Genomic DNA, 576716 nt, shown 5'->3' on the forward strand with positions numbered 1-576716 from the left:
TGTGTCTCTAACTAGAATGTTTTGTTGTTATAATTGCTAGTCATAGTCTTGCTTGACATAATATTCCCTTGTTCCCCAACATTGTCTCTCTTGCTCGTGGATAACTTTCAAAGCACATTTTTCTAAAGAGGATTCAAGTGTGGAGACTAGGAAAACTAGCAAGCTTGGGTAGTGACCGAAGTTCCAGCCAAACCACAGAGCATCCAAATCCCATAGAGAAATGCCTTTAAGAGATTTGTTTTTTAGAAGCGTCCATCTATTGCATTAGAGGAGCTAAGGAGGGATTCTTGGAAAATGGAGGGAGTCATTTATTCTTATCATTCCACTGGTTAATATTTGTTTACATTGCGAGGGTTCCATGATAATTTGGCCTTGATGATGGGAAGAGTTGCTTGTAATGCTTTCCATATTTGTGATCCCACTTTCTTTTGTTTGGGCGAGTCAAGACATTTTTTTTCGAGGTCCTATAAAATACTTCCCAAGATTTTTTTTTTTTTCCACCATCCTGATTTCTTAGTGCTTAATCTCCATAAAAACTTTGCCCCCATTGCTAGGTTGACTAAGCATGAGTGATTGATTCCGAGGCCACTAGAGGAATAGGGAGCCTTTACTATAGTCCATTTTACATGATGGATTTTTAAGGGAAGATTTGCCCTCGTCCTAAAGGAATTTTCAAAGTTCCTTTGTAATATAGAGTTAGACACTAGTGAGTGACAAAACAGAGGAAAATTGAAAGATGGGGATAGTTGATAATACAACTTTCAAAAGGATTAATCTACCAATCACTTTTTTTAACTGGAACAAGAATTTCTAGGAAATAGGTAACTTCCAAACATCCTCTGCCACTATTACACTAGGTACAATTATTTCATAAATGTCAGAAACGGACGAGTTACAACATGTCTCCGAAGACTTGAACCCCACACATTTCAGGAAACAAATTGTTCACCAAATCACTCCAGCTAAAATCCTTTGACAATCTATCAATCATATTTAACCATTCAAACTCCCATGAATTAATTTTATTCTTAATTTTGAAAACAACCTTCTACTACTGTAAAAAGAAAAGGAAGCAAAATACTTTTAATTTGAAAAAAAAAAAATATTATTAAAGAACCAAAAAAATAATTTATCTACTAAGATTTTTTTTTTTCAAATTAAAGCACTTTGTATTATCTATGTTATCAAAATACATAGTTGTTACATCTTGTCCATTGTGGAGTTACTATTATTTCCATATAATTTAGAAAAAAACACCAACTATGATTCTCTAAGGCCTCTAGGGTATTCCAAAAATAAACACTTTGTGTAGTCATGACAAGATTAAACATAAAGCCATAAATACTAGTAGCCATTAAGAGTCAAAAGAAGAAATGGGAGTCGGTCCCTTAACACTTTTAACCAAGCGGTGAAACATTATCAGATTCACATAATAAATGCCCTTCTACATGAGCCAACCTTGCATTGAGTCTATCTATAATGAATCATTGATTTCTCAACATCCTTTCTTTTAATGTCCTCCTATAAAATTAACACGTTAGATCTTTCAACAATTTCTACCAATTTTTTAACTACAAAATCAAACATAAATTATTAAATATCTAACAAACTTTTAAGATCAAAATTAAACATTATTTTTTAAATATCTACCAAAGCATTAACCCCAACAAAAAAATTAAAAAAAATCAAACATAATTTTAAAATTTTACTTATTATTTACTAAACTTTTCACAACAATATCCAACATAATTTTCCTTTACAATATTGAATTGATAATAAAAACTTTTAACCACACAATTATAGGGAAAGTTTTTTAAATTAAGGTTATCCTTTTATTATTTATGATTATTATGTTACCATTTTATTATATAAAAATAAAATATAATCATTATTATTAATACATAAGGTTTAATGCTTAAGTTACCTAATAAAATATAATCATTATTATTAATACTTGAGGTTTAATGCTTAAGTTTAATTTAAAGGTATTTACTATAGTAAATTATAATTAATTATAATTATTATGGTAAATTTCAATTATATAATTATTATATTAAATTTCAATTATATTTTATTATATAGAAGACCACATTATTATAGAATTATTTTTAATAATAGTTAATGTTTAGTGTAACTTAAATATTTAAATATTTATTTGTTGTAGAATATTTGATTATTCTTATTTGAAATTTAGTTGGAATTACAAATTTGAGTTGCTAAGTTTATATAATTTGAGTGTTACAAGGGTTTTTCATGGTGTTGAATCCATTTATATATTTGAAAACGCCATTTAAGCCACGATATCCATGGATTTTGGCAAAAAATACTATAATGTAGAATGTTTAGACTCCAACCTTAAAATTATGATGTGTTGTAAGATTCTTATTTATTTATTATTACAAAAAGATGTATTTTTACATTATAAAGACATTGTAGGAAAACTAAATAACAAATGTTTACAAATAATCCTTTGTGAAGTCAAAATAGAGTTCTGAAAATACCTATCTACTCTTCAGTGACAAAATGGAATTCCAATCCCTAGGGCGCAAAAATTTCTGATGTACTACAAAAATGCATCCTTACATAGAGCCCATGTATTAATTGTACTTAAAAAAACCTTAGAATATGATGAAAATACAAATTCAAATCTAAGTTTACCAAAATCGATGTACTTTCATTATGGACCTAGTTTTGTCGAGGTTGTAGGAGTAAATCTTCTCCAACTATCACATTAGAGTCTAATGATTTCGATTTTTGAGTTGTAGTGATCAAAACAACAATATTGTGCTTTAACCTCTAATTTTCTTGCCTTAATTAGGTTATCTTAGCCTAATTTCTCGATCTTTAGCTTCAATTTAAGTAGCCTATTTGTTTATTTATGGAGTAATATCTTTCACTTGCCATATATTTTATTTTCCAAAGAAAGAAGATTGTGATATTTAGTGATGGAACCATTGCAAGAGCCCCTACACTACATGGTGATGGAGCTGGGGTGAAGCACTACAAAAGATGTATCGTAAAATTCAGAGAAACTGAAGGATCACATCCCCACAACACAAGGCATGACACAAGGTCAAGATTCGAAAGGAAATTCAACTTTTGGACCAAGGGAGAGCAAAAAAAACTAGATGATACAGATAAAGGTGCCCCAGGGGGTCCCTTGAAGTCTAGGCCACAATAAGAATGGATCAAATAATAATCAAAAGAAGGGGGAGGTCATAGATCTCAAACCATATGCCACCCAAATTAGGTTTTGAAATAAGAAGGGAGGGCCAATGGTTAGACCAAAAGGAAAGGAGCAAAGAAGGATGAACAAGAATTGAATTTTGTGAGTTACGTTGGGGAATTAATAGAGAATCAGAGACCTTGGATAAGACCCATAGAAGCTTATCACAAGCTAGATGCTAAGGATTTTCCCGCGAGACCAATAAAATAAACATATCTAGTCCATAAGTGGAGCAATAGAGGGTGACACACCAAAGACTAGGAGAAGTATACTCCTCACAAATAATTGAGACATCCCACATTTAGAAATCAATGTGATGATGGGTTGGCGAAATGAAACCTTGTATGAGATTTAAACCAAATATAACCCACAAGTTGAGAGGAAGGTGGAATGACGTTTGATTTTACAAATGGCACACTGTTTGCTCCATAAGTATCAAGAGGCATAATTAAAACATTGATTGGGTTTGGGATTAATAGAACCCATTTTTTTATAGTTAAAAAGGATAATAATCACGGAGGTAGGGTTATGGAAAATGAACTTCCTTTTCTCCAAAGCTCAAGCGAGGAATTCCTTGCTTCAGTGAAGACACCTCCTTAACAAGACCATGAGCTCGATGATTATGCCCTCTAAGAATATGAAAGAAGATTACTTCTTCAAGTTTTTTAGTCTCTTGTTGGAGTCTTAGGATTTCTCGATCCATATTCATATACCCTTTTTCTTTGTGATATTTTATTACCTTGATTACGATTTCCGAATCTCCTAAAACCACTCATTTTTACCCTTTCCAATGCATGGTAATTATAATCCCACAAGTAAAGCCATAAATTCTGCTATATTATTGGAAGCATATCCTAGACCCCACGAGAAGGAAATTTTCTCTATTCCATCAAGATTAATAAAGATCACTATCAGCCTTGTGTTATGAGACCATTATTAATAATATTTAAAATTATGAATATTTTAAAAATAAAGTCAAGTTTATTTATTAAAGATATTATATTTGATCAAGAATTAATAAAAGTGGGTATTAATTAATAATTTATGTAGAATACATCAAATCATTAAAATTTAGATTATTCAGTAGTGATTGCTTAGAATCTCGTAATGAAAGCATGAAGTTTAGAAATGACCAAAGTAAATAGTTTGTTTAAATTTTATTGTGAATATCTAAAAAGTAGATGAGATAAATGAGTTTACAACTCCACAAAACTAAATAAAAATAACTATCCCTAATCTAAGCACGATCATGGTAGAAAAAGGTCAACATAAAACTTGAAAACAACATGAGATGGGAGATGGTGGAATCAAAGGCTAATCCTTGTCCTTTGTTAGGAAGATGAGGTGTTTTGGGTTGTTTTTACTTCCATATTAGAGCTTAGAGTCCTCCTTAAAGGTTGTTCACTCACTTGGGACATGCTCTCTCTTGATGTTGTCCCTACCAATTTTTAAGCCTTGGATAACATTGAGAAGAGCGTCATACTTGTTATTTAGTTGTGGTAGCTTGTACAAGATGGTTTATAGGATAGGTTTGTCTCATTCTGAATCTCTATTTGTGCCACAAGGTATCACTTCCCTAGTGTGTCAATATAGATCCATCGTGAACAAATGACAAGTGATTAGGATTTGGGAGATGCCAATGTTTGGCACAATCTTATTTAATTTAGTTGCAAGTGGCTTTGCACCTTGCATGGACCTTTCCTTCCATCTTGTCTAAAATTTAAAAGGTGGCCACTTTGTGCTTGGTTGCAAAACCATCATCAGTTCATAAAGCTTTATAATTTTGTCCTCTAGAGTTAGAATGATTAGTAGCATTGTCCTTTGAACCCTAGGCTTTGGTGGTTTTCCTTTGTCATGGGCTTTAGGAGTGATTACCTTAGCAACCACACAGTCATGCGTGAGGCCTTTTGCCTTGAAAACTAGCATTGAAGCATAATAATCCATGCTTGCAAGCTTTGAACTAGGGATCCTTGTAACACCCTCCTCCCACATCTACCTAAGTAATCTACCAACCGGGGAAAAAATGTGACGAGAGGCTACTGTGATTGGATTCAACATCCTATGTGACCTTAAGGAAATGGAATCGACAGAAACACAACATACAAAACTTCCACATCAGCTACAGGACCCCTGAGAACCATGCCAACACTTCAGGCATCTTACCTTGGGTCCCACTGAAGTTTTTGATCACTTGACCTTTGGACGCTCTCATGCTATGGGCATGCCAACGTCGAGGGACCTCTACACGCTCTCACGTGCCTGCAAGTGAGTGTCCAAGGACCAATTTGTCTAGTTCTGTGCCAGCATCCTTGGGATTTGAGCCACTTTTTCAGGCCCAAAGCCCAGGTCACTGCCTAGAATGGAATGACATCTTCAAAGCAGTAAAATAACAAGGAAACAATGATGCAAAAGCAATTAGTTGAACAAGCCCTTAACTAGACCCCTACTAGCCATGATAGGCATTTCGTCAAACATATCACAAACATGTAATCTACAGGTGTAAACAATAGATTTAAGCATAGGGATCTTGTACTTATCTAAGAATCGCTAAGAACCATTGTTCCCTCATGTCATTTTCTGCATTATCATCTATTAGGTCATAGATACATTGTCCATTCATTTACAAGTAAAAACATGATGAGATCCATACATAGTTGTTTTCATAAAACATATACATAACGAGCATAGTAACAACATAAATACATCATCCATATAATCCACATATAAATTAGTACATTTACACATGAAAACCAAAGGATGAATTTCTCATTAATGAATGTAGAAACCAACTGGGAATGGGACTACCACGTTCCACCCGCCCATAGATTGGCTAACCCAAATCTCTCTTCAGCCAATCACCCCCATGCCATATTCCAAGCATGAATGTGGGACTCATAACCAATCGAAAAGAACCAAACAAGCATGGATGCTACCAGAGTTCTCCACCTACACTGTAAGGAATTTGAGTGCCTCCTAGTCTCTTAGGCTTTACCGTAATCCATAGTCTGATCCAGGGATCACTAGGCCCTACAATGAGACCCACTCTCCAGGCTTTACCTAACATCCCATCCTGGGACTACTAGGCTCAACAGAGAGCAATCCACCTCTTGGCTTTATCGTATATCCCACCATTCACTGACAAGGATTCCTAGGCCTACCGAGGCACACAATCATGGCTTTAACGCAACCCACAGTCTAGCTCAGGGGTTACTATGCCAGTGGATTTACCATGATCTATTGTCCGGTTCAGGGACCACTAGGCCATGTGTTTGTCATTTCGAAGATCCACCCCACTCAGCTTCGAATCCATCCGACAATCCAGCTCAACCAAAGTATGAGAACCCATCTCATCAAGGCTATCAGGAAATGGCAAGGCTATGTTGAAAAAGCATTGTCACACCTAGCAAAACCCATGCCATGACATCAAAAGAACCACATATAATACCATGCATGCCAAATCTAGTAAGGAAATCACACATGCAAATCAATACCTGCAAAGAATCCTGTTATAGCTGCTTGATCTTGCTTTTCCTTGCTTGATCTTCGCTTCCTCTTGCCTTCTTTGCCTTTCTTGATCCAATGCTCAAGTGCTCCAAGAAAACTCTAAGTGTCTAAGATTGAGAGAGAGAGAGAGAGAGAGAGAGAGAGAGAGAGAGAGAGAGAGAGAGAATAATGAGAGAGCTCCAAAACTGAACTGACAAAAGGTTACTTACTGATCCTCAAAAGCCTTTTTATTAACGAGGCCTCTATTTTTTTCATTTTCCATTATTTTCCTTCAATTTCTTCCTCACATGCAACCTGTGACCTTTCACCTCCCTTTTCTCCTAATTTCCATTATTTTCATAAATAAATGTGCCAAAATGCCATTTTGCCTTTCCAAAACCTTAGCCATTGCATTTGCCAATTTCCTTGGCCATAATAAACCAAATGAACACCCCCCACGATGTCTTGCCCAACATTTAGCTTGGAATAACTGTCCCATCAACCGTGGTTATTATTTTTAACTTTTATTACATGGAATTTTCACCGGGGCTGTTACAATCCTCTTGGCTGCTCTAATGGATGCCTATCCTACCACTTTTCTTGTCACAAAATGTTAGCATAAGGTGTTTCGAATATGGAACCCCAAAACCATCTGGTAGCAACAAAGTTCTTTGCATCCATTGTGCAAATAAGTAAAACAATGTTTCATAGGTAGTCGATAAAATCTATTAATTTACATGATATTACCTAAAACTTCTATTATACTAATACTAATAGCATCATTTTATCAGACTTTGGTACTTAAAATTTTATATAATTATTTCAATATATATATATATATATATAGTATTTATTAATGGTCCAACACATTTAAAATGAACTCAATGTCTTTTAGAGGACATGGGCTTACAAAAGAGAGTAATCATCAGTGGGAAAGAATTTCAGAGGATAAGGGTTGCAATCTCTTTGGTGAACAATTGTTTACTCTATGTGGGGCCTTTGATTGTGTCATTTGTAATGGCTTGACTAGATGGGCAAAGTCCGGTAATTTCACTTACAATACTTATAATGGAGCAAGTGTAGTAGATTATGTAATTTACTTGCATAGTTTGTGTGAGAAAATGTGGGAAATTTTGATTGGAGATCAACTTTGAGACTTAAAATTAGATCACAAGCCAATTTATTTAAGTTTCTCTTGGACTTGAAAGAAGCTATTAGAGTAAAAAATCTAGCATGTCCAACAAAATCTCCCAAAGGGCAGAATACTTTTGACTCCATAAAATTGTAATACCTTCAAAATGACGCTAGAGAGGCTCTTCAAGAAGGAGGAAATCACAATTCACAGCCTTCATAGTCATGAATTAACACATTTAATTCAATGTGCACTTGTAGAGTGCAAAAGAGTAAAAATTAAGAAGTCTGAAACAAATTGCTTTCCAATTAATGCTTGGCTTGACGAGGAATGCAAAAAGGCAAGGAGAATGTGGAAAGAGTCAAACAAGGATAACATAAAGCTCAAAGCTTACAAGTAGTTATTAAGCAAGAAAAAGGTTGATTTCATGGTTTCAAGGAGGGAAGAACTAATCTTCCTTAGGAAAAATAATCCCAAATTATATTGGAAGGAGCTCCAACCGAGAAAGATACAAACTAGAAATAGTATTACAACTTCTAAATGGTTTGACTATTCAAGACAACTCTATGATCAGGATCCTAAGGTTGACCCTCCCCCCTTGGTCAACACTGATATTGGACTCTTCACGGTGCAAGAGGTAGAGATGGGTATCAAGAAGTTGGGTTTTGGAAAAAAAAAAGACTTAGCTGAACTCCAAGCAGAATATCTAAAGTGGGGCTCAAAGATTCTTGTACCTCACATTACAAAAATTTTCAACAACATCATACAATAGGGGCTCCCCACAGATTGAACAACTAGTTTGGCAATACCTCTTTTCAAGAGCGGTGACGTCAATAATCCCTCCAATTATTGGACCATCATGATAAACCCTTTGTTTGCAAAGCTATTTGGAAGCATGTTAGAAAATAAAATTAGCAAGTGGGTAGAAGAAAGAGATAATCGTGCTAAAGGGCAAGCAGGTTTTAGACCTAAACATTCCATAATTGATCATTGTATAACTTTAAGGCACATCATTGAAAAACTTTGGGAGAAAAAGGAAGAAGTCTTTTGTTGCTTTGTTGATTTCAGAAAAGCGTTTGACACGGTTCCTAGGGATAAGCTTTGGCACGAAATGGAGGAACTCGGGGTTCCTAAACATTTGACAACAGCTATGCATAGGCTGTATGAAGAGGTGAAAGTCAAAATTAGAACTTCAACAGGCATTTCTGGAAGTTTTAGAAGCGATATCGGCGTCAAGTAAGGTTGCCCACTATCTCCTACCCTTTTTGGTTGATATATCGACAAGCTTGAGGAGTGGTTAAATTCGCAAGGGGGTCATGGTATCTATTTGGGCAAGTTTGTTATAAGGCTTCTTTTGTGCGCAGATGACCTTGTTCTGATTGCTAAATCGGCTCTTGGTTTGCAAGAGCACTTACTATCCCTTGAGAATTTTTGTAGAAGTGTGGGGATCCAAGTCAATATCAACAAAACAAAAGTAGTGGTTTTCTCTAAAAAAACAAAACATAACGATCATAAGTTCTACTTTGAAGACAACATTCTGGAAGAAGTTGCGGATTACAAATTACCTCAGTATTGACTTCAACAAAAATCTAAGCTAGGATGGTTGTAGAAAGAAAAGAACTTTGGGGGGTTGGAAATCATTTTATGGTTTTCAAAATAGGTGTAGAGAGGCAGAGTTATGGGACTGGAAAACCACTGAAACTCTCTTTGGGCTTCTAGTGATTCTCTATGGTTGTGAACTATGGGCCAACAATACATCTGACATGCAGTGGAAACAAATTGAGAAAATTCAGAAGCGTTTGATTACAAACAAATTCAAGATTAAAAGTGCAGTTCCTTATGCTATCTTGTTAAGTGAAACAGGGGTTGCTCCTATTGAAGCAATTGCTATGGTGCGAGTCATAAGGTATTTAAAAAAAATGAGCAAATGGAAGAGGGTAGATGGCCTAAGGTTGTCTTTAATGACATATTGTGCAACAAAAAAAAGACTTGGATGCAACAAAATAACAAATGGTTTAGTAAATGGGGTATTTGCTTGAACACATGTCCCATAAACAACAAAGAGATAAAAGCTTTTGTTATGGATAAGTTCCACAAGCGTACTTGGGATAAGGAGCTAGGAAGAAAGAAAAAATACTATATTGAAGTGTTTAATCCCACTCATAGTCATCAACCAAAAGCATACATAGAGGCCAATATCTCTTGGAGAGCCAAAATTCTTATTGCTCAGTTAAGAACTAATTCTCATAAACTTTGTTGTGAAACAGGGCGCTGGAAAAGGCCAAAAGAAATATGGGAGGAAAGAGTATGCATTTTTTGTTCTTCCAGAAAAGTGGAAACATAAAAGCATTTCATTTTAGAATGTGAGGCCTTCAAAGACAACAGGGAAAGTTATGCAGATATGCTGGTAGCTAGCTCTTGGGATAATCTATTTAACAAGGGGTTTGTCGAGAAGCTCGAAGCATTTATTGTGAGGCTTCACAGAAAAAAGACTGAATACATCAAGCAAATGAAGAAACAATCTCTCCCATTGACTATCTTTAGCTTCATAAACGTTAAAATAATTTTCCTTTTTTCTTTCTTTCATTCCCTCTTATATAAATACATTAATATACACCTCACACTAATGTATTGTATAAGTTAAAATATACTCTTAAATCTAAGAATATATACCTCACTTATAAAACAGTTATTGCAAAATATTTTTTCCATAAAATCCATCCATACCATTGGCTTATATATACCTCACTTATAAAACATTTATTGCAAAATGCAAATTGTTTTTTCCATAAAATCCATCCATCCAATGGTTAATGTATCGCCACATTAATTATGATATACTGGTTGACCAATACTAAACGTAGTCCAAACCCAAATTTCTATGAATTAGACATCATGGATTATAAAATAGCGGTTTGACATTTTGCATGAAAAAACAAAATCCAGATGTTTTTTTGTTATTAAAATCTTCACTACGGCAAACGTTCTAACCGGACTTTGAAACTCCAATTCAAAAGGTATTTGTTCTTTTGTGCCTCTCCACTTTCACAGAGAGTTGCTCTTTTTGGAATTTACACTTAAATTACATAGCTTCGGCATAAACAAAGGCGAGGAAGTTCATATTCCGTGTACAAACCGGGAATATCCCACTGTAGGTGTTTGCAACATTCCTTAAACGGCTGTACGCTTGCAGTCTGTTTGTCTTGAGATGCGATCGGTTTCTGAATGTGAATAACTGAGCGAGTCGGGAATATGGATGAAGGAGATGATAGGCAATCTTGGACTGAGGAGGCGGTGCAAATGATCAAGAGTTTCAGCACCGAAATCACCCTTAGGCTCTCCAATTTTCTCGTCTTCCTCTACCATCACAAGGTATTTTTGCCGTCTTTTCATAAATCTTATTACATCCCATCGAAAATCAGAATGTTTTGTTAGCCTAGGGCTCAAATTCCCGGCATAGCGCGAGAATTGAACTTGTGATTGGCTCATTGATTTCATATGTAGTTTTATGAATTGTTTTTTGACCCACTCCGCAGTTCTTCAATATAATCCCCAAAATTCAATCTTTACACTTGAATTCCACATTAGGTGTAGCTGTAAATGTTGGAGACAGTGGCCTGGAAGCCTTCAAATTTAAGTGGGTTCTTAAAGATACAGAAGCATTTTCAGTTAAAGTGAAGATATTTTTTATTTATAGCATAGACACCACTATATGGGTTTTCAGTAGTAGGCACAAAATTTCTACGGTAGCTTAGCCTAGCCTCAATAACACTACTGGCCACCGAGCACAAGATCCCATTAACAACTGGGATGGCTACTGGAAAAGTATCGCTATTGGTAGCAATGTTGCAACTTGGAGCTGCATTCAGTCAATTCCCTGCTCAGTTGTCAGACCCCTAGCTCACGTGTGCCCAAATTTTCACTTGTGATGGTCAGATTTGTTGTGCTTGAAGGTTCACATTATTTTTTATTTGAAGCAGGTATAATTACTTTGAGATCTTATTTTATTTATTTATTATGAAATGCTAGTTTTTGTGTTACTTCACAAATTTTCATATTACGCAACAGGAGCCCAAACTAACTGGTTTCAACTTTTTAGCCAGAAGGCCAAATTCAATTTAGATCCGACTATTTAGTTCCTATATCCATACAAAGTTTCCCATTGAAAATGGCCATGTTGCCTTGTTACAGACTTCATAGTTCATTTGCTTTACAGCGTAATTTGTGGGCTACTATGAAACTTGTACTCCCACTTAGGGCCCACTGACATGCTATCAAAGTTGCAGTCATCTTGTTCCACGCAAAATGTATAGTGGAGTCCCTCGATCCTCTGTTGATCCTACATATCAGCAGCAAGGCCCACAGGCTTGCTGCAATGCATGCAACCAAGTTGCAAAACCTACAAGTCCCTTGCTGTGGGCCAACCATTAGGTCCACTGACCCAGAACAAGCAATGGCTGGTTCACTCTTGAGCTTCCCATCCCTTTGGAGAGCTGGCAAATTGCAGATATTCGATATTTTGCTTGAAGTTTGGAAGTTCTTATTGTGGTCCGAAAACTTACTAGGGACTCTCCAATCCATTTTGAGACAACCCTTTCCACAAAGCCCTTTTCTACATCCTTTTTTAAATTTAACTTTGGTTGCATCGAAGAGCGTTCTCATCCATTTGTAATTTCCATGGACGTATAAGAAATCTGATCTCCTGTTCTCCATTCTTGTTTCCTTCTATTAGTGAGTTTCATCCTTTTAGTACCTCACTCCACGACTATCTTCCACCCTAAGTCACCAGACACGGGGACACGAAAGACATGCAAATTTGAGTGTCCGACACTAGGCATGTTATATATGTATATATATATATAATACTAAATAGATATTTCAATGATTTTGTATCACACAAATTCTCATGATGATACAAATTCAGACATACATCTAGATTCTACATTGTAAATTTGTAACATTATGCATACAAATACAATCGTGACAAATTCATCAATGATCCAATACAAGAAGACAAGAAACTGCAATTTTCTCATTAAGTCATCAAAATCAAAATGTGTTACATAGGTACCGAGTCTTGAGGACTCCTGACTAGCAATGCCAATGGAAAATAGAAATAGCAAATACAAAACAACTACAAGGTAGTAGGTAGCTCATCAATCATCATCATCAAAATCAACATCACTGTCATGGTCACCACTGCTCTCCTCTGCATCCTCCTCCTTTGTATCCAATGTAATCTCTGCATCTGTTGGTGTGGAGGATGACCCCTCAAGAGTATCACCATCATCAAAAGTGACAGGCTCTAGCACTGATTCATTAAGATCCAAGTTGGCCAATGCCAACTCAACACTGTTGTCCAAACCCATATCATTAGGAAACACATCCCACATATTTGTCTTTCCCTTCAACCACTCCTCCCTCTACCTGTAAATAAGACGAAGGTTGGTGTGCACATACACCATTGTCTCTGCCCTGGACTGCTCAAGCCTGCTCTTCTTCAAACTATACAAATTCCCATATGTGCTCTAATTCCTCTCACAACAAGAGGATGAAGTAACTTGAGAGAGGAGCCCATTGCCCCATGAGTTGCCCACCAAGAATAGTGCTTCTTAGCCCCCTTGTCTCTAATCACATCATAGCCTGCAAATTCTCCAGTGCTAGTGGAAAACTTTGCAAAGGCATCCTCCACCTCATTAGGGGATGCTCTATCTTGAAATATCTATCTCAATGCATCCTTCCTCTCCTGTGAAATTTCCCCATCCATGTGAGGAGGGAATTTGCGGGAATGTCCACCATTCAACCACTCATGGCTATAGTATTTTGGATTCAATGAGTGAGCCAAACAATGCAAATGTATGCAATTCCTGTCCCACTTGTTGACAAGAATATGCTATATGGTGGTGAAGAAGACCTCTGATGATGTGTCATACTCAGGGCACTCACTCTGTAAAATAATAGTCCTCACAGACTCAATCCTGGAATCCCATCGCTCATAAACCTCTCCTAGGATGGGTTGGTCTGTATTCGCAAATTGTAGCAAAGCAATGATAGGGTCCATGATTTTAGTATTGAGATCTATCCTCTCCCACCAAGCATCATCTAACACTGTGTCCTTGACTCTTTTTGAGGCTACTTGATCCGTCTTTCTCCAAAAAGACCAAAACTCAAAAATAAGCATGGCCCCAAGAGCAGTCTTGACCTCCCTCAACCTCTTCAGCATGATGAATGCAGAGGCAAACCGTGTATCTGCAATCTTCAACAATGATAGATGTGTGTATTGTTTGTAGATTGTGAGGGCATTGGTATGATTTTGTACAAAGTTATGGATATGCCGTGCATTCTCAATAACACTTCCAATCTAAGGCACATCAAAAGCAATAGTTTAAAGTGCTAAATTCATGGAATGGACAATGCAAGGTGTCCAAAATACTTGTGGATATTTAGCTTCTACAATCATGCCAACAACCTTGCAGGTGCATTGTCTGTAATGATTTGCACACAAGAACCAATACCTACATCTTCAATACTGTTGATGAGCAACTCACCCATATATTGTGCATCCTTGTATTTTCCAGTGTTCCACGGGGACACGTCCCCCAGGGTCGGGTGCGCACACCCCTCGCACCCCACGCACCCGGGACGGGGAGTCTCTTGGGGGTGCGTTTCCCCACGCACCCTTTTTGGGGAGTCTTGGGGAGACGCAAGGGGGTGCGTTTCCCCAATGTGGGAGTCTAGACTCCCCAAGACTCCCCAAAAAGGGTGCTTCTGGGCGTCCCCCTTCAGCATGGGAGTCTAGACTCCCCAAAAAGGGTGCGCCTGGGCGTCCCCCTTTAAATTTGTCTAATAAGACTTAAAAATTCAAAATTCAAAACTCAAAACCATTAAATTTTATTTTTTTAAAACTAAATAACTAAAACTTAAAAGCCTAAACCTTAAAGTTAAAAGCTCATTTCATTTCAACCCAAAGTCATTTCCATTTCACTCTTAACTATTTTTGAGTTTGAACTTTGAAACTTTGAGTTATATAGATTGAGTGTTCAAACTTTGAAAATATACTAGTATGTTTTGCTTTCAATTTAGATTCTAGAATGATGGATGATGAATTTAGTTTTTAAATCAATGTAGATTGTAGAATGATGAACCATTGAATGATGAATGATATCGATCAATGTATTTGAATATTTTATTATTGATTTTTATTTTTGTTTTTCGAATCTCATGGTATGTATGAATAATAATTAATTCAATAATGAGACTTGTCACTTGAGTATGTCATATGAATGATGTATGTATCAAAATGAATGATGAGGATGGATCAATGATTCAAATTTCAATTGTCTATTTAATATTTTTATGCTTTCATTATTGAACAGTGAACAATGAATATGAACTTGAATTATATATATATATATATATATATATATATATATATATATATACATACACCTCGACGACTCCCCGCACCCCCGAAATTTCCCTAAAATTTGAGGGTACTCCTACACGTCCCCCCTATGCGTCTCCCCGCACCCACGTCTCCCCGCATCGGAGTCTTGGTGGAACATTGGTATTTTCCAAGTGCATCTATTGATTTCAAGAAAATGGTCCATTCAAGGAAGACACCATGAAGTTGATGAGTGGGTGGCTTGCTGAATTTGTCCATCTATTAGAAGCAATACTAACCCCAGATGTTGGCCATGTTGATTTAATAGGCTCAAGCATTTTATCCACCTCTTTCTTTGCCTTAGTCAACAATGTGGTTCTAAGCCTCTCTGACCCAGGAGGCACATACCTCGATGGAGCCCCTTGAGTTAGAGCTCAGCACATCTCAATAAATAAAGGTGATCGTGCAACATTAAATGATATGAAGTTCAGATAGAAAAAGAAGGCAATGGTGATATCAAGCTCTTCTCGTCTCTCTTGCTGAAATATCTTGTCCATTGGACCAAGTGCCACTGCCTTTCTTTTTGCTGCTTGACCTACACCCCCACCAAAACTCTCAAATGGAAATTTGCTGCTGCTTTTCCTCAAGAATGGAAGGGGATCCTCATTCTTGTTTTTTTAGATGATGCAGCCACCCTTGCCACACCAACATTGGCCTCTTTTTCCATTTCTTTCCTCTTAGCTACAAACACATTTGCACATGCTCCAATTCCACAACTTGGTAAGCCCAACAAATGTGCTTTCACACGGAAATAAGTGCTCTTGAATTGACTGTTGCAATAGTTGCATGTCCAAAGAACATTGCCTCCTCCCTTTAACTTGCTGCCTGGCCCTTGATCTCTTGTGACATACTTCCACAAGGGATATTTACTTTCTTGAGCCTGCTGTCTTTCTAAATTTATTTTTCCCTCAACATTTGAAGCTGTTGTTGCAGCCCCACTTCCAACAGAGGGAGTATTGACAAACCTTGATGAAATTGGAATAGGGGGCAGTACCAATGGGGAAATTCTTCCCCTTCTTTTGCCCCTTCCTTGCTGCCCTTGATTGAGCCATGAAAGCTGTAAAAAATAAAGAAAAAATGCACTAGCATGTAAAAAAATTAGACAGGCAAATTGCTGTAGCAAAACTGGAAAAAAAAATGGAAGCAAAATGCACTTATCGGTTGCTTGAATCACCTCCAAAATGCTCCTAAACCCTTTGCTACTTGCTCCCACACACCCACAACAAGAGAGACACATAACAATGAAGAGAAAGCGGCCCAAATCGGGCTTTTAACGAGCCGTGACACGCTTTTCTAGAGGGACACGTGTCCCAAAATCATGACACGTTGCCAGGCGAATCCTATTCGTGGACCCAGTGAATCCCACGTGTTCAGACACACTCGACCCACGAATTAGACACGTGTCCCTCGAGAAACGTGTCCAACATGTGGGATTGGGGACATGTGGGGTGGGGAGGATGAATTTGATTACTTAGTAGTTCCACCTTATAATTCCTTTGCTTGAATGTTGGTGCCATGAAACCCACATAGTCTTGATTGTCATCTATACAAGTTTTCGATTCCTAGGGTTGAATCTTTACTTGCTCAATAATATCATGGAATTCCATCAAGCTGCATTGATCTTTTTTGTAGTGTACTTTATTTCCCTTCCGCCAAATGTTCGATTGAATGACGAAGTCCAACAAAACTTGGTCATAAATATGTAGACAATGGTATAATGTTTTCTTTTATAGCTTAGATCATCGGTTTTAAAGTTTTTACTATTTTACGTATATGATTTTAAAAAGTTTTCTTTTCAATATTTTTTTTGTACTTTTTATATATATTGCATATGCATATATACTGTTGGATTTTAAGCACAAGCACAAGATTTAGTGTAAAAATACTACACTAGCAATTGCATAACAAAAAAGAAGAGTGAATGAAATTGCACTGAAAAACACTAAGTAGCCCAAGAGACCAATTCGAATTACTCATAAACTCTTGTTAGTATTATTGGTTAACATGAATACACTTAGATAACCCTCTTTGAGAGGGAACATATGTGCACTAGGTTGGAGTTTCAACACATTAGAAAATAGAAAAACACTTTCCTTGATTAGATAGTTGCCTAGAATTAGAGTAGGAGACCTTAAAATAGAGTGAAGAGTTAAAAATAGGGTTGAATTAATGTAAGTGGAGTAAAAAATAAGTTAGAAATAAAGTGTAGACTCCCTCATTCAAATTCCTAACTCAAAAATAGCAAGAAAACTCATAAAATGAGACTTACTAAAATAGAAAAATGCTAAAGATAGAAGATGATGTCAAACGGTAGGGAATCTCTAGTAGTGAAAGAAAAGTAGTCATATACACCCCCAATAATGTATGGAAGAGGGTCAAATGGTGTCTTAAGTGAGGTCCTAATGAGCTTCTGAGTGTGCAATGTGCATGTACCTCAACACCCCCCCGAGCACAATCGATGAGTGTGCATAGTGAATGAGTCCTGACAATTTTCAGTCATGTTAGGTACTCATGTACAAGCAAACAATAAATGAGTCCCATCAATTTGCATCCATGTTAGGTACTCATAAAACAACTTATGCAGGACAAAATATGACAAAAGTAAGGTAAAGAGGGAAAGTCTAGTGGGTAGAACCCCCTCCTCAAAATATGCATACTATGTTATGTTGTAGGAAACGACCCCTAAGGTGGCGTACTTATACGTGAAACGCCGCCGAAACGTGAATGAAATGTGGCTAGAATGCCTTGATGGCGTTTCTTGATTTGGAAATGCCATCGAAATGCCGCCAAAATGTTTCGGGGGCATTTCGGCGCAAATCTGCTTCATTCCTGTGAATTTTTTTGCTTCTGCGGGCTCAATCAAGCACCCAAGAGAGTTGTGGGGGCATTCTATGTACAAAATAGATTTAATATAACACTAAGTTTTATTTCTAATCAATTCACGCTCTAGTTCTGCTAAAAAAACAACTTTTTCTATTTTTGTTAATGAAGATGAGTATTAGGATTATAAGATATGTAATTGTATTTGTCCTTAGCTCATGTTATAGTTCATTTCCAACATATATAGCCATGTATAAATGTTGATTTTGGATGTAAAGGCTCGCGTATAAAGGTTGATTTTCGAATCTTGGATGTACAACCTCATTTATAAAGGATAATTATGGATTTTGAATTATGTAATCATCTATGCGAGTTAACATAGACTGGGTTTTCCTTCTAAAATGTCATTTATGTGTCTCATTTTTTTTAGCAAGATGCGTTATTAACTTATATATATATATATATATATATATATATATATATATATATATATATGACGTTTTGCCTGACATTTCCATTTTTTTGGGGGTTGCGTTTCCAACTGTACATGTTTTGGAAACTTCTAGATGTTTTGGTGTTTTGTGCAACTTAGATACTATGTAGCTGCTCTGAAGAAGGATTGTGCTACTAATCGACCCCATTATTTATCTATCCTCGAGTTTGTCCTATACCATCATGTGAGACGCCTTTTACTACTAGTTGAACATTGTACTTGCTTATAATAGCAGTGAGAGCTTGTGGAGTACCAAAAAACTAGTTCTTTGTGTCTTGGCAGTATCACTGACTAGCTCAGTGCCCCGGGGGCAACTCAATTGGCAATCACTGTGTTATGAAGTGTTACGTGAACTATGATATTCAATGTACAAATCCCCTCGATTAATCGTTGTCTGTGGAATGGGCATATGTAGGCACCTAAAGGTTATCGTGGTAGCGGTCAAAATTGATCTTGTGTCATGGGAGTACGAAATTGGCTCAGTTTCAAATTCCTCTAGTTACAAAAAAAAAAGGAAAAAGAAAAAAGGAAAAAAGAAGTAATAATGACTATGTCATTAGCTGCTTGTAAAGTATGATGTGCCCTTCATAGCTTGTGATCTAGATTTGTAATAGGCTGTTGATCGATTTCTAAATTAGATCCTAAAAGCAGATGAGAAATCTGATCTAGAGAGTATTCAAAATCATCTCGAACATCTTCCTCAAAATGAGGTGGTGGAGAAGCTATCGTAGTAGGACTAGTGCAAGGTACCAAATAAAAAAAATAATGCTTTGGTGCAAGTTGCAACCATATGATTAAAGGAACGTAAGTCTAAAATCCATTCCTCAGATGATGAAGCATTAGCAGTTAAAACATGGCCCATACCTTGATCCTTTGGTGGCTTGTCTTCATTCTTCTTCTTGACACTATCTAGTATGAAATCATCTGGATTACGCTGTTGAAGTACTTTGACCATGAGATCAATTGTCTTCAACATACAAGAATTCTCCAGATGAAATCCTCTATTACAGTTGTTGCACTTTGTTCTCTCTTTCATAAATCTTCCTTGGGGTTCAAAAATGCAATGCTTTCTCCATCTATATGATCAATATCTCTTGTGTTTTGCTTATTCTTCTTTCTATCATCCTTCACTGTAAGTGCATGGGCATCTGGAGACTTAAGTCCCCCCATGTGAATGAGCTTTGTTTTTGTTTTTTTTTTCACATCTTTTTGTACTAGAGGAATCAACAATTGGGCCGAGCTCGTGCTCGCATGACACAGGGTAGATTCTGATTGCTACCACTATAAACCCTAGGTGTAACCCCCCCTCCCAAGATGACAACACGGGCTTGGTAGTGCGAAGAATTTAACATGGAACCTTCATCACTCATATAACTTTACATATCATGTGCTTGTCATGTGAGCTACCCTTTGCGGGTGTGTGAATGAGCTTAGTTTGCTTATATATCAAGGAGTGAATAAAATTATCCATATATGGCATCTTCCAGTTTTTACCCATGGAGAGTCTAGTGGTATGGAATGAATAGACAAAGATAGAATATTCAGGACTTAGTTTAGAAAAGTACTGAGAGGATAAGTGGCTTCTCTTTCCTATCTATATCACAAGCTTTTACCCGAGTCATCAAAGTCTTGAACTTAGAGAAGAAGTCATGTAGGGTCTCGAAATGGTTGGGATCTAGAGTGATCAACTCATTCTCCAAATATTGTCCTCTCACCTCATCCTATTTGCCAAACGATCCCTCCAATTTTGTCCATACATCATGAGGAGTTGCACATGCTTCTATATGAAATAATAAATCAAGGGAGATAGACAAACATAATATCCCATAGACTTCATCCATTCTATTGAAGTAATTTGATTTCTCAATAGCTGAATTGGGTTGTACTCAAGTCTCCATAGTGATCCTCTGGAGTCCCTTATTGCACAATAGTAGTAGGACCTTTGGTTTCCACTCAAAGTAATTAAATGGAGTTAGAACCACACTGATTGTTGGCTGATCCATTATCTTTGGGCTGTTCTAAGTTGTCAAATATGCAATAATATGCTAGTATTTATCACGACACTCTAATGCTCTCATGCCATGTTGGATTTTAAGCACAAGCACAAGATCTATTGTGCAAAGATACTACAGTAGCAATTACATAACAAGAAAGAAGAGATAATCAAATTGCACTGAAAAAGACTAAGTGGCTAAGAAACCAATTTATTCATGAACTCTTGTATGTATTATTCCCTGACATGGATACACTAAACCTCTTTGAGAGGGAACCAATGCGCACCAGCCTCGATCCATCTTAACTGCGTATTTATCAAGTGCAGAGAGGGGTCAAATCTCTCAAGGTTCAGATCTCTTTTTTGAGTGCAAAAGAGATTTGATCCCTCAACACTTAATAGATTTGGAGTTAAGATGGTTCTAGGTTGGTTTAATTTTTATAAATAAAGAGTCTTTCCCCCGTTAAATAAGATATATTCCACATGAATACCATTGGTCTCCATAAACCTAGAGCTCAAAAACCGTCGGTAACTTGACCAAGTCAAGTTTATCTTAATTACCCAATAAAAAATAGTAAAAATAATAATAAGTAGAATTTTTTTTTTCTATTATTTTAGTTTGAAGTTATTTTTAACGTAGAGTTATTATTATTATTATTCTTGTTTACATAATATAACATAACATAACATTACAATGTCTCTTCCATACGGGGCTAGAGAGTGCCTCTCAACATAATAATAATCTCATATATATTAATATGTTTATTTAAATATAATACTTTGATCCCTCTTAGCTCTTGGTAGATCCAGAGTTAAGATGGATCTAGGCTAGTTTAATTATTAATTATAATTATAAGTATCAATTTTATGTTACTTTATTTTATTTTATTTTTAGTTTAATGTAATTTGACCGAGTCAAAATGTTTTATTGATAATTATAATTATTAATTATTAATTATTTTATTTTATTAATGTAATTTGACCAAGTCAAAATGTTAAACAGGACATTACAACGTCTCTACCATATTGGGCTGGAGAGCTCCTCTTGGCGCAACTAGGTTGGGGTTCCATAGTGCATGCACATTAGAAAATAGTTTTTATTTTTATTTTTAAACACTTTCTCGATTATTTAGTAGCTTGAAATTAGAGTAGGAGACCCTAAAACAAAGTGAGTCTAAAATGGGGTTGACTAAATATAAGTGGAGCAAAAATAAGTTAGAATTGAAGTGTGGATTCCCTCATTCAATTCCTAATTCTGAAATAGCAGGAAATGTTCAAAATAAGACTTACTAAAAATAGAGAATTGCTAAAAATAGAAGATGATCCCAAATGGTAAGGATTGTTAGTAGCGAAATAAAAGTGGTCATATGTGCCCCTAATATTATATGGAAGAGGGTCAAATGATGTCCTAAGTGAGGTCCTAGTGAGGTCTTGAGTGTGCATGTACCCAACATATACATGCACTTCCCCTGTACCTTGAAGCACCTCAATTTCATAGATGTTATCCTTGCCCCCACACCACTAATGGTTATCCTTATACTCACAGGCTCAAACCTGGAAACATTCTCTATCTTGATGTAGGAAGGATTATTGATTTTTTGTAGCATTAGGAGGTATTCCCGAATGGCTAAAGAGGTCTCCAAGTCGGCCTCCGAAAACTAAAATAAAAAAAATTACTTTTGGAGCATCAGGTCGACACATGAAAGTCAAGTTGGCCTGCTCAGTGAAGGGACGTGTCCCTTGGGGTGTCACACCCATTTCGAAAAGTATAAATAGAAGTTATGGTGTCTCATTTTCTCAACCAACAAAAGAAGCAAGTTTGATCTGATTTTTTTGAGGTTCATCTCTCTCTTGACCGCACGTGTGGAAAAACAACTGACCAAGTTTCTATGTTTGTTTGACTGAATTGAATGGGCATTGACTGAGTTTTTTGACCTCTAATTTGAGTGCATAATTGTACAACGTTGACTGCAGGATCGCAAGGCCATAGTTGACCGAGATTTTGACCATAGAGTTTGACTAATTTGATTGCAAACTTTAGAAGTGATTTTTGATAGAATTAACCAGGGTTGACTAGTAGAAGTTTGAACAGGTTTTGCTTGGAAATTGACTTGGATTATTGGCATATATTTCTAGACAAAATTGGTGATTTGTAAACCTTGCCAAAGAATAATTTCTCCTAAAGAAAAGTTGTTGGGTTTTTTCCCAGGCTGGGTTTCCTAGGGTAAAATTTGTTGTCTCTATTGTGCATGGCTGTGTTTTTGTGATATTTATTGTTTCCGTTGCATTTATTGTTGATGTTTTATTTTTTACTGAATTGTAATTGCTTAATGATATCAGTGGCATAATATACTGTGTGAAAATGATTAGGAAGTAATTATCTGGCAGAAAATTGTATTCTATTGTGCATCTCCCAAGAAAATTCAACATGGTTATCAAAGTTTTGTTGAAAGAGCAACCATTGAGGTCAGCGTAAGAGACAAGTGTTCAATAGCTTGGTTTTGAGATCAATTGTCAAAATGGCACTAGGTCTCAGAGTTGAAGACATGTTAGATGGTGCCATCAACTTTAGATCTTGGAAAAACAGGATACTCCTTATCTCGGAAGAGAATGAACTTCAAGATCACGTGGAGAAACTCATTCTAGAGCCAGAGGGAGCTGAGAAGAAAACCAAGTATAAGAAGAATGAAGCCAAGGTGAAGAGAATCTTGGACCACTTGATTCCTCATGTTGTTGCATTGAAGATTACCAAGGAAGTATATGATGCTCTAGTAGGATTGTATGAGAGTAGCAACACTAGTAGGAAGTTAACCTTGAGAAATCGTCTCCGTAATGTCATGATGACTAGATCAGATTTTGTTGTCTCATATCTTATGAGAGTCTCCCAGATTAGAGATGAGCTTGTAGCCATTGGAGATACCATTGATGATACAAAGCTTGTTACAGTGACTCTCAATGGATTCCCTTCCTCATGGGAGCCATTTATTCAAGGAATTTGTGCACGAGAAAAATTGCCCAAGTTTGATAAACTATGGATTGATTGTGTCCAAGAGGAGGCCAGATTATTGTCCAGGAATAGCTTGCAGAATCCATAGGATGAAGAAACTCAAGCCCTTGTAGCTCATACAAGGAAAGGAAAAGGAAGAAGGAACTTTGGAAAGTTTGATAAGAAGAATACAAGTAGAAGACCCACTCCTATTTAAGATCAGAAGAAGGATATGTCAAAGATCAATTGCTTCATTTGTCATAATTTTAGACATTATGCCTCCCAGTGTCTGTTAATTTTTATACTGCTCTTTGCTGTTTCAATTGCTTTAACCCATTTCAATTCTTCAATTAGCAATCTTTCAATGGTAATTAATACATTTCATCATTCAATAGTAACTAAAGATATAACAATAATGCAATGACAATAGGAGACAATCAACAATCAACAAGAGACACCAGATTTGGTCAATTACCAGGGAAAAATCCACTATAGGGAAAACCTTTTGTAATTATTCTTCTATTAGATTGTCATAAAATGTTCAACAAAGAGTACAATGAGCCAAGACAAAATCATCCAACAAAATTAACCCAACAACATTTAGAAATATGTTCCCAACATCAATACTGATCAAGAGTCAACTTGTCCTACCTGTGGTCAACTGTTGTCAAATGTCAAAGCCCAACTGCATGGAGGGAGAGTTATGCCTACGGTTGAAAGCTTCCAACCACACAGATGAGCCTGCGCGCTTGCGGTTCTAGCTGAAAATTGCTTGTGTCAACCCTGTTGTTGGAAACCAAAACCCTAAACACACGTGTGACCTTCAGACCCTATAGTCTCGGACTTGTACGAACCAATCTTCGCGACCCAGCCTTAGACTTGTGTGAACCAATCAATGAATAAGATAAGAAGAAGATGCGTGGTGATATCCAAATGAGCTTGAGGTCAGTTGAATTTATAGGCTTCCAAGGGTGCCCATTTTCCTATTAGGGCCGATCTGTCCTTTTGTGCACGTGGGCTTTTCTTCAAAAATACACTTTCCCTTGTCCAAATTGAGCACTTCAATAGCTAAAATTGGTCCTCTCAAAAAGATGAATCTAGTCCCATGATTGGAATTTGTCACTGAGCTGCCAAAAATTAACACTCCCTCCCAGCTAGGCAGAAATTCCAATTGCATGATGTAATCATTGCAAGAACCCTGTCATCATATCATATCTCATCTCTGCTCGACTCTATCTACTGAAACATTCTTGAATCTAAAGAAGAAGAATCATAGGAGAGCTTCAGCTACCACCCTCTGTCCATCAGGGAGTCACTTCTACCACCTAGAATCACTGCTAGCAGGAAGCTAATGTTGCTACCCGAGAAACCTCTGCTAGCTGGGAGCCAATGATACGACCTAGGAAATCCCTGTTAGTGGGGAGCCAATGCTACAACCCAGGAAACCTCTGCCGGTGGGGAGCCAATGTTACGACCTGGGAAACCTCTACTAGCGGGGAGCCAATGCTATGACCTGGGAAACCTCTGCTAGCGGGGAGCCAATGCTACGATCCGGGAAACCTCTGCTAGTGGGGAGCCAATGCTATGACCTAGGAAATATTTGCCAGCAGAGAGCCAATGCTACGACTCGGGAAACCACAGACAATAGGAGGGATGCCACTTACCTTAATAGGTAAGGAGCATGCCTATCCCACTGCTTGACGATAATGGTAGGGATACCACTTACCATAAATGGCAAGGATTGCGCCTATGCTATTTTTTTTTGATCTGCCCAACTTGACCCTCAAGTGTCAGTGGTGGAACACCTGCAACTCTAGCTTGAGCGGGATGCCACTTACCATAAATAGTAAGGGTCGCACCTAACTCAAGCAGCCAACACCCTTTGGTCAAATGGGTGGGAAAGATAGATGCCACTTAGGGTATACTTTGCAAAGACCAAGATAGGGGAGCTACTTCTTCCACCCTATGGGTAACAGATAGAGGTGATACCCTATTGTCTAGAGATACCTCAACCCTAGGAGCCCTCCATCTCAATTCCTAACCCTGGGAGCTCAGATAAAGGGGGAAGAGCTAGCTAAATGTCCTTGATTAGCTCAGACCCTTAATCGGAAGGGTCACATCAATCCATGCTGCAATCTGCTTATCAATCAAAGTATGACGAAGTCTTTTAAAACAATCATCTTCAGTGTATCCATATAGACTCATATCTCTGGAAGTATATCTCAGACCACGATCCTTCTTATGCTTGATCATCGGAGGTCCACTACCTGTCAGGAATAGATCGTCAGTATATAAAATCAAAATCAAAGTTATACCTTGGACCAGTTTGAAGTGGAGGTTCAGATCAACACTGCTTCTTGTGATATCAAACTTCACGAAGCAACTGTCAATGCGGGCATAGGCTCGGGAAGCTTGCTTCAAACGACATGGTGCTTTCTTCAATCTGCTAAAGAGAGTCTTCTTGTCCTGTACATCAAATCCATGAGATTGCTTGACACCTACTTTTTCCTTGAACCTTTCAAAGATTTCATTTGCTTCATACGTCATCTTGTATAGCCATCTTGAAGTTGCATCTTGAATTCTTGGAACAATATCCCAAACATCTTTCTTCATAATCGATTCTTTGACCATAGCATCCTTCCAAACTTGTTCTCTCATTGCTACTTTATCCTATTTGGAATTATCATCGATCTTGATCTTGTTAGAGGGGAATCGTTCCCTAGACTTCCTTTTATTTCAGTGCCATATCTCACTTTGATGATTGATGTCGTGGATCTTTGCTAGAAGAGGTCTTCTAGTGACTCTATATAGTCCTCCCACTCTAGATCCCAAATTAAAGGCATCTTTCATTCGGGATAGAGGACCTTTCCATTAATGAAGGCTATTCTCATTCCTTTATCTTCCAAGGCAAAAATAGATATCAGGTTCTTCTTTAATTCTGGAACATACATTACTTCATGAAGGATAATAAATTTTCGAAAGTCCAAATCAAATTTGAAAATACCAAATCCCATCACTGAATATGTAGAGTTGTCCCTAAGAATAATCTTCAAACTTGTCTCCCTCTCAACCAGATTTGAGAGAACTTCTTTATATGCAGTGAGGTGTCTAGAAGCCCCACTATCAACTAGCCAGCTATTGTACGAATCCGAATGAGAAGAACTAGAGAGGGATGAAATAAGAATGTATTCAGATTAGCTAGTAGCTACATTACTTTCATACTTGGAGTTTCTTGAATTCTTTTGAGGACAAGGACTTTCTTCACGATCATCTGGAGTATCTCTTCTTCTTCGATCATCTCTCTCTCTTCTATCATCTCGCCTTCTTTTATCATCACTTCTTCGATCATTGCTTCTTCTTCTATCATCGTACTTGTTGTTGTTGTAGCTTCGATCGGATCTTGGAGAATCTCTCTTTTTCGGATAGTCTCGAGCATAGTGACCACGCTTGTGACAATTGTAACATTCAACATCCCTTGATCTTCTATAAGAGTCCCTTGAATCGAGAGAGGACCTATTCGAACCAGATGTTCTTCCTTTTCCCCTTTTCTTCTTATCTTGAGTAACAAATGCAACGGGTTCTTCTTCTCCATGCTTATGAATTCTCCCTCTTGAAATCATCCTAGATTCTTCTTGAGTGAGATTTCCAACAAGTTCATCAAATGATGAAAAAATGTTGTTATTGCTTATGGCGGTAATGAAGGTTTCCCAAATAGGAGGGAGACCTCTAAGAGTTACAATTACCAATTCCTTGTCAGGTACAATTTCTCCAACTCTCTGCAATTGATCTTTAAGATGAGAGATCCTCATGATATAGGATTGCACAGTCTCTCCTTTATTCATCTTCATGTCTTTCAGTTGATCTTTCAAGGTGATGATTTCATTCAAATTGTTGACTTCATACATGCCGACCAACTTATCATACATATCCTTAGACTTATTCAAATTCCCAACATAAGCAAGTAAATGATCTTGTAAACCATCAACTATAATTTGTTTTGCTTTTAACTCACCTTTCTTGTGCTTGTTCTTGGCAGCAACAGAAGCATTCTTCGGAGGCTCAGGTACTTTTCCTTGAATGAATTCCAAAACATCATTGTTATCAGCTATGATCTCCAACCTGATCTTCCAAGCGACAAAGTTAGATGAGTCACCCAACTTCTCATGTTCCTTGAAGAAAGAGGAAGACATCTTGACTTGATTAGATAGGCTCCTTCAACTTTCCAAAGATGATTGCTTCAATTCTTGTCTCCTTTTGGGCTTGTCCTTCACCTTAGCTTTGATACCATGTTAATTTTTATACCACTCTATGCTGCTTCAATTACTTTAGCCCAATTCAATTCTTCAATTAGCAGTGTTTTAGTAACAATTGATACATTTCATCATTAAATAGTAACCGAAGGTATAACAATAATGCAATGACAATAGGAGACAATCAACACATCAATAAGAGACACCAGATTTGGTCAGTGACCAGGGAAAAACCCACTACGGGGAAAACCCTTTGTAATTCTTCTTTTATTAGATTGTCATAAAATGTTCAACAAAGAGTACAATGAGCCAATACAAAATCATACAACAAAATTAACCCAACAAGATTCAGAAATATGTTCCCAACATCAATACTGATCAGAGTCAACTTGTCCTACCCGCGGTTAACTGCGGTCAACTGTTAAATTACAACCCTAGAGCCAAATCACATGGAGGGAGGGTTATGCATGGGGTTGAAAGCTTCCAACCGCACGGATGAGCCTATGTGCTTGTTGTTATAGCCAAAAATTGGCAGTGTCAAGCCTGTGGTTGGAAACCAAAACCCTAGACACACGTGCGAACTTCAGACCCTGTAGTCTTGGACCTGTACAAACCAATCTGAGGCTAGGGCGACCTAGCCTCAAACCTGTGCGAACCAATCGATGAATAAGAGAAGAAGAAGATGATTAGTGATATCCAAATGAGCTTGAGGTCACTTGAATTTATAGGCTTCCAAGGGTGTCCATTTTCCTATTAGGGTTGACCTGTCCTTTTGTGCACATGTGGGCATTTCTTCAAAAATACATTTTCCCTTGTCCAAATTGAGTGCTTCAATAGTCAAAATTGGTCCTCTCGAGAAGAGGAATCTAGTCCCATGATTGGAATTTATCTCTAAGCTGCCAAAAATTAACAGTGTCTTGAGAAGAAAAGGAAGGAAAAGCAACATGCATCAACAACCAATGTTGATGATGAGCATCCACCTCAAAAGAAGTCAAAGGAATTTTTCCTTTAGAAACTATTACCAATAGTAGTGATGTTTGGTTTGTGGACAAGGCATATGACAAGTTTCCGAGACTCTCTTACAGATTTGTCAGAGAGGAAGTTGACAATTCCCTACAATCCTCAGATCAAGAGATAAGTACTTTAATTTTTTCTCCCTTGATTATTATTATTACTTTTATTTTTTAGTCAACCTCTTGTCCTTGTATTTTGCTTGGTTATGTTTTTTTCCTTTCTTTTCCATGGCCTCTTGAATGGAAAAGGAAGAACAAGTCCATTGTGGAGGCTACCAAGGCGACGATTCACGTATCAAATGGCAACATACAAGCGGGTTTTGTGGCAAGAGGGTTCTCCTAGAAAGAGGGAGTGGACTATGAGGAGATTTTTGCTCCAGTCGCTAGATGGTCAAGTTCTTGTATGGCATAAGGGCTTGAGCATAGACTCAGTAGGAAGTGATTGATGTTCGAGAGGGATAATTGTACAAATTGTTAGGACATCCAAGATTATGCCAAAAGATTGAAAGAGCTTCTAGTTCTGAGGGAGCACACAGTCAGGCAGAGTGGAAGAAACAACCTTCCAAGAGGATGTCATGGGTTGAGATTGTTAGACAAGATGCTCAGAGACAAGAGGTCTCTAGGAGCTGTATGCTTGCTATGAGGGGACCACGTTAGACAACAAATATGCTTTTGTGACAGAAGAAGCAATAGTGGCCAAAGGACTTGCTTATGTGACAAAGGGAGTAGCTTGGATTACGACAGGAGGATCTACTTCAGTGTCAGAGGGGGCACTTAGTCACGGTAACCATAAAGCAACTGTGGTGATGGATCCAGTGAAGGAAGTTGGTCAGTTTATGGTTGAGCCGAGGCATGCGACAAAACATGTGTTGAGGTACCAATGTGATATAGTTGGATATGGTTTGAGATATGTCTCAGGTGGTGAAGTGAGGCTGTAGGGATATACAAATTCAGATTGAGCAGGGCGTGCAGAGGACAGAAGAGCATCTCGGGGTGCTGCTTCAGCTTGGGATCAACTATGATATATTGGTTTAGCAGGAAGCAAATTTTTGTCGCACTCAGTACAACAGAGGATATCGTAGCCAGTGTCGCAAGTCGTGAAGCAGTGTGGCTTCGAAACTTCTTGCATGACTATTTGATCTTGTCACTTCATTCGAGACAGGGTGCAGAAGGGCGCAGTGAAGCTCCAGTACATATCCTCAGACGAGCATATTGTAGACATTCTCACCAAGCCTCTGTCTAGAGTGAAATTTATATACTTTAGAGACAAGCTTGGAATGATGCAAAATGTCTCCCTTGTTGAGAGGGAGTGTTGATGTCTTTGCAAGACCGTGCAAACCATCTCTTGAGAAGCCATGAAGGACTTTGGTTGGGTCATGCTGATTTGACTAGAGGAGATGGATACATTTACTTGAGAAGCCATAAAGGAGCTTGGATGGGTCATGCTGATTTGATTATGGGTGAATAGCCTAGGGAAATTGTCGGATTGGATAGATTTTCTCTTGAGAAGCCATGAAGGACTTTGATTGGGTCACGCTGATTTGACTAGAGGATATTGATGTAATTCATTTGAGAAGCCATGAAGGACTTTGGCTAGGCCATGCTCATTTGGCTAGGGGTGCTCATTTGGCTATGAATAGTCTAGGGGTAAATCCTCTCTTCAGAATCCATGAAGGACTTTGGCTGGGTCATGCTGATTTGACCAGAGGAGATTGATACATTAAAGTGAGGAGCCATGCTGATTTGGCACAGGGTAAATGGCTAAAGATACTCATTGTCTACTCTAGGATGGAGTGATGTATAGATGTGCATGTGAGGAGTCACATTGCCTACTCTAGGATGGAGTGATGTATAGATGTGCATGTGAGGAGTCACATTGCCTACTCTAGGATGGAGTGATCTATATACGTGCATGTGAAAAGACACTACATCAACATAGCAAGCTCATGAACTTTTCTTATGGAGGAGAAATTTCAGCTAAGGAGAAATTTGTTTACAGCGAAGGAGAAATTTGTTCACTAAGAGGGAGTGTTGATTTTTTGTAGCATCGAGAGGTATTATCGAATGGCTAAAGAGGTCTCCAAGTCGGCCTATGAAAATTAAAATATTTTATTTTTTATTTTTGGAGCATCAAGTCGGCATGCCCAGTGAAGGGACGTGTTCCTTGGGGTGTCACCCATTTTGACAAGTATAAATAGAAGATATGATGTCTCATTGTCTAAACCAACAAAAGGAGCAAGTCTGATATGATTCTTTTGAGGTTCATCTCTCTCTTAATTTCACATGTGGAGAAAAAACTAACTGAGTTGAATGAGCATTGACCGAGTTGTTTGACCTCTAATTTGACCACAAAACTGTACAATGTTGACCGCAAGACTGCAAGGCCGCAATCGACTGAGATTTTGACTGTAGTATGACCAATTTGACCATAGAGTTCAAAAGTGATTTTTGACAGAGTTGACTAGTAGAAGTTTAACCAGGTTTGATTGGAAATTGACTTGGATTATTGGCACAAATTTCTAGACAAAATTGGTGATTTGTAAACCTTGCTGAAGAATAATTTCTCCTAAAGAAAAGTTGCCGAGTTTTTTCCGAAGGTTGGGTTTCCCAAGGTAAAATTTGTTGTCTCTATTGTGCATGGCTGTCTTTCTATGACCTTCATTGTTTCCGCTACATTTACTGTTAATATTTTTCTGAAGTGTAATTGCTCAATGATATCAGTGGCATAGAATATTATGTGAAAATCATTAGGAAGTAATTATCTGGTAGAAAATTGTATTCTACTGTGCATCTCCAAGAAAATTCAACAAGGATTTGACGAATTCCTATAGTAAAGGTTTGATGAATTCCTAAGCCTTCGTGAATCATCATTCTCATGGAAACAAATTATTCATTAATCTTAACGAGATCAGGGGTAAGAAGAAGTGTTTGAAAATTCAAAATTTTCCACCCTTTCTTCCCTTAAGGTGCACTGAAACATATAAAATTTCGCAAAAGAAACTTTTGAGCTTCATCCCCTTCCAAAGAGTAAGTAGTCCATTTGTCACATAACCATGAGCTTTAAGAGTACAATAGATACTCCAATCTACTTTATGGAAGTTACTTTTCCTTTCTTAGTTGTTGCAAAGAAAGGCATGCAAGAGCTTCTCAATATTTGCACACAGAGTTTTTAAGGGGGGGTGAGAAAGACAAATAATGAGCATGGGTGGTGTCCAGGACCCTAATGCAAAATCGATAATGGGATGTTAACAATAATGGCCTTGTGAACCATTTAGCCACCTTCTTTTCATTACTATTGACAACGAACTACCATAAATCTTTATAGAAGGCCTAAGAGGCAATCAAAATCTTTGAAAATTTGCCTAGGTTAAATCTATGCCCACCTAGAGTTAATGAGCTAGTTTGAGAGGGGCTTGATGCTTTGAGGATAGCACATGGTCTTTTTCCCTTGGATATTAGAACCGAATGCTCTTTTGATTGAGTTTTCATAGATGAAAAACTTAGTTGAGCCTTAATTAAAACAATTGTGAAACCTTTTGGTTGGTTGTTGGGTGGAACCAAGGGGGAGGGTAGTTGTATGAGACATAATGCTGATGTATATGTTGAAATTGATCTCACACAAGTTTTTCACTCTAAGATTTGTCTCCAATTTCTAGGTCAAGTAAATGTTCAAAAGGTGATTAATCTCAATCTTTATGATTTCCCACGTTTCTCTCCTCATCTCATTATATATTGCCCCTTGAAGAAGGCTAGAACCATTGCTAAGTTGGAGGAGTCATTGATGACAAGGTTGGTGCAATTCAACTAGTAAGTTTCGACTCCAATGTTGAGAAAACTGTGATGATGGTTGAACCATGGTAGACAAAAGAAGGTCAAGTATGGCCATTTATACCCTCGTTTTGACCCTGAAATGTGTTAGATTAGTTATGTATAAATTGCAAATGCATGGTCATAATGATGGGAGTGAAGCCATTCAAGCTTAAATAATTAAACCCTTTGTAAATGATATAATTATGCTAGTATCAATTCTTAGTGCAAAGATTAATACCAAGGCTCGACTAGTGATTTGCTAGGCAAGTAGACTGTGTAAATATACATGTATGGACTATGTGGTAGGCTTGTCTTGGTGATCTAAATCTATGTAAATATTAATGTTGGAACATCATATATAATGGTCCAAGATGGTTGTAGAGGGCATCAGAGGGGTTATGATCCCACCATAGGGGAAGAAGAAATGGGCCTATGGGAGATGAGTCTTCTATTGCCAAATGTCAATCTTTGAACTCATCTCTTTTCCATCATGTTCCTTAAATGAAGCCACCTACCTCCATTGACTTATAAAGCTGATCATTGAATGCATGTAAGAGGTTGATAGGGAAGTCTCTCACTGGGTTATTGAAGCGCGTGTTGAATACAATCATGATGGGAAGGTGTAAGAGTACTTCATTTCTCTTGTCAAAAGTAAAGTGAATTGTAATATTATCAAGTCTCTTATTACCATCCGCTTGTTCTAACATTCCCAAAGTTATGGAGAAGACCTCTCATGCTATGTTCTCCTTACAAACAATCAACCAATCTGAAATTAACAAAATGTTGAAATAGTAGTTAGAGAAGGTCTTCTTGACTCGTGCCTTAGTCAAGAAATACCACGATTAGTCCTTCCTTTAGCATGCACAAGTTCGTGGTGACAGGACGAGTTCATGGAGCAATTTAATTCATGCACATAGTTGGAGGCTCAGTTATGTGGTTCTCCAAGTGCGAGCTCTAATTTAGAATGGGACAAGTTGGAGAGCTCTAGTGTTGATTGAAGCAAGGACGTGTTACACTAAAAACTAACTTAGTTAACAAGTCAAACTTCATTTGTGTTCTAAATTCACACTTGCTAGATATAGCATGATCGAATTGCTTAAAAGGAGGACGAAGGCACATCATTGTATCATTATTGTTTGCACGAGTTTGTGTGAGGAGAGCTTCTTGCTAGGAGAGCATATCAAGGAGGAGCCTGTACGCAGATTTGTTGAGAGAATTTCCTTGCAGGTTTGCGCTAGGATTTAGGAGTAAATTCCTAAAGAATAGGAGCCTATTCTGCGCTAGGAAATAAGAAATTTCCAGCGCTAGGAAATAGGGAGAAACTGCACAAGGAAAGAGGAGCTGGTTCAGGGTTTCTTGCAGGGAGTTTCAAGCTTAGTGTAAGTAGTGAGAACAATGAGTTTTCTATTGAAACAGATTGCCTTGTAAAGAGATCTATTTGCTCAATTTTTGTTAATAAAATTCTACAACAAGGAGAGAGTTTTCCCAGTTGGGTTCCCTAGAAAAAATTATTGTGTTATTGTGTGACTGTGTTTCTTTATCTCTGTTTCTATTCCACTACTTATTTAGAGTAGAGAAATTCTGTGTCTTGGTGAATCGAAGTTAGTTTCAAATTGTTCATTCAAGCAGTTGCAAAATTTCAAGGAAAATCTACATGGTATTAGAGCTAAGAACAATGTAAATACCAGCACCAAGAAGTTCAGATTTGTGAAGAACAGTTCTTTGGACAAGGAGGATGGCGTACCAAGGACTGAGAGCAAATCATTGTTTAGACAGAGCATCGAACTTCTCCTCATGGAAGGAAAGGATCACAATAGTGTTGGAGGATAATGGGGTAGGAGAGTTTATCAAGAATCAAATACCGCCACCTCAAGATCCCCAACAGTTGGCCCAACATACTAAGAATGATATCAAGGCAAAGAGGATTATTCTAGAGGGGGTCAAAGATCATATTATTCCTCATCTCTATGAGAAGAAGACAACGTATGAGACGTTCAAAGCCATATTGGATCTGTTTTAGGGTACCAATGATGCCAGGAAGTTAGCTCTTAAGGAGAAGCTAAGGAGCATCAGGATGAGCAAAGGAGAGCCCATCGTTTCATATCTTTTGAAGTTCACTCAGGTTTGAGATGAGCTAGATGGTGTGGGTGTCACTGTACTAGAGAGTGATCTCGTGAGCTTTGCTCTACTAGGACTTCATAAGTATTGGTATGGTTTCCACGATGCTATCAGTGGCTGAGAGAATTTTCCGAATGGGAAAGATTATTGACTAACTGTGTTCAGGAAGATATCCGGAGAGGAGCCAAAGATGGTATGTCAGCAAAGACAGAGGACGAGGAAATTTTTGCTCGTGCAGGCTATTGTCCCCCAAATTGTACACCCAATGCAACAACGCTCAGGGTAGGGGTTGTCACTCTGATCCCTACCCACTCCATTTAAGCTGTCTCCTAAATGCAGGATAAGGGGGGTAGTCCCTACAAATGGAATGATGAGAAACCCGTTGGAAACCAACAAGTTCAGGAGATACAATTGAATGTCCTAGCAACTTGAATTAAAATTATGTGACAAGTAAGATTATTAAGCACAACCAAATTAGATTCTTAAGATATAAATGATAGACCAGTGCCTTAAGATTAATTACTTGCACAACAAAGATCAATATGTCAAGTTACCGGATGAACAATTGCTGCAAGATGCAAAATCTTTCCTAGATGAAATGTAGGGTCTAATCTAATGTGAGATGCAAGATCTTGGTAATTTTTATTAAATGCATAGTCTAGGTGAATCCTTTCTCTCAATTATTTTGGAGCTAGTCACAAACATAAGTTGTAGAGAGGTCCACGGGAAGGAGTCTAAGGCCTCATTAACGATACCTCCCTTGGAGTTCTAATGACCCAGATGTCTCCATTCCTACGAGGGATTGCCCATAAGAGAACTGCAAAGTTGCCCGTGTTAACTCTGAATGAGAGTCTATACTTCTCAAATTGGGTGAAGAAGGTGGTCCTATCTTTCTTACAACCAAGCTTATGCTTGGAGGTAAATTTTTAATGTGCACTTCTAACTAAGAATGAAGATGCAATGATGTAAGATTGCTTCAATAAGATTACAAATATGTAAAATGCTCCAATATGACAATGTCAAACCACTTGAAATCAAAATGTTCAAAATATTTCAAGATTGCAAAGATGCCAATAGCAACTTATGAAGCACTTTAGAGAACGCTTAGAGATTATCCCAATGAAACAAGATTAGCGACATGAATTATTGAATGATCCAAGGTGCTTATGAGAGATCATCAATGTGTTAATTAGAGTTCTTATTATATTTATGTTATGAGACAATTAGAAGCAATAGAGACTTGCAATGTTTCTTTAAGCACAATAGCAACAAGCACCATAAGAGTAATGAGATTGCTAACAGTGATATGCAATGTAAGAAAGGACTAACAAATGCATTTGACTAATGCAATCACTTGACCAATGCTTTTATAATTTAACGATCATTAAGAAGATGCACCAAACTTCAATGAATGCTTATGCCAACCAAATAAGCCCACTGTCACTATGAAACCAGTCCCAAAAATTCACTTGTAGGTAAGCTAGATTAAGACCTTAGATAATGCATAATATTCCTTTATGTTCTTAGGCTTATGTTAATTAGTTTTAAGGCTTCTTTAAGGTGATTATGAGATGATTATGCCATTACTATATTAATTTTCATATTTGGAACATTTATGACAGTCAAGAAAGAGAAATGATAGGGGAAGAGCAAACCCTCTAGGCCTTATGGCCTTGCTTCAATGCCAAGTGAGAGATTTTGAGGTACCAAAGAGGAATGACTTGGCAATGCTTAGGCCTCAAACACCTGCAAACACAAATGATTAGCCCTAGAACCAATTTCAATGTTGGATAAAACCCTCAAATGCTAGTGATTGGGGTTTAAAGGCCCTTTAGGGCTTGCGGCTAGGGCTAAAATCCCTTAAAACCCTTGCGGCTAGGGTGGAAAAGGCCTCCTAGGCCTGCGACTAGGTCTAAAGGATAGATTGAACCCACAAAATTCCTTCAAACTAAAGGGTAGCACTGCAAAACCAATAATTAGCCAAGTAACTCTAACCCTTACGGATCAATGACAAATATTCAATGAGAAACCACTTCAAACCCTTGCAACATTTGTGATTAAGCCTGCAAACAAGGTTAGATTCAAAATAGATGAAATGAAACAAGTAAAAACCACCTACCCCTGCGGCTAGGGCCAATGGGGCTACTTAGGGTTGCGGCTAGGCCTCAAAAGCCTCCAAACCCTTGCGGTTGCTCTTGATTAAGCAAATAAATGAGTTTATGAGCCACAAAAATTGATCCTAGCCACCAAAGATCACTCGCCAAACCTTCAAATCAAATATAATTGTGAAAACCCCAGTTTATGTAGCAAATAAGTCCTCCTAGGGCTAGCGGCTCCCTCAAGAGGTAAGGCATTGAGAAAGTGAGAGTTGGGTCTTGTAGATCAGGGCAAGCCTAGATCTACCCTTAGAAAGTGAACGCTCTCCCTCAAATGGCTGGATGACTCCTTCAAAACTGAATATGTGCGCAAACCCTAACTGTCTAGGCTCGGTGAGGGCTTGAACCTTCAAACTTCAAACTTGCTTTTGAGTCTTTGAGTCTCTGGCAATTGCAAGTTATATAAATAGAGCCATCCATAAGATCTAAAAGAAATTTGAAAATGAAAACCCCAAATAATGATTTACAAAATGAAAAATGAAATAAAAGAGTTAGGAAACTTATTTACAAATTATTCACAATATTGAAATTCAAGCTCTAATTAGCAAATAAATATTTTATAGCCCAAGTAGAATTTTGAAATTAAGTGATAGAATTAATTTTATTTTAATATGTTGGCCAAACTCCCTGCAAAACAAATTGTTAGATCAAGCCAAGAAGCCAAACAGGATGAAGGTCTCCTCAAAGTCTATGTACTTAGGGGTTGCCCAAGGGCCGAATCACCTGAAGATCTCTACACACTCAAAAGATAGATTATTAGATCATATGGGTTTGATTCACACAAGAAACCCAAAGATCTAGAGATACCTGCTAGATCTACTAGATTTAGAGTGTTTACTCTAGCCCAATACCTGATGCATGATACATGTGCAAGAAGATAATCCAATCACTGGCAATGAAATAACAATCTTCAGTAATAAACTATTAGAGCATTAAAATCGTTCAACACATACCATAAATTATTGAGAGAGAGACACCTTGAATTGAAACCCCAAAGACTTATGCTTTATTATCAAAAGAAATCCAGCAAAGCTTAGCTCAGTACATCATCGGTTGAAGTTAAAATGAGGAGCTAGAAAGCTTCCTTATATAGAAAATGAGAGGGATAAACCCCTCCAAGTGGAAAATAACGACTAGTAGCTTGATCCATGGCTTGATCCTTGTCCAAAAATTTCGAACCCTTGATAAGCTGGCACAAATCTCCAAAAGAATTTGATTTTCCTTGTTTACTACGTTGGAGGGATCAAACTTTGACTTCTGGACCATTAGAGGATCTTAAAAAACATAATTATCGTTACTTGTGCAAAATAATCACTTGCTTGGTCCAAAAAATTCAATTTGCTGGGAAAATAGTCTTCTTGGGTCCATGAATTTTTTGAATGGGCCATCCTGCCTTGGAAGTGAGCCTTTTAACTAGACTTGAATTTTTCTTTTGAAAAATAGTCTCAATAATTTTTTGATGATTTTCGACTTGAAGAGTAATTAATTTTTCCCCTCATTATATTTTTTTGACAATTTCTAGCTAGTTTTATTTTTATTGTTGCCAGAAAATTAAATAATAGACTCAAGAGGGGATTACAAATATTTTTCCAACCTTTAAATGTGTCTAAAAATATTTTGGTAATGGTGTTCTAATTTTTTTTTCCGAAGAAAAAGCGAACTTCTTATTGAAGTGATAAAAAGTTACATTGCATATGCTTAAGCATTTCTTTTGCTGTTATAAAACAGCTGCTGCAATAAAAAACTGTCCTTCCTGAAAGAAGGACCATCTGTCCATGAGAAAAAGCTGCTGAAAACAGTTGTAGCCTAATGCATAAAGCTGTCCAGCCATAACCCATAAGATCCCTTCCAAAAAAGGGGCAGTTAGCCAGTCGAAAAAACGGGTCTCCTCAGGAGAGGAAAACAACCCTTACATAAAGGATATTTAAACTCAAAATTTGACAGTTTTGCGGTTTTCACTTTCAAAGTTTCAAAAATAAGTGTCTAGGATGAAAGAAATAGAAACAGAGATGAAAGGAAAAAGCTGAGACTGCAACCATGTAACTAGGAATGAGGTGGCTGATCCAACATAAGGATCTGTCCATGATTTTCTTCTATAATTTTCCAGCTGCCCAGATTCTGCTGCAAACCTTCCTTAGAAAGTTTGTCGGCTGAATCGTTACGATCCTTGTAAATATGACACAAAGAGAAACTGTTAAAGGAGATTTTTAGTACCTGAATTTCTTCCAGTAGAGGTTTCAGAATATGATTTTTGCAAGTGCTTTGCCCATCAACCCAGTTGATAACATTAAGAGAATCTCCGAAGATCTGAATTGTGAAGATGTTTCTTTGGATGAGCCAACAGAGGAGGAGTTTTAAAGCTGACATCTTTGCATAGTTATTTGATCCTGTCCCTAGTCCAATTGAAGCTTTGAATGACTGATTTGAATTTACATGAATGATTATTCCTGCTCCTGCCCTATTGTTCTGCGAGGCTCCATCAAAATATGCCCAGGGAATGCCTTCTTTTATTTGTTCGGCTTTATTTTGTCTAGGGGTTTTGTTCTCCTCTTGTTCTGGAATATTTGAGTAGATAGAGACGCTTTGAATTGCTGTAGCTGTAACCTGAGGTTCCTTATCCTGAAAAATACTCCGATTTCTGACAATCCATACCCCCCAAGAGATGATAAGAGGTAAGTTTCGCATATTTCCTTCAAGATATTGCTGCCACCATTTTGCCCAGACCTCAGGCAGGTTTTCACCTTCCCATTCTACCTTTTTGTTCATCAAATTTCCTACCTCCCCCCATACCTTTTTGGTTTCTGAGCAAGTTAAGAACAGATGATTGATGGTTTCAGTTGTAGATTTGCATAAAGTACATCTCCCTGGTCCATGCATATATCTAGATTGAAGGATGTCCCATGTTGGGATTTTCCTTTTTAAGATGCACCAAAAGAAAAGTCTAGCTTTTGCCAGACATTTGAGTTTCCATAAATTCTTTGACCACCATTCCGGATCTCCCCATCCTTTCCTTGACATGATGAATTTATATCCATTTTTTGGGGAATACTCTCCAGTGTCTGCATGGGCCCAGACCAGCTGATCTTGTCTATCTTTCAACCTGACATTTGATCTGGAAAGCTCTTGGATATAAACATTCCATTCATTCCACCATGTACGCTCTAGGTCTAAGTCTTCTCCATTTCTCCGAACTTGTCCCCATATTGTTGAGTGTCCAACTTTTTCCACCTGATATAAGAAGAGGATGCCTTTGGTTTCTAAGTGGTTGATTAACCCAGGGGATAGTGCATAATTTTCATTACAGCCAACCCAGGGATCCTTCCCTATCTTCATATTCCTTCCATTCCCAATCTTCCATGCCAATCCTTGTTCGATCACTTTGAATGACTCCACAGTTGTTTTCCATACCACCGAAACATTCTTCTTGTTCTTGATTGGGTTTCTGATCCAGTCTTCTAAAGGAACCGGGTCTATATATTTCCTCTTAACTACTCTTGACCATGAGTTTTCCATCTTGATAATTCTCCAGCCTGATTTGGCTGCTAAAGAGAGACTGAAGTCAGGAAGGTTTTTTATTCCCCATCCTCCCCATTCTTTTGGCCTTGCCACTTTCTCCCAGGCAACCCATGGAAGAACAGAATCCTCCTTTGAGCTAGCCCAAAGAAATCTGCTACATATTCTCCTTATTTTCTCCAGTATTCCTTTAGGAACCCATGTTAATGCTGCCCAGTAAATCGGCATGGCCAGTAGCACAGATTTGATTAAAGTCAGTCTCCCAGCTCTGGACAGCCATTTGTAGCTCCAATGTGTAATTCTGGCTTCAATTTTGGCGATCAACCAGTTCCAATCTTCTTTCTTATAGGCATTGGGTTTCAGCTAGAATCCTAAGTACTTGAAGGGAGATTCCATGTTGCTCATATCATAAGGAAAGATTGAAAGGATCTGTGCTTTTTCTTGTCTATTTAATCCTTCCACAATTACCTGAGATTTTCTAGCGTTTATTTGCATTCTAGTTGCTTTCAAGAAAAGGTCAAGTATGTTTTTTAATTCCTTTATTTCATTTGAATCTCCATTTGAAAAACCAATATATCATCAACAAAAAGAAGATGAGATATGAACATGTTGACTGCTACTTCTAGACCTCTTACCTTGCCTTCCCTTTTGGCCTTTTGAATCAGCTGGCTTAAACCTTCTGCAACTAAAAGAAAAAGCAAAGGTGACAAGGGGCAGCCTTGCCTCAATCCCCTCTGTCCTTTGAAGAAGGAGGTGGTTGCACCGTTGATGAGAACTGCATAGTTGACATTTGTGATACACCCCATAATCCAACTAATGAAATCCGTTTTGAAGCCTAAGTGAGTTAGAAGCATTCGGAGATATATCCAGTTTATTCTGTCATAGGCTTTTGATAAGTCGATCTTTATTACTGCTCCCTTCTTATTCTTTTGCTTTACACTGTGTAGTGACTCCTGCACCACACCAATAGCTTCATGAATCCGTCGGCCATTCAAGAACCCAAATTGCTCATTGGATATGTATTTTGACAAGATTGGCTTTATTCTGATCGCAATCACTTTTGCAATAATCTTGTATATACTATTGCACAGCGAAATAGGTCTGAAGTATTCAAAAGTTTCAGGTACTTCCTTCTTAGGGATGAGGGCTATAAAAGTTGCGTTGAACGGACTGTAAACCTCTCCTTTCCTTCTGGATTCTTCTACCACTTCAGTTATTTCTGCTCCTATCAGGTCGAAAAAGTGGTGGAAGGGTTCTATGGTCCACCCATCCGGCCCTGGGCTTTTTTCTCTTGCCATAGAGTTGATGACACTTTCTACTTCCTCCTTTGTAACTGCACTCATCAAATCCTCCTCTTCTTCCTCCTCCACATACCGGGGGAAGCATTGCGCAATCTTGATAACTTCTGCGATAGTGATCTTACCTTGGTCTGCAAATAAGTTCTGAAAGTGGCTTTGCCTGAGCGCTGATAGAGATTCAAAAGTCTCTGCCTCCCTGCCTTCCTCATTCTTTAGGTTCCAAATTGTATTTGCAATTTTCCTCCCTTTTCCATAGTTGTGGAAAAATCTCGTATTTTCATCGCCTGCTTTGAGCCAAAGGCCCAAATCGCTCTGCTCTTTAGCCTCCATTCCTCCTCTTTTGCCAGAAGTATTTGATTTTTGAGTTTTTCAAGGGAGAGGATCTTCTCTTTTGATTCCTGGGACGCATATCCATCCTCCTCTATACTTTGCAGCCTCTGTAATTCCTCACTAATCTGATTTATTTCCTCATTTTGTTTTGTCTTTCTGTCCTTTGCCCATTCTATGGTAGCTTTTTTTAATCTTTTTAGGTTTTCCATAAACAGGAACCCTTTATCCTTTGTGGAACTTCTGACAGGATGTCTCCATGTTTCTTTAAACAGTTTATTGAAGGAGTCTTCTTGCAGCCATGATGCATTGAACTTGAAGGGTGCTACCGGCTTAGGGGGAGGCTTAGAGAGTTCTAAAAAGATTGGAAAGTGATCTGAGGGTCCCCCCTCTTCAACCCATTGCCTAAACATGGGGATCTTGGAAGATAACTCTTCATTTATGAGGAAGCGGTCCAATCTTTTTGCCACTCTTGCTTCTCCTACTCTTCTATTCCTCCAAGTCGGCTTTAGCTTAATCAGATTAACATCTATCAGATTGTTGGAGATTAAAAGATTTTGGAAAAGTCTGAAAGCGAATCCTCCCTAGCCGAGGGTCCCCAGGTCTCCGCACTTCCAATTGAGAAATTTAAGTCTCCGCCCAGCACCATGTTTTTGCATTTCACTGTCGAATTGGACATAAGATCGTTCCAGAAAGGCACCCTCCCCTGACATGGCTCATAAATGTTTAGAATTGTTAAAGGGAAGTCAAATTTAGGGGACTGAAGTTCAATGCCCATCGCCTGTTTCATGCCCCATTGGTTCCTTATCTTGATTTTCCCCTCCCTATAACCTACAGCCAGTCCTCCAGAATGTCCTACAGAGTCCATAGCCGTAAAATGCCAGCCCGGGAGGAGGGCATTTAGCGCCGATTCTACTTCTGCACTTTTCCCCAAAGTCTCCTGGAGTAGCAGGATATCCGTTTTTGAATTCATGATCATCTCTCGGAGTGCCAGTTTTTTGGGTTTACTGGCTAAACCCCTACAGTTCCAGGATGTGACAATCATTTTGAAACATTTTCGAGGCCCTGCACTGCTCTAAGTGCCCCAGGGATTGACAATTGTTTACCATCCGCGACATCATGCTTTGCTTTAACCTGAGCCTTGGAAAGATTTGATTTTCTTCCCCTATTTTTCCTTTTCAGGCTGAGAGGAGAGAACAGACCTATGCCACCCACGGTTTCTAAGGGCTCAGGTCTATTATCCAGAGATCTGAGATTATAGTGGCATATGGGAGGAGCGGGCTTGAGGTTAGGTTCCTCACTAGGAGCATCTTCACAATTCAGATCTAGGGAGGGGATGGCGGCCGAGATGTTTTCAATACAGATTTCCACATTGTTTCCATCATTCAATGCCTTAGAATCATTGTTATCAGGAATGAATTTTTTGGAAAGAATTTCAGGAGCCAAGCAAACCTTTTTTTTTTTTCTCTGAATTAGGAAAAGGGGTATTATTTGGGTCTAAACACATACCCTTTGAGTCCTCGCTATTAATGGGATTTTAGGTTGCTGTCGCTTCCTCGATGGGCTCCATGAATGCTGCTTCAGTCTCGGGCTCGAAACCAGCTTCTTCCCTTATAATCAGGTTATCTTGATTAGCTACATACGGTGGCTTCCCCTCCTGCGGGATTTCCATCTCCATATCCCCTTCTGTCTGATAAACTGAAGTCTCTTTCCTCTGGAAAGTCTGATATGCTGTCTTCTCCAACTGTGCTGACGTCTTCTGAAATCTTCTCCGACGCCTTCCCAAAGGGCAGTCCTTAGCCAAATGTCCATAGACGTGACATCTATGGCATCTAAAGGGCAAATGTTCGTAGTCCAGGATCTGTTCAAAAACATATTCTTTGTACTGGAGATTAATTTTCTTTGCTAGACCTCCACGAGGGTTTAGACTGACTAGGATCCGCGCCATAGCTTTGTTCTGGGTTTGCAAAAAGGACATATCTGCTTCCAGGAAGGTGCCCAACCTATTCCCTATTGCCTTGAACATCGATTCAACCCAGAGGAAAGAAGGCAATCCTGGAGCCCTTACCCATACCGGGAAGACATCCGTTTTCTCATGCATTGCATCAAACAGAGGACTCCATTTTTTTAGGAGAACAGGGATGTTCCCGAAGGCCCAATTCCTTTCTACAACCCATTCTGCCGCTTCCTTGTGCTCAAAACGCACCATAAACCAGCCTTTTGCTAGAGTCGATACCTTAAATCCTCTGATAAGATCTGACTGCCAATTTTGTTCTCCCCAAGATTTAATGAAGTTGGATGTGTATTTTTTCCCTCTCGCCCTGCCAACCAGAGTGCAATCAGCCACCTCCAACACCTCTTCTATCTGCACATCCATTCCCAAAACCAGATTCCTTTCTAACTCCTGCGAATTTATCGGCCTTTGCTTTTTTCTTTTCTCCCCTTTTTTCCTTATCCCGATGCCCTCCTCCCATATTATCTCGCTTGCCTTGTTCCTTACTTGCTGTTCCGGTTCAAAACTCAAAGGGGAATTCCTTGGCTCATATGAGGCTGGGAGTGATTTACTAATTATGGAATTAAATGGCTTTGCTAGATGTTGATTAGTTACCTGATTCTCCAATTCTGGTCCTGATGGGTTCTTTCGTAGATCTGGAAATCCGCCAGTACCAACTTCCTTCCGTCCTTCTATCCTGTTGGGGCTGCCCAGGCCTTTGGCAATGGATGCCCTGGTGACTGCCGATACCATTCCAGAACCCCCTTCAAGAATTTGCCCTAATGTCGATCCAAAATTTACGATGTCCTCAAGACCTCTTGAAAGAACTGGACCGATAGAGAGGGACTTACCTTTGTTGCCTTGGGTGGGTTGAAGAAGGCCTGCATGCAGCTCATTTTCCGCCGACCTTCTTGTCTGCTGCAAGCCCTTGGTGCCTTGATGGAATGAGACGTTCCCCTCCAACTTTCTTGACGACTGGAGATTGAAATGATTATTCCTTAGCCCTTCCGGTGAGAGGGGGTCGATGCCATAACTTTCTGTCACTCCAAAATACCGTTCAAGGTTCTGGGCAGTTGGGTCCTTCCCCCAAACCGATAAGATATCCTCCATAGCTGGGTCTAGGTCAACGAGTTCGCTTGGGTTAACCATGGTTACTGAGAAGGGTCACAGAAAAGCTCTCAGTTCGGTATCTTCTGCTGGTTCGATGATGGGTCGCTGCCAGCACATTAACCCTGTCTCCTAGGTCTTACATAGAGAAACCCTTGTTACTATGCCTCTACCGGTTTACCCCTAGCTGTCAACCTCAATTTTTTTTTTACCGGCACCTGCTCCTCTAACCAATGGTGTTCTAATTATGAGGAACCATTCACCAAAAATATTCCTAGACAACACTTCTACATCAAGATATTACAATAATCAAGCTATCAACCATTAGAGGGGGAATTTTACACATAAACACAACCTCTTTAGACAACCAAATTCTGCGACACAAGACACATGATCTAGTTTGATAAAAATACATTGACTTGATAACACTAGGACTCACCTAAGACCTTATTAATGAGTTCCACCCTAGCTTTGGGGTATGTTTGGGAGAAAAACTTTGCCAATTATTCGTGTTTACAAACACAAATAATTTGTGGAGGTTAAAAAGCTCCCTAGAGTGAAACCCTTTGAGAAGAATCGTAGGCTTACCTAGGTGTTATATGGCTTCATAGTCATACTAGGACCATTTTTACAATAAATTTGCAGAATTTGGGATTACAATGATGACATTGATTCAAATTTTTTTATCCATTGCTTTGCACTCTGCTTGATGGAGTGGTTGACAAGTATGTGGTCAACACTGGCAAAGCCAAGGGAAAGAAAGGCAAAGAGAAGGCTAAGGCCAGTGAGAAGGGCGAGAAGAAGGATCCGAGTAAGATCAACTTCAAGTGCTTCAATTGCCATGATTTTGGGCACTATGCTCCTAAGTGTCTTAATCGGAAGAAGAGATCCAACAAGGATCATGTGGCTGCATCAGCTGAGGTAGATGGGTTTGCTTCTCAGTTCGAGAAAGATTTCTCATTGATAGCTTGCATGGCAAGCTCAGTAGGGAGCAACACGTGATATATTGATTCTGGAGGTTCCTTCCACATGACCAGGAACATTGAATATTTTAGCTAGCTGAAGGAGAAAGACATGCAATTTTAGATCGAGCTAGGAGATGATGGCAAGTACGTATATATGGGAGTTAGTTTTGTCAACTATTGAAATTTGGTAGCTCAGGAAGAAATTCCCTACTTGGGGAAGCCCTTCTCACCCTAAGGAGACCCTACTAGCCCTTGGAAGAATTTAATTTGCTATTATCTTTAATATGGAACCATGACAACACAAAAAGTACAAGTCAACCTGGAAGAGGAAATTCGTCCACCTGGACCTCATATAAATACACCTTATGTGACATCACTTTGAGGCATCACATCACTCATTCATCTCTTCTTCATTGGTTCGATTTGGTCTAAAATTGCAGGGTCTGAGTTCACTCATTCATCTTTTCTTCATTGGTTCGATTTGGTCTAAAATTGCAGGGTCTGAGTTCACACATGCGAAGGAGAAAGGGTAATTCTGTTGACCAACGTTGATTTCTGTTTTGGCACTGTTTGATCAATGTTGACTTGGGGAAGTTTTGACTTCGGTTGACTTAGATTTGGATCCATTTTGGAGGGCCAAGTTGACTAGTGCTTTGACTGAAATTTATTGGGCATCTTGACCAATGTTGATTGTTGGATGGTGTTGTCATTGATGTTAACCCATGGATTTGACTGGGTTTGACTTTGACCAGAAACACTAGTGATTGATGTTAAATGAATAATGAACGCTTCCTAGTAATTGTCAGATTACATCAAGATGGCAGCTATACTGTTGGATGGTTGAAAACCCAAGTCCTAGGGTTTGGATTCCTTGGACTGAGGATGTACCCTGACTTTGTCGAGGGTTTTTGGTAGGTCAAATCATTGAGTTTGGGTTGAAGATCTATGTCATTAGATTCTCCTCAAAAAGATGTTTCTGTTGATATGTGGTACACCCTGAGAGGCCTCTTGGTTTGAGAGATATTCACAATTGAAGTTGGTGACCCCAGTTTCTGGGCTAAAACCCCAAGGGGTAGTGACATGACACCTCCTCCTATGGTTGTCAATATATGACATTGTTTATCACCGTAATCTCACCACGTATAAGTTACATAACTTCAAGAACCAAAGACAATAAATCAATCATTGACTTCATGCACCCATGTGTCACCTACAAAACACACCAAGAAAGGATTAGTGTACAAAATCCTTAGTATTTAAACAAACAAATAAATAATGATTACTAAATTAAATTTATTAATAATAAAAAGTGTTTAAAATATCCTAAAAAGCCTACCTAATGTAGCCCCTAATTGGCCTTCCAAAACTCTATAAAAAGAGACCTTAAAGCCTCTCAAAACACATCAATTTATCAAGATCTTTCTCTGCAATTTTCGACCTACTTGGACTGTGAAGGAGCTGGGGCTAGTGAAAATTCTGTGGCTAATCGAAGTTTGTTTTCTTGAGGCCTCTAAGGCAACGAAGTCCTCCAAATCTTCTCTCTTGCTATTTGCTCCAAGGTAAGTTCTTTTTCTTGTGTTGTGGGTGTGTTCTTTGTTGAAATGGTTGGTCAAAATTCCTTCAGAACAAATCCTTCTATGCAGATAGGGACTTCGACATCCATACTATGTCTAGGGCATCATTTGATTGACTTTTAAAGGACAACGTGTGCTTGACCTTATGATTGGTGAAGATTTCTACACCTTTCGACTAAGGCAACCACAAGCCTGTTTGGCATTCACCCTTTATGTAGAACTATGCGACATTCACTTGTGACCTGTGGTGAGAAATCTTGAAGCAACATTATCTAGTCTTTTCAAGTAGCATGTCTATTGCAGACCTGAGGCGGTAGTGACCTAACACAGTCACAACATTTGGTTAAGAAATTCACAAGGAGGTTTGTTAATAAGTGCTTGTTCTAAAGGCATAAGTTTGGCAGAGAACAGAGATTAGATTTCATTATCTAATTCTTTCAGTGAGGGTTGCAGCAGTATGGGTCTAGTTTGTATGATGATTTTTTGTCTTGACTTGAACTTAGTAAGAGTAGGTCCAATAGACATAACACACATGTTGACATGTTGACTTTGACTAGACTTGATACTCTACATGCAATGTAATGTTTGATTGATACGTTGACCTTGACTTAACACTTACATGGTCTATTGACTTGAAACAGAGACTGCACACTTAGTCAACAAGTGTTTTTACCTTAACAAATGACTTTGCATCTTAGTTGACATAGTGAGAATGATAAGATACTTTACTATTGACTTGGTAGTTTGAACAAGTAATAGTTGTGACAAAATGTCTTAATGTTGTGACTTTGAAAGACAATGATAAACTTGATTGGTAACATGACTTATGTTAGACATTGACAACTAGAATATTGAATGCAACAGTAACATGACAAATACTACCACAAGATGCTTGACTTAGACGACCTTGACACTGATATGACTATAATACATTGACTATCTTAGAATTTTCCTTTTGATGACAATAATGAGATTTCTTATATACAAGAAGGTAAGTGACATATTGACATTAATATAATACCTTGACCATGAATTGACACTATTACATGACCTTGATAGTTGCTTGACACCTTAACATGACAATACCTTGAGTGAGAATTCTATGATTCTTTGACTTTGACTTTATTGTGACATCATAATAATATCCAGACATGACATTTGAGTTGACACCTAATCATTGGTATGACAATGTTGCATTAACATTTGAGTTGACACCTTCCACTTTGACCAATTGACTTGACTTATGGACTTATGACAATATTGACCTAGGGTCGGTCTTGAAATAATAACCTAGGGTTTCTCTTGTATGACCTAGGGATTTGTGCACAAGTGACATAATTGTAATCTTGCAGGGCAACAAGTGTTGAAGGCAATCACATCCAGTTGCACAACATATTGAAGAAGAATGGATAACGGGGCTTGACCAATCAAACAACGTGTTTACATATATGCTGGTAACTCTCCTAGGGCAGAGTTTGAGAACATTGACTGTAGGTCATCAAGATGATCGAGGCACCTTGGTTTGTGCCATCATTTGATAGTAGTGCTAGATGGTTGCAACATCATGTGCAACTTGATATAGTGTGGTAGTGGTGTATGAGCATTGATGCCTATTCATTGATGAGCAACTCAGTACAGTGACAAGCAGAGGTAGCCAACAAATGTGCAGTTGAACAATGACATTGATATGTAGTGAGTTGATGTGCAACTTTGTGCAGTTATCAGGTTGAACAAAATTGTACAGTTGTTAGTGGCTACCAGGGTTGGTCAGACATACAACATCTTCTTTACAACTTTCCTACATTGATTTAGAGTACAGGGGGATCCACTCTGAAAATTGTGGAACGTGGTTCGCCGACTTTTCAAAGTGGCAGGGTGGTGCAAGGAATGTGATTGGAGTCACCTTAAGGTTGTGGCCTAAGAACACTTTAGGGCGATAGGGTGGTGCTAGGGCAAGTTATGGCTTGACAGGGCGTTGTGGTGTCCATTCAGTTGTGGATGATAAACTAACAAGGCAGTGAAGCATCCTTTCCGTCAACAATTGGTAAATAGAGTGTTGGGGCACTCATCAGGTTGTGGCCTGATTTACACGATGTTGGGGCATCCTTCTAGTTGCAACAAGATATTAGGGTTTAGTAGCGTCCTACAGGTTGTGGCCTGTGAATTAGGGGGTTGACGCATCCCTCAGTTGTAGTTGAAATCTTGATGTAATTAATATTTCTTTTAAAGAGAGAAGAAGACAATTACTAGAGAAGCGTTCGGTGGTTTTTGACCCGAAGGGGGTTTTCCACCTAAAAATCTCTGTGTCTATTGTTTTATCTTCCTGCATTGTTTTATGGTGTTGTCTATTTCTGATTATTGTTTATAATTGTTGAAGAAGAACATTAATAATAACTGAAGAATAACTAATGCTTTGAAAAGGATTAAAAAGTGCTTATTGCTAAGAAAAACTGATTCACCCCCTTCTCAGTGTTTCCAACATTGACTGCGATTTCTGAGCTAGGGTTTTCATAGGTCAAACTTTAAATTTGACTAGATGTTGTGGGCAGGCTTTTGGGACTATTTTGATCAATTTTGACCAAGCATGGAAGGTCACATTCTTTGACAGGTTGATCGAACTTTTTGGAGTAGATTTGACCTTTGACTTGGGATTGGTTATCGCTACATTGATTGTTGTTGACTTTGATAGGAAATTGTAGATTTGACTTTTATGCTCATATTGGATTGGATATTGGTTGGCTAATTTGGTTGGTCAAGGCTTTGACCTTTGACTAAGTTGTTGATGTACTTGGACTATGTATCTCTCTGTTTAATATTTGATGACAATCTAATAGAAGAAGAATTTGGAAAGGGTTTTCCCCCTTATGGGGTTTTTTCCTTGGTCTTTGACCAAATCTCCGCGTCTCTATTTTTCTTGGCTGTCTTCTATTGTGCATATGGTTTTATGTTATATCTACATTTGCTTACTGTTATTGGGTGATTCAAAATATACTGGATAATTGATTGGTATTGGAAGAAGAATTGTTATAAGTGATTGTTACAACATAGAACATTGAAAAAATTAACATCAAATTTAAGAGAGAGTTCGAGATCCCTCTCCATCTCAATGATGTCCTCTATGTTCTAGGGTTGAAGAAGAACCTTGTTTCAGTAGCTACGCTTGAGGATAAGGGATATGATGTCATCTTTAGCAGAGGTAAGGCGTACCTCAAGCACTTAGCTTCTGGAGTAGTGAAGCAGATAGGTGTGAGGGTGAAGAACCTTTACAGGTTGCAAGTTGAGACTTGCGCAACCTTGAGCAGCAAGGTAGGTGGTGAGCTTAGTACAGATGTTGGAGAACTTTGGCATAGGTGCGTGAGACACTTGCATCATGGGGCGTTGAAGATTCTTCAATAGATAGCCATAGGATTACCAACATGCAACTTTGATGAGCATAATGTGTGCAAGGGGTGCACACTTGGCTAGTATGCCAAGACTTCTTTTTAGGGCCGAGATAGCAGAACCAAGGGTATTTTGGAGCTGGTGCATTCAGATGTATGCGGGCCCTTCTCTTCTCCATCTCTTATGAGACACAGGTATTATGTCATCTTCATAGATGATTATTCACGTAAAAATTGGATATTCTTTATGAAGAAGAAGGATGAGGTCTTCTCCAAGTTCTTGTGGGCAGAAGTACACAACACTACAATATTTATGCAAAACAGGAGTCCACACAGGGTTCTTGGATGAGTTACACCAAAGGAGGCTTTCACAGGCAAAACGTTTGCTGAAATGTGTTCAAAGATAGCAGGAAGAAGCTGGAGCCCAAAACAGAAAATGGTATTTTCGTGGGATACATTGACAAAACGCAGGCATACAGGGACTCGAGAAGACAGTGCTCAGGAGGGATGGAGTTTTGAGGAGTCTAGAGCTTTGAGGGAGTCCTTAGAGCGAGAGCAGGTTGCAGTACCTTAGATGGAGGAGCTACTTGCTCCCAAGGAGGAGCCTCAGCCAGGATCACAAATTGAATCGTAGCTTGGTGGCAAGAAGGTTGCACAACAGGATCCACAAGATGCAGAGCAGGATGATGAGGAGAAGAGACCAGGAACAAAGCAGACAACTACTCAGTTAGAGACTCCTAGCATAGGGATGAAGAAAGCCAAGTGGGTTGAGAAGTTGATTTAGGAGGCCCAGTAGCAGGTTGAAGCTCTTAGCACCATGTTTAGGCAGAGAAAGTAGCCACAAAGGTACACGTAACACAAGATATATGGCACTGATGACAATGGTGGTGGACATTGAGCCTTCTAGTTATAAGGAGGCAACTTCTCAACAGGTTTGACAGGATGCCATGGTGGAGGAATATTCCTCCATCATGAAGAACGATGTCTGGGAGATTGTGCCACGCCTCGAGGGCAAATCAATGGTAGTATCATGCTGGGTGTACAAGGTTAAGTATGAATAAGATGGGACAATGGAGAAGTACAAGGCTAGGTTTGTGGCCAAGGGATTCTTATACATTGAGGGCATAGACTATGATGAGACCTTTGCCCCAGTAGCACGGTATTCATCCACCATGACTATTTTGGCGCTTTCAACATAGATAGGTTGGAAGATCCACCAGATGGACATGAAGACAACATTCCTTAATGGAGTGGTCAAGGAAGAGATTTATATGGAGCAACTAAAGGGGTTTGAGTAGTTCAACAGAGACACAAATGTGTGCAGGCTGAAGAGAGATCTTTATGGGCTGAAGCATGCTCCGAGAGCATGGTACACTCGTATTGACAACTACCTTTGAGGATTAGGCTTCACCAAGAGTGAGGCGCGTTGACCACACTTTGTCAACAGTCCAAGAAGCAAAGTACAAAACAACATATCAAAAATTTTGAAATCAATGTCGTCATTCATCTTCCAGTTATATTATTATAAACATAATTTCTGTAATGTTTATTGTAAGTGATTCTAGTATGGCCATTGAGTCATGTAATTTCACCTCTGTAAGCCTATGATTTTTGTCAAAGGATTTCATCCTAGGAAGTTTTTTAACCTCCCCGAATTATGTGTTTGTAAACATGGATAATCGATAGAGTTTTTCTTCCAATTGTAACCCCAAAGCTAGGGTGGAATTCTTTGGCAATGTCTTAGGCGAGTCCAAGTGTTTATCGAGTCCATGTAAAAGTGTGTTTAGGAATAATTTTAGTGCATGGTCCTCATTAGATGATGATGATCTTTGTATGATTTAATTTTGTAATGCATGTGCCGAGCCTTGCTATGCTAGAATTATTTTTCGCATAATGGAAAGACTTTGGGGTTTTAGTTCATGGTGTTCTTTTGTCTGTTGATCTATGGTATGTGCTAGTATTTTATTCTTTCATGCTATCTATTGTGCTAAAAGTTATAATTGTTATTTCAGTTGCTGACGATAAGAACATTCTATTGGTACGATTATCTTTACCTTAGGTGATCTGATTCATCCCATGTTCTAACAATTATTTTCAAGATTAAATAGAGATCTACAGGTACACTAGCCTTGGACTCCAAGTTCACACATCGCGGGGAAGGATCGACCTTGTTTGAGCTCCGGGCTTTCATTTTGACGAATGGTTTTGCAAGAGGGTTTTTGCCAGTGATTTTTTCGAAATTATTCATCCATATTATCCACTCCAAAATCTAAAAATTTTATTTATTTTGTGCTATAAATATTTAATCGGCTAATAAGAGCAAATATTTAAATTTGTAAATTTTGTGAATATTTGTAAATAAATCTAACCCTTGTTTAATTTTTGTAGCATTTGGGGTCTGGGGCTATATATTGATTTTTGTATATATTGAGGTTTTGGGAAATTTTCTCTCCATTTGTACAAGTGAATTCTCAAGTGCTTGAAGGAAATTCGAATTTGGTTGGAGGAGCTAGCCCTAAGGCTAGGATTTAAGGGTTTCTCACCTCGAAGAGGGGCTGCCTAGCGCATTTGTCCAAATCGCTCAATTGAGAAGGGTTGCTCCAAGCCCTAGATCTAGCCTCCTAAGGCCCTAGAAGCTCAACGCATAACCAAGAAAAAAAAGCCACAGACCCTACAAGGTAATTTTTGAGGTTTTTGTGGCAAATTTATATTTTTTCCTAACTCATGTTTTTTGCAGGGGTTCGAAATATTTTTTAGGCCTCCAAGGCTTACCTTAGGGCTATTTTTCTCTTGTGGCAACCCTTTTCTCCTCCATTTTTGTGAGTCGCAACCTTGTTTACCCTTGTCTCTTGGTGTCGCAGGCCTAAAGGCCTCTTCTCCCCTTTTGGCAGCCCTAGTTGGGTCTCTCTCTCCCTTGCCGCAGGCCATTAGGCCTTGATCCCTTGAGTTGTGAGCCCTAATTGGGTTTCCCTCCCTTCTGATAGCCTCTAGGAGGCTTCTCTTTGGGTGCCACAGGACTTATTAGGCCTCGATCCCTAGGCCAAGCCCTCATTCAACCCTCTTACCCTCATCGCTGCTCCTCTTCTAGCCCAAATCTATCCCTCCTTGTCTCATTTTAATCATAGGCATTGGTTTTTGGACTAACATTTTGTTTTGCAGGTGTTTCGAGTGGTTTTGGAGCTAACATTTGTGGTTGCAATTGAATAAAACTCATTAGAAGAGTCCTAACAGTCAAGTTGGTCACCTACAAAGGCCATAAGGCCTAGTGGTTTGCTTCCTCAACCTTTCCCTTCTCATCACTGTTTCATTACTGTTGTGATCATTGGTCTCTAGACTTCTTTAATGCCTCATCTCACTCTTGCATTCATAAGTAGTCCATTGTTAGTAACCTCATCTAATTAACAAGATATATGTGCACTCATTAATGCTCTAAAGGATAATTGGTATAGTTGGACTGAATTTGTTACATAAGATAAGCTTGTTGCTCTCATAAGTTTGCTCTTGCTATTTTAATGTCACTAGCATCTATTGAAGAGTAATATTTTTGAGTAGTTCTAATTGCAATTAGTGAATGTTATGCTCTCTTCCTTTCATTGATATTGAAAAGCATTAGTACATTGTGTTGTTTAAAGGATTGCTAGCATTTTGTGACATTGGTTCTAAAGGAATACTTTTGCTTGTCATTGTTAGTTTCTGTAGCATCGGATGTGTTCTATTCACGAAATTCGGTGGAGAGGCTAGAATACATGAGATCTCCAAAACCTAGAAATCGTTTCTAGAAATTCCACCTAGAGATGACTTAATTAGATTATTAACTAATTTTTTAATGTTTCCCAAGTCTAAACTTCGGAAAACTGGTTAATTAATCAGTATTAATTAATCATTTAGAAACTCACGCGGATCGATTCCAAGAGGATCCTAGCCATCAATTAAGTTTTAATCTTGGTCGTTGGTGCTCCAACAATGGATTATAAGAGGAAGTCGATGGGCACTTGGAGAAAACACTTGAGTAGTTCGATTTCCTGAGCAGCAGCAGTCAGTTGCTAGAGAGAGCCAGAGATCGAAGCAGTGAGTGAGGGGCAGGGACAGTGATCGAGAGGAAGTTTTTCTAGATTTGGAGAGGTAACAACAACAAGAGGGTTGAGTTTTCCCAACGAGGCAGCGCAGTTGCTTCAGAGAGGTCAGTTCGATTTGCTTTTCGGAAGTGTAGTATAGGCTGGGCATCATGTGGAGTGGGAGTGGAATACTGTGCCATCATGCTAGGTCCTCTAGGTACATTATCAGGAATTCTTAATGCCAAGCAAAGTGAGCTCAATGTCCTGGCATTTGCGGGCGCTTTGGGTTGTCAATCAACTACTAAGATCATCAAAGTGCGCAACGCTCTACAGTAGAAGGGCAATGCTGCATCTGCAAGGTCATCATGCTCTTCGAAAGTGTAGTACAGGTTGGGCATCATGTGGAGTAGGAGTGGAATAGTTTTCCCTCAAGGCCTAAACTGCTTTGTGCAAGACCAGTTGCAAAACCATCTTAAACTCAAGCGAATACAACCATTCGTTAGATACAATAACCATAGATGCATCAAAGTGGATCATACTTAACTATTAAGGGCATAGTAATACTTCAAACTGGGATCATCCTCAAATATCTAACTAAAACCAAGTGCTACGAAAGTGTTCCCTACCTTTTTAGAGGTGGTTAGGTAATCAACCCTACTAGGTGCTTCCAGTCCTTAAGGGAAGATGACATTTCCAAGGTTAACCCTTCGATTCATTGGGGTTAGTGACAATAGGTGGCAACAAAGGGGAATGACTTCATGGCTAAGTGGCATGGCTAGGGGACCAACTGATGGAGGTCCACATCCTGAGTATACAAATGTAATGGAGGGAGCAATCATGGAGGCATGAGTTATCCCTTTCCTCAGCTTGCTTTTTCCACCCCTCTAGTGCACCTTTTACTTCTTTTTGATAATGCTTTTATATGGTGCATAGCTCAAGGATCCAAACTTTCTTTTTTATGGTAAGAGAAATCACCTAGTCTAGCTGCCCCTAGTTTTTTCAACATGGTATTAGAGCTAAGGTGACAAGACAAGGAAAGACAGTGACAATGTTACTTGGGAGCGGGAGCGAAAACGGGAGCGGGAGCGACATTTTCAGAAGCTCCCAATTTGGGAGCGAATCCCGGAGCGATTTTTAAAAAATATATATATTTTTTATATTTTTTAATTTTTGATACATATATGTCAACAAAAACATGTATAATGATGAATTAGATATAAAGAACATAAAAAAACATAAATTGATCATTGAACCATATCACATCAATCATCTAGAAGTTATAATCTTCATTAACCATGTCCACAAGTTAGTAAAATACATATTACAACTGCAACATGTTGAGTCTCGTGAATCATGTTTCATCAAACTCAATCTTAAAGTTTCAACTTCAAGCTTTCAAAATTGAAAATTCAATATATAACATTTACCATCATTGATCACCAAAGTTGTACTTGTAAGCTAAGTTTAACCATTACAATAAATAATATCTTAGATATTTCTAAGTCCTAATTTCTAACTGTTAACATGAAATGAAATGGTATAAAATGAAACATGAATAATGAAATGAAATGAAACAACTTTAGTCTTTCACGAAGCATCATATTCATAATTCATAATCATTACCAATGAGTTATAATTGCCAACTTCAAACTTCAAATTTTCATTGTCACAGTCATATATTGTTAACAAAAAATATCATTATGATATGAAAGAGTCAAGAGTCAAGAGTCAAGGACTCAAGACTCAACAGTTATGAAAACTAAGAGAAACTAGAAAAGACAAGTAAACTGTAAATCTACATGTGGCCCTTGCCACGAGAGTCTCCAGGAGTATAAGCAGGTCGTGGTGGTCTTCTAGGAGTCTCCCGCACAGACCGATAACCAGAACTAGAAGGCACATGCCCTCCACGTGAGGGTGTAGATGGAGGTGGCGACAGCAAAGGAACAAGACTCAGACCTCGAGCACTGCTACTGGATGGTGGAGGTGGAGGTGGCATGGCTGCTGCAGTTGCAGTTGCTTCATCTTCATCCCTTATAAGTTCCTCTTCCAGTTCTTCAAGATGCACTATACCATCCTCCAAATTGTCATCCTTTGGGTGATTGTCCCAAATTTTATATGTGGGATCCTCATAAGCCCGATCACAGTAATGACTCAACAACCTCAAGTTGTAGTGCACATAAACCAAGCTTTCTACTCGGTTTTCATTGAGTCTGTTTCTTTTCACATTGTGTATGAAGCTGTAGGTGCTCCAACACCTCTCTGCAGAAGAAGTATTCAAAACCTGTGATAGAACTTTTTTTGCCAATTTTGGCAAAAGTCCATGGCCGCCATATGTTTCCCACCATGTGAGAGCATTAAATCTATCTCTGTCTTCCATTGCATGGAAGGTACCAAACGAACCAGTGCCACTGAAGTATTTGCCTATTTCAAGGCGCACAGCTGCACATTCCTCCCTGTCAGGTATCAACTTTTCTAATGCTTGCAAATATCCACCAGTTACCTCTGCATCTAAATGGGGTTTGGTCCTAATCCCACCCCCTGGTGCAGGTTGGCCCAACCAAGATGTAGAGAAGTATTTTGGCGTAAGGATATACGCCAAGCAATGTAGTGGAAGATTAAGTCTATTCCATCGTTCACACACACAATCATGAATCAGTTTGTACAAGTCAGGATCTTTGTTATGAACAATATCTTTTATTTGCCCCAACATGGTATCCATCTGCTCATACACCTCGCCGATCACTGGTTTGTCTGTATCTGCAAACCGAATCATGTGATAAATGGGCTTGGTGAAATCCAATACTTGCCTCACACTTGTCCAAAACTGACCATCAAGAGCGGCCTCCTCCACCAGTTCAAAACCTCGCCTGTCAGCTGCATTTGTAGCCCTTTCCTTTAATACCTGCCAATGTGGGCTTGATACCATGCTAGCCAATGACTCTCTTACCTTCAAAAGGCGCCTGAAGGTGAGGTAATAACTACCAAATATGGTCTTCGCAATCTTCAACAACTCCAATCTCGAGTGACTACGGAAAAGGCCATGGGTATTGCTATGATTTGTAATAAATTTTATCATTTGTTTGCCTTTCTTGTACAAATCACCAATCCATTTGTATTGTGCATTTTTGTTCTTGACAACATCATGCATCAGAAGGTTCAATGTGTGAAATAAACATCCAGACCAAAATATGTTGGGGTATTTATCCTCAATAATTGCTCCCGCCACCTTACAATTAGGAGCATTATCAGTGATGACTTGGATGACATTATATGGCCCAATACGGTCAATTGTTTCAAGTAATGCTTCTGCAATGTTGATGGCGGTCCTAAACTTGTCTGAGTAATCATGTGCAGTTAGAAAGATGGCACCACTAACAGACACAGCAAGAACACTTATCAGTGGCTTGCCTTTTACATTTGTCCATCCATCAGATACAATGGACACCCCATGGTCAGTCCAAGAACTTGTCATTCTATTCAAAGAATGTGATATTTTTGCTTTTTCATGATCAAGTCCAATGGTTCTTGCCTTGTCATGCCCAGGGCTCTTGTATCCTTTAGGGGCATCATTTATGGCAGAAACCATTTCGTGCCAATAAGGTGAGCGAAGAACATTGAATGGTATCCCACATGCATAGAGAAACCTGTAAACCTTTGAATCCACATCATTCCTACACCCCTCATCAAGGAAATCTGATATGGTTCTACGCCTTAAAGCTGATGACCCTGTGCCTCCATATCCACTGCCTTGGGAGGATGCTGAAGGAGTTCTTTGTGCTTGTGATTGTGAGCTTGGTTCAAAGAAACCCCTTGATTTTTTTGATTTGTATTGGGCTTCCTCCTCTTCCCTTATGTATTTGGCTCTATCCGCTGCTGACACCGCTGGACAAGTTTTGATTCCTATTTATTTGTCTCCATCCCATGGCCTTTTCCCGCAGAGGTGTTTTCTGGCACGGGTGTATGAACCTGTGTAATCATTGTTGCAATGGGGGCAATGAAATTTAGTGGTTCCACCCCCTCTCCCTGCTTCAGGCTTGTTAACATATTTCCACAATGGGGTTTGGTCTTGTTTAGTTTTTTGAGAGTCATGTTCACCCTCCTCCAGCGCCTCCTCACCGGGGTTTTCATCAAATCCACTTTCTCCAGCTTCTTCATCTGCCTATTCATTTTGGCCCTTTTGTTTCCTACTCTCCAGCACCATAATAACCATAAAAGGGACCAAGAAGAGGAAAATGCCAAGAAATATAGCCAGGTCCATGATGTTTGATATTTGTAGGCTTTTGAATCTGCAAATTAATTTAATTTAGATTTATAATTTTTATACTAAATATAGTTAATAAACTAAATAAACTAAATTAAACTAACTAAACTAACTAAATTACTAAGTTACTTACCTCTTTTCATGCTTGCTCCTCGCTGCTTTGCTCTTGCTCTCATTCAAGTGATAATGAAATATTTTTGGCACCATTGTGTTTTTAAAACATTTATATATATATTTTATTATTTATTTTTTTTAAATTTGATTTTTTTTTGGCGTCCGCAATTTTTTTTTTGTTTGTCTCCGCCGGATCGCTCCTGTCGTCGGCCGAATCGCTCCCGGAGCGAAAATTTAAAGTTCGAGAGCGATCGCTCCCGAGCTGTAATTTTCGCTCCGGGAGCGACGCTCCCGATATCGCTTTCAATTTTGGCAGGGAGCGGAAATTTTTTTATCGGGAGCGCGCTCTCGAAATCGCTCCCGATCCACTCCCGCCTGGAGCGCGGATTGGGAGCAGGAGCGAGGGGGGGGGAGCGCTCGCCGGCAACTTGGGCAGTGAAAAGGACACTCAAAGGCCAAAGCACTAGAAGGACTATCAAAATGAGAATATAGAAAGATCAAAACATTGACATTGTACCATCAAGAAGACATTCACAAGGATCGGGTACAAGCACAGAAGACCTCAAAACCCTAGCTTATCAAAAGAAGGGTTTTCCACTTGAAGCATTGTTGGGAAGCTCGCACATCATCATCAAAGAACATCTCAAGGACCCTACTTAGAAGGACTACAATTTGAAGGATCTTGAAGTCTTTACATTCAAGGGAAGCGAGAAGAGGCGTTGTCATCATCATCAAGGAATCAAGGTGATCTCCCTCTCTTTGAAGGATCACTTCTGAAGGAAGACATCTTCTATTATCAACATCATCATCAAAAATCAAGAAGGCATCAAGTTGAAGATATTGTCATCAAGGAGCATTTTCACTTGACAAGTGTTGACACTTAATCATAGGGATTGGGTGAACAACTGTAATTAGTGTAAATACATAATAAAAGAAATGAAGAGTCATCAGGAGATGAACTGAACAGTCACTCCCTATTGTGTATAATAATGAACAACCTGAATGAATAATACGATTACATTTGAGGAGTTACCTCCTGGTCTGACATGGTATCAGAGCCAGCGCTATTTTTGGCTTCCCTCACTGCTTTGTAACTCCCTTTTGCCTATGTTCTGTTTATTTTGCAGAACTGACCACAGGTGTGCCTCTTTCAAGAATTTGATAACCATTCTACAGGTTTTCCCCTCGCTCGCAACTGCTGCAGATGTTCAGCTGGTTATTGGGTATTTTTTCTCTGTTAATACATTTTATTTATAAATCACAGTCAATTAGTGTTAAGCGCTAAATACTGAGTTTAAGTGCTAAACCTTTCCTTAAGCACGCCTTTATTATAAATATGAATTAAGCACGTGGGTGGTATTGATAAGTGTAAGCGGTATCTCGCGCACCCTAAAGGCTATAAGCGAAATTCCAAAATTTCGCGTGATTAACCTTAGCGGGCGACACGTAGCACAAGAAAACCACTTTTCTCATGTGCTCTCGACGTGTTATGGATCGTGCAAAATTTCACACAAGATTACGTGATAGCCGTTGGATCAAGCGGGATTGATCAACGGTGGAGATTGGCCAAGCTAGTTGGCGAGCGAGTGACGCGATAGCCGTTTGATTAGACGGGTCAGATCTGACGGTGATCGCGTCGGAAGATGCATGTGAGTTAATTTAAATTTCGGACACGATAAGGTTTTATACAATGGGATTAAAACCTCGTTGAGTTCCAGCCATCAAGACCGTTCATTGGTTGATTGATCGGACGCATATCACTTCTGAAAGTGTGCGCAGGTTAATGTTAAAAATGGACGCGATAAGGTTATGAACTGGAGTTTTAATTCCTTTTGGTTCTGTTGGATGCGATATCCGTTGGATCTAGAGAAGTGAGATCAACGACGCGGATTGAAGCGCTTGATAAAAGGAGAAGTCAACGAGGGACCGACAGTGATTGGTCAGATAAGCGGGACCCTCAAGGGGAAAATCCATGTACAGAACCGGATTTAAGCGCAACTGATTGGTTACAAAGTTAACCAACAGTCGAATTACACAGTACACATTTTTGAAATGCATTCATTGATATCTATTGTGGGAGTGGTTCTCACTGGGAAGGAGAACTATCCTAAATGGTCGCGGAAAGTCAAACACACTCTCATTTATAATGAGTTGTGGAAAGGAGTGTGTGTTGGAGACGAAGACAAAGAGCCAGAACAACCTACCTCAGACAAGGAATTAGCCATTTGGGAAAATAAGAACAGCAAGGCTTATGCATTGATTGCAGCATCAGTAAATGAAGAGGTGAGTAGCCACATTTCACCATTTTCAAATGCTTTCGAAACCTTACAAAAACTAAAGGAACCCTATGATTCACACTCTGCACTTGAAGTTGTTCAACACATGATTAAATTGTTCACCCTTGAATTACAAAATGATGATCCTCTTGCTTTTGCATCAGAAGTAAAATCTGTTATACATGATATCAAAGTCACTAATGTTGAATTGGACATTCCTCTAATATTCTCAAGGCACTTTATCCCACTTACTCAAATTACCTTCAGTCATTGCAAGCAAATGGAAACCTCAAAGATATTACCTTTGACTCCCTTGTGAAAAAAATTGCTGAAAGAGAGAAAGCTTTTGGGAAGAAGACAACTCCTCAGTCTTCTGAAGAGGCTGTGTGCCTTGCACATAGAGAGAAGAATCTTGCTCAAGATTCTTCAAGAGGAAGAGGTGGTCGAAGAGGAAGAGGAAGATATTTCAGAGGCAGGGGGACAGACACTCTCAAGTAGAAAAGTTAGATTTGCACTGCATACGCTGCAAAAGAGATGGATCACATGATGCATCCACATGCAAGTTGCCTTGGGACAGATTGAGCATGAAAGAAACCAACCCAAAGGTAAAACTAATGATAAAGAGAAAGGTAAAGCACCTGAATCCGCTCACTATGTTGTGGCACACTGTAATATTGGAGTAAATGAAGACTTATTTAATGCTTCACTTGCTTCTTGGAAAAATGATTGGTTGCTTGATTCAGGAGCAACTTGCCACATGACTTTTAGAAGAGATTTTTTTGAAGAATTTACTAACAATGTTGATGGAGCAGTATACTTTGCAGACAAAGCAAAACTCAAGCCATCAGGGCTTGGTACAATCAGGCTTAAATTGCCTGGTCACCCAGATTTTCTTCTGCATCATGTTTTATATCTCCCACAACTGAGGAGAAACTTGTTGTCCTTGGTCCACATCCGCTAGCAAGGACACTCCATTCATATGTTTGATGGCAAGCTTGAGGTGAGAAAAGCATCAGATCACTCACTTGTCATGACACGAATAGAAGAAGAAAGACTTCTCAAGCTGTAGGGTACCTCTGCTTGTGCACAAAATTTCTCATACAATTCTCATTATGAAGAAGGTACATTTCCATCAAGTTTATTATGGCATGCTAGATTTGGACACTTGAACTGTGATAGTCTCCGCTTGTTGAAGAAAAATGGTGTTACTGGGTTGCCTACAATTCCTAGGAAACTTAAGCAATGTGATGCTTGCGTTCTAGGAAAGCATAGCAAACAATCTTTTCATGATTCACATTCCAGAGCACATAGAAAACTTGAACTCATTCATTCAGACTTATGTGGTCCAATACCTGTTCCTTCTGCAAATGGAAATAAATATATGATGACATTTATTGATGACTACACCAGAATGTGTTGGGTTTATTTATTGAAGAACAAATCTGATGCTTTTCAAACATTTAAGAACTTTCATACATGGATTGAAAATGATGCACAATCTCATATTGACTCTATTCGCACTGATAATGGAAAAGAATACACTTCAAATGAATTTTAAAACTATCTTTGCCAACATGGGATCAAACATCAAACAAATGTGCCTTATAATCCCTAACAGAACGGAGTAGCTGAAAGAATGAATAGGACAATCTTAAATATGGTGCGCTCCATGATGTTTTTCAAAAAGTAAAAATGATGTTTTGGGCTGATGCAGTTCTATGTGCTATATATGTAAAGAATAGATGTCCATCTAATGCTATTAGAAACAAGACTACTTATGAAATGTGGTATGGGCACATTCCTTGGGTAAAACATCTCAGGGTCTTTGGTTCCACATGTTATGCCTTGATACCAAAGGTACATAGAAACAAACTTGGTGCAAGAAGTCATAAGTGTATCTTCCTGGGGTATTCAAACACCTCCAAAGCATACCATCTCTATGATGAAGTCAATAAAAAGCTTGTTGTATTTAAAGATGTAATCTTTCTTGAATCATCCAAAACTGACAATGTTGTTGAGCGGCAACTTGATCGTTTGGATAGATTCACAAATACAAAATCATTTCAAGAATTTGATAATCAGATTCCACATCTTGAAGGGGGATTCCTATACTAGATCAACTTGTGGAATCTTCTTCTGAAGCACTCTCTCCCCCGCATGAAACTCCAACAACGGATGATACTTTGAGTGCTGTGATTGACAAAATTGGGAGATTCAATCTTGATTCAGTCCCAACTCAATCAACGGAGCAGCCTGGACCCTTTCAGAAAGGTCCCCCAAAGTGGCTGACAAAGACACTTGAAAGTGTTCATCCTGATGAGGTTGGAAAGACAGGAACTAGAAATTCAACCCGCCAAAATGGAGGTGATGTAGATGACTCTGATTCACTTGTTGATATAGATGTTTCTAATGATTGTGAATTGAATTTGTCTATAGATTTTGAACTAACTTCCTTCAAAGAAGTTGCTTCTCGCGATGAATGGAAAGAAGCAATGCAAAAGGAGTATGATGCCTTGATAAAGAATGGCACTTGGAAGCTGCTTGATCCTCCATTGGGAACCAAATCAATTGGCTGCAAGTGGGTCTACAAGAACAAGTATAAAGCTGATGGCTCACTTGACAAGCACAAAGCCAGGCTTGTGGCAAAAGGTTTTGCACAGAAAGAAGGGGTCGATTATGAGGAGACTTTTGCCCCCACAGCAAAATGGGCTACTATCTGGACACTCTTTGCCCTAGCAGTTCAGAACGGTTGGAAAGTCCATCAAATGGATGTAAAAACTGCTTTCTTAAGTGGAGATCTAAAAGAGAATGTTTTTATATCCCAACCTAAAGGATTTTACTGTAAAAGGACATGAACATAAAGTATGCAAACTTGTGAAATCCTTGGCAACTAGGGCCAAAACTCCATGTGGGTCGGCTTATTTATGGCAGCTAATATTTTTATTGGATCCCTCTCGTCGAGAGGTGTAGGATTGATCCAAAGATCATCTGATTCTGATAAGTATTTATGGAGATATGAATTTATTTTGTTTATGTAATTATTATCAAGCCGACCAGCTCTTATGTAGGCTCTAGAAGCCCAACCGACGTGTCTATTCATCATCCTCATTTTAGTATAAATATAAGAGGATTTGATGTCATTTAGACACACTCTTTAGGTGATCTCCTCTCCACGTCTGGGTTTTTGGAGAAGGAGAAAACGCTAAGAGTATTTGCTATGATGCCCTAAGATGATCCAACGTAGTAATGGAAGATACCTAGCCGCGGTAACATGAAGCTTAATATGCTGGTCATTGAAACAACATACACAGCAATATATGCACAGGTCAGGAAGATATGTATACACAGCACGTTGTAACATAGATGGTGGCCGCAGCAATAAAAGGCCGCAGTCAAGCTGCAGCCCGCAGGCATAGAGTGTAATCGCAGTCAACATATGGAGCTGCAGTCACGAAGGCCGCAGTCCTAAGGTGCAACTGCAGTCAACACACGGAACTGTTGTATCAAAAGAAAAACACGCAGTAATATATAATAAGCTCTCTGAAATCCATGTACAGGTATACGCTAAATACGCTGGGCAGTCATGGTGATATACCACGCAGGTCTTATCATATATGAGACACAGTCAATGTGTGTATGTGATACGCTGTTATACGTTCACCTCGGAAGTAGGTAAGGATGAAACACATTCATTGGAACGCATACATATCATATACTTATATAAATGCTAGACGCTGGGCAATAAATTAATCACTGGGCAGTCTTATATATACGCTGCATCATGGTCTTATATATACGCTGGGCTGACATACGTTGGTTAGCAAGACAAGGGTGCCACTATCATCAAGCCACCGTCATAAAAGGGTTCATCTCAGCTTAAGGTAATGTGAACCATTCGCTGATATTATACACAGTCATACATGTCCTAAATTATATATCTCTGCAAGTATAGGCTTAATACGTTGCCTTAATATGCTATATAATAAAGCTCTAAAAGGAGCCTTAACTGCTGTCAAGAGGATCACATCTATCCACAGTTATACGCTGGTCATATACGCTGATCATGGAGACAGTTATGTGCTAATCATGGAGACATATATATACAGGTCATGAAGACTGTTATACGCTATTCATGGTGAGTCGGTGACTAAGTGCTGCCATAGAAGAACTTTAGATAGCATGGATTTAACAGTGGTCAATCTATGCAAGTGGCAAGAGGGTTGCACTAACAATGCTGGAACCTCCCTTGGATCAATGAGAACCGCTCAGTGATACTTTGGTACAGCACTGGAATAATGGGCATGTTAATAAAGGGCAGCATAATAATGTAATGGACAGCATGTTCAGTAAGACTACATGATGATATAAAGGGCAACATGATAAGTAATAAGAACAACATGATGGGCAGCATAATGGGCAGCATTATGAACAGCATGATGGGCAGCATAATGGGCAGCATTATGATCAGCATGATGGGTAGCATAAGTGCATGATGACATGGAGCATGGACAGCATCATGATGAATTCATGGGCAGCATGATCAATGAGATCATGGACATGAAGGGCAACATGATTAGAGCAGCATCGTGCAATATGCAGTGGTGCAACTAGAGGACCAGATGCAGCACGATGATAGGTATCAGTTGAAGCAGAGTGTCTTCAACTGATCTCATCGTTATAGGAGATGATCTATGCTTAGATCTAGACAAGTCAAAGTGTTGACTTCTGTTGTAATTGTACTATCTCTCTCTCTGCTGAACTATTGAAGGATAAAAGAAGATTTGATCAAAGGGTTTCCCCACACATTGTGGGGTTTGTCCCTGGCTCGCGCCACATCTTGTGTCCTCTTGTCTTGGCTTGTCTTCTGCATTTTATATTTATGTTCTATCTGCAGTTTATCGTAATGCTGATGTGATTGCTAACTGTGAAAATTTAAATAAATTGCTCTAGCATAGAACATACCTAAAATTAACATGGTATCGGAGCTGAGGTGAAGACAATGCCCAAGCAAGAGTGAAAGAGCAATCACCGAAGACAGTTGGGATAAGACAGAAGGATCAATGGGTTCCTCATAATTCACCTAAGGGAGAAGTCGAAGCAGAGAATGTTATCAGAATGGCGCAGCGGAAGTTTTTGATGGCCCATCTAAAGATCACTTCGTTGGGAAGTTCGGATCTAAGGGTGGAAGGAAAGGCGGATGCCTTGTTGAAATAAGTTCGGCCGTTATGCGAAGGAGTGTCCGAATGGCAGAGACACATCTCTTGTTGAAGATAAAAACCATTCCTTGGACATCTTCAATGATCAAAGGAATGGCTGGTAATGCAGGTCATCAAGGAAATGATCAATTCTTCCATGAAAGCAAGGAACCCCAAAATCTCTTTTATGTACCTGATTGAACCTGATGTCTATCTCGGAAATGGAAGTCAAAGGTTACAAGGTGGCACTTATCGATGGAAAGGTACGTGTTTGAAAATAGATCTTTTAAAGATGTTTTTAAGTTCAGGGTTGTATCAAGTTGCAGGAAGTCCACTGGGGACCATGTCCATTGACTCCGCACCGGAGGTCTGTGAGTCAGATGGTGACTAGGATGCTTGAATTCAAAAAGAAGCATGAAGGTGCATGTCTGAAATGTACCGAAGGAAAATATTATAAGGGGACCATTCCCCTCATGCAGCAGGTTCACAGGTTTGGAACAACCCGAGGAGTTTGAGAATCATGATCAAGGAATCTCATGTATACTGGTGGAAGAAAGCCCTCTATGGCTTGAAGAAAAAACACCTCGGGCATAGTATGAGAGGATTGATAGTTGTCTAATGCAACTGAGATTCACTAGGAGTGAAACCGATCCAAACCATTACTCGAAGGTTGTGGACCTCTCGTACCAGCACCTATGTCTGACAGGTGCAGACCCTCTCATTTATAGGAGACAGAGGGAGTTGGATTCTGAATGTGGGAAGTTAAGTTGCAAGCTTGTGACTGCCTCCAGGATCTTAACTTTCAGAAGTTATATGGTAATGATGTCGGACCAGATTTGAGAAATGCCTCTGAGTTTCATAAACTCAATCGCGTTGATGTTCTTGGAGAACCTCTGTCTGGACATATGTGTTGCAGTTAGCATGGTGAGCTCATATTTGGTTGAGCCTCACTGGATTGGTGCCAAGAATCTTCTGAGATATCTTCAGGGCACACTCTGTCATGGATTGAGATACACTACCGGAAATATGAAACCACATGATTATGATGAGTGGGCAGGCAGTGTGGAGGATCACTAGAGCACTTCTCAGTGCTGTTTCTCTTTGGAATCTGCCTCGATATCCTGGATGCGCAGGAAGTAGAAGTTGGTGACTCTGAGCACCACCAAGGCAGAATACATTGCTGATAGTATGGGCTTCTGTGAGGCAGTCTGGTTGCTGAAGCTCTTTAGTGAGTTGTTTGTACACATGATGAATACCACTGTGATTCTCTGTGACAACCAGAGATGGGATTCGATTATTGAGGAATCCCGTATTTTGACAGTTGCTCCGGCAGATAGACATCAAATACTGCCTTATCTGGGATATGGTAAGTCGATGATCAAGGAGGCTTCATCACTCTGAGATGATGTACAGGACAGAGCCCTGAGGAAAGATCAAATTTGTGATTTTCCCGAACGACTTGGAGTCGTCGAGAGACCTTCGTAAAAGGGTCCTGCATGCTACATACATTGAGCTCTAGGAGTTTTGAGGGGCTTGCAGTTCTATTGGAGCAACATACGACCACAAGGTGACTCACCCTCCCCTGGTGGTGCGCTCTGAAACAAGATGATTCGCTCTCTTGTGGGACAAGATGATTCGCTCTCTTGTGTAGCAGGATGATTAGTTCTCCTGTGAGGCCTGGATTGATGTGTTCTCCATGGCGATTGTAGCAGGATTGGTGTGTTCTCCTGTGAGGCCTGGATTGATGTGTTCTCCATGGCGATTGTAGCAGGATTGATGTGTTCTCCTGTGAGGCCTGGATTGATGTGTTCTCCATGGCAGCCTGGATTGATGTGTTCTCCATGGCGATTGTAGCAGGATTGATGTGTTCTCCTGTGAGGACAGGATTGATTAAGTTCTCCTGTCGAGGCATTCTACCCATGCAGTCTGGGACTCATGGGAAGTACCTCTCATCTGATCAATGAGCAGGGAAATGAAGTTAGGGACCATAGTAGTACCGATGGACGCATCGTTGTATCTACCGTACTCCCTACGCTAGGATGTCCTCCATTGATCTGGGATCAATGATACTGGTCTGGGACCAGTGGTAGGAGTTGTACATGCTATGACGCTGACTTTGGGTCGGCTGAGACTGGTCTGGGACCAATGGTACATACTCAGAGACTGACTTCATGTCAGTGCAGGACTGGTCTGGGACTAGTGAGAGTCGTACATACTATGACGCTAACTTCGGGTCGGTTGAGACTGGTCTGGGACCAGTAGTACACACTCTGAGTCTGACTTCGGGTCAGTGGAGAATGGTATGAGACATTCTCGATCAATTCTTCTTCTTCATAGTTCAGCAGAGCAGAGCTAGCAGAGCCAACAAATCTGAGCAGAGCATAGCTACCAGAGCCAGCAGAGCAGAGCTACCAGAGCCAGCAGAGTAGAGCAGAGCCAACAGAGCTGAGCAGAGTTGGGCAGAACAATGCAGGGCACTGATGGCAGAGATAGTACAGTCGGACTTATGGATCAATGAATGGAGTTCTCCCTAGTTGAGAGGGAGTGTTAAATTGGCAACTAGGGCCAAAACTCCATGTGGGTCGGCTTATTTATGGCAGCTAATATTTTTATTGGATCCCTCTCGTCGAGAGGTGTAGGATTGATCCAAAGATCATCTGATTCTGATAAGTATTTATGGAGATATGAATTTATTTTGTTTATGTAATTATTATCAAGCCGACCAGCTCTTATGTAGGCTCTAGAAGCCCAACCGACGTGTCTATTCATCATCCTCATTTTAGTATAAATATAAGAGGATTTGATGTCATTTAGACACACTCTTTAGGTGATCTCCTCTCCACGTCTGGGTTTTTGGAGAAGGAGAAAACGCTAAGAGTATTTGCTATGATGCCCTAAGATGATCCAACGTAGTAATGGAAGATACTTAGCCGCGGTAACATGAAGCTTAATATGCTGGTCATTGAAACAACATACACAACAATATATGCACAGGTCAGGAAGATATGTATACACAGCACGTTGTAACATAGATGGTGGCCGCAGCAATAAAAGGCCGCAGTCAAGCTGCAGCCCGCAGGCATAGAGTGTAATCGCAGTCAACATATGGAGCTGCAGTCACGAAGGCCGCAGTCCTAAGGTGCAACTGCAGTCAACACACGGAACTGTTGTATCAAAAGAAAAACACGCAGTCATATATAATAAGCTCTCTGAAATCCATGTACAGGTATACGCTAAATACGCTGGGCAGTCGTGGTGATATACCACGCAGGTCTTATCATATATGAGACACAGTCAATGTGTGTATGTGATACGCTGTTATACGTTCACCTCGAAAGTAGGTAAGGATGAAACACTTCATTGTAACGCATACATATCATATACTTATATAAATGCTAGACGCTGGGCAATAAATTAATCACTGGACAGTCTTATATATACGCTGCATCATGGTCTTATATATACGCTGGGCTGACATACGTTGGTTAGCAAGACAAGGGTGCCACTATCATCAAGCCACCGTCATAAAAGGGTTCATCTCAGCTTAAGGTAATGTGAACCATTCGCTGATATTATACACAGTCATACATGTCCTAAATTATATATCTCTGCAAGTATAGGCTTAATACGTTGCCTTAATATGCTATATAATAAAGCTCTAAAAGGAGCCTTAACTGCTGTCAAGAGGATCACATCTATCCACAGTTATACGCTGCTCATATACGCTGATCATGGAGACAGTTATGTGCTAATCATGGAGACATATATATACAGGTCATGAAGACTGTTATACGCTATTCATGGTGAGTCGGTGACTAAGTGCTGTCATAGAAGAACTTTAGATAGCATGGATTTAACAGTGGTCAATCTATGCAAGTGGCAAGAGGGTTGCACTAACAATGCTGGAACCTCCCTTGGATCAATGAGAACCGCTCAGTGATACTTTGGTACAGCACTGGAATAATGGGCATGTTAATAAAGGGCAGCATAATAATGTAATGGACAGCATGTTCAGTAAGACTACATGATGATATAAAGGGCAACATGATAAGTAATAAGAACAATGTGATGGGCAGCATAATGGGCAGCATTATGAACAGCATGATGGGCAGCATAATGGGCAGCATTATGATCAGCATGATGGGTAGCATAAGTGCATGATGACATGGAGCATGGACAGCATCATGATGAATTCATGGGCAGCATGATCAATGAGATCATGGACATGAAGGGCAACATGATTAGAGCAGCATCGTGCAATATGCAGTGGTGCAACTAGAGGACCAGATGCAGCACGATGATAGGTATCAGTTGAAGCAGAGTGTCTTCAACTGATCTCATCGTTATAGGAGATGATCTATGCTTAGATCTAGACAAGTCAAAGTGTTGACTTCTGTTGTAATTGTACTATCTCTCTCTTTGCTGAACTATTGAAGGATAAAAGAAGATTTGATCAAAGGGCCCACACATTGTGGGGTTTGTCCCTGGCTCGCGCCACATCTTGTGTCCTCTTGTCTTGGCTTGTCTTCTGCATTTTATATTTATGTTCTATCTGCAGTTTATCGTAATGCTGATGTGATTGCTAACTGTGAAAATTTAAATAAATTGCTCTAGCATAGAACATACCTAAAATTAACAGTTATGCTAAGAGTCTTGGATCAGCAACTGTCTCCTGGAGATCACGCAAACAATCAGTTCCAACGGATTCCACAACAGAGGCAGAATATGTGGCAGCAGCTGAGGCAACAAAAGAAATTGTGTGGCTCAGGAAAATTCTGGAAGATTTGCAGGTAAAACAAGTACAATCGACTCCACTCATGGTTGACAACACCTCGGCAATAAAGTTGGCCAAGAACCCAAAGTTCCATGATCGAACGAAGCACATCAATACAAAATATCATCTGATTCGACATCATGTTGAGGCCAAAACAATCCATCTTTGCCATTGCTCCGTTTATGAGCAAATTGCAGACATCTTCACCAAAGCATTTGGAAGAGAAAAGCTTGAAAAATTCAGAACGATGCTTGGACTCACCAACATCCCTTCAGATTAAGGGGGGGAATGTTGACACCTAATCATAGGGATTGGGTGAACAACTGTAATTAGTGTAAATACATAATAAAGGAAATGAAGAGTCATCGGGAGATGAACTGAACAATCACTCTCTATTTTATATAATAATGAACAACCTGAATGAATAATACGATTACATTTGAGGAGCTACCTCCTGGTTTGACAACAAGTAAGTACCTTTATATTTATGACTGAATTTGTTATCAAAATGACTTCATTTTGCAAGGAAAGCAACAAATTGGTTGGGTCATCAAATTTTCTTGCATGGAAGAAGAGGACAAATTTGATCCTCATAGAAAATGAAGTCGTTGAACATGTTAAGGGATCAATTACTAAGCCTCTAAAGGAAGAAGCTCAAGCTCTAGAAAAGTATATGAAAAGGGAAGTAAGGGCTCAAAGGATTCTCATTGAATCCATCAAGGATCCCCTCATACCTTATGTATCAAAGTTAGAGACATCAAAAGAAATATATGACAAGTTAATAGAATTGTTCTCTATAAGTACTGCAGGAGAAGTGATATCTTTGAGGAACAAGCTGTACAAAATGAAGATCTCAAAGGAAGATGGAATAGCCCCATATTTTATGAAGGTATCATAAATAAGAGACCAACTACAAGAGTTGGGAGAAATAATGTCCGATAAAGAAATGACCACCATAGTGCTCAATGCACTTCTAGAGGAATGGGGCAACTTCACATCCAACATCTTTGGAAAGAAGGAAGCCACCCCATTCAGTGAACTTTGGCCATTGTGTAAAAATGAAGAAACCAGGTTGAAAGCAAAGAGCGATGTGGGACCAGGTGAACAAGTTCAAACATTTGTTGCCATGGCTAAAAGAAAAGGAAAGTTTGGGAAATTTGGTTCTCATAAAAAGAAGAAGAATATGTCAAAAGTCCAATGCTATGGCTATCAGGAATATGGGCACTACAAGAAAGATTGTTTGAAGTTCAAGAAGGACAACAAGAGGAAAGAAAGAAATGAAGCTCATATCACCGAAGAAGTGGAAGAACCTGATGAGAAGAAATCCAAAGGGATAGATCTTCACTGTTAGGGTTTCTCCAATGCATAGCAAGGAGTAGGAGGTGAAAATATTTCCATCATGGCAATCAAGATGAGAAGTATTATGACGAGATCATCTTAGTAGAAGATGGCATCATACTAGAAGCACACTATTAAAGCAAGAGCTCATGACATCAGTAGAGAAGGCTGAAAGAATCGTTGAAGTAGAAGTCGATAGAGATGTAGCAGTTATCATTAAAAGGAAGTAGGTCTTGGCAACCTCATTGAAATCATTTATAGTACATATAGTTGAAATAAAGTCATCTAGCATGATAGAAGGTGTTCATCATACATCATCATCATGAGAAAGGAGCTAGATCCTCTTCATTCCAAGGTTCACCTCTCTTGAAGGAAGCAAGTGTCTCACTGAGAATTCCACCTTGTATGGGATTCAATGTTTAGAAGGATGATGGTATGGTGACAAAGGAATGCCGTGTGTCGAGATGGTTGAAGTAATCTCAATCAAGAAAAGGAAGCTGCTGAAGGAATCCTAGATGACCAAAAGAAGGAAATAGGTATGTATGCATGTATTTAATTGAGTCATGTGGTTATATGGTTGCATGGGTAAATGCTCTATCTCATGAGCATGGTCGAAGAAAAGGGATCTCTTCCTTTTAAAAGATGCATGAAAGCATGGTTCACATATTGACTAGATGAAATCAACATAATATGTCCTCTTATGGAATATGAGGTGGTTGACAAAGATGAAGGAACTATGATGGAAGTTCTTGGGGAGCAATATGTGAAGAAGGAAAGATAAGATCGTGAAAAATGCAACTATGGCCACATAGAAAAGGAAATCAACATTTGATAACTAGGGGAATTGGCCATGACATCTCCATGGAAGGCATGAAGACCCTGATAAGGTTTGAAAAGGAGACCCTTGACATTGAAAGTCTTGGAGATGTGCTTATGGATGTGCAAGATGTTGATGTTGCAAGCAATATGTCATGATGAAAGGCCATCATAAAAGGTAACTTTGATTTGATGTTCATTCTTGATTTTTGAACAACATCCGGATGGGTTGATACAGGGCTACCAGAAGAGAGTTGTAGATGTCACCTACAACTAAGCACTCATGTGGTTGGATAAAAGATCCTAAAGGAAACATGACTTGGAAGAGGTACTTGTATTAAAAAAAGCTAGATGTGAATTAAAAGATCACTTTCTGATGAAGAGAAGTATGACATGACTGATATGGTTCGTAAAGGAAAGTGATGGATGGCTGATGCCCTACGAAGAAGTCCCAAAGGATGCATGTTCAATAATGTTAAAGATGAACTTCATGACATCAAAAGAAGGAGCCCCACAAGCAGCTGATAGTCGCATGATCTCCACCTAGAGTAGAAAGCTATTGGAAGCAAGTCCTCGGTTAAGAGGGAGCTTGGACAAGTCCCTGGATAAGAGGGAGCTTGGATACATTTCTTTTATAGGAATGGGTATATCCTCCCTAGTTGATAGGGAGAGATAGACGCATCATTCTTGTCTTCACTTTCGAAAAAAGAATGGAGGATTGGGTAAGCATCTGGCATCTAATACTCTTTGAGGATGAGGTAGGGCATCCAAGATAAGAGTAGTCATAGAGGACTGATATTATTTGAGGATTGGGAATCCAAGACAAGAATAGTCTTGGGAGGACATACCCTGTGAACACTCGGGTGGGGTATGTGCCTTTAGAGACAATGATGATGGTGTCTATAAGTCATTGGTCTCGCCAACATTATGCTCTGATCTTGTGGAGAGATAAAGCTGTTAGTCGAGGCCTTTCTATGTGACAATGTTGGATGATATGATGCTAAACAGACAGGTTACCAATTCGACTCTTCTTATGAGAATTCTTCACATTAAGAATGTCCAAGTACCTTGTATGGATTATGAATACCTCCCTAGTTAAGAGGCAGTGTTGGAAAATGTAACGAGGTTCGGTCTTCATAATGACATATATATTCACGATTTTATGTATTAATGAAAAGAGAAAATAAATTTATTGTTATTCTTGAGGCATGGGTTTCATGCTCAGGGGAGACTTATTTTTAGGTCAAGCATCCATTGAGTGCTTCTAGGGCTTGACATTGAGTCTACAAGTCAATTGAGTCATTGTCATGTATGAAAGACCCTTTTGGGCATGTTACATATTGTAAAGAAAATTTATTTGAGTCAAAAGAAAGACAAGACCCTCCAAGACTTCATCATGGTGCAAAAATGAAGTTGGCCTACATGAAGGGACAAGTCAGCTTAAAGATAGCAATTTGTACCCCTCAAAAGTCTATAGATAAGAAGGAACTCGACCTCATTTGGAAACACTCTCAAGCAAGTTCGATCTCCTAAGGTAGAAGCTGGAAAAGGGATGAAAAAGAAGAAGAACAAGATCAAAGTTTTGGGCCTCTCTCTTCTCTCTTGTGTTAGGGTTTCTACAATTTTTGGGCAAGACAAAATTCTGAAGCTGCTAGGTTGAAATTCTGGAGCTGCAAGGTCGAAGCTGTGAAGCTGCTTCTAGGTCGAAGCTGTGACTCTGAAAGGTCGAAGCTGTGAAGCTGCTTCTAAGTCGAAGCTATGAAGTTGTAAGGTCGAACTGTGAAGCTGCTTCTAGGTTGAAGCTGTGAAGCTGCTTCTAGGTTGAAGCTGTGAAGTTGCAAGGTTGAAGCTGTGCAAGTTCCATCAAGGTCGAAGCTGTGAATTTACTAGGTTGAAGTTGTAGAAAGTGTTGCTGGGGGTCGAAGTTGCTGGAAGGTCGATGACTATTGCTGGAAGCTGTGCAAATCAAGAAGGAAGGATGACTTGGTCTTGGAGGAGTCTTGGTCAAGTGGCATAGGTCTTGGAATTCGTCAATTGAAGTTCTATAAGAAGAGGAGTTCTTGCGGGTTTTCCTTTGAAATAGAGGGGTTTTAGCTCTAGCTGATAACCTATATCTCGTGTCCTCTTGTTTCATTGTTCTTTATTGTTTGGTAGTTGTTTGATGATAAGAAAACAATAATAATCAAGTTGAAGAATAAGCTAATCAAGATAAGTAAAAAGATATCACAAACAATTATCAAAGTAAGAGAAATCACCTAGTCTAGCTACCCCTAGATTTCTCAATAGCTTCTGCACTGCCCCTGCGCAACCTTATTGAGGAAATAATGTGGCCTTCTTGCTGCTGACTCTGCGACACTGAAACTCCACCGGAAATCACTGTCGTTGCTCCCTCAATCACTTTGCTTTGACTCGATCTCTTCTTCCTGCTGAATCACTGCGCTACATAGCTCGATCTGCCAAGGAACTCACTGTCCCTGTGTCGCAATCCCATTGACGTTCTCTTATAATCTCTCGTTGGATCACCAACGACCATGATTAAGTCGTTATCAATGGCTAAGATCATCTCAAACTCGATCCGTGTGAGTTTCTAGAGCTTTCTCGACTTTCCTTAATTAATTCCTATTAATTAACCAATTTTCCTAAGTTAAACTTAGGAAAAATTTAAATGATGGTTAATTAATTTAATTAAGGTGTTTCACAAACTTATCTCGCGAAACCTTTTCTAGGTTTTGAAAATCTCGTGTTCCTTAGTCTCTTAGACACAAATCGAGACTAGAACACTTGTCTGATGCTACAAAAATTAACACTCCCTCTTAGCGAGGAAGGTGTTCTTTCCCATAACATCTTCCTTCACGTTGTTGATGTCTGACATCTATAACAACCTATCACTGTCCATCAAGCTACTGCGCATACTCTGATTCATCTGCTAACCTTGTAGCTGAACCATCCTGTATCTGCGCTACTGCTAACACTGCACTATGCCTCCATGCAATGTTGCCAACACTGCCTGCGCTGCATTTGATCTCATGCTGCTGTTGCAACGACTGCACCTGAGAACTAATCCTTCACGGATCTCCCTCTGAAATTGGGAAATCTCGTTTTCTTCCAATAAAGCCTCTCTTCTGCAACTCACACTCCTGTCTGCATGTCGAACTAGACTGCGTAGTTTTGTTGCAGGAAAATCAATCTTGTCTTCGGAAACTCTTTCTGGTAATAACTTTGTCTCCTGCTGCTCATTGACACTACTTGCCTTCCTTCGGATCACCTCTCGGCATTGGTGCACAATCTGTAGCCTCTGCAACGCGGAGTGGATGACTATTTCTGGTTGGAATTGTGCCTTGCTCTCAGCAACTGACCAATTTGCACTGCCTCTCTCGACTTCATCTGCTGGAACTAACTCAACCTCCTTTCCTTCTCGAAAAAATGAGAAACCTCTGGCTGGAACTGCACCTGCACATTGGAACTGGGCAATTCACACTGCCTGTGTCACTGCAACTAGCTCTGCAACTGTCTCACGTGCACTGACTTCAACTAGCTCTACAACTATCATTTGATTGCATCCTGCTGACACTGAACCTGCTACTATGATACTATGGGCCCCCTGTAGCAAAGGTGATGGTCCTGCTGCGAGAACTGGAGCCAATCTGACTGATCTCCTTGCTGCATCTGCATCAAACCCTACCCCTCCTGATATGCAGGAGAATCAAACTCCACCTCCTCTTGGATCTAGTGTCCCACTATCTCCTTTCGAGCCTTGTCCTTGGCTGGGACCCTTCTTCGCTTTGCAACTCGCATTAGACACGTCACACTTCATCCAACACCTGTCTTCGACAACTAGAAGTCGATTTGCTGTCCAAATCTGCATTTTGGCTAACTCGCATAGATTGCTCCAACAATCTCGTATGTGCATCTCTAGAAAGACGCAAAATTTGTGAAACTCAAATAAACATGAGACTAGATTTGGAAATCTCCTTCTCTTTCCTGCTCGGCCTTCCTTCTTCTACTCGCACTACCTTTTGGAATGCGTAGATCTGCTCCTATTTGCCTTCGAAAGGCCTTTTCTGGTTTTCACACTGCCTGCAACACCTTAAATGGGCAACTCACAACCTTCTAGAAGTCCTTCTCCAGAATCTAGCACTCTATCTGTTTCTCCTGAAACTCGCACTCGCTGATTAGCAAAATTGCTACAACCTTCTGTAACTGGAAATCTCGGATTTCCTCCTAGGGACTGGAATTGGAAACTCTCTGAGAAAATTGGAAGTCCCCTCCTCTGTGTGCTTTTCTCTTCTACCGAGTGCTGATCTGATGCTCCAAGAACTTGCTACAAACCAACTGCACCCAAATTTGCTCAATGAAATGATTGATTTGCTCACCAGAACCCTCTCTCTAGCAAAACCACAACCTGCAAATCTATGCTTCTGAGGCTGATCGATTTTTCCTCCTGCCTGAAATTGGAAATCGAACCCTTTGCCTCTGCAATTCTCACTTCCTGGTGGCCTTTGCAGATTTTGAAAAATTCTAGTTAGAACTCCCTTTGAAATTGCAAAATTTTCTCCCTTTGCTATTGAGTCTTTGATTTAATCAAAATCGCTCTAATACCATGTGAAAATTCCTTGAACTGCAACTACTGGAATTTATTCTCCTAACTAATTAGCAGTTTATTAATTTTCTGATTAATATCGAATAAATCACATTGCAATTCTTCACAACAAAATAAATACGCTACAGAAAAATTAAACTGGAACTGAGAAATTCATGCACACAATTAACACAGTTATTTTGGACTAATGTCCTCGAAAAATCCCTAAAGGGAAAACCAATGCAACAAATGTGGGCTTATTTTATTATTATGCAACAATAAAATCTGAGTACAATAATCTGAATGCCTGACTGGCAATTTTCTAGCAAAATAATTTGGCCAAATAATTTGTGAGACAATTTGTCTCACTCCACAATTGATCCCTCTCCAAATCTGGCTCAAACTAGGCCACTCGAATTGCCTTTGCGTCAGCATCTGCACAGTGCTTGCATAGGCCCTACTCGCATTGCTTGTGGAACTTCCTAGAATCTGTCGTTCTTCCTGACTCTGCGTCTGGAAATGACTCGCTTGGCCTCTTCGAAATTTACCCAGCCACTAGCAATTGAATCGACCTCCTCTTCAGCTGAATCAAACTGCCCTCTGAAAGTTCTACGTTGCCCCTGTGCAACCTCACTAAGGAAATAATGTGGCCCTCTTGCTACTAACTCTAACACTGGAACTCCATTGGAAATCATTGCTGCTGCTCTCTCAATCATTGTTGCTCTGGCTTGAGCTCTTCTGCTGAATCACTGCACTGGATAGCTCGATTTGCCAAGGAACTCGCTCTCCCTGTGTCTCACACTCTGTCATCTCCAATCCCATCGATCTTCTCTTATAATCTCTTGTTAGATCACCAACGACCATGATTTAGTCATTATCAACGACTAAGATCATCTCAAACTCGATCTGTGTGAGTTTCTAGAGCTTTCTCGACTTTCCTTAATTAGTTCCTTTTAATTAACCAGGTTTCCTAAGTTAAAGTTAGGAAAATTTAAATGTTGATTAATTAATTTAATTAAGGCGTTTCACAGGCTTATTTCACAAAGCCTTTTTTGGGTTTTGAAGATCTCGTGTTCCTTAGTCTCTTAGACACAAATCGAGACTAGAACACTTGTCCGATGCTACAAAACTAACAGGGATAAATGACCTAGGGTTTGTGATGTCAGTCCTAAAAATGAAAATTTACTGTGGAAAAGGGTGGATTTTGGTGCAATGAAACTTAAACCACGTGTATAACCTCACCACTAGCCAACTCACTTCTAGTTGAATTCAACCCTATGCCTTAGCCCAACGGCTTGCCCCGAAGGGCTGAAAATGTGAGGGAGAGAGAGAAAAGGGTTTTAAAAGATGATTTTCAATGATTTGTGATCACCTATGTAGATGCCAGTGTTGGATCCTTGAGTGATGGAGTCAAGGGAAACCTACTAATGGAAATATCAAACCCTAGTATGGAGTAAGGGCAAGAAAAACCCTAGTTTTCAAAATCCTCCTACCACTTTATGAGGAGATAAAGTCATGAAAAGAGCTTCACATCAAGATCATTCAAGGGATGAGATACATTCTTAGTTAAAACATGGAATACTTTGCCAAGATTCCATAGAAAAATATTCAATTAAACTAACACATAGAAACCATAATAACAACCATTCCATGCAATAACCATTCAAAAGATAATCAACAATAAAATTACTTACAAGAAATGCATGAACAAGTCCTTTATTATCCCAAAGTGATGTCTCCACAACAAGAGATAGTCTCCAATAGCAAAACTATCCACAATAGATCACATCTCCACAAGAATGCAAGTCACATCAGCTAGGCCGAAATCCTCTAAGGAGACCAAGAGACTCCACAAGTGATGAGATACAAAAATGATGTGTCCTCTATTTATATGAGGCCTCTCTCAATTAATTTTAGCTAATGAAGTCCCTAAAACAAGTTTGACATCAAATAAACCTTAGTTTACAAGCCCACCCACTATTTCAATGCTAAAACTTGTCATAAATTCCCACACGTGTGAGCCGTAGCCTCATAAATGTTTGCGTCATGCCCTTTTTAGGCTCTGAATACCATGTCATGGTGTGATGAAGGTTAAAAATATGTCTGTGTGCCAGGATCATCTAACATTTGAGGAGTGTTCCTCAAATCCACCTCAAATCATCCTCTGGTGTCCCAAATCCAGCTGGGGTGTCACCATGTCATCTCCATGGGCCTTTGATGGTCAAAATAGGATTTCCTCTCTCTAGCGTTAGGGCTCCATCATGTGCAACTAGCCCTCCCTAGTCTCTCAGGGAAAAGCATCCTCATCTGTGCTCTGAATCATAGTCTGCCCATCAGGTAGTGTCAAAACCAACCTCGAGGCATGCTGGGTCCAGTTTTGCAATCATCAAGAATGCTCCGTGTTGGTTTAGTGAAAATTAGGGTCCTGGGTTCTGAGGGTGGTCTGTGACATGTATCATTTGCTCAAGTCATCAGGAGGCCCAATGCTCTCAACATTGCATTTGCTAAGACATCTATCTCTCTGAAAGGCCTGGGTACTTGTGGAGTGGGTGCCCTCAAGGCCTAGGTTGCTATTGACCACCTAGCAAGACCAACATGAACTCAAGTGAAAGCAACCATCCATTATAGACTAAGATCGTATGAGCATATAGGTGGGCTAAACTTGAATGTTAAGGGTATATTAATACTTAAAACTTGGATCACCTTCCGATATCTAACTGACCAAGTCCCGTAAAGGTGTTTCCTACCTTGATATAGGTGGTTAATGGTCAACCCTATTAAGAGTTTCCAACACTCGAGGGGAAGTGGCATTTCCAAGGTCAAACCCCTCAATCAATAAGTGTTAGTGTAAATGCATGGCAATGGAGGGGAAAGGGTTTCATGGCCAAGTGCTATGGTCAAGGAGATCGACTGATGGGGTTGTCCACATCCTGAGTGTATAAATGTAAAGAGGGAGCAATTGTGGAGGCATGAGTTACCTTGCTCGACCTGCTTTTTCCACCCCTCTAGTGTGCCTTTTACTTTTTCTTGATAATGCTTTGTATTACGGTGCATAGCTCAAGGGTTAGAGCTTGCTCTTTATGATGTAGCATTTAATATTACCCCTTAAGATGAGACAATTCATTACTCATCAGGGTTGGGACATGCAAGGGTTCCTTTTGATGTAAAGGAGCATCATGTGCTCAGGAATCAGGTGATGGCTAATGAGGAGGGTAGAGCTCATGCTAGGCTTTTTCCCATGTGCTAACTTATGTCCTGACCATCTTTTGCATTTTGATTTTCTTCTTTTTCTTTTGTTGTGGCCATGATATGCTTTTCCATTCTTTTAGCGGCATTAACCTCTAGGGCAATGGCTAATGAGGAGGGTAGAGCTCATGCTAGGCTTTTTCCCATGTGCTCACTTATGTCCTGACAATCTTTTGCATTTTGATTTTCTTCTTTTTCTTTTGTTGTAGGCATGATATGCTTTTCCATTCTTTTAGCGGCATTAACCTTCTGGGCAATGTCTTTTGGCCCTTCTCAAGGAGTGTGGACATGAGGGTGCCAAATCCCAATGAACCAATGACAAGTTAGACCCTGTCGACCACTAGAGTGGCACCTGAAGATTTTTTGAAGACTTTGCGGCCAAGGATGTATCAGAGGCTTCATGTACCATCAGAGTTCACTATGTCATTAAAGTTTTAAAACTCTACTTCTTCTTCTCATATTTTTCTGTTGTACTTAGATTCCACAAGCCCTGGGGGGGCGATGTAAAAGTGTTGCTAGTATGATGAGTTAAGTCCTGTAACAGGCCTAGGTAACTTGGGACCTTGTCATCAAGTGAGTTTACTCTGGGAGGTTTTTTTCACTTGGTTAATTATCATATCCTTATGAAGATTTAATAAATAATTGATTTTTTCTGCCAAACATAACCCCAAAGCCGGAGTGCGGCTTGATGGTGAGGCCTCGGGTGAGTCCTAGTGTCTAGGGTCATTTTATATTACCATACTAGATCACACAATTTTTTTTGTGGAATTTGATTATGTTTAGGGGGTAGTTTTTTAATTTTTTAAATTTCTCGCAGGGTGGAAATTTGAATATTTTTTGTATACGAAATGTAATAAGTGATGTCTAGAGAAGTTGTATGGGGTATGTCTGATCAAAATTACACCTCTCATCCTCAAATTTATACTATGACACACTTTGAGGGGTTAAAAATGTGTTTTAGACCCTCAAAACCCACTTTTTTTAAGTTTAGTGGGAAATTTGATAATAAATTAAACAAGAAATAAATTAAATGGAGAAAAATAAATAGTTCCATGTGACAAAATGACATGGAAATGACTTGGAAATTATTTCAAGTCAAAGGACAAGTGGAGGATGATTTGGCATCTTGCATGATAAATACATAGTCCACTTAAGGGAATTGAATTTTTGGCAATAAATGAGAAAGCACTTACTTGGCAAATTCGAATTTGTGGAGTTAATGCACATTTGAGAGGATTTGGGAGGATATTTGACAGAGTTTATCTATGGGAAATTGTCCCCACATGGGTCCCTACCCTTCTACACTTCTCATTTCATCATGGAATTCTATTTTGCTTGAGGGATTCTTGATGCCACTTGGGAAATTCGAATTTGCATGAAACAACATTGGGATTGTCACGCATTTGCTTTGGGATTATCACCATTTGCCTTGGGATTGGATCTCAAACTTCGCCATGGGCTCTCACTATGGATCCATTGAAAGCGAGCTATTGTGCTTGGGAAAGCTCTGCTCTTATGTACACTCATGTTCTATTGCAATAAAAAACTTTGGGGTTCACATAACAGGTGTTGTTCTTCCTGAGCATGATAATATCTTGATTATTGTGTTTCATTTTCTACTTATACTATTGTGTTCATTAGTTTCCATTATGCTTTTAGAGATTTTTTAATGTGTATCTATCTCACATTGGCATTAGGTTTTGAGAGTTTGCTCTAGATAGAAAGTTTTAGTTGATTTTCCATTAAATATCTAAGATCTCTTTATCATTGTATTTTTTTTAATCCATGTGGATTTAATGTGTATTTGAAGTTGTGTAGGGACATATTTTGGACCAAGCCTCAAGCGTGAGGGGAAATTCTTGGAGGAATCATCCCACTTTTGAGCAAGTTCATTGAAGAATCCACATTTGTCATCTCCCAAGGTTTCATATTACGATTTGTGTTGCAGGGATCCTTGGCCTTTAACTTATGTTTCAAAATCCAATTTCATTTAAAATCATGTCTCAAATTTCCTGTGCTAATATTGATTTTATTTTGCTATTGAAGAGCATGTTGAAAATTAGGCAAGAATTGGAGTTTTGCTCCAATGCTTTAGTCTAAATTTTGTAGAATATTTGTAGATTATATTTGCTAACATTTCTTTCCTTTCCACTAAGTTTGAGTGTTGGTTTTGCAAAGAAAATTCAGATTTATTTATGGACTATGCTCACCCTTTGTGTTGACAGGATTGAGGAAGCTAAAGCTTGAAACACTAACTATTTGTTGTAGGACCCCAAGAGCACTTGAGCATCAACTTTAGGGAGGCCGTGGACAATCTTGGACAACAACAAATTAGCTTGGCCGTGGGCCTTTGGGCACTTGAAATTTTCAGATTTCAAGAGTTGTTCATTGGCCATTGTGGTTGCCACTTCTTGGAAGGAGATCTTGGCTCCTATAGACTCTTATTTTGTAATTTTCCCTTCCATCTTTTGGGCAACCCATTAAGGGGCCTTCTACTCATTGTAAAAAAAGTAATAAAAGATCTATTTTTTTTGTGGGAGCTTGGGTTTTACCCATGGCATCCCTTCTCTCCATTTAGGAAGAGAAACATGTGGGTGGATTAACTTTTGCATTCTCTTGTTTCCATTTTAATTGCATGCTTAAAATTTACACAACCTCACTCATCACATTTTTATTTTGTTTAGATAAGTTTGCTACAATTCAATTTAAGGCTTTGCATTCTCTATTTTATATATTGCTTTGAGCTACAAACACTTTATTTTGAGCAATCTACTCTTCAACATGCAAGCATTTCAATCTCTAGCAAACTTTAATTTTTTTTACTAATTCATTTCCATTTAGTGTAACAAATTGTTTCATGTATACTTGAGTTCATTTTTAAATGCTACATTGTTATCTTGAGTATTGGAGCATTCTATTGTCTACTTGAAACAACTTTGTTTCTCAAGCAAATTGATTGCATCATTCTAATTGACTTACAAGCTAATCTCCATTTGAAATTTATATTTGCAATATATTGTTGAGCACCATTTCCTTACTTTGAAGCATTGCAAATTTAATATTTCTTTGGGAAAACTTTCTTGCATTTCATTTAAGAAATTTAAGTTAACTTGCATTTTTAATTTACCTCCAAGCATAAACTTGGTTGATAGACATTATAGGGAAAATATTTTCTTGGAAAATTCTTTTAATTGGTACGAAGTAAGGTAAAGAGTGTGTGACCCTGCAGTTATGGAGGTGGTTTGTCCCCTTGTAGGAATGAAGGCACATGCTAGCTCGTAAGACTAAGGGGAAGAATATCGTTAACAACATTGCAGTGTCCTCAGCCCCTCTTTCTTACAGTCATCCCAAATTTTACCCTTTGGCAAGAGTTCAAAAGAAAAATCTCTCACTTAGATTAGGCATCTAGCTTAAAATTAACTAAAATAATTTCATCTAACCTTAGTTAAGTGCATTTCATATTAACACACTTTACTTTTCAAGCTATTATACTTGCAAATTATTTATATACTTGTCATGATTAAAATGTTTTGAATTGATTATCTCACTTGGACAAGTACCATATTGTTCATTTTGCAAAGTGAATTTTTAGCTTGTTTCATGTTGCGAGTTATTTTATTTTCCTCCTTACATGCTAGAGCATTGTGAATGATTATATTTTGAAAGCATTTCTTTGGAAGCAATTTTAAATCTTGCTAACATCTTCTTGATTGACAGGGTTACTTGTGTTTCACTTTGGAGCATTTCATTTTAGAGCAAGTTTTGTTTATTTTAAAGCAATATTGAAGGCATTGGTCTTATATGCTTGTTACCCACTGTTTTGTGGGTGATATCCCTAGGAGAAATTTTTTTCCCAAGATGGTCCTCAATCGACAGCCAACAACACCTTGCAGCCACCAACTAGCTCGTTGTGCCATTTCTCCGCCACCTGAGCCAGCCATGTGGTCCCTCACCCATCTGTTATGATTGTATGTTTGAAGGTGGGCCTCCCGAACCTAAAGGTATGCCTTGTCATTTGGTAATTGAGTATTGTAGTTTGCTTATCATGGATACTTCTGGGCATGGATTAATGGGGGGATTCGGCGGAAAGAGTGGGCTAGGTCTGTGCTCTTGTTCCCTAGACCTCTTTTGGATGTTAACCTTAGACCCTAGTCCCGTGGGATCTCTTTTACCGACCTTTGGGCTTTAGGGATGGTACTACATGAGAAACCCTAATTTTGGTTGCATGGTCCAGCTACCTCATCCACATACATCACTCCCGTTCCACTCATTATAACCCTATTCATCATTTCTCCCATTTGGGTCCACATTCTTCCATTGGGTCCACATAGGGTTAGCCTTCACCTTCCCCTTGCCCACACCTTGGGTCAGGCCTGAAACGATGTTGCGGAGGTTGATGTAGCTGAAAAGAAAAGTAAAAGCATAATTGGCCACACTCAATAGGAAGATGTACCACAAAAAGCAAAATACGGTTCAGACAAACACATTTAGCACGTGGAAAAAAACCAATACATGAGCTCTATGCTATCGTCATGGTCATCACCCTGGTTCCTACTAGCTTTAGATGAGCTTCCTTTATCATTCAGGAACCCATGATTGTTTCAACCCCTGGTAGGCAATGAACCGCCCTACCTTAAGGGGGGCATCCACTACTATATCTTACACATCATGCTCTTATCCCTTGAGCCCCGAGGCTTCAATTAAAGAAAAATCATAAAAGACAAAAGACATATAAAGAATGGTGGAAAAATCAAAGCCGGGGCACCTCATGCACCATGATTGCTCCCTCCTATACATTATGTACCCGAGTGTGAGATTCCTTGTTATTAGCTACCCTTGTACCCCAGCATGTGGCCTTCATTCCCTACTCCATTCATCTCTTTATCACATGCCACCACCCTTTAAAGGATGTACCTTGGACATACTATCCCTTTTAGATTTAGAAACCATCTAATAGGATACATGGTTAACCCCATTTGGAGCTTGAAGACATTAGCACATGCCAAAGCCCACTATGGAAGGACGTGCCATTATAAAGTGCCCACCTGTTGTCCATTGTTTGTAAGCTCGTTTACTTGATTTCCTTTGATGACTTGTTGTACTGGAAGGCTAGGAGACACATTGGATTTTATGCAGGATTGCAGATGGTCTCCATTTTGGGTTTGGTCTCCCTATACGGGGTCTTAACCCTCTAGAGGGCTACATTGACACATGTAGGGTGTGTGTTGAGAGCCATGGGCCTCCACAGCAGTAGACAACACTCCATGGATCCCTAGAGATGTTCAGAGATTGCTTGAGATTCACCTATTGGACGAGGAAGATGCACTTGGTTCACCATGCCCAACCGACCCCACTGTTGTACCATGCACTTGGCAAATGAGTATGTTGATGTGGCATCACTTAGAGCTCGTACAGATAGTCTACAAGCATGTTCGACCTACTTGGAGACCCATGAGGTCACTTGTGTGCCCTCACACCCATTGGGAGCACCACAAGTTTACTATTTGGAGGACAAGTGGCCGACCCCTTGTCCACTTTTGGAGTCTTATTCATCATTGTGGCACTTATGGACTTTATTAGGCTTCTTAGAAGGCCCAACGACATGTATTATTGATCATTCGACCTTTTGAGAGGCTTATTATTTTGTTTATGAGCTAGTTTGGTGGGCTTGTCAGCAAAAGTTAGTTATTTTGCATATTATTTTATTTTAGGGGCTAATGTAGGCCCAAGTTGCTAAATCGAACTCATTAGAAGTGTATAAATAGAAGTGATGAGGATTCTTTTTAGCATCATCACTTCGATTTGGAATTAGTATCTCTTTAGATATTTTCGCTATCTTTCTTGGAGGACAAATTTTTGGAGCATGGAATGAATTTTGATGTTTGGATAATTTTCATATGTCTTGGAGCTTCTTGATGGCAAGTTTTTGAATGGTTGGATATATTCTTATACATGTAAGTACATTTTAATGCTATTCTTTCTCTCTAATTTTGTCACATTCATTGTTGCTGAGATTTCGCTATACTAAGGCTTATTCGCTGCATCTCTTATGCAAAGTTGTGGAAAGTTTGTTTTTGGATAGTGAATGCTTCATGTGTGGGCCATGTATAATGAATGAATGTTCCTAGGGATGTTTCATTATTGAAATTCATCTTGACAAGCCATTTATCTTGCAAAACGAAGTATAAAGTTTTTGAAGTTGCTTTTGCTGCTACCCTAGTGCCAAACGAAGTTGTCTGAGGCCTCCTTGACCTAGAAAATTCAAAGGTCCATAGTCATAATTCTACCTGAATCCAATCTCCCCAAAGGATTAGGCACTGGTCCACCCAAAGTTGATCACCTTAAACCTATTTTCCTTCTCCCCGTTCCTCTTCTCTAGGTCTAATCCTCTAGGTCATCTAGGGAATCAATTATCTCACGATGTAGCCATCCAAATACTTAGATTTTCGGTCCACAACTGCGTTGGTGTGTCCTCAAGAAGCCCTCCAAATTTCATGTGATTCCGACATTGGGATCTTGAGATATCGCAAGCCCTAGCTCGAAGACCAATTCTTGCCCTTGGTTCCCCTTAGGCGAGAAACCTCACTGGGATCTTTGCATTTCCTTTCATTGAAACTTTATTCCTTCATCCCTTCCCCTTCCTAATTCCTTCCCCCTCCCTAAGTAGGTGAAGCATATCATTGGTTGTTAAATCCTATTCCCTTGACCGAACCTCAGGTCCTTTGATCCCATGTGGTCCCATGCACTGTCAAGGTTAATTCTTCAAAGATCACTTGGAACCTATGTTTCCACAAGAATTCCAGGACTTAGGGATCTCCTTTATAAGACACATACTCAAAACCTAACCCAAGAAATTTTCCCCAAGCCCTTCCTAGGGAGCCTTCCATCTTGTCTTCAAAGACATGCAAGCCACATATTTTAGACTCTCTTGTGAATAGGCTTCCAAGATCACCCCTCGCCCTATTATTGGTCCATTCATTTGTTGATCCTTATTATAATAGGTCTCCTCCCATCGATGAAAGTTCGTAAAGAGTAGGGAGCCTTAGCCGAGGTGACAGTGGACTATCACTCCATTGTTGCCCTTAGCCTAGTAGTAACCCTTCAAGGATCCCCTTTGAGGACCCCGCTAGTTTGAGTGGTAACAATGCTCATCTTTCATTTGTGTGTTGATGGTTATTGAAGTATATTTCATTTCATATTGCTCATCATATTTGCTCATAGTCTTAAAAGTAATCTAATTCACTTTAACATATCTTAGAAACCTCACATCCTTTTTAAATGAGCTTTTGATTTAGGGACCAACCCCCTTAGCTTACTTAGGAGAGAGCTTAAACGGAGAGAATTGGGAATAGGTGACAACCCCATCTCTTAGTTTTGCCACCACCCACACCTTGTGGGGTTAAGGGCTTTTCTCACTAACTTATGTGTGTGCGACATGCGACAACTACAAACCTGAAGAATGGAGGTGGTATAAGATTGTTTGTAATGTAACATGGAAAATGTCAAGTATGGTGTAGGGGATAATGAACACACTATTTCAATTTGGGATTTACAAGTAGTGCCCCTCCTATAACCCTAAGTCCTTAAGGGAGGTCCCATTGGACTAGGGCTAAAGATTAACCCCCATGTTAAGGTGAGAGAGCAGATTTACAGTAAAGATCGGTCAACCTTCTAGATCAACCCTTTATCCATACTAAATGCCCAAAGCAAACAAGTATAAGCACTCGATTGCAAAATGATCAAAGTACTTATTAAATAGCAACCCCCCCTTCATTCAAGTGGAAGTGTCGGATAGTGAGAGATATATGGCTGATGTATATGGTGGAGGCACATGACATATCATCATTGAATAGTGAGTATTAGGGGCTGTTGGCTGGTTGGCTATCCAACTGGTTGTCAAATGTAGAAGAAAAGTTTTCTCCTCATGAGTTACCCATTTTGGTGGGCAATAGGTACAAAATGCCAATTATTAAAATACCAAGATAATATAAAGTCGGCGTATGCCCACTAGACTAAGTCTCACTTCAAGAACGACATGTTCAATGTCACGTCCCCATTTTTATTTTCCTCTATAGTACAACCAGGGTGGATTTCCAGGGCACGGGATGGCCTGGTCAGGGGAGCAAGATTATGTTATCAGGGGTCTCGAAGGAGTTTTGAGGGATTTTTATGGGATCCGATGACATTTGCTTGGCATATACCATCATGCACACAATTTGCCTTTTGTTTCATTGCATTTCGACAACTTTCATAAAATAGGGTTATTATTGGGCATAATTTAATTAATTACAATCAAGGTGGCATTTCGAGAGGAATATTTGACGAAATACCTTAGTGTAATAGCTTGTTGGAACCGAAACGAGAAGATCTACAGGATGAAATGCTGAGAAGTGATTTCCAATGGCTGGAGAGAGTATGGTGGGCAATTTAACATTTTCCCAGATTAAAATAATTAATTGGAGGAAAAAAGCCAAAAGTGACTTAAGTGAAATAAAATAAAATTAAAAGGTCACTTAAGATAAAGTCAATAGAGGAGCTTCTAGAATAATAATAAAATAATAAAATAAGATGCTTCTAGAGGCTTGGAGATCTATCCATCAGATCTATAAAAGAGAAAGAATAGAACATTTGGAGACATCTTGGAGTTGAGTTTTCTTTCTTGTGGAGAGGTTTGGAGAACCAAGAGTTCCCAACTTCAGTAGTATCCCTAGGACGTAAACCCTTGGGTGATTCAATGAGAGTGGGCGAGCAACCAACTCTTCCCTTGGTGAATTCATCCAAGATTCACAGGTTGTGCTTAATAGTTCAATGATTTTGGTGGCCCGATTTAGTGTTGTAGCAGATATCTTTTGAGGTTATTACCTCAACCATTTCCAGTTTTTGTACCAGCATTTTCTATATTAATAAAATAAGTTTGAGTTCTAATGCATGTGCATTTTGTCAATTTTCAATTGTTGTTCATATTTTTATCTTTGTGGATTAATGTTATGGTTTCAATTTGTGAAATGTGTTTGTGAAATTAATGACATAAATTTTGAAGCAAATTTTTTGCAAAAAAAATATTTGGGATATTACATTCAAGATATCCTTTTTCATGCAATTTGTCATGTGTTTATACCAATGTTGCATGACTTGTACTCGTATAAGACTCGTCACGACATTGACTCGTCGACTCATATAAGACTCGGGAACAACCCTTATAAGACTCGTCAAAATACAAAAAAAAAAAAAACTTAAAACATGGTAAATTTTAAGCACAAAAAAGAAACTAATGACAATTCCAATCCTTATAAGTTATAAAAACCACAATATATGCAATAAAAATACAACATAACATATTCGATATTTGTAAGCAAAACATTTAGATACTGAATAAGTAAAGGACTCGTGATTCCATAATTAAAATAAAAAATGTCAGCAAGTTCAAAATTCAAATACATATGTCATAAATGATAAATGATTGTGTCATAACAATCTTGAGTCTCATCAATCATGAACGACCATGCCTAAAATAAGCCCTCATGGAGCTAGTGGTAACATCGGAAGGCTGAAGCAACTGTGAGGCAGGTGTATTTGCAGTTTCCATTTGAGATGGCAAACTAGAGAGATCCTCAGTCTCTTCATCAAGCCAACTCAAATTAGGGACCTCCTCCTCCACAACCCAATCAGACTCTAAATCAATAGTATCCAATAAAATTGGATTTGTATCCTTTGGTTGCACTTGTTTTATGAGCATTCGAAGGTTGTAGTAGATGAAAACCAACTTCTCCAACTTCTCATGCTCCAACCTGTTTCTCTTTTTGCTGTGGATGTGCTCAAACACTGACTAATTGTGCTCACAAGAAGAAGCACTGCAGGGTTGGCTCGAAACTCTGATGGCGAATTCTTGTAATTGTGGTGCCACAATGTATCCACCAATGAGCTGTAAAAAAATAACAACAAAGTTTATCAGTTTGCAATTCCAAACATATAAAAGAGAACTAGCAAAATTACAAGCTAAGTTCTAACAATTTGCACTTACAAGGCATTTTCTTGTCCCTTTGACGTTGGCTTGTGCCGAATCCAAACATGCCAAATGCTTCTGTGTACTTATCTCGTTGTATGTTGATTTTGTCCTGAATATCTTGATCTGGGAATATCTTCTCAATGCATATTATGACACTTCTCATCACCTCAAGATCTCTTTGAATGCTAGACCCTTTGTTATAGAATAAGCTCAGATTGAGATATGCTCTTGCTGCATGCAATGGTGAATGTAGTTGCCTGTCCCACTTGGAATCAATAATTTTCCATATAGGGAGATATTTAGGTTCATTTCCCTTATAGAAAGTCTCGATGGCCTCTTTAGCCCTGTCTATGCCCTCATAAATATATCCCATTGTAGGTTCCCTCCATCCATCAATCTCAAGACTTTCACAAGGGGCTCAGTGAAGCTGACAATCTCAGTCACTTTGTCCCACAAACTATCAACAAAGACAGATGTTTTCACAAACATTGCTTCTGGTTTTGTGCTATCTTTCCAGAATACCCATTGTTGGCTACAAAACATTCTTCTCAAAGCTTGGTACTCATACAAAAGGCTTTGGAGGGAAAGAAAGTTTGTAGCAAACCATGTGACAGCTGGGCAACTAAGCTCACCCTGTGTGAATTCCCTCATAAGGTTCAACACCCAAGCATGATTATAAATATACTTGGTAATATGCTTGCATTCTTGCACAACATCTTGCACCCACTCCAACTTCCCAATGTCCTCTAGCATCAAGTCTATGCAATGGGTAGAGCATGGAGTCCAAAAAATGGTGGGATATTTGGCACAAAGCAACCTTCCCGCTGCCACATAATTTGCTGCATTGTCCATAGTTACTTGGACAACATTTGTTTTGATTTGGGGTAGCATCGGATGTGCTCTAGCCATGAAAATTGGTGGAGAGGCTAAAGCACATGAGATCTTCAAGACCCAGAAATGGTTTGGACAGATTGTACCCGGTTTGGGAGATATTAAAATAATTAATATTTTAAATGGAGTTCCTAAGTCTAAACTTATGAAAAATAAAATATTAATGGGTATTAATATAAAACTAGGTTAGAAGGTTCCAAAAGTCATGGATCAAGCCAAATCTAATCTTAGCCATTGATTAGAGATGTAATCTCGGCTGTTGAAGGACCAATAGGAAAAGTATAAGAGGAGGCTTGAGGGTAAGTTGGAGAATACACCAGAGTGATCAGTCATTCAATTTTCTAGAGCAAGGTTGCTAAGCAAAGTCGAATTAGTGATCAGCAGTGAGGGGCAGTGAGTACTGGGCAGAGAGGCAAAGACAGTGCCAAGATACCAGCGTAGAAGCAAAGAGCGAGATGCGGCAGCCAGTTCACGCCACGCAGAGCCTAGAAGAGACAGTGCAAAGGCGAGAGAGACTGCGTCATCCACGCAGAGGCTGTAGGAGTGATGCAGAGGGTCCCAGAGGCTGCACAATGCCTCAGAGGGCTGACGCAGGGCAGCAGGGGGCTGACTCAGAGGCCAGAAGGGTCAGCGCAGAGCTTCAGAGACACTAGAGAGGGTTTCGTGGGACAGGGTTTCTGAATCCCTCTTTCCGAATAGAGGCATTGCTGCCGTGTATTTTTTCTTTGTCGGGTGAGCCGGTTAGGTACCTAGTTGTACTCAAGGAAATACTGCATAATAATAAACCCTCATAATAGTTGCACTGGTTTTCCCGCATTGGGTTTTTCTGGGGACATTTGTCCAAAAATAACGGTGTCACTTGTGTGATTGTTTTCTTTCCGCTAATGATCTATAGATGTTGTGATTGTATTGTGTTTATTTCGGTATTTAAATGTTTTAAATAACTTGTTCAGAATTTACAAGTAGAAGAAATAAACCAGCAGAGTATAGATTAATTTTCTAACGGATAGACCTAGAAAATTCAACAATTTGCAACCCCAACTTCCTCCACCACATCAGCCAACAATGAAAAAATCAAATGTGCATCTTTTACATTTGCAGATGCATCAATGGATTTTAGGAACATGGTTTCTTTAGGGAAAGCTACAACAAAATTTACTATTGTTTTACCCCTCTAATCTGTCCACCCATCAGACATAAGTGTACAACCTGTAAATTTCCATGAGCTTTTAATGCTCTCCAATTGTTCCTTGACACACTCAAGCTCCTCATCAAGCTCTTTCCCCCTAACTGCATTATAAGATGGGGCTTTGTATCCAGGGCTAACACATGCAATGGCATCCACCATGGGCTGATAAAAATAAGACTTTGCAAAGTTGAATGAAAGACTGTTATGGTACCAAAAACTCCTCACTGCCATATCTGCCTCCTTCCTCTTCTTTTCGTTGATACTATCTGTTATGAAACCAGCTAAAGAAAAGATAGAAAAGATAGATCAACGCCTTAGAATTCAGCCTCTTCGAGGGGGCAACCTCCTTTACATTACATAAATGAACAATTATTCGATGGTTCAAATGACAAAACCTCCTTTCTATATATAGGAGTCTAAGGAGTCATAATATAATCAAGCCGACCTAACAATAATAATATAAAGCCACAAAAATAACAATAGAGGGATTCTATGGGGCACAAAAATAACAATATGGGGGTAATAGGGGCACAACAATATAAATAAGGGGTATAACTACAATAGTAATGGGGTAATCACTAGTATTATAGGGACCCAACATGCCCCTCTCCTTCAAAAAAGTGTCGTCTTCAACGCTTAAGTAGTTCTGGATACTTCTGCATAAAATTCTCATCCTCCCATGTGGAATCTTCAGCGGATAAGTTCTTCCACTTGATAAGATACTCTTAAATTGATTGATTTCGTAGCTGTCGAGTTCTTGTTTCTGTGACTGCTTCCGGTTCCAATATAATTTTTCCTTTCTCGTCAAGTTCTGGCAATATTGTTTGAATTGGGAGCTTGTCGCCTATAACCTTCTTTAAACATGAAACATGGAAAACTGGGTGCAATCGAGAAGCTGCAGGAAGTTCCAATTTGTATGCCATAGTACCAATCTTTTGCAACACCTTGTACGGACCATAATACTTTGGTGATAATTTATTATCCTTCTTAGATTGCTTTAGGGACATTTGCTTATATGGTTGTAGCCGTAGGAATACCCAATCACCTACATCAAAACTTCTTTCACTGCGATGTTGATCTGCCTGTTGTTTCATTCTATTTTGTGCCAACACGAGGTTATCCTTTAAGAGTTGGAGGACTTGTTGTTGATGTTCGATGTGATGTTCCACTGCTTGAACCTTAGAATTTTCTCTTAAATATGATGTGATGGATGGTGGTTGATACCCATAAAGTGCCATAAATGGGGTCATTTTTGTTGCTGTATGGAAGGAAGTGTTATACCACCATTCAGCCAGACGCAACCATTTGACCCATTGTGTCTGTTTATCAGATAGAAAGCAACGAAGATATCCTTCCAAACATTTGTTTACTATCTCAGTTTGCCCATCAGATTGAGGATGATAAGATAAGCTATGAGCTAACTGCGTACCAAGACAAGAAAATAATTCTGTCCAAAAATTTCCAGTGAAAATGGGATCTCTGTCACTTACAATAATCTTTGGGTTTCCATGTAGCTTTTGAACTGTTTCCATAAATGCAGTAGAAACTGTACTGGCTTTAAATGGATGTGATAATGCACAAAAGTGTGCATACTTGGTAAGTCTGTCAACTACCACCATGATGACACTCTTTCCCTCGGACTTGGGTAAACCTGTGATAAAATCCATTGAAACCTCCTCCCAACGTTGGCTTGGAATGGATAAAGGTTGTAATAGACCCGGTGTCTTAATTGTTTCAACTTTATTTTGTTGGCAAACCAAACATTCCGCCATAAACTTTTGAATATATGATTTAAGGCCATCCCAAAAAAATTCCTTCTTAACCCTGTGGTAAGTTTTTAAAAATCCTGAGTGCCCTCCTAAGGGAGAAGTGTGCAATTCCGTAAGAATATTTTGTTTTAGCTGGGAATTCTTACAGAGGTATAAGCGATCTTTGTACCATAACGAATCATTTTGCCAGCTAAATGTATTGGAAGTACTGGAATCTTGTTGTAGCTTTCGAATAAGTGCCCACACTTCTTCGTCATTCTTCCATTCCTCCCTTGCTTCGTTTATCCAATCTAGTTGGATAATAGAAATGGCACACAACAACGCTTCCACATCCTCATCCTTTCTTGAGAGTGCACCTGCCACCACATTTTGCTTCCCTTTTTTGTAGATGATTTCAAAGTCATAACCCAACATTTTTGTGACCCACTTTTGTTGCTCTTCAGAGGATAATCTTTGTTCTAAAAAGTATTTAAGGCTACCATGATCCTTTTTTACCTTGAAGTGTCTTCCCATTAGGTAGGGTCGCCATTTCTTAAGTGCATGGAGTATTGCCAACATTTCCTTCTCATAAATAGCTTTTCTTAAAAACTTTCCCTTGATTGGACGAATTTCAAAAGCAATGGGTCTTTCATCTTGCATTAGAACAACACCAATTCCATTTCCTGAAGCATCACATTCCACAATAAAGGTTTTTGTGAAGTCCGGTGTAGCTAAGACCGGTGCTTGGCACATTGCCTCTTTAAGATGTTCAAAGGCCTTTGTTGCTTCCGGAGTCCATGAAAATGAATCTTTCTTCAATAATGTTGTTAGAGGTGCTGCTATTCTCCCATAATTCTTAACAAACTTGCGATAATACCCTGTCAACCCAAGAAATCCTCGCAGATGCTTTATGGATGTGGGGATTTTCCATTCCTTAATGGCTTTAATTTTGCTAGGGTCTACCTTATCTCCTTCATGAGATACAATATGACCCAAATATTCCACCCCCTGGACTCCAAAGAAACATTTGGATCTTTTTGCATATAATTGTTTCTCCTCCAATAGTTGTAGCACCCTATCAACATGTTCAACATGATCCTTCCAAGACTTGCTGTAGATTAGTATATCATCAAAAAATACTAACACAAATTTTCTAAGGAATGGTTTGAAAATTGAATTCATCAAACCTTGAAATGTTGAAGGTGCATTGGTAAGGCCAAAAGGCATGACCAAAAATTCATAATGACCCTCATGAGTTCTAAATGCCGTTTTCGGAATGTCTTCAATCTTCATTTTGATTTGATGATATCCCGAACGAAGATCCAACTTGGTAAAGTAAATTGATCCATGCAATTCATCCAGTAATTCATCAATGACAGGAATGGGGAACTTATATTTAATAGTGAGCTTGTTGAGCTCCCTATAATCCGGACACATGCGCCATGATCCATCCTTGTGCACCAATACTACTGGAGCTGAGAAAGAACTTTGACTCAGTTGAATTATACCAGCCTCTAGCATTTCTGCAACCATACGTTCAATTTCACTTTTTTGGACATAGGGATATCTGTACGGCCTGATGTTTGGAGGAACACTTCCTGGAATCAGATGAATAGCATGATCATGATCACGCATAGGTGGGAGACCTTTGGGAGCTAAGTTGCAGGAAACGTGGCCCTAGGGGGCGTTTCTCCAGGGGAAACGAAACGAAACGCGTTTCCCCGTACCGTACGGCCTGGAAACGCGTTTCCGGCCGTACGGCCACGTTTCCCGAAACGGAAACGTGGCCGTACAGCCGAAAACGCGTTTCCAGGCCGTACGGGCCACGTTTCCCCCAAAAAAACATTTCTTTTTTAATTTTTTTTTTCTAATGTAGATCTCTTACATTTGTTTACCCTAGTGTTGATATGCAGTTCATGGTAATGTTAAATTCTTAAAGTAAAAGTGATATTCTCCTTTATTTTTCATTTTCATCCTTTTACTTAAATTTTTAACATTACCATGAAATGACTCAGGATGTTTGAGAGTGGTTTCGCCGTCATTGGATTTCATATGGAGAAAGTAGAATTTTAGATCTTACTCAAAATCCAGCAGACTTATCTGTTTTTCAGGATTTCAGGATTGGGGGGATTTCAATGTTTCCATTGGATTTTATCATGTACTAGGTATGGAACTTGTATTTAATCGAGAGAACAAAGCCCTCTATGCAGGGGAGACTCCAAATAATCAAGAGAATGTAGGGTACTAGGGTATGAAACTTGTATTTAATCAAGAGCACTAAGGTCACTCGACTATGTAGGAGGAGACTCCCAATCAACCACGAGACAAAAAATTAGAAATTTCTCGTGGCTGATTTTGGATATTTCTATTTTCATTATGTGATTATTCATGAGTAAATGTGATGTAAATTTAGATACTTATAGTCTATGCATTGACAATTGACAATTTTATCATAATGTAATAAATTAGAATGTATCATATATGCTTTATGATTGCACATATTTCTTAAATTCCTAATATATATATATATATATATATATATATTCGCGTTTCCCCGTTTCCAAAATTTGGGGAGGTCGCGTTTCGTTTCGCTTCCCGTTTCGGAAACTCGTTTCCGTTTCCCCGTTTCGTGCAACTTAGTTTGGGAGTCTCAAATACCTTTGGAATGATTGTCTAGGACTTTTTGGAGATCTAGAGAAATAGATGATTCCAATGTGGAAATATCTAGCGAACATAATTGTGCAATTATACCTCTTTGCTCCTTTTTTAGAAGCTTTGTCATGCCATTAGAGTTGATTATCTTTCATGGTTTCCCGGCAATACCCCTTAATTCAACTTCCTTTCCTTCCGTAGAAAATTTGATGAAAAGTTCTTGAAAATTAAAAGCTGTTGTACCCAAGGATTGTAGCCATTAGACTCCTAGTACAACATCAGCACCTCCCATTGGAATGGAAAGCATTGGGCTAGTCAATACATATTCTCCCATGGATAGCTTGATATTATGGCACTTTCCAGAGCAATTTATTGTTCCTCCATTTGCAATCATCACTTGACATTCTGGTGCTAGATATAGGAAGCAATTCAATTCTTTTGCTACCCTACAATGAACAAAATTGTGGGTGCTTCCTGAATCAATCAACACTATTACCTTTTTCTTCTTGATTTGTCCTTCTATCTTGATGGTTTGAGGAGTGATAATTCCCACCAATGCATTACAAGATATGGTCGGATTTATTTGTTCTTCATCTAGGCTTTGTTCCTATAGTATATCCTCTTCTTTTGACCTTTCTTGCTCCTTTTCTTCTTCCTCTTCACAATCTATGTAGAATAATTTCTTCTCAGCACACTTATGACCTTTTGTGTATTTGCTATCACAACTGTAACAAAGCCCTTTCGCTCTTTTTTCTTCCAATTGTTGTGGTGTCAACCTTGTAGGTTGTGGAAGACTAGGGGCAACAACACTTCCGTCTTTATAGTTGTGAGTGGTATGCTTCCTAGTTGCCAAAATTTTGCTTTCCATTTTTCTTGCTATCCTGAATGCCTTCTCTAATGAATCAGGTTCCCAAAGGCGAACATCATGTTGGATATTATCTTTTAAAGACCCCATGAACACATCAATCCTATGCTCCTCTGGAATATCTTTTACCCTTATGTTCAATTTTTGGAACTCTTCAATGTGCTCCATTATTGAACCCTTTTGTTTGAGACTTATCAATTGGCTAAAAAAAGTGTTGCTTTTTGTATCCTCATAATGTGCTATCAATTCTTCCGTAAAAATTGCCCAAGTGATAAATTGTTTACGAGAACAAAGCCATTGATACCATACAAACTGATTTGGTTCCAAATATACAGTTGCCATATGTACCTTTTGTGCGTTTTGCACATTATTGAGATCGAAGAATTGCTCCATCTGTAATATCCATGTGGCGGGATCCTTGTCATCAAACTTCCTCATATCAATTTTTGGAATATGGTGATTCTTCGATCCAACATTAGCGTCTATGGAATCATGATTAACATTTCTTTTGTTCTCATCATGAGTTTCCTTTACTACCTTTTCACCATTAGTAAGTATTTCTTGTAGAAAATTTGTCAAATCTGTCTTCAAATCTGCCATGCCTGTCTTCAAATTTGTGTTCAAATCTATCTTCAAATTATCCATCTTAGCTTCCATGCCATTCATCTTAGCTTCCACGCCATTTATCTTAGCTTCTGTTAACTTTTGTGAGCGTGACATTTGTTGCACTTGTTCTTGTAATTTTGATATATCATGTAGCATTTCTTCCTCTTCTTCATGAGTCATGCTAGAGCTTTCAGGTTCCTTACTAGGCGTTTGCATTTTCTTTCCTCGGGGCATCAATTACTGATAATAATGCTCTACTATGCCCTTTGAATTCCTTCAAAAAAAATTTTCAAACCAAGCTTAAGCAAAAATTTAAAAAAATCTACACACCTTTTTTCACTTTGTAGGAGCTCGATATTGCCTCTGATGTATCTCTGTACTTTCCAATCATCTAGTTCTGAATTTGTGACCTGTAGTAGCTCTCTGTGTCCTCTTTCCAAGTTTCCAATGCCACCAGTCTGATCCAAATTGGATTCTCCAAGAAAGAGTTATGCACAATCTCCCAAGATGACCTGATTATAGACCTTTCCAGAAGAGCGAACTTGTATGAAGTGCCACGTGTACAATTTTTGATATTTGGTTCTGAAAAAGATATACAAGAAACTACAGTCCGTCCTCTTTCTGTACCTTCTTACGAAATTTCAATCTGATTCCCAAAGAGAAAGTTATGACGATTTTCCCCAGGTCACCTGTTTTGAATGTAATTCAGGAGTCTACAAAAAGACCAACTTCCTCAGATCATATCTCTGCAAATATCGCGCGAAAAGCTCTGAAATTCGGACCTAAGGTTCAGCGCGATTTCTTCTCAAATGGGTTTTTTTTGTGACTTCTGAAACGCGACAGAAAAAAAGTTATAGCGAAAATTCCACGATGACCTGTTTGGAGCAGCGAAACCCTAGAATTCAAAGCTCTGATACCAAATGTTATGAAACCAGCTCAAGAAAAGATAGAAAAGATAGATCAACGCCTTAGAATTCAGCCTCTTCGAGGGGGCAACCTCCTTTACATTACATAAATGAACAATTATTCGATGATTCAAATGACAAAACCTCCTTTCTATATATAGGAGTCTAAGGAGTCACAATATAATCCAATCGACCTAACAATAATAATATAAAGTCACAAAAATAACAATAGAGGGATTCTATGGGGCACAAAAATAACAATATGGGGGTAATAGGGGCACAACAATATAAATAAGGGGTATAACTACAATAGTAATGGGGTAATCACTAGTATTTTAGGGACCCAACACTATCCAAGGTTGGTTGAGATCCTGGAGTTGTACGAAAACTGAAGAAAGAAGAGGTTATACTCTTGTTTGCCACAACACTTGAAGAGGAGTTACCAATTCGTGGACTTTGAAACTCTGTTTCACTCTGAGATGAAGATATACCTATCCCAACAATCTCATCCTTCCTTCTTGCCCTCATAGAACTTGCTTCTTTAATGGATTCCAAAGCAGCTACCATTTCAGTAGTGACTTCATTAGGGCAACTTTGACAACATCCCACACCATTCTCAGGAATTTTGGCTAGATGGTATTTCAGCCTGTTTATACCTGCATGGATTGTAGCAGTGCAATAATTGCACTTGATATTGTGGTCATTACCGGGAATGATTCGTTGACCATATGTCCATGCCGGATAACAAGACTTCCTGAAACCCTTGGGTGGCATGGTGACAAAATCTGGAAGAAAAAAAAAATATTATTTTTTTATTTAATTTGTGAAGTTTTTTAGTTGTGTGGCTGAGAAACTTAGCCACAGGCAGCCCCAAACATAAAAAAAAACAAAAATGAATACATGGAAAACATTTTAACTAGGTTCATGAAGGCTACCTGAAGCTTAGTCTGATCTGATGAAGCCTCCTTTAGCTTCCTTCAACAGCTCCTTCATGCTCCTTTAGCTTCACTCTCAAATTTCAACACTCACACAAATTAGCCAAACGCTCAAATGACAAGTGAATGAGAAATGGAAGGGAGAGAGGTGCTTGTAAAGCATTTTTTCCCTCCAATTTCTGTTTTCCTCCCCCTCATTCCAAAAAAGAAAAAAAAAATATCGAAATTTTGGACAGTTTGTGGGTTTTCATGCCTGAAGGGTCTTATACGGGTCCGATGGGGGTTTCATAGGCTACCCATGGGTTTGATGCGGGTAGCCGTGTCTTATGAAAAACCTGCCCAGTCCGGGTCTAGACCGTGGATTCTATGCGGGTGACCCGGCCCAGGCATAGACCCGCCCTTAGCCGCGGGTTTCAAACGGGTGGTGCTTCACTGATTTATACATTGAGTTGTCAGTCAATTGTTATCACTGGATAACCACCTAATGGTGACCATGCATCAATAACCTAACTGAATTCTGTCGGCTGTCGATCAACGGTCAACCCCTTCCATGTCAATGTCTTCAACACAAGTTGATTCAACCCTTGATGTTGGCATTGCCCATTTAAATTGATATTAGTCTTGCCATCACATGAACTTGGGTTTTGCCACTGTTGCAGGCCTTCAACTTTACCCATTTGTTTATGTTGTTTGGTTTTCCATTATTCTGGACAGATTGAGCTTATTGATGGCTTGACTTTTAGGCAGAATGAATTCAAATGATCTAGTAAATATCAAGTTACTGGTACTATTGAAAGACATGCTTCATCGTGGTTGAGGGGTGCTAAACTGCAGGTGGAGGCCCAGTGCCTTTTTGAATAATAATTTTGAAATATACTGATAAATGCAATTTGCATAATACACTAATGATCAAAATACATATAAATTAACTCTCTGTGGTGCAGGCAACATTTTTCTCTATGATTATTAGGTTTGACATGCTAACTCATGGGTAAGCGGCTGTAAATGACAAGCTGAAGTTTGGAAAGTCTACCAAGTAATATTACTGTCAAGTTTTATATGTAGAATTCTATGATCATAAAATTATGCTATTTTCTTCCCTTTCTAATCTTAATAATTGATTACCAAAGCTGATTTCACTGCAATATTAATCGTACTCTCTAGTCCTGTTAACCTATTTCCTGGTCATTTGTTCGACATTGATAAAATTATTTCATCTTACCTTATCCAACAAATTACATGAGCTCTGCGTTGCATTCATTTAAGTTTGGAGTATCCTTTAGATTTCTCTGCTGCTCCATATCTGTTTTATGATGTAATTATTGCTTATCATTTACCCATTATTTCTATGGTGTAAAATTATTTTCTATTTGAGTTAGACAAAATAGTTTAGTTCTGCACACCTGTTTGTCATGTACATGCACAATAGAAGCAGTTTTTATCATCAAGGAATTTTGGTGGGAGCAAACTCCATTGGAGAATGCATTAGCATGTTCATTGCGGGTGCCATGGTGTTATGAACATGAATATGGAATAATATAAATAATAAATAATAAATAATTTAAATAATAATAATTAAAATTATGAAAGGGCATGTTTCAAAATACGTGGCTTATTACAAGAAGGCACTGTTGCCTTATATTTATATGGGGTCCATCATTGTATTCGATTATATCACTTACACATTCAAACATTTATATTTAAATATTATTTATCCTATGAAGGATATTCTCATATTCAAAATGTTCTGAATATCTGTGCGATAACGAACTTTTGTTCGTATAATTTGGTATCAAAGCTGAGTTTTCTGATCCCTTCCTGTGGCCATGCTCTTATCAGAGTTTTCTTATCAGATTCTGGCCCTTGGCCACAACTACAGCATTCCAATAGTTTTGTTTGAGATGGGTCATTGGCCATCAACTGGCTTTTGGCCATGTTTAACTTCAGAATTTCTGTTGAAGTTTAAAAAAACAAAAAAATAAGGAAAAAGAGAGCAGATATATTATTAAAATAAATGAAAAAAATGGATATATATATATATATATATATATATCAAGGTTGGAAATATCGCATGGATTGGGGTAGGGAAGTAGCTGAATATATATATATATATATATATATCAAGGTTGGAAACAGCGTATGGATTGGGGTAGGGAAGTAATTGAATAGATGAGTTTGTGGGAGAAATCTCATTTAGGTTAAATTAGAGATGTGAAAGTGGGATATAAGTGGATTAGTAGCTGTAGTTGACAATTCTGTAAAATAATGCTCAATTTGAGGTTGCTATGCTTTTCGAGTGTTTTAACTTTCCCTCAAAATGTGGTATGTTTTTGATTTTCTTTTGAATTAAGTGTATTAAACGATGATACCCAATTTAATTTTTGGATTGAGTGGATTTAGGACAGTGTTTTTCCTCAGTGTGGGAATTAATTAATTAATGTGGCAACGTGAATGCTCTTTTCTTCTGGATTTTACTTAAAGCTTTATACTTCATGAGTAATATGGCATGTTGTATTGAGAGATATTTCTCTTAATGATATATGTTTTGATACATCCAAACCTGTTTTTATTATTAGTTCCTTAATGTGCATGGTACATGGCAGTTATGAACTTATGGATCTCTGAAAGTTTTTTTGTGATTTGCTTCTGCAACATTGACCTAAGGATTAAGTGATTTTGGCAATATTGTGTGTGCATTATCTAATATCTGCTATGGACATTGTTCTGTAACCTGCAGAATGCTAGTTTGATTGGAGCCATTGCAGGGTCTGCTCTTGCTATTGCTGTTGCATGGACATATCTGAAGCCCCCTAATGAGCACCACAGAAGATCACGAAAAAGGAGAGGTTCTTCAAGCACAAGTAATGATTCTCAAGCAATTGGAGAAACAACTTCCTCTTCTTCTGTTTGTCATCCGAGTTCAAGTCAATATGGAGTAGCAACCCAGGGATGGACAGCTCCGATGAAGGTCTGGCTTGGCTTCATTTGTACATGAATGCTTTAACCTTGTCATCCCTTCACTTAGTTTTAAATGATTTGATATTTGCAGATAACCTTGGCACAACTCATTAGACGACAACTGAATGGCGGCAGGAAGGTATGGATCTTATTTTATCCTCATTCTTAGACATGTTATGGAAAATATAATTGAGAAGGTTGGGATGTTGAGAATTCAATAGGGCAATGAATATGTTAATTCTCTTAACTTGATAACAGTTTGTGTTATCTTTTACTTATTAGCTTTGTTCATTATTATTCCAATGTGCGATACATCAAACAGCTACCAAAACAGTAAGAATAGTGACACGGTATATAGGCTGCACGCTAGGGCCAAAACCCCTTCTCTTGAGGGGAAAACCTATAAATCTCTTCTTTGCTTAGATCTTTCAATTGACAAATACCATGACCTAGAGACTCAGACAAACACCTTCCAAGATCAAGTCTACCACGGCCTCCTGTTGTAATATCTTCGACCTCCCGTAGATCCGAAATTTTGCTCCCTAGCAACTGCTGCTGCTTCTCTAGGAGACTTCGATCTACCTCTAATAGCCTTCCTCTTGACTTCACTTGCCTTGTCTTGAGTCTTAGGGCTACTAAGATGCCCCAAGAGACCTTCGCTTGCCTTCCCTTCTCTTCTACTTCCAAAATCGAACAACAGGAGATCCCAACGTAGAAACCCTAACTTTGATCTTAAAGAGAGATAGATAAGGCCCAAAAACGCTTTGACTTCTTTGAATTCCTCTTCTTCACACTTCCTTCTTTGACTTCTTCTTCTTCTACTTCTTTGCATAAGAGATGAGTGAGTGAGTGATCCAAGTGGAGGACGACTTCCTTTATATATAGGCTTCTTCAAGGGTGGACGTGACTCTTCATGTAGGCCGACTTGACAACTCATTAGGCCGACTTGATCTTGAAGGTATTTTGACACTTAAAAGACAAAATAATTTTTTCTTTACAATTTACAATGTGCCCATAGGGTCTTCAATATATGACAATGACTCTTATTATTTATACCTAGGACAAACCCTAGAAGCACTCAATGGGTGCTTGACCTATAAAATAAAAGAACTTGAGCATGAAACCCATGCTCCAATAATAATAATAACTTCTTTTCATTTTATATTTACAGGAATACATTTCACACTTATGAAGACCGAACCTAGTTACACATTTTTCAACATGGGATTCCCCCCCATCTAGTCGTAATGATAGCTTCATTTGACATTGGTAAATGAAAAATGTAGGAATTAGACCAGCAAGGGTGCCGATGTTATTTATTCCACCTTTCCAATATTTAATCCAGCGCAAGATATTTCCTTTCTGTTGGAATTTCTAAGTTTAATCGTTAGAAATTCTTCCTGTACTATTTGATTTATTTCTTCCTACTTGTTCAATTACTTAACAAGTTATTTACCATGTAAATACTAAGAATAAATACAAGTACAGTATCAACACATACAGATCATCAACTGAAAGTAAACTAGCACACAAGTGACATTGTTGCTTTTGGACTAATGTCCTCGGAAGAACCCAATGCGGGAAAACCAGTGTAGCTATTCAGAGGGAGGGTTTTATTATTATGCAGTTTTAGAATACAACTTGGGTGCCAGAAATGGCTCACCCAATAGAGAATGCCCTTTGCAGTAGTACCTCTCAGTCGGAGACAGATATTCCGGCTAAATCACAGGATGAACGATCCCACAGCAACAATGCAACTTCTGCTGCTCTTCGTCACTCTGATAGGGACTGCGTCACCCTATCCAGCTCTCCAGCTCTTAGTGTGTCCCACGAATTGCTCCCAGCGTTTCCTCTTTGGCCCAGTGTTAGCCTCTCTAGGCTCAGCTTCAGCTTTTGGAGCCTCTGTGTCAGCCCTTGGACCCTCTGCGTCTCACACATTGGCCCTCTCTCGCTCTGCGCAGCTCCTGGTTGCCCCTGCGTGGCCTATAGCTAGCTTTGTGTCCCTCTCCCGGCTCCGTGCTGATCCTCCTGGTACTAACTCTACCTCTCTGCTATGTATTCACTGCCCCTCAGCTGCAACTCAGATCACTCACTCAATTTCCTTAGCGAACCCTGCCCCAGAAAATCGAGTTCTTGATCTCTCTTGGTGTGTTCTCCAACTGACCCTCAAGCCTCCTCTTATACTTTTCTCGTTGGTCCATCAACGATTGAGATTAAATCCCTAATCAACGACTAAGATTAGATTTGGCTTGATCCATAACTTTTCGACCATTCTAACCCAATTTTATATTATTCATATTAATATTTTATTTTTCCTAAGTTTAGACATAGGAGCTACATTAAAAATATTAATTATTTTAATATCTCCCAAATTGGTTAGATTCTGCCCAAACCATTTCTGTGTCTTAGAGATCTCATGTGCTTTAGCCTCTCAACCAATTTTCGTGGCTAGAGCACATCTGATGCTACCCCAAATCAACACTCCCTCTTAGTGAGGACTGTGCTCTAGTAATACTCCTCACTGAGTATCACCCTGATCATCCAGCATCGGTCCCTGTGCTGATGCTAGGCCTCCCCGCCCAACATCCTCTGCACTGCTGCATCTTGTACTACTGCCCATGGCCCTGCCATTGCCACTGCTGCATCTGTACGACAACTCCCTCTGCATCTGTGCTGCTGCCCATGGCCCTGCCACTGCCACTGCTGCATCTGCACTGCATCCCATCTCATCATGCTGCCCATAGCATTGCCACTGCTAACTGCTGCACTGCAACTCAGTTACTGAGAAGTAAGTAACCGATTCTCCCAACTTTGACATCTCTATCAAGCTAGAAACACTCCCGATGCTGAAGCTCCCTCTGTCGCTGACAAGTGCTCCCTCTATAGACCTCTGAGCTGCTGCAACAATTCCATGTATCTCGCACTGCTGCCTCACGCTGTCCCGGGATTCCTGCACTATAGCACTTTCTGTTGCTCCATCCGCATCCGTCTCTACCGAGATCCGCTAGTCCTGCCACTCCTATTCGGGGCTCCCATAGCCAGGTATAATCCAAGAGGTTGGGTACCTCGAGGATCCTGCCCCTCACTGTCTGTAGTTCGTCTGACTACAGCTCGATATCTCCCCACTTCCTCTCAAGTGGTGAATGAGCACTCATGGCATAGTCGTCATTTGTCTCCACTTCTTTCTTCGCCCTTGCTGGGATTGCCTTGGTCTCAGAAGCCTCTCCCTTGCTCTTCTTCCTTGGACACTGGTTCGCATAGTGACCCAGTTCCCCACAGTGGAAGCACTTGACCTAGGAGAGGTCCTTCTTCTTTTGTTTCTCTTGCTTTCCTACAGATGCTAGAGTAGCATTCTCCTCTTCCTCTTTCTTGATTCTGACCCCCTTACCGCTACTCCCTGCCTTGGTTAGTCGTCTGATCTCTTCTTGACGAAGAGCCACCCACAGTTCCTCCCAATCTGGAAGGTTCGACCTGCCCAGTAAGCTCTGGACAAATACCTCCCAGTCCTCTGAGATTGCGTTCAGTGCGGTCCTCACCAACATCTCCTCATCCGGCGTGGCCCCTATGGAAGTCAGCTGGTCCCGGATCTCTGTCAATCGCCTGAGGAAGATATCTATCTGCTCTCCCCTCTGCATCTGGTATGACTGCAGCTGATTTTCTAGAAGCATCTTCCTCTGCACGGAAGTATGCTGATACAAATTTTTCAGGGCATCCCACATCTCATTTGCCGTACCCTTCTCGGCAATATGTGGTACACATGATCCTTGAAGGATGATGCACTTAGCCCTGGCCATTGCCTCTTCGTACTTCTCATTTTTAGCCGGGTTAGCTGGGATCGCTATTGTTTTCAAGGTGAAGTGCTTGATGTGATGCCTATCTAGAATGGACAAGATCCCGGCCTTCCAGACTACGAAGTTGGAAGCTCCGTCTAGTCTATCTTGATCTCTCAACCCATTCACTGCCATTTCGCTGCTCCTCTTTTGACTCTTTCGAGTCTCTCTACTTCCCTCCTGGAAGTCCTCTGATCGACTCTTGTTGAGTCTCTCAACTTCCCGTCTGGAAGTTCTCGGTTTGACTCCCTCTGAGCCTCGATTTCCCTTCTGGAAACCCCTCTGCCAATGTCGAGATGCCCCACTCCGATCGTTTATGCAACTGCACCACTGATCCGGATTTCTTGGCTAGAAATCCTCGGCAGCAACTGCCTCCACCTTGGTCTTGCCCTGTTAGGTACTGTTCTGACCACAACGCCCCACCAACTTCGCTTTGCAACTCACCCACAGCCTCCTATGCCTCAACAATATGAAGGTCTGAGCCTCTAGGCTCTGCGCAATCCCGGCACCAGCAAAATATGCACCTTCTGGCCACAACGTCGATCCTTCCTAACTGAGAAAGATGACCAGGCACTGCGTAGGTTAGGTTTGCTCCTCTCTGCCTCAGTGTTGATCCTCCTCTTGGCTCGAATGATGATGCAGGCTCTCTGCATCACCCCTTCCTTACTGCTTTCTGCTAGGAACAACTTCTGTCACTCGGGACAACTATTTCTACTGCTGCTGCTCTGCTCGACTGATGCCTTCAGTGATCTTGTGATCTGCAACCATGCTCTGATACCATGTTTAATTTCTAAGTTTAACCCGTTGGAAATTCTTCCTATACTATCTGATTTATTTCCAGTGTTCCACGGGGACGCGTCCCCCAGGGTTGGGTGCGCGCACCCCTCGCATCCCACGCATCCGGGACGGGGAGTCTCTTGGGGGTGCGTTTCCCCACGCACCCTTTTTGGGGAGTCTTGGGGAGACGCAAGGGGGTGCGTTTCCCCAGTGTGGGAGTCTCGACTCCCCACGACTCCCCAAAAAGGGTGCTTCTGGGCGTCCCCCTTTAGTGTGGGAGTCTAGACTCCCCAAAAAGGGTGCTTCTGGGCGTCCCCCTTCAGTGTGGGAGTCTAGACTCCCCAAAAAGGGTGCCCCTGGGCGTCCCCCTTTAAATTTGTCTAATAAGACTTAAAAATAAAAAAATTCAAAATTCAAAATTCAAAAATCAAAACCATTAATTTTTTTTTAACTAAAATTAAAACTAAATAACTAAAACTTAAAAGTCTAAAAAAAAAATTAAAATTAAAACTAAATAACTAAAACTTAAAAGCCTAAACCTAAAAGACATGAAAGGCAAAACTTAAAGTTAAAAGCTCACTTCATTTCAACCCAAAGTCATTTCCATTTCCATGCAATGCTGATTTGAATGAGTTATCGATCAATGTATTTGAATATTTTATTATTGATTTTTATTTTTGTTTTTCGAATCTCATGGTATGTATGAATAATAATTAATTCAATAATGAGACTTGTCACTTGAGTATGTCATATGAATGATGTATGTATTAAAATGAATGATGAGGATGGATCAATGACTCAAATTTCAATTGTCTATTTAATATTTTTATGCTTTCATTATTGAACAATGAACAATGAATATCAACTTGAATTTTATATATATATATATATATATATATATATATATATATATATACCTCGACGACTCCCCGCACCCCCGAAATTTCCCTAAAATTTGAGGGTACTCCCACACGTCCCCCCTGTGCGTCTCCCCGCACCCGCGTCTCCCCGCACCGGAGTCTTGGTGGAACATTGTTTATTTCTTCCTAGTTGTTCAATTACTTAACAAGTTATTTACCATGTAAACACTGAAAATAAATACAAGTACAGTATCAACACATACAGATCATGAATTGAAAGTAAACAAGCACACAAGTGACGCCGTTGTTTTTGGACTAATGTCCCCGGAAAACCTAATGCAAGAAAACCGGTGCAACGATTCAGAGGGTTTTATTATTATGCAGTTTCAGAATACAACTTGGGTGCCAAAAATGGCTCACCCAACAGCTAAGTCACAAGACACGTCCTCCAAGGTCCCGTGTCCCGTATTTTACGTGCCGGACACGAAAACGGCCCTAAAACGTGTCGAAAACGTTTTTCATCGTGTCCTGTAAAATGTAAAACGTATTCGCCAGTTTTCGTCGTGTCCTGCATCTGGAAAACGCGTATTCCGTTGATAGAAAACGTTGCCTGCATAAGCTGCAATTTTTTTGAAAGAAACAAATAATTTTTGAGTGGGGCAGCTTAATGATCAAGTCTAGGCCCTAGTATTGATATGCTATTCATGGTAATGTTAAATTCTTAAAGTAAAAGTGACATTCTCCTTAATCTTCATTTTCATCCTTTTACTTAAATTTTTAACATTACCATGAAATGACTCAAGATGTTTGAGAGTGGTTCCGACCTCATTGGATTTCATATGGAAAAAGTAGAATTTTAGATTTCATTCAAAATGCAGCAGACTTATCAGTTTTTCAGGATTTCAGGATTGGGAGATTGTAATGTTTTCAGGTGAAACCACATGCCCGGGCTACCCCTGCCACCAGTAGAGGACGTGGTCTACCTCCTATAGCTCCTACTTCTAGTTCTTCAGCTTCTAGAGCATAGCAAACTCCACTGCCAACTCCACCAGCACCAGCGTCTACATCTAGAGGGAAAGGGAAAGCTGTGGCATTTTCTCGCAAGAGGGGCAGAGGAAATCAATAGAATTAGACTTTAGTTATTTTCTTATGTTCTTGTAAGTTGTACATGAACAATGAACATTGAATATTCAAGAATCAAGACCAAGCATATCACATTTTAATTTCTAAATAGTAAATTTTGATTCTATTTTTTTTTTAAAGTGAACTATGAACTTTGAGAAGTAATTATATTTTAATTTGATTAGATAAGCTGCAACCGGCAATTTAATATGGATAAAAAACTATATTTCAGTATATATATATATATATATATATATATATTAAAAATATATAAAACGTGTCCCCCGTGTCCTGTTTCCAGGTCGCTGCGTTTCGTATTGAATACTTGTATTTAGGTGTCCTCCGTGTCTCGTGTCCTCGTGTCATGTGACTTAGCCCAACAGAGAACGCCCTCGGCAGTAGTACCTCTCAGTCGGAGACAAATATTCCAGCTAAATCACTGGATGAACGATCCCACAGCAACAATGTAGCTTTTGCTGCTCTTCATCACTCTGGTAGGGACTGCGTCACCCTATCCGGCTCTCCAGATCTTAGTCTGTCAAACGAAATGCTCCCAGGACTGCCTCTAGGCCCTGCGTCAGCCTCTCTGGCCCAGCGTTAGCCTCTCTGGGCTCTGCGTTAGCTTCTGGAGCCTCTGCGTCAGCCCCTGGACCCTCTGCGTCTCACACGCTGGCCCTCTGTGGCTCTACGTAGCTCCTGGGACCTGGCTGCCTTTGCGTGGCCTCTAGCTGGCTCTATGTCCCTCCCTTGGCTCTGCGCTGATTCTCCTGGTAGTAACTCTGCCTCTCTGCTATGTATTCATTGCCCCTCAGCCGCATCTCAGATCACTCACTCAATTTCCTCAGCAAACCCTGCCCCAGAAAATCGAGTTCTTGATCTTTCTTGGTGTGTTCTCCAACTGATCCTCAATCCTCCTCTTATAATTTTCTCATTGGTCCATCAACGACCGAGATTAAATCTCTAATCAACGGCTAAGATTAGATTTGGCTTGATCCATGACTTTTGGACCATTCTAACCCAGTTTTATATTAATTCATATTAATATTTTATTTTTCCTAAGTTTAGACTTGGGAGCTCCATTAAAAATATTAATTCTTTTAATATCTCTCAAACTGGTTAGATTCAGCCCAAACCATTTCAGGCTCTTGGAGATCTCATGTGCTTTAGCCTTTCCACCAATTTTAGTGGTTAGAGCACATTCGATGCTACTGTAGGAATTTACAGGGTAACTTCCTCAGACAGAACACCAAAGGACACCGCTCACAAACAAATCACAGATAAATACACCAGTATTGTTGACGTGGTTAAAACCCTCAAAGAGGGAAACAGTGCACGCCCTGACCTAACGCGACCACTTCAGACAATTTATTAATAAAAGAATGAAAATTTACATAAGCTTCTCTCATGAACGGTTACCCTACAAATGACCCTCCATGCTCTTTAAATAGAGATCATGGACCAATTGGGCGTTAAGCCACAGATCAAGTGTCGGTAATACCGAGGAGAGAATGAACCGTCGGATCACTACATATAGTGACCGTTAGATTGTAAGTTACAAAAGTACATAGTAAAGAAACACACTTTACCTAACTCTACAGTAGACCAAGTTATACTTAACTATTTCCTATGTGTCTGGATATCCTAACATACCCCCTTAAGAACAACTTGGGATAGGATTAAAGGATGTACAAATATGACACAATAGGAGAAATAAGGAGGCATTAGAGCCTATCCCCCCTTAGGGACAACTTCCTGAACTCCAACCATAAATCGAAGTTTAGTAAACTTCGCTTCTGTGAGAGCCTTTGTAAAGATGTTTGCAACTTGATCATCTGTTGAACAATATTGCACTTCAAGAACATGGTCATGAATGAGCCTTCTGATGAAGTGCATGTGCAGTTCAATGTGTTTGCTGCGCTGATGTTGCACTGGATCTTTGTATAGTTGAATGGCACTTTGATTATCACACCAAAGTGTAGTCAGATGCTGTTGCTGAAAGCCAAACTCTGATAGGATCTGATGAAGCCACATGGCTTCCTTACTAGCTTCTACGGCACCGCAATACTTTGCTTCTGCTGAAGAAAGAGAAATGGCACTTTGTTTCTTGCAAGCCCATGTAATAGGTCCTGAACCAAGAGTGAACACATAACCTGCAGTGGACTTCCGATCATCAGGGTCACCAGCCCAATCGGAATCAGTGAAACCAACCAATAGAGGAGACGCTTCGACACTATAATGAATCCCAAACTGAACTGTACCTCGAACATAACGAAGTATTCTTTTAGCTGCTTTCCAATGACTTTCATGTAGGTTTTGCATAAACTGAGCAATAAGGCCAAAATCAAAGGAAAGGTCAGGACGAGTATGGGTTAGATACAAAAGTTTTCCTACAAGTTGACAGTATAAGGTAACATCATGTTATGCTCTTAACCTGCAAAGCAATACCCAAGCGAAGAAAAGATACCGAGAACACAGAATATGCGAAGAAAATATACCTAGAACACAGAATAGCAATGATTTTATTATTCGGAGAGAAATGTTCACAGGCCTCTTCGAGGGGGAAACCTCCAATAGAGCAGAGCTCGATTACAAAATAAGACACGATGCCCTTCCTGCATTAAGACCGCTCCAATACCTGTTCCCGAAGCATCAGATTCAATGACAAATGATTTGGTGAAGTCCGGTAGTGCTAAGACAGGAGTGGAACACATGGCGGTTTTGAGAGCTGTAAATGCCTGTTGTGCTTCTTCATTCCAGAAGAAGGAATTTTTCTTTAGGAGTTGCGTTAGGGGCTTCGCTATGCGGCCATAGTTGCGGACAAATTTACGATAATAGCCTGTGAGACCCAAAAATCCTCTCAAGCTTTTCAAGGTCTTAGGTTGAGGCCATTCTTGCATTGCCTGGATCTTTTTTGGGTCCACCTTGACACCTTCACGCCCCACAATGTGGCCCAAATACTCAACTTCTTCCATGCCAAACAAACACTTAGACATCTTGACAAATAATTTATGCGTGCGGAGCAGTTGCAAGAGTAGATCTACATGCTGAAGATGTGCCGCCCAAGTGCCACTATAGATGAGGATGTCATCAAAGAAGACAAGGACAAATTTTATGAGATATGGTTTGAGGAGATGATTCATAAGGCTCTGAAAAGTAAAGGGGGCATTACAGAGATCAAATGGCATGACCAGGAACTCATACTGGCCTTCATGAGTTCTGAAAGCTGTCTTGGGAATGTCGACTTCCTTCATGCGAATTTGGTGGTAGCCTGAGCGAAGATCCAACTTAGTGAAGAATTGAGCCCCATTGAGTTCGTCCAGCAAATCGTCAACCACTGGGATGGGAAATTTATCTTTGACTGTTAACTTATTGAGGGCCCTGAAGTCTGGACACATCCGCCACTCCCCATCTTTCTTGAGGACCATGACCACTGGAGATGAATAAGGACTAATGCTGGGACGAATGACACCTGCTTCCAACAATTCCTTGATGATTTTTTCTATTTCATTCTTTTGGGTGAACGGATATCTGTATGGCCGCACATTTGGGGGTTGGGCCCCTGGAACCAATGTGATGCTATGATCATGTTCCCCTCGCGAGGGTGGAAGCTCATGAGGCTTGTCAAAGACCGTCCGATGTTTATTTAAAATCTGTTGCATCTCAGGATGAATTGGCTGAGACATGGTGTCTACTACCTGGATGGCATTAAATTGAGCTACCACTCCATGATGGCCCTTTTTTAACAATTTTTCCATCCTATGCGAGCTGATGATAGAGGGGGCTCCCGCCTGTAGTCCACGGAGGGTATGTGTGGAGTTGTTCTGATTAAAACTCATATATAACTCCTGGAAATCCATTGTGATTGGCCCAAGAGTGCGGAGCCATTCCGCGCCGAGGACAATGTCGCAACCCCCCATGTGTATTGCAAACATGTGGGTTTTCAATTGATAATCCCCCATTTGAATTTTGACATTTTCACAGCGACCTTCACATTTCATTGTGCCCCCATCTGCAATTTGGACTTGGAAGTTAGAAACTGCCCGGACGAAACAATGTGCTGCTTCAGCGATCTTTTGGTGGATGAATTATGGGTACTTCCACTATCAATCAGGACTACTACTGGGCGATGTTTAAGAAAACCTCTGATTTTGAGAGTTTGAGGGGAAGAAATTCCTGCCAATGCATTTAGCGAAATAATTGGTTCATCAGATACAATCTCCTGTTGGTTATCTTCTTCGATCGCCTCCGGTTCCTCAAGTGGTGGATCTTCCTCGGTGGAGCTGTAGTCAGTGGCATCTATTTGAAAAAACTTGTGCTCTTTGCACTTATGACCTGGGGAATATTTTTCATCACAGTAGTAACATAGTCCTTGCTTCCTTCTTTCGGCCATTTCCGCAGGTGACACCTTTTGAATCTTAAGTGTCTGAGTCATATTGGGAGCCTGTGAGGGACGACCTTTAGCGGGGAAGTTGGGGCGGCTGGATTGGGCTGTTAATGCACGTTCCACCTTACGGGCTACCTGGCAAGCCTCTGTCCATGTGGGAGGGTGGTGGAGTAGAACCTGAGCTTTGATGGCTTCTTTAAGACCGCTGATAAAGCATTCCATGTAGAACTCATCTGTGAGACCCTTAGTGCGGAAGGCTAAGGCTTCAAAAGCAGTAATATATTCCTCCACTGTACCCGTCTGTCGGAGCTTAGTGAGACGCCCCAAAAAAGAGTCTTCCTGTTCAAAGCGACTGCGAAGAGTTTTGGCAAATTGGGCCCAATTCTGAAAATGTCCATTGCAACGCTGATGCCATTCCTTCCATTGCCATCGTTCATTGTCCAAGTACATGGTGCCCACCATAAGCTTAGTCCCCTCATCTGTGATATGATTCAATTGGAAATACTGCTCCATTTGTGCTAGCCATGCGGACGTGTGAGAACCGTCAAATTTCTGCATATCCAACTTGGGAGGTCGCTGACTGGGTGGTGGATGGGAGTGCCAAACGTGAGGAGAGTGGCTAGACTCACCCTCATGGTATTCATGGCCATTATACACCTCCTCGTGGGCTGGCTTCTTGCCCTTTGGGAATGCCTCCTGTAACTGATTACTTATTCCTTTAAGCTCAAGTTCTATGTGGTTACTCATTCCTTGAAGCTCAAGTTCGATCTTGTTCACCGCAGTTTGGAGGGAGTGCACATGGTTTTCAATTTTGTCGATCCTTTCATTGGCCATCGCTTGAGCGCGAGTTTCTACCATACACCAACCGGATGAAAAATTGGGACCGCCTAAAAATTTTTACTAAGAAATTGAATGGTACCACCTTGCTCAGCTCATCGTCCTGATACTGATGGGCTAGGTCACCAATAAGCGCCCCGGAAGATCTCAGACTTTTTTTTTTTTTGGAAAACTCCGTTACAGTTGCCAAATCCTCAAAATGTCAATGCCGCCAAAAGTCCTGCGAAAATTATATCCAGGTACAGGAACCCTTCACAACTACTCCGATTTGGTGGATCTGAGAGATCTGAATGGTGGAACAACTGCTGCTGCTGATCTGGAATAGATGATGTGTGATCCCCCGATAGAAAGGGAACTATGGTCTTGGGGAGTGTCAGGTGCTACAGATCGCAATATACATAAGGGTCTGACAGTAGTACTCGGCCCAATGTTTCAGGGCTCTAACTAAGGAGGATCGACCGTACCCTTAGCCGTACAACCCGACTACCCTATCGTACGGGCGAGTAATCTCTCCGAGTGCTGTTCTCGGTGTACTGTAGCCACAAGACGGCCGAAGGTTTATCTATGGCGAGGTTTCAAGGGAGCTAGGGGGCTTCCTATATACCCAGAGGGTACGTGGAAGACAGTCCGTGCGCGGTTCTGTCTAATGCGCTACTACTCGAAGGGGTACCCACAGGGGTTACAAGGGAGTCCAACAGACGTGACCACCTCTTGTATTTCCTGCGTGCATGCCTCCCCAAATCCGCAGGTTTATGCGCTTAACGACAGATCCCGTGGTTTAAAGACGCCGGAACACGTCTCTAGCCAAATTTTTTTTTTGCTAAAATTTGGAGATCCCACCGAGCCCTGTAAAGTGCTCTGATACCACTTGTTATGCTCTTAACCTGCAAAGCAATACCCAAGCGAAGAAAAGGTACCGAGAACACAGAATATGCGAAGAAAATATACCCAGAACACAGAATAGCAATGATTTTATTATTCAGAGAGAAATGTTCACAGGCCTCTTCGAGGGGGCAACCTCCAATAGAGCAGAGCTCGATTACAAAACAAGACACGATGCTCCTCGCAGGGAGTCTCTATCCTTTATATATGACTCATACATGCAATACCACGGGCCAATATCGTGGGTTTTATTAATACCATCTATCTAATACTACCGCCCATTTGCAACTAACTGTGGTCCCGTCATTAATTGCGAGTTAACCACTTACAAATATTAATATGGGTTTTATTGACTCTTGACTATGACGTGATCCCATGACATAAATAAGGGGGTTAGGGTGGGACCCTAACACATCAACTTCAGGTGAAGTACAAGTGACTGAAAGTTTGGCTCCAGACTGAAAGGGAGAAGGGGCTGATTTATAGTCTTCCATGTGAAAATGGTGTAGAAGATCACAGGCATACTTGGACAAGGAAAGGGAAATACCTTCCTTGGATTGCAAGACTTGAAGACCAAGAAAATAACGCAAGTGTGCTAAGTCTGTCATTTCAAACTTCTTTTTAACGCTGGACTTCACATGGTTTATAAGGTTGGGGTCACTACCAGTAAGGATAAGATCATCAACATAAAGAACAAGAATGATAAGGGACTTGCCCACTTTCTTGGTGTAGACAATATTGTCAGAATGACACCTAGAAAAGCCAATTTCTAAAATAAAGCTATCCATTTTGGCATACCAAGCTCGAGGGGCTTGCTTGAGACCATAAAGGGATTTCTTAAGCCGATATACAAGGCTGGAGTCTGTTTGTATAAAGCCAGTAGGTTGTTCCATATAGATTTTTTCATGCAAGTCCCCATGCAAGAAGGCAGATTTAACATCCATCTGATGGACTTCCCATTTGAAGGAGGTAGCAAGGGAAAGAACAAGGCGGATAGAGTTCATTTTGGCAACAGGGGAGAAGGTTTTGAGTATAGTCAATGCCTTCTACTTGTGAAAAACCCTTAGCAACAAGATGAACTTTATGTTTATCAACTTTTCCATCTGGTCCATACTTGGTTCTGTAAACCCATTTGCATCTAACAAGTTTTCGTCCCTTTGGTAGAGGAACGAGATCCCATGTATCATTTGCCAATAATGAACGATATTCTTCATTCATAGCTGCGTCCCAATCTGGATGGCTTGAAGCTTCTGCAAAGGTGTCAGGATCATAATTCCCTGAAGCTTGAGCCAATAAAGAAGAGGCTCTATCGAACTGAGAACATGTACATTGCTGATTTGTAGGATCACCGGCAAGAGCGCCTGCTGCATCCCGAGTAGCACGGACCCATTTTGGAAGCTGAGGAGCTGAAGGAGGATCCTGAGAAGGTGGGGGAGGATTGTCATCCTCGCTTTCATCATCTGAAGAAGAAATATTTTCAAAAGTAGAAGAGATAGAGAGAGGTGGCACATCCGCCGAACTAGGCTCGTAGGCCGATATATTTTCAGCAAAATTTACATCTCTTCTAATGATAACATTTTTGGACTTAAGTGGAATAAGTTTATAGCCTTTGACATCTTCAGAATATTCAACAAAAATACATTTTTCACTCTTAGGTTCTAAAGCTTTATGTTTCTCATCTGGAATATGGGCCCATGCTTCACTTCCAAAAACACGAAAGTGACTTACATCTGGTTTAATTGAGCTCCATGCTTCTTCTGGAGTGATATTCTTTAAAACCTTAGTAGGAGTGCGATTTATTATGTAATTTGCATAGTTAATTGCTTCTGCCTAAAAATTAAGACTAAGTCCTTTAGATTGAAGCATACAATTAGCCATTTCCTTTAAGGTGCGATTCTTCATTTTAGCTACACCATTTTGTTGTGGAGTATATGGAACAATATGTTGCATTTGAATTCCATTCTCATTGCAAAAGTTGATGAATTTGTTGTTAACATATTCTCCGCCATTATCAGATCTTAGCTTAAGAATTTGATGTCCAGATTGTTTTTCAACAAAGGCCTTAAAGGCCATGAACATGTTAAATACTTCACTCTTGAGTTTTAAGAAGTATACCCAAGTGCGTCTGGAGAAATCATCAATGAGAGTTAAGAAATACTTGTAGCCAGAGAATGAAACAACTGGAAGTGGACCACATAAATCACTATGCACAAGTTGTAAAGGGGATGAGGCATGCCAAGAGGCACGTTTTTCAAAACTATCCCGATAATGTTTTCCAAGTACACATCCGGAACAAACACCACCTCTGCAAGATACCATTGGAAGACCTGTCACCATATTTTCTTTACATAGATTCTGAAGTGAGCGATAGTTTAAGTGACCAAATCGCTCATGCTAAAGTTTGCTCACTTCATCATTATGAGCAACAAGTACCGAGGGAAGATTTGATGCCCCAAAGTTGTTAAACTTATACAATCTTGTAGAATCATCAGCAATGCCAATAGCTAAAATTTGTCTAGGATCTCTTAGGTCCTTAATTACAACATCGTGAGGTGAAAATTCAACGATTTTACCTTCACTTGAATGAGTTATTTGATATGCAAATAGAAGGTTGCAGGATAAGGTTGGAACACATAATACATCATTAAATTGACCATTGTCTATATGAACAGTTCCAGTCCCTATAACACTAAGAGATTTATCATCACCAACATATATATTTTTGGTGTTACAATCATTTAAAAAAGAAAACATGGCTTTGTTTTTGGCCATGTGATAAGAAGCTCCAGAATCAATGAGCCACTCATGAGAATTAGAAGAAGAAGATACATTTAGTGCATATCCAGACCGAGATGTTTGACAACCACATGCAGAAAGTGCTATTCCTGAATATGAAGTTGAAGTTGAAGAGTGCTCTAAATGGATGTATGCTTCTTCATTGCTGCTTCCAAGGCTTCCATCTTCTTAAAGCATTTGGATTCTAAGTGGCCATCTCGATTACAAAAGTGGCAATGTCTATCAATCTTCTTCCCTTTGTTTCTATTTGCCTTATCATTTTGTTGAAATGATTTTTCATTTTGAGGCTGAAATTGCTTAGGACCCTTGTTTGATTTAGGACCATTCTTTTTAGGATACGACTTCTTAGGATTCTTTGAATTTGGTTGCTGCTGGGCGGCTAAGGATTTCTTAGAAGAGTTTCCAAGATTAAGAAGACCAAGGTGTAAGATTTTTTCTTGTTCTCTTATTAAAGAATCACAAAAGGATTCAAAGCAAGGGGACTTGTAGTCTTGTCCTTGAGAAATGAAGGCTTCTTTTGTAGAATGTAAGGTAGAAACAAACACAGAGTAGGCTGGTCCCAATTTGGTAAGAATGGAATAGATAAAGTTACCATCTTCTTTCTTAACCTTAACACCTTCCAAGAGAAGTCTAAGGGTTTTGAACTTGGACAAAAAATCTTCAATCGAAGAAAAATTATTGGGGTCCAATGTAAGCAACTCATTTTCGAGTTGATGGGCTCTAAGTTCATTTTTAATTCCAAAAACTTTAGTGATCTGTTTCATTGCTTCATTAGGAGTATCAGTTCTGCGATATGGAATTTAAGGTTTGGAGAAATAGACATTCCTATCAACCCATGTGCTTGATTTTGCCTATTTTCCCATTTGGCTGCCTTATCTTCATCTTTCGGTTTGGTTTCTTGGCTTGAGGCTATTCTGTAAAGATCTTTACTTCTAAGTAAATCCACAATATAGGACCACCATTGGAAGTAGTTGGTGATGTCAAGAATAACTTGGCATGGACTTTCCATTTTAACAGAAACTGAAGCTATAGATGTTGAAACTCAGTGTTCCAATGGAAAGATTTCGAAAAATTACGCTGATTAAAAAAAAACGGCTCTGAAAACGACTTCCGGATGAAAAAGTTATGGCTTTTTGAAGAAAAATTGTTGAAGATGCCAATGAAGTGCGGGAATGTGCGGAAATGAATGATAATGTTATATTTAAAAAAAAATCCGCCCCCTTTTCAAACTTAATCTAATTAGCTCAACAAAGAGAAAGACTTGAACTCAAGACCTCTACTCTCATAAAGTAACATTGGACCAAGTGAGCTAGTTTAAAAGGTTAGTAATTTTTGGAAAAGAGGAAGGGGGGGTGTTTTTTTTTTTTGGTCACCGAAGCTTTGGGGTGCGTGCTTACTTGAGAAAGCTCTTTTTTGCCTGCAAAACAAAAACCACAAAACCCAAAACAAACATACAAAAAAAAACAAACCTTATGGTTTGAAGTTAGCTTTACCCAGAAACTAACAATTTTCCTCAATGTTTCTGATTTTCCGAGATCACACTAAGGTGCGGCGGAAAAGAGCATATGCATGAGAAAAAAAACTTCCTTTCTGTTTCTGATTTGCCCAAATCGCACAGAGTCGCGGGGCAAAGAGCATACGCAGAAATGAAAGGTGTAGATCCGGTAATAAAAAACAAAGAGATAAATAAACCGAAATAAACAGAGAGAAAATAACTAGAAACTGCAAATAAACACTGTATACCTCCAAATCTTAAAATTGACGTAGCTAGGGCTACCGGAAACCTTTTCACGTGAAACGAAAGAGGTTCCTTACTGGAACATATGCTCCTAACACAATAGAGTAGTCCTATCGGCTCGAAAGCAGTCAGAAACAATAGATCTAGGAAACAACAGTCTGATGCAATTCTACCGGCTTTAGATTTGGATCACCAACGGATGCGGCCCTCAAATAGTTCTGATACCATGTAGGAATTTACAAGTTAACTTCCTCAGACAAAACACCAAAGGACACCGCTCACAAACAAATCACAGATCAATACACGAGTATTGTTGACGTGGTTAAAACCCTCAAAGAGGGAAACAGTCCACGACCTGAGCCGAAGGGGCCACTTCAGGGAATTTATTAATAAAAGAATGAAAATTTACATAAGCTTCTCTCATGAACGGTTACCCTACAAATGACCCTCCATGCTTTTTAAATAGAGATCAAGGACCAATTGGGTGTTAAGCCACGGATCAAGTGTCGGTAATACTGAGGAGAGAATGAACCGTCGGATCATTACATATCGTGACCGTTGGATTGTAAGTTACAAAAGTACATAGTAAAGAAACACACTTTTCCTAACTCTACACTAGACCAAGTTATACTTAACTATTTCCTATGTGTCGGAATATCCTAACAGCTACCCCAAATCAACACTTTCCAATATTCAATTCAGCGCAAGGTTTATAACTTTGGAGTACAAATAAAATGATTGTCTATTGAACCTGTGCCTTTTCTAAAATATAGATATTAGAAACTAATTTTAAAATCCAGTTGTTGTGTCAATTTAAAATATGAATTTAGGAGAGGCAAACTCCAGTTACCACTGATAGTTCCATTACTGGGAAAATTAAAGAAATCCTAATACGTTCAAATGCTTAGTTACTCTAAATAAAAAATGATTATGGAACATGACAAGTGAAATCAAAATATGAGTACAAGGTGTTTGTTTTTTGAATTATAATTTTTATTTTTTTTCCTGAATTTAGGCACTTTGCATTACATCAAATGAGGATTACATAGACCAAAAATTTTCTGCTACTGGTCTGCTCGAAGGGAAACTAGACCAGTAACATAAGTTTTGGGTCTTGAGGTTGCTAAGACGTTGTCTAACTAGAGCATCTTGTAAATAGAAACTTATAAAAACAGGCTGGTTGTGCCAGACCTTGATATACATCGACATGAGAAGACAAAAAAGACTACTAATGCTGCAAGCAAAAAACCAATGAGTCATAACAACTATTGGACAGAATATCCAGGCATTTGTGCTAGCTGGTCACTACCCTCATCTAAGGAGAAGATGGTTGAATTTCTGGCTAGAATAGTCAACATGCAGTCTATACTGTCAAATTTTCCTCTAGATCTTCCAATCTGATAGAATTCTCTTGCTGAGTCCTCTTGTACCTCTCTATGCCACCTGCAATATTCAAATGATGTTTAACCTTGTGCTGACTTTGTGCCATGATCGATGAAGTGACAGGAGTGCATGCAATGCACCAAATATAGTGGGAGTTGCAACCCCCTTTCGTGTGAGCTGGCATCATATCAAGGTGGGGGGGAAATGCCCACACCTGGGCACCCTTGTGGGATAAGGTCCTTCATAGCCAGATTTTGGAATGTCCTCACTCTAATCCAAGTCAAGGGGATGAGATGTTATGCTGAGACCAAAATTAGCTAGCTTGTCAGCGACTTTGTTGCATTCTCTGCAGAAATGAGAGATGAGGGGAGCTGGGATTTTTGCCAGGAGTCTTGTAGTTTTACTTAATTAAGCTTCCAACCTCTAACTCTTATAGACTTTGGAAGGATCTGATCCACATTAGATTTTGCAGAAGATATTGATAATGGTCTTGGAATCTCCTTCAATAATGAGCTTGTGAAATTGTTTGCTGATAACAATTGAGAGACCCTGCTCTAGTGCCGAAATTTTAGCAACGTTATTAGTGTTGAGGCCTATGGCACCTATCATGTAGAATTTTACCATTAGCATTGCGAACGACTCCACCATCTTGGATTTCCTTTCGAGGTCTCGTTGAAGTTAAGTTTCATGAAGTCCTTTGGAGGGAGGGAACAAAAGGAAGGGTTGAAATGGAAGAAATTGGGGATAGGAGTCTACCATAAGGAATGGGGGTAGAGACCCATTTTGGTTAGAATGGCCCAATCTGTGGAGGACCAAGGGAGAGAAGAAATTGTTTCCCTTATTTTTTTAAGATAGCTTGCCAAATAAAGTTTGTGGAGGCCCTAATATTCTTAAATGTTCGTTTGTTACTCTCTTTCCAAATCTCCCATAGGTTGAATCCTGGGATGAGTTGCTATGCTCAATTGACATTGGGATTAGTAAAAGGGGAGTCACGCTAGAATTGTAGAGTGGAGAGGACATTATTTTGTATGCTATCGGTCTGTCGAAAGAGCATAGTAAGGTGTGCGAAAATTTCAACTCTAATTGCAACAACTGGAAATTTATTCTGTAAATTTAATTATGCAGTTTATTTGCTACGACAAATATCGAATAAATCACACTGCAATTTTTGCAGCATAAAATTACCACGGAAAATAAAAATATTAGAAATTGAGAAATATGTTAGCACACACACATAAAAATGACACAAGTATTTTTGGACAATTGTCCCTAGAAAAGCCCAATGTGGGAAGACTAGTGCAACAACTGTGGGTTTTATTATTATGCAGCAGTGAGAAATTCTGAGTACAACTGGATGCCAAAATACTAGCAATGCTCTACAAGATAAACTGACCACAAAATTAGTGAGACAAATTTTGTCTCACCCGACACTGATCTAGCTCCACAACTGGCACAAACAGGCCACACGAAAAGCCCCTGTGTTAGCCTCTGTGTCACCCCTGCGTAGGCCTTCAAATGCTCTGCTTAGAAGTTGCAACTGATCAAGCCGTCTGCCCAACTTAGCCTCTGAGAATGACTCACTAGTCCCTCCGGAAATTCTTTGGGCCTACAGAAAACTCAACCCTCCTGTAGTTGACTCTCTGGAATTGGAAGACTTCCTCCAAACTCACTCACTCTGCCCCACACTATCTCCGCGTCCCCTCTCTGGCTTGAATTCTTCTGGCTTAATGCTTCTCTCAGGGAAATCGAATTGCTAAGGAAACTCGCTCTTTCTGTGTATCTTCTCCATCTACACACCGACCTCTTCTTATAATCTCCAGTTGAGACTTGAGCGACCACAATTAAAACTTAATTGATGGTTGAGATCATCTCCAAGTCGATACATGTGAGTTTTTAGAGAATTCTCACCTTTCTCAATTAATTACTATTAATTAATCGATTTCCCTAAGTTAGACTTAGGCATTTTTTAAATTATCGATCAATTAATTTAATTGAGCTATCTATAGATGGACTTTCCAGAAACGATTTTTGTGTTTTGGAGAACTCATGTGTTTTAGCCTCTCTACAAAGTTTGAGACTAGAACACCATCCGATGCTACAAAAGTAACACTCCCTCTTAGCAAGGAAGGTGTTCTCTAGTGCTGCATTGCTACAACACCTTGTATCTGCATCATCGTTCATACATGTTGCTGCTGATGTCTGACAACTGTAGCTGCCTGCCACTGTCCATCAACCACTGCGCTAACTCTGATTCATTTGCCACTGACTGTAGCTGAACCATGTTGCATCTGTGTTGCTACTGACACTACACTGTACAACCTATAACACTGCCAACTTTGCATCTGCACTGCAACCGAACTAACATCCTCTCACTGTTGCTACTGCTGTTGTAACTACTGCAACTGAGAAGCATCCAAAATACTGAACCAACTGTGACCACATGTTACAACTGTCTCGTGAGTCTCTAACTGCTACTAGCCTTTGCACTGTCCACTAGGAAATCTGCACTACTGCTGACTTTGCACTATGCCTCCACTGCTATCAACACTGCTCTACGCTCCTCAGCATCTGACTGCAACTAGTATGCAACTGTCACTCTAAAACTAACTGCATCATCTGACATTGATCCTCCTGCTATTGAATATTGTGGGCCCCTGTAGCAAGGGTTATGATCCATGTGAGGAGTAAACTACAACTGCTGCTCTTCTATGGACCTTGCCCAGCTTTGCACAACTCTGGAGTATAGAACGTGATGTCTCCCCACCTCCCGCCTGGAGGTATAGCTGCATACAAAGCGAATTTTTCCTCCAATTTGGAGGGCAATTGATCTATCTCTGCGGATGCTGCCGCCTGATCCTAATTCTCCTTGTTGTCCTTCTTCCTCTGAGGACACTGGGTACTGTAGTGGCCAAACTCGCCACACCTGAAGCACTTGATCTTAGATAGATCCTTCTTCTTCTTCTTCTCTCCCTGCGAGCCTTGTCCTTGATTGGGACCTTTTGCTTTCCCTTTCGATGTAAGGGCCACATTTTCTTTCTCCTTCACACCCTTTGACCCCTTGCTGCTACTGCCGTTGATGGAGCTCTTTACTAGAGTTTGCCTCATCTCCTCTTGTGTGAGATTTGCCCACATCTGGTCCCAACCATGTAGCTGATCTCGTCCCAAAATACCCGGGATGAAGTTCTCCCATTCCTCGGTGACACTGTTCAGGTCCAAACACACAAGTTCTGTAGATGGAGGCGAGTCTCCTACGACTGCAAGCTCATCCCGGTATCCTGAATTCTGGTGAGAAAGGGGCTGATGTCTTCACCCTTCTGCATACGAACATTCCTCAGCTTTTCCTTCAGGAAGATCTTCCTCTGCTCCGAAGGATTCTGATATAGTGAAGCAATAGCATCCCACATTTCTTGGGCCGTATTCTTGGCCACAACATGTGAGACTATATGATCTCGAATTCCATCGAGAATCAACTACGTTGCCCTGGCCATCTATTGTAATTCACTAGTTGATATGGATCTGTAGGTACGACAACAACTCGTTCTGCGTACATTTTCAAACCATTTTCATCTAGCAAGAATGCCATCCTATCCTTCCAGATACAATAGTTTGATGCACCCTCTAATCTGTCCTGATCTCAGAGTCTTGCCAAAGCCATCACTGCAAAAACTCGACCTGGGACGAAAATTTCCCTCTTCCACCTGCTTGACTACTAGCACTGCTACTCGAACTCCTTGGAGTGAGAAAATATGCCTATTGCTACTACTTGCTGCAACCGGAAATTTTAGATTTCTGAGACTAGAAACCCTCTGAGAGAAACTCCTTGTGTGTGTGCAATTTCTCTTCCACTTGACATTGATTTTGCTACTGTAAACTATTGCATAACCCTACTGCGCCCAAACAAGAAATTTGCTCTATGAAAATACTGTGCTGCTCACCTTTGCATGCTGGAATCACTTTCTCGTACAAATCAAACTTGCCTACCACCTGCAACTAGAAAATCGAACCCTGTCCAGCAATTCGCACTGCTTGTCTAGGCACTGCGCAACCCCTCAGAAATTCGTGCTGCTGCTCCCTCTAAGCCACCAAATTCTTCCTTTTCATCTTTGAGCTCCCTGTTTGTCAAATTTGCTCTAATACCATGTGGAAATTTCAATTCTAATTGCAACAACTGGAAATTTATTCTTCTAATTGTAAATTTAATTATGTAGTTTATTTGCTACGACAAATATCGAATAAATCACACTGCAATTTTTCACCATAAAATTACTGCGAAAAATAAAAATGCTGGAAACTGAGAGATATGCTAGCACACATAAAACTGATAGTTATTTTTGGACAATTGTCGTCGGAAAAACCCAATGTGGGAAAACCGGTGCAACAACTGAGGGTTTTATTATTATGCAACAGTGAGAAATTTTGAGTACAATTGGATGCTGAAATATTTTCAATCTTGTACAAGATAAATTGGCCACAAAATTAGTGAGACAAGTTTTGTCTTACTTGACATTGATCCAACTCCACAACTGGCAGAAACAAGCCACACAAAATCCACTGCATCAGCCTCTGCGTCACCCCTGCGCATGCCCTCGAAGGCTCTCCCTGGAATCTGCAACTGATCAAGCCGTGTGCCCAACTCAGCCTCTAAGAATGCCTCACTGGTCCCTTCGGAAATTCTCTCAACCTCCAACAACTGAATCGACCCTCTGACTAGCCAAATCAAACAATGCTTTTGAAGCTTTTGTGTAGGCCCTGTAGAACCCCATTGAGAAAACTCAGCGCTCCTGTAGCTGTCTCTTTGGAACTGGAAGACTTCCTCTGGACTTACTGACTCTGCCCCTCACTATTTGTGCATCCCCTTTTTGGCTCGAATTCTTTTGGCTGAATGCTACTCTCTAGAAAATCAAACGGCTAAGGAAACTTGCTCTTCCTATGTATCTTCTCTATCTACCCATCGATCTCTTCTTATAATTTCCAGTTGAGACTTCAACGACCATGATTAAAACTTACTCAATGGTTGAGATCATCTCCAAGTCAATGCTTGTGAGTTTCTAGAGAATTATCACCTTTCTCAATTAATTACTATTAATTAATCGATTTCCCTACATTAGACTAGGACATTTTTTTAAATATCGATCAATTAATTTAATTGAGGTATCTCTAGGTGGAATTTCTAGAAACAATTTTTGGGTTTTGGAGAACCCATGTGTTTTAGCCTCTCTAAAAAGTTTGAGACTAGAACACAATCCGATTCTACAAACACTAACAAGGTGGTCCCAGATAGAAGCAAAGAAGATGCAACTGCTGAGGAGATGATTGACATTTTTTGAATTGGATAAATAGAGAAGACAAATTGAGGGGCCCTAAAAACCACGACTTTGAAGCTTCTCCCATATCAAAGTTTTGTTCCATAATAGAAGCCATAGAAAAAAAGTGATTTTGGGCCTGTTGCTGCAAATCTAGCAATTCTTGGAGAGGGCTACCCTACAAGGCTATTACTAGACCAAGAGACAACAATGGGGTAATGGCCCACTGTCCCCACAACCAAAACCCCCTGCTCCTTATGGAATTTCACTGATGGGAGGAGTCCTGGTGCTGGTATATGGTCACCTGGTAGGTATTCTAGGTTTGAGGTATGAGGTGAGCTAATGTCTTCCAAGGAGAAGACACAACTTAAGCAGAAGGTTCCAATGGGAATAGGTAGTTCGCTTTCCTTAGAGAAGCCAATTTCAGGCACACAAGACCTAGGGTTTGATTAATGGGTTGAGAGTTGGGATGGCCTAAGGGCAAGGTGAGGAGAAAGGGTTTTCAATAATGATTTTTGACAAAACATAGGCACATGAAACTCTCAAATAAGCCCCTGAGTTGAAGCAACACCAAACTAAGGTTTACATAGGGCAAACAACTAGGGCAAATAAATTTATGGATGAAATTGAATTGAATGCTTACTTAAAGAGGTGATTTTTTGGCAACCACTATCATCTTGGCATTTCTCTCTAACATTAAAAATTCCTCTCCCCTAGAAATTCGCACCAAGCCCTTGCTTGGACGCTTGGCCTTAAAGGAGCTGAATTACATCAAGAGAAAGAAGGGAAAGGTTTATGGATGAAAAGTGGATTTGATCACCAAGAAGATAAGCGAGTGCCTTGTTCCTTGGGAGTATGGAGTCTATGAGTTGATTGTATAGCTAAAATTGACTAAGGAGGAAGGATAAGTGATGGCTTAGCATCAACAACCCTAGCAATTACCTATGCAATGAATCAAGGAGTTATATTTGAGAGCTAATCAAAGTTCACCACTAGGATTATAATTCACATGTTATTTATGAGTAATGTATGCAATAATGATATCTAGATTCCATCAAATAATTTTTCAACAATTTAGGGCACAATAGAAAACCCTAGATTCAAAACATTCCATACATTAGACATAAATAAACAATTTATTCAATAAAATGCTCACTTAGAAGGTAACATGCATGAAAAATCCATCCATTGATACAAGTCAATAGTTCCAAAGACAAGCGAATAAGCTCCAAATGTCAAAATGCATTCATAGATCCAAATCCTCCGCAAGAATAGAAGGTCGAAGTTCTCTAATATGAAGAAATACTCAAGTGCAAGTGATGATCATTTACAAATTATACTCTCCTCTTCTTTATATGAGGAGGACTAATGTTTATTTTAGCCTAGAGGGCCCTAAATTAATAAAATATGTCACAATGATGAACTATTTCACAAGCTGACGTACTAGCTTAGGCAAAATCATAAAATCTTTCCCCACACGTGTGAGTTGTAGGGAAGCAAGTGCTGACTTCATCCATGCGTGAGGCTCTCTAGAGCTTGCGTTGAGGGCTTAGGGTGCCAAGAGTGGTGTAGAAGCCCTCTAAAATCCTCCTTTGAGGACCGACCCTCAAATCTTTGTCAATCTCCCTCTGTGGACCCCAAAATTCATCTTGGGGAAACAAAGGTGGTCTCATGGGTCTCCAAATGGCCATAGTGCTTGTCTCTGCTTCCAGGTGGAGGAGGTCTGTGTCTAGGTTGAATAGTCTCAAGGAAAACTATTGAAGGAAGAGATTTTGACTAGGTTTACTTCTAGATAGGGGTTTTGCCCCGACAGAGTGCCTACATCTTGTGTCTTGTGTTTTTGTGATCTTCATACACACATAATTTGGTAATTGCTTGATGAAAGATAATACAATTAATAAGTAAAAGAAGCCAACATAATTCACAAGTAATTATCAAGAAAGAGAAATCTAACCCTAATTCTTCTAGCATTGATTTCTGAACAAGGTATCAGAGATAAGGTCAAAGGATATTGAAGATCACTTCGTTGGCTTGAAGGAAATAATTACTCCCTCTATGATCAGAATAGGATTCAATACTACAGGAAGATGGATCAAGAAGATTGTCTACTAATTCAACAAAGTCAAAAGTCAAGGGTTGTTAGCTACACTTACAGGTTCACTTAATCATGATAATGCATGGATCATTGACAGTGGAGCATCTGTTGGAAATACTGAGAGGGGGGTGAATCAATATTTCTTTTCAATTGTTACTTTTACCAGTTAGATCACTTATATTTGGAACACAAAATGAATAATAAGAATAAATGCTTTTATTAATATAATCTTTACAATGAATCAAGTACAATGTATATAGGGCTCCAACCCTAGATGAAGACACCGATCTTCAATCTTCTAGGCTTCAACCTATTGCCAAGCACCAACTTGGACTTTCCAAGGCACCGACCTTGTAATTCTGAGGCACCGACCCCAAGGACTCCAATCCTATATCTGCTTCAGGCACCGACCTGGTTTCTTGAGGACTCCGATCCTTTAGAGCTCCAACCCTATTCTCCAAGGCACCGACCTTGTTGTTCGAGGCTCCAACCTCCAGACACCAACCCTCTGGGCTCCAACCCACTCTCGTACTTTGTCTAGATGTGTTTGCTAGTATCTCACAGCTCCCAAAATCTTCTTCACTGAACCCTGCCAATCTTTAGCTTCACTGTAGTCTTCACGTCACATCATCAATGACTACCTTGTTCTTCACAAGAAGGTGTCACCACTGCTCTTCATGTCACCCAAACAAAATTCTCCAAGGTTATTCCATGAGGTCTTCAATCATGCATCAAGGTCTTCACTAATGCCTCCAAGTCAGCTTCTAGATATCTTCACAAGGTCTTCAATATGTTTCCCCAAGAACTGAAGCCTTCTCCACGGTGTGCTCCAAATCTTCAAGAATGCTAAACAAAAGTCCAAGAGATAGACTCCAAGGATGTCTTTCACAAAGCTTCAACAATGATGGCTTCAGATTAAGGAAAGTCCCACAAATTTCTTCAAGGCATCTTTCAAGATGTTATGTTAATGTTGCTTTAACAAGACTTCTTAAAGATACTTCAAAGTGTCACAAAGGATGCTCAATAAATTGTCCAATAATTTCCAAATACAATGATGAACAAGTTATGTCACAACCTTGCAGCTTGCCGATCTTCAATGAACTTCCCCAACACAGAAATTCAGCCCAAACAGTATCCACAATAGGTCCTTTATAGTCTGCTCCAACAAGAGATCAAAAATGTCTTCAACAGTGGTTCACAACTTCAAAGGTGGTCTTCAAGGAGGTGATAACAGATCCCTGTCTTGCTTGCTGTTCTTTGGGCTAATAACCAGCCCCAACACCACCTAAACACAGCTCTGTTTTAGGACAGAGTAAGGCCTGCGGCCTACTTTCCTTCTCTACCTGGACTGCGGCTAATATGCAGGAGATAACCCTCTCCTAAACCACACAAAAATCTTCCTTCTTTCTACTCAGAACTGTGGCTGCTTTCCTTGCTCAGAAATCAGATTACAGGAGGAGGAAAACATCCTTAAGACAGTGGCTGTCCACCTGTACTAATGGGGCCTTCTTACAGATGTAAACTTGCCCTTAAAAATAGACCCAATCACCTTCATCCTTCTTCTTATGAGCTCAGTTGTCTTTCTGAGTTTATCTATTCTCTCTGAAATCCTGTGATTGTTTTCACCGAAAATTCTGTGCTAGAATGATGAATTCTGCTTATATTTATACTGATTTGCGTTTGAAATGAAGGGACACGTCTTTTTGGAGGGAGGCTGACATGAGTGACAGTGTAGGTCGGCTAGCCTGCAAATATATATATATATTTTACCTTAAAAATTCAATATCTCATCAACCGCTGGGAGTTTCGGGGCAAGTAAGGGCTCATTGGAAAGAGGAAAAAATCCTCTTTAAGATGGTCTAGGTCCCATTGAGAAAAGATGCCTCTAAGTTGGCAAAAATTATTTTTCTTTGTGACTGCCCTTAAATTTTATGCATAAAAAGTTTAGGACAACATGAGTAATGTTTGAGACAACGGGTTCTTCATTGTTTTCACTGTATGAGTGTGTCATCATGTAGGAGAGCTGCATTTATGTCATCATGAGTGTATCATCTCGTGTCATCATATAATGGTGCAGTGATATGTTGTAGGTAGTATCATTAGGAAAGTCTTTTTCAATCATCAATCACGTCATCACTTAGTCTTCCAACCCTCATCAAGTACCATCATTAAGTGTGGACATGTAAGAGTATAACATCATCAGACGTATGCCTTCATTAAGTGTAGTTCTTCGTATCAAGGGTTTGTACTTAGGGACTAGATCACCAGTCAGACACTTGGAAACTTCTTAGGGCAAGACATCATCATCTGAAACCAGGCTTCTCAAGAGTATTGACACCTCAATCAATGCCATATTGACATCAATGACAACCTAGATTAACAACATCAAGGCATATGATAGGGGAAAGTAAACAACTTCAAACTCTATCAAAGGAACCATCTTCTCATGCAGTGGAATTTGGAGACAACAAAAGCTATGCTGTTAGAGCCCTGGGATCAACATCTTTAAAGCTGGAGAATGGAGCAAAACTACATCTCAACAACATATTATATGTTCCAGGTTTGAAAAAGAATTTGCTTTCAATTTTTCTCTTAGAAGATAAAGGAGATAGAGTTGCTTTTGTTGATGGAAAGGTTTCGATTTGGGGAAAAGATTAAAGTATTGATAAAGCTAAGGTCATTGGAGTTCGTGAAGGAAGCTTATATAGAGTCATTACACCACCTCTTCAAGCCCTAGTTCATATGGAAATCAATCCCATTGAACTATGGCATAGAAGATATGGTCAGCTTCACTACAAGGTCATTCCCACTCTTAAACAACTAATTCATGGCATCCCCGATATCGAAGAAGATCGTGAAGGACTTTGCAAGGGATGCTCTTTGGGAAAACATACAAGAAAACCATTTTCAAATAGTGAAGCAAGGTCGAAAGAAATATTAGATCTCATACATTCTGATGTGTGTGGGCCCATGTCTAACAAATCACTTGGAGGTCATCTTTACTATGTAACATTTATTGATGATCACTCTAGAAAGACACCTTCTCAAGAAAAAGGATGAAATATATGAGAAATTCAAGGAGTTTAGATGTGAAGTGGAAACCCTAACCGAAAAAAAATAAAGACTTTGGGATCCGACAATGGTGGGGAATACACTTCTATAGAATTGATTGTATATTGTAAAGAAGAAGGAATTAAGAGAGAGCTTATTGTTCCCTACTATCCCGAACAAAATGGAGTGGCCGAAAGAAAGAATAGGATAATTGAAGAAGGTATACGAATAATGCTCCTTTATTAAGACTTACCAAAATTTCTATGGGGAGAAGCAACAATGACAACCATATATATTCAAAATAGAAGTCATAGAATTCTTGAAAATATGACACCTAAGGAAGCATTCATAGGGAAGAATCCAAGTGTGGACCATCTCCGAAATTTTGGGAGTCCTGCCTATATCCACATTCCAAAAGACAAATGAAAGAAGTTAGATTCTACAAGCATCAAAGGGATCTTCGTTGGCTATAGACTCTCCTCAAAGGTATATAGAATCTACATCAAGGAAGGGAGACACATTGAAGGAAGCAGGGACGTTGTATTTGATGAAAATCAAGCCTACAAAAGATCCAAGGACATTCCTATTGATTCCGATGACGAAGATCTACCTATATTTGAAGCAGAAGTTCAACTCGACAATTCATCTACAATTCAAGAAGAAGAAGAAGGACCAAGTGAGCCTATTCAACCCATGATCATACCAAACACAAGGAAGAGGCCAAATTGGTTAAAAGCTATTCTTGAAGATGCTGAAGGACATGGAGTTGCGAAGGCAACCTTTAGAGAAAGCAAAAGGCCGAAGAGATATTTTGGATATGCTGCATATACGACAAAATTAATTGAAGCTGAACCATCTACATTTGAAGAAGTTGCTCATCAAGAAGTATGGAAGAAAGTTGTGTAGGAAGAATGTCAATCCATTGTGAAGAATGGGGTTTGGAAAATCATAACTAGACCTAGTGACAAATCGGTCGTCACCTAAAAATGGATCTACGAGATCAAACACGCTATTGATGGAAGTATAGACAAATACAAAGCCAGATTTGTTGCAAGGGGTTTCTTTCAAAAGGAAGGCATAGATTACGAAGAAACCTTTGCACCCACTGCAAGGTATACTACCATTAGATCTTTGGTTTCTTTGGCTCCTACAATGGGATGGAATATCCATCAAATGGACGTGAAGACAACTTTTCTGAATGGGGCCATTGATGAGGAAGTATAGATTGAGCAACCCGAATGCTTTGAAGTAAATGGCTAAGATACTCATGTCTGTAGACTCAAGAAGGCCCTATATGTTTTGAAGCAAGCTCCTAGGGCTTGGTATGCAAGAATGGATGCATACCTTCTAAGAATTGGGTTTGTGAAGAGTTCCGCTAATCCTAATTTCTACATCAAGGGTGTGAATAATGCGCCAGTCATTATTCTATTATATGTGGATGATCTATTCATTATAGCTGTGGAGATAAGAATACAAGAATGCAAGAAGATGCTTGCAATCGAATTTGAGATGAAGGATCTAGGACTGATGCACTATTACCTAGGTCTAGAAGTATGGAAAAATCCCGGGGAGATATATTTGGGGCAAGGAAAGTATATCATCAAGTTGTTGCAGAAATTTGGGATGATGGATTCCAAGCCCATGACTACTCCTATGATCACCAATCTCAAGAAGTTGAGGAGCTCTAACTCAAGTCTCATGGATCCTACCTCCTATCGTTAGTTGGTAGGTTCTCTGATGTATCTGGTAAATACTAGGCTGGATATATGCTTTGCTGTGAACATTCTTAGTCAGTTCAGTTGGAGGCTCGTCATGATCATTAGATCGCTGCCAAGAATATATTGATATATCTTCGTGGGGATATATTGGGGTGGCAGTGACACTGATGGAAGAAGCACTACAAGTGGATGCTTTAGTTTGGGATCTGCCATGATCTCATGGATGAGTAGAAAGCAAGACCCCACTTCTTTGAGTAGCGTTGAAGCAGAGTACATGGCTGCATGCAAAGTAGGAAAGGAGGCTGTATGGTTGAGGAAGCTTCCGACAGATTTGTTCGAGAAGCCTCTAGATCCTACTATGATAAACTGTGATAATCAAAGTTGCATCAAGATGTCTGGAGATCCCGTGTTTCATGCTAAGACGAAGCATATCAACAATAAGCTCCACTACATTAGGAACTTGGTGCAGGATGGGATTGTTAAGTTATAGTATGTCCCAACAGACGATCATGTAGCTGATATACTTACAAAGTCTCTTCCTAATAAGAAGTTTGAATATCTTAGAAGCATGCTTGGTATAGTTGATATTGCTGATCTTGTTGATGATGATAAAAGTTTGGAAGAGATTTGTTGAGGCTTTGTGTGTGAAACACATTGCCTAGAGGACATTTGGCCGACATTATGTGCTGATGTCTAGTTCCCGAAGTAGGGATGGTGGCGTTGGTCATGGAGCTCTGACCTTGGATACGCACCTAGATGCCTGGGTTGATTGTTAGCAAGTAAGCCTGATGGTACCTAGAGAGGTTGAAAGCTTTAGTCCATCTTAGTCCCACTCAGATAGATTTCCCTAGTCAGAAATCTAGTCCGCGGCATTGCGGTGCTTAAACTGTTGAGAGACCTTGGATAGATTGCCCTGGTCAGGAATCTAGTCCATGGCATTGTGGTGACTAAATTATTCAAAGTTCACATAGTTTGAGATCTTCCTTGTACTTGTTATGAATACCTCCCTAGTTAAGAGGGAGTGTTGAAGAATGTAACTAGGTTCGGTCTTCATAAATGTATTTATCAAAAGAATGAAAAATAAATTTTTATTATTGTTACAATGACTTATTAAAACATGGGTTTCATGCTTGGGTCATCATTTTATTAGTCAAAGTCCCCATTGTGGACTCCTAGGATTAATATTGAGTCATTAGAGTCATTGTATATTTTATGACACCCTTCTTGGGCTTTTGAACGATGTAAAAAAAATTATTTGAGTCAAAGATGAATTATGCCACCTCCACACCAAGTCGGCCTCAACTGGGCAATTCGACCTCACGAGAAGTCTATATATTGGAGCAGATCAAATTCATTTGGACACACTCTCTCTCACAAGTTCGGTATACAAGAAAGAGTTGGGAAAAATTGCGAAGTTGAAGGAGGCTAAAAGGAGTGCAAAGTTGGTCAAGAAGGAAGGGAAGGACAAAATTGAAGTTTTGGGATGTCTATCTCTCTCTCATGTGGGCTACTTTATGAGATCGAAGTCTCTTTGTCAAAGTCAAAGTTGTTGATGCTGCCAGTTGCTACCTGTTACTGCCAAGTCGAAGTTGCTAGGGTTGAAGTGCTGCTTCTCTAGGTCAAAGGTTTGGATCGAAGAAGGAAGGGCTGACTTGGTGTGGAGGAGGTCTGTGTCTAGGTTGAACAGTGCCAAGATAAACTATTGAAGGAAGAGATTTTGACTAGGTTTTCCCCTAGATATGGGTTTTGCCCTGGCAGAGTGCCTACATCTTGTGTCTTGTTTTTTTGTGATCTTCATACACACATAATTTGGTAATTGCTCGATGAAAGATAATACAATTGATAAGTAAAAGAAGCCAACATAATTCACACTTAATTATCAAGAAAGAGAAATCGAACCCTAATCCTACTAGAATTGATTTCTCAATAGATCTATCCCTTCGGATTTCTTCAATTTCTTCCACTTCTTTGGTGATATGAGTTTCATTTCTTTCTTTCCTCTTGTTGTCCTTCTTGAACTTCGAACAATCTTTCTTGTAGTGCCCATACTCCTGATAGCCATAACATTGAACTTTTGAGATATTCTCTTCTTTTTATGAGAACCAGATTTCCCAAACTTTCCTTTTCTTTTAGCCATGGCAGCAAATGCTTGAACTTGTTCACCTGATCCCACATCGCTCTTTGCTTTCAACCTGGTTTCTTCAATTTTACACAATGGCCAAAGTTCACTGAATGGGGTGGCTTCCTTCTTTCCAAAGATGCTGGATGTGAAATTTCCCCATTCCTCTGGAAGTGCATTGAGCACTATGGTGGTCATTTCTTTATCATACATTATTTCTCTCAACTCTTGTAGTTGGTCTCTTATTTCTGATACCTTCATAAAATATGGGGTATTCCATCTTCCTTTGAGATCTTCATTTTGTACAACTCCTTCCTCAAAGATATCACTTCTCTTGCAGTACTTACGGAGAACAATTCTATTAACTTGTCATAAATTTCTTTTGATGTCTCCAACTTTGATACATATGGTATGAGGGGATCCTTGATGGATTCAATGAGAATCCTTTGAGCCCTTACTTCCCCTTTCATATACTTTGCTAGAGCTTGAGCTTCTTCCTTTAGAGGCTTAGTAATTGATCTCTTAACATGTTCAACGAATTCATTTTCTATGAGGATCAAATCTATCCTATTCTTCCATGAAAGAAAGTTTGATGACCCAACCAATTAGTTGCTTTCCTTGCAAAATGAAGTCATTTTGATAGCAGATTCAATCATAAATATAAAGGTACTTGTCAAGTGAAGATGCTCCTTGATGACAATATCTTCAACTTGATGCCTTCTTGATTTTTGATGATGATGTTGATAATAGAAGATGTCTTCCTTCAGAAGTGTTTCTTGAAAGAGAGGGAGATCACCTTGATTCCTTGATGATGATGATCACGCCTCTTCTTGCTTCCCTTGAATGTAGAGATCTCAAGATCCTTCAAAGTGTAGTCTCTCTAGCTACGGTCGTTGAGATCTTCTTTGATGATGATGTGCGAGCTTCCCAACAATGCTTCAAGTAAAAAACCCTTCTTTTGATAAGCTATGGTTTTGAAGTCTTCTCTGCTTGTACTCGGTCCTTGTGAATGTTTTCTTGAGGGTATGATGTCAATGTTTTGATCTTTCTTGATTCTCCTTTTGATAGTCCTTCTAGTGCTTCGGCCTTTGAGTGTCCTTTTAGTTGCCTTTCATTGTATTGTCACCTTAGCACTGATACCATGTTCAGAAATCTAGGGGCAATTAGACTAGGTGATTTCTCTTACTTTGATAACTGCTTGTGATATCTTTTTACTTATTTTGATTAGCTTCTCTTCAACTTGATTTTTATTGTGTTCTTATCATCAAATAACTGCCAAACAATAAAGAACAATGAAACAAGAGGACACAAGATATAGGATAACAGCCAGGGCCAAAACCTTTCCTTTTGAGAGGAAAAACCACAAGAGTTCTTGTCTTCTTATATAACGTCAATTGACGAATTCCAAGACCTATGACCTTTGACCAAGACTCCTCCAAGACCAAGTCATCCTTCTTTCTTGATTTGCACAACTTCCAGCAACAAGCATCAACCTTCCAACAATTGCTTCAACAACTTTGATGCCCAACAACACTTTTTGCAACTTTGACCTAGTAGATTCACATCTTCGACCTTGATGCAGCGTCACAACTTCGAATTTGCAGCTTCACTGCTTCGACCTAGAAGCAACTTCACAACTTCGACCTTGCAACTTCACTGCTTTGACCTAGAAGCAACTTGTTTCACAACTTCGACCTTGCAACTTCACTGCTTCGACCTAGAAGCAACTTGCTTCACAACTTCGACCTTGAAGCAAATTCACAGCTTCGACCTTGAAGCTTCATAGCTTCGATCTAGGAGCAGCATCACAGCTTCGACCTTGCAGCTTCAGAATTTCGTCTTGCCCAGAAACTGTAGAAACCCTAACACAAGAGAGAAAGAGAGAGGCCCAAAACTTCGATCTTGTTCTTCTTCTTTTTCATCCCTTTTCCAGCTTCTATCTTAGGAAATCAAACTTGCTTGAGAGTGTGTCCAGCTAAGGTTGAGTTCCTTTTTATTTATAAGCTTTTGAGGGCTACGAATTGCTATGTTTAGGCCGACTTGTCCCTTCATGTAGGCCGACTTGATCTTTGCACCATGATGAGGTCTTGGAGGGTCTTTTGACTCAAATAAATTTTCTTTACAATATGTAACATGCCCAAAAGGGTCTTTCATACATGACAATGACTCAATTGACTTGTAGACTCAATGACAAGCCCTAGAAGCACTCAATGGATGCTTGACCTAAAAGTAAATCTCCCTTGAGCATAAAACCCATGCCTCAAGAATAACAATAAAATTCATTTTTCTCTTTTCATTAAATACATAAAATCATGATTACATGTCTTTATGAAGACCGAACCTAGTTACGTTTTTCAACACAAGGATCTATACTATTGAAGGAAGCTCCATCTCTACCAGGTTCATTTGTAGTTTATCTTTATTTTATTAGAAAGTAGCAGTTAGAGTAGCATGCATCATTGCATTCTCTAGAAGAGTCTTTATTTTTTGTGAAGTATGACATCATAAAAGAAAAGATTTGGAATCTACATGATCAATTTGCTTTGGAAGAAATCATCTAGCTAGCAAGAATGAGAAGATTGGGATCATCTTACACATCATAGTTTATCCAAGCATCTTCTAGCATAATATTAGAGGTAGTCATTTTGCAAGTAGAGTCATCGGGATCCTCCAATAAGAACCATCATCTAAGGAAGGTTCTTTTAGAAGAAGCATTATGACTAGTATACTCCACCTAGTGTGGAAAGAATGGTCTTGAAGGATGAAGGGATGCAGATGGTCAAGTTGTAGTATGAAAGGCATAATTGAAGTCTTTCTCCTCTTAAAGAAGGAAGCTTATCTTCGATAAGGATAGAAGCAAGCTCATTCAAAGGAAGGACAACTAGATGGTTATATGGAAGAAAAGGTATGCATGTTGTTAGTAACTCTTCTCTAGAAGGTAGAATTCATGTCTATAGGAATCTTGCAGAAAGAGTTGGTCATAAACACAAGCATGAGAAGTCTTCCATGTGGTTACTCGATGCTTAAGAAGTTGGTATGTTTTGGAATGAGACCAAGACTCTTTCACAAGATAGTATGACTTAGGAATGATGATATTGATCAACATAAAATATGGTCTCTTGATGAAAGAAAGAAAGTTGGTAATGATAACTCCAAGGAAGCGAGTATTGTAGCTTGCTCCATGGACACTTTTGATCAAAAGCATGGAGAAGGATTCTTGTTCAATATGAAGATAGACCATTTGGAAAGATGTTGATCTCAAAGGAAACTAGAAATCATAACTTGATATTATGACAAGAGGCCATCATGTTGAGGTATATAAAATATTGATGTTTTGGTATTGGTTATTTGGTTGGTATGTGGTTTTGCTACCTAGAAGGATATCGTAGAAATGCATAATGACATTCGAGGCAAGTTTATCTTCAACTATTTTTTCCTAACTCAATTCATGGATTGAGTGGATGGATTTGGGAATCCTTGGAAGATTATGTGGTCAAAAAGTCTACATCATCTTGGGATTGAAAGGTAGTAGTACAAAGATATAACCTGATGTTTCGATGACAATGAAGATCACTTTAATGATTATAGAAAGCTATGACTTGCTCTACTTTTATTGGCTCAATATAATGCCTTTGTTGATGATAACGAAAGGAAATTAATATGAAATATTGATGGCCTGAGCCCTGTCACTGTTTGAAGAAAGTTTGGCTTCATGACAAAAGACTCTGTTACCCACCAGTTTGTGGGTGATATGCATAGGAGATTTTTTTTCTCCTAGATGGTCTTTCGTCGGTAGCCAATAGCCCCTTGCAGCCACCAGCTAGCTTGATGTGCCATTTTCTCTGCCACCTGAGCCAACCATGTGGTCCCTCACCCATTTGTTATGATTGCATGTTTGAAGGTGGGCCTTCCAACCCCGAAAGTATGGTTTTTCATTATGTAGTTGGGTGTTTTTGTTTACTTATCATGGACACTTTTGGGCATGGATTAGTGGGGGGATTCAACAGAAAGAGTGGACTAGGTCTGCACTCTTGTCTCGTCTGCCCAATTTGATGGTTAGCCTTGTACCCTAGTCCCGTGGGATCTCCTTTATTGACTATCAAACTTTAGGGATGACACTACATGGGAAACCCTGATTTTAGTTGCATGGTCCCGCTTCCTAATACCATATACATCACTCCCCTTCTGCTCATTACAACCCCATTCATCATTTTTCCCATCTGGGTCCACGTTTGTCCACTAGGTCCACAAGGAGTTAGCATCCCCCTCCCCATGTCCGCACCTTGGGTCGGGCTAGTACGATGCCCCAAAGGTTGATGCAACTAAAAGGAAAATAAAAAGAATAATTTGGCCACTCTCAACAAGAAATGTACCATAAAATGCAAAAGATGGCTGGGACATACAAATTTAGCGCGTGTGAAAAAGCCAAACATGAGCTCTACCCCCTACCAATGGCCATCACCCTGGTTCTTATGGGCCCTAGATGAGCCCCCTTCCACATTAAGGAACCCATGATTGTCCCAACCCCTTGTGGGCAATGAACTGCCCCACCTTAAAGGGGGTGTCTACTGCTATATCTTACACATCATGCTCTCATCCTTTGAGCCCTGAGCAATTATGGAGAAAAATCAATAAAAGGCAAAAGGCATATGAAGAAAGGTGGAAAAACAAAGGTCGAGGTAACTCATGTACCACAATTTCTCCCTCCTACATTCGTATACCCAAGTGTGGGCTTCCCCTATTGTAGTTACCCTTGTACCATGGCATGTGGCTTGGAGCTTTCCCCTGGTCCTCACGCCATTCCATCATTGTATCACGTGCCACCTACCACTTGATGGATGTATCATGGACATGTCACCCCCTTTAAAGCCTGAAACCACCTAATAGGGTCCTTGGTTAACCCCCTTATTGAGCTTGGAGACACCTATACATGCTAAAGCCCACTATGGACGGGCATGCCACCATGAAGTGTCCATTTGATTCCATGATTTGTAAACTCTTTTTCTTGATTATTCTAATGACTTGTTGTATTGGAGGGCAAGGAGACGCATTGGATCTTATGCAGGATTGCAGGTGGGTCTTCATTTGGGGTTTGGTCTCCCTATACGGGGTCCAAGCCCTCTAGAGGGTCACATTGGCACTTGTAGGGTGAGTGTTGAGAGCCATGAGCCTCCACCATAGCAGAGAGTACTTCATGGATTCCCAACACCAGTCACTTATTGCTCGTGTTTGATCTTTTTGGACGAGGATGATGCACATATATCACCATGCCCAACCGACTTCACACTTGTACCATACACTTGGCAGATGTTCCAGGGCCCAAAGGATAACGTGTCTCACCATGGGAGACAAGGGGAGGGCTTATATCTTCATTCTAGCCCTTATAGATGGTTTACTGGCATTATCGATCCGCTCGGCAACCCATGAGGCTGTCATTGTGCCCCCACACCCACTTGGGGACACCACATGTGACCTGCTTGGATATCAAGGGGCCAACCCCTTGATCACTGTATTTGGAGCCTATTCTCTCAACTTGGCACACTCTGGACTCCACTAGGCCTTCTCAATGGCCCATCGACTCATCATGTTTACTATTTTGCCCTCTTGAGAGACTTTATCTTTGTATTATTGAGCTATCTTGGTGGGCTTGTTACCAAGTCATGTCATTATTGTATATTATTTTATTATTTGGGGAATTAATAGGCCAGCTAGTCTATTCTTATGGATTGTATAAATAGATGAGAGGCTCATTCATTCCTCTTATCATCACTTTTTCGGATTAGTAGTTCTTTGGAGAATTTCACATTCTCTTTTGGAGGACGAGTTTGGTTTCATGGATGAATTTTGATGATTGGATAGTATTCTCTTGATCTTGGTGTGTCAAATTTGTTTGGAGTTGATGATTGAATATACTCATTGTACATGTAAGTGCTCTTTTTCATGTCTATTCTTTACATTTATCTTGTCACATGAATAATGTATGGGATTTTCACTCTCTAGATCTGAAATTTGCCCTAATTTATGCTAAATTGTGGAAGTTTTGGACTTTTGAAGTGTTGCATATATTACATGTGCCATGTATGATGAATGAATGTTCCTAGAGGTTTAATTTCATTGAATACACCTTGATAAGTCTTCATTTCTTGCACATTGAAGTATAAAATCCTTTGGTAGTTGCTCTCATGCCCAAATTTCCCATGGGAAGTTGCCTAAAGGTCTCCTTGATCGGGTTAAGTCTCTTCAAATCACAAAATCACCTTGATTCCATCTCTCCCAAAGCCAAGGCACTGGTCTAACCATTGTTGGTCACATAAATAATATCTTTCTCGCCTTTCTTTTTTCCTTCTAGGCCTAACATGAGTAGGTCATTTGGGGCATCAAGCAAATTTCTTTGTAGCCATCCAAAGTCCTTGATTTTTAGTCCACCACTGTGCTGGGGTCTTCTCTAGATGTCCTCCAAGTTTGAGGCAAATCCGATGGTAGTATCTCGAGATAGAGCAAGCCCTAGCCATAAGACCAGTTCTTTCCCTAGGTTGGTTTGGGTTAGTTTCCTCATTTGGATCATTGCATTCAAATATCAAAAGAAAAATTAGTCTTTTGATCCTATTCTCTTCCCTAATTAGGTCAAGCCCCTCTTTGATTGATCAACTCCATACCCTTGACCTAGTTTGGGTCCACTTGGGTTCTTTGGGTCCCACAACTTTATAACTCACACTCCACGAGGGTCACATAGAAGCCATTTCTCCTTTAGGGTTCTTAGGTCTAGGATACCTCTTGTCCAAGGATATCCTACAACCCGAGGTCCAAGTATCCTCATAGCCCTTATTAGAGAGCCAATCACATTGCTTTCAAAGCAAGCAAGTCAATTATTTGAAATTCTCTTTGAATAGGCTTTAGGAATCACGCCATATCTTATCATTGATCCATCTATTCTTGCGATTCCTCTCATACCAGGACTCCTCCCATTGGTGAAAGTTTGTAAATGGCAGGGAGCCTTAGCTGAGGTGATAGTGGACTATTGCTCCATTTTTCCCCTTGACCTAGTGGTTGCCCTATAGGATCCCCTCCTAGTTTGAGTAGTAACAAGCTCAATATGATGAAATGCAAAGAGGAGGAGGAGCCATGCAACTACTTGAAGATTTCCATGAAGAACTAGTAGCTGAAGTATTGATGAAGACACGCTAAAGAACTTGACTTCCCAAATGAAAGGAAGTAAGGAATCTCCTCTATGCTTAAGAGGGAGTAAGAAGTCTCCTTAAATGTTGAAAAAGGAGCAAAGATCTATTCCCTAATCAAGAGGGAATGATGATCTCCCCTATGGATGAGAGGGAGTGATGTTAGACATCATATTCTCCACGAGTCATGCACTAGACCAAGACTAATAGTCGTAAGTCTAGTGAAGCCACTAGGTAGGAGAATGGAATATTGGATAAGCATTTGAGATTGCTATTCCTTGAGGAGAGAAAATCCAAGATAGGAAGTTGACCGACACTCTGAGGATTGGACAATTATCCATGACAAGAGTGGTCGAAGAGGACTAATATTCTTTGAGGATGGGTATTCCAAGGTAAGAACTGTCCTTAAAGTACATACCTAATGAAGATTCGGATGGGGTATGTGCCTTAGAGGTAGTGTGGTATCTCAGTTAAAGCCTCCCAGCATTATGCTCTAAAATAAGAAGAGCTTGTCAGTTAAAGGCCTTACTATGTTGATAGTGCTGGTTATGATGGTGATGCTTAAATATGGCTTATTAATCCGACTCTTCTTATGAGAACTCTTCAGTTTGCGAATATCCTTGTACCTTGTCTACAATCATGAATACCTCCCTAGTTAAGAGGGAATGTTGGAAAATGTAACTAGTTCAGTCTTCATAATTGTCATTATACTCATGTCATTATGCATATCTTATGTAACAAGCAAAAGAAGAAAGAAAAATATTATTTCTCTAGCATGGGTTTCATGCTCCATTTGAATGGTCAACTAAGTCAAGCATGCATTTCATGCTCCTAGGGTTTGTCTAGTTAAGAGAATATTTGTCATGAGTCAAAAGAGTGATTATCATTTGTATAAGACCCATTTGGGCATGTTGTAACATGTAAACGATATTATTTTTATGTCTAGAAAGTCAAATTTAACCTCCAAGACCAAGTCGGCCCAGCTTGGTGTAATTCGACCTCCACAGATGGGTATATATAAGAGCAGTTCGACTTCATTTGAGACACACTTTTGTAGTTCAATCTGAAGCAAGGAAGAAGAAGAAAAAGAGAGCGAAGGTCTACGAAAACGAAGCATCTCAAGAAGAAACCGAAAATTTGCATTTTGTGATCATTTTCTCTTGCACGTGCGAATATTATAGGGTTTCTGCAGTTGTTGCAGGGCTGAAAGTTGTAGGTCGAAGTTGGAAACCTGAATTGAGGGCCGAAACTTTGATTGAAGCAAACTTTAAGGAAGTTGATCTTCGTTGACTTTGGTTGACCTTATCTTGCCTTGAAGGAGATCTTTTGGAGGGCTGACTTGGTGCTTGGAGGAGGTTTTGGTCTTGAAGTTTAGGTCTTGGTTTTCTCATTTGATCTGATTCTATAAGAGGAGAAGAAATTCTTTTTGGGTTTTTCCCTAGCTTGGAGCCTACTTCTTGTCTATTCTCTTTATTGTTTATTCTCTTGATAATTGTTTGATGAAAGAATCTAATAAAGAGTGATAAGAAGTTAACTAAAGTTCACAAACAATTATTAAGGATAAGGAGAATTGTTTAAATCACTGCTACACTAAATTCTTGGTGGAGCTCTTGGCTTTGGTCTTTGGGTATTGGATTTCTCATTTGATCTGATTCTATAAGAATCCCATTGAATCAATGTGTAGGGTATGTTCACCGTCTAAGGAACCCAAACCCTAAAGCTAGGGTTTCATCTAGTGGCTAGGGTTTTATCATCCATCTGCAACATCAATGATTATCATGGCCTCAACACATCATTACATTGAGCAACACATCAACATCTGCAACATGGGATCCAAACCCTAGGATTATGGTTTCAACCAAGCAATTAGGGTTTCTGCTACAACTAGGGTTTCATGGTCAAACTCCATTATCCTATGAGCCCATCACATCAATGACCTCCAAATTTTGACATCAATGATGATATCTGCATTCTGCACCAGTTTGTACCTGCTGCATCTGCTCCTGCTTTGACATCAACGACAACATACTCAACAGGCTTGAACACTGTCACACATTGAAGAGAGAATTCAACTCCATAACATTTTGAAAGGTATAAGATCATTATGATGAGATGCAAAGAAAAGGAGGAGCCATGCAACTACTTGAAGATCTCCATGAAAGAACTAGTAGTTGATGCATTGATAAAGTTTGAGACAAGCTAAAAAGCTTGTGGTTATGTCTTCCTAGTTAAAAGGAAGTGAGGAATCTCCTCTATGCTTAAGAGGGAGTAAGTAATCTCCTTAATATTTGAGGAGTAAGGATCTATTCCCTGATCAAGAGGGAATGAGGATCTCCTCTCTAGTTGAGAGGGAGTGATGATGGACATTTTATTCTCTTCTTCATGTGTCATGCACTAGGCTAGGACTAACAACCATACGTCTAGTGAAGGCCATGGAGGGAGAATGGAAAATGGAGGATTGGATAAGCATCTAGGATTGGTACTCCTTGAGGATTGGGAAATCCAAGAAAGGAAGTAATCTTGTGGATCGACACTCTTTGAGAATTGAACAACGTATCGAAGACAAGAGTGGTCGAAGAGGACCGATATTTGAGGATTAGGAATCCAAGATAAGAATAGCCCTATAAGGACATACTCGGTGAACAACCGGATGGGGTATGTGCCTTGAGAGGTAGTGTGGTGTCTCACACAAAGCCCCCCCAACATTGTGCTTTGATCTAGTGGAGAGATAGAGCTTGTTAGTCCAGGCCTTGCTTTGTTGCCAATGCTGGTTATGATGATGGTGCTGAAAGATGGCTTATCAATCTGACTCTTCTTATCAGAATATTTCAGTTTGAGAGAATCCTTGTACTGGTTATGTAATTATGAATAACTCCCTAGTTAAGAGGGAGTGTTGGAAAATGTAACTAGTTTCGGTCTTCATAAAGACTTTTGTATTTATGACATTATATATTTTTGTAAAATGAAGAAAAAGAATTATTATTTTCTAGCATGGGTTTCATGCTCAAGTTGATTTGTCTCTAGGTTAAGCATGTTCGTCATGTTTCTAGGGTTTGTCAAGTCAAGAAAGTCTTTGTCATATGTCTAAGACCCATTTGGCCAATTTGTAAACAAGAAAGAAAAGCTATTTTGAGTCTATAAAGTCGAAATGTCTCCCAAGACCAAGTTGACCCTACTAGTGAGAAGTCAACCTAGGAGAGGCCTATTCGACCTCTTGAGTAGGGTATATAAAGGAAGAGAATTCGACTCATTTGGACACACTTCAAGTTCGATTTGAAACAAGAAAAAGGAAGCCAGAAGATCGAAGGACAAGAGAAAGTCAAAGGAAAAAAGGAAAATCTAACTTTTATGCTTGGATTCTCTCACATGTGCAAGATTAGGGTTTCTGTAGCCAACCAAAACTTGCAGGTCCGAACTGCAAATCTGAAATACATGGCCGAAACTCTGATTTGACTAGAAATTTTGAAGTTTGACTTTCGTTGACCTTGTTGACTTGAGCTTGTTTGAAGAAGGAATTGTTGAAGGGCTGACTTGGTGCTTGGAGGAGGTCTTGGCTTTGGTATTTGGGTCTTGGATTTCTCATTTGATCTAATTCTATAAGAAGAGAAGAGATTCTTTCTGGGTTTTCCCCTTTGGAGGGGTTTTGCCTTGGCTTGGAGCCTATATTTTGTGTCCATTGTATTTTATGATCTTCATGGTTTATGATCTTGATAATTGTTTGATGAAAAGAATCTAATAAAGAATAAGAAGAAGCTAACATAAATTCACAAACAATTATTAAGGATAGGAGAATTGTTTAAATCGCTGCCATACTAGATTTTCCAACAACTAGGAGGGATCCCTTTGATGGGAATGCCTTTAACCACAAGATCGACTATGGCATGAAATATAATTAAAACCCTTACTAAGGAACTTTATAGTATGGCATAGAAAGGGGGATTAAAACTTGCCCCAAACCAACAAAAGAGAACGTGTGAGAAGAGCCTCTAGATGTCCTCCTTCCAAGTGACAAAGTTGTTAGAAAATCGGAAAGGAAAAAAGGTTTTCTTGTTCTTGATAATTACTTGTGATGTTTCTTATTATTACGATTCTTTATATTTTCTTTCTTTAGTTCATCAAGCAATTGCCAAAAGCAACAACACATAAAACAATAGACACCAGATGTAGGCACATGCCAGGGCAAAATCTCAGTCAAGATAATTCTTCCTTTCAATAGTATTCTTTGAGACTCTTCACCCTAGACCAAGACCAGACCTTCCCTCCACACCAAGTCAGCTTCCCAGAATTTCGACCTCTTTCCAGCAACTTCGACTAGGAAGCAACTTATGGCAACTGGCAACTTCTGGCAATAGTGAAACTTGGAAGACTTCGATCTCCCAATCCAGAAAACGAAATAGAGAAAGATAGACACCGAAATTTTGATTTTCCTTCTCTCCTTAGACTTCCCCAAACTTGCATTCACTTCAACTCTCTGACAGCAGACTTCGCACCTTTTCCTAGCTACAAAACAACTTCGCACTTCTTCCAGCTACAAGAGATTTTCGCACTTCTTCCTAGCTACAAGAGAATTCGAACTTATGTGTGAGAATGATGTTCCAAATGAATTCGATGAACTTGCTTTTCTAGGCTTCTTGTGGGGTTGAACATGTTCCTTAGGCCGACATGGTGTGGAGGTTACATAATTCATATTTGACTTAGTACTTAACTTTTTTACATGATTCAAAAGCCCAAGAAGAGTCTCTTTAAATGTATAATGACTCTATAGACTCACCCTAGAAGTCCTCAATGGGGACTTTGACCTAAAACATGGTGACCCAAGCATGAAACCCATGCTTTAATAAGTCACAATAATAATAAAAAAAATTCTTTTCTTTATTCTTTTGACAAGTACATTACATGATGACTCAAGTACATTAATGAAGACTGAACATAGTTACATTTTCCAACACTCCCTCTTAACTAGGGAGGTATTCATAATGTACAAATACAATGGAAGATCTCAAACTATATGAACCATGAAGAACTTTAGGCACCGTAATGCCATGGACTAGATTCTTGACTAGGGCAATCTATCCAAATAGTCACTCAACAGTTTAGGCACCACAATGCCATGGACTAGATTCCTGACCAAGGCAATCTATCCAGGTGGGACTAAGATGGACTCAAGCTTTCAACCCCTTTAGGTACCCTCAGGCTTACTTGCTAACCATCAACCCAAAAATCCAGGTGTGTATCCAAAACAGAGCTCAATAACCAACACCATCTTTCCAACTTCGGGACTCAGACATCAACACAAAGTGTCAACCAAATTTCTTCCTAGGCAATGTTTCAGTCACAAAGCCTCAATACCCCTTTGATCTAGCAGATCAAGAATGACCAATCTCTCCCAACCAACCTAATTGGTTACAAACATGCTATCAAAACCTTCGAGACATTTACCTGTACAAACACAACCCCAATCAATAATATACTTTCACATGTACATAATCAGACACAAACCTCCAGGGTCTTTCAAACAACTTGATGTTGCTTCTCAACTTTCCATAGTAGGATTATCAACCGAATCTTTGACAAAAGATTCCTCAATCATATGTTTTCCTTTCTACTTCCCATGCAGCGACATATCCTCTGATATTCGTTCTTCATTTAACATCAAGCTATGCCATCCCTCTCAACCAAAAACCATCTCTTTATTTGGACTTGTTAAAATTGGCAACTAGGGCAAAACTTCATGTGGGTCATCTTATTCATGGCTGATAATATTTTTATTAGTTTCTGCTTGTCGAGAGGTGTAGGATTGATATAAAGATCATCCGATTCTGATAAGTATTTATGGAGATATGAATTTATTTTGATTATGGAATTATTATCAAGCCGACCTACAACTCATGTAGGCTCAGAAGCCCAACAATCGCATCTATTCAGACATCATCAGTTGTGTATAAATATAAGAGGACTTTTCTCATTTTCACTCACTCAACTCATCACATCTCTCTCTCTCTCTCTCTATTGCACAGAAAAGAGTCTCTTCTCTACTGCGCAGAAAAAGGTCTCTCCCTCACACATTGAAGCCAAAAGCTGCTGAAACTGACGTTGCAACTGCAGAAGTAAAGTTTGACTTGCGTGGACTAGAAGATCTCCTCATCTGAACTGCGTTGTAGGTTCATCTGAACCTCCTCTGAAACCCGCAACTTTTGGTGGTGGAATCAAGTCAATCCGACAGACGGTTTGCAAGATATCGACTGCCCTAGTTTGAAAGAAGCTGTTGAAACTGAAGCTGCAACTGCAGAGGTAAAGTTTGACCTGCGTGGACTAGAAGATATCCTCATCTGAACTGCACTGTAGTTTCATTTGAACCTCCTCTGAAAGCCGCAACTTTTGGTGGTGGAATCAAGTCAATTCGACGGACGGTTTGCAAGATATCGACTGCCCTAGTTTGAAAGAAGCCGCTGAAACTGAAGCTGCAACTGTAAAAGTGAAGTTTGACCTGTGTGGACTAGAAGATCTCTTCATCTGAACTGCGCTGTAGGTTCATCTGAACCTCCTCTGGAAGTCGCAACTTTTGATGGTGGAATCAAGCCGATCCGACGGTCGGTTTGTGAGATATCGTCTACCCTAGTTTGATGATGAAGCGGCTAATGCTGATGCTGCTGATCTAGGTTTTGTTACTGCTGATATAAATCACATTTATTGTACTATTTCTCTCTGCTAAATTATTGAAGATAAAAGAAGATTTGATCAAAGGGTTTCCCCACACATTGTGGGGTTTGTCCCTGGCTAGCCGCCACATCTTGTCTCTCTTGTCTTGGCTTGTTTTCTGTCAATCGTTTAATGTTCTATCTGCACTTTATTTTATGTACATGTGATTACTAATCTGTGGAATATAATAAAGAAAGGAAGTAAATTGTTATAAGCATAGAACATGCCATAACTTAAAATGGTATCAGAGTTGAGGTGAAGACAAAGCCTGAGCAAGAGCAATCACCAAAGTGAAGATTGGCAAGGCTATCCTAAAAGAACTATGGGGTCCTCAACACTCTTTCCAGCCGAGGACAAGCTCTGTGAGAAAGCTGACTATCACAAATGGAAGATATCTATCGATCTAACCCTAGAAGATCAAGGAGTGTTGGACCATGTAAGAGGCAATATTGTTGAGCCTCCATCAAATTCATCCACTGCTGCCTGGAACAAATGGAAAAATGGAGAAGTCAAAACAAAGAAGATCATTTGGGACTCTATCGACAAACACTTGGTGGCCTTCATCTCTGAACTGGACACCTCCAAGGAAATCTACGATAGACTGGTGAGTTTATTTAAAGTTAATGATGCAAATCAAGTTTTGTTTCTTAGAAATAAGCTAAGGGAAATCAAGAAGGGTAAAGATGAGAGTATGCAAACATACTTCTTAAGAATCACCGAGATCAAGAACGATCTCCTATCTATTGGGGAGGCTATTACTGATAGGGAAATGGCACTCACGACTCTTGGAGGATTACCATCCGAATGGTACGTGTTTAGGACTACTCTTTCGAACAATAATGTAATTCCTGGTTTCGAGGAATTAATGGCTAGATGCATTCTAGAAGAAACAAGGATAGAAGAGCTAGAAATGCCCATGTCTAAAGGTCCTCCTACTGCCCTTTCTTCTCATGCTAAGAAAAGAAATAATTCTGGGTCTAAATCAAAAGGAAAGGCTGGACCTAAGGGTGGAAGAAAAGGACGATGTTACATCTGCGATAAAGCAGGTCACTATGCAAGGGAGTGCCCTGATAGAAAGGACTCTCACTGTGACGATGATTAAAATCCCTCTCATGGTAATCGAAGGGATGGAAAATTCAATAGCAAAGGTAAAAGGAATGCTGGAAATCAAGGAAGAGGACAACCATTCAAGAAGGCTAGAACTCCAGGATGTATTAAATGCACCTGACCTTCGAAAGAACCTAGTGTCCATTTCGGCAATGGAAGACAAAGGCTACAAGGTAACCTTCAGCAATGGCAAGGTACGTATATGGAAAAATAATGTTAAAGATGCTTTCACTCTTGGGTTTCGAGTTGATTCTTTTTATCAGGTCGGTGGAAGTCCGCTAGGTGTCATGTCTTGTGACACAACTCTTCAGTCCGAACTTTGGCATCGGAGGTTTTCCCACCTTCATTACAAAGATCTACCCGATGTAAGACATATGGTAACAGGGATGCCCGAATTTCGAGTAGAAAAAGAAGGTGTATGTTCGGGATGTGCCGAAGGAAAGCTCAAAAGGGGACCATTCCCCTCAAGCCTAAGCAAGACCTCCGATATATTACAGTTGGTTCACTCAGGCATACCTGAGGTTGGCATTAAGAGGGAGACTACTACACCACATACTCCAGAGCAGAATGGTGTGGCACCATACGATTGTGGAAGCTATCTCTATGATGATGTAACAATGCCTGATGTGGAAGAACCGATGGATCCTATTTATCCACCTGAGCCTTCCTCTTCCAGGAAGAGGCCTTCATGGCTTAGGGGGATACTTGATGATGCTGAAAGACATGCTGCACCCCGAGGAACCTTTCGTGAAAGTAAGAAACCCAATAGGTATCAGGGATACTTGACCAGTATGAGCACAATCATACAAAATGAGCCTTCATCATTCTCAGATGCCGTCAAGCATCAAGTATGGAAGGATGCTATGACCATTATGGAGAATGATGTCTGGGAAGTAGTTCCCAGACCCCAGGACAAGACAATTGTTACTTCAAAATGGCTTTACAAGATAAAGCTGCAGCAGATGGAAGTACGGAATAGTATAAGGCTTGTTTTGTTGCTCGTGGTTTCTCCCAGAAGGAAGGTATAGACTATGATGTGATATTTTCACTTGTTGCCAGATATATGACCATCCGCTTGATCATAGCCCTTGTGGTTTCACAAGGATGGAACTTACATCAGATGGATGTCAAGACCGTGTTCTTGCATGGTTCGATCAAAGAAGAGGTCTATGTGGAGCAACCCAAAGGATTTGAGATTTAGGATTGAAAATCTCATGTATGTAGGTTGAAGAAGGCTCTCTATGGGCTGAAGCAAGCACCCCGAGCATGGTATGAGAGGATCGATAGCTACTTGATGAAGCTGGGATTCACTAGGAGTGAAGCCGATCCTAACCTTTACCTTAAGGTTGAAGATGACAAGCCTCTCATATTGGTGTTGTATGTGGATGACCTCTTTCTAACAGGTGCAGACCCTCTCATTCACAAATGTAAGAGGGAGTTGGCTTCTGAATTTGAAATGAAGGACCTAGGACCGATGCACTATTTCCTAGGACTTGAAGTGTGGCAGAAGCCAAGGGAAATTTTCCTATCTCAAGGAAAATATGTGGTGAAGATTCTGAAAATATTTGGTATGATGGACTGCAAGCCTGTGACTACCTCAAGGATCTTAACTTTCAGAAGTTATATGGTAGTGATGTTGGACCAGATTTGGGAAATGCCTATGAGTTTCAAAAACTCATTCGCGTTGATGTTCTTGGTGAACCTTTGTCCAAACATATGTTTTGCAGTTAGCATTGTGAGCTCATATTTGGTTGAGCCTCACTAGATTGGTGCCAAGAATCTTCTGAGATGTCATCAAGACATAATCTCTCATGGATTGAGATACATTGCCGGAAATATGCAACTGCATGATTATTCGAATGTTGATTAGGCAGGTAGTGTGGAGGATCACTGGAGCACTTTTTAGTGCTGTTTCTCTTTGGATTCTGCTTCGATATAATGGATGAGCAGGAAGCAGAAGTCGATTGCCATAAGCACCGCCGAGACCAGATACATATCTACGAGTATGATCTCGTATGAAGCTGCCTAGTTGGGGAAGCTCTTCAGTGAGCTGTTTGAACACATACCACTGTGATTCTCTGTAACAACCAAAGGTGGGATTCGATTATTGAGGAATCCCGTATTCGTCGATTGCTCCAACAGATAGACATCATCTGGGATATGGTAAGTCAATGAGCAAGGAGGCTCCATCGCATTAAGATGATGTACAGGTCGATACACCTTGTCAAAGCCCCGAGGAAAGATCTAATCTGTGATTTTGCCAAACGACTTGGAGTCGTCAAGAAACGCTTGTACAAGGGTTCTGCATGTTGCATACATTGAGCTCTGGGAGCTCTGAGGGCTTGTGGTTCTTACTGGAGCAACATACGACCACAAGGTGACTCACCCTCCCCTAGTGGTGCACACTGGAACAAGATGATTCGCTCTCTTGTGGGACAAGATGATTCGCTCTCTTGTGGAACAGGATGATTTGCTCTCCTGTGTAGCAGGATGATTAGTTCTCTTGTGAGGCCTGGATTGATGTGTTCTCCATGGCGATTGTAGCAGGATTGATGTGTTCTCCTGTGAGGACAGGATTGATTAGTTCTCTTGTCGAGGCATCCTACCCATGCAATCTGGGACTCATGGGAAGTACCTCTCATCTGATCAATGAGTAGGGAAATGAAGTTAGGGACCATAGTAGTACCGATGGATGCATCGTTGTATATATCGTACTCCTTACGCTAGGATGACCTCCATTGATCTGGGATCAATGATATTGGTCTGGGACCAGTGGTAGGAGTTGTACCATACTATGACACTGACTTTGGGTCGGTTGAGACTGGTCTGGGACCAGTGGTACATACTCTGAGACTGACTTCGTGTCAGTGCAGTACTGGTCTGGGACCAGTGAGAGTGGTACATACTATGATGCTGACTTCGGGTCGGTTGAGACTGGTCTGGGACCAGTGGTACACTCTTTGAGACTGCGATACTGGTCTGGGACCAGTGGTAGGAGTGGTACTTACTATGACACTGACTTCGGGTCGGTTGAGACTGATCTGGGACGTATATACTTTGAGACTGACTTCGTGTCAGTGCAGTACTAGTTTGGGACCAGTGAGAGTGGTACATACTATGATGCTGACTTCGGGTCAGTTGAGACTGGTCTGGGACCAGTGGTACACTCTGAAACTGCGATACTGGTCTGAGACCAGTGGTAGGAGTCGTACTTACTATGAAGCTGACTTCGGGTCGGTTGAGACTGGTCTGGGACCAGTGGTACGCACTCTGAGACTGACTTTGAGTCAGTGGAGGATGATACTGGTTTGGGACCAGTGGAGTTGTACTCACTATGACGTTGACTTCGGGTTAGTTGAGACTGGTTTGCGACCAGTGGTACATACTCTGAGACTGACTTTGAGTTAGTATGATACATCCTTGATCATTTCTTCTTCTTCATAATTCGAACAAAAGCAGAGCAGAACAGGACAAAGCAGAACAGGCAGAATAGAGTAGAGCAGGGCAAGGATCAGGTTGTATAGGGCAGTGCATTTGATGGATGAATAGTAACGATCGATAGACAGATTGCAGATGAAGTTCTCCCCAGTTGAGAGGGAGTGTTAAAATTGGCAACTAGGGCAAAACTTCGACTAAGGTTCATCTCCAAAACCCTAGAATTCCATTTTCATAAATTCAAGAATCATTAAATACATAGATCTCAGATTGTTACATTCCACACTAGACAATGTTATTGCTAGGATTTAAATGCAAAACCCTAGATTTTCATTTTAACAATCATTTAATAGATTTCAAATTGTTATATCACACATTCTAGACAATTTAACTTCACTAGGGTTTAGCTACAACACCCTAGATTTCCAAATATCATCATCCTAGAATTTTAGACAAGGATATCCATTGAATCCTAAGACTTATGACCATCAATAACTTGGTCAACACATATATCTCAGAATTCATAATCATTCATAAGCATATCATGTGTCCAACAATATTATACCAAGCTAGATTTTCGACCAAAATGACATATCTATACATGCCTAGATTTCATCATCATGCAAATATATTTCATATCATGTGTTAGTCAAACCCAACTTCACAATGATCAATAAGAGTTAGACACACAACCATTTTGATTACACTAGAGTTTGATCAGACAAATACACATATACCATGGAAATCATTTCTAAGACAATATAAGGGTCTTGCTCACAGATTCTACCAAACCCTAATGCGTTAAGGTTTCAATGTAGAAACATAACAAACCCAACATAACCAAAACTTCAAAAGTTCGGGACTTTTAGACCTTATCATTTAACCCTAACAAGTTAGGATTTTCGGATAATACCAAAATCCTAAACATGACATCATCAATAAAAACTTCAAACATCATTTCACAATATCCCTAATCAGCTTAGGGTTTCAGACATTCACATAAGCATACTCTTTGGTTAGGGTTTTCCAAAACCTGACTAGGGTTATGCACAATCAGTTAAGAATATGAGTGGGGTGGGTAGATTTATCAAGTGATGAATCACCCAAAGCAAGAATCACTAAGATTCAATACAACTAGTCATAACAAAGTTAGTAATAGATTATCAAATGAATAATCCTTTCAATCAATGTATTTAAAGCATACTTTTGTTTCTTGACTAACCTTGTCTTGAGAGATCCTCCTTCTTGCAGATGTTTTCCCTAATCAAGACAATTGAAGGAGAAAGGTGATTAGTATTTAATATTATCAAAACTAAATGAATACATGAACCTACAACTTAAAAGACATGAAATACTTATCTTTGGGAGTTGTTGGGGGCTCCCTCCAATGCTTGAGGGATACCTACAAACTTATAAAAACAATACAAAAAATGTCTTTTCCAAAATATGTTAAAAACCTATAAATTCTAAAACATATAAAACAGGGTATATAAAGCTACAAGCAAAGGACTTAGTAGTATAAGTCCGTAATGTTGGGTTCTTCGGGCTTGAATTTCTTTGAGTCTTCTTCTTCAACAAAGTTGGCTTGATCCCGTCCTCTCTTCTTATTCTTTGGATGCTTGGGACAATCACTCTTGTAGTGAACCTTCTTATGACATTGATAACACTCTATCTTAGACATGTCAACTTTCTTCCTTGGTCCCTTTGATCTCTTTCCTTTATGATGAGCAACGTAAGCATTTGATACTCCTTCAAGATTGGTAACCATTGAGATCCTTAGTTCTTCTTGACTGCAGGTGGTCCATAATTCTTCAAAGGTGGGAGCTACCTTCCAACTGTTGAGACCTGCAGCAAATGCACCCCAAGAGGGTGGCAATCCTAATAGAGCAGTGATCACAAGTTCTTTTTCCGGAACAATCTCATCGATGGCCAAGAGATCATCCCTGAGTCTAGCTATCTTCACAAAGAAGGTTGCCACAATATCTTCTTTAGTCATCTTCATAGTTCTTAGCTCATTCTTCAAACTTGCTACTTGTCCAATGTTCTTAATAGTAAATAGCTTCGACAAGGCTTCATACATTTCCTGAGCATGATCGATGTTAGCTATGAATGGGACAAGATTGTCCTTTATCCCTTCTACCATCAGAGTCATGGCCACCAATTCTAATTCCCTGTATTTCACTTTGTCGGCATCACTAGATTCCTCTAAAGGCTTCTTTACATTTCCTCTTACCAAGTCCAATACCTTATTCTTTTCAAGGATTAGGTCAATCCTCTTCTTCCAGGACTTGAAGTTAGAGGCTCCTTCAAGTTTGTTCTCTCCCTTGATTGAGTTAGACATCTTTCTTGAATATCATTCCCTTAGATAGTCCTTTTGAATGGTTCCTTGATCAAGTGCTTGAGACTGCCTTTTACTTCCTTCTTCACCAAAGCTCTGATACCATGTTAGAAAATCAGAAAGGCAAAAATATTTTCTTGTTCTTGATAATTACTTGTGATGTTTCTTATTATTATGATTCTTTTATATTTTCTTTCCTTAGTTCATCAAGCAATTACCAGAAGCAGCAGTACATAAAACAATAGACACCAGATGTAGGCACATGCCAGGGAAAAACCCCCCTCGAAGGGTAAACCTAGTCAAGATAATTCTTCCTTTCAATAGTATTCTTTGAGACTCTTCACCCTAAACCAAGACCAAACCTTCCCTCCACACCAAGTCAACCTCTCAGAATTTCGACGTCTTTCCAGCAACTTCATCTAGGAAGCAACTTATGGCAACTGGCAGCTTCCGGGAGCAGTGAAACTTGGAAGACTTCGATCTCCCAATCCAGAACACGAAATAGAGAAAGAGAGACACCAAAATTTCGACGGCTCTTCGGCAACAGACATCACACCTTTTCCAAGCTACAAAACAACTTCGCACTTCTTCTCAGCTGCAAGAGATTTTCGCACTTATTCCCAGCTACAAGAGAATTTAAACTTGTGTGTGTGAGAATGATGCTCCAAATGAATTCGATGAGCTTGCTTTTATAGGCTTCTTGGGGGGTCGAATAGGTTCCTTAGGCCGACATGGTGTGGCGGTTACATATTTCATATTTGACTCAATACTTAATGATTTTACATGATTCAAAAGCCCAAGAAGGGTCTCTTTAAATGTACAATGACTCTATAGACTTGGAATAAATCCTAGAAGTCCTCAATGGGGACTTTGACCTAAAACATGGTGACCCAAGCATGAAACCCATGCTTTAATAAGTCACAATAATAATAATAAAAATTCTTTTCTTTATTCTTTTGACAAGTACATTACATGATGACCGAACATAGTTACATTTTCCAACAAAAGTTCCCCTTTGAATGGATCGATCTTCGTGGTCTTGTGGTAGTCTTGAGAAATAACAATAATTCCTTTAATGATGTAGTAGAAATCACCAAAAAAGAATATCTTCTAAGTCAAAAAATTCACCTCGTAGAGAAGCACTTAAAACCATAAATGCTCTAGTAAAGATATTTGGATTAAGCTCCAATGAGAGGAGTACTCTCACAATCCAACCATGAGTACTATCGAACTTCTCTAGGATAGTGAGGCATAGGGATAGTTGGGTTAGAGTATCTTCTCTAGAGCCCAGGATATGCAGTAGAGAGGTAGAGAGACACCAGAAGGAGGCAGCGCAGGACACCAAAGGGGTTGACGCTGAGCCAGAAGGGCTCACGCAGAAGCGACGCAGATCTCCAAGCAGAAGTCCAAATTTGCTGAGGGAGCTGACATTTCTAAGACGGGAGGGCTGGAAATTGCTCCGGGAGGGCTGAAAACGACTGCATAATAATAAAAACCCTTAGATCTGCTGCACCGATTTTCTCGCATTGGGTTTTTCTGGGGACACTTGTCCAAAAATAACTGTCACTTGTGTGTATCTTTCTCTATTGTTCTGTTCCTGTTTTGGGCATATTATTTAATTGGTGTAGGCTGCAATGTATTAGCTTCAATATTTGCTGTAGGAAGCAGTAAATAATTTGTTTCAGTGATTAACAAATAGGAGAAGTTTAATCAGTTTTTGCAGTAGGGATTCCAGTTCATGGAATTTTCACATGGTATCAGAGGGAGGTTGGTGAAGCGAGAAGAACAGTGCCAGAGAACCCAATGCTGAGCAGGAAAGGAGGTTGAAAAAGCTGCAGGAGGCAGCAGTTCGAAACCCCCAGAGGGTTTGCGCAGTCCTAGTTGGAGGGTTGAATTTCTAGGCAGTCTCTCTCTGAGTGAGTCGACAGAGAGAAGGGCTTCTAGATCGAAATCTTGCAGTGGTAGAGGGAGCAGCGCTGAAGCTTTAGCATGAGGAGGAGCTGGTGGGATGCAGTTTTTTTGCACGCTGTTTTGCTGGGCAGAAAGACGTCATAAGATAAGAGAAGCACAATGAGGAAACTTTTCCTCAGTAGACTTCCCGTCGAGAAGTCCGTTCTCTTATTGGTTGAGTAGCAACGGTAAGAGCAGAGATGAGAAGTTCGACAAATTTTCGTGGCAGAAATGGCAACCAGTGGCTTGAGAGATCAGGACAGGTTGGATGGGGCATCCAACTATGTCATCTGGAAGGCGAGAATGTCATTCCTTCTAGATGAGCATGCTCTCAAGACATATGTCGACAGCGTGGTGGCTGTGTCTGTAGATCAAGATCCGCTAAATAAGTACAAGACAAAAATGGCGGAGGCAAACAAAATGATCCTCGACGGAGTGAAGGATCATGTAGTCTGTCACATCGCTAGCAGAGGGACTGCTAAGGAGATGTGGGATGCATTGTCTACGTTGTATCAGGGATCTTCCGAGCAGTGGAAGATGTACTTAGAGAAGAAACTGAGATCTACACAGATGCAGAAGGGGTAGCGTGTGGATTTGTTCCTCATGAAGCTTCAGGAGACCTGAGATGAGTTATCAGCTATGAGGTCTACACCTCAAGATTTAGAGTTGGTTAGACTGGCCCTCAATTCTATCTCAGATGAGTGGCAAGTCTTTGTCCAGAGTATCCTGGGCAGGGCGACTTTGCCGAATTGGGATGAGATGTGGGCAACTCTTAAGCAAGAGGAGTTGAGGAGAGATCTAGTCAAGTGTAAGCTTGATGGAAGCAACAATAGTGGGTCGAAGCCCAAGGAGGAGGAGGATAATGCAGCCCTTGCATTGAAGGGGAAACAGGAGCAACGAAGACGTAAGAAGGACGTCTCGAAGATAAAGTGCTTCAGGTGTGGTGAGATGGGTCACTACACAACACAATGTCCTCTCAGGAAGAAGGACAAAGATGAGAAGCACGATTTGAAGGCTGCACCCGCGAAGATCGAGGAGGAGGAGTTCGCCATGACAACTGAGACACCTCCAGGAGGGAGGTGAGCTGATTTGGAGCTGTAGTTCAAAGGAGCTATAGATGGGTAGGATCCTTGAGGAGACCACCTCTTGGATCATTACTGTGAAGATTTCTGAATCTAACAAGTCAGAAATCCTACTGTAGTAAACTGATCTGCATTAGCTACTTGTGTTCTTCATTTTAACAAGTTATTTTCAGAAATATTGAGAAAATATTAAAAATGCAAATAGACTGCAGCTTACACCAACATACAGATCAAGTACTGAAAAATAAACGAGACAATCACATAAAGGACACACTTATTTTTGGACTAAATGTCCCCGAAAAAACCCAATGCGAGAAAACCGGTGCAACACTCTAAGGGTTTTCTATTATTAAGCAGTAGTTCTGAATACAAATGCTAGTTGCCCTCCTGACAAACCAGTGATAGAGAAATATAATGGTAGAAAACCTGAGTGAGTTTCACCTCACTTCACCTGACAGATTCCGGCAGCAACACTGGCTAGCCCCGGCTACAATTGTGCTGCCCCTTCGCAGTAACTGCGTGGGCCTGCGTGAAGCTCTCTGAGGCTCTGCGTCAGCTCTTCTGTCCACTGGGACAACTTTCCCAGTTGTTCCAACAGTTCTCGACAGTTCCGGCTCTTTGCATGGAAGGCAACTTTCTCCCTCTGCGTTGGCCCTTCTGGCTTTGTGTCAAGGTTGCATAGGCCTAGATTGGCCCAACGTCAGTTCTCCTGGCTACTGCGTTGCCTCCACAAGCTTCTCTCGCCTCCTGTTAGTATTCCCGAACTATCCCTGCCCCTCAGTTGCAAGATCTCCCCAATCGATTTTCCTCCTAAGAACTTCTCACCTCAGAACATCAATTTCCTCAATCTCTCTGTGTGTCTTCTCCAACTGACCCCAAGCCTCCATTTATACTTTTCCTGTTGAGAAATCAACGACCGAGATTAAGTCTCTAATCAACGACTAAGATTAAATTAGAATTGATCATTGTCTCTCAGAAGCTTCTCACCCATATTTTCTTTAATAACCATTAAAATTTTAATTTTCCTAAGTTTAGACTTAGGAACCCCATAAAAATATTAATTATTTTAATAAAATACAATCTGGGTGGAATTTCACCAAACGATTTCTGGGTCTTGGAGATCTCAGGGGTTCTAGCCCCTCCACAAAATTTCAGAGCTAGAGCACATCCAATGCTACCCAAAAATCAGCACTCCCTCTTAGCGAGGAATGTGCTCTAGCAATACTTTCCATCAGAAGTATCACACTGATCAACGACATGTTCCACTGCGCTGCTGATGCTCAGCCTGCAGCGCCTCATCCACTGCGCTGCTGATGCTCAGCCTGCAGCCCCTCATCCATTGCGCTGCTGATGCTCAGCCTGTAACCCCTCATCCACTGCGCTGCTGCAATCTGTACTGTTGCCCATGACACTGTCAGTGTCACTGCTGCATCTGTATTGCAACTCCCTGTCAATATGCTACATTATGCTGCCCATAGCATTGCCACTGCTAACTGTTGCATTGCAACTGAGTTGCTGAGAAGTAAGCAACTGAAAAGCCACCCAAAAGTTGACATGCTGGTTAGTCGGGATGTCCCTAGATGCTGAAGCTACCTCTGCTGCTAATCTGTGGTGACCCTCTAATGCTATTGCGTTGCTGTTGTATTTGCTCTATGCCTCCCGCATCGCTGCAACACTCTATTGTGCTGCTTCAGACTTTGGCACTCTCGCTCTGCCAATGTTGCTCCATCATCCCTCGCACCAACTGACTCCTGCCATTCTGCTACTGTCAATTAAGGGCTCCCATAGCCATATGCGATCCAAGAGTTTGGGCACCTCAAGTATCCTGCGCCACATGTAGTCCTCCCGACTACAACTCAATATCGCCCCACCTCTTCTCTAGAGGTGCATGAGCACTCATGGCGCAATCATCATCGTCCTCTTTGTCAGCTTGTGCTAGAGCAACCTTTGAGTCAAACTTCTCTTCTTTGCCCTTCTTTTGAGGGAACTATGTGGCGAAATGACCCATTTATCCACATCTGAAGCATTTGACTTTGGATATATCCTTTTTCTTTCACTTCTGTTGCCCTTGCTATCCTGCTGATGCGAGAGCTGCATCGTCCTCTTCTTCTTGACTCTGATCCCTTTACTGCTGCTTCCCGCCTTGGTCAATCGTGTGATCTCTTCTAGTCGAAGAGCTGCTCACATCTCGTCCCAGCTGGGAAGAGAAGCCTTGCCCAAGGTGCTTTGGGCAAAGGTTTCCCAGTGTTCAATGACTGCATTCAGGGCAGTCTTGACCATGAATTTAGGATCTGGTGTAGCCCCTACGAAGGTTAGCTGGTCACGAATTGTTTGCAACCTGAGAAAGAAGGGATCAATTTCTTCTCCCTTCTGCATTTGAAACTATCTCAGCTGACTTTCAAGCAACATCTTTCGCTGAACGAAAGTTCCCTTCTACAATGTGGTCAAGCCGTCCCACATTTCCCTTGTTGTGTCCTTCTCAGCAATATGTGGGACCACATGATCTTTGACCACGTCCAAGATCATGCACTTTGCTTTTGCTTGAGCCTCCTTGTACTTCTTGGGAGGATTGACATCAACTAGAACAACAACCGTCTTCAAGGCATAATCCTTGATACGATTTTATCCAAAACTGCCAGGATTCTGGCCTTCCAGATGACGAAGTTGGATGCTCCATCCAAGCTGTCCTGATCCCTCAGCCCATTAACTACCATCTCTGCTTAAGTGAATGTTGAACTGGTTCTCTTCTCCCTCTTTCGCTGCTGCCCCAACAAAACTCGGATCTGGATTTCTTTGGCGCTAGAAATCCTCTAAGGAACAAGCTCCCTCTAAATTTCGATTTCCTTCACAGAAATCTTTCTGCCAACCACTGTCGAACCACCCCTCTGATCTCTCTTTGCTACTGCTCAACACTAGATCTAGATTTCTTGGCAAGAAATCTTTTGAGGAACTGATTCCCTCTACTTTGCTTCTACCCCACTAGGTACTGTTCTGCTCCAACATAATCAACACCCCACCAGCAACTCTAGATGAAGTATGTGCTGCACCTTTGCAGCAATAACGTCAGCCAATCAGGCTGACACAGGCTCCGCGTGAGCCTCCCTTGGTGACTGCGTCACCCCTCCTCTGCTCTCTCGGCCAGAAACTGCACTGTCTCTCGGGACAACTGTCTTCAACACATATTTTCCTCTGTCCTTTTGTTGATGGCTTTAGTCCTCCTTGATCTGCAATTACTTTGATACCATGTGAAAATTTCTGAATCTAACAAGTCGTAAATCCTACTGTAGTAAACTGATTTGCATTACCTACTTGTGTTCTTCATTTTAACAAGTTACTTTTAGAAATTTTTAGAAAATATTAAATGCGAATACACTTCAGCTTACACCAATATACAGATCAAGTACTGAAAAATAAATGAGACAATCACACAAAGGACACACTTATTTTTGGACTAAACGTCCCCGGAAAAACCCAATGTGGGAAAACCGGTGCAACAACTCTGAGGGTTTTCTATTATTAAGCAGTAGTTTTTAATACAAATGTTGGTTGCCCTCCCGACAAACTAGTGACAGAGAAATATAATGGTGGAAACCTGAGTGAGTTTTACCTCACTTCAACTAGCAGATTCCCGCTGATCCGGCAGCAACAATGGCTAGCCCCGCCTACAACTGCACTCCCCCTTCGCAGTAACCCCGTGGGCATGCGTGGAGCTCTCTGAGACTCCGTGTTAGCTCTTTTGCCCATTGCATCAGCTTTCCCGGCTGTTCTGGCAATTCCCGACAGTTCTGGCTCTCTGCATGGAAGGCAACTTTCTCCCTCTGCGCTGGCTCTTCTGGCTCTGTGTCAAGGCTGCGTGGGCCCAGACTGGCCGAACGCCAGCTCTCCTGACTACTGAGCTGCCTCCACAAGCGTCTCTCTGCCTCTCTGTGAGTATTCCCGAACTATCCTTACCTCTTAGTCGCAAGATCTCCCCAATCAATTTTTCTTCTGAGAACTTCTCACCTCAAAAAATCAATTTCCTCAATCTCTCTGTGTGTCTTCTCCAACTGATCCCAAGCCTCCATTTATACTTTTCCTGTTGAGAAATCAACAACCGAGATTAAGTCTCTAATCAACGACTAAGATTAAATTAGACTTGATCCTCGTCTCTTAGAAGCTTCTCACCCATATTTTCATTAATACCCATTAATATTTTAATTTTCTTAAGTTTAGACTTAGAAACTCCATTAAAAATATTAATTATTTTAATAAAATAGAATTTGGGTGGAATTTCACCAAACGATTTCCGGGTTTTGGAGATCTCACGCGTTCGAGTCCCTCCACAAAATTTCGGAGCTAGAGCACATCCGATGCTACCCAAAAATCAACAATTACCTTTTTATGGGAGCCTAGTTTTGTGTCAGATGGTGCTGAGGAGTGTCTGAGAAACAGTTGCAGTGGCTAGAAGCGCCAAAGATTGAGCAGCACAGAGGAGAGTTAGCAATGCAAATGGCGCGCAAAGCAGAGGTTAGCAGCAGCGCAGAAGATTTAGAGGGTCAGCGCAGAGACTAGCAATAGTCATGCTCCAGCATTCACATGGTATCATACTGAACACAATGAGTTCAGTAATTTGGGATGTTTTCCCGTTGCTGATGCAGTAGCAACAACAATTTGCAGTGTTAGGGCAGTTGGCAGTGGCAGTGCCAGCAATAGCATGGATGCAAGATTTTAGAGGGAGTTGCAGTACGGATGCAGTGTTGACAGTGGCAGGGTCAACAACAATACAGATGCAATGTTTGCGCAGTGGTTGGTGGACAACATGTTAGACATCATCAACGCAGAGGGAGATGTTACAAAACAAAGTGGTGCTTTAGCAAGTTGCATTGCTAGGGCATATTCCTCGCAAAGAGGGAGTGTTGATTTTTGGTAGCATCGGATGTGCTCTAAGTCTCAAATTTTGTAGGGAGGCTTAGGCACATGTATTCCAAAGAACCCAGAAAGCGTTTTGGGAAATTCCACATGAGACAATTTTATTAAAATATTCAATTATTTTTAATGGGACCCTAAGTCTAAACTTAGGAAAATAAAATAATTAAAGGGTATTAATAGAAACTGTGGGTGTAACTTCAAGAAGATGAGGATCAAGCATAAATGATCTTAGCCATTGATTAGCTTCTAATATGGGCCATTGAATGTCAATGAGGAGATTATTTAAGGAGGCTTGAGGGTCACTTGGAAAGATGCACAGAGTGAGTTTAGAAGTTCAATTTTTTGAAGCAAAGCAGCTTCCTGGAGAATATCGATAGTGAGCTTGTGCAGTGAGGGGCAGGGATAGTTGGGTTGGAGTATCTTCTCCAGAGCCCAGGATACACAACAGAGAGGCAGAGAGACACCAGAAGGAGGCAGCGCAGGACCCAAGAGGGGTTGACATTGAGCCATAAGGGCTCACGCAGAAGCAGCGCAGATCACCAAGTAGAAGTCTGAATTTACTGAGGGAGTTGACATTTCTGAGTCGGGAGGGCTAGAAACTGCTCCAGGAGGCAAATCGATCCCCAGTTGAGCAGATGCAGAGCCTTAGACGCTAACGCAGGGCCCACGCAGAGGCAGCGCAGAAATAGCTGGGGACACATTGGTTTAGCTGCCAGATCAGCCAGACTTGCTGGGTAGAGTGATGTAATCTCACAAATTTCTTTTGCCAGTTTATTTCTTTGTAACTGGATTGCCGGGAGGGCATCCAGAGTTGTATTTAGAAAACTACTGCATAATAATAAAAACCCTCAAATCTGCTGCACTGGTTTTCTCGCATTGGGTTTTTTCGGGGACATTTGTCCAAAAATAACTGTCACTTGTGTGTATCTTTCTCTATTGTTTTGTTCTTGTTTTGGGCATATTATTTAATTGGTGTAGGCTACAGTGTATTAGCTTCGATATTTGTTGTAGGAAGCAGTAAATAATTTGTTTCAGTAATTAACAAATAGGAGAAGTTTAATCAGTAGTTGCAGTAGGGATTCCGGTTCATGGAATTTTCATATCAATACCCTTTGCTCATTACAAGCCCTATTAACATATTCCCCACCTAGGTCCACACTTGTCTATTGGGTCCACAAGGAGTTAGCATCCCCTTCCCCTTGTCGACACTTTGGGTTTGGCCTGGAAATGATGCCTTGGGAGGTTGATGCAAGAAAAAAGGATTAAAAGCAAAAATGGTCACAAGCAAGAACCAAAAAGAACAGAAAATTATAAAATGCAAAAGATGGCCGGGACACACAAAAACCACATGGGCAAAAACCAAGCATGAGCTCTACCCCTTCATCTATGGCCATCACTCGATTCCTAGCGCCAACTGTCCCCTACGTCATTATGGAAAGGAATCCTTGTATGTCCCAAATCCTGGTGGGCAATGAACTGCCCCACCTTGAGGGGATGATAAATGCTGCCACATCATACAAAGCATGCTCTTATCTTGAGAGCTTTGAGTAGTAATACAAAAGAAAAATCAGTAAAATGCAAAAGGCATAAGAGGGGTGGAAAAACCGAGGCCAGGGTAACTCATGCATCCACGTATGCTCTCTTCTCACATTTTTACACCTATGGTGTGGGATTCCCTCATCATAACTACCCTTGTACCATGGCATGTGGCTTGGAGCCTTCCCTTTTCCCCCACTCCGTTCCATCACTATTTCACATGACACCTACCATTTGAAGGATGTACCTTGGACGTGTCATTCCCTTAGGGGTTGAAACCACCTAATAGGGTCCTTCATTAGCCACTCCTACCTAGGGAGGTAACACTGTTACATGACCAAATCCCTGAACTTGGAAGAGAAACCCCATTTGAAGTATTAATTTTCCCATGAATAACAAGTTTGTTTCACTTAGATGCATAATGTTTAACTTACCTAATGGGTGAAAGGTGCAGCACTGGACATTATGTGGGATTGTAGGTGGGTTTTCATCTTGGACTTGGCCTCCCTATACGGGATCCAAGCCCTCCAAAGGATCATGATGGCATTTGTACGATGAGCGTTAAGAGCCATGGGCCTCCATTCATGCAGAGCATTGATTGCCACACCATGGGCTTCTTCAACACCACTATTAGCTTATTCGTTGCCACAGTTATTCAAGTTGATGATGCACTTGGACTAGAATGCCTTGATTGGCTACACATTGCACCCGATACTTGACAACTGATCTAAGGCTTAGAGGAGGTTGTGTCATTTCTAGAGACACATGGGAAGGCATGTATTATCCCTTGAGCCCTCTTTGATGGAGCATGGGCATGAGTTTGAGCCACATGGAGACCCATGAGACCCATTTTGGAGCCCCAAGCCCAAAATAGGGGCCCCGGAGATGTTTTGCAGCATAATAAGGAGATGATCCTCTTGATCATGATTTTAGAGGCCCTCTACCAAAGATCCAACAAAAGAGGCCTCAACACTAGCCTTGGAAAGCATTTCGCATGGATGATGTCATCCCTATGTGGGCTAGAGAGAGAAAAAATAATGATTAATTGTTAAGCTATCTTGGTTGGCTTGTAACCAAGGGTCTTTCTATCATTTTGTTGTGTTTTAGGGGCTTGTTCATTAGGAGTTCGAATTGATAGCCCTTTTGTAAATAGATGAGACCTACTCTCATCTCGAACCTTCACTCTTTGGATTTTCGAACGACGACTCGGGTTGGGGGCTGTGACTCTGATCCCTGACCTCTCCGTTCTAGCTGTCTCCCAACAACACATTATGGGGGGTAGTCCCTATGGAAATGTGAAGATGAAAGACAAGTTGGCAACCAACAAGTCCAGGAGACATGATTGAGTGGCCTAGCTACTTGGTTAAATTTAGCAAGGTTAAAAGATTAGATTAGATTGAGTTGTGAGACTAGTGCCTTATGGGGTCAACTTCTTGCTTATTATTAATTAAATGCCAAGTAACTGGATATACAATGGCTGTTTAAGTGCTTCACTAACCTAAATGAAATGCAAATCCTAACAACTAGGTGAAAATGCAAAATCTTCGTTAATTTTAAGTCAGATGCCTATTCTAGGTGTAACCTTCCTCTTTAACTATTTTGGAACTAGTCTCTAGAGTAGGTTGTGGGATGGAAGCCAACGAGAAGCAAACAAAGACTTGATTAATGATACCTCTGCCTGTGTTCCAACCACTCGATGCCTCCGATGCTGCAGAGACTATGGCTTTGACGACTGCAAGGTCACCATGTTAACCACTAAAGAGGGTCTAAGTTCCTCAAGTTAAATTGAGAAAGGGTGGCTCTAAATGTCTATCAACCAAACTTATGATTGGAGGTAAATTATTAATGCAACTAGACTTAGAATGCAATGCAAGATGGATTGAGTGGTTCTTGGATTAAGATTGCTTAAGGTTTTAAGTACTTTAGTTATGATTAGCTTTTATGATAGAGTACTTAACAATAGATGGAAAGACAATCTTAACAACAAGAATGTGTCAAATTATCAAGTGCCAACACTCAACAATAGATCAATTCAACTTAAGACAAAATTATCTTCCACAAGATGCTTAACCAATGTCAATGATAGCAATATAGAGCACTTATCCACTTCAATGATTCAATATGGAATGCCAATGACAATTACTTGGGACAATTTGAAATCTTCCAAGATATTTCAACAAAGTAAATGCCAATGATGATTCCACAACAAGATTATTAATGGTCTTATGCCAATACTACTTACTGCCAATCAAGAAAGATAACTTGCTCAAGATGCCCAAAGAAGCTTGAATTATTCAATGCAATGAGATTTGAAATTAGAGTGCTTTAGTGAGTGTTGTTATTAGATGTGAACTTTTGAAACTTCAATCAACTCACAACAACAAATGTGTTAGTGCACTTTGAAACAATTAGAAACCAACTTGCTATAAAACCATGAAACGAGAACAATTATAATCAAGGAAATTTCTTAAGTTACTTATGTCCTGTCTCAATCACATTCAAATGAGCAATTATTAGGCCTTTAGGACAGAAGTAAGATTATGTATGACAACAATAGATAACTTATGAAAACAGTGAGCTACTAGTATGTCAAAATATGCCAAAATGCTTCTAGATGCCAAACCAAACTTGCCAATATGAAATTATGAGTTAACAAGCCTTCTTATGATGTAGTTTTCAGTATGATATCAGATCTGATCACACTTATTATGCAGAGATATCAGTCATGAAAACTTGAAGATTTATGCCAAACAATTAATGCCCAAGTTGCTTAGATGATGTGACAATGTGCTAGATATCTTACCAATCAATTTTATGCCTCTTAAATGTGTTTATCAGTGATATATCAGATTTGATTACTCTTATTACAGTCAGCAATAAACCATGAAACAAGCCTAATGATGAATGCCCAACTTAAGCAATTAACTCCCTAGTATGTTAGACAATTTATGAACTTGTTTTAAGCCAATTTAAATGATATTTTTCCACTGTTATGAAGTAATTATGACTGCTGTAATAAAACAGAGATGAGAGGATAAGGGTTAGAGGTCAAACCAAAGGCCTTAGGCCTAGAAAGAGCTTGCCAAACTTGCTCAAAATTTTCCAAGAGCTGGAACACCTGCAAACATCAAAATTCGAGCCAATTTCTCCTGCAAAACCCACCAATATTCAGTCCAAAAATCAAATGACCAACCAAAAGATGAATGAGGGCAAATTAGGGCCAAGGAAATGGCTAGGAAGAGGGATGAGCAAGCCTCTTAGAGGCTGCGGCTAAGGCCTAGGGGCCAAGAGGAGGACATAGGGGCAGAAAAAACAAGTGAAGGGAGGTCGAGGCAAGGAGAAGGCCTGCGGCCAGGCCTTAGAGGTCTAGATGGGCCCACGACAAGCATTAAAGGCTGCCGTTTAGGTGCAAGAGGGAAGGCCGAAGCCTTAGAGGCTTACGATCGGGCCTACAAATGCCTTCAAAGCCCACGACTAAGGGAAAAGGGAAGGCTGAGGCCTTTAGGGGCCTATGGCTAGCCTTAGAAGGCTGAAAAGGGCTGACGCAGGGGGCTAAGGAGGTTGGGCGGCTAGGAAAATGGAGGACGCTGGGCCTAGGAGCCCTGAAAAGCTTGAAACCCTTGGCCAAAAAAAATATTTTGCTTCAGATTTTCAATTTATGCAAAATTATTCAATTGCTGGCCCTGCGAAAATATGTAGAGGCTAGATCTTACCCTCAAGGGCCTAGATCTAGCTCTAATCTAGCAATTTTCCTTTGATCTCACCTACACAAATAAATTTACAATAGCCCAAAACCCCAATATATACAAAAATTCAAAATCCCAAAACCCCAGAAAACCCCAGCTGCAAAACAAGGGTTAGAAAATAAAATAATTTACAAATTAATTATACAAAATATATTTACAAAATATACAAGTGTACAATGCTTAGAAGAATTTTTGAGAATAAAATTTTTGTAAATTTTGACAATGGCTAGATGTATTTCGAAAAATAAATGCCAAACCACAACCTTAGCGAAGTTAGAAAATCATATAAAATATTCAGAATCCAAACATGGTTAGCCTGTGCCCACAGTTTGTGAACTTGGAGCCCAAGGGTTGGGGAACCTACAAACACTATATATTTTCTCAAGAATAAACCGTTAAAACATACAATTGGATCACCTAAGATAAGCCCAAAACTTAACAATAGAATGTTCCTATCCATCTACATTGAAATAACAATTCAATTAAATTTTGAAGCACAATATAGGAATTCTTGTACCCAACACATACCACAAATTAGTGAGAAAGACACCTGGAACTGCACCCCTATGTCTTTTATTATGATAATCAAAACATTCCCAGCGTGACAGTAGTTTCACATTAGCTTTTACAAAGTTACATTAGCCAAAGATCCCTTTTTTTGAGACACAAGTGACCTCTAATTTATAGATAAATCCTCCAAGTGGAAAATAACGACTAGTTGGCTTGATCCCCATCAAAATAATCTCGACCGTCGATAGATACTTGATCAACTTTTAATCTCTGCCATCGAAAATACATATTTTTGAGGAATTTTCAAATTTCTCATTAAACTCATTTTTTATTAGCTCAAAAATAAATATTTTGCTCCAATTTCGTAAAAAAATTGACTTTGACTCAACCACCAAAGCCCAAGGGTCCAAATTTTCTTGAAATTTCCAATATTCCCTTGGTGAGGGATCTCCAAAAATTAATTTCTTTAAGACCTATGAATTTTTCCACTTGGAGAATTTAATTTCTCTAACATTTTAATTTTTTGACTCTAATTAATTAAGCTTTTGGCTTAGGATTAATTTTATTTTGCCAGAAAAATGAATTAATTGACACTTGAGGGGATTAATTATTTTTCCACCTTCAAGTACTTTAGCCATTGTCTAAATATGAGGGACTATACACTAAAATATTTTTTACATAAGATTTTACAAAATTCAACCCTCAAAGGGGGAATATCCGTTTGTTATAGACCTTCAAAATACACACCCAATTCTGTGGCACAATACACTTTAGTAGACCAAGTGACTTGTAATAAAATAATTTAGCCAATTAGCTTAAATTATTCCCAAATCACTTTTACAAAAGACTCAACTAAAACACTAGGACTCATCTAAGACTTTGACGATAAATTCCACACTAGCTTTGGGGTGAGGCTGGAGGAAAAACTCTTCCGATCATTTGTATTTAGAAACACAGTTAAATCAGTGAGACGAAAAACCTCCTAGGATAAAATTTGTCGCCAAAATCGTAGGCTTACCTAGGTTGTTACTTAATAAAACTACCGTACTCGCATCATTTATATTACAATTTTGTAGAATGGGCTTAGAATGACATGAAAAACTGTTGGTTGATGATTTTGAACTTTGAAAAAATTCCTTCGAGCTCCTGGATCTTGCTTCCTTCAAATGTTGAAAAAATGGGTGCAACACGACCTATTGCTAAATTTAGACCTGCCATTTGTGAAGGATTTTTGGTGATTATGGATGCATTTTGATGCGTGGATAATTCTTGTCTCATTTTTGGAGCTTCTAAATGGCATTGTTATGGATAGATATATGCTTTTTCATGGTCAATTTATGATTTTGTTAATGTCTAATGCATGGAATAATGTCTCATGGTTAAATTTCGTGCCCTAATTCTGGAAATATTTTTCTAAAGTGTAACTATGGGGAATTTTTGCATTTTATCCTTGAAACTCCATTAACAAGTGTCTAAGAAGTATAAATATCTAAAGGGGGTCGCTCTAAGAAGTATAAATATCTAAAGGGGGTAGCTAGTGCTAATTCCTTTAGGTCTCCTTGAACAGTGAGTTGCCCATATCAAGATCTTTCATGACTCCAAACTTCCCAAGGGTCTAAGGCACTGGTCAATCTCCTTGGTGGTCACAAAACATAACTATTTTACTTCTCTTTTTTGCCCTCTTAAGGGTAAAGAGGCCCTAACTAGGGCTTGCGACAAATTTTAAGGGAGGCACTCTTTGGATAATCTAGGAGCCTAAACATCAAGTTGAGGTGTAGGACTACCTCCTCACAAAATTTGGTGGCATCCACATGGATTTCATCCATAAACTCGAAGGCTCTAGTTTTCACACCAGTAGCAACCCTAGTAGGCTAATCCTTCAACTTGGGGACTTTTTGAGGCAAAATTTTGGTACCTGGTGAAGTAAATCTATCGTTGCCTCTCCTTTCACCTACCTTGACTTTGGATGCACCTATATCTCGTGTTAAGCATTGATCCTAGGTTTTGTGTAGCCATTTTATCAAGGGTTTTTCGTGGAAAGTCTTATTAGCCTCTCCCTAGGCTCACACTTTTGTTGAACCTTTCCATTGAATGAGCTGCCTTACATCACTTTGAACCTATCACAAAGACAATACCACAAGTGAGTATTACTGGGACTCCTATCGGTGAAAAGCCAAGGAGAGTAGGGGACTTACGCTGTGGTGACAGTGGGCCTCTATCCTAGGTGTTGTTGTGCCCTCTAGCCTTGACCTCACAAGGCACCCCTTTCACAAGGCCTGATAGTTTGTGCAGCAACAAGTATAAATGAGGAACCTCTCATCTATGTATAGAGTGAGATTTAACATCTTTATAGTAAGATTTCATTATCTTATTTAATTCCGTAGATCTAGCCTAAGAAAACTAAATCTAACTAACTCTTAAATACATGTAATCTAACACATCATTAAAATAAAGTGGTCCAGCCACATGTACAATTAGAAGATAAGTAAAAGCCCCATAGGAGGGGTCTATCCATCCAAGAAGAGGAGAGATGGTTGATGGTGCTACGTCAAGCCTCCAAATGATCCCAAAATGGTGCAAATGGTCAATGTCCTCCATGGAAGATGGCTCAAAGAATGGTCCAATGCTTCAAGATACAGTAGAGTGGCCTCCCAAGTCAACCAACCTTCAATGCTCACCTTCTTTTTGTGCAACAACCACATGCAAAGAATGGACACTTAACCTTAGAGAGGGGGCATCATGAAAACATCTCCAAAAATCATTTGATACAATGGACAATACATCCAAACAGTGGCTTTGGGTCAAGGCACTCCATGAAGCTTGAGAGATGCTCCTATAATTCAAAGTTTGGGTCATTAAATCCCCATCCAACCAAATGAGGTCAAAATATAATGAGATTGATCCTCATTTCCAGCCCATCATTCTCCTAGATACGTCATCCAAGCCATGTCCATATCATCCAAGGCATACCAATAATGTGACACATCAGCCAGATCACCCTTCCAAGTCACCAAAGTACCTCAACAGCTGCGAGAAGTGCTGTAGGTGCAAATTGTTCCTCAGATAATGTGAAATTGAAAATCAGCTTCAAAATGACCAACAAGGAGAGCGCTCAATGATCCTCCACGTGGCATGCCAAAAGATGTCAACAAGTGCCCAAATAGCCCCAACAATGCTTTGGAGGTGTGACCAATGCCTCAGAATATGTGAAGTGCCTTGAACATTGTGAAATGCCTTGGGAAATGTGAAAGTACCCAAAAATTGGAATGCAACCAGACCATGAAGAGGGATATGCCATGCCACCAAACTGCTCTGTTCCACCAAAATTTTACTAGGGCACCCATGCTAAAAGTAGGGGTAACATACCCCATACGGATACTGTGGATTTGTCAAGATTTATAGTCATACCTGTAGCTTTACTAAATAACCTCAAATTTGTTTTGAACTTCTCAATTATCCTTTTAGTACTTTCATAGAAAATCAAAATATCATCCACAAACAAGTGATGTGTGATATTACAAGCTGGACCAATGCTTATTGCTTTGGAACTAGTGTGCAGGGTACAAAACCTTTGCTAATTAGTTTTGTGTTATTGTTCCTATTGCTACCTGTATTTCATCAAAGTAAGCTACACTGGAATAGCTTATAAAGTTTTGTTTAAGCTTACATTCTTTCATGTTTGTTTTTGCAATATGGTTCTTTCAGATCACATGCCAATTGCTGGGAGTGGTACTTGAGGAGCTAACCCCAGAAGAGTTGCAGGTGGAATGATACTTTGACACTCCATGTAGTTGGTTTAGGCTGCTGCACTGGTCTGAAATTGATAGAAATCAACTGTTGTAACAGGAGCATGCTGTTGTAAGGCCTTCTGTTGTGGAGATGCTCATGGAGATTGCCAAAGCTTGTGATCTTTATTTAATTGCAAGAGTTCTTGATGACAAAAGTGAGGTATAATAATAATAATAATAATAATACTCTCATACTTATTTGTTTTTCTATCTATAAATTGTTCTGATCTATTAACACTAGCATTTATTGACATATATCTTTGAATATTATAGATCAATCTCGGGTGAAATGGTTGCACAAGAATAACAAAATTCTCATGTTTTTGTAGAAAAATATATTTGGTTCTTGCACCTTGTCTATATCAATATATATAGGGGAGAGAATATTATTAAAAATCCATGGGGCCAATTGGTCCTTGGGACAAAAATATTGCATCTCACCATACCATTCCTGCATATAAATAAGAAAAATGGAACGTGACAAGAAAGAGAAGTGGAAGATAGATGATATACCCTATGCGGGTATCAGTGGAGGTGTTGTGCTACTTATTTGAGCATTGCCCCCTGGAGAGGGTCACTTGTTTCAGTTGGGTTGACTTACAACAACCTGTGCCTGAGGTGCATCATCCCTGCTTCCCTTTTCACTGTGTCCTCTACCGGTGAATCCAAAAACACTTTATCCCAAATGCTCTCTTCTAATGCTGATCACTTTCTAATGTGGCCGTATGCCTCACGGTGAAGTAGGAAGTGTTGCTCTGTCTCCACCTGTTCTTTTCACACTTGGCATGTTCTGCATTTCCGTTCCTCCTTTGGTTCCTTCCTTACTGTGCTGCGTTTTAATTTGTGTGAGTTTGTTCTTCATTAAACTAATTTTTTTTTTCTTCACAAAATGTTTATTTTAGATATTCTTGCAATTTGATTTCGCTTGTTGGGTTGAAGATTCCCAATGTAGTAGTGTTTTTTTCTTCATGTTTCCTTTCAATTTGCCATGTCTGTAACAAGCTTGCAGGGGGATTTCATTACTTATTTATGTAGCTCGCAACTCTTTCTATTGCAGTTAAGTGTTTTTTTTCTTTCTCTTGAAGACCTCTTTCCTGATTTTTCTGTTACCCTTATGGTGTCAATGTCTGTCAAACTTGGCCCATATAAAATCAAGTTTCCGATTGCTTCCACCTGTTTCTGCTAGAGGAATTTCATAAGTAGTTACAGTGTAAGAAAGGTTAGTACAATGTGTTTTTACACTCTCTATTTGGATCCATCTATTGTTTGATTTGCTTGGCACACATATTACATCCATACATCACTGTTGTCTGAAAAGGTACGCTCATCAATCCCCAATCCCATGCCTCTGCTGTCCTGCATCTAATTTGGAGTAATATTATAATAAGGTTGCCTTCCAATCACCTTGTAGTTGCTTCCTTGTGCATGTTTCTCAACTTAGCTCTTTGTTAAACACCAAGTTTAGGCATTGATATTTTGGGTGATCTCCAAAGGCTTCTTTTTGAAGTTGATATGAGCTTGATATGGCTTCTTTTTCAATGAAAATAGCACTAAATTGGTCTTGCCTATGTTGGTTTCCATAACTAGTTCCATGTAAAAAGTTAGTGTTGACAGATGCTCCTGTAGGCTGTTTAGTGTCCTTGCCATTAGGTGACTTCCTCTGCATATAGCAAAGAAATTTTATTATAAGGCCTCCTGTATTTACTTCTCCCCCTTTCTCATTGACCTAGTCTTCTGGTTTATCTATATTAGGCCAAACAATGTGGGAGAGAGGGGCAACTTCGTTTCCCTCCTACATCATTGCTGAAGCTCCTTGACAGTTGTTCCTCAGTTTTGATTTTGTTGCTAGCCCATTTGTAGTTTGTCTACTATTGGTATGCACTCGTCCAAAACACTTTTTTCCATGAGCCATCCCTTTAGTTTCTCTCATTGCACTGTGTCAAAGGGTTTACGAGGTCCACAAAATATCACCACAATTTCTCATATTTTGTGTCCCTTGTCTTTTCTATGATGTGCCCTAAAGTAAGGAAATGATCAATGTTGCAAGTGCTTTGCTTTGAAACCTATTTGTTACTTAGCTCTTTCCTTTGTCTTGTCTTATCACTCTCTGATTTTTCTTCCCATCATCTGCCAGTCAGCATGCAAATATTGCAATGATCATTATAGTTCTATAATTCCCTTGGTCACACTTTTCTCCTCCTTTGATGATGGGTTGCCATCATTAGTAGTTCCTGCTGTCTAGTTTTTGCAACTTTACATTTTTGGATCTTTACTGCTTGATTGTAGACTCTGAGATTCTTGCTGGTTGGGATTTTTCTTATAGGTCTTTTTTGACTTCTTTGCAATCACTGAACCAGGGGTTTACTATTAACTGTTGGAGACTCTCCTTTGCTTTTAGAATATGTTTATGTTCATGACTTGCTAGATTGGATAGATTTCAAATTCACAAGTCCTTCACACCTTTCATTGATATTTATTTCTTCTCTGAAAAGTCCTGGTCCTTCTATTCTTTTCCTAAATATTTCTTCATTCTATCTGTGGATATATACTGCATTCTGTGATATCAATGATTTACTTTGTTGCCTGCCCTTTGAGATCCCTCTTCGCCATTTGAGTTCCATGATTAAAGGGTCATACTTCAAGTTCATTTCTTTGTGACACTTAAGAGAGAGAGAGAGAGAGAGAGAGAGAGAGAGAGAGAGAGAGAGAGAGAGAGAGAGAGAGAGAGAGAGAGAGAGAGAGAGACTTAAGAGAGAGAGAGAGAGAGAGTTGGTTGTTCACTGAAATGTCTCCTAGTTATTACCGATGCAATTGTTCGTCAATATCTACTGATGTGCAACAAACGAAAAATATTATAGATAACATAAACATCTATTGAGACCACAATCGATAGTGAAGTTACAATTGGAAAGAGGACATTGTTATTCATGAAAAATTTGGGTTGTGTGTGTACTATATACAATATCAAACATGTCATTGTTGGAGAACTTGATATCTGACTTTACTTGGACTTGTGAAACCTTGTGTCTTGTTGATATTTCTAGGGCACAAGCTAGAACAATTTTCTTCAACATGATAACTACTTTTAATGATTTAATTTGCATTAATTCCACATAACATCATCAGTTAGTTATACAGAAGAAAATTTCAACCATTAAACATGAAAGAGCAATAGAAATCACTGTTACCGCTCAATTTAACATGGGTCCCAGGAGGGATTCCAAAAGGACTACAACTAAACCAAGTGGCAACAATGGGACAAGGACACACTGTCACCTAAGTCGATGCCCTGTGCTCTTTACGGACTTTCATCGATGGGAGGAGTCCAACTATGGTGGAAATCACTAGAATGATGAGGTCAGTAACAATGTACAATGTGCTTTCAAAAGCCCATTCACAGGAGAGGCTTAGATAATAGGTTGCTTGTCCTAGAAGCAAAAGAAGGGCTCTCCAAGAAAGGCTTGAGGGAAGGAGGCCTAGACCTAGGAATTAGAAATATCTCTAGACCCAAGATTCCTAAAGAAAAGAGGTTTCTAAGCGGCCTTGTGAAATAAGAAATGGTAGAGATGTGGGACCACAAAGAAGCCCAATGGGACCCAAACAAGACCTAGGGTTTCAGGTGAATCTTCAAACAAAAAGCCTAGGTCAAACAAAGGGGAAGAAGGGATCAAAAATAGATGAACTTGTTAGTTTATGTTGCATCAGATGTGTTCTAGCCTTGCAATTTTGTGGAGAGACTAGAATACATGATATCTCCAAAACCCATAAATCATTTATGGAAATTCTGCCTACAAATGACTTAATTAGATTATTAACCATTTTTAAAATATTTCCTAAGTCTAAACTTAGGGAATATGGTTAATTAATCAGTATTACTTAAGTCAAGGCGAGAATCATCTAGAAACTCACATGGATCGATCCAGAGATGATGCTAGCTATTGTTTAAGTTTTAATCTTGGTCGAGGGTGCTCCAACATAGGATTATAAAAGGAGATCAATGTGGTGATGGAGAACACACTTGAGCAGTTCGATTTCTGAGCAAATCGATTTCCAGAGTAGCAGTAGTCAATTATCGAAAGAGAGCTAGAGATCGAAGCAGTGAGAGAGGGGCAGAGACAGTGAAGTCAAAGGGAGGATTCCAGATCTGGTGAGTGCATTTGAAGAGAGGTAGAAGAGCCAGAGAGAGGTTGACGCTGGGGCAATGCAGTAGCCTATAGAGGCAGTTTTGATTATGCTGGGGAAAGCCGAGTTTTAGTGCTAGAAGCTGGACAAAGGTTCTGGAGGCCAGGAGAGACATTTTCCCAGACTAGATGACTTGAGGAAAGGTTGTTCCAGATAGAGTGCAAAAGGAACCGCACTTGGGCGACGCAGTAGCTGTGTAGAGGCAGTTTGGACGACTCCCTTGGAGTTGAGGTCAGAGCCTGGATTTTCTTGTGGGGTGAGGAAATTTCCTCGCTAGATTTTTGCCAGTGTTTTCTCTGCAGGATTTCCAGTATTCGACATCCAGATTGTACTAAGATTATTCCACTGCTGCTTAATAATAAAATCCTCATCTCCTGCACCGGTTTTCCCAAGTTGGGTTTTTCCGTGATTTTTGTCCAAAACTAACTATGTTATTTTTTATGTGTGTGTGCTAGCATTTCTTCCAACGTTTATTATTCCACAGTTTTATTTGTGTAGATTGCAGTGTGATTTATTTAGTATTTGCTGTAGCAAACAATGAATAAATTGTTAAATTAAATTAATAATTAGGAGAATAATTTCCAGTTGCTCCAAAAAGATTCTGGTTTGGAATTTTCACATGGTATTAGAATGCAATTGATCAGTCAGAGAGCTCAGAGGCGAAGAGAGAAGGAATTTTGTTGCTCATTGTGGGTAGTAGGCCGAAATTCCCAAGGGCAGCACAGTCATTCTGCCAGGAGGCCGAGTTGCTTGAGGAGGTTCGATTTTTCTAAGTGAGGGGTAGAAAAATTCGATCTTTCTAGATTGAGTGATTCCAGAGGCAGAGGGAGCAACTCAGATTTTTCGTTGGGCATATCTCTAGCTAGACGCAGTGGTTTTTGTAGCAGTTCACTAGAGCAGAGCCAACGTTGGTGGAAGGAAGAAGAGCACACACAGAGGGGAAATTTTCGCTAGGGAACTTCTAGTCTCAAGAAGTTCAATTTTTCCTTGCAGATCAACAATCGTTGTGTGTAGATCTTCTCACTCCAGAAGGGAGTGTGAATAGCAAAGCAACAAATGAGTAGAAGGAAAGAGGAGGTTTTTGACATTTTGTTGAGATGGCCATTGCTGGGCTTAGTTGAGACTTCCTACAAGTTGTCTATACTTTGTTGCATCCTCAAATTCTTTTCCTTCAGTGGATGTGAGCTTTAAGTTTTGTTCCATTGGAGTAGTCAAAGGATTGCACTCAGCCATGCCAAACATGTTCAACAGATCTCCAATGTACTTCTTTTGAGAGAGGAATATAAACTTCGGATGTTGAGTTACTTCAATACCAAGATAGTAGTGAACATACCCCAAGTCTGTCATTTCAAAACCTTTCCTCAATTCCTTCTTTATGGATGCAATATAGCTCTCATTGTTCCCTGTCATCAAAAGATCATCTACATACACCACAAGATATACAATTGTTTTGCCAACTTTCTTGACAAACAAAGTTGCATCATCAAGATCATAATGTTTGAAGTTGAGTTTCAGAAGATGCTTCGTTAACTTCTCATACTAGGCTCATGGTGCTTGCTTGAGGCCATACAAGGATTTTACAAGCTTGCATACTTTATGTTCTTGACCCTTCACAACAAATCCTTCTGGCTGGGACATAAAAACATTCTCTTTCATATCTCCATTCAAGAAAGCAATTTTTACATCCATTTGATGGACTTCTCAACCGTTCTGAGCTGCCACGGCAAAGAGTGTCTAGATGGTAGCCCAGTTTTCTTGGGGGAAAAAGTCTTCTCATAGTCAACCCCTTCCTTCTGTGCAAAAACTTTTGCCACAAGCTTGGTTTTGTGCTTGTCAAGTGAGCCATCAACTTTATACTTGTTAATGTAGACCCACTTGTAGCCTATTGGTTTGGTTCCCAATGGAGGATCAACCAGCTTCCAAGTGTCATTCTTTATCAAGGCATCATACTCTTTTTGCATCGCTTCTTTCCATTCATCATGAGAAGCGACTTCTTTGAAGGAAGTTGGTTCAAAATCTGAAGACAGATTTAGTTCACAATCATAAGAAACATCCATATCAATAGGTGAATCAGAATCGTCTACATCACCTCCATTTTGTCTGGTTGAATTGTTGAAGGAAATGTAACTAGGTTCGGTCTTCATAAATGTACTTTTGATATTTGTACTTATTCAAGAAAAGAAATATTATTTTTATAATATATGTCAATGAGTTTCTTGCTCATTGAAGTAGGTCTAGCACATGTCAAAGTGCTATAGGTGAGTCAAAGAGTCAAAAGAATTATGTTGAAGACCTTAAGGGCATGTTACCCGATGTATAAATATATATTAAAGTCAAATGGGAAAACCTCCAAGCAAAGTCAAGTCTATTGTATGCATTGGCACCATCAAGAAGTTCCTTCAAGCATGCTACACCACCATGGAAACTATTCGAAGTCTACTCAACAAATCAGCCTCCTAACAATCCTCAAGTTAGCCTACAAACAGTTGACAAGTTGGCCTAAATGGAGGGACAAACCTCTATATATGGAGGCTGTCCACTCCTCTATAACGCATTCAAGGATCTCTGAAATAAGCGAAGACAAGAAGCCGAGAGAAGGAAGGGAAGGGAAGTCTAAAGGGTCTCCAAAGGTACAACGAAGTAAGAAGGAAGGACAACGAAGGTGAAGGATTGTTTCTAGGGCTAGAAACAGTCACACGTGTGAGGAAGAGGAGGAGAAATTTGTGGGTATGATAGTAGGAACACGCAGTCCATTATTTGTGTGTTTGGGCTTGACACTAGGCTCACAAGGTCTCCCAAGACAAGCGAAAGGCCCTCTCACCCTAGCGAAGGAAGAAGGAAGAAATACCGAGCCTTAGAAGTCTATTCTAGGGCTTATTACAGTCACACATGCGAGTGAAGGAGGGCTGACTGCGGTCATCACAACAACACTATCACAACCACATATATCTCATTGTTTAGGGTTCAAACTAGGCCTACAAGGCCTCTCTCTCAAGCGTGGAAGAAGGGTATGCAAGCGAAGAAAGGAAGACAAGTCTAACATAGTTTTGTGAGGAGAATCACTCACACGTGCGAAGAATTAGGGCTGCATTGCTGCTGCCCTAAGTCTGCAACAGTTGCCAAAAGAAGTGCCGAAGGGAGGAAGACAAAGTGCTGCAAGAGGAAGTGATCTTGAAAGGACTTGACTTGTGCTTGGAGGATCTTCTAGTCAAGGGTCTAGGGTTTGGCATTGATCAATAGAAGCTTCAATAAGAGAAATTCACTAAAGGGTTTTCCTCTCAAGAGAAGAGAGGTTTTGGCCCTGACAGAGAGCCAACATCTTGTGTTCTTGTTTTTATGTTTTGGTAGTAGTTTGATGAAGTACACACATATGCACTAATAAGAATAAGAAGAAGAATAAGCTAATAAGGAAAAGTAAAAATACTCCACAAATTGTTATCAAAGTAACGAAGAATCACACTACACTACTTTGCCCTAGATTCTTCAACATGGTATTAGAGCTAAGGTGACACATCAAGGAAAGGGCAACTCAAGAACACTCATTAAGGAGAAGCATCTACAAAGTTGAAGCATCAAGCCTAGAAGTCTCAATCACTTCAAGAACAAGAAGGGTCTACAATCCATCATTCATCAAGGAGGTCTACAAAGCTAGAAGAAGAGCCTTACATAAAGGCACCTACAAAGAAGAGCAGATTGAAGCAGGACCTACATCAAGCTACAAGTCATCAAGCAAATCTCATCATCAAGCAAGTCCACTTGAAGAAGGCAACTTGAAGAACATCAAGATCCTAGGAAGGCAAGCCATCAAGTCTTCAAGGAGGAAGCAAATCCATTACATCTCAAAATCTATCAAGTAAGTACATGTCCCCTTTTGAATATACATCAATGTCTTTTTGCAAGGAAATCAAGGAAAGCAATAAATTGGTAGGTACAAATAACTTTCTTGCATGCAAGAAGAGGACTGATTTACTTCTCAAGGAGAATGAACTCCTAGAACATGTTAAAGGGAATATCACTATCCCTGCTAAGGAACAAACTCAAGCTTTAGCCAAGTACAATAAGGATGAGACAAGAGCTCAAAGGATTTTGATAGAATCAATCAAAGACTCTCTCATTCCCTATATCTTCACGTTTGAGACATCGAAAGAAATTTATAATAAGCTAGTAGAGCTATTCTCAGTCTCAACCATCGGAGAAGTAATATCTCTAAGGAATGAATTATATAAGATGAAGATAACAAAGGAAGGAATAGCTCCCTACTTCATGAAAATCTCTGAAATGAGAGATCAACTTCAAGAGCTTGGGGAAGTCATGTCTGACAGAGAGATGACAACTGTAGTACTCAATACTCTACCTGAGGAATGTGGAAACTTCACATCAAGCATATATGCCAAGAAGGAAGCAATCACTCTCAGTGAAATGTGGTCTCTATGCAGAACAAAGGAAACCAGACTTAAGGCAAAGGAAGATGAGGGATCAAAGGAGCAAGCATTTGCTACCATGGCCAAGAGAAAGGGTAAATTTGGCAAGTTTGGTCCACGAAGAACAAACAACAAAGACATGTCCAAAATCCAATGTTTTGGATGCCAAGAATATGGACACTACAAAAGGAATTGTCTTAAGCTTAATAAGGACAACAACAACAAAATAAAGAGGGAAGAAGCTCACATAACTCAAGAAGTGAAAAAAGAAGGAAAGAAGCAAAAGAAGGAAGATCCTCCGGATCTCTACTATGACTAGGTCAAACTCTTTACTTCTAGACTTCTTTCAAAGTTTTGAGTAGTATAGGAGCATGTAGGAATAGAATAAAATTGCATGGCTAGAAACATCCTCTAGAATCTAGAAGCATGATGTACATAGAGTTCTAGATACTCATGAAGATGTAGCATTTATGATAAGAACAAAAATGCATGAGTAGAAATATCTTCTAGAATATAGGAGCATGGTAGATATAGCTCAAGATATTCACGTAGAAGAAGCATACCTAGTATAGGACCTCATCCACGATGAAAGGAAAAATTGATCATGATTAAGAATCTTAGAAGACCTCCATCATCAAAAGAAAAGAAACATTTGCAAAGCAAGGATCTTTAAGATCCTATGATGGAATCTTCAAAAGAAGGTTCATGGACCAAAGCAAATGTCTCATTGGGAATCCCATTCATGGGATTCAAGAAAAGGGAGATATGCAGGCAAGCTAAGATGAAGCAAGAAGGGCCACACCAAAGGATGATCAAAGGAGAATCAAGATGAGGTATGTATGCATCAAAGATTAAGTCATGTTATCATTTGTATATTGTTGAGCCATGGGTATAGTTCTATAACATGATCATGTATGAAAGAATCTCTTTCACCAAGAACATGTTCAAAGGCATGTACTACGATGCAATAAAGGTCAACAAAAGAATATGCTCACATAAGGAGTATAAGATTGCTAACTATGAAGCAAGAAGAAATGTTGACTAGACCAGGAAGCAAGCAATGAAGAAATGCTCTCACAAGAAGCATAAGATGGTTGACCTATCTATCTAAGAAGGAGCAAATGAAGAAAGAGATCAAGCATGTGAAGAACACCATGATCATCGAGAATCACTATCTGACAAGATACTTTGAAGATATCTCCCGAAAGAAGGCAGGACAACTCTGACAAAGGAAGGAAGGACCCTTGACACCTATGAAGGCCTTGGAGATATAAAAGATGCAGATAACTGATTCTACTCTACAAAGATGTCGTGATGAAGAAGCCATCCAACAAAAGAAAAAGCAATGTTGAAGCAATATCAGGATGAAGTCATAATGGGCTACTAGGTCAAAGCATGTAAACAAGCAAGTACAATGAAGCATCCATGAGAAGAATATTCCGAAGCATGGACAAGATGACAAAGGAGTAGCCAAGATGACAAGAAAACCACTTTCCACGAAGGAAGCAAGACATGACAACCCAGGAAGCAAAGTGATCGATGGATGGTGCCCTACCTAGAAGAAGTTCGAACAAAGACTTCATGACATCAATGAAAGGAAGGAGATCAAGCAGCTAAAGGACCCCCGACGAAGAAGTTGCTGATGAATGAAAGAGTCCCTAATTAAGAGGGAACTCTAACAGGTCCCTGATCAAGAGGGAGTTTTGGATCACCCCTGATTACAAAGGAGTGACATTTGTGTTTTTCCATCTCATGGGTCATGCACTAGACTAGGACTAACAGCCGTAAGTCTAGATGAAGGCCATGAATGGAAATGTAGACACAAGATAGACACAACATTCTTGTCTTCACTTGGGAAGAAAGAATGGGAGGATTGGGTAATCATCTGACATCCGATACTCTTTGAGGATGTGTAGGGCATCCAAGACAAGAGTAGGCAAGAGGACCGATATTCTTTGAGGGCTGGGAACCCAAGATAAGAATAGTCCTAGAAGGTCATACTCAAAGAACACCCGGGTGGGTATGTACCTTGAGAGACAATGATGAAGGTGTCTATAAATCATTGGTCTTGCCAGCATTGTAGCTCATGGTCTCATAGAGAGATGGAGCTGTTAGTCAAGGCCTTGCACTATGACAATGTTGATGGATATGATGCTATAACAGATGGATTGCAAATCCGGTTTCTCTTATGTGAATTCTTCAAGATTGATAATAGCCAAACACCTTGCAATGTTGTATGAATACCTCCTTAGTTAAGAGGGAGTGTTGAAGGAAATGTAACTAGGTTCAGTCTTCATAAATGTACTTTTGATATTTGTACTTATTCAAGAAAATAATATTATTTTTATAATATATGTCAATGAGTTTCTTGTTCATTGAAGCAGGTCTAACACATGTCAAAGTGCTATAGGTGAGTCAAAGAGTCAAAAGAATTATGTTGAAGAACTTAAGGGCATGTTACACCATGTATAAATATATATTGAAGTCAAAGGGAAAACCTCCAAGCAAAGTCAAGTCTACTCCTATGCAATGGCACCATCAAGAAGCTCCTTCAAACATGCTACACCACCATGGAAATTATCTGAAGTCTGCTCAACAAATCAGCCTCCTAGCAGTCCTCAAGTTAGCCTACAAACAGCTGACAATTCGGCTTGCAAACAATTGACAAGTCGGCCTAAATGGAGGGACATACCTCTATATATAGAGGGTGTCCACTCCTCTATAACGCATTCAAGGATCTTTGAAATAAGTGAAGACAAGAAGTTGAGAGAAGGAAGGGAGGGGAATTCTAAAAGGTCTCCAAAGGTACAACGAAGTAAGAAGGAAGGACAACGAAGGTGAAGGATTGTTTCTAGGGCTAGAAACAGTCACACGTGCGAGGAAGAGGAGGAGAAATCTGCGGGTATGATAGCAGGAACAAGCAGTCCATTATTTTATGTTGTTTGGGCTTGACACTAGGCTCACAAGGTTTCCCAAGACAAGTGAAAGGTGTTAGAAAATTATATATTTCAGAGCAATGGAATACATAAAATATTGTAGAAATATAAACACAGAAAACGCATAAAACAAGAGAGACACAGATATACGTGGTTCACCCAGTTTGGGCTACGTCCACGGAGAAACATCTAGTCCTTCTTTTTATATTATCCAGCAAACTGAAGAGATACAACTTACAACAGATCCGCTGTAATTCCCTCTTCACTCTCAATCTCCTCTCTCTTCCTCACTCAGAATATAGATATACATAGACGCAATACAATTCCCTCATATATAGCGAGGGGGTTGCCTTCTAGGGCAAAAAGCCCTAAATTAAACATAACTTCTACCGTCAGATCTCTGCCTAATGAACGACCTAGATTGACTACGAAATTACAACATTTTACAAGGCAATTTTACATCTATTCTTAGCTTCGGGGGCGCTGCCCCCAATCCCCCTGCCAGGGGGGGCTCCCAAAGGTCGCAGCTGCCCCCCTTGGACCCCCCCCTACAACGAATATTTTACGGGCGGCAACGAACTGGGGTCCAATGCAGCGATACCTTTGAATACAAAAGATAATCAGGCTCCACACCCAAAAATTCTAAAGGGTCTCCAAAGGTACAATGAAGTAAGAAGGAAGGACAACGAAGGTGGAACACTGTTTCTAGGGCTAGAAACAGTCACACGTGCGAGGAAGAGGAGGAGAAATCTGCAAGTATGATAGCAAGAACAAGCAGTCCATTATTTTATGTTGTTTGGGCTTGACACTAGGTTCACAAGGTCTCCCAAGATAAGTGAAAGGCCCTCTCACCCTAGTGAAGGAAGAAGGAAGAAAACCGAGCCTTAGAAGTCTGCTCTAGGGCTTATTATTTGGGAGAGGTGGTATATGGGGGAGGGAGTATTTAGGGGCCGGTGTATATGGGGGAGGGGTCAACAATTGACCGGGAGTCGACGACGTAGTTGTAGTAATATGGAACAACATAGGAGGGAGCGGAGTTGTAGTAATATGGAACAACATATATGTAATATGGGCAACGTCGATATGTATTATAATGTTAATTATGCAGGACAACGTTATATAATGGGAGTGGTATATATATATGAAACTGTTGCGTGGGATATGAGAAACTAGGAGTCACGTTATAACAAAGCGGTATTGGAGATGGCGGTTCAGGCCTGCAATACGTATGATTGTGGGAGGTATTACAAAAGGTGGTATGGAGCGTTTAGCATATCACAATCATATTAAAAAACACACTGTGGAGTATTGCGGATAGCATGTAATGGACAACGACCAATGTCGGGCGGTAATAGAGGCGGTAGTATTAAATAGCCATGGAACACTAGGTCAATTTTATATAGCCATGTGGCCATTCAAATGTGGACTTTCGTTCCCATTTGCCTTTGCCTTCGGGAAGCTTCCTACAGAGCTCTCCAACACAAAAAATGCCCATACTAGAACATCGGTGCCTCAAGTTGTCAACGGGATATATATATAAAAGATTTGACAAGTTGCAGTCCAAATACTATTTATAAAAGATTTGACAACTCACAATCCGATGACTCTGCGGATACAAACAAATAGCGATAGTGCACTGGGTATTAAAAAACCGGAAGCAGAGGTGTAATATATGCAGAAAACGGGAGATGTGGAGTCGAATGGTTTCGACGCAGGAGGAGGTATTAAACTTTGACGCAAAGTGCGTGACCAAATTTAACAAATGATGACAAAGATCACACCAGATTTAAAAAATCAATGCACACATGAATCACACCTTTAATCAAACTTCAATGTACTCAATGCATTCTCCAAAGATTAATACAATGCACGGTCGTTCGGTCAAACACAGAGTGTACTTCGTCGACGCTCATCGCACCAGTGTACATTAATCCTTCACAACTTTCAATCCTTCCTCTGTTCCACGTAGAGATTGGAGCAATGGCAGAGGTGTCAGTTCTGCAAAATATGAAAAACATAGGCAGGAGGGAGTTACAAGGGTAGAGAGGGAAGCCAAAAATGGAGTTGGCTGTGATACCATGTCAGGCCAAGAGGTAACTCCTCAAACTGAATTGTGTTTTAGCATTAAGGCTGATCATAGATATATACATGGAGGGAGAGAGTCTTGGGCTTCATCTCCCAGTGTCTCTTCATATTCCAACTTTCCTTATTTTCTATTTTCATTATTTTACACATTTACCGAATCCCAAGGATTATTTGTCAACAATAACCAAGACACAAGTCTATGTCCAAATGAGGAGAAGTGATCTCCTATTTATAGCCTTTCATGGGGGGTCGAATGGGTGCCTCCAAGGGGCCCAATCGACTTATAATAATAGGAGGCCGACTTGATCAATTTTAGGAGGCAAAATAAAAATTCAAATTTTCCAATTTCTTCATGATGAAAATATTGACCATGACCACCATATTTCAAACACTCCCTCTTAGCCAGGGAGGTACTTTTCATTCTCTCTGTCAAGATCAATCTCCCCAACCAAACCATAGGCCTCACAACTACAACTTGAGGGAGAGATCAAAAGTACAAGTCTCTCTCTCTGTCAAGATCAATCTCCCCAACCAATCCATAAGTCTCTTGACCCACAACCTAAGGGAGAGATCATTAGTATCATCATAAGGAAAGATACATAACATCCAACGCATCCCAAAAGCCACAACCCTATGGCATCCAGGTCAGTGCCCTACTGACTAGTGGGATCAATCAATGAGGCCAAACCAATCATATGCACAAGGTACATCTTCATGACCACAAACAAGGTCTGTCGGTCCACGACCTAAGGGATGAATCCCTATCTCATCCCTGGCTATATAGTCTCTCGGTCCATGACCTAAGGTAGAGAACTTATCCTTCCTGACCAAACTATAGGTCTCTTGGCCACAACCTAAGGAAGGGAACTCAAGATCAATCTCCTAAGGATGGAAAGTGTTAAGTATAGAATCTAGATTACCATGGACACACAACATCTACCAATGCCTCCCATGTGTGTTCCTCCCAGACAATGGAAAGAAAGGCCTCAAGGAAGGTCACACTAGACTAGGGGCAAGGGATAAACACCAACGTGAAGCATGGGAACAAGAATACAACCAAACGCAGTCTATCATCCAATTCAACCTTTGATTCATGCTAGAATGTCCTTAAACATTGAATGAAGGAACTTGATTGTGAAAATGGTTAATGTACCTTGCAATGGATGACCCATCTTCATCTGATGAGTAGGATGTTCCCACCATTTTGTGGGTGATATCCCTAGATTTTTTTTGTTTTGAAGACGGTCCTTAGCCAGCAAGCCAACAACGCCTTGTAGCGACCAACTAGCTCGTTGTGCCACTTCTTTGCCACCTAAGCCAACCATGTGGTCCCTCACCCATCTATCCTGATTATACGTTTGAAGGTGGGCCTCTTAAGCCTAAAGGTATGCCATATAATTTGGTAATTGAGTATTGTAGTTTACCTATCATGGAAACTTTTGGGCATGGATTAATGGGGGGATTCGACAGAAAGAGTGGGCTAAGTCCGTGCTCTTGTCCTAGACCTCTTTTGGATGTTAACCTTGGACCTTAGTCCTGTGGGATCTCTTTTATTGACCTTTGGGATTTAGGGATGGTACTTCAAAGTTCATGGGGAACACTAATTTTGGTTGCGTGGTCCCACTCCCTCACCCACATATATCACTCCCCTTCTGCTCATTATAACCCCATTCATCATTTCTCCCACTGGGTCCACATTCCTCCATTGGGTCCACATAGGGTCAGAGCCCCCCTCCCCTTGCTCCACACCTTGGGTTGGGCTTGGAGTGATGCTTGGAGGTTGATGCAGCTAAAAGAAAAAGAAAAAAAGCATAATTGGCCACATTCAATAGGAAATTGTACCACAAAATGCAAAAGATGGCCGGGACAAAAACATTTAGCACGTGGGAAAAATCCATGACATGATTCTACCCCATTCCATGGCCATCACTGTGGTTCCTATATGGCCCTTGATGAGCCTCTTTTATCATTCTGGAACCCATGATTGTCCCACCCTTGGGTGGGCGATGAATGCCCCACCTTAAAAGGGGGCATTTACTGCTATACTTCGCATATCATGCTCTCATTACCTAGAGCCTTGAGTAGTTAACCAAAGAAAATCATAAAAAGGAAAAAGGCATATGAAGAAGGGTGAAAAATCAAGGCCGGGGTAACTCATGCACCACGATTTCTCCTTACTACACATTATTTACCCAAGTGTGGGCTTCCCTTTTATTAGCTACCCTTGTACCAATGCATGTGATCTAGGTTGCTCCCTTTCATTCCCTACTCCATTCCATCATTATGCCACATGCCACCACCATTTGAAGGATGTACCATGGACATACCACCCCCTTTAGAAGTAGAAACCACCTAATAGGATGCTTCGTTAACCCTATTTGGAGCTTGGAGACATTAGCACATACCAAAGCCCACTATGGAAGGGCATGCCATTGTGAAGTGCCCACTTGTTGTCCATGGTTTATAAACTCTTTTACTTGATTTCTTTAATGACTTGGTATGCTGTAAGGCACAAGGATGCATTGGATCTTATGTAGGATTGCAGATGGTTTCCGTTTGGGTTTGGTTTCCCTATACAGGGTCCTGACCCCTAGAGGGCTACATTGGCACATGTAGGGTGCGTGTAGAGAGCCATGGGCCTCCACAACAACAAACAACACTCCATGGATCCCCACAACCATTCAGAGATTGCTCATGGTTCACTTATTGGACGAGGAAGATGCATCTGATCCATCATGATTCATGCCCAATCGGCCCCACTGTGTCATCATACACTTGGCAGATGATCCAGGGCTTGCACGATGATGTGGCAACACCTACACCATCATCCTAGCCCTTGCAGGTGATCTATAGGCATCTTCAATTTTTTTGGAGACCCATGAGGACACTTGTGTGCCCCCACATACCATTTGGAGCACCACAGGTTATTACAAGGGGCCAACCCCTTGTCCATTGATTTTAGAAGTCCAACTCCACATTATGGCACATATGGACTTCATTAGGCCTCCTCCAAGGCCCAACGACATGCATTATTGATTATTCGACCTCTTGAGAGGCTTATTCTTTTGTTTATGAGCTAGTTTGGTGGGCTTGTGACCAAAAGTTAGTTATTTTGCACATAGGGGCTAATGTAGGCCTAATTAGCTAAATCAAACTCATTAGAAGTGTATAAATAGAAGTGATGTGAATTCATTTTAGCATCATCACTTGGTTGGACTTGTATCTCTTGTGAGAACTTCGCTATCCTTCTTGGAGGATGAAATTTTGGAGCATGGAATGAATTTTGATGTTTGGATCATTTTCTCTTGTCTTGGAGCTTCTTGATTGGAAAATTTTTGATAGTTAGATATACTCTAATACATGTAAGTGGAATTTTAATGCTATTCTTTTTCTATTTTTGTCACATACGTTGTTGCTGGGATTTTTCTATACTAGGGCTAATTTGCTGCATCCATTATTGCGAAGTTGTGGGAATTTTGTTTCTAGATAGTGATGCTTCATGTATGGGCCATGTATGATGAGTGAATGTTCCTAGGGATGTTTCATTGTTGAAATTGATCTTGATAAGTCATCTATTTTGCAAAACGAAGTATAAAGTCTTTGAGGCTACTCTACTTTGCCCTAGTGCTAAGTGAAGCTGCCCTTAAGGCCTCCTCGACTAAGAAAATTCAATCCGAATTCATAATCATCCTTGAATCCAATCTCCCCAAAGGATTAGGCATTGGCCTACCATAGGTGATCACCCTAAACCTATTTTTCTTCACCTTCCCCTCTTTTTTCTAGGTCTAGCTCCATAGGTCACCTAGGGCATCAAATATCTCACAATCTAGCCATCCAAATACTTCAATTTTTGGTCCACAATTGCACTGGTGTGTCCTCAAGAAGCCCTCCAAATTTCATGAGATTCCGACGGTAGGACCTTCATATATCGCAAGCCCTAGCTTGAAGACTAATTCTTGCTCTTGGTTTCCCGGCTAGAAACCTCATTGGGATCTTTGCATTGCCTTTCAATGAAAATTCATTCCTTGATCCCTTTTCCCTCCCTAATTAGGTCAAGTATATCATTGGTTGTTAAATTCTATCCTCTTGACCTAACCTGGGTCCACTTGGTCTCATGTGGTCCCATATCTTATCAAAGTCAACTCTTCAAAAATCACTTGGGAATCCAAGTTCCACAAGGATTTTAGGGATTAGGAAGTTCCTTTCCAAGTTGCATTCCCTAAGCCAATCCCTTAAATCCCTATTCCCCTATCCTAGAGAACCTTACACCTTGCTTAAGAAGCAAGCAAGTCCCACTCTTGAGTCTCTCCTAGGAAAGGGTCATCGATGTCACTTCACATCCATCTTAGTGGATCTATCCTTCATAAGTGATTCTCTATATATCGGGTCTCCTCCCATCGGTGAAAGCCCGTAAAGAGTAGGAAGCTTTAACTGTGGTGATAGTGGCTTTAGCTTCATTGTTGCTTTTGACCTAGCAAGTGTCCCTCTAGGATCCTTGCTAGTTTGAGCGGTAACATAGGCCAGATGTCATAAAGCATTGAACAGAGCATGGATGGAGGGCTTTTGAGGCTAGCTATCTAGAGATCAACATAGGGCTGTTGGTCCGGGAAGCTGATCAGAAGTGTTTACCCACTTGGGTTGGTAGCAACCCCAAACTGGTTACACTGGACTAAGAGGAAATGGTGACCACTAGGGTGAAATAGGGCAGCATGTATAGCATCCAAGCATCATGATCCATTATCTGATTTCAATCCACGATCCTTACTTGGATGCCTAAAGCATTAAATGTAAGCACTTCATATGAAACAGTGGCCAATGTACCTCATGGTTGCTGACCTCCCTTCATCAAAACTTAAAAGAGTGTGGTGATCAAGTTGATGAGCTGACCAAATAGTGGGTGAGAGGCATTTGAGAAGCTGCTATCTGAGGATGACATGAGGCTGCTGGCTAGAAATCTGCATCTTAGGAGAAAATTTTTCTCCTAGGGTTACTCATGTATGTGGTGGGGTAACACTCTCCATTGCGGTTAGGCTATGCCTTAGGAGTGGCAGAAAATTGAGAAGAGGAAGTAGGATTCTTTTGGTTTGTAGGCTTAACCTTAAACAAGTTGGAATGGACATTTCAATTAAGGAATAAACAAGAGTTCTAGCTCTTATCTATTATGAGGAAGCAAACTGGAAATAAACTTTATGCAAAGAGTGCCTTGAGAATCCCTTACCACAAGCTTGATACAGAGTTTGTTGAAGACTTCAATGATATGTTGAACGGTCTATCCAGTGATCTGTCTGAGTTGCAACCATTGAGTCAACATGGCATTTTTATACCAGAGGGGGAAAAACTGCTTCTGGACAGCAACCAGAAAGTCATCCCAGATGCTGATTGGAGGTTGGTTTGTGGATACCAGAGTTTGTCTGTGTGTCTGCCAGCTTTTGCATGTGTAACTCTACATGAATAACCATGCAATGCAGATACAATGGACACACAACAAGGATGCAAGGACTAGAAGGAAGATTGCCAAATTGTACATGTATATTCTATACTGTATTGGATATATGTAGGAGCACAAAATTGGTGGAGAGTGATCATCTTTTGATCCAGCCTCCTAGATGTACAAAATAAAATACAAAAGTTAGCTAGTGATCATGCTTGACCAAGTCACCCATAAAAGACGAAATATAGAGAATAAAGGACAAATATAATATGTATGTGGTTAAGTCCTCTAGACTGTCTCATTATGAACCTGACAGTTGGAATTTTTTTCCTGTAACCAAGTTCTTTTGGTAGTCTCTTTTGATAAAGTATAATTAAAAATTTCAAGTGCTCTGTACCATTGAAATAGAATGATCCGTATTTCTTCTTGGGAACTTTATGTAAACTATGACTTGGTCTCATAAATAATGCGAAGTGATTTAGTTGAAACAATAATGAGAATCTGAAAATTTATGCCAATAAAAAAATGATATGGTAATTTTTTTGGTAAGCTGTCTATAGTATATTCATTGATTGGATATCTATTTGTTAAAATATTTCTGATGTTTACAGGAAAGGGTTCTCGCAGCGCTGGATGAAGCTGGTGTTTTTAAAATTGGTGGCTTTAACAGGAATAAGGTACAGAAGGAAGAGTTTACCTCAAATGCATTTAGCTGAATGACAAACCTTCATGTGTTTTTATTCTTGTAGTTGACAAAATCATTTTCCTTTATGATGCATAATGTGGATAGGCATAGGTTCCATATGTATTGTATTGCTATGACTGAGTCAGATTATGGGAGTTTCAGTTTTATTTGTTTTTTCTACACCCATTCTTTTATTGTCGAATCGATAGTTAAGTATAGATGAGCAAGAAGGCCATGAAAAGGATGCCTTGTTTTGTTTTTTGACTCCTTTTATAGGAGTTTCTTTTATGCATCTGGAAAAAAAATAGTTTCGCCCATCTGGCGTTATAAAAGAAGATTGTCATTCATGTATGCCTTGTATACATATTTGTGTATTATGAGTGAAGAAAGAGGAGGTTTCACTCCTTCCCACCCCAAATATTTTATCAGATTACAGTGATCATTTGGGCTGCATGTAGGTTAATTAATTCGTTATTAATTTGATTTGCATTCTTTGACTAGGTTATAATAGTTTCCTCTTTCCACTTATCTGTTGCAAGCAGTGTTACAAAACTTGCTGGGATTGATTGAGACTTGCAGGTCAAACCTACCTCAGCTCAAAAATGGGTCTAGTTATCCAGCTGTGAGTCAAACTAGTGGTTTACGAGTCTGACACCGGTCTAAGAAGAGTTCAATGAAGAGAAGTATGTTTCTATATGAGATGCATTATCCAGCATCACATTTGACACCCTGCACAACCAAGTCAACGACCGTCCAGTGTGGCAACTCAGCTGCTGATCCTAATTTGTTGGTATCAAATTAAATTTACTTAGAATTTGATTGAAGAATTAAAAACAATGCCATACTAAGTTAATAACATATTCTGAAGTCACCCATTGAGTTATTAACATATTTTGGAGCTAGCCATGACAAAAACTGTTTAGTTTTGTTAAGATGAAGAGTTTGGTGGCAAGATACTAAGATGAGAGGAGTACCATATGAAACAAACTTAAGATAAATTATGTTGCATATATATTAAATATAACAGTGTGAAAGGGAGATACAAAGAATCTAATACCTATATTGGGGAGTGATACTAAAACTGTAGGAATTCTGCAGAAAAGCGGTTGAGATTCTCCAATAATGATTGGAAATTAAATTGATTCAGAGACATTTATAGGAAGCAAAATAATAACCTAAAGGGGCTTTTCTCAAAAAAGTTTCAAGTAAATCTATTGTGTATAACAATGTTTTACTTTGTAAGGTAAATGTTTTGTATTGCCTTCAGAACTGAGAATACATGCTATATCAGAGAAGTCTGGAGTGGTCGGTCACTTGGAAAACCCTACCAAATCCAGAAATTCCGTCTTTTCAAAGAGGCAGAGGATAAAAGATGGCCAAGTAAGGCCAGTTCCAAAATAAATAAACAGTAGACCAGGCCTTCAAGGCCTTGAGAAGACTGAAAACAAAACGGAAACAGAGAAGCAGTAACCATAACATAAGCAGACCAGCTAAGAGGAGTTGTCTGCATTGGTGGCTTCTATAGGACTAGGTTCTTTGTTGCTGCCCGGAGAGCAGCCAGAGTCTAGAGGAATACCTATGTGCTTCTCAATACGCCCCAGCCGACAATCCAGTGCTGTTAGTTGACTTTGCATATGATCCAAGGAGAGGAGAATATTCTCTCGGCTTTCATGTCTCTCTAGAAGAAACTTGCCAAGTAAAAACTTCATGTGCTGGTAGATGTCCACCATGTACATATATTGTTTATATCAACCATGAGTGTGCTTGGTGTCAGGAACCCAATCCGTAACATTTTTAAGAACCATATGTTGAAATTGGGGCAGCTATGGGACAAATTTCCCCATAGAAACCCTAAGATCCCAAAGGAATCCCAACTGCCCCAAAGAGAATTCAAAGAAATATTATTATTTTATATGGCACAAAAATTACTTGGGCAAGCGATCTACAAATCATGTCAAAATATATTAAAATGATAATTAAATTTGAGTTTTCCCTCCAATGCTAAAGTCGACCTCACAAGAAAAGGCCCCCACTGATTTGTATATATAAAAGAGCTCTATGGCTCATTTGGTTCATCACATTGAGAGAGATGACTTCTGTGATTCATATATATTATGGGATCGCTACATTTTGTGGCTCGTATTTTATATGTGTGGTTCGTATATATACTCTCAGTGATTCGTTCTTGTGGTTTGCTTTCTACAATTGTTCACATCTTCCCTATATTCTACAGTGGGGCTCGCATATCAAAGGCACTACACTATGACTCACATACAATGGTTAGCATTTATTTGTGGCTTGCATACACCATGACTCGCACTACAATGATTAAATTGTGACTTGCGTACACTATGACTCGCATAAGTTCTTTGTATATGCTCTGTGGCTCGCATCGATCTCTATGGCTCGTTATTAATTTTCTATGCCTTATCTCTATTCTCCGAGGCTTGCGTGATTTGCTGTGGATCACATATGTATTCTCGTGTCTTGTATTCATATCTGTGACTCGCTCGCTCTTCTATTTACAGAGACTCGCATTCTTACATAGAGTGCCTCACATTGTCTCTATGAGGCTCGCATTCTTACACAGTGTGACTCACATTACATTTCTTTGAGGTTCGATACATACAATGACTCACATTGACACTTCTTTGAGGATCGTATTATCACATCTATGATTTGCTCCATTCACATTGGCAAGCATTTGATATTCTATGGCTCACAATATTTTTGTACCTTGCACTATACTCATTGACCTTGTACTTCGTGGCACATACCATACTCTGTGACATTATAATTTGTGGCTTGCATTGGCTTGCTTCGTTGGCATCTGTATATTGACATTTGATGTATGAACAATGATCTTTATAACAATAACCTATGATACATGACTATGAGTAAATAATTTACTAGACAGTGAGACTGTGATCTTCACTCATGATTGTGATCTATATGTAAATATATTAGTTACCGGGATGCTTATGATTTTGGCTATAACCCTATGAAAATGAGACTTGACAGTGATGACATTACCTTGATGACATTCCCTTGATAACAACAGTGATGACATTCTCTTGATAACATTAGTGATGACATTCCCTTGATGACAACGACTTTGATGACAATAGTGACCTATGTGATCTTGAGGGATAGTGATATAGCAATGACATTTGATATGGCATGACAATGACCTAGTATGACAATTATGATAGTACCTATATTGTTGATTTGGGGTATCATCGGATGTGCTCTAGCCACGAAAATTGGTGGAGAGGCTAAAGCACATGAGATCTCCAATACCCAGAAATGGTTTGGACAGATTCTAAATTGTTTGGGAGATATTAAAATAATTAATATTTTTAATGGAGTCCCTAAGTCTAAACGTAGGGAAAATAAAATAGTAATTTGAATTAATATAAAACTATGTTAGAAGGGTCCAAAAGTCATGGATCAAGCTAGAGTTAATCTTAGCCGTTGACTAGGGACTTGATCTCGACTGTTGAATTGTTAACGAGAAAAATATAAGAGAAGGCTTGAGGGTCACTTGGAGAATACACCGAGTTGATCAAGAATTCAATTTTCTGGGGCAAGGCTTGCTGAGGAAATCGAAGGAGTGATCAGAGTTGCAGCTGAGAGGCAGTGAATACAGAAGCAGAGAGGCAGAGAGGGTATCGGGAGCATCAGCGCAGAAGATGGGAGAGAGGGACGTAGAGCCAGCTAGAGGCCACGCAGAGCCAGTCAGGGCCCACGCAAAGGTAGCCAGGAGCTGTGCAGTGCTAGAGAGAGCCAGCGTGGGGGACATAGAGGCTCTAGAGGCTGATGCAATGCCTCTAGAGGCTGACACAGGGTGAGTTGGGGTGACGCTGGACCAGAGAGGCTGACGCAGGGTGAGTTGGGGTGACGCTGGGCCAGAGAGGCTGACGCAGTCCCTAGAGGCGCAGACACTAGAGATTTCGTGGGGCAGATTAGGAGTTGAGAGCTATGGGATTGTTCATCCGGGGTTTTAGCCGGAATATCTGTCTTCGACTGAGAGGTACTACTACTGAGATCATTCTCTGTTGGGTGAGCCGGTTTGGCACCCATATTGTATTTTGAAACTGCTTAATAATAAAACCCTCAGATAGCTGCACCGGTTTTCCCACATTGGGTTTTTCCGGGGACATTGGTCCGAAAACAACGGTGTCATTTGTATGCTTGGTTTTTCCTTCAATTGATGATCTGTAATGTGTTGGAACTTGTATTTATTTTCAGTATTTACATGGTAAACAACTTGTTAATTAAACAAAACAAGTAGGCAGAAATAAATCAGAAAGTACATGAAGGGTTTCTAACAGTTAGACTTAGAATTTCCAACATGGTATTAGAGCATGGTTGGAGATCACAAGAGAACTGAGGGCATCAGCCAAGGAGAGCAGTAACAACAGAAATAGTTGTCCCGAGTGACAGAAGCTGTTCCGAGCAGAAAAGCAGCAAGGAAGGGGTGATGCAATGCCTGCGTCATCAAGATTGCGCCGGGACGAGGATTAGTGCAGTGGCAGAAGGGAGCAAACTGTTATTTGGGGTGGCATCGGATGTGCTCTAGCCACGAAATTAGGTGGAGAGTTTGGGGCACATGAGATCTCCAATACCCAGAAAGGGTTTGGGCAGATTCTAAATAGATAAGGAGATATTAAAATAAATAATATTTTTAATGGAGTCCCTAAGTCTAAATTTAGGGAAAATAAAATATTAATGTGTATTAATATGAATCTGTGTTAGAGTGGTCCAAAAGACATGGATCAAGCTAGATCTAATCTTAGTCGTTGATTAGGGACTTAATCTCGGCCTTTGAGATGTCAATAGGAAAAGTATAAGATGAGGCTTGAGGGTCACTTGGAGAACACACTAGAGTGATCAGTCATTCTATTCTCTAGAGTGGGGTTTGCTAAGAGAGATAGAATTAGTGATCGGGAGAGTAGTTCAGGGGCATTGAGTACAAAGAGACAGAGAGATAGAGATAGTGGCAGGATAGCAATAGAGCAGCCAGAGAGAGAGACGCAAGAGTAGCTAGTGCTCACGCAGGGCCACGCAGAGGCAGCTAAGTGCTGCGCAAAGCACCAAAAGGGCTAGCATCGCTGACATAGAGGCTCAGAGAGTTGACGCAGGGCCTCTTGGGGCTGACGCAGGCCAAGATAGGCTGATGCAGGGCTAGTGCTGGGCTAGGAGAGGATGATGCAGTCCAAATTGGGCAGATGCTAGTGTTTTTGGGTCAGATTGGTGCTGAGTAGCTGTAGGAAGTATTATCCGGGGCTTCAGCGAGTAGATTTGTCAGAAACGGAGAGGTATTACTGCTAAGGAAATTCTCTGTTGGGTAGGTCAGTTTCGGCACCCATATTGTACTCTAATATTACTTAATAAGAAAACTCTCAGATCGCTGCACCAGTTTTCCCGCATTGGGTTTTTCCGGGGACATTAGTCCAAAAATAATGGTGTCATATGGTGTGTTTGTTCTTGTTTCTTTTAGTTGCTGATCTGTGATATGTTGAGCATGCACTAGTGTTTATTTTCAGTATTTACATTGTAACTAACTTGTTAAGGAAAAATAACAAGTAGGTAGGAATAAATAAGATAAAGTGTATGGATGGTTTCTAACTGAGTAAACTTAGAAACTTCAACATGGTATCAGAGCGTGATTGCAGATCACAGGAGGACTAAAAGACATCAGCCGAGCGGAGCAATAACAGCAGAAAACAACTGCCCCGAGGTGACAAAAGTTGTTTCTAGCAACACAGAAGCTAAGGAGTGTGACGCAGAGCCAGCCAAGGCTATGCAGAGGAAGCCGGGAGCTGCGCAGAGCCCTAGAAAGGCCAGCGTTGCTGACGCAGAGGGTTAGAGGGATGATGCAGGGCATCCCATGGCCGACGCAGACCATTTGGGGTGACGTAGAGCCAGCAATCAATCTTATTTATTCATACCTACTTGTTATTTTTACTTAACAAGTTATATACAAAGTAAATATTGAAAATAAACACCAATGCATGCTCAACATATTACAGATCAAAAACTAAAAGAAACAAGAATAAACACACCACATGACACCATTATTTTTGGACCAATGTCCTTGGAAAAACCCATTGCGGGAAAGCTGGTGGAACTATCTGAGGGTTTTCTTATTAAGCAATATCAGAGTACAATCTGGGTGCCGAAACTGGCCTACCTAACAGACAATTTCCTTAGCAGCTATACCTCATGGTTTGAGAGAAATCTCCTGGCTGAAACCCCGGAAAATCCTTCCGGCAGCTCCTCAACACAAAACTGCTCTGCAAGCCTAGCGTCTGCCCAATCTGGACTACGTCAGCCCCTCTCTGTCTCATGCTAAGTCACCAGGTTCGAGTTCGAGTTTGAGTTCGAGGACCATGAAATTCGAATAAAGTTCGGCAACTCAAATTTTGTCGATAAAATTCGACATCAAATTCGACATATAGAAATTCGAAAAAAAAATGTATATTAAAGATAGATATATCAATCAAGGCATGAAAAACAAGCCAAACCATCTTCCTATTATTTAGATATACTATTAAGCTACCTAATTGTTCTTGCATAAAAATAGTGATCCAATCCCTCTCACCTCCATCAAATCCTCCATCAAATTATTAATCATCTCCATCCTAAAAATACTAAAATATTTTTAAATATATTTCTTACAAAATAATATACTTAATTTCTCCAAATTTTTTAAAATTATAATTTTATTATTTTTTTTCACATTAATATTAAAATTTAAAATCTAACTGTAAACCCATTAAAAAGGTGAATTCATAGCCATTAAATTTATTATTATATGACCTTTTCTTTTTATACGTGATATCTATATAGAACATATATTACAATCTTTTCGATTCTAAGAATGCAATATATAAATTACATATGCAATCTTTTCGATAATACACTTCATTCGATCTTAGATTCTGGAATACGGTTTATTATTTTTATTTCTATTACATTATATATTTTGGTGAAATGTTTATAATTATATATTTTTAACAAGTTTATAAAACGAAAACATTAAAACGCTAATATCCTTTGCTGCAAAGCGCGGGGAATATCCGTGGAAAAAGTGCTCGCTGCAAAGCGCGGGGACCATCCGTGGAAAAAGTGCTCTAACAATTTTATTTAAGTAACCTTAATAAGATTAGGGCAATGAAAAGATTGGATTTGATCGTGAAATTTAGATAAAATAATTGACATATTAAATATGTTTTATTTGAAAAATGGATATACGTTGCTGCAGAACGTGGCGGGCAAGTGGAAACACGACTGATACTTTGAACCAATAAACAAATAGGTTCGCCATTTGATTCACGCTACGCAACAACAAAAGCCCACGGTTTATGGAGTTGAATGTGGGCGAACATATGCAGGAACGCATCAAATACTATACACTCTCGCGGGCGTTCTGCCAGACGTACTCGCAGATTTAAGTAACACTCATATGTCCTACTGCAAATTGTATCCATAATATCATTGCCCTCGGTTTTTGCGAACACATGGAGAAGGCCCACTGGTTTTGGGTTCTTTAGTTACACCTCACGCCTATTTCTATCGTGAAACAATGAAACCCGAGTCAATGAAACAGTCAATGAAACCTAAAACTAAAACCCGCGGGCGAAAAAAAAACGAATTTAATCATCAGCAGTCGAATTTCAACGTATTCAAAAGAATTTAAATACGATTTTATTCGTCTCAAATTCGAATTCGACATGAAATTCGAGTTCGCCGAATTTAATGGCGAACTCGAACGAATATGTTCGTTTGGCCTTCAAATTCGCCGAATTTCGAATTTTATGGATAAAAAACTGCGAATCCGGTGACTAAGGTCTCATGTTGGCCCTGTGTCAGCCTTTCTTGGCCTATGTCAGCCCCAAGAGGCCCTGCATCAGCTTCCTGGGCCTCTGCATCAGACACGCTAGCCTCTCCAGTGCTCTACACAGCACTTGGCTGCCTCTGCGTGGCCCTGCGTGAGCCCTTGCTGGCTCTGCGTCACTCTCCTTGGCTGCTGTGCTGCTCTCCCGGCACAATCTCTGCCTTCTCTATTTCTCTGTACTCAATGCCCCTCAGCTGCTCTCCCGATCACTGATTCTATCTCTCTTAGCAAACCCTGCTCTAGAGAATAGAATGACTGATCACTCTGGTGTATTCTCCAAGTGACCCTCAAGCCTCCTCTTATATTTTTCCTGTTGACATATCAATGGCTGAGATTAAGTCCCTAATCAACAGCTAAGATTAGATCTGGCTTGATCCATGTCTTTTGGACCATTCTAACACAGTTTCATATTAATACACATTAATATTTTATTTTCCCTAAGTTTAGACTTAGTGACTCCATTAAAAATATTAATTATTTTAATATCTCCTGATCTGTTTAGAATCTGCCCAAACCCTTTCTGGGTATTGGAGATCTCATGTGCCACAACCTCTCCACCAAATTTCGTGGCTAGAGCACATCCGATGCTACCCAAAATCAACACTCCCTCTTAGTGAGGACTGTGCTCTAGCAATACTCCTCACTGAGTATTACTCTGATCATCCGACATCGGTTTCTGTGCTGATGCTAGGCCTTCCTGCCCAACATCCTTTGCATTGCTGCCTCTTGTACTGCTGCCCATGGTTCTGCCACTACCACTGCTGCATCTGTATGGCAGCTCCCTTTGCATCCATGTTGTTGCTGGTACTTTCTCTTAGCACTGCATCCACACTGCACCTCCTTTGCATTGCTGCCTCTTGTATTGCTGCCCACTGCTGCACTGCAACTCAGTTACTGAGGAGTAAGTAACTGATCTCCCAACTGACTTCCCTGTTGGGCTAGAGACACCCACTGATGCTAAAGCTCCCTCTGCCGCTGACAAGTGCTCCCTCTCTGACCTCTGCGTTGCTACAACAACTCCCTGCATCTCGCACTGTTGCACACCTCTCTGTGTCTTTGTGCACTGGTGCAACACTCTTATGCCTCTCGCACCGCTGCAGCCTGCTACCTCTGTGCTTTCTCGGGACTCCTGCACTGTAGCTCTCTCTGTCGCTCCATCCGCATCCATCTCTACCCACTCAGCCAGTCCTGCTACTCCTTGACGGGGCTCCCGTAGCAAGGTCTAATCCAAGAGGCTGGTTACCTCAAGGATCCTGCCCCTCATCGCCTATAGTCCTCCTGACTACACCTCGATATCTCCCCAGTTTTGCTCAAGAGGTGTGTGTGCATTCATGGCACAGTCATTGTCTGTCAACACTTCCTTCTCTGCCCTTGCTGGCGTTGCCTTAGTCTCGAAAGACTCTCCCTTACTCTTCTTCCTTGGACACTGGGTCGCATAATGACCCAACTCCCCACAGTGGAAGCACTTGATCTTGGAGAGATCCTTCTTCTTCCACTTTTCCTGCTTTCCCTCAGATGCTAGGGCCACATCTTCCTCCTCCTGCTTGACTTTGATCCCCTTACTGCTGCTACCTGTCTTTGACTGTCGTCTGATCTCTTCCTGGCGAAGAGTTGCCCACATCTCGTCCCAAGGTGGAAGTGTCCCTCTGCCCAGTATACTCTGGACAAATACTTCCCAGTCTTCTGAGACAACATTCAGGGCTGTCCTCACCATCAGCTCCTGATCCGATGTCGCTCCTATAGCAGTCAATTGGTCTCGGATCTCATTCAGTCCTCCGAGGAAGGTGTCAATCGATTGTTCCTTCTTCATCTGATACGACCTCATCTGATTCTCGAGCAACATTCTTCTCTACATAGAAGTATGCAGACACAGCTTCTTGAGAGCCTCCCACATCTCAATTGCTGTTTCCTTCATGGCTATATGTGTACCACATGATCCTTGACCCCGTCAAAGATAATGCACTTGGCCCTTGCAATCGCCTCCTCATACCTGTGATTAGCACTGGGGTCGACTAGGATAGCTATTACCTTCAAGGTGAAGTTCTTGACACGACTCCTGTCAAGCACTAATAAGATTCTGGCCTTCTAGACTGCGAAGTTCGATGATCCGTCCAGTCTATCCTAGTCTCTTACCTCGTGTAGTGCCATGATGCTCCTCTACTTCCCTCTTGGAAGTTCTTTGTTCAACTCCTCTGAGTCTCTACTTCCCGTCTAGAAGTTCTCTTCCGGACTCCGTCTGAGTCCTGATTTCCCTCTTAGAAATCCTTCTACCGCTTGTCGAGGTGCCCCCTACTCTGATTTTCTTGTGTAACTGCACTGTTTATTAAGGTTCCTTGGCTAGAAACTCTCAGTAACAACTCCTTTGGCCTTGCTCTGTCAGGTACTGTTTTGACTACAGTACTTCACCAACGCCACTCTGCAATATTTCTGCAGCCTTGTAGACTCCAGCAATTGTCTCTCTATGAATTGCGTCAGCACCTCTCTGCCTCACGCTGGCTCTGTGTCACCCTAGATGGGTCTGTGTTAGCCATAGGATGTCCTGCGTCAGCCCTCTGGTCCTCTGCGTCAGCAACACTGGCCTCTCCGAGGCTCTCCGCAACTCCTGAATTCTTCTACGTGGCTCTAGCTGGCTCTGCGTCACACTTCTTGGCTTTTGCGCTGCTAGAAACAACTTCTGTCACCTCGGGACAACTGTTTTCTGCTGCTATTGCTCCGGTCGGCTGATGTCTTTTAGTCCTCCTGCGATCTGCAACCTCCCTTTGATACCATGTTGAAGTTTCTAATTTTACTTAGTTTAGAAACCCTTCATGCACTTTATCTGATTTATTCCTACCTACTTGTTAATTTTCCTTAACAAGTTATATACAAAGTAAATACTGAAAATAAACACCAATGCATGCTGAACATATTACCGATTAGCAACTAAAAGAAACAAGAACAAACACACCACATGACACCATTATTTTTGGACCAATGTCCCCAGAATAACCCAATGCGGGAAAATCGGTGCAGCTATCTGAGGGTTTTCTTATTAAGCGTTATCAGAGTACAATCTGGGTGTCGAAACTGGCCTACCCAACAGAGAATTTCCTTAGCAACTATACCTCACAGTTTGAGAGAAATCTCCTGGCTGAAACCTCGGAAAATCCTTCCGGCAGCTCCTCAGCACAAAACTGCTCTGCAACCCCAGCGTCCACCCAATCTGGATTGTGTCAGCCTCTCTTTGTCTCACGCTGGCCTTGCGTCAGCTCCAGGAGGCCCTGCGTCAGCTTCCTGGGCCTCTGCATCAAACACGCTGGCCTCTCTAGTGCTCTGCGCAACACTTGGTTGCCTCTGCGTGGCCCTGCGTGAGCCCTTGCTGGCTCTGCGTCACTCTTCTTGGCTGCTGCGCTGCTCTCCCGACAAAATCTCTTCCTTCTCTGTTTCTTTGTACTCAATGCCCCTCAGCTGCTCTCCCGATCACTGATTCTATCTCTCTTAGCAAACCCTGCTCTGGAGAATAGAATGACTGATCACTCTGGTGTATTCTCCAAGTGACCCTCAAGCCTCTGCTTATACTTTTCGTGTTGACATATAAACGGCCGAGATTAAGTCCCTAATCAACGGCTAAGATTAGATCTGGCTTGATCCATGTCTTTTGGACCATTCTAACACAGATTCATATTAATACACATTAATATTTTATTTTCCATTAAAAATATTAATTATTTTAATATCTCCTGATCTGTTTAGAATTTGCCCAAACACTTTTTGGGTATTGGAGATCCCATCTGCCCCAACCTCTCCACCAAATTTCGCGGCTAGAGCACATCTGATGCTACCCCAAATCAACATAGGTATTACTGCTAAGGAAATTCTTTGTTGGGTAGGTCAGTTTCGACACCCAGATTGTACTCTGATATTGCTTAATAAGAAAACCCTCAGATCGTTGCACCGGTTTTCCCGCATTGGGTTTTTCAGGGGACATTAGTCCAAAAATAATGGTGTCATATGGTGTGTTTGTTCTTATTTCTTTTAGTTGCTGATTTGTAATATGTTGAGCATGCACTAGTGTTTATTTTCAGTATTTGCATTGTAACTAACTTGTTATGGAAAAATAACAAGTAGGTAGGAATAAATCAGATAATGTGCATGGAGGGTTTCTAACTGAGTAAACTTAGAAACTTCAACATGGTATCAGAGCGTGATTGCAGATCACAGGAGGACTAAAAAACATTATATGAGCGGAGCAATAATAGCAGAAAACAGTTGTCCCGAGGTGACAGAAGCTGTTTCTAGCAACGAAGAAGCCAATGAGTGTGATGCACAGCCAGCCAAGGCCATGCAGAGGAAGCCGGGAGCTGCACAGAGCCCCAGAAAGGCTAGCGTTGCTGATGCAGAGGGCCAGAGGGTTGACGCAGGGCATCCCAGGGTTGACGCAGACCCATCTGGGGTGACGTAGAGTCAGCATGAGGCAGAGAGGAGCTGACGCAGTTCACAGAGAGGTAGTTGCTGGGGTCTAGAAGGCTGCAGGAATATTGCAGAGTGGAGCTGGTGAGGTACTGTAGTCAGAACAATACTTGACAGAGCAGGGCCAGAGGAGTTGTTACCAAGTGTTTCTAGCCGAGGAACCTGGATCAGAAGTGCAGCTGCACAAGTCGATCAGAGTAGGGGGCATCTTGACAAGCGATAGAAAGATTTCCAGGAGAGAAATCGGGACTCAGAGGGAATCCAGAAGAGAACTTCTAGACGGGAAGTAGAGACTCAGAGGAGTTGAACAGAGAACTTCCAGATGGGAAGTAGAGGAGCATCATGGCACTACATGGGGTAAGAGACCAGGATAGACTGGACGGAGCATCGAACTTTGTAGTCTGGAAGGCCAGAATCTTATCAATGCTTGACAGGAATCGTGTCAAGATCTTCGCCTTGAAGGTAATAGCTGTCCCAGTCGACCCCAATGATAATGACAGGTACGAATAGGCAATGGCGAGGGCCAAGTGTATTATCCTTGACGGGGTCAAGGATCATGTGGTACCACATATAGCCTAGAAGGAAATGACATTTGAGATGTCGGAGGCTCTCAAGAAGCTGTACTAGGATACTTCTGTGCAGAGAAGAATGCTGCTCGAGAACCAGATGAGGTCGTATCAGATGAAGAAGGGTTGATTGATTGACACCTTCCTCGGAGGACTTAATGAGATTCCAGACCAGTTGACTGCTATAGGAGCGACACATGATCAGGAGCTTATGGTGAGGACAACCTTGAATGCTGTCTTAGAAGATTGAGAATTATTTGTCTAAAGTATTCTGGGCAGAGGGACTCTCCCACCTTAGGACGAGATGTGGGTAGCTCTTCACCAGGAAGGGATCAGACGACAATCGAAGACGGGTAGCAGTAGCATAGGGATCACGGTCAAGCAGGAGGAGGATGTGGCTCTAGCATCTTGAGGGAAAGCAGGAAAAGTGGAAAAAGAAAGATCTCTCCAAGATCAAGTGCTTCCACTGTGGGGAGCTGGGTCATTATGCGACCCAGTGTCCAAGGAAGAAGAGTAAGGGAGAGTCTTCCGAGAGTAAGGCAGTGCCAGCACGGGCAGAGAAGGAAGTTTTGACAGACGATGACTGTGCCATGAGTGCACACACGCCACTTGAGCGGAAGTGGGGAGACATCGAGCTGTAGTCATGAGGACTATATACGATGAGGGGCAGGATCCTTGAGGTACCCAGCCTCTTGGATCAGACCTTACTATGGGAGCCTCGACGAGGAGTAGCAGGACTGGCTGAGTGGGTAGAGACGGATGCAGATGGAGCGACAGAGAGAGCTACAGTGTAGGAGTCCCGAGACAACGCAAAGCTAGCAGGCTGCAACAGTGCGAGAGGCACATGAGTGTTGCACCAGTGCAGGAAGGCACAGAGAGGTGTGCAACGGTGCAAGATGCAGGGATTTGTTGCAGCAGCGCAGAGGTCAGAGAGTGAGTACTTGTCAGCATCTGTGGGTGTCTCTAGCCCAACAGGGAGGTCAGTTGGGAGATTAGTTACTTACTTCTCAGTAACTAAGTTGCAGTGCAGCAGTGGGCAGCACGATGCAACATAATGAGAGGAGGTGCAATGCAGATGCAGTGCTGCGAGGAAGGACCAACAGTAGCACGGATGCAGAGGGAGTTGTAGTACAGATGCGGCAGTGGCAGTGGTAGAACCACGGGCAACAGTGCAGGATGCAGCAGTGCAGAGGATGATGGGCAGAAAGGTCTAGCTTCAACACAGGTACCGATGCCGGATGATCAAAGTAATACTCAGTGAGGAGTATTGCTAGAGCACAATCCTCGCTAAGAGGGAGTGTTGATTTGGGGTAGCATCGAATGTGCTGTAGCCACGAAATTTGGTGGAGAGGTTGGGGCACATGAGATCTCCAATACCCAGAAAGGGTTTGGGCAGATTCTAAACAGATAAGGAGATATTAAAATAATTAATATTTTTAATGGAGTCCCTAAGTCTAAACTTAGGGAAAATAAAATATTAATGTGTATTAATATGAATCTGTGTTAGAGTGGTCCAAAAGACATGGATCAAGCCAAATCTAATCTTAGTCGTTGATTAGAGACTTAATTTCGGCCGTTGAGATGTCAACAAGAAAAGTATAAGAGGAGGCTTGAGGGTCACTTGGAGAACACACCAGAGTGATCAATCATTCTATTCTCTAGAGCGGGGTTTGCTAAGAGAGATAAAATTAGTGATCGGGAGATGCAGCTGAGGGGCATTGAGTATAGGGAGACAGAGAGGCAAAGATAGTGCCGGGATAGTAGTAGTAGAGTAGCCAGAGAGAGAGACGCAAGAGTAGCCAGTGCTCACGCAGGGCCACGCAGAGGCAACTAAGTGTTGCGCAGAGCACCAGAGGGGCCAATGTAGCTAATGCAGAGGCTCAGAGAGTTGATGCAGGGCCTCCTGGGGCTGACGCAGTGCCAGCGCTGGGCTAGGAGAGGCTGACGCAGTCCAGATTGGGTAGACGCTGGGGTTTTTGGGGCTGATTGGTGCTGAGTAGCTGCCAAAAGGATTATCCAGGGTTTCAACCAGTAGATTTGTTAGAAGCAGAGAAGTATTACTGCTAAGGAAATTCTCTGTTGGGTAGGCCAGTTTCGGCACCCAGATTGTACTCTGATATTGCTTAATAAGAAAACCCTCAGATAACTGCACTGGTTTTCCGCATTGGGTTTTTCCGGGGACATTAGTCCAAAAATAATGGTGTCATATGGTGTGTTTGTTCTTGTTTCTTTTTGTTGCTCTGAGCATGCACTATTGTTTATTTTCAGTATTTACATTGAAAATAACTTGTTAAGGAAAAATAACAAGTAGGTAGGAATAAATCATATAAAGTGCATGGAGGGTTTCTAACTGAGTAAACTTAAAAACTTCAACACAGACCTGACCTACGCAGTGCTCGGTCATCTTTCTCAGTCAAGAAGGATTGACGCCCATGGTTAGGAGGTGCAGATTTTGCTGGTGTCGGGATTGCGCAGAGCCTGGAAGCTCTAACCTTTAGTTTGCTGAGGCATAGGAGGCTGTGGGTAAGTTGTAGAGTGACACTGGTGGGATACTGTGGTCAGGACAATACCTAAAAGGGAAAGACCAAGGAGGAGGGAGTTGCTGCCGAGGATTTCTGGCCAAGAAATCCAGATCAGTGGTGCAACTGCACTAATGATCGGAGTGGGGGCATCTTGACATTGGCAGAGGGGTTTCCAGGAGGGAATTCGAGGCTCAGAGAGAGTCACACCAAGAACTTCTAGAAGGGAAGTAGAGGAGCAGCGAAATGGCAGTGAACGGGGTAAGAGACTAGGACAGACTGGACGAAGCCTCAAACTTCGTAGTCTGGAAGGCCAGAATCTTGTCCATTCTAGACAGGAATTGTCTTAAGCACTCCGATTTGAAGACGATAGTGATCCCAGATGACCCGGTTGAGAATGAAAAGTACGAGGAGGCAATGGCGAGGGCCAAGAGCATCATCCTTGACGTGGTCAAGGACCATGTAGTACCACATATTGCTGATAAGGAAACAACAAATGCGATGTGGGTGGCCCTAACGAAATTGTATCAGCATACTTCCGTGCAAAGGAAGATGCTACTAGAAAATCAGTTGCGGTCATACCAGATGCAGAAGGGAGAACAAATCGATACCTTCCTTGGTCGATTGAAGGAGATCCGGGATTCACTGATTTTCATAAGGGCCATGCTGGATCAAGAATTGATGGTGAGGACAACCCTGTACGCAGTCTCAGAAGACTGGGAGGTGTTTTTCCAGAGCATACTGTGTAGGTGGACCCTTCCAGATTGGGAGGAACTGTGGGCGGCTCTTTGCCAAGAAGAGATTAGAAGGCTGACCAAGGTGGGAAGCAGCGACCAGGGGGTCAGAATCAAGGAGGAAGAGGAGGATGCTACTCTAGCATCTGAGGAAAAGCAGGAGAAACGGAAGAAGGACCTCTCCAAGGTCAAATGCTTCCACTGTGGGGAACTGGGTCACTATGCGAGCCAATGTCCGAGGAAGAAGAGCAAGGGAGAGGCTTCTGAGACCAAGGCTGTGCTAGCAAGGGTGGAGAAGGAAGTGGAGACAGATGATGACTGTGCCATGAGTGTTCATACACCACTTGAGAGGAAGTGGGGAGACATCGAGCTTTAGTTAGATGGACTACAGGCGATGAGGGGCAGGATCCTCGAGGTACCCAACCTCTTGGATTAGACCTTGCTATAGGAGCCTCGAAGAGTAGCAGTATTGGCGGATGTCAGTAGAGACGGATGTGGATGGAACGACAGAGGGAGCTACAGTGCAGGATTCCCAGGATAGCGTGAGGCAACAGTGCGAGATGCATGGAGTTGTTGCAGCAGTGCAGAGATCAGAGAAGGGGCACTTGTCAGCGACAAAGGGAGTTTCAGCATCGAGGGTGTCTATAGCCTGACAGAGATGTCAGAGTTGGGAGATCAGTTACTTACTTCTCAGTAACTGAGTTGCAGTGCAACAATCAACAGTGGCAGTGCTATGGGCATCACGATGCAGCATGATGAGAGGGGCTGCAGTATGGATGCAGCAGTGGTAGTGGCAGGGCCATGGGTAACACTACATGATGCAGTAGTGATGTTGGGCAGCAGGCCTAGCATTAGCACCAGGACCGATGCCAGATGATCAGGGTGATGCTCAGTGAGGAGTATTACTAGAGCACAGTCCTTGCGAAGAGGGAGTGTTGATTTGGGGTAGCGTCGGATGTGAGCTAGCCACGAATATTGGAGAGGCTAAAGCACATGAGATATCTAATACCCAGAAATGGTTTGGGCAGATTCTAAACATTTTGGGAGATATTAAAATAATTAATATTTTTAATGGAGTCCCTAAGTCTAAACTTACGGAAAATAAAATATTAATGTGAATTAATATAAAACTGTGTTAGAAGGGTCCAAAAGTCATGGATCCAGCCATAGTTAATCATAGCCGTTGATTAGGGACTTAATCTCGGCCGTTGAATTGGCAACGAGAAAAGTATAAGAGGAGGCTTGAGGGTCACTTGGAGAATACATCGAGTTGATTAAGAATTCGATTTTCTGAGGCAGGGCTTGCTGAGGAAATCGAAGGAGTGATCAGAATTGCAGCTGAGGGGCAATGAATACAGAAGCAGAGAGGCAGAGAGGGTACCGGGAGCATCAACGTAGAAGCTGAGAAAGAGGGACGCAGAGCCAGCTAGAGGCCACGCAGAGCCAGTCAGGGCCCACGTAGAGGCAGCCAGGAGCTGCGTAGTGCCAGAGAGAGCCAGCATGTGTGACGGAGAGGCTCTAGAGACTGACGCAGGGCGAGTTGGGGTGACGCTAGGCCAGAGAGGCTGACGCAGTCCCTAGAGGCAGATGCTGGAGATTTCGTGGGGCAGATTAGGAGCTGAGAGCTGTGGGATTGTTCATCCAGGGTTTAAGCAAGAATATCGACTGAGAGGTACTACTGCCGAGATCATTCTTTGTTGGGTGAGCCGGTTTGGCACCCAGATTGTATTCTGAAACTGCTTAATAATAAAACCCTCAGATAGTTGCATCGGTTTTCCCGCATTGGGTTTTTTCGGGGACATTTGTCCAAAAACAACAATGTCACTTGTGTGCTTGTTTTTTTCTTCAGTTGATGATCTGTAATGTGTTGGGCATGTACTTGTATTTATTTTCAGTATTTACATGGTAAATAACTTGTTAATTAAGCATAACAAGTAGGCATAAATAAATCATAAAGTACATGAAGGGTTTCTAACATTTAGACTTAGAAATTCCAACATATATGACAATGTTGTGAGGCAGTACCTTGATGATATGACAATAACCCTTTATGTATGGCCGTGACCCTGACATGGCAGTTATCTGTGGTAAATGGCAGAGACACTTTGATCTATTGTTTGATGATATGACAAGGATGGTAGAAGCCCTATGACATTGACAATGATGTCTACTATGGTCATGACAGTTGACTTAGTCTATCGCTGGATTGGCCCTTGGTGGCCTAATGTGATTGATTGTGATGTCTCATGATATTTGTACTTTGTATCTTAGCTAAATATTTGATGAATATCTAATAGAAGAAGAATTTGGTTGTGATTTCCCCCTTGTGGGGTTTTGGCGTAGTCTCTGACCTAAATCCTGGTGTCTCTTTTGTGCATGCTTTTCTTCTACCGTTCTTTATTGTTCCATTGCATTTTTGATGTTATTGTTCTCTCTACATAATTGCTAATGATGAAATGATGTTATGGGGTGAATGTTATATGGAAATGTTGAAAAAAAATGAAAATGCAATTATCTATAACAAAGAACAATCTAGGCCTAAAATTAACACCTTAGTGTCCAAGACAATGTTGCACGAAGCGGGAGCGAAGCGGAAGCGGAAGCGGGAGCGCGGAAGCGTCATTTTCCAAAAATCTAGGAAGCGAAGCGTCCGCGGAAGCGTCTGCTATATATATATATATTTTTTGCATTTATACTCAAAACAAACATCCCAAATACCAAATTAATTGTAGAAGACATGAAAACATGCATATTTTTGCATAAATCAAGATAGATATGGCATCCATGATTCCATTGTAGTTACTAGTATGTACAACAATCATCTATATTCTAGCTATTACAAACATACATCAAATTTTTAAGCATATTATAAAACATAAAACATTTAAGCATATTATAAAACATAAACCATAGAGCATATTATGATTTATCTAGCAAGTGAGCAACTGTCAACATTTGTCATGTCCAAAATTCAAATAATAATGTTTACAAAATATGTCACTTGGTCACCGCCAAGCCAAAAAGGTTCAAAATTCAAATTCACAAGTCTACAAGTCTAATGAGTAATCTATGACAAAAAGTAGTAGATTGTGAATATATCTACTAATCTCTCCTCCTTCCACCACGAATAGAACGTGATGGCGGGCCTCCACGTGGTGGCAATGAAGAAGATGGTCCCTGTGTAAGTCGTGGCACTGAAACTGATGAAGAAGAACCCCCTGCTGTTGGTGTTGAACCATGGAACCTAGGAACCAAGGGACCAGATGGGGGTGGGGGTGGTGGCATATCAACACGGTCATCATCATCCTAGAATCGCTCAAAAAATTCATGCAAAAAAAAAAAACACTAGTTAACAAAAAAATTAAAAACATGAATTAGAGAAATGCTTTATAAGGGAAAATTGGAAAATTCATACCACAATGGACATACCTGGATAAGAGCATCCTCTAATTGCTCTAGTCGCAACACTCCATCCTCCAAATTGGGCTCCTCTGGATTCTTGTCCCAAATCAACAAGTCTTTATTAGACTTTGCATCTTCACAGTAATGGGACAACAATCGCAAGTTGTAATGAACATAAACCAAGCTCTCTGCCCGGTCTAAATTCAACCTGTTCCTTTTAACATTGTGGATGAAAGAATAAGAGCTCCAACACCTCTCTGCAGAAGAAGTGTTTACCACCTGTGATAGCACCCGCAATGCCAAACTCTGTAGAAGTGGAGTACCCCCTCCATGCATGTTCCACCACTCAAGAGCAGAAAAAGTCTCTCGATCTTGAATTGCATGCATGCTCCCAAATGGACCAGTGTTGAGCGTATAGTTGCTCACCTGTCTCCGTACCAATGCAGCCTCCTCCTCATCAGGGATTAATTTACTCAATGCAGCCATATATTTTTCGTGAACCTCTCTATCTTGGTGTGGTTTTTTCCTGCTTCCCCCCCCAGGTGCTGGTGTTGAAAGCCATGATGGATGATAGTATTTAGGTGTCAAAACATATGCTAATGCATGCAATGGAATATTTAGCATTTCCCATCGGTTTTGCACCTCTACACGAATATAATTGTACAAGGTGGTATCTCTAGGCTCAACAATGTCTTTAATCTGCCCCAACATGCTATCCATTTGCTCATACACCTCCCCAATTACTGGTCGATCTGAATCTGCAAACTTGATCATGTAATAAATTGGTTTGGTGAATTGCAAAACATATTTAACCTGTGACCAAAAGTAACTGTCAAGAACAGTGTCCTTGACTGCATTAGCACCATCTGAGTCAATGTTAATTTCATCCCATGTTTCAGCACACACCAGATTAGTTAAAGCTTGTCTCACCCTCACTAGCCGCCTAAAGGTGAGGTAATAACTAGCAAATCTTGTCTTTGCAATTTTAAGCAATTGCAACTTGGAGTAAGTGCCATAGAAGTAGTTTACCCTTGTATGCCCTGTGATGAATTTAATGAGCTGCTTCCCTTTCCTTTAAACCTCAGCAATCCACCCACAATCTTTGTGTTTCACAATATCATGCATCAAAAGGTTCAATGTGTGAACCAGGCACCCAGACCAAAAGATGTGTGGATGAGTACGCTCAATAATTTTTCCTGCTGCCTTACAATTTGCTGCATTATCTGTGATCACTTGAACCACATTATTCAGACCAACATCTTTGATTGATTTCAATAGGAGATCTGCAATGTTTTGTGCAGTTGCACTGATGGAGGAGGAGTCATGACATGCAATAAATACTGCACCACTAGAAGAAACACCAAGAACATTTATCAAATGTTGGTTTCTAATATTTGTCCACCCATCTGATACAATGGATACCCCAGAATCCACCCACTCATGTGTAAAACGTGTCAAAGCTCTTTGAACCTTAGCTTTTTCTCTTTCTAATAACACTGTTCTAGCTTTCTCATAGTTGGGGGCCTTGTATCCTTTTGGGGCTTCATTGATGGCCTTTACCATGTCATGCCAATAGGGAGAGCGAAGCACATTGAATGGTACACCGCAAGCACAAAGAAAACGGACTATCTTTCTATCCACATCATCCCTCCCAGCAACATTAAGGAAATCCCCTATTGTTCTTCTACCTCCAGAGGTTGCAGAAGTACCATGAGGAGATGGGCAACTACCAAATTTAGAGGTTGCACTTGATTCAGAACGAGTTTTTTGTTTCTTGTTTTTTTGTTGTGCAGCCATCTCTATTTGGATGTATTTTCTTCTTTCTTCAGTTGAAATGTTTGGGCAAATTTGTACCCCCACAGAACCCTTTTTTTCATCACTGTCCAGCACCCCACAAAGATGCCTCCTTAGACAGGTATATGAACCCGTATATGGTTTTCCTCCATGACAACCATGAGGGCACACAAATTTGTAAGATCCACCACCCTTTCCCCCATCAAGTTTGGTCACATAGTTCCACAAGGGTGTTGATGTACCTTTCCCATCTTGTGCTTCAGTGTCCCCTTCAAGTTCATCCCCTTCCTCTTCAAACCCTTCCTCCTCATCATACATTGGGTCACTACTATTAGGACCAAGTTCATCCCCTTCCTCTTCCCCTCTATTCCTCACCCTTGCCATCATTAAAACCAAGAGTGGAATGATACATAGAAGCCAAAAGAACACCATCTTGGAATATGGATATAGGTGGTGGACAACCTGTAAATAAAGGAGCAAGTAGAAACAATGGGAAAGAGTAGGAGAGGGAGGAGAAAAATACAATTTTTTTTTCAAAAAAACAAGGGAGTTTGGGGTTTGAACTTACCTCTTTAGCTCTTGTAGATGAAGTCCTCCAAGCTCTTGCTCCAAGCTCCTCCTCCTTCTCCTAGCTCCTCCTTCTTCACTCCTCCAAGCTCTCCTCTCTTCTCCTCTCCTTTCCTCTCTTCTCTTCTCCTCTCCTCTCTTCTCTTCTCCAACTCTCATAAACTCAAAGTGAGAAAATGAGGAATGAATGGGAGCTTTATGCTTTTCATTCCTCACCCTAAACTCACCCTAACCCACCCCCTCATGCTAAGTTAAGTTAACTTTTAAAAGAAATTAAAAAAAATTTAAGTTTCATTGGCTGCCCGCGCGGAAATTTCCGGAAGCGCTCCGAAGCGCTCGGGAAGCGTGCGCTTCCGGGCCCGAAGCGTGGCGCTTCCGGATGCCCGAAGCGCCCTCCGAAGCGCGGATCCGGGGCAACGCAACCCAATTTCCAGGAATCGTTTTAAAAATTAGGAATCGCGCTTCGCCTGGAGGTTCCGGAACGCTTCCGTACGGGACGCGATTCCGGCTTAGGATCCGGGGGGGGGGCGATTCCTGCAACTATGGTCCAAGAGAATGTCTCTGATTGGAAATCTCTTGTTTAGCCTAAGAAATATTTGCTTGGATTGGTGGGGAAGTAAGCTCCTGAAACCATACTATTGAACTCTTTGCCTAGACTTGGGCCTGAGTATGTCGATGTTCCCCACATTTTTTATTATAGGAAGCCCCACAACAAACACAAGTGCACTTACAGGGCATGCCTTTAGCTTGATGATGGAACCTTTTCGATTATAATGAAGGAACCCATGAGGATAGGGAAGCGTTGAGAAGAGGAGAGCAGAAAGCAAACTGTGATGGCTTTGTGAGGGGTACTCCTTAGAATGACGAGCTTGAAGAAGTGAACATAACTACACAACCCCTCTGACACCAGGAGGGGGTGAGAGGGAGGACCACTTCAAGATACAAGATGCCCTGAGTAGCCAATAGACACAAGATACACGACGAATCAAATTGAAATTAAGGGTGGAGACCATGGAGTCAAACCTATACTTATAGTAGCTGGACTAATGAAAATCGAGAGAGGTAGCTTTGTGAACTAGAGGCAACGAACCAAAGAACTCGCTTGGTAGATTTTCTCCAAGACTTGCCTCAAGTTCTGAAATAGAGCCCCTCCAGAAGCTAGGAAGGGAGAAGGCTAGGATGACTGTGAAAAATGCTCCATCTAGTTGGATTTTCCAGTCGAGAAACCAAAACCTTGTTCTTGAGCATACAGAGACCAGGAATAGAAAGACGTTTTTAGACATCCGAATAAACGACTGAGTAATCTGGAGGGAGCTTAATATAGATTCTATGCAACAACCAATGTGCCATAGATATTGCTCCATTCCTCGAGTCTATATAATTGCCCTGTACTTAACGCCACTAGACCAAAGATAATGTAAAGAACAAATTTTGTTTGCGCGCGTCAAATAGTCCAAGATATTTGGAATACAATAAAAGAATCCATTTTAGGAATAAATAATATATTGTATAAATGTATGAATGAAGAATATATTGTTGGTTACAAATGAGGGCCCTGCTTATATACTAGGCAAGGTGCCCCTTCACGAATAGTCATGTCCTTTGGGACATGTCTCTTCAATAACTAATTATTATTTAATTAATCATTATTATGATTATTATTATTTATATTATTTTTATATATTATATTCATAACATTGTCATCTTCAAACAAGCTTTGTTCTCAAATTTTATCATTGAAAAGCATGTCATTTGTCTTTTTTGTCTTGTAATCATAGTTTTTAAAACTCGACTAGCTAACCGGTTACCGGTCTAACCGGCCAGTCAGCAGGGCCACCGGTTGGAACCGACTGGAAAACCCGGTTAAGGAGGCACCGTGGTGAGAATTTGGCCCTAACCGGTCCTAACCGACCGGTTTAGGATGGAACCTGCCGGTTTGTAGCAAACTGGTTCGTTTCGTCCTAAACCGGCCGGTTACCCATGCCCATCGAGGACCCACGGTTCGGCTTTTCCAAGGTAGTTTAGGGGTTTTAGAGGGAAATTAAGGAGTCAAACTTGCAGTGCTTCAGGTTGTGAGCACAATTGGTCTGTTTTTGAGCGCATACACATGAAGAAGAGAAATCGTTTGGAACAAAAACGGTTAAATGATCTTGTTTTCGTGCAATACAACCTTCGACTGAGGAGGAACCAAATGATGAACAAAGCACCTGTTCTAGATCCTATGTTGCAGGAAACTTAGGTCAAGGGGGCGTTTCCGTATGGAAACGGGTATGAAATGCTGAAACGCGTATGGTACGGCCCTGAAACGCGTTTCAGGCCGTACTGCCACATTTCACAAAACTGAAACGTGGCCAGTACGGCCTGAAACGCGTTTCAGGGCCGTACGACTCACGGGTTAGCTTTTTACTTGTGCTTTTTTAATTTGTTTTCTAATTTATTTTTAGGTTATCCTAGTGACTTCTAGCTGCTTCTAGATGCCTGTCTAAAGTTATAAAAGTGAACTTTTGCCCTAGTGTTGATATGCAGTTCATGGTAATGTTAAATTCTTAAAGTAAAAGTGATATTCTCCTTTATTTTTCATTTTCATCCTTTTAATTAATTTTTAACATTACCATGAAATGACTCAGGATGTTTGAGAGTGGTTTCACCCTCATTGGATTTCATATGGAGAAAGTAGAATTTTAGATCTCACTCAAAATCCAGCAGACTTGTCTGTTTTTTAGGATTTCAGGATTGGGGGGATTGCAATTTTTCCATTGGGTTTTATCATGTACTAGGGTATGGAACTTGTATTTAATCAAGAGGACCAAGCCCTCTATGCAGGGGATATTCCCAATAATGAAGAGCATGTAGGATACTAGGGTATGAAACTTGTATTTAATCAAGAGCACTAAGGTCGTTCGACTATGTAGGAGGAGACTCCCAATCAAGCACGAGCAAGAAATTAGAAATTTCTCGTGGCTGATTTTGGATATTTCTATTTTCATTATGTGATCATTCATGAGTAAATGTGATGTAAATTTAGAGACTTATAGTTTATGCATTGACAATTGACAATTTTATCATAATGTAATAAATTAGAATGTATCATATATGCTTTATGATTGCACATATTTCTTAAATGTCCTTATATATATATATATATTCGCGTTTCCCCGTTTCCAAAATTTGGGGAGGTCGCGTTTCGTATCGCTTTTTGTTTCAGAAACTCGTACCCGTTTCCCCGTTTCGTGCAACCTAGTCTAGATCCCATTGTGTTGGACGATATTGATCCAACATCAGAATGGGTGGAGGAGACTGAAGATCCTGTGTTTGAGGCTGATTTTGATATCGATATGGCTTTAGCGGGGGATGAAGCAGATTTTGTGGCGGCATCAGAACCAGGATCAGTAGCGGCATCAATGAAAGGCACTAGTCGTGCAGGTTGACAAACTTGTGCTTCCGTTAGGTCCACTTCTATTGTTATTGGTGGTATTGCTACTGAGGTTGCAGATCAGGATGAGGCATCCTTAGACTCTGAACCAGATGATGTCTATGTAGTTCCTAATGATGATCCTGTGGCTAGTAGTGGTGATGAACTTGATGATTGATCATGTGTACACTGTAGACTTGTAGTAGGCCAATGGCCTCATAGCTTGCAACATTGTTTTTGGACATTATAGGCCATTTAGAGCCTCACTGCTTATGTATTTTGCTATTTTGTCGATGATATGTATTGCACTCGGTGCCATTTTGATATATTCACCTTTACATGGTATATAAATGAGAAAACTTTGCATATTTTGTCTCTATTGGCTTGGAATCATGGTTTTAAATCTTAAAAATAGTTTTGTTTCATTAAAAATTAATTATTTAATATATTTTTCTAAAACCGGTTCGTTTAGACCAAACCAGTCCCGGTTAGACCGGTTTTGGTCGGTAAACCAGTTCATTAGGTGGACCGGTCCGATCACTGGTTTCGGTTTTAAAAACATTGCTTGTAATCTATTCACATCTTTCAAAATTCTTCGAGTTCTCATCTTTGATGATACAAGATGATAGGATCCTCTGAGCGAAACAAAATTGTCGAATTGAGAAGGGATTTGACCATCCTAAATCAATCTTCTGTGGAATCTTGTGGTTAATGGATACTTCAGATGAATTCTTTGTTGGAAATACTGAGAGGGGTGAATCAATATTTCCACAATTAGCAACTTGTTAATCTTTTAAAAGCATTAATCTTCAACAAATCAAAGCATAAACAAACAATAGAGAGTAGACACCAACATTTTTAGGTGGAAACCCCTCTAGGACAAAAAAAGTTGAACACTTTTCTAATAACTTTGTGAGTACATCAAATGCTTCAACTCCAACTGAAAAGGGAAATCCCAACTCCCTTGAACTCTAGAAAAGCGTTCAATTTTCCAACTCCAATTGGAAGGACACTCCAACGCCCTGGTTTTATCAGTAGCTGCTGAAAGGATGCTCTAACACCCTAGCAAGCTCCAAATAACCCTAGCAACACCCTACCACCTCAAAGTATTTTCAGGCTCCAACCTGAAGATGACTTCAACCACCTCCTAGCACTACCCAACCACCTTGGAATAATAATGAATTTGACACACTACTGTGGGCTCCCGTACCAGGGATAATGACCCACATACAATGAATGTATTTCTGCAAATTATTGTGGCCTTCCGTACCTGGGACATTGACCCACTAACAATAAATAATGGTATCCCAAAAATGAAACACTTACAGTGAACTTTCATAAACCCTTACTCTAGAAACCTTACTGAAATCGTGACAAAACCCTCACTACAAGATATGAACCAGGTGAGACCATTGTAACATAATGTACCTTTATCTGAGGATGATCTGAAGCTGTACATTTGATGCAAAGAATGATGAAGCTACATGTGAAATGAAGCCCACACTTGTTGTAGGATGAGAAACCTTTATCACAAACCTCTTTAGTGCAATGTTCTTGCTGAAATGAATGCCACTATACCTCTTTATTTAATCAAAATCTCGACACATTGATTGTACTGCACTGAAACCCTTGTTGAAAGCTGTCAAGAACCCTTACTGACAATCTCCCTGCGAATTGCATGACCAACTTAACAACTCAGATTATGTCATTGGGCATTATTGTTCAATGTCATCAATGTGTTAGATTATTCTTCCATACTTGTCTGCATGCTCAAATCGAATACTGCCTTAAATCTACAATGTTTTAATCAATATTCTACAACTAGGCACTACTTGCTAGTTTTTGTAGCATTGGATGGTGTTCTAGTCTCGAACTTATGGGAGAGGCTAAAACACAGGAGAATTCCAAAACCCAGAGATCATTTTTGGAAATTCCACCTAAAAATAGCTCAATTAAATTAATTGACCATCATTTAAATTTTTCCCAAGTCTAACTTAAGAAAATTGGTTAATTAATAAGAATTAATTGAGAAAGGTGAGCATTCTCTAGAAAACTCACATGGATCGATTTAGAGATGATCTTAGCCATCGATTAAGATTTAATCTTGGTCGTTGAAGTCTCAACAGGAGATTATAAGAGGAGGTCGATGGGGTTGGAGAAGAACACACTTGGAGAGCGAATTCCTTGGCAGAGGTCAAGTTTCCCTGCTGCAGTTATTCAACAAATATAAGTTTGAGCCAGAGAGGGGACACAGAGATAGTGAGGGGCAGAGACAGTGAGTTCGGAGGAGGATTTTCAGTTCTGGAGAGGCAACAAGAAGAGCCAAAGTATTCCACGCTGAGGATGCGCAGGCCTTGCACAAAAGCTTCAACAGAGCAGTTGATTTAGCTGGAGAGGAAATCGATTCAGCGTCCAGAGGTCGAAAAAGTCTTCCAGAGGTCTAGAGTCACTTCCAACAGTAGAGACATGCGGGATGACTTGATCAAAGGTAGAACAAAGCCTCACGTGTGAGGGTCTACACAGTATTGGTGCAGGAGGGCCTACGCAGGGGTTGGACGACCAGTTTTCTGAGGGAGCCAAGTGCCAGGATTGCTTGTGGGGAGAGAGAAAATTTCTCTCTAATAATTTTTGTTAGATATTTGTTGATTGGATTGCCAATTTGGGAATTCAAAGATTGTAGTCAGATTATCTCATTGCTGCATAATAATTAAACCCTCAACTGCTACATCGGTTTTCCCACATTGGGTTTTTCTGGGGACAATTGTTCAAAAATAACTGTCATTTTTATTGTGTGTGTGCTAGCATATTTCTCAGTCCCAATATTTTATTTTCCACAGTTTTATTTATGAAAAAATTGCAGTGATTAATTCGTTATTTTGCCACAACAAAATAAACTACTTAATTTTTAATTAGTTAGAAGAATTATTCCCATTTGCTACATTTCAAGCAAATTTTTACATTGTATGAGAGCTCAGTTGATGGACAGGAAGCTTAGAGATGATGCAGGGAGAATTTCGTGGCTCAGAGGGAGATACAACACAAATTTCCTAAGGGTTGCGTAGTGCCTAGCTAGGTAGTGTGAAATTACTGGACAAGGGGTCAAATTTCTAGTTGCATAGTGTGGGAAGGGTCGATTTTCTGGGAAAGTGATTCCTTCAGGCAGAAGGTAAGCCACTGGTATTTTTCATAGAGCAAATTTCTTGTTTGGGCATAGTTGGGTTTTGCAGCAATATGCAATAGCAGAATTAACGCCAGGTGGAATAGAAATTGCACACAATGAGAGAGTTTCTCTTAGAGGGTTTTTAGTTTCAAAAATCCAAAATTTCTAGTTGCAGCAAGCCGTAGCAATAGGTAGATTTTCTTGCTCCAAGGAGTGGGAGTAGCAGTGCAAGCAGCCAAGTAGGTGAAAGAGGGAGATTTCTATCCCAGTTCGAGTTTTTGCAGTGATGGCTTCAGCAAGACTCCGAGATCAGGACATATTAGAGTGTGCATCGAACTATTGTATCTTGGAGACCACTGTTTGGTATGAAGAAGTTATTATTCTTAGATCTATCAATGTGTTTCAGTGTTGTTGCAGAGGTCACATTTTGGTGACATTACTTTGACATGTTTCGGTGTCGTAACGAGTATATCAACAGTTCGTTGAAGAGATGATCTCAGTATGAAGAAGGTCGAAAAGGAAGAGGAGTCGAGAAGAAGAACAAAAAACTAGTGTCTTAGTCTTGGAGTGGCTAATAGGTCAGGGCTCTTGGTCTTGGTATTTGTCAATTGGAGTCTCTATAAGAAGAATTTGTGTGGGTTTTCCTCTCAAATAGTGAGAGGTTTTGTCCCTGGCTCATAGCCTACATGCTGTGTCTCTTGTCTATTTATGTTCATTCATTAGTTATTTTTTGATGAAAAAGAACACTAATAATCTAATAAGAAGAAGATCCTAATCTAAAGAAGCAAAAAACATTCACAAGCAGTAATTAATAGAAGAGAAAGCACCTAATGCTATTGCCCTAGATTTCTCAACATGGGATGTGGTTCCTAGACCTAAGGATAAGTCTATGGTCACTTTGAAATGGCTCTACAAGATCAAACATGGAGGTGATGGGAGTGTTGAGAAATTCAAGGCCAGATTTGTCGCTCGAGGTTTCTCTCAAAAGGAAGGAGTAGACTATGATGAGATATTTGCACCAGTTTCCCGATATACCACCATCCGTTTGATCATAGCCCTTGCAGCCTCGCAAGGATGGAACCTTTATCAGATGGATGTCAAAATTGCCTTCTTGGAACAAACCGAGGGTTCGAGGTTCAAAATTGTGAGACACATGTATGCAGGTTGAAGAAAGTCCTCTATGGGTTGAAGCAAGACCCTAGGGCTTGGTATGAGAGGATCAATAGCTATCTTAGGAAGCTGGGATTTACGAGAAGTGATGCTGACCTGAACCTTTACTTCAAGGTTGAAAAGGATAGACCTCTCATTCTAGTCCTTTATGTGGATGATCTCTTTCTGTCAGGTGATGACCCTCTCATTCATCAATGCAAGAGGGATTTGGCTTCCGAGTTCAAGATGAAGGACCTAGGACTGTTGGAATTTCTAAGTCTGACACATTAGAAGCCCTTCATGCACTTTATTGATTTATTCCTACCTACTTTTTTTGTTTATTTACAAGTTATTTACCATGTAAATACTGGAAATAAATACAAATGCATGCTCAACACATTACAGATCATCAACTGAAGGAAATAGAAACAAGCACACAAGTGACACCGTTGTTTTTGGACTAATGTCCCCGGAAAAACCCAATGCGGGAAAACCGGTGCAACTATCTGAGGGTTTGATTTATTAAGCAGTTTCAGAATACAATCTGGGTGCCAAATTCGGCTCACCCAACAAAGAGAAATCTTGGCAGTAGTACTTCTCTACTCGAAAGCAGATATTCTGGCTAAAACCCTGAATAAACACTCCGGCAGCTCCACAACTCCAATCTGCCCCACGAAACCCCAGCGTCAGCCTCTAGGGATTGCGTCAGCCTCTCTCTGGCCCAACGTTAACCCAAAGTCACTTCGGCTTGGCTTGCGTCAGCCTCTGGAGGCACTGTGTCAGCCCTCTGGCCCTCTGCGTCACCCACGCTGGCCCTCTGAGGCACTGTGCAGCTCCTGGCTGCTTTTGCGTGATCCCTGGTTGGCTCTGCATGAACCCTTGGCTGCTTCTGCGTCCCTCTCTTCGACTACTACACTGATCCTCCTGGTGCTATCTCTGCCCCTCTGCTTCTGTATTCACTACCCCTCAGCTGCAACTCTGATCACTCTCTCAACTTTCTCAGCAAACCCAACCCCAGAAAGTCGAAATCTTGATCTCTTGGTGTGTTCTCCAAGTGATCCTTAAGCCTCCTTTTATACTTTTTTCGTTGATAAATCAATGGTCTAGATTAGGTCCCTAATCAACGACTAAGATTAGATCTAGCTTGATCCACGACTTTTGGACCATTCTAACACAGTTTTATATTAATTCACATTAATATTTTAATTTCCCTAAGTTTAGACTTAGGGACTACATTAAAAATATTAATTATTTTAATATCTCCCAAACTGTTTAGAATCTGCCCAAACCCTTTCTGGGTATTGGAGATCTCATGTGCCTTAGCCTCTCCACCAATTTTCGTGGCTAGAGCACATTCGATGCTACCCCAAATCAACACTCCCTCTTAGCGAGGACTGTGCTCTAGTAATACTCCTCATTGAGCATCACTTTGATCATCTGGCATCGGTCCCTATGCTGATGCTAGGCTTGCTGCCCAACATCCTTTGCACTGCTGCATCCTGTACTGCTGCCCATGGCTCTGCGATTTGCTACTGCTGCATCCGTACTGCAACTCCCTTTGCATCCGTGTTGCTGCCCATGGCCCTGCCACTGCCACTGCTGCATCTGCACTGCAACCCCTCTCATCATGCTGCATCATGCTACCCATAGCACTACCACTGCTAACTGCTGCACTGCAACTCAGTTATTGAGAAGTAAGTAACTGATCTCCCAACTCTGACATCTCCGCCAGACTTGAAACACTCTTGATGCTGAAGCTCCCTTTGTCACTGACAAGTGCTCCCTCTCTGACCTCTACACTGCTGCAACAACTTTGTGCATCTCGCACCGTTGCACACCTCTCTGTGCCATCCTACACTGGTGCAACACTCCTGTGCCTCTCACACTGTTGCAGCCTGCTAGCCTCACGCTGTCCTGGGAATCCTGCACTGTAGTTCCCTCTGTCGCTCCATTCGCATCCGTCTCTACTGACATTGCCAGTACTGCTACTCCTCTTTGGGGCTCCCGTAGCAAGGTCTAAACCAAGAGGCTGGGTACCTCGAGGATGCTGCCCCTCATTATTTGTAGTCTGCCTGAATACAACTCGATGTCTCCCCACTTCTTCTGAAGTGGCACATGAGCACTCATGGCACAATCATTGTCTGTCTCCACTTCCTTCTCTGCCCTTGCTGGCGCTGCTTTAGTCTCGGAGGCCTCTCCCTTACTCTTCTTCCTTGGACACTAGGTCGCATAATGACCCAACTCCCCACAGTGGAAGCATTTGACCTTGGAGAGGTCCTTTTTCCGTTTTTCCTGCTTTCCCTTAGATGCTAGGGCAACATCTTCCTCCTCCTTGATTCTGATCACCTTGCCGCTACTTCTCGCCTTGCTCAGCCTTCTGATCTCTTCTTGGCGAAGAGCAACTCACATTTCCTCCCAATCTGGAAGGGTCGCCCTGCCTAGTATGCTTTGGAAAAACACCTCCCAGTCTTCCGAGACTATGTTTAGGGCTGTTCTTACCATCAATTCTAGATCTGGCATTGCCCCTATGGAAGTCAGCTGATCCCAGATCTCCTTCAATCAACCGAGGAATGGGTCGATCTGTTCTCCCTTCTTCATCTGGTATGATCGCAACTGATTTTCTAGTAGCATCTTCCTCTGCACGGAAGTATGCTGATACAACTTGGTCAGGGCCTCCCACATCTCTTGTGCCGTGTTCTTCTCGGCAATATGTGGTACTATATGATCCTTGACCTTGTCAAGGATGATATTCTTGGCCCTCGCCATTGCATCCTCTTACTTGTTGTTATCAGCCGGGTTAACTGGGATAGCTATCGTCCTCAAGGCGATTTGCTTGACACGATTCCTGTCTAGTATGAATAAGATTTTGGCCTTCCAGACTACGAAGTTTGAGGCTTCGTCTAGTCTGTCCTGGTCTCTTACTCCGTGTAGTGCCATTTCGCTGCTCCTCTACTTCCCTCCTAGAAGTTCTTGGTATGACTCCTCTGAGCCTCGATTTCCCTCTTGGAAACCCTTCTGCCAATGTTGAGATGCCCCTCTCCAATCGTCTGTGCAACTGCAACACTGATCTGGATTCCTTGGCTAGAAATCCACCTCGGCAGCAACTCCCTCTACCTTGGTCTTGCCCTATTTGGTACTGTTCGGACTACAGGCCCCACTAGCTCCACTCTGCAATTTACCCACAGCCTCCTAAACCCCAGCAAACTGAAGGTTAGAGCTCCTAGGCTCTACGCAATCCTGACACCGGCAAATCAACCTCCTCAGCCAACTGTGTCAGCCCTCCTGGCCTCTTCGTGTCTTTGCGTGAGCCTGCCTTTGCCTCCCTTAGCCTTTGCGTTGCCTCTTCTTGGCTCTATCTTGATGACGCAAGCACTGTGTCACCCCTTCCTTGCTGCTACTTTGCTATGAACAACTTCTGTCACTCGGGACAACTGTTTTTTGCTGCTGCTGGTCTGTTCGGTTGATGTTCTCAGTTCTCCTATGATCTGCAACCACTCTCTGATATCATGTTGGAATTTCTAAGTCCGACACATTAGAAACCCTTCATGCACTTTACTGATTTATTCCTACCTACTTGTTTTGTTAATTTACAAGTTATTTACCATGTAAATACTGGAAATAAATACAAATGCATGCTCAACACATTACAGTTCATCAACTGAAGGAAATAGAAACAAGCACATAAGTGACACCGTTGTTTTTGGACTAATGTCCCCAGAAGAACCCAATGCGGGAAAACTGGTGCAACTATTTGAGGGTTTGATTTATTAAGTAGTTTCAGAATACAATCTGGGTTCTAAATCTGTCTCACCCAACAGAGAGAAATCTCGGCAGTAGTACCTCTCTACTCAGAAGCAAATATTTCGGCTGAAACCCCGGATAAACACTCTGGTAGCCCCACAGCTCCAATGTGCCCCACGAAACCCCAATGTCAGCCTCTAAGGACTGCGTCAACCTCTCTCTGGCCCAGCATTAGCCCATCGTCACTCCGACTTGGCCTGCGTCAGCCTCTGGAGGCACTGCGTCAGCCCTCTGGCCCTTTGCGTCACCCACGCTGGCCCTTTGAGGCACTGCACAGCTCCTGGCTGCCTCTGCGTGAGCCCTAGCTGGCTCTGCGTGAGCCCTAGCTGGCTCTGCGTGAACCCTTGGCTGCTTCTGCGTCCCTCTCTCCGACTACTGCGCTGATCTTCCTGGTGCTATCTCTGCCTCTCTGCTTCTATATTCATTGCCCCTTCGCTGCAACTTTGATCACTCTCTCAACTTTCTCCCCAAACTCAACCCCAAAAAGTCGAACTCTTGATCACTTGGTGTGTTCTCCAAGTGACCCTCAAGCCCCCTCTTATACTTTTCTCGTTGACAAATCAACGACTGAGATTAAGTCCCTAATCAACGGCTAAGATTAGATCTGGCTTGATCCATGACTTTTGGACCATTCTAACACAGTTTTATATTAATTCACATTAATATTTTAATTTCCCTAAGTGTAGACTCACGGACTCCATTAAAAGTATTAATTATTTTAATATCTCCCAAACTGTTTAGAATCTGCCCAAACCCTTTCTGGGTATTGGAGATCTCATGTGCCTTAGCCTCTCCACCAATTTTTGTGGCTAGAGCACATCCGATGCTACCCCAAATCGACAAAATTCAAGGCCAGATTTGTCGCTCAAGGTTTCTCTCAAAAGGAAGGAGTAGACTATGATGAGATATTTGCACTAGTTTCCTGATATACCACCATCCATTTGATCATAGCCCTTGCAGCCTCGCAAGGATGGAACCTTCATACGCCATTATGGTTGACATGTGTGTAGGGTGAGTGGTTCACCTTCCCCTACCCGGACACATGTATGTAGGGTGAGTGGTTCACCTTCCCCTACGATTGACATATGCATAGGATGAATGGTTCACCTTCTCCTATGGCATATGAGCAGGATGAGTGGTTCACCTTCTCCTGCTGATGCTCGACACACATCCTACCCATAGAGTCTGGGACTCATGGGAAGTACCTCTTATCTGACCAATGAGTTGCGAAAAGCTGGTTAGGGAGCATAACACTACCAATGGATGCATCATGTACTACCGTACTCCCTATGACTAGGATGCATGGTGTTCAACAACTTGATCTGGGATCAAGGACTGACTTTCGTCAGTGAAGAGTGGCATGATGCACTCTCGATCACTTCTTCTTCATTATTTCTTCATGGTTCAACAGAGTAGAGCAGAGCAATGATGGCATGATGGCTCAGGATGACAGGTTGGCATGATGATGGATTGGCAGAGGGAATTTTCCCTAGTTGAGAGGGAGTGTTAAAATTGGCAACTAGGCCCAACGTCCACCGTAGGACAACTCACATGATGAAGATGATTATTGCATTGGATTCTTCTTTCGAAGAGGTACAATTTTGATATAAAGATCATCTCATTCTGACAAGCAAAAATGGAATTATGAATTTATTTCTCTTATGGACAAATTGTCAAGGTCGGCCACAGTCAAATGTAGGCTCATGAAGCCCAATAGATGGGTCTCCTCACCCTCAACGAATTGTATAAATAGAGGTGACCTTTTCCTCATTTGGACATCATCTCATCACATCATCTTCTCTCTCTTGATTGGTTCATACAACTTGGAGGTCTCTCTCTCTTCTTCGCACATGTGGCAAACAACTCTCCCTCTCTTCTTCGCACGTGTGGCAAGCAACTCTCTCTCTCTCTTCTTCGCACATGTGGCAGGCAACTCTCTCTCTCTTCTTCGCATGTGTGGCAGGCATCTCTCCCTCTCTTCTATGCACGTGTGGCAGACAACTCTCTCTCTTCTTCGCATGTGTGGTAGGAGGTTGAGATTTCTGGGTAAAACTGGTCGAAGTTTTTAGGGCATTGACTAGCATTGACCTCGATTTTTGGGCCAGAAGTTTGATTTATCTAGGCCACATTTATTGGCACAGAAATCGAGAAGTTTGGGACAGGTTGACCAGCATTGACTTAAGGTTGACTTCAGATTTGATTGTTGAAAATTACAACAGTGTTTCTCTCTCCTTTGACTGGGTTTGACCGATTTGTTTTGGGCTAATTTTGACTCTCCTGGAAGGTTGAATTGGACTGCTATTGACTGAGTTGATTAGAAGACATTTTGGGCCACTTTGACCACTATTGAGTTTCTGGTTAGGGCTGATTTGACTACTGATTTGACCGATCTGTTTTAGGCTTGTATTTATGATATTTGTACTCTCTCTCTCTTTGCTGAACTATTGAAGAATAATAAGAAGATTTGATCAAAGGGTTTCCCCACATTGGGGTTTGTCCCCGACATCCTCCACATCTTGTGTCCTCTTGTCTTGGCTTGTTTTTGTTGAAGAAAGTGTAACTAGGTTCGGTCTTCATAAATGTACTTTTGATATTTGTATTTATTCAAAAAAATAAATATTAGTTTTGTTATATTTATCAATGAGTTTCTTGCTCATTGAATTAGGTCAAGCACATATTTAAGTGCTTCTAGGAAGTTAAAGAGTCAATGTATTTATTGAAGACATTTAAGGGCATGTTACACTATGTATAAACTTGTATAAGAGTCAAAGAAAATATCTCCAAGCAAAGTCAAGTCCTCTCCATGTAATGACATCCTCCTAGGAGCAAAAATGATGAAGAAACACCAATTCGGCCTACAGTCAACAAGTCGGCCTCAAGTCACCCTAAAGGAGGGACAATCCTCTATATATAGAGGCTGTCCACTCCCTCATAACGACCATCACTCACCTCTGAAATCAGCGAGCAAGAGAAGTCAAGGAAAAATGAAGAAGAATGAAGTTTAAGGGGTCTCCAAGTGTAGCGAAGAAAAAAGGAAGAGAAGCGAAGTTTTGGGACTGTTTCTAGGGTAATGTACGGTCACACGTGCGAGGAAAAGGAGGGCAGTCTGTGGGTATATCAATAGCAAGATCACAGTCACACATTCATCTTTGTTTGGGCTAGAAACTCAGGCCTACAAGGCCTCCTACTCAAGCGAAGAAGACTCTCTCTCAAGCGAAGGTGAAAGGACCCTAATTCACAAGGATACCTACCACACGTGCAAGAATCTAGGGCTATTGTATAGTCACATCAGTCTACATATACATCTCAAGAAGAATCTCGTTTGATCAAGAGAAAGGTGTCTCCACAAGTAAAGGACATCACTAAGTATAGAAGAGAAGCATCTCATCTAGAGCTCACATAAGCAAGGTCTATCTCCAGTCAAAGAATGAAGGAGGACGAGGTGCCGGGGAGCAAAGTGCTGCAAGAAGGAGGACTAAGTACCGGGGAACAAAGTGCAGAAAGGAGGAAGGACTTGACTTGTGCTTGGAGAACATTCTAGTCAAGGGTCTAGGGTTTGGCATTGATCAATAAGAAGCTTAACAAACGAGTAAGCTTGAAATCAACTTACTAAAAGGAGATGCTTGCCATCATACATGCTTTAACTAAATGGCGACAATACCTGTTCGAAAGTAAGTTTTCAATCTGAACTGATCACAATAGTCTTCAATTCCTACTTCAACAAAAAACATTGTCAAAAGAACAACAAAAGTGGATGGAGAAACTCTCAGTATTCGACCTAGGAATACTGCACAAAAAGGGAAAGGAGAATATCATTGCTAATGCACTCTCACGTAAGGATGATGACAACACAACATGTGCCGCCTTGGTAGTTGTTCCTGATTGGTTAGACGAAATACGAGCTGAGTATGCCAAAGATTTGGACTGTGGCTCTATGATTGAAAATATCAGTCAATATGCCAATTTTGAATGGAAAAACGACATATTATGGTACAAGGGTAGAATTTACCTAATCCCATCATCCAAATTTAGAATGAAAATTCTAAAGGAATCTCACAGTTCTCTTGCCGTTGGGCATGTTGGATTCTTCAAAACTTACTACAACATTCGACAATCATTCTATTGGAAGGGTATGAGTAAGGAAATCCAAAAATATGTCGCGGAATGTGATGTTTGTCAGAGAAATAAGAGTGAAAATATCCCAACCCCTGGTTTACTACACCCATTACATATTCCAAATTAAAAATGGGAGGAAATCTCGATGGATTTCATTGAAGGACTACCTATGTTTGATGGTAAGGACAAGATATTTGTCGTAGTCGACAGACTCACCAAATATGCCCACTTCATGGCAATCAAAAAAACTGACACAACTAAGCAAATTGCGGATGTGTTTTGTAAAAACATTTACAAACTACATGGTTTTCCCAAGGTTATTGTCAGTGATAGAGACGCAAAATTTAAAATTTTTTTGGAAGGACTTCTACCACCAAGAAGGGATATCTCTCAACATGAGTTCAACTTATCACTCCCAGACAGATGGTCAAACTGAAGTTGTAAATAAATGTTTGGAAACATATCTCCATTGTTTCGTCATCGAAAAACAAAACAAATGGTCTCAGTGGCTACACCTGGCAGAATGGTGGTACAATACCACCTATCATACTTCAACTAAAATGACTCCTTTCCAAGCCCTATATGGCTATGAACCACCCAGGTGGAAGGATTTTGTGCTACTCGATTCTAAAGTACAAGTAGTAAAGGACCACTTAGAAGAAAACTAAAGAATTATTAACTTGTTAAAAGAAAATCTAACAGTGGCACGTAATAGAATGAAGCAACAAGCCGACCAACACTGCACCAAAAGAGAGTTTGAAGAAGGAGATTGGGTCTTTGTTAGACTTCAACTCTATAAGCAATTATCATTAAAATAAGGAAAAAATAAGTTATCTCCTAAATATTATGGACCATACCAAATAATAAAAAAAATAAGTAACGTGGCTTATGGACTGAAGCTACTAGACAATTGTCGAATCCACAACACATTCCATGTATCAAGTCTCAAAAAGTACTGGGGCAAAATCAAACAGCTCAAATAGAGATACCCGAGACTGATGAAGAAGGAAGAATCATCTTAGAACTTGAAGGCATACTCGCTACCAGAGAGAAGGTACTACGATCCAAGACTATTAAGGAGTACCTTATCAAATGGAAAAAACTACCAGAGGAAGACTCATCATGGGAGACAGAACATTTTCTTCAGCAACACCCAACATTGCCTATGCTTTGAGGACAAAGCATTTTTAAGGGAGAGGCAATGTTATGAATTAAATATTCATAACTATATATATATATATATATATAATGATTAAATATTAAAATAATAATAAATAAATATTAATTAATAAATTAGTAAATAAATTAAAATTAAGCTAAGTTACTCAATTAGTTTTGAAGAGGCATTAGTTCAAAATGATGTGTCTTTTTAGGCTCGTGGCCAGTCAACTCCTATAAAGGAGAACCGCCCTAGCCTTGTAAAATCATCATTGAATATTAATACAAAATATAAATAATGATGCACATCAATGTGTTTAAGATTGCTGAACTCCAGTGAACAAGGTTTTTGTGTTACATTTGTATAGAGATTCAATTCAAAATACCAAACATCTTTTCTTTCTATTCCACTATTTTGGCAACCCAACTGTGGAGTTTGCACTTCAGGTCATCTACATCTAGCTTAGATGGAATTAGAACCTTGATGATCGGGGTGAAGGAAAATCTCTGAAACGTAGAATGTTGACTAATCGTGTAACTTAAGCAGTAGTGCAACCAGTGTTTTCAAAGATGGCTGGCTCGGAATCGACTCGGCCGAGTTGGTCCGAGCCAGACCCTCCAGTTGTGACCCGGCCTAGGAAACGGTTCGGCCGGCCGGGTTAATATCGAGCCGGTCGGGTTGTCTAACAACATGGCCGACTCGGTCGAGTCCGTATTAACTCAGTCGGGTTGTGTATAGCGGCCCAATAACCCATAAAACCATCGATTTTTTTTAAATGTTTCTTTTGGGGGACTCCAAACCAATTTATTTTTTGTTTATTTTGTCTTTGGGGTCCATTCCCCTCTCCTAAACCCTATTTAACTCACCCAACCCCTCTCATTTCCTCACAGCCATCTCATGCATTTGAGTGAGAATTTCAGTGAGTTTGGGAGGAGTTGTTGAGTTTGTATTTGGAGCAGCAGTAAGGAGTCTTGGGCAAGCATTGTAGCTGGTGTGAGGAGCTTCTTGGGCAGCCATTTGGAGCAAAATTGAGGAGTTGGTTTCTTGGAGCAAGCTTGAGGAGGCAGTTTGTGCCTGGAGGTATTTTTTTTTCACTTGTAAAAATGTGTTTTTGCTTATCAAATTTTATGTGCAAATCTGGAAATCCTAAAGAGGGTTTTTTGTGAAAGAAATGAACATTGAATCAATGTTTTTTTGTTTTGTTTTCATTTTCAGATTTTTTACTTTCATTTTCAAGTCAAAAAATGGCACCTAGAGTGAAAAATGCTGCTTGGGCATATGTTGAAATGGTTGATAGTCAAATGCATTGCAAATTTTGCCATAGGAAAATTAAGGAAGGTCCTGGGTGCATTAATAGGCTGAAACAACACTTGGCGGGCATTATAGGCCAAATTACTCCATGTACCTCACCAGAAATTGGACAGATTAGGAAGGATTTGTTGGCCAACTTTGAGAAGTTTAAAGAAGATAAGGCTAGGCAAAAAGAGTTAGAGGCTGAAATTGGGAGGAAGAGGAATATACAAAAAATGCTGGCTACCAACCCCCATTTTGATTTTGAGGGTTCTTCCACTATCCCTTGTACTGATGCACCCAACCCCTTCCGATATGTTCCTCCCTATTTTGAGTCTATTCAAGAAAAGGGAAAGGGTAAAATGAAAAAGGGTGATATGAATATCAAAAGTTATTTCACTCCCTCCTCTCCATCAGATGCACATGGTCCTCAAGCTAGTAAAAGTCATATGCAACCCACTTTAGATGACCATTGGAAGAAAGAATTGAGGGAGACTGCTTGTGATTACATAGCTAGATGGTGGTACCCCTTCAATGCTTCTCGTTCACCATATTATGAGCCTATGTTTGATGCCATACATGCTGCTGGAAAAGGCTTCAAAGGCCCTATTTTGCATGAGCTAATGGGGTATCGTTTGCAGAAAGAAATTTTCTCCATTAATGTGTATTTGAAATATTTCAAGGACTCATGGGCAAGAACAAGATGTACCATCATGTCAGATGGATGGACTGATCAAAGAAACCATACCATCATAAACTTTGCTATCTTCTGCCCACAGGGAACCATGTTTCTAAAATCAGTTGATGCATCTGAAAAGGTAAAAGATGGCCAATTGTTGTTTCAGCTATTGGATGAGGTTGTTGAGGAGGTGGGGGTGGCTAATGTTGTTCAAGTCATCACAGATAATGCCTCTAACTATGTTCTTGTTGGTAAACTATTAGAGGAAAAACACAGGACCATCTTTTGGACCCCATGTGCTGCATATTGCATAGACCTCATGCTTGAGAATATTGGCAAATTAGATTGGGTCAAAAACACTGTCAATCATGCCAAAAGCATAACAAAATTTATCTACAATCATTCATGGATTTTGAGCCTGATGAGGAAACACACAGTGGGTAGGGATATTATTAGGCCCGCCATCACTAGATTTGCTACTCATTTTTTGACATTGCAATCTATGCTTTCACAACATAGAAACTTGCAAAAGATTTTTTTTCCAGTGAAGAATGGAGTCAAAGCTAGCGGTCTCACAAACTGGAAGGCAAAGAATTGAAAAAGAAAGTTAATGAAGAAATGTTTTGGAGAAAGGCAGCAGAGGTTGTGAAGCTTGCTGAGCCACCGGTTAAGGTGTTGCGGTTGGTGGACGGGGAAAGATTGGCTATGGGCTTCATTTATGAAGCTATGGATCAAGCAAAGGAGCAAATAAAGAGGGCATACAAAGATAAAGTGGCTAAGTATGGGCACATTTGGGCAATCATTGATGAAAGATGGAACAATCAACTCCATCACCCTATACATGCAGCTGGGTATTTTTTGAACCCAAGGTATCATTATAACGCTAAGGTGATAGGAGCTTTGAGGGAGGAGGTTAGAGATGGATTGATTGACTACATTGTTCGCATGATCCCATTGGAGTGTGATCAGCTGGAGATACACCGACAGGTCACAACCTTCAGCACTGCCTCAGGTACCTTTGGGAAGAACCTAGCAAAGATTGCAAGGGAAGTAGATGAGCCAGGTAAACAAAAATTTCAATTTTCAAATTCTTAATACTTATTTTGTTAAATCGTTTATACTTTGAAATTTGGTTATAATTTGTAATTTTGTTGAGCTAACTCATAATTCATTACTCCTATGTTTTTTGCAGCACAATGGTGGGAGGCTTTTGGTAGCCATTGTCCTGAATTGCAGAAGTTTGCAATTCGTATTTTGAGTCAAACTTGCAGTGCTACTGGTTGTGAGTGCAATTTGTCTTTGAGAGGATTCACACATAGAAGAGAAACCGTTTGGATCGAAAACAATTAAATGATCTAGTATATGTCCAATACAACCCCCGGCTTAGGCGCAACCAATTGCTGAACAAAAGACCTGATTCAGATCCCATTGTGTTGGAAGACTTTGATCCAACATCAGATTGGGTAGTGGAGAGTCATCCAGCAGAGTTTGTTTCTGATGAGGATATGGATTATGAATTGCAGACCATAACATCACTCGAACATAATGTTCAGTTGAATGCAGATCCTGATCCACTTGTACCAACCTCAGCCTTAGAGATAGCAAGTTCTCCAGTTGCAGGCGCTTCCTTTGCTCAGCCACGATAGAAGCGCATATCTCGTCTATCTCAGCTTGCAGCGGCTACACAGCCTGCTAGTGCTACCACTTCTACAGTTGCAGTTGGAGATGATGACGAGGAGGAGCCATGGGGCCCCCTGTCTGACTTTGATGATGATCCAGAGATTGATCCACATGATCTCGGCTCCTTTGGCAGTAGTCAGTAGTACTGGTCACAATTTACTTTTGTTGTAGAGGCCATTTCTATCCTCCTTGTTTATGTGTTTTTGTTTTGATCTCTATATCATGATCATGTATGTATTGGTCCTTGGACAGTGCACTGGGTGCCATTTTGATATAATTGATATATTCATGAGCCTACTTTGATCATATGTTGTCTTCTATCTATATTCTAATGCTGTCAAACATGAATGAAAATCTTTAATTTTATGTTTTTTTATAAAAAAAATTAATATTTAATGTATTTTTTACAACGACCGAGTCACTGAAATCGAGTCGACCGAGTCAGAGTCGGAGTCGACCCTCGGCCGAGTCGGAGTTTTAAAACATTGAGTGCAACACGTACAATGAATACTAGATGGTGTCGCAACATGTAAAACAAATAGTGCAATGCATAACCTTACCCAATCAGATAGCACATTCCTATGCCTTATTAAACAAAACAGAACACTAATATTTCCGTCTATAGCAATGACAGGTATGCGGGAGGAGGGACTTTATCTTCACACCAAGAAAAGCATTGACTTTCGCTTGATAATTAACATGCAAAACTGATAGGGATTCGTGAAGGTTTCCAAATCAAAGTCTGAGAAATGAGGAGCACCCAAGAATGCCACAAAACTAGTTGCTCATGCTATTCAATAGGGTAGACAAACCATTGCTCTGATACCATTGTTGGAATGAATTCAAATTTCATTAAGAATGATGTACATATAGCACAATGGTGGGAGGCTTTTGGTAGCCATTGTCCTGAATTGCAAAAGTTTGCAATTCGTATATTGAGTCAAACTTGCAGTGCTACTGGGTGTGAGCGCAATTGGTTTGTCTTTGAGAGGATTCACACATAGAAGAGAAACCGTTTGGATCGAAAACAGTTAAATGATCTAGTATATGTCCAATACAACCTCCGGCTTAGGCGCAACCAATTGCTGAACAAAAGACTTGATTAAGATCCCATTGTGTTGGAAGACTTTGATCCAACATTAGATTGGGTAGTGGAGAGTCATCCAACAGAGTTTGTTTCTGATGAGGATATGGATTATGAATTACAGACAATAGCATCACTCGAACATAATGTTCAGTTGAATGCAGATCCTGATCCACTTGTACCAACCTCAGCCTCAGAGACAGCAAGTTCTCCAGTTGCAGGCGCTTCCTTTGCTCAGCCACGATAGAAGCGCATATCTCGTCTATCTCAGCTTGTAGTGGCTACACAACCTGCTAGTGCTACCACTTCTACAGCTGCAGTTGGAGATGATGATGATGAGGAGCCATGGGGCCCCCTGTCTGACTCTGATGATGATCCAAAGATTAATCCACATGATCTCGGCTCCTCTGGCAGTAGCCAGTAGCAATGTTGCACGAAGCGGAAGCAAAGCGGAAGCGTTTTTTGGAAGCGGGGACGCCGAAGCGTCATTTTCCAAAAATCTAGGAAGCGAAGCGTCCGCGGAAGCGTCTGCTATATATATATATATTTTTATATTTTTTTGCATTTATACTCAAAACAAACATCCCAAATACCAAATTAATTGTAGAAGACATGAAAACATGCATATTTTTGCATAAATCAAGATAGATATAACATCCATTGTACATTAATTATCTAGAATCTAGATTCTTCTCCTCTTGTCTAGCCTTTGCCTCTACCTTGATTGTCTAGGGATATTAGTCAACATTGCCCAATTTTGATCAAACTACCTAATTCAAGACTTAAAATATGGTAGAAAAAGCTTAACATGTTTGATCGATGATTTTGACTTGATTGAAAGGTAATTTTTTGCTAAGGGCGTGCCGCGTGACAAAGGAGTTCAACAATTAACACCACTAACACTAGGGTACATATAGGGCTTGGTGCTCTTGATTAAATGCTAATCACATACCTTCATACTTGATATAATCTAATGAAATGCCACAATCCCATTGATCCTGAATTCCTGAAAACTGTTAAGTCTGCTGAATTTTGAATAGGATATGAAATTCTATTTTCTCCATATGAAGTCCAATGAGGCTGGAACCACTCTCAAACATCCTGGTAATGTTAAAAATTTAAGTAAAAGGATGAAAATGAAAAATAAAGGAGAATGTCACTTTTACTTTAAGAATTTAACATTACCACGAGGGAGCATCTGCTATATTTATATTTTTTTTTGCCTTCATTCGTCACCCTAACCCAAGGTAGACCCACCCCCAACAAGCAAACTCACCTAAAATTAAAAAAAAAATTGAAAAAAAATGATTTTCTAAACGCTTTTCCGGAAGCTTTTCTGGAAGCGTACGGAAGCGTACGCTTCCTCCTCTGAAGCTCCATGCTTCCTCCTCCGAAGCGCCACGCTTCCGACGCCCGAAGCGCCGTACGAAGCGCGCTTCGGAAGCGGCGCTTCCGTAAAACGCTTCCAAATTTCCAGGAAGCGGCTAAAAAAGCCGAAGCGCCGCTTCCGAATTTGGAAGCGCCGCTTCCGGCCAAGCTTCCTAGGCGCTTCCGTACGGGACGCGCTTCGGGGCTTGGAACCGTGGGGGGGGGGCGCTTCGTGCAACACTGGCCAGTAGTACTGGTCACAATTTACTTTTGTTGTAGAGGCCATTTCTAGCCTCCTTGTTTATGTGTTTTTGTTTTGATCTCTATATCATGATCATGTATGTATTGGTCCTTGGACAGTGCACTGGGTGCAATTTTGATATAATGTATATATTCATGAGCCTACTTTGATCATATGTTGTCTTCTATCTATATTCTAATGCTGTGAAACATGAATGAAAATCTTTAAAATTATGTTTTTTTATAAAAAAAATTAATATTTAATGTATTTTTTACAACGACCGAATCACTGAAATTGAGTCGACCGAGTTAGAGTCGGAGTTGACCCTCGGCCGAGTCAGAGTTTTAAAACATTGAGTGCAACACGTACAATGAATACTAGATGGTGTTGCAACATGCAAAACAAATAGTGCAATGCATAACCTTACTCAATTAGATAACACATTCCTATGCCTTATTAAACAAAACAGAACACTAATATTTCCGTCTATAGCAATGACAGGTATGCGGGAGGAGGGACTTTATCTTCACACCAAGAAAAGCATTGACTTTTGCTTGATAATTAACATGCAAAACTGATAGGGATTCGTGAAGGTTGCCAAATCAAAGTCTGAGAAATGAGGAGCACCCAAGAATGCCACAAAACTAGTTGCTCAAGCTATTCAATAGGGCAGATAAACCATTGCTCTGATACCATTGTTGGAATGAATTCAAATTTCATTAAGAATGATGTACATATAAATACAATATTCAAACCGTTGGATTCAACTTCTAAGGTTTCTTGGATTTCTAGTAATTGTTCACCATAACCCTTATGGATTAGGTGTCCAACAGTAAATAGATGCCAATCAGATTTGCTTAATCTTGGAGTTTGGGGAGTTGTTGCCATGAATCTTCCCAAAACATTGTTGTTTGTCTGCGTATAATTTCCCAAAAGTAGCATGGTTGGATGAAATGCATCCCTTTTTTAGCTAGAGTCCAAATGGAGGATCCATCTTGAGTGAAGGTTGTTTTGATGAGTTGTTGAGAAGGGATATGCTTAGCTTATTTCCTAAGCCAAAGGTGTTTCCATAGGTCTAGATCTCCTTCAAGCCATCGCCACCAAATCTCAACCCCTAAGAACTTTGGCAAGAGTTGATGGATCCCTTATACCAACCCCCCCTTCAATTTGGGAAGGCAAATCTTGTCCCATGCAACCAAGGACTGTTTTTTCTCCAAATTAGCTCCCCCCACATATAAAGGAACGTTGAATATGTAGGATGTTGTTGAGAATGGAAATTAGCGCCATGAGGGTAGAGCAAAGGTAAATAGGGAGAGCTCGAAGGACTGACTTGAGGAGAATAAGGTACCCCCTAGGTTAAGAGAGTGGAAGTTCCAATTGGTGAGCTTGTTGCTGAATTTGTTGATGAGATATTTCCATAGGCTGTGTTTGAGTGAGCTATTAGCTAATGGAGCTCCCAAATGCTTTGAGGGCAATTTGTTGATTTGGAAACAAAGAATTCTTGCAACATGGCTTTGCACTGTGAGAGGATTGTTAAAGAAAAATACTTGAAATTTTGCTATGTTTATTGTGTGCTTGAAGCTAGAGAAAAGGTCTTCAGAATTGCGAGAAGCATTTTGCCTCTTGAATTGTTGGAATTCCCATATCCATGGTGTCGTCGATGAAATGTTGGTGGGTCATTGGGAGATCCTCACCAAAAAGGCACAATCCTTGGATTCGATTTTCTGCAACTACTGCTTTGATGGTTCTTCCCAAGCGTTTCGTTGCAGGAATGAAAAGGAACGGGGATAGAGGATTACCTTGATGGATACCCCGAGAGGTACATAATGGACCCGTGGGAGTACCATCTAACAAGATGGAAAATAAAGCGGAAGATAGGAGGTTTTTAATCTAGAAGACCCATTCATGATCAAAGCCAAAGTTGATGGAGTTAAAGAGAGAGTTCCAGTGAAGTTTATCAAAGGCCTTTGAAAGTTAGAGCTTGAGCAACATGCCAAGTTTTCTGCTGGACTCTAGGAAATGGTTTGTTTCATGGGCAATTATGATGCCATCCAAGATTTGGTGGCCTTCGACGTAATCGGTGTGGTTTGGAGAAATGAGTTGGGGAAGAAGCTGCTTGAGTCGTTTAGCCATGATTTTAGTGATGACCTTATGTGCAACTTTGCACAGGGCGATGGGCCTAAAGCTGTTCAAATTGTCCACCTTATCCTTTTTGAGAATGAGGGTGAAGAAGGTGGTGTCCAGAGCTTTCAAAATTGACTTCAACTTTCTTGACTCCTATACAATTTGCGATAAATATTGACCAATTGTGGACCATCAGATTTGGAAGAAGTCAGTGGTAAAACCATATGGTCCTGGGACTTTATTGCATGCCATTGCCTTGAATACTGATTCCACCTCTTCGAAGGAGATTTCTTGGAGTAGAGCTTCGTTTTGTTCCATGGTGACCAAATGTGGAATGTGTTGCACTATCTTTTGGATGGCTTGTTGTCTATTCAACTTGGACTCAATTAAGAGAACTTGATAGTAGTGAACCAACTCTTGGGCCATGTCCTGGTGGCCCTATAATTTTCCCCCATTTTGATTTCTAGGGGAGAAAATGCAATTGTGATGGTGGTATTGGATCATCGAGTTGTGGAAAGAAGCTATATTTTTCTCTCCCTTGTTCAGCTTGTCACACACCATTTTGTGGGTGATATCTTTAGGAGAATTTTTTTCTCCATGATGGTACTTAGCCAGTAGCCAACAACCACCATCTAGCTCATTGTGCCATTTCTCCGCCGCTTGAGCCAACCATGTGGTCCCTCACCCATTTGTCATGATCGTATGTTTAAAGGTTGGCCTCCCAAACCTAAAGGTATGCCTTGTCATTTGGTGATTGAGTATTTTAGTTTACTTATCATGGAAACCCTTGGGCATGGATTTGGTGGAAAGAGTGGACTAGGTCTATGATCTTGTCCCCTAGGTCTCTTTTGGATGTTAACCTTGGACCCTAATCCCGTGGGATCTCTTTTACTGACCTTTGGGCTTTAGGGATGGTACTACATGGGAAACCCCGATTTTGGTTGTGTGGTCCCACTCCCCGATCCACATATATCACCCCCCTTCTGCTCATTATAATCCCATTCATCACTCCTCCCACTTGGGTCCACATTCCTCCATTGGGTCCACAAAGGGTCAGCCACCCTCTACGCTTTGCCCACACCTTGGGTCGGGCCTGGAACGATGCCTAAAGGTTGATGCAAAAGAAAAGAAAGAAAAAGCATAATTGGCCACATTCAACAGGAAATTGTACCACAAAATGCAAAAGATGGTCGGGACAAACACATTTAGCATGTGGGCAAAAGCCAATACATGAGCTCTACCTGCTTCCATGGCTATCACTTTGGTTCCTATAGGCCTTAGATGAGCCTCCTCTATCATTCAGGAACCCATGATTGTCCCAATCCCTGCTGGCCAATGAACTGCCCCAACTTAAAAGGGGTATCCACTACTATACTTTACACATCATGCTCTCATTCCCTTGAGCCCCAAGCAGTTAACCAAAGAAAAATCATAAAAGGCAAAAGGCATATGAAGAAGGGTGGAAAAATCAAGGCTGGGGTAACTCATGTACCATGATTGCTCCCTCCTACACATCATTTACCCAAGTATGGGCTTCCCTTTCATTAGCTACCCTTGTACCATGGCATGTGACGGGGTTATCCCTTTCATCCCCTACTCCGTTCCATCACTTTATCACATGCCACCACCATTTGAAGGATGTACCATGGACATACCACCCCCTTTAGAAGCAGAAACCACCTAATAGGGTGCTTGGTTAACCCCCCTTTGAGCTTGGAGACATTTGCACATGCCAAAGCCCACTATGGAAGGGCATGCCATTATGAAGTGCCCACCTGTTTTCCATGGTTTGTAAACTCTTTTACTTGATTTCTTTAATGACTTGGTGTACTGGAGGGCAAGGGGACGCATTGGATCTTATGCAGGATTACAGATGGTCTCCATTTTGGGTTTGGTCTCCCTATACGGGGTCCTAACCCTCTAGAGCAGTGTTACTTGGCAGCGGGAGCGACATTTTTAGAAGCTCACGGTTTGGGAGCGAATCCCGGAGCGTTTTATATATATATATATATATATATATATATATATATATATATATATTTTATATTTTGATACATATATGTCAACAAAAACATGTAGAATAATGAATTAGATATAAAAAACATAAAAAAAACATAGATTGGACCATATAACAACAATCATCTAGAAGTTATAATCTTCATCAACCACGTCCACAAGTTAGTAACATAGTAACATACAACATACTGAGTCTCATGATTCATCAATCTTAAAGTTTCAAGCTTTCAAAATTCAATATATAACATTTATCATCATTGATCACCAAAGTTGTACTTGTAAGCTAAGTGTAACCATTACAACAAATAATATCTAACATGAAATGAAATGTTATAAAATGAAATGAAATGAAACAACTTTCAACTTTCATGAAGCATCATATTCATAATTCATTACTAATGAGTTATAATTACCAACTTCAAACTTAAATTGTCATATATTGTTTAAAAAAATATCATAATAAATATGAAAGAGTCAATAGTTATAAAAGCTACTAGAAACTAGAAAAGAGAAGTAAATCTATTATCTATTTCTTATGCTTGGACCTCTTGCCACCATGAGAAATGTCTAATTTTTTAGTCTTGTTGGAAAATCAAGATCTTTGTCATTAATATCACCCTCTAAGCATTAATATCCAGAGGTATCTTTGTCATTACCTTTGTGTCTGTATAGGGATCTTTGTCATTAATATCACCCTCTAAGCATTAACATAAGATAGAAAAAGCATAGCATAGCATGTCAAGTCAAGATTTTGTTTGAGTGATGCATACATTTTTAGGAGGGTCATGATAGAGGAGTTCGACAACCAATGTCACTAACATCAAGGTACATAGAGAGATTGGTGCTCTTGATTAAATATGAGTTCCATACCCTAATACATGACAAAATTCAATGGAAACATTGCAATCCCCTAATCCTGAAATTCTGAAAAACTGATAAGTGTGCTGGATTTTGAATGAAATCTAAAATTCTACTTCGTCCATATGAAATCCAACGACACTGGAACCACTCTCAAACATCTCGAGTCATTTCATGGTAATGTTAAAAATTTAAGTAAAATGATGAAAATGAAGATTAAGGAGAATGTCACTTTCACTTTAAGAATTTAACATTACCATGAATAACATATCAATACTAGGGCCTAGACTTGATCATTAAGTTGCCCCACTCAAAAATTATTTGTTTCCTTCAAAAAAAATTGCATTTTGAACATTACTACAAAAAAGATATTGCAAAAAAGGAAAAACGCTCTCGGAAACGCTCCCGAAAAGGCAAGGAGTGAAATTTTTCTTAGGGGGCGCGCTCCCGAGTCGCTCCTACTTGGAGCGCGGATTGGGAGTGGGATCGAGGGGGGGGGCACTCCCCCACAACATTGTTCTAGAGGGGTACATTTACACATGTAGGGTGTGTTTAGAGAGCCATGGGCCTCCACAACAACAAACAACATTCCATGGATCCCTAGAGTCATTCAGAGATTGCTCGTGGTTCACCTATTGGACAAAGAAGATGCACCTGGTTCACCAAGCCCAGTCGGCTCCACAGTTGCACCATACACTTGGTAGATGGTTAAGGATCTATATGATGATGTGGCATCACTTATAGCATCATCCTAGCCCTTGCAGATGGTCTACCTGCATCTTCGATCTATTTGGAGACCCATGAGGATATTCATGTGCCCCCAAATCCATTTGGGAGCATCACAAGTTTATTACTTGGAGGGCAAGGGGCCAACCCCTTGTCCACTACTTTTGGAGTCTTATTTCACATTATGGCACCTATGGACTTCATTAGGCCTCCTCTAAGGCCTAACGACACATGTTATTGATCATTTGAACCTCTTGAGAGGCTTACTCCTTTGTTATTGACCTAGTTTGGTGGGCTTGTCACGAAAAGTACCTTGTTATTTTGCACATTATTTTATTCTAGCGGCTAAATTAGGCCAAAATGAGCTAATTCATTAGACATTGTATAAATAGATGATGATTTGATTCATTCTCTCATCATCACTTGGATTGATCATATTGTCTTGTGAGAATTTCGCTATTTTTTTTGGAGGACGAAATTGGATGGATGGATGAATTTTGATGTTTGGATATCTTCATTTTTGTCTTGGAGCTTCTATATTGGCATATGATGATGATTGGATATAATTGTTCTCACATGTAAGTTCTCTTTTAATGCTATTTTGTCGTTCTTTTCTATGTCACATAAATGATGCTAGGATTTTTGCTATACTAGGCCGAAATTTTGCAACGCTTCTTTTGTGAAAGGGTATAATTTGTCTTTTATTAGTGTTGCATTATGTTATGGGCCATATTTGAATAAGTGAATATTCCTAGAGATATTTCATTGAAGTATAAATACCTTGAAGCAGTTTTCTTCATGCCCTAATTGTCACGCTAAATTGTTCTAGAGGCCTCCTTGACTGAATGAAACCATCCTAATCATTGGAATCTTCTTGACTCCATTTCTCCCAAAGGAATATGCACTGGTCTTCCATAGATGATCACCATAAATCATACTCTTTATCACCTCTCCCTCTTTCTTCTAGGCCTAGCCCCATTAGGTCTCCTAGGGCATCAATTTACTTGCAAACTATCCCCTCAAAATTTTCGATCTCTTGGCATCTAATGCATTGGTGAGTCTTCTAGGTGTCGTCCAAATTTGAAGCCATTCTAATTGTTGGATCCTGAGATACTAAGACCAAATTTTTCCCTTGGCTTCCTTAGGCTAGTAACCTCAACGGGATCATTGCATTACCTTTCATTGAAATTTTTTTCTTTGATCCCCTTCTCCTCCCTAATTGGGTCATGTACATCATTGGTTGCTCAATCCTATCTCCTTGACCTAAGCTGGGGTCCACTTGGTCCTATGTGGTCCCACAATTTTTGGAAGGTAATTCTTCAAAGACCATTCAGAAACCAAGTCTTCATAAGGGTTTTTAGGACTAGGTCCCTCTGTTGTGAATAAGCCTCTTTAGGAATCACCCTTTTCCTTTTATTGACCCATTTATCTAGGTGATTCCCTTCATATCAGGTCTCCCTTCTATGATCCCCTACTAGTTGGAAACTCGAGCCCTCTGGTCTCCCGGTCTCACACCCCGACTCCGACGCTAGATCCCGACTGTTACCCAACAGAAACACAGACTCCCTCTAAAGCTCTGCGTTGCCACAGTGTAGCTCTGCGTTGCCTCTCCGGACTACTCTTGGCCCTCTCTACATTGCACTCTCCATATTAGAAAAACTTTGAAAACAATCCTTGCCCCTCACTGCAAGAATCTCCTCAATGATCTCTCCGGCTGCTCTCTTGAGAAATCGATCTCTTGATCCCACTCAATGTGTCTTCCAAATGCCCATCGAAGTCCTCTTATAATCTTCTTGTTGAGTAATCAACGACCTAGATTAAATTCTAATCAATGGCTCAAATCATATTGACTCGATCTCTGTCTTCTTCTAGAATATTCACACTTAGTTTTATTAATACCCTTTAATTATTTTAATTTCTTAAGTTTCTACTTAGGCATCCATTAAAAATAATTAATTATATTAATAAAACTGTCTCTGTGTGGAATTTCCCAAAATGTTTTCTGGGTATTTTGAAATACATGTGTCCTAGCCTCCCTGCAAATTTTGAGGCTTAGAGCACATCCGATGCTACCAGAAATCAACACTCCCCCTTAGCGAGGAATGTGCTCTAGTAATGCAAACTGCTGAAACATCACCCTGATTCTGTAACATCTCCCTGCACGCTGCTGATGTTTGACATCATTGCCCACCAACTACTGTGCAAATGTTGCATTTGTGCTACGGTTGAGTCTGCATGCTGTTGCCCACTGCATTTGCAGTGCAACTTTGCTGCTGTTGCAATATAAAAACATCCAAAATATTGGACCAAAGGTGTCTAGCGTGATGCATCTGTTGTTGGAGTTCTGACTACTACTAGTCTCTGCGTTGCTGCTGACTCTGCATTGCTGCCAACTTTGCTTTGCGCTGCTTAGTATCTGGCGCTCCTAGCCATTGCAACTGTCACTCTGACATTCCTCTGCACCAACTGGCACTGGTCCATCTTGCTACTTCTAATATGGGCTCCCGTAGCAAGGTATTGATCCATGAGGTGGACTCCTCAATGGACCTTGCCCATCTGCAGTTCTTTCGAACTATTGTACTAGATCACCCCACCTCTCCCTTGGAGGTATCTGGGCAATTATGGCAAACTCCTCCTCCTTGATCCTTGCGATTGCAGCCTGCGGATCATGTTTCTCGTTCTTGTCCTTTTTCTTGAGAGGACACTACGTAGTGTAGTGACCAAATTCACCACACTGAAAACATTTGATCTTAGAAACGTCCTTCCTCCGCTGCTCCTACTGCCCCTTTGATGCAAGGGCTGCATTCGCCTTCTCCTTGGGCTTCATCCCGTTGTTGCTGTTGCCATCAAGTTTTCACTTGACTAAGTCTCGCCTCATCTCTTGGTTGAAGAGCGACCCACATCCCTTCCCAATCCGACAATTTCTCTCTGCCCAGGATACTATGGACAAATACTTGCCATTCTTCTGAGACTGAATTCAGGGCCAACCTCACCATCTTTTTAGGTTGAGGTGATGATCGTGCAACTGCCAATTGATCTCAGACTTCCTGAAGCTTCAATAGGAATGGATCAATGCATTCCCCCTTCTGCATCTTCACAGATCTCATTTTCTCCTCCAAGTACATCTTCCGCTGCTCGGAAGTCCTTGATACAATGTAGCCAAGGCATCCCACATCTCTTTGGCCGTCCCTTTGCTAGCAATGTGACATATGACGTGATCCCTTGCTCCGTCGAGGATCAACCGCTTGGCCTTCGCCATCTCAACCTCGTAATTTTTGAGCGGATCTGTATCGACGGGTACAACTACTACACTATCGACATAGGCTTTGAGATCATGCTCATCTAGAAGGCAGGAGATCGTAGCCTTCCAGATCACATAGTTGGATGCTCCGTCTAATCGATCTTGATATCCCAGCCCATTAGTTGCCATCTCTGCGAACAGAAAGTCGAATTGCTCTGTCTCTCCTCTACGCAGCTGCTAGGCCGGCCTACGCATTCTCTACTAGACTTAGTCGATTTTCTCCTCGCTACTGCTGCTCAGCAACTGAGAAATAAAATTCCTTGGCTCGGAATTCACCGAGAAAGAAATTCTCTCAAAAAGTGTCTTCTTCCTTTTTCAGTTGCTTTTCTGACCCAGCAAATGCTGCAGAAAACTGTCCCACCTGAGGACTGCCTTGCGCTGCTCCATCTGCCACTGACAAATCATGAACTGGAAATCTTACCTCTATCAACTCACTTAGAGAGAGATTTTCCTCGAGAATCTTGCCCTCCTGGCCTTGACTGCGCAATCCCTCTGGGGATTCGATCTGTTTCCTACGCAACACTTCGATCTCCCTCCTCTTCGACGCTGGGCTCTTTCGGTCTGCTCTCTTGCTTCACCTGTGCTTTGATACCATGTGAAAATTTGGAGACCCAAATTCCCTACTGTAGCAGACTAATATTACTTCTCCTACTTGTTAATTCATGTAAGTTATTCACTGTGTTACACTGTAAATATTGAACTAAATACAACTGCAGGTTTCAGTAATTAAATTATATGCAGAAACAAGAACTGAGCAAGAAGAAATAACCACACACAATTGACAACGTTGTTTTTGGACAAATGTCCTCGGAAAAACCCAATGCGGGAAAACCGGTGCAGCAGCTGAGGGTTTGTATTATTATGCAGTAGTTTTTGAATACAATTCTTTGGATGCTCAAACTGACAATCCTATACAGAGATCGAACTGGACAAAAGACAGTGAGATGATCTCACCCTGTCACTGGAAAATGCGGCATTGATTTGCACTAGAGATCAGCGTCTGCGCTGTCTCTGTGTAGTCTTTGCGCAACACTGTGTCACACCTATGCAGTTACTGCATCACTGTTGCTGGGACCGTGCTGCACCTCTTGATCCCCTACTAGCTGGAAAGTTTGCTCTTTGGCCTCCCGGTCTCAGACCCCGATTCCAGCACTAGATCTCGACTGTTCCCCAGCAGAAATACAAACTCCCTCTGAAGCTCTGCATTGCCACAACGTAGCTCTGTGTTGCCTCTACATGGCACTGCGCTGCCTCTTTGGACTACTCTCTACCCTCTCTGGATCAGAAGAACTTCCTTTGGAAAACAATCCCTGCCCCTCACTGCAAGAATCTCCTCGATGATCTCTCCGGTTGCTCTGTGCCACTCTCTTGAGAAATCAATCTCTTGATCCCACTCGACGTGTCTTCCAAATGCCCATCGAAGTCCTTATAATCTTCTCGTTGAATAATCAACAACCCATATTAAATTCTAATCAATGGCTCAGATCATATTGACTCGATCTTCGTCTTCTTCTAGAATATTCACACCTAGTTTTATTAATACCCTTTAATTATTTTAATTTCCTAAGTTTATACTTAGGCATCCATTAAAAATAATTAATTATTTTAATAAAATTGTCTCCAGGTGGAATTTCCGAAAACGATTTTTGGGTATTCTGAAATACATGTGTCCTAGCCTTCTTGCAAATTTTGAGGCTTAAAACACATCCGATGATACCCAAGATCAACAAGAACATCATGCATCCTAGACATAGGGAGTACGACAATACATGATGCGTCCATCTGTAGTTCTGTGGTCCCTGACCACTTTTCCCATCTCATTGGCCAGATGAGAGGTACTTCCCATGTGTCCCAGACTACATGGGTAGGATGATACAGGAACATCATCACATCCTGCTCACAACCACATGTAGGGAAAGGAGAAACCACATCTTACAAACACATGTCACAATCACATGTAGGGAAAGGATCAACCACATCCTACAATGATATGTCACAACCATTGTAGGGAAAGGACAAACCACATCGTACGTGCATGCAAACCACCGAGAGTAGGAAAAGGATGAACCACGTCCTACATGCATGCCAATCATCAATGGTAGGAAGGATCCTACATGTGGGGAAAGGATGAACCACGTTCCATCGACATGTCAACCATCAATCGTAGGGAATGAGCATCCTGCATGTGGGGAAAGGATGAACCATGTCCCACTTACATGTCCACATGTGACAACCAACAAATGTCTATTAGCATCTCTGACTAGGGTGTCCACAGGAGAAGGCGATCCACTCATCCTGCTCACATGCCATAGGAGAAGATGAACCACTCATCTAATGCATATATCATCAGCTATAGGGGAAGGTGAACCACTCACCCTATGCTCTCATATATCATCATGGAGTATCACAAGGGAAGGTGAACCATTCACTCTGTATACAACGTGCCTATGGGGGAAGGTGGACCACTCACCCTATGGTCGCTCATAGCTCAAGAAGTACCCCAAGCTCCCAGAGTTCAATGATCAACCGGGACCCTCATAGTAGGGTCTATCCACGACTCCCAGCATCTCCTTGAAGAATTTACCAAGAGGCACTGTATGGATGACAATAATATGCTCATCGAATCAATAATGATGGAGCTTGGTAGCTCTCCAATGTATCATATCAAAACAAAGCGGTACCCATTACTTAGAGTTGTCGTGGAACATGGATTATTTGAAAAATGAATCCCACTCAAAAATATCGCAATATACAATGATGGTTACCAGCGTGTGCTCAAATAGCTCACTGAAGAGCTTCAACAACCAACTGGCTTCATAATAAGCTATGCATTCAGCTTCAATAGTGCTCCCAGACTAACAAAATCAAGAAATATAACACTGAATGTATTCCTTTTACTCATCACACTGCCAGCTGAGACAGTATCAAAATATCCATGAAATCTTGTATTCTGGCAATGAATTTTTGACCATAAATAGTAGCATCACGCTGATATCTCAACGAGCAACACATCCATAGCTTGACTTAGAGGCATGTGATAGGTGTTTATCAAGAAAACCAGGGATCAACAACTTCTCCATCACATCAAACTTTTAAGTGCAGAAAATAGTGTATCAAGGATTTCCATCTTGGCTTTGAAAATCTTATATTGATACCAACATACATCATTTTCAATCAGTGCTTCCTCTAAATATTGGGACAGTGACCTTACCCAAATTGTTAAGGAGTTAACTTCGTTCATATCATCATTATGAAATTTACATCAAGGAGTTCGTAACATCAAAGAGTTCATCATCAATGAGTCCACATCATCATCATCCACGAGTTCATATCAACATTAAGAGATTATGTGTTAATTTTAGGTATGTTCTATGCTTAGCACAATTTACTTTAATTTTTCCATATTAGCCCAATGACAACATTCAGATTAGCAATCACATCAACATGATAGTAAAGTGCAGATGGAACATAAACATAAATTGCAGAAAACAAGCCAAGACAAGAGGACACAAGATGTGGCACCAGCTAGAGACAAACCCCAATGTGGGGAAACCCTTGATCAATTCTTCTTATATTATTCAATAGTTCAGCAGAGAGAGATAATACATATACATCAGAAGTCAACATTTTGACTTGTCAAAATAAAAGCAGAGATTTCCACTAAGAAGATAACACATGAGGTAGCTGATCTGCACTCAGGTGAAGGCATACTGCTTCAACTGATTCTCCAAGGTGATTCCATCACCATGCTGCACCCATCACAATGTTGCACCCATCACAGTGCTGCACCCATCACTGCACTATGCTCATCACTGTGCTGCTCCCATCACTGAGCTGCACCTCATCACTGTGCTGCACCCATCACTGTGCTGCACCCATCACTGTGCTGCACCCATCACTGAGCTGTTCTCATCACTGTGCTGCTCCCATCACTGAGCTGTGCTCATCACTTTGTTGCTCCCATCACTGGGCTGCACCTCCAACATCATGTTGCACCCAACACACTGCATCCAATAGACTGCAACCATTTACACTCAATGCATACCGGCCTTAGCTGCTTGCTATGGCTTACAACCTAGCAAAGTAGCTAGGCTATAGTTGCAGACTCCTTCAACAGGTACAAACAAACAACTTTTCCCTCAGTCCTCTAATATAGAGACAACTGCTCCAAACGTACCTAACCCATGCTTTAGAACAATAGTCTTTAACACTGCTGCTGCTAGGCTTCCTTTGCAATGATAGCAATATTTGAGACAACGAATTAGGGCTTCTTCAAGCCTGAGATAAGGGCCTCTTCTAGGCCTCCTTACTGTGACTTAGGGCAGCGTATGAGTAGCATATAGAAGGCCTGTCCTAACTGAGTATATACATCCTTGACTGCAGCTAAGTGATATCCTCACATTAGCACTGCATCTAACTGTGTGAGAGACTACAACTAGGTCTCCTTTTGGAGCATCCATTCGTAGTGTATATAGGCTTCTCCTTGCTGTGTATAAAGGTCTCCTTTAGGACAGTGTGAAGGGATCCTCCTCTTGTTGCATAGAACCCTTATTTGACTGCGGAAGAGACTTCTTATTTCCAGCGTATGACCCTCCTTACTCTGCGTTAGGGCTGTCCTCCAAGACATTGAAGAGCCTTCATTCATGACTGCGTTAAGGTCATCACCATGACAACATTAGGCCTTTATTGATCTGCAACCATGATTCCTCTATGACAGAGTTTAGGTCACTTTTGAACAACGTCTTAGGGTCTCTGCGTTTAGGGCATGACACCATTAGAACCCTTGCTGTACTTATAGAAGCCTCCTCCATGACTGCGTTGGGAGGCTTCTTCATTAAGTAGCATTAGGGCTTTAATAGGGTAGCGTTAGAATCCTATCTTCATAACTGTGTTAGGCCTTCATCTCTATGCAAGCGTTAGGAGCTAGGGCATCTTCTTTAGGGTTGCGTAGAGCCTTCTTTCCCATGACAACATCTAGGGCATCTCCTCTTAGGGAAACATATTCTCTTAGGGACTCTTCCTTCCACTAAAACCTAAAGAAGTGGAGAGGAAGAGATCACAAGAGGTGTGAGTGTGTGTCTCAAATGACTTGCAAACCTCTTCTATTTATAGTAAAATGTTGAGGATAAGTGGGGGCAATTTGGTTGCTGGCCGACTTTGACGAATTGTCTCATAACACAAATAAATTCATATCTCCATGAATACATGTCGGAATTGGATGATCTTTAGATCAATCCTACACCTCTCGACGAGAGGAATCCAAGAAAAAGATCAGCTGCCATAAATAAGAAGACCCACATGGAGTTTGGCCCTATTTGCCAATTTTAACACTCCCTCTCAACTAGGGAGAGCTCCGTCTGCTAATCCATCTGCCAGATTGTACTGTCTCTACCATCAGTGCCTTGCATTGCTCTGCTGAACTATGATGAAGAAGAAGTGATCGAGAATGTATCATACCATCCTCTACTGACCCAAAGTCAGTCCCATATAAAAGAGAGTGTCTCATACCACTCTTACTGACCTGAAGTCAGTTCCAATAAAGAGAGTGTGTCATACCACTCTTACTGATCTGAAATCAGTTCCAAAAGAGAGTGAGTTATATCACTCTTACTGACCCAAAGTCAGTTCCAATTGATCCCAGATCAATATCATCCTAGCATAGGGAGTATGGTAGTTACATGATGCGTCCATTGGTACTACTATGGTCCCTATCCTCATTTCCCTACTCGTTGGTCAGATGAGAGGTACTTCCCATGAGTCCCAGATTGCATGGGTAGGATGTCTTAGCAGGAGAAGGATGAACCACTCATCCTTCCTACATGTCGCCATGGGGTATCCCAGGGGAAGGTTGAACTACTCACCCTGTACACAACAAATCACTAAGGGAAGGCTGAACCACTCACCCTATGATTGTGTCTCAGTAGGAGAAGGATGAACCACTCATCCCGCCTACATAGCAGACCATTAGGGGAAGGCTGAACCACTCACCCTGTGGTTGCTCATCGCTCCAAGAAGTACCCCCAAGCCCCCCAGAGCTCCCAGAGCTCAATGTCCATGTTATACAAGAACTTCTCCATGACTCTTAGTCGTTCTCGGAAAGTCAAGAATTTGACCTTTCCTCAGTCTTAATAGGAAGGAGCCTTCTTGCTCCTTGTTGTACCATATCCCAGATAAAGTGGTATCTCATGTCTATATGCTTGGAGCCATCATAAAACATGGGATTCCTCAACAATCGAATCCCCCTCTAGTTGTCACAGAAGATCACGATGGTATCCAACACGTGTCCAAACAGTGCACTGAAGAGCTTGCACAACCAAATAGCTTCATAGGAGGCCATACTCTCAGTTATATATTCGGCCTCAGCGGTGCTCAAAACAACCATCTTTTGCTTCCTGCTCATCCATGATATCAAAGCAGAACCCAAAGAGAATCAACACCCAAAAGTGCTCTTGCGATCCTCCACACTGCCTCCCCAGTCAGCATCAGAATAATCAACCAGGTTCACTTTTTCGGCAGTGTATCTCAATCCATGAGAGAGTGTGCCCTGACGATTGCGAATTCCAGATGCTGGTGAGATTGCCAAATTGACCCTAAGCATCAATGGCTACTAACTTTCAGCCTCAACCCCATTTGTCTATCATTTTTTTAATAACTTCAGTGGAGGATTTAGTTTCCTGAATCATCATAAAGGATGGATGTTCTAAGGACCACTTTTCTTTAAGAAGCCTTTCTTTGCCCTTGCAATGAAGGCCTCTAATGTTCCAAGAGAGGATCTTCATTGGGGGGAAGAGTTGGAGGAGTGATAAACCTATGAGATTAGTTTAATTTTGCCTGAGTTGATCAGGATATCGTAGAGTTCCTTTAGAATTTGCTGGTTGCTCTTTCTGCCTTTTTTTTTCTCATTCTTGTGTTGCTTTGCTTTTTCCTTCATAGGTTGAGCATGAATGCCTAATGAGCTAGAACCCGACTGTTTAATTGACGCCTTTTGAGTTTGCTACCGCAATTTAAGAATGGCCCTACTTAAGATTTTAACTTGATACTCCAGTATCGAGCTTGGATCTTTGACTTTCCGAGCCTTGGCGATACCTAGTAGATCAAGGGAATCTTGATCCATTTCCTCATTCATTTCAAGGGTGGCTGCTACTCTGCTTCCATGCTTTGGCTCTTTGCTGGAGGTGTGATTTAGGGGCGGAGAATGTTGAGCTTGAGAAGCATCAGCATGTGTAGGGGTAGCATTCGAGTCCGGCATGTTGATTTCCGGGGGAAGGGGGGGTGCTTGGATGAAGGGGCTAGGGTCTTAAGGGAGGAGAGAGGGTCAAAAGCTATTGCTTGTAGGCGGGGCAATGCCAGAGTGAGGTTGCGGTTGGGGGTTTTTAACATTTTAGGGCCACAACGATGGTTCCCAGGCTTGGTGAAGTTGTCTTGGTCGATGGCTTGGGAGGGAATAGGCCCACCATTGGAAGCAAGTAGAGGATAGTTCCTATACAGGTGGCCATACAGGATGTGCTCATAGTCCAAGGTTTGCTTCCATATCTCATCTAATAATATATATCAATCAATTCGTTAGGGGTTCTGAAATGTTCATGTAATCATAGATGTGAGCATAAGAGATACAACTGGGTTGTTTTGTTGCTTCCGAAGTTTTGGCAAAGTGTCCAATGAAGTTACCAATAGCCGCTAAATTTCTTCATCCTAGAATTCCCTAGGTAGTGAGTACATTCTGATCCAGACCAGAGCTGCAGCGAAATCTTCTTTGTTTGGGACAAATCGTTTGATCCAAAACCTAAGATAGAGGCTGACCGAGATGAAGAAGTATGGGTCGTTTTCAAAGACTTGCATGCAATCTTTGATGCTGACGAAAGTGATGGTGAAAAGCCCTTGGGCTTCCATTTCTATTGGATCTAATAGGAGCGATTTTTTGCTGAGGGCCAAATGCCCAGAAATTTCCCAATTAGCACATGATCTCACATGAATTGTATATAATGTCCGATATGATTGGATTGCATCTCAAATTTAGGATCAATTGCTGCTTTGGGGAGGCAGCTCCCTGGCAATCTCCGGCTGGCTTGAGTGTGTGAGGATTGGGGTTTCTGGTGATGGGTTTGAGAATCCTGAGCAGAATGCAGATTGGATGAGGACTGGCCAGCACAATTAGCGGGCAAAAATTGTGCTGGAGGAGGGAGCCCCGCTCCCTTGCAAGGCTCTGGTCATGATAGGTGGGGATTTAGCTGCGGTGTGAGTGGAGGCAGCAGCTAGGGCTGCAGAGCAAAATATTCTTGACTTTTTTTTATTGTGCATAACAATGTTACTGGCAACTAAATTACTTGATTTCCTGAACTTCCAATTATGTATTCGGGGAACTCTTGGATTTGAGTCAAGGAATTTCACTGGGATCTTGAAATAAGAATATAATATTCCCTATGTTGCCTCACAATAAGATCCACATTTCCCTTTCCTGTCGTTGTTCGTGGGATAAAATTTGGGGACGAAGGAAATGAGCATGAGATAAATCCAAATAATTTTTCAATCTAGAATACTGTTTGCTAGATTTGACTTGAGATGATAATATTGTATGCCATGGACATTGTTATTTCTTTAGTCCAGATTTCACAGTAGGATATTACTTTCCATTAAAGAGTGGTACTCACATGGCACTGAGCATTGGTACAGGACATTATTTTCCATTAAAGATGGGTGCTCACATGGCGCCTAGCTTTGGTACCTTGTCTCATACAGATTGCCTGAAGACTGATGGATATTAGTATTTTGATGTTCAAACATTTTTATCCATGTAACTGCACATGATTACGTAGTCAAGAATTGTAATTTTATGCAGAGATTGCGTATTTCTTTTTATATCCTGAAGATGATCCTTGAGAAGAATCGAAACTTTTGAGAATATAAAAAGAAATACGCAGTCTCCGCGTAAAATTGCAATTTTAATCTTTTAGCCATATTTACTTAATGTTTATACATGGGGTTAGGTAACAAGATACAACACTACGTAGCTACGGTGTGGTGTTATCTTCTGTAGCATGTGTTAACATGCAGGGATAGAGGGTATTCACAACCTTATTATTAGCAATTACGATTTGAGAAAAGAAATCCTCTTTTTTATATGTCAAAATGCATATCTGGAAACGTTCCTTATCTAAATGTTATTTTCTTATATGGGAGATCATCGTGTAGGTTCTCTTCTGCAGCACAGAATCTGGGAGGATTTCTTTTGTGCGGCAGTTGGAACCAGATTGGCATATTGACACTGATGCCGAGAAGATATCTCAATTATCTGTATGTCGGCACATAACTTATAATAATCCTTTGTTGCTTCAATTTCTTATGCCAGATAGATCCATATCTCTCCTGCGTTCACTATGATTATGTTTGGTTGCAGAGATTTATCCGATATCAACTCCATATTTGTCCAGGCGGATCTCAAAACATTGCCTCCAATGTCTTCACCTCTGTTACTTTGGAGCATTATTTTGGATGCCTTGATCAGAGATAAGAGGTCTCTACTAATTGGTGCCGTTGTATATTGGAAGGATTAGATAAATGGTTGCAGGTCCAATTCTTTGTCATGTGTGGACATGTATAATTTTTTATCTGCAAGTGATTTATAGTGAGAAATTTATTCTTATTTCAGAGTATTGGGTTCTTGAACGGTTGCACCGAATATCTAGAGCCATGTGGTTTTTTTTTTCAACAATAAATAAATTCATTATATAAATATATATAGGGACGTTGCTGATACTTAGAAAAGTTAATTTGCTCCAAATTGGAGTGCGAAATGAAGAATATAGCATATTTTGAGTTCGTCTCGACTCTTTAATGTAATACGTGCCAGAAGGCACAGCTTTAGACACTATTGCGTCTGTTGATTAAACCTGTTTGACCAAGCCTTTATTTTATTGTGCGGCCCTATTTCCATGGTTTTGCTGATTTAAGCTCTAAGATTGCCTGATTGTCTTCGCCAGTGTTCCAGAACTTAGACTTGGAAATGACTTAACTTGGCTCTAAATTTGTCGACTCTGGAAAAACTCGGCAAAATATTGGTGAATAAGGAAAATTCGTAAATGCATAAATTTTGTAGTTTTTGAACCAATCAAAATATAAACGCCAGCAATAAAACACCAGTTTTTCCCTCTTGGCATGCTGAATCGAAATTTTCCCTCGTGGAAAGGAAAACTGCAAGTAAAGATAGACAAAAGGAGCCCGCAAAACTGGCTTTCAAATGAGAAAATTGCCCCTTCCCAAATGATTTGCAACCGGTAAAAATTGGCCTTCCCGGCCGATTCACGACTTTTTCCAAAAGCTCGCAAGTCTGCTGGACTTATTGATTAATCGGCACATGTCATTGGTCTTCCCGTTGAATTGGGATTCAAGGAAGTTTGCATCTGAACATACTCAAAATGGTTCACCTACAAATATTAACAGAACTGTGCAACTGATATCACTATTTCCAGTAGTTACCTGTCGGTTGTCATCTGGGCTGTATTAGTGAAGGGGACGTTGGGATATTTCACTAATGTCAAAGAGTCAAAGTGTGGATGATGCTGGGACAAATCCATACAAAGCATGGTCGTTCGGGCGTCTGTCTAATGGTTAAGCCTGGTGGGTTACTTCGAGTGGTTGAGTTCATTGAGCTTTATGCAGAGGTTCCAGGGTTGATTCCCTATACTGGATGTCTCTGTTTCATGCCTCACTTGATGTCCCTACTACCTAGTACCTAGGGGGTCAAATGCCACAATCAATGCTTGCTGGTTTATACTACTAAGTGCCCTCCCTGAAATGTGGGGAAGTGCCTGACGGCTTTCCATGAGGTTTTCCTGACGGCTTTCCTATGAGGTTTTCCTTGGAGAAAAAATGTATCTAAAAGTTGATTGGGAGGTTATGTTTCCCAAGTGAAGACGAGATAAATATGAAAAAAGTTTTCCAAATACATTTTGGAAGATTGTTTGTTTGATACGTTCCACTGCAAGCAATAAAAAAAGAAAATTTGTGGATTTTGATGCCTGGGCAAATCCACTTATGGGATGGTTGTTTGGATATGTATCTGAGAGCTGATTGTGAGGGTTTGTTTTCTATGTGGGTTACTTCAAGTGGTTGAGGTCTTTGAGCTTTATGCAGGTCCTAGGGTCTATTCCTTATACTGGCTGTCACTGTTGGGCTGTCACTGTTTCATGCCTTACTTGATGTCCCTGGTGCCTACTGGGTCAAATGGCACAGTTAGTGCCTATTGTTATGCTACTAAGTGCCCTCCCTGAAATGAGGGGAAGTGCCTGAGAGTTTCCCCACAAAGGGAAAAAATGTATCTAAGAGTTTATTGGGAGGTTATGTTTCCCCAGTGAAGTCAAATTTTAAGATGAGATAAATATGAAAAAAGTTTTCCATATACATTTTCAATCTTATATTTTCAAAGATTGTTTGTTTGATATGTTCCATTGCGAGCAATAATAAAAAGACATTTTGTGAATGGTGCCTGGGCAAATCCACTTATGGGGTGGTTGTTTGGACATGTATCCGAGAGCTGATTGTGAGGATACGTTTTCTATGTGAAGTCATATTTTATATCGAGATTAGTATGAATTATTTTCCCATAGATATTTTGACAAAATGTTGTGTAAAATTCCATTGGAAGGAATAAAGAAATGGAATTTTCGATATCTTAAGTTATTTCCAGCACTAAAACATTCATATTTGTATTGCATTGGAAACATTTATTTGATTCATGACATTTAAGGGTTGGAAAATTTCAAAGATTGTTGGTTTGTTTGATATGTTTCATTGCCAGCAATAAAGTAAAAGAAAATTGTGGATGATGCCACTTATGGGATGCTTGTTCAAACGTGTCTGATAACTGATTGTGAGGGTATGTTTTTCAAGTAAAGTAATTTTTTTCGTCAAGATTAGTATGAATAAATTTTCCATATACATTTACAAAGATTGTTTGTGTGATGTTCCATTGCAAACAATAAAGAAAGAAATTTTGGATGATTTAATTTATTCCGAGTGTTGAATCATTTCATATTTGTATTGCATTGGAAACATTGATTCTGGGCATAGCATTTAAGGACTAGTTCACACATGTTATGGCAAAGGTTTAATGTCTCAATGCTGATTTTTTATGATTGTGGTATAAGTTCATAATAGGGATGGGTACATCAAACAGATGGATGTAGTCATAAACACTGATGGCAATGTCTTCAGTTGTATTTTCTAAAGCTTTTAAAGCATGTGTGTATTGGTGGAAGATGTTGATTAGTTTTTTGAGCGGAGAGGCTTATTCTACAACTCATATGAGGTTGATGTGAAATTTTGTTTATATTCAATTTGGAGTTTACATGTGTCTCTTAAAAAAAAACTTCAAATAAAAGAACATTGTACATAAATGATTATACATATTTGGTTAATTTTAATTAATTGCATTATAAAACATCAATAATCTCATTTTCGTTATGCTCATTTTGTTTGTTGTTACTATTACAATACATTATGAAAAATGTGTGGTAAAAATATTTCATTTTCACTCTTGGAGTTATAAATAGAATAGTTCGATGTTATGTTAAATATTATATTTTTATTTAACTTTATTAAAAAACTTATATTTCTCTCATAAACATTTCAATATAAATGTGTGGTAAAAATATTTCACTTTCACTCTTGGAGTTATAAATAGAATAGTGCGATGTTATGTTAAATAATATATTTTTATTTAACTTTATTAAAAAAACTTCTATTTCTCTCATAAACATTTCAATATAAGATTTTAATAAACTATTTGAATATCCATATTAACTAATATATATACAATGTGTGCATAAGTGAGTGTTAAATGTTGACCTTTGTAAAATATTTCAATATTGAAAAGGAAAAAGTAATTAAAGGTAAAATAATTTAGTTACTTCTTAGTAAGAGGAAAACGAGTTATCCAATTTATAATATAAAATATTAATAATAATAAATTATTCATAAGTACGATTTAAGCAATGAAAAAATAGTCATGGTCTATATATAGAGAGGGATAGAAAATCACTATAGATCCATTTTAATCACAAATTTATCAAGCACCAAATGGGATTAATTGTATTGATGTGTAATAATGTTGATAACAAGGACATAATCTCTTTATCAAGAAGCAAGGTTACACAAGCTAGTCTCATTATGAAGAAGTAAGGCTACACAAGCACATAAGTCATGCAAATCCATAATAACTCAATTAAAAGTTAGATAACATGACTCAAACCATAAGAAATAGATGTAGTAGATGAAATCATATGGACTTTGAGACATGTTTTTGGCGATAATCACATCAAAATTCATTTGTCGATGCATTTCAAACCATCCAGTGCGGTTCATCATTAGGACAAGATGAAGAGGCAGATCATGGCATGAGTATAAATAGAGCGACGTAGAGACTCAAGGTTCAATTAACTGCCAAAATAAACAACTAGTTCATATATATATATATATATATATATATATAAATGACTAGTTTATAAATAATAATTTTTTATAATTTAATAAAAATGGCTAGTGTTGTAAATAATAATCTTATATTGTTAACAATAATAATCTAGAATAGGTTAAATATATATAAAAAGAAAACAAACTTTCAAAGTCAAACATCAAACAAAGAGCAAAGTCAAACATGACAGAAGGAATCAAGACCCTATAAATAATGGAGTCAAGACCATAAAACTATAACTTAAGAGAAAAATGCCATAAATGAAATAGATCAAACAATGTAAATTAATAAGTGGCGCAAGGATTATCCATTAATTGAACCTTGAGTCTCTACATTGCTCTGTTTATAGTTATGCCATGATCCGCCTCTTCATCTTGTACTGTTTGAAACACGTAGACAAATGAATTTTGATGTGATTATCACTGAACACGTTTCATAAACTTGATATGGATCACAAAAGTCTAAATTCAATAATCATATGGACTACAATGCCTTCATCTGATGAAAACAATGTTACTTGGGAGCGGGAGCGAAAACAGGAGTGGGAGCGACATTTTGAGAAGCTCCGGTTTGGGAGCGAATCCCAGAGCGTTATATATATATATATATATATATATATATATATATATGATACATATATGTCAACAAAAACATGTAGAATAATGAATTAGATATAAAAAACATAAAAAAACATAGATTGATCCATATAACAACAATCATCCAGAAGTTATAATCTTCATCAACCACGTCCACAAGTTAGTAACATAGTAACATATAACATATTGAGTCTCATGATTAATCAATCTTAAAGTTTCAAGCGTTCAAAATTCAATATATAACATTTATTATCATTGATCACCAAAGTTGTACTTGTAAGCTAAGTGTAACCATTACAACAAATAATATCTAACATGAAATGAAATGAAACAACTTTCAATTTTCATGAAGCATCATATTTATAATTCATTACTAATGAGTTATAATTGCCAACTTCAAACTTAAATTGTCATATATTGTTTAAAAAAATATCATAATAAATATGAAAGAGTCAATAGTTATAAAAACTATTAGAAACTAGAAAAGAGAAGTAAATCTATTATCTATTTCTTATGCTTGGGCCTCTTGCCACCATGAGAAATGTCTAATTTTTTAGTCTTGTTGGAAAATCAGGATCTTTGTCATTAATAACACCCTCTAAGCATTAATATACAGATGTATCTTTGTCATTACCTCTGTATCTATATAGGGATCTTTGTCTTTAATATCACCCTCTAAGCATTAACATAAAATAGAAAAAGCATAGCATGTCAAGTCAAGATTTTGTTTGAGTGATGTGTACATTTTTATGAGGGTTATGATAGAGGAGTTTGACAACCAATGTCACTAACATCAAGGTACGTAGAGGGATTGGTGCTCTTGATTAAATACAAGTTCCATACCCTAATACATGACAAAATTCAATGGAAACATCGCAATCCCCCAATTCTGAAATCCTGAAAAATTGATATGTCTGCTGGATTTTGAATGAAATTTAAAATTCTACTTTCTTCATATGAAATCCAATGAGGCCGAAATCACTCTCAAACATCCTTAGTCATTTCATGGTAATGTTAAAAATTTAAGTAAAATGATGAAAATGAAGATTAAGGAGAATGTCACTTTTACTTTAAGAATTTAATATTACCATGAATAACATATCAATACTAGAGACATAGACTTGATTATTACGCTGCCCACTCAAAAATTATTTGTTTCTTAAAAAAAAACTGCATTTCGAACATTACTACAAAAAAAAAAAAAACCGCAAAAAAGGCAAAACTCTCCCGAAAATGCTCTCGAAAAGGCAGGGAGCGAATTTTTTTTTAGGGAGCGTGCTCCCGACCCGCTCCCGAGTCGCTCCCGCTCGGAGCGTAGATTGGGAGCGAGATCGAGGGTGGGGGGTAGGCGCTCCCCCGCAACACTGGATGAAAAAATGAAAGAGAAGCAAGGGATGAATATTGAAGCATTAAAAATAAATGGAATGAAACGAAGGGGTAGTGAATGTTTATAAATTTTCCATGTTATTAGAAAGAAAAGAAGTAGACAAAAGAACACACATGCTAAGCATCATACTATCACAAAGTTCATTATTTTTTTTAAAACATGAACTTTGAAACAAATAGACAACTAGTAAGGATATCAAAGTATTTTCTCAATATGTGGATGTTCATTTTAAAAGGAAACTGATTGAACATTGATGACTTGATATATCAATGGAACTTATGTAAAAAAATGTCTAACACTGTATTAAATTTATTGATTTATTTGTATGTTACAATTACATTAGTCTTCAATGTGAAAGTAAATATAACATTCAAACTAGCATATAATCATTTTCAAGGGTGAGGTCTAAAATAATAGGGATAATTATGTGGAAATTGTTGAAATTCATTTGCAAAATAGAATTTCAGATCATGATAATTACTTGTGATTGTATATATATGTTTTTCATTTAGTATTTGCTTCATTCATTAGGTCATCAACCAATTATACAAGTGCAATGCACAAAAGGACGAGACACCAGAGATTAAGCCAGAAGCCAGGGCAAAACCCACAAGGGGAAAACCCAACAATCCTTTTCTTATAGAATCTTTAGTCAATAGGAGAAATTCAAGTAAAAAATGAATTGACTAACAGACCAAATACCGAGTGCCAAGGCAACCCTCTCAAGATGTCATAATGTCCGTCCTTTAGAACTTCACCATCCACAGAAAAGCCTCAAAACTTCACATAAACCTTTCAGACCTTGAACTTTGTTGAGTATGTTGTCATTGATGTCAAAATGGGTGCTGGATATCATTATTGATGTCCTCCATATACTGGCATGCATTGATGAAATCGTAGCTCTGGGGTTTGGATCCCTTGGAAGATTATCATTGGATTCTCTTCGTCAGTTTGATTTCAACGATATGTGGCTCGTCATGAGATTTCTCATAGTTTGATGGATATGCTTGTTTAAAGGTCAAAACCCATCAAGTGGGCAAAACCCAAGGGTTATTGATGTGGCACTTCAAATTGACTAAAGAACAAAGTAAAATGACGTGGTAGCCAAGGCATAAAAGCATTTATCAAAGAAGCCCAAAATTTATTTTTTAAATCAAATGTTTTCCCTTCCCTCCTAAATTCTAAGTCGACCTATTTTAAAGTCACCTCCACAAATCTGTATAAATAAAGGGCACTTGGATCCTTATGTGTATCGAATGAGTTAATATTTTCTATGTGTACTAATTCCCTCTCTACCTGCGGCCTTGAGGAGCTTTTTTTGAGGTTTGACTAGGAGACAGTTTGGAAGGGTTTTTGGGCTTACAATTTATCCTTTTGCGTTACGATCTTGGTAGGGTTTTGCTAGGTCCTTTTGTAGGATAGGGATTGGGTTTTGGAGCATATCCATAACATGTCAACTCACATCAATTCAAGCATACTTTGGGAGATCTTTTACAGTTGTTAAGCAATCATGTCTTTGAGCTTGTTTTGAACAAGATCATGCCCTTTTTGATGCAACTCCAGACCCAGTTTGAGGCCAGATTGAAAGAATAACTTTCAACCCTTTAACTATGCCCGTGACTCTTCTTCTAGGGCACATCTAAAGCGCCTTCTAGGTCACCTCAGCAGTTTCAGTGGGAAACACATCTTGGGATACCTTTCTATGGACAAAGACATGCACATTTAATTCTGGGCATTGTATCAAATCATCGATTTTTGAAGTCTCACCACGCAAGGGTGAAGCACAAGTTCGATTGTATCAGATCGTTGAAATACAACTTGATCGCTTCATCAACACATGGATCTTGAGGGCACAATGCAATGGGAAGAAACATATGATCACCCGTTTGAATGGTTAATTGGGGATGTTGAAAAATGATTATGAAATCAATGAGGGTAAAGATCGAGTTACCCGCGGGAGATTGATGAGATCCCTAACTGCTTGTGGCAAAATAGAAAATATATATACCTGCGTCTTGGCTTGAGTATATACGTAATTGCTAAGTGTTGGTGATCTAGTATGATCAAGCGCAAGAGATGGTGTGCGTGCTGATATGAAGTGTAATGTATGTCAGGGATACTCCTATAGAAGTTATGTTCTGCGATGAGCATAATCTGGTCACATAAGTTGTGGGATGAGATGGATTAATAGTTGCAACTTGGTATGCTATTGATGACAGTTGGGAAGAGTCAAAATATGAGCGAGGAGAGAAGTAATGTTGTCTACACAATCTGGAGATTACATGGAGGCTTGAAAGTTGTGGTAAAAAAAGAGTAAACGAGTGTCTATTTGCAGTATATGATGGTATGTGATGATGCCACTTATTGCTAAGTGTGCAATCTGGAGTAATGGTTATTGGAGAGAAAGTGATGCATACTGATCAATATTGTAAACCAATTGGGCCTAGCAATTGATCAAGATAATAGGAGCATGGTCACAAATGTTGCAGTAAGAGCCACTTAACTGAGTCAATGATGAAAACCATGACTGCGTAATACTCAGTGAATTTGAAGCGATATGGGCATAATTATTTTGTCTTAATTTGTTCCAGTAAAGTGTGCATGTTTGTAGATTTCTTAGCAGATTGAGAAAGGTGCTCAGGGTTGAGTTTACAAAAGGATGTTGAGCACTCTACTGCTCAAATATGAGAAGCATTTTGTAAGTCTACACTCGGTGATTGAATATTGTCTTGAGGAGATTAAGCATTAATCTGAATCTTTTATCGAAGTTGTTAAAGGTTTGTTTGAATTTCTTGTTGATGGTATTAACCTCGATTGTTGATCCGACAAATCTGAAAATACTTCTTATTCCAGTTCTGAAATTACAGAGATTTAACATTGCAGATTCAACACTTAAAGCACCTTAAAGGCTTCAATGACATAGTGCAACAATTCATATTGTATCAGTAAGACTAGTGAGCATTCTCAAATGTAAAGATTATAGTAGACAATGGTCCAAGGGTTTGAATTGACTGACATTATTATAGGTTTCGATCTCGTTTTGATCCTTGATATCTGAGCTTGAGTTGAAAACTCCGAGTCTGTTTAGAAAGTAACTTGCTTTAGTAGGTCTAATCATGGCATCTAGTAGTGTCAAGTATACTCAATATCAATAGTTGAGGAAGTTTGGTTGATTTAGTGTCCCTCCAGTGGCAATTCCCTCTAAATTAATTGAAGGCATATCAAGATTCTTAAGGAAGTGACAAAGTATTTGAATGATGCATTTCGACATTTGGACACCTACTTGTTAGTCATACTTCCAAGATTTAACTGAGGATTGATGATATCATCTGAAGTTAGGAGCATCAATAGTATGAAGAAATCTATCCAAACGTATCAACATCAACAATTTACATGTTCAGGTTATTTCATTAGTACTTCAATCGTGACAACAGTGTGCAAGATTCTGACTTATTTAAGGGCTTCATATGCAACAACATCTAGGTCATAGATTCACCTTTAAGGACAAAGGCATCACATCATCCTTTATTGCAGGCATATCAGTGGTAGTACTTCTTCAGGGCATGTTGATAGGGCATGTTATCAACAGAAGTTGAGTTGAAGTGCAACAGTGGTAGCAATTGACATTCGTAACAATGAAGTGTAACATCAATAGCAACAAGTGTGGCAGTGGAAAGTGGTAGTAGTGAAGTGTGACAACAATAGCAACAAGTGTTGCAGTGGACAGTGGTAGTAGTGAAGTATATTATTGATTGTTATAAAGGAGCCTGAGGATTCCTTGAGACTGGTGTTTGCAAACATCTTTAGACTTGGGGAATTTTGGACCTCCTTCATGTTCGAATAGTAAATTTGTATGTAATCATACATAATGAAACCTTGTTGAGAAAAATATTCTGTGCATTGTTTTTGTTTGTTATGATAGTATGATAGGTTAAAAGAACTTAACCAATTGTGAAAATAATAAGAAATATTGATTCACCCCCCTCTAAGTATTTCCAACAATTAATATCAGAGAATTTCCTTGTTTGGAAGTTTAACTACTTGAAGGCAGATCCATAACATTTGAAGTTTATTGGTGGAGCCTGTAGTTGAAGATAAGATGGTTGCTGATCCCGAAGAAGATGTTAAATCCCTCAAAAGAAAATTGATCAATTGGAAAGGGACAAGAAGAGGTTGACAACTTTATATAATAGTCTTCATTTGGAACATGAAGAGTTGAAGACAGAGTTCACAGACACAATATGAACTTAAAGCAGTCATGATTAAAGCTAACTTTCTTCAAAATCAAATTAATAACGTACAAATGCCATAAAAGAATCGTGAACTGGATGAAGCAAAGATTGAACTGGACTATCTCAAAAGCATGCTACAAGAGGTAAACAATAAAGAAATTACCTTGACAAGCAAATTAAATCGTTGAAGAGGGAACTTGAAGAAGCCAAAAGGATTGAGGAAGTCTCAATAAGTCAAATGAAGCAGAAGGAAGAGGATTGCATGAAACATGAATAAGGAATCGTCAACTTGAGAGCATAAGTGGACAAGCTAAATCAAAGATTGAGGAGCTCGTAGGTCTTTGATGACATTATCAATTGCCAAAGATCACCACTTATCAAGACAAGTCTTGGATATGTTGGCGAGTCCTCATGCTACAAGGATGAAAACCCCAAAGATGAAGAGAAGACATGTCAAAGAAGAAAAGAAGCCTCACGCCAAAGATGAAGAGAAGCCTCATGCCAAAGATGAAGAGAAGCATAAAGTAAAAGTTTTGCATAAGTCAACCAACACTAGAAGTTAGAAGATCAATGCCTCAAGGAGTCAAGTTGATGCATTCAAAATGCCAAATCATAAAAGAGCATTCAAAAGTGGAGAGTAGCAAAGCCTTGGATATTTTTAAGGGCGAGACACCTTTAGGAGATCATTACCCTATACACACAAGTATGCAGGAACATTTTATGGTTATTTCTATGCATGTTCTAACTATGGACATAAAGATGAAGATTGTAGGGAATACAACAAGAGTGATAGAGGGTTTTATCAAAACCCTAGAGGTTGATTTATAGGAAGACAAGACAAAGACCTATATGCCTATGCCACCAAAATATTTGCTTCGTTGTTCATAATAAGAAGTAAAATGCTACCTATATCACAATTTTGGCTATTTTGCACGAGATTGTAAAAGAAACTTAACATGGGCATCACAGAATTAGGAAGGAAAGACATTCACCAGACAAGAAGACAAGACCACTAGGGTTTGGTAAAGAAAACACGTTTCTCAATGACTTCTTACAAATTAGAAGACATGATGCACCCGGAGAGAGCATTATTAGGGGGAGATTGTGAAGTAGATGATACAACATGCATTAGAGAATTTTTTAGGTCTAAAATGGGCCTCCTAAATTGTGTAAATAATAAAATAAGATTAGATTACATCATCAAATTTTACAGGGAAAAAAGAAAAAACTATTTTTTCAACTCGTTTTCAACTTATCTCCCTAAAGTTTTACTCAAATTTTGAGCGGGAACACTCGTTGGATGTAGAATTTGATTCGTCATCCAAGGAGTACCCATGTTGCATACCTTCGATGGAACCTGCTACATGTAAAAATTAGAAATCCATGAAAAAATGTGATTGCAATCACGTTTTTCATTTATTTCTCATTTTTTGTGTAGCAGAGTCCATCGAAAGTATGTAACATGGGTATTGGTTGGATGAGGAATTAAACTCCACATAGAACATTAAATTTGAGTAAAACTGTGGGGGAGATAAGTTGAGAAAATAGTTTTTCTATTTTCTATTTTCATTTTTTAATCATTTACTTTTTTACTCCAAAAATGGTGAATCATCCCCCACATCATCATCTTGAATCCTATTGGTTCTTATAGTTGATTTTGATTGTACATTTTTGTTTTGAGGCCCATTTTTGGCCTCAAAATTTCTCTAATGAAAACACATTTTTAGGGGTAGTCCATGTAAGAAAAAAGATGATGTAGTGGAAGCGATGATGTAGTAGGAAAGCACATTGTTAGGGTGAGATTGTGTAATGAAAGAGGAGATGTAACAAGAGATCACATTGTCAAGGGGAGCCATGTAAAATGAAGATATAGTTAATGAAAAGGACATGTCAACCACCCTTTTCCAGTGATGTCAAAGGGGGAGAGAATCTTGGAAAGAAACGAAGAGAAGGAGCATGACGTTAACAAGATCTATGCAACACACTAGGTAATGATAGGTGTGTTGACATCAATGACAAAGGGGGAGATTGTTGAGTATGTTGTCATTGATGTCGAAGCAGTTGCAAGATATTGTCATTGATGTCCTACATATGTTGGTATCCATGGATGAGATGATGCATTGATGAAACCATAGATCTAGGGTTTGGATCCCTTGGAGATGATCATACCCTGCATGCGTTGAAGATTTTGAAGATGTAGTTCAATGAATTGGCTTTGGATACCATCATCATTGGATTCTCTCCATCATGTCGTTTCCGATTGTATGGGGCTTATCATGAGATTCCTCATGGTTTGATAATTATGTTTGTTTAAAGGTCAAAACCCCATCAAGTGGGACAAAACACCAAGGGTTGCTAATGTGGCGCTTCAAATTGACTAAGGAACAAAGTAAAATGACATAAAAGCCAAGGCATAAAGGAATTTATCAAATAATATTATTGGAAACCTTAACTTGGCTAGGGTTTTGTGGCTCAAATTGTAAAATTCAATATTAAATTGGTTCCCTCCAAGTCTACCTTTATTTGGGCCCAAAATTTAAATTTTAAATCAAATGTTTTCCCTCCTAATTTCCAAGTCAACCCATTCTAAAGTCACCTCCACAGATCTATATAAATCAAGGGAATATGGATCCTTATGTGTATAGAATGAGTTGAGATTTTCTCTGTGTACTAATTCCCTCTCTACCTGCATCCTTGAGGAGTATTTTTTTTTGAGAAATGACAAGGAGACAGTTTGGAAGGGATTATGGGCTTACAATTTATCCTTTTGAGTTATGATCCTGGTAGAGTTTTGATGGGTAATTTTTGTAGGATAGGGATTGGATTTTGGAGCATTTCCATCACATCTCAACCCACATCACATTCAATCATACCTCGAGAGATCTTCTACAGCTGTTAAGCAATCATATCTATGAGCTTGTTCTGAACAATATTGAACCCTTTTTTATGAAACTCCATACCTTGTTTGAAGCCAGATTGAGCCAGATTGAAAGAATAAATTTCAACCCTTGAACTATGCCTGCGACTCTTTTTCTAGGGCACATCTAAAGCGCCTTCTAGGTCACCTGAACATTCTCAATGGGAAACACATCTCAGGCTACCTTTCTATGGAAAATTATCTGAAAATGAGATCTTAGACAATTATTAAGGTATTACAGACTCATGTGCTTGGTTATGCCTATATTACTTTGTGCAATGGATCAATAAGATTGCGAAATACATAGACAATGAAGCAGTTAAATAACATAATAGACAAACACATATAAACAGAACAAGTTTAATAAGGAGTTCACCCAACACTCCTAGGCTGTTGGTCCAGCCTTCAGTGGTGACCTCTCTATTATGTCTTCAAAACAGAGTTTTACAACAGTGAGCTCAAATTGAGCCTCACACAACAGATACAAAACAATAAGGCTTTACTTGGATTCCCCAAGTCTCTTTTGAGTACATAGACTCTCCTCATTGACTCTCTGTCTCTGTTGCTCTGTCTCAGCATTGCCTCCAATACTACCTATCTTTGTTTATGTCGGTCTGTGGCTTTAAAGCCAATCTGCGCTATTTGTTCATTTCTCCTTCTCGGGCTCTCTGGCTTCCCGACCTTTGTCTGCTCAGATCCCCCTCTGAGCGTTAGCAATCATTGCTAAACACTTTCAGGGATGGTGGCCACCTGTTATGTAACAGAATGGGTCATTGGGCCTTTGAAATCCCCAGAAACAACGTTCTCTGTGTTCATAGAGAAATACACTAAAAACTGTGAAAAATCTCCAAACTTCCATTTATCGGATTTGAAATAATATGAATCCCACCTTATAACTCCTATCGAGTCTGCCTTTTAATCGCATCGCATCTCCACTGTTGATCTGGGAGATTTGGATCCAACGGCTGTGGTTCATTTCGGGCGGCTCTTTTGTACGCGGGTTAACCGCCCAATAAGTGTGGTTTTCTCCCTCCTTATCCTGGACACGTGGCAGCCAATGTATGGGCTCGGGCGGAGCCCGACCCAAACCACTCACTGCCTTTGGCCCGCCCGAAATCCCGCTTGTATCGTGACTTCCCTTTTTTATTTAAAATACATTAAAATATGAAATCTCGCTCATATCGGACTTGAAACAATACATATTTTCATTAATGAACCCTTTCGGGTCCGGTTCATCACATCGACACATTTTCTTTTGTTTTTTGTTTATTTAATGAAAATACGATTTTCATTGAAAAAACCCTTTTTTCCAACTTGAAAATATATCAAATATCATTTATAATTTTATTGGGTCTGGCTATCGCAGTCATAGTTATTATTGGCCCCGCTCCTTCGCATAGCTCTGATGCGATATTGGAATGCAACTGATTGCAATCGCATATCGCACATACCTCAGGCTGTTTTGTAAGCGCTCCACTGTGATCGCCGATCACGATATCACGATTCAACTTGGGCTGTCGATCTGCGGGCTTGATCGATGGTCCTCGTTGACCCTGCTGATCGCCGTCGCATTTCCATGTGGTCTCTGTCGATAGCCTACCTTTACCACTGCCGATTGCGATTTGCCGATCAGATCTGGACCGTTGATAGGCCAGATCTGACAGCTCTGATACAAAGTTATTTTAAGCCTCCGATAAGCCTGTTTTCACTGTTTTCTCCATGTTTTTGCCTCCCAATAGTGTAATCCGACTTTTTAACAGGTTCTTCTTTTGCAATAGTTTTGAGTGTTTGAAAACTTAGAGGGTTTTCTTGGATCCATTTGGATCATGCCTTCCCACTGAAAAGACTTTTGGACCACCAAAAGTTGGTTTTTAAGCATCAATCAAGTGAGGATACAACTTCCTCACTTGCCCAATCTCTATCCATCTTGCACTACTTGGTTTTGAACCTTTGAGTCTAATTCTAAGGTACTCAATATCCCCTCTGCGCGTAATTCTCACCTTTCTATCCAGAACTGTATCTTCCTGCAACTCATTGAGATATTCAGGCAACAAATCATCAATAGAAGGCAACTGACTTTGCTCTTCGGGATCTTCAATCAATGAAGGTTCAAATAGTCTCAAGTTCTTTGCATTAACTACTGAATAGATGTGCATGTAAGCTGGAAAATCAAGGCGAAAATCGTTCTCACCAATTTTCTCAAGTATCTTAAAAGGCTCATACCTTATTGGCTTCAGCTTCTTACCCTCACCTTGCATTCTGTCTTTGTTGATGTACAACCAGACTAGATCACCAACTTGGAAGTTATGCTCAATTCGATGCTTATCATGCCTTGCCTTGTACTTGGTCTGGCTCTATTCCAGTTGTTCTTGCAGTGCCTGGTGAATTTCTTGGATCTGTTCAATGAACTTGGTTGCTTTTTCCACATCATTGTGTCCATCAACTGCTATGTCTTTCCCAAAGACAAAATCCAAGCGAGACTTTGGTGTAAAACCAAAACAAGTCTCAAAATGAGATCTTTGTGTAGAAGAGTGTTTAGCATGGTTGTAAGCATGTTGCACATAACATAAATGTTCATCCCAAAGCTTGGGATGCTTGCTGCAATAACCTCTGAGAAACTAGATCACTATCCTATTGACCACTTCTGTTTGGTCATTTGTTTGTGGATGAAAGGCTGTGCTCTTCTTCAGTCTGGTGTCCATCAATTCCCACAAACTTGACCAAATCTCGGTCAGATACAATGGAAGTGGGTAATCCAAAATGAACCCAGACATGCTGAAAGAACAAATTTGCTATTTTTTTAGCTGTAATCTGCTTGTTACAAGGTATTAAAATACACATTTTGCTAAACCTATCCACAATAACATATAAATAGTCATGACCTTTTCTAGATTTTGGAAATCCCCCAGCAAAGTCCATGGAAACACTTTCCCAAGGACGAGAAGGAACTGGAAGTGGAGTGTACAAGCCTAATTTTCTATTACTGGGTTTGCTTTTAGCACCCATGGTACACCCTTTAATATATCTAGAAATTGTTTCATGCATTCTTGGCCAATAGCAAAATCTTTGCAGTTGTGCTGTTTTACTTACACCAAAATAACCTGATATCAGAGGAGTATGTGGTTCCCGAATTATGTTAACTCTTTCATTTTGTGGAATGCATAGCTTTCCCAAATGATACAAGAGTTGGTCCTTAACATAATAATCCAATTCTTCTACTTGTTTGCCATGACTTAAAGTTGCATATACATCTTTAAAATCTACATCTTGAGCATATTGTTCAATGTAGCTTTCATGCAATACTAAATTATGCCTAAGTATAGTAGATGCATTTATGATTGTGTATGTCTTTCTTATATTTGATGACAAGATGAAACTATTGTAGAAAACCCATCCACCTATAGTGTCTTGACTGCTGCAATTTAGTTTGTGAGTGAAAATATTGAAGTGGTTGATGATCAGTATGTATAACGATTTCTTTGCCTATTAAGTAATGTTTCCACTTTTTCACACTCTGTACTAATGCATACAATTCTTTATCATATGTGGGATAATTAACTACTGCAGAATTAAATGTCTCAAAATGATAGCATCTGAGTTTATTGTGTTACATCAACACTGCTCCCATGGCATAGTCACTGGCATCTATTTCAATCTCAAATGGTCTTTGAAGATCTGACAATGCTAATACTGGTGCTGTACTAATTTTTTCTTTCAAGGTGTTGAAGGCTTTCTGCTATTTGCCTCCCCACTGAAACACCTTATTCAATCCTGTTAAAGCATGTAAGGGAGCTGCAATTAAGGAAAAGTTAGCAATAAAATTTCTCCAATATTGTGCTGCTCCTAGGAAGCTCCTAACTTCTGTAGCAGATTTGGGTTTAGGCCAGTTCACAATGACTTCAACCTTAGAGGGATCTATCTTCAATTCACCACCCCTACAATATGACCCAAATAATTTAAAGATGTTTTGCCAAATTCACATTTGGATAATTTAACATAGATATTTTCTCTTTTCAAAACATCTAGAGTTTGCTTTACATGTTTCAAATGTTCTTCCCATGTTTCACTGAAAACAAGAATGTCATCTAAATATACAATTACAAAATCATCAATAAAAGGCCTGAGTACATCATTCATCACTCTCATGAAAGTGGCATGAGCATTAGTTAAGCCAGAATGCATAACTAGCCATTCATACAACCCTTTCTTTCTCTTGAAAGCAGTTTTCCATGCATCTTGTTATATGCTACTTTGACCTGATGATAGCCACTACGCAAGTCCAACTTGGAAAAGTAAACTGCTTCTTTCAGCTGATTCAATAGATCATCAATGCGAGGAAGGGGATAACGATTCTTGATTGTCATTTTATTCAACGCTCTGTAATCAATGCACATCCTCCACGAACCATCTTTCTTTCTCACCAACATGATCGGAGATCCGCATGGTGATGTGCTTGGTCTTATGAACCCTTTGTTGAGCAGCTCCTATACTTGCTTCTTGATCTCTGCATTCTCTAAAGCAAATAACCTGTACATTCCGATGTTAGGCAATGGAGCATCTTGCTACAAATGAATATCATGTACAATTTCCTTTTTGGGTGGCAGACCTTTAGGTTCTTGAAATAGGATATCATATTCTGAAACAACTTTTTCTAAATCAACTTTCTGTTTAGCATCACAACCCTCAAATATATTGGTTTTATCAGGGTTCTTTTCCTTTACAACCATTAGTAAAACTTGCTTGCATGAGTTTACAATTCTTTTCATTTTCCCTTTGTTTATGAGAGTGTAATTATTTTTGAGTTTATGAGCTCTTACAATATATTCTATTCCATCTTTGGTGAGTTGATACTTATTTTCAGCTCTATAGAAAATGGCTTTTCTATCATACAAGTAAGGACTTCCTAAAAAAATTCTACATATATCCAAAGGAACGATATCTAACTCAACCTCATCTGCAAATGCCGACCCAAAAGAAAACCTAAGTTTACATTTCCTAGTCACTTGTAGCTTTGATTTATCACATACCCAACTTAATGGATATGGCTTCTTGTGAGGTGTGGTTAGTATTCCCATCTTCTTTACAATTGCTTCAGAAATCAAGTTTACTTGTGAACCACTATCAAATAAAGTATCAATCTTTTGATGCTTAGAAATAACTCTAATATGAAAAAGCTCATGTCTTTTCCTCTCATTTTCTTCATTATCAATAGCTTGTGCAGAATTACTAGTAGATGCTTCAGAATTTTTACCTTTCATACTTGTGGTTGTGACTGTTGTTTCATCACCTGAGTCTGACCCCAAATCTTTCTGAATAGCAACAACAGTCTTCTTTTTCTTGCCATCAAACTTCTTGGGTTTCAGCTCTGGATGCAAAGCCCAACAATGTTCATCATCATGTCCATCCTTCTTGCAGTGAGTGCGTGAAGGTTTGTTTTTCTGTACAACGTTTTCCTTCCTCTCTTTCCATTTCAGCTTCCTCTTTTCCTTGTTCTTGCTTGCAGTGGGTTTTGATGATCCCCCAATCTCTGGGTTCACATTCTTGCCTCTAGGCTCTAGATGTGTAGCCTGAATGGATACCTCATCTATGCTAGTGGGGTTAAACATGAGAATGGTGTGCCTCAAATCGCTGTGTAGACTACCTATATACTTCAACAGAGTTTCAGGTGAGTTTAGAGAAATGCCTAGAATTAAAGCTCTTTTTCTAAATTCTTGGGTATAGCTTTGTACACTTTGACCCTTTAATTGGCAAAGAGTTTGCCAACTCATCATAGCTTGCTGCATATAAGCTAGTGGATAGAATTGTTTTTTAATGGAAAAAACAAATTCACTCCAGGTAGAAAGAATTTTACCAAGCTTCTTCAAATTAGCTTGTGTCTTGCTTCCCACCACACTAGGGCAGTTCCTCCAAGGCGAAGGCTAGCCAGCTGAATCTTTCTCCTTTATGAATCGATGTTTTGCACCCTGCAATATACATCAATCTGTCTAATCGAGTTATCTAGCTTTTCTGCATTTAATTCTCCATCATATATTGACAAATAAAATTTTACATCTAATTTAATCACATAAGTCTTCTTCTTTTTATTTTCAGGGCTAGAAGGAGGTGTTGATGGAGGAGGTTCTTCCCCTTTCCCTTTGCCTTCTGAATGGGCAACTAGAAGAGGTTCCTCTACTCCTTTTCTTGTTTAAGATGCTGAAGGGCTTTCCCCTCGGCCTTTCTTAAATTCTCAATACATCTCTTCTACCATGCCTCTCATGGTCATGAAACTGTCCATAAACTGAGATTTTGATTCCAAGGAAATTTCTTTTGTCATTTTCCTCCTAGGATAGACTCTTCCAATTTTTGGGTTGGCCTCTACCAGTTCTCGTTCTCCTAATTTGAGCTTTGACCTAGTTAGAATTCAACAATCCAACACAAGTTTGTTTAACCTTGGCAACCTAAAGCTCTGATACCACTTGATCTGAAAATGAGATCTTAGACAATTATTAAGGTATTACAGACTCATGTGCTTGGATATGCCTATGTTACTTTGTGCAATGGATCGATAAGATTGCGAAATACATAGACAATGAAGTAGTTAAAGAACATAATAAACAAACACATATAAACATAACAAGTTTAATAAAGAGTTCACCCAACACTCCTGGGCTACATCTCCTGGTCCAACCTTCAGTGGTGACCTCTCTATTATGTCTTCAAAACAAAGTTTTACAACAGTGAGCTTAAATTGAGCCTCACACAACAGATACAAAACAATAAGGCTTTACTTAGATTCCCCAAGTCTCTTTTGAGTATACAAACTCTCCTCACTGACTCTCTGTCTCTGTTGCTTTGTCTCAGCACTGCCTCCAATACTGCCTGTCTTTGTTTATGTTAGTCTGTGGCTTTAAAGCCAATCTGCGATGTCTATTCATTTCTCCTTCTCGGGCTCTCTGGCTTCTCGACCTCTGTCTGCTTAGATACCCCTCTGAGTGTTAGCAATCATTGCTAAATGCTTTCAGGGATGGTGGCCACCTGTTCTGTAACGGAATGAGTCATCGGGCCTTTGAAATCCCCAGCAATAGTGTTCTATGTGTTCACAGAGAAATACACTAAAAACTATGAAAAATCGCCAAACTTCCATTTATCGGATTTGAAATAATATGAATCTCGCCTTATAACTCCTATCGGGTCCGCCTTTTAATCGCATCGCATCTCCACCGTTGATTTGGGAGATTTGGATCCAATGGCTGTGGTTCATTTTGGGCGGCTCTTTCATACGGGGGTTAATCGCCCGATAAGGGCGGTTTTCTCCCTCCTTAGCCTGGACACGTGGCAGCCAGTGTATGGGCTCGGGCGGAGCCCGGCCCAAACCACTTACCGCCTTTGGCCCGCCCGAAATCCTGCTTGTATTGTGACTTTTTTTTTTACTATTTAAAATACATTAAAATATGAAATCCCACCCATATTGGACTTGAAACAATACATATTTGCATTAACAAATGCTTTCGGGTTTGGTTCATCGCATCGACACATTTTCTTTTGTTTTTCGTTTATTTAACAAAAATACAATTTTCATTGAAAAAGCCCTTTTTTCGGACATGAAAATATATCAAATATCGTTTATAATTTTATCGGGTCCGACTATCGCAGCCATAGTTATTATTGGCCCCGCTCCTTCACATAGCTCCGATGCGATATTGCGATGCGATTGATCGCAATCGCATATCGCACATACGTCGGGCTGTTTGGTAAGCGCTCCACTGTGATCGTCAATCGCGATATCGCGATTCAACTTGGGCCGTCGATATGCTCGCTTGATCAGCAGTCATCATTGACCCCGCTGATCGCATCGCATTTCCATGTGGTCTCTGCCAATAGCCTCCCTTTACCACTCCCAATTGTAATTTGCCGATCGAATCTAGACCGTTGATCGGCCAGATCTAACAGCTCTGATACAAAGTTGTTTTAAGCCTCCGATAATGCTATTTTCATTGTTTTCTCCATGTTTTTGCCTCCCAAAAGTGTAATTTGACTTTTTAACAGGTTCTTCTTTTGAGTGTTTGAAGATTTAGAGGGTTTTCTTGGATCCATTTGGATCAGAAAAAGACATGCACATTTAATTATGGGAATTGTATCAAATGACCAATTTTTGAAATCTCACTACGTAAGGGTGAAGCACAAGTTCGATTGTATCAAATCGTTGAGATCCAACTTGATCAAAAAGTTTGGTAGAAGCTTGTAGTGCAAGAACTTATGCAAATTTAAAACCATGTGAATGTTGTTTAGTCTTTTCATGAATCATTGTAGCCCTATTAGGGCTTGATCAACACATAGATCTTGAGGGCACAATGCAATGGGAAGAAACATACGATCACCTATTTGAATGGTTTACTGGTGATGTTGAAAATGGTTACGACATCAGTAAGGGTAAATATTGAGTTACCTACGTGAGATTGATGAGATCCCTAGCCTGTTGTGGTAAAGTAGAAAATATATATACCTGTGTGTCTTGTCTTGAGTATCTACACAATTGCTAACCGCTGGTGATCCAATATGACCAAGTACTAGAGATGGTGTGCATGCTGATTTTAAGTGTAATGTATTCCATGGATACTCCTGTAAATGTTATGTTGTGCGATGAGCATAATCTGGTCACATAAGTTGTGGGATGATATGGATTGATAGTTGCAACTTCGTATGATATTAATGACACTTGAGAAGAGTCAAAATCTCAGTAAGGAGAGAAAACAATGTAAACTTTGAAACGGGAACTAATACTGTTACCCGTTTCGTAGAGATAGCTAAAAAGTGACCTGATTTTGAAAATGGGTGATGCAGAACGCACATGTTTTTTCTAGAGCATAGTTTTTGGCACTTTAGTTTTTTTTATGTACATCACGTTTTAGAATGGTAGTGATTTTCATGCTGATTTTAAAAAGTGAGCATTCTGCATCACACCTTTTTTAAAAGCCATGTTTTTTGGCTTTAAATTTTTTAATGTATAAAATGTAAATAATTATTTAGTAAATTTGATAATTTTTGAAGTGGTCATTTTCTTCACATTTTCTTGTTTTTTATTATAATTATAATTTTTTTTTTTTCGTGAGGTTTTTACTGTTTTGCATTTTTAAATTAGAAGGTCGATATTTAGACTTTTTGATATTCTACATATTTATACATCCTTAATTCATTTTTCAATCGACATGAAATAATTGTTTCTAAAAAACAATATTTTTTAACAATGGACATAAAAATAACAATTTTTAACATAAATATAACTAAAAAACTACACGTTTTGATAATTTTTTGTTAGAATTGACATGTCAAAATCACAATTTTTATACGATAATTTTAACTAAAAATGGTTAAATAATAGCTTTTTCTATGAATTTCATGTCAAAAAAATAATAAAAATCACTTTTTTTTTTTTCAAAATAATGATTAACTTAAAAATCAATGCAAAAATCACATATTACCAATATTGAACGTATAACAACCCTAATTGAGTGTTTATTCTTCTCATAAAATGTCAAAGTCAAAACATTGCAAAGCTTGATTTACAAGCATAACTTAAATTTAATCAACAATGTCATGTAATCCAAACTCTTCGTCCTCTAGAGTTTCATCATTGTCCTCTTCCACAATATTTTCTGTTTCATTTTGCTCATTTTCCTCTTCTAATGGGTCTTTGATGTCTACGAAACTCCCAATGTATGTCTTTCCAAACATTCCATGTAATGGTGGTTGGGGTTCCTTTGCCTTTTTTGCCACACGTGATTCACTAAAGTCCCCTTTCTTCAACCCAATTTCTTGCATTGCATCTGGAAGAAATTGAAGAGCATTAATTCTTTGCTGAATGAAATTGCACTGTACTGGATCTTTTTCAATTGCAATGCAATTTCTTCCTTTTTGAAGGCAACATGTTAGTGTTGTACCTAATTTTCAAGCACAAAAGAAATAATGAACTAAATTAGTACAATGACATATTAATTAAAAAAATAACATATTGAAATTCAATTCCATATAATAAAACTTACCTGAGCCAGAAAATAAATCCAAAACCCAATCTCCTTCATTTGAACAAATGTCTATAAGATAGTTAATCAATAACTGTGGTTTTTTATAAATGTTAACTATCTCTCCTTTTGCTTCTTTGTCTTCATATGTTAGTTTTCTCACAACAGCATCATAACTCAGTATTTGGCTATGACTCTTTCTGTCTACCCGATTAAAAATCATAGACATATGGCTATCATCTTTTGCCCAACTATCAATATGAATGAACTCACAATCATTTATAAATTGTTGATCTTCATTGTGAAGAAGATTTTACTTTTCCCTGTAACATGAAATAGTAAAAGTTAAATTAACTTGTACATAAATAAATTTTTCAACATTAATCAAATATACATTTTAAACGTCTTACCATGTAAGCTGCATCCTTGAATTTTTTTTCCCCTTGAAGCTTGACAATATCATTGCCAATTGTGTGTCTGAATGAAATGTCACAAATCTCCATAATGGTGATGACGTGACTTCTACAAATCCCGAAAACACTTTACTAAAAGATTGATAAGTATAAGGGTCACTATCATAGTCAATGTTTGGAATATTGAAACCATGGGGAATATCTGCAATGACTAGGGCATAATCCCTTTTAGGTATGAGTTTAGCAATGTCTTCACAGTCGCCTTGTATTACTTGATATTGAATAGTGTCTAGCCCATTCCAAATGAAATGATTAAGAGTTGGATCAAGTTGAATATCCTTAATACGTTGCTTCCTCAGTCTTTCGATCTTTATCTTTTCGATAAAGGTTTTGAAACTATCTGGCACTCCATTATCATCCTTCCTCATCTTTTATAAAATAAACAAATATATGTGTAAGTTATAAATTAAAAATAGTACACAAGTGAATAAAAATGAATGTATAAATCAAGATACCTTTTTAAATGCAAGATAAAAAGATTTTAATGTTGATGTAGAACTTGAATCTGGATAGTTGCGTACGACATCATCCCAACTATCTTCATTCAACAATCTAACCATTTGTTCTTGAATTTTCATGTAAACTTTGTGACTACATAGATAAAGTAACAAAAAGTTAATATAATGATATGTATAACAAATACTACCAAGAACAACATGTTTTATTTAAAATATAATTATAATCTAGAAATAAATAAAAACATTTCAAGAAACTTACTTTTGAAATTCTTCAGACATTTCCTCCAATGATAATTCCCCTAACCTCACACGAGATAATATTGTTTTGACAATTTTCTCATCTTTCACTTCTTGCATCGCCCTCCAAGGTGTGATAGTCATATCGTCTGGAAGATGCTTCATTTCAGGAGCTAATTTACTGTTGCCACATATGAATGGCTTAGACTTTTTGACCTTCTGGTTTTTAATGGCAATGACTTCCCACATGCCAAAAATCTCATCAATCAACCTCCAAACATCTCCAGTTCTAAATGCCAATTGGAAAATGTTATCAACACCTCTGAATAAATCACTATGTTTGCTGCCCTTTCCACCTTTTGAATTGGTTTTCTCTTCAATTTGATATCCTATTTCCATACAACATTCCTTTCGGAACTCTGCAGTAACTTTTGTCCTATCCCCACCACATTTTTCTTCAAATTCACTATGAATAAATCTAATCCTTTGGATGAAAGTCATAGACATCCTATATTCATTATCTGAATTATGATCCCATGCCACTAACTTTGCTTCTGTATCAGATAAACCAGCGTAAATGATACATTTCGTTGTTTCAAAATGTGGGTTATTAGGATATTCCTCCATCAATTGTCTTTGAGCTTCTACAAAATGGTTCCCCCCAAGCACATAATAATTGTATTCAAAACATTTTGACTTATCAAATGCTTCTTTGTTGGGAACTTGAAGTGGATCAACAAGAAGCACATAACTAATCGCATGAGCATATGGATTGTACCTCATCAATGTCTTCAAGTTGTGAACATGCAGATGATGTGGCTTTCTAACTTGATATTGACATTGTCCTTCACTTGCTTTATAGGTTTGCCTGACATTAAGCTGAAATGTGCGACCACCATCAATTAAGTTTCTCTTTGTCAAATTCTCTCGAATGACATTTTGTTTTGTTTTGATAATGCCATCTTCTAAATCAGCTCCTGGTGTAATGATTTCTCTGCTGTATTCTGAAGTTTCACTAGGTTCTTGACTGCTGGTAATGACTGCTTCAAAATCATCAACTCTACTTTTCTTGGTCATAACATTCCCACCAGAGTTATTCTTGGGCATTGTTACTTTTGGATTTTTATGGCTCTTCTCAGTTCCAATGTCATCTTCAGTAATGACAACATATGTTTCATCGTCAATTTCAACTTCATCGTTCTCAAAAGTAACTTGTTTACCCTTGCTAGATTTATCCACCAGAGACCTTTTTTTTCTGATTCTTTGGATGTAGTTTTGTAGCATTATCAATTACTTCATTTTGCCTTTTTTCCATATTTTCTTCTGACACTGAGTAAAAACTGCTGACAACTTTCATGATATCATTCTCAATGAAATGAATGCCTCCCAACCTAATTGAACAACTTTCAACGAAATTCTGCTAAACAAAATATCATATGTCAATAAAAACAAAGTTAAAAAATATAGTGAGACACTTTAAAAAACGCAAAATACAAATATAAATAATAATACTTACGATGTTTTGTGTCATCTCATTTACGATTTGACTACACAACTTTGTAGATACCTCTCTCGTGTCATACAATGAATATGATAGTTGGTATTTAACCCTTTCATGTGACTTGGGAGCTTTTGTAAGTACGTAAACAACTTCCGTGTCCGGTACCGAACACATATCTACGACTCTTCCCATCACCTCAAAAATTCCATTATCATTCGGTATATCGATATATAGATATATATTCACATTTGCGCTTTCTCTTTCTTTCACATACCGCATTCTTGATGGAAATTTCGCCTCTTTCGAATTCTTCCAGTCTGAAATCATCTTCTTATCACTTGAGGCACTTGAAAGATTTGTAGTCATGAGCTCAGGTGCAGTTCGTTCACCAATGTTTCTTTTAGATGCACCTTTATGAGTCTTTGGTCCAGAAAGATTCACTGAAATTCTCTTTGATGCCATTTTCCTGAAAAATAGAAACACATAAATCAGTAAATAATAAAAACATATTAACTTAAAGTAACAACGAAAACATATCATAAAATTTAATCAACAATCGCTCCACCCACCACCCCTCATATTCCAAAAGGACATGCATTAACATTCCAGTGTAAAAAAGTAAATCATGAATAAAACATTTTGATGGGGCGCCCTCACCGACCCACCACCCCCACGCATGGAATGGGAGCCCTCACCCACCCACCCCCCCACCCCGGCGGCCCGGGCGCCCTGGCCCAACCCCCACAACCCTCTCCAACTCGGGCGCCCTCACCCGCCCGCCCACCCCAACTCTCTCCCTACTCCGCCCGCCCAACCGCCCGCCCGACCGACCGACCCAGGTGCCCTCACCCACCCCTCTGGGCGCCCTCCCTACCTCTCCCCCAACCCGCGCGCCTCGCACCCCCTCACCTGCCCGCTCCAACCCTCTCGACACCCCACCCCTCCGGGCGCCCTCGCCCACTCGCCCGCCCCACCCCTCCGGGCGCCCTCACACGGCCCCCCGCCCGACACCCTCACCCACCCACCCGCCTCACCCGAACCCCCCTCCGCCCGGGCTCCCTACCTCTTCCCACACCCGCCCACCCCGCACCACCTCACCCGCCCCCTCCAACCCTCCCGGCGCCCTCACCCCTTCGGGTGCCCTCGCCCGCTCGTCCGCCCAGCACCCTCACCCACCCGCGCGCCTCAACCGAAACCCCCTCTGCCCGGGCTCCCTACCTCTCCCCCAACCCGCCCACCTCGCACCCCATCATACACCCCTCACCCACCCGCTCAACCCCTCCCGGCGCCCTCGCCCGCCCCCCCGCCCGGCGCCCTCACCCACCCGCCTGCCTCACCCGAACCCCCCTCCGCCCGGGCTCCCTACCGCATCCCCGCACCCCTTCACCCGCACACCCCACACCCACACCCCTCACCCGCCCGCTCCAACCCGCCCGCCCTGCCCCTTTAGGCGCCCTTGCCCGCCCGCCCGCCCCACACCTCCGGGCGCCTTCACCCGGTCCCCGGCCCGGCGCCCTCACCCGCCCCCCCACCCGGTGCCCTCACCCACCCGGTCGCTTCACCCGAACCGCCCTCCGCCCCGGCGGCCTCGTGCAGGCGCCACCCGGGCCGCCCACGCCCTCGCCCGGCAGGCAGGGCAATTCCCGGAATTGCCCTGCCTGCCGGGCGAGGGCGCGGGCGACCTGGGTGGCGCCTGCACGAGGGCGCCCCTCGTGCAGGCGCCACCTGGGCCGCCCACACCCTCGCCCGGCAGGCAGGGCGATTCCGGGAATCGCCCTGCCTGCCGGGCGAGCGCGCGGGCAGCCCGAGTGGCGCTTGCACGAGGGCGCCCCCTGTAAGGCCTTTGTGAGGTGAACGCGACGGGCACTAGCGGACGATCGTGCACGAGGGCGCGGATGGGCGCGCGGGCGCGCTGAATAGCGGAAGCACGACGGACTTGCGACGGAGTGTGGACATTATGCGACATTAATGCGACGATGAGGAACACTTGTGCGACCAAGTGTGGATGTGGGCACATACTTATATGCGATGTAAACCAAGTATGAAAGCCGACTATAAAACATGGATACGTGGGCGTATGTGCCAACTTATGGGGGTCAGCCATGGGGCTGTACACCCCGTCAAAACATACGCATGAATGGTATAAGTAAAGGAAGCATGGAGGCTCATTAACATCATTGAACTTCGCTCATATCTCTTGAGCATAAGGGGTAAATACCTGCGTAGTTTGGAAGGGAAGACGCATATCTCATGCGTGCTTCAGCCCAAGTGCGAGGTAGGTGTATTCTTGCGGTTTGAGGTGTCGGAGTTCAGTTGTAAGTGCAGTTTGGGTTTCTAAGTGCCGGTTTGGGTAAGGCAAGTGTGCCGAGGTCCAGATTATGTGCAGATTGTGTGCAGGACTTGAGAGAGTAAGATAGGTGGCCCAGGTGGGCATTCTTCTTTGTGCAAGAGTGCATATGATGGTGAAAGGTTGTTCTATGCCTTGATTGTAAAATTATTCTAAGTGTTGGCTTGGAGCTTGCCAAGCATCACTTGTATTGTAATATTGAAGAAGCTGTTATAATATATTGTTGGGCAGACTTTTCTGGGAGTTGCCCCTCCCTTTATACTTGTGTATTGTTGATGTTCTCGGTTTGTTGTACATGGTTAAGAATGATCTTCTTTAAAGTATAAAGGATAACTCTTTACTTGGTTGCAAGAACAAAAGTTAAGTATGTTCATGTTGGAATAGGCGTAGCCCATAAACGTTAGTATTGTTAAAAAGAAAGCGTTCGGTGGTGCCGCACCTCGCTACAAGCGGTTGGAAGATCACCGCAGGTGTAGGGGCGTGACACCCCCCCTCATGCAGGCGCCACCCGGGCCGCCCGCGCCCTCGCCCGGCAGGCAGGGCGATTCTCGGAATCGCCCTGCCTGCTGGGCGAGGGCGCGGGCGGCCCGGGTGGCGCCTGCAGGAGGGGCGCTGTAAGGCCCTCGCGACTTGGGAAAGTGCGCGACGGGCAGGCGCCCCTTCACACGGCGGGCAGATGCTTAACACGATGGGCGGACACCCCCTTGCGAGCTGGTGCGGGCGCGGGCGTGCACGACGACCCTGCGGAAAAGGCGACGAGCTGGTGCGGGTGCGGGCGTGCACGCCGACCCGGCGGAAAAGGCGACGAGCTGGTGCGGGCGTGCACGACGACCCGGCGGAAAAGGCGATGAGCTGGTGCGGGCGCGGGCGTGCACGACGACCCGGCGGAAAAGGCGACGAGCTGGTGCGGGCGTGCATGACAACCCGGCGGACAGGGCGACGAGCTGGTGCGGGCGCGGGCGTGCACGATGAACCGGCGGACAAGGCAAGCGCGGTTAGACAGCGGACAGGTCACCCGGCGGACAGTGCGACGGAGGGGCGCGGGTCTGCATGGGCGGGCGCGGTCATACAATGGGCGGACGACCCGTGGGCGACCCATGCGACGAGCGGGCAATGATGAATGACGGTTCTAGGCCTGCGACAAACAATGCGACGAACAACAAACAAGTGCGACGGAACACTTGGAAAAATAATGCGAAATGAAAGAAAGCCGAAGCCTTATACTTGGCGTAGAGGAGGCTTTGCCCATGGGCAAAGGCCGACTTACAAAATATTAAGGCAGGGGCTTGTAAAATAGTTTTATGGGGTCGGCCTAATGGCTTGACACCCCTTCACCAAATGGCAAGCAAGTGTATATATGGATGGCGCAGAGCTTCATTTGGGAACAATTCGATCAAGCACTTCGCTCTACCTTCTACGATTGGAGCAGAGGTAAAGGAGGCGCAGTTGAAGTGTGCACATCTCATGCGCATAAGTGATAAGTGCGCAGATTTTACCAGAGCTTGACGTGGGTAAAACGAAGGGCGATCTTAAGGCAGTTTTGTGCAGAACCGAGTTGGAGGAGTTCTGGTGTCTCGGGTGAGCATCCTCCTACCGAGTGAGGTTGGCACACGGTTGTAAAGGCTGTCTTGCCTTGATTGTAATTATTTCTAAGTGTTGGACTTGGATTCTGCCAGGCACACTTGTATGATGTATTATTGAAGATTTTCATAATATATTGTTATTGGGCAGACTTGTTCGAGAGTTGCCCCTCCCTTTATACTTGTGTGCAATTGTTATTGTTATGGTTAATTGCATATTGGTTAATGAATGTGTATGGGCTTCATTAAGTATAAAGGTTAATGCATTTTACTTGGTTGCGAAACACAAACTAAGTATGTTAATGTGGAAAGGCGTAGTCCATGTGCACGAGTATTGTTAAAAAGAAAGTGTACGGTGGTGCCGCACCTCGCCGGACACGGTTGGAAGACTACCGTAGGCCTGGGGGCGTGACAGGTGGTATCAGAGCAGGGTTGCTCACACACCTGGAAGATTGGCAGTTGACAAGACTCTTGCAGGAGGAGGAAACCGTTTCACACGAAGTGAAACAAGGGTTGGTTCTATTGCAGGGAACTTGGTGAAGATGTCTATCTTGGAAAAATTGGGTTATGCTACCATGGAAGAATTTGAAGAAGAAATACTTGAAGAGTCAAGGAAACTAAGACAAGCATTTGCAGATTGTGGCAAAAGGTTTTCTGAAACGAGAAGTGCTCTTCGTGCCTTGGTAGAAAAAGGGGCCTCAGACCTGAATGAGGAAGAAGCCCTTCAACTTATAAAGGAAGGAATCTTACTTGAAGCAGAACTCAAGGGACTAGGGATAAGACATGCCTTGAATCGAAAGAAGAAGGATTGCTTAGCCCTTGAAAGACAACTCGAGGTCTTGAAGGGGGAAATCAAATCTAGAGAAAAGAAAAAAGAAGGAAGTGGGGAAGGAACCCCACAAACACAAGAACACTTAGTGATAGAAGTCTCTTCTACTGATGATCTTCACGATGAAGCTGCAAGTGAAGAGAGCCCAAGTGCTACTTCAAAGAAAGGGATTGATGAAGGTTGTGAAAGAGGAGATCCAGAAAGAAATGAATTGGAGTATTTTCAGATGAAGGTTGGAGGTGTTGATGTACTCACTATGGTGGATAGTGGGGCTTCACACAACTTCATGAGTGAAGATACTGCGAGAAGGATTGGGTTGAAATTTGTACCGGTGAAGGCACAAATGAAGACAGTGAATTCTCCTCCTATGGAAATTCTTGGTATAGCTGAACAGGTGGACACTACACTTGGTGAATGGACCGGGAAGGTGGACTTCACTATAGTGCGGATTGATGACTATGAAGCTGTATTGGGGATGGAATTCATGAAACAATTTGAGGCTATGATTGTACCACATTTGATGAAACTCTTCATTTATGATGGAAAGGAAGATGTGCCCATTGGTTTTCCAATCATTGGTGTGGCAAAACCTGATCATAAATTAGGAGGAATGCAAATGGAGGATAAGGAGAAAGTGAACAAGCGGTTGTCCACTGTAGAGGAAAAGCTTGTGTAACAATCATTGGTCATTAGATCACTTTCAGATAGCATCTTGGACTTATCAAGAAGGCTAGAGCTAGTGGAGGACGATGACGATGATGTGGATGAGATATATGTGAGGCCGAATATCCAGAAGGAAGATCGGGAGGCATATCTACAAAGGATGGAGGTTGAGGATCCTGATAGATGGATTGAGCTGATTAGTGAGGGAGAGCCTTCTGGCTCTTCTCCCTCCACATCTTCTTAGATGACATAAGAAGATGGGGCTCATTGTTAAGCTGCTCATGGCAGTGAGCCCTTAAACATGTTTGGGCAGGTATGACTGATGGTGCAGGGATGGCTTGGCATCAAGCATCATGACATGCTGCAGATGGATGGGGTTTCCATGAGCCTGAGCATGGACAGTTTTACACATAGTTGGTGATGACCTGATGGAGATGGGGCTTTATATATGTTGCAGTGATGTTTGCCTTATATGAAGGAGTCTACATCATGACGATCTTGGTGGAGTGCTACCGGGATGGTGTGTTGTCGAGGACGAAAACGATTTCAGGTGGAGGAGGATGTAAGGCCCTCGCGACTTGGGCAAGTGTGCGATAGGCGGGCGCCCCTTCACACGGCGGGCGGACGCTTAACACGATGGGCGGACACCACCTTGCGAGCTGGTGCGGGTGTGGGTGTGCACGATGACCCGGCGGAAAAGGCGACGAGCTGGTGCGGGAGCGGGCGTGCACGACGACCCGGCGGAAAAGGCGACGAGCTGGTGCGGGCGCGGGCGTGCACGACGACCCGGCGGAAAAGGCGACGAGCTGGTGCGGGCGCGGGCGTGCACGACGACCCGGCGGAAAAGGCGACGAGCTGGTGCGGGCGCAGGCGTGCACGACGACCCGGCGGACAGGGCGATGAGCTGGTGCGGGCGCGGGCGTGCACGACGAACCGGCGGACAAGGCAAGCGCGGTTAGACAACGGACAGGTCACCCGGCGGACAGTGCGACGGAGGGGCGCGGGTCTGCATGGGCGGGCACGGTCATACAATGGGCGAACAACCCGTGGGCGACCCGTGCACGATAGGCAGGCGACCCGTGGGCGACCCATGCGACGAGCGGGCAATGATCAACGGCGGTTCTGGGCCTGCGACAAACAATGCGACGAACAACAAACAAGTGCAACGGAACACTTGGAAAAATAATGCGAAATGAAAGGAGGCCGAAGCCTTATACTTGGCGTAGAGGAGGCTTTGCCCATGGGCAAAGGCCGACTTACAAAATATTAAGGCAGGGGCTTGTAAAACAGTTTTATGGGGTCGGCCTAATGGCTTGACACCCCTTCACCAAATGGAAAGCAAGTGTATATATGGATGGCGCAGAGCTTCATTTGGGAACAATTCGATCAAGCACTTCGCTCTCTCTTCTACGATTGGAGCAGAGGTAAAGGAGGCGCAGTTGAAGTGCGCACATCTCATGCGCATAAGTGATAAGTGCGCAGATTTTACCAGAGCTTAACGTGGGTAAAACGAAGGGCGATATTAAGGCAGTTTTGTGCAGAACCGAGTTGGAGGAGTTCTGGTGTATCGGGTGAGCATCCTCCTATCGAGTGAGGTTGGCACACGGTTGTAATGGTTGTCTTGCCTTGATTGTAAATATTTCTAAGTGTTGGCCTTGGATTCTGCCAGGCACACTTGTATGATGTATTATTGAAGATTTTCATAATATATTGTTATCGGGCAAACTTGTTCGAGAGTTTCCCCTCCCTTTATACTTGTGTGCAATTATTATTGTTCTGGTTAATTGCATATTGGTTAATGAATGTGTATGGGCTTCATTAAGTATAAAGGTTAATGCATTTTACTTGGTTGCGAAACACAAACTAAGTTTGTTAATGTGGAAAGGCGTAGTCCATATGCACGAGTATTGTTAAAAAGAAAGTGTACGGTGGTGCCGCACCTCGCCGGACACGGTTGGAAGACTACCATAGGCCTTGGGGCGTGACAGGCGCCCTCGTGTAGGCGCCACCCAGTCCGCCCGCGCCTTCGCCCGGTAGGCAGGGCGATTCTCGGAATCGCCTTGCCTGCTGGGCAAGGGCGTGGGCGGCCCGGGTGGCACTTGCACGAGGGGGGCCACCCTCGTGCAGGCGCCGCCCCGCGCCCTCGCCCGGCAGGCAGGGCGATTCTCGGAATCACAATGCCTGCCGGGCGAGGGCGCGGGCGACCCAGGTGGCGCCTGCACGAGGGGGGGCGCCGTCGTGCAGGCGCCACCTGGGCCGCCCGCGCCCTCGCCCGATAGGCAGGGCGATTCCTGGAATCGCCCTGCCTACCGGGCGAGGGCGCGGGCGGCCCAGGTGGTGCCTACACGAGGGGAGCCCTCGTGCAGGCGCCACCTGGGCAGCTCGCGCCCTCGCCCGACAGGTAGGGCGATTCTCAGAACCGCCCTGCCTGCCGGGCGAGGGCGCGGGCGGCCCAGGTGGCGCCTTCACGAGGGTGGGCGCCCTCGTTCAGGCGCCACCCGGGTTGCCTGCGCCCTCGCCCGGAAGGCAGGGATATTCCGGGAATCGCCCTGCCTGCCGAGTGAGGGCGCGGGCGGCTCGGGTGGCGCCTGCAGGAGGGGGGGGCCCTCGTGCAGGCGCCACCCGGGCCGCCCGCGCCCTCGTCCGGGAGGCAAGGCGATTCCGGGAATCGCCTTGCCTGCCGAGCGAGGGCGCGGGCGGCCTGGGTGGCGCCTGCACGAGGGCGCCTGTAAGGCCCTCGCGACTTGGGCAAGTGCGCGACGAGCGGGCGGATCCTTAACACGATGGGCAGACATCCCCTTGCGAGCTGGTGCGGGCGCAGGCGTGCACGACGACCCGGTGGAAAAGGCGACGTGCTGGTGCGGGCGCGAGTGTGCACGATGAACCGGCGGAAAAGGCGACGAGCTGGTGCGGGCGCGGGTGTGCACGACGACCTGACGAAAAGGGCGACGAGCTGGTGCGGGCGCGGGCATGCACGATGACCCGTCGGAAAAGGCGACGAGCTGGTGCGGGCGCGGGTGTGCACGAAAACCCGGCGGACAGGGCGACGAGCTGGTGCGGGTGCGAGCGTGCACGACGAACCGGCGGACAAGGCAAGCGCGGTTAGACAGCAGACAGGTCACCCGGCGGACAGTGCAACGGAGGGGTGCGGGTCTGCATGGGCGGGCACGGTCATACAATGGGCGGACGACCCGTGGGCGACCCGTGGGCGACCCATGCGACGAGCGGGCAATGATGAACGGCGGTTCTGGGCCTGCGACAAACAATGCGACGAACAACAAACAAGTGCGACGGAACACTTGGAAAAATAATGCGAAATGAAAAAAGGCCGAAGCCTTATACTTGGCGTAGAGGAGGCTTTGCCCATGGGCAAAGGCCGACTTACAAAATATTAAGGCAGGGGCTTGTAAAACAGTTTTATGGGGTCGGCCTAATGGCTTGACACCCCTTCACCAAATGGCAAGCAAGTGTATATATGGATGGCGCAGAGCTTCATTTGGGAACAATTCGATCAATCACTTCACTCTCTCTTCTACGATTAGAGCAGAGGTAAAGGAGGCGCAGTTGAAGTGCGCACATCTCATGCGCATAAGTGATAAGTGCGCAGATTTTACCAGAGCTTGACGTGGGTAAAATGAAGCGCAATCTTAAGGCAGTTTTGTGCAGAACCGAGTTGGAGGAGTTCTGGTGTCTCGAGTGAGCATCCTCCTACCGAGTGAGGTTGGCACACGGTTGTAAAGGCTGTCTTGCCTTGATTGTAAATATTTCTAAGTGTTGGCCTTGGATTTTTGCCAAGCACACTTGTATGATGTATTATTGAAGATTTTCATAATATATTGTTATCGGGCAGACTTGTTCGGGAGTTTCCCCTCCCTTTATACTTGTGTGCAATTGTTATTGTTCTGGTTAATTGCATATTGGTTAATGAATGTGTATGGGCTTCATTAAGTATAAAGGTTAATGCATTTTACTTAGTTGCGAAACACAAACTAAGTATGTTAATGTGGAAAGGCATAGTCCATGTGCACGAGTATTGTTAAAATAAAGTGTACGGTGGTGCCGCACCTCACCGGACACGGTTGGAAGACTACCGTAGGCCTGGGGGCGTGATAGGTGGTGTAAGGCCCTCGCGACTTGGGCAAGTGCGTGACGGGCGGGCGCCCCTTCACATGGCGGGCGGACGCTTAACACGGTGGGCAGAGACCCCCTTGCACGCTAGTGCAGGTGCGGTTGCACGATGGGCGGGCGCTCCGTGCACGGCTACCTGGCGGATAGGGCGACGAGCTGGTGCGGGCATGCACGATGACCCGGCGGAAAAGGCGACGAGCTGGTGCGGACGCGGCGTGCACGACGACCCGGCGGAAAAGGCGACGAGCTGGTGCGGGCGCGGGCGTGCACGAAGACCCGGCGGAAAAGGCGATGAGCTGGTGCGGGCGCGGGCGTGCACGACGACCCTGCGGAAAAGGCGACGAGCTGGTGCGAGCGCGGACGTGCACGATGAACCGGCGGAAAAGGCGACGAGCTGGTGCGGGCGCGGGCGTGCACGACGACCCGGCGGAAAAGGCGACGAGCTGGTGCGGGCGCGGGCGTGCATGACGACCCGGCGGAAAAGCCGACGAGCTGGTGCGGGTGCGGGCGTGCACGACGAACCGGCGGACAAGGCAAGCGCGGTTAGACAGCGGACAGGTCACCCGGCGGACAGTGTGACGGAGGGGCACGGGTCTGCACTGGCGGGCGCGGTCATACAATGGGCGGACGACCCGTGGGCGACCCGTGCACGATAGGCGGGCGACCCGCGGGTGACCCATGCGATGAGCGGGCAATGATGAACGGCGGTTCTGGGCCTGCGACAAACAATGCGATGAACAACAAACAAGTACGATGGAACACTTGGAAAAATAATGCGAAATGGAAGAAGGCCGAAGCCTTATACTTGGTGTAGAGGAGGCTTTGCCCATGGGCAAAGGCCGACTTACAAAATATTAAGGCAGGGGCTTGTAAAATAGTTTTATGGGGTCGGCCTAATGGCTTGACACCCCTTCACCAAATGGCAAGCAAGTGTATATATGGATGGCACAGAGCTTCATTTGGGAACAGTTCGATCAAGCACTTCGCTCTCTCTTCTACGATTGGAGCAGAGGTAAAGGAGGCGCAGTTGAAGTGCGCACATCTCATGCGCATAAGTGATAAGTGCGCAGATTTTACCAGAGCTTGACGCGGGTAAAACGAAGGGCGATCTTAAGGCAGTTTTGTGCAGAACCGAGTTGGAGGAGTTCTGGTGTCTCGGGTGAGCACCCTCCTACCGAGTGAGGTTGGCATATGGTTGTAAAGGCTGTCTTGCCTTGATTGTAAATATTTCTAAGTGTTGGCCTTGGATTCTGCCAGGCACACTTGTATGATGTATTATTGAAGATTTTCATAATATATTTTTATCGGACAGACTTGTTCGGGAGTTTCCCCTCCCTTTATACTTGTGTGCAATTGTTATTGTTCTGGTTAATTGCATATTGGTTAATGAATGTGTATGGGCTTCATTAAGTATAAAGGTTAATGCATTTTACTTGGTTGCGAAACAAAAACTAAGTATGTTAATGTGGAAAGGCGTAGTCCATGTGCACGAGTATTGTTAAAAAGAAAGTGTACGGTGGTGCCGCACCTCGCCGGACACGGTTGGAAGACTACCGCAGGCTGGGGGCATGACAGGTGGTATCAGAGCCCGGTCTAGAGCTGGCAAGCAGGGTTGCTCACACACTTGGAATTTAGCAGTTGACAAGGTTCTTGCAGGTGAAGGAAACCATTTCACACGAAGTGAAACAAGGGTTGGTTCTATTGCAGGTAACTTGGGGAAGCCATTGAATGGTTGAAACTAGGTCGCAGAAGGGCAATAAGTTGTTAGAAATGGCAACTAATTCTCAGGCTGGGTCTAGTCACACAATAAAAGACACAATGAAGGATACTACTCTTGGGTTCATGGAGAAAGTGATTGAAAGAATGGAGACTTTGGAAACTTCTTGGAACCAAGATGTGGACTCGCTTGCTAAGGAGCGAGAAGCCATCTCAAAGGTCAAGGAAGAGTTTGAAGAACTCCGAACACAGCATGATGAGCTCAAGGCACAGTATGAGTACACTGATCTTATGTGTACACAACTTGAAGTAAGGGTCAAGGAGGTTGAAGAATCAAGGGATCAGGGTCTTGCAGAGATCGTGAACTTGAAGGGAACTCTTGACAAAGTGAATAAAACTCTTGATGAAGCCAAAGATGAGATTGCGGTATTGAAGAGGGCCGTGAGACATAACTCAGGTGGAGGAGTGCCTCATGTGAAAGTCAAAGAACCGGAATCTTATGATGGTACAAGGAGTGCAAAGACTCTTGGCAACTTTCTATGGGACATGGAACAGTACTTGGAACGATTGAGTCTACCTGATGGGGAGACACAAGTCAAAGTGGCTGCTCAATTCTTGACAAAGGATGCTAAGATGTGGTGGCGAAGGAGGGTGGATCAGGTCATCAATGGCAATGCTGATGACATCACTTCGTGGGATGATATGAAGAAAGCCTTACAGACCCATTTCAGTCCTCAGGATGAAACATGGGAAGCAAGGACAAAGATCAAGTTCATCAAGCAAACCGGGAGCCTACAAGCATACCAGCGAGAGTTTTCAAGTGCAGCTCTGGAACTTCCCGACATGGCAGAGAAGGACAAGGTGTTCAACTTCATTATTGGGTTGAAGCCTTGGGCACACAATGAAGTGAAGAGGCAGAAGATTAGAACACTTGAGGAGGCTTTTGTTGCGGTTGATAGGTTGGTGGACCATTATGATGAGACTTCTAATGAGAAAAAGAAGTCCGACAAGCCGAAAGAAAAGAAAAAGGATGATGCTTCGAAGACGGATGATAGTCCGAAAGCGAAGAAGCCTTTGAAATGTTGGATATGTGCAGGACCACATGTGGTGAAGAATTGTCCCTCTAAACCAAAGGTGGCCACTGCTGCACAATCTGATGATGATGACAATGCTTCTGTGGGGATGATGCAGATACTTGGTGCCTCTGCTACTACGGAAGTGAATTCTAGAAGAGATCCGGAAAGGAACAGGTTGGAGTATGTTCAGATGAAGGTTGGAAGTGCTGATGTACTCACTATGGTGGATAGTGGGGCTTCACACAACTTCATGAGTGAAGATACTGCGAGAAGGATTGGGCTGAAATTTGTACCGGTGAAGGCACAAATGAAGACAGTGAATTCTCCTCCTATGGGAATTTTTGGTATAGCTGAACAGGTGGACACTACACTTGGTGAATGGACCGGAAAGGTGGACTTCACTATAGTGCGGATTGATGACTATGAAGCTATATTGGGGATGGAATTCATGAAACAATTTGAGGCTATGATTGTACCACATTTGAGGAAACTCTTCATTTATGATGGAAAGGAAGATGTGCCCATTGGTGTTCCAACCATTGGTGTGGCAAAACCTGATCATAAATTAGGAGGAATGCAAATGGAGGATAAGGAGAAAGTGAACAAGCGGTTGTCCACTGTAGAGGCAAAGCTTGTGGAACAATCATTGGTCATTAGATCACTTTCAGATAGCATCTTGGACTTATCAAGAAGGCTAGAGCTAGTGGAGGACGATGACGATGATGTGGATGAGATATATGTGAGGCCGAATATCCAGAAGGAAGATTGGGAGGCATATCTACAAAGGATGGAGGTTGAGGATCCTGATAGATGGATTGAGCTGATTAGTGAGGGAGAGCCTTCCGGCTCTTCTACCTCCACATCTTCTTAGATGACATAGAAGATGGGGTTCATTGTTAAGCTGCTCATGGCAGTGAGCCCTTAAACATGTTTGAGCAGGTATGACTAATGGTGCAGGGATGGCTTGGCATCAAGCATCATGACATGCTGCAGATGGATGGGGTTTCCATGAGACTGAGCATGGACAGTTTTACACATAGTTGGTGATGACCTGATGGAGATGGGGCTTTATATATGTTGCAGTGATGTTTGCCTTATATGAAGGAGTCTACATCATGACGATCTTGGTGGAGTGCTACCGGGATGGTGTGTTGTCGAGGACGACAACGATTTTAGGTGGAGGAGGATGTAAGGCCCTCGCGACTTGGGCAAGTGCGCGACGGGCGGGCGCCCGTTCACACGGCGGGCGGACGCTTAACACGGTGGGCGGACACCCCCTTGCACGCTAGTGCGGGTGTGGTTGCACGATGGGCGGGCGCTCCGTGCATAGCGACACGACGGATAGGGCGACAAGCTGGTGCGGGCGTGGGCGTGCACGACGACCCGGCGGAAAAGGCGACGAGCTGGTGCGGGCGCGGGCATGCACGACGACTCGACGGAAAAGGCGACGAGCTGGTGTGGGCACCGGCGTGCACGACGACCCGACGGAAAAGGTGACGAGCTGGTGCGGGTGCGGGCGTGCACGACGACCCAGCGGAAAAGGCGACGAGCTGGTGCAGGCGCGGACGTGCACGACGAACCGGCGGAAAAGGCGACGAGCTGGTGCGGGCGCGGGCGTGCACGACGAACCGACGGAAAAGGTGACGAGCTGGTGCGGGCGCGGGCGTGCACGATGACCCGGCGGAAAAGGCGAGGAGCTGGTGCGGGCGCGGGCATGCACGACGAACCGGGGGACAAGGCAAGCGCGGTTAGACAGCGGACAGGTCACCCGGCGGATAGTGCGACGGAGGGGCGCGGGTCTGCATGGGCGGGTGCGGTCATACAATGGGCGGACGACCCGTGGGCGAACCGCGCACGATAGGCGGGCGACCCGTGGGCGACCCATGCGACGAGCGGGCAATGATGAACGACAGTTCTGGGCCTGCGACAAACAATGCGACGAACAACAAACAAGTACGACGGAACACTTGGAAAAATAATGTGAAATGGAAGAAGGCTGAAGCCTTATACTTGGCGTAGAGGAGGCTTTGCCCATGGGCAAAGGCCGACTTACAAAATATTAAGGCAGGGGCTTATAAAACAGTTTTATGGGGTCGGCCTAATGGCTTGACACCCCTTCACCAAATGGAAAGCAAGTGTATATATGGATGGCGCAGAGCTTCATTTGGGAACAATTCGATCAAGCACTTCGCTCTCTCTTCTACGATTGGAGCAGAGGTAAAGGAGGCACAGTTGAAGTGCGCACATCTCATGCGCATAAGTGATAAGTGCGCAGATTTTACCAGAGCTTGACGTGGGTAAAACGAAGGGCGATCTTAAGGCAGTTTTGTGCAAAACCGAGTTGGAGGAGTTCTGGTGTCTCAGGTGAGCACCCTCCTACCGAGTGAGGTTGGCATATGGTTGTAAAGGCTGTCTTGCCTTGATTGTAAATATTTCTAAGTGTTGGCCTTGGATTCCGCCAGGCACACTTGTATGATGTATTATTGAAGATTTTCATAATATATTGTTATCAGGCAGACTTGTTCGGGAGTTGCCCCTCCCTTTATACTTGTGTGCAATTGTTATTGTTCTGGTTAATTGCATATTGGTTAATGAATGTGTATGGGCTTCATTAAGTATAAAGGTTAATGCATTTTACTTGGTTGCGAAACACAAACTAAGTATGTTAATGTGGAAAGGCGTAGTCCATGTGCACGAGTATTATTAAAAAGAAAGTGTACGGTGGTGCCGCACCTCGCCGGACACGGTTGGACGACTACCGTAGGCTGGGGGCGTGACAGGCGCCCTCATGCAGGTGCCACCCGGGCCACCTGCGCCCTCGCCCAGCAGGCAGGGCGATTCGCGCCCCTCGTGCAGGCGCAGGCGCCCTCGCCCGCCCGCAGGCAGGGCGATTCTGGGAATCGCCCTGCCTGCCGGGCGAGGGCGTGGGCGGCCGGGTGGTGCCTGCACGAGGGTGCCCCCCCTCGTGCAGGCGCCACCCGGGCCGCCCGCGCCCTCGCCCGGCAGGCAGGGCCATTCCGGGAATCGCCCTGCTTGCCGGGCTAGGGCGCGGGCGGCCCGGGTGCTCCTGCACGAGCCCCGCTCATGGGGCTGAGGGAGGGTGGGTGAGGCCGAGGGCAGAGGGTGGGTGAGGCGGGCGGGAGAGTGAGGCCGAGGGCAGAGGGTGGGTGAGGCGTGCGGGCGGAGGGTGGGTGAGGCGGGCGGGTGGGCGGGTGAGGGCGCCAGGGGGTGGGTTTGGCGGGCGGGTGAGGGCGCCCGGGTGTGGGTTGGGCGGGCGGGTGAGGGTGCCCGGGGGTGGGTGGGGCGGGGGTGAGGGCGCCCGCGGGTGGGGCGTGCGGACGGGCGGGTGAGGACGCACGCGGGCGGGTGTGGCGGGCGGGCGGGCGGGTGAGGGCGCCCGTGGGAGGGTGGGGCGAACAAGCGGGCGGGTCAGGGCAGGTGCGGGCGGGTCGGGGTGGGCGAGTCGGGGCGTTCGGGGGCGGGAGGGTCAGGGCGCCCGCGGGCGGGTCAAGGCGGCTGTGCCGTGCGGGCGGGTGGGTCAGGGCACCCGTGGGTGGGTGGGGCGTGCGGGTTAGGGCGCCCGGGGGTGGGTGGCCCGCCCGAAGGGGTGAGGTGCCCGGGTGAGGGCGCCGGGAGGGGTTGGGCGGGCGGGCGAGGGGGGGTGTGGAGCACCCACTGGTGTTAAGAAAATGAGGTTGACCGGGCCCACCATGCTCAGGATTTTTCATGAAACTAATTTAATATGAAAGTTTTCAAGAAAAAAATTTAACTTACCTTTTAATTGCGAGAATTCTTCGTTGATTTTGTTGTTGATAGCGATTTAGCTGCTCCACAAATTCACGACCTCTTTCAACGATTTTCAGAAAGCCTGGATGTGATGTTAGTAATAGTGATAATGAAATTTTAATATGTAAGTGAAGTTACAAGGATGTTTTACTGTACGGTTAATATGGGATAATTTGTTTTACAATATTATAAAGTGAATATTATTGATTTGTTTTACAACGGGTTGAATGTGGGATAATTTGTTTTAAAATATTTTAAAGTGAATATTGTAGTATTGGAAAGCGAATATTATATGGTTTAACTATTATAATAATTGTAGAAGTTGTAGTATACAATTTTAATTATGATTTCATAAAAAAAATTAGTTTACATTTTCCAATAAATTGTAGAACAAAGTAATAAAGGTAAATAAATTTAACAGATTTTTTGGAGGGAAATATTTTCGCGAAACTTTTTGGAGGGAAATATTTTCGCGAAATTTTTTGGAGGGAAAATTTCATTCTTTAAGCTATATAATATCTTTAGGAGACTCTCCATTTGTATCATTCAACATCTTCTATTTGAAAGGGATGGATTGTTCTGATAGTGAAGTTTCGATTTATACACCATCAACTTCTTCATCGCGTAACAACTCTATTCATATTGATGAACATAGCGGGAATTCTTCCACTATGAATAGAAAGTCATTTCTTCCACTTAGTCCTGATTCTAAGGACTATGAGAGCAGCACTGATGAAAGAGGGGATGGAGAATTTCAAATAAATAAAGAGTCACAGATTCCACTTAGTCCTACTTCTAAGGACTATGAAAGCCGCAGTGATGAAGAGCATGATGGTGAAGTTCAAAAGAACAGAGTGTCACGATGTCCACTTAGTCCTAATTCTGAGGACTATGAGAGCAGTAGTTTTGAAGAGCATGATGGTGAAGTTCAAAAGAATGGAGGGTCACGATTTCCACTTAGTCCTAATTCTGAGGACTATGAGAGCAGCAGTTTTGACGAGCATGATGGTGAAGTTCAAAATAATGGAGTGTCACGGTGTCCACTTAGTCCTAATTCCGAGGACTATGAGAGCAGCAGTTTTGAAGAGCATAATGGTGAAGTTCAAAAGAAGGGAGTGTCATGGTGTCCACTTAGTCCTAATTCTGAGGACTATGAGAGCAGCAGTTTTGAAAAGCATAATGGTGAAGTTCAAAAGAAGGGAGTGTCACGGTGTCCACTTAGTCCTAATTCTGAGGACTATGAGACACTACAACAAAACTTGTGATTAGCGTCCTTTTTTTCTTCCTTTTTTGCGTCTAGAGCCCATTTTTGGTGCTATTTGTGTCCATTTATCAAATATGGTGCAAAAATTGATGCAAATTTTGCACCGAGTTTTTCACCGAGTTTAGCACCAAATATTGTAATAGGTTTTGCATCAGGTTTTACACTAGGTTTTACGCCGGTTTTATGCCAAGTTTTATGCCATCCTTTGCACCATGTTTTGCATCAAGTTTGGAACCTAATTTTGTTTCGCCAACTTTTGTATCATTTATTGCATCCACTTTTTACACCTACACTTGCATCAACTTTTTCATCATCTCTTGCATCCTCTTTTGCATCATTTTTTGCATCCATTTTTACATCATTTTTGCATCCCCTTTGCATCAAGATTTTCATAAGGTTTTGTGTCTCATATTGCATCTACTTTTGCATCGAATTTTGTTGCATCAATTTTTGCTTCATATTTTTCATCCATTGTTGCACCCATGTTTACGTCCACTTTTGCATCCCTTTTTGCATCTTATTTTTCATCTTCATTTGCTTCTTTTTTTGCATCTATCATTACATCCACTTTTATTGTGACACTAATTGTACCATGTTTTGTACTTACTGTTGTACCCGCATTTGCTTCCAATTTTGCATCCATCTTCGCATCAACTTTTGCATTAAAATATTGCATCTATTTTTGCATCCACTTTTGTGTTGGGTTTTGCATCTCATTTTGTATCATCTTTTACATCTACTTCCATTGCATCCATATTTTTCATCCAATTTTGTTTCTGCTGTTGCACCCATGTTTGCATCCTTTATTGCATCTTGTCTTGCATCCAAGTTTGCATCTTTTTTTGTTTTTTTTATTACATCCACTTTTGTTGTGCCATATCTTGTGCCTATCATTGAAACCCACATTTTCTTCCAATTTTGCATCCACATTTGCGTCCTATTTTATGTCCAAGTTTGCACCAAATAATTTTTATGTTTTTTGCATTCCATTTTGCATATACTTTTACATCCACTTCTGATGTGTCCAATTTTGAATTTAATTTTGTGTCGACTATTGCACCCATGTTTGTTCCATGTTTACATCCATTTTTTAATCCAAATTTTCCTCCTTACATCCAAGTTTGTGTCTTTTTTTTTGTTCATTGTTGTATCCATATTAATTTCACAACAATTCATGCTAAGTTTTATGCCTACTATTACACCCATGTTTTCTTACACTTTTTCATCCATGTTTGCATCCTATTTTGTGTCCAATTTTGCATCTACTTTTCATCCACTTTTGTGTCAATTTTTCTGTCTTGTTTTGCATCTACTTATGTTGTGTCCACTCTTCATCCAATTTTACGTCTATTGTTGCCCCCATTTATTTTTTTTGAATTTTGCATCCATTTTCCAACACTCATATATTTTTTGCATTGATGATATTTCTTATAGCATTAACAATTATGAACAACTGATGACAATGTCAATAATTATGATGATGATGATAATGAAGATGATGACGATGACATGAATTTTGATTAATATTATGATAATCAAAATGATGGTAAAGATGATGGGGGTTATAATGACAATGATGATGGCGATGCTAATGACCTTAGACAATCTTCCCAATTTTTAAATGTTTTCATGGTCATAATCATAATCATTATCTTTAGAGTCATCTTCCAAGTCATCATCATTATCATTATTTTCATCTTGGTCATCATCAACAACAATAATGGCATGAATGATGATTATGATGTTCATGACGAAGTTGACAACAATGATGATAGAAATTACATTAATTATGATGATGGGGATGATGAAAATTATAATGACGATGATAATGGTAGTGATGATGATCATCATCTATCATCTCTAAAAAATAAAGTTGTCATTTATCTTGCATATATCATGTGTCCTAACAACCCTTTTTGAGCACTCGTAATATTTTTTGGGTTGATGATATTTCTTACAACACCTATAATTATGAACAATTGACGACAATGTCCATAATCATGATGATGATGATGACATGAATGGCGATTATGATGATAATGCAATGATGAGATTGATGGTGGTGATGATGATGATGATAATGAAGATGATGACACTCCCTCTAAACTAGGGAGATACTCATAATGAGACAAAAAAGTACTCTCAAGTTGAAATATTCATATAAGAAGGGATCTGGATTGATAAGAATCAACAATGATTTACATCATCGCAGCCAACATTGTCAAAATAGAAAGGCCTTGACTAACAACTTATATCTCTCCATTAGATCATAGCACAATGTTGGGAGGCATAAATTTGGACACCATTGCCTCTTTAAGCACTTACCGCACTAGGATGTTCATCAAGCATGTCCTCGCATGATCATTTCCTAATCCACTGTCATAATATTTGACACCAGGAAATGTCGATCCTCATGACTATTCTTATCTTGGATTAATGTACTTGACTTATGGCGGTTAGTCCTAGTCAAAGCACAAATTCTCAAAAAATATTGGTCCCATATGTTTATCTAATCCACCATTCTCCCTACTGGTGTCTTTAGTAGGCTTACGACTGTTAGTCTCGGTCGTAGTACATGACAAATGGATAATATGGTGTTAATGCTCACTCCCTCTCAACTAGGGAGGACACATCCACAAGCATAAGCGTTTCTTGAGAATACCCATCATTTTCATAGGGAATAACATCATTAATTTGTTTTCATCGCATGACGCCTTTATGATTAAGCATTCATAGATTTGTGGCAAAATATTTCCCCTTTTGTCATTTGTGATGAAAGAAAATAAAAAAGTGAAAGCCAACATCATTAAAGATACACTATAATGATTTATCTAAGTCTAAACTCTAAGGTTAAAGTGAAAATTTATGTAAATATTATATCTATGAGTTGTTCAAAACTTATGAAAACCTTATTCGAAAAATCAAAAGAAAGAAAAATAAGGCCCAATGAATGGTAACTCATGTATTCACACCCTCTTTGGAAAACATATGAATATATACACTCCTAGTCACACTTGATCACATGTTTGTGATGGTTAAATCATGAAGTCCTCTTTTCCCCTTTCATTTTTACTTCATCATTTAAGAACCTAATTGAGGATCTAGGGAATTTTTCTTGCCTAAAGGTTTCATGTCTACTCTTGGTTTACTTATGTCACACTATGGTCAATCATGTGATGGAGTGAAATACTTAAGTTTGTGGAGTTATTAGAACAATGTATTAAGTTAGTCATCACACACACATGTATTACATGTCATTGATCCACATGTGTGGGTTGGAGACTCATTGCTTGAGAACTTTAATGGATACTACTTTAGGGTCTTGATGGTATATCTTACAAAATCTCTTGGTAAACATTGTGATTCATCATTTCTATTCCTCGAGACACTTGATAATATTGAAGTCACTCCCAATAATCCACGAATATGGGGAGTATAAATTACTTGTGCTGGAAATAGAATTGAGAAATAGAGGTTTTCCATTTGTGATATTGGAGTCACAGACATTGGATACATGGTAGTAGTCCTCAATGTCAATTAACTAAATTTATATTGTCATAATGCAAAAAGAGGTAAACATATTGGTAACCTTGATGTCCTAATCATTCCAAATAATAGCCATTCCACCCAAGTATATCTAATCATCAATCACTACTACTTGGAAATTCCTCCCCCATTTTTTAATTATATGAGGTAGAACCTCACTTAATATTTTTATTTTTTATATCAACATTATTGATGGGTGCTTTGTGGACCATTTTTCTTTTAGGAGTATTTGTTTTCCTTTACTATTGAGGTCCCTCATGTTCCATGAGACTATTTTCATGGAGAATTTACACAGAAAGGAAGTATAATGTGACTAAAAAAACATGTTCCAAGATTTAAGTTATTGGACAATGCCACTTCATGACTCCTATATTTCCTTAACCTGGGACTGAATGGTGAACTTGATAGCCTTAAGGGAAATTAACCAATGAAAATCTCAAAAGGAGGTGACTTTTGACTTTATCACATACAAGTTAATATACTAAAAAAAATATCCATAAAAATTTCATCAATCAATGAATCCTTAAAAAAAAATATCTAAAACAATTTCATCAAGCAATGAAGCATTACATTATAAATTACAATCTATAAACCTTTTGGGAACTTTTTGCTAAACCATGTTCAAAAACAACATATTTAATATTAATATTTAACATTAATACGGAAAATAACACATTTTCATAAATTAAATAACATGTTATCAATCCTAATAAATGTCACTAACATAAAACTAAAAAGTATGCAACTAATGGGAGTGACCACTCAAGGCCACCATAAGACAATCTATTAAGACAAGGATTAATGGGGAAAGAAATCTACAAAGGACAAAGGCAAACCTATTTTAACTTTATTATTTTATTAGGTGCAAGTTGAACATCTCAAGATATAATGAAGAGAAGAATTAATTTTATTGCATTAAGAAAACCCAAGCACATTCTATAACTTAGCAAGGAAGAGATGTATAATACCCATCTCAGAAACACAATGCATGGCATTAAGTTATTTTTTTTATATATAATATAAACTTATATCATAAAATCACAAATTTTGCATGAATGGATGTTTAAAATCCATTTTTATAAAAAGAAAATATAATTTTTGTTATAAAAAAAACCAAAAACTAAATATATTTTTTTAGAAAATAAAAAATTACTAAACTGAATATATATTAAGAAAAAACTAAAATTAAGAATATATATATATATATATATATATATATATATATATATATATATATATATATATATATATATATTCTAAATTTAAAATATGTTTTAGTTTTTTTTTAAACACTTCCCTCTCCATTCTAAGAAGCAAAACAATAATAGAAATAAGGATGGACCAAAAATATTCCTTTCCTTGGTAAGTGTTTCCCACCATTCATTCCACTTACTCAAGTTATTTCATAAAACAGAGATAAGTGTTATTTCACACTCTTTCCGCAAAGCCTATTGAGCTTCTCTTATGATATATCTATTCCTTGATGGAGTCCCTGATATATTGATCAAGTTTTGATTCCTTGGAGATTAATTAGAGCAAAGAAAACATGAGTACTCTTAATTCCAAGTTCAATGCCTCTAATGGTGGACAGAAGGCAAGGGAGGGGTTGCTATCGTGGTCATAACTCCAAGTTCATTGTCTCTGATGATGGACGAGGCAAGGGAGGGGGTAGTGGTCATGGTTGTGGTCGTGGAGTTTTCTCTTTTACATTATATTTAGGAAGTTCAAAGCAATTTGAATGGAATCATTGTCGTCAATAGGTATAATGGATTAAGTGTGATAATGGATAAAATGAAGTAATTATTTGTGAGCATTTGTTCTTGAACAAACATTAGGATCCATCTTATTATAGAGAAAAGTAAATGCATTAAAAACAACTCAATATTTCATGTGACATTCATATTGTATGCGACTTATTTTTCATTAAAAACAATTTACTTTTTCATGTCATTCTTTTTTTGTTAAAATTTCTTCTATTTCTAATTTAAATTACAATAGTAATTTCAAATAAAGCTTCCAGTAAATATTAATTTACCAATTCTGCATGGAAATCATAAGAAACATTTACAATATAGTATGAAGAACAAATGGGTACCTACTTCATATGGATTAAAAAATGCTTCTACTACTTAATGTGAATTACAAGTGTAATCTTAGTTGGATCTCCAATATATCTTAAGCCATATTTTCATTTTATTTTTAGTACTATTAAATGTTATTATGTCCTAACTCATTTTATTATTAGCATTGTAATAAAAATATGCATTTTTCTATAGAATTAGTACTAACATGTAATATTGATTTTTTTTCCAGAAAGTTATAGGTAATGACCATGAAGATGATGATATAGACTATGTTTAGATTACATCATATATCAGAGATGATGATGATGAGGATGGCGATGGCATTGGTGATGATTATGTGGATGATATTATCAGGATGGTCAGGATGATGATCATGGAAATGATCATCAGGATGAGCTTGACTATGATTTTCGTGGTGCTAGCTAGTCATGTGTTATTTTTTATATTTAGTTGGATGTCTTAATATGGTAATCATACATTTGAATTTTAGTTTATTTGAATAATGATGATGATACTATCGGTACTATCTTTTTACCTTATGAATATGTTGAAAATTGTTTACAATTTTTTTATAAAGAATTATTCTGTATGATGAGATTCCTATTCTTTTATGGATGTTGTGAATTTACATTAGCATAATGATATCTATGAAACATTTTCATTTGGTAATCTTACATTGAATTTTAGTTGATTTGATTAAATATGATGATGATATTATCATTTTTATCTTGTTATTTTATGTATATATTGAAAATTATCAACATTGTTTTGATGGAGAATTATTATGTATGATGATATTAGTATCTTTTGATGGGTGTTGTGAATTTACCTTGAAATAATGGTGTTGATGAAATATTTTGATATGATAATCACACATTTGAATCTTAGTTGATTTGATTAAAGATGATGAGGATATTATTAGTATTATCTTGTTACTTTATATATGTGTTGAAACCTATCAACGCTTTTTTATGGGGAGTGATTATGTATGATGATATTACTATTTTTGGATGTAATGTTGTGAATTTACCTTGGAATAATGATATTTGCGATAAATGTTGATTTAGTAGTAATATATGTATATTGAAAATTGCCAATGATTTTTTGATAGAGAATTGTTATATATGAGGATACTGCTATATTTTTTATGAACATTGCCTATTACTCTTAAATTTGTTTACAAATACTAAGTTATGAATTTGAACTGTGATATATTCTTAAATGTGTTATACATGAAAATACCTCCTCATCATCTTGGAGGAGAATACTATGATGTTGGTTGAAATACCCCTTTCTCCTAAACTATATAAGCCTATAATACAAGTTATGTACCATGATAACCACGGTATCCTAGTCTATAACAAGTTGTCCCTTTCATCTAACTTTTGTTACCAAAATTCTCACATTAGAGGAATTTTCAACTCAAAAAATAACCACCTAAGAAAAATTAAGAAACTAATAAAATAATGCCATGTAGACAATTTTTTAATATATCATTTTTATTATTCTTTTACCAAAATTACCCAAATAAATGTCACATTTATCAAAATAATTGTATATGTATTTTATATTTAAATTAATATATTAGAACAAGATTTAATAAAATTTAAATTAAAAAGGAAAATTTAAATTAAAAAAGCAAATTCAAAATTTAAAGGAAATTTAAATTTAAATTTAAATTACCCAGAAAAACGTCACTTTTATAAAAAATAACCGTCTACATGTATTTTATATTGAAATTAATTTATTAACACAAGATTTAAGAAAATTTAAATTTAAAATATAAATTTAAGTTACCCAAATAAATGCACTTTTATCAAAATAACCATATATTTATATTTTATATTTAAATTAATTAATTTAATAAAATAAATTTAAAAAGTAAATTTAAAATTTAAATTAAATATAGGATTTAGGATTTTATATTTAAATTTATTTATTTAACACGCCATGATTTACCCTTCATTAAAAATATTCTCGATATTCTAACTTTTATGGATTAAGATATTAATTTTATTTTTAATATTTAATATAGTTTTGGGTCACTTAGGCACCATTCACAGTTAAATTAGGTAAGTTATATTATTAAAAAAAAATCGACTGCCTAGTCACACATGTATGTCTTTTAAATTTTAAAGGATTTTGATTGGCTTACACATTATGACATGGAAATTCAATGTTAACATTTTAAAAGGAAAATTCCTCTAATGTGAGGAAAAAAGCTCGAGTTAACTAGAATTTTACACTTTTGTTCACTTTCAGAAACTCATATGGTGGAATGTGATATCTTTATCCTCATCTTTAGATTTTTCCTAAAAACTAAAATCATATAAAAGTGGGAAAGAGCCATAAAGCATGGGGAAGCTTTTTCCTAAGCACAAAAGCATCTAAAAAATGGAAAATGCCATCTTTATATGAGGAAACATTATTCACCCAAAAGCTTTTGCCAAAATTGAACTATTGAGGAATTTGGGAAATCTTCATAGCCTTCACTTTCCTATATATTGGAGGCTTGGCCATTGAGGAAATGATGGGAATTTGTGTATTGTCACGCTGTTGAGATCTATCTTGAGAGGGAGAGTTTTGGAGCTAGGATTTGGGGGATGTGTTGTTGCAACTGCATCTCATCTGATGGTTGTAACTTTCCTCCAACTCCTTTATTAATATAGATTATTTGTTCTTCCTTCCATATGCTACTATTTGTTCTTTACTTATCCTATTTAACTAATGAATGTATGGGATTTTGGTTTATATTTATTTATTCAGTAATATTTATATGTTTATGATAGTTTCAATTATCAAAATATTATGTTTTGAAGTTTTCTTTATTCTCTCTCTTGTGTGTAGGTCCAAGATTTGGAGCTATCTAGGAGCGCTTCCCAGCTACACTAAAAACTCCAACAAGACCTACATGCGATGACTCACATGAATTCATTCTTCTTTTCTTAATCTATACTCTACATATTGATCTACTAAGAATCCTGAGCCTTAAAACAACCATTCTCTTAATCAGTCTATCTTAGGTTTCTGGGATAAACTAAGAGGGTTTTATGTTCATCTAACTGTGCATTAAATCCTACAGCAAAATGATATTTAGAAACTGTAATATATTTCACTATGTAATAAAATTAGTAAAATGGAAGTAAAAGTAAAACTCTAAACAAGAAGCCAAAAGTGAATGTAACCATCGATGCAAAATTGGGAGTAAAATTGGATGTTAAACTAGCCATCAAAACAAGATGCAAACAATGAGACAAAAAGGGTTTTAAAGTAGAATTAAAAAGGGGTGCAAAACTAGACACAAAGAAGGGAACAAAATAGGGCATACAAAAAGATACCAAATTGGGCGCAAACAAGGATGCAAAAATGGACACCAAAATGAGGATGAAAAGAATGGTGTAAAATTAGGATGCAAAATTGGGTGCAAAAAGGATGTAAGAAAAGACACAAAACAAGAAGAAAAATGGGACTAAAAACGGTGAAACTAAGGATGCCAAAAATTATGCATAACTAGATGAAAATTCAAACTAAAATCTAGGTGCAAAATGAGATGCAAATGTGGACACAAAATGTGGCAGAAAAAAGGCTGCAAATTTGGATGCCAAAAAAGATGCAAAATTAGTCAACAAAAAGGATGCAAAATTGGACATTAAAAATGGTGAAAATTTGGACACAAAAGTAGAAAAAATGGTGCGAAAATGGGCATAAAAATGGCTCAAATTTGGATGCAAAATGAGGTGCAGCAAATGATTCAAAACTTGGTGCAAAAACAAATGCAAAAGTAGATGAAAAAAATGGCTCAAAATTGAACGTAACTTTAGACACAAAATGGGATTCAAAGGTGGACCCAACGCATGGTTCAACATAGGGTGAAAATTTAGATGCTCAAAAAGATGCAAAATTGGATGCAAGAAATGTTGTTAAAAATTATGCTAAATTGGATGCAACAAATGATGCAAAATTAGGTGCAAAAAAAGGAGACAAATGAAACGAAAAAGTGGATGAAAAAAATGGTTCAAAAATGGATGAAAAATTTGGCACTAAATCAGATTCAACATATGGTGCAAAATTAGATGCAAAAAATAGTGTTAAAAAAGGCAAAAAAATTGGTGCAAAAATAGATGTAAAAATAAGTACAAAATTAGAAGCAAAAAATGACAAAAGACTAGATGCAAAAATTGGCACAAACTCGATGCAAAAAAAGGCACTAAATCAGATGCAAAAGATGGTGTAAAACTCGATGTAAATATCGACACAAAAATAGAAGAAAAGAATGGCACAAAATAGGAAGCAAAAAATGATGCAAAAAAAGATGCAAAAAATGGCACAAAACTAGAAGCAAAACCTATTGTAAAACCAAATGCAAATCTTGGTGCAAAATATGATGCAAAATTTGGCGTAAAAAAAAATGCAAAATTTGGCGCAAAAAAGGACGCTTTAAAAATTGTACAATAGAGCCAAATTTAGCTCCAGGCTGCTCATCCCAATGGAGAGAAAAATACACTAAAATCTGGTGCTAAATCTGGCGTAAATTGTCTGTTTTGTTGTAGTGAGAGTAGCAGTTTTGAAGCGCATGATGGCAAATTTCAAAAGAATGGAGTGTCACGGTGTCCACTTAGTCCTAATTCTGAAGACTATGAGAGAAGCAGTGATGAAAAGCATGATGTTGATTTTCAAAAGTATGGAGTGTCAAAGTGTCCACTTAGTCCTAATTCTAAGGACTATGAGAGCAGTAGTGATGAAAAACATGATGTTGATTTTCAAAAGTATGGAGTGTCACGATGTCCAGTTAGTCCAAATTCTAAGGACTATGAGAGCAGCAGTGATGAAGAGTGGGATGATGAAATTCAAAAGATTGGAGTACCACAGTGTCCACTTAGTCCTAATTCTGCGGACTATGAGAGCAATAGTTATGAATAGCGTGATGATGAATTTCAAAATAATAGAGTGTCACTGTGTCCTCTTAGTCCTAATTCTGCGGACTATGAGAGCAGCAGTGATGAAGGACAGGATGATGCACTTAGTCCTAATTCTAATGACTATAAAGGTAGCAGTGACAAAGGACGGGATGTAGCATCTTCAATAAGTAAACAGTCACATTTTCAACGTAGTCCTAATTCTATGGACTATGAGAGTAGCACTGGCAATGCATATGAGGAAGAATATCCATTAAACATCGAGTCAGATTTTCCATTCAGTCCGAATTCTAAGGACTACGACAGTAGCACTGAAGAAGCAGAAGATGAAGAATATCCTCCAAGTCAATATTTGAAAATCAGAGATGATCATAGTGTGGATAACATTCCTCTTAATGATGATGAAAAGCCTTATACAAATGATGATCAAATGATGGAGATGTTGCCAAGAAACATTGTATCAAGGAGTCGGAGCAGACCTTTTCGTATCAATGCAAGTTGTTCTAGTTATACAAGGGGTAGAGCAGAATATCTGACGAGAAGAAGTTCTATCAATGCTCTCATTTCAAGTGAATGTTGCCAAAAAGATTTCTTGAAACATATGGATTTCAAATTTGCATTAGAAAGCAGGAAGAGATATTTTTCAATGAATAAAAGCATGCAAAATTCATATTTAGTTGGGTGCATGCAATCTACATTGTCAGGTTATGATTATCATATTGGGACTTTTTTTATCTATAGAAAAGGTTTCAAAATGTTTCATTCGATTGGGAATTTTCGTCTCTCGAGAATTCAAGAAAATTTGGAAAAGGATCCCACATTTTATTCAGAAGTACATCATAAAAGACAGTTTGGTCCATTATCAAATATTGCAATGTCATCGATGAAAGATTTCTTTTTAAAGCATGGAGAGTGTATGCAAAATGGAGAGACACTACATATTCCTGATAATTTTTCAAGACGAGAAATCTACAACTTATACAAAGAATATGCAGAAGGTGTTGAGGGACATGGCCAGTTTATTACATATCAATATTTTGTGAAGGTATGGAAGAAAGAATTCAACAATGTCCGTATTCCTAAGAAGACAAGGATGGGGATTTGCAGTACATGTGCTTCTCTTAAATCAAAAAGGGACAAAAGTGAAGGCTCAGAAAGAGGTAAGCATTTATAACTTTAACTTTTAAAATTGTATAGTCATCAACTATGAAAACATATTTCTTAATGAATCTCTTTTATGTTGTGTAGATTTAATTGTCAAACAACTTCAGGAGCATCGCGAACAACAAACAAACGAAAGGAAGAAGTTGTAGAAGCATCGAAAAAAGTGCTATGATAATCCGAATAAATATTTGGGTTTGATAATTGATGGTATGGACCAGAAGAAAACACTTTTACCACATTTTGTTCGCACACCCAAAAATTTACAGGAGGAAAACTTTATTCAATTTCACTTGGTCGGTTGTATGGTCTTCAATGGGAAAATGTTTCCAAGGGTGTACTTCACAGCTCCAAATATTCATAATGATGCAAATCTGACCATAACTGTAATTCATGATGTGATTTCTCATTGGTCTGGTAATCTTCCTGAAGTTTTGTACCTACAATTGGACAACACTTGCCGTGAAAACAAAAATCAGGTTGTTTTTGGATATCTAAACATGCTTGTTGAATTGGGAATTTTTCAGAAGGTAAAGGTTGGTTTCCTTCTTGTTGGGCACACTCATGACCATATTGATTAGATGTTCAGCCGTTTTTCAGTCACATTGAGGAGGAAGGAAGTTGGTAGCTTGCCATCACTAATTGAATGTATTAAGAAATCATACATGCAAGAGCCTACGTTTGATGTGTTAGAAGAAACTATTGACATGCGAAGGTTTATTCTGGGATCATATGGTGAGGGGAAATGCATTGAACAACTTAATGACATTAGCTTCCAACATCAATTTCGTATCAAAAAAATTGATGGGAAAACACTAATATGGGGCAAGAAGTATTCAACTACTACAGAATGGGCACCGTCATCAGGATTGCAATTTTTGAAGTTCATTCCAGATCATCCAATATTTGCATCAAAAATATTGTTATTACAATCAGTTGGTGAAGTTCAGAATGCACGTAGACAGAACAGGGCTATAAATTATTCTGATTGCCTAGAAGAAATTAAAAAATGTATTAGATATACATATGAGTACTTTGACATTGTTGATTCAGTTTGGTGGGAGTCGTTTTTCAATAATGAAAGTGATATCATTTCGACAACAATAAATGAAGATATACCTTTGAAAAATCCATTTATTTGGCCACATAATGTGTCGAATGAACATGAGGAAGTAAACATTGTTGAACATCAACAATCTCAAGGTATTATTAATTCTTCACAGGCAGAGGAAAGAGAGATGTATATTGGTTCCAGAAGATCTCGTGCACAACGTGAAGCCATGGAAGACCTTTATAGGGGTTCAGTACAAGATATTAAGGAGGGTTGCATGATTGCAGTGATAGCAGATGGAGATCCCAATGGCTATCCATTTTGGGTTGCTAAAGTTATAAAGGTCTTTAAAGAAAATGAGGATGTTACAAGTGTTGAAGTACATTGGTATGCCACAAATACACACCCATTCAATGGTGTGTATAAGCCAAAGATGGTAGTTGACAAAAAAATTGGCGGAAAAAGAAAAAGAAAGGGTACAAATGTAAGTCGCCGCCGCACAGATATATTAAAATTGGAGGATGTAGACATACTTGTTTATGACTTCAATTTAACAAAGAGAGGAACTCTTCGCTTCAAGATGATAGAGATTCTGAAAAGGTTGTTACCAGAAGGAACAGTGTTGACATGGGAGTCACCTGAAACCAGTCGTCGATCTAGAAGAATTTTGAAACCTAAAATGTTGGGCATGCATGTGGACTCGGATGGGGCACTAGTTGATGAAAGAGAAGAATATGGAACATCTTCGTCATCATCCAGTCACTCATCTGAAGATGTGAATTCTGATGGTGTGCCAGAAAACATGAGTGATTTTGAATAGTTGTTTAAGACAGTTTATATAACTGATGTATGCATCGTATCTTCAAATAAAATTAATTTTTTCCATATGGTGTTAAATGAGAAGTTATGAGGCATTTTTATGTTGTTGGATTATATGTCTTAGTTATGATAAATTTTATTCTTTAAAATATCTACAATGCAATATTAAATTAGAGATATAAAATATGTTTTATTCAATATACAAATAATGACTTTTGAATGCATTTAGTGATGTAATTTGTTCATAATGTCATGGTTTTTTTATTTTATAGTTGAAAAAATTTCAATTTTTTTTGTATCTAGCATGTTATGGTTGAAAACATGTTAAATTTATACTTAGGAAAGAAAAATGATATTCTACCAAAAACATTAGTGTGTTTTTTCTCGCATAAACAACTTTGTTTGACACATAGAAATTTGGTTTTATTAGCATTTTTTTAAATACTGAAAAATTGACCCTAAAAAAAAAATCATTGTTCCAGTGTCATCAGTTTCATTTTGAAGCTATATTTTGCACGAAAAATTTCATAGTAAATTTTGTAGTCACTGCCAATTTTAAAACATGTTCAAAATTGACGCCTAAAAAATAAAAACATCGTTCCAGTATACACACTTTTCGTTTTGAGCACTGTTTTTGATGTTTTTTTGGGGTTTTTTGGCCAGAGTTCCTGTTTTGAGTTTATAGTTCCCGTTTCAAAGTTTACATTGTTAGAAGTAATGTTATTGAATTTAGTCTTCTGTGATCGATATCAATTTAGAGAAGAATCTTCAGCAAAAATCACATAGAGACAATTTTTGTCGACGCGTTTCGAACCAACCAGTGTGGTTCATCGTCAGGACAAGTTGAATGAGCAGATCTTGCTATGCAATATAAATAGATCGGGCAGAATATCCAGGTAACGGCTACATTTGACTGGTGGTGGAATCTCTACACCTTTTAAGAAATGCCAGATCTGCCTTCAACCTAGAGACCTGCAAGCGTGCACGTTCAAAACGATGAACCTTAGTCGCAGTGGCTCCTCCGTGCAGGGATTCAATTATTGAATTTAGGCTTCTGTGATCCATATCAATTTAGAGAAGAATATTCAGCGAAAATCACATAGAGACAATTTTTGTCGACGCGTTTCGAACCAACCAGTTTGGTTCATCGTTAGGACAAGTTGAATGAGCAGATCTTGCTATGCAATATAAATAGATCGGGCAGAATATCCAGGTAACGGCTACTAGTGGTGGAATCTCTGCACCTTTTAAGAAATGCCAGATCTGCCTTCAACCTAGAAACCCGCAAGCGTGCACATTCAAAACGATGAACCTTAGTCGCAGTGGCTCCTCCGTGCAGGGATTTAATTATTGAATTTAGGCTTCTGTGATCCATATCAATTTAGAGAAGAATCTTCAGCAAAAATCACATAGAGACAATTTTTGTTGACGCGTTTCGTACCAACCAGTGTGGTTCATCGTCAGGACAAGTTGAATGAGCAGATCTTGCTATGCAATATAAATAGATCGGGCAGAATATTCAGGTAACAGCTACTAGTGGTGGAATCTCTGCACCTTTTAAGAAATGCCAGATCTGCCTTCAACTTAGAAACCCGCAAGCGTGCACGTTCAAAACGATGAACCTTAGTCGCAGTGGCTCCTCCGTGCAGGGATTCAATTATTGAATTTAGGCTTCTGTGATCCATATCAATTTAGAGAAGAATCTTCAGCGAAAATCACATAGAGACAATTTTTGTCGACGTGTTTCGAACCAACCAGTGTGGTTCATCGTCAGGACAAGTTGAATGAGCAGATCTTGCTATGCAATATAAATAGATCGGGCAGAATATCCAGGTAACGGCTAATAGTGGTGGAATCTCTGCACCTTTTAAGAAATGCGAGATCTGCCTTCAACCTAGAAACCCGCAAGCGTGCACGTTCAAAACGATGAACCTTATGTGATTTTCGCTGAAGATTCTTCTCTAAAAAGAAGTAATGTTGTCTGCGAAATCTGGAGATTACATGGAAACCTAAAATTTGTGGTAAACACAGAGTAAACGAGTGACTACTTGCGATAGATGATGGTATGCGATGATGCCACTTATTGCTAAGTGTGCAATCTGGAGTAATGATTACTAGAGAGAGTGATGTGATTTGGGTAATCAGTATTGTAAACCAGTTGAGCCTAGCAATTGATCAAGATGATAGGGGCATGGTAAAAAATGTTGCAGTAAGAGCCACTTAACCATGATTGCATAATACTTAGTGAATTTGAAGTGATATGGGCATAATTATTTTGTCTTAATTTGTTCTAGTACGAGTGTGAATTTATGTTGATCTCTCCACAGATTGAGGGAGGTGATCAGGGTTGAGTTTACAAAAAGATGTTGAGCACTCTACTGCTCAGATTTTAGAAGTATTCTGTAAATATGGACTTGGTGACTGAATATTGTCTTGAGGAGATCAAGCTCTGATTTGAATCTTTTATGGAGGATTTTAAAGGGTTGTTTGAATTTCTTGTTGATGGTATTAACCTTGATTGTTGATCTTATTCTAGTTTGGAATTACAAAGATTCAAAATTGGAGTGAAATCACCTTAAAGGCTTCAAGGAAAGAGTGCAACAATACATATTGTGTTGATAAGACTAGTGAGCATTCTCATATTTAAAGATTATATTAGACAGTTGTCCAAGGGTTTGTAATTTACTGGTAGTGTTATAGCTTTTGATATGGTTTTGATCCTTGATATTTGAGCTTGAATTGGAATACTTTGATTCTGTTCAGAAAGTAACTTGCTTTAGAAGGTCTAATCATGGCATCTAGTAGTATCTAGTATACTCGATATCAGCAGTTGAAGAAGTTTGGGTGATTTATTCTCCCTCATGTGATATTTCCCTCTAAATTAATTGAAGGAATATCAAGATTCTTAGGGAAGTGACATAAGTATTTGAATGATGCATCTCTACACCTAGGAAACTACTTGTTAGTCATACTTCCAAGGTTGAACCGAGGCTTGATGATATCATTTGAAGTTAGGAGCATCAAAATTATGAAACTTAATGAATCTTGAAGTTGCGTTCAAACATCTTCCAATAGTTGAAGAAATCTATATAAATGTATCAACATCAATAATTGACATCTTCAAGGTATTTCATCAGTACATCAATGGTGAAAATTGTGTGTAAGATTCTAACTTAATCAAGAGCTTCATCTGCAACAGAAGCATCTAAGTCACAAATTCACCTTCAAGGACAGGGGTATTACATCATCCTTTATTGCAGGCATATAATTGGTAATACATCTTCAGGGCATGTTATTAACATAAGTTGAGTTGAACTGCAACAGTTGTTGCAGCAACAATAGTTGCAACAACAATAGTAGTGGATAATGGTAACAATGAAGTGCATCAATAGTAGCAACATGTGTGGCAATGGACAGTGGTAGTAGTGAAGTGCATCAATAATAGAAGAAAGTGTGGCAATGGAGAGTGGTAGCAGTGAAGTATATTATTGATTATTTATAAGGGAGACTGAGGACTCCTGCAGACTTGTGTATGCAAACATCTTCAGAATTGGGGAGTTTTGGAATTCCTTCTAGTTTTGCTGGTAAATTTATATGTAACCATACATAATGAAACCTTGTTGAGAAAAATATTTTGTGTATTGTTTTTGTTTGTTTTGATAATCTGATTAATTAAAAGAACCTAACTAATTGTGAAAATAATAAGAAATATTGTTTCACCCATTTCTCAATGTTTCCAACAAACTTCAACTTGCCTCATAAACCTGTTTAGAACTTCACATAGGTATGATGGATGTATACCCGGATAGTCTCTTATTTTCAGCCTCCAAGAACCATTCTTCATCTTCGTTCTGGATCAGATATGAGTGCGTTGTTAATTTTTCTTAGGGATTTATTGTTCTTCGCTTTAGATAATTGCATTTCATCATTTACATATTGAATTCACCCCACAACATCATAACATTATTCAATTTATGTAATTATTCAGCAATATATGCAATTATATAGAAAGAGAAACATCTTCACCTATGCAACAGAACATAAAGGAATAATAGAAGAAAAACATCCATCCATAAAGACACCTGGATTCGTCGAAGACCAGGGAAAAGCCCACTACTGGGAAAACCCTTTCAAATTCTTCTTCTTATTAGATTGTCATGGGATGTTTAGAAAATACAGAGTACACTGATCCATATCTTCAAGCATAAAACTATCCAACAAAATCAACTAAACAACATCCACAAGATTAACCCAACAATGTAAATAATCAAAACCCTGATTCCGACGCATGCGATCAACTGTCACTGTGTACGATCAATTGCTGAATTCCATGGTCAATTGAAAAAAATCAAACCCTATTTTCCAAACACACACAAAGAGTGTACGTGCCTGCAACTGAAACCCTCCAACTGCCCTCATGAGCCTACATGCCTACCATTGCAACCAAAAAATGTATGTGTCATCCCTTTGGCTGGAAACCAAAACCCTAGATCTCATGTGCGAGATTTAGACCCTGCAATTTCAGACCTGTATGAACCAATCTCTATAAACCACCTCAAACCTATGCGATCCAAACCAAAGAAAGAAGAATGATCATGATGATGTCCAAATAAGGGTCACTTGAATTGTATTTATATCCATCTGAGGGTGTCCAATTTCTCTTTTGAGCCGACCTGTCCTTTTGTGCACATGTGGGGTTCAATTCAAAAATACACTTTCCCGTGTCTAAATGAAGTGCTTCAAAAGTCAAAATTGGTCCTCTCGAAAAGAGGAATCTCGTCCAATGATTGGAATTTGTCACTGCGCTACCAAATTATCACTTCCTCTTAGCTAGGGATAAATTCCAACTGCATCACATAATCATCACAAGTATCTAGTCATAAAATCATGTCCCATCTTAAGTATCTTGTCATCAAATGTCGTCATTTCTTATCTCAGCTCGTCTTTGCTTATCCCTGCTTATCTCTTGATTATCTCTGCTCATATGCTGAACATTATCGAATCTAAAGGAAGAAGAATTTAATATTGGAGGGGAGTCCAAGCTACCACCCTCTATTCATCGGGGAGCCACTCAACCACCCAAATTCATGTGCTAGTAGAGAGCTCAATGCTACAACACAAGAAACATCAAAGAGCTTATCATTAGGGAACCCTACTCAACTTGGAACCACATCGGGGAGCACATCTCAACCTAGAATCTAATGACAATGAGGAAGGTCCTATGGGAAACTCTCACCTCAAGCCATCTCATCGAGAAATAGGCAATATGAAACTTACCAAGCAAGGATCACAACCATCCCATTGTGAAATCAGTGGGCGAGATACTACTTGTTATACAAGGCAAGGATCACAAACATCCTATTGCTTGCTAATCTTCCCAATAATGACCCTGAGGAGTCATGTGGTAGAACACTTGCATCATAATCAGCTTGGGTGATATACCCAACTTACCAAAGGTAAGGATCACACACCCCCAATATCTGATCAACCTTGCTCTAATACCAAAATATGATGGTGAAATGAATCTTGAAAAGTTAGATAACTACATAAAGTAACTTGAGTTGTATTGTGGAATTTAGAATATTGTTGATGAATCTACAAAAATTCATTTAGCTACACTTAGAATGGGAGGAACAACTTTGATTTGGTGGGAAAATAAAACTCAATCAGATTTGAAGCATAAAGGTAAAATTATCTCTTCATTGTCTAAGCTTGTTAAAGCTCTTAGAAAACATTTCTATCGTTTAGGACATATGCAACAGGCTATAATAGATTGGAAACATTTAAGGCAAGGTAAAGGACAATTTGTGAAAGAGTTTACATATGAATTTAGGAAAAATGCATTAGCACTTGATGTTCCATTAAACACACGAGAAACTTTGTTAAAGTATATTGCAGGTTTGCATTCTTATTTTCGACATACATTACTTATGTTTAATCTAACTGAGTTTGATGAAGTGTGTGTACAAGACATTCATATTGAATTAGGTGGCAGACCTTTTCTGTTCAACTTTTCAAAGAAATCATTCAAGCATTTAGAGAACAAAGATTCCACAAAGAGGCAAAAGAAAGAATAAGTTGAAGGAAGAAATCAGCAACAACTAAGAAAGAAGGAGAAATGCCTACTTCTACACATTTTTAGAGGGTTGGACATGATGAGTCAAAGTGTTGGAAGCTTCCTTTGGAACTTAAGCCAAAGAAGTTCATTAAGAAGAAGGGTGAGATGAAAGCTATTCCAACAAGATTTGGAATCAGACTCCAGTGATGAAAAGAAGATAACCACTATGAGTCTGACAGGTAATCCTTCTGAATCTAGATTTAGTTCTACTTGTTCTGCATCTTCTTCAAAATATAATGATGTGATTGAAGAAACGAAGAGAGTTGAATTGTTTCATATCAAGATTATCTCCAAGAACATTAAGATATATACATTATTCGATAGTGGATCATAGGAAAATATGATATATGAGGAACCGGTAAAGAAATTGGGATTGGAAACTAAAAATCATCCAAAACCATACCCTTTAGGATGGTTGAAAGAAAACACTCAGATACAAGTCACAAAACAATGTCGTTTAAGGTTTGCAATTACAACTAATTTTGTTGATGAAGTTGAACTAGATGTGATTCCTTTGGATATATGTGGAGTTGTGCTGGGTAGTCCTTATCTTTATGACGAGATGCCATATTTCATAGAAATGAGAATAAGTATCATCTTGTTAAGGATGGAATTGAATACATTGTCAGGGCACACATAATTAAGAAAAACTTGGATTTAATCAATGAAAATCAAATGAAAAGACTCATAAGTTCAAGTAAAAAGTATGTTCTCATGTTTGTTAAAGAACTAACTAAAGATAAGTATGATTCTTTTCAAGGCTGTGATTCTCAGTTTAAGGACAAATTGGTTGAAATAGTAGATTATTATAAGGAATTGTTTAAAGAACCAAAATTTCTACCTCCAAAATGAGAAATACAACATGAGATTCAATTACAATCTGATGCCACTCTTTGGAATATTGGCATGTATCGTATGTTGGTCATAGAAAATGAAGAAAATAAGAAGCAAATTTAAGAATTGGTTGATAAAGGCTTCATTCGACCTAGTTCTTCTCCATGTGGATCACTGATCATATTAGTCCCTAAGAAAGACAGAACTTGGAGAATGTGTGTTGATTTTAGAGCCTTAAATAAAATCACCATTAAGAACAGGTATCCTCTTTTGAGAATAGATGATTTTCTTGATCAGTTAAAGAATGTTGTTTACTTTACAAAACTGGATTTAAGAAGTGGTTATCATCAAATTCATATTGCAGATAATGATATATGGAAAACTGCATTTAAGACTAGACAGGGGCTTTATGAATGGTTGGTTATGCCATTTGGTTTATGCAACGCTCCAAATCTTTTTATGCGAGTGATGAATGATGTGTTTCATCCTTTTTTTGATAAGATTGTCATAGTCTATCTAGATGATATTCTTATTTTCAGTTCAAGTTTGGAAGAACATGTAAAGCATGTTAAACAAGTTCTTGATGTGTTGCAAAGGGAGAAACTGTATCTCAAACTATCTAAGTGTGAATTTGGGAAACTTCCTTAGTATCTTGGTTACATAGTTGGAGCAAGTCATCCTAAAATAGATCCAACTAAAATTGATGTAATCATTAAGTGGCCAAAACCTCAAAATGTGATGCAAGTTAGAAGTTTATTGGGTGCAGTTCAGTATTGGAGGAAATTTATTTCTCATTTCTCTTTTATTGCATCATCACTTCATGCTTTAAAAAGTTCTAAAGTCTCCTTCGAGTGGGGGGGAACAAAAAAAAATCATTTGATACTTTAAAGCAGAAAATTGTGACAGCTCCAATCTTTAGCATTATCAGACCTTCAACAACCATTTGAAATAGAAACTGATGCTAATGGGTATGCAATGGGTGCAATGTTATTGCAAGAAGGGAAGACTATTTGTATTCATTCAAAAACATTTTCTAAAGCAGTTGATAACTATCCAATATATAATAAAGAATTGTATGCATTAGTGGAAAGTGTTACAAAATGGAAACATTATTTAATGGGAAAAGAAACAATGATTCATACAGATCATCAACCACTTCAGTACCTTAAATCTCAAACTAAGTTGCAGCAGTGTCGAAATTATAGATGGACGGAGTTTTTGTAGCAATTCCACTTAGTAATCAATTATAAGAAAGGTACCACTAACAAAATAGCTGATATGTTATCAAGACCTTCTTTGAATGCTTTAGTAATTCTTCAAAATAGTTCTTTGGCACATGAAAGTTACAATGAACAATATGTTGAAGATACTAATTTCAGAGATGTTTATGAATCACTAACTCATGGTACTCAAGTGGAAGAAGTGAATTATCATGTTCACGACAAGTTATTGTACCATCTTGGCAAGTTGTGCATACTGCAGGGTGAAAGAGTGCATGCGATCAAAGAAGCACATTCTTCTCGTGTTTCATGGCATTTTGGTGTAGTTAAGAGAGTGACATAGTTGCAAAGATATTGTTATTGGCCTCGAATGAATGAAACAGTTGCTAAGTACATCAAAGGTTGTGTCATGTGTTCAACAAGAAAACCAAGCAATAGAAAGTTAGCTTTGTATATGCCTCTTCCAGTTCCTTCTAGACCATGAGACAATATATCTATGGATTTTTTAGGAGGACTTCCAATGTCTAGAAAAGGGCATGATTATTTATATGTTGTGGTTGATAAATTTAGAAAAATGTGTATTCTTGTTCCATGTAGAAAGCAAGTTACTGCTGAACAGACTGCACAGTTGTTCTTTCAAAATGTATGGGTTCATTTTGGGTTGCCTACTTCTATCATTTCAGATTGGGACTTTAATTTCATGGGAGAGTTATGTTCCACTTTGTGGGGACTCATGGACACTAATTTGAAAAAGAGCACAACTTTTCATCCACAAACCGATGGGCAAACATAGGTGGTGAATATAATAGTGGTAAATCTTCTCAGAGGCTATTATAGCAAGCATCCTAAGTTGTTGGAGGAATCATTACACTATGTACAACATGCTTACAATTGGGCCTTGCATTCTTCTACATGTAGATCTCCTTTTGAGACATGTTTTGGGTACCTGCCAAAATCACCAATGGACTTCATCTTTGGTGAAGATGCTCAAGAGGATGGACATGGAGATGCTGACAAAGCAATCATGTTCATTCAAATAATACAAAAGATTCATGAAGAAGTGTAGGATAATTTGGAGAAAAGTCAGGCCAAGTACAAAATGCGCCATGACAAGCATCGGGTGGATCATCACTTGCTGGTTGGTGATCAAGTATGGCTACACATCAACAAAGAAAATATGAAAGGTGAAGGTAAAAAGTTGAAACCTATAAGGCATGTTCCATTTAAGATTGTTGAAAAGATTGGGCACAATGCATTCTAGTTAAATTTGCCTCCATACGTGCACATTAATTCAGTTGTAAATGTTGAAAATTTGAAGTTGTATGAATTTCCTATGGTCATTGATCCAGATGAAAATGCTCAAATTCCAACTGTAGATGATTTTGCACCTGAATGTATGACTGAGTTATAGGAATATACCATCTTCGAAAGGAAGGTCTGCACATCCACGCGTGGAGATGTAGAGTATCTTCGACTGGGACTCAAAGGAATAAAACCAAGCAAGGGAAGGTGGATGGAGATCGGAAGGGTGAGGGAGCTGTACCCTCACCTCATGTCTACGTAAAACCAAACTTTTGGTGGTCCAAAAGCTTCCACTGTAGAGGAATTATCTAGGAGGATCATCAAAATGCTCAAAATTTTACTGTCTCATCTGCTCTCGAAACCAACACCAAGTCGAAGAGCTCATCGCGCTGATTCCGATAGTATATTCAGTTTCGGTAATGGCCTCCGTATGAAGGAGAAATTGCACTCTGAAGTTTATGGCAAACATCTAAAAGAAAATGGGCATTGCAGGCCAAGTGGAAATTTCTCAGAGTGACACGTGGCAGGTAAAAGTCAATGTAGTTATAGGTCAAAGGTTGGATGGGCAGGGTTGGGGTCGAACCCGCGACCTCTGGCAACACAGTGCAAAACCTTACCAATACATGACTACTCTACATTATAAACTATGGGCACATATTTTATATTTAAAAATTATGTATGGAAAATGGGGTAGGGTTGGGAGAGTCCTCCATTTCTATCAGGCAAGCCAAACCCAATGTAACATTTATCGACTACCAAACATGGCGGAGTTATATCAAATGTTATATGTGCCACAGGGATTCCATTGCCCGAACTACATGCCACATGAGTATTATGTTAATACTTTGGTTGGTCCGCCGACCTATTGATAAGCCACGGGGTTGTTACACAGTCCAACTTATGTGCCATGGGGATCGATATGTGTCACCACATATATGGCGCAGGAGGTTCATATGGCTATCTGCCAGTCTTATGGTTAACGATCATATGTCAACGGTCCAATGTTTAAAGCTTTGTTATAACAAAATTGCTGCAAGTTATAACAAATTCCACATGGCGTAGTGTTATAAGGTTTGTTAAAAACTATATGTTTATTATATATGCGCCCATATGCCAAATGTAATACATTGTTACAACTAATTGCCATGTTTTCCATTCAAAGCTAGGGAGGTTCGTGGGTTTGACCTTGAGCCCTGCCCGTGGCCTTATAAAACTATTTGGTAATGCGCCATCAGGAGAGGAGTTGTACAATGAGGCTGAAGACTATGTAATATTTGTGCCTGCAAATGCCTTTTTGGGCATAACTTGGCCATCCTTGGGCCTTTTTGAGAATGGAGAGTTGTGTTGGAGAGCAGAGGCCAAGGCCTTCATTCTGATAGTAACCAGCAATGCCTACATGCACAGTCTAGATTGGTGAAATTTTATGTAAAGAGCCTTTTTGAGCATTCCTAATATAACAGACGCCCATTGGAAGCAGACCTGGAGATGTAGTCTAGGAGGGATGAACTCCATCATCAATGTTTACTGTGTTTTTTTTTTTTTTTTTTTTTTTCTCATGTTTATTTTCAGTTCTCAATTTTATGTTTAAGGCACTTAAAAACTCAATTTTCTCTCATTCATTCACATAAAAGCAAACTTAGTTAATATTTGGTGAAATTGAGCAAATAGTCAATCCTGTGTTTTCAAATCACATAATCAGCGTGGGTGAGATACTTGACTTACCAAAGGTAAGGATCACATACCCCCAAGCTCTCTCTCAACCCGTTGGCCAGATTGGGAGTGATAATCCCAACAAGCCTGACTTGTTGGTATGATGCCAACTGGGGTAGTGACTCCACATAGACCAAGATAGGGGAGAGACATCTTCCACCCTATGGGTAATATAGAGGGGTAATACCCTATTTTCCAGATATCCCTCAACCCTAGGATCCATCCATCTCAATTCCACACCATGGGAGCTCAAACTGGTGGGAAGAGATAACTTAGTGTCCTCAATTAGTCCTATTCTTTGTAGATGAGAAACATATCAACATGCTCATATCTGGTACTGGCTTAAACAACTCACTAAAGAGTTCAAACATAATGTCTCAATAGAAGCAATCTCCTGTTCATGTAGGACACACAATCGAATATTATATTAGAATAAATATGTATCACAAAAGGATACCTTATTCATCCTCCCTCTCACAAAGGTATCAACCACAAGCCTAAGCTTGTCTCCTACAATAGTATTGTCTCAATATATGAAGATATCTCAGTCCCAATTATATACGAGATTCTTTGCCAATAAGATCCCACTCTTTATTATCACAATGTATCACTGTCACATCCAAAGCCTACTGAAAATAACTTTCCAAAGATTTTCTTCAACCTGCCTCATAGCTAGCCATGCTAGCAACATCATACTCAACCTCAGTCATGCTTAAAGCTACATACTTCTCATCCAAAATATCATTGCAAATATCATACTAAAGCAACACCCAAATGTGCTCATCTCATCAATAACGGTCCCAAACAATATTAGTACATCCATGTGGCCATATATCATAGGAATAATATCTCTGACCAAAATTTATCTTCCCATGCAAAAATCCCAAAATGTGCTTGGCGGTAACCTAATGTGTATGAAGCGACTTAATCAAGAATTGACTTAGGTTGTTCTAAGACATATATCCATACGGGTATTCAAACAGAACATGAATGCTTCAATCAACTGTGGTTTCCAAGTCAGGTCCATCAATATCTCTGCATAACTTCTTGAAATTTAATTCCACCAGGGTGTCCAAGGATTTGTATAACTTTATGACATATTTTATTTTTCCAAACTTCTAATCCCATAAAGTAATTCATCAAGCCAAGATTCTTCATTTCAAACTTCAGAGGCCAACTCCCTCTTACTTTGATCATCTGAGGCTCGTTACATATGAAGAATAGATCGTCAACATATAAAACCAAAATCAAAGGCATACCTTGGACCACTTTGAAGTAGAGGTTTGGATTGACACATATTCTAGGATTCATTAGATAAGTGTCAATGTGGAGATGCTTGGGAAACTTGCTTCAAAACATACAATTCTTTCTGCAAACATAATATTGGCCAAACCAATATACTTAGTCTTAGAAAAATCAATATTGTAAAATCAAATCAACCAAGTCTTCTTATCAAACCTTAGATGTCAAATTAAAACTACTATGAAAGCCATAAAAGTTTCTGCCAATATCACAAACTCTTCGGATTAGGTTCCATGGAGAGCTCATACCCAAATACCAGGTTACAACAAACTTTTATTTACCAAGCACTATAAAATAAACATTTATCAAGCTATCCTTATGATCATCATTTCTATCACTAATTATAAATTCATACATTAAGGAAAAGTCATATAAGTTTATGCAATTCATAAAATAATTGCATATTGAATCACAGTTACAGTTTATGATTTAACCAATGTGCCAAATCCAATGATGTCAATACAAAATCAATACTGAATGCCAACATTAATCAATGAAAGTTACTATGCCCACACAGCACTGTCATTTCACATCAAGGAAAACTATCATTATCAAGTACCATATCTGATCAAAATCCTAACTTGTTATCACTGTGAATTCAATCAATCCATAAGACAAAACATATCTATGAATTGTCAAGCATCATGTAAAAAATCCAATACTGTTCATCTCTATTAAGTCATGCCAATAATCCAAATACTATCAAGACCTTGTAATTATTACCAAAGACTATCATATACTAGCTCAAATGATCAAGTCAAGCAAACAACATATATTGATATGCATGTTTCAGTCCCCTGCAAACAAAAAATTAGCGAACACATTCGCATTCTTTATAATAAGTCAAACATTATGTAGAACTTAGAAACTTCCCTGCCCATAAAACTCTCCATCATCTGCTCCATGTTTATAGGTTTGTCATACTCCTGGTGCACAAGATTTCAGTTTTGGACTCCTACATGTTGAACCACACCCATAGGCCTTCTTCTGTGGGGTTGGGAGGCTTAAAACCACACCCTTAAGCTTTCTTCCGTATGGTTGGGGTTTAAACTAGGAGAACCCTTCTCTTCCAAAATCAAAACCCTTCAAAACGTTTTTCCACAACATTAGATGTTTATTCATGTCTAGAATCCTTCCTCCAACAATCAAGTGTCTTCTTTTCAAATAATAATAGGTGTTAAAATCTCATGAAAAGTTTCTCCCTCTAAATTGGAAGTCACTTTAGTCATCATCATTCAAAAAATCAACCTATCTATCATAATACTATCACACATCAGTAAAATTGTTAGATCATCAAACTATATCAGATTCTTAGACATATATACATGTTGGGAAAGGGTTCCCCCAAGAGTAGCTTTGGGGCTAAAAGCCCATGTTTTGGGATAATTTTGTAATAAAGTTGTAAAGTATCTGCATTTTGTGGTCACGGAGTGTGAAAGTGTCAAGAGTCATAAAGGGTTGTCTGCCCTTATTTTGTAAAGTGTTAAGTCGGCTGTAAATATCCACCCATGGTCTGCGGACTATGGGATTGTATAAAAAGGAACTAAGTAAGCTCTAAGTAGTTAAGTAAGGAAGAAAGTAGCGAGGTAGAGCGGAGAAGTCTAAGTGTTCTCGGGTCTTAGCGTAGGTAGAGGCTCTACAGCTGAGTGTGCAGAGGCCTAGGGTGGAAGTCCATAGTTGAGTGCGTGGACCCCTGCAACTGTGTGCATAGGGCAGATAGGGTCTGTATTAAACTGAAAGATATCAAGAAAGAGAAGTATTATGCAATTAATATGTATTTAGTTCTTGTTAATGCATATGATTATATTGCGTTTTGGGTTTAATTTGCAATGTTTATTTGATGCGCGAATATATGTGATTGTATCGGTTAATTGAACGCAAGTAAGGATATCAGTTTACGTAGTGCTAACTGTGATTGATTAATAAGATAAGTAAAACACTTGAGATAACTTGGGAACCTATACAATACATTGTCATAGCTGCGCGAAAGTACCTAGACCACGGGTTGGGGCTGCGCGAAAGTACCTGGACCATGGGTTTGGGCTAGCAAAGGTCAATTGTACACCTTCGTGGAGGTACTGAAGGGTAGAATAAAGGGTAGATTGATAGAACCCTAAGGCTTAAAGACTTGTGCGAAAGTAGGGGTAGAGGGTATAAACCGACATCACGACCATCTCAGGGTGCGGAAACCTAGTTCCAACATCCCCCCATATTGCTTCGGGTGAGACTTCAGTCTGCGCTCCGTGGGCTAATGCTGAGAGGGCTAGTAGTGTAGGGATTTGTTTGGCTGACTAACGTTGAACCTGGGTCAGGGCCCACAAAGCTAATAAACAGTTCCGTTGTCGGGACCAAAATCTGCAGGAGAGATGTGTGATGTCGTATCACTGGAATCCAACTAAGAAAAAGGTCGAAGACTGATTGGATAGGAAGATCCACGAATTTGTGGTAGAGGAGAATAGAAATCCGCCACTGACAAAGGAATAGTGGCTAGACAGATATCTGTATACGGAAATCCACGAGATATTTTTTTGTTCCTTTCTAGTTGAGTTATATGAGTGGATCGTAAAGCTAGCAGATAGCCAAGGAAGGTGGAGGCTTGACGGTCCTATTGTCTGGACCCTGGAGCTAGTACAGAGACTGGAAGCTTCTGAGGATAAGATCGCCCGCACTGTCGATCATTGGCTTGATCATATCATAGGAGGATTTGTGACTGAATTCATGGTCAATACCTCAGTCAGTTACAATGAGGTGGAGCGACGATTTTTCAAAGGTCCGCAAGGTAAGTACTTGAAGTCTTTAAATACTTGGATTAAGATGTTATTGTGCGAAAAACGGGTTATGAAACTACCTTGATGTTCGGAGCTACGCGAAGTGGAAAGACTTACAGGAATGAAGGAAGAAAGGGCCCTGAATATAGCCCACTGATTTCACCTCCTTTGAGTAATGAAGAGGGAGTAGTGCAGGCTTCTCCGTGAAGTGCAGTTCAATTGATAAAACAAGGATTCCCGCGACTGCCACCTCCACCTACACCACCTCCAACTTCACCACTGTCACCTATGACTTCACCCACACCACCACCACCTCCACCATAGTTCAACATGGCGAAATGAAGCTGCCTTTGTTTAAGGGCTTGGGAAATGAGGACCCAGACTAGTTCTGGTTTGTCGTGAAAGCTCTATGGGAAGCTCAAGGCGTTACAAATGATCACATGAAGAAGGAAACATTGGTTAATGATTTACAGGATCACGCGCTAACTTGGTACATCAACTAATCTAATGATAACCCAAACGCTGGGTTGGAAGAGATCCAGACCATGCTGAATAAAGAGTTTAGTGGGCCTAAATCGGAGGCATAGTCGATTGTGGGGTTCAAGGAAATCACGATGAAACTAGGTGAGGCACCTTGGGAATTGGATCACAGATTGAAGTGTAAAATCTGCGAAGCTAATATGAACTTAACAAATGGACATCACCGCGAGTGGTTCGTGGCTTCACTCCTGCCTCACCTAAGGTTTGCACTGTCACAACAGAAGATTATGACTTAGGTAGAGGACTTGGAGATTTCAATAAGACTGCATGAAACACCGAAGAAAGATCCGAATTTGGGGGTTCAACAGCATGTGTAGTTGCAAAATATTTGCCTTGAAATGCAAAGATTGAAGCAGGACAGAACAATTTGATTGGAGGTGTGTGAAGAGATATGGTGCCTGAAATGTAAGGGTTAGGGGCATGACAAATACCACTTCCTGGACTTTGAGAACTATATTATAGGAGAAGGACTGATGCATTTGAGGCCGAAAACCCAAGTAGGAACGAGTGCAAGGCCTGCATTGTGGTGTGCTATATGTTAGGTAGCAGGGAAACATATGATTGATAACTGTCATTTGCTACAGAAGTTTGTACAAACATCATAACAACTGTTCCGTAACTTCTGTAGGTCGGTAGGGGATGATGAGTGCAACTGCCAAAGTTATGAATTGATGATGGACATAACACTTGCCTATCGAGTTCAGGGAGAAACATAACCCCCTGACCAAAGCATTGGGATGGTGTGAACAGGATTTTAGGGGCATGGGCAAGGCCGAGGCAGAGGAGGACCTGGCAGAGGTTGGGGACAGCTGATTTGTTACAATTGTGGAGGACTAGGACACTATGCCCGTGAATGCACTAACACAACGTGTCTGTTGTGAAAATATTGTACTCAGTTTGATCACGAGATGGAGGATTGTCCTACATTGATAGCGAGGATACGTGACAAAGGGGTGCTACCACCGCAGTTGACTTAGAACCTACAGATAATGAGGGTTGAGCCTCGTGAAGAGGATCCAAATATAGTGCTCTAAAGTGGAATTGCAAGGGGCGACGATAAGGGGAAACAACCTGAAGATAGTGCATGGGTTCGCAAAGCTCTGACAAAGGAGGCTGAATTTGATTTGGATCTCGCACACGAAACGTGCATGGAAGCAAAAAAAATCTTTGCTGAGGCCTATACCACAAGGTGCTGGGATAATATTATTCAGGAAATGGACCCTTCTATGCTTACGACCTTTCTAGAGACCTGCATGAAGCTGCTGCGCGATAGCAAGGCTGTGAAGGGGTTACATGAACTAATAAATAGATGCGTCGGAAACGTTCCGAGTGAATTACGCGTGGTACAAAATATTGGTAAGCATAAGGCAATTATAGGGCGTGAGATGAGACTCACCACGTAGATAGGAGAATATGAAATGGATCAGATTATTCTGGATTTGGGGTTAGACGAGAACGTTTTGCCGAAGCAGACTTGGGAGCGGATGGGGAGACTAGCACTGCAGTGGTCTCTGATTTAGTTAAGGATGTAAAATCAACATAAAATCATCCCCATGGGATGGCTGCAAGAAGTAACTGTAGATACTGAATGTGCGAGCACATTGGCTGACTTTGAAGCGATAGAAATTGTGGATGACATCAACCCCTACCCTGCACTCCTTGGCATTGATTGGGCTACTAACATGAACAGGGTAATGAACCTAAATAAGCAAAAGATGATATTTGAAAAGAAATCGCTTCGCGTAATAATACCCCTAGATCTCGCTGAAGGATTGCGCTATACTGAACCTGTCCGCGATTATGAAAGCGATGACGATTTGGACTGCATATATAGAATAAAAACGTAAGAGCAAGATTGGGTGAATCAATGGATGGCCAAATTACATGGGATCGTGAGAGTTCCTGCACCTCAGACTTGGATGAAGAATTAGAGCGTTGGTAGAATCAGCTACATGAAGTAACTACGCTGAGTTGTAACATGATGACCCGGTCACTGCACTGTGTGTTGTTAGAGGTACGAAAGCTTCCCACTTATGATGGCTTGAATGATGTGGATGTGTTTTTGGATGCATTTGAGAGGGAAGTACCAGAGAAGCAGCGCTTCTAGGCTTTGGACTGGGCACTGTGTGCTATGCTCGCGAGATGGTGGGGTACACACAAGGGTAGTTTTGACAACTGGCATGAGTGTAGGAGGATGATGAGAACATGCTTTGGGAAGCTAAAGGTACAAGTGATAGACAAGTATGACGGGAAGGACGATCCACGCGCACACTTGGCCAAATGGGCTAAGGCCTATGGAGCGAAGCCCCAACCTGAATGGGTGCACTTGTTTTGTCACACCTTGGATGTCATCCCGATGAACTGGTACTTGGAGACAGAGCTTCGCCATGGTATAGGCGAATGGGATATTTTGCGCAAAGGATTCATAATGACGTTCAACTTCAAAGATGGGTTTGACTGTATTGACGAAGCATTACAAGAAGATAAAGAAACAATATTTAGGATACCGTAGGATCCTTTGGATTTGATTCAACCCGATTGGACTACTTAGCTGAGCCACGCAATGGAATGTTATAACGTGACAATCGAAGAAGAAGACAAGTACCCCCGAAAGATTGATATCCTGATGTAACCGCATCGCTGAAAATGAAATTGGTAAATATTGGTATGGAGGCAGAGCCCCAATTCGCGAAGATTGCGACTTCGTTCTTTGATGAGGTATTGGATAATGTAGGTGGCCAGGAAGCGTACTCCTTCATTGATGGGTTTTCTGGTTACCATTAGATCAAAATAGCGCCTGAAGATAGAAGCAAAATGACCTTCACGACTGAATGGGGATGCTTTCAGTACATTGTAATGCCTTTCGGATTGAAGAATGCGCCTGCGGATTTTTTGCGCATAGTCATTGTTGCATTCAAAGACTTCATTCATTAGTTTTTGGAGGTGTACTTTGATGACTGGATTGTGTTTGGGTTGGTAAAATGCCATGTGGCCAGTTTGCGCTTAATGCTAGATACTTGTCGAAGGTACCAGATTGCGCTCAATCTGAAGAAATGTTTGTTTTGTGTTCCTTTTGGGACTCTTCTGGGTCATGTGGTTTGTGGACAGGGTCTGATGGTAGATCCCGCAAAGATCGTAGTGGTACTTAACTTGGAGGCAACGAGGAGTGTGAAATAACTGCGCACAACCTTGGGACATATTGGGTACTACATGAATTTTATCAAAGGCTATGCCCAGATCATTGTGCCTATGGAGAAGCTATTGAAAAAGGATGTCACGTTCTATTGGAATGAGGTTTGTCAGAAAATATTACATGTGTTGAAAGGAAAAATGGTCACCGCATCAATTTTAGTTCCCGGATTGGAAGAAGGAATTTCATGTACATGTAGATGTGTCATGTATAGCACTAGGAGCAGTAATGACACATGCCGGTGGAGGAGACTTGGACCATCCTATAGCGTTCACAAGTAGGAGGTTATCCAAGGCTGAGGAGAACTATTCCACCACTGAGATCCTCTGCTCTCTTCCAAGCCAATCACAAGATGGAACTAGTCCTCCTAGAGGAGAGAGAAAAGATCCTTCGGGGTATTTTTTTGTGACCCTTTCCTTTGCTATTTCAAAAACCACCAGGTTCAAGCCCTTTTGAGCTCAACACAACCCCTAAGCAGTTTTTAGTTATGGGAGGGATGTTGTTAGGGTAGATCTTCGTCGTTAATATATGTGATCAATAGAGTAGGAAACCACTCCTCGAGACCACTACCTCTCTCTAAAGGCTTGTCTCCAAGTTTTGTCAGAATGTCACGATGTGGCCTTTAACCCCTTTAGCCCTAGGGCTAAAGGTTTTTCTCCGTCTGACTTGGTCTTGTGACCGTCGGCTGAGAACTTATGCGCTACACCCTTCAAAGTCCTATTAAGGGCTTATTTCACTTTATAATTCATTTTGTGCCCTTGGTCGTCCACTGTTGCATGGAACCTGTGGCCAACGCTAAGTTCGTATCTCTAGACCTTTTTATTAATTTGAATTCTAAACAGGTTACGAGATCTAGGATTTCCAGGGTTCCAGGATTTTGCACGAGCCAATGGGGTGCCTCGGTACTGCGCTATCAGCCACATCTACCCGATCCTCTGTTTGGTCGCATCTCCAGTCTTGTCGCTGAGGTTGGAACTTATGCCAACTTTGGCTATGCATCAAAAGGTCCTCCAAAACGTCTGCTAACTCTGTTACTTTGGACTTGGGGTCATAGAGCTTTGACTAGCTCTATCTTTCATTCTAGGAGGCCATTTTGGGACTTCATTATACCATTGGAAAGCTCTTTCAGACTAATTTCTAGTTGAGTGGATCCAATGTGGCCTTTGAGCTCATATACTACATAAAATATTGCTTCAAACTCTCTTCTATTCTTTGCACCTAAACCTTTCTTCTTGTGCTTGGTACTTGCTCCATCTTTGACACTTGTGCCACCTGTTGCCATCTACTCACACCTATTGACATCAATGATGACATATTTCCAACATAGTGGCATGTGAACACCCTAAGGGTTTTAGTCTAAAGTAGGTGTATTTCCCCAAGAGGTCATAAGACTTGTTGTTTAAGCGTACATGTTGCATGAGAGAATGTATTGTTGTAAGGCCTTATGACTTTGATCAAGCATACATGTAGTGTAGTGGCGCATGGAGTCATCAAGTTGTTGAATGTACCACTCGGATAGGTAATAGGGTGGTAGGTGTACTGATATCCTAGCTTCAGGGGGTAATGTGAGATCTCAGATGAAATGGTTGACGAATGATTGGAGACCAGGTTAATCTCCGCGAGTCAAGTTTAAGGGGGGGTTGTTAGTGTGGTTCGGGTAAAGTTGACTTAGTCAACTTACCAATGGTTTTTGAGCTCCAAATTTATGAGAACCCATGGTTTTTCCCATAGTTATCATGTGGAATATAGTCTGTTTAAAGGAGAAATTACTCCAGGTAAATTTGTCTTAGCGACCAGTGGGATCCCAACAATGGTGTCTTAGAAACCACCACTTCTTTTGGAGTTTTGTGAGCCTAAGACATATAAGTTGCTACACCAAAATCTAAAAGGAAGGTAAACTAGAGTTTTATAGCCTTCTCAACTCTACCACCTCTCATAACTATGTTACAGGGAGGAGGCCACACAGTTTAATAAACCTCAATTTCGTTCATTTGAAGTTTTAATTTTCTCTTTGCTTAATCGAGTCATATCAACTTTTAACGTTGTTAGATTTTTTAGATTTGTCCTCTGTTTAATAAGGTCATATTAACCTTAAACGTTGTTAGATTATTTTGGTGTAGATAATATAAGTTATACCAACTTTTAACATGGTTATATTTTTTTAGTATAGAATTTTCTAGGAATTTAATTTAGAAGTCCATTAGACACTGCCACATCAATCCTTTATAATTCTTTATATAATTTAGATGTCTCTAGTATTTTTCTTTGTTCTTGGAGAATCTTTGAAATTAACCTTCAAAATCCAATAAAAACATAAAATAAATGACTTTGAAATGTTTATATACACTAACCACCTAATTATTATTATTATTATTATTTTTCCACCCCATTATTATTATTATTTAAATATAATCACTAAATTTCACAATCATCTCCACAATCCAATTTTACCTAATATCTAATATAAAACACTTCTAGCTTTTCACCATTAAATTCAATTTTTTAAACTTTTAAGCCCGTTTGCCAAATGCATATTCATTATCCATAATAATATCATTTAGATATCTCTGGTAAAACTTTTTTTTTAATGTTTTTTAAAGAAACTTTTAAATTAACTTTTAAAATCCAATAAAAACACAAATAAATAATTTTAAAGTGAGATTTTTCGGCGTAAATCACAATATCTATCATTTGTCGATGCATTTCGAACCAGCCAGTGTGGTTCATTGTCAGGACAAGTTGAAGAACCAGATCCAACTTTGCATGTTAAATAGCTTGAGCAGAGCCTCCAACGGCTAAAATGGACTAGGGTCCTAACCTCGAACATAAATATATAAATACTATAAATAATTTAATTTAATAGGAAGTTGGTTGTAATAAAGGACTAAAATAAATATATAAATAATTTAATTTAATTGGTTGTTAAAAGGGATTAACAATTAAATAAATACATAAAAACTATAACTATTATAATAGAATGTATAATTAATTATAAAAAGAGTCATTAATAAATTAATAAATACATAGCAAAAATAAATAAGAATAAAACCCATAAAAATCTAAAAAGAAAATAAAAATAAATAAATAAATAAATATTAGGTTAAAAATAAAAATAAATAAATAAATAAATAAATAAATAAAAAGAGTCATTAATAAATTAATAAATACATAGCAAAAATAAAAAAATAAATAAGGAATAAAACCCATGAAAAACTATATAAAGAGTTTAAAATTGGTTTAAAAATAAAAATAAAATAAAATTAAAAAACAAAATAAAAATAAATAAATAAATAATTATAAATAAAATACATTAGAATAAAATCATAGAAGAAAAAAAAAATAAATAAATAAATTACAGACACAATCCGAAAAGGGAAGGAGGGGAGGGGAAGGAGGAGGGCCAGAAAGGCAGGAAGCGACTAGGAAGAGAAAGTTGGGACCCAACATCTATTGATTTTCCAACCATCCTCTCTATTGAGATTGCTCGGCCTCTTTTCAATTTCTAGAGCTTCCCTAAATTTCCGATGATGGAACTGAGAAACCCTAGCAATGACACTAGCTTCTTCAATATAAACATGATGATTGGCTTTTTCTGCATGCTCAGCTAAAGTCGAAGACTTTGATCTCCTATGCTTAAGGTCAGCTGCGTGCTCACTAATCCTTTGATTGATGGAGCGGCCCGTCTCACTAATATAGGGGGTCCCACAGGAACAAGGGATAATATATACCCCTTTCATATCTTTAGGGTCGATAGGATCCTTTGCTGATTTGAGGGACGTACGAATGGTGTTAAGGGGCCTAAAGGTTACAGGGATACTATGCATCTTGAGAATCCTTGCAATCTTATTAGTGGTCCCTTACACAAACGGAAGATGGACACCTGGAATACGCTCCTTCGGTTTCCTTTTAGTAAGAGAATTCCTGGCAGCTTTTATGAAAGCCTTCTGTCCCATGTATCTACTATAACCATTCCCAACAAAGACATCAAGGATATGGGATTTTTATTTCTCAAAGCTCTTTTTATCCGAGATCCTTAGGGCCCTGGTAGCAAGGGTATTGAGAACCCCCATCTTCTGAGCAGGAAAATGGTGGGAACTGGCATGAAGATACTGCTCCGCATGCATTTTCTTTCGAAGATCAAAGTCTTCGGCTTTAGCTGAGCATGCGGAAAAAACCAATCATCATGTTTGTATTGAAGAAGCTAGTGTCATTGCTAGGGTTTCTCAGTTCCATCATCGGAAACTTAGGGAAGCTCTAGAAATTGAAAAGAGGCCAAGCAACCTCAATAGAGAGGATGGTTGGAAAATCAGTAGATGTTGGGCCCCAGCTCTCTCTTCCTAGTCGCTTCCTGCCTTTTCGCCCCTCCTTCCCTTTTCGGATTGTGTCTGTAATTTATTTAAACCTAATATTTATTTATTTATTTTTTCTTCTATGATTTTATTCTATAATTATTATTATTTTTTTTTTATTATTTATTTTTTTTAAACCAATTTTAAACTCTTTATATAGTTTTTCATGGGATTTATTCCTTATTTATTTTTGCTATGTATTTATTAATGTATTAATGACTTATTTATTTATTTTAACCTAATATTTATATATATATATATATATATTTTCCTATGATTTTATTTTAATGTATTTTTTTGTTAGTTTTTCATGGGTTTTATTCCTTATTTATTTTTGCTATGTATTTATTAATTTATTAATGACTCTTTTTATAATTAATTATACATTTTATTCTAATAATTATAGTTTCTATGTATTTATTTAATTGTTAATCCCTTTTAACAACCAATTAAATTAAATTATTTATATATTTATTTTAGTACTTTATTGCAACTAATTTCTTATTAAATTAAATTATTTATAGTATTTATATATTTATGTTCGAGGTTAGGACCCTAGTCCATTTTAGACGTTGGCCTAGCTAACCGTTGGAGGCTCAACAAATGATAGAGCTTGTGATTTACGCTGAAAAATCTCTCATAAATCTGATATAGATCACAGAAGCCTAAATTCAATAATTTTGAAGTGTTTATACTAACCACCCAATTATTATTATTATTTAAATATAATCACTAAATTTAACAATCATCTCCCCAATGCAATTTTACCTCCTATCTAATATATAACAACCATCTCCCCGATCCAATTTTACTCCCATCTAATATAAAACACTTCCAGCGTTTCACCATTAAATTCAACTTTTTAAACTTTTAGGCCCGTTTTAGTGCATAATGGATATTCAGTATCCATGATAATATCATTTTCCCTCCGAATACCTTGCTATGCCTCTCTGTATAATTCGAGGAATTCGATGTTGGGTTCAAATCTTTGCTAAATTTAAATCACAAGTTTTGGTGGCTGGATGAATCATTCTTTAGGATGTTGCTCATTCAATCTACTTAAACGCCCATTCCAATTTCCAGCTTTCTCTCTTTCGAATCCAACGAGTCTCCAGAGGAACTGCTGAGTCCTCAGTCCTTTGTAAAGCACCAGCATTCAGATAATGTCTGGTTATTTATCTTTTTAATAAAACTCGAAAATCTTTTATCAGTGAATAAACATTCCACAGGTGTGACTGAGCTGAAAGCCTGACCGTCCTACAGGTGGTGAAACCTCATCGACACGTTTCTCCATGGCCGCCCTCCACGCTACACCCTGCACACTACGTCGGCAATACCCAACAGTATATCGTTATACTGTCCCTCAATATCGATTCGATTCGATTCAATTATTCCCATTCTCAGCAATTCTCATTTGGAATTCGTAGAAAACCAGTTGGTAATCATGGGTTCTTCTTCGCTTTTTAGATTATTAACTCGTTCGTCTGTGGGTCGCTGGAAGAGTACTTCATTTGCTCAAGCGCGCGCAGGAATCATCGGTACCGCCACCCAAGGTATAATATCACCACGCCGTTTTGCTATCAAATATACTCATCTTTCTAACCACATTAATTTGTTTTGCAGATCAAAGGATTTTCAGGCGTGAATACATTGCAGGAAATCCTCCATCTGGGACCTCCACTAGAATTATAATAGACGCCGAATTCGATGACCAGTCGGAGTCTCGAGACTTGGGGATGCCGGCACCCGAACCTGCAACAGTTGGAGCGGTGAATATAATCTTTTCTGAATCAATACAAAGATTTAGGGTTTTAGGTCATAAAAACCCTAGAAGCTTTCTAGGTCCTAAAAACCCTAGAAGCAAAATCGATATCAATATGTATTTGAATAATGTTTGTGAGCTTTGCAGGTGTTGGAGGCGGTGGCAAACAACATCCCTGAGAAGCCTGTGGAGCAGAGCGATATAAGTGCTGCCCAAAGCGCAGAGAGTCGGATGATGGGGCAACAGGTCCCGGGAGGGCCTGCTTCCACCATGCAATCAGCGGTGGATAATTCTACAGTATTGGATCCACCCACAATTGGAGAAACATTGGCGGTAAGTAAGAGTTTGCAATGGTTTTGTTGCAGGGTGCATCAGAGCCTGATTCTCTTTGGAAAATGGTTTTGTTAATGTGTTCCACTCTTTGGCTTTGTTGCAGGATGCATCAGAACGGTTGGCGACGGATAAAGTTGTTACTCAGGCAGATGCACGGCGAGTGAAGATAGTGGAAAGCAGGAATGACCCGTTCGGCAGGCTGCAAGAAGGGGGAATTGGAGAGACCATGCAGGATGCAGCGGATGTCAATGAAGCCCGGGGTTTCACTGGGAATGCTTAAGTCTGGACGACATCTTACATATTATACAAAAATATTTGCAGCATTGTATGTGTGCTTGAGATATTTCCCACACAAGAGACGGTAGTTCATGAAATTACGATTTCAAATGTAATTATGAAAGTAGGTTAAGGCGGCTTAGGGTTTGGGTTGTTTTAAATTGTCGGTGTCCGTTTTTCTTGTAAATTCCATTCTGCAATTCTGTAATATTTGAAAAAATACCTATACGTATTTGATCCCGAGATGGTTCAAATAGAATATTTGAGGCGTGGAAAATTTTCAACCATTTTCTTGTTGCATTACTGCAAATTCATACATTGCCATATGAATTGGTATGGCTGGGAAAAGTAGTTTTCATTCCAATTTGTTCCCACTTAAACTATACATTGAGGAGCTATATTCCACTTAAAACTATACATTGAGGGAGTTTTTTTATATTTCGGGTAGGAACAAATGCAAATGTTGGAAGGTCACTTCTAGTGGAATTAAGAACGTCACTTCTAGGAGAATTAGGTTGGCTCACTGAAATTAAGTGAATGGCTTCCTTTAACCCACATACAGGGTGTTTGTCTTATATTTCAGGTTTGAGTTGAGTTGTGTGATTCCTGTATCTTGTGAGAAAAGGGAGCTTGCGTCTGGATTAGAAACTAAACTATTACCAAAATACTTGGAAGTGCTGATTAGAAACTAAACTATTACCAAAATACTTGGAAGTTCAGAAATTTTCAGCGCGTCCGGATTACAATTCCGTTGTTTTGTTTGTCGTTCTATTTACTTCGTTATTCACATCCTAACTGAAATGCTTAACCACGATATTCTTTATAAATTAATTTATATCGTTATTCGCATCTAAATGAAAAGCGCAACTACAATATTCCCTATAAATTAACTTAATATGTTAATATGTGAAATATAATATTTGTTGATATTGGCTAATTTATATTTGGCCCTCGTATATCAAAATAATTTAATATATGAAATATAAGATTTGTTGATATTGGCTAATTTATATTTGGTCCTGGTATATCAAAATATAATGTTGTTTTTTCCTTTCTTTCATAGTTTAAAAAAATTAATAGATAAATATCCCCAATGGGCATTGGGTGACAGACTAAGTGTGTCGTGGAGCGGGTGGCGATGGTCCTCGTGGGCAGTGGAGGGGTGGCCCTCGTGGACTGTGGAGGGTGGCGCTTATGTGGGGGGGGCGATGGTCCTCGTGGAGTCGTGGCCCACCCACGAGCGGAGGGTGGCCCTTGTGGCCTTGCCACCGAGAGTGGAGGGGCGTAAGGTGTTGTCTTGACAACTTGTATATATATATATATATTAATATATTAATATGATGTGGAGGGCAGGGGGTTCACCTTAGCCACGGAGTATTTAAGTGCCAAAAAAATAGAATGCGGGGTTGTCTTCACAAATTGTAGATATATATTAATATGATATGTAGGGGAGGGGGTTCGCCTTAGCCACAGAGTATTTAAGTGCCAAAAGAATAGAATGCCTTAATTTATTCAACTTAGACAATTGTGGAAGTGTATCTATATATATATAGTGGAGGGTTATGTACATATATATTAATATGGGGTGGAGAGGTATATATATATGACGTGGAGGGAGTTCGCCACCCTGACAAGTCCTTTCGATAACTCGTATATATTAATATGACATGGAAGAGGTTCTCCATCCCATGTCTCTTCTCGGTCACTTATATATATTATTAATATGAGTTAGCTAGGTTGCATGTGTGCCTGTGTATATATATGATAACTCGTATATATTAACATGATGTGGAAGGGGTTCTCCATCCCATGTCTCTTCTCGGTCACTTGTATATATTATTAATATGGTTTAGATAGATTGGATGTGTGCCCGCGTATATATATATGAGGCAGCTGGGCTACACGTGTCCCTGTGTGACGCTCAAAGGCATAACCATCAAAGGGTGACAACTAATGGTTCTCAGGGTTGTCATGTCGCTCATTGAAATTGTGTACCGGCAGAGAAGCTATCGACATACCCGTAGACGGCCGAGGTATCTACCTTTTCTTATCTTGATGGCCGAGGTATCTACCTTCGACATACCCGTAGATGGCCGAGGTATCTACCTTTTCTTATCTTGATGGCCGAGGTATCTACCTTTTCTTATCTTGATTGCCGATTTCTCAAATATTTCCCGAATATCGGGCAATTGTGAAATATTTGGGGAATTAGCAATCAAGATATTCTCCGAATATCGGAGAATCCTCGAATATTTGGGGAATCGGTAATATTCGGGGAATGGGTAATCAAGATAAGCTTAGCGAGAAGATTGCCGATTCCCCGAATATCGGGCAATCCCTGAATATTCGAGGAATCGGTAATCGAATCAAGATAAGCTCACCAAGAAAATGGCCTTGAGGGCAAGGCACTCTGTCATAGCTTAGTGGCGGAGGAGGGAATCCTGCATGGAATTTACCTACTCGCGGAGGAGGGAATCCTGCATGGAATTTACCTTCATAACCATAGAGAGCAAGAACCCCAGCACGAGGAAATTTAGAAGTTCAACATAGAGTTGCGTGGCGGGAGATTCGTAGAGGAGAAGACAAACTACAGGCTCCAATCAACATCTTTGGATTCGATCATAGAATTGTTGTGGGTTATCCACACCAGGTACAAAATTTTAACCTTGGTAGTTAAATTGTGTTATCAATATCAATTGTGTGATTTTAGTTTTTACAGCTTGTGTATGTTTGAAAGGAGTGGCTTCCTAGCAAAGGTGCACCATTGCTTGCTTATTTTGTTTTCGATTTTGACGCTAGGAAGTTTGGTGGTTGGTAGGTGGGCGGTGATTCATTACCTTAGGCGCTTGAGTGTTGCGAGCATTCTAGCTTCCAGTTGTGTAGGGGTTTGGAAGTTTAACGTTATTTTGTTGAAATGATAATTTCAACTGCAACACTATTTTTCTTTGTGATGCGATCATATCGCAAATCACATACACACCCTGTTACCCTTTGCTACATCATATGATTTCTGCGATTGCGATGTTGCGATGCGAATCGATCGCCATATCGCAGATCACACCCAAATGTTAATGTTTCAGTTTTCTCTTCCGCTGACGCGACGTTGCGATGAGATCCGATCGCAAATCGCATAATTCAAAGGTTGAAATAATTCAATAGTTGAAATACAGGCCTGCAACATGAAATTGACGTGGAGTAAAAGTTTCATTTACCACCAGTTTTGTCAGTAAAACAGTAAATGTAATTTACTGTGGGTTGGTAAACGTTGGTAAGATTTTAATTTTATTGTTTTTATTATTATTCACGGGAGTATGGTATAGTTAATATGTATTGTTTTTTTGCTGAGTATGAAGAACGCAGCAGCGCGCATATGAAAAAAATTACACAGTAGTGTAAATGTAATTTTTCTTAGTAATGCACAACAGTGCAAGGAAGGTTTTGTTGGTTAATATGAAATGTAATGCACAACACCAGATGTAAAAGAAATTTTTATTTATGGCAGTAAATGTAATTTTTTACACAGCAACGTGAAGATTTGCAAAGTGAAACAGAGTTTTTTTTAAACTGCATCTGACGCAGTCTTGGAGAATCCCTCTATTGGAGGAAGAATGTTTTCGTAACAGCTGTTGTTTTATTAATGAATGCAAGTTCTATTGGGCATGTGTGAAATTCTATTCTGCCCAGAAACAATATTTGCTTCCCTGTGTTAAGATCCCGTCGTTAAAAACTTAGCATTATTCTCTGTTTTGTTCAATATTTGTTTTGGAATTAAACAAAAAATTCCCAACAATGGTATCAGAGCTTGTCCAGGCTCTTTGAAGGTTTCTTGCTGAAGCAGCTTCTCCAGCAGAGTGAAGACTCAGTCAAGAAAGATTCAAAGGTATTTCTCAAACCAGTTATTTAAATACTTGACTCTATTTTGAAGCATAGTTAAGAGTGCAAGAATGGCTGGCTCCAGCACCAGCACTAGCATGGGTATCTTTAATACTCAGCTCCCACAATTTAATGGGAAAAAATATGACTATTGGGCAATAACCATGAAGGCTTTGGTAGCTTCACAAGACCTATGGGAATTTGTTGAAGACGGTTTTGAAGAACCAACAGATGAAAATGAGTTTAATAGGTTAACTCAGACAGAGAAAGATCTGTTGAAGAGCTATAAGAAGAAGGATTCTAAAGCCCTCGTATTATTGTATCAAGCAGTGCATGAGAGTGTGTTTCCAAGGATAGCAGCAACCAAGACATCCAAAGAAGCATGGCAAACTCTCAAGACAACCTATCAAGGCATGGAGAAAGTGAAGACAACAAAACTACAGTTGCTGAGGAGAGATTTTGAGAATCTTTGCATGAAGGAGTCAAATAATATTGACTCATTCTTCACACATGTGATTGGTCTGGTCACACAGATAAGGTCTCATGGAGAGATTCTTGAAGAAAGGAGGATTGTGGAGAAACTGTTGAGGGTCCTACCCTCAAGGTTCGATGTGATTGTCACCACCATAGAAGAGACAAAGGATTTCACAAACTTCTCAATTGATGAACTACATGCATCACTAATAACACATGAGCAGAGATTGAGTAGAAATGAAAACTCATCTCTAGAACATGCCTTCAAGACCCAGATGTCCTTTGGAAGAGGAAGAGGTCAAGGCAGAGGAAACAAGAGAGGAAGAGGCAGAAGCCAAAACATAGGTGGAAGGAACAGTCCAGCAAATACTCAAGGAAGAGGCAGCAATCCAAATCAGAACCAAGGCCAAGGCAATAACCAACAAAGTGGACAACATCATGCTCAAGGACAAAGGTATGAAAAATCCAATGTACAATGTTATTATTGTAAAAAATATGGGCATTATGCCAATGAATGTAGGAAGAAGCAGCATGATATGAGTAATAGAACTAGTGCAAATTTCACTAGAGAAAATATTAGCCAGAATAATTTGTTTTTAGGTTGTAATATGGCTGAAGAAAAAAGTGAAGATGTATGGTTCCTAGACTCCGGTTGCAGCAACCATATGACAGGAAACATAGCACTGTTTTCTATGTTAGATCAGAGTGTGAAGTCACAAGTCACACTAGGGACTGATAATAAAGTTTCTGTTATGGGAAAAGGAGAAGTAGAAGTTTTAACAAAGAAAGGTGAAAAGAAAACAATAGAAGATGTTTATTATGTTCCTGGAATGAAATGTAATCTCTTAAGTATTGGATAGCTTGTTCAAAAGGGTTACAATGTTTTCTTTGTGAATGATGTATGCACCATCATGGATAGAGCACCCAACAAACAATGTATTGCTGAAGTGAAGATGACAAGGAACGGGATGTTCCCTCTCAGAATGAAGGCATATTTGAAAAATAAAGAAGTAATTGCAGCAGTGACTCAAGAGGCTTTCCAAAGCGAACCAAAGGATGAAAATTGGTTGTGGCACTTGAGATTTGGACATCTCAACTTTGGAGGTCTTAATTTGTTGAGTAGAAAAGGAATGGTAAGAGGATTACCATTGATAGAGAAACCAGACAGCCTTTGTGAAGGTTGTATCTTGGGGAAACAACACAGAGAAATTTTTCCATCAGGAAAAAGAATAAGGGCAAAAGCACCCTTAGAAATTGTCTACTCAGATTTATGTGGACCGATGCAAACTCCATCACTTGCAGGCAGCCACTATATACTAAAATTCATTGATGATTTTACAAGAAAAACTTGGGTCTACTTCCTAAAGAACAAAAGTGAAGTGTTTGAAAGATTTTGCAATTTCAAGGCACTTGTGGAAAACCAAAGCGGGCTGCATATCAAAGTTCTAAGAACTGATAGAAGAGGTGAGTATATCTCCAAAGAATTTCTACGGTTTTGTAGAGAAAATGGAATTCACAAGCAGTTTACCACTAGGTACACCCCACAGCGAAATGGAGTTGCCGAAAGGAAGAATAGGACAATCATGGATATGGCAAGGAGTATGTTGAAGGCAAAGCATTTGCCAAATGATTATTGGGCTGACGCTGTACATTGTGCAACATACATTTTGAATAGATGCCCTACAAAAGCAGTCATGAAAAAAGTGCCGGAAGAAACATGGAGTGGGACAAATCAAGGAGTCACCGTATGAAAGTTTTTAGATGTGTGGCTTATGCACACATTCCAAATCAGCTAAGGAAGAAGTTGGACGACAAAAGGGAGAAATGTATTTTCATTGGATACAATGAGGAATCCAAAGCTTAGAGGTTGTATAACCCATCCACCAAGAAGCTCATTGTGAGTAGAGATGTTCAGTTCATTGAGGAGGAAGCTTGGGATGGAAGCATAGAGAAAACAGTGAATGTTAAAAATTCTATATCTCATGATGAAGATGATGAGGAGATCGCTGAAATACATCCCCAAACAGAAGCACCAACACAAGGATAGTAAGGGACACCCTTGAGGAGAAATGAGAGTGCTTCTACAAGCACACCACAAGGAGGAAATTCAAGTGCTTCTTCAAGCACTTGTACACCAAATGAAAGAGGTAAGAAGTTCAAAAATTTAAGTGATATTTATGAACAAGATGCAGCAAATGAAGGTATGAATTATTTGTTTGCATTATATTGTCATGTTGATGATCCTATTCATTTCGAAGAAGCAATTAAGGATAGGAAATGGATAGAAGCTATGGATGCGGAGATCAATGCCATAGAGAGAAACAAGACATGGGATTTACTTGAACTACCAAAAGGAAAAGAAGTCATTGGAGTTAAATGGGTCTACAAGACCAAGAGTAATGCTGAAGGCAAAATAGAAACACACAAGGCAAAGCTGGTTGTCAAAGGATATAAGCAACAATATGGGAGAGACTATGAGGAAAATTTTGCACCGGTTGCAAGAATGGAAACCGTGAGAGCAGTGCTGTCCATAGCAACACAAAACAAGTGGGAAGTTTACCAAATTGACGTGAAGTCAACATTCCTAAATGGAGTGTTAAAGGAAGAGGTTTACATTGAACAACCTCCAGGCTATGAAAAGAAAGTTCAAGAGCACAAAGTATGCAGATTGAGGAAAGCTCTTTATGGGTTAAAGTAAGCACCAAGAGCATGGTACAGTAGGATAGATTCCTATATTCTAGAAAATGGATTTGAAAAATGTGAGGGAGAACCCACCCTCTACATCAAAGAAAATGATGGTAAAATTTTAATTGTTGTGTTATATGTTGATGATGTTATTTTCACAGACAATGATGTTTATCTTATTGAAAATTTCAAAACAGTCATGAAAGAAGAATTTGAAATGACTGACATGGGTTTGCTAAGATACTTCTTAAGAATAGAAGTAGAACAAAATGAAAATGGGATTTTTATCTCACAGGCGAAATATGTTAATGAAGTGTTGGAAAGATTTAACATGCAGGAGAGCAAGGCAGCAATCACTCCCATAGTGATGGGATCAAAACTCAGCAAAGAGGACAACAAAAAGGATTTTGATCCTAGTTTGTACAAGAGCATAGTTGGTAGCCTCATGTATTTGACTACAACTAGGCCGGATATAATATATGTTGTTAGTTTGATTTCCAGATTCATGGAGAGGCCAAAAGATGCACATTGGCAGGTAGAAAAAAGGATTCTAAGGTATGTTAAAGGTACTAAAAGGTTTGGCATTTCATATACTACTTCAGAATGTTTAGATTTAATTTGATACACTGATAGTGATTGGGCTGGAAGTGTAGATGATCGGAAAAGCAAATTTGGTTATGTTTTTCACATGGATTCAGGAGCCATTTCACGGGTTTCTAAAAAACAACCTATTGTAGCGTTGTCTACAACAGAAGCAGAATATGTGGCAGCTACAACAACAGCATGTCAAGGAGTTTGGATGAGAAGGATGTTAAGGAGCTTATGCCAAGAGCAAGTAAAAGCAACGGTGATTTTTTGTGACAATAGCTCAACTATTGCATTATCCAAGAATGTTGTGTTTCATAAGAGAATGAAACATATTGACACAAAGTTTCACTACATCAGGGAATTGGTAAGCAATGGAGAAATTGTTTTAAAACATTGCAAGACTTAGGAATAGGTTGCAGATATTCTAACCAAACCACTGGGACAAAAAGTTTCGAGTTTTTGAGGAAATTTCTGGGTATGACTGATAACCCAGCAGTTGAAATTAAAGGGGAGTGTTGAAATGATAATTTCAACTGCAGCATTATTTTTCTTTGCAATGCGATCTTATCGCATATCGCAAATCGCATACACACCCTGTTACCCTTTGCTACGTCCTATGATTTCTGCGATTGCGATGTTACGATGTGATTCAATCGACATATCGCAGATCACACCCAAATGTTAATTCTTCATTTTTCTCTTCTGCCGATGCGACATTGCGATGCGATCCGATCGCAAATCGCATAATTCAATGGTTGAAGTACATCCGTGCAACATGAAATTGACGTGGAGTAAAAGTTTCATTTACCGCCAGTTTTGTCAGTAAAACAATAAATGTAATTTATTGTGGGTTGGTAAATGTTGGTAATATTTTATTGTTCTTTTTATTATTCACGGGAGTATGGTATAGTTAATATGTATTGTTTTTTTTTTGTTGAGTATGAAGAATGCAGCAGCGCGCATATGAAAAAAATTACACAGTAGTGTAAATGTAATTTTTCTTAGTAATGCACAACAGTGTAGGGAAGGTTTTGTTGGTTAATATGAAATGTAATGCGTAGCACCAGATGTAAAAGAAATTTTTCTTTACAGCAGTAAATGTAATTTTTTACACAGCAGTGTGAAGATTTGCAAAGTGAAACAGAGTTTTTTTTAAACTGCATCTAAAGCAGTCTTGGAGAATCCCTCTGTTGGAAGAAGAATGTTTTTGTAACAGCTGTTGTTTTATTAATGAATACAAGTCCTATTGGGCATGTGTGAAACTTTGTTCTGCCCAGAAACAATATTTGCTTCCCTGTGTTAAGATCCTGTGGTTAAAAACAGAGCATCATTCTCTGTTCTATTCAATATTTGTTTTGGAATTAAACAAAAAATTCCCACATATTTGTATGGCCCTTGCAGCCCAGGAATCCTTTGCATTCCAGGACAAGCTACATTCTATTCTTATGGGGAGGTCGACAGGTTTCACTTTCTCAATGGTTGGGTTGGGTAGCGGCGTAGTGAATGTTTTCTTGCCCATTATGTTTTCTTGCACGTTTTGGTAGTCTTTGCGGTGGCTAGAGGGAGCCTCCCTGTAAGGGGTTTTTGTACTGGGGCCTTTGAATTTTTGGGCCCCAAGGGTGACAGAGGGACACCACTGGTTGTCTCGTTGGTCGTATTGGTGTAGCAGAGGTGTTCCATTCCTTGGTCAAGAGTTGTTGGTGTAGCAAAGGTGTTTCGTTCCTTGGTCAAGAGTTATAGTGGGAGGTATTGAATATGCACCCTCAGCGAGGCTCGACACACTTTGGGATGGAGGCGAGGGGTTTTAGGCCATGTAGCAGTATTATGAGGAGGAGGGTTAGGATGAAACAATGGACCCACCTTTCTATCAATCCTTTCTCTTAGCGGGGAATGCTCCCTTGTAGGCAAGATGTTGATATCATCCAATCGTGGAGTAGTTCCTCGGATTAACTTAATCGATGATCACAAGACTTCATGAGCCACATTCAGTGTAACATTTGGGAGATGCATCGTGGAGTAGTTCCTTGGATTAACTTAATCGATGATCACAAGACTTCATGAACCACATTCAGTATAACATTTGGGAGATGCATGATAGTTTGTTGTTTCTGGGTCTTACTTGTTTTTCAGGTTTTCTTTCGGTCTATCAATTCATCTAAACTTGTATTATGTTGGAACTTGGCCAATAAATCTATAAATCTAGTAAGAGTAATGCCAATAGGTCTAGCAAGAGTAACGCCAATAGGTTTTTGACAGAGAAAATATTAAATCTTTGAATTAATAAAAAAATTAGTTTCATAAAAAAAAATGGTCTTACTTTTAAATAAAATTGTAAAATAAAATAAAATGTTAAAGAAATCTGTGAGAAGCATATTAATACCATATTATTATTATTTATTTAGTAATAAATTAATATTATCTTATTTATTATTATTATTAGTCTTATTTATTAAGATGATAAAATAGTACTTATAATACTTGGAAGCTTAGTAAAATATATATATATATATATATTTTTTTTTTTAATTTAGACTTGTGATCCATAATCCATATTACATTAATAAGAGTCTTTCCTCTAAAAGTCACATAAGAGAAAATTTTACAGATGTTTTTTAAACAAGCTAGTATGATGGTTTATCATAAAAACCAAATTTCTATTAATTCAACATTAATCTATAGCCTCAAATTATAACTATCATTATTCATTTATATAAAATATAATGTTATGATGGATTTATATAAAATACAATTATGATAGTTTTATATGAAATATAATATTTATTTTTGAAAAAATTATTTACTTTTAATATAAATTTTTAAATACTATTTAAAATTTATTTTTTAAACCTATAATTGGATTCTAACCTGAACATGATCTTCTTCTGAACATAATCATTTTATGCACAATATAATGTTATTATTTAGTTTTTAATATTTTTTTTTTTAAATATATGAGTGGGTTATAATTTTATTAATAATATTTAATTTTATTATTTTTTTTGTTTCTTTTAAATGTAGGAGTATAGGAGTAGATTATAATTTAAAAGTTTTATTGTAGATTTTTCACAATATAATTTTATATAAATAAATGTTTCACAAAATTACAATGTATATAGATAACTATACAAATTGTTTGAATTCATGTAATAATGTTACAATTTTTTTTTAAACAAATATAATTGTGTTACATACTAGTGCAGTCATATAATTTAAATGATCAATAAATATCAATAAGAATCAATCTATAATCAACATCAAAACACTTACTTCATCATACATGTCAAATTACCAAAAAAAAAAAGGTAAATCAATCATAAACATTGACTAAATTATAATTTTATATAAAATAATAACAATGGTTTATGAAGTACATATCAAGTTACTGAAATTTAAAAAAAAAATCATAGGAATTAACTAAATTATAATTTGATTTAAAATAATAATAATTATTAAAAGAATTAATATTCTTAATTATGAAGATTCACTCTCCACTTTTCTTAATTTATAAATAAGCTTTGTTATAATACTATGAGCGAATATTATGGTTCATCAATACCACATACCCAAAAACCCATAACTCATTTCATATGACATTTGTTCACATACATGGACTATAACTTGGTGGTTTTATTGTAGTCTCTGCACAATAATATATATATATATATAGCACAAAATTACAATGTATATCTATAACTATACAAAATGTTTGGATTCATGTGATAATGCCATAATTCTTATTTCTTTTAACAAATATAAATGTGTATTTGTTAGATACTAATATAGCCATAAAATTTAAATAGTTGGTAAAAATCAATAAGAATAAACTTATAATGGACATCAAAATAGTTACTCCATCGTACATCTCAAGCTACTAAAATCTAAAAAATCATATGAATTAACTAAATTAAAATTATCTTTAAAATAATAATAAATACTTAATGATAAAAAGAATTAATATTCTTAACTATGAAAATTCACTCTGCACTTATGAACCAATATTATAGCTCATTTATCATATACCTAAATAACTACATTTAATTTGTGTATACTAGTAAGATAGATATTAAATCTCTCTTATTTACTTAATAATAAAAATTAAATTAAAATTATAAAATTATTATTTCAAAATATAAGTCAAACTCAGATTAAATTAGTAAAATACCTGGTTCAAAAGTTTAAAACTTTTGAAATAAGTTTATTTGAAAATAATAAAAGATTTGTCTTAGAATGGTCTCTAAAGCCTCTATATTTTTGGTATTAGAAATGTGAAGGTTTATGTACGTTGCAGGTGGAGACAGGTTAGAATGCATCTCTTCCACATTTGAATGTGAAGGGTTGCATTACAATACAGGAATTGCCCAATTCTGAGTCGCCTCTAGAGCCTCTAGTTTCTCGATATTAGCAAGCATGAAGATGTATGTAGGTTGCATTTGGGGATAGGTTAGAAAACGTCTCTCCTACATTTGAATGTGAAGGGTTGCGTTAAATTGGAGTTATTTCCTATTGAAGATTTACGTAGCTTGCATGGGATAGGTTAGAATATACCTTTCTTACATATAAATGTGAAGGGTTGCATTAAATTGGAGTTGTTTTTTAATTTTTATTTTTATTTTGAAGGTTTTCCTTTTATAAACGTTGAAATTGAAAGGAGTTGCATTTAATAAGAAATCAAGAGTTTGTTACACATTATTACTTTTAGTTATTCTCAGTTAATTAATAATTTCTAATAACTTATTTAAAATATAAATTTAGAAATAGTTAATCATATATCTATAAGTTAAGATTAGCATACTTATTATAAGCTTTATTAAATATCTTGAACTTTCCATTTAATTGAGGATAAGACTTAGAAAGTCACAATTCTATTAGATTCTGTTATGCTGTGTGTAGTATTTTTGTGATTATTCAAGTTTGGTTTCTTCCTTTCTCCCATTAGAGTGGTATCGGAGCGTATAACTAAGGTTTGCGAGGGTTCCCATGAGTAGAGTCGTTAGAACTGCTGTTAATTATTGTGAGTGACCGTTGTAGATTAAGCCCACCATTGTTGTTGTAATTACTTACCGTTGTTTCAAAAGACTCAGTCTGTTTACACAGTCGTCGTTCACCGTTGTTTGTTGGAGGAGCCGTGAGCAACCTCCGTTGAGAACTGTCACAATGATCGCTATCAATACAATAGCTCGTTGTTTGTTTGAACTAGCCGCCATAAAGAGGGCCACCAACCGTCGCCATTGTAAGCCACCGTTGGTCGAGTAAAGGTTTGAAATTTATTAAAAGGTATTCAAGTTATTAAATTTATGAACAATTCCTAAATGTTACAGGTTTTTGGATTCATCGCTTTATGTCTGAGTGGTTATTAACCAGTTGCTTTAATATTAAAAAAAGGGAGAAAAAGGTAATTGAGTTATATTTCTTAAATGGGTTTTTATAATTAACGTATCGAAAAAAAAAGGGTTTATTGAGAAATAAAAAAGGAAAGGAAAAGGTCTTTAAAGTTAAAGGGAGAGATATGGTTTTAAGTGGGAGTTTTGCTGAGTGAAAAGTTTTGGTTGTACATGGAGGTTAACAAGATTTACCATCAATTATAAATACCTTTCCAAGACTGGTGTTCTGTGGGAGTTTCGCGGAGTGATAAATTCAAATTCTACTTTCTTTACTTGTCAGCTGACATGTTTTGAAGAGGGAATATGAAATTGGGTTAAAGTAATGGAGGAAGAGATGGATTCTATAGAGAAGAATGATACAGTTATCTTAGAAGATAAATATATCATAGGTGTAAAATGGGTTTACAAAATAAAAGCTCAATAAGAAAAGAGAAATAGAAAATTACATAGCTAAATTGATAGCAAAATGATTTGCACATCTTAGAGTGGATTATGGTGAGATCTTTGCACCACTTGTAAGGTTAGATACAATTAGAGCTAACTTAGCCATAATAACTTAGAACACGTGGGAAGTTTATCAAATGGATGTAAAGTCAATATTCTTGAATGACATTTTGGAAGAAGTATATTTGAAGAGACCACCAGGACATGTGATAAAATGTCATCAAAATAAGGTATACATGTTGGAGAAAGCTCTCTATGGACTTAAGCAAGCTCTTAGAGCTTGGTATGACCAGATTGATTCGTATCTTATCAACATTGGATTCAACAAAAGAGAATATATACAACGAAACTTTATGTCAGCTCCCATTGAGCTTTACTAATTTGATATCTCTATAAAAGGTCTATGATAATATTGATGGAAGGTTCCATCAGTTTGATCCATTATGCTCCAAGTGCCTATAGGCCTGTGAGATGCTTCCTTGGATAGTAGATTGACAGCTGTGTTCCTCTCCCTGTATATATGTTGACAAGTAAATGTGTCAAATAAATTTATAAGTCTGAAAATTTCTTCCATGATGTGTCTCAGAGTAAAAGCATGACAAATTGTAACTTTGTTAATCCAATTGCATATAGTTTTTGAATCTCCAAATAGCTGTAAGTTTCTGCACTATTTTTCCAAGGAAAAGTGAATGGTGTATTTTGTTGCTGAAATCTCAGCAAAATTGTTTGTCCCTCTACCCAAACCTATTTGGATTTTGTAAATATGCCTTGATGTAATATGGAGGACAACACCCCCGCCGCCTCCCACCCCACAGCCAATGTCTTGAGCTGAGCCTATTGAAATTTGGTACCGGAGGACAGGTGGTTCCCTTAGGCTTTGATCTTTGGCCTAGGGAAAAGTGTCCAAAAGAATTTAATTTTTCTCCTAAAGTGACTTTATAATTTTATAAAGTTAAATCTAATTTAAAAGTGACTTTAAGTGATAAAGTTATTAAGCCTAATTTTAAAGTGATTTTTATAAAGTCAATGAAAAATTAGAAAGGAAAAGTGACTTTGGAAATAAATGACTAAGTGGGTCTTTATTAAAGTGGGGTGAATTAAAAAATAGAAAGTGAGATTTAAATGAGCATTTAATCTCAACCATTGATCTAAATCTATTTTAGCCATTGGATTTAGAGATCACCCAAAAGTCACTTGGATCACCCAAAAGTCACTTGGAGTTATATTAAAGGAGGAAAAGGTCATTCATTCTTTCATGAGCAGATTGGGAGAAGGAGAGCAAGAGAGCAAGAGAGATTTCTGAGCAGGAAGGAGAAGGAGACAGCAACTTGACACACATTCCAAGGCAGCAGTTGAGCAGATTTGTACAGCTGATTCAGCACATAGTGAAAGGCAGATTTTTGCACAAACATCGAGGAGCAGTTTGCTGATTTTTCTTCACACAAAACGGAGGTCGTACAGCATTTATTGCTGTCCTGTTTGCTGTAATTTCCAGATTGCTGTGAGGCACGGGAAATGAGATAAGTTGTAAATTTGCTTGTTGATTTTTTGCTGAATAATTCTCACTGTAAAAAGGCAATTTTCAGAAATAAAGAAGAGCTCTCAAACTGGTTTTCCCCAAGAGTTGTAGGGGGTTTTTCCAGGGTCAAGTTGACCAAAAATATCAGTGTTTTAATGTGTTTTAATGGCTGTTTTTAATTGCTGTTTTTTATTTCTGCATTTTCCAGCATTCTGAAAAATTTCCAGAATTTGTGTTTTCAGTCATATTTTTTTTTTTCCAGTCTGTTAAATGTATGGTTATGGGAATGGACATTTAACTACATGGGAGAAATAAGGTGAAACTGAAAACCGGGGTGGGAAAACAGAAATTTTTACATAGTATCAGAGCTTGAGTGCTGAAGGGCAGTTTGGGACAGCAAAAAGAAAAATTACAGTTGCTGATTTTTCACTCAGAAAATTCCAGCAAGCTGATTTTTTCATAAACAACAATTTTATCTTTACTACAGCAGTGCTATTTTTCAGTTTTAGGACAGCAGGATGTCATTGGGATTGAGGGTGGAGGATAGGCTGGATGGGCATATAAATTACAGCGTTTGGAAGGAGAGAATGCAGAGTATCTTTGAGGAGGCAGAAGTCTGAGATATCATGGTGCATACCGCACAGAACCCTGTTGTTGTGCCCACTGATGTTACTCAGTTGGCTGAGTATAAAAAGAAGAACAATAAGGGTAAGAGGCTGATTCTAGACGGAATCAAAGACCATTACATTCCTCATGTGAGAGGAAAGAGCAATGCCCATGAGATGTGGACAGCATTGTCCAATCTCTACCAGAGTACCAATGAGAACCGGAAGATGGTCCTGAAGGAGAAGCTGAAGAACATTAAGATGGGGAATGATAGTGCAGCTGGATATCTCACAAAGATTACCAATGTGAGAGATGAGTTGGCAGCGATTGGAGAGGCCATTCCATCGACTGAGTTGGTGCAGATTGCAGTGAATGGCCTCCCCCATTCATGGTTGAACTTTGCTGATGGGGTTTGTGCACGTGAGACCCTTCCCACATGGGAGAGGTTTTGGGATGATTGTATTCAGACAGAGATCAGGAAAGGACAGCTTGGGGCAGCCAAGCCAGTTGAGCAGGATGAGGACGTAGCACTGGTGGTAGGAGGCAAGAAAGGCAAAGGGAAGAAGCAGGCTTCCACAAGCGGTGGTGGGGGCAAAGGCAAAGGTAAAGGTAAACAGGGGAACACACAGAAGGACTATTCCAAGGTGAAGTGTTGGAATTGTCAAAAGATGGGACACTATGCAGTTGTGTGTCCGGAGAAGAAGAAGAAGGGGAAGAACCAGGACGTGGCAGCTTCAGCAGAGATTGAGGACTTTGTAGGTCGTTTTGACCGGGAGTTTGCATTCACTATGTGTGAGTCCTCTAGTGCAGGATCACCTGCCACACAGGTTCAGAGGGAGCATGTTTTTCCCTCGATTAGCGGAGCATCTTCAGGTATCTGGTATGTGGACAGTGGGGCTTCACGTCATATGACAGGAGTCCGTGAGTACTTCTCAGAGCTTTCAGAGAGTGGCACTGATATTGAGGTAGTACTTGGTGATGACAGAGTTGTTAGAGCAGTCGGGGTGGGGACAGTGACATTTCAGAGGGAGTCCAAACCTCCCTTGAAGGTGTCAGAGGTTCTTTATGTGCCAGGGATGAGGAAGAACCTCATATCCGTCTCAGCTTTGGAGGACAGAGGATATGAGGTACTGTTCAGGGGAGGACAGGTGTTGATGTATCCCAGGGGCACTCCAGCTGATTCAGCTAGAGTGATAGGTGTACGCCATGCAAAGGTGTACAAGTTTGCATTCCAACCCCTTTTGGCATTGAGCAGTAGTACCGACAGCAGAGCTAGCAGTTCTGAGCTGTGTGAGATTTGGCACCGCAGGATGGGACATATGTATCATGGAGCCTTGAGGACATTGCGGGAGATCACTACAGGTGTGCCAGATTTCAGTACTGATCACTTTGATACTTGCAGAGGTTGTGCGATGGGCAAGTTTGCCAAATCCCCTTTTCCCAGCAGTGACAGTAGAGCGACGGGGATACTTGATTTGATTCATTCCGATGTGAGCGGTCGGATGTCTCATGTTTCCTTGAGTGGATATGAGTACTATGTTTTATTCATTGATGATCACTCCAGGAGGACCTGGATTTATTTTTTGAAGACCAAGAGTGAGGTCTTCAAGCGGTTTCAGGAGTTCAGAGCTCTTGTGGAGACTCAGACAGGTCGAAAGATCAAGTCCTTGAGGTCGGAAAATGGAGGAGAGTACACCTTTGGAGAGTTTGTTGACTATTGTGCGGAGGCAGGCATTAGGAGGGAGTTCACTGTTCCTTACAACCCCCAGCAGAACGGGGTTGCGGAGAGGAAGAACAGATCCATCATAGATGCTGCCAAAGCCATGATACATGATCAGGGGTTACCATTGTTCTTGTGGGTAGAGGCCTGCAACACAACTGTTTACTTGCAGAACAAGAGTTCGCATCGTGCCTTGGGGCACATGACTCCGGAGGAGGCTTTCTCTGGGAAGAAGCCTGATATTGGTCATCTTCATATCTTTGGATGCATTACATACTCCTATACACCCAAGGAGAAGAGGACCAACCTAGAGCCCACCGCAGAGAAGGGTATCTTTGTGGGCTACAGTGAGACCTCAAAGGCCTTTCGGATTTACATTCCTGCATAGAGGAGAGTTGTTGTCAGACATGATGTGAAGTTCGAGGAGGACAGGGCCTTTAGGAGGTCACGGGAGTTAGAGTATCTGGATCAGCCAGACCCTTAGCAGCAGTTGAGTCAGTCGCAAGGATCCAGTGGGCAGGGATCAGGAGGATCCGGAGGTACATCTATGAGGATGTCAGGTCCATCAGTGAGCAGTGGCTCGCCGAGCCAGAGGGGTGGTGCTCCGGGCAGCATGCAGAGCAGTTCACTAGGGAGTCCACTGATGGACAGTTCACACGGTACCTCAGCTTCTACAGGTTCAGGTGCAGGCAGGAGGACAACAGACAGACAGTCAGGAGTTCAGGCTACTGATGGTGATGAGGAGGAGGAGTTTCATTCTCCTATGGGAGAAGCATGCTCAGGGAAGAGGAAGCCCAAGTGGCTTCAGGACACCTTGAGAGATGCCACATCTATTGCTGAGCCGAAGAGGCTGGTCAGAGAGAGTAGACCACCTGAGAGGTTTTGTAGTTATATGGCGATGGTTACCAGCATCCTTGACTCTGAGCCTTCTAGCTATGAGGAGGCAGCTAGCCAGTAGGTCTGGAGAGAGGCCATGCAGGAGGAGTATTCTTCTATCATGAAGAATGATGTTTGGGAGGTGGTGCCGAGGCCTGAGGGCAAATCCGTGGTTACTTCCAGATGACTTTACAAGGTAAAGCATGCTGCAGATGGCAGCATTGAGAAATTCAAAGCGAGGTTTGTGGCTAGAGGGTTCTCCCAGGTAGAGGGAGTTGATTATGAGGAGACCTTCGCTCCCGTGGCTCGATATACTTCGATCCGCTCCATTATATCGATAGCAGCAGAGATGGGTTGGAAGATCCACCAGATGGATGTGAAGACCGCATTTCTCAATGGCTTCATACAGGAGGAGGTGTACATTGAGCAGTCACAGGGGCTTTGAGGTGCATGGGAAGGAGTCCCATGTGTGCACATTGAAGAAGGCCCTTTATGGCCTGAAGCAAGCTCCCAGAGCTTGGGACTCCAGGATAGATGCATACTTGCAGGGGATGGGTTTCACAAAGAGTGAGGCAGATCCGAACCTTTACTTTATTGTGATTGGTGAGGAGCCTCTCATTCTGGTGCTGTATGTGGATGACTTGATCATTACAGGTGCAGAGAGACTCATAGAGCACTGCAAGAGAGATCTTGCGGCGGAGTTTGAGATGAAGGACATCGGCTTGATGCATTACTTTTTGGGTTTGGAGGTGTGGCAGGAGGAGGGGCATTTCTTCCTGGGGCAGGGGAAGTATATTGTGGACATCCTTAGCAGATTCCACATGGAGGATTGTAGACCCATGTCGACACCGATGATCACCAACTGGAAGAAGCTTCATGCTTCGGATTCCGAGTTGGTGGATCCCACATTGTACAGGCAGCTGATTGGTTCCTTGATGTATTTGGTCAACACTAGACCAGATATCTGTTTTGCAGTCAACACGATGAGTCAGTTTATGTGTGAGCCTAGGAAGGTTCACTGGGTGGCTACAAAACACATTTTGCGGTACTTGCAAGGGACAGTGGATTATGGTCTGGACTACAGGCAGGGAGATGGAGTGAGATTGGCAGGATACACTGATTCTGATTGGGCAGGTTGTGCTTCTGATAGGAAGAGCACTTCAGGCTGTTGTTTTGGGTTGGGTTCAACAGTAGTGTCATGGTTCAGCCGGAAGCAGCAGTCAGTAGCACTGAGTTCAGCGGAAGCAGAGTATATGGCAGCCAGTCTAGCTAGTTGTGAGGCCATCTGGCTTCGCAAGATGTTGTTTGGCTTATTTGGTCAGCCGTTGAGACCTTCAGTGATTTACTTTGATAATCAGAGTTGCATTAAACTCACGGAGAATCCAGTATTTCATGACAGGTCAAAGCATATCGGGATCAGATATCATTTCATCAGAGACTACGTTCAGAAGGGAGCTGTGAAGCTTGAGTATATTTCCACTGATGAGCAGGTTGCAAATATTCTTACCAAAGCCTTACCACGGGGCAAGCATGTCTACTTCAGAGACAAGATGGGTGTGGTGAGGAACACCTTCCTCGGTAAGAGGGAGTGTTGAAATTTGGTACCGGAGGACAGGTGGTTCCCTTAGGCTTTGATCTTTGGCCTAGGGAAAAGTGTCCAAAAGAATTTAATTTTTCTTCTAAAGTGACTTTATAATTTTATAAAGTTAAATCTAATTTAAAAGTGACTTTAAGTGATAAAGTTATTAAGTCTAATTTTAAAGTGACTTTTATAAAGTCAATGAAAAATTAGAAAGGAAAAGTGACTTTGGAAATAAATGACTAAGTGGGTCTTTATTAAAGTGGGGTGAATTAAAAAATAGAAAGTGAGATTTAAATGAGCATTTAATCTCAACCATTGATCTAAATCTATTTCAGCCATTGGATTTAGAGATCACCCAAAAGTCACTTGGATCACCCAAAAGTCACTTGGAGTTATATTAAAGGAGGAAAAGGAGGAAAAGGTCATTCATTCTTTCATGAGCAGACTGGGAGAAGGAGAGCAAGAGAGCAAGAGAGATTTCTGAGCAGGAAGGAGAAGGAGACAGCAGCTTGGCACACATTCCAAGGCAGCAGTTGAGCAGATTTGTACAGCTGATTCAGCACATAGTGAAAGGCAGATTTTTGCACAAACATCGAGGAGCAGTTTGCTGATTTTTCTTCACACAAAACGGAGGTCGTACAACATTTATTGCTGTCCTGTTTGCTGTAATTTCCAGATTGCTGTGAGGCACGGGAAATGAGATAAGTTGTAAATTTGCTTGCTGATTTTTTGCTGAATAATTCTCACTGTAAAAAGGCAATTTTCAGAAATAAAGAAGAGCTCTCAAACTGGTTTTCCCCAAGAGTTGTAGGGGGTTTTTCCAGGGTCAAGTTGACCAAAAATATCAGTGTTTTAATGTGTTTTAATGGCTGTTTTTAATTGCTGATTTTTATTTCTGCATTTTCCAGCATTCTGAAAAATTTCCAGAATTTGTGTTTTCAGCCATATTTTTTTTTTTTCAGTCTGTTAAATGTATGGTTATGGGAATGGTCATTTAACTACATGGGAGAAATAAGGTGAAACTGAAAACCAAAGTGGGAAAACAGAAATTTTTACAGAGCCATCAAAGTATGCCCACGGGTGGGATTGGTCTATGCTCTAGGGGATGATATGCCTGGGATTTGGATTTGTTTCCTCCTCTGGTATCTGTTGGTAGTCTACTAGGATTTGTGCAGTGATGGCCAGCCAGTGGGGGGGAGAATTTTGAAATATGATTCTGTTTCGGGCAATCCAAATGGCCCAGCAAGTCAGTAAAGGGATGTTTTTTGTTCTTTCCGAGGATACATTGGACCACCATCCCTCCCAGGCTTCCTGAATGGTTGTGCCTTGCCACCTAGGGAGGGAAGGTATATGAGAGTGGATAGAATTCCAAAGCTCCCTTATGCATGGGCAAGTAAGAAAAAGATGATTCCTAGTTTCATTGTCTGCTTTGCAAAGGCTGCACCAGAAGGGTCCGTGAAAAGATCTTTTGATCAAATTTTCTCCTGTTGGGATTTTGTGACGCAAAATGGTCCACATGAGGAGCCTGGACCTGGGTGGTGCTTTAAGTTTCCATATGCTTCTCCACCAAGGTTCACACTGCGGTGGTTTCAGAGAGTTTATAAGAGTTATGTATCCCTCCTTAGGTGAGTATTTCCCATGCTTCGCATGTGCCCAGATAAGCTCATCCTCCCCTTCCTGTATCCTGATATGGGATTCTGTGAGTGCCTCCGTGTATTCCTTCCAATGTTGCTGCCATTGTCGAGGGATCTGTAAAGTCCTTCCAGATTTCCAAGCTTGTTGTAAAAATGTAGAGCGGCCATTGTCTGCTATTTGGTTAAGGTGTGAGATCCCTCTGGAGGTGAGGTATGTTCTGAGCTCCTGTGGGAGTCTGTGAGCATTCCCACATCCAATCCAAGGGTCCATCCCTATTTTAACAACTTCTCCTGACTGTATTCTCCATGTGAGTCCATCCCTGATAAGGGGCATAACTTGTAGGACAACTTTCCATATGTTCGATTTTCTAGCTTGTGTCCACTGAGGTTGTTGAATCCAGTCCATAATATTTAATGGAGCTATGTATTTAGATGTGGCCACTTTAGTCCACAGGCTGGAAGAAGTGACTAATTGCCACCCTAGTTTGGCTGCCATGGCTGTGGAGAAAGAGTCTAGTCTTTTTATACCCCATCCTCCCCACTTCTTTGGGAGTGCCAAAGAGTCCCAATTTGACCAAGCAAAGATCCTTCCGGGTTGGTTTCCTCTCCATAGGAACCTGCAACATAGGTTTTTTATTCTGGACAGTATTCCTTTAGGAATCCATGCTAAAGACATCCAGTAGACTGGAGTTGCTTCCAACACTGCTTTTATGAGTATCAGTCTTCCTGCTCTTGATAAATATTTTAGATACCATATGTTTAGCCTTTTCTCCAGTTTGGTTATGAGCCAGATCCAATCAGCAATCCTATAACCATGTGGTTTTAATCTATAGCCCAGATATTTTAATCCCTCGTCTAGTTGCAGTAGATTATAGGGGAATCTTCTCAGGGCATATTGGACCTCAAATGGAGTGCATCCTATAGCCATAATAGAGGATTTTCCATTGTTGACCATCATGCTAGTGGCTACTAGGAATATAGTGAGTGTATTGAGATGTGCAGTCGCATCTCCTATACTCCCATTTAGGAAAAGTAGCACATCATCCACAAAGATAAGGTGCGTTAATGTGCATCCTTCTATGATGCGGATCCCCCTTATCCTACCTCTTCGATGTTCCTCCTTTATCAAAAAACTGAGACCTTCCATGATGAGTAAGAAGAGGAGTGGGGACAAAGGACATCCTTGCCTGAGGCCTCTTTCGGAATGGAAGAAAGGTGAGGCTGCACCGTTTACGAGAACACTGTATGATACATTAGTGATACAACTCATAATCCATCTTATGAATTCAAATGGGAAACCCAGGTGCGTTAAGAGCATTTTGAGGTATAGCCAGTTGACTCTATCAAAGGCTTTCGAGAGGTCAACTTTCAGGACCATACCCTTTAGCTTGTGGGTCTGGATAGAATGTAGGATCTCTTGTGCCGTTCCGACCGCTTCATGTATTTGTCTATTCTGTAAAAATGCAAATTGTTCAGCTGAGATATGGTTGGATAAGATTGGCCGGAGTCGATTTTCTATAATCTTGGAGATGATCTTGTAGATACAATTACATAAGGATATGGGCCGGAAATCATTGAAAGATGTGGGGTTGTCCAATTTGGGAATAAGGGCAATAAAGGTTGAGTTGAAGGCCTCATACATTCTTCCAGAGGTTCTGCATTCCTCTATAACTTGTAATAGTCCCCCCCCAGGGTATCAAAAAAAGCCAGGTAGAATTCCACAGTCCAACCATCCGGACCAGGGCTTTTATCTCGCTTAAACCATTTGAGGGTGTCCTCCAGTTCCCTCAGGGAGACCTCCTTAATCAAATCCCCTCTTTCATCTTGTTCTACAAACCTTGGGAAAAGTTGGGCTGTCTTCATTATGTCTCCCAGGATGGCATTTGGTGGTGCTGTTGACACCTAATCCTCAACGGATGGGTGAACTGGAACGCGAACAGTCATCAAGAAGATGAGCTGATCCGTCCCATTTATGTATATAAATGATAGTTAGCTAATGAATTATGCAATCAGTTTTTTCTCTGCCCATTCTGGAGTTACCCTGGCCTGACATGGTATCAGAGCACAGGTCCCAGTCCTCAGAATAGTCGTAACTCCTTTTCTCTGCGCATGAATACCTGAGCGCTGCCTCTGTCATGCGTTTCATTCTCTGCGCTGAATACCTGAGCGTTTCTACCTCTGTCCTGCGTGTCATTGGGTCTCTACGCATCGGTTAAAAAAAATCATTGACTGTCCTACGGCCTGCTCTCGCTCTCCTTCCCTTCCGCGTTATTCATCTCCCCTTCTGCGTTATTCAACTCTTCCGCATGCTCTATATTGGCTTCTCCAGCCCCATCGAAGGTTTCCAGAAGCTAATCCATGTTGGTTGCAACCATTTCCTCTTCTAAGAAATCAGCTTCTTTTTGAGATGGTCCATGACAGCCTCCTCGAAGCTCAGGAAGATACATGAGCGTGACCAAGTATTTTATGTGTTTTCAACCAACGTTATCGTGCCCATGTCATCTTGAAACCAGAAATGCATTAAAACGCGTGGTTTCAGGAAGCCTCCGTCTCGAAGATTCGATGGTGGTAATGGTGGGAATAGATTTAGCTGAAAGCAGATGGCTGAAGGTCTCCACTTCCTCCGTAAGCCTGTTGGTATGGCAGAGTGTTTTATTGTGCGAGGACCCTGTTGCAGCATAACAGCTATCAATCCAAAAGCCTCGTGAGTTTTCCCTCTCTTGCATAGCCCATGTATTAGCGTGCTATATGTAAAAAGACTAGGAAGCTGTCGTTTGTTCACCATTTGTTTGAACAGATTAATAGCATCTTCCGTTCTGCCCGTCCTGCAAAGCCCTTTGATGAGGGTACTGAATATTACAACATTTGGAATATAGCCATGTGCTTCCATTCCATAAGTCTGTAAACACGCAATGCTGATTGATGGACCCACAGGGATGGTTTGCATTGAACGTTTTTTAGTGAGTACATCATTTATGAGTGTAACCTGACATGGTATTCCATAATGTGGGGTTTTTTGTAAGGGCTGAGAGTCAATCTGGTTATGGGCTCAGGTCTAGAGAATCAAAGGGATTTATGGTGATTTTCTAGTCTTTTCAGTGAATTTTGAAATTGTAATACCGTTGCTGCTCCAACTTTGTAGAGCTCGCAGTTAATACTGTTGCTGCTCCAACTTTGTAGAGCTCGCGGTAAATGACTGATTATTTTTAAACAACCAAAGTTATTTCCCACAGAAATCTTTTGAGTACAATTTCACTGTATATCAGTAGAAACATTTTTTTTTTCAGCAGAAGTATTTTTTTTACAGAATGCATTCAATCATTTATATGGTCGGAATAGTTCTCACTGGCAAGGAGAACTACTCTGAATGGTCTCGGATGGTAAAACACACCCTCATCTACAATGAGTTGTGGAAGGGAGTGTGTGTCGGAGAAGAAGACAAAGACCCTGTGCAGCCTACATCAGACAAAGAACTCGCCATTTGGGAAAATAAGAACAGCAAAGCCTATGCATTAATCGCATCATCTGTAAATGAAGAAGTAAGTCGTCATATTTCATCATATTCAACTGCCTTTGAAGCTTTACAAAAGCTGAAAGAACTCTATGATTCACATTCTGCACTTGAAGTTGTTCAGCTCATGATTAAACTCTTCACTCTTGAACTGAAAAATAATGATCCCCTTGCTCTTGCATTTGAAATAAAGTCTATAATGCATGATATTAAATCCACTAAGGTTGAGCTGGATATCTCTCTTATTGCCTTTCTCAAAGCACTCTATCCTACCTACTCCAATTATCTTGAGTCTTTACAAGAAAATGGAAATCTTAAAGACATAACCTTTGAGTCTCTTGTGAAAAAGTTTATTGAAAGAGAGAAAGCCTTTGGAAAGAAAACAGTCCCTGAATCTTCTGAAGAGACTGTTTGCCTTGCTCATAAAGAAAAGCATCCTGCTTAAGATTCTACAAGAGGAAGAGGTGGACGAAGAGGAAGAGGAAGATACTTTAGAGGCAGGGGGGTAGACATTCTCAAGCAGAAAAGGCAGATCTGCATTGCTTTCGCTGCAAACGAAATGGATCACATGATGCTTCTACATGCAAGCTACCATGGGACAAAATTGAGCAGAGAAGAAATCAGCAGAAAGGTAAAACTGATGACACAGACAAAGGTAAAGCACTTGAATCCGCTCACTATATTGAGGCACAATGTAACATTGGAGTAAATGAAGATTTGTTTAATGCTTCACTTGCTTCTTCGAAAAATGATTGGTTGCTTGATTCAGGAGAAACCTGTCATATGACTCATAGGAAAGATTTTTTTGAAGATTTCACTGACAATGTTGATGGAGCAGTATACTTTGCAGATCAGTCAAAAATCAAGCCATCAGGGCTTGGCACAATCAGGCTTAAACTGCCTGGTCTTCTAGACTTTCTTCTAGATCATGTTCTATATCTCCCACAGCTCAAGAGAAACTTGATGTCCCTGGTCCACATCTGCCAGCAAGGTCACTCCATTCACATGTTTGATGGAAAGCTTGAGGTAAGAAAGGCATCTGACCACTCACTTGTCATGAGGGGTATAGAAGAAGAAAGACTTCTTAAACTGCAAGGAACCTCTGCTCATGCACAACATTTCTCATATATTTCTCATCATGAAGAAGGTACACTTCCGTCAAGTTTATTATGGCATGCTAGATTTGGACATTTAAACTATGATAGTCTCCGCTTGTTGAAGAAAAATGGTGTTGCTGGTTTGCCTACAATTCCTAGAAAACATAAGCAATGTGATGCTTGCATTCTAGGAAAGCATAGCAAACAGTCTTTTCATGATTCACATTCAAGAGCACATAGGAAGCTTGAACTCATTCATTCAGATTTATGTGGTCCAATGCCTGTTCCTTCTGCAAATGGAAATAAATATATCATGACATTTATTGATGATTACACCAGAATGTGTTGGGTTTATTTATTGAAGAACAAATCTGATGCTTTTCAAACATTCAAGAATTTTCATAAGTGGATTGAAAATGATGCAAAATCTCATATTGGGTCTATTTGCACTGATAATGGAAAAGAATATACATCAAATGAATTTGAACACTATCTTCGCCAACATGGGATTAAACATCAAACAACTGTGCCTTATAATCCTCAACAGAATGGTGTAGCTGAAAGAATGAACAGAACAATTTTGAATATGGTACGATCCATGCTTTTCTTAAAAAATGTAAAGATAATGTTTTGGGCTGATGTTGTTCTATGTGCTGCATATATAAAGAATAGATGTCCATCTAGTGCTATAAGAAACAAGACTCCTTATGAATTGTGGTATGGACATGTTCCTTCGGTAAAACATCTCAGGATCTTTGGTTCCACCTGTTATGCTTTAATACCAAAGGTACATAGAAACAAACTTGGTGCTAGAAGTCGTAAGTGTATCTTCCTGGGGTATTCAAACACATCTAAAGCATACCGTCTCTATGATGAAGTAAATAAAAAGTTTGTTGTATCTAGAGATGTCATTTTTCTTGAATCATCCAAATCTGACAGTGTTGTTGAGCGGAAACTTGATCGCTTGGATAGATTCACAAAACCGAAATCATTTCAAGAGTTTGATAATCAGATTCCACATCTTGAAGGGGGGATTCCTATACTAGAACAACATGTGGAATCTTCTTCTGAAGAATAATCTCCCCTGCATGAAACTCCAACAACGTATGATGCTTTAAGTAATGTAATTGATAGAATTGGGAGACTCAATCTTGATTCAGTCCCAACTCAATCAACAGAGCAGCCTGGACCATCTCAGAAAGGTCCCCCAAAGTGGCTGACAAAGACACTTGAAAGTGTTCATCCTGATGAAATTGGAAAAACAGGAACCAGAAATACAAACCGACAAGATGGAGGTGATGTAGATAACTCTAATTCACCTGTTGATATGGATGTTACTTATGATTGTGAATTGAACTTGTCTACAGATTTTGAACCAACTTCCTTCAAAGAAGCTGCTTCTCATGATGAATGGAAAGAAGCGATGCAGAAGGAGTATGATGCCCTCATAAAGAATGGCACTTGGAAGCTGGTTGATCCTCCATTTGGAACCAAACCAATTGGCTGCAAGTGGGTGTACAAGAACAAGTACAAAGCTGATGGCTCACTTGATAAGCACAAAGCTAGGCTTGTGGCAAAAGGTTTTGCACAGAAGGAAGGGGTCGATTATGAGGAAACTTTTTCCCCCACAGCAAAATGGGCCACCATCCGGACACTCTTTGCACTAGCTGCTTAGAACGGTTGGAAAGTCCATCAAATGGATGTAAAAACTACATTCTTGAATGGAGATCTAAAAGAGAATGTTTTTATGTCCCAGCCTGAAGGATTTGCTGCGAAAGGACATGAACACAAAGTATGCAAACTTGTGAAGTCCTTGTATGGCCTCAAACAAGCACCACGAGCCTGGTATGAAAAACTAACTGAGCATCTTCTGAAACTCAACTTCAAACATTTTGATCTTGATGATGCAACTTTATTTGTCAAGAAAGTCGGCAAAACAGTTGTATATCTTGTGGTATATGTAGATGATCTTTTAATGATAGGGAAAAATGAAAGCTATATTGCATCCATAAAGAAAGAATTAGAAAAAAGTTTTGAAATGACTGATTTGGGCTATGTTCATTACTATCTTGGCATTGAAGTAACCCAACATCCAAAATCTATATTTCTTTCTCAAAAGAAATACATTGGAGATTTGTTAAACAGATTTGGCATGACAGAGTGCAATCCTCTTTCTACTCCAATGGAACAAAACTTGAAGCTCACATCTATTGAAGGAAAGGAATTTGAGGATGCAACAAAGTATAGACAACTTGTAGGAAGTCTCATCTACCTCACTACTACCAGACCAGACATTTCATTTGCTGTTGGAATCCTCTCCGGGTTTATGCAAAAGCCTTGTGAGGGACATTGGTCTGCTGCAAAAAGAGTTCTAAAGTACTTGAAGGGAACTCAAGACCTTGGAATCAAGTATACACAGGTGGACGACTTCAACTTGATTGGATACTCTGATTCAGACTTCGATGGAGACAAAGAAACTGGGGTATCTACTTCAGGATATGTTATGAGTCTTGGATCAGGAGCTGTCTCCTGGAGATCACGCAAACAATCAGTACCAGCAGATTCCACAACAGAAGCAGAATATGTGGCAGCAGCTGAAGCAATGAAAGAAATTGTGTGGCTCAGGAAAATTCTTGAAGATTTGCAGGTAAAACAAATACAATCAACTCCACTCATGATTGATAACACCTCTGCAACAAAGTTGGCCAAGAACCCAAAGTTCCATGATCGTACTAAGCACATCAATACTAAATATCATCTGATCCGACATCATGTTGAGGCCAAAACAATCCATCTCCGTCATTGTTCCACAAACGAGCAAATTGCAGACATCTTCACCAAAGCGCTTGGAAGAGAAAAGCTTGAAAGATTCAGAACGATGCTTGGACTCACCAACATCCCTTCAGATTAAGGGGGGAATGTTGACACCTAATCCTCAACGGATGGGTGAACTGGAACGCGAACATTCATCAAGAAGATGAACTGATCCGTCCCATTTATGTATATAAATGATAGTTAGCTAATGAATTATGCAATCAGTTTTTTCTCTGCCCATTCTGGAGTTACCCTGGCCTGACAGGTGCCTTATAAATGTTACTGAAGTGGGCAGAGGCCATAGCTGCCAGCCGGGGGAAGGTGTTCACTGGTTCTCCATTCTCATCCAATAGCTGCCAAATAGTATTGATAGCTTTCCTCTCATTTGCAAATTTGTGGTAGAAATTAGTATTGTCATCCCCTTCCTTCACCCAGATGGCTCTGCTTCTCAGTCTCCAGCTCTCTTCTCTGTCCTTCAGAATCTAGTTTCTCTTAGCCAGCAGAGAGGTTATCTGCTCCTTATGCTCAGGGGAGGAGAAGATTCCTTCATGGTCATTTTCATACTTCTCGATGGCTTCTTCAGATTGTTTGAGAGTATGGTCTTCCTGCTTTCTCTTCTTATGAGCCCATTCCTTAGAGAGGCTCTTGAGTTCTTTAAGGTTTTTTGCAAAACCTTCCGATATAGTCCTTTCTACCGCTAGGGAATGATTCCTCTAGTAGTTTGTGAGAAGATGGATATATTTAGCATCCCTCAGCCAGGCTGCATTAAATTTGAAAGGACGTTTAGGCTTGTTCATACCTCCTCTGATTTCCAAATAGATCAGCCTATGGTCTAATAATCCTCCAGAGCCCACCCACTGCCTATATCCCAGTCCCAAGGTTAACATATGCTCCTTAATGAGATATCTATCAAGTCTTCTAGAGAGACTGTCTGCTCCTAATCTGTTGTTCCTCCAAGTGGGAAATATTTTTGGGGAGGGGATATCTATGAGATTGTGATCCTCTAGTTTGGCCTCAAAAAAATCTGAGAGGATATCCCTTTGGGTATTGTGTCCCCAAGATTCCACATAACCGATGGAGAAGTTTAGATCCCCCCCAAGGACGAGATTGTCCTTTTGAAGAATGTGAGAGTGAAGGAATCTGCTCCAAAATTCCTATCTGTTGTGACAGGGGCCATATAAATTTATGATCCTGAGCTCGATATCAAGTTCTGAGGAGTATATATCAGCTCCTATGTGGCCTGAACTCCCCCACACATTACAGATTCTGATAGTTCGATTTTTTACTCCTATCGCAAGCCCCCCTGACCTCCCTGATGCATCAAGGGTATGGAAAGTCCAACCAGGTAGCCAGGTTTCCAGGAGGTGGGTAATGACACACCCCTGACCTAGGGTTTCTTGTAAAAAAAGAATGTCAACAGGTTTTGATGAGAGCAGTCTCCGCATGGCTAATTTTTTTGCAGGGCTAGCCAACCCTCTACAATTGAAGGAGAGTAGTTTCATGGAGGAGGGGCTTCCTCGATATTCACTGCTCTAAGTACCCAATCAATGGCCTGTTGTTTGCCTGAAACAATCTCTTCCCCTGCTTGTACCTTGGCTTTGGATAGGGAGGATGGTCTACCTCTAGTCGATTTTAGAGGAGGGGGAGAGGTGATGAGGCCAATACCCAGAGAGTCAGGGGCCTGTGAGTGAAACCTAGCTCTGGTGGGGTATCTGAAAGGAAGAGGGCTGGAATGAGAGGGAGGATCAAGTAATTGGAAATTTGGGGGAGGATGTTCAGGGAAAGAGGGTTGAGTGCAGGAGATGGTGGGGGAGGGGGGTTTGATAGGGCATTCCACAGCCTTAGGGGGAATAAAGGTGTGAGAGGAAGACTGTATTGAATTGAACTATTCATAACAAGTTTCAATGTCGTCCAGAGATGCATTAGAGTAAACAGAGGAGGAGTTTGTAGTCGACATACCCGTGGAGAACATTGCCTCAGCAGCTGCCCTTGCTCTGGTAAGAGGTGGAGAGGGTGCTCTGATGGGTGCCTTTCCCCGCTTCTTTCTGGTCTCTTTTGAGGGCACAGGTAATGCATCAACTTGTGCCCGATTTGCAACCTCTTCCCCCTCAGAGGGGCTTTTCTGAGCTTGTGTTTTTTTCTGCATTGTGTCCTTCTCCCTGTCTCCTACCCTTTCCTTCTTATTCAGCGGACAATCTTTGTACAGGTGTCCCACCTTGTGACAACGTCTGCAACGGAAAGGGACACCTTCGTAGTCTAGGGTTTGCTTACGGGAGAAGGATTTCCACTGTAAAGTAATGTGCTCCTGAAGACCGCCCTGAGTATCCAAGTGAACGAGAATCCTGGCATATGCCATCATACCTGAGGCTAGGTATGTTCTGTCATGGTCTAGATAGGTGCCCAAAGTGTTGCCTATGCGCCGGAAGATATCCTCTGACCAGAATTGTAGGGGTAGTCCTAGTAGCCGAACCCATATAGGGCCGACTCCTATATATTCTTTTGCAGGGTCGAAAAGAGGGTTCCATCACCGGAGGAGAACTGGAGCATGCTCAAAATGCCAAAAAGACAACAGGACCTAGTTTGTGTGCTCGGCCTTGGAAAAATGCAGAGAAAACCATCCTCTAACAAAGGTTTGTACAGTTGGGAGATCCGCCAGGTGTTGCCCCCAAACCTATGAGGCCCAAATCTTAAGCCTATCCATTGTATAACTACGACCGTGAGTTCTTCCTACCAGAACTCGTTCTGCCGTGTCCATGGTGTCACCCCACTGAATGTCCTCCCTGAGTCTGAGAATGACATCCTCACTTCAGACCTTGAAACACTTCCTCTTCTTTCCCCTCTGTGACGGCACTTCAGGGTCTTTTGAGTTATCCCCTGGCTGGTTAGGGTTTAGGTCAGGGGTTTCAGGGCAAGGAAGCTCGGCCACTAGAATCAATTCTGAGAGAGGGGGTACCACCGCATAGCTACCAGATGGATGTGCCTCAGGTATTAGAACTTGTGGAATTTCCTGGGCCAGAATGTGGGTTCTCAGAGGGTTGGATGAAGATTCACCAGGGTGAGATGAGAGGGGGGTTTGAGAGCTAGCCGCCTCAGGATTTGTGTGGAGGCATGCAGAGACAAAAGTGGAAGGCGAGAGTGACTGCGGCAACGAGGGAGGAAATGGCCAGATCAGAGGAGGCTCTGAGAAAGTGACAGTGGAGAAGGAAGGTCCAAAAATGGAAGGAAGGCCCTCAATGGTAGCCGATAGGTCGCAACAGAAAGGAAGGATGTCGTCCGCAGTGGAGCGAGGGGTTTGGCAGATATTGACATTCTCCAATGGGTCTTCCGAGTAGTCTACTAGGTCAAGTTCCATACCTGTTCCAATGTGCTCTCCGCCAGTTGCCTCCAGGACCATCGTAACCGTCGCCGCAGGTAGGGTATCAGAATTCGGTTGGAAACACAGTGAAACGGGGAGGAGACGGTAACAGCGCTGTTACGAAGTGATCAATGAGAAACGGATGCCAAGAACCACCGTGGGTGATGCTGCCAGAGAAGGGAGCAGACGTCGATAGCTAGTAGGTAGGTGGGGTGAGTAGGGAGCCCTCATGTCGCCATCAGCTGAAACAAAACCTAACCCTTTTCAGACAACCTCCTCAGCGCCATCCTCTTGCTCCGATATCCAACATATCTTATTTGGCATCTAAATAATATATTATTATATACAGATACTAATATATATATATCTAATATTAATATTAATTAATATTATTAATATTAATATAAATAATCTCTAATATCAGTCAATTAAGTTTAGGTTGGGTGGTTGGGAAGAATAGTTGTTATCCTCCCCACCTAGGTTGTTGTCTCGTAAGTTGACATGTTAACACTATAGAATAGAGTAATGTTGTTGCGCTCTTAAGTGAGTCTATATTGAGGACTTTCCTAGTACCAACAACATATCTCTTGCCTTCGAGCTAAGGGAGTCAAGCTTTCTTCCTTGGGTGATACCCAATGCCAAAAATTATTCTGTTAACAGTGTTGGACCCACCAACATTTAGGGGGTCTCCTTGATATGAAGTCCTAAGTACACCTCACATTGTTTGGAGTAGGAGCCCCATCTACAATACAACCCGATTTTCGAATTAGTGGGTTTTAAAGGTATGCCTTGCCTGCGATAATTCATAGAATGATCTATTTGTGACTTTGATGAAACAAGTGTGAGACCCTATGAATATTCACGTGCAATGCATGCATTGTTCTAACACAACAAGGGGAAAGTGAGTGAGCTCATTAGAATCCGATAATAGTATGAACTTGAAAGGAACACATGAGCATAAAAGTGATCATAAGTTAGCCTGCAAAATATTTCACAAGATAACTATGATTTAAATATCCAACAAAATTCATTCAACAAGATTCATACTAATGGAAACGAAATAGTACATAAGGGTTAGCGTAAATGAAATAACATATATTGCAAACATAACAAGAATAGTCATACTATATTTCCAACATATGTATGAAAACGTGCAGGCTCTGAGCTTCTATTAAAGTGAAAGTTCCAAACATACATATACAATTGTCAAACCAATAATCCCAATAGTGGAACATGAAGCAAACACCTACTCCTCCAAAGTAATATACTCCCTTTATGCTAAGGAGAATCCAAGGCTCTCAACAAAACTCCCAAGCTTATGATCCTCAGCCGAAATCTCGGCCAAAAGGCGTTTACATAAGTGATGAGGGTATATTTATAACAAATGAGATGACTAATCATCTCCCCTTTAAGATTCTTTGACTTCCTTCAACCATGACCTTTGGAATTCATTACAAAATGAATCTTCACATTCCACAATTTACACTTGGAATTTCACTTAAAGTTAATTACAAAATAATATTATAATATGCTCATACCCATATAAGACAAAATTGGGTAGAGTCAACTAGACAGTGTAATAAGACAAAACAAGTCAAGCTTGAGTGTGGGGAAACTTTATCTCAACCACTTCAACTTATAGTTTCTCGGTCACATAGTGGTACCAAGATTTGTACTGTGCAATGACTTCCCCAAATTGTGTGATGAGATAAGTCTGGAAGCAGACTCTAGCTTCCATTGCATCTGGGTATACTGACTTGGAACCAACCCGAGTTTCCTTCTTCAGCAGGAGAAACATGGTATTGACCTGGATAGGGCCACCGATGTACTTTTGCATATTATGCCTGTTCACTTCTAGATCTTCCTTGGTGGTGACTTGCCTGAGCTGGTCCAAGTATTCCTCAACCTCCTATATGACTTTATTCTTGCCTTTGGTTTCAATGAGTGAGCCAACTGAAGGGATGTTGTCTGACTTCACCGTGACATCCAAAATATTGTACAACCATGCATACGATGCTTGAATGTTGGTGATGAATGGGTCGATTTTTTTGTTACTCTGGATAAGCATTCAAACCCCTTCTTTCTCCAACTCAAACAATTTCCTTGTTTTCTTCACCAACTCGGTAGGTGCGCCTTTGTGCTACATTTCCCACTCATGCACAATAGCGATGTGTGTATGAAAAAACTTGAGAGATTTAGAATTTTCTTTGCAATTTTTCTACATGCAGTACAAGCAGACAATTTCTTTGTGCATGGTTAAAAGATCTGTGTAGAGGCTTCTCATTGTCTCTCCCAATGCCGATACTTCACCAAGTATGGCAGCTTGAAGTTCTTCTAGATACACCTATGCATGAGTTGCTTTCTAGATGTTTGCTTGGAGTTGTTCCACTTGTTGCCTTACTGCATGTAACTTCTTTGCCATCTGTCTATTATCAGCCATGAGATACTCCATGTTTGACTTGGTAGCAACTATAAAGTCCAAGTTTGCTATAACAATGGCTTTTGGGTTCCTTCTAGTATCTGTTACAATAATCCTTTCTCTAATCAATGCATGAGATGTGATATCATCCAATAAGTGTTTCTTTCTCACTTGAAAAATATTCTTTTGAAGCTCATCATAGGTTATATTGTACGTATCCATGATCGAACCATCATCAAGGGGAACAATTTCCTCTTCTCTGCTTGGAGCATTCTTTGTTGTCGGAGGAGGGGAAGACTGAATAGTGATCTGCTGTGTGCTCAACATGAGATCAACATTTTGGTTTTGCTGCTCTAGTTCCACCGCCATTTCCTAGATTACTATCAAATATTCAATTTATTGAGCAAGTTCCTTATCACGAAATTGCTTTATCTTGTCTTCAAGGAATCGACTCTATTCCTCTTGCTCGGATTACTTCAGTGCCACTTATTCTTCTTCTTTCTTCCATCTTTCTTCTTCTTCATTCATTTGCCTTTCTTCTCATTCTTTCTATTCTTTTTCCTCCTTTCACTTCAATTATTCCTTATTCTTCCTTTGTTCTCTCTTTCTTCCTACTGCTATGGCCACTTTCAAGATGATGGGATCTGCTTTCACTTGCGGCTCTGTTCTTCTGTTGGACTGTGCATAACTTTCCACTTCCCTTTTTTGTGCACTAGGTTGAGCTTCACTGATGGTTCTTCTTTTGGAGTTTCTTTTTTCTCAGGAGTAACTTGTGATGTACCTACAAAGCTGAATGATTGGTAGGGCGTAAAGGAATTGTAGCAATTCTTCATCCTTTCCTACTCGGGCCTGAAAAAATACCCGCTCAGCTAGTTTAAATGAATCTTTGCACAATGTTATTTGCAAACATTCCTGTGATCATACAGATTGAATCCATTTGACCGAATGAAAATTTCTCTAATTATTTATCTTCAGTGTTAGAAAACTTCATATTCTTGATCTCGTACAATCCAATTTATAAAGGAAGAGTGAGCCAAGGTGCTTTCTTCTTCCTATGAAATACTCTTGATAACCATGTGGAAAGATGATAAGAAACTTATTGCATGACCAACTTGTCGGTGGCATACCTCAATAGAAGATGTGGAGACTTCTAATAGCTAAACACTCTGAGGTAAGTGCGATCCGGTGAGGCAAACCAATCCACCAATACTGACACTTCTTCCATTTCCTCACATGACACAAGGCTCACTCCTTTGTGGTTGCATCCTCAATTTAAAGAAAGAGAGAGCATTGCAGCCTCACCTTCCAACTCGGTTTTCTCCCAAAAAGGTTTCCTATGTCATATGTTTTATTATTGTGGTTTTGTGCATGATTATTTTAATTGTTCTCTATTTTATACATATTTATATTTCACATGCATATGTAGTAAAAAATAACTTAATAACTCCATAAATATACGACAAAATTAACCCTCGTAGTATAGATTTTAGAGTTTAGTAATTTTTCATTATCATATTTGTTGCGATGAACTATCCATTCGAATATTCATGGTACTTTATGAATCATTGAAAGAGATAATTATAGATGATTTAGTAGTTTGGAAAATTTTCCCTCTTTGTAAGAAATGTCCAAGTTCAAGTGTTTGCAAATCACAACTATAATGAAATGTGAGATGTACCCAAAGGAATAGAAAAAAATTCCAATTTGGGAATGTTACTTTTCTCTAGCAATGATCTAAATGGAAAATGGCATCCACCCATGGTATTCATCCACCCGTGGAATTTTCCCATGATATTCATCCACCCATGGAATTTACCCATGGTTTCGTAAGTGGCCTCCACCCATGGAATTCATTCACCCGTGGTAGCTATCCAAGGTATTGTAAGTGGCATCTACCCATGGTATTCATCCAACCATGGTATTTATCCACCCATGGAATTTACCCATCGTATTGTAGGTGACATCTACCCATGGTATCTACAACACCCATGGCCACTTTTGTTACAAGTATGCCACACATTTATAGTCCAGGTACATCTCTGGTGTGGCCTAGTTTTGTACCCCACCCAGAATCAATGAGTTTTTATATTTGGAGCAACATTCAGAGCGGGTTCCCTTTGGAGACATTCCCTCCCACCCCTCTTTAGTAGGAAATTTCTTCACATTCATCAATTTCATCATAGCAACATCTATCTTGGGTTCTTTGGAGATGTGCCCTCCCACCCCAGGCTATGTAGGCGCTTGCTACTTCATCAATAATCAACATCAAGGTTATGGGTAAATCGCACAAAACCCTTGTCATCAAAGTCCATTCGTTAGGTCGCACACTGTCAGTATCACAATTGGTCACAAGCATTACAAGGTATCTCTATCCTCAGATATTCATTTTTCATGGTTATGGGTCATCCAAAAATCCACACTTCATCGAAGTCCATTTTCTAGGCCACACACTATTAGTATCACAATTGGTCACAAGAATTACAGGGTATATCTATCCTCGGATCTGCATTCATCATGGTTATGGGTTAACCACACAAAACCCTTCTCTTCAGTGGCTCTTCATATTCAACAAAGGATTATCAGGAGGGAACTTCACGCAATGGGGACCATTGCTTCTTAAGGAGGGAGGAATGATCAGAATGGAAAATGGTATCCACCCATGGAATTTACCCATGATATTCATCCACCCATGGTATTTATCCACCCATCGTATTATAAGTGGAATCCACCCATGGAATTCATTCACCCATGGTATTTATCCATGGTATTGTAAGTGGCATCTACCTTTGGTATTCATCCTCCCATAGTATTTATCCACCCATGGAATCACCCATGGTATTGTAAGTGACATCCACCCATGGTATTTACCCACCCATGGAATTTAACTATGGTATTGTAACCAAAAGAATTCTATAAGTAACAACTCAGATTTTGTAAAAGGACAAATTGTCCGCCACAATGTAGCTTTTACAGTTATTCTTTGTTTTAATAAAAAATGTCTTTTGTGGTTTTGTTTACTGTGTTCTCAACTTTTCTTCTGGAATTTCCATTTTTTTAGATCTTGGGGGCCTCCCCCCAAGATCTGGATCAAGAAACAAATAATGGAAAGATTTTTTGAAATATTTTGGAGAACCTAATGCATTTCCCTAATTGGGAATGTTGATCATATATTATTTTACTTATTTCAAAAAATTTCCCTCATTGTAGGATATTGCAATGTATGTGTTGAAGAGTTTGTGAATCATTCTATGTAGCCAAATCAAAGATATGCCCAAAGGATTAAAAAATTAAAAAACCTTGAAAAACTAGAGTTGGATGTGAATTTGCAAGAAAACAACCCTCCTTAGATATTTGAATAAGAATCTAAAAATTATATATATATATATATATATATATATATATATATATATATATATATATATATATATATATATATATATATATATATATATATATATATATATATATATATATATATATATATATATATATATATATATATATTCGAATGGGTGGAATAGCTCTACAGCTCTGTGGCCCCATGACACTCACCTATGGTATATTTTGACACTCATAGGAGGATAAGGGTTTGATATCTCTCTAGGTATGAGTTGGAATTTTTTACTCCTTTTTCCAAAGTCTTTTTGTACCCTTATTTTTTTGACCCCGCCTTTGGTCATGCTGGCATCATGTATTACTATGGGGAAGATGAGATGGCTACACGTCTAGCTTCATCTCCCACCCTTCTTTTGTCTCCCAACTCAAGTTATCATTGTTCCTTGCTAGTCATCATATTTTTCCTCCAACATTTCAACCACTATTGACACCTCGCTTTCCTTCATGCCAACTACCTCTCTCTAGGATTTTCCTTCCTCGTCTTCTAAGTATGGTTATCCATTTCCCTCATGTTCACCATTCTACTCTCCTCCTATTACTAGTCCAAACCTCGCCGATTTACCTCTGATGTCATGTAATAATCCCTCCCCCACTAGTTTGAGTATTGACCCATGTGCACCCTTGGCTCATGGTATAATTGGAAGCTCAGGAATATATAAGAGGAAATGCATTCGACGTTGATAGGGGTTGGTTGTTTTGTTGTTGATAAATATTTTCGCCTCTCATAAGATTTGTATATTTTGGGAAAACCCTTAGTGGGGTGCTTCAGTGGTAGCCCTATCATACACTCTGATATTGGAGGTTAGATTAAAAATTCTTGGGCACCCATAGTTGGATACTATCTCATATTCCACCTACTTCCTTAGGGGAGGATGATCATCATCCTCTACCCAAAGTAGGACCACAAAGGTATTTTGGGTTACAATTGGTCCTGGTGCAAAGTTGGATTTTCATTACATCCCTAGTATATGAATTTTGACCCGTCCGTGGAGCCTATGAATTACATTAAAGTGTGGGCTATTTTTCCAGGACTTCCTCTCCTATTTGGAAAAAATATACTCTCATGGAAATTAAGAATAATATTGTATCATTTTTTAGCTTAGAGTTTGGATGTGAGTCTAAACTTGATCACAGATGGGTGTGGATACAAGTTTAAGTCATTCTAATGGAAAGTCTCCTCACAGATATGGAGATTGAGGTAAAAGGCCACAAATGGATATAGAAGATTGAATATTGGAAGATTCCCTTTCAATGCTTCCAATGTCATGAGGTTAGTCACTTGCGAGAGGATTGTTCACTTATGGGTCCATGCTTTGCATATTTTCAATGGAGGAAACAATAAAAAAAATAAGGTTTCTCCCTCTTCGTTAGGTCTTTACTTCTCTAGGTATGATGCTTTGATCAGTAATATACATCTTTCTATCAGAGGTACATCTGTTGAGGTCTCAACACCAGAATTTTCTCAAGGTATGTATTTTTAATCCCTCCCCCAAGCTTCCCCTTTGCAACCTAGTGGTTCTCCATCTCCCCCTATACCCTCTTTCCCCTGTGAAAATCTCTCCTCTCTATATTCTTCTCTTCCCCTTCCTAAACATCCTCCTTTCTCCCACCCCTCCCTCATTCCTTGATCCTCTCATCCCCCTCCCCTTCAGCTCCTCCCCTTAGCTCACTTCCTCCCTTCCCCTCCCTACTCCCTCTCTTGAGGATAAAAAATTTCATGCCATCCACTCCCATACCAAGAAATATGATATCCCTCCTTCTAGTGGAGGCCTTTCCACTAAATTCCTGGTCACAAATATAATTGGATGAAAATATGACATCCATAAAGCTCAAGAAAAGGATTTAATTAAGGATAAAAAGGGGAAATGAGTCTCCATTTATAAGGCCCTTCAAGTAGGAAAAGTTTTCAACTCCCTGACCAAATGATTATTATCTCATTCAATGCCATAGGGTTAGGGGATGCTTGAGAAATTTTAGCAGTCAAATGATCGATCACTAGCCATAACCCCAACATTATTCTCATCTAGGAAACAATGTGTTGTATCGGCTATAGAAATCCTCCAAAATTTTGCCTTAACTTCGTTTTGGAGACTCACTACCAACCATTCTTAGCATATCTTTCACTGGCCAGGTACTTATGCATTTAGTTGGGTTTTTTTGGCTATACAACTTGTGTTCACTAACTTGTTTGTCTTTCACCCATAAGCTGACCTCCCATGACTTGGTATTAAACTAGTTCTTGTGCTGGCTTGGGAAACTGTGCAACAATGGAGGGCAACCAGCCTCCCTCTCCAGATTTGTGCAGTGCATCCTGTTAGCTAGCATTGCTCTCCAGATTTACGCATAGCAAGTAGGCTACCTTCCCCAAGAAAATTGCGTAGATCAACCCATCACTGGGCTTGCTCTCAGAATTTTCATAGTTTTGACTAGTAGCCTTTGCTTCAATGCAAAAATTGCATAGAGCTTCAGGGTAAACCAAAGCCACTCAGCCCAGAAACTACGCAAAAGTCATCCCAAGGCTTACTGACCATTGCATCTACTCACAAGTTGACCGGTTCCCTCCAAGGCTGTGAAATCTTCCTTGCATGCATGGGCAGTTTTTCCTGAAATTCAAAAAGAAAAAAACATCCCTAGATTTTAGGGATCTATTTTTAGCAACTAGTCGTTACATGCAAAATCTGTTTTATAAACCTCCCATCAAGTGGTGCTTTTTGCTAGATTTGTGGCATGTGCATCATAAGCCTCGATCTTGTCAAAATTATTTATTCGATGCCTTAGAGATCATTCTTCACTTCAATCTTGGAGCTCTGGAATTCTCAACGCATGTAAGAACTTTCAACACACTCATCACAACTTTTTCCGGGTAAGTCTGCTTCTCATGTCTTTTGCTGCTTTTCTGTCGCTTCTCATATTTCGATTTATGTGACTGTTGTTCTCTTGGTTTTATTGAACACTTGTTGTTGTTTCAATGCATTTTAGCTTGTAGGAGAATTATTTCAAGTTTTGCATTGCATTTCCTTGTTGTCGCATGCATGATGTTATTTCTGCACTAACATTCGTCGTTGCGGCGACTCGCTTCACACACTTCATTGTTCTCCCTTTTTACTGAATCCTTCACTGATTATAATCACATGCATGTTCATTCACTCATGTCTACACCATCTCTACACATGCATTCAATCCTTACTGTTTTCAGTCACCTGTCGACAGGTTTGAGCTACCTTGGCCTAGACCTTCCCTTGCCCACCTTGCACTACACATTTTTACGATGGAAGGCCTGCCTTGCTCCCAGGAATTGCGTAGAGATTTCCTCACACCAGTCTCCCAAGATGTGATCTGTGCAATTTTGAGAGGTAGTGCCTCAGTTGGCCCTCGGGATTGCGCAACACAATTTCTTGGGTTGCAGTCATGTCGACTGAAACTACACAATGAGCAATTCTAGTCCTTAGCAGTCCAATATGGACTATTCTTTTCATAGTTTCAACAGACAGTCAACTCACTAGAAGCCTAGAGTATGCTCTACATAGTTTTGGCAGTCAGTCTTTGAGCCTCTCCTAGAGAAAATTGCGCAATTTTCCCAGTCAGTCAACCAGGTGTGTTGCATGCCAGTCCTCAAGTTTTTTTTTGGTTTTCAACTAAATTTTTTCTTGCCATGAGTGTTTCTATTTCTCTAGGTATCACAGGTGTTCATTAGTCTCTCAACAATACAAATAAATGCCTTCCAAGAGAGTAGGTTCAAAGGAAACCATTGAGAGCGCAACTTGAGATGTGGTCGAACAAGTGTATATGAGCTTTCCCATCTATGAAGACACTAAGTTGTTCATGCCAATCCTCATTTTTTTTTTGGTTTTCAACTAAAATTTTTCTTGCCATGAGTGTTTCTATTTCTCTAGTTATCACAGGTGTTCATTAGTCTCTCAACAACACAGATAAAATGCCTTCCAAGAGAGTAGGTTCAAAGGAAACCATTGAGAGCGCAACTCGAGATGTGGTCGAACGAGTGCCTATGAACTTTCCCATCTATGAAGACACTAAGTTGTTCATAGACAAGGAGATCAAGATAACATGGAAGGAAATCAATGACATATTTTCACACACCTTTGAGGAGAATCTGGAGGACCACAAAGTCTATGTCAACATACACAAGTTCATCTTGTACCGGGTTTCATGCAGGTATCCCGCATTTCCATGCGCGGACATGATCCACTGGATTGTCTCGTATACTTATCTAGACACAACGGTACTGAGCAGTGTCAGTGGAACATAAATTTCTACCTTCAGGGAAGTGAACTTTCAAGAGATATATCACTTACCAGAGTCGGTGAAAAAAATGGATGCACTCTTCACCCATCCTAGCAGCAGTGCCAACTCAAGAGACCTCTTGAAGAGTTGGGTAAGAGAGACATGTAAGTTCAGGATGACACCCAACCATGTATACAAGACAACCAAACTTCAGAAGGCTTATCAATTCTTGGTCATCTTCGCATGTCGCTTGTATGTCCAAGAGCACAGAAAAACCTTCCCGCAGAGTTGGGTGATTGTGTTGGATCAGCGGGCCAACGAAGGAAAACATTTCAATTGGTTTGACATGTTGGCTCTCCAGCTGAAGGGGCAAGTAATAAATGCCTGAAAATCACCCAAGGGTCAGCAAGAAAAGTTATTCATGTATGCCTACATTCTTGATGTAATTTGTGCCCGTCAGCAATTCCCTGGCTTGGGTTGGTCATGGACACCTTTAGAAACCTCTATGCATGTCTATTGTAGGTTGTTCTCTAAGTGCAACTTCCATGGGGTTATATTACAGCTATTAGACCACTTCATCACCTTGGTGTGTAGGATGATCTTTGATCAAGATTCACCTTGCATGTCAAAGGCAACGATGGAGGCATTGGTTAACACAGAAAATTGGTATGCCTCACCCCTTGGAAACTTCATCCGAATGTACAATGCGAAGAAGGCTCTACATGGGTTACCAAATTTTTCCATGGACAATCTCACCATGCAAGTAGTTTCATACCACATTTCGACAAGGTTGTTAGCGAGGCTACACAAGAAGAATAAGGAACCTTGGCCCGCTCTTCCTTTGCAGATCGGGTTGTATTAGATCCAGAGTCTCAAGCATGCTGAGGCCAAAACAGAGGAATTAAAGAGGTTCACCTTCGACACCAAAAGTTTCAATCCATATGACCCACACTTCTTAGTGAAGGACCACTATGCGAGAGTGTGTCAACCTTGGATCCATGGGGCATGTCATTGGCCTAAGGAAGACCCATGGAGATACTTTTATAACTCCTCAAGGCTCAATGAACCAGTCATGGTGTCTGTAGAATGGTTAGCAGTGCTCAAGGCAGCAACACTTGACAGGGCAATAACATAAATAACAACAAAGGGCAACATGCCTGCGCATGACAAAGTCAAGAGGAAGGTTGCTAATAGCGTAGAGGCATATCAAAGGTGCAAGTTCAAGGCAGATCCACTTGTATTAAGAGAAGCTTTGGAGATTGAGGAAAAGAAGCGTCAGCGCAACAGAAGGATTGCGCAAAGACAAAGGGAGAAGAATAAACTGGAGGATCCAGAGAAGAAGTTGCAGGAGGTGAAGCAACAACTAATGGAGGAACAAGAGCTACATAGAAAGGAGAAGGAAGCATAGTCAGAACAGGAACAATAAGAAGAGTAGTGTGTACACATTGATGAAACTGTGCAAATACAGGTTATTGAATCAGAACAGCTGAAAGATAACAAACATGATGAGCAGTCAAAGGAGAAGGACTTTTCTCAAGAGATTGAACAGATGTTAGAGCATATGGACATGGATGTGGTTCAACCAGAGCAAGATCAGGGCCCAGACGTCACTCCACCAGCTTTACCATATCTGGGAGCAGAGAAAGTCCCAAGTGATCAAGGAGACACTAAAATCCTTGAGGAAAATCTGGAAGCAGATGTGCACAGCATATCCTTCGACGAGTCACAACAAAGAGTTGTGCAGTCATGGAGAGTGCCCACTCCAAATGTCCATGCATCTTCTGTGCATTTTTGGGAATGAGTGATCATTTCCGATGTGCATAGACATCTAGCTACATTGGTCGATGCTACAAAGGCATATGCCCAAGCAACCAGCTGAAGTGTGAGATTCTTGATAGCTGAGAACGGGTGCATGGCTAAGGAATTTTAAGTGGCCAGGTAGAGAGAAGAGAAAGCTACAGCACCTGCCAGAGCAGAGTTGAGGAAAGAGATACTTGATGAAGTATCGTCTCTCAAGACGACCATGCAGAAGTTGTATTTCAGGTTTGTCATCGTGCATAAGTTAGTGGTACATCTTAATGGTTGGTAGTAGTGCTATGCTAGAAGAGCATGCATCTTGACAGAAATACACATTGTTGTCGATCACATGCACATATGGATAATGAAGTATGAGGGAGCGTCGTTGTACTTGCCAAAGATGATGAAGCCAAAGGCAGTGGAGTTGAAGGCATGCACCCAGAGTCAGATTTGGAACTATGAGGAACTCCCACAGCTCATCACCAGCATACATGCTTCACATGCATGAGTGTTCAGGAGCATGGACGTCATTGTGCACACGCATGCAATCCCATCCATGGGCACACTCACCGAGGTGAAAGTGAAGAACGAAGTCCAACTAGAGCTAGACATGTACTTCAAGAAGTTGATGTTCATAGCCACCAATGCAGATTTGCAGATGAGCATAGACACTATGCACTAGTATGTCGCTGGTTCGGCTGCACTCAAGACCATGGTGCGCATGCTATATCACAAGTTGGACAGAGGTGCCAAATCAGTGTACCTAGATGCAACTGAGGCAAGAGTTCTTTTTCAGAAGGATGTCAGCACAGAGTACGCGGACACTATAACAAACTACCAAGCTTGGCATCAGTTCACCACCACCGATCACCAAGATGATGTCGACGAGTTAGTCTTCCCACAACTGTCAACGTCTCAGTGATGTCTTGCATGGAATACTCAAGCCCATTTTCTGTCTCACATGCATACATGTGTAGATTGTATTGTAAACATGTTGTAAAGTGAAAGACCAAGTGTCAATAGTAGAATGTAAATAGTCATGTGTAAGTTGAAGAGTCATGAGGGTAGTTGAAGAGTCACAAAGGGGAATGTCAAGGGTTACCCCACCTTTTGCTATATATAGAACCTCATAACTCATTGTACAGGCTTTTGGGAGCCAAGCTTCTGATAGGTATAACTTAGAGAAAGCTTGGAGTGTATTGTAACAAGCCTTGGCTTCTCCACCGTGCAGAGCGAGTACATCTCTTTAGTGGAAGGCAACAGTGATTGTAATGTTCCACTATCGGGGCTAGTGGTTGTCATGGTTAAATGTATGATTGGATCTTTCAATCTTTTAATATAATAGTGCCAACACATTTAATACATGTATTGTTATTGTAGTTAGATTATTCTGGTTACTCTAATAATGTATGTAGTTGTAACTTACGCATGTATGTATGGACTATTTCGTATGTGTTTGTATGAATCTTATCGAACCGTGTTGTTAGTTTAACTCATCACTTTGGATTGTTGACTATTTTGCTTTCCATCTTGTGATGTCTTTCACCTTGTGTGTTCCCTTTCGAGCTGCGTACTATTACAAGCTTCTAAGGGGTGCACTCCTCTCCCCTTCCGTGTGTTAGAGCCTTTCCATACATCTTCCCTGGCTTGCTACAAGGTCACACCCTTGATTCCAACAAGGACATCTTACTTACCTCTACACAAAACCATAGTCAAGGTGATATTGTACTATCCACTGCTAGGACTCCTACTCCAAATGGTCTAAGGTCTATTTGGGACATCTTACCAGGGAGATCCCCTGACATGTTGGCGGGTCCAACTGTTAGACTCCGTCTCATGTCAGAGATTGATTCTTCTTCAAAACCCTGTTTTGAAGAAGAAATCACTTAATGTGTTGCTCTAGATTAGGTAATTTGTTCTTCAGCTCTTCAACTGGCAGCGACTTCAAGCTCCTACCTCTGTTAAAGCACAAACACAAAACAAAGCATCATTAGCAATCAAAGTCTGGCAATTTAATAATCAAATCAACAATGCCTTCCGCTCCTTCATCCATTCCAGATCTTGATCAAATATTCATAGCCTCATATACCCTTGCATAGATGGAAACGGTTTGGGAATGGCATCGCATCATCAGTCTCTTGGGGAATTGTTTGAGGTTCTATGCCTGCATATTCCATCAATGGATCGCACATCCTTTGAAGGAGTTTTGACCTTTGTTGAGGAAACATTGAAAAGGGAGTTTAAATGTGCACCCTCAAGACCAATTTATTTAGTTGGAGAATCTTTGGGTGGATCCTTGGGCTTGGCTCTTGCTGCAAATAATCCTGATATAGATCTTGTCCTGGTCTTGGTGAATCCTGCAACTTGCTTCAGCAAATCGCCTCTTTGCCCTTGGTTTTCTTTGATGGAAATTATGATTGAGGAGTTTTACTCAATTATCCCTTTTCCACAAGAAGCATTCTGGACATTGGTGAAAACAATACCACGAAAATCCTTTCTGTGGAAGTTTAGAATGCTTCAATCAGCAGAGATCTATACAAATCTTAGATTGCATGCAGTAAAGCATAATGTGCTTTTGATGGTGAGTGGGAAGGATGAGTTTCTTCCAAGCAGGGAGGAGGCACTTCGGCTCAAAAGTGTTTTGAAAAACTGCAAGATCCGGTATTTCAAAGACAGTGGTCATACTCTTTTATTGGAAGAAGACATTTCTTTATCAACAATAATGAAGGGCGTTTCGCTTTACCGCCACTCGCGAGCACATGATTGTATTTCTGATTTTGTACCTCCAACTCTAGAAGAATGGGAAAAAAGCTACAAAGAAGATAATGAGAATGCTAACCAGCCCAGTTATGTTTTCTACAAATCAACATGGGAAAATTGTTAAAGGACTTTCAGGACTTCCCCAAGAAGGACCTGTTTTGTTTGTAGGAATACACTTGTTGTTCGGACTTGAGACTGGTGTCCTTGTTTCAGAGTTGTTTAAGCAACGGAATATATTGGTTCGTGGAATAGCACACCCGGTGGCGATGGGTGACTTTATGGAAGAAGTGTTGCAAGGACCACATTTATTTGATCTATTAAGATTACATGGTGCAGTGCCCGTTTCAGGAAAGAATTTACTGAGGCTTTTATCATCCAACTCCTTTATTCTTTTGTACCCTGGAGGTGCTCGTGAAGCCCTACATCGGAAGGGTGAGCAATGCAAGCTCTTTCGGCCTGAGAAGTCAGAGTTTGTTCGAATGGCAGCACGATTTGAGGCCACTATTTTGTTTTGACAGCATCTTTCGATGACATTGATGCAAGCATGTATGATGGGTTGATAGTTCCTAGAGGAAGGGCATCCGAGTACCTAGCTCTAAATGAATCTGTTCTTAAATTGGTCAAGCGGTCTTCTGATTCAAACAAGCCCATTGCTTCTATCTGTCGTGGGCAATTGATTCTTGCTGGTGCAGGTATATTGAAAGAGAAAACATGTACTGCGTATCCAGCTGTAAAGCTTGATGTATTGCTTTCTGGCGGTGAATGGTTAGAGCCAGAACCTATAACTACGTGTTTCAGAGATGGGAATTTAGTGACAGCAGCAGCTTGGCCTGCACACCCACAATTTATCTCTCAGATCATGGCATCATTGGGAATTAAAGTGTCGTTTTGAGGAGTTGTGCGCATTGTCTGTAAACTCAATTTCTACTCCGTGTGTATAAAAACTACTATGCTGTAGAGGACCACTAGATATAATAAGTTGCAGTTGCAGTGTAAGTTGATGTCTTCATTAAGTTAACATAAAATAAAGGGATCAACAGGTAATCAAATGAAAGTGGCTCAAAATATCAATCGGTCTCTTTCAACCCTTCTAACCCTGGAACGGTCCATGATCAAATTGAAATGTATGGAGAGCCAAAGAGTCTGGATGATTTCTGTGAGAAGGCACAACTTGTCAACTATGTTCAATATAAGGCACTTTGGAAAGGTGGACGTCAAGGATGTGGACAAAATACACAGGTGTTCTAATTTGGAAACCCCAGAATCCATGGCCGGGTTTGAGAGGTCAATTTTATGACTATTTTCATGAACAGACAGCAGGATTCTATGGTGTCCGTTCAACTGCAGAACCAATCCATGTGCAGTTGAATCTGGCAACATATTTGATTGAGATAGTGAACACAACATCAAGTCCCCTGTCAAATGTTACAATGGAGGTCTCAGTATGGGATTTGGAAGGGACCTGTCCATACCACAAAATCAACAAAAATATATCAGTGCCATAAAAAATAACACTTCCAGTTTTTGAAATGCAGTATCCAAAATCACATAATGCAAAGCCGATTTATTTTCTTCTCCTCATGCTTCTTGATACATCAGCAAAACCTTTATCGATGAACTTTTATTGGCTCCATTTGCCAAGTCATTCTCTCCCTAATGTTGAAGATCATGACAACCAACATGAGCCCATTAGCATCGAGAATAATTGTGAATATGGAAGTATGAATGTAGAAGAACCTGCAACGGAGACAACAGAGGGATTGCGTTCAAGGGTGTCAAGCTTTTTTTTTTAGAAAGAACAAAAACATTCAAGTGACAGAGATAAAAGGGGCTGGGGACATCTGGAAAGAGCAGTCTTTGCCGTTTCTCATTCAACAAAAGCCGCAGATGCCTGAAAGCGTAGATTCATGTGTTAGTTTCATCGGTATCGCACCATGCTCAACAGATATGCCCATCATTATTGGATAAGAAAGATTCTGTGTTTTGGCAATTGAATATTCTGGCATTCAATTCAATATGCGGTGGATTTACTCAAGATCGACAAAATCGTTTCCTAAGTTCGGTAAAATGGCCAACGCATTGCAAGATGGCAAGATTTGGGGAGCAGTTGCAAAATGGCATATACGATTAGATTGCCTATATCTTCAGATTGACACCTGTGAACGCTACTTGTGAAAGGATGCGTTATTCCATCTCAGCAGCGCCGATCGTTTTTTTTTTTAGTTTTATATATTAATAATGATAAAACAAATCGCTGATTTTGGGTCGATTTGTTTTAGCAGCATGTATTTATTATATTAAAAAATTTATTTGTAAAAAAAGAGAGGGGTTAGTCAGAGAGAGGAGAAAAATTCTGAGTGCTGGAGGAGAACTGAGCTCCATTGTACAGTCTTTGACAGAGGGATTTTTAATGAAAATTTCACAGCTCTGATTTTTGAGATTCATGTGGTATGTTAATTTAGCATAAGTTTTCCCTTTGTCTCATATGTAAACTGTTATGTTTCATTCACCTCATGATCATTTCTAATTGAGCAAATGAAGTGTTTAGGTAGAATTCATAGTATTATATGCTCTGCCTATAAGTTTGTTCAATTCAATGTTTTCTTCTGTTTGACAAGGATTCAGTTCTATGCCCTTGTCAGCTCATCACCAGTCTTGCCATCCCATTTAAAATCTAGATTTGATGCTAAATTCCTTGCCTACCTTGCCTCAGTCATCAACCTGTGTTGTTCATTATATTTCTCTGTTTGAAGCTGTGTTTTTGCCCTTGCAGCCCAGAAAAACCCCGTTATTTAATTACCCAAATCAATCATTCTAATCAGTTTACTAGCCTAATATCAGTGTTACCCATTTGGTCATCTCGTCAATTGAAGATCTACCGAGATTGACCGGAGAGAGCCTTCTCCTGCCCCATAGGGCTAGCTACGAGGCTGAATGGTTTGATGTAGCTTTGAGATTTGCCTTCTCAGCCTGAGGTGAAATTTCAAACGCTAACATACTGGCGACCATACTGGGGAGAACATTCAATTTGTTGATTGTTTCGTTCCAGTACATGCAATCAAGGTGCAGATCTGATGCTGATGGTGGATAGCAGTCAGACACTTACGCAGGCTGAACCATTCACCTGGCGACTCCAACTCGATCCAGACATTCCAACGCTTGCTGATCCATTCATGTAATGGTAGGGTATTGGGCAAACCCTGCATTTTGTGAAGCTCTAAACGGAGTTAGAGAATTGTTAGTGGATATTGAAATTAATGAAGAATTTTTCAGTGACTTCTTTCAAAGTTTGAAATCTCCAGAGTTCTCTCCTGAAGCTAAAATTGGTGCCTGTGAGTTAATTGTTGAAAGAATTGAAAAGGAGATTCAGTATCTCGATGAGCAGATTCAGTCATATGATTTCCAAGACCCTAAAAAGTTCTTGGAGATCCTTCCTCCTTCACAACAAGCAATAACAGACTTGCCTATAGATGTTTACATTGACAGTGTGCAGCTGGAAGTATGTGTTGCAGAGTTGGGGCAGCCAACAGAGTCCGGCGTCTGTGATCCTATTGCGGCATACATGGACACATTTTTCAGTTTGATTGACAGATCAGGGTGTATTTTCCGTGACCAGGCTCAGTACGTGCATGAAGGGCTGCCAGCAATTACATCGGTGACCTGGTGGAAGCTTTCTCAATCGGCGTCATTCACAGGTTTACTTGAATGGTTAATTTGGCATTTTAGTATTACCTGATCTAGTGTTTGTACAGCAGATTAGGGTAGCTATGTAAATAAATAAGCAGCCATAAGGGCAACATCTTGTTTTAGTTTGCTTGAAGTTTGTTTCAGTTCAGTTTCAGTGTGAAAATTGAATCAAGAGTTGTGTTGATGATGACTCCATTGCCCAATGGGTGGAGGCACGGTCTGCTCTCCAAAAGTTCTGTGGTTCTTGGCACCTCCACGGAGCGGCAGCTGCCATCCCAAGTGGAGCCGATGTTAGACTCCGTCTCATGTCAGAGATTGATTCTTCTTCAAAACCCTGTTTTGAAGAAGAAATCATTTAATGTGTTGCTCTAGATTAGGTAATTTGTTCTTCAGCTCTTCAACTGGCAGCGACTTCAAGCTCCTACCTCTGTAAAAGCACAAACACAAAACAAAGCATCATTAGCAATCAAAGTCTGGCAATTTAATAATCAAATCAACAATGCCTTCCGCTCCTTCATCCATTCCAGATCTTGATCAAATATTCATAGCCTCATATACCCTTGCATAGATGGAAACGGTTTGGGAATGGCATCGCATCATCAGTCTCTTGGGGAATTGTTTGAGGTTCTATGCCTGCATATTCCATCAATGGATCACACATCCTTTGAAGGAGTTTTGACCTTTGTTGAGGAAACATTGAAAAGGGAGTTTAAACGTGCACCCTCAAGACCAATTTATTTAGTTGGAGAATCTTTGGGTGGATCCTTGGGCTTGGCTCTTGCTGCAAATAATCCTGATATAGATCTTGTCCTGGTCTTGGTGAATCCTGCAACTTGCTTCAGCAAATCGCCTCTTCGCCCTTGGTTTTCTTTGATGGAAATTCTGATTGAGGAGTTTTACTCAATTATCCCTTTTACACAAGAAGCATTCTGGACATTGGTGAAAACAATACCACGAGAATCCTTACTGTGGAAGTTCAGAATGCTTCAATCAGCAGAGATCTATACAAATCTTAGATTGCATGCAGTAAAGCATAATGTGCTATTGATGGTGAGTGGGAAGGATGAGTTTCTTCCAAGCAGGGAGGAGGCACTTCGGCTCAAAAGTGTTTTGGAAAACTGCAAGATCTGGTATTTCAAAGACAGTGGTCATACTCTTTTATTGGAAGAAGACATTTCTTTATCAACAATAATGAAGGGCGTTTCGCTTTACCGCCACTCGCGAGCACATGATTGTATTTCTGATTTTGTACCTCCAACTCTAGAAGAATGGGAAAAAAGCTACAAAGAAGATAATGAGAATGCTAACCAGCCCAGTTATGTTTTCTACAAATCAACATGGGAAAATTGTTAAAGGACTTTCAGGACTTCCCCAAGAAGGACGTGTTTTGTTTGTAGGAATACACTTGTTGTTCGGACTTGAGACTGGTGTCCTTGTTTCAGAGTTGTTTAAGCAAAGGAATATATTGGTTCGTGGAATAGCACACCCGGTGGCGATGGGTGACTTTATGGAAGAAGTGTTGCAAGGACCACATTTATTTGATCTATTAAGATTACATGGTGCAGTGCCCGTTTCAGGAAAGAATTTACTGAGGCTTTTATCATCCAACTCCTTTATTCTTTTGTACCCTGGAGGTGCTCGTGAAGCCCTACATCGGAAGGGTGAGCAATGCAAGCTCTTTCGGCCTGAGAAGGCAGAGTTTGTTCGAATGGCAGCACGATTTGAGGCCACTATTTTGTTTTGACAGCATCTTTCGATGACATTGATGCAAGCATGTATGATGGGTTGATAGTTCCTGGAGGAAGGGCATCCGAGTACCTAGCTCTAAATGTATCTGTTCTTAAATTGGTCAAGCGGTATTCTGATTCAAACAAGCCCATTGCTTCTATCTGTCGTGGGCAATTGATTCTTGCTGGTGCAGGTATATTGAAAGAGAAAACATGTACTGCGTATCCAGCTGTAAAGCTTGATGTATTGCTTTCTGGCGGTGAATGGTTAGAGCTAGAACCTATAACTACGTGTTTCAGAGATGGGAATTTAGTAACAGCAGCAGCTTGGCCTGCACACCCATAATTTATCTCTCAGATCATGGCATCATTGGGAATTAAAGTGTCGTTTTGAGGAGTTGTGCGCATTGTGTGTAAACTCAATTTCTACTCTGTGTGTATAAAAACTACTATGCTGTAGAGGACCACTAGATATAATAAATTGCAGTTGCAGTGTAAGTTGATGTCTTCATTAAGTTAACATAAAATAAAGGGATCAACAGGCAATCAAATGAAAGTGGCTCAAAATATCAATCGGTCTCTTTCAACCCTTCTAACCCTGGAATGGTCCATGATCAAATTGAAATGTATGGAGAGCCAAAGAGTCTGGATGATTTCTGTGAGAAGGCACAACTTGTCAACTATGTTCAATATAAGGCACTTTGGAAAGGTGGACGTCAAGGATGTGGACAAAATACACAGGTGTTCTAATTTGGAAAACCCAAAATCCATGGCCGGGTTTGAGAGGTCAATTTTATGACTATTTTCATGAACAGACAACAGGATTCTATGGTGTCCGTTCAGCTGCAGAACCAATCCATGTGCAGTTGAATCTGGCAACATATTTGATTGAGATAGTGAACACAACATCAAGTCCCCTGTCAAATGTTACAATGGAGGTCTCAGTATGGGATTTGGAAGGGACCTGTCCATACCACAAAATCAACAAAAATATATCAGTGCCATCAAAAATAACACTTCCAGTTTTTGAAATGCAGTATCCAAAATCACATAATGCAAAGCCGGTTTATTTTCTTCTCCTCATGCTTCTTGATACATCAGCAAAACCTTTATCGAGGAACTTTTATTGGCTCCATTTGCCAAGTCATTCTCTCCCTAATGTTGAAGATCATGACAACCAACATGAGCCCATTAGCATCGAGAATAATTGTGAATATGGAAGTATGAATGTAGAAGAACCTGCAACGGAGACAACAAAGGGATTGCGTTCAAGGGTGTCAAGTTTTTTTTTTTTAGAAAGAACAAAAACATTCAAGTGACAGAGATAAAAGGGGCTGGGGACATTTGGAAAGAGCAGTCTTTGCCGTTTCTCATTCAACAAAAGCCGCAGATGCCTGAAAGCATAGATTCATGTGTTAGTTTCATCGGTATCGCACCATGCTCAACAGATATGTCCATCATTATTGGATAAGAAAGATTCTGTGTTTTGGCAATTGAATATTCCGACATTCAATTCAATATGCGGTGGATTTACTCCAGATCAGCAAAATCTTTTCCTAAGTTCGGTAAAATGGCCAACGCATTGCAAGATGGAAAGATTTGGGGAGCAGTTGCAAAATGGCATATTCGATTAGATTGCCTATATCTTCAGATTGACACCTGTGAACACTACTTGTGAAAGGATGCGTTATTCCATCTCAGCAGCGCCGATCGTTTTTTTTTTTTAGTTTTATATATTAATAATGATAAAACAAATCGCTGAGTTTGGGTCGATTTGTTTTAGCAGCATGTATTTATTATATTAAAAAATTTATTTGTAAAAAAAGAGAGGGGTTAGTCAGAGAGAGGAGAAAAATTCTGAGTGCTAGAGGAGAACTGAGCTCCATTGTACAGTCTTTGACAGAGGGATTTTTAATGAAAATTTCACAGCTCTGATTTCTGAGATTCATGTGGTATGTTAATTTAGCATAAGTTTTCCCTTTGTCTCATATGTAAACTGTTATGTTTCATTCACCTCATGATCATTTCTAATTGAGCAAATGAAGTGTTTAGGTAGAATTCATAGTAATATATGCTCTGCCTATAAGTTTGTTCAATTCAATGTTTTCTTCTGTTTGACAAGGATTCAGTTCTATGCCCTTGTCAGCTCATCACCAGTCTTGCCATCCCATTTAAAATCTAGATTTGATGCTAAATTCCTTGCCTACCTTGCCTCAGTCGTCAACCTGTGTTGTTCATTATATTTCTCTGTTTGAAGCTGTGATTTTGCCCTTGCAGCCCAGAAAAACCCCGTTATTTAATTACCCAAATCAATCATTCTAATCAGTTTACTAGCCTAATATCAGTGTTACCCATTTGGTCATCTCGTCAATTGAAGATCTACCGAGATTGACCGGAGAGAGCCTTCTCCTGCCCCGTAGGGCTAGCTACGAGGCTGAATGGTTTGATGTAGCTTTGAGATTTTCCTTCTCAGCCTGAGGTGAAATTTCAAACGCTAACACCAACAACGTTAACATTTATGGCGCTAGAAGGAGGGCTAGATGAGAAGCTGAGTCCTCACAATTTGTTTTGAATATTCACACATCTATCATGGAGTAATTTACAGTTCACCCTCCGAAATGTTTGTCCAGCAAACGTATCTTTAAAGTCGAGAGGGAGTTCTGGGATGACTTGTCAAAAATCACGTATGATGGTGAAGGCAAAGTGGCCTAGCGTAATCACTTAGATGACTTCCATGCAATCATGGAGAATGTGGAAGGTGTTAATGAAACAAAGGTATGTACATTGCTCGCACACACACTTCATGAATACCTGTCACTATGGTGTGCCATGCTGGCTCCTAACTTCATGCACTCATTCAATCAATTCAGTGATCTAGTAGAATCTATTTTTCACGATTTTGATCCTTAAACACTCAATAAAAAATGTTACAAAAACGGAAGGCCCCGCATGAATCTATAATGGAATTTTTGGGGTGCTCCCATATTCTCTCTTTTGTAGATCTGAAAAGTAAGATGAAGTTCCAACATCTTTGGGAAAGATATGAGTATGTATGTATAAAATCACTCTATCCAAAAGTAAAAAAAAAAAAGGTCAAATCCCGCTCAACATACTTCAGTGATGGAGCTGCATAATCACAAGTGGACATAGTTGCTGTCACTGGTGACCATCCACCTTCCTCTCATCATACAGCTCCACTGATGTGTGAGATCATGCATATAGGTTTGTTAAACTGTCACATCCTCCCACCCTCACTACTCTCAATTTCTGCGTAGATTTGGTTGGGAAGCCCATGGGTTGTCATATGCACTTGTTACCTCAACCTCTGTCCCCACGTTCTACTGATCCTCTAGATTGCACTGTCTTGTGTTCTTCCATTCTAGACTCCACACTTTTTGTGAATGAGGATCAAGCTATCGACAGAGTTGATGTTGGACAACCAACCTGCGTTGTCATTTACGATGAGTTTGAGTGCGGATCTGAACATGAACCCACAGTGAAGGATGGCCTCCTTCTATCCATGCCTCCACCGCTTTTTCCTGACATCTTTGGTGATTCTGCTATCTCTATTTTTCCTTGTGTAAATCCATCCACAGATGCATCTACTTTTGATGGTTTGCAAAACACACCTGATGTCAGTCCATCATTTGATAGTGGAGAGGAAAAATATTTCGTTGAGAATCCACTCAATTTTGCATCTACATTTTTTGGAAATGCAGAGGGTGTACATTCTTGCTTCTCATCTACCCATCTGTATGATTCATCAGATCATGAGGATACCAATGAAATCATTGATTTTTCTGATCATAACTGTTGTGATCTCTTTATTCCTACACTCAATCACAATGTTGATTCAATCATTGTTGATATTTAAAAGCCACCCGTTAACGATGATCTATTTGTCAATGAAGTCGAAACCCTGTAGGTTGTCAAGAAACTTCAACACAAGCTGATGGTTATATCAGGCCCTTGCTATCCTGAGGTTGGTTTCACTTCTGATCAGGAAATTGTTGAAAACCCAAAGCTCCTCATCACTCATATATATGCAATGAAGATCAATCCAATACACACATTTTGCTCCCTCCACCCGAATCACATGATCCTATCGTTCATGCATTGGAGGAATCATACATAGCAAGCACACCTGCAAGGATAATTTGTCTCTTTTTCTCATGTTTTCTTGTTTGTCACAGTAAAGAGAGTGTGCATTCTTATCATCTACACATAGTGTGTCACAACACCATGTTAAGTCCACAAAATGCTTGTCTTGCGCTTTCACTCTTTACATTTTTGTGGATGCATTTAAACTCGGAGTGTGTTGGTCTTCATTTTTATATCTTTCATGCTTGCTAGTTCGCATGACTACCCTTTTTGCGAACCATGCCTTCACCAACATGGGTCAACTAATGCACCGTGGCTGCATTGGAGATATCACTTCATGTGATTAGACCCATGCATTGTTAGCTTAGGAGTAGGATTAGTGTTTGCTTTGTGTCTTGTTTTCTTGCATGCATGTTTGCCTTATTACTTTGTTGTTTGTCTACTTGCTTGCTTGCTTTAATTAATTTGTTTGATTTCACATTTTCTTCCACTATTTGCTTTATTATTTTCATTGCTTGTTTATGTCCGTAGGTTAGTTTCACATGAAACCATCTGTGGCTCTTAAGACAAGCAGGTTAAAGTACAAGAGGACTTGTACAACTATCAACACTTGGTTATCTTTTTTCCTCTCTCTTTATATAGAACTTGTTGTCTTCAGTCAATGATACACCAATGGAAAATACGTTATGTTCAAAGTGAATCTTGGTGAAACACAACATGTGCACTCTAACTAGTACTGCCTATTCTAGTCAGTTGTTTTGGGTTAACCCTTGTCAGCTTCTTCAAGTAGAGTAAGGTGAGGGAGAAAACCTTAACAAGTATGCCAGAGGTATATATAACATACTTATCTGAAGGAACAACCTCTTCTGCTCTCAGTAAGTTGGGATCCCTCTTCTGCCTCTAAAATAAATAAGTGCCTATGCATAGTTCTTTGAAAATGTGAAAAAACGAACAAAATAAAATAACAAAATAAAAAATGAATAAGGCGAAAGAGGAGAAAGGATTCTTGCATAGAGAGGTGATGCAAGTAACTCTATAGGGGTACTGATAAGGCTCACTAGCAGCGGAGCGATTCTTGTGTTCCTGCGTTACTCTGCTAGGGTACTGTCGAGGCCTGCTAGCAGCGAAGAAACACCAGAGATGAAACTTAAGCTCTGACAATCATATTACTTGTGCACCACTATGCCCCTCATCCCCAACCAAAACAACTAAGTTGAATTCACTTGGAATGTGGGCTGACTGATCAACAAAATGGTAGGTGCTACATCTTTCACTCAAGCTAGTGTGGAAACCACGATGATCGAAGAATCCAACAATACTTCTGGAGGAGTTAGACTTGCTTTTCATGAAACAAGGTCCATTTAGAGAGCTGGAGTTCTAATAGTGTGTCACCAAGGTTGTAGTGGCTACAACCATGCTCCAAAATGTTTCCTTATCTTCGTTTTCGAGCCTCCCTACCAACCATCCTTAGCATCATGTCTTGCACGGGCTTGGTACTTATGTTCTATACAACTATACAGCTTGTTTTCGCTAACTTGTTTGTCTTTTACTCACAAATTGACCTCCCATGACTTGGTCTCAAACCAGTTCTTTTGCTTTCTTGGGAAACTATGCAACACTAGAGGGAAACCAACCTTTCTCTCTGGAATTGCGCATTGTATCCTAGCAGCCATCACTGCTATCCAGAATTGCGTAGAGCAGGCAGGATTCCTTCCCTAAGAAAATTATGCAGAGCAGCCCATCACTAGGCTTGCTCTCATAATTTGCACAGTTTTGACTAGCAACCTTGGATTCAGTCTAGAAACTGCGCAGAGCTTGAGGGGAAGCCAAAGCCACTCAACCCAGAAACTACGCAGAAGTCATCCAAAGGCTTGCTGACCATTGCATGTGCTCACAGGCTGACCAGTTCCCTCCAAGATTGTGGAATCTTGCCTTGCATGCATGGGAAATTTTTCCCAAAAAAGAAAAAAGAAAAAAAAAGAAAAAAGCAAAAAAGCATCCTATATTTTAGGGATCTATTTTTAGCAGCTAGGGGTTACATGCAAAATCTGTTTTAGAAACCTCCAGCCAAGTGTGGCTTTTTTCTAGATATGAGGCATGCGCATGATAAACCTCGATCTTGTCAAAATTATTTATTCAACACCTCATAGCTCATTCTTCACTTTGATCTTGGAGATCTGGCATTCCCAACACATCTAGGAACTTTTAGCACACTCATCAAAAAATTTTCCGGTAAGTCTGCTTTTCACGTCTTTTGATTTTTTTTGTCACTTCTCGTATTTCACTTTGCGTGAATTCTATTTTATTGGTTTTATTGAAAACTTTCCGTCGTTTCAATGCATGTTAGCTTATAGGAGCATTGTTTCGAGTTTTCCATTACATTTATTTGCTGTCGCATGCATGACATTGTTTCTGCACTAATGGTCATTGTTGCGATGACTCACTTCACGCACTTCATTATTTTCCCTTTTTACTAAATTCTAGACTGACTATAATCACATGCATGTTCATTAACTCATGTTTGCACCATCTCTACACATGCATTCAGTCCTTACTTTTTTTAGTCGCTCGTCGGTGGGTCTTAGTTGCCTTGGCCTGAACCTTACCTTTCTTGGATTGCACTACACATTTCTAGGATGGAAGGCCTCGCCTTGCTCCCAGGAATTGTGTAGATCATGCCTCACACAAGCCTACCAGGATGTTCTCTACACAATTTTGAGAGGGAGTGCCTCAGTTGGTCCCCGGGATTGCACCGCACATTCCCGGGTTGTAGTCATGCTGACTGAAACTACGCATTGCGTAGTTCTAGTCATCAGCAGGCTAAGATGGACTGTGCTCTGCGCCGTTTCAGTAGTCAGTCATCTCACTTGAAGCCTGGGTTGTGCTCTATGCAGTTTCAACAGTCAGTCTCCCAGCCTCTCCCAGAGAAAATTGTTCAATTTTCCGAGTCAGTGAATGAGGTGTGTTGGATGCCAGTCCTCAAGTTGTTTTTGGTTTTCAAATGAAATTTTTGTTTCCATGAGTGTTGATATGTCTCCAGGTATCATAGGTGTTCATTAGTCTCTCAGTAGTACAGATACAATGGCTTCCAAGAGAGCATGGTCAAAGGACACCATTGAGAGTGCAACTCAAGATGTGGTTGAACAAGTGTCTATGAGATTTCCCATCTATGAAGACACTAAGTTGTTCATAGAAAAGGAGATCAAGATAACATGGCACGACATCAATGGCATTATTTTTAGGCACTTATGAGGAGAATCTGGAGGACTGTAAAGTCTATGTCAACATACACAAGTCTGACTTGTACTGGGTTGCATGCAGGTATCTCGCATTTCCATGCACGGACATGATCCACTGGATTATCTCACATACTAATCCAGATATAATGGTACTGAGTAGTGTCAATGGAAAAAACTTGCTACCTTCAGGACATAGAACTTTCAGGAGATATATCACTCACTATAGTTGGTGAACGAAATGGATGCACTCTTCACCCATCCTAGTAGCAATGCGAACTCAAGAGACATCTTGAAGAGCTCGGTAAGAGATCCATCTAAGTTCAGGATGACACCCAACTAGGTATACAAGGAAACGAAACTGTGGAAGGCTTAATAGTTCTTAGTCATATTCGCATGCCACTTGTATGGCCAAGAGAGTACATAAACCTTCCTGTAGAGTTGGGTGATTGTGTTGGATCAGCTGGCGAACAAAGGAAGACCTTTCAATTGGTCCGAAATGTTGGCTCTCCAATTGAAGGGGAAAGTAATAAATGCTTGGCATCCGCCCAAGGGTTAGAAAGCAAAGCGATTCATTTCTGCCTACATTCTTGATGCAATTTGTGCCGTCAACAATTCCCTGGCTTGGGTTGGGTATGGACACCTTCAAAAACCTCTGTGCACATTTATTGCAGGTTTTTCTCCGAGTGTAGCTTCCATGGAGTTATACTACAACTATAAGACCACTTCGTCACCCCGGTGTACATGATGATCTTTGAGTAGGATCTGCCTTGCATGTCATAGGCATCGATGGAGGCATTGGTTAACATAGAATATTGGTATGCCTCATCCCTTGGCACCTTCATCTGAATGTATAGTGAGGAGAAGGCTCTGGATGGGTTATCGAAGTTTGCTATGGACAAGCATATCATGCAAGAGGTTTCATACCACATCTCGATGGGGTTTTCAGTAATGTTGCATAGGAAGAAGAAGGCACCTTGGCCCACTCTTCCTAAGATGATTGAGTTGTATGAGATCCATAATCTCAAGTATGCTGAGGCCAAAATGGAGGAATTTAAGAGGTTCACCTTCGGCCTCAGAAGTTTCAATCCATAAGACCCGCATTGCTTAGTGAAGGACCACTATGCGAGAGTGTATCATCCTTGGATCCATGGAGCATGTCATTGGCCTAAGGAAGACCCATGGAGATAATGCTATAACTCCTCAAGGCTCAATGAACCATTCACGGTGGCTATAGAATGGTTAGCAGCACTCAAGGCAGCAGCACTTTGTTAGCACTTGAAATTTCACCTCAGGCTGAGAAAGGTAAACCTCAAGGCTACATCAAACCATTCAGCCTCGTAGCTAGCCCTATGGTGCAGGAGAAGGCTCTCTCCGGCCAATCTCGGTAAATCTTCAACGGGATGAGATGAACAACAAGGTACCACTGATATTAGGCTAGTAAACTGATCAAAAGGGTTGATTTGGGGTTTTTTGGGTTTTTGGTGGCAAATTGAGGAATTGCAATTTTGGGTGCGGGGATTGGACACAGTTTCTGCAGGGGGTTCCTTGGGGCAAGGTAGGAAACAGTATTGATGCCTTAAAGTGAGATGGATGATCAGGAATGAAAGATGAGGAGCTAAAGAGAGCAAACAATGACTTTGAATTCTTTTTAGACAGTAGAAAACATTGAAATTAAACAAACTTAAAAGCAGAGCATGGCTAGCATGAATTCATACTTTAACACTTCATTTGTTTAATGTGCAGCAATAAAGGAAAGGAAATGATTCACATAAACACACTTACAAGAACATTGAGAAACACATCATCAACACATGAATCCACAAGAATCCCAAAGAGGACTGCAAAACCCTGGTCTTCCTTAGCCAAAAATTGCAGAGATACAGTGAAAATATACAATGATAGCTTCTCCCTCAAGTGTCCAACCTTCCAACCTCTGAAAATGATTAAGAAAATACATAATATAGGCAAGCCAACCTCTTCCCTTGCCTCTAGGGGTCGAGCTCATCTTTCTAGGAGCTGTTTCAACTAATTCTAAACTGAGCACTAAAATCTAGGCAGTCAAAACAACTTGCCTCTATAAGCTAGGAAACCAATCCATTCATTAAATATTTACCCTTGACATGAATGAATCTTCTAGAAGTGTTAAACAAGAGTAAAAGTGTATTAGAGTTACAAAAATTACATCAAAGATAATCATCTTCAACCCCAAAAAGTCAAACTGAGTCAAATCTGCGTTTTCTGGGCTGTACAGTGCAATCTGGCAAAAAACTGCCTGACAGGTCGCGCCCCCCTGACGGGTCGCGCCCATTTGGAGCTCTGTTTGGGGTGCTTTCAGGTGGCCAAATTGAGCAAAAGTGGGCTTGTTGGAAAGGTCTGTGAGTCGACTTTGCAACCCAACTGGAATTTTTAAATTTGGAGTTCATTTGCCCTGCCAAAAACCAATTCTCCCAAGACAGCTTTCTGTAGTTCAAAAAAGTGGCAGAAAGTCAAATTTTGCATGTATTTTGACCTTTTGGAGGCCCAAAACTCCATAAAAACTCAAGTCCATCAATGGGAATATGTAACTTTGCATAAAAAATCAGGAAATGCTAAGTTTTTGTGAAAAGGAGTTGCCATGACAAAGGGTCTCACGGGGGGTGAGACCCGTTAAAGAGCCAAAACCTGTAAATTACCAAAAAAATGCCAAAATTACCCAAAATTCTCAAAATGTTTTTGGATTTGAGCCGTGGCTAGGCTATTGAGTGCCATGATCCTTCAGTGAGGCCTCAGCCAAGATATGGAGGGGATCGGGCATCTTTCTCCTTTTTTTGTGCCTTGGCCAACCGCCTTGGATCCGGCGATTGTAATTTTGACATTTCTCTAAAACCATGACACCTTTGCAAAAAGTGAAGGAGGTTTTTCTTCTTTGGCATGTTGTGGACAAAAAAATCTCTCAGTTTTGCAAAATTCATCTTTGATTGCTCTGAAACATCATTTGAGTGAAACTTGCCCCGATGTGTGAAACAAGGAATTTTGTCGAAATGAAGCGAAATGAAGGGGATAGGGGGCTTCTAAATTCTTGGGGAAATTTTTGGGAGTATGGAGGGATGTTAGGAAGCAGGGGAAAGTGGAATCTCAGAGATTGAGTGAGGGGAAGGGGTCCAAAAGGGCAAAACACAGGCCCAACCTAGAAAATTGCCAAGTTGTAGCTAGAAACTAGGGTTTGCGAAAAAATGAGGAATTTGGGGGATCTGAGTGTTGGGAAGTGTTTGATAAGGTACTTTAAGGATAGGGGAAGGTGTATGGACATCAGGAAACAAGTTTTGTCGATGATTTGACCGTCCAAGAGAAATTGGCTTTCAAAACCCTAGGAGAGGGAAATGACCTTGCCAAGGCACAACTGAAGCATGAACAAGATGTAAAATGACTCATTAGACACTGACATGATAATGAAAACCCTCTGAATGATGATAGGCTCAGCTGAATGATGACATGGAATGACATTTGGACAAATTTGAAAACAGTGAGAGCAAACCCTAGACCTAATGCCTAGTGACCAAATTTTGCTTGAAGACTCACTGAAATGACAAAATTTGACCTTGACACTCTGAGACCACTTTGTAAGAGCGTATTTGATCACTGTAGGAAGGCTGGAAAGACTGACACTAACACACTTGACATGGCAGCAACATTAGCAACATCAAAGGGCAACAAACCTGTGCAGGAAAAAGGAAAGAGGAAGGTTGTCGATAGTGTAGAGGCAGAGCAAAGCTGCAAGTTCAAGGCAAATCCACTTGTATTAAGAGAAACATTGGAGATTGAGGCAAAGAAGTGTCAGTGAAATAGAAGGATTGCGCAAAGATAGAGGGAGAAGTAGAAACTGGAGGAGGAAGAGAAGAAGTTGCAGGAGATGAAGCAACAACTAAGGGAAGAACAAGAGTTGCACAAAAAGGATAAGGAAGCGCAGCAGGAACAGGAATAGCAGGAAGTGTAGTGTGTACACATTTATGAAATTGCATAGATACAGGTTATTGAATCAGAATAGTTGGCAGATAGCAAATAGGATGAGTAGTCGCACGAGCACGACTTTGCTCAAGACATTGAACAGATTTTGGAGCAAATTGACACAGATGTGGTTTAGCCAAAGAAGGATCGGCATATAGATCTCATGCCCAAAGGCCTAGAGGTCACTCCATCATCTTCACAGATCTAGGAGCAGAGCAAGTACCAAGTGATCAAGGAGACACTGAAATCCTTGAAGAGAATATGGAAGAAAACGTGCACAACATATCCTTCGATGAGTCACAACAAAGAGTTGTGCAGTCGGACAGAGTGCCCACTCCGGATGTCCATGCATCTCCTGTGCATTTTCGAGAACGAGTGATTGTGTCTGATGTGCGTAGCCATCCAGCTGCATTGGTCAATGCTACAAAGGCATATGCTGAGGCCACCAGCTGAAGTGTGAGATTATTTATAGCTGAGAACAAGTGCATGGCTAAGGAATTGCAAGCGACCAAGAAGAGAGAAGAGAAAGCTATAACATGTGCCAGAGCAGAGTCGAAGAAAATGATACTTGATGAAGTATTGTCTCTCGAGACAATCATGCGGAAGTTTTATTTCAGGTTCGTCACCGTGCATAAGTCAGTTGTCTATCTTAATGGTTTCTAGCAATATTGTGATAGGAGAGGATGCATCTTGACATACATACACATTGTTGTCGATCACGTGCACATATGACAATGAGGTACAAGGGAGCGCCGTTGTACTTACCAAAGATGATGAAGCCAAATGCAGTGGAGTTGAAGGCACACACCTAGAGTCAGATCTAGAACTATGAGGAACTCCCACAGCTCATCACCAGCGTACATGCTTCACATGCACGACTGTTTATGAGCATGGATGTCATTGTGCACACACATGCGATCCCATCCATTGACACACTCACTGAGGTGAAAGCGAAGAACCAAGTCTGACTAGAGATAAACATGTACTTCAATCAGTTGATGCGCATAACCACCAGTGAAAATTTGCAAATGAGCGTAGACACTATGCATCAGTATGTCGATGGTCCGACTACACTCAAGAACATTGTGTGCATGCTATATGACGAGTGGGATAGAGGTGCCAAATCAGTGTACCTGGATGCAACGGAGGCAAGAGTTCTCTTTTAGAAGGATGTCACCACGGAGTACGTGGACACCATAACAGACTACCGAGTTTGGCATTAGCTCGACACCATCGATCACCAAGAGGATGTCGACGAGTTAGTCTTCCCAAATCTATCTGAGTCTCAGTGATGTCTTGCATGGATTACTCAAGCACATTTTTTGTCTCACATGGGTACATGTGTAGATTGTATTCTAAACATGTTGTAAAGTGAAAGACCAAGTGTCAATAGTAGAATGTAAACAGTGATGTGTAAGTTGAAGAGTCATGAGGGTAGTTGAAGAGTCACAAAGGGGAATGTCAAGGATCATCCCACCCTTTGCTATATATATAACCTCATAACTCGTTGTACATGCTTGTTGATGGTGTTGGACCCACCAACATGTCAAGGGGATCTCCTTGATAAGAAGCCCCAAATAGACCTCAGACCGTTTGGTGTAGGAGTCCCAGTAGTGGATCGTAAGGTAATGCCTTGACCACGATGTCACACAGAGGCAAGTAAGATAACTCTATTAGTAGCAAGGGTGTGACTGATGTAGCAAGTCAAGGAATGAATATGAGAGGTTCCAACACTTCAAAGGGAGAGAAAGGTGAAAGTGAGTTCCAGGTTGAAAGGGATCAGTCCCAACTCGGCTAGGAACACACAACACATAGGACATGCACAGCTTCTGGCATAACAGTCAACACAGGTGCAACAATCCCAACATACAAGGTAAGATAACACGAACAACACTCATGGATCTGTCCGAGACGAGTGTGATGGTTGATATAACAAGGTTCAGAGAAAGGTCTGTCTAGTGTCTGATGGAGCAGTCGACACGGATGGTGACAACATGAACAACATATGCAACACATTAACAACAAGATTCATATAATTTCATGTGAATCAGTTGATACACGAGTACATAATTTAAACAACATATATCATTAAGGAAACCAGAGCAATCCAACTACAATAACAACATATGCATGAAAATATGTTGTCTTTTATTATATAAAGAAGTGTAAGTCACAATCATATAATACACCATGTAAACCTACTAGCCCTATCAGTATAATGTTACAGCCACTTCTACTTGCTCCTCCAAAGAGATGTACTAGCTCCGTGTAGTGGAGAAGCCAAGGCACATTACAATACTGTCCAATCTTTCTTCAAGATAGTCTTAGTAGAAGCTTGGCTAACCAGAAGCCTATACAATGAGTTATGAGGGAATATTTATAGCAAAGGGTGGGGTGACCCTTGACATTCCCCTTTGTGTCAGCTCAACTACCCTCATGAATCTTCACCTACTCTATGACTGTTACATCCAACTATTGACACTTGACTTACTCTTGACATGACTCAACATTACAATGCACATGTACTCATGTGAGACAACATGGCTTGAGCAAGCCTTGCAAGACATCACTGACACTTGGTCCGCTATGGTGAGATCAACTATTTGACATGCTTGTGATGGTGAAGTTGGTGAGATGATGCCAAGCTTGGTCGTCTGCGATGGTGTGCATGCACCTCATGGTGACATCTTGCTGAAGCAAACTCTTGCCTCCATTACAATTGGTGCATTGGTTTGGCCCCTTCATCCAACTCATCTGCTGACATGCGCATGGTATTCTTGGGTATGGTTGAACTAGAAACACATTGATGCATAGTGTCTATGCTGATCTCCAAGTGTGTGCCGCTGGTCATGCGCATCAACTTGCCTAAGTACATGTTCAGCCCTAGTTGGACTTGCTTCTTGTCTTCACCTTGGGTACATGCACATCCCAAAGCGTGCTCTGAATGGTATCTTCGTCTATGCTCTCTTGGAAACCATTGTACATGTACTGTTGATAGGCAGATCAACACCTGTGATACCTGGAGACATGGAAACACTCATAACAAGCAATTTGTTAGTCGGAAACCAAAATGAACATGAGAACTGACTTGCAACATACTTGGGTGAATGATCATGAAGGTTGCACAATTTTGGTCGGGAGGTCAGGAGACTGACTACCAAGACTGCACAAGGCACAGTCTGAGCTACTGGGAGACTAAATGACTACTAGAACTGCAAAATACACAATCGAGTTGGGCAGTTGGCTGTTGGGATTGAAAAATGCACGATTCCAGCTGGGAAAGACTGTTGGCCAGGGAAAGATTTGTGCAAATTTTTGGGCCAAGCAACCACTGACCTCCAAAAATGTTAAATTCAGTCCAGGAGGCCAGTGTTGGGCCAGAATGCACAAATCTGGAGGGGAAGGTGAGCCTTCCTTATCTAGATTGCGTAATGCAACCCTAGTGAAGGCAGAGAACGGGCCAAGGTTGGCCTGACTCGCCGACGGAAACTGAAAGCAAGTAAGCCGATGAAATGCATGGCAACCCTAAGTGATAGTAGAAGTGATAAACAATGCATGCAAAACATGAATGGAAGATCGAGCAAACAGATCAACATGTATGTGGGTGAGGTTGTTCGTCGGTTGGGCGAATGTCTGTGCAAAACAGTTTCATGCATGCGACAGTAGTGAGATAGCAATGAAAGTTGAAACAGAGCTAGGACAAGCTAGAATACATGTAAATGACAGCAGGCGTTCAAAAAAATCAATCAAACAACACTAACACAAGTGAAAACACAAAAAGTGACAGAAATGCTAAAAAAGACAAGTTGAGGCCACTTACACATGAATAGCTAAGTCAGATCTGTCGAAGAGTCTTGGATGTGCAGTGAGATGTCAAATCTCGAAGATCGATGTGAATGAATGATCTCTAATGCATTGAATAAATAAGTTTGGTCTCAGGACACGCATGCCACAAATCTAGGAAAAAGTGACACTTGGAGGGAAACTTCTAAAACAACTTTGCATGTAACCCCTGACTGCTAAAAATAGCTCCTTGAATCATGGGATGCCATTTGCATGTTGTCTCTTTAAATTCCGGGAAGATCAAGTCATGCATGCATGTAAGTCAATTTCCTCGGTCCCGAGTGGAACTAGTAAACCGGACTATCCATGCATGGCAATGCTCAACTGCTCAGGGAAAATGTGCATTCCTGACTGTAAGCTAGGCTGACTGCCCAAGGGGATTGCATAATTTCTAGGTCCAACAGTTGATTGCTTCCTATATTTTCACAAATCTTGGGTTGAACTGCCTATTGATGGGAAAAATTGCATAATTCCTACTGAGATGGTTGGCTGGCAGGATTGTGCAATCTTGGAGCCCAGCAGGATGTTAAAGGGAATTGTGTAGTTCCTAGAGGGAAATGATGGTTGCCCTCCAGAAATGTGTAGATTTCACTGGGAAGCTGCTCAACCTACAGCTAGACCAAGTCTGGGTGAGAAGCCCGTGAAGGGAAAAGATTAAACTGTGATTGATAGGCTACCTTTGAGAAAGAAAGACACCGAAGCTTGAGGACTTGACAAAGCAAAGGCAAGCTACTATGAAGGTTGGTAGGGAGGCTCCAAAACTGGGTAAGGAAAAATTTTGGAGGGTGGTTGTAGCCGCTACAACACTTGGTGACACATTGGTAGAGCTCCAGCTCTCTTAATGGACCTTGTTCATGAAAATAAAGTCTAACACCTCCGAAAGTATTGTTCAGTTCTTAGCTCATCTTGGTTTCACACTAACTTGATTGTAAGATGTAGCACTTGCCAGAATCTTGGTCAATTTTCACACATTCCAAGCTAAGGAAACACAGTTGTTTTGATTGGGGTTGAGGGGTATATAGGTACAAAAGCAGTATAGTCGTCAGAGTCTTAGTTTCATCTCTGGTGTTGCTCCATTGCCAACAGGCCTGGACAGTACCCCGGTGGAGACACATAGGAACACAAGCATGGCTCCCCTACCAGAGATCCTGGTAAGTACCCTGACGGAGTTTCTTGCATTACCTCCCTGCGCAGGAATCCTTTCTCTTCTTTCACCTTATTCTTTTTTCATTTTGAATTTTTTGACTCTTCATTTTTTCATTTTTATTGTGCATAGCACTCATTCATTTCAGAGGTGAAAGAGGGATCTCTACTTATTGAGAGAAAAGGAGGTTGTTCTAGTAGAGAAGTAGTTTATTATATCTCTGACATGCCTGTTAAGGTTTTCCCCCTCACCTTACTCTACTTGACTGAGTTGACAAGGGTTAGCCCAAAAACAATTGACTAGAGAAGGTGACACTAGTTAGCATGCAAGCATTGTGTTTACACCAAGGTTCACTTTGAAGAGTATGTATTTTCCTTCGACGTATCATAGACTAAGAGTAACAAGTTCATCATACAAAGTAAAGATGATAAATAACCAAGTAGCGATAGCTGTGCAAACCCTCTTGTTCTTTACCCAACTCGTTTTATGAGTCACACATGGTTTCATGCAAACTAACCTATGAACGAATGAAACAAACAACAAAGCAAAGAAAAAGTAGAAGCAAAAATGAGAGCAAAGAAAGAAAACAAACAAGAAAACAAAGCATGAAAGTAAAGAAGAATGAAATAAAAAATCTGAAAGCAAACACTACTCCTACTCCTACACTAACGGTGCATGGCACTAATCACGTGAAGTGATACTTTTAATGTATCCACCGGTGCATTGGTAGACCAATGTTAGTGAAGGCTTAGTCTCGAGTAATCCAATTATGTGGACCAGCATACAAGAAAGATATGACAATGAAGACAGCCACACTTCATGTTTCAAAGAGCCCATAGGACATAAGTGAGTGCATGTGCATGACGGACAATCTGTGGAATTATCATGGTGTTGTGTGACACTACATGCAACTTTGAAGCAAAAGCACACTCTTGACTGAGACATGCAAGCAAACGAAAGAAACAAAGATAACTTGTGTGGCGTACGAGTGATTGGAATATAAGACTCCTCCAATGCATGAGTAATGGGATCATGCAGTTCGAGTGGAAGAAGTATGAAATGTGTGTAAGATGGATCTTCAATGCATACAGACGAGTGATGAGGAGCCTTGGGTGATTGAACAGTTTCATGATCGGAAGTGAGACTAACCCCAAGAGAGTGAGGGCCTGACATAACCATCAGCTCAGGCTGATGTGCCTTGACAATCTTGCATGTCTCAACTTCCTCATCAGGTAGATCATCATAAACTAGTGGCTTTGAAAGACCAACTATGATAGATTCATGATCATGATAAAAAATGGAAGCAAATGGATCATGACCGCCACAATCAGAAAAATCAACGAATTCTTCAACATCCTCATGATCAGATGAATCAAACTGAGGGGTAGATGAAAAGCGAACGAACTCATCCTCTGTGTTTCTGGAAAAGATAGATGAAGGATCAAGTAGATCTTCAATGAATAACTTATCCCCTTCATTGTCAAATGATGGACTAGCATCTGGTGAGTCCTGCGAGTGATCAACAATGGGTGCATCTGTAGATGAAGACACACATAGAAAATCATGGATGGCAGGTTCACCAAAGAAGCTAGGAAGGAATGGAGGGGGCTTAGACGAAAGGGAGTCATCCTTTACCGAGTGTTGATGTTCAAGCTCCCACTCATACTCTTCATGAATGACATCGCATGTTGGTTGCGCAACACCAACTCCGTAAGTGGGTTGTTCCTTGTTCACAACAAGTGAAGAGTCTGAAATAGACGAACAAAAGACAAAATCATCTGGAGGAACACCTGGGTGTGAAGACGGAGGTCGAATAAAAGAATGCATATGGGAACTCGAAGGACTAACAACCAAATCTGCACGAAAATTGAGTGGAGTGATGTTGGGAGGGTGTGAAAAATGAATAGATGTGTGAACATGATTCTCAGCATCACTAGGCAATGGTGGAACTGTTGAGTGAAAGGGAGGCAGACAGTCTGTTGAGATAGTGCCTGCTCCCACATGGGATTGCATAGATCCATCAATAAAGAAGGTTGAGTGAGGCTTGACATCAAGCTTTCTCTTGGGATGGGCATATTTCTTAATACAATACTTGAACCGTTCCCAAAGATAAGAGAACTTCATCTGGCTCTTCGGAGCTTGAAACTGTAAGTCACAGAAGTGCTACCAAAAATCAATAACAGATTCATGCGGAGCCCTCCGTTGTTGTAACAGTTTCCATTCAAGATGTTTTGTATCAAAATGATGGAACGTGTCTTCAATAAGATCACAGAAGTCCTTACATGAGTTCACGATGTCAGCCGGTAGGCTGAGCACCCAACGATATGGGGATTCACGAAGTGTGAATGCAACCAACAGACCAACCTGTTCATTAGTAAACTCATCTTCCTCATAAATCATGGAAAGGAAGTTATGTAAGTGCTCAGGCCAGGCCACCTTGCCTTCACCATCGTATGTGTGAGTGGACAAGATATTGAAAACCTTCCCCGAGATGGAGACATCTGCACGATTCGAAAAAAACCTCTGGGGAAGAAGAATGCAAGATTCCATGAAAGTTATGCAAAGGTTCAAAACTGAATGAGAGGACACTGCTTGTCATCAGGCCCTCCTTCTAGCGGAAAAAATGTTGATGGTGTTGGACCTGCCAACATGTCAAGGGGATCTCCCCGATAAAAAGTCCCAATTAGACCTCAGATTGTTTGGTGTAGGAGTCCTAGCAGTGGGTTGTAAGGTAATGCCTTTACCACGATGTTGCACACTGGCAAGTAAGATAACTTTGTTAGTAGCAAGGGTGTGACTGATGTAGTGAGTCAAGGAATGAGTATGAGAGGTCCAACACTTTAAAGGAAGAGAGAGGTGAAAGTGAGTTCCAAGTTGAAAGAGATCAGTCCCAACTCGGCTATGAACACACAACACAAAGGAAATGCACAACTTCTGGTAGAGCAGTCAACACGGATGTGACAGTCCCAACATACAAGGTAAGATAACACGAACAACACTCACGGATCAGTCCGAGACAAGTGTGATGGATGATATAACAAGGTTCAGAGAAAGGTCTATCTAGTGGCCGACAGAGCAATCGACATAGATGGTGACAACATTAACAACATATGCAACACATTAACAACAAGATTCATATAATTGCATGTGAATCAGTTCATACACAAGTACGTAAGTTAAACAACATATATCATTAAGGCAATTGGAGTAGTCCAACTACAATAACAACATATGCATGAAAATGTGTTGGCTTTTATTATATAATGAAATGTAAGTCATAATCATACAATACACCATGTAAAATTTCTAGCCCTATCAGTAGAATGTTACAGCCACATCTGCCTGCTCCTCCAAAGAGATGTACTAGCTCCGTGTAGTGGAGAAGCCAAGGCGCATTACAATACTATCCAAGCCTTCTTCAAGATAGTCTTAGTAGAAGCTTGGCTAACCAAAAGCCTATACAATGAGTTATGAGGGACTATTTATAGCAAAGGGTGCGGTGACCTTGGCATTCCCCTTTGTGTTAGTTCAACTACCCTCATGACTCTTCACCTACTCTATGACTGTTACATCCAACTGTTGACACTTGACTTACACTTGACATGACTCAACATCACAATGCACATGTACTAATGTGAGAAAAAATGGCTTGATCAAGCCTTGCAAGACATCACTGACACTTGGTCCACTGTGGTGAGACCAACTCTTTTACATGCTTGTGATGGTGAAACTAGTGAGCTGATGCCAAGCTTGGTCATCTGCGATGGTGTGCGTGCACCTCATGGTGACATCTTGTTGAAGCGAACCCTTGCCTCCATTGCAACTGGTGCATTGGTTCGCCCCTTCATCTAACTTGTCTGCTAACATGTGCATGGTCTTCTTGGGTATGGTTGAACCGAAAACACACTAATGCATAATGTCTGTGATGATCTCCAAGTGTGTGCTGGTGGTCATGCACATCAACTTGCTGAAGTAGATGTTCAGCCCCAGTTGGACTTGCTTCTTGTCTTCACCTTGGTGAGTGTGTTGAATGGGTTGGATTGCATGCATGAGCTCAACGACATGCATGTTGTTCGATCCTTTGCATGCGATCAACAACACTTCTCACCATGCTTGCTCTGTGTCAGTTGCTAGGGTGGATCCTAAACTTGTACTAGCTCAGTTTCATCCATGAGTGCATGTTGTGACTACTGCTATTCCTATTCCAGTGGAAACTCATGTAGCTTCATGTTCTTCCAGAGTTATTGCTTCAACACATGCAACTCCTTCTTTGTTCCATCTTCTGCCTTCATGTGATCTTCATGTCATGCCATCACTTCATAGCCTGAGTCTCCAAAGTTTCTTTCATTATCAATGGATCTATTTGATCTTGCAACTTTGCTCTACCTCTATGTTGTTAACAACCTTCCTCTTGCATTCACTTCATTTTTTGCGTTCACTGCACTCGATATGTTGCCTTTAGCTATTGTTCATGATGCTGCTCGTTGTGATGCTACTACTTGATGTCCTTGTTCATTAACAACTTGATTTCTTCATGAGCAAGTAAGCCCATGGACACTTGATCGACTGCATCCCCAAGCGTGCTTTGAACGGTGTCTTTGTCTCTGCTCTCTTGCAAACCATTGTACCTATATTGCTGAGAGGAAGATGAACACCTGTGATACCTGGAGACATGGAAACACTAATAGTAAGCAATCTATCAGTTGAAAACAAAAATGAACATGAGAACTGACTTGCAACATACCCAGGTGAATGATCATGAAGGTTGTGCAATTTTATCCAGGAGGTCAAGAGACTGACTGCCAAGACTGTAGAAGGCACAATTTGGGTGGTTGAGAGAATAATAGACTGCTAGAATTGCAAAATGCACAATCCAGTTGGGCAGTTCGCTGCTAGGATTGTAGAATGTGCGATTCCAGCTGGGAAATACTACTAGCCTAGGGACAAATTTGTGAAATTTTTTGGCCCAAGCAGCCATAGACCTCCAGAAATGCACAATTCAGTCCAGCAGGCTAGTGCTAGACCAAAATTCACAAATCTGGAGGGGAAGGTGAGCCTTCCTTATCCAGATTGCGCAATGCAGCCTTGGTGAAGGCAGAGACCGAGGCAAGGTTGGCCTGACTCACCAACGGCCAACTGAAAGCAAGTAAGTTGATGAAATTCATGGCGACACCAAGTGATAGAAGAAGTGATAAACAATGCATGCAAAACATAAATGGAAGATCGAACAAATAGATCAACATGCATGTGGGTGAGGTCATTCGTTGGTTGGGCGAACGTCCATGCAAAATAGTTTCATGCATGCGACGAAAGTGAGATAGCAACGAAAAATGAAATAGAGCTAGGACAAGCTAGAATACATGTAAATGGAAGCAGGCATTCAAAGAAATCAAGCAAACAACACTCACACAAGTGAATACACAAAAAGCAACAAAAAATTTGAAAAATACAAGTTGAGGCCACTTACCTGTGAATAGCTGAGCCAAATGTGTCGAAGAGTCCTAGATTTACTGTGGGATGTCAGAGCTTGAAGATTGATGTGAATGAATGAGCTCTGATTCGTTGAATAGATAAGTTTGGTCTTAGGACACACATGCCACAAATCTAGGAAAACGCGACACTTGGAGGGAAACTTCTAAAACAACTTTGCATGTAACCCCTGGCTGCTAAAATAGCTCCCTAAATCATGGGATTCCATTTTCATGTTCTATCTTGCTATTCTGGGAAGATCAAGTCATGCATGCATACAAGTCAAGTTTCCTTGGTCCCGGGTGGAACTAGTCAACCGGATTGTCCATGCATGCTAGTGCTCAACTGCTTGGGGAAAATGTGTATTCCTGATTGTAAGCTGGGATGACTTCCCAAGGGGATTGCACAATTTATGAGCCCAACAGGTGACTGCTACCTAGATTTGCGCAAACCCTGGGCTAAACTATCTGTTGATGGGAAAAATTACGCAATTCTTGCTAGGAGGGTTGGCTGGCAGGATTGCGCAATCTTGGAGCCCAGTAGGCTATCAGAGGGAATTGCGCAATTCCTAGAGGGAAAGGCTGGTTACCCTCTAGAAAAGCGCAAACTTCATTGGGAAGTTTCTCAGCTTGCAGCTAGACCATGTCCAAGTGAACAACCCATGAAGTGAAAAGATCAAACTGTGATCGACAAGATTCCTTTGATCAAGAAAGACACTAAAGCTTGAGGACTTGATGAAGCAAGGCAAGCTGCTGTGAAGGTTGGCAGGGAGGCTCTAAAACAGGTTAAGGCAAAATTTTGGAGGGTGGTGCTACAACAACGTTTTTGGGAGCTAAGATTCTAACAAGTATAACTTAGAGAAAGCTTGGAGTGTATTGTAATGAGCCTTGGCTTCTCCGTAGTGCAGAGCGAGTACATCTCTTTGGAGGAGCAGGAAACAGTGACTGTAATGTTCCACAATTGGGGCTAGTGGTTGTTATGGTTGTATGTATGATTGGATATTTCACTCTTTTAATAAAACAGAGCCAACATGTTTCATGCATGTATTGTTATTGTAGTTCGACTATTCTAGTTACTCTAACAATGTATGTAGTTGTAACTTACACATGTATCTAATCTTGAATTTTCGGGTAGAGATGAGTCAAATGATCTCCACTGCATAACTTGCATGGAAATTTAACTTTCTTCTTAGACTCTTTTCCACCCTCACTAGCATTATTGCCAGGTTTGTTCACATTGCCCTTCCCATCTTGATTCTTGTTTTTACCTCGTCCCTTCTTCTTCCCATTAGAATTTTGATTTCCTTTGGGGTTAGAAGCTTGAATGGCATTTATGGAAGAAGGTTGGGAAGGTGGAGTAGTAGACGGTGTAGCCTAATTGGAAGAAGTAGTTTGTAGAGACAACTATTGCAATTGGCTTCGAAGGTTCACTGCATTTGCATCAATCGATCCAAAAATACAATCAGCATGCGGGCCTAGCTTCGGTTTGGCTATATCAACTGTAGATCTAGGAGCATTAGGCAAGATCTTCTGAAGAGTCCTAGACTGAGAATATATCAGTTCTAACTGCCGGGTGTGAAAGATAGCCTGCTCTTCGAAATAAACTCCGGACATAGAAACATCCTTAGAGATCTCGGGTTGTAATGATTTTAAAAACCATTCGAGATGGAATTCAAGTGGAATTTCAGCTTTAATGAGCCTCTTTCTCCGTCTCCATTCCTGGATATGATCTGAAATGTGAGTAGCCATGTCTTGATGAAAATTGGCCAGAAGTTCAGTTCCGGCTTCGTAACAGACAGGCAACTGAAAATGGTTTAAGAAAATGCTAGCCAAATCGGCGAAAGACATAAAGATTCCCCCTGGAAACTCTATATACCACTTAGCCGCATTCCCAATTAAGGTGCGCTGAAATAGTCTCAATGTAATCGAATCATAGATTAGGGAGTTAGATGAGCACCATAAATGGAACATGGTTACATGGTTGCCCGGGTCTTCACCACTCTTCCCTACGAATTTTGGAATATCCAATGGAAGTTTGGTTGGGACCGGAGGCCAAAACGGATTGTATTTGATTGGATCGTTCGTCAACTTAGTCAAATTTGGCAGATTGAGCATGGCCAGAAAAGGAAGTCTCAAAGGACCTTGGGGATTCCACCCAGATTGAGTGGGATTCCAAAAAGTCTAAAAAGAATGATCTGGATTTTGAAAGGCACCAGGTTGCCCGAAGTAACTCGTAGAACCTGCTGAACCAAAAGGTGATCCTTGTGGTCCAGCAAAACTTGGAGTTTGACCAACTCTAGCCGAAAAACCCTCATAACCGGCAAAGTTCTCCCCTAACGAATTATTGTAAGGAGCAAACAACCCCTAGTAACGGTTCCAAGCATTAGCTAAGGGTGGAAAACTTCGAAATGAATTGACCGAGGAGTATGACATGTTCCCTTGTTGGCCGGAAAACTGATTCCTAGTTCCTATCCCACTAACTGCAGGGTTTGTCCAACTCTGAAAAGGATTAGTACCTTGACCTGTGAAAGGAAAAGGCATAGATCCTATCGTCGGAGTGGAATGTGGTATATGACCACTTCCAAAGGGGAAACCCTGAAAATAAGCGATCCACTCATCAGGGATGCGGAGGCAGTTAATGGTACACTTAATGGAACTGAAGGAATACCTTCAGAGGGCAAAAGGGAAGAATCCAAAACTAGATGCATGATCTTGGGAACTTCCACTCGTCGACAGAATGGAAGTAGACCCGAACAAGGATGTGTTGGCAGTAGACCCAAATAATGATTTAGAGGGGATGGAAATAGTTCCTTCCCCTTGCACTGATATAAGAGTCTACATACTCGCAACACTCGTGGTGGATGCCATGCTTCTAGCAGTGGTCATCAAAGGGATGTTTGTGTGTGGACCTGGGCTTGAAGGCCTGTGTGTCAGAGTTCTAACGTATAAAAATACATCTAGATGATGAAAAGGGAGAGGAGAATTTAGAGCCGCAATCGACTCTAAGAGCTCTTCTACCTCAATATTATCTTTCGACTGGAAGAGTAATCAAGAAAGAATTGGTGTGTTCCTCTCTAAATCTGTGGTAGTACCAATTCTACCCTGTACACTAATGCCCACAAGCGGAAAATCAATCTCCGATGCGCCAATTGCCACTGGTTGGAAACCACTGGCAGAATCAGTCCTATGCCTTCTAGAAGAAGGCTCTGGACTCGCAGGTTAAAGCCCACGAAGTCTACGGGACCATCTAAGTGATTGTTCAGCCACTCTGAATTATTTTAATAAGATCTATTTAAAGACTCAAGAAAATTTGAAAGCTAGGCCAACTAGGAGCACAAAACATGCACTAAAAATGTCCCTAAAGAATTCAACAGTCAAAAAACATCCAAGTATTTCCGCTCCGGGTGATTAGGACCGGACACCAAAATACAAGAAGGTGAATATAAAGGTCCTTCTTAAAATAGACTGGGGTAATTACGCCCCAAGTTCACTAGCGAAGGTATCAGAGGTAGTTCCACTGACCTCCAGACAATAGCCTTTGCCAGTGAAATCCCCCAAGCTTCGCAAGGGTGCCCTTTGGAAGTACTGTTGAACGTGAAGCAACTTCAACCTCAGGTGCCATGAGATTCCCCTCCGCAGCCACCTGTGTAGATCCCTAGGATTGGCAACTAAAGGCACTAACTCATATCAGAAGCTGGGCAGAACAGTCGTGAGGTAAGATCCAATAAGTAAGAGAGGGGGTATCTCTCGTCCTTATCTTCACAAACCCTCGTGCTTAACTCCCAATCATGGATCTTTCCTGGTCTCCCTGACGCTATTGGATTTCACTCTTTATTCAAACTTCTATGTTTCACAATTTAGTGTGGCCTTCGAGAGTTTACTCTCCTCTCGCCTAATCCAAGGCCCTAAATAAACCTAAAACTTGTTGGTGTATTTGATTGACAATATAAAAAGTTCTAGTTTATTTTATTAAGTGCTTGATTTTAAGTGGTTGTTCTTTTTAAGTCAAAGGGACAATATGGAAGTGAAACTGATGGTGTTGATTATGACACAAAAGAAATTAATGAAAACATAACTTATATGCAATGCACTTGTTTGTTCTTCGATGAAAAGCAACTTCTACTTGGGTTCTAAGAAGCTTCTACAAAGCAAAAAAAATTTCCTTTTCTTTTCTTATAGCAAACTTCACACTCACAAAAACTAAAAGACTATTGATGCTCTAATGATGCAAAACTACCCTAATGCAAACTAATGAAAAAGATACCAAATCACTCTCAACAACCAAAAGAAACCAAACTCAAATTCGGAAAAAGAAAGCAAAAACAATGTTTTTGAAGGACTTTTCTTTTTTAAAGAACAATAAAAACAAATTTTCAAAAGTACTCCAAATGCCACAAAAGACTCAAATACCGAAAGCAAATCACAAGGAAACTTTGCAAGTTATCAATTCAATATGAATGAAAACTTGAACAAAATAGGTGTTTCAACTTGCACTAAATGATTGAAAAGCAGCAAAAATAGTTTTGAGAAAATTGATCAAGAAATCATGAAAGACACACTTTCAAATTCCTCAACAAAAAACTTTCGAAAGAAAGAAAAAGTTAATGGCCACAAAATTGACGGGAAGCAAAGTAAGCAAACCATCAAAATGAAGTTTGACACAAAGATTGCAAACAATCTTCTATTCTGAAAGGCTAGAACAATCAAGAACCTCTATAATAAGCATTGTGTGTTCAAACACAAATCATAAAACTCACTGTTAAGCAAACCGAGGCCAAAAACTTTTCAGAGAAGGAGAGAATTTGTAACAGTAAGCTCACTGAAAAATTAAATTCTAAAAACAGAAACTGATCACTCAGAAACCACACAGACCAGAAAACAAATCCTTCCTGGCAGAAAGATTTGAAAAAATCATGCAAAAAATTGTATACATGACTATGTCTCTACACAATTGCATATACATGTGCTTCTGCCAAAAGAACCTCGCTTATACGTGGTTTTAGTTCATAGAAACAAGAGTGTGTACGCTTCTGTAAACAGACAAAGGTGTGTATATGAAGTTTTATAAGAAAAATAAAAAATTAGGCATGATGAAAAAGATTAGTCTTGAAGTCTAAGTTCCTACAGGAGCAGGCAGTACAGTGACAGTAAGAAAACTAAGAACTGAGCCCTGATTGGCACTAAATAACCCAAGCTAGGAATAACAAGATTGCTATCCCCAGCGGAGTCGCCAATTCTGTTGAGGGAATAAGTCCCCTAGGGCTTTGGGTCAGAACCCTAGCAGAGCAAGATTATTCTATAACAAGAAACAAGCATTCAACTTAGACAACATGCGTAAACAAACTAACTATGCAAGGATGAACATACTGGGATGTCCTTCATTTTGGTAGTTCCAGCCAGGGTTCAAAACCTCTGCAACTCCTGATGATCTTTGAACCTGCAAATTAGCCAATTCGAATACACATAGCAGCATATAGATAAAGCATTATAGTGAAATCAACTTTATATCGTATATATAGATGGTTAGTTATACATTGAAATAGTCATTCAGATATAAATCATAACAATAACATCAGATGCATAAACAAAGTTGATATTAGGAACAAGACACCATTTCTTTTATTGTAGAAAACTATAACGAAAACATGGAAAGAGTTCACCTGAGTCTTCCTCTTCCGGCTCCAAGCGAAACCATCCTCCAAGGCCATCCAGTCCCAGTCTTCAACAACCTCCTTCCATAACCAATACCATGATATCTCCAAGCATGTGAGAGAATATCAAAACTCAAGGAAACAAGGGTTTCCTGAACTTGGGGAAGTGCTTGAAGCATAGGGATTCTTCAGACTTGATCAGGGGATAATCTCAGTATAGTAATTATATATCTTCTCTCCTCCTTAAGGCCTTCCCGTTGAAGTCTTTTTATACTTCTCCCAAATTAGTTTTTTAGTTGGGAAATAGTTGGGAACTGTTAGGCCACGGGCACTAATAGGTAATCAACAGGTAAAACATGTGATCTCTACCCATAGTTAAGGAAATTTAATTTTTTAAAGTGTTTTAACACATATATGCGGGTTGGGTATAGACTAATCCACGTGTACACACTTTTAACATAGGGAAAAGTAGCATACAGGGAGTAAAACATTGTTTTTAAAATATTTGGACCAAGTCTGGAAGGAGGCGTTGCCCTAGGCCATAAATCAAGAATCACAAACATAAAGGGTGATATTTGGAGATATAAAACCTACTCTGAACTAGATTTGAATGTGGCCTTGATTAGATTTATGGTGATATTTATGTCTTCCTGACGCTTCGAAGTACATTTTCAATTGTTTTCTTTTAGAAATCAATTGGAGCATCTTTTCGATAGTATTGTGACAAATCACGAAGAATATATTTAGAAAACCCCAATGAATTTCTTGTAGAATACATATTGATATTGGAAACATCATTGAAGCCTTGATGATATAAGATTGATGAAGAAAATGTTGTGAAGAACTTTGCAGACTGTTGGTAAGGTAAATCCCCTCTGCGGACAGAGGCGATCCCACTAGCCTATCACAGAACTAGCCACAAACAAACCACGCTGCTACGCAAGTTCCTAGTTATGCATCAAAGGTGAATCAAGAAGACTAACCTGGAGTCCAACGCTATGATTGAAGCAGAGTTGATATCCTCGCTCCTTTGCTCCAACAGATCATAACGAATACCTGCACATGCAAAGGAAGAGACAGATACCAACATAAAAACTACCAAGGCACAACTATATTTCAGTCAGAAAGGAAATAAATCAACATATCACCATGATAGATAATGAGATTGTAACTATAATAACAGTCGCTCATCAATTAATAAACAGGAAAAGTTACAACCATTGTTCTGACGTCGACCCTTCTCCTGGCTGGGCGAGTAACTATATGTGTTTTGACATGCATCTCTTCTCCGGCAGCATAACCTCTCTAGCACTCACTAGCATTCCTCCAAGAACTCAACATCTAACACTCCATGAATAATCATCACTACTATCACTCAATCACCAAATCACTAGCATAACACTAACACCAACACTCTCTCTAGCACTCACTCGAGCACTAGCTTGTCCAATGCATAATGACAAGCTTATATAGATGGAGAAGGGAGGAGGATGCGATGAACCGGGACACCTTTCGTGGAATTAGCAAAAGCCATAAAGATGGATAAAGCTCGACAAAAACTGATTTTCTATCCTCAGAAAAGCTCCATGTAATGAAGGAAACAACAGTCGGACGTGCATTAAGGCAAAAAGCACGACTAAATTTGGTTGGCGCGACCATTGTTCTAAGACAGAGCGCCAATGGTCGCGCCCTCTTTTGAGGATCTCCATCATTGGCGCGGGTAGAATACTGTGGACTTGCGCCAATGGAAAAAGAGCACTTTTTAGAGATGATCTGCAGAAGGTGTCTTCAGGGAATATGGAGTACATACTCAGGGGAACATAATGCAAGTGTTTTTAGCCCTTGTCACTTCTTATAACTCCCGGAATGAGTCCTCTAAGGTACGACAAGAGGAGTAACAGGGATGGTGACAAATTACTGTGTAACAGATGCCCCCTAAAGCATGAAGTCCGAGAGGTGGAGAGGGGTGAAAGGCTTTACCAGAACGCACATATAGTTACGGCCGCCGAGGAGCTGTATTAAGAGACATGACTGATAGTTCAATTACATGATGTACGTGGCATGGTCGCAGCCATCCATAAGAGAGTACATAAATAATCTGGATCCATAGTATGGACGCAGCCATCTGGTTAGGATCAATGAACTGACTCAGGTATGGTCGCAGCCATCCAGTGAATGAGTCAAGTACCAAGAATCACGCCTGGATTACAACAGACACAATCCAGGGTCTTGCGCTCCATCTCGACCCGAACAAGAGTACAAGTCCAAGAATGTGAATATATGAGCTGAAGTCGAACATGCATGAACATCGCCTGATTACCAGTCAATAATGGAAACTGTTAACAGACGCGAGAGGTACCACCAATAATGACAATGGCCCTCAAGGTACTATAGGTACAATCTACGGCGTGTGAATTAATGAGCTAAAGTCGAACACCCGTAGAATCATTCGATCGGAGGCCAATGATGAAAACCTCACGTCGAACACGAAGAACCTGCCATTGAGGCATGCAGGCTCCAAGGCACCGGAAGGGAGTCTCTAGGTCAACTTCCTGGATAATGAGCTGAAGTCGACAGGGAGTGACCTTGATCGAAGGTGGGCCATAATGTTTCCCACATCATCGACACGAGACAGAGAGATAATGTCGTGAATCAAGATTGTGCGAACTATCAGAGGGAGGTTGTTTATTTGCAGAGGTCAACTTCTCTTGAACATATCGGCGACACATTAACGGAATTGGCAGTATTTGACATCAATGTATCAAAGGTCATTATGACGAGGCAATGAGTGAATGAGAGGTCAAATAGGGTACCCAAATCCATGGAAGCAAGTGAAAGATATGAGATGAAATATCCCCACCCTGGACACGAAAGCAAAAAGTGCCATGTTCAATAGCGACATACTGCCGTTACGGTAACAATTATGGTTCAAAAAAATTTATTTTCCCCCACCATTTCTGGCGAGTACCCCAGTTATTTTTAACAAGCTTGATGGGGATAGCATATGCTCGTGTTGTGACAAAATCCGATGTCATTAAGTTTTAACGAGTCTGACAAAGGAAGAACTCGACGTCTTTTCTTGTTTAGAGAGTTTGAAAAGACAGCAGAAAATGAAACTCCAGGGATGTCCTTTTTCGTAAAGTTGTGTCTCTCGGGCCTGAAAAAGTATAAAATAATACCCGAAAGAACCGCCCGATCATTACGATCGAGGAGTACTTTTCATGATTAGTGACTTCGACCTGAAAAAGTAAAAAAGCGGTCAAAACCACGTCGTTTTGTAACCACTAACGAGTTTGAAACGACAAAAACTCGGCAATCTTTTCCTCTTTAAATGGTCAGAAAAGAGCTGAAAGCGGACCTCCATTTTTATTTTCTTTAACGAGTCAAAAAGGGAAAAATACTCGGCAATCTTTTCATATTTTACGAGTCAGAAAAGAGCGTAAAGGCGACTCGTCCTGAAGGAACGAGTGGTATAAGGGATAGCAACTGGTTCCGGTAATGGTGGAACTCACTTGAACATGTAAAGGTCAAGAAGCTGGCTAATAAAACCACTCATCGCTGCGGTTCCTCAGGAAAGGAGAAACAACCAAGTGAAAGCATATGATCGGCCAAAAATATGGTGGCGATGGAATGAAACAACCAAGGCTCATCTAGCAGGATTTAGCGGATAAAAGGCAATCACGGGATGTAAATCAGGTATGGGTTCATTTTTACACAAGCTTGAACCATGGAGAACTCTGCTTGGATTCGGTTTCATGTTTACACAAGCTTGAAACGAAAAAACTATGCTTTTTATAAATTTGCATGCCCCCAGCATGATAATGCAAATCGAGGTACATGCCCCCCAATCTTCATGGCATTCACGGAGTGGATGGAATGAAGGTTTACTCTTGAGATCTACGAAAGACTCGACTTGTATTTTACGAGATCTTAATCAAAAGATTCGATTTGGAAAGGGAGTTGTTTCATTTTTTAATGAGGTTGACACAGTAAAAGAACTTTCCTCATAACCCTTGTTTCATTTTTTAACGAGGTCGCCACGAGATCAAAACTATCCTCGGACACCTAGTTTCATTTTTTAAGGAGCTTGACACAGGAAAGGAACTATGCTCCGCCTTATGTTTATTTTTTAACGAGCATGAACTATGCGCTAAAACTGCTCGGATCTTGCGTTTATTTTTTAACGAGCATGAACTGTGTGCTAAAACTGCTCGGATCTTGCGTTTATTTTTTAACGAGCATGAACTGTGTGCTAAAAGTGCTCGGATCTCCAGTCATATGATAAGAATGTCTCACGTAAGATTCCATTTTTTATGGAGCTTGCGCCTTACAAAGCTATGCCCCGAATCCTTTCTTTATGCAAGTTCAGAAACGACTAATCCTACGAGTTTAAAGGGTTAGAACTACAGGTTTAAAGGGAGGGCCTAAAAATTTAAAAAATAAATAGCCGCCCCTTGCTTGCAATCAAAAAGGTTTGCATGCCCCCAGGCATAAAATAGAGTTTCGAGGTCTCCCTCTATTCGAGCTGACAAAACATTTGTTTTATCAGGAAGGGTTGCCTTTTATTCGAGCTGACAAAACATTTGTTTTATCAGGAAAGGCACTACCTTTTACAAGTTACCCAAAGATTGTTCTGTTGCAAACAGCACACTTCTTTGGCGATGTCTATCGAGATAAACAAAGGTGAGTGACCCTGTTCCGTCAAACACATAACTTTGACAAAAGAATCTTATTCTAGAACAACCCCTCTTTCAATTACGGACGGGGTACGGACTAGTCATATTCTCTCGCGGAAACCTACTCTATACCCAAAGTTTTCTCTGCCCGAAGCAGACCAGGATGCATGCCCCCTGGGTTCCAGTTACATCCTTCCGAATTACTCGCGCTCATCGGGAAGAAGGACTGGGGGTGGAGACATTTCTTGCAGTGATAATATCATCTTTGGATGGAATTTCTGAAGGCAAAACCGGGTCAACTGTCATCTGGACCTTTTGAAAGACCGGGTCACTTGTTATCTGGACCTTTGGACTTTCATCTGGTTTGGATTCAGATGGTTCATCCTTGATGAGAAACATTCCCGGAACAAAGTGGTGCATAGACGATGAATGTAAATCAACAGCGTTTCCGACCAGGGACTGGTCTGGAACAGGCTAAAAATCAACACTCTTTCCGACCAGGGACTGGTCTGGAACAGGCCGTAAGTCAACACTCTTTCCGACCAGGGACTGGTCTGGAACAGGCTGAGCACAGCCAGGTTCGGGAAGAGAAAGCTGGACCAAAGAGGAATCATGTTTGATTACTTGGTTAGCGGAGAGATGCTCTGCAGGTGTAACAAGACGCTGATATCCAGCGGGTAGTTGGGGTAAGGAATCCGACAGACTTGCCAAAAGACGGGAAGCTTCATCCATAAGTGGACAAAGGCGAAGGAGATGATTACCTTCACAAAGTCGACAAGGGAAACGAACCTTCCCTTTTCTGTTACCAACTAGTAAGGTGTCGTCAATTTGCGACATCAAGGGGCGAGTCGGGTCAAGGGACCATATATCTAGGATCCTGGGAATGCCAGGACAATCAGAAAGAAAATGGTCCCCTTTGCATAATCGACAAGGAGACCGGAGCTTCCGCGAAGGAGGAGAAGGTGGTTCCACTTCTGATAGCTTCGTGGTAGATACGACCTTTCCCTTAGGAGACTTCTTCTTTTTGGTCTTCTTCTTCTTCTTCTTAGCCACCTGGTTAGTGAAATCCAAGGTTTCACCAGGCGAAGTAGAAGATGAGGACGCAGCAATAGGTGAAGAAGGGAAGGGGTCCACCTTAGAATCAACATGGTGTTGTTCGGGTGGAGGAGGTGGTGGTGGGACAGGATTCATCACACTTGAGACCACCGAGCTTGAAAACAACCATACAGGTAAACCAATGGTCAACCCAGGCAAAGACAATGTTGCGATATACTGAACACCAACATTTCCAACAGAAGGAAATGGGCGAGGGTACCCATCAGGAGGAACACCTTGGCCGGTGGGCACCGGAAAGGCTGCCATTAAACGAGGAATAACCCTACTCAAGCTAACACAAACAAAATCTAATTGGGTAGATGTTATCGTGGCCAATAATTTTAAGACACTGAACTTAACCTTTTCATTTTTTAAGAGTCGAGAAAAGGGTAAAAGATGACTCTAGTCTCCTTCGAATATTTAATGAGCACGAAGTGACAAGACGCTCACAGGCACCTTTTTGTTTAGGGAGTCCGAAAAGGATCAAAAGTGACTGCTCTGGAATTCTAGGTAGAGGGTGTGCCAAACTTTTCGCAAAACCACAGAATACTTTTTAGGGTACGGGTGGTCGATCTTCGTGAATTCTGTGTTCACTGCATTGCGAATTGTAGGGCGGCTGACATGGCTTCCTATGGATAAAGGCTTTATTCCTATAGGGGTCTCCCAATATATACTCGACGGTACGTGGGAGCACAGTCCGTATTAGCAGCTACCGTTTCACCGTGGAGGAATCACCCAACCACTCGACGATAAACTACCAGGTTTAACGACGCCGGAACACGTCTCTAACCTAGACCTCTAGAGTGTTTGCGTTATGTTCCAATGTGTTGTTAAGTTCATTGAGTTCATTTTAAAGTTTATCTTTGATTATGTTTCAGTTTTTTTTTGGTCCTACCGTATGTGATATCTCGAAAACTTCTTACATGCAAACTATATGCCGAAATTAAATCATTTGATTCGATGAATTCTATCTACAGGAGGGTTGAGATCTTTTTCACAAACGAAATGATCACTTCAACAAAGAACAAAGATCCTAATGCAGCTAATAACAAGAAACGAAACTTTGTCTTTTTTCTTTTCAATAGCAACAAATAACAATAAATGCTACCTACTATAATGCAAGATATTTTTTGTTTTTCTTTCCTTTAAGATGGCATGATGCATGTAAACAAATTCTAAGAGATATGCATAATCCAAGTTCAGTCAATGAAATAGAACCAATTCTAAAACACAAAATGAACCATGCAAGCAAGGAAAAACACAAAAACTAGTGAACTTCAAAGAGGCTAGAAGTGAAGTATTCAGAGTATAGAAGATCAAGCTTTAACAAAGCACTGGATAGGTGTAGAACAATCAACAAGCTGACTGGATGATCAAGAGATCGAAACTTCCCACAGAAGGCTAGACATGCAAAGTCACTGGAAATAAGCAAACAGCTGAGGGATACAGGCTAAAACCAGTCAAGCAGAGGTTCAACACAGTTCCAGAGGCTGAAAAAGATATATAAAGAGACTGAATGAGCTTTCCACCCACACACAGGCAAAATTTACAGAGCTGGCACGACTGTCAGCCTGCAACTTGCACTACCACAGAATTGGCGCGAGTTGCTTTTGAGCAACGTGCGCCAACTGGCGCGACTGTCAGAGAAATAACTGCACCAATTAAGCTTGCCAACTAAAAAGATAAATGATACGACCTCAGGTCAGGTTGACAGAGCTCAGATGGGTCAAACAGTAAAGAATCAACTCAAAACTGACTCAGGAAGCTCATGCACTCAATCAAGCAGAAGAAAATTAACATGCAAGACAGAAATCAAAGAGTTATTCCCCAGCGGAGTCGCCAATTTGTTGGTAAGGTAAATCCCCTCTGCGGACAGAGGCGATCCCACTAGCCTATCACAGAACTAGCCACAAACAAACCACGCTGCTATGCAAGTTCCTAGTTATGCATCAAAGGTGAATCAAGAAGACTAACCTGGAGTCCAACGCTATGATTGAAGCAGAGTTGATATCCTCGCTCCCTTGCTCCAACATATCATAACGAATACCTGCACATGCAAATGAAGAGACAGATACCAACATAAAAACTACCAAGGCACAACTATATTTCAGTTAGAAAGGAAATAAATCAACATATCACCATGATAGATAATGAGATTGGAACTATAATAGCAGTCACTCATCAATTAATAAACAGGAAAAGTTACAACCATTGTTCTGACGTCGACCCTTCTCCTGGCTGGGCGAGTAACTATATGTGTCTTGACATGCATCTCTTCTCCGGCAGCATAACCTCTCTAGCACTCACTAGCATTCCTCCAAGAACTCAACATCTAACACTCCATGAATAATCATCACTACTATCACTCAATCACCAAATCACTAGCATAACACTAACACCAACACTCTCTCTAGCACTCACTCTAGCACTAGCTTGTCCAATGCATAATGACAAGCTTATATAGATGGAGAAGGGAGGAGGATACGATGAACTGGGACACCTTTCGTGGAATTAGCAAAAGCCATAAAGATGGATAAAGCTCGACAAAAACTGATTTTCTATCCTCAGAAAAGCTCCATGTAATGAAGGAAACAACAGTCGGACGTGCATTAAGGCAAAAAGCATGACTAAATTTGGTTGGCGCGACCGTTGTTCTAAGACAGAGCGCCAATGGTCGTGCCCTCTTTTGAGGATCTCCATCATTGGCACGGGTAGAATACTGTGGACTTGCGCCAATGGAAAAAGAGCACTTTTTAGAGATGATCTGCAGAAGGTGTCTTCAGGGAATATGGAGTACATACTCAGGGGAACATAATGCAAGTGTTTTTAGCCCTTGTCACTTCTTATAACTCCCGGAATGAGTCCTCTAAGGTACGACAAGAGGAGTAACAGGGATGGTGACAAATTACTGTGTAACACAGACCTTGGAGCAACTTATTGAAGACTTGTTTTGTTGGAGCAGTCATTCTTGGAGTATATTTGAAGATCAATACTAGAAGATGTGTTATGTTGGAGAAGACATAGAAATCTTTCTAAAACAGACCTAAATTTTTTGTAGAAGCATATTGGATAGTAATTTATAGAACTATCTTGGTGAAATCTTGCATAAGTATTTGAAGTTTTTCATGGAGTCTTGAAACAATATTTAAGTCCACTTAAAGAATTAACACAAGTATAAAGGGTTAGAGCTCTAGAGGTTTGGAGTCCTCATACAAGGTTGAAGCCTTGTAGGAAACTAGGTTGGAGCCTACATTGTGTTTGAGGATTAGAATCCTCATAAGAGGTTGGAGCCTCATTAAGAACAAGGTTGGAGCCTTGAAGGAATTTTATTGTACAGGTTGGAGTTTGGTTGTTTGTAAGAGGATTGGATTCCTCAACATTCTTATTAATAAAATGATTTTCTTGTTTTGCATCTTGTATTATGGTTTAATTTATGGTCTTAACTTGCATAATATAACTATTATAAATAAACATTGATTCACCCCACTCTTAGTATTTCCGATAAAACATGTGAAAAATAATATATATAAATAGATTGATAAATGAATATGAAATAGTTAAATAGAATGATATGAGTAGAGGGAGTTCTAGCAGAAGATCTCCACCCCTGTCATATATACCAACTTGAAATAATTACATGCATACTAATATTAACAAAAGTTTTCCCTCCTAGGTTTACAAATTTTCAGACTAGACATTATTGATAACTAAGAAGAGGTTACACTCATAACACCAGACATGAAGACCACAGGAGACCAACCTCTATGGTGAAACTAGAAGGCTCCCAGTGCTATGAAGAGCACTCCAATGCTAGATCGCAAGAGTTAACTACCATCCCCTATGCCTTTGTTGTAAGAGTCCAGGAAACAAACAAGATTCAATAAAATAATAAACACCGCATACTAGAAGAGACCACGACCAAAATGAAAACTAGCCTATGATTATATATGTCGTTTTAATCCCAATAAATAACTATCTAAAAAGGGCCAAACTGGACTATGATACTGGAGATGGAGGGAGTAGACCACACGCTTCCCCCTTCCACCCACTTTTAGTGGTCTCCATCTGATGAAGATACATTTTTCGGGGCACGGGTGCTTGAGCCAAAAGGAACTCCAAGGTCCCCTCCATCTAATTTGCAAGGAGCATGGTCCTCTACATGCCTTAGGTAGGCATCAATCCTATCTATGCATAAATGTAGATTCCTCAACATCCTTTTAATATCTTCCAAAGATGTGAATATGTTGTATTTTTCAACTTGTTTGTCTATGAGAACCAAGCTCAACGATGTCTTCATTTTCCAAGGAAGATTCATTAAGTTCATGTACTCTTTCTTTCTACCTCTTGAGTGTCTAGGTATCATACAACCAGATCACAAAACAAAAGAAAAAATAGATCAATGACTCGGAAATTAACCTCTTCGAGGGGGAAACCTCCTTTACATCACATAAAAGAACAATTCTTAATTTATTCAAATGACAAGACCTCCTTGGTATATATAGTTGTCTAAAGGGTCATAATATCATCAGAGCCCACATAACAATAATACTGTAAGGCCACAAAAATAAAAATAGTTGGATTATATGGGGCACACCAATAACAATATCGGGGCTACATGGGCACAACAATAACAATAAGGGGACTACACTAAAAATAATAATAAGGGGGGATATACTAGTATTATAGGGACATAACATGACCATCTCCTTGATAAAAAGTGTTTTCCTTAATGCTTGAGTAGTTTTGGATGCTTCTGTATAAAATTCTCATCCTTCCATGTGGAATCTTTAGCAGTTAAGTTCTTCCACTTAATGAGATACTCTAAAATTGATTGATTTTGTAGCTTTCAAGTTATTACTTTCATGACTGCCTCAAGCTCCAATATGATTTTTCCTTCCTCATTAAGTTATGGTAATATTGTTTTAACTGGGAGCTTATCAATGGTAACCTTATTTAAGAATGAAATATAGAAGTTTGGGAGTACTCGGGAAGATGCACACAATTCCAATTTGTATGCCATAATACCAATATTTTGCAACATATTGTAAGGACCATAGTACTTGGTTGATAATTTATTATCCTTGTTAGCTTGTTTGAGGGGCATTTGTTTGTATGGTTGTAGCCGTAAAAATACTTAGTAGCCTACGTCAAAATATCTTTCACTGCAATGTAGATCAACCTATTGTTTCATTTAATTTTGTGCCAGAGTGAGGTTATCCTTTAAGAGTTGGAGAACTTGTTGATACTCAATGTGATCTTCCACTGCTTGAACCTTAGAATTTTCTCTTAAATATGATGTGAAGGATGATGGATGATATCCATAAAGTGTCATAAATGGGGTCATTTTTGTTACAGTACGGAAGGAAATGTTATACCACCACTCAGCCAGAGGTAACCAGTTGACCCATCATGTTTGTGTTGGCATTATGATTCTGGTATGGCTTTATGATACATATGTTGTACTTGATGGCAACCCACTCATCTCAGATAATAAATTATAGTGTAGAGAAAAGTTCACGCAGTTATATGCAGAGAAAAGTTTATTTCATGTAGAGAAAAGTTCACGCACTTTTATGCAGAGAAAAGTTTATTTCATGTAGAGAAAAGTTCACGCACTTTTATGCAGAGAAAAGTTTATTTCATGAAGAGAAAAAGTTCACGCACTTTCATGCAAGGAAAAGCGCGTATATGTTGGAGAACTTACCTTTGGTCCATGGTAGTTAGTCCTTGGTATTTGAACTTATGAGGAAAAGCGGATATATGTTGGAGAACTTACCTTTGGTCCATGGTAGTTAGTCCTTGGTATTTGAACCTATGAGGAAAAGCGCGTATATGTTGGAGAACTTACCTTTGGTCCATGGTAGTTAGTCCTTGGTATTTGAACCTATGGTTTTGGACCATGGTACGCACTTTCATGCAAGGAAAAGCGCGTATATGTTGGAGAACTTACCTTTGGTCCATGGTGGTTAGTCCTTGGTATTATTGAGCCCCATGTTTTTGGGCCCCTTGTATTGGTTATCTATGGTATTGATCCATGATTTTAGGAAGAAGCTTGCCTATATAAAGCAAATGAGATCACTTGGCTAATTCATCCTTGCAATTGAATATCTTAAGATCTGAAATATTGGGTTATTGTTTTGAAAGTTTGATCTATGAAAGTGAAGTTGAAAGCGAATCTGTGAAGGGTGATCTCTCGAGCGCTGCAGCTGCGGAAGTGCGGAGGTGTTATAGACAATTTTGTGCCTTACAACAATAAGCATGAATTGTCAATAATCCAAGGGATCCAAAGTTCCCTAAACATGATGTTCCTACCCCTAGAGGAACAAGGTCAGCAAACCAACAACTCTCAGATCAGTTCTCCACCTGAAAACACTCAAAAACAAGCAATCCTGAAATCAAAGCAGGTACTCCACTAGGCTTCTGCGCTGAAACACAACTGCTCCATGGTGTACCTGCGTTGCAAAGCAGGTAGAACAAAGCCCACCTGCGTTGAGCGAGTTTGGACATGTGGCACACTGAGTCATTGCTCTGGAATCTTCCAAAAATGACACTTGGATCAGGGATTTCGCCTTGTGATGAGTCAGAGGCTTTGTTTCTCCAAGTGAAAGCAAGGTTCACCAAGTGGACTCAAGAACTGAAGATCAACTAAAGATTAACTGAAGAGAGAGAGGACACAAGGCAGCTACACATCAGTTGCAAGCTGACTCATCCTTTCTCAATTCATCTATATATTGAGCTCTCTCCTATGAGCTCAGGGAGGCTGGAATTTTGTGCAAAGTAATGATATGCTGTTGGTTTCATCATTGAGCTATTGGGTGATTGTTTGAGAGAGGTGAAGAAGAGCAATTCTTTCTGCTGGGAGGTGTTGCTGGGTTGGAGCCTGCAATGGTTGTAATACTCTCAGAACCTTTATTTCTTCATTAATAAAAGCTATTGAGGTTCTTCTATGTGCTCTTGTTCCAATTATATATTGTGATGATTGCATGTTTGGTTTACACTAATCCATAAACCAGTTATGATTGCATGCCTCTTGTAGTTTCCTTCTTTGTTATTGTGCAGGATCTCATTGTAGCTGGGCGAGCAGAAGAACAAAGAGCTAGGAGCAAGTGGCCAAAGAGAAGAGTTTGGATTCGACATTAAGTGCAAGGCAACGGTTAGTGCTCTCTCCATTCTCTTTTGCTTTCATAAAGAAGTAAACCTTCAGTAGTTTGTTTTACAGTTGTTGCTAAGGAACTGTCACCCTTAGAGTGGGTTAGGGTCATCCGAGTCGGATACTTTTCCCTACAACAAACTGGCGACTCCGCTGGGGATCGTATCCGTTTGATTGTGTTTGTAGTATTTTGCTATTCATTTCCTGAACGAAAGAGTACCAAATCGAAAAGCTTTTGACTATATCAAAAGCGAAGTAGAGGGCAGCTACTCTTGCTCATTTTCTGAGCAAATTCATGATTTGAAGAGCTGATCTACAAAGATCCTTGTAAGCTCTTAGTGATAGCTTTGCACCTTCTAAATCATCCCTTTGAGTGTGCTTGACTGAATGCTTCTGATTTGAGCAAAAACCGTGCATTTTTGAGAAAATTATGACCCGGAAACTGTGAAAACGCAATTCTCGTTTTCCAAAGCAGGTAGTACACAGGCTACCTGCTTTGCAACGCAGGTCCCGAACTAGCTACCTGCGCTGAGAGCCAGTTTGACTGTGCAGAGCCTGCGTTGACCCAAATTTGCTTAGTGCATTTGGGGTTTCCTCCTTTCTCTTGCCTGTTTTCACTTAGTTTTGCTGCTAGGTGTCAGTCTTGTGCCTGTTTTGAAACCAATATTACTTGCCATCATTCCGCCTCTGTTATATAACGAAATTGTACTTGTTCTTTGTATTTCTTATTCATTTACAATTTCCCATAACGAAAAGTAAACTAGTCATGCTTTTGGCCTCTTAGATCTGAACCTGTGTTAGGCGTTTTGCTGGTCTAAAGAGTTAGCTTGTTTGCTGTCCATAGCTGACTAGTCATTTTACTTTCGTTAGTATGGTTTGATTTCATGCATTTCCAGTGATTAAACAAGTAAATCTTAAGGTGTCTTTTGATTTTGGACAAACTTGTTTGTTTTCGCTTTAAATCGAAATCAAAGTTATATAACCACTTTCTTTTTGTATCCATCCACATTAAGAAAGGGAAAAGAAAATACATGCATTGTGCATTTTGCATTTGACTGTGTGCTTGATGATTTAGGAAAAATTTGCATTTTAGTGTGTGCTCTATGATCTGTGTGAAAAGATTTGCCTTTCTTTTCCCTCAGTAGTTAAGGTTTTCAAAGTTGAAAGATTGAAAAGTTTGCTTCTCATCTTAGACTGCATTCAGGAATTTGTTATATACATCTCGTGGTGATCCTTAAAGGCAAACTGATAAGCAAGATCAACATTAAAATAAATCCAATTTACATAACAACGCTTTGTAACATAACGCAAACACATAGAGGTCTAGGTAGAGACGTGTTCCGGCGTCGTTAAACATAGTGACTGTCGATCTCTACGAAGGTGGGTGATTCCTCCTGAGAGTCGGTGGCACTAATACGGACTTGTGCTCCCACGTACCGTCGCGTATATATTGGGAGATCCCTATAGGCAATTATCCTTTATCCATAGGAAGCCGTGTCGGCCGCCTTACTGATCGCGATGCAGTGAACACAGCATTCACGAAGATCGACCACCCGTACCGTAAAACGTATTCTGTGGTTTCGCGAAAGGTTTGGCACACCCTCTGCCTAGATCTCCAGAGCAGTTTCTTTTGGCCCTTTTCAAACTCTATAACTGAAAAGGTCCAACCGAGCATTTGTCACTTCGGGCTCGTTAAAACATCGAAGGCGACGAGAGTCATCTTTAGCTTTTTCTCGACTCTTAAAACATGAAAAAGCAGGTTTGTGTCTAAAAGCGTCGTTAATAAAATTTATTTTAAGCGGAACATAATCACCTGTTATTCCCACGTTGATCTTTCAGTTGAAAAGTATGGAGCCCACCAACCAAGGAAATAACCTTGGCGGAAGTCCAAACCCCTTCTCCTCTTGGGGAGATGTTGGTGCGCCTCATATGGCAACATTGTCACTTCCAGGATTGACAATTGGCCTACCTGTATGGCTCTTTTCAACTAATGTAGTCCAGATCGCCACTAATCCTGAGCAGTCGAATCAACAGTCAGACCAATCTAGAGCTACCCACCAGCCTTCCACTTCTTACAATTCTTCCTCTCATCCTTCATCTTCACAAGGTAGAGCCGGCAAAAGTCAGCCTCCCGTGGAGAAGAAGGAAAAGAAGAAGAGAGAAAAGAAGCAGAAGGAGCCTATGGCGAAGGCGACTGGGGGCAAGCAAAAGACAGCTGACAAAAACCCACACACTGCACCGACCGGGCCTAAATCGCCATGTGTCATTTGCAAAGGGGCCCACTTCCATCGTGACTGTCCCTGTATTCCCTGGATACTAAGGGACTGGTCCCCAAGGTTGCACAATCCGGTAGCATCAACCTCTGGCAGTCATGTTGATTGCAGTCCGTCAACTAGCGAGAGTGAAGGACGAAGAGGGAGACCAAGATCACCCTGTATATTGTGTGAAGGCGAGCATGCCATCCACCGATGTCCATTCTTAGATGAGGCAAAGAGAGTTTTAGAAGATCGTCCGGTTTCACCGTTACGACTTCCTCCTGGATACCAAAAACTCGCGCCTAATCCCTCGATAGTTGAAAATCCAGCTGACCCGCCCAAATGGTCAGCTGAAGTGTCAGTCATTGAGAATGAACTTGTTGAATCCAGACCAGACGAAAGTCTAAAGGTCGAAACGGCAGTTGACCCGGTTCTTCCTTCAGAGGTTTCATCGTCCAATGACTCCGTCATTGAAGACCCATCTTCAAATGACACCCTCACTGAAGAGGATAAGGATGACACCGTCCATATTCTTTTCATCAACACAGACTCTGATGAGCATCAGGGCAATGCGCCCATTCCTTTATCGCAGGAAGGAACATCGTCAGGGTCGTATCCGGCCGTATATTCGGTCCCACCACCAAGCAACCTAGTTGTATCCTTTGATTGGAATCAACTAGGCAGACCCCGGTTACCAGCCAGTATCCCATTCAGAATCATAGTCCAAATCTACAGAATGGTGATGGCTGGAACTATCATTGATGAAGGGGCATCTGTGAGTATCCTTTCCTCTGTTGCTTGGAAAGCACTGGGTTGCCCGACGCTTTTACCTGAGATGAGAAATCTATCAGGTTTTGATAAAGGAACCAGTCACCCGTTAGGGATTCTCCCCAATGTTCCGGTTACATTGAAAGGGAAGACAGTTCGCATGAACATCATGGTCGTCCAGGGACCCTTGGCATATAACTTACTCCTTGGATGAGACTATATATATTGCATGGAGGCAATAGTGTCCTCGCTCTTTAGAGTCATGTGTTTTCCGCACGAAGGAAGAATGGTCCAGCTCGTAGACCAACTTTCATTTCCAGGATCACGCATTTCAAATAGTCAAATACCATCCCTTAACGGTTTATTCACTCAAGGAATGCCACCACCCCCGGTTCTACTTCCCGATGAATGCGAGTAATTCGAGAAGAAAAGAATGGGGACCCAGGGGGCATGCACCCTGGCCTGCCTCGGGCAGAGAAAACCTTAGGTATAAAGTTAATTTCCGCAGAAGAATGGACTAGTCCGTACCCCGTCCGGCAGAGGAAGAGAGGGTTGTTCTAGGATAAAATTCTTTTGTCAAAGTTATGTGAGCGAAAAGATCGCTCCCTTTGTCTAAAAAGGTAGGCTCTCCTAAGGAGGAGATCCATTTGTGGCAGCAAGTAGCCACCATCTTTGAATGTCAAGCCTCACCCATTAAAACAATATGTTTTGAAGGATAAGTAGGGGCAGTCTCCAAAGAAAGAGATGAAATTGCTGCAACAAATAGTCACCATCCTTAGAAACCTAATGATAGACATCGACGAAAAGAGAGTTTAGTTTGCGGCAGCAAACAAAACCATTTTTCGGATAATAAGTAAGAGATGGCAGAATCTCGAAATTATACTTTATACCTGGGGGCATGCAAACCTTTTGGAGTGCAAGCACGGGACGACTATTTATTTTTTAAATTTTTAGGTCCTCCCTTAAACCTGTAGGTCTAACCCGTTAAACTCGTAGGATTAGCCGTTTCCAGCTTGCATAAAGAAAGGATGAAGGGCAAAAGTTAAAACCTGCCAAATTGGAGTAATTAGTGAGGTATTGCTCCTTAAATAAGATTACCTCACCTAAAAGCATTCCTTGTATTAAGACTGGTATAATTCGAGCAGTTTTAGCAATGTTCATGCTCATTAAAAAATAAACGCAAGAATCGAGCAGTTTTTGTGTAGAGTTCATGCTCGTTAAAAAATAAACATAAATTGTGAGCAATCTTTCCCTAGCAGTTCAAGCTCACCCAGAAAAAATGAACCGGTAAACAACCTCGAGAAATGTAACCTTTGAAAGCCATATTAAAAGCCCTTGGTCATGTTTATATGCCATCACCTCCATCCGTTCATTTGGCCAATCGTTCACCTCCATATGTTTGTTTACCCATTTTGAGGAACAGCTGCGAAGAGTGATTTCACTAAGCCATCCTTGTGACACTGCCGTGATTGGAATATTCCAACCTATACCTGGAATCTGCTGCTGCCCTGTTCATCACTCGTTCCTCAAAAGACGAGTCTTCTTTGAGCTCTTTTCACTGACTCGTAAAATATGAAAAGTTTGCCGAGTTTTGGCCTTCCAGCTCGTTAAAGCGACCGGAAAGCTATCCCTCCTCTAGATTTTAATCTTTTTGGACCTGAGGGATTATTGCACAAAAAGATCGAGCGCTTGTTTTGTTCGGCTCGTTAAAGCAACCGAAAATTCATCCCTTCTGTATTTTTTTAAACTTTTTCGGACTTAAGGGATTAGATGACGAAAAAGGAATTTTGGAGTTAACTTTTCGTACCTTTTCAGACTCTCTAAAAATGAAAAGGACCGAGTTTTCTTTGTCGTTAGACTCGTTAAAATGATTAAATAGCGACAAACTTGTCTTTAGACGAGAACGAGTTTCCCTATCGCTAGGCTCGTTAAAACATAGCGATGGGCTTGCCCGAAGGGCAGGTTATAGAACAAGCATATGTTATCCTCCTCAAGCTTGACAAAAATAAAGAGGTACTGGTCAGCAATGACTGGGGAAAAATTGGGAGAACCTCACAGCATTAATGGTAGCAAGTCGCTCTTGAACATGACACTTTGTCCTCCGTAGCACATCGGGTTGGGTTGTTTCATTCACCGGTCTCATCACCATGGTCCTCGCCACACCATCCACAATTGGGGTAATGCTACCAATCCATCACATCAGTGTCGTTATATGTTCAAGAGATGTGGTTCTGTAAAGAGTCAACCGTGTTCCACCCACTACCATACATTATCCTTCATCCACTTCATGACCGCCACCCTGAATCATACATCACAGTTTGTTTTCACCTCATCACAATCACTAGCTCCGTTCCGTGTCACTGATGTGGGATTCATTAAGGCCCTCCTTTGACGGATCGCTCCTTGTCGACATCAGCTCATTATCCAAGGAGTTGATCTAGGAACAAACCCCTCAGTACTTTGAAGCTTGCATGCCTCAATGGCAAGTTTCTCACTTCCGGCGACAGGTATACATCAATGACCTTCGACCAGAAGATTTTGCATAGTGGTCGACGCCAAGTCCTTTATTCCCACCATGCAGATTGTACTGCCGTACCTTGAGGGTCATCATCCTTATCGGTGATTCCTCTCGCGCTTGTTAATGGTTTACATCATTGACCGGTAATCAAGCGATGTCTTTCCATGTTCGACTTCAAGAAATTCTCACATGGATCGACTTGTACATCGAGTGAAGATCGGAAGAGATTGAAGACCCCGGATCTAGTTTCATCCATCCGGGCTGCGATATATATTCAGGACATAAAGACATTTGATATGTACATCATCACAGCAGATGATCATCCTTCTCAAAGGATGATAATTTCGGTAGAGAAATATCAGTCTAAATCAGACGATCGTCTATTCTATGTACCAAAATGTATTTATAAAGCTGAGCATGGGAATGCCCGCCTCAGCTAGATCATGAAAAATGTATGAAAAATAATGTATTGTATTGTATCTTATTACAGGACACTTCTCAGCAGATTGAATGAACTTCGGATCCTCTCAATAAAGCATTTCACCCGATAAACGACCTCATACTTTAGGGGGCATCTGTTATAGACAATTTTGTGCCTTACAGCAATAAGCATGAATTGTCAATAATCCAAGGGATCCAAAGTTCCCTAAACATGATGTTCCTACCCCTAGAGGAACAAGGTCAGCAAACCAACAACTCTCAGATCAGTTCTCCACCTGAAAACACTCAAAAACAAGCAATCCTGAAATCAAAGCAGGTACTCCACTAGGCTTCTGCGCTGAAACACAACTGCTCCATGGTGTACCTGCGTTGCAAAGCAGGTAGAACAAAGCCCACCTGCGTTGAGCGAGTTTGGACATGTGGCACACTGAGTCATTGCTCTGGAATCTTCCAAAAATGACAGTTGGATCAGGGATTTCGCCTTGTGATGAGTCAGAGGCTTTGTTTCTCCAAGTGGAAGCAAGGTTCACCAAGTGGACTCAAGAACTGAAGATCAACTAAAGATTAACTGAAGAGAGAGAGGACACAAGGCAGCTACACATCAGTTGCAAGCTGACTCATCCCTTTCTCAATTCATCTATATATTGAGCTCTCTCCTATGAGCTCAGGGAGGCTGGAATTTTGTGCAAAGTAATGATATGCTGTTGGTTTCATCATTGAGCTATTGGGTGATTGTTTGAGAGAGGTGAAGAAGAGCAATTCTTTCTGCTGGGAGGTGTTGCTGGGTTGGAGCCTGCAATGGTTGTAATACTCTCAGAACCTTTATTTCTTCATTAATAAAAGCTATTGAGGTTCTTCTATGTGCTCTTGTTCCAATTATATATTGTGATGATTGCATGTTTGGTTTACACTAATCCATAAACCAGTTATGATTGCATGCCTCTTGTAGTTTCCTTCTTTGTTATTGTGCAGGATCTCATTGTAGCTGGGCGAGCAGAAGAACAAAGAGCTAGGAGCAAGCGGCCAAAGAGAAGAGTTTGGATTCGACATTAAGTGCAAGGCAACAGATAGTGCTCTCTCCATTCTCTTTTGCTTTCATAAAGAAGTAAACCTTCAGTAGTTTGTTTTACAGTTGTTGCTAAGGAACTGTCACCCTTAGAGTGGGTTAGGGTCATCCGAGTCGGATACTTTTCCCTACAACAGGAGGCGCCACAGAAGGCGCAGTGCGGAGGCGCCATAGAAGGCGCAGTGCGGAGACGCCACAGAAGGCGCAGTGCGGAGGCGCCACAGAAGGCGCAGTGCGGAGACGCCACAGAAGGCGCAGTGCGGAGGCGCAGTGCGGAGACGCCACAGAGGCGCCACAGAAGGTGCAGTGCGGAGGCGCCACAGAAGGCGCAGTGCGGAGGCGCCACAGAAGGCGTAGTGCGGAGGCGCCACAGAAGATGCAGTGCGGAGACGCCACAGAAGTGCCACAAAAGGCGCAGTGCGGAGGCGCCACAGAAGGCGCAGTGCAGAGGCGCCACAGAAGGCGCAGTGCGGAGGCGCCACAGAAGGCGCAGTGCGGAGGCGCCACAGAAGGGGCAGGCGCAGTGGTCGCGGCGCCACAGAAGGTGCAGGTGCGGAGGTAGTACAGATATCTGCATATCTATACCAGTGAAGTTGCGATCCATGCTTAAAATTTGTTTTAACTGCCTTTGGCTATTCTGCAGTTTTGGGTGCATAACTGATGTTTGGTTACTGGTATTGAGTTCAAATAACAGCATGATTAATGAATTATCTTTATGTACTAGATCTGGTTGATAAATCTCATAATATCATTGTATATGTATGTATCTGGTGATTGGGTGATTCAGAAGGTTGTTTGATTATGAGCTTCAATGTTGTTGTTGGGTCCAGTATGAAAATTGGATGAAAAGTGGCCTTTCAGATTATGTGTTGTGCTTCAGTGTATCCAGTCTGAAAATTGATGAAACGTGGTACCTGGAGGAGAGAATATTGTAGGCCAGCGCCTATGTACTAGTATCTAAGCTAGTACAAAAGCTAAGGGAGATCTTTGGAGCATTGTAGCAGGTAGCAACTTGCGTACTAGTAAATGGATCGGCTAGTACAAGAGCAAAGGGGGTTGTATCTCCCGTACTGGTATAAGACTGCACTAGTACAAATATTGTAAAAAAAATTTCTTATTAAGGAGAAGATTGAGATGACTTGCAGCAGGTGGTTTTTCTCCCGCATTGGGTTTCCACCTTATATCATGGTGTTCATGTGTGTGCCTTATGTGTGATGATCTATTCTCTATTACGGCATCTATTATCTGATAATATGGTTGATAATGTTCTAATGCACTCATTGAAGATCAATTAACTTAATCATAAGAAGTTGTGGAAGTAGCATATATGAATCTGATTATGGAAATGAAAAAGTTTTATTAATGTGATAATACTGATTCACCCCCCCCTCTCAGTATTATTTCCAACAATTGGTATCAGAGCAGGTTCTTTGATAGAAGCTTGATCGCGTGAAGGAGATCCGTGGAACAATGGGAAAGAAGCTTAAGAAGAAAGCACCTAAGAAAAAGAAGTCATCTCAGAAGAACTATGACAGTGGGAGAATCGATTGGGGATTAGGTATAAGAAGCTCTTCAGATTCAGAATCAGATTCAGAATCATTATCAGGTGTGAATATATTATCCTCTGATGTTCCAGCTATCTTTCCTTTTGGAAGAGATGAAAGTGATAGCGAAACTACTGAATTTGCTCTTATGGGTGAACAAGAAAGATATAAAATAGAGGCAGAATTTAAAAGGCTGTCAGACAAAATTAGAGATCAACGAGATTTATTGAACAAAAGGGAATGTGATTTCAAAGAAGAAGCTACCAAACTAAAGGTCCAAATAGAAGAAGGAAACAAGGTAAGAAAGCTACTCAAGGACAAGGAAGACCAATGTCAAAAATTGCAGCATGAAGTGACATCATTAAGAAAAGAAGTCAACGAAAGAAGCACAACCATCAAGAAACTCAAAGATAGATCCAGCTACTATGAAAATCTTGAAGCTACAATCCTCTCACTAAAAGGAGATCTTGAAGAATCAAAGAAGCAGAATACAGATCTACTCCAAGCTATTGCAAAACAAGAAAACAAAGTCACTAGCTTAAAATCTCAACTAGAATGTGCCTTCCAAGTTCGTCAAATGCAGCAGGATCTGAATGAAGAACAAGAAAAGGAGATTCTCAAACTAAGGGAACAAATGGAAGAAGGAAGGAAAGCTAAAGAAGATTTGAAAAAGCAATCTCTTGAAAAGGAAGAACAACTTCAGGTTGAGGTAAATATCTTGAAAGGTAAACTAGAAGAAAAGGATAAGCTTTTACGATTTCAAGATAGTTCTAAAGTCTTGGATGATATTCTTAGTAGTCAAAGGTCTCCTGCTATAAAGACTGGTCTTGGTTTCCATGAATCTGTTGAAGGTGAATCTAGTTCACAAGGTGAGGCAAGGAACTCTAAAGAGAAATCTAAAGTGATCAATGAAGAAATGAAATATCAATCTCATCATCAACCAAGAAAAGAGATTCCTCAAAGAAAATCCTTTACTCCTCCTATGAATAATGTTGAATGTTATGTATGTCATAATCTTGGACATGTTGCAGCTAGATGTAGAAGAAGAAGGGTTCAAGACCATTATGCAGAAAGATCATCACATTCGAGGTACTTTTATGGATATTGCTTTGCTTGCAATATGTTTGGTCACAAAGCTGCTGATTGTTACAGGAGGAATATGAAACATGTAAGATGTTATGCATGTAACAAGCTTGGACATATAGCTAAGGAATGCAGGAACAAAGTGTGGGCACCATATCAAAAGGAGAAAATGTCATCATCACGCTTGAAGATATGGAGGAAAAAGGAAGTACAGTCAGAAAAAGGCGGCACTACACAACGTACAGACATACCAGAATCAGAGGGAGCTGAAAGTACAAAACTTCAGTGTCCTGAATCTCATATGCAAACTCCATAAAGGAAAGTTGCATATATACGTGAGTTAGTTACTGCACAGTCGCGTATATGATTGTTTGAAGAAAAGCAGTAGGGACAGATTCAAGAGAAGGATCAGTTTTGCTCTAGTTAATAATAATGATGTGTGGATATGATTGTTAGAAGTGTTTTGGTTCTAACTTGATATTAATGATGTCTTGATACTTCTTATTGATATGCATGATCAGACAGATGGCACAAGTTTAGAGGGAGCATATGGACTTAATGCATTATTGGCATTATGGTTAATATTCCTTGGTGATGATACTTATATGGATAAATGATTCATCTTGATATGGTTATGAGTTGTTCACTTGGTTCTTGGATCAGATTTATGGTTGATTCTCTAATGATGCTTGCATGGGAAGCACTTAGCTTGAATTCACATCTTCTTGATGTTGAGTCACTCATATGTTGCTGTCGTCATATGCATAAAGATCATATATTACAGTTATGATTCCTTTCATTCTTGGCACAAATGGATGAGGATTGTTGGCTGGATACAGGGATGATTATTCAAAGTTGCATTGTTGGAGACATGATGATAATGAGCTCTTATCTATATGATGATAGGATTGTTTCATACATATGTTGATTAATGCAGATATTCCCAATTGATGATACTTGATTCATGTAGATCTGGATGGCTATGATTTTTCTCACATAGAATGTGAAATTCTGTTGATGCGGACATACCTTGATGATTCATGCACTAATACAAGTTGCTGTTGACAGATACTATGGAGCAGATCATAAAGTGTTGTTGCTGATGTTCATCTTATTTAGGTGATGTCATATCAAGACTCATGATGTAATAGTGTCATCTCTTCAGGTCATGTAACGACCTATGTTGGTTTCCCCACTATGCCTGGGATGAAGATGTAATGTATTTGGTTTTCATTTTTTTGATATATCCCCACTTGGTTGGGTGATGGATGTATGTATTGAATCTTTTAGGAAGGTCATTTGTGATGTAGAACATCCTTTTGCAGACCTTGCTTACAGTCAGGGGGAGCCTGAGCATGAACAACACTATATAGCAGAGCATACATTTCAGCTTGTTCTCAGAAAGAGCATGATCAGATTGGTGCACCATGACATATACAAAGGGGGAGCTCATTCAGAGATTTCAACAGGTACTCAGGGGGATCTTATAATGCATTGTTGGCATTATGGAGGACGTACAGAAGGAGATCTTGGATGCTGGTCTGAGTATTGCTGCAATCTATCTCTTTCATGGTCATTTATGGTGTTTGGTGGATTATGTTTCTTCTTTACAGATCTGGTTCATATTCAGGGGGAGCATGCTCTTAGGGGGAGCATAACCCTTTGCCCTTGATGTCAAAGGGGGAGAATGAGCTGAAGATTTTGAGGTTGCCATCAAGTCCAAAGGGGGAGATTGTTGGCATTATGATTCTGGTATGGATTTATGATACATATGTTGTACTTGATGGCAACCCACTCATCTCAGATAATAAATTATAGTGTAGAGAAAAGTTCACGCAGTTATATGCAGAGAAAAATTTATTTCATGTAGAGAAAAGTTCACGCACTTTTATGCAGAGAAAAGTTTATTTCATGTAGAGAAAAGTTCACGCACTTTTATGCAGAGAAAAGTTTATTTCATGAAGAGAAAAAGTTCACACACTTTCATGCAAGGAAAAGCGCGTATATGTTGGAGAACTTACCTTTGGTCCATGGTAGTTAGTCCTTGTTATTTGAACCTATGAGGAAAAGCGCGTATATGTTGGAGAACTTACCTTTGGTCCATGGTAGTTAGTCCTTGGTATTTGAACCTATGAGGAAAAGCGCGTATATGTTGGAGAACTTACCTTTGGTCCATGGTAGTTAGTCCTTGGTATTTGAACATATGGTTTTGGACCATGGTACGCACTTTCATGCAAGGAAAAGCGCGTATATGTTGGAGAACTTACCTTTGGTCCATGGTGGTTAGTCCTTGGTATTATTGAGCCCCATGTTTTTGGGCCCCTTGTATTGGTTATCTATGGTATTGATCCATGATTTTAGGAAGAAGCTTGCCTATATAAAGAAAATGAGATCACTTGGCTAATTCATCCTTGCAATTGAATATCTTAAGATCTGAAATATTGGGTTATTGTTTTGAAAGTTTGATCTATGAAAGTGAAGTTGAAAGTGAATCTGTGAAGGGTGATCTCTCGAGTGCTGCAGCTGCGGAAGTGCGGAGGCGCCATAGAAGGCGCAGTGCGGAGGTGCCATAGAAGGCGCAGTGCGGAGACGCCACAGAGGCGCCACAAAAGGCGCAGTGCGGAGGCGCCACAGAAGGTGCAGTGCGGAGACGCCACAGAAGGCGCAGTGTGGAGGCGCCACAGAAGGCGCAATGCGGAGGCGCCACAGAAGGCGCAGTGCGGAGACGCCACAGAGGCGCCATAGAAGGCGCAGTGTGGAGGCGCCACAGAAGGCGTAGTGCGGAGGCGCCACAGAAGACGCAGTGCGGAGATGCCACAGAGGCGCCACAGAAGGCACAGTGCGGAGGCGCCACAGAAGGCGTAGTGTAGAGGCGCCACAGAAGGCACAGTGCGGAGGCGCCACAGAAGGCGCAGTGCGGAGGCGCCACAGAAGGCGCAAGTGCGGTGGTCGCGGCGCCACAGAAGGTGCAGGTGCGGAGGTAGTACAGATATTCGCAGATCTATACCAGTGAAGTTGCGATCCCTGCTTAAAATTTGTTTTAACTGCCTTTGACTATTCTGCAGGGTTTTGGGTGCATAACTGATGTTTGGTTACTGGTATTGAGTTCAGATAACAACATGATTAATGACTTATCTTTATGTACTAGATCTGGTTGATAACTCTCATAATATCATTGTATATGTATGGATCTGGTGATTGGGTGATTCAGAAGGTTGTTTGATTATGAGCTTCAATGTTGTTGTTGGGTCCAGTATGAAAATTGGATGAAAAGTGGCATTTCAGATTATGTGTTGTGCTTCAGTGTATCCAGTCTGAAAATTGATGAAACGTGGTACCTGGAGGAGAGAAGATTGTAGGCCAGCGCCTATGTACTAGTATCTAAGCTAGTACAAAAGCTAAGGGATATCTTTGGAGCATTGTAGCAGGTAGCAGCCTGCGTACTAGTAAATGGATTGGCTAGTACAAGAGCAAAGGGGGTTGTATCTCCCGTACTGGTATAAGACTGCACCAGTACAAATATTGTAAAAGGATTTTCTTATTAAGAAGAAGATTGAGATGACTTGCAGCAGGTGGTTTTTCTCCCGCATTGGGTTTCCACCTTATATCATGGTGTTCATGTGTGTGCCTTATGTGTGATGATCTATTCTCTATTACGGCATCTGTTATCTGATAATATGGTTGATAATGTTCTAATGCACTCAATGAAGATCAATTAACTTAATCATAAGAAGTTGTGGAAGTAGCATATATGAATCTGATTATGGAAATGAAAAAGTTTTATTAATGTGATAATACTGATTCACCCCCCCCCTCTCAGTATTATTTCCAACAGTTTGTTTATCAGATATAAAGTAAAAAATATATCCTTCTAAAAATTTGTTCATTATCTCGATTTTCCTATCAAATTGAGAATAATAAGATGAGTTATGAGCTAATTGAGTGCCAAGTCAAGAAAATAATTCCATCTAAAAATTTCCAACGAAAACGGGATCTTTGTCACTTATAATAATATTTGGGTTTCCATGTATCTTTTGAATTGTTTCCATAAATGCAGTAGCAATTGTATTGACTTTAAAATCATGATACAATGCACAAAAATGTATATACTTGGTAATTATATCAATTACCACCATGATGAAACTCTTTCCTTTAGACGTGGGTAAATCTGTGATAAAATCCATTGAGACCTCTTCCCAACGTTGACTTGGAATGGATAAAGGTTGTAACAAAAATGGGGTCTTAATCATATCAACTTTATTTTGTTGGAGAACCAAACATTCTTCCACAAAATTCTCAATATTAGATTTAAGCCCATCCAAAAGAAAATCCTTCTCGACGTTGTGGTAAGTTTTAAAAATCCTAAGGGCACTCCTAAAGGAGAGGTGTGAAATTCCAAAATAATATTTTATTTTAGTTGGGAATTCTTACATAGATATAAGCGATCTTTGTACCATAATGAGTCACTTTTCTAGATAAATGTATTAGATGTAATGGAATCTTGTTGCAACTTTTGAATGAGTGTCCATGTAGGTTTTAACCCCGTACGGAAATTACCTGCATATGAATTCTAAGAACAGAAAATAAACAATGCGAGAGCATAGCACATAAAACACATATACACAGATATTTTCCCCTAGATCCCAAAACCGAGACTACCAGCTTGATTTTTCATTATGTTCCTTTCAATGCTATAATACATATTTATACATGCTGAAGCATCCAATACCATGGACCTAAAACCATCGCATCCAAAACCATGTGCGAAAACCACGCACAAAACCATAAGTAGGTTCGCCCAACCTAATATAGGTTCCAAAAAAAAATTTCCCCAGGGCCCTGCCCCAGACCCTATAGACGGGGGCTACCTGCCCCCCTCAAACCCCCTATGTCCCTTTTGTTGTGCAATTGACACAACGAAGGGGGGGCTCTGCCCCCCCTCTAATCCCCTGGTTAACTACGTGGGCTAGTCGTGGAAAGAATATAACACAACCCAACATTCTCCCACTTGTTGTTTCCTTTCCATAGGGGGCCACAACAGAGATTAGTCATTTATCCAGCCCTGCAATGCCGATTATTTCTCTACAGCAAGAGAACATCTCAGAGCTCACAGATTTTTCAATGCATCTGCAATATTCTTCAAAGTGTCCACCTTTACCAGTAACACCTTTTTGTCTTCTATCATATCCCTCACAAAGTGATACTGAACTTCAATATTCCTTGTCTTTGAATGGTAAGCAGGGTTCTTTGCCAAGAAAATTTCACTTTGGTTGTCACAGTATACCCTTATAGCTCCATGTACTAGCCCCATACTTGAGCACAATCTCTGCAACCAAACTAATTCCTTGCTTGCATGAGTGTCTACCATGTATTATGCCTCGTCGTTGATAGTGCAATTACAGATTGTTTCTTACTCATCCAACTAACTACAATTCCAAATAGGTTAAACACATACCCACTTGTAGATCTTCTCTAGTCTAGATCTCCAGTCCAAGCCACATCAACAAAGCCATGGATATCCAAAACTCTATCCCATCCTGGTCTTCCTTTTAGCACAAACCATAATCACTAGTGCCATGCAAATACCTGGAAACCCTCTTCACTATTGTCCAATTCTCCTTCCCTAGTTTTGACATAAACCTACTCAATACTCCCACTGAACGTGCAATGTCTGGTCTAGTATAGACCATCGAATACATCAGGCTACTGATTGCACTTGCATATGGAACACGTGACATATCCTCTTCCTCTTCTTGTGTCTTGGGACACTGTTCAACAGATAACTTTACACCTACAGGAATAAGAACCTTCACCGATTTGCTATCCTGCATATTAAACCTCTACAATATTGTCTCGACATAATTCCTCTGGTTTAACCAGAGCTTCCTCCTTACCGATCTCTTTTAATTTCCATGCCCAAAATATAGTTTGCAGCACCAAGATCTTTCATGTCGAATTTGGAGGACAATTGGGTCTTCAAATCCTGGATAATTTCTTTGTCATTTCCAACTAGCAACATATCATCCACACACAAGACCAGATAAATAACATAGTCACCAATTAATTTAAAATACACATAGTGATTTGCCTTGGTTCTAGTGAAGCCAAGTTCCCATATAAATGTATCAAATTTCTGATACCACATCCTTGGTGATTGTTTTAACCCATATAGAGACTTCTTTAACTTGCATACCCATTCTTTATTACCCTTAACTGCAAAGCCTTCAGGTTGCTTCATGTAGATCTCCTCTTCCAAATCCCCATGAAGAAATGTTGTCTTCACATCCATCTATTCTACCTCAAAATAAAAAGCAGCAACAATAGATGAAAGTAATCTAATAGAAGCTACCCTGGCAATAGGAGAAAAAATATCACCAAAATCAATTCTCGACACCTGGGAATAACCTTTTGCTACCAATCGAGCTTTGTACTTATCCACATTTACTTCTTCATTTGTCTTCCTCTTGAACACCCATTTGCTGCCAATGGGTTTCCTTCCAGTTGGCAACTCCAGTAGATCCCAAGCCTCATTTTTGTGCAAAGATGCCATTTCATCAACCATGGCCTCTTTCCAGAGTTTTCCATCCTATGAATCTACTGCTTCCTTCACAGTTCTGGGATCATCATCAGTAATAGACAAAGCAAAAATTGAACAGAAAGTAGATGGCCTATACCTTTTTGGCTTCCTTCTTTCTCGAACTGATCTTCTCACAACCGGAGTTTGTGGCTCTTCATCGTCTGATTCCTCTTCTGCTGTAGAGTCTGATTCTTCCTCCTTTAGCTCAAACTCTATCTTCTTAGGTTCCTTTGATGGGACTTCATGTTTAATAACATTTTTCACCTCTCTGAACACCACATCTCGACTTTACACAACCTTCCTTGTTACTAAGTTCCGAAGTTTATAACCCTTTAAACCATCCTTATACCCAATAAAGATGCACTTTTCAAATTTACTATCCAACTTTTTTCTTTTCTCCTTTGGAACATGTACATATGCATCACATCCATATAACCTCAGATGTGAAAGAGAGGGTTTCTTACCAGTCCATACCCCTTGTGGAGTCTTATACTCCAACGTTGATGAAGGTGATATGTTAACCAGGTAACGTGCTGTCTCCACTGCCTTTGCCCAGAATTCTTGTACTAACTTAACACCACTAAGCATGCTTCTTTCCCTTTCCATTAATTTCTTGTTCATTATTTTTGTAACTCCATTTTTCTCACGTGTGTATGGAGTAGTATTCTATCGTGCTATACCACACTTCTTATTGAATTCTTCAAATTCCTTGTTGCAAAACTCTCCACCATTATCTGTCCTCAACACCTTTATCTTCTTATCTGTCTAGTTTTCCACCAGAGCCTTAAATTATTTAAACCTATCAAAGACTTCAGGTTTCTTCTTGATGAAATATATCCATGTATTCCTTGAGAAGTCATCTATAAATGATACATAGTACAAATACTTACCCAGTGATGGAACTTTCACAGGTCCAAACATATTACTGTGCATAAGTTCTAATATTTGTTTTTCCCTCTTACCACGAGAGGGGAAACTCATCTGATTCTGCTTCCCATATACACAATTTTCACAAAAACCAAAATCCAGAGAACAATTACTCATACTTTCTACCATACCTTTACCATGAAGTATTCGAAGGCCCTTCTCTCCAATATGTATAAAGCCTTTGATTCCACAACATTGTCTTCTCTCCAAATACCACTAGAATTTCTGCTCCACTTTCAGGAACCACAGAACTGTTGCACTCATCAACAACAATGCTACCTTGCAGCTTGTACAGAGTTCCAATCCAAACTCCCCGCATCAATACTAGTGCTCGCCAATCCATCTTGTAGGTATCCTTCTTGAACACTATTTTTACACCTGCATCATCTAGCTTGCTTACAAAAATCAGATTTCTAGCCAAATCATGAATATGCAAAACACCCGGAAGTGTTCTAACCCTTCCACCTTGCAACTTCAAATTTATTTTTCTGTGAGCAATGATTCTAGCCTTCCTGTCATCCCCCAAGAAGACATCACCACCATCATATTTCTCATACTCGTAGACCCACTCTCTATGGGGAGTGAAGTGAAAAGATGCACCTGAGTCAATCAACCATGCCTCATGATCTACATGTGTACTTCAAGAAGCCAAGTACACATCTCCACCTTCATCTGAGGTGGTTTTTGCCTCTATAGGAGGAGCATCATCAGATACCTTTCTTTTGTTAGGAGCTTTAGATTTACAGTCCCTTTTGTAGTGCCCTTCCTTTCCACATTTCCAGCACACCACGTTTACAGGTTTTCCTGGAGATTTAGGTCTCCCTCTAGATTTAAATCTCCCACTCGATGACTTATTTTTGTTTCTGTTTTGGGACCATCCTCGTACAAACAAGGCATCACCATTCTGGCTCTCTATATTTTTACGTCTCATCTCCTCCATCAGTAAGGATGAGACTACTTCATCAAACTGCAAGGCAGTTGCATTGCTACCTATTGCAATAACTAGACTATCCCATGAATCTGGTAGAGAACACAACAAACTGATGCACTTATCTTCATCTAAAATTTTAATATCAACAGATAATAACTGAAATACCAGAGTATTAAATGCGTTCAAATGCTCTGTCACCGAGTCTCCATCTTTCATCCTCATGTTATACATCTTTTTCCGTAGGAACAGGTTATTCACTAGAGACTTAGATTGGTATAAAGTCCATAACTTATCCCACAAAGGCTTAGCCATAGCTTCCCCTGATACATTCAGCAATACTGAATCTGAGACACACAATCTTATTGTGCTCTTTTCCTTCCGATCCAACTTCTTCCATTCTTCATCGGACAGTCCCGTTGGTTTAGTACCTAGATCTACCACAATCCACTGATCTTTATCCACCAACATATCCTCCATCTTGAGTTTCCACAACTCAAAACTCTGACCATTAAATTTCTCGATTTCTATATTTCCACTGCTCGCCATCTTCTTTCACCACCAGAATCAATCCAGCAAATATCGCACTGAACAGGGTCTACCACAGGCCTGAGCGAAACCCCTCTGCAACAAAGGCGTCCCTTTGAAGCCAAAATAACTCTGATATGAAATGTACGTTTTAACCCCGTACAAAAATTACCTACATATGAATTTTAAGAACAAAAAATAAACAATGCGAGAGCATAACTCATAAAACACATATGCACAGATATTTTCCCTTGGATCCCAAAACCGGGACTACTAGCTTGATTTTTCATTATGTTCCTTTCAATGTTACAATACATATTTAAACATGTTGAAGCATCCAATACCATGGACCGAAAACCATCGCGTCCAAAACCATATGCGAAAGCCATGCACAAAACCATAGGTAGGTCCGCCCAACTTAATATAGTGTCTAAAAATATTTTCCCCGGGGTGCTACCCCAGACCTCATAGAGGGGGGCTACCCACCCCCCTCAAACCCCCTATGATTCCTCACTGCGCAAATGGCGCAATGAAGGGGAGGCTCCGCCCCCACTCTAACCCCCTAGTTAACTATGTGGGCTAGTCATCGAAAGAATATAACACAACCCAATAGTCCACACCTCTTCATCTTTCTTCCATTCCTCCCTTGCTTTGGTTATCCAATTAGGTTGGATAATAGAAATGGGATAGAGTAGTGGTTCCACATCCTCCTACCTTCTTGAGAGTGCATATGCAACAAAAATTTTCTTCCCTTTTTGTTAGATGATTTCAAATTCATAACCCAACATCTTAGTGACCTATTTTTGTTGCTCTTTTGAAGATAATATTTTTTCCAGCAAGTATTTAAGACTATCATGATCTGTTTTTACCTTGAAGTGTCTTCCCATTAGGTAAGGATGCCACTACTTCAGGGCATGTAGTGTTGCCATCATTTCCTTCTCATAAATAGGTTTGTGTAAACACTTTCCCTTGATTGGACAACTTTCAAAAGAAATGGGTCTTCCTTCTTGAATTAAAACATCACTAATTCCATTTCCTGAAGCATCACATTCTAGCAGAAAGGTTTTTGTGAAGTCTGGTGTAGCTAAAACTAGAGCTTAGCACATTATCTCTTTAAGATGTTCAAAGGACTTAGTTTCTTATGGATTCCAAAAAAATGCATATTTCTTAAGTAATTTTGTGAGAGGTATTGATATTTTCCGATAATTCTTAACAAACTTTCGATAATACCTTGCCAAGCCGAGAAATCTTTGAATATGCTTTAGGGTTGTGGGGATTTTCCATTCCTTGATGGATTTAATTTTGTTAGGATCTACCTTAACACCCTCATGAGATACAATATGACCCAAATATTCCCTATCTTATACCCCAAAGAAACATTTGGAGGTTTTTCCATACAATTTTTTCTCCTCCAATAGTTTTAGCACCCTGTGAACATGTTAAACATGACCTTCCAAGACTTGTTGTAGATTAGTATATCATCAAAAAATAGTAACACAAATTTTCTAAGGGTTTGAAAATGGAATTCATCAAACCTTGAAATGTGAAAGGTGTACTAGTAAGGCCAAAAGGCATGACAAAAAAGTCATATTGAATTTCATGAGTTTCAAATGTTGTTTTCCGAATGTCTTCAGCCTTCATTCTAATTTGATGATATCCTGAATGTAGATCCATCTTGGTGAAGGATATTGCTCCATGTAATTCATTCAACAATTCATCAATGAAAAGAATGGGAAATACATCTTTAATAGTGATCTTGTTGAGCTCCCTATAATCTAGACACATATGCCATGATCCATCCTTCTTCTGTACCAATACTACTAGAGCAGACAAAGAACTTTGGCTAGGTTGAATTATATATGCCTCTAGCATTTCGGCAACCATACTTTAAATTTCAATTTTTTCGACATAAAAATATCTTTAAGGAATGATGTTTGGGGGAACACTTCCTCGAATCAAGTAAATAACATGATCATGATCACAAATAGGCAGGAGGCATTTGGAAATCTCAAATACCATGGAATTATTGTCCAAGGTTCTTTGGAGATCTGCAGAAACACATGAATTTGATGTTTCAACATCTAGTGAGCATGATTGTGAAATTGTGCCACATTGTTCTTTCTTCAAAAGCTTTTTCATGCCATTAGAGTTTATTATCTTCCTCGGTTTCCTTGTGATACCCCTTAATTCAATTTCCTTTCCTTCCCATGAAAATTTCAATAAAAGTTCTTGAAAATTAAAAGCTATTGTCCCCAAAGATTGTAACCAATGGACTCCAACTACAACATCAACACCACCCGTTGGAATGGAAAGAATTGCACTATTCAATACATATTCTCCCATGGTTAGATTGATATTATGGTACTTGCCTAAACTATTTATAGTTCCTGCATTTGCAACCATCACTTGACACTCTTGTGTTGTGATGAGCTCCAGTATTGCAACAATGATGCTGCAACTCCTGGGACTCCCTACTTTACTTCTATTAACCTGGTAGTTCATAACAAACTTGGAAGCGATGATGCTAAATGCACAAGTACTAGCTCTTATTGCAGGCTGTCACTTGATCAGCTGGCACAAGTTCGCTAGGAGCTTAAGCCAACTTCTATGAGTTCTTAGAAGAAGCTTTTAACTGTGATGGATGAAAGTTGACTCAAAAGAGGGTAGGCTACTTGTAGAAAGAAGATGAAAGCTGAAAGGAAACGCAAACCCTAGTAAACCCTATTTTTACTGATTAACCCTACTTATGCAAGAAAAGAGATGTAATCGACTAAAATGGATTCCATTGACTATTGAAAAGGTAAAATGCATATGTTTAAGCTACTTCTGATGGTAAATATGGAAAAATCATCTTTTTGTATTTTTTAGCAATTTTATGCAGAATTATTATGCATGTGTTTTAACTATTGTTGACTGTGCAACAATTTATTGGTGAAAGGAAATGGAGTGGGCATTTGCAGGAGATTGAGAAGGTGTGTAGAAGACCTAAGGGGTCCCTAGCACCCTTCTAGAGATTTCCACCGTGCTCAGATCTTGAAAAATCACTCGCGTGAACTTCTACAGGAGGCTGCAGGGGATCTACAGGAAATTCTACAGGAACATGCTGAAAGTGGTTTTTAGAGGGTTGATGGAGGAAAAATGGTGGGAAAGTGGAAATGAAGGGTGGTTAAGGATGTTAAGGGATCTAGGACCTGGTAGATGAAGCTCAGGAGTGATGAGGATGGTTGGATTTGTTCAAGGATGAAGAAAGCAATGTTGCACAAAAATGTAGAAATTAGGGCAAGTTGGGAAAGTGTGGCGAATGAGGGAAATAAATCTTGAGCGGGGGACTGGAGCAGGTTGTATGATGGAGGAAGGATAGGCTGGAGTGTCTTACAGGTTTTCTGCACATTACTTTCCAAAACTGATCCAAGCAAAGACTAAAAGACATAGATTTATCTATTTTGACCTAATTCTGACCTAGAAACCAGAAACATGATGAACAAAAGTTTATAGACAGGAAATCATGCAAGAAAGCTATGGAAACTAAGTAAGAACAGATATAAGCATGAAAACACAATTGATATCAACTTTTCCAACTCAAAATCTAACACTAGCAATTGCATTGGAAGGCAAAAAACAATGTTTTTGTGGGAGCAAGTGTGCCTTGGTCTCAATTCATGGTCCCAAGGAGGGAGAAAGAAGATCAAGGATTCTTGGTAGCCTTTTTGTGGATATTTTCTGTTATCAAACTATCAAATCAACCTGAAGCATGAACAACTATCTTAATCATCAAAAACAACCTAAGTAACAAAGAAAGATTTAACCTATATAACAAAAATTATTCTATGAATGCAGTGAAAACACATAAAAGTACACAAAGGAGGTACTGGGCACTTGGGTTGGGCCCAACCACAAGAGCTACAACCTCCTAAAAAAGATCAGTGCTGGTGCAAAGCTAGATTCATCTTCATTGATAAAAAAATAATAGTTACATCACAAAAACTGTCTGCAAGAAGAAGCTCGGCAATGTGCTGATACAGGGCTGCACTAAAGTGCGAAAATAGACTATAAAATAGCTAAACTACTAAGGCTTGAAGCCTTTCTACTTATGTAAACGAGGACTCCCAAAAGTACTCCTTAACTTTATGAGCTTGGCTGCCCAAAATTGCAGTTAATCAGCCACTTCACTAGACCTGCTCGGCTGCCCCTTGAAATCATCTTTGGTGGGCTGTTGAACTCCAAGCTAATGGTCAAGAACTCGAGGAAGGGGTAATTTAGTGCAAGAGACACCCCTCCTATAAATCCTCAGCCTTGTTTCTTTGAATTTGTCTGCCAATCTTCTCATAAATGCCTGATATTGGTCCAAAAATGTCTAAAAATTTGAAATAAGCATGTATTAGACTTTGTGGTCAAGTGACTATTCCCATTCACTCAATTAACATAAATATATTCAAAATCATGCATAAAACTATGGAGAATGGTGGACTAAATGAGAATAATAGGCAAAATGAGCCCATATAGTTACCCATTTCTGGGGCTTATCATCACCCCCTGCTGAATATGTTGCTCATCCTCTGAGCAACTAATCCAATTCATCATCTTTGATTGCCTCTCTAACATCCCAAGCCTCTTAGGTGATGTCCTCTTCTCTATCATGAAAACCTGCCTTTCTGTCTACTTCCTCTCATTGTCTTTGCTCCTCTTCTTCCTTGACCCCTTCTAACTACCCTAGCAGGAGTGGAGGGCTAAACTTAAGGCCAATCCAATTGTCTTTCAAGTTCTGCATTGATTATTTGTATAGGGGTACTCTTCTCATAGCCTCCCTCATTCTGGTTGCGGAGTGGTACTCTCTTATTTTCAGACTATGGGATAATGTGTTCCATCTCCTTGTGCAAGCATGAATGCAATTATCACCAAACAATCTTCCCATGTCTTCATAGTGAGCAATGGCCTGACCTTGCCTTTCAACATAGTCAGGTGCAATGTGAGGGTTGTCTGCAAGGTGCTGATGGGAATATATAAGAGCTGAGTGATCTTGTAGTTCTGCCCTAATCATGAGTGGCTCACTTAACTCCCTGGCCATAATCTTCTGAATCTCTACTACCCTCTTTTCCTCATGGCTTAACCAAGAAGCCATGGCCATGAGTTGCAGATCTCCTAATGCAGTGTTTGGGTCCCATAGATTCATGTTAGGAAGTGCCAAGTTGTGTAAATAGAATTCTGCTAACTTGGCCTTATCTTCAGCTGAGCTACTGTCACACAAATGCATAAACTGATTGTAATTCTGGAATGGAATGGTGCCCCTTTGGGCCAATGTGTTAATTTGAAATTGCAACCATTCGCCTTTAAGATATAATGCATATGATTTAGCAGGTTGCCTACATTGCAAGGCTTTTATTGCCCAGCTGGCCATGCAGGCCATTTGGGCTTCTTTTTCTTGCAACTGCTGTTTTAAAACCTATACTTCTTCTGCTGCCTGAGACTCCTTTTCTTGTAGCAGTTTCTTTAGCATCTCAACCTTAGCTCGTAGCTCTCCTTATTTCTGTTGTTTCTTGGTTGTTTCCTTGTTTTTTGGAGGTCCTTCTTGTTGCTACTGCCCTGCCAAAATGGACAACCTATCTTCTTTATGAACTTCCTGTAGCTGCAACTTCTTTTTCAGCAGCTCATTCTCCTCCTGTAGCTGGGCTCTTTTGTTGCTTTCTATGTGGCTCACCATGGCCAACTCCCCTCTTAATTCCTTTAGCTTGTCCTCCATGTGGCCTATGTCCTCAATTCCCTTAGATTTGGCGATTTGCATCCATGTGTGTGTTCTGAGCCTCTATTTTTATAATTCGAAGAATAAAGGTACAACAAATTTCTGTGGGATGATTTTCCCACCTTCTAACAGATTGTAATATGAGCCCAAATTAGGCTGAGGAGTTGGTTCAAGTATTTCTTTGGCCTTGCTCTCCCCCTGTGACTGTTTGGCTGCCTTCTCCTCCAATTTCTCAATTTCTTTTAACTTGGCTAGAGTTTCCTGTAGAGATGTTTCAGCTTCCTATAGAATTGCCTTTGAATTCATCAACTTAATTCTCTCTTTCCATGTGGAGGTTTTTGGGCTTCCTCTTTCATAGGTGATAGATATCCTGGAAGGAGACTCTTCCTTCTTTTTAGTGGGTGAGTCCTCAATGACAATTGGTTCCTTTGATGGTGGTTGGGGTTTGCCTACTTTGATCTTTGTGCCTTTTTTGGCTTTAAAGTACATGGAGGTTTGCCTTTTACTTTTCCCTTTTTGTTTTGTAGGTGTGCTTAATGCAACAAGCACAACTGCTGCTTCCCTTGCCAACATTTCAGGGGATTTCTCTTTTTGCTGTTCTTTTCCTTCACTTCCTGTAGAAATCTCTATGCCCACTGTTTCTGCTTGTGTCATTGATATCTCAGGGTGTGTCTTTTCTTTCTCTTGCTGGGTGCCTGCCTTGGCTATGGCAGTCTTCTTTTGGGCTTTCTTAGCCTTTTTATTTCCAATCTTTTTCCTTTTTCCCTTCTCTCTTTTTGTTGTTGTCTCCTTTTCTCTCTTAGGTTTAGCAGTCTTGTCAAATTCCTCTTTTTCATTCTGTTCTTCCTCTATTTTTCCCTTTTCTTGAATGTCTTGTGCTCCCTCATCATTATTCTTCTCAATTTATTCAGTTTGCTCCCCCTCATCACTGCTGGATGGGCTGAGGTTCTCAGCCAAAGTTCTGATGTTATCATCCCAGGACATATTTCTGAAGATTTCCCAAGCTATGGGGATAGTATAGGTGTGTAAGGCATCTTCCACCAACAGTTTGATGAGCCCATGGTGGGCCAACTGATCTAGGACCCCTGCATTTAGCTTTGTACCACATTCAGTTAAACACTAAAGGAGGAAATATGGGGTGCTCAATTTTCTAGCTAGAGGCAAGTCCATCCCATACCTCAATTCATGTAACAACTTGAAATGATAACCATAAATGATGCTGAACTTCCCTTCACATGTGATATACTTCATTATTTGATAACTGACTTCACTCCAGAGAGGAGGCAAGCTTGTCATTCTGACCCCATTTTTGTCTTCTACAGGATGCTCCTCAGTTAGAAAAAATGTTTTTTTAGCGACTTGTCCCAATGATTTCTCCTCTTTGCTCCAAGGGAGCCCCAATGGGAGACCGATAATTCTACTGATGAAATCAGGTGTAATTTCTATGGTCAAACCCCTAAAACTAATAATGGCATGTGTCTTTGAATGTGGTCTTAGGGACATCAAAAACTATTCAGTCACCTCCTCATTATAACCTTGAATTATGTCAAAGAAGGATATCCAGTTTGCCCTGGTGAAAAGGTCCACCACCTCAGGGTGCTCATACAATTTGCTAGAGTTTAAGGGTTCTTTTCTCATGAATCCTCCTGGCATGGTGTTGAGTGATTATTTTTGTGTTTTACCCAAAAAATAAAATGCTCAGGTGGGGGAAAAAACAGTCAACCATTGAAACAGAGGATAGCTGAATTCGGTTTTTTCTGAACCCAAGAAGGGATTTCCCGTGTGCTTCCTTACAACATCAAATGGAAGTAATTCCCTTGTTTTAAACTATTGTCACCCTGAATTTGACTGTCTGTTTATGAAAATAATTTTTTTTTTTCTACAGAACAGAGGATAAGGACACAGGTTCTTTTCTCAGCACATAGATAGATATGCAAATTCAGTTTTTTTCACACACACAGGCTAGCCTCTACTGCTGCATGTATCTTCCTTACAGGAGAATTTGAAAAATGATGAGGAGATTTCAGATGCAGAGAAAAAAAGAAATTGTGTAGACTCAGGGAAATATGCAGGCAGACTTTCATTTTTTTCAATGCACAGGTAGACTTTCACTCTCTTTTTTCAATCTAATGCTGTGTTCAATTCACCACCTTACTCAAACAAATCATGCACAAAGAAGTTTTCCTGAGCCTACCTTGTTTTGAGCTTGAATTTTGATGAAAATCCCAGTTTTCTCTCTGTGGAGCTGTTCTCTGCCTTTCCTATAGAAATCTCCTGGCTCCTGTAGAACGAAACTGTGCTCCTGTAGAGCCCGATAGGTGAGAGATTTTTAAAGAACAAATAGAAAATTGGTGGAGGATGACTGGTTAGTTGCTCTAGAAGTGGTAGGTGCATACTCCAGTCAAGAACGTCGTGAATGCAAAATGAACAAAAGGTGGTGAATGTCTTAACTGAGCTATCTTTTAACTGCTGGTGTGATTCGTGGTGAGGAGATGAGGTGGCCGAACAAGACTGTTGATCCTACGTCATGATCATAATGTTTCTGCATGCCGTCTAACCGCCATCACCTCCCTTACTCCCGTTATCCATTGCTAGCACTACCAGTCCCAAATATTTCTTCCTGAATGGACATACCACACATGATGGTTGTGTATCTGATCGGCATTTTTGAATTTGACAGGGCTCGTTTGAATTCCACGAGGATGTGTAACTGAATTAGGGTGGCTAGTTAAATGGCCAACGATTCCATTCAATCCGAACCATTCCCATATGATTCATGTAATTGAGGAATAGGTTTAGGCACTTACCTGTGCAGTCGCAGCCGTGTTATGCATATTTCGGATTTTGGAACCCATTTCTTCATTGCTGTTGCTGCTTGCGCTCTACATGCTTGGCCTTAGGCTATTGCTGATGTTCACATGTTCAAATAGAGCTCCATGCATGTTTCATATGCCATACTTTGCTGACCCTGTCTCTGGAGTATGTGTTTCAGAGGGATCAGCTGCTACAGGAATCCTGTAGGATTTACTGTAGCTGCTTCTCCTTCTGAAATTCAAGCTAATAACTGAGGAGGGCTACAACTACTGACGAGGAGATGAGGGTGTGATTCGTGGTGAGGAGATGAGGTGGCCAGACCAGACTGTTGATCCTACGTCATGATCATAATGTTTCTGCATGTCGTCTAACCGCCATCACCTCCCTTACTCCCGTTATCCACTGCCACCACTACCAGTCCCGAATATTTCTTCCTGAATGGACATACCACACATGCTGGCTGCGTATCTGATCGGCAGTTTTGAATTTGACGGGGCTCGTTTGAATTCCACGAGGATGTGTAACTGAACTAGGGTGGCCAGTTAACTGGCCACCGATTCCATTCAATCCGAACCATTCCCATAGTCATGCAGCCTTGAAATATGATTCATGTAATTGAGGAATAGGTTTAGGCACTTACCTGTGCAGTCGCGGTCGTGTTATGCATATTTCGGATTTTGGAACCCATTTCTTCATTGCTGTTGCTGCTTGCACTCTACATGCTTGGCCTTAGGCTATTGCTGATGTTCACATGTTCAAATAGAGCTCCATGCATGTTTCATATTCCATACTTTGCTGACCCTGTCTCTGGAGTATGTGTTTTAGAGGGATCAGCTGCTACAGGAATCCTATAGGATTTACTGTAACTGCTTCTCCTTCTGAAATTCAAGCTAATAACTGAGGAGGGCTACAACTACTGACGAGAGTCTCAGATGATAAGGAATCACAGATGGAAGGTATCAGGTATGGTGAGTGAAAAAGGCTGTTTCTTTGATTTGTCATTAATTTTTTTTGTTTGTGTTTGCAGTATGAAGGAAACAGAATTTCTATGTGTGACTGTGCAGGGACATAAAAACGAGTGCAATGAAGGTGTACAGAGATGGAAAAGGGCGACATATGGTGAGGGATGGAGGAAGGGAGGTTCACAGGCCTCATAGACAGATTCCCAACCCTCGGGTCCCCTTCTGAGATCGATTTCGGCTTTGTTGTAGATTCTACAGGATCCTCCTGTAGAAGATATAGAGTTTCCTGTAGGAGGTGAAATTTAAAACCAAATGAGACCAAATCTTACAAAACGGTAATGATGATGGAGGAATGGAATATGAGGGATGCATGTAACCTAGTTATGTCCTCTGTCTTTGTCTTGTGCAATCCTCCTAAAACCTGTAACGACCTCCCTGTAACCTGCAATTTATTCAACATAAATTAGGTTTATTTTTTTTTTTATTTTTTTTTTTGTAGTTTGAGATAGCTGGGGTGCCTCCGGGAGGTTTTCACCCTCACTTTATGCCCTGGGCACCTCCAAGAGGTTTTCACCCAAGGATCTTTTATTCCTTTTTTCTATTTTTTTTCCTTTTTTTTCTTCTTTTTGTTTTTGTTTTTTTTGTTTTGCTCATTGTGTAGGTGGAGTGGAGATAGGGACCTGCTCCACTACCAATACTGATTTTCCAAGAATCTCAATGAACTCCTGCTTGGAAAGCGGCTTTCTGTAGATCTTCAATCTATGTCCATTGACGAGCATGGGGATGGCTTCTTTGTCAATGCTCCGAATTAGGACTGAACCATTGTAATTGCATGTTTCCAATGTATATGGTCCCAGCCATCTTTTCCTCAGCTTTCCCTTGAAATCCTTGTATCTTGAATAATATAGCAACGCCCAATCTCCTGGCTGAAATTGCTTTTATTTGAGGTGCCGATCATGCCATATCTTTCTTTGAAGTTGGACTACCTCTGAGTGGAGAAGGGCATGCATTCTCTATTCATCTAATCCATTTAGCTGAAGTAATTTTTCCTGTTGTGCGTGGCTGAGATTTAGGTCCAACTGAGCTTCCAACCTCAATGTGTTATATTCAAATTCTATAGACAACAAAGCCTTCTTCCCAGAGACCAACTCATAGGGTGTGAAACCTGTTGTAGTTTTCCAAGTAGTGTTATAGGCCCAGGTGGCCTCAACCAAGCGATCTTCCCAACATTTTCTACTGCTGCTCACTACCTTAGTCAAAATCCCTTCCAAAGCCCTATTAGTAACTTCCACCTGTCCATTTGCTTGTGGATGATAAGGGGTGGAAGTTTTATGCTTAATCTTGTGATGAGTGAGTAGGTCTTCAATCAGGTTAGAGGTAAACTGACTTCCTTGATCCGTGACTAATTCTCTTGGGTAGCCAAACTTGTAGAAGATATTATCCCTAAAAAATTCAGCTACTTTTTCTTCTGTTGTTGCTTTGATTTCTTTTGTTTCTGCCCACTTTGTTAGGTAATTCGTTCACACAATGATGTAGGACTTCTGTTTTGAAGGAGGGTTGATAGGACCCATAAAGTCCATGCCCCACTTCTCAAATGGCTCGAAAGTCACTTGAGGCTGCAAGGGCATCTCATCCTTTGGAGTAGGTTTCCCCATCCTTTGACATCTGTCACATTGGCTGATGTGTCTCTTGACATCTTGATGAAGAGTGGGCCAATAGTACCTTGCCTGTAGAATTTTGAAGGCCGTTCTCTTTGCTGCAAAGTGGCCTCCACAGGGGCCATCATGACAGGTTAGGAGGATGTCAAAAAATTCCTCCTTCCGGACACATCGCCTCAAAATCTGATCTATGCCAAGTTTAAAAAGATTGCCCCTAATTCAAGTGAATGGGCCACTTTTCCTCACGATCTTGCTCTTCTCTTTTGAGGACAGGTATGGCAGAAACTGTGCTGAAACAAAATACTTTGCTATATCAGCAAACCATGGAGAGAGTACTAAAATAGAAAACAGGTGTTCATCTGGCGTTTGATCATCCACCATCCCTTCTTCATCTGTAGGCAAATCTAGTCTAAATAGAAAATCAGCAACAACATTTTCCTTACCTGGCTCATCAACAATGGTCAAATCAAATTGCTACAATAAAAGTAACCATATAATGATACGAGCATTTACATCAGGTTTATTCATCAAATACCTAATTGCAGTATGATCAATATGCATGAATGTTTGATAGCTAGTGATGTAGTGTCTGAACTTGTTTAGGGAATGGACTACAACCAAGAGCTCTTTCTCGGTTACAGTATAGTTTAATTCTCACTTGGACAAGATTTTACTGACAAAATATATGGTATACAGTAGCTTCTCTTCAGCTTGTCCTAAGGCTGCTCCTATGGCTTTGTTCGAGGCATCTCTGTGAATGTGGAAAGGTAGGGCCCAGTTTGGACCTCTCAAGATTGGGGCAGTTATCAGCTTACCTTTCAAAGCATCTAGAGCCTCTTGAAAATTGTCAGTCCATATGAACTCTACATCTTTTCCCAAAAGACCAAACAATGGAGAGGCTAGCTTGCTAAAATCTTTAATGAATCTTCTATAATATCCTGCTAAGCCTAGAAAACTCCGAACGTCTCTTACTTTTCGAGGAGGTGGGACCCTTTGGATGATAGCAATCTTGTTGGAATCCACTTGTAAACCTTGCTGAGAAATTGTATGGCCTAGCACGGTCCCTTCAGTCATTAGGAATTCACATTTATCATGACTTAGGGATAGGTTCATTTCAATACACTTGGCTAAAACTTTCCTCAGGTTAGTCAGAGCTTCTTGGAAGTTAGAACCATAAGGGATAAAGTCATCCATATAGATTTCCACTGAATCATGAATTAGCTCAGTGAATATACTCAGTACTTCTCTCTGGAAAGTGGTAGGAGCATTGCACAACCCAAAGGAAAGGACCCGGTAGGCAAAGGCACCCCATGGACAAGTGAAAGTAGTCTTATCTTGGTCTTTTGGGCTGATGGATCTGATTGTACCCGCTAAACCCATCTAGGAAGGAAAATAACTTCTTCCCTGCCAGGCCATCCAACACTTGATCTATGAAAGGCAAAGGGAAATGGTCCTTCTTGGTGGCTTTGTTAAGTTCTCGATAATCTACACAGATTCTCCACTTCCCATTTTTCTTGGGCACAAGCACCAAAGGAGAAACCCACTCACTATCAGAGATGGGGTAGATGAATCTTGCATCCAGCAACTTTTGCAGTTCTTCTTTGACAATGTCCTTAAGGGCTAGATTCATCCTCCTTTGAGGCTGCCTGACTGGTTTACAATCCTCTTTAATGTAAATGTGATGGGTACAGACTGAAGGGTGGACTCCTTTCATCTCCTTATAGCTCCAAGCAAAAGCATCCAAATGGCTGTTCAATAAGCTACACAGCTCTTTCTCCTAAGAGGGGGATAGGGATGAGTTGATCTTCAAGGTTCTTTCAGGGCCAAATTCCACATTCTTAACTCAGAGAGAGGTCAGATCAGCCACACAGAGATCAACTAAAGCACTGGCTTGGGTTTCTTCCACCAACTCTTCTAATGGCAGCACACTGGGGGGTGGATTTTGAATCAAATTCTCAATAAGATCATCCTTGGTTTGAGGACCTCCCCTGGTGGCTTCCACTGTGCACAATGGTGCAGAGTAGACTTCATCCTCATCTTCCTCCTCCAACCAGAGAGGTAAGTCATGTTCTAGCAGAGGTTGGGCAGGAGGATATAGGACTAGCTGTTTGGACATATGCCCATTCTTGATGGTCATGCTCCCAGCTCGACAATTGATGTAAGCATCTGCAGTAGCTAACCAAGGCCTTCCCAAGATGAGGGGATACCCAGTGAGTTTTGCCTTTTGCCGAAGGACCAAGAAGTCAACAAGGTACTCCTAGGAATCAATGGAGACCATGACATCTTCCACAATCCCCTCAGGAGTCACAGTGGAGCGGTCTACCAACTGCAGTACGGTTGAGGTCTTTCTTAGGGAACTCTGAAGGTTGAGTTTGAGCATAGTGTCCCTGGTCATTACGTTAATGGCAACCCCTAGATCAATCAAAGTGTGGGGGATTATGGTGCCATTTATGTGGACATTGACTATAAGACTCCCATGGTCAAGATATTTTGGACATATTACTTGTCCCAACATCAGGTCAGACAATTGTCCTATGACATTGATAGTTGGGGCATTGTTATAGACATTTTTGTGCCTTACAGCATGAAGCATGAAATGTCCATAATCTAAGGGATCCAAAGTCCCTAAACATGTTGTTCCTACCCCTAGAGGAACAAGGTCAGCAAACCACAGCACTGAATAAAAGTTCTCCACCTGAAAACACTCAAAAACAAGGCAATTATGGATCATGTCAACTGCTCCACTGAGCATCTGCACTGAATGTCAAGTGATCCACTGTCTACCTGCGTTGAATGTCAACTGCAAAGAAGGCTACCTACGCTGGGCGAGTTTGGACATGTGGCACAGTCATTCCTCAAGGTGTCAATGCCCAGGAAGCTTCCAAAATGACACTTGGATCAGGGAATTCGACTGGTGATGAGTAAGAGGTTCTAGATCTCCAAGTGGAAGCAAGAACCTCCAAGTGGACTCAAGAACTGAAGAATAACTGAAGTGAGGGAGGACACTAGTCAGCTTCATGCTAGCCTCAAGCTGACTCATCCTTTCTCCAAAACTCCTATATATAGATCTCTCTCATGAGGTCTAGGGAGGCTGGAATCTTGTGAATGTAAAGAATTGCTATTGGTTTGAGTTTAGAACTATTGGGTGATTTGCTTTGAAGGAGGTGAAGAGGAGATTTCTTTCTGCTGGGAAGGTGATGCTGGATTGGGCCTCTTATGGTTGTATCAATTCTTGAACCTTACTTCTTCCATTAATACAACATTTGAGGTTCTTCTATATGCATGTGTCTCAATGGTGTGTTGTTATACTTGTATATTTGATTTATTCTAATCCTTGAATCAATTATGAATGTATGCTTCTTGTAGTTTCCCTCTCTTTCCATTTTGCAGGATCTTGGTGTAGCTGGGCCAGTGAAAGAGCAAGGAGCTGGGGGCAAGCAACAAGGAGAGAAGATTGGATCAATCATTAGCGAAAGACATCGGTTAGTGGATCTCTTTCTCCCCTCTTTTACATCTCATAAAGAAGTAATCTCAGATAGCTTTGCTTTGATTGTTTCTAAGGAACTATCACCCTTAGAGTGGGATAGGGTCATTCCGTATTGGATACTTTTCCCAACAACAAATTGGCGACTCCACTAGGGATCATATCTTGTTGGTTGTTTGTGTTTTTGCTATTCATTTCCTAAACACAGGGAGTACCAAATCGAACTGCATTTGGATCTTTCAAATGCAAAGTAGAGGGCAGCTACTCTAGCTCAGTTTCTAGGCATGTTTATGATTTGAAGAGCTGATCCACAAGGACTCTGAACAGCTCTTAGTGACAGCTTTTCATCCTCCTTTTCATCCTTTAGTGTGTACTTGATTGATAGCTTTGATTTGGCCAAAAACTGTTGATTTTTGAGCAATCTGTAACCCGGAAACCAAGAGAAACGAGAGTTTCTCTCTTCATTGCAGGCACTGTGAAGGCAGTCTGCATTTTATCACAGGTCCCGAAGGGGCTACCTGCGCTGAATGTCAAACTGACAGTGTTCTACCTGCGCTGAACCAGTGTGGCCTTGTGCAACTGGGGTTCTCTGCTTTCTGTTGCCCTGTCATCCCTGTTTTTGCAGCCTGTTATCAGTCAATGTACCTATCTGAAACCATCTTTCTTTGCCACTATTCCGCCTCGGTTGTATAAAGAAACTGTATTTGTTCTTTGTGTATTTCTTACATCATTTGCAGTTTCCCATAATGAAAGTGAACTAGTCTTGCTGTGGCCTCTTAGATCTAGACCTGTGATAAGTGTCGTTTTGATCTTAAGAGTTAGTTTGTTTACTGTTCATAGCTGATTGAGCTTTTACTTTCGTCATATGGTTTGAATTTATGTATTTCTAGTGTTGAAACAAGTAAATCTTAAGGTGTCTTTTGATTTTGGACAAAAGCTTGTTTGCTTTCACTTGAAATTGAATTCAAAGTTATACAACAACTTTCTTTTTACAGTACACCAACATTAAGAAAGAGAAAAGAAATACCTGCATTGTGCATTTTGCATTTGATAAGTTTGCATGTTGGATTTAGGAAAAAGTGCATTAGTGTGTGCTCTATGATTTTTGTGAAAAGATGATGTCTTTCTTTTCCCTCAGTAGTTAAGATTTTCATAAGTCGAAAAGATTGAAAAAGCTTGCTTATCATCTTAGACTGCATTTAGGAATTTGTATCATACATCTCGTGGTGAACCTTGAAAGGAAAACTTTAAAAATATCAACTTAAAATATATTGAATGAACCTAACAACGCTTTGCAACATAACACTCATTGTAGGGGTCTAGGTAGAGACGCGTTCCGACGTCGTTAAACATAGTGACCGTCGATCTCGAAGAAGGTGGGTGATTCCTCCTGAGAGTCGGTGGCACTAATACGGATTGTGCTCCCACGTACCGTCACGTATATATTGGGAGACCCCTATAGGAACAAAGCTTTCATCCATAGGAAGCCGTGTCGGCCACCCTACTGATCGCAATGCAGTGAACACAACATTCACGAAGATCGACCACCCGTACCGTAAAGCGTATTCTGTGGTTTTGCGAAAAGTTTGGCACACCCTCTGCCTAGATCTCCATAGTAGTTTCTTTTGGCCTTTTTCAAACTCTATAACTGAAAAATTCCATCCGAGCATTTGTCACTTCGGGCTCGTTAAAACATCGAAGGAGACTAGAGTCATCTTTAGCTTTTTCTTGACTCTTTAAAACTGAAAAAGCAAGTTGTGTCTAAAGCGTCATTATAAAATTTATTTTAAACGGAACATAATCACCTCCTATTCCTGCGTTGATCTGTAGGTTGATAATATGGAACGCCCCAACCAAGGAATTCCCCATGATGGAAATCCTAGTCCTTTCTCCTCTTGGGGAGAAGTTGGTGCTCCCCACATGGCCACATTGTCGCTTCCAGGACTAACAATTGGCCTACCAATTTGGCTATTCTCAACCAATGTAGTTCAGAACACCATGGTTCCTGAACAGTCGAGTCAACAGTTAGATCAGTCTAGAGCTGCCCACCAGCCTTCTACTTCCTATAACTCTTCCTCCAATCCTTCATCTTCGCAAGGTAGAGCCGGCAAAAGCCAAGCTCCCATGGAGAAGAAGGATAAGAAGAAGAGAGAGAAGAAGAAGAAGGAGCCTAAGGCGACTGGGGGCAAGCAAAATACATCTGACAAAAATCCACACACAGCACAGACCGGGCCTAAATCCCCATGTGTCATATGTAGAGGAGACCACTTCCATAGAGATTGTCCCTGTATTCCCCGGATACTAAGGGACTGGTCCCCTCATTTGCACAGTTCGGGAGCATCAACCTCTGATAGCCATGTTGAATGCTTACCGTCAACCAGCGAAAGTGAAGGTTCAAGACAAAGAGGGGGAGCAAGATCCCCCTGCAGACTGTGTGAAGGCGATCATGCCATCCATCGTTGTCCCTTCTTAGACGAAGCGAAGAGAGTTTTGGAAGATCGTCCGGTTTCACCGTTGAGACTTTCTCCTAGATACAAAAAACTCGTGTCAAGTCCTTCGTTGGTTGAGAATACAGCTGGCCCGCTCAAGTGGTCAGCTGAAGCGTCAGTCATTGAAAATGAACCTACTGAATCCAGACCGGACGAAATTCCAAAGGTCGAAATGGCAGTTGACCCAGTTCTCCCTTCAGAAGTTTCATCTTCAAATGACACCATCACTGAAGATTCATCTTCAAATGACACCCTCACTGAAGAGAATAAGGATGACACCATCCAGATTCTTTTCATCAACACAGACTCTGACGAGCATCAGGACAATGCGCCCATTCCTTTATCGCAGGAAGGAACATCGTCAGGGTCATATCCGGCCGTGTATTCGGTCCCACCACCAAGCAACCTGGTTGTGTCCTTTGATTGGAACCAACTAGGTAGACCCCGGTTGCCAGCCAGTATACCATTCAGAATCATAGTCCAAATTTACAGAATGGTAATGGCTGGAACTATCATTGATGAAGGGGCATCTGTGAGTATCCTTTCCTCTGTTGCTTGGAAAGCACTGGGTTCCCCGGTGCTTTTGCCTGAGATAAGAAATCTCTCGGGTTTCGATAAAGGAACCAGTTGACCATTAGGGATCCTCCCCAATGTGCCTATTACATTGAAAGGGAAGGCCGTTCAAATGAACGTGATGGTCGTCCAAGGACCCTTGGATTATAACCTACTCCTTGGGCGAGACTATATATATTGCATGGGAGCAGTAGTCTCCTCACTCTTTAGAGTAATGTGTTTTCCACACGAAGGAAGAATGGTCAAGCTTGTAGACCAACTTTCATTTCCAGGATCACGCATCGCAAATAGTCACATACCAACCCTGAATGGTCTATTTAATCAAGAAATGTCTCCACCCCCAGTCCTTCTTCCCGATGAATGCGAGTGATTCGGAAAGATGGGACTAGAACCCAGGGGGCATGCATCCTGGTCTGCTTCGGGCAGAGAAAACCTTGGGTATAAGGTAGAATTTCCGCGAGAGAATATGACTAGTTTGTACCCCATCCGTGGATGGAAGAGGGGTTGTTCTAGAATATGATTCTTTTGTCAAAGTTACGTGTTTGGCACCAGTCATTCACCCTTGTCTATTTCGGTAGACATTGCCGAGGAAGTGTTTTGTTTGAAAGATTAACGAGACAATCTTTGGGTAACCAGAAAGAGGTAAGCCTCCCTCAATAACACAAATGCTTTGTCTTTGAGTAGTGTTCTTCTCTTGTCGCAAGTAGCTGTTCTCTTGCGATCTTGCGAAAAATCTGTTAAAAGTTGGGCTAATGAGAAGACAAGTATCGTATAGACCCGTTAAAATTAACTAGAAGACAAGTATCGTTAAAATTGGACTAGCAAGACGACAAGTAGCTGTGAACACCCAAAGAAAAGCAGAGGTGGGAAGGAGGAGGGGCAGCCTTGAAATTGTATTTTATACCTGGGGGCATGCAACCTTTTGGAGTGCAAGCAAGGGGTGACTATTTATTTTTTTAAATTTTTAGGTCCTCCCTTTAAACCTGTAGGTCTAACCCTTTAAACTCGTAGGATTAGCCGTTTCCGAACTTGCATAAAGAAAGGATGAGAGGGAGCATAGCTTTGGTAAGGCACAAGCTCTATAAAAAATGGAATCTTTCAGGAGACATTCTTATCTTATGACTGGTAAATTGAGCAGTTTTAGCATAAAGTTCATGCTCATTAAAAAATAAACGCAAGATCCGAGCAGTTTTAACGCGGTCTTCATGCTCGTTAAAAAATAAATAAAAGCAGTGAGCAATGTTTCCTCCAGAGTTTAAGCTCATTTTTAAATAAAAAATGAACCTATCCCGGTAAATAACCGCCGTGATCGTAAATTTATCAGCCATAAAAGCCTTGGTCGTGTTTGCACCTGCCACCTCCACCGTCATTTGGCCGATCGTTCACCTCCATATGATTGTTTACCTATTTTGAGGAACAGCTGCGAAAGGTGATTTCACCTAGCCATCCTTGTGACAGTGCCGTGATTGGAAAATTCCAACCTGTACCTGGAATCAGTTACTATCCCTGTTTATCACTCATTCCTCAAAAGACGAGTCTCCTTTAAGCTCTTTTCAACTGACTCGTAAAATATGAAAAGTTTGCCGAGTTTTGGCCTTCCAGCTCGTTAAAAGGACCAGAAGAGCTATCCCTCCTCTAGATTTTAATCTTTTTGGACCTGAGGGATTATTGCACAAAAAGGTCGAGCGCTTGTTTTATTCGGCTCGTTAAAGTTATCGAAAACTCATCCCTTTTGTATTGTTTTATACTTTTTCGGACTTAAGGGATTAGATGACGAAAAAGGAATTTTGGAGTTGACTTTATGTATCTTTTCAGACTCTCTAAAAATGAAAAGAACCAAGTTGTCTTTGTCGCTAGACTCGTTAAAATGCATTAAATAGCGACAAACTTGTCTTTAGACGAGAACGAGTTTCCCTATCGCTAGGCTCGTTAAAACATAGCGATGGGCTTGCCCGAAGGGCAGGTTATAGAACAAGCATATGTTATCCTCCTCAAGCTTGACAAAAATAAAGAGGTACTGGTCAGAAATGACTGGGGAAAAATTGGGAGAACCTCAAAGCTTCAATGGTAGCAAGTCGCTCTTGAACATGACACTTTTCCTCCGTACCACATCGGGTTGGGTTGTTTCATTCACCGGTCTCATCACCATGGTCTCACCAAACCATCCACATTTGGGGTAATGCTACCGATCCATCGCATCAGTGTCGTTATATGTTCAAGAGATGTTGTTCAGAAAGAGTCAACCGTGTCCCATCCACTGCCATACATTATCCTTCATCCATTCATGACCGCCACCCTGAATCATATGTCACAGATTGTTTTCACCTCCATTAAAATCATTAGCTCCGTTCTGTGTCACTGATGTGGGATTCATTAAGGCCCTCCTTTGACGGATCACCTCTTGTCGACTTCAGCTCATTATCCAAGAAGTTGATCTAGGAACACCCCCCTCAGTGCTTTGAAGCTTGCATGCCTCAATGGCAAGTTTCTCACTTCCGGCGACAGGTATACATCAATGACCTTCGACCAGAAGATTTTGCGTGGTGTTCGACGCCAAGTCCTTTATTCACACCACATGAATTGTACTGCAGTACCTTGAGGGTCATTATCATTATCGGTGATTCCTCTCACGCTTGTTAACGATTTACATCATTCGCTGGTAATCAAGCGATGTCTTTCCATGTTCGACTTCAGCGCAATTCTCACATGGATCGACTTGTACTTAGAGTGAAGATCGAACAAGTTTGAAGACCCCGGATCTAGTTTCATCCATCCGGGCTGTGATATATATTCAGGAAATATAAAGACATTTGACATGTACATCATTGCAACAGATGATCATCCTACTCAAAGGATGATAATTTTCGCCAAAATTATCAGTCTGCCATCAGACGATCGTCTGTTCTATGTACCAAAATGAATTTATAAAGCTGAGCATGGGAATGCCCGCCTCAGCCAGATCATGAAAGCAGTATGAAAAATAATGTATTGTATTGTATCTTATTACAGGTCACCTCTCAGCGATTGAATGAACTTCGGATCCTCCTGATAAAGCATTTCACCCGATAAACGACCTCATACTTTAGGGGGCAACTGTTATAGACATTTTTGTGCCTTACAGCATGAAGCATGAAATGTCCATAATCTAAGGGATCCAAATTCCCTAAACATGTTGTTCCTACCCCTAGAGGAACAAGGTCAACAAACCAAAACACTGAATAAAAGTTCTCCACCTGAAAACACTCAAAAACAAGGCAATTCTGGATCATGTCAACTGCTCCACTGAGCATCTGCGCTGAATGTCAAGTGCTCCACTGTCTACCTACGTTGAATGTCAACTGCAAAGAAGGCTACCTGCGCTGGGCGAGTTTGGACATGTGGCACAGTCATTCCTCAAGCTGTCAATGCCCAGGAAGCTTCCAAAATGACACTTGGATCAGGGAATTCGACTGGTGATGAGTAAGAGGTTCTAGATCTCCAAGTGGAAGCAAGAACCTCCAAGTGGACTCAAGAACTGAAGAATAACTGAAGTGAGGGAGGACACTAGTCAGCTTCATGCCAGCCTCAAGCTGACTCATCCTTTCTCCAAAACTCCTATATATAGATCTCTCTCATGAGGTCTAGGGAGGCTGGAATCTTGTGAATGTAAAGAATTGCTGTTGGTTTGAGTTTAGAACTATTGGGTGATTTGCTTTGAAGGAGGTGAAGAGGAGATTTCTTTCTGATGGGAAGGTGATCTTGGATTGGGCCTCTTATGGTTGTATCACTTCCTGAACCTTACTTCTTCCATTAATAAAGCATTTGAGGTTCTTCTATATGCATGTGTCTCAATGGTGTGTTGTTATACTTGTATATTTGATTTATTCTAATCCTTGAATCAATTATGAATGTATGCTTCTTGTAGTTTCCCTCTCTTGCCATTTTGCAGGATCTTGGTGTAGCTGGGCCAGTGAAAGAGCAAGGAGTTGGGGGCAAGCAGGAAGGAGAGAAGATTGGATCAATCATTAGCGAAAGACATCGGTTAGTGGATCTCTTTCTCCCCTCTTTTACATCTCATAAAGAAGTAATCTCAGATATCTTTGCTTTGATTGTTGCTAAGGAACTATCACCCTTAGAGTGGGATAGGGTCATTCCGTATTGGATACTTTTCCCAACAACAGGCATCTCTCTTTCGCCTGCTTGGGTTCTTGAAACACTTCTCTCTGATCATTTTGTTGTAGTTTGGTACATCTTTTATGGCCCAAAGAAGTGGTATTTTCACACAAAACTATTTCAGTTCTCCCAGAAGTTCAGTCTCTTCTAGGTTTGGTTGCGTGGTTCCAGATAGTCTCTCAAGAAAGGATGGAATGGCTTTGGGTTGACTTTCCTGTTTCTCTTCCTCATCCTCCTTAAGAGGAGGTTGGCTATCTGGGAGGACCTTCCCAGATCGTAGGTTGATCTCCTGAATCTCCACAACATAGGTAGGGCATGTTGTTTCTCTAGTATACCCGCTGGGCCTGTCTGTTATTAGGGTTCGGGTTCGGTTGAGAAGGTATCTAGGGTTGTCTCAGAGGAGTAGGAGGTAATGGTTGTGGTTGAGTAGGTGGTGGAGGCAAAAGAATGGGAGGAGAGTTGTATTGGGGCCTCCACCCCTAATGAGGTGCATTCCACTGAGGTTGTGGCTGAGTGTGGGAATGAAACGAGTGAACAGCTGGTTGAGTATGGTATTGAGGAGGATACAACCAAGGAGGGGGTTTGGACCAGAAAGGATGAGCAGGGGGGCCCCAAGAAGGCATGGAAGTGGCTTAATTTGGGTTGTAATAAGTCTGGGATGTCCCTTGCATTCTCTGCTGGTAAGGTTTGGTCCCATGTGGCCTCCTTTGGTTCATGAAGTAGAGTGGTTCAGTGGCTCCTTCAGCCCCTTGGTACATAGCTTTAAATTCAGGCAAGGAAGGGCACTGATTTATAGGATGGTCTTCTTCACAGACAAAACACACTTCTACAGATTGTAATGGACATTCGTTCCTAGGATGCTTTCTGGTGCACTTGGGACAAAAGATGGCCAAAGCCCTCTCTGATTCCTCTTGCTTATTTTGAATTCACAAGGTATCCATTTGCATTGGCAATGGTCTATCTCATCTCCCTTTTGAAATCTTTCATCTGATTTGCAAACTCGTTTTTAAGGAATGAACTAGATAAGGAGATACTGGCTAAGAGTCGACTTCCCCTACCTCTCTTTCTAGCTGCCCTAGAATGGTTTCTAAACACAATATTTATGTCATCATAAGGTAGCTGGTAGATGTCTCCTCCGGCCAGAAAATGGAGGGTATCGAGAAGGTCTTCAAGGACTCCTCTGAGTAGAACCAACATCAGAGATTTGGGGTCAAGTGTGCACCTGACCCTTTTATAACTGAGTTGAAACCTCTCTTCATAGTCTTCTAAAGATTCATCACCTCCCATGGTCATTCGAAAGATTTCTTCTTTTGTATCCTTTGACCTACAGTAGTCCCGGTATTTGTTGTTAAAGGCTTGCTGCATTTGAGCCCAAGTTGTGATACTGTTTCCAGGTAGCCCCATGAACCAGTGGAGTGCTGCATCCTTGAGGGTAGAAGGAAAGAGTTTCAACTTTTGCTCGTCTTCTGCATAGTCATAAGTTCGAAAAAGGACAACAAACTCAAACAAGAAGGTATCAGGGTCTTTAGTAGTCAATCCATGGAAGTGAGGTAAGGCTGAGGGACTTATGTTTTTCATTTTTGTGTCCCCATTGGTCTCTCGGATGGGAAAGACACCTTCTACTCTCTCCCCATTTCCTCTACCATTTTTGTTTTCAGCCATGGTCTCAAGAGGAATGGTTTCTTGCTCTTCTTCTGTTATAGGATCTTTGTATATCTCTGGAGGTTCACCTATAGGTTCTTCTAGATCACTGCCACCAAAGAAGAGAGAAGGGTGACTCAGTGATGTGGTGGGGGTGTTGGGTAGGAATTTTCCTGAATTGTCTCTGTTCCTATGAGGCATGAAAGGAAATATCTTTTTTTGGGTGATTTTTGTTTCTTTTTTTTTGCTTGTACCTGCAAAACTGAAATTGATTGAACAACAAATTGCAACTAACTGAAATCTATCTTGCTAAAATGAAAATGCAGAATTGAAATGAAAGCAGGAAATGACTAATCTATTTTGCTGAAATGAAATTGCAGAATTGAAATGAAAGCAGGAAATACTAATGTATGCTTGCTGAAATGAAATTGCGGAATTGAAATGAAAGAAGGAAATGCTAATCTATGCCTACTGAAATGAAATTGCGGAATTGAAATGAAAGCAGGAAATGCTAATCTACATTTACAAAATTGAAATTGCAGAATTGAAAGGAAAGCAGGAAATATCTAATCTACGCTTGCTGAAGTGAAATTGGAGAATGGAAATGAAACAACTACTCTACTCTTGCTGAAATAAACGAATTTAGCAGAAGGTTGTAGTAGAAAATAGAACAAAAGCAATAATCACAAAATACTTTGACCCTTCCCCGACAACTGCACCAAAAAGATGGTGAGCTCCAGTATTGCAGCAATGATGCTGCAACTCCTGGGACTCCCTACTTTACTTTTATCAACCCAGTAGTTTGTAACAAACTTGGAAGTGACGGTGCTATATGCACAAGTACTAACTCTTACTGCAGGCTGTCACTTGATTAGCTAGCACAAGTTCGCTAGGAGCTTAAGCCAACTTCTATGAGTTCTTAGAAGAAGCTTTTAACTGTGATGGACAAAAGCTAACTCAAAAGAGGCTAGTCTACTTGCAGAAAGAAGATGAAAGCTGAAAGGAAACACAAACCCTAGTAAACCCTAGTTTTACCGATTAACCCTACTTGTGCAAGAAAAGAGATGTAAGCTACTGAAATGGATGACATTGGCTATTGAAGAGGTAAAATGCATGTGTTTAAGCTACTTCTGAAGGTAAATATGGAAAAATCATATTTTTGTATTTTTGAGCAATTTTATGCAGAATTATTATGCATGTGTTTTAACTATTGTTGACTGTGCAGTGGTTTATTGGTGAAAGGAAATGGACTGGGCATTTTCAAGATGTTGGGAAGGTGTGGAGAGGACCTAAGGGGTCCCTAGAACCCTTCTAGAGATTTCCACCATGCTCAAATCTCGAAAAATCTCTCGTGTGAACGTCTACAGGAGGCTGCAGGGGATCTATAGGAAATTCTATAGGAATATACCGAAAATGGTTTTTAGAGGTTTGATGAAAGAAAAATGGTGGGAAAGTGGAAATGAAGGGTGGTTAAGGATGTTAAGGGATCTAGGACCTGGTAGATGAAGCTCAGGAGTGATGAGGATGGTTGGATTTGTTCAAGGATGAAGAAAGCAATGTTGCACAAAAATGTGGAAATTAGAGCAAGTTGGGAAGTGTGGCGAATGAGGGAAAGAAATATTGAGCAGGGGACTAGAGTAGGTTGTATGATGGAGGAAGGATAGGCTGGAGTGTCTTACAGGCGTTATGCACATTACTTTCCGAAACTGATCCAAGCAAAGACTAAAAGACAAAGATTTATCTATTTTGACCTAATTTTGACCTAGAAACTAGAAACATGATGAACATAAATTTATAGACAAGAAATCATGCAAGATAGCTAGGTAAACTAAGTAAGAATAGATCTAAGCATGAAAACACAACTGATATCAACTTTTCCAACTCAAAATCTAACACTAGAAATTGCATTGGAAGGAAAAAAATAGTGTTTTTGTGGCAAAAAGTGTGCCTTGGTCTCAATTCATGGTCCCAAGGAGGGAGAAAGGAGATCAAGGATTTCTTGGTAGCCTTTTTGTGGATCTTTTCTGTTATCAAACTATCAAATCAACCTAAATCATGAACAACTATCTTAATCATAAAAAACAACCTAAGTAACAAAGCAAGATTTAACCTATATAACAGAAATTATTCTATGAATGCAGTAAAAACACATAAAAGTACACAAAGGAGGTACTGGGCACTTGGGTTGGGCCCAACCCCAAGAGCTACAGCCTCCTAAAAAAGATCAGAGTTGGTGAAAAGCTAGATTCATGTTCATTGATAAAAAAATAATAGTTACATCACAAAAATTGTCTGCAAGAAGAAGCTCGAAAATGTGCTGATATAGGGCTACACTAAAATGCAAAAATAGACTATCAAATGACTAAACTACTAAGGCTTGAATCCTTCCTACTTATGAAAATCAGGACTCCCAACGGTCCTCCTTAACTTTAGGAGCTTGGCTGCCCAAAACTGTAGTTAATCAACCAATTCACTAGACCTGCTCGGCTGCCCCTTGAAATCATCTTTGGTTTGCTGTTGAACTCTGAGCTAATGGTGGAGAACTCGAGGAAGGGGTCATTTAGTGCAGGAGACACCCCTCCTATAAATCATCAGCCTTGTTTATTTGAATTTGGCTGCCAATCTGCTCATAAATGCTTGATCTTGGTCCAAAAATGTCCAAAAATCTGCAATAAGCACATATTAGACTTGTGGTCAAGTGACTATTCCCATTCACTCAATTAACATAAATATATTCAAAAGCATACATAAAACTATGGATAATGGTGGATTAAATGAGAATAATAGGCAAAATGAGCCCATATAGTTACCCATTTCCGGGGCTCATCATGTTGGATATAGAAATAAATTCAATTCCTTGGCTATCTTATAATGAATAAAATTATGGGTACTACTAGAATCAATCAACACTATTACCTATTTTTTCTTGATATATCTTTCTATTTTGAGAGTTCGAGGAGTGGTAATTCTTGCAAATTATTTAAAAGATATGGTCAGATTCATTTCTTCTTTATTTGGGGTTGGTTCCTAGTGTATATCCTCTTCTTTTGATGTTTCTTGTTCCTTTTATTCCCACTCTTCACAATCTATGTAAAATAATTTATTCTCAGCACACTTATGACACTTAGTTTATTTTCTATCACAACCATAACACATCCCTTTTGCTATTTTTTCCTCCAATTGTTGTGGTGTCAACCTTGTAGGTTGTAGGAGGTTAGGAGGAGAAACACTTCAATTTATATATTTGTAAGTGGTATATTTCCTTGTTGCCATAATTTTGCTTTCAAATTTTCTTGCAACCTTGAATTTCTTCTCCAATGAATTAGGTTCCCAAAGGAAAACCTCATGTTGGTTGTTATCCTTTAAAGTCACTATGAATACATCAATCCTATGCTCCTCTGGAATATCATTTACCTTGATTTTCAATATTCAGAAGTCCTAAATGTGCTTTTCGATTTAACCCTTTTGTTTGAGATTTATCAATTGGCTAAAGAAGGTATTACTCTTTTCATCCTCATACATGCTACCAATTATTCCGCAAAAATTGTCCAAGTGACAATTGATTTAAGATAAAAAAGCCATCGATACCACACAAAATGATTTTGTTCTAAATATAAATATGCAATGTGTACCTTTTTTGTATGAGACACATCATGTAGGTCAAAGAACTTCTCCATCTACAATATCAATGTTACCAGATTCTTTCCATCAAACTTCTGCATATTAATCTTTGGAATATGGTTGGTCTTCATGCCAAATTTGGAGTCTCTAAAATCATGATTCACATTCTGTTTGTTCTCTTCATGAGTTTCATGAAATACCTTATCACTGCTAGGAAGCCTTTCTTCTAGAAACTTTTCCAAACATTCAAACCTTCTATGTTTGTTTTTAAACCATTCATGTCACTTCTTATACCATCCATTTCGCCTTTTATTTCTTATTTTACATCATCCATGTCCCCTTTTAGTTCATATTTGGTTTCTCTTTGTGAGAACAAAAGTTGTTGCACTTGGTCCCATAATTTTGATATATCATGTTGCAAATTTTCCTCTTCATGTGTCATAGTAGATCTTTTAGAGGGATTAATGGATGTAGAATTATTTTGTTTGGGAGGAATTCTAGAACCAAATACTAATATATATGCTTCAATATGCCATTTAAATAACTTAAAATTGATTTTTCAAACAAAATTTATGCAATTAAAAAAGAAACGCACCTTTTTCTTTCTTTTAGGAGCTCAATATTGAAATTGTTTTATCTATGTAATTTTAGCTCTCCAAATTCCTAAATTTAATCCTTTGGTAACACTATGGGTCTTCTTTCCAACACCACAATTCATACTAATAATGTACTCTTCAAGATAAATTTATTCCCAATCTCCCACAATGGCCTAATCATGGACTAGTTCAATAGAGTGAAATTGTACAGAATTCCATGTGTCACTTTTTCAACCTTAGGTCCTAAAAATAATACACGACAAACTAAAGTTCGTGCACTTTCTAAATTTTTTTATGAAGTTCAAATCTGATCTCTGTAAAGAACGTTATGATGATTTTCCCTAGGTCACCTATTTGAGACTAATTTCTGGAGCATGTAAAGACCCTATCTTCTTTTGACCATATCTTAGAAACTATAGCGAATCAAGATCTGAAAATTTTACAAAAAGTTCATAAAGATTTTGGCTTCATGTGGTAGATATTTCACCTTCTTAAGCCTTGTATAAAAATTTTTATAATGAAAATTCCAATTTGACCTATGTGAAGTAGCAAAACCATATAATACAAATCTCTGATTAATGTCATGCAACCAAATCACAAAATAGAAGAAAAGATAGACCAACGACTTGAAAATTAGCCTCTTTGAGGGGGAAAGCTCATTTACATCACATAAATGAACAATTCTTGGATGAATTGAATGACAAGACCTCCTTGGTATATATAGGATTATAAATGGTCATAATATCATCCTACATAACAATAATAATGTAAGGGCACAATAATAACAAATAGTGGGCTTCTATGACACACAACAATAACAATATGGGGGCTACATGGAAACAAAATTAACAATAAGGAGGCTATACTAACAATAACAATAAGGGGGGGATACACTAATACTATAGGGACCTAACACTAGGGTATAGTACCCACCCATCTAGGTCTTCAAGAAATTCTGAATCAAAAAACGACTTCCTCTCTTCTCCAAATTTTGTCTCTGGCTCCCATATCTCTATACGCACTTTCAATAGAATTGTGCTAAAATAATATGCCACAGACTCATGAGCGAACAACCTCTCTCCCCTTTTACCAAGCCATGAAGCACCCCCCCAACTCTTCTACTTCTTTGTATCTACCTCAGTGGAATCTCAGGATCACCAAGGGGTTGACTTCAGACTCTATGGGGATTACCTCTACTTGTAAAAGGATAGACAAACCAAACCCTTTGCCTCTCGACCAAGTCTAGACACCAACACACTAACTCGTCACAATAAACCTATATAAAATAATTCAATTTAGATAGCAAGCCACTTTAGCAGGTAGGGGGAAATACAAATTCAAATACCAGTTTACTTTCCTCCACCATTAGAAAAAACCGAAACGACCCCACAATACTAGACCAAATACAACTTAACAACCAGTGACTCAAGATACAATCCCTTTTCCAAATCCTGACGCAACAAGTAGACAACATAAACCACAACAAAACTCACCTACCCAAAACACGAAAACTACCCATGGTGTAGCTCAATAAGCACAAAACCAGAAAAACCAAGACCCAAGATAGAAAAAAAGAGAGACACAACTTCCAGATACACCTGACTTTCTAGGGCTAAAAAATACGAACACCTGGAAATAAATGCCCATAAAATTATAAACAAACAGCTAACCCAACCTGATAGAGGAACAATACAAAAAGAATAAACTTACAGGCCTGACTCTCCAGTCGACAAGGAGAAGGAAATAACTTCATCAACCAAAAAAAGCGTGAACACAAAACACCACCTTCATGCACTAGAAGGTGACTATACTCGAAGCTTCGCTCCTCCTCAAGAAAATCACTGGAAAATTCCACACATGGGAAGATCCCTTTCTCCTTTTCTTAGACATTATACTCCACGAGGCTGAGCAATAACCCACTAATATTTCATTCACCTCACTGGATGAACCACCAAATCTCCACCCCATCGCTAAAGACCCATGCCAAGGTTTTAATTGCACGCTCATGCATGCGAGGCAAATGTCACGTGCCTCCCACATTAATTGGAATATTGATTACTCGAGGATGGCGGGAAAAACAAGCCAGACTATCTAAATTAACACCCCCATTGGGGGATTATATATATGCACATCACATTAAAAAATTTGCATTATAGAAATTATAAAACATGTCAAAGAAATATATCATTCCCATATGTGAAATTAATACATCTATAAATAATAATATAAAGATTGCATATATCGTAGCATCAGATTCTATGGCATATTATCATTTTAACATAAAATAGACATTGTCTAAAATAATCAACTTCGCCTTTATCTACATACTCCACAAATTCAATAGTATGGGTGTACAAGATGATTTGTTGTTTCTTCTATACTTCCAATTAAATTTATAAACTAACAATTGTTCTCAACGAAGTAAAAAAACAAGAGTATTAAGAACACTTAAAATATATTTTTTCATGTCCAGTGAATACAAAATGATGTGAAGCAATTCATAGATGATTACTAAAGCGTTTTATAGATTATAACTTAATTGTATGATGCAGAGGGAACTCCAAAAATAATTTACCATTTATAGTCTAGTACACTAAATTTAGTAATGTTATAGACATAATAATTTGAGAAAACATAAAAAATGTAACAATTTAATGTAGGTCCAACAAGTGCATTAGTGTATTGTTCTTAGGGATAGCTGGTCATAGGTAATAATGTTCTACTAGTGGCTATGTTTTCCAATGGTTGACTAGTTTTATTATGGTTTGTCATGTTATTTACCATGGTCCACTATGATTGGACATGGTTGAAAATTTTAAACCTTGTCTAACTATTATTAACTATGGCAGACTAGTGACCATGTTGTTTATAGCTCAACATGGTTGACTTACTAATTATGTCACATTGAAACATTCATCACAGCTAAGTGTTTTAGATTTATATGTTCCCTAATGTTTTTGTGGCATCATTATAGTAATCAAGGGTTATATAATATTGACTTTGGTGGCCCATAGTTGACTATGGTTGAACATGAATAATCAAAGTTAACCATGTTTTTGTATCATTGAAAATGCTCAATGTTTAAGTATGGCCTTAGAGTGTTCACTGAGAGCTATTCAACTAGGAGTATATATGGGATTCTCTTCAGCGTTGTGGTCAAATAAGTATCATAATATTTTCTCAATAGAATCATTAGTGGGGTCTCCTTAAGCTTTCATAATCAGGAATTCACCCTCCGAGGGACAATTTTCTTAATGATAAACTCGTATCAATGGATCAACATCTTCTTTTTCTTCAAAAAATATAATCCTTGCTGCCTAGATAACAAACAATATTTTTCATCTTTAGAGACTTAAAGACGTGTATCTCATTGAATAAAAGTTCCTTTCCATGAGACACATTGCACATTTTCAAGATTTCCTTTAGTACAACAAACTACATATTGCACCACAAAGTCCTTTGGTTTTAACATATTGACTTTCCCCAAACTTTCATTTGTTGCAACATATCACATCAATTTCAATGTATTCCTGTCAAGAAAAGATCTAGTTTTTTTTTGTGTTTTGCGTCTTTTCTTTTTTGGGTTAAAAACACATTGTGTTGCACCCTTCTTCAAATCCTAAGTAAAATGTAATATATTGTCTGGAAAAAGATCTTTCATGCAAGGTGTAATAAAGAGTTGGTCATAGAAAAGATCTTGAGAGAATGTGATGTGTTGTATGGAGGAAATCTTTCATATAAGGCAATATATAAAAAGGAAACATTTTTTTTATCATAATGTGGTGTATTGCATGGAAAACAACTTTGTGTGAAACACATCACAAAGGTGATTTTTTTTTTGTTGTAGAAAGAAAAGTTGTTTTATCGATGAAAAATGCCCTACCATTCATTGTTTAAGAAATTTGATCATCTGAATTGTCTTAAAATGGACTAAAACCCATGGGACAACATTACTTGGGAAAAGTTCCTAAAGCTGAGGTGGAACTCTAACTTTTGACAAAGCTCTTACTAGATCTAGGAACAATTTCTATTGGGTAATGTGGTGGACTATGAGTGTTTCATACTCTAAGATAAAAATAAGAACTAACTAAACTAAACAATCAATATGCTTAAAATTTTTTATTATAATAAAATTATTTAATAAATAATAATATATATAATTATAATATTTATATATATAATAAGTTTTAGAATTATGTTGAAAATGTAAAAAATAACTTATTTTTAAAGCTTTTAAATGACAATGTTTCCAATATGTTGTAAGAAGTTATATGATATTCTTTGATTCAATAATCACTTTTAAGATATGGATCAAGCATAATAACTTTTACACGTGTGTGCATTCTTCTCAACAATCCACTCTTAGTCCTATACACATTCTCTCACTTCAACAATGTGTACAACTCATTGTTCGAACACTTCATCTTACATAGATAAATCTCTTCTCAACTTCTACTAATGTCTTGCACTTACACATCTTTCATATTAAGGGACACTTATTCCTAAATTGGTTTCATATTTATAAATGGTGTGAGAGCACCTTTAAAGCTTCTTCTCAGCACCTTACCTTATGACCAAGCACTGCAACTTTGTATTAACCTACCACTATTGTGATGAATCCAATATCTAGGCTATTTGTTGTGCACTTAGCTTTATCCACCATCGAATGGTTGGATGGTTGAATGCATATTTTCTAATGTAACTATGAACCATTGGAACCTTGTATAGTCTCATTTGCTTCACTTGAACATGGACCCAAATCATTTTCTAATGAACACACTTTCTTGATACCTAGATGGTTGAATACTTGAATAACTCTATTTACTCAATGTTGAACCTTGTAGCTAGAACTTGGATTTAAATTCCTTTGTTTGGATCCATATATAGGTCATTTTATCACAACTGTGATTTAGTTTTAATCCATATCACTAAATGCTTAAAGGACTCAGTGTGCTCCAAATGGTTAGGTAGAAATATGGTAAGGACCCCACTAGAGTTGGTCCTTCTATTTTGGTGAAAATGTTTTTCTCATGACTATTTTGAGAAAGTCAAAATACAGAAGAAACCTTTGCCAAACCACTACCGTAGCACAAATCTCGAGACTTCAAAACTTACCACATGGGCTACCATGCCATCGCCATGTCATCTACCAAATTAGTATATTTCCATGTGGTGTTCCTTGCTACTACCACATGTCTGAGTATCTACCATGTGTCACCTGCCACTTGTCCAAATAGCCACCCAAAGACACTAGAAATGAGTGCCATGTGTTATCTCCTCATGCTTCCACGTCAACTACTTTGTCACCTAGCATCCATATAATTTAGAATACCTGTTCTACCATGTCATCTTTGGATATAGAGATATCAATGAGTCTTCATGCCTTTGAATAAGGCCGAGGTTCCCAAGGTCTCATGGGATCTTAGCCTGCGGTTTCTAGTTGATTAGCCCTTTGTGACCAAGGGCGATGACCAAGGGCTTACCTCGTCATCCTTCTCAACCATATTGGTCTTTTGAATGAGACCTATCCTAAGATTTCTACCTTTCTATAAGTCCATGGTGTTTGGGATCCAATTGGCCCTATATGATTGGTTGTTTACTAATGACAACTTATTTCTCCATTAATTCATGACAAGAAACTTAACTATTGAAAGTTGTACCAATTTACCATTATATCAAAAATGTGGGTATTACCCCATTTTTCTCCTTCACACCCTTATGCATGCTTTCATCCTTTCTCCATTGACATTAATGCCAAATTCATCAACAATAGTGAGGAAAAATATGATTATTTATGGAGATTGGGAATAAACATTTTGTCCTAATAATATTAACTAGTATTTCCCTAAAATGGATCTCGAACCAATGGCCTATGTCGGCATGTTACTTAGTGTTAATAACTAGGAAAATGTGGAAAATTAGAATCTGCACATGTGTAACTGGAGCATCATATCATGTATTATTATGACTATAGGGTATGTGTAGAATAAGGAGGGTTATAAGGATTTGAAGGTACAAGGTCTCATAAGATGTGTAAATCAGGGTTAAAAGGCATCCTTGACCCACATTTTAAATTTCATATTTTGTCCTCTCAACTACCTATTGTGTTGGAGGGATTTTTGCAAGAACTCAATAATACAACTCTTTCTAGTTCAGATGCTTCTGAGACATTAAAACAATTGGGCATTCATATGGTGGACATAATGAAAGAATTAGTGAACTTGTGGGGAGTTCCTACTTATGAGACATTTCTTAACTTTGATAGAGTTGAGAGAGAGTTGGAAGTTAACTATCTTCAAAATATGTAGTTGATTCTTTTATCCCTAGTTCATTTCTTGCCAAGAAAGTTGCAGAAAGAATGAAAAATTATTTTCTTAAATGTATGGAGAGAATGGTAGAAAGTGAAAACTATAAGGTTCAGGTAGTCAATGCACGGGTATGGTTCATCACCCTAATTGGAGGTCATCTTCTAGAAAACAAGTTCGTTTTAAATTGCATGCTAAAAATACTAGAACATACTTTCCTTGATACAAAATTTGATATATGGATTGAATATTAAGCTACATGGAAATACATGGTTGATATTTTAGTTCCATCTTTTTGGGAGAATTGGATGAGAGAATGTGTGTTGGAAAATAAGCCAAGATTGATAACGACTCATTTGGTGGAAAGGAACTAAGAGCCATTAGTACAACTTACTTCAAAGTGCATAAAAGTTTTGACGACACCCCTAGTCGGTACATTGATTGTCACAGAGTTAGAAGAAACTAGAATTTATGTTTGAATTTATGTGTCCATATTTTGCAAAGGCTTAGTTTCTTTATAAATAGAATATCTTCTATGCAAAATATTTTTGTTCCACTATTTGAGTCTATATTTAAATATGGAAGGAATAGTTGGGCCATGTGGGTTTGGGATTCTTATGTTGGTCTCTTTAAAGAGTTCGTTCCTCTAAAGATTAAGGACACAACCATAGACAAGTTCTTCCCATATAATGTTAGCTTATTAAATGGCCAAGGTGGAGGATTTTCCATTTGGATTTCTCACTAAAAATATTTGAAATCTTGTGGAAATATTATGTTGGAGACGTTGCAAGCTCTAGTAAGAGAAAACCATGCTTGAATATTGTATTAATTATATGGAAGTGGGTGTTAAAAAATTTAGATATGGAGACAAAAAAATATTTGAGTACTCAAGTGATCATCAAGTTGGGGTTCACATTAGGGGAATTTTGAGGTCTAAAATGGTCCTCCTATGGAAAATAGTAAAATAATAAAATAAGGGCTATGAATTTTTCAAGAAAAAAAAAAGAAACTGTTTTTTATTATTATTATAATTAACTTATCTACTTGTAGGTTTACTTAAATATCAGGTGTAAGCACTGATTGGATGTGGAATTAAATTCCACATCCAACGAGTACCCAATATGCATAGTCTTGAGTAGACCCACATAAAAAAATCTTGAAAATGCATGGAAAAAGCATGTTGACCACACTTTTTTCATGTATTTTAAAATTTTCTTTTATGTGAGTGTACTCACGGGTAATCATTGTATGTGGAATTTAATTCTGCATCCAATGGGTGTCTACACTTGACATTTGAGTAAACCTCCAAGGAGATAAGAAAAAATAACAATTTAAAAAATTATTTTTCTTCTTTTCCCTCCAAAATATTTTCCCTAGGGATGGCATCATCATCTTGAATCCTTTGGTTCTTTTAAAGTTAATTTTGTTAGTACATGTTTTGTTTTCAAGCCTATTTTTTTACCTAAAAATTCCCCTAATGGCTAATCCTAAGGGGACTAGGAGGGGAAGAGATGACTTGTTTGCATCACCTTTGTTATTATTTGCTTGCATTATGTCTTTCATCTAAAAGGTCAAGAAAATATCATATAAGCTTGAAGTTCCTATGTTATTTAATGCTCTTCCTACTTTTGAAGAAATTTAGGTTTTCACTAGGGATTTTAGCAAAGTTCATAATATGATACTTCGTAGTTCATTGATGATTAAATCATACCACTCCCAACAAAATTCAAAACAAAAAGTGTTTAGGAATACCATGTTGATATAAAAAATCTCATTAGTTGTGATTTTTCTAAAATAGTGGACATTCATCATTAGTTTGCAACTATATACGAAATACTTGTTCCATGTCTATTAAGGGAAGCATGTGAATTTAAAAATAGAGATGCCATGATAGGGCCTTCTTGGCTTAATGGTATTGATGCAACAAGTACTATGGACCAACCTAGGAATTTCATGAACACTCTATCTCTTGCTGCCATGTTTCTTTTGTTAATGTATGAAGTTTAAAAGTTTGATGCGGAAAATTTTCATGCCACTGTAAGGGGTCTATGAGGAATTAATTTCTCTCTCCAATTCCTTACATACTGAATATGACATTCTCTTATTTATTTAGATACTTCCAAATCCTTTTGTGAAATGGCTCTATGCATATTGAGATCTTGAAATCATTCTACTAAGAACACAATGGTACTAGAACAAAGATAAAATTACAAGTTAAAAATAGATGGGAAACTTTCCATGTATATGTGAGATTGTCACGAGACTTTTGGATCTTAATAATGACACAAACATCATTGGTTTTAATAGTTGCGTGGAAGTAAACATTATAGATCTTGTATCTAGGTTTTGATTACAACATGGGAATGTTAATGTCATAAAAAAGAAAGAAGTTTGAGGATGTTTAAAGTTATGAGTACAACAATGTTTAGTTGACATCATGTTAGGTCCCTATAATACTAGTTTATCCCCCATATTGTTCTTGTTATTATTGTTATGTAGGCCCTAATTATATTTTGACCCTTTAGACTCCTATATATACCAAGGAGGTTTTGTCATTTGAATCATCCAATAATTGTTCATTTATGTGATGTAAAGGGAGTTTCCCCCTTCAAAGTTTCTTATTATCTAGTCGTTGATCTATATTTTCTTATGTTTTGTGTTATTTTGATCTAGATACATAACATTTGGTATAAGAGCTCTGGGTCCTAGGGTTTTGCTATTTCAAACTGGTCATCATGTAATTTTCACTATAACGTTTCTTTTGCGAAGCTTCAGATCGTGAAATTACTACCACATGAAGGCGAAATCTTGATTAACATATGGCTACAATTTCATACCTTGGTTCACTAAATTTTTGGAACATGGTCCAAGGAAGTTAGGATTTTCACATGCTCCAGAATTTAGTCTCAAACAAGTGCTCCAGGAAAAATCACCATAACTTTCTCTTTGAGCATAAGATTTCAATTTCATAAAAAATGACTGAATATGAACAGACTGTAATATTTTATGTATTATTTTTAGGGCCAAATATTAAAACATGACATGTGGCATACTATACGAGTTCACTCCACTAAACCATTCCATAATCAAGTCATCATGGGAGATTTGACATAAATTCATCTTGAATAATCCAATTTTATTCTAACTCATGGGGTTGGAAATAATACATATAGGGATACCAAAATATGTAATTTCAACCGTGGGGGGCTAAAATCAGAAAGATACAATAGCTACAAGGTCATCCTTACAAACGAGCTCAAAATCAAGCTCTTAAAAGGTCTGTATTTTTAAATTTACATAACTTTTGTTTGAAAAATCATTTTAGGTGGTATCAATGGCTTTGTTCTCATAAATCACTTGTCACCTGAACAATGTTTATAGAGGAATGGATAACACATTATGAGGATACAAAGAGAAATACCTTCTTTATCAAATTGATAAATATCAAACAAAAGGGTTTAGTTGAGCAAATTAATATTAGATTACCTCATCAAGTTTGGGAGGGAAAAAAGAAAAAACTACTTTTTTAACTTGTATTTTCAACTTATCTCCTTATGAGTTTACTAAAATTTCGAGCTAGAGCACTCGTTGGATGTGGAATTTAATGTTACACCCAAGGAGTACCCATGTTGATTACTACTAATGGACTCTACTACACGAAAAAAATGAAATACATGAAAAGTACATGATTGCAATCACATTTTTCGTGTAGTAGGGTCCATCTAAAGTATGAAACATGGGTACTCCTTAGATGAAAAGTTAAATTCCACATCCAACAAGTGCACCCGCTCGAAATTTGAGTAAAACCATAGGCAAATAAGTTGAAAATACGAGTTGAAAAAGTTAATTTTTTACTTTTTATTTTTACCTTTTAACTCCAAAAATGTTGAATCATCCCCCATGGTTGACATATCTATTGTTCTTATAAAGTTTATTTTTGTTGCACATTTTTGTTTGAGGACTAGTTTTTACCTCAAAATTTCTCTAATAAAAGATTGAATATCAAGGTAATTGATATTCCAAAGGAGCATATAACTAATGTCTTCATAGATACATTAAAGGATAAAATCCAACATGAGGTTTGCCTTGAATAAACTAAGTCATTGGAGAGTGCATTCAAAGTGGCAAGGAAATTTGAATGAAAAATTATGGTGACAAGGAGATCTACCACTCACTACAAAGATGGAATTTTTGTCATTCCTAGCTTCCCACAACCTACAAGGTTGACACCATAAGAACTCGAAGAAAAAGGAAGAAAAGGGCTTTGTTATAGTTGTGATATAAAATACACTAATGATCATGAGTGTGCTGAGAATAAGTTATTTTACATAGGCCCTGAAGAGGAGGAACAAAAGGAAAAAAAAACATAACAAGAATAAGGTATACACTAGTAACCAACCCCTGAGGTTGAAAAAGAAGAAATGAATCCAACCATATCTTATAATGCATTGGAAGGAATAACCACTCCTAAAAAGATCAAGATAGAAGGATATATCAAGAAGGAAAAGGTAATGGTGCTGATTGATTTAGGTAGTACCCATAATTTTATTCATTGCAAGATAACTAAGGATTTGAATTGATTTTTATATCTAGCGCCAAAGTGTCAAGTAATGGTTGCAAATGGAGGAACTCTAAATTTCTCAAGTAAGTGCCATAATATAAATATAACCATGGGGGGTTATGTATTGAATAGTTTGATGCTTTCCATTCCAATCGGTGGTGTTGATGTTTTATTAGCAGTCTTGTTATAGACATTTTTGGGAACTACAACCCCAAGCATAAAATGTCCATAAACAAAGGGCTCCTAAGTCCCTAAAGGTGTTGTTCCAACCCCTAAAAGAACAAGGTCAACTGATTACAGCTTCTCCCAGAAGTTCTCCATGAAAAACTATTCAGAACTGGTCAAAACTGGACCATTTCACCTGCTCCATAGGCAAAGTGCGTTGCATCTCACCTAAATACACACAGTAGGTGCGTTTCATTTCAAAAAGCCCTTCTATGGGGTACGATGGGTGAGAAGAGACAAATGGCAGGGTCAATCCGCAAGTTGGAGAAGCATGGAATCTTCCAGAAACTTCTCCCGTGACACTTGCCTCTCTGAATTCGACGAGGGATGAGTAAGAGATCATAAATCTCCAAGTGGAATCAAGAACTATCAGAGGGAAGACACTAATCAAATCACAAGCTGACTCATCTCCCTTGCAGACATCTATATATGGATCCCTCATCCCAGATATCCGAAGGTTGGAATTTTGCATCTTGTAAGGAATTATTGTCGGTTTCTTGAGGCAATATCATAGTGTTGGGTGATCTAAGCTTTTCATGAGGTGAAGAAGGGCTTACTCGCTGAGAGGATGATGCTGGGTCAGAACAATTGGTTGTAACTCTCTTGGCTCTTTCTTGATTATCAATAAAGTTATTCAAGTTTTCCTCCATACTCTTGTGTGATTCATGTTTTATGCATTTGTATGGTCAATTTACATCTGATGCTAAATTGTTTATGATAATAGATCTATGTTCTTGTATAGTGTTATGTTGCTTTGATTCTACAGGTACTCTGTGAAGCTGGGTATACAAGAAGGCAAGTGGCAAAGGACTATCAGAAGAGAGAGGAATCGAACAAAGAACCAAGTGCAAGACAGAGGTTGGTCTCTTTTATTCTTCTCTCATCTATCTTTCATAAAGGGAAACGAAATTAGTTTTACTTTGTTTGTTTCTAAGGTAGCTACTAGCCTTAGTGGGATTACCAGTTCTACATAGACACTATTCCCGGTAACAAGTCTAATGGTTACAATCTTTGGGGACAAAAACTTTTAATTTTCGACGTTTCTTGATTTTGTTTTGGGAAGGAAATAAAATTGAATTAATAGGTATCACAAGAAAACTTGAGAAGATAATAATCTCTAATGGCATGAAAAATGTTTTGATGAAGGAACAATGAGTGGTAATTGCAAAATTATGCTCACTAGATGTTCAAACATCTAAGCCATCTATTTCTCAAGATCTTGAAAGAGTCCTTGACAATAATTCCAAGGTATTTGAGACTCCTAAATGTCTCCCACCTATTCACAGTCATGATCATGTTATTCATCTGATTCTAGGAAGTGTTCCTCCAAACATCAAACCTTACAAATATGCATATGCCCAAAAGAGTGAAATTGAATGTATGGTTACAGAAATGCTAGAAGCGGGTATAATTCAACCTAGCCAAAGTTCTTTCTCTTCTCTAGCAGTATTGGTGCACAAGAAGGATGGATCATGGCATATGGGTCTACATTATATAGAGCTTAATGAGCTCACTATTAAAGATAAATTTCTCATTCCTGTCATTGATGAATTTTTAGATGAACTACATGGAGCAATTTACTTCACCAAGTTGGAACTTCATTCAGGATATCATCATTATAATGAAGACAAAAGACATTTCAAAAACAACATTCATAACTCATGAAATACATTATGAATTTATGGTCATGCATTTTGGCCTTACTAATGCACCTTCCACATTTCAAGGTTTGACGAATTCTACTTTTGAACCTTTCTTTAGAAAATTTTTGCTAATATTTTTTATGATATAATAATCTACAATGAGTCTTGAAAAGGTCCTGTTCAACATGTTGACACGGTGCTAAAACTATTGGAGGAGAGACATTTGTATGAAAAACCCTTCAAATTTTTCATACAACCCTTGGAATATTTAGGTCATATTATATCTCATGATGAGGTTAAGGTAGACCCTAAAAAAATTAAATCCATAAAAGAATGGAAAATCCAACAACCTTAAGGAATCTTCGAGGATTTCTTTGGTTCACAGACTATTATCACAAGTTTGTTAAGAATTATGGGAAAAAGGTTGCACCTCTAACAACATTACTGAAGAAAGATGTGTTTTTTTGGAATCTAGAATAAACTAATGAATTTGAACATCTTAAAGAGGCAATATGCCAAGCTGTTGTGGGGAAAAATGCCTATGCAGGACGATCCTATCCACCTAAGGTGTGACAGTGCCTTAGCAACAAACGAGTACAGCTATTCTGGTTTCTTCCTTTATGAAATGTGAAAGAAGAGAGATCAATAGACTTACCGGTGTCTTCCGTTTGTCCCTCGATCCGGTCTCTCTTCTCTTTGGGAGTTCACAGCTACTTGCCTTCTTGCTTGTCCAGCTTCAACGGGTTCCTGCAAGATCACAAGAGAACAACTACTTGTGACAAGAGAAGAACACTACACAAAGACAGATATTCACATTCATAACTAGTTTAGGATTAGAAATAAACTAAACATACTAATGCATTCATACATAAAAAATACATCAACATATAGGAGAAACCAAGATAGCTTTATTGATGAATAACAAGGTTCAGGAAGAGATACAACCCAGAGGGCTCCAATCCAGCATCTCCTTCCCAGCAAATGGAATTCCTATCTTCACCCCCTTCAAAGCATTAAGCACCCAATGATTCCAATCTCAAACCAACAACAATTCTTTCCAATAACGAAATTCCAGCCTGTAGATCTCATGGAGGAGAGATCCATATATAGATGTTTGGAGAGAGGATGAGTCAGCTTGAGATCTGACTAGTGTCCTCTCCCTCTGTCAGTTCTTGAGTCCACTTGGAGGTTCTTGCTTCCACTTGGAGATTTGGAACCTGTTACTCATCACCAGTCGAATTCCCTGAGGCAAGTGTCATTTTGGAAGCTTCCTGGATTTTGACACCTTGAGAAATGAGCCTGCCACTTGTCCATTCTCGTTCAGCGCAGGTAGCCAGTGTTCCAGTTGACATTCAACGCAGGTATCCAGTGTTGTCTTTGACATTCAGCGCAAAGAGCTAGTGTAGCCACTGAAATGATCCTGAATTGACTTGTTTTTGAGCAGTTTCTGGTGGAGAACTTCTGTGAATTGCTGTGGTTTGTTAGCCTTATTCCTATAGGGGTAGGAACAACATGTTTAGGGACTTTGGATCCCTTAGATTATGGACATTTCATGCTCAATGCTGTAAGGCACAAAAATGTCTATAACACAAGCTCCAGTCTTAGTTACATCAGAATTCACAACCTTTATTTTGGAATTTGATGCCTCAGGAAATGGCATTGGTGTTGTTTTAATGCAAGAGGGAAGATCCATTTCTTTTGAAAATCATCCAATCAAGGGAAAGCATTTAAACAAACCTATTATGAGAAGGAAATCTTGTAAATACTACACTCTTTGAAGCAATGGCGCCCTTACCTAATGGAAAGACATTTCACGGTTAAAATAGATTAGGATAGTATTAAATACTTATTGGAACAAATTTTATCTTTAGAAGAGTAGAAAAAATGGATCACAAATATGTTGGGTTATGACTTTGAAATCATCTAGAAAAAGGGAATAAAAATGTTTTTGCAGATGCAATCTCAAGAAGGGATGAGCATGTGGAGGCATCGATCTGTGCTATTTCTATTATCCAACCTAATTGGATAACTAAATCATGGGAGGAATAGGAGAATGACAAATAATTTTGGATACTCATTCAAAATTTGCAACAATATCCATGTGCATATGATACACTTGTACAGAAAAATGATTCAGTATGGTACAAAGATTGTGTATATCTATGTAAGAAATCCCAACTTAGAAAAAAGGTTCTTTTGGAACCGTAGACCTCTCCTATAGGAGGGCACCCACGATTTTTAAAAGCTTACCCTAAGATTAAGAAGTAATTTTTCTAGGATGGCTTTAAATTGGATATTCAAATGTTTGCGGCAGAATGCTTGGTTTGCCAATAAAATAAATTTGATACAATTAAGACCCTAGATATTTTACAACCATTAGCTATTCCAAGTTAACATTGGGAGGAGGTATCAATGGATTTTATCATAGTTCTACCCAAGTCTGACAGAAAGAGTGTCATTATGGTGGTAGTTGATAGACTTACCAAGTATGCTAACTTTTGTGCACTATTTCATCCTTTCAAAGCCAATACAGCCACTACTGCATTTGTACAAACATTTCAAAATATACATGGAAACCCAAAGATTATTGTAAGTGACAAAGATCCCATTTTCACTAGAATTTTTTGGATATAATTATTTTCATGTCTTAGTAATCAATTAGCTCATCTTGTCATCCTCAATCTGATGGAAAAAATGAGATAATGAAGAAATGTTTCGAATGATATCTCTTTTGCTTTGTATATGATAAAAAAACACAATGGGTTAATTGGATGCCTCTAGTGGAATGGTGGTATAACACTTCCTTCTAGACTACAACAAAAATGATCGCATTTATGGCATTTTATGGAAATCATCCATCGCCCATCACATTGTCTTTAAGAGAGAAATCTAAGGTTCAAGTAGTGGAAGTTCACATCAAGCATCAACAACAAGTTCTCCAACTATTAAATGATAACCTGACTCTGGCACAAAATTGAATGAAGCAATAGGAATATTAGCATCTCAATAAAGAAGTTTTGATGTGGGTGATTGGGTATTTTTATGACTACAACCATACAAAAAAATGTCCCTCGAGAAAGATAATAAGGATAATAAATTATCACCCAAGTACTATGGCCCTTATAAGGTGTTACAAAATATTGGTGTTATGTCATACAAATTGGTGTTGTCTGCATCTTTGCAAGTACACCTAGTATTTCATGTTTCATTCCTAAAGAAGGTTATCGGTGACAAGATCCTAGATTAAACTATATTTCTAGAACTTGACGAGGAAGGAAAAATCATATTGAAGCCTAAAGAAATCATAGAAACAAGAATCTGACAACTACATAATTGATCGATTTCAGAATATCTTATTAAGTGGAAGAACTTACTTGTTGAAGATTCCACATGGGAGGATGAATATTTTATATAGGAGCATCCATAACTACTCAAGTGTTGAAGACACAAATTTTTTGAAGAAGAGGGGCATGTTAGGTCCCTATAATACTAGTTTACCCCCATATTGTTATTGTTGTGCCTCATAGAAGCCCACTATTGTTATTATTGTGCCCTTACATTATTATTTTTATGTAGGCCCTAATTATATTTTTGACTCTTTAGACTCCAATATATACCAAGAAGGTTTTTTCATTTGAATCATCCAAGAATTGTCCATTTATGTGATGTAAAGGGAGCTTCCCCCTCAAAGTGGATTATCATCTGGTCATTGAACTATATTTTCTTATGTTTCTATGTTATTTTGATCTGGATACATAACATTTGGTATAAGAGCTTTGGATCCTAGGGTTTTTTTACTTCAAATGGGTCATCGTGGAATTTTCACAAGATGTAACAAGTAACAAGGGAGCCAGTGAGTCTAGAATATGTAATAAGTAAATAACACATCTATTAAAAAAAATACCACAATTGTAGGCCAAGGGATGAAAAGAAAATAAGGGTGCTAGGACACCACGAAAGTAAATATAGGTTGAGTTTATATTAAGCTATATTTTTTTAATAAAAAATAAGGGGCACCATAACTATAAAAGCGTGGTTTTCCCATCTAGTTGGATATCTATTGATAAGGTACATGTTTCCTTGTGTGAGGGATTAAAGGGTACCTGGAGATCCCTGAGGGAAACAAGAACTCTTGGAGGCCATGAGGCTCTAATACATCCCTAGCCAGCCCAAATTGGACACCCTTGATGTAATGGCACAATTTGAGGAACTACGAGCATAGAGAAGGGGCTTGTTGTGATCTTGTTGGTTGGAGGTTTCTGGGGTTTGGTACCTTGGCAATATTAATATTTGATATTGGATATATACCCAACTTAGGTAGTTGTTTCCATTGTGGAGACATGGCCCCCACTCGAGGGTGATATATTGTTGAGAGAGATGGAGAAATGAAATATATGGTTGGGTGGTGTGTCTAAGGTCTACATCCAATCGACAAATTTTAACAAATAAGCACCTAAAAATTGTTTTACACGTGCGCATGATTTATGTTTTACAGTTTTTATTGCATGTTATTTTATTATGTATGTATATGTATCATTTATTATTATGGTACCACTATGAGTGGCAGTGGCATTGCCACAATTGGGTGACTAGGGGATGTTACACTTTCTCTCCTCAAATATCTCTCTATTTGTACACACATACATTATGTGTGTGTGTGTGTGTTTATCTCTCTCTTCTTCCCTTCCCCCCTGCCTTCATCTCTATCTCTATCCCCCTCCCTCTCTCCTTCTTTCTATGTTTCCCTCACTCACTAATTATCCCTCACTCTCTTTATATTTGTATCTCTCTCTACCCCCTTCATATCTGTCTTTATCTCCCTCCCTCTCTCCTTCTCTCTTTCTTCATCTCACTCCTATATTTTGGATGATGGAATACAAGTCCATGTCTACTCCCATGGTGATAAATTTAAAGAAATTGAGAGAAACTAATTCAGATTCATTAGATCGTTCTATTTATCCATGATTGATTGGTTTATTAATGCATTTGGTTAATACCAAACCTAATATTTGCTTTGTAGTGAACACAATGAGCTAGTTCGTAGTGAAACCAATACATGCAAAATGGATTATGGCAAAGGATATGTTGAGATATCTACATGGTAGAATCAATTATGGTTTGAGATATGTCTCAAATAATGGAGTACAACTCTAGGGATTCCCAAATTCGGATTGGGCAAGGAGTGTCGAAGACAAGATGAGAACATCAAGATGCCATTTCAATTTGGGTTATGTTATGATCTCTTGGATGAGAAGGAAGTAGACATATGTCACACTCAACATTACATAGGTCAACTATATTGTAGCTAGTTTTGCGAGTTGTGAAGCAACATGGCTTCATAAGCTACTTGTAGGATTGGTTGATTATGTGCAAGAATCGACCATGATACACTGTGATAATAAAAGCTATTTGAAGTTGTGAAAAAATCTAGTTTTCCATGACAAGTCGAAGCACATCGAGGTCAAGTACCATTTCGTCTGAGATATGGTACAAAAGGGAGTAATGAAGCTCCAATACATTTCTACAAATGAGCAAGTTGTTGACATTCTCACTGAGCCTCTGGTGAGGGTGAAGTTTACATACTTCAGGGACAAGCTTGGAGTGTTTGAGAATGGCTCCCTCATTGAGAGGGATTGTTGATGTTATAACTACAATCAATATTCAAATGAAAAATACATTTTTTTTTTAATTCATGTAGGCTCAAAATAGTCATGTCGGCCCCACCAGTTGAATGGGTTTGACCCTTGGTCAAAATACACATGACCCGACCACTATAAATACGTCATTTGACCTCCCTCCTGGGCATCAATTTATATTTCACATCAAAAACATATACTTTTCTCACATGTGCAAAGGAAGAAGGAGAAGAAGTCTATTTCATATTTCACATCAAAAACATATATTTTTCTCACATGTGTGAAGGAAGAAAGAGAAGAAGTCTAAAGTTTGACTGAGCTTTCTGATATTTTGACCATCATTGACAAGCACCATTCTAATCCATTTTGATTGCATATTTGATTGAAATTTTGAGTGTTGAACAAACTCATTTCTCACTAATTTGACTATAGATTTGACCAATTTTTTTGAGGTAGAGCTAACATCAGGCTTGACTGAGATTTCTAGGAAGTGTTTGAATGAGGTTGGGCAGAGTTGACCGAGTTCTTTGGGCAACAGTTTGAATGATTTTGTTGGAAATTTGGACTAGTTTTGACCTAGCTAGTTTATGTAGTCTGATTGACCAAGTTTGAGTAAAAAATCAAATTGTTACATTTGTTGAATTGAATAATACTTTCTCCTAGAAGATATTGTTGTGTTTTCTCCCAAGATTAGGTTTCTCAGGTAAAAAAAAATTGGTTTCTATTGTGATCTCTACTATTCTATTGCATTCAGTGTTGAATTTTCTAAAATTTAATTTCTTAATGATGATATGGAAAGTGTAAAAATATCCTTAGAAGTAATTATCAGTAGTAGAAATTTTTGTTTATCCTCTTAGCACTAAAAAGTCAACAAAGACTATAGTCAAAATTGACTAGAGGAGAGTCAACTATTTACATAAATGTAATTTAAGGGATACATGTTAGGGAAAAATGGATCATGTAGAAATGGGTAATGGTAGGAATATATTAATTGGATGAGATCCATAGATTGAGTGTAATGGTAAGCAGACTGTCTACATATCTAGAAAATTTTTGAAGAGGATAGGCTTTCTTGGTCTAAAAATAAGGAAAGTGATATAGTTCTTTGATTTGGAAAAAAATGACGTGTGAATCAAAATGGTAGTTTAATTTAGTTTGGTAGGATAAGGACCGTTAAAATGTCATCTTTTTTTTATTGTTTCTCCTTGAAAAGAAAATTCTCACTTGGGATGTTTTAGCAAAAAAAATATAGGAAGGCCTTACATTTTATGTTGTCATAATAATGAATCCACTGACCATTTGTTTTTTTCTTTCCCTTTTTGTAACTTTGTTTTTGAAAAATGTTTTGTCAACCCTGAAAATAAGAGTCGGTGGTTTGGGAACTTTGTTGAAGAAATTCTATGGCTTTGGGTTCAGAGATTTGTTTTTTCTTCTTTTAAATTTCTCTAGATTTTCTTCATGTAGGGAATTTGGTTAGGGAGAAACAAATATCTCTTTTTGAATCATGTTATATGCTTAATTTTAAATACACATAATTATAGAGTTGTTTTTTGGAAGAGCTCAATCCCTTGGAATCAAAGAAGACAAGAATGATAAGGGAGTTGATGTTATTTGACGGAAATGCATGGGGTTTCTTTGATGAAGACAAGAATGATAAGGGAGTTGATGTTATTTGATGGAAATGCATGGGGTTTCTTTGATGGTGTCTGTCAAAGGGAGAATTGTGGCTGTGATGTTTTCATTCTATTACCTCAGAATGTGGTTATAAAATGTAAGTTGGGCATTAGGAATGGTACAAACTTTGTAGCTGATTTGATTTCTCTATAGTGTAATTTGAGGCTACCTCTGTGGAAGTAAACTAACGTTTTTAAATTGATTGGTTGGAGATTCAAAATAATAATGAAATGACTCAATGGAAAAGTGAATCTTCACTATTACATACAACATATAATAATATAATAAAAAAACTATTCAATAGAAAAATGAATCTTCACTATTATATAAAACATGGTTCATTGAAAAAGTAAATCTTCAATATTACATAATGAATCTTCACTATTATATATAAAATATATAATAATGGAATGGTTCAATGGAAAAATAAATCTTCACTATTATATAAAACATATAATTTTATATATAATATAAAATAATTTTATATATAATATGTTTTATATATAATAATGGAATAGTATATAAAACATATAATAATGGAATGGTTTAATGGAAAAGTGAATCTTCACTATTTCATAGAGCATCACCATTACTATGAACCATGAAAAAGTAAATCTTCAATATTACATAATGAATCTTCACTATTATATAAAACATATAATTTTATATATAATATAAAATAATTTTATATATAATATAAAATAATTTTATATATAATATGTTTTATATATAATAATGGAATAGTATATAAAACATATAATAATGGAATGGTTTAATGGAAAAGTGAATCTTCACTATTTCATAGAGCATCACCATTACTATTACGTACGACATACAATAATAAGATGATTAAAAAACAAATCTTCTATAATAATGGAATGGTTCAATGGAAAAGTGAATCTTTACTATTACATATAATGTTCTGTAATTTAAAAAAACATTACCTTAAAAAAACATTACCTTTGTATGTTGGCATTTGTACTTCTTCACAATTCAGCAGCAATAGTGTTTTGGCATTTGTACTTCTTCACAATTCAGCGATGGTGTTTTATTCTTTATGGATAAAGAAAACATATTTCTTTAATCCTTTTGATCTTTTCTCTTTTCTTTCCCGTGAAAAGTTAATTTTTATTCTTTATGTATAAAAAAAAGATATAAACATTACCTTTGTATCTTGGCATTTGTACTTCTTCACAATTCAGCAGCAATGGTGTTTTGGCATTTGTACTTCTTCACAATTCAGCAATGGTGTTTTATTCTTTAGGTATAAAGAAAACATATTTCTTTAATCTTTTTGATCTTTTCTCTTTTCTTTCCCGTGAAAAGTTAATTTTTATTCTTTATGTATATAAAAAAAATAAACATTACCTTTGTATCGTTAAACACACATGGGCAGCGAGAGAGATATGAAAGATAAAACATGCAATACAATTTTTATTAACAACTGATATACATTTATAGTACACTGTTGTGACCGTTGGGTTTCACTTCCCAAGGTCTCTTGGACTGCTTTGGTCTATTCGGCTTCCACACTAACCCATTAAGGATTAGGTGTCCAACATTCCCCCCCTTAATCCGAAGGGTTATGTATGAGTCCAAGAAGAGAGCTGTAATATAAAGTGTGCAAAAAATGCATGGCAGCACTAGGCTGAATGTGCTCTATGAAATGTTGGTAAAAAGGGCGGTGGTTTAAGGATGACCACCAACACTGGAACGCTTAGTGCAGTTCCCGGAACTCTTCCAAAACTGGCAAGAAACTGAAGTTTTCTGCTAGAGGAAGTGATCCTATTGTTTTAAAGAGGGAAACCTTCAACCATAAAAGGGAGGTCTCACCCCGCATAAAAGGTAAAACTTCAACCTGAAAAGGGAAGTCTCAACCTGTGATGGTTTAAGGATAACCAACAACTCTGGAATGCTTAATGCAATTCCTGGAACTCTTCCAAAGCTGGCAAGAAGCTGGAGTCTTCTGCTAGAGGAAGTGTCCCCAATTTTGTTCCTGGAATTCTTCCGAAACTGGCAAGAAGCTGAAGTCTTCTGCTAGAGGAAGTGTTCCAGATTGCCAACTGAAGGCATGTTCATGGGCATCTTTCTTTCTGGCTACAACTCTGAAATTGGTGTGGCAGGTTGTGGCTCAGGCTTGCTTGATGTGGCTTTGAAGCTTGTAGATGACCATCATTTCCCCCCCTGTCAGATACAAGGTGAGATGATGGAGGAAACTCAACTGCAAGACTGTTCAATACTCTGGAACAAGTTCTGACATGTGTGTGGAATATCTTCTTGGCTGTTGATGCCCATTGCCAAGAAGCGATCCATCCAAGATGAATCTTTGTTCTTGCGCGACGTTTGTTTTAGAAGCATCTGTGTGAAGAATGACTAGTTTTATGACAATGCTTACATGGATGAAGATCAAAACAGTGATCTTTCAAATGGCCAACTTGGTCACAGTGTTGGCATTTAACAATCTGTTGTTATTCTTGTTGCTATGGAAGAGAGGAAGAATCTGGAACAGCTGACGCTGAACTGTCATAAGGAGCAGGTGAACTGTCATGAATGAATCTAGCACTCTGAAACTGAATGGGCTTGGCATAGTCTGGAATATGAAAGGACAAGTCCTTGTCATATCCAAGACCAGTTCTGTGCTTGTTGTGGACAAGCTGTTCCCAAGGTCTGATGATGGGCTTGGGAAGTGCAGACTGAGTTTCTGCATCTGCATGTACAATTGCTGCTTTATTTGAATGAACTGTAACATTATCGTCTCGATGTTTATGGGAGTCTGTTTCAATCTTCTGAACAGAAACAGATTCAGAATGATGACTCCACTGCTGTAATTCTTCCTGCTGTAGTTTTGTTTCCAGCTGCAAAAACTCAATATTTTACTGTGCATTTTGTAGACATGTCTGAATTTTTGAGAGAGAGCCTTTGCTGATTTGTAATGTGTCATCAACAGTGGATTGTATAAGAGTTTTCATGAACTCTAATACTTCAGTAATTGTAGCCATTTTTTTCTCAATAGAAATGCACCACTAGAAACTTGTTTTGGAGTGAAAATGTACCCTAAATAATCACAATGCTTGCAACAAATAGCAGACAATCTGGTGCATATAATGCTGATATCACCCCAACAATTAAAGAAACCTTCTCATTAGAATCTGTTGAGAAAAACAAATTTGTTTGTTGCACATAAATTTATGCCCAAACTACACAATAGGAACAAGTAAATTGAACAAGCAGCAACTTTAAATTGAATTGGATCTTTCAAATACTCCTTCACTTTCTCGGCCAGTGGAAAAGAGTAATCAAATTCAATAGCGACTGCTAATACATTCTTGTAACTATTGATGATAGCATGTGGAGCAGCTGCAATTGTGGGATTACAGATCGCTAGAGAAAGAGTTGTACATAATCTCAGAAACTACAAATTGCTTGCTGTGGTGTGAAAATGATGATCTTCCAGAACTATTCAGACACACGCATATGCCGAGTAGTCATATAATACTCTGTCTTCAAAATACAAATGCCAGATATAGCCCAAAACAACCAACGCATAGTATATGGAGTCACACTAAAATGACCAATGCGCATATATAAACCAATTCAATATTGCAATTTACAAGGGTTTCACAACATAAATTCACCAACCACTGATATGACTACCAATTAATCACCAACAGTTGATATGACACATGACTTGCACATACCAGAAAACAAATTCCTCTTGTGGCAATGATATTAAAAGCTTTCGGTCACTTTGTCTTCAATATAAGATGAGAAATGCCACCAAAAATCATTAAAAAGACTTCGATATCCAATGCCCCACATAAAATTCAATGCGCTATGGTAGATTCAAACTTTATTGTTAATATAGGTGGACTCTGCAAATTGTTACCTCTGTTCCCGTATAAATAACAAATATTTTGACCGTCCTTAAATAAATATGTAGGTGTCATGTTCATTGCTCCTCAAACAAATAATAGCTTGCAGCAACAAAATACAAAGATGAGATTGGGCTCTAATATCATATTTTCAGGCATTATATAATCTTGATATGAGCAACAAGCCTTCTTTGTATTCGAGTCAGGCTCTGAGACAAGAATAGTTTTCCCTTCTCTGATGCCAGCTCCTGCAGCCTCCTCTGAGGCAAGGGCCTTCTTGCTGATTATCCTGTGTATCTCCGCAAGAATTGTTTGAAAAGCCCTCTCAACATTAGTAGCTTCAAGCGCTGATGTCTCTAAAAATGACAGACCCTCTTTCTCAGCAAAACTCTGAGCGTCTTCTGTTGATACGCCTCGTAGATGCTTTAGATCAGATTTGTTACCTACTAGCATAATCACTATGTTGGAATCTGCATGGTCTCTAAGCTCCTTCAACCATCTTCCAACATTCTCAAAAGTTGTAGGCTTAGTAATATCATAAACGAGCAAAGCCCCAACAACACCACAATAATAGGCACTTGTAATTGCTCTGTATTGCTCCTGGCCAGCAGTATCCCAGATTTGTGCTTTTATCGTCTTCCCTTCAACCAGCACTGTGCGAGTTGCGAACTCCATGCCTATTATAGATTTGGACTCGAGGCAGAATTCATTGCGCGTGAATCTGGAGAGCAGATTGGACTTCCCTACTCCTGAATCTCCGATACCAAACGTATCGCAACACAAGTATATATATATGTGAAAGAAGAGCACCAAGAGTACTATCTTAATACACATGATGACTCATTCAACAATATCTTCGACAACGTCCAACAAAATCGCAGTGGGAATGAAACGAGGGATTGTCCTTACGTGACCCAACATCCTATCAAAGCAATTAACCATTGTCCTTACATAAGCGTTTCACCTATTAGACGTTTTACACAATATATATAAAGGACAATCTATAAACTCAACAACAGGAGCCAAAATTATTAAAACCGGCCACTGGTTACCCACACCACAAATCTTCGGTGACACCATTTGCAGATCCCCAAGAACGTGGAAAGGAACCAACCCGAGCCCATAGACTTTTGCGAGTCAATTAACGATTTTAATTTGCAGAGTGTGAGGAAGAAGCTGACGAAGAAAGAGATTCCGAATCCGAATAATAAGTTTTCCGCGTAGGAAATTTCAGCTGCCTGCGCACAATGGATTTAAATTCCACGGGTTCGCGCTTGTAAAGGTACACAACATACTTATTGAGAACGCAGGTATCTTCATTACAAGGATGGAAGAAAAGGTCAGATAACGCTTCAAAGTCGTTCATAATTTGACAACCATTTCACCTTCCAAACGTAAATCCAATGTCAGATTACAGATCCAACGTGTATACAACGTTTAGAAAAACGCAGAGAACACTGCTACCGGGTCAGGGAGGTGTTAGTGCTGCAATATGGGCAGAAAATAGGAGTTACAAGAGAATCTAAAATGTCTATGAGACCAGCAGCGTGAAGAGGGCAGCATATGGAGGCCAGTGGCGTATACGAAAGCCCAACAGTCTAAATTCACAGTTTTGTCAGGGAATAATGGTAAATCGCAGCACTGTTATACCAGTGCGCAGACTTTGATAAGCCGCAGGTAGGAATACAATGCCTAGTTGTAGATATGATGTGCTCAGCTAAAATAAATGGTCAGGTAATGAAGACTAGGCCAACACTATTCAAGCCAGCTCAGACCAGTTGCTAAACCATGAGGAAGAAAACTACACAGGCCACACATCATGGCTGTGATACCATGTTAAACACACATGGGCAGTGAGAGAGATATGAAAGATAAAACATGCAATACAATTTTTATTAACAACTGATATACATTTATAGTACACTGTTGTGACCATTGGGTTTCACTTCCCAAGGTCTCTTGGACTGCTTTGGTCTATTTGGCTTCCACACTAACCCATTAAGGATTAGGTGTCCAACATGTATGTTGGCATTTGTACTTCTTCACAATTCAGCAGCAATGGTGTTTTGGCATTTGTACTTCTTCACAATTCAGCAATGGTGTTTTATTCTTTAGGTATAAAGAAAACATATTTCTTTAATCTTTTTGATCTTTTCTCTTTTCTTTCCCGTGAAAAGTTAATTTTTATTCTTTATGTATAAAAAAAAATATAAACATTACCTTTGTATGTGGCATTTGTACTTCTTCACATCAATGGTGTTTTGACATTTGTACTTCTTCATAATTCAGCAATGGTGTTTTTATTTTTATTCTTTATGTATAAAAAAAATATAAACATTACCTTTGTATGTTGGCATTTGTACTTCTTCACAATTCAACAGCAATGGTGTTTTGACATTTGTACTTCTTCACAATTCAGCAATGGTGTTTTATTAATTTTTATTCTTTATGTATAAAAAAAAAATATAAACATTACCTTTGTATGTTGGCATTTGTACTTCTTCACAATTCAACAGCAATGGTATGTTGGCATTTGTACTTCTTCACAATTCAACAGCAATGGTGTTTTGACATTTGTACTTCTTCACAATTCAGCAATGGTGTTTTATTCTTTAGGTATAAAGAAAACATATTTCTTTAATCCTTTTGATCTTTTCTCTTTTCTTTCCCGTGAAAAGTTAATTTTTATTCTTTATGTATAAAAAAATTTATTTTAGATGCTAAGATAAATCAACCTCTATCACTTAAGAGTAGTGGTCTATGTTTTATCCTCAATTGTTTTCTTTTTATTGTTTTCTTTACCTCAATCATTTTCTTTTTATTGTTTTCTTTACCTCTATCACTAGAGTAGTGGTCTATGTTTTATCCTCAATTGTTTTCTTTTTATTGTTTTCTTTTCTCTTTTCTTTCCCGTGAAAAGTTAATTTTTATTCTTTATGTATAAAAAAAAATATTTTAGATGCTAACATAAATCAACATCTATCACTTAAGAGTAGTGGTCTATGTTCATCTATCACTTAAAGACCAGTGGTCTATGTTTTATCCTCATTGTTTTCTTTTTATTATCCTCATTGTTTTCTTTTTAATTCTTTATGTATAGATAGATTAAATCTTTTCATTGTTTTCTTTTTATTGTTTTCTTTTTTATTGTTTTCTTTTTTATTCTTTATGTATAGATAGATTAAATCTTTTCTTTCTAGTGAAGAGTTAATTTTTATTTAATCTCTTTAATCTTTTCATTTTTATTTGATCCTTTAAAAAAAAGTTAATTTTTATTTAATCTTTTCATTTTTATTTGATCCCTTTAATCTTTTCTTTCCGGCTAAAGTTAATTTTTATTCATAAAGAAACATATTTGGATGCTAAGATAAATCAACCTCTAAGGATACTACTAAGATAAATCAAGCTCTATCGCTTAGAGTAGTGGTCAATCTCAAATCAAGCTCTATCGCTTAGAGTAGTGGTCAATCTCTCCAGAAATCCTTGATGCCTTCATCCTTAGGTCCTTCGTAGTTCCTACACAAAGTCAAAGTAGGAATATTATAGTCAATCTTTTTTATTGTCGGTGCTATGGGAAAATTTGCCTTCTCTATCAAAAGTGAAAAGTCAATTACCATGTCTCCCACATCTTTGATTGTTAATTGTTAGATGGTGCGTCAAATGGACTCCAAGAAAATATAAACGATTTACAATGTTACCCTAATGAGAGAAACATCACAAGATACTCGCTGCCCAATGTGACCCATGTATAAGTTTGCATAATGAAACAAGAGAAACGTTAAAAACTTGCAGTCCTCAATTAAATATTTGCAAGAAATATGCGATATAACATCCTATTCCCCGGAGAATATATCAATCGAAATTCTCCTTTCATTCTTACGTAAGATTTGTATTATATATTCGTCAAGAGTAAACCCTAAGCTGCCTTAACTTCCATGTATTAAATTTTCGGCATGTAAACTTCAAAGAGCAAATCCTAAAGTGCCTTTACCCACTTTCATTACCATATTTGAAATAAATAATCTCCTAAACTGCCCCATACTTACAATATATGCTACATACAAGTCCAAGACTCTCCCCTGGATTCAATACTTGCAGACACGATGCTACACAGAACGATGGGATATATAACAAACTGTAAATTTTTAAGGACTGCTCATATGACTGCATATTTAAGTTGATTGCATCTTGCATGGTCTGTCGTATTCCTCCTTCCGTGCCCCTCGGGCCTTCGTGCTTTACTCTATCTTCGGTCGCTCGTCTGCCGAAGTAAAAGGCTTATCCCTTGCCAACTCCTTTGCTGCATCCTGCAACAAAACCAAGAATGGATTCATGAACTATCCTTTGCTGCATGCTGCAACAAAACCAAGAATGGATTCATGAACTACTCATATAAGCACATATTTCCCATTAAGCATCATAATGGTGATGCTGATTATGTGTGGTATTACTACTCATATTGGTACTACTATGAAATGATATTGATAGTTATTTGATTGCAATGTGAATATGCATAATCATAATGATAGTTAGCTAATTAATTGCCATGTGAATATATTTATTAGCTTTGTTTCATTGGGTTTCATGCTTTTTTAAAATATACTATGGGAATATCCTTGGTTGATTGATCGTTATTACAATATTTATTGATTGAAGTGCCAACTCCTTTGCTGCATCCTGCAACAAAACCAACAATGGATTCATGAACTACTCATATAAGCACATATTTCCCATTAAGCATCATGATAGTGATGACAAAACCAAGAATGGATTCATGAACTACTCATATAAGCACATATTTCCCATTAAGCATCATGATAGTGATGCTGATTATGTGTGGTATTACTACTCATATTGGTACTACTACAAAATGATATTGATAGTTATTTGATTGCAATGTGAATATGCATAATCATAATGATAGTTAGTTAATTAATTGCCATGTGAACATATTTATTACTTTGTTTCATTAATGTGAATATGCATAATCATAATGATAGTTAGTTAATTAATTGCCATGTGAACATATTTATTAATTTGTTTCATTGGGTTTCATGCTCTTTTTAAATATACTATGTGAATATCCTTGGTTGATTGATCGTTATTACAATATTTATTGATTGAAGTGTGAATACATAAGGATGAATTGATTGCGATGTGAATCTATATAAGGATAGTTAATTGATTACCATGTCAATGAACATAATATGCTTATGTGAATATATTTATTATTTTGTTTCATTGTGTTTCATGTTTCATTTTGTTTAATTTAGTTTTAATAGGTTAAAAAGAATAAGGATTTTCTAATGGGATAATTGAAGTGAAGAATACTATTACTAAACGAAATAATTGAAAGGATAAGTGAAAAATACCATTATTAATGAAAGGATAAGTAAAATAATCGAACTTAAAATATCCATTCAAAAATGCAAAAAAGTACTCGTTAAAATACCCATTTAAAAATGCCAAAAAGTACTCATTAAATGGGATAATTGAAATGAAAAATACCCCCTTAGTACATGGGATAATTGAAATGAAAAATATCATTACTAAATGAGATAATTGAAATGATAAGTAAAATAAGTAACATTCGTTTTGGAAAAACAAAAATATCTTAAGTGGCATTACTCCTTTTTCCCATACCTTTCTTAGAAAGAAATCCCTTAGTGACATGCCTTTTTAAAATTTCAAATTCAGTGACATGCCTTTTTAAAATTTCAAATTCCCATTACTAAATGGGATGATGGTTGTGACATGCCTTTCTTAAAAAAAATCCAATTCCCATTACTAAATGGGATAATGGGATTCCAGCCATCAATTAAAAACAAATAAGTTGCATTCTTTTTCATTTTTTACTCTCTTCACTTTTGATTTGAATTCCGTGATGCAAGTGTTCCAGGGGTTGGGTTTTGTTTAACTTTGAAAGATCCGATCTTTGAATGTTTTGATTTGAATTCCGTGATGCAAGTGTTCCAGGGGGTTGGGTTTTGCTTAACTTTGAAAGGATCCGATCTTTGAAAGAAAAAATCAGAATTCTAGGTTTATATCAACTCTGAGAACATCATTATCTTACTCCGATGTATGCTATGCTAATTATAAAAGAACAGACTTATACTTCCAATGTTTCTGATACTGTTTCTGAAGCCGCCTCCTGAGGCTTCTCAGGAATGGTCTCTGCCACGACTTCCAACACCTGTAAACACACAGAATATGACACCACCAAAGCCCAACAATATTACTCAATAGTAAATAAACATTGAAATTTGTACCAGAGTTAGAAAAAAAACCTAAAAAAGAAAAAAATTGAGGTTTGAATTTCGAGTTTTATTACTACGATGCTCACTTGGTGCTGTGCAACATAAGATTATCACCTGTTCATCTGTTGTTGCAGGTTCAGGTAGCGGCATCCCACCAGAGTTTCTGAACTCCGGCTCGTTATCGAATTCAGGATCTACTATTATTCGAGCAAACGTACTGGACCGAAGATCTCCTGCGTCATATTCGCGCTTGAAAAGCCTTGGATCTGCGAAAAGAAAATAATTTTGATGGCAAAATAATTGGCTCTGCTAAAAAAAATTGATGGCAAAATAATTAACATATTTGATAGTAGCAACAAGGGGAAGGGAGGTGTCAAGAGGAGTAGCCATTATCCTTTCTACCCGGCTTCTAGTCTCACTAATATTGAGATGCCTCCTACCCGGGTTCTAGTCAAATCTCACTAAGATTGAGATGAGAGGCTTGTGGCATGGCATGGTAACTAGTAGCCATTTCTAATAAACGCGGCGCGTTTGTGGCATAGCAGGGTAACTAGTAACCATTTCTCCATAAAAGATAATCGCCTCACCTAACCAGAGCACGTTTCTATAGATATATAGATATAACTAGTATTCATCTCTAATATCTCCAGTACAATGAACCACAGAGGAAAAAACAACAATTGGAAATGAAATGGCCTACTGATGTAAAGCTAAAGGCATACCCTGGGAGACGGGGCCGAGGATTCCTGCACGCGCTTGTGTAAATGTAGCATTCTTCAGGCACCCCACAGAAATACGAGTTAGTCTGGAAGAAGCCATGATTACCCGCTGTTACACGAAATTTCCAGTGAAAATGGCAAGAAATTGAATTCAATCAATTCATTGAAGATGTCATTGTGTGAAGATATTGTCTTGGGTATTCCAGGCGGTAGCGTTCAGCCTAAAGCGTGGAGGGTGGCCGGGAGGAAACGTGTTCAGGCTTTGCATGCACTCACACCTGTCATTGGATTAACCGACAAAGAATTTCAGCAGATACCGACTTTGGCTGTACATTGGTGTGTACCCATCCTAATACGAGAATTACTCTCGGTTTAGTTGTTGCATATACAGAAATAATTATTCAGAGATATGCCCAATTGCCTCCTCCATCATTAACAAGTAGATATCTCCAATTGTCTCCTCCATGATTAACAAGTACATATCTCCAATTGCCGCCCTCATTATTTCTGCCCTCCACAGTTTCTAAGTCATAGGGAAATGGATAGGCGTACGGGTGCCTTTTGAAGCAATTCAAATTTTGGTTGGTCATTCAAGTTCAGTTTCACTTTAAGCACTAGGGAACTGGATGCAAAGAGGAGCAAATGAGGGTAAACACGGGAATTGAACAGATGCACCCTAGACTCATCTAGACATTCATATGTCTTAATAAATTCACATGTCTTAACTTTATTATTATCTTTCAAAAAGGTACATCATGACTTATTTTAGTCTTGGCCAGAAGAGGAGGTAGTTTTTGGATTCCCTCACCATGTCCCTTTCCATTTTGACTCTTGGCCACAAGAGGAGGCAGTTTTTGGATTCCCTCACCATGTCCCTTTCCATTTTGACTCTTGCATAGGTGAGGGGGAGATCTTTAGACTCTCTCCCCACTTCCTGATTTCCTTTACCATCATTCAATTACTTTTAGTCCAGGAAAAAAGAGGAGGTAGTTTTCGGATTCCCTCACCATGTCCCTTTCTATTTTGATTCTTGCATAGGTGACGAGGAGATCTTTGGACCACTTCCTGATTTCCTTTACCATCATTCAATTACTTTTAGTCCAGGAAAAAAGAGGAGGTAGTTTTCGGATTCCCTCACCATGTCCCTTTCTATTTTGATTCTTGCATAGGTGACGAGGAGATCTTTGGACTCTCTCCCCACTTCCTGATTTCCTTTACCATCATTCAATTACTTTGTAAAATGAGGTGGATTGCTTTTACTTATATATATATATATATAAAGTGGGTGTTATAGATATAGTCTATCTAAGTTGGGATTTTAAATTATATGATATTGATAGTATTAACATTTAAGTATTGATTCATATTAAAAAATAGAAATGTTATGGATATTTATTTCATATAACAAAAATATAGATTTAAATTTTATTTATGAATTTAATTGAAAAATATTGCAATATGTAAAGTAATGTAAACAAATTAAAATTATGAAAGTTTATCTCTAAAGAGAAATGTGTTAGCTATACTCATTCACAACAAGAGGTTAAAACTAACAGAAAGTATAAAATCCTAAATATCCAAAACCTATCCCTAAGAGATGAGGTGGAAAAAGGAATGTGGTCTTCAAGGAGCCTAATTGATATGCTAACTTGTTATGGCTACAACTTTCACATAAAAACTCAGTTTGGGATATTTCTTGGATCATTACAAAGCTTATTCCATGTTGTATGTGTTTGGTGAGTCTATAATCCACGTAATGTTATTTCACATAACAAAAAAATATAATTGGATTTAAATTTTATTTATGAATCTAATAGAAAAACATTACAATATGCAAAGCAATGTAAACAAGTTAAAACTATGGAAGCTTATCTCTAAAGAGAAATGTGTTAGCTATACTCATTCATAAGAATACCATTACAAGAGATTAAAACTACCTTTTAACACAAAGTATAAAATCCTAAATATCCAAAACCTATCCTCAAGAGATGAAGTGGAAAAGGAAATGTGGCCTTCAAGGAGCCTACTTCATATGTTAACTTGTTATGGCTCCAATTTTCACATAAAAAATCAGTTTGGGATATTTCTTGGATCATTACAAAGCTTATTCCATGCTCTATGTGTTTGGTGAGCCTATAATCCATGTTAACTAAATGCATGGGAAATGGATGAAAAATGCACTAGAAGTTTAGAGCCTAGAAAATTGGAGAAAACTACCAAAATGTAGAGAAATTATGAGGCACTAAAAGAGGTGGGTATCCATTGAATCACTTATTTTATTCATCCCCCTTGGTAAGAAATAACTGCCATTACATCAATTTCTTCCATCATATGTGGATTAACTTCTAAAGAATATTATTACTAGTGGGCTACATTCCTTGATGAAGGAGTTTCGCTAAATTGACAACCCAGTAGAGTTGTTTGTGTTAATGGCATATGTCATTCATCTTGTTTTCTGTGATTTAGTTGACTATAGCCTACTTAGTGCAACTAGGATTGAGCTTTGTAGGGACCAAGTGCTATGCCACCTCTAAAGTATGAAAAGCGAAGGAAATGTGCAATGTTCAATTCAAAAGTATTATCACCCATGGCCTTGGTGATGGTGTGAAAGTGCTCTAAGGTTATTATGGAGACCTATGAGATTCTCTTACATTTTATGGAGACCTATGGTGATCATTGGGTATGCGTTATATTCTTTACATGACTATCATCACATGTTATACATTGCGCTATGGCACAAGGGAAAAATAGCCCCCCTTACTAGAGGGGTTTGTAAATGGGTGAAAGCCTCCTTGCATGGGGGTTTGGGGGTAATGCCCTCCCAAAACAAGGGGCAATTTTTTGCATTTGTTTTTGGCAGTTTTCAGCACATGGTTTTCTCCTTTAGTATTTTTTTTTACGCGTAGTGGTTTTTCCAATGGTTTTTGTAGGTTTGGTTAAAGAATATGGTTATATTATAATCCATAGTAAATTGATTGGTTGTTTATGGTTGCCACAATATATATATTAGATTGTAATGTTGTACATAAGAATATATATTTAACAAATATTGATGGTTTTCCCTATTTGGGTTTCTAGGATAAAATTGATGTGTTAATATGTGTGTTTTCCATTGCATATTTTTTGTTATATTAAGAATATATTTGTAGAAATTAATTATACAAATTTATAACCTACATTTGGTATCATAGTAGTTTTTGCTTCAAGAGGACACCTTTGTGGCTAAGGGGCTTAGCCAGGGTCTGTGGTAGACCTTGTTACAATGGGAGATCTACGGAAGCAATTCTTATGGTGAAATGAAATGTAAATCTGTTCAAAGATAAAGATTGATAAATTTAATGTGCAGATCAGTTATGTAAGATTAAAATGGAAGACTTGTTGGTGGACAAATATCAGTAGATTAATGTGGATCCTAATATTGCACTGATGAGGACGTCAACAAAAGACTAGACCAAGTTGGATTAGATGGAAAAGAGCACAACATGGTTATGTCTCTCAAATTCACTATTACTAAATGATTTAGGAGAAGCGACATCAAAGGAATTGTGGGATAAGTTAGGGACTTTTACCATTCTAATTCATCCTATGGAAAAAACTATATAACTTGAAGATTAAGGATAGAGAATTAGTGATATAGCATCTATATGCCTTCAATATTGCAAACTGGTATTAAGATTTCAAATGAACGTAAGTGCATTGATTTGTTACGTTCTCTACCAAACTCGTGGGATAGTCTAGTTTTTTACATAGGTAGTAATGCAACTAGTTTAAGTTTTGATGAAACAGTCTCATTCTTGTCGTTGAAGGAGATGATATAGAAAAAAATGGAAATACAAATTAGAGATGTATTTAATATAAGAGGATACTCCTGGAATAGAAATAAAAATAAGTCCTTTTGTGGAAGATTTCAGTCTAGAGGAAGATCTAAATATCTAATAAATTTTGTAAAGGTATGTTGGAGATGTGGAAAAGAAGTGCATTACAAGGAAAATTTTAGATCCAAAATTTCTAAGAAAGGGAAGGGATCTAAATATGCTCATTTTGTAGAATAAAAAACATCATCACATGAAGGAGGGGATGTGTACTTGGCTTCTTCAAGGACACATGTAGATCATGAGGTATGGTTGGTCAACTCATGTACATCCTTTCATATGATTCCTCACGGAGAGTGGTTTTGTGAGGAAAAAATGCATGATGTTAGTGATATCTACCTAGGAAATGACTTGATAGCTAGATTCATAGGATGAGGAAAGGTCAAGATGAAGCTAACGGGTAGAGACTGACAAACTAAGAATTTTTTGGATAATAGAGATGTGGTAAAACAAATATTTTGTCCAATAGGAAGTCCTACAAAAAGAGAAAGAACCAAGAAGATATAATTTGAATTGAAGGTTGATCAATTAGTATAGAAGAATAGGAATTAAAAGAAGAATAATCATAGACTCGTACATTAAGGAGATCAGTTCAAGAGAGAAGGAAACCAGAAAGGTATACTCCACGTTATTTCAATTCCAATTTTGCTTTGTTTAGTATTGATGATGATCCTATATTTGTTAGGGAGGAAGTTGATTTAGATGACGGAAAACTCTGGAAAGGGCCATGGTTGAAGAAATGGCATCCTTAGACAAGAATGATACTTTGAATCTAGTGGAGTTTTCAGCTAGAAGAAAGCCCATTGGTAGAAAATGTTTGTTTAAGAAGAAACTAAATGTAGAAGGTAGAGTGGAGAAATACAAAGCTCGATTAGCGACAAAAGGTTATTCCTAGGTAGATAAAATTGACTTTGTTGATATTTTCTCTCATATTTCCTAGCTAACTTCTATTATATTTATTTTATGTCATCTTGTTTCTTTTGATTTTGAAGTAGAACAAATGGACTTGAAGACAACATTCGTACATAGGGATTTGGAAGAAGAAATCTACATGAAGAAAACAAAAGGCTTTGTTGTAAAAGGAAATAAATAGCTAGTATGCCAGTTGCAAAGATCCCTGTATGGATTAAAGAAATCACAAAATATGTGGTATTGAAAATTTGATACTTATATATTGTGACTTGGCTACATAAGGAGAAAAACATATAACGGTGTATAAAACAATTTAGTTGGTGATCAGGTTATTTATTTCTTATTCTATGTGGATGATATGATAAGAAAATCATCAAAGACATGAAAAAAATAGTTATCCTATAAATTTGAAATGAAGGGCCTTGGTCCAGAAAATTTTATTTTGTTCATGGAAAGTACAAGAGATATTGTAAATAGGAAACTCTAGTTAAATCATATGAAGTATGTCGAGAAAATATTGCAAATATTTAATATGTAGGAAATTTTCTTATTCCTACAAGTTTAAATTTATCTATAGATCAGTGTCCCAAGACACCGAAAGAGGAAGAGGACATGTCTTATGTTACATATGCCACTGTGGTTGGAAGTTTAATGCATGCAATGGTATGTAATAAACCAAACATTACACATGCAATGGGAGAGTTAAGCATGTGTATGCCAAAACTAGAGAAGACACATTGGACAATAGTAAAGAGGGTTGTAGGTATTTTATTGGTGGTAATGGTTATGGATTGTGATACCAAGGAAGACCAAGGTTGGAAAGAGTGTTGGACATACATGGCTTTGTTAAGGAAGACTAGGTTGGAGATCTAGATTAATGAAGATCTACAAGTGGGTGTGTGTTTAACCTATTTGGAGAAGCAATCACTTCAAGGATGAGCAAGAGAAAATCATGTAGCTCTCAACTACAAAAGTTAAATGCATGGTAGCCACTCATGCAAGAAAGGAAGAAATATGTTTGCAAAGATTGTGTTCAGGTATTGGGTTGGTATAGTGAGCTGTGAAGATGGATTGTCATAGTCAAAATGAAATATTCCTAGCAAAGAACCCAACATGACATCATTTTGATACAAAGCATATTGATGTTCAGTATCACTTTGTGAGAGATATAGTTATAGAAAAGAATATGTTGCTGGTGAAGGTGGAAACTTTGAATAATGTTGTAGATTAATTAACAAAATCTATTACCATTGAGAAGTTATGTTAGTGTACACAAAACAATGGGCATTACTTTTGTAGATTTTTGATCTTGTGCTCCTGTGACCCCCTGTTGGGTCCCTATAATACTAGTGAGTACCCCATTACTATTGTAGTTGCATCCCTTATTAATATTGTTGTGCCCCTATTATCCCCATATTGTTATTACTGTGCCCCATAGAATCCCTCTATTGTTATTTTTGTGGCTTTATATTATTATTGTTAGGTCGGCTGGGTTATATTGTGACTCCTTAGACTCCTATATATAGAAAGGAGGTTTTGTCATTTGAATCATCCAAGAATTGTTCATTTATGTAATGTAAAAGAGGTTTCCCCCTCGAAGAGGTTGAATTCTAAGGCATTGATCTATCTTTTCTATCTTTTCTTGAGCTAGTTTCATAACATTTGGTATTAGAGCTTTGGATTCTAGGGTTTCGCTGCTCCAAATAGGTCATCGTGGCATTTTCGATATAACTTTTTTTCTGCGATGTTTCAGAAGCAAAAAAAAGAACCCATTTGATAAGGAATCACGCTGAACCTCGGGTCCAAATTTCAGAGCTTTTCGCTCTATATTTGCGGAGATATGATCTGAGGAAGTTGGTCTTTTTGTAGACTCCTGAATTACATTCCAAACAGGTGGCCTGGGGAAAATCGTCATAACTTTCTCTCTGAGCATCGGATTGAAATTTTGTAAGAACGTCCAGAAATAGGACGGACTATAGTTTCTTGTATATATTTTTCAGAGCCAAAGGTTGAAACAGTGACTCATGGCACGTTGTGCAAATTTGCTCTACTGAACTAGTCTATAATCAGGTCATTGTGAGAGATTTTGCATAACTCTTCCTTGGAGAATCCAATTTGGATCAGACTGGTGGCATTGGAAAGAGGACACATAGGGATACTGCAGATCACAATTTTAGAACTGGATGATTCGAAACTACAGAGATACATCAGAGGCAATATCGAGTTCCTACAAAGTGAAAAAAGGTGTATAGAATCTTTTAAATTTTTGCTTAAGATTGGTTTGAAAATTTATTTTGAAGGAATTCAAAGGGCATAGTAGAGCATTATTATCGGTAACTGATGCCCCGAGGAAATAAAATGCAAACACCTAGTAAGCAACCTGAAAGCTCTAGCATAACTCATGAAGAAGAGGAAGAAATGCTACATGATATAACAAAATTACAAGAACAAGTGCAACAAATGTCACTCTCACAAAAGCTAAGCTAAATGGCATGAAATCTAAGATAAAGGGCATGGAAGCTAAGTGTTGGGTGTGGAACCTGATTATCTTCTATATTCAAAGGTATCGCCACATAGGACCCCAGTTCGAAATGGGGGCGGCAACGCTGCCCGTAAAATATTCGCTGCAGGGGGGGTCCAGGGGGGGCGGCTGCGACCTTTGGGAGCCCCCCCCTGGTGGGGGGTTTCGGGGGCGCTGCCTCCGAAGCTAAAAACAGCTGTAAAATTTCCTTGTAAAAGTATAGTAATTTCTAGTCAATCTAGGCCGTTCATTAGGCGGATGATCTGACGGTAGAACTTATGTTTAGTTTAGGGTTTTTTTTGCCCTAGAAGGCAACCCCTCTCTTTGTATGAGGGTATTGTATTTGAGGCTGTGTGATAGATGTGTATTTTGTGAACGAGAAACAGAGAGGTGAGACTGTGAGAGAAAACAGCGGATATTACAGCGGATTTGCTGTAGGTTGTGTCTCTTCATTTTGCTGGATAATAGAAAGGAAGGACTGGCTGTTCAGGGTGGACGTAGCCCAAACTGGGTGAACCATGTATATCTGTGTCTCTCTTTTTTTGTGCGTTTTCTGTGTTTATATTTCTACAATATTTTATGTGTTCCATTGCTCCGTAATATATAATTTTCTAACACTAAGATGGACAATTTGAAGATAGATTTGAAGACAGATTTGAAGAGAGACATGACAGATTTGAAGACAGATTTGAAGACAGACATGGTAGATTTGAAGACATATTTGACAAATTTTCTACAAGAAATACTTACTAATGGTGAAAAGGTCGTAAAGGAAACTCATGATGCGAACAAAAGAAATGTTAGTCATGATTTCATAGACTCTAATGTGGGATCGAAGACCCACCATATTCCAAAAATTGATATGAGGAAGTTTGATGGCAAGGATCCCACAACATCGATATTAGAGATGGAGCAATTTTTCGATCTCAATAATGTAAAAAACACACAAAAGGTACGTATTGCAACTTTATATTTGGAACCAAATCAGTTTGTATGGTATCAATGGCTTTGCTCTCGTAAAAAAATTATCATCTGAGCAATTTTTAAGGAAGAATTGACAGCACATTATGAGGATATAAAAAGCAGCACTTTTTTTAGCCAATTGATAAGTCTCAAACAAAAGGGTTCAATAATGGAGCACATTGAGGAGTTCCAAAAATTGAACATAAGGGTAAAAAATATTCTACAGGAGAATAGGATTGATGTGTTGATAGGGAATTTAAAGGATAATATCCAATATGATGCTCGCCTTTGGGAACCTGATTCATTAGAGAAGGCATTCAAGTTAGCAAGAAAAATGGAAAGCAAATTATGGCAACCAGGAAGCATACGACTCACAACTATAAAGATGGAAGTGTTGTTGCCCCTGGTGTTATAGACATTTTTGTGCTTTACAGCATTGAGCATGAAATGTCCATAATCTAAGGGATCCAAAGTCCCTAAACATGTTGTTCCTACCCCTAGAGTAACAAGGCTAACAAACCACAGCAATTCACAAAAGTTCTCCACCTGAAACTGCTCAAAAACAAGTCAATTCAGGATCATGTTAACTGCTCCATTGACCATCTGCGTTGAATGTCAGTGGCTCCACTGTCTACCTGCGTTGAATGTCAACTCCAAAACTAGCTACCTGCGCTGAGCGAGTTTGGACAAGTGGCAGACTCATTCCTCAAGGTGTCAATGCTCAGGAAGCTTCCAAAATGACACTTGCCTAAGGGAATTCGACTCGTGATGAGTAAGAGGTTCCAAATCTCCAAGTAGAAGCAAGAACCTCCAAGTGGACTCAAGAACTGAGAGAGGGAGAGGACACTAGTCAGATCTCAAGCTGACTCATCCTCTCTCCAAAATAACTATATATAGATCTCTCCTCCATGAGATCTAGAGGCTGGAATTTTGTTATTGCAAAGAATTGCTGTTGGTTTGAGACTGGAATCATTGGGTGCTTAATGCTTTGAAGGGGCTGAAGATAGGAATTCCAATCGCTGGGAAGGAGATGCTGGATTGGAGCCCTCTGGGTTGTATCTCTTCCTGAACCTTGTTATTCATCAATAAAGCTATCTTGGTTTTCTCCTATATACTGGTGTATTTGTATGTTTGCATTAGTGTATTTGATTTACTTCTAATCCTGAATCATTTATGAATATGAATATTTGCCTTTGTGTTGTGTTCTTCTCTTGTCGCAAGTAGCTGTTCTCTTGTGATCTCGCAGGAATCAAGTAGCTGTTCTCTTGGGCGAGCGAGGAGGCAAGTAGCTGTGAACACCCGAAGAGAAGAGGATCTAGATCGAGGGACAAATGGAAGACACCGGTAAGTCTATTGATCTCTCTTCTTTCATATTTCATAAAGGAAGAAACCAGTATAGCTGTACTCGTTTGTTGCTAAGGCACTGTCACACCTTAGGTGGATAGGATCGTCCTGCATAGGCATTTTTCCCCACAACAAATTGGCGACTCTGCTGGGGAGAATTTGTTTATTCATTTCATTTGTGTTTCTGTCATTTGTTTACTTCATAGACTTGACAGCAACAATCAAACTGCATCTTTCCCGGATGCAAAGTAGAAAGTTGCTGCTTTGATCCAGTTGCTGGACTTGTCTATGATCTAAAAAATGGATCCACAAATGATTTGATGATCCTTGTGATAGATCTTAGTAGCTTTCAAAGCATCCCTTTGATTATACCTTGCTTGTGTTTCTGATTTGGCCTGAAACTGTTGATTTTTGAGCAATTTGTGACCTAGAACCCAGGAGAAACGAGAGTTTCTCCTTCAGCGCAACTGCTGTGAAGGCAGTCTGCATTTCAACGCAGGTCCCGTGAAGGCTACCTGTGCTGAATGTCAAGTCCTCAGTGTTGAGGTTGCGCTGAACCAGTTTGGCCTTGTGCAGCTGGGGTTCTCTGCTCTCTGTTGCCCTGTTTTGATCTCTGTTTTTTGCAGCCTTTAACCAGCATAGGTACCAATCAAATAACTCCTTTTCTCTGCTTAGATTCTGCCTCCTTTTGTACAAAAAGACTGTGAGTGTTTTTATGTGTTTGTGGCGTCATTTACAATTTTCCTTTGCATGAGTAAAATAGTCATCCTGTAGCCCTTGATTCAGATCTGATTGATTGTGATCTTAGAAGAGAGTTCATTGGCTGTTTGCAGATTGATTATAGATTTACTTTTGCTTATTGGTTTGAATTTGTCTCTTTTAAGTGTCAAAACAAGTCTTTATTTCGAAAATCATTAAGTAGTGTAATCTCTTCTACCCTCTCTGATTTCGAAAAAGTGAACTTGTTTGTATTGATCATTTAAAAGCAAATTCAAAGTTGTACAAAAAGCTTTCTTTGTAGGCATCAATACTAAGAAAGCGGAAAACAAACACCTGCATTGTGCATTTTGCATTTGATAGTTTGCATGTTGGATTTAGGAAAAGTGCATTAGAGTGTGCTGATTGCTCTTTGAGAAAAGATGGTGTCTTTCTTTTCCCTTAGTAGCTAGGATTTTCAAAGTTGAAAAGATAATAAAGCTTGCTTATCATCTTTAGACTGCATTTAGGAATTTGTATCATACATCTCGTGGTGAACCTTGAAAGGCAAACTTTAAAAATATCAACCTAAAATAAACTGAATGAACCTAACAATGCTTTGTAACATAACGCACAACATAGAGGTCTAGGCTAGAGACGTGTTCCGGCGTCGTTAAGCCTAGTGACTGTCGATCTCGTGGAAGGTGGGTGATTCCTCCTGAGGGACGATAGCGCTAGTACGGATTGTGCTCCCACGTACCGTCGCGTATATATTGGGAGACCCCTATAGGCATATATCTTTTATCCTTAGGAAGCCGTGTCGGCCACCCTACTGATCGCAATGCAGTGAACACAGCATTCACGAAGATCGACCGCTCGTACCTTAAAAAGTATTCTGCGGTTTTGCGAAAAGTTTGGCACACCCTCTGCCTAGAACTCCAGAGCAGTTTCTTTTGGCCTTTTTCAGACTCTATAACAGAAAAAGTCCATCCGAGCATTTGTCACTTCAGGCTCGTTAAAACATCGAAGGAGACTAGAGTCATCTTTAGCTTTTTCTCGACTCTTTAAAACTGAAAAAGCAAGTTGTGTCTAAAGCGTCGTTAAAATTTATTTTAAACGGAACAATCACCCTTTAATTCCTGCGTTGATCTTTAGGTTGAAAGATGGAGCACACCAACCAAGGAATTCCCCTTGGTGGAAATCCTAGTCCCTTCTCCTCTTGGGGAGATGTTGGTGCGCCCCACATGGCCACATTGTCGCTTCCAGGACTGACAATTGGCCTGCCAGTTTGGCTCTTTTCAACCAATGTCGTTCAGAACACCACCATTCCTGAACAGTCGAGTCAATAGTTAGATCAGACTAGAGTTGCCCACCAGCCTTCTACTTCATCTTCCTCTCCTCCTTCCTCTTCGCTTGACGGAACTGGTAAAACAAAAAACTAGGCCCCTAAGGAGAAGAATGAGAAGAAGAAGAAAGAAAAGAAGAAGAAGGAGCCAAAGGCGACTGGGGGCAAACGAGAGTCGTCTGACAAAAATCCACACACAGCACTGACCAGGCCTAAATCGCCATGCGTCATATGCAAGGGAGACCACTTCCATAGAGATTGTCCCTGTATCCCTCGAATACTAAGGGATTGGTCTCCCCGTTTGCACAATTCGGTAGCGTCAACCTCTGATAGCCATGTTGATTGCTCACCGTCAACTAGTGGGAGTGAAGCCCCAGGACAGAGAGGGAAAGCTAAATTTCCTTGCAGACTGTGTGAAGGCGATCATGCCATCCACCGTTGTCCCTTCTTAGACGAGGCAAAAAGAGTTCTGGAAGATCGCCTGATTTTACGAGCGCAACTTCCTCCTGGATATCAAAAACTCCTGCCAAGTCCTTCACTAGTTGAGAACCCGGCTGGCCCGCCCAGGTGGTCAGCCGAAGCACCTATCATTGAAGATGAACCGTCTGGATCCATGCCTGACGAAAGTCAAAAGGTTGATATGGCAGTTGACCTAGTTTTTCCTTCAGAGGCTCTATCTTCGAATGATACCATCACAGAGGAGAATAGAGACGACACCATTCAAATTCTCTTCATTAACACTGACTCTGATGAACAAGGGGGAAATGCCCCCATTCCTTTATCGCAGGAAGGAAGTTTGTCAGAGCGATATCCGGCTGTATATTCGGTCCCACCACCAAGCAACCTGGTTGTGTCCTTTGATTGGAACCAACTAGGCAGACCCCGGTTGCCAGCGAGTATACCATTCAGAATTATCGTTCAAATATACAGAATGGTAATGGCTGGCACTATCATTGATGGGGGGGCATCTGTGAGTATCCTTTCCTCTATTGCTTGGAAAGCGCTTGGTTCGCCAGCGCTTTTACCTGAAATGAGAAATCTATCAGGTTTTGATAAAGGAACCAGTCGACCTTTAGGGATCCTCCCCAATGTGCCTATAACATTGAAAGGGAAGACCATTCAAATGAATGTGATGGCCGTTCAAGGACCCTTGTATTATAACCTACTCCTTGGACGAGACTATATATATTGCATGGGAGCTATAGTCTCCTCACTCTTTAGAGTAATGTGTTTTCCGCATGAAGGAAGAGTGGTCAAGCTCGTGGACCAAATTTCATTTCCCGGATCACGCATCGCAAATAGTCATGTACCATCCCTAAATGGTCTATTCATGCAAGAAGTGTCTCAACCCACGGTCCTTCCTCCTGATGAGCGTGAGTAATCCAGGAGAATATGACTGGAACCCAGGGGGGCATGCATCCTGGTCTGCTTCGGCAGGAAAACTTTGGGTATAAGGTAGGTTTCCGCGGGAAAATATGACTAGTCCGTACCCCGTCCGTGGTTGGAAGAGGGGTTGTTCAGGAATAAGATTCTCTTGTCAAAGTTATGTGAGAGGGCGGGGCTCGTCACTCACCTTTGTTTATCTCGGTAGACATCGCCGAAGAAGTGTTTTGTTGAAATAATAACATAACAATATTTGGGTAACCTGAAAGAGGTAGGCCTCTCCCGGTAAAACAAATGTTTTATCTGCAAATTGAGGGGTAACCTTGAAATCGTACTTTATGCCTGGAGGCATGCAAACCTTTTGGAGTGCAAGCGAGGGGCAACTATTTATTTTTTTAAATTTTTAGGACCTCTAACCCTTTAAAATCGTAGGATTAGTCGTTTCCAAACTTGCATAAAGAAAGGATCCAGAGCAAAGCTTAGTGAGATGAAGCTCCATAAAAAATAGAATCTTGATGAGACACTCTTATCATATGACTGGGTAATTGAGCAGTTTTAGCATAAAGTTCATGCTCGTTAAAAAATAAACGCAAGATCCGAGCAGTTTTAACGCGGACTTCATGCTCGTTAAAAAATAAACATAAGCAATGAGCAAGAGTTTCCTCCAGTGTTTAAGCTCATTTTAAAATAAAAAATGAACCTACCCGGTAAATAACCACCGTGAATGTAATATCATCAGCCATTAAAGCCTTGGTCGTGTTTGCACCTGCCACCTCCACTTTTCATTTGGCCGATCGTTCACCTCCATATGATTGTTTACCCATTTTGAGGAACAGCTGCGAAGAGTGATTACACCTAGCCATCCTTGTGACACTGCTGTGATTGGAAAATTCCAACCTGTACCTAGAATCAGCTGTTATCCCTGTTCATCACTCGTTCCTCAAAAGACGAGTCTTCTTTAAGCTCTTTTCAACTGACTCGTAAAATATGAAAAGATTGCCGAGTTTTGGCCTTCCAGCTCGTTAAAGCGATCGGAAGAGCTATCCCTCCTCTAGATTTTAATCTTTTTGGACCTGAGGGATTATTGCACAAAAAGATCGAGTGCTTGTTTTATTCGGCTCGTTAAAACTATCGAAAAATCATCCCTTCTGTATTTTTTTATACTTTTTTGGACTTAAGGGATTAGATGACGAAAAAGGAATTTTGGAGTTGACTTTATGTACCTTTTTAGACTCTCTAAAAATGAAAAGGACCGAGTTATCCTTGTCGTTAGAATCGTTAAAATCATTAAATAGCGACAAACTTGTCTTTAGACGAGAACGAGTTTCACTATCGCTAGGCTCGTTAAAACATAGCGATGGGCTTGCCCGAAGGGCAGGTTATAGAACAAGCATATGTTATCCTCCTCAAGCTTGACAAAAATAAAGAGGTACTGGTCAGCAATGATTGGGGAAAAATTGGGAGAAACTAAAGAAAACTTTGATGGTAGCAAGTCACTCTTGAACATGACACTTTTCCTCCGTACCACAATCGGGTTGGGTTGTTTCATTCACCGGTCACATCACCATGGTCTCGCCATACCATCCATATTTGGGGTAATGCTACCGATCCATCGCATCAGTGTCGCCATATGTTTAAGAGAAGTCGTTCAGAAAGAGTCAACCGTGTCCCATCCACTGCCATAGATTATCCTTCATCCATTCATGACCGCCACCCTGAATCATATGTCACAGATCGTTTTCACCTCCATTAAAATCATTAGCTCCGTTCCGTGTCACTGATGTGGGATTCATTAAGGCCCTCCTGTGACGGATCGCTTCTTGTCGACATCAGCTCATTATCCAAGGAGTTGATCTAGGAACAACCCCTTCAGTACTTTGAAGCTTGCATGCCTCAATGGCAAGTTTCTCACTTCCGGCGACAGGTATACATCAATGACCTTCGACCGAAAGATTTTGCGTGGTGTTCGACGCCAAGTCCTTTATTCACACCACGTGAATTGTATTGCAGTACCTTGAGGGTCATTATCATTATCGATGATTCCTCTCGCGCTTGTTAACGGTTTACATCATTGACCGGTAATCAAGCAATGTCTTTCCATGTTCGACTTCAGAACAATTCTCACATGGATCGACTTGTACTTAGAGTGAAGATCGAACGAGTTTGAAGACCCCGGATCTAGTTTCATCCATCCTGGCTGCGATATATATTCAGGAAAGATAAAGACATTGACATGTACATCATTGCAGCAGATAATCATCCTACTCAAAGGATGATAATTCCATCAAAATTATCAGTCTACCATCAAACGATTGTTTGTTCTATGTACAGAAAAATGTATTTATAAAGCTAAGCATGGGAATGCCCGCCTCAGCTAGATCATGAAAGCAGTATGAAAAATAATATATTGTATTGTATTGTATTACAGGTCTCCCTCCCAGCATTGGATGAACTTCGGATCCCCCTGATAAAGCATTTCGCCCGATAAACAGCCTCATACTTTAGGGGGCAACTGTTATAGACATTTTTGTGCCTTACAACATTGAGCATGAAATGTCCATAATCTAAGGGATCCAAAGTCCCTAAAAATGTTGTTCCTACCCCTAGAGGAACAAGGCTAACAAACCACAACAATTCACAAAAGTTCTCCACCTGAAACTGCTCAAAAACAAGTCAATTCAGGATCATGTCAACTGCTCCATTGACCATCTGTGCTGAATGTCAGTGGCTCCACTGTCTACCTGTGTTGAATGTCAACTCCAACACTAGCTACCTCCGCTGAGTGAGTTTGGACAAGTGGCAGACTCATTCCTCAAGGTGTCAATGCTCAGGAAGCTTCCAAAATGACACTTGCCTCAGGGAATTCGACTCGTGATGAGTAAGAGGTTCCAAATCTCCAAGTAGAAGCAAGAACCTCCAAGTGGACTCAAGAACTGAGAGAGGGAGAGGACACTAGTTAGATCTCAAGATGACTCATCCTCTATCCAAAATAACTATATATAGATCTCTCCTCCATGAGATCTAGAGGCTGGAATTTTGTTATTGCAAAGAATTGCTGTTGGTTTGAGACTGGAATCATTGGGTGCTTAATGCTTTGAAGGGGCTGAAGATAGGAATTCCAATCGCTGGGAAGGAGATGCTGGATTAGAGCCCTCTGGGTTGTATCTCTTCCTGAACCTTGTTATTCATCAATAAGGCTATCTTGGTTTTCTCCTATATACTGGTGTATTTGTATGTTTGCATTAGTGTATTTGATTTACTTCTAATCCTGAATCATTTATGAATATGAATATTTGCCTTTGTGTTGTGTTCTTCTCTTGTCGCAAGTAGCTGCTCTCTTGTGATCTTGCAGGAATCAAGTAGCTGTTCTCTTGGGCGAGCGAGGAGGAAAGTAGCTGTGAACACCCGAAGAGAAGAGGATCTAGATCGAGGGACAAACGGAAGACACCGGTAAGTTTATTGATCTCTCTTCTTTCATATTTCATAAAGGAAGAAACCAGTATAGCTGTACTCGTTTGTTTCTAAGGCACTGTCACACCTTAGGTGGATAGGATCGTCTGGCATAGGCATTTTTCCCCACAACACCTGGTCTTCCACAACCTATAAGGTTAACACCACAACAATTGGAAGAAAAAAGAGTAAAATGGCTTTGTTACAGTTGTGATAGCAAATACACTAAAGGTCATAAGTGTGTTGAGAAGAAATTATTCTACATAGATTGCGAAGAGGAAGAAGAAAAGGAGCAAGAAAGATCAAAAGAAGAGGATATACTCCAGGAACAAAGCCTAGATAAAGAAGAAATGAATCTGACCATATCTTGTAATGCATTGGCAGGAATTACCACTCCTCAAACCATCAAGATAGAAGGACAATCAAGAAGAAAAAGGTAATAGTGTTGATTGATTCAGGAAGTACCCACAATTTTATTCATTGTAAGGTAGCAAAAGAATTGAACTAATTCTTATATCCAGCACCAGAGTTTCAAGTGATGGTTGCAAATGGAGGAACAATAAATTGCTCTGGAAAGTGCCATAATATCAAGCTATCGATGGCAGAATATGTATTGACTAGCCCAATGCTTTCCATTCCAATGGGAGGTGCTGATGTTGTACTAGGAGTCCAATGGCTACAATCCTTGGGTACAATAGCTTTTAATTTTCAAGAACTTTTCATGAAATTTTCTGTGGAAGGAAAGGAAGTTGAATTAAGGGGTATTGCAGGGAAACCGGGAAAGATAATCAGCTCTAATAGTATGACAAAGCTTCTAAAAAAGGAACAAAGGGGTGTAATTGAACAATTATGTTCACTAGATGTTTCCACATTGGAATCATCTATTTCTCTAGATCTCCAAAAAGTCTTGGACAATCATTCGAAGGTATTTGAGACTCCCAAAGGTCTCCCACCTATTCGTGATCGTGATCATGCTATTCATCTGATTCCAGGAAGTGTTCCTCCAAACACCAGGCCATACAGATATCCCTATGCCCAAAAGAGTGAAATTGAACGTATGGTTGCAGAAATGCTAGAGGCTGGTATAATTCAACCGAGTCAAAGTTCTTTCTCTGCTCCAGTAGTATTAGTGCACAAGAAGGATGGATCATGGCGCATGTGTCCAGATTATAGGGAGCTCAACAATCTCACTATTAAAGATAAGTTTCCCATTCATGTCATTGATGAATTGCATGGATCAATTTAATTCACCAAGTTGGATCTTCGTTCAGGATATCATCAAATCAGAATGAAGACTGAAGACATTCCGAAAATAGCATTTAGAAATCATGAGGGTCATTATGAATTTTTGGTCATGCCTTTTGGCCTTACCAATGCACCTTCAACATTTCAAGGTTTGATGAATTCCATTTTCAAACCATTCCTTAGAAAATTTGTGTTAGGATTTTTTGATGATGTACTAATCTACAGCAAGTCTTGGAAGGATCATGTTAAACATGTTGACAGGGTGCTACGACTATTGGAGGAGAAACAATTATATGCAAAAAGATCCAAATGTTTCTTTGGAGTACAAGAGGTGGAATATCTGGGTCATATTGTATCTCATGAAGGAGTTAAGGTAGACCCTAGCAAAATTAAAGCCATTAAGGAATGGAAAATCCCCACATCCATAAAGAATCTACGAGGATTTCTCGAGTTGACATGGTATTATCGAAAATTTGTTAAGAATTATGGGAGAATAACAACACCTCTAACAACATTATTGAAGAAAGATGGATTTTCATGGACTCCAAAAGCAACAAAGGCCTTCAAACATCTTAAAGAGGCAATGTGCCAAGAACCGGTCTTAGCTACACCAGACTTCACAAAAACCTTTATTGTGGAATGTGATGCTTCAGGAAATGGAATCGGTGTTGTTTTAATGCAAGATGAAAGACCCATTGCTTTTGAAATTCATCCAATCAAGGAAAGTTTTTACACAAAGCTATTTATGAGAAGGAAATGTTGGCAATACTCCATGCACTTAAGAAATGGTGACCCTACCTAATGGGAAGGCACTTCAACGTAAAAACGGATCATGATAGCCTTAAATACTTTTTAGAAAAAATATTATCCTCTGAAGAGCAATAAAAGTGGGTCACAAAGATGTTGGGTTATGACTTTGAAATCATCTACAAAAAAGGGAAGCAAAATGTGGTGGCAGATGCACTCTCAAGAAAGGATGAGGATGTGGAAGCATTGTTGTGCGCCATTTCTATTATCCAACCAGATTGGATAAACGAAGCAAGGGAGGAATGGAAGAATGACGAAGAAGTGTGGGCACTTATTCGAAAGTTACAACAAGATTCCAGTACGTCTGATACATTTAGCTGGAAAAATGATTCTTTATGGTACAAATATCGTTTATACCTCTGTAAGAATTCCCAACTAAAACAAAAGATTCTTATGGAATTGCACACTTCTCCCTTCAGAGGGCACTCAGGATTTTTAAAAACTTACCACAGGGTTAAGAAGGAATTTTTTGGGATGGCCTTAAATCGGATATTCAAAAAGTTGTGGCGGAATGTTTGCTTTGCCAACAAAATAAAGTTGAAACAATTAAGACACCGGGTCTATTACAACCTTTATCCATTCCAAGCCAACGTTGGGAGGAGGTTTCAATGGATTTTATCACAGGTTTACCCAAGTCCGAGGGAAGAGTGTCATCATGGTGGTAGTTGACAGACTTACCAAGTATGCACACTTTTGTGCATTATCACATCCATTTGAAGCCAGTACAGTTTCTACTGCATTTATGGAAACAATTCAAAAGCTACATGGAAACCCAAAGATTATTGTAAGTGACAGACATCCCATTTTCACTGGAAATTTTTGGACAGAATTATTTTCTTGTCTTGGTACTCAGTTAGCTCATAGCTCATCTTATCATCCTCAATCTGATGGGCAAACTGAGATAGTAAACAAATGTTTGGAAGGATATCTTCATTGCTTTATATCTGATAAAAAGACACAATGGGTCAAATGGTTGCCTCTGGCTGAATGGTGGTATAACACTTCCTTCCATACAACAACAAAAATGACCCCATTTATGACACTTTATGGATATCAGCCACCATCCATCACATCATATTTAAGAGAAAATTCTAAGGTTCAAGCAGTGGAACATCACATCGAACATCAACAACAAGTCCTCCAACTCTTAAAGGATAACCTTGTGTTGGCATAGAATAGAATGAAACAACAGGCAGATCAACATCGCAGGGAAAGAAGTTTTGATGTAGGTGATTGGGTATTCCTACAGCTACAACCATATAAGAAAATGTCCCTCAAGCAAGATAAGAAGGATAATAAATTATCACCAAAGTATTATGGTCCGTACAAGGTTTTGCAAAAGATTGATACTATGGCATACAAATTGGAGCTTCCTGTAGCTTCTCGATTGCCCCCAATTTTCCATGTTTCATGTTTAAAGAAGGTTATAGGCAACAAGCTCCTAGTTCAAACAATATTGCCAGAACTTGATGAGGAAGGAAAAATTATATTGGAACCGGAAGCAGTCACAGAAATAAGAACTTGACAACTACAAAATCGATCAATTTCGGAATATCTTATCAAGTGGAAGAACTTATCCGGTAAAGATTCCACATGGGAGGATGAGAATTTTATACAAAAGCATCCAGAACTACTCAAGCGTTGAGGACAACACTTTTTTGAAGGAGAGGGGCAAGTTGGGTCCCTATAATACTAGTGATTACCCCATTACTATTGTAGTTGCATCCCTTATTAATATTGTTGTGCCCCTATTATCCCCATATTGTTATTACTGTGCCCCATAGAATCCCTCTATTGTTATTTTTGTGGCTTTATATTATTATTGTTAGGTCGGTTGGGTTATATTGTGACTCCTTGGACTCCTATATATAGAAAGGAGGTTTTGTCATTTGAATCATCCAAGAATTGTTCATTTATGTAATGTAAAGGATGTTTCCCCCTCAAAGAGGATGAATTCTAAGGCGTTGATCTATCTTTTCTATCTTTTCTTGAGCTGGTTTCATAACACCCCCTTTGTGTAATGAAAACGAGTGGAAGAATATTGGATATGTGTTATAATTTTTTCACAATATTATCACGTGTTTACATTGCATTGAGCACAACATGGGGGTCACATGGGAGTGTAAGAAACCATCCTCAAGGGTTCAGGGGTAGCACCCCCAAAATAAAAATTAGGTGCTTTTGTGTGTCCATTTATGACAGTTTTTAGCACAAGGTATTTTCCTTTAGCAATTTTATGGTGCATGGTGGTTTTTCCCATGGTTTTGTAGTTTTGGTTAACGAAATACAGTTTCATTCTAATCCATCATAAATGAATTGGCCATTTATGGATGCTGTGAGACATATATTATATTGTAATATTGTATAGAAGAATATATATTCAAAAACTCTTATTGGTTTTCACAGTTTGGGTGTCCAAGATAAAATATTTGTGCTAATGTGTATGTTTGTCGTTGCATCTCTATTTTATTAAAAATATATTTGCAATAATTAACAATACAGGGCTAAAACCCACGCTTATCACCAAATTGAAACTTGTGTGGAACCTAATGCTAATCATATTGTTTCCATTAACATTTTGCAAAATATTATGAGCATGTTGTTAGATGTTCTAAATAAATTCAATAAATTTGGTTTCTTTATCTACCTCAATCTAAGGATGGGATGACTCTTATTGTGTAGATGCAATGGGAAAAGCTACATCAATTGGTCCAATGGTTAGAACCACAAACACACCTAAAAAGGGTTATGATAGATAAAGTTATCAATGGAATTTTTGTAGCTATGTTGAACATAAGGAAATATTTCATCCTATGTAATGGATGCATGGATTTATTCATTCTCATGTAATGCTCAATCATCCTATTAACTACCTCCATTTATCTATCAATTTACTAGTGGAGGGTAGTTGATTTGGTCAACTTGTTTCCCATGATTGACCATGGGTTAAACTAAAAAGAAATAAAGAACCATTGTCCCTATATAAAATAATTGGTTTTGGCAACCAAAATGAACCCAAACAAGCTCCAAGAAAATATTAGCAGTGGATTATGTTTTGACATCCTTCTAGTGACATGTGTGATAGCCATTTTAGAGCATCAATTAACAATAAATGAAAAGTCATTACAATGCTTAGTTGAGGGTATGCTTGACATGTAATCCATGAATATTAACTCACAAGCATTTTTTAGGGTAGGTAGACGAGCGCATGACCCTTTCTTCTTGATGGTAGGTTTAGCAATGGCATAGGTAGTGCATGATTAAATATACCAATTAACATTAGTATCAAATGTTTGGCTAGTAGAAGTAATTTTGCAACATCTTCATTATCTTCTCAACATCAAAGTGCCCTATCATTGAATGATAATGTGCCTCCCTATCATCATTCGAGGTTACTCTAAGTTTGTTTCATGATACTTTAGGTACATCATGTAAGATCGACCCTTGGATGGTTTGTGATGGACTTGCACATTGGAGGTGGCTTTCTTAATGGTTGCTTGACCTCCTTTGGAGGCTTGCATGGCATTCCTTCTAAGGGTGTTGGAATTCTTATGACAACTTAGTGAAAATCTACATGTTTGCCTCATGGATAAGGTTGTTTGCTTAAAAAAACTATATTGGAGGACAAACATTTGGAATCATATAGCATTGGTAGCTTTTTTTGTCATTTGATGTCAATAAATGTTAAGATTACGAGTATATTGTTGATTATCCATGACATTAGGAATGTCGTTTATGTTTAAAGTATTTCGTGTCATTGATTACAGAGTATATATGTTGCAGATGTTTTACCCTGAAGTCATGAATGAAAATTAGTTGGATAACTAAACTTGGAAGACCTTTTTCATGTACCTATATGATAAAAAGAGAATAAGAAGTGTTTGGTTAGATAACCACCTCAAGAGATTTTCCAGTGATATATGGCACTTTGTATAAATCCCAAGCGATGAGGAGAAACCTTGAGTTGAAGTTCAATCATGGTTTCAAAACCTCATGGTTCTCAAAGGAGCTCCACTTCATCAAATTGACACCAAGAGAAACAAAAGGCATAAGATCAGAAGGAACACATCGATGGTCGATAGCCAATTATACGACAATGTCTTAGTTCAGGCACTTAGTTGCAAAGAGCTTAGCGGTAAGCACCTGGGCATCTATTAGACCACTCGATATGAGATCGTGAAAGAAAAATCTTAGGAGGGTCATAACCATCATAGAAATTGGCTGAAAATTATTGGGTCAATTAATAGAGAAGTGTTGAATTACACATGTTCAAGGCTAAGTGCCTTTGAGCTTAAGAAATTGGTTCTAACCCTCGATCACATGAATCAAGGGACTAATTTCATCAGGGAATTAGTCATTGGGTCACACTAACTTATAGAGAGAAGCAACAATCTGTGAGATCTATGAGACTCGATTAATCCACAGTTCTTGCCCCAAGTATTAATGAGCTAGTTTTAAGCACTCATTTAGTCATGAAAGGTAGTTTGGGTGCCATTGAATTGTTGAAGAGTGATGAAAAAGGAGGTATCCATGAGAAATATTGGATAGAAGGGAGCATGGTTTACTGAGTAGGTCAATAAAATTTTGTGTGTTGATATAGTAAGAAAGAACTCCCATGGGTAAATACCATGGATTGATACCCATGGTAAATAAAGGGCCAAAACTATAAAAGCATAGGAAAATACTTGAAGAAATCTCTCGACCTCGAAAATGAGAAATGATTTTTGTGAATGACATCGAGTGGTACTATAGAAGAGAAAATGAGTAGAGCTCTTATATGAGAGATGTTGAGATCGTCTAGATAACACAAAACGACAGTCTTGAAATATGATATAGAAACCTGTGATGATGTGAACATAGAACAAAAGTAGAGTATGAATTTGAGATGTCAAGGTTGCTATGGCTAAAGAGAGAAATGAGATTCTGAGAAGAGACCAAAACAAATCTAGAAAAATTGTGATTAGATCTGAGCTAGAAGAAGATTTGCAAAGAAAAGACTAAGTTTGCAAATATTATCAAGTTGGAATTAGAAGTTTTTATAGTTTGAGTATGTTTGAATTGCATTAGAATATATAGGTAAATGAGAGAAGTACAAGTAAGTATGAATATATAAATTGGAAAGAATGCCTATCGATCTAGGTTTGAAAATGGATGAAAGAGGAATTTGTTAGGAAAATCATATTGGTGCCTGCACATCAGGAAGTGGGTGCTTCCTTTAGGTCGGTGCCTCTAAAGTTCAATGATTTGGTGCTTCCTTCATGTCAGTGCCTCTAAATATTAGGGGGTTGGTGCCTCCTTCATGGGATGGGTGTCTCCTTCTGGCTAGAGCCAGAAGAGTTAATCATGTAATAGTAGGTTGCAGCCTACAATAAAATTTAGACATAAGTTTTGTTTTTTTGTCCCTTTATTGGTTTCCACATACATCTAGTGCTTCTATGTGTTGTTTACATTATTGATTTATAAATGATTTGAAATATTGGAGATTTTTAATAATTGTTAAGATTGACCAATATATTGATTCACTCACCCCCTCTTTTTATAATCATATTTCCAATAATAGAGATAACTAAGACATAGATAACATGGGGTATCTTGAATGCTTGCATGGAGGCATGGATTTGACTTAGGGATTCTTAGGTTATGATTGAATCCATCAAAGGGGAGCGAACTTAGAAAAACACATGGCTTAAGAGGAGCATTGGAGTCCTTAGAGGCATGGATAAGGAGAATTTATTATGGAATTCCATTGAATTGGACCCTTTCTTGTATATGGAATCACCTTGAAGCTTAACAAATTAGTTGTAGAGTGTAGAACTACATATGTAAAAAATTTCTTGTGGATTTATAGGTTGCTTGTAAGGGTATAGGCCCCCACACACACACAAATATATATGAAGTTTTAGCTATCTAAAATTGTCTCAATGAATATTTTATTTTTGGTTATCTATTTCTTTGTGGTTTCATAGTTTCCAACACTAGTATGCCTTGTTTATTTGACATGAGTTAATAATGAAACTTCTAAGTGATTTAAAATTCATATTGAAGAAGATAATTCATTTTTATCACTACAGTTACCATTATTATAAAGTGATTCTCATATCTATTTTTTGTATGATAAAATTCTCTAGAGGGATTACACTTGTTTGCACACATTTGATATCTTTTCTCTTGGATTTACTTATTGGTTTGGGTTGTTAAGAGGTGAAATATTGTTTTTTATTTTTTATTTTTTAATCATATTTTAGAACATCCCTAATGATGAAAATTAGAAGGGTTAGATTGGGGAAATCTCTAGGAAAGAGATAAAATTTCTGAAGTTGCACTAACCTTCCTATATTCAAAATTGAAAAATATATACAATCCAAAATCTAGTACTCATGCTTATTTGAAGGAACATAGAGATGGCCTAGATGGAATATAAGTTATTTTTATATGCATATGTTTGAAATATGTTACCTAGACCCAACATTTTATAGTTACTAGTTAAGTGAATATTATATCCATACAATCGGGGCCACTTAAGAGTCTCATGTCCATAAGCTTTAAACATTATGGCTATTGCCACAGCTAAAGGTTGAATGAGGCAGTGTGAAAGTGATTTCATATTACCCTTCATGTATTTGTTTAAGTGAAATTATTGTAGCTCCATGGGCCACTTCTAATGGGAATCATTATGTAACTTGCTTTCTGTCTACACAAATTAAAGGAGCATGTGGTTAGTGTGGATGATTGTTTCCTTTCCCAAAATTTAATGCTTCCTTTCTTTGAATTCATGCATAATATAGTACATATCCTTTTCATAGATGGGGTACATATGAATTGCATGAGAAAGTGTCTCATTGTGACATGTCACTAAACTTCCACGTTGACTAAGGACTACATCAATAGCAAATTCTAATGCATTTATATCAATATCGAAGGGTTGTTACAGATATAAATAAATGAAAGTGCGTGTAAAAAAAAGAAATGTTTTATATCCTTGAATTCCTTTCATTATATCTCATCCCAAACAAACTTGGCTTCACCTAAACCCTTTTTCACCTAACTTACAAGCTAAGCTATATAAGGGAACCCTAAAAAAACACATGAAATAGAATGTTGTAATCTAGTAGAACTTAAGAGATCTATTAGTATATTCAAGTCAAACTAATAAAAAATGACTTGGATCTTAGTTGGATCCTCATGCACACCATGCTCATCCATGATGTATCCCAAATAGTATATTTTATGCATGCCAAATGAGGACCCCTATAAATTGGCATATAACTACAGTTTTTATGGGGTACTCAAAACCTACTAAATGTGCTATAAAATATCTACCAATTTTTTGTTGAATATAAGGATATCATCCAAATATATGGCCATAAAGGAATTTTTGAATGACCAAAATATATCATCCATCATCATCATGAACATTACCAAAGCATTATCCATCCTAAAAGGCATGACCATCCACTCAAAGAGGCCATCATTACAATTAAAATTTGTCTTTCATATATCAATTTTCTAAATTGGAATCTAGTGTCATTGTGGCTTTACATCAATATTACTAAAAACTTTAGTTCCCTTAATCAGAACACGAATATAATTAATCCAAGGGATCATATATTAGTTCTCAACTCTATTTTTTTTGGGGGGGCATATATACCAATATGGATTCACCATGCCCCATCCTTCTAAAAATTAGGCTCCAATAGTGTGAGAATCTTAGTCAAATGTGGCCCTTTGAATTTTATCTTGAAGTTAACATTTGTCGTCTTTACTCTCTAAAAGAGAGAATTTGTATATTGGGTTGTTAGGTTAAGGAGCACTAGGTGTATAACAAATTGTATTCTATACCTGACAGCACAAAATCACCCTTGTTAGTGATGCAAATATATCTCTAGATTCTTCCACTATCATGTCTTCTTGCTTCTACTATGTAGAGATACCTTCTATAGAGACCTTGATAGTTGTGTGATATTTTGTTAACCTTCTGATCAAATCATGAAGAGTAAAAACATTTCATTCTAATAAATTACCTTACTGCACTATTTCACTAAGATAAAAAAAATGTGCTAACTGAAACTACCTCTTGTAGCATGTAGATTTGACCTCCCAAAATAGAAACAACATTATTGGGCATAAATCATAAACAACATGAAACTTTCACATATATGGTTGCCTTAAAAGAACATGGAAAAATGTAACTAAGACAACAGCACATAATAACTTGTCCTTAAAGGATTGATGTCAATGTATAGGTGGCATTTTCAGTTGAGCTAGATGTCTCATCCCTAGATCAAAAAATCTCTTGATGACATTTTCAAGAACTAGGCTCTTCGACTTATCACTACCAAGAATCAAGTGCAGTGGAGTCCCATTCATGCACATCTATAATTGAAAGAGGCACTTTTATTCATTAAGATTCTTAATCCTTTGACTGCATATTTGCAAAATCATCTCTAACACTAGGTTTTGCATCAATGATCTGTTTTCCCATAACTAGCTTTAAATCAATTCCTAAGACAAAATATTATTTGAAGGCTTTCAACTTGGAAAAAAATAACTACTTTGAGAAACATTCAATAATGTTAGACCAAGGGATTTTGTGGAACTCACACCACTTTCTAGTATCCTTATTTGACTTGCCATTACCCTTCTTTATTGAGGGATTGGATTAGTAGTCTTAAACTTAGTTATCCTTGCTACACCCTTTATTCAATGAGTTATTTTTTCCTCTACCATGCTTCTATTGTCGCAAATTTTTATTTTTAAATTATGTTTTATTCTTCAACTTAATTTTTCTCAATATGAAAAATATACAAATAATTAGTTCCCAATGAGGAGATGTCCAAGAGTTCAATCACTATGTGGATGTACACGTGTAGGCCATTGTGGCATATTAGAAATGATTTATACTCGAAATATATAATACCTAAATTTGGGTGCAAGGGATGGAAGATATTGGTGTACTTAAACACTATCTGATCTCTCTCAAAGTGAAGACCTGTCCATATTGTGTACTAGCCATCATTATTTTCAATAGGGGGTATTTGGTATTAAAATCGCAGTTAAGAAAGTTGTAGAGGGAGTTGAAAATGTAGATGAGCACAACAGACCGATGGCATCAAAGGGTTCCCTAGAGAATCATTTTTTTTTATTTTCAGAACATCTACTTCCATCTTCATCTAACATAGTTGGTACTCCTAGTTCATAGAAACCTGGTCACTATAAGGAGGAGGTAACTTGAGGAACCCCCTAGAATAAAACCCTTCTACAAATTTTGAGCTTATACTTTTTAGACTTTATAAGAGATTTATGTCTATTATCCAACTTGCATTTCTTTTTGGATCACTGACATTACCAATTGTTTTTAGTTGTTATCCTCTATGACAATCCTTTAGACTCTCAAAAGATATTGCTTTCCCTTGTGGCAAGACCTCCAATTTATTTTTTTTGAATTAGACCTAGAAATAGAAAAAACTTGTTAATTTAACATATGGCATAATTATAACAAATATTTACTTCATAAAAATTACAAGGCAACTTTAAAGTAAATTTGAATTTATGTTTTTGTATTATAACTAAAATAAAAAATATTGTTAATTTTATCATATGTAAATAATAATAATAACAAATATCTTTCTTTTATCATGAGTCACTTCAACACATAGAAGGTATATATATATATATATATATATATATATAGTTTGTAATAAGAAAAGTAATGAATACTTATTCATGTTCCTGAGTTATTAATGAAAATAGAAAAATAGTTATTTTGTATGGGGATATGTTATCACATAACATTACACTATCAAATAAACTAGTGAATGTCTAGGCATAATTGAATAGCGCTCAAGTGAACCACAAAAATTTGAGTGGCATAAGAATAAGGAATAACAATAATCATATTAGGTAAATATAAAAACATAATTATTGATTTAGAGATGAAAATAACTTATTATTGAAACTCCATCCATTAATGTAGAGGAGACTACTAGAATATGCCAACGTCTTTGATACTTGACTACAACATCAAAATTGCGATTAAAATAGAGATTAATGTGCAAACATTCAATGGAAAAAATAAAATATATAAATAATAATATATTTATATATGTAAATAAATAAAAATAAATAATTATATATGAACGTGATAACATATTTAAAAAATAAACGAATCATATTTCTTAAGATATAATTATTTTATTATTAAATAATACATAATTAATACATTATGTTGAATTAAATAAATTAAAAATTAATTAACACCTTAAAAAATAGGACCCTTCTCGTATTTGCTAGATAAGTAGATAAGTTTAAGGTAGACCTATCCGAATTGTAATAATGTGAAAATCATATTATTTAGAATACAAATATAATATATTGTTGGGATTTCAAAAATGTGACAAAAATTGAATTTCAAAAAATAAAAATAAAAATTGTAAAATTTAAACCATGTGTTAAAAAATATTAAATTTTATTCTATTTAAAATTTTAAAATATTCATTTCTAAATAATGATTTATTCATAGGGAAAAAATAGAAAACTAAATAAGGAATTATTTCAAAAAAAAAAAAACAAAATTAGAAAAAATATGTAAATTTTGTCTTTTCTATTAAAAAATTATTATATTTGATTTTATTTAAAATTAATAAAATTGCACTTGTAATCAAAGACTTGTTTTAAAAATAGAGATAAATAAAGGTAGCAACACATAAAGAAAACAATAAGTGGACACCATAAATTAAACCCTTGCAAGAAGACTAACTTGTAATAATAGATTTATTATTAATTGACCCAAAGGTGTTTTGCAATGAAGTCATCATGTCATTAAATAGGTTACTTTAAATGAAAAATCCATGGGTAAAACCACACTCTACAAATACCATGAGTCTGTAAATCACCAATGTAAACCAGTGAATGACCATATCTTTGTTGAAGTCCAAATAAGAAATTTACCATCCACAAGAATAAATGGATAACTAGTAGCATATCCACCAATTTTCGAGGACACTTTTTCTAGTACATGGTTCATCAACCATCTTACATCATAAGATCTCACATTCCACCATCAAGCTAGAATATGAATATAATTTCCATGCTCATACATATTCAAATGGTCTACTCTACAACTTAATAATACATAAATCCATAAACCATTGCACTAAAACATGTATGCCTAGATAACAGGGTTTACAACAAACTAACATCAAGCTAGCATACAAGTAAACTAACCACTCTTGTACCTATTCGAGTGGTTCAATCCAAAACATGATCCCCCATCCACTCTATGCATGAGAGAGATGACATCATGTGTTACTATGCCACAACACATATGCCTCAATAATGTCTTACAACCACCCTAGGAAATATATCATGTATATGTGTGGGATTCACAACTTGGACCAAACCCTCTAGGGTGTTCATGCACTATTGCAGCTCTCTATAACAAGTTGGCTCCTTCACTTGGTATTGGCACCACTGACTATATTTGGGTTCTCTTGTCCACGTAAATATGTGACCTTTCTGGTTGTACATTCATGCTTTTGAGAGTCTCTATAAAGGTATCCATTGCACTGGTATCACATTTAATTAACCTTGAAACCTCATTTTTATCAAAGGTCTCTCATTAGCCTACCTCACATCCATTTGTCAGGCATCATTATTCTCCACCCATCATGCTTACTTTGCTTGTGACAACTAGCCATTTCCTGGAAACCCTTCCACTATACATTTAATCTTTAGTTCCTCTTACCTCTATGGCCACTTACTTAGTATCTTACACCCATTCACTTGACCAGTCCATGGTTTCTTGCTAAGGATTGAAATTAAAACACAATGCTCCATCCTTCGAGTGCTTCCAAATATGCTCTAGCAACCTCCTTTATGATTGTGCATTCCTCCAATCAATTCCTCGATTGCATCATGCACATATCTATGTAAATCTCTATGCTCATTCAGTCAAATTAATTGAAGTGAGTGAATCACTTTGAGGATCAATCCAAATCATGTGCTTCAACAACTACACGAACATAGCATATGTGTACTCTTCATACCTCACTATGCCACTTGTCCCTTTTCTCCTCATCTCGATCTTCCCAAGCACCCAATAGGGCTCTCACTATGCCCCACACTTTGCTAGAAGCTCCTTGTTAATCTTGGAAGCATCCTCTATTCCAATGGATGCAATTTGATGTCACTTTCGATAAAACACCTTGCCACATATATGATGGTTACTTAGGATATCTATGCCCATACAAATGTGTGGCCTCCTTATTGAAAATGAACTATCCTTAGTGTAGGTTGGATTTTCTACACCCATATCTCCTCACCCCATGTACAACCAAACAAGCTATGTTGCATAGAGTGTTGTTCCCTCAACTCTGATATCATTGTAATAGAAAGAGAGATAAATAAAAATAGTAACAAATAACGGTAACAACACATGCACGCCATAAATTATACTAAAAACCCTTGCAAGAAACTAATTCCAAATAATATATTTATTATTATTTAACCCAAAGGCTTCTCGAATCATCATGACATGCCATTAAAAAACTTACATTAAATGAAAATGTTATGGTAAAAGCCATGGGTTACTAATAGTACGAGCCTCACAAACCACCAATACTAAATTTGTTAATGACCATATCAAATTGACTCTATGACCTAATCAAAATTTATCTTAACTACCCTATCACCATTCTGTAAAAACAAAAATAAATGTATCTAACAAAAAATATTACAATTTAAAAAAAAAACTTTATATTTAGTAAATTATTTAATAGAAAAACAAAATTTTAAAAAATTGTATAATCTACCCCCCTCCCCCCCACCACACACACATATAATTTCATTTCTAACCAACTACTCATTCATAATAAATTGTATTTAATAAAAAATATTATTTTAAAAATAATAATAATAAATTTTATTTAATTCAAAAAATTAAAAAGTAATGTCCATATGTTAACATGATTGTCACTTTAATTGCAACGAGAGGTGCTCTCTAGTCGAGTATGGAAGAGATGTTTTTATATCATGTAAACTTTAGCAGTTTTTGGGCTCTAGGTTTTGAGGCATAAAGTTTCAATGAATTTTCCTTTTTTCCAAGAAGAAAGATATGGTTGAGGTGGAAGCGAAGTGCAAATGATAGGTATTATAAAGAGAGTACGAGTGTTTGTAGATGATACACAACCTAACTATAGAGTCGATGGGAAACTGAGATAGTACATTCTCTATGATATCATAATTCAAGTGGTTCCAATCTAGCTTAGGGGATCCCCCATGTTGCTCACAAACCCCATCAACTTCCATGGCCAAGATGGAATTTTGACTAAAAGCCAACTTAATGCAGGTAATCTAAAGACATTTGGGATCAAAAAAATTGGCGCAAGCCAATGGGGTATTTTGCGAACATTCTACCTAGGATTTTACAGATTATAGAAGAAGAAGAAAAAAATCATCCATAATGTTTTTTAGATATAATTTTATATGAAAAGGGTTAACTGAGAATCCGAAGTGTTGATTAACTTGGTATAGAGCATAATAGATAACCGCCTTCGACCATGAATGAGAAAAAAATATGGATAATGTTATTTGTAGATGACATTGAATTGTGTCATTTACAGGAGATAAAAGCTACAGACATTGAGGAAATGATAGATAACCCAACTTGGGTATAGTATTGAAAATGATTGCAAGTTTTTACTTATTTTTTAATGAGATTTGATATGTATTTTTCTCACATTTTGGAGTTTTAAAAATTGCATTCTAGAGGAGGATATTTTGTTGTTGGAGTGGAAGGAGAGTGATCATTATTAATTTTCAATATTTTAAGTGTGTTTTTAAATATGCAAACTTTATTTTAATCATACATAACTAAAAAAAATAATTTGTATATGAAAAGGGTTGACATAGAAAATACTCATAAATACCACATGTAAATGCCATTGTTGATTAGCTTGGTCTAGAGCCACAACAGATAACCGCCTTCAGCCACAAATTAGAAAAAATATGGATAATGTTGTTTGCTAACTGCGTTGAATTGTATTATTTCCCAGAGATAAAAACTACGCAGATAGCCCAACTTGGGTATAGTATTGAAAATGACAATTGATATGTGTTTTGCTCACATTTTGGAGTTTTTAAAATTTCCTTTTAAAGGAGGATATTCGGTTGTTGGAGTGGAAGGAGAGTAACCAGTGTTAATTTTTTTTTAATAAAGAGTGTAAATATTCAATTTTATTTTTTCTTTTTTAAATTAAATTAAAAATTTAGAAAATTTATTTAAATTGGATATTAGTTATTATAATTTATATAATTTAGATAACATATTTTTTTAATTAATTTATTTTCTAATTAAATATATAAATCAATAAATGTTTAATAGCTCAATTCAAATTATAGTGATCTCAAAAAAAAAAAAAATCTTAAATCTTTAAACCCATGTCTTAAAAAACAAAATGAGTTACTGATTTCAATTTCAAACTAGCCTAGATCTATCTTAACTTCAGATCTGCAAACCGCCAAGAGGGATCAAATCTCTCATGGTGCAAACAACTTTTTTTGGTGCAAAACTTGAGGAAAGGTTTGCGCCTTGGGAAATTTGATCCCTCTTAGTGTTTGATAGATCCAAGGTTAAGATAGATCCAAAGTGGTCTAAAAACAAACAAGACTTGAAATAGTATTAATACTAGTCATACTGTCTATTTCATTTTATTAATAAATAAATATAGTTATAAAAACAAATACCATTAATTGTAATATTAATGATAAGAATAAATAAATAAATTTGATTAAATAAAGATTAACAAAATCTTGTACGAACAACATTCTAAGTATTATTTTGTCGTATTAATAAATAAAATTAACTGCAATTACAAATACCATTATTAATAAACAAGTGTTATATAGAAGCTTAGTTTCTACTACACATGTTTTTGAAAAAAATAACAAATTTATGTTTTTTTTATGAACTAGAGGAAGCGACAACTAGAACAGTTTCATACTCACTTAGACAAGGTCGATTACAACCACTACCACTATAAACTCTGGGTGCATACATATGCCCCTTTCGCAGAAAAAAGGTGAATCTGGGAGATTTGAACACCAAACCTCCTTCATTTAAAAATGCATTTAAAAAAAAAAAAAATCACAATCTTGCTCAAAATTGTATTGTTGTATTCTCACCAAAAAACTCATTTTTCCTAATAATTAGACTACTTCATCATTAGAGAAATGTTGAGGTCTAAAATGAGTCTCAAAACAAAAATGTACAACCAAAATCAACTTTATAAGAACCAATAGGATTCATGATGATGATATCAACCATGGGGTGATTCACCATTTTGGAATAAAAAGTAAAAAGATTAAAAAATAAAAATAAAAAAGACTACTTTTTCAACTCTTATTTTCAACTTATTTGCCTACAGTTTTAATCAAATTTCGAGCAGTAACACTCATTGAATGAAGAATTTAATTTCTCATTTAAGGAGTACACATGTTTCATCATTTTGATAGCCCTTGCTACATGAAAAATGAGAAATAGATGAAAAATGTGATTGCAATCATGTTTTTTCATGTATTTTTCATTTTTCGTGTAGCTGAGTCCATCAAAAGTATGCAACATGGGTACTCATTGGATGAGGAATTAAATTCATCATCTAACGAGTGATCCCGCTCGAAATTTGAGTAAAACCATAGCGAGATAAGTTGAAACAATAGTTTTTTTCTTTTTTTCCTCTAAAATTTGATGATGTAACCTAATCTTATTTTATTATTTCCACTATTATTTTATAATATTTCTTAAGAGCTATTTTATACCTCACTATGTATCTATCTATATATATATATATATATATATATATATATATATATATATATATATAAACTTATATATTCATGATGAAGAATATATACATTGTTTTCCATGATGTTTGTTTCCATGAGGGACCTTGGAGACATAAATCATCTTTCCAGATATGTTCCTTTTTTCCAAAAATAACTTTTTCTTCTTTACATCCTTGTTTTTAATCATTATTGATACATCCATTGTATTTTTTATTAAAAAAAAGAAAGGAAGTTGAGGAGAGGATTACAACTGAAACTCCATTGCTTCAATTTATTCTTCATTGTTTACTTCATAAATGCCTAGAGAACCCAGAGGAAGCTCCAAAGCTTCTTTAGAGAAGGCACCCACTTCCTCATTTAATTCTCACAAAATATGATTAAAAGTAATAGACTCAAAAGTGGAAGTTAACTCCTTAATGTCCTATAGAACATGATTGAAGCCAATGCTTTGAATTGTATCCCTTCCATTGGCCCAGTCAATGACCAATTTGGAGTCACTAAGGTTTTGAAGCCTAGAGATGTTTTTCATATTTATTATTTCAAGAAGGAGATAAAGCCTAATGAATTATGCTTCATTTTTGGAGGCTCTTCCAAGTGAGTACTTGTTATAAATGTAATGTGTTTAATTAAAATAAATGACCAAGCCAACTCCACAGCAAGGACGATTTCCTTGGATGATGCCATCAATGTATCCCCATGGGATATCATAGTCAAGCTCTGGAAATTTTGGTGTGCATTGACTAGTAGTTTTTTGTTTGGAATTAAAATCCTTAGCAAGTACAATAATTTTACAGGCAGACAAATCAAGAGTCATTTCTTTGTTTTGGAATAGTATTGCATTACGAGCTCACCATATGGTGTGAGTTAAAATGCAAGTAAATCTAGGTTAATCATACATTGATTTGTCCTAAATCCATTTCCTTATGTTTCTAACAAGAGGGGGAGATCCAGTGAGATTTAGGAGAGAATTCAGGCTATATGAAAGTATATACCTGAAACATGAAGGAACATTTGACAAAGAGGTGAAGTGTTGTCTCATCGTGATATTTACATAATGGAAATTTGTTGGGGCATTGCTATCCTCGAGAGGAGAGGACTTCTCAGATAAGAAATTTATTTTTGATAGCTAGCCAAGTGGATAATTTGGATTTAAGAGTGTTTGCTGATAAAGGAGAAGTTTGTATGCTTCTCTCAACCAATCCCTCAAATATCACTAGGGCTGTCAAGATAATGGGACAAGTGTACCCAAAAATTTATTACCTAATGTTATGACTGATTTTTAAAAGAATTTGCAAGTTTTAGTGATCTAAGAAGATTATTTACAAAAATATTTAAATAGAAAAGTGAAATTAGAACTTAATATTTACAATGTTAAATGCCTAAAATTACATAAAAAAAAATTGGAATGTAAATATGCACATTAAAATTCAATGAACAAAAATCGAAATTCAAACATTAAAAGCAATAAACTAATCAATGATCTAAGGCTTTTTGGCCTCAAACAACTGTAGAGCCTCAGTTGCATTAAATTTATAAATTAAACAGTATTCACTGCTAATAAAATATGAAATTTTGCGAGAAGTGTACACAACCAATATAGAGAAAACTAAGGGTGATTTATTAATGAAATGTCTATGAGTACAATAGATTCAATATTATAAACATGTGCAATGTAAAATAATCATATATAGAAGTTCCAGAAAGAAAAATAAATGATGATACATCCTTTAAACACCTTCAGTTGATCTGATACAATAGCAAACAACTTCTTTCTATGTACGAGTAAAGGATGTTAACACTAGTTAAGTGAAAAAACAGACCTTCAAACAACAAATGAAATGACAAAAAGAAAGTTACTTAAAATGATATATCCAAAGGATGAGTGAGTTTCTGGTTGACTATATCTTCCCTTTGAAAATGATCTCCTGCCACATTTTGGTTCAGCTTCTTGTAACTCAGATAATATAAGAATCAAAAGTAAGGAATGAAAACTAAGACTTAATGCATACCTCTCATTGCAGAATTCTCTCTTCCTTCATATCTCCCTCCCTCTTTTATGCTTCCTCAAATTGGTTAGACAATTGAACCACTTTGGTAATTTATTATAGTATATCCTCTAATCAAGTTTTGATTAGAATTCGAGGGTGAGAGTTTTAAAAGAAAAATTAAAAAGATTAACCTTATGAATTATTATATTTAAATTTCTTAGTAGGTGGGATCCTCTTATTCCATAATACAAGTCATTTAACGTGACTCCCTGATATAAAATTTTAACCATTAACAATATGGTCATCATCCGTGCCATATAAGCTCAAAATAAATTAATCATGCTGCCTTAAAATATGTATAAGAAAAAATAGCCTCTATGCCTCCATAAAAAGTCAGCATCATCTATGCATATGCACGCTGAAATAAACGTCATCAAACAGTAACATACAAGTTCCTTGTGCCTCCCAAAATACCCTTGTCTCTCCATAATTATGCCTTGTGATAATCAGTAAATAAATGCATCCTCAAAAACATTTATCATATTTATATAAAATTCCATCAGACAAAAGAGTTTTGTTCAACTATCTACATGTATATACAAAATATGTCGCAAGTCTATAATCATGTTGTAAATAAGTTCCAAGGAAATAAACTAAATTGTAGCAAAAATGAAGCAGGGTCATTCATAAATAAAACTCAAACTGAAAATAGCTATAAATTTCCATTATGGCATGTGAGAAGGAGAACTTTCAGCGTCTTGCTCTTAACGGCAGGGATGGGATGTGATGGAGTGAAATGAACCATAAGAGGAGCTTGATTTAGTGACTTGAGCCTTTTTCTTTTCATCACTGGCAGTGGGTTTATAAGGATCGATGGCATGCTTGTAAAACTTGGTTGAGCAGGGATAGCAGTATGTTTAGAAGATTGAGTAGCAAGTTTAAAAGGTTAAGTTACTAATTGTGGAGTGGGAACAACACATGACGCAATAGAGATGTGATTGATGTGATACATTTTCCTCAAGAGGGGGAGGAGGATGCAACATAAATGTTATTCAACCTTGGTAGAATGTAAGTGTTGTGCCTAGATGACATTTGTCCAACCATCATTAGTAGTGACTGCAAGTGGTGCAAAGATGTGAGGTGATATTGGGATATTAATACCTAGCCTATTTTGGATGGAAGGATGCAAAGGCTGAGCAATATATTGGCCAGTTATTTTTACAATGCTAGTTTAGACCAAGGGCCTTGGTTCATCTTAATCTCCAGCAAAATAAACAGAAACCCTATGCCTTCTCTCTCTCCTTATTCTCTCTGTGATTAACAGAAACCCTATGCCTTCTCTCTCTCCTTATTCTCTCTGTGATTTCTTTCCCTACCCTTGTTTCTATTACAAAAACTCAGATTGTAAATATAAACATCAAGTTACTTATCGGTCATGACGATATAAAATATTCCAGTATCAACAAATTTACTATTACATGAGTATTTTTTTAACAAAAATAATTAGGAAACGAAGGGATAATTGTTTGATGTATCACTGCAACTAATGTAAAACCAATGAAGAAAAGTTTGCACATAAGATGATTGACATTGTGAAGATATCGAAAAATATTTTAGGCACCTTTTCGAATTTCAGAATGAGAAGAATGACTGGATATAAAATAGAGGGGTCTGCTGTAATCATTACAGAGTTCTAGCAAATGGTATCGATGGTATGTTGTATTAGCGAACCAAGAAATGACTGGATGTAATAGCAACTCTATACTTGACCAATGTCAATTTATATTGTATAGTTTGTAGTTGTGCAAACATGTTATGTGAAACCCCTTGGGGACAATGTGAGGGCCATTAATTTTTTTTAATGACTGTGTATGCAAGATACGAAGGGTTGGGTTTATTAAATCGTATCAATCCCTTTGAATGAAGACATGCAAACCATAAAATATTTGTGTTATAACGAATGAAATAAGATAAACACGGGCTCATAAACAAAATCATGAACATTAGGGACTGAACTATGGATATCAAAAACTTGTTTTGTCATGTACACGAAAGAAAACATCAATTCAACGTCGTTGTATTGATGAAATCATTGTGGTTTTGTGCATGAATCCTTTCGGTCTCAAGGGCTCCCACCTTTTTATTTATGTGATTTGACGAGGATATAATTCACATCACAGTGATTTATTTTGAGTCTGGTGCGAAAGATAAATAGTGTATACAGATTGACATTAGATAACAACGCGAAAATTTAAATAATAATATTGAATATATGAACATCCTTCTTGAAAAAACGATATAGAAAATAGTGTTTCCACGTTGAACGTCTTTGCAAATAACAAATAACCAATATTCGTGTTTACCAATAACCCTCGAAATATATGTCACACAAAAGATAGTCTCAATTTTTTAACAAGATTATGGACAAAGAGATTACAGAGAGCATAGAGCAGAGAGCATATAAAAATAGCTTGAAAAGGGATATTTTGGCTCTGCTTAAACGCTAAAAGCAATTGTAATGATGAAATTCGTCGTGAGACGTAAAGGACTAATGAAACTCAGAAAGGCATAGTGCTTTTGTGCCCGAGACTTAAGTCTCAAGGGCTCGCACTGTGTGGCACCAAAATAGTAAGTAGGGAAAGATGCAGAGAAAGACAAACCATGTAAGGGCCTCATAGAGTTATTTTCCTTTTCATGCAAAAATTAGCTTCGTGCAGGGATGAAAAACAAAAATTCAAATAAAAAGAAGTTTTATGAGCTTCGAGATGTTCTTGAAAAAACAAAGAAGGGATTTCAACTTCAAAGGAATGATTTCAGAGAAGTTTTAAGACATTATATATCAATTAAAGAACAAACACAAAGGAAAAACATGTAGTAGGCATTAAAAACTCAATGTAACTTCAATATATTAAGCACTGGAGTAAATTATCCCTCTTCAGGTATACCTGATAGTTTAGCGTGCTAAAGAATAGTTACAGTGTAGTCCAAGAATTTCCCCTTTTCTCCTCGGCCTCTAGCAGTAGTTCACATAATATGCAAAGGAACAACTAAAAAATGAAAACCAGACATTACCAAACCCTTTGAAACTCCGAGGGCAGAGTAAAGTGGCATGGTATGAGCAAGGCTCAAGTCATAATGGAGAGAAAATTATGGGATAAAAGAAGTTGTAAGGATTTCCAAATCAAAAATTTGTGATGTGAGGAAAATCACCACATAAATGTCACATAGAATTCCACATCAGCGTCTAACTCTGGTGACTGCAAATATAGATGCCCCACATAAGAAAATTCGGCAATCGAGAGGAAGAGTTGGAATTCTTGTTGGATGTAGGATTGTAAGCACTTAAATGAGTGATATATTGTGTCGACGAAAGGAGGAGTGGCTAGATATTCCATTAATACGAAACCTCGGATGGAGAAAATGGCACTCGAAACCAGCATCATAGGTTGCATTGGGTATCATGCCCATGATCATTTTATTCAATGTAAATCATAGCTAGCAATAGTGACATAGTGGAATTCAACATATTTCAATCCTTCACATAACAATTGGAAGCCACATAATAACCCATGTCTTACCTTACATGTTGATGGCCAGTCCTATCATCAATGCACCATAAAAATATCATATTATCGCCTCATATCAACATCTCAAAAATAGGCATACCGCATTGATAATTCATTTAATTGTGTTGGCTGCAACCAACCTCTTAAATCATAAACATTTCCACCCAATCCTTCGAACACCATATTGACGAAACTACATTTCAACTTTAAGAATGACGATCAACCAAGGTGTTACCAAATCTTGGTTTTATGAATTTTTGACAATAGATATTAGCCTCTGCCATGTATTAATCAAAGTCGAGAGCAATGTTATGTCAGTTGCAAACATACCTTTCAAATTTTCGTTGTATCCATTGTTTCATTGTCTAAGTATGTGCATCGCTCTACCTATAAACCGAATTTGGTAAATATGCAAAATGTGTTGAGCAAACCATATTTCATAAGTCCTAAACATTTGGCATCTGCGAATTTCTTTATAAAACATTCAAGCCCTTGACTAATGACTATATATCATAATTATGAATCGTGCATGGGGTAATTGATAGTATAAACAATGTTTTCAACTCTATATCTATAATTATGCATAGAACATTGCCAATGTTCATCATGTAAAGGGAGAAATAACTTGCAACCATGAGAGCATATGAAAGTGCTTCACAACGACTCAAAGCCCTTCGATGTTAATAATAATATACCCACATTTGGACAATGAAATATGTAAAAGAATGTTTTCTGGTTGTAGATACTTATAGAATGGCAAGAACGCTTCTCGAGCCTCTGAAATAACGCTTCTCGAGCCTTTTATTTCAGAGGCTCTGTAAGGTAGATGCATGGTATGAAAATTAAAAACTCTTATTCTTTTCAAAGCCATTTTCAAATATATATGTATATATTACTCCTTTTATTCATCATATTCATGATAGAAAATTCATGTTCAAGTGTAGTAAATATATGATGTATCTATATTCTTATGTCATTGAGCATTTCATATGATGATTTTGAGGTAGGGTCCCACTTATGAGTTTCATTTTTCATTACATATATTTTTTGAGATTCAAATTTGATTTAATTATTAATGGAATGGCAATATAATCGCAATGGTTAGCAAAATTTTCAATATTGAGATATGTCAACAACTTTGAATTTCTAGATGACCTTCCACCACCATTGTTTAGAACCCTCAAATATCTCTTCAACCCACACCTTGTATCCTAGCTTCACTGTGAACTCGTTTGTCCTAGGATTTTTGGACCAGCAAAGTGAATTAAGGATGATAAGCTTGAGAGCGATAAAATTTTGGGATAGCAGTTGGACATATCGGTGCCATTCCACTAGTTGTTCCCTTCCGATCCTAAGAGATGGGTTGATTTCCAACCTTCTATGCCTCAGACTTATGGATTCTGTAGTGAAGCATCTAATAAATGAAATATTTTGGTTTCCACTAGCCTCTTTAGTAAATGGGGAAATAGAACATAGTTGTTTCCAACACTAAACCATGGATCCTTGTTGATCTGAAGTTGCAATCTATCATCAAGTTTCCAATCTAGTCAGTTCCCAATATGTGGAAATAACACCACCAATGATTTCCATACATTTGAGCATTTTAAATATTTGTTGCGAAGGAGAATACATTTGATGATAGTAAGCCCATTAAAATATTTGATTATTTTTACTTATGTCTAGAGAGAATTACTTGTTAAAAGCCTCCACAAGTTCCTACTAATTAGGCCCTTGGAAAACAAAAGGTTTCTTGAGAGCCCAACCTTTGAGTTCTTTTGGTGCAACAAGCATAGACTACTTTACAAGATCCATGCCTAGTTTTGTTCTATCTCCTATCCATAGGAAGTTGTAACTTTTTTTTTTAATGCAATTAAGTATTCCTTTAGGAACATAGGCTATGGAAAGGTAGTAAACAATAATTATTTCTAACACAGATTTTAAGAGTATGAAACAACCACCATGAGAAAGAAGATAATGTGTCCAAACTGAAATCTAGGCTTTGAATTTCTTAATGATTCAAAGCCAATCTACCTTTCTATACTTATTTGATTTTAAATAGAACCGAAGAGCCCTCTTCCATTGACTTGACAATAAATTAGAAAGTATTAATAGCTAGTGACCAAGATGAGCCCAAGGTTTCATGGTAGATCAAAGCAATTTTTTAAGCATTAATTAACATCCCAGTAGACTTACAGAACATAACACAAAATATTTTTAGTACATAAATGTCCCTTTGTGTACCTTGTAGGCATATGAGAACATTTTTTACAAAAATAAAGTAAGACACTTGAACAACTTCGGAGAAAAATATACATTTAATATTACCTATGGATTCATTAATATCCATGAGTTTTTTGAGAGATTAAATGACTAATAGAAAGAGTAATGGAGAGAGGGGGCATCCTTGTTAAATCCCTTTAGAAGCTGTGAAGAATTTGGAAGGAGCATCATGGATGAGGGTTGCGAAGGAAACATATTGAATACATCCCATTATCCAATTAATAGTAATAAGAGACATACCGATATGAATGATGATGATCTTGATAAAAGTCCAATCCACCCTGTTAGAAGATTTTGAAAGGTCCAATTTGAGGAAAATTGCACTGGATTTGGAAAATTGTATATAATGCATCACCTCTTATGTGATAGTGAAAACATCCAAAATATTTTGATTCTACAGGAAACTAAATTGTTCTTGTGAGATAAATAAGCTCAAGATAGGATTAAACCTTATAGCAATGATCTTGGATATGAGCTTGTAAAAAACATTACAACAAGTTATATGGTGGTAGTCAAGAAATGGTGTACCTTATTGTGTCTTAGGGATAAGACATAGGAATGTTGCATTGATTGAGCCTAGGACAATGTCATGTTCCTTAGATTCCTAAACAACTTGGAGTAAATCATCCTCTAAAATGTCATAAAATCCTAAATAGAATTCCATCAGAAAACCATCTGGTCCAAGGCATTTTTATTTTTTCATTTTTTGCAGAGAAGCAAGGCACTCAGATTCTAAAACATTCTCAATCAGAGAGGAATTCATTTCCTTAGTAATAAAGGAGGTGAAGAGAGAAACCTCTTGAAGAATGCCTTGGATATGACAACATGGGGGTGCCTAAAAGAGTGAATGGAAGTAGCACATTCCGACCTTTACTTTCTCCTCAAAGGAGTGTAGAGAGGAACCATCCTCAAATTTAGTCTCCCATATTGTGTTCATTTAGTTTTTCTAGTTAGAAAAATGATGAAATGATATTTTTTGTTATCTTATGATTCAATAGAGACTAATCAACTCTTAAGATGCCAACTCTCTTATTCCAATAGAAAAAGTGTATGTCTTCTTTCTTTAAGGGAGCATAACTCCAGAAGAGAGGCTCAATAGATCATCCTAGAGTCTATTGTCAAATGATTTCTTAAGAGATTCTCTTTGAACTTCACCAATTCCTTGACCAATTTAGCTTGATGCTCTTTATCTTAGGTGCAAGAAACCCACTTGAGGGTATGGATGTTCTCCATGATTTATGTCATGAATGAAGAGTCCTCCTAAGAAATCAAATGAATCCATGAAGTATAAATAAGAGTGTGATAGTCCTCCTCATGTAACCATGATGGATTGAAACAAAAATGGTATGAATTGTTTTTTCCCTTGGGACTGGTATAGGGAAGTACAAGCTTATGATAAAAAAAATTCCCCCCATTTTGACTAATGATTTGAAAGCATAGATAGAATTCCATAACTCCTCCATGATGAGAAATCTATCGGGGAACTTTGCTACTTTGCTTCCATCAAATCAATAATTTCTCCATGTCAGCGAAATATTAATAGGCTAAATGTTAATTAAACTATGATTTGAAAAACATATCTTGAAAGAAGGCACTTTGAGGTTCTAATCATGGATTTGGACCTTGAACTTCCCAAGGAGAAATGGTGAAGTTTAATTCATCACCCACTATTGTGTGAGAATTTGTTAGGGCTCCTATTTAGATGAAATATACCCAAAATGAGGTGCAATTAGAATAGGGCCCATAAAATTTTAATACTAAAATATCAAAATCAAGATCTTTAATTTTTAATTTCATGAGAACTGCTAAATGTAGAAGAGAAGAAAAAATTACAGTGTAATTAGCGCTCCATTAAGGGATGAGACCTCTAGAGTGTCTGTCTGCATCCAAATGATTGAACGACCAATATTTTAAGAAACCCTCTAAGGATTTCCTTTCTTTGTACCCAGAAAACATTGTGTTGACGGTGATGGACATGCTAACATGTTAGGGGATCTCCTTGGTAAGAAGCCCCAACTAAGCCTCAAACCATTTGGAGTAGGAGTCCTCGTAGTCGGTAGTACGGTATCACCTTGACTATGGTTGTGTCCAGAGGTAAGTAAGATTTCCTTGTTGGAAACAAGGGTGTGACCTTGAAAAAAGTTAGGGAAGATGCATGGAAAGGCTCTAACACAAGGAATGGGAGAGGAGTGCACCCCTTAGAAGCCTGTAATAATACGTAGCTAGAAAGGGAACACACAAGCTAAAAGACATCATGAGATGGAAAGTAGAATAGTAGACAATCCAAAGTGATGAGTTAAACCAACAACACAGTTTGATCAAATTCATACAAACAGATACGAAATAGTCCATGCTCAGCGCTTGTTAGTTCAGCACGGGTCTTCTAGCTCCCAAGCTGCCTTAACTAACCCTTTCCCCCAAGGGCAGCAGTTTCTTACTGGTGCAAATTCAGACCCTGGTACCTCTGTAGGGGGCAACCAGGAGGGGGTAATTCCTCAAATGTTTTCATGATGGGTTCTCACGTCCATGTGGCTACACAGTCATGTGATTATGGTGAAGTTGAAACATCCAAGGATAAACCTGTTCCCGGAACTACGGATCCACTTCATATTGAGCGACCCTCTGTCGAGTCTATACCTTGAATACCAAAAGGTTCCACCAAACGCGCGACTACCAACCCTAATGCTAGGGAAAACCAGAACTACTCCATTGTAAAAGATTTGGCTCAAAGTCCATGCACTATGTCTGCTTTAGAGGTACTCTAGTCGTGTCCAGCTCAACGAAGTGCTTTACTTTTAGCGATAGGGGCAGTTGATCCAAACAATTCTTTAGTGCTCACTTTTGACATGCTCAACGTCAAAAAGAGACTCCCTCATCATATGGCTTTTCAAATAATGTCTACTTACTGGAAAAATAACATTTTTCGAACAGTTATAGATGAGGGAGCTTCCACGTGCGTAATGTCTATGTCATGTTGGAGGGCCATTGGATCTCCTTCGATTGTTCCTTCACCCACACTCTTGATAGCATTTGACAGACATTCCCATAGGCCATACGGGATTATCCCGACCTTTCCTATATGTGTTGGAGGAAAGGCCATTAATACCAAAGTAGAAATCATTGATGCCAACCTAGATTATAATATCCTCTTAGGACAGAATTGGATTTATGAAATGGATGTCGTCATTTCAACTCTGTTTCAAGTCCTTTGTTTTTCTCATGAGGGGAAAATTGTTAAGGTTGATCAATTGGATTATTCTCCAGCTGACCCTTGTGCAACTTCAAATTCTACTGTTCCATTGGTGGATAACCCCCGTCAACCTATCGAGAATCTAGGAGTTGGGATGTATTCTTCATTGATGGGTACATTTGATCTTCCCACTCCTATAGCTAGAATCAATGTCATTTCATCCTCCAAAGAGTCTTCACGGGAAGAGTTCTTGCGGACTCATTATTTTTCAGACCCTTGGACCTTACCTTCGCCTACAACCACATTAGATGAAGGACAAGTTGGTGGAATGGCATTCCCTATGTCTGCAATAGAGCTTAGATATCAGTCTATCATTAACTCTACAGATGACCATCCTACTCCTTTTTCAGAGGAAGAGTTAGATGGTGATGTGGCCCCAGCTTGGACCATTGACTCTACTTCTGCTATGGATTGCTTAGATATGGTTTTACCATTTGAGGAAGAAATCTTAGAAGCAATGATGGGTGTAGATCGACCTTGAGAAGACTTACACCATCATTCATATTTTATTCCCCCATTGCAAGAAGTCGAATCCAGGTTCTCCAATCTGCTTACTAGCAATGTTTGTACGATTTCAAATCCTTTGGCTCCAGCACACATCCGTGCAGAAGGTAACATGTCGGTCATTTCAAAAACCATACCGATAAACATCTCTAGGAACCCTAATGTGATAGAAAATGTCTTCATTGGAGTCGAGTGTTCCCCTGAAGAGATTCAAATTTATACCGACCTCTTTAAAGAGTTTCAGGATGTATTTGCTTGGTATTATGAAGAAATGCCTGGTATTGATCCATCTATCATTTAGCATGAGATCAAGATGTATGAAAAATCTAAGCCAATTCGTCAGAAGCTTTGGCCAGTCAATCCTAGGAAAGCGACAACTATTAAAGCTAAAGTAGAAAAGTTGCTCAAGGCAGGTTTCATATACCCCGTTCCTCTAACGGATTGGGTTTCTAATCCAGTCCCGATTGATAAAAAAACAAGGAACGATCTAAGTGTGCATTGAATTTAGGAATTTGAACAAAGCTTGTCCAAAAGATAATTACCCCACACCATTTATTAATTAGATAGTTGATGAATGTGTGGGTAATGAGATTTTTCCTTCATGGATGGATTCTCCGGTTATAATCAAATATCTATCCATCCAGAAGACCAACATAAGACAACTTTCATATGTCCCTGGGATACCTTTGCGTACAAAAAGATGCCTTTTGGTCTTAAAAATGTTGGAGCCACGTTTCAGCGGGCCATGTCATACGCTTTCCACGAAATCAAGCATGTCATCGAAGCATACTTGGATGATTTAGCTGCTCGTTCTTGAAAGAGAATCGATCATCCTAGTCACCTTCGGTTGGTTTTTGAGAGATGTCGATTTTACAAGATCCGATTGAATCCAAATAAGTGTGTTTTCACGGTTACATCTGGTCGATTGTTATGGTTTATAGTTTCAACTGAAGGGATTCGAGTTGATCCCTTCAAGGTGGAGGCAATAGTTCAGTTGCCTCCCCCATCTTCCATTCGACAACTTCAAAGTCTTTAGGGGAAGGCAAATTTTTTAAGACGGTTTATAGCGAATTATGCTGAGATAACTAAAGGATTTATGCGTTTGCTAAGAAAAGGAGTTCCATTTTTATCCGACAACAATGCACAATGATCTTTTGATTCCTTGAAGTAGGCGTTAATCTCTGCCCTGTTTTTTAGTCCACCGGATTATGGTAGAGACTTCCTTTTATATCTTGCAACTGTAAAATCAACCATAGGTATGGTTCTGGTTCAGGAAGATGACACTCTCACGGAGCATGTGATTTACTAATTGAGTCGAGGCTTGGTAGGCCCTGAACTACACTATTCTCCGATTGAGAAATTAGCCTTGGAAGCTATTCATGCTGTCTAGTGGCTTTGCCATTATATTCTGCTATGCAAAACATTTGTCTTAGTGGTGGTCAATCCGTTCCAATTTGTCCTCAGTAGGGAGTGATTGGGGGCAAATACAATCAATGGATTGTTATTTTACAAGAATTCGATCTGGAGTTATTGTCAGCCAAGTCTAAGAAATCACTGGTTTTTGCGGAATTATTTCCGAACTGCCTTGTGGAGAAGATATTGTTTATGAGGAAAGTTTCCCCGATTAACATATCTTCCTCATCTCTTCACAAGATCCTTGGTATGGAGACATCATAATCTATCTCCAGACTTCGAAGTTCCCTCTTGCTTTCTCCAAGGATGAACGTAAAAAATTACATCACCTAGCTAAGAACTATGTCATCATTGGTGATACATTATATCGCTGAGGGGTTGATTCAGTCCTTAGGTGTTGTTTAACCTTAGAGGAAGTAGAGTTTGTGCTTAATGATTGCCACACTGGAGCTTGTGGTGGTCATCTTTCAGGGCTTGCTACAGCCCAGAAAATCTTGCATTGCTAGCTACTTTTGGCCTTCGCTTTTCAAATATTGTATTGAAGTGGTCAAACGTTGCCACCCTTGTCAAGTCTATACTCGGAAGATGCGCACGCATCCAACTCCTCTCTTCCTTGTTATCACTGTCGGTCCTTTTACAAAGTGGGGTATTGACTTTACTACATGTAATCCACCTTCAATAGTGAATCACAAGTACATTATAGTGGCCGTAGACTACTTTACGAAGAGGGCTGAGGCCATGCCCACTTATAAAAATGATAGTGAAATAGCAGCATTTTTCCTCTTCAATCAGATTATTTCACAGTTCAGTATCCCAAGAGAGATTTTCATTGACCATGGCAGTCATTTCTAGAACCAACTGATGTCCGAATTGGCTCTTCAATTGGGCTTCCAGCAAAAGCATTCGTCTCTGTATTATCCTCAGGCCAATGGGTAGGTTGAAGCCATGAATAAGTCCCTCAAGAAAATATTGCAAAGGACAATTGACAAAAATCGCTCCAATTGGAATCTCATGTTGTATCCGGCTCTCTAGGCGTACCGAACCTCGGTAAATACTGCCACCAATTTTACACCTTTTCAATTACTTTATGGGCTGGAATATATCTTTCTTGTTGAACGCAAAATTCCATCTCTTAAGCTAGCTGTTGAGCTCCTTCCAGAGACCTCTAGTCTCAAAGAGCGCCTCCTTCATTTGGAACATCTCGATGAGTAGCGTTGAGACGCTGCCACAATCAATGAGGCTCATAAGAAAAGGGTTAAAACTCAGTAGGATAGAGTTGTTCGTCCTCGAGTCTTTTCTGAAGGTGATCTTGTCTTGGTCTATGACTAAGATAAAAACGCCTTGGGGGTAGGAAAATTCAAGTCTATGTGGTATGGTCCCTTTATAGTGAAACAATTTTTAGTAAAAGGGGATTGTGAATTAGTCGATTTTGAAGGGAACAAGTTGGCAGAGCCTCGAAATGGGCTCTACCTCATGAAGTACTTTGCTTAGGTTACGGCCGAGAAATGGCTTCTTTGTATATTTTGTATTTTTTGTACATATTTCTATAGGGAGTTTTTGTGATATCGACACTTTTTTAATCTACTTTAGTAAGTGTTGATGGATGACTTGGTCTATTTCGGATTCATCGATGGTGCTATTCGGTATACTGGGAATCTTGCTTGGTAGTGTATCTTGACTCACAGCTGGTGGTGTCACAATTGAATGACATTTATCAGGTTCGGGATCCTTATTTATATTGCTAATTTTTTAGAGTGAGGGTGTTGCAAAGATCATTTGTTTTTATTACTTATTTGCAAATTCCATGATCTGACAATTCATTAGCGGATTCTATCGTTAATCAAGCATTAGTTTGGCATATCATTCATTCATCAAGATAAAACAAACATCAAAAATCTGGAACTGTATATATATATATATATATATATATATATATATATATATATATATATCTATATATATATATATATATACATATATATATATATATATATATATATATATATATATATATATATATATATATATATATGTATATATATATATATATATATATATGTATATATATATATATATATATATATCATAAAATTGCTCATGTGTACATAAAATGTTTCAAAAATAATATGCAAAATCGAGACTAAATGCCCATAATCATGTCCAGTATATCTAATGACCCGACTCACGATGAGTGGCTAAGTAGGTGACTACTGCTTTGGCCACACGCTGAAAAAGGTGAACCAAGTCGCGTGGCACTCCTACCAAGCGGCGCTGCATATCCTCGAGATGATCTTCTATGGCCTCCATTGGTACCCGGTGAGTCAATCTCACCAAGTTTTGTTGGACTTTATATAGGACCCTCTCTGTCTCTGTAGCCGCCTCTTCGGCACCTCTTCCACAATGCCTGTGTCGTGGAAATCCATCTAGTCCTACTGGACCCACATCTAGAACATGATCATTATGTCAGTATTTTAATCCCATCAAAAATATCTTTAAGTTCATTTTCATACTTAAAAAACATAAGAAAATCTTAAAATTGATAAAAACTTAAAAAATGGTTACCTATCTCTCGCCATGCGGCGTTTGGTGGCAGCACCAAGTCCGGATCTCCCCTGAAATCCATGCCAGCATAGGGATAGTTGTCCACAGCGATGATTTGTTGTTCCCACCAGGAGAAGAACTCATCATTGAAAGAAGTCCTCTGCATGTCTTCGCCTCCAAGGCATTTCATCAGGTCAGCCCACCTGCCCATCCGAGGATCTCAGGAGCTACTAATAGAAACTGATACTCTGGGACGTAGCCTTGGAACCTTCTCGAAGAAGAAGGAGCAAAAAATGGTCCCATATCCAAAATTCTTGGTCTGTCCTTTCTGAATGGAGGACAACTAGCTCTTCATGTTAGTGAGAAGAGGTGTACACCAATCAAAAACTGTAGTGAGACACTCCACAACCAAGCTCACGGATAGTCATGATGCTTGGTGCAATGAGGCTCATCCATTCATCCTGGATATGGTGAACAGTAAGATCCTCAGGGACAAGCTCTCTACATGTTTGATTGGAATCTAGCTTTCAATCGTCTCCAAATGCCCCAAACAGTATATATGCACGTAGTCTTCCACTGAGAGACTACCTCGTGTCCGACCAGTCAAATCTACAACTTCTCCTGTCCCAGAGAGACTAGTGATAAAGTAAATATCTTCTACCTCTATCCTCAAAGGCATTTGATCAATCATAAAAGCATCATCTTTGATACTCCAGTAGTGTTAGCCTTCATATTTGGCATTTTGAAAAATTTTAATAAACCGCATCCCCTCAAAGAATCTAAGGCGTGATGATCATTCATAACTTCATTATCAATGGTATTATGCTCCCTCTCTCTCCAAGTGAATGTCATCCTGAAAGAAAATTTATTTCCAACTGTTACTTTTTGTGTTTAAATTTCAAACCGCGTATATGTGGGTTTATAATATCCAACCCGCGTATACGCCGCGTTGAATTTTTTAACATAAATTTCTACAGTAAAATCCAAATAAAAATTTCTAAAAACAATTATAAATTAGTGCAAGATAGAATTAGGGGTTACCTGATGATTTTGATCTAAATTGAGCGATCCAATTCTTTGGGGGGCAAGTTTGCTCTTTTTTCTCCATGGCTTTTTCTCTCAACACAAATGGTACAATTTGTGAGTCAAAAAGTCATTTTATAAGCTTTGAAAATGTCAAATTTTTTCAAAACTTGGTTTTTTTTGTCTCATGAATCTTTTAACTTGTGAGCTTGGATTGTCGGGAATAGGTTGTTTTTCAGGACATTTTGGATGCTTTTTCGGAAATTTCACATCGGTTACATGACTGCTGACCCATCATGGCAAGTATCATTCACTCACTAGCATATAGGTTAGGGAAACCATTTTTCCATTGCATTTTGCATACTAGCCTCCATTTGTCGATACACTTGCCATAGGGTCGATCCCATCGTGTTATGGTTAGTAAACCATGTTCACTCGCCGATTTTTAAATCATGACATGATGGTAGAGCCATCCTTTACATGGGCATTGTAGTTAGCACCTCACTGATGTTGGTTGCCCATGTTGTTTCATTGAGTAGGCTCGGGAGTCCTCTCTAGTCCCGCCATGACTTGTGCGTTGAAGACTCATTCCTCTTTGCTTCTTCGCTTTGTTCTAGACTTATACCCTAGAGGCTCCTTTGTGTTGAGTTCTACTACTGCATTGCATTTGTACCATTTGCACATTTTGGCCTTGAGTTGGCTTCACTTGGACTCGTGTTTAAGCCACTTTTTGACCATGTCTTCTGCAAAAATCAAACTTGCAATCCCTTAGCTTCTGCAACTTGACACACCCTCATACCCGTGGAAGGAACATCCCTTTGAGTGTCCTTGACCAGCTTCGTCTCCCTACATTGAGCATAGGAATATTCCCATCTCAGTAACCAGATCATCTATTTCATTAACACTCGTTCTTTCCACTGTACTATAGCATTCTTTTATTCTTTTTCTAGCTTAAAGAAAATGACAAAAAAGATTACATATTCCAAAAAAGAGCGGGAACAAGACAACATTTCCATATATTGTTGGCAGCTGGAGTCAATTGTGTCACCCTTGAACAAAGCACTCAAAAGAAAGTCTCTCGTCCATTTGGGTGGGATTTAGTTTGACTTAGGTACGCGTTAACCTTGTTATTGAGTCAGTTCTCCTCCGATTGGTTATCTCTTCCAATCATATGGAGAGTTCGTTCATGCCTCCTACATGACGAGATTATACAAAGTCATCATATGCTGCCACATGGTCATCATTGAGTCGTGCTTTTGTTCAAGGGAAGTAAGCCTAAGTCGGCCTCTCTGTGGTGTCTATTGACCTATTTTTCATTCGGCCATCCCTGGTTGTCAGTGTCTTTTCTATCATCACATCAGTTATATTGGTCCTTTACTCATGCCGGTTTGAGAAGGTCTCCATTGACTTCTTGCTGGTGGGTCTTGTCCTTATTGACGACGACATATTGCTCTGAGAACAGGCCTAGAGCCGCACCCTGGCCCTATTTTCATTATTGTTAGGTCACCTTGTGCTCAGCTTCTATCAGTATCATGGGTCTTTGACTGAGTGGCTTCCCTTGTGTTTGACATCAGCTTTCATTATCACACATTGGGATTCGTGCAGTGCCTTGGTTTCCATTTGACCCTATTGGTGGATTCCTAGCCTCTGTGTCAGCTTTCATTATTGGTTGGTTCAGAGGGTTTCTATCGCACGCTAGCTACATATTGTGTACGCTAGAAACGTGCTTTGGTCGGGTTACTACATCTTTTTTTCGTCCGATTCCTTTCACATTATTGGCCTACGGGTTACACTAGCACTAGATTGATGAAGGATGCCTTAATGCCTTCTTTCTGGTGGATCTTTCCCTATCGACTATGACTCATTACTCTGGGGCAAAGGTTTAGAGTCCATTTGGCAGTACCTTAGGGTTTGCAGTCATTAGTGGCAGATCCTTCTCTATCGACAGTGGGAAACCATCATTGTCTCCTGATTGATAGATTCTTCCATGTGTTTGACTTCAGCTCATCTATGCACGCTTGTTAGATTGTACTGGGTACCTTGAATCTCATTATCATTATCGGTGAGTAGTCTCGCATTTGTTAACAATATACATCAATGACCAGTAATCAAACGATTTGTCACATGGTCGACTTCAGATCAGTTATTCCCATTGTCTAGAAATGTACCACGGTGGTCGGTGAAGACCTCGGATTGCATCAAAATTATTTGGTTCACTTGTCAGTTGCTCTTGTTGCTGCTAGTTGACACCATTCCACATTATATGTTGCATTCCTTCACAGTGACATCCTATATGCTGGCATCCGAGTTGCAATGTAGTATCATCTTATTCCATCATGTTCATTTGGTACCACTAGGATCAGTTTTTGACATCAACGATCAGCTTCATTGATCATCTTCTTATATGTGATATTTAGACATGTTCTTGTTCAATCATGATCAGATGATCCATTATGTACTTTCAGTTCCTTATACTTGTATACATAGTGGATCCACTTGTACTTGATATGTGGACATGCTTTACTTTCTCTGAGCATGGGTATGCCTGCCTCAAACAATTGTTTCTTTTTGATCTTCTTTTGCTGGCCTGGCAGGCTGAAATCTAGTGAATTCCTTCTCAATTTTTGACAGGTTTCCTTTCCATATACTTAATAAATTTCAGCCATCATGTTCCCCTTCTGACCTCATATATTAGGGGGCATCTGTTATAGCTCCAAATATCACCCTGTGTATTTGTGATGCTTTCTTTATGGCCTAGGGCAACCCCTCCTTCCAGAGTTGGTCCAAATATTTTGAAAATAGTGTTTTACTCCATGTACGCTACTTTTCCCTGTGTTAAAAGCATGTACACACAGGTCAGTCTATACCCAACCCGCGCATATGTGTTAAACACTTAAAAAAATTAAATTTCCTTAACTATGGGCGGAGATCACGGGTTTTACCTATTGATTACCTATTAGTGCCCGTGGCCCAACTATTCCCAACTGTTTCCCAACTAAAAAACTAAGTTGGGATAAGTATAAAAAAACTTCAATGGGAAGGCCTTAAGGAGAAGAGAAGAGATAGAATTACTATACTGAGATTATCCCCTGATCAAGTCTGAAGAATCCCTGTGCTTCAAGCACTTCCCCAAGTTTAGGAAACCCTTGTTTCCTTCAGTTTTGATATTCTCTCACATGCTTGGAGATATCATGGTATTGGTTATGGAAGGAGGTTGTTGAAGACTGGGATTGGACGGACCTGGAGGATGGTTCCTCTTGGAGCTGGAAGAGGAAGTCTCAGGTGAACTCTTTCCATGTTTTCGTTATAGTTTTCTACAATAAAAGAAATGTTGTCTTGTTCCTGATATCAACCTTGTTTATGCATCTGATGTTATTTTTATGGTTTATATCTGAATGACTATTTCAATGTATAAATAACCATCTATATATATGATATAAAGTTGATTTCACTATAATGCTTTATCTATATGTTGCTATGTGTATTCGAATTGGCTGATTTGCAGGTTCGAAGATCATCAGGAGTTGCAGAGGGTTTGAACCCTAGCTGGAACTACCCAAACGAAGGAAATCTGGGTATGTTCATCCTCGCATAGTTAGTTTGTTTAAGCATGTTGCCTCAGTTGAATGCTTGTCTCTTGCTGTAGAATACTCCTGCTCTACTAGGGTTCTGACCCAAAGCCCTAGGGGACTTATTCCCTCAACAATAGGACAATTTGAAGACACTTTAAATATTTCTTTCAAAGGGAAACTACAACATGATTACAAGAATTCTCCAAGTCTACCTTAAGTTTGGTCCAAAGGAGGCTTCAATAATACTTCAAAACTTCCTTAAAAAAACCTTCAATAATGTTGCTCTAGATTTTACTACAAGTGTTATTTTAGAGGCTCCTCAAGGACTGTTCTTATGTCACTTTAGATATAGCTAAAAAATACTTCAATGATTGTCTTTAAGGACTTTTCAAAGATGTATACAAAAAATATTCTTCAAGAGGTCAAGGCTAGCTAAAATTTCTACTATAAGAAGGGACAATGTCTTCTTTCAAACAAGCCCAAAACATTCTTACGAAGGAGGCCCAAGTTTGTTCTAAGAATGATAAAAAATTTGTCCAAGGCTACTCAAGGACTAATCTAAATCGATTCCAAAGGGCGACTATAATATTTCTCTAAATGTCATGGCTTTGAGCTTCACAAGTATTGAGAAAAAGGGTGAGTTCTCTATTTCAAAATAATGAAGGTTGTGTTCTAAGTAAAGAAGAAAAAATTCTCCAAAAAGGTTGAGGATTTTGTTTAGAAAGGTTTGTTCAAAGGATTAAAAAATAGCTCAAAAAAATATTCTTCCTTATGGTCAAGATTAGTCTTAGAATTCATACTATCACATAGAGATATTCCACAGAGACACAATCTCCAAGAGGACCAGAACATGTCTTCTGTATGAACCTTAAAATATGTATAGAACCTCCACGTTGCTCTATAAGGAGATGACTTATATTTTTATACTATGACACTGAGAGGTGATCCTCACATTTTCGTATTTTTACATTAACAGAAACTAAAAAAATTGTCACATAGAATTCTTGTTGTTCCTATGAAGTCCTTCCCTTTTTGGACAATATCTTGTGCACACCTCTCTTAATGGCTTTCACACACATATCTAAGTTGTGTATGCGTGCTAAGAATGTCAACAATTGTGAAGACTATTACGCTTGCATGCCAACAATAATAAGTGGTACAAATAGGAGATAAATAATGATTGAAAATGATGGAGTTTACATTCCCTTTGACCATTGAGTGGACATTATTGTAATAAATGTATTTTATTCTAAATAAGTATCCATCTCATTGGTGTCACAAAACTCTAGTAATTGTGATGTCAATAAAAGAGACTAAACATGTTGACTCAATAGGACATCTAATCAAGCAACTCAACATTTATTTTGCTTGGGCCATCAATGACAACAATGATGACATCTCCCCTATTTACATGGATGGAAATACTCTCCCCATTTTTGGTATTCTCTCCCCCTTTGACATCAATGGAAAATGGGGTGCTCCCCCTATCATCATGCTACTCCCCTATCATCTTTTTCATGTGTCCTGTCAGCTCTCCATGTCTATATTATCTATCTTTTCTCATTCTAAAAAACCAGTCTAATCAAATAGACATCTCAACAATGATTTATGGTGCATCACAACTAACATGTTGAAACCTTTTGTATCTATCATCCATTCCATCTCAGGCCCGAATCCATCATTTTTGTCAAATTTGTTGTGTTTTCTAGACTTCTTAAATACTTTATTGATATATGAAATTCCCCTAAGAGTCATTTCCTTTAGGACCTTCCTCATTTATGCATGTCAAATAATCATGATACTATTGGACATGGCCCTACCCTAGGATTGTATTAGGTTGATTCTACCTTTCTCATGAGCTTATTACTTCCTATTGAGTACAATGTCCTTTTCCTAATTTTGGAACTAGTGTGAATCTTTTCTCTGAAGAATCTAATGAATCTTTGGAGAAATATGTCATTTTCATGTCTTTATTTAAGGTGCATTTATACCCTTCCTGAAATTCAAGAAAAATGATCAACAAGGAGAAATATTCTTTCTACTATAGACCCCCACCAAATATATATTTCCACTTAGACCTTACGTTGGCTTAAACATTTTCAAATTAATTTATTTTCCCTAAGAAGGATCTCTTGTACTGCATACTTAAATCTGAAGATGATTTAGCAATTAGATTGAGAATGCATGATAAAATCATGCTTTTCTTATTTTTGGCTCTTCATATTTTCTTATCGAAACCTTGGTAGGATTTTCTTTGAAAGTTCATTTTTCTTTGACAGTGTCAGGTTATATGTCCTATATTGTGACATTGATAACATTCTACATTGAATCTAAATGGTGGATCAGCTGAATAGTAATAACCACTGGGGACTTTGTCTTGTTTTCTTGCAATATTCCTTCTAGCACTTAAATTATAACCTTTCAAATCATCCTTGTAGTATGCTTTACACTCTATAGATTTATCATTGAAATTATCGCAAGAGTAAAAATAAATAAAGAATAAGATTTGATACCTTGAGGGAAGGATTTTATTTGACGATTTTAGGAAGTTATTCCGTCTTAGAGGATCCTAAAACCTTTTTTGATCCTTAATGTTTCTTGCATTGTGTATGAATCCTTTGAAACAATTTGCATAACTTCTTGGTGAAGTGGTTCTTCCAAAATCATCTTGCTTTCCTTTTTTTCTTTCATTGGGACTAGAGATTTGAAGAATAATGCTTTAAGATTTTACCTTGTGTTATGAGTGGATAATAATAATGACCAAGAACATGTTACATTATATCAGTGAGAACACATTTGTACGAGAATACACAAGAAAGACATTGAGAAAGGAATTATGTAACAACCTTAGGTTAAAAGTTCATGTAATAAAGCTAATAAAGGAAAAATAAGACCAAGTTCATAGGTGATGTATTCCAAGCTGAATGTTGGGAAAAACATCCTAGTGCGTTTTCATTTGGTTTATTATGGCTAAGAGGAAATTGGGAAAAGAAATGGAAAAGGATTTCAAAAGGAAAAGAGGCATTAATTGCCATTTTAATTATGAAAATAAAGGAAAATAGGAGAAAATGAAGGTGAAAGGTTGCAAGTTTCATGTGAGGATGAAATTGAAGGAAAATAGAGGAAAATTGAAGAAAATAGAGGCCTCAACAATAAAAAGGATTCTGAGGATCAGTTCACAACTTTTGTCAGTTTAGTTTTGAAGCTCTCTCTCTTTTCTCTCTCTCTCATACTCTTCCACACTTAGAGCACTCTAACATTGGAAAAGTGAAGGAAAAGGAAGGACAAGGAAGAAAACGAAGCAAAGATCAAGCAAGGAAGAGGTGGATAAATGACTATAGCTAGATTCCTTTGTAAGTATTGAGTTGGATGTATGATTTCCTTGCTAGTTCACAACTTTTCTCAGATTAAGCTTTTGTCAGTTTAGTTTTGGATCTCTCTCTCTCTCTCTCTCTCTCTCATGCTCTTCCACACTTAGAGCACTCTAACTTTGAAAAAAGGAATGAAAAGGAAGGACAAGGAAGCAAACATAAGTAAAGATCAAGCAAGGAAGAGGTGGATCAATGACTATAGTTGGATTTCTTTGTAGGTATTGAGTTTCATGTATGATTTCCTTGCTAGTTTTTGCGTGCATGGTACATGCATGTGTGTATTTGGTTCTCTTACTATCATTGGCATGGGTTTTATTGGGTGTGATAGCGGTTTTAGATTTGTGTTTCCATTTCTGGATCGCCATGGTGTGACAGGGTTCTTTCAAGCAATTTATCTTCGAATTGTCGGATGGTTTTGGAATAGGGTGATGTGGACTCGAGAAAATTCCCAAGGGCCTGGAAATCCCTTTACCGGTAATGGCGGGATATGTGGTAAGGCCTAAGAGCGGAGACAGGGAAATTCCTCAAAGTATTGGTGAAGAAATATGGAGGCATTGAATCCTTTTTAGGGCCTAGTGATCCATTTACTGGATTTGGCGGGATTGCAGTAAAGCCTAAAAGTGTATGTTTCTTTGTTTGGGCCTAGGAATCCCTTGAACTGTAATTGTGGGATTATGGTAAAGCCTGGATGGGTAGGTGCTTGTTTCAACCCTATAAATCCGTTGACTTGTAATGGAGGGATATGCGTTAAATCCTGAGGAAGCTCTGGTTATTTTGTTGTGAGTCCCACACTCATACTTCGACTATGGCATAAGGGTAATTAGATGACAGAAATATTTGGTTTAGCCCAATCTATGGTCGGGTGGTACATGGAAGTCCCTGACTTGGTTGGATTTTGCATATGTTAATAACAACTCTTTTCCCATTATATTTCATGAGTATTTATACTTGTTATTATGTGCCTTTAATGGTTGTTCTATAATTGTTATTATTCTCGTTATATGCTAGTTATAAGCATGGTTTTATGACAATCTTTACTTATGGATCTCATCATGTTTAGATTAGTAAATGAATGGTTAATGAATGTATGACCTAATATATGATAGTGTAGCTATTCAAAGAAGGCATCAAACCTTCTTAATGACTCAAAGATAAGTATGAGACTTGTATGTTCAGATATGTAATTATGACTTATAGATCCCATGCTCACAATGTGTTTGATGAAATGTCTATCATGGTTAGGCCTGGTTAGTTCAAGTGCTTAACTAAGTTTTTTATATCTATCTTGTCTTGATTTATTTTATCATTTTGGAATTTTTTATCAATTTATGGGCTAAGGTTTGGATCCTAACCATGGAAAAGTGGCCCAAATCTCAGGGTCGAATGCAAAAAACAGAGTAATTTAGACTACAGTTGCTGGGAGGCAGGGTTATCCATGTGATTGGAGGCTTACAGCTGCTGGCTTTCCTTGTTATGAAAGCCACTGGGAGTCTAGATCAATGAAAAAAAAGTCTAGACGGGTTCTGGGCACCTGGCGTGGTTTTTTAGCTTTTAGGGGTCCTGTAGTTCCTAAGGGAGGTCAATAAAGTTTTGGTTGGAAATTCCAACTTCCTTAATTGTACCTGAAAGCTTGAGTCATATCATAGTAACTCTTCATCACATATTTACCCTGGTGGACTAGTGAACTTGGATAAGTGTGGGAGGAGGGTGTTATAGAGTTGTATCAAAGTAGGTTGCACTCTCTTTTGGTAATATCTGATACCACGGAGTGGTATCAAAGCATGGTTCAACACTTGTACTAGATGGGTATAATGTGTTTGTCATGAATGAATGTCGGTTATATATGCGTTTTTTATGCATGTAAATGTCTATATGTTGTTTTGCATGCATTGTCATGGATATGGTTGGCGTCCATGCGGTCATGGTACGCAATTGGTATTGTCATGCATGATGTCGGTATATTAATGTGATTATGATTATACATGTATCATACTAATATGGTTGATCTTCCAGATGAGATATCCTTGCGTGAACTATACTGAGGTATGTGGGTTATGTTTATGTTTGGTCATCTGACATTATATACATGTAGGAAGAAGAGGATCAAATATTACTAGAAAAATAGTGGATTACAGTTCACAATACTTCCCTTATAGATAAAATGATAAGCTAAGAGATGAGTACTCTTTAGACATAGCAGACACTTTTAGAAATTTTAAGGAAAAAATAAGAAGTTGCAAAGAAGATACTGACAGAATCATTCAGTCACAAGAGAGACTTTCTAGGGAACTAGCGAAATAAGGAGAGGTCAATGCATTTTTCCTTTAGAGTTCATCAAACATAAAGATACATGGATAACCACAGGTTAGTTATGGACATGATGATAGGATTAATAGAGTATATGGTAGAATATATCATGGTGGGCACGTGTTGGATAGGGATGATACCATCAGGGATGGAAGATTCATGGATACACATGATAAGAGATGTAGTGGACTTGGGATTTATTCTAGTTCTGGTTAGGATAGGTACCATGGTCATCATCGTTATCATCCTTATAGGAGGAGTGATAGGGGATATTTCCGAATGAGTTAAAGAATTCCAATCCAACTACATTTGATGGAAATTTGAAGAAAATGGAATATGTAGAGACATGGTTGGTTGAAATGAAGAAATTATTTGAGTTGCATGATTACACAGAGAAAATTAAGGTCAGGATAGTTATTTTCATACTCAAAGGGAAAGCAGTCATCTAATGGGAAGAAGTGAAGCAGGCCAGAGACATTAGGACAGAGGAGTTGAGTTGGCATTATTTTAAGAGACTTTTCAAGAAGAATTACTTGTCAGAGAGGTATTGTGATAGCAAAGCCAAGGATTTCTATGAGCTAAAGATGGTATCAATGACAGATGAGGAGTACACAACTAAGTTCCTGGAGTTGCTAAGGTATGTAACATGAAAACTTTTAGGGGCTAATATTCGTAGGTGGGCTAATTTTCCATGGTTTTTCCAAAAAAGAGATTCGCCAATTTCCATTTTTTATAAAAATGATTCGCCGGAGTTTTACGATATAAAATTATTTTACCTTAAAATCGCCAACATTATATAGAGAGTATATATAAATAACTATAAATTTGAATAATTTTACAAATACATTAATAACCATTTTATAGTTTTCATATTAGGGATTAGTGAGATTAGCCAATATTTTTGAGCTTTAAGATAATTTTCCATCCATAAAAATTTCCCTGGTATGTACCATATGTTAAGGATGATAAATCCAAATTTCAAAGATTTTTTAGTGGATTACCATTAACATTTACGGATTGTATTGAGTATGATGAGCCTCAGTCACTAGAAGAAGTCATTGGGACATTGAAACAATGTTATGAGAAATCGAAGCGTAAGACAAAGTCTCAGAAAGGTTGGAGAGGGAAAGCCAATATGAAAGGAAAATGGCCATCGAAGCAAACAAGACCTCAAGATGCAAGTGAGAAAGAGAATCTTGTTCCTTACAAGAAGTTTAATGTAGTTGAGAACGGACATGGGTTGCAACCTGGAGAGAAGCAAAATAAAAGTGGTGGTAGGGGAAAGTTGCAGTGTTGGATACGTGGCAAGGAGCATCTCAAGAAGGATTTCCCGTCGTATCAGGGTAGTAGGCACAAAATATATAGTGCATAGGAGGCACAAATGGTTGGGGATGTTGGGTAGAGCATTCCTCGGATCTATGTAGAATTGGATAACAGGTAAGAAGATCACCAAACATCTATTATCGATATGGACGGTAAGATTTGTGATCAAGTTGTTTCTATTTTGATTGACCCCGGATCTAAATGTAGTTATGTTAACAATGACCTAGTGGATAAGTCTTGGTTAGTGAAGTTGGTTATAGGTACTAAGAAAAGAGCTCATCATTGGATAAGATCTTGTGAATTCGAGTTGAATGGTATGCCTACATTAACACATCTGAATGCATTTCCATTGGGATCATACAATATGCTTATGGGTATGGATTGGTTGTACCTTCACATCACCAAAGTAGATTGTTATGACAAGGCTATTGAGTGCCTAGATGACATGGAGAACAAGGAATGTTGTAGGGTAAGAAGAAGGATACATCAGTTAGAATGGTTACATCTATGCAAGCAAAGTGCAGACGCAGGAAGTGGTGTGTGTTATTTGTAGTTCATATTTCCAGTCATAAAGGTAAGGATGTTGAGGATGTAGAATTCTTGAAGAGGTATCCGAACTTGCAACAGTTATAGGATTTATTCCCAACAAAGATTTCAGAGTTTCCACCTCATATGGAAGTGGGATTTCCTATTGAGTTGGTACTAGAGGCAGCACTGACATCAAAGGCCCAGTATAGGATGAGCACTCTAGAGTTAGTGGAATTGAAGCTACAGTTGAAGGAAATTTTTCACAAGGGATACATCAGGACATGTGCATCACCTTGGGGTGAACCAATGTTCTTTGTGAAGAAGAAGGATGGTACTCTTACGTTGTGCATCAATCACAGGTGGTTGAACAAAGTAACCATCAAGAATAGGTATTCGTTGAAGAGGATCGATGACTTGTTTGATTAGTTGAAGGGAGCAACAACGTTCTATAAGATTGATTTGAGATTAGGGTACTATCTGATACGCGTTAAAGAAGACAACATCTATAAGAATGATTTATAGACCAAATATGAGGATTATGAGTTTGTTTTGGTTCCTTTTGTTTTGACCAATTCTACAGCTACTTTCATGTGTTGGATGAATAGTGTGTTGTGTCTTTATCTAGACAAGTTTGTTATTATATTCATTGATGATATATTGATATATTCTAAGAATAAGGAAGAGCATGCTAAACACTTAATAATAGTATTGAGATTGATAAGAGAGCATTAGTTGTATTCCAAACTTAGAAAATGCAGTTTCTTTCAGACAAAGGTACATTACTTAGGACATGTGGTCTCCAAGGAAGGCATAACAGTGGATCCATAATAGATCAGAGCTATTGCGGAATGGGAAGATCCTAGGAATGTGGATTAGGTCAGGTCATTCATGGGGTTAACATGTTATTGTAGGAGGTTCATCTGGAACCTCTCACGGATTTCCTATCCTATGACATCACTGTAGAGGAAAGGAAAGAAATTTGAATGGACAGAGGAATGTGCAGCAAGTTTTGAGTAGTTGAAGAAATTGATTACGAATGATCCAATAATAAATATTGCATATCTGGATAAAGACTTTGTGGTGTGTATAGATGCTTGTAAGAGAGGACTTGGTGGAGTCTTGATGCAGGAGGGATAGGTGGTATGTTACGAGTCAAGGAAACTGAATGAGCATGAGGAGAACTATGTGACACATGATCTTGAGTTTCTAGCGATCATTCATGCATTGAAGATGTGGAGACACTATATTATTTGTATGAGGTTCATTATGATGAGTGATCATAGCAGGCTAAGGTATTTGTTTGACCAACCTAATCTAAACATTAGGCAAGCTGGATGGTTAGCCATGATTAGTGAGTTTGACTTTGAGATCAGGTACACCAAGGGTACAAAAAACAAGGTTGTAGATTCTCTTAGTAAAAGAGTGCAGGTAAATCATATAGAAGCTATGAGTTCTTATGGGACATATTTATAATATCATATCTTAAAGGTAGGATGGCAGGATGACAAGTATAGGAAGCTTAGGCACATGTTATAATAATAGGGTACACGTGATTAGGATGTGGACTATCATCTCAGAGTGGATGGTTTGGTCATATTTTGGGACAAGATCTATGTTTCAGACAACAATGAACTCAAGAGGCTTATATTGAGGGAATTTCATGTTAAGTAATATTCAGGTCACCAAGGATATCAAAATACATTGACAGTGGTGAAGAAGTTCTCCTATTGGCCGAATTTGAAGAAAGATGTATCTGAGTTTGTGGCTAGATGTTTAGATTTTCAACAGGTAAAAGAAAAGTGAAAACATATAGGTGGTCTACTATAGTCGATTATGATTCCAGAGTGGAAATCGGAGTTCATTACCGGAATTCATTACAGGTTTGTCGAGGACATCTAGAAAACATGATTCTACTATGGTTGTGGTTGACAGGTTGAAAAAGGTATCACACTTCATTCCAATGAAGTCTACTTATTTAGACTGTGATGTAGGATAGGTCTTCATTAGGGAGATAATAAGGTTGCAAGGTGTTCCGAAGAAGATTGTATCAAATGAAGATGTTATGTTCAATTCTAGGTTTTGGAAGGAGTTATTTGTAGGTTTGGGTATAGATTTGGCCTTTAGTACAACTTATGATCTATAGACAAATGGACAGATAGAGAGGATCAACAATATTCTGGAGGACATGTTGAGAATGTATGTTATACATTAGTAGCAGAAGTTTGAGGATTATCTTCCATAGTAGAGTTTGCTTACAAAAATGGTTATTAGGAATCATTGAGGATGAGTCTATTTGAGGCTCTTTATGGGCGTAGTTGTAATACTCCCATCAAATGGAGTGATGTAGTGAACAGGGTGTTGATAGGACCAGACATGTTGGTAGAGATGGAATAGGAAATGAAGGTTATCAATAAGAATCTAAAGGAAGCGAAGGACAAGAAGAAAAGTTATGCAGACAAGAATAGAGAATTTAAGGATTTTTAGGTTGGGGAACATGTGTACTTGCGCATCAAGACCAATAAGAGTTCCTTGAGGATTGGGTCATGTGTGAAGCTGACACCTCAGTATTTTGGGCCTTTCAAGATCCTTGAGAGGATTGGACTAGTGGCCTACAGACTTGTAATACCTCCAACGAAGAAAGCCTAGTTTGTTTTACAAGTTTCATTGCATAAAATATATGTAAAGGATGTTGATCATGTGATTGATTCATCTGTATTGAAGGTTGGGACATAAGGAGAATTATAGCTGAAACCTTAGTGCATATTGCAATGAAATATGCTCATTCTTTGGAACCGAGCAATTGAGGAAGTTAAAGTGCAGTAGAAGCACTTTGGGAGATGAAGCTACATGGGAGATGGTTGATCAGATGTGGGCTATATATCCTTCATTATTTTTTGGTGAAGGAAAATGAGTTTTGGTGTGTGTACATATATTTATGTATGGTTGTCATTATAAATATCACAATGAGCTATGTTATAAAGCTCCAATAAGCAATATGGTTGTCATGTTGGTTTTCTTTTCAGAAGGTTGATATTGTAAATAATGCGTCGCACTAAGTTATAAATCTCCATGGGAAGTATGTTTTGGTCTTCAGTGGTCTTGTTGGTTATAGGTGTCATAGAATGATCCATATTTTCTTAACTACCAGAATTAACCAAGATCTTTTACTTCTATGATGTTAGTAGAATTGCATGTCAAAGAGTATGAAAAACCACATGTGCATATGTTAAAGAAGAGGAAACATAATGATGACCATCAAATCAAAGTACACACACATTGATAACGAATTTAACAATTAACTCAATGTTAGTTATGTCTACGGGCCTAGAGTAAAGAGTGGGGATGATGCTTCATTGAATGTCTCAATATGATGATGAGTACATGGTACATTCTTTGTCATTACAAGGATAAATTCCCTCAGAAAGAGTGGCATGTCTCTCCACGAG

The 576716-nt window shown here is 39.5% G+C and overlaps 3 protein-coding genes and 5 pseudogenes across 5 annotated transcripts; 6 read left to right on the forward strand and 2 right to left on the reverse strand.

Annotated features, from left to right (window-relative positions):
* The first annotated feature begins 10839 nt into the window (after nt 1–10839).
* On the forward strand, nt 10840–259365 carry LOC149200527 (ubiquitin-conjugating enzyme E2 enzyme activator PEX22-like). 3 transcript variants are annotated; one of them, XM_089402761.1, is made up of 8 exons: nt 10840–11213; nt 104270–104500; nt 104582–104629; nt 175577–175633; nt 175718–175819; nt 195326–195391; nt 258701–258788; nt 258892–259095. In XM_089402761.1, exons 1-7 carry the CDS (start codon nt 11094–11096, stop codon nt 258755–258757), a joined length of 681 nt encoding a protein of 226 aa, XP_089258887.1. In that variant the 5' UTR covers nt 10840–11093; the 3' UTR covers nt 258758–258788; nt 258892–259095. The 3 variants fall into 3 exon arrangements, with proteins under 3 accessions (XP_089258887.1, XP_089258888.1, XP_089258886.1); XM_089402760.1 differs by having other exon boundaries at nt 10841–11213; nt 258687–258788; nt 258892–259365; XM_089402762.1 differs by lacking the exons at nt 175577–175633; nt 175718–175819 and having other exon boundaries at nt 258687–258788; nt 258892–259365.
* An 81057-nt stretch (nt 259366–340422) lies between these two features.
* Nucleotides 340423–341481, forward strand: LOC149200528 (late embryogenesis abundant protein 3-like). The gene is made up of 4 exons (XM_089399591.1): nt 340423–340616; nt 340687–340832; nt 340973–341158; nt 341262–341481. Exons 1-4 carry the CDS (start codon nt 340508–340510, stop codon nt 341436–341438), a joined length of 618 nt encoding a protein of 205 aa, XP_089255717.1. The 5' UTR covers nt 340423–340507; the 3' UTR covers nt 341439–341481.
* A 46062-nt stretch (nt 341482–387543) lies between these two features.
* On the forward strand, nt 387544–388722 carry LOC149200529 (phytyl ester synthase 1, chloroplastic pseudogene; annotated as a pseudogene).
* A 29-nt stretch (nt 388723–388751) lies between these two features.
* LOC149200530 (mannosylglycoprotein endo-beta-mannosidase pseudogene) lies at nt 388752–390102 on the forward strand (annotated as a pseudogene).
* A 172-nt stretch (nt 390103–390274) lies between these two features.
* LOC149200531 (phytyl ester synthase 1, chloroplastic pseudogene) lies at nt 390275–393638 on the forward strand (annotated as a pseudogene).
* Nucleotides 393639–393667: 29 nt separating this feature from the next.
* Nucleotides 393668–395019, forward strand: LOC149200532 (mannosylglycoprotein endo-beta-mannosidase pseudogene; annotated as a pseudogene).
* A 109318-nt stretch (nt 395020–504337) lies between these two features.
* LOC149200533 (ras-related protein RABA2a pseudogene) lies at nt 504338–505006 on the reverse strand (annotated as a pseudogene).
* Nucleotides 505007–508339: 3333 nt separating this feature from the next.
* Nucleotides 508340–511419, reverse strand: LOC149200534 (uncharacterized). Its single transcript, XM_089402763.1, has 4 exons — nt 511230–511419; nt 510622–510773; nt 510366–510443; nt 508340–508557 (listed from the first exon to the last, which is right to left on the reverse strand). The coding sequence occupies exons 1-4, from the start codon at nt 511324–511326 to the stop codon at nt 508489–508491; spliced, it is 396 nt and encodes a 131-aa protein (XP_089258889.1). The 5' UTR covers nt 511327–511419; the 3' UTR covers nt 508340–508488.
* Nucleotides 511420–576716: the final 65297 nt, after the last annotated feature.

This window comes from Pinus tabuliformis, chromosome 2_1, assembly GCF_031772625.1.
Source record: "Pinus tabuliformis cultivar Carrire ecotype Pingquan chromosome 2_1, CPIR1, whole genome shotgun sequence".
NCBI classification, from domain to species: domain Eukaryota; kingdom Viridiplantae; phylum Streptophyta; class Pinopsida; order Pinales; family Pinaceae; genus Pinus; species Pinus tabuliformis.

Bases quoted from the DNA above. Each gene is read 5' to 3' on its own strand.
- LOC149200527 (XM_089402760.1), top strand. From the start codon at position 11,094: ATGGATGAAGGAGATGATAGGCAATCTTGGACTGAGGAGGCGGTGCAA. The intron at 104,630-175,576 runs GTATGGATCTTA...TGGTTCTTTCAG, and splicing joins AACTGAATGGCGGCAGGAAG to ATCACATGCCAATTGCTGGG. The intron at 175,820-195,325 runs GTATAATAATAA...TGATGTTTACAG, and splicing joins TTCTTGATGACAAAAGTGAG to GAAAGGGTTCTCGCAGCGCT.
- LOC149200528 (XM_089399591.1), top strand. From the start codon at position 340,508: ATGGGTTCTTCTTCGCTTTTTAGATTATTAACTCGTTCGTCTGTGGGT. The intron at 340,617-340,686 runs GTATAATATCAC...TTTGTTTTGCAG, and splicing joins CATCGGTACCGCCACCCAAG to ATCAAAGGATTTTCAGGCGT. The intron at 340,833-340,972 runs GTGAATATAATC...TGAGCTTTGCAG, and splicing joins AACCTGCAACAGTTGGAGCG to GTGTTGGAGGCGGTGGCAAA.
- LOC149200534 (XM_089402763.1), bottom strand. From the start codon at position 511,326: ATGGCTTCTTCCAGACTAACTCGTATTTCTGTGGGGTGCCTGAAGAAT. The intron at 510,774-511,229 runs GTATGCCTTTAG...TTCTTTTCGCAG, and splicing joins CCTCGGCCCCGTCTCCCAGG to ATCCAAGGCTTTTCAAGCGC. The intron at 508,558-510,365 runs GTATAAGTCTGT...GTTTTGTTGCAG, and splicing joins CAGTATCAGAAACATTGGAA to GATGCAGCAAAGGAGTTGGC.